At 40.1% G+C, this 576,716-nt stretch overlaps 3 protein-coding genes, 1 long non-coding RNA gene and 1 pseudogene across 19 annotated transcripts; 2 read left to right on the forward strand and 3 right to left on the reverse strand.

The window, feature by feature from the left end:
* The first annotated feature begins 58,400 nt into the window (after nt 1-58,400).
* MMAA (metabolism of cobalamin associated A) lies at nt 58,401-102,511 on the forward strand. 2 transcript variants are annotated; one of them, XM_054485803.2, is made up of 8 exons: nt 58,401-61,858; nt 79,998-80,143; nt 81,551-82,055; nt 84,872-84,994; nt 88,493-88,663; nt 93,591-93,676; nt 96,511-96,660; nt 97,665-102,511. In XM_054485803.2, exons 3-8 carry the CDS (start codon nt 81,617-81,619, stop codon nt 97,950-97,952), a joined length of 1,257 nt encoding a protein of 418 aa, XP_054341778.1. In that variant the 5' UTR covers nt 58,401-61,858; nt 79,998-80,143; nt 81,551-81,616; the 3' UTR covers nt 97,953-102,511. The 2 variants fall into 2 exon arrangements, with proteins under 2 accessions (XP_054341778.1, XP_054341779.1); XM_054485804.2 differs by lacking the exon at nt 79,998-80,143.
* On the reverse strand, nt 66,569-68,442 carry LOC129035432 (nuclear receptor coactivator 4-like; annotated as a pseudogene).
* Nucleotides 102,512-121,898: 19,387 nt separating the features above from the next.
* On the forward strand, nt 121,899-215,037 carry C3H4orf51 (chromosome 3 C4orf51 homolog). 4 transcript variants are annotated; one of them, XM_054484731.2, is made up of 8 exons: nt 121,899-122,577; nt 136,933-137,006; nt 162,952-163,010; nt 165,097-165,157; nt 165,828-165,901; nt 168,372-168,538; nt 213,095-213,153; nt 214,975-215,037. In XM_054484731.2, exons 1-6 carry the CDS (start codon nt 122,345-122,347, stop codon nt 168,477-168,479), a joined length of 609 nt encoding a protein of 202 aa, XP_054340706.1. In that variant the 5' UTR covers nt 121,899-122,344; the 3' UTR covers nt 168,480-168,538; nt 213,095-213,153; nt 214,975-215,037. The 4 variants fall into 4 exon arrangements, with proteins under 4 accessions (XP_054340706.1, XP_054340707.1, XP_054340708.1 ...); XM_054484732.1 differs by lacking the exons at nt 213,095-213,153; nt 214,975-215,037 and adding exons at nt 193,402-193,463; nt 196,206-196,355; XM_054484733.1 differs by lacking the exons at nt 213,095-213,153; nt 214,975-215,037 and adding an exon at nt 197,917-198,797.
* ZNF827 (zinc finger protein 827) lies at nt 199,636-374,762 on the reverse strand. Of its 12 annotated transcripts, none has more exons than XM_063664151.1 (15): nt 344,861-361,028; nt 344,002-344,099; nt 337,850-338,899; nt 327,940-328,112; nt 321,361-321,841; nt 306,010-306,243; nt 285,250-285,489; nt 282,222-282,279; nt 265,580-265,683; nt 221,517-221,654; nt 217,938-218,109; nt 216,653-216,819; nt 207,560-207,751; nt 207,001-207,178; nt 199,636-203,603 (listed from the first exon to the last, which is right to left on the reverse strand). In XM_063664151.1, exons 2-15 carry the CDS (start codon nt 344,006-344,008, stop codon nt 202,784-202,786), a joined length of 4,014 nt encoding a protein of 1,337 aa, XP_063520221.1. In that variant the 5' UTR covers nt 344,009-344,099; nt 344,861-361,028; the 3' UTR covers nt 199,636-202,783. The 12 variants fall into 12 exon arrangements, 11 of the variants coding, with proteins under 11 accessions (XP_063520221.1, XP_054340700.1, XP_063520222.1 ...); XM_063664153.1 differs by lacking the exons at nt 344,002-344,099; nt 344,861-361,028 and adding exons at nt 205,409-205,475; nt 374,063-374,693 and having other exon boundaries at nt 203,470-203,603; XM_063664155.1 differs by lacking the exons at nt 344,002-344,099; nt 344,861-361,028 and adding exons at nt 205,097-205,129; nt 374,063-374,693 and having other exon boundaries at nt 203,508-203,603; nt 206,992-207,178.
* Nucleotides 374,763-495,076: 120,314 nt separating this feature from the next.
* LOC134739385 (uncharacterized) lies at nt 495,077-499,921 on the reverse strand. Its single transcript, XR_010125982.1, has 3 exons — nt 499,703-499,921; nt 497,044-497,113; nt 495,077-496,853 (listed from the first exon to the last, which is right to left on the reverse strand). It is a non-coding gene; the product is annotated as an uncharacterized LOC134739385 (long non-coding RNA).
* Between the last annotated feature and the right edge of the window lie 76,795 nt (nt 499,922-576,716).

Consider the following 576,716-nt stretch of genomic DNA (forward strand, 5'->3'; position numbering starts at 1 on the left):
CTTAGAGACCTTCAAAGAAACTTAGACTCCCACACAAAAACAGTGGGAGACTTCAACACCTCACTAACAGTATTAGACAGATAATCAAGACAGAAATTTAACAAAGATATTCAGGACATGAACTCAACACTGGAACAAATGGACCTGATAGACACCTACAGAACTCTTTACCCCAAAACAACAGAGTATACATTCTTCTCATTGCCACATGGTACATACTCTAAAATCAATCACATAATCGGACGTAAAACACTCCTCAGCAAATGCAAAAGCACTGAGATTATACCAACCACTCTTCTGGACCACAGTGCAATAAAAATAGAATCAAGACTAAGAAAATCATTAAAAACTATACTATTACCTAGAAATTAACAACCTGTTCCTGAATGACTTTTGGGTAAACAATGAAATTAAGGCAGAAATCAAGAAGTTCTTTCAAACTAATGAGAAAAAACATACAACACATCAGACTCTGGGACATAGCTAAGGCAGTGTTAAGAGGAAAATCTGTAGCACTAGATGCCCACATAAAAAAGTTAGAAATATATCAAATTAACAACCTAACATTACAATTAAAAGAATTAGAGAAGCAAGAGCAAACCAACCCCAAAGCTAGCAGAAGACAAGAAACAACCAAAATCAGAGCTGAACAGAAGGAGATTGAGACAAGAAAAATCATTCAAAAGATCAATGAATCCAGGAGTTGGTTTTTTGGAAAAAAAAAAAAAAGATAGACTGCTAGCTAGACTAATAAAAAAGAAAAAAGAGACAATTCAAATAAACAGAATAAGAAATGGCAAAGGGGATGTTACCACTGACCCCACAAAAATACAAATAACCATGCACACAAACTAGAAAATCTAGAAGAAATTGATAAATTCCTGGACACATACATCCTCCCAAGACTGAAATAGGAAGAAACTGAATCCTTGAACAGACCATAATGGGCTCCAAAATTGAATCGGTAATGAATAGCCTTCCCACCAAAAAAAGCCCAAGACCAGATGGATTCACAGACAAATTCTACCAGCTGTATAAAGAAGAGCTGGTACTATTTCTACTGAAACTACTCCAAAAATTGAGGAGGAGGGACTCTTCCCCAACTCATTCTATGAGTTGGTATCATCTTGATACCAAAACCTGACAGAAACACAAGAAAAGAAAATTTCAGGCCAATATTCTTGAAAATAGATGCAAAATTCCTCAACAAACTACTGGCAAACCGAATCCAATGGCACATCAAAAAAGCTTAACCGCCACAATAAAGTAGGCTTTATCCCTAAGATGCAAAGTTGGTTTGACATATGCAAATCAATAAATATGATTGATCACATAAACAGAACTAAAGACAAAAACCACACGATTATCTCAATAAACTAGGTATTGAAAGAACATACCTCAATATAATAAAAGCCATCTATGACAAACCCACAGCCAACATCATACTGAATTGGGCAAAAACTGGGAAAAATTCACTTTGAAAATTGGCACATGACAATGATGCCCATAGCCACTCTCACCACTCCTATTCATCATAGTATTGGAAGTCCTGGACAGAGCAGTCAAGCAAGAAAAGAAATAAAGTGCATCTAAATAGGAAGAGGGAAAGTCAAACTACCCCTGTTTGCAGGCAACATGATTCTATCTAGAACACCACACAGTCTTGACCCAAAAGCTCCTTAAGCTGATAAACAACTTCAGCAAAGTTTCCATAGACAAAATCAATGTACCAAAAATCATTAGCATTCCTATACACCAACAATAGCCAAGCTAAGAGCCAAATCAAGAACCCATCCCATTTACAATTACAGCAAAAAGAATAAAATACCTAGGAATATAGCCAGCCAGGGAGGTGAAAGATCTCTACAGTGAGGATTACAAAACACTGCTCAAGGAAATCAGAGAAGACACAAACAAATGGAAAAACATTCTATGCACATGGGTAAGAAGAATCAATATTGTTAAAATGGCCATACTGCCCAAAGCAATTTACAGATTCAATATTCCTATCAAACTACCAATGACATTCTTCACAGAACTAGAAAAACCTATTTTAAAATTCATATGGAACCAAAAAAGAGCCTGAATAACCAAGGCAATCCTAAGCAAAGGACAAAGCTGGAGGCATCACATTACGCAACTTCAAACTATACTACAGGACCACAGTAACCAGAACAGCATGGTAGTGGTCCTAAAGCAGATACATAGACCAATGGAACAGAATGAAGAGCCCAGAAATAAGGCCACACACCTACAACCATCTGATCTTTAACAAAGCTGATGAAAACATGCAATGGGAAAAGGATTTCTGATTCAATAAATGGTGCTGGGATAGCCATATGCAGAAGATTGAGACTGGACCTCTTTCTTATACCATACAAAAATAAACTCAAGATGGATTGAAAACTTAAATGTAAAACCCAAAACTATAAAAACCCTGGAAGACAACCTAGGCAATACCAACCTGGACACAGGAACTGGCAAAGATTTCATGACGAAGATGCCATAAGCAATTGCAGCAACAGCAAAAAATTGACAAATGGGATCTAATTAAACTAAAATGCTTCTGCATAGCAAAAGAAACTATCAACAGAGTAAATAGACACCTACAGAATGGGAGAAAATATCTGCAAACTATGCACCTGACAAAGGTCTAACATCCAGCATCTATGTGGAACTTCACAAGCAAATTTACAAGGGAAAATACCAAACAACCCCACTAAAAAATGGGGCAAAGGACATGAACAGACACTTCTCAAAAAGAAGACATACATGCAGCCAACAAGCATATTTTAAAAAGCTAAATATCACTGATTATTAGAGAAATGCAAATCAAAACCATAATGAGATACCATCTCACACCAGTCACAATGGCTATTATTAGAAACTCAAAAAAATAACAGATATTGGTGAGGTTGCAGAGAAGAGGAAATGCTTATATACTATTGGTGGGAGTATAAATTAGTTTCAACCATTGTGGAAAGTAGTGTGGCAATTCCTCAAAGAGCTAAAAACAGAACTCTCATTTAACCCAGCAATTCTATACACCTATATACCTATAAGCAGGGTATATACCCAAAAGAATATAAACTATTCTATCATAAAGACACATGCATGCATATGTTCACTGCAGCAATATTCACAATAGCAAAGACACAGAATCAACCTAAATGTACATCAATGATAGACTGGATGTATTAGTCTGTTTTCATGCTGCTGATAAAGACATACCCAATACTGGGTAATTTAGAAAGAAAAAGAGGTTAATGAACTCATAGTTCCATGTGGCTGGGGAAGCCTCACAATCAGGGCAGAAGACAAAAGGAACGTCTTACATGGTGGCAGGCAGGACAGAATGAAAGCCAAGAAAAAGGGGTTTCCCCTTATAAAACCATCAGATCTTGTGAAACTTATTCACTACCATGAGAACAGTATGGGGGAAACCACCCTCATGATTCAATTATCTCCCACCAGGTCACTCCCACAACATGTGGGAATTATGGGAGCTACAAGTCAAGACAAGATTTGGGTGAGGACACAGCCAAACCATATCACTGGATAAAGAAAATGTGGTACATAACCCATGGAATACTATGCAGCCATAAAAAAGAACAAGATCACATCCTCTTCAGGAACATGGATGAAGCTGGAGGCCATTATTCTTAGCAAAATAACTCAGGAACAGAAAACCAAAGACCACATGTCCTCACTTATAAGGGGAAGCTAAATGATGAGAACACATGGACACAAAGAGGGGAACAACAGACACTGGGGCCTACCTGAGGGTGGAGGCGGGATGACGAAGAGGATCAGAAAAAATAAATATTGGATATTAGGCTTAGTACATGGGTGATGAAATAATCTGTACAACAAACCCCTATGACATGAGTTTACCTATATAACAAACCTGGACATGTACCCTGAACCTAAAATAAAAGTTTTTAAAAAACAGTAAGAGAGGCTGGGCATGGTGGCTTATGCCTGTAATCCCAGCGCTTTGGGAGGCCGAGGCAGGCAGATCACGAGGTGAGGAGATTGAGACCATCCTGGCTAACACGGTGAAACCCCGTCTTTACTAAAAATACAAAAACAAAATTAGGTGGGCGTGGTGGCAGGCGCCTGTAGTCCCAGCTACTCGGGAGGCTGAGGCGGCAGAATGGTGTGAACCCAGGAGGTGGAGCTTGCAGTGAGCTGAGATTGTGCCACTGCACTCCAGCCTGGGTGACAGAGCGAGACTCCATCTCAAACAAACAAACAAACGAACAAAAACGGTAAGAGAAAAAAATAAAACTAAAAAAAAAATTAAAGCTTGGGAGCATGGTCTCTAAGAAATATTTTGTGAAAAGTTGACAATTTGTAAATTTCCCCTTGATCCAACAAACAAATATATCAAAGTAACAAGACTCTCTTTATCTCTAAACATAGACAATTTTTTAAATGGAGTGGAAAGAAAGAAAAGAAATTGCAACAGTGCTCCTTGTTACTCTAGGATTACAAACCCTGTGAGAATATGAGAGAGAATATTTTCTTTTTAAAAACAAACAAAAAACATCTCTCATTTATTTATTTATTTACTTATTTTTGAGATGGAATCTCATTGTCACCCAGGCTGCAGTGCAGTGGCATGATAGCTCACTACAACCTCCACCTTCTGGGTTAAGATGATTCTCCTGCCTCAGCCTCCCGAGTAGCTGGGATTACAGGCATGCAACACCATGCTCGGCTAATGTTTGTATTATTATTATTATTATTATTTTATTTTATTTTATTTTAGTAGAGATGGGGTTTCGCCATGTTGGCCAGGCTGGTCTCAAACTCCTGACCTCAAGTGACCTGCCCACCTTGGCCTCCAAAAGTGCTGGGATTACAGGGGTGAGCTATCACGCCTAGCTGGAGAGAGAATATTTTCATCTTTGCTTTGGTCTTGTGTCTGACAGAGACTAGAGAAGAGTCACCTACACATAATTTCCATCCCATGGATTTTTAGTTATACTGCATATGTAATGGCTAAGAGTGGATCCTGAGTTATATAGACTTGCCAGCTCTACCATGTTCTAGCTGGATCATCTCAGGCAACTGAATTAATGACTGAGCTTTAGTTTCATTATCTGTAAAATGGAAAAATAACAGTCACACTCTCACAGGTGAGGTTGTAATGGTGTGATGCACATTAAATACTTGCACAGAGCCACACAGTAAGTGCTTAATAGTAGCTTGGCTGCAATGGTCATGGTGACCTAGAGGGGTTCATTAATACAGGTCTAGTGTATACAAAATAAGTGGAGGTGGTAGGGGTTTCAGTATCCCTGGGATATGAGAGATGACTTGAAACCCAGTAAGAATTTTTTAAATCCCCATAACAATAATAAGCATTATGGTAAAGAAAAGAAGAAAAAAAGAGGTCCATTCTAAGGTGGCCAAATAGGAACTGCTCTGGTCTGCAGCTCCCAACATGATCGATACAGAAGATGGGTGAGTTCTGCATTTCCAACTGAGGTCCCTGGTTCAGCTCGTTGGGACTGGTTGGACAGTGGGTGCAGCCCACGGAGGGTGAGCCAAAGCAGGGCAGGGTGTTGCCTCACCCAGGAAGTGCAAGGGGTAGGGGGATTTCCCTTTCCTAGCCAAGGGAAGCCGTGACAGACTGTACCTGGAAAAATGGGACACTTTCACCCAAATAACTGCACATTTCCCAAGGTCTTACAACCGGCAGACAAGGAGAGTCTCTCCCATGCCTGGCTTGGCAAGTCCCATGCCCATGGAGCCTTTCTCACTGCTAGTGCAGCAATCTGAGATCGAACTGCAAGGCAGTAGCCCAGCTGGGGGAGGTGTGTCTGCCATTGCTGAGGCTTGAATAGGTAAACAAAGTGGCCAGGAAACTCTAACTGGGTGGAGCCCACCGCAGCTCAGCCAGGCCTACTGCCACTAAAGACTCCATCTCTGTGGGCAGGGCATAGCTGAACAAAAGGCAGCAGACAACTTCTGCAGACTTAAACATCCCTGTCTGACAGCTCTGAAGAGAGCAGTGGTTCTCCCAGCATGGTGTTTGAGCTCTGAGAATGGACAGACTGCCTCTTCAAGTGGGTCCCTGACCCTCATGTAGCCTAACTGGGAGATACTTCACAGTACGGGCTGACAGACTCCTCATATAGGTGGGCCCCCTCTGGGACAGAACTTCCAGAGGAAGGATCAGGCAGCAATACTTGCTGTTCTGCAATATTTGCTCTTCTGCACCCTATGCTGGTGATACCCAAGAAAACAGGGTCTGGAGTGGACCTCCAACAAATTCCAATGGAACTGCAGTTGAGGGACCTGACTGTTAGAAGGAAAACAAACAGAAAGGAATAGCATCAACATCAACAAAAAGGACATCTACACCAAAACCCCATCTGTAGGTCACCAACATCAAAGACCAAATGTGGATAAAACCAAAAGATGGGGAGAAACCAGAGCAGAAAAGCTGAAAATTCTAAAAACCAGAGAGCCTCTTCTCCTCCAAAGGATTGCAGCTCCTTGCCGGCAATGGAACAAAGCTGGATGGAGAATGACTTTGACGAGTTGACAGAAGGAGGCTTCAGAAGGTTGGTAATAACAAACTTCTCCGAGCTAAAGGAGCATGTTCTAATCCATCACAAGGAAGCTAAAAACCTTGAAAAAAGATTAGACGAATGGCTAACTAGAATAAACAGTGTAGAGAAGACCTTAAATGATCTGATGGAGCTGAAAACCAGGCCACGAGAACTTCAAGACGCATGCACAAGCTTCAATAGCTGATTCAACTGGGTGGAAGAAAGGGTATCAGTGATTGAAGATCAAATGAATGAAATAAAGCAAGAAGACAAGTTTAGAGAAAAAAGAGTAAAAAGAAATGAACAAAGCCTCCAGGAAATATGGGACTATGTGAAAAGACCAAATCTAGGTCTGACTGGTGTACCTGAAAGTGATGGGGAGAATGGAACCAAGCTGGAAAACACTCTTCAGGATATTATCCAGGAGAACTTCCCCAACATAGCAAGGCAGGCCAACATTCAAATTCAGGAAATACAGAGGAACATCACAAAGATACTCCTTGAGAAGAACAACCCCAAGACACATAATTGTCAGATTCACCAAAGATGAAATGAAGGAAAAAATGTTAAGGGCAGCCAGAGAGAAAGGCCGGGTTACCCACAAAGGGAAGCCCATCAGACTAACAGCTGATCTCTCAGCAGAAACTCTACAAGCCAGAAGAGAGTGGGGGCCAATATTCAACATTCTTAAAGAAAAGAATTTTCAACCCAGAATTTCATATCCAGCCAAACCAAGCTTCATAAGTGAAGGAGAAATAAAATCCTTTACAGACAAGCAAATGCTGAGAGATTTTGTCACCACCAGGCCTGCCTTACAAGAGCTCCTGAAGGAAGCACTAAACATGGAAAGGAACAACCAGTACCAACCACTGCAAAACCACGCCAAATTGTAAAGACCATCAATGCTAGGAAGAAACTGCATCAACTAATGGGCAAAATAATCAGCTAACATCATAATGACAGGATCAAATTCACACATAACAATATTAACCTTAAATGTAAATGGGCTAAACGCTCCAATTAAAAGACACAGACTGGAAAATTGGATCGAGTAAAGAACCATCAGTGTGCTGTATTCAGGAGACACATCTCAAGTGTGGAGACAAAATAGGCTCAAAATAAAGGGTTGGAGGAAGATCTACCAAGCAAATGGAAAGCAAAAAAAAAAAAAAAAAAAAAAAAAAAAAAAAAAAGCAGGAGTTGCAATCCTAGTCTCTGATAAAACAGACTTTAAACCAACAAAGATCAAAAGAGACAAAGAAGGCCATTACATAATGGTAAAGGGATCAATTCAACAAGAAAAGCTAACTATCCTAAATATACATGCACCCAATACAGGAGCACCCAGATTCATAAAACAAGTCCTTAGAGACCTACAAAAAGATTTAGACTCCCTCACAATAATAATGGGAGACTTTAACACCTCACTGTCAACATTAGACAGATTAATAAGACAGAAGGTTAACAAGGATATCCAGGACTTGAATTCAGCTCTGCACGAAGCAGACCTAGTAAACATCTACAGAACTCTCCACCCCAAATCAACAGAATATACATTCCTCTCAGCACCACATCGCACTTATTCTAAAATTGACCACATATTTGGAAGTAAAGCACTCCTCAGCAAAAGTAAAAGAACGGAAATCACAACCAACCATCTGTCAGACCACAGTGCAATCAAATTAGAACTCAAGATTAAGAAACTCACTCAAACCTGCTCAACTACATGGAAATTGAACAACTTGCTCCTGAATGACTACTGGGTAAATAATGAAATGAAGGCAGAAATAAAGATGCTCTTTGAAACCAGTGAGAACAAAGACACAATGTACCAGAATCTCTGGGACACATTTAACAGTGTGTAGAGGGAAATTTATAGCACTAAATGCCCACAAGAAAAAGCAGGAAAGATCTAAAATTGACACCCTAACATGGCAATTAAAAGAACTAGAGAAGCAAGAGCAAACAAATTCAGAAGCTAGCAGAAGGCAAAAAATAACTAAGATCAGAGCAGAACTGAAAGAGATAGAGACACAAAAACCCTTCAAAAAATCAATGAATCCTGGAGCTGGTTTTTTGAAAAGATCAACAAAATTGATAGACCGCTAGCAAGACTAACAAAGAAGAAAAGAGAGAAGAATCAAATGGACACAATAAAAAATGATAAAGGAGGTATCACCACCAATCCCACAGAAATACAAACTACCACCAGAGAATACTATAAACACCTCTATGCAAATAAAATAGAAAATCTGGCAGAAATGGATAAACTCCTGGACACACACACCCTCCCAAGACTAGACTAGGAAGAAGTTGAATCCCTGAATAGACCAATAACAGGTTCTGAAATTGAGGCAATAATTAATAGCCAACCAACCAAAAAAAGTCCAGGACCAGATGGATTCACAGCTGAATTCTACCAGAGGTACAAACAGGAGTGGGTACCATTCCTTCTGAAATTATTCCAATCAATAGAATAAAAGGGAATCCTCCCTAACTCATTTTATGAGGCCAGCATCATCCTGATACCAAAGCCTGGCAGAGGCACAACAAAAAAGAGAATTTTAGACCAATATTCCTGATGATTATTGATGTGAAAATCCTCAATAACATACTGGCAAACCGAATCCAGCAGCACATCAAAAAGCTTATCCATCATGATCAAGTGGGCTTCATCCCTGGGATGCAAGGCTGGCTCAACATATACAAATCAATAAACATAATCCATCAAATAAACAGAAGCAATGACAAAAACCACATGATTATCTCAATAGATGCAGAAAAGGCCTTTGACAAAATTCAACAGCCCTTCATGCTAAAAATTCTCAATAAACTAGGTATTGATGGAATGTATCTCAAAGTAATAAGAGCTATTTATAACAAACCCATTCAGTATGATATTGGCTGTAGGTTTGTCATAGATAGCTCTTATTATTTTGAGATACGTCCCATCAGTACCTAATTTATTGAGAGTTTTTAGCATGAAGGGTTGTTGAATTTTGTCAAAGGCCTTTTCTGCATCTATGGAGATAATCATGTGGTTTTTGTCTTTGGTTCTGTTTATATGCTGGATTACATTTATAAATTATGTGCTGGATTTGCATATATTGAACCAGCCTTGCATCCCAGGGATGAAGCCCACTTGATCATGGTGGATAAGATTTTTGATGTGCTGCCGGATTCGGTTTGCCAGTATTTTATTGAAGATTTTTGCATCAATGTTCATCAAGGATATTGGTCTAAAATTCTCTTTTTTGGTTGTGTCTCTGCCCAGTTTTGGTATCAGGATGATGCTGGCCTCATAAAATGAGTTACAGAGGATTCCCTCTTTTTCTATTGATTGGAATAGTTTCAGAAGGAATGGTACCAGTTCCTCCTTGTACCTCTGGTAGAATTCGGCTGTGAATCCATCTGGTCCTGGACTCTTTTTGGTTGGTAAGCTATTGATCATTGCCACAATTTCAGAGCCTGTTATTGGTCTACTCAGAGATTCAACTTCTTCCTGGTTTAGTCTTGGGAGAGTGTATGTGTCGAGGAATTTATCCATTTCTTCTAGATTTTCTAGTTTATTTGTGTAGAGGTGTTTGTAGTATTCTCTGATGGTAGTTTGTATTTCTGTGGGGTCAGTGGTGATATCTCCTTTATCATTTTTTATTGCGTCTATTTGATTCTTCTCTCTTTTCTTCTTTATTAGTCTTGCTAGTGGTCTATCAATTTTATTGATCCTTTAAAAAACCAGCTCCTGGATTCATTAATTTTTTGAAGAGTTTTTTGTGTCTTTATTTCCTTCAGTTCTGCTCTGATTTTAGTTATTTCTTGCCTTCTGCTAGCTTTTGAATGTGTTTGCTCTTGCTTTTCTAGTTCTTTTAGTTGTGATGTTAGGGTGTCAATTTTGGATCTTTCCTGCTTTCTCTTGTGGGCATTTAGTGCTATAAATTTCCCTCTACACACTGCTTTGAATGTGTCCCAGAGATAAAACTGGCACAAGACAGGGATGCCCTCTCTCACCACTCCTATTCAACATAGTGTTGGAAGTTCTGGCCAGGGCAATTAGGCAGGAGAAGGAAATAAAGGGTATTCAATTAGGAAAAGAGGAAGTCAAATTGTCCCTGTTTGCAGATGACATGATTGTATATCTAGAAAACCCCATTGTCTCAGCCCAAAATCTCCTTAAGCTGATAAGCAACTTCAGCAAAGTCTCAGGATACAAAATCAATGTACAAAAATCACAAGCATTCTTATACACCAATAACAGACAAACAGAGAGCCAAATCATGAGTGAACTCCCATTCACAATCGCTTCAAAGAGAACAAAATTCCTAGGAATCCAACTTACAAGGGATGTGAGGACCTCTTCAAGGAGAACTACAAACCACTGCTCAAGGAAATAAAAGAGGATACAAACAAATGGAAGAACATTCCATGCTCATGGGTAGGAAGAATCAATATCGTGAAAATGGCCATACTGCCTAAGGTAATTTATAGATTCAATGCCATCCCCATCAAGCTACCAATGACTTTCTAAACAGAATTGGAAAAAACTACTTTAAAGTTCATATGGAACCAAAAAAGAGCTCACATTGCCAAGTCAATCCTAAGCCAAAAGAACAAAGCTGGAGGCATCATGCTACCTGACTTCAAACTATACTACAAGTCTACACTAACCAAAACAGCATGGTACTGGTACCAAAACAGAGATATAGATCAATGGAACAGAACAGAGCCCTCAGAAATAACGCCACATATCTACAACTATCTGATCTTTGACAAACCTGAGAAAAACAAGCAATGGGGAAAGGATTCCCTATTTAATAAATGGTGCTGGGAAAACTGGCTAGCCATATGTAGGAAGCTGAAACTGGATCCCTTCCTTACACCATATACAAAACTTAAGTCAAGATGGATTAAAGACTTAAATGTTAGACCTAAAACCATAAAAACCCTAGAAGAAAACCTAGGCATTACCATTCAGGACATAGGCATGGGCAAGGACTTCATGTATAAAACACCAAAAGCAATGGCAACAAAAGCCAAAATTGACAAACGGGATCTAATTAAACTAAAGAGCTTCTGCACAGCAAAAGAAACTACCATCAGAGTGAACAAGCAACCTACAAAATGGGGAAAATTTTCACAACCTACTCATCTGACAAAGGGCTAATATCCAGAATCTACAGTGAACTCCAACAAATTTACAAGAAAAAAACAACTCCATCAAAAAGTGGGCAAAGGATGTGAACAGACACTTCTCAAAAGAAGACATTTATGCAGCCAAAAAACACATGAAAAAATGCTCATCATCAATGGCCATCAGAGAAATGCAAATCAAAACCACAATGAGATATCATCTCATGCCAGTTAGAATGGCAATCATTAAAAAGTTGGGAAACAACAGATGCTGGAGAGGATGTGGAGAAATAGGAACACTTTTACACTGTTGGTGGGACTGTAAACTAGTTCAACCATTGTGGAAGTCAGTGTGACGATTCCTGAGGGACTAGAACTAGAAATACCATTTGACCCAGCCATCCCATAACTGGGTGTATACCCAAAGGACTTTAAATCATGCTTCTATAAAGACACATGCACACATATGTTTATTGAGGCACCACTCACAATAGCAAAGACTTGGAACCAACCCAAATGTCCAACAATGATAGACTGGATTAAGAAAATGTGGCACATATACACAATGGAATACTATGCAGCCATAAAAAATGATGAGTTCATGTCCTTTGTAGGGACATGGATGAAATTGGAAATCATTCTCAGTAAACTTTCCCAAGAACAAAAAACCAAACACCGCATGTTCTCACTCATAGGTGGGAATTGAACAATGAGAACACATGGACACAGGAAGGGGAACATCACACTCTGGGGACTGTTGTGGGGTGGGGGGATGGGGGAGGGATAGCATTAGGAGATACACCTAATGCTAAATGACAAGTTAATGGGTGCAGCACACTAGCATGGCACATGTATACATATGTAACTAACCTGCACATTGTGCACATGTAGCCTAAAACTTAAGTATAATAATAATAAAAACAACAACAACAGCAACAACAACAACAAAAAACCCACAGCCAATATCATACTGAATGGGCAAAAACTGGAAGCATTCCCTTTGAAAACCAGCACAAGGCAAGGATGCCCTCTCTCACCACTCCTATTCAACACAGCGTTGGAAGGTCTGGCCAGGGCAATCAGATAGGAGAAAGAAATAAAGGATATTCAATTAGGAAAAGAGGAAGTCAAATTGTCCCTGTTTGCAGATGACATGATTGTATATTTAGAAAACTCCATCGTGTCAGCCCAAAATCTCCTTAAGCTGATAAGCAACTTCAGCAAAGTCTCAGGATACAAAATCAATGTGCAAAAATCACAAGCATTCCTATACACCAAAAAAAGACAAACAGAGAGCCAAATCATGAGTGAACACACATTCACAATTGCTACAAAGAGAATAAAATACCTAGGAATCCAACTTACAAGGGATGTGAAGGACCTCTTCAAGGAGAACTACAAACCACTGCTCAACGAAATAAAAGAGGACACAAAGAAATAGAAGAACATTCCATGCTCATGGATAGGAAGAATCAATATTGTGAAAATGGCCATACTGCCTAAGGTAATTTATAGATTCACTGCCATCCGCATCAAGCTACCAATGACTTTCTAAACAGAATTGGAAAAAACTACTTTAAAGTTCATATGGAACCAGAAAGAGCCTGCATTGCCAAGACAATCCTAAGACAAAAGAACAAAGCTGGAGGCATCACGCTACCTGACTTCAAACTATGCTACAAGGCTACAGTAACCAAAACAGCATGGTACTCATACCGAAACAGAGATATAGATCAATGGAACAGAACAGAGGCCTCAGAAATAACACCACACATCTACAACCATCTGATCTATGACAAACCTGACAAAAACAAGAAATGGGGAAAGGATTCCCTATTTAATAAATGGTGCTGGACAAACTGGCTAGCCATATGTAGAAAGCTGAAACTGGATCCCTTCTTTATACCTTATAAAAAATTAATTCAAGATGGATTAAAGACTTAAATGTTAGACCTAAAACCATAAAAATGCTGGAAGAAAACCTAGGCAATACCATTCAGGCCATAGGCATGGGCAAGGACTTCTTGACTAAAACACCAAAAGCAATGGCAACAAAAGCCAAAATAGACAAATGGGATCTAATTAAACTAAAGAGCTTCTGCACGGCAAAAGAAACTACCATCAGAGTGAACAGGCAACCTGCAGAATGGGAAAAAATTTTTACAATCTACCCATCTGACAAAAGGCTAATATCCACAATCTACATAGAACTTAAACAAATTTACAAGAAAAAAAACAAACAACCCCATCAAAAAGTGGGCAAAGGATATGAACTGACACTTCTCAAAAGAAGACATTTATGCAGCCAACAGACACATGAAAAAATGCTCATCATCACTGGTCATCAGAGAAATGCAAATCAAAACCACAATGAGATATCATCTCATGCCAGTTAGAATGGCAATCATTAAAAAGTTGGGAAACAACAGATGCTGGAGAGGATGTGGAGAAATAGGAATGCTTTTACATTGTTGGTGGGAGTGTAAATTAGTTCAACCATTGTGGAAGACAGTGTGGCAATTCCTCAAGGATCTAGAGCTAGAAATACCATTTGACCCAGCCATCCCATTACTGGGTATATACCCAAAGGATTATAAATCATGCTGCTATAAAGACACATGCACACGTATGTTTATTGTGGCACTATTCACAAAAACAAAGACTTGGAACCAACCTAAATGCCCATCAGTGATAGACTGGATTAAGAAAATGTAGCACATGCACACCATGGAATAGTATGCAGCCATGAAAAAGGATGAGTTCATCTCCTTTGCAGGGACATGGATGAAGGTGGAAACCATCATTCTCAGCAAACTATCACAAGGACAGAAAATCAAACACCGCATGTTCTCACTTATAGGTGGGAATTGAACAATGAGAACACCTGGACACAGGGCGGGGAACATCACACACCGGGGCCTGTCAGCGGGTGGAGGGCTGGGGGAGAGATAGCATTAGGAGAAATACCTAATGTATTTCTAATAACCAGTTGATGGGTGCAGCAAACCAACATGGCACATGTAAACTATGTAACAAACCTGCACATTGTGCACATGTACCCTAGAACTTAAAGTATAAAAAAAAAATCTTCAGATTAAATAAAGAAAAAAAAAGCAGTGCTCAGTATGTGTATAGCTGATGTTAGTAAAATAGACCCTGCCAATCTTCCCCTAATGCTTCCAACAGGAATCTCATCCGTAGATTCCTGACTTGAAGATAATGATGTGACTATTTTGCAAGTTTTATCCTATTTGCTAATAATATTACTCTCAGGGTACTTACAAATGTAAATTTTCATTTACATCATTCCCTACCCCACCTTTAATTTACAGACTAGTCAGCTGCTGTCATTCCCAATAATAAAATAATTTATTTATTCTTGGTTCCATCCACAGTTATACTACCTTGAATTATTTCTACATCTGATCTCAGACCCGTGACTCCCATCCTCAGCCTCAGAGCACTGCTGACCTCAAAAGATTCTAGCTGGGGAGGAGCCAAGATGGCCGAATAGGAACAGCTCCGGTCTACAGCTCCCAGCGCGAGCGACGCAGAAGACGGGTGATTTCTGCATTTCCATCTGAGGTACCGTGTTCATCTCACTAGGGAGTGCCAGACAGTGGGCGCAGGTCAGTGGGTGAGTGCACCGTGCGCCAGCCGAAGCAGGGGCGAGGCATTGCCTCACTCGGGAAGCGCAAGGGGTCAGGGAGTTCCCTTTCCAGGGGTGACAGATGGCACCTGGAAAATCGGGCCACTCCCACCCGGATACTGTGCTTTTCCGACGGGCTTAGGAAACAGTGCCCAAGGAGAGTATAGCCCGCACCTGGCTCACAGGGTCCTACGCCCACGGAGTCTCGCTGATTGCTAGCACAGCAGTCTGAGATCAAACAGCAAGTCGGCAGCCAGGCTGGGGGAGGGGCGCCCGCCATTGCCCAGGCTCGCTTAGGTAAACAAAGCAGCCTGGAAGCTTGAACTGGGTGGAGCCCACCACAGCTCAAGGAGGCCTGCCTGCCTCTGTAGGCTCCACCTCTGGGGGCAGGGCACAGACAAACAAAAAGACAGCAGTAACCTCTGCAGAATTAAATGTCCCTGTCTGACAGCTTTGAGGAGAGCAGTGGTTCTCCCAGCACGCAGCTGGAGATCTGAGAATGGGCTGACTGCCTCCTCAAGTGGGTCCCTGACCCCTGACCCCCGAGCAGCCTAACTGGGAGGCACCCCCAAGCAGGGGCAGACTGACACCTCACACGGCCGGCCAGGTACTCCAACAGACCTGCAGCTGAGGGTCCTGTCTGTTAGAAGGAAAACTAACAGAAAGGACATCCACACCAAAAACCCATCTGTACATCACCATCATCAAAGACCAAAAGTAGATAAAACCACAAAGATGGGGAAAAAACAGAGCAGAAAAACTGGAAACTCTAAAAAGCAGAGTACCTCTCCTCCTCCAAAGGAACACAGTTCCTCACCAGCAACGGAACAAAGCTGGACGGAGAATGACTTTGACGAGCTGAGAGAAGAAGGCTTCAGACGATCAAATTACTCCAAGCTACGGGAGGATATTCAAACCAAAGGCAAAGAAGTTGAAAACTTTGAAAAAAATTTAGAAGAATGTATAACTAGAATAACTAATACAGAGAAGTGCTTAAAGGAGCTGATGGAGCTGAAAACCAAGGCTCGAGAATTACGTGAAGAATGCAGAAGCCTCAGGAGCCAATGCGATCAAATGGAAGAAAGGGTATCAGCCCTGGAAGATGAAATGAATGAAATGAAGCGAGAAGGGAAGTTTAGAGAAAAAAGAATAAAAAGAAACGAGCAAAGCCTCCAAGAAATGTGGGACTATGTGAAAAGACCAAATCTACATCTGATTGGTGTACCTGAAAGTGACGGGGAGAATGGAACCAAGTTGGAAAACACTCTGCAGGATATTATCCAGGAGAACTTCCCCAATCTAGCAAGGCAGGCCAACATTCAGATTCAGGAAATACAGAGAACGCCACAAAGATACTCCTCGAGAAGAGCAACTCCAAGACACATAATTGTCAGATTCACCAAAGTTGAAATGAAGGAAAAAATGTTAAGGGCAGCCAGAGAGAAAGGTCGGGTTACCATCAAAGGGAAGCCCATCAGACTAACAGCGGATCTCTCGGCAGAAACCCTACAAGCCAGAAGAGAGTGGGGGCCAATATTCAACATTCTTAAAGAAAAGAATTTTCAACCCAGAATTTCATATCCTGCCAAACCAAGCTTCATAAGTGAAGGAGAAATAAAATACTTTACAGACAAGCAAATGCTGACAGATTTTGTCACCACCAGGCCTGCCCTAAAAGAGCTCCTGAAGGAAGTGCTAAACATGGAAAGGCACAACCGGTACCAGCCACTGCAACATCATACCGAAATGTAAAGACCATCAAGACTAGGAAGAGACTGCATCAACTAACGAGCAAAATAACCAGCTAACATCATAATGACAGGATCAGATTCACACATAACAATATTAAATTTAAATGTAAATGGACTAAATGCTCCAATTAAAAGACACAGACTGGCAAATTGGATAAAGACTCAAGACCCATCAGTGTGCTGTATTCAGGAAACCCATCTCACGTGCAGAGACACACATAGGCTCAGAATAAAAGGATGGAGGAAGATCTACCAAGCAAATGGAAAACAAAAAAAGGCAGGGGTTGCAATCCTAGTCTCTGATAAAACAGACTTTAAACCGACAAAGATCAAAAGAGACAAAGAAGGCCATTACATAATGGTAAAGGGATTAATTCAACAAGAAGAGCTAACTATCCTAAATATATATGCACCCAATACAGGAGCACCCAGATTCATAAAGCAAGTCCTGAGTGACCTACAAAGAGACTTAGACTCCCACACATTAATAATGGGAGACTTTAACACCCCACTGTCAACATTAGACAGATCAACGAGACAGAAAGTCAACAAGGATACCCAGGAATTGAACTCAGCTCTGCACCAAGCAGACCTAATAGACATCTACAGAACTCTCCACCCCAAATCAACAGAATATACATTTTTTTCAGCACCACACCACACCTATTCCAAAATTGACCATATACTTGGAAGTAAAGCTCTCCTCAATAAATGTAAAAGAACAGAAATTATAACAAACTATCTCTCAGATCACAGTGCAATCAAGCTAGAACTCAGGATTAAGAATCTCACTCAAAACCGCTCAACTACGTGGAAACTGAACAACCTGCTCCTGAATGACTACTGGGTACATAACGAAATGAAGGCAGAAATAAAGATGTTCTTTGAAACCAACGAGAACCAAGACACAACATACCAGAATCTCTGGGATGCATTCAAAGCAGTGTGTAGAGGGAAATTTATAGCACTAAATGCCCACAAGAGAAAGCAGGAAAGATCCAAAATTGACACCCTAACATCACAATTAAAAGAACTAGAAAAGCAAGAGCAAACACATTCAAAAGCTAGCAGAAGGCAAGAAATAACTAAAATCAGAGCAGAACTGAAGGAAATAGAGACACAAAAAACCCTTCAAAAATAAATGAACCCAGGAGCTGGTTTTTTGAAAGGATCAACAAAATTGATAGACCGCTAGCAAGATTAATAAAGAAAAAAAGAGAGAAGAATCAAATAGATGCAATAAAAAATGATAAAGGGGATATCACCACCAATCCCACAGAAATACAAACTACCATCAGAGAATATTACAAACACCTCTACGCAAATAAACTAGAAAATCTAGAAGAAATGGATAAATTCCTCAACACATACACCCTTCCAAGACTAAACCAGGAAGAAGTTGAATCTCTGAATAGACCAATAACAGGAGCTGAAATTGTGGCAATAATCAATAGCTTACCAACCAAAAACAGTCCAGGACCAGATGGGTTCACAGCCGAATTCTACCAGAGGTACAAGGAGGAGCTGGTACCATTCCTTCTGAAACTATTCCAATCAATAGAAAAAGAGGGAATCCTCCCTAACTCATTTTATGAGGCCAGCATCATCCTGATACCAAAGCCTGGCAGAGACACAACAAAAAAAGAGAATTTTAGACCAATATCCTTGATGAACATTGATGCAAAAATCCTCAATAAAATACTGGCAAACAGAATCCAGCAGCACATCAAAAAGCTTATCCACCATGATCAAGTGGGCTTCATCCCTGGGATGCAAGGCTGGTTCAATATACGCAAATCAATAAATGTAATCCAGCATATAAACAGAACCAAAGACAAAAACCACATGATTATCTCAATAGATGCAGAAAAGGCCTTTGACAAAATTCAACAACCCTTCATGCTAAAAACTCTCAATAAATTAGGTATTGATGGGACGTATCTCAAAATAATAAGAGCTATTTATGACAAACCCACAGCCAATATCATACTGAATGGGCAAAAACTGGAAGCATTCCCTTTGAAAACTGGCACAAAACAGGGATGCCCTCTCTCACCACTTCTATTCAACATAGTGTTGGAAGTTCTGGCCAGGGCAATTAGGCAAGAGAAGGAAATAAAGGGTATTCAATTAGGAAAAGAGGAAGTCAAATTGTCCCTGTTTGCAGATGACATGATTGTATATCTAGAAAACCCCATCGTCTCAGCCCAAAATCTCCTTAAGCTGATAAGCAACTTCAGCAAAGTATCAGGATACAAAATCAATGTACAAAAATCACAAGCATTCTTATACACCAATAACAGACAAACAGAGAGCCAAATCATGAGTGAACTCCCATTCACAATTGCTTCAAAGAGAATAAAATACCTAGGAATCCAACTTACTAGGGATGTGAAGGACCTCTTCAAGGAGAACTACAAAACACTGCTCAAGGAAATAAAAGAGGATACAAACAAATGGGAGAACATTCCATGCTCATGGGTAAGAAGAATCAATATCATGAAAATGGCCATCTTTCCCAAGGTAATTTACAGATTCAATGCCATCCCCATCAAGTTACCAATGACTTTCTTCACAGAATTGGAAAAAACTACTTTAAAGTTCATATGGAACCAAAAAAGAGCCCGCATCGCCAAGTCAATCCTAAGCCAAAAGAACAAAGCTGGAGGCATCACACTACCTGACTTCAAACTATACTACAAGGCTACAGTAACAAAAACAGCATGGTACTGGTACCAAAACAGAGATATAGATCAATGGAACAGAACAGAGCCGTCAGAAATAATGCCACATATCTATAACTATGTGATCTTTGACAAACCTGAGAAAAACAAGCAATGGGGAAAGGATTCCCTATTTAATAAATGGTGCTGGGAAAACTGGCTAGCCATATGTAGAAAGCTGAAACTGGATCCCTTCCTTACACCTTATACAAAAATCAATTCAAGATGGATTAAAGACTTAAATGTTAGACCTAAAACCATAAAAACCCTAGAAGAAAACTGAAACTGGATCCCTTCCTTACACCTTATACAAAAATCAATTCAAGATGGATTAAAGACTTAAATGTTAGACCTAAAACCATAAAAACCCTAGAAGAAAACCTAGGCATTACCATTCAGGACATAGGCATGGGCAAGGACTTCATGTCTAAAACACCAAAAGCAATGGCAACAAAAGCCAACATTGACAAATGGGATCTAATTAAACTAAAGAGCTTCTGCACAGCAAAGGAAACTACCATCAGAGTGAACAGGCAACCTACAAAATGGGAGAAAATTTTCGCAACCTACTCATCTGACAAAGGGCTAATATCCAGAATCTACAATGAACTCCAACAAATTTACAAGAAAAAAACAAACAACCCCATCAAAAAGTGGGCGAAGGACATGAACAGACACTTCTCAAAAGAAGACATTTATGAAGCCAAAAAACACATGAAAAAATGCTCACCATCACTGGCCATCAGAGAAATGCAAATCAAAACCACAATGAGATACCATCTCACACCAGTTAGAATGGCAATCATTAAAAAGTCAGGAAACAACAGGTGCTGGAGAGGATGTGGAGAAATAGGAACACTTTTACACTGTTGGTGGGACTGTAAACTAGTTCAACCATTGTGGAAGTCAGTGTGGCGATTCCTCAGGGATCTAGAACTAGAAATTCCATTTGACCCAGCCATCCCATTACTGGGTATATACCCAAAGGACTATAAATAATGCTGCTATAAAGACACATGCACACGTATGTTTATTGCAGCATTATTCACAGTAGCAAAGACTTGGAACCAACCCAAATGTCCAACAATGATAGACTGGATTAAGAAAATGTGGCACATATACACCATGGAATACTATGCAGCCATAAAAAATGTTGAGTTCATGTCCTTTGTAGGGACACGGATGAAATTGGAAATCATCATTCTCAGTAAACTATCGCAAGAACAAAAAACCAAACACCGCATATTCTCACTCATAGGTGGGAATTGAACAATGAGAACACATGGACACAGGAAGGGGAACATCACACTTCGGGGACTGTTGTGGGGTGGGGGGAGAGGGGAGAGATAGCATTGGGAGATATACCTAATGCTAGATGACGAGTTGGTGGGTGCAGCGCACCAGCATGGCACATGTATACATATGTAACTTACCTGCACATTGCGCACATGTACCATAGAGCCTAAAGTATTATAATAATAATAATAATAATAATGATAAAGAAAAAAAAAGATTCTAGCTATTCTTCAGTTCTTACTGTCACCCACATCCCACTGTTGCTGCTGAAATCACATGCTAGTCATCCTTTCACCCCACCAGGAATTTACAGTCAGTATGTGGCTTCACCATGACTTTGGACATTCTCTTTCTGTAGAGTTCCACATCCCATATACTTCTTTAGTCCTTTGTAGGCAAGGATTTATTTTGGTAGTGTAATTTTGTCTCCTTTGGTCAGGACATCAAAGTCTCCTCTTCTACTTCTGGAAGTGTATGATTCATAAATAGGTGAACTGGTAGCCACTTTGCCCTGTGTGTCTGCCTATGTACACAGCAGATTCTACCCTTACCAGTCAGCATATATTAACTTACTTGTACCTAGTAAAATCCATTAACTCATGTCCCTACTAATTTTCCTACCCACAACTAAATATATTTAGAAGCTTAAACTGGCATAGGTCCTTTTGAGAGGGAGGAGACAAGATAAGCCAACGTAACATTTATAGGATATGTAATTCTACATAAACACAAAGCATTAAACGTAACACCACTAAAACATTTCTTTGAAGCCAGTCCCCAAATGGCAGTAAAATGTTTTAAAGTTCAAACTAGTAAGATTACAGTATCAATGAGTTTTGATCTTGATGTATCCTTAAAATGGGTGGAGGGTTTTCTGTGTGTATTCCAGACTCCAGCTTCTATTTTTCAGGAGACGACGGGGAGGATGAAGTAAGGGAAAGAGAAAAGGATTTGAGTCAGAGAGACCTGCGTCCAAATCCTGGCTCCTGTACTCTCTTCTGGGGTGATCTCTGGCCAGTTCTCCGGATCCTTTGAGGTGGGATTTTCTCTCTGTAAAATGGAAGATATACTCTTCAGGGATGCTGGGAGGATTGGGATTGATTAAATGCTGCTTATAATACCTGTCACCTAAGTTGATGCCCAATAAACAGTAATTGCTGTTTTATGTTTTGTTAAGCTGGCAGGGTAATTTAGTTTCTAACTTACATATGTCTATTTGAAAATACACTGTAACCACTTCAAATTAAAGATTAAAATTGTATGGTATGAGGGTTATACCTCAATAAGGCTGTTAAATTTTTTTTTAATTTAGAAAATTGAACTATCAAATTCCCTTAGAAAATGTGAAAGTAATTTTTAAACTGAAAAATTTCACGGCCTATTCTGTGGGTGACCAATGAATACTGATTAATGGACTTTATCTGTAATTTTTCATGAGAACATAAGTCCAAGACCTCCCTTATGTAGCCTGCTCTTAATCCAAACATTAATTACTACTTTGGTATCATAAGATTATTATGATATCCATACTCTATGATTGGGAAATAATTTGAAATTCATGAAGAAGTCCATCCCATGCTTTGATAAATGAGTATAATTAGTTCCAAAATTTCTGTTCATAAGCCAAAACTGGTGTCATCAATCATTGAGTATTCCCATTAAGATTAATGTTAAAAACCTCAGTCTTTCTCTTAATGGAGTAATTAATAGAAGAGAGTGCCTCATTTAATAGTGTTGAAGGTCCCCGAGGCTCTGTCCTGGCCGCCTTTCTCTCCTCCATCCACCCAATCTCCCAAGGTGACCTCACATCTCCAGTCCCACGGTTTTGGATGCCTTCTGTGTACCATTGACTCCCAGATGCGTCTCCAGCCAGAGCATCTCACAGGAACTCATATATCTAACTTGACATCTCCATATGGCTGTCTCTCAAACTTGGGAGTGGCATGGGGATCATGAGTTCAGTGTGGGCCGTGTTACATTTAAAAACATTAAGAAGACAAAAGCCATGGATTTCTCATGGGTTCCATAAAGGTATGTATCATTCACTCAGTTGCTAAAGCCAAAAATCTTTTCTCATCTCACATCAATACCATCAGTAAAACCTGTTGCCTCCACCCTGAAAACATCCTTAATCTATGAATTTCTTTCCATCTCTGCTCCTTCCCTGCTGCCTTGCCTGAGGCTAGTTATCTGTTGCCAAAGTCTCCCTGCCACCACTCTTGCCCCGCTACCATCACTTCTTCACATGGCATCCAGAGCACTCTGAAAAATGCAAATCAGTTTATGTTACTTCCCAGAATAAAATCTTCCGGTGGATTCCCATAGTACTTTGAAGAAATCTAAACTCCTTCCAGTGGCTCAGTGGTTCTCATTCCTGAGGAGTGCTTGGACTTTCATGGGAGCAATTTTTATTGTTGAAATGATTGGAAAGAGGGGCTGCAACTGGCATTTAGCAGGCAGGGTCGGGAATGCTAGATATCCCACTATAGTGAGAAGGTCCTTCATTTTGCCTGTCAATCATTATCTGAGCCTGGATCATTACACAATATTATATATTAAATACAAAGTACTGACATGGAATTTTCCAGGAATGCAATGACTGTGTCAATGTAGAAAAGGATGTACTTTGTTTTGTTTCAAAATTTGTCTAGAAAGGTTTACTATTTCAGAAAATCACCTCACCCTTAGAGGAGCTACTGGCTGTATCTGAGCCACTATTGCAACATTCCTGCACGTGCACAGCGATTCCACCTAAACGGGCAATCATTTGATGGCTTCTCATTCTTTCTAGTGGAGACATGCCTGAGCATTGACATGTGGCAATACAAAGCACTTTATTATAAATTTCTTTATGAAATTACTCCTTTAACAATAATTAATGGTTGATTGACAATACCAGTCCAGGCTTATGAGCAAAAATTTTGGACTAGTTATACTAAACCATTGAGGGATGAATGCATTTCTCTATGAAGCCACAGATTATTTCCCAATGCATAGAGTATGGTTGTCATAACAGTCTTAAGGCAAAATAAACAGAAATGAATGCAAGCCACAAGGGAGCAGCCTAAATCTTTGCACCAGCTACTTATTCCCTCTTCCTACAGTGCTCCTCCCAACAGTTTGCATGGATGGCTCTTTCATGAGTATCACCCTGAGGCACTCGCCATTCCATCACCTACTTGAATTCTCTTTGGCACTTGTCACCTGATAAAGGACCTTTTTTGTCTTACATAACAGTGTGTCCACTGTGCCTGGAACATTGCCTGAAATATAGTAGGGGCCCAGTGTATATTTGTGGAATGAAAGAACTAATAAGGTGAGGCAATGTAGTGAGCATCCTCTTGGTAATATATAAATAGCATTCCTAATTCTATAAGATAGAAAACTGTCAAGTTTTGCCCAGTGAAATAAAGTGTTTAAAGTGTTAAAACATTTGAGCCAACCCATAGCATCTGTGGTACCCAGGCCACCATTTCAGAGGTGGCAAATTAAGGCTAACTGAAGCTGACATTCACAATATATTTGCAAGCTCTTTTATACCAATTAGTTAAAACATATTTGTGGGCACAAATGTGAGGCATAAAAGCTTATGTGATATCTTATCAAGACCAGGGATAAAAACCAACCAATCATAGTGGATGGATATGAGGTCAGATGCCTCCTAGCAAACCCTGGTTACCAATTAGCACAAAAAGGCTTGTCAGCATCAAAAATTGAAGTATAAGCATAGTGCTCAGGCAAGTGGATATTTTCCTCAAGGGGATCTACAAAGAAATGTGTGTAAAGTGTGTTAACCTGCTCCAGCCTCCCCATCTCCAGTCCATTCTTCACACCATCTTTCCAAAATACCAGTTATATCACTCTACTCTGGTGAAAATCCTTCAGTAAGTTCTTGTCCCCCTATATGTCATGTGTAATGAGATTTTTAAAATGCCATTTACTTGCAAAATGTGTAGGGACCCTTTATAGTCCTCCCATCCTCCTAGCACGACCTCACACATGGCTAAGCTCTAGCCACACCTCACCCAGGCTGTACTAACAACCGCTTGCTCTTACACAGCCATCTGTCTGAGAGGTTCTTCTCCTGCTGCCTGGAAAATTCTAACTCATCCTTTAAAAAATATTTGAGGCCTCCCTGATGCCTGTCTCAGGCAGTGGTGGGTGCTCTCCATTGCACATGCACGATTCCAAGCAATAAACAGTCCTTGTGTAATTTTCTCATCATATTCTCGCACTCCGCTAGCTGCTGTTTGAATCCAGGACCGTATCTCATTTATCTTAGGATTCCCAGTGCTACTCCAGGGCTCAGAATATGACAAGCACTCAATAAATGCTACTCTGAATGAAAAAGTGGACTCACCTAAAGCTATATAAACTCTTTGTGCAGGAGTAGACAGACCTCTCAGAAATGGCTATTATAAATATGATTTTTGGCTGGGCACAGTGACTCATTCCTGTAATCCCAGCACTTTGGGAGGCTGATGCAGGTGGATCACTTGAGGTCAGGAGTTTGATACCAGCCTGGCCAACATGGTGAAATCCCATCTCTACTAAAAATACAAAAATTAGCCAGGAATGTTGGCATTCACCTGTAATCCCAGCTACTCGGGAGGCTGAGGCACGAGAATTGCTTGAACCCAGGAGGCGGTGGATACAGTGAGCCGAAATCGCACCACTGCACTCCAGCCTGGGAGACAGAGTGAGACTCTGCCTCAAAAAATATATATATGATTTTTATTTTTTTAGGGTTGAACATAACTCAATTTGTCTGCAAGGAAGGCTCACTCAGTCTGAATGTGAGATCTGAACTTTCCTTCCTTGGGATTCTTAGATTCTATCTCTTTAGAATACAGTTCAGCAAAAACAGGAGATACATGAAGGCAGGTGAATATTTATGTGCATTAAATTCAACAAGATTTTTGTCCGCCTTGGCCTTCCAAAAGTGTGAGCCACCACTCCTGGTCCTTAAACTTGATAAGATTTTACCAAGGATATTTTCAACCTTAACACTATCATGGAGTTCTCAAAAGAGTGAAAGATGTGGCCCAGCCTGGGTCACAGTTAAACTGAGGAGGCCCAGTACACAGGCATAGGAGAGAGAATGAGGGACCAGACAGATGATGTAGCTCTACAAGCCCTTGATGGTCCCTGTGGGGCATTAATGGCCAGAAAATGAGACCCTGAAATTGCATGTAAAATATTCTGTGTATGTATCAAGGTGTCTTTTCCCTAAAAGGGTGGGGGTGGATAGGCCCATAGCTTTCATTAAATTCCCAAAGCCATCTGTGATGATAAAACGTTAAGATCTGGCCCAATATCCACTCCTCCCACCTCTATGGAGGAAACTGAGGCCTGAGCAATTAGGTGATTTCTCCCAGGCCTCACAGCACTTTAGTGCCACATCTGTGTCTAGACCCCGATGTACAGGGATCTTTCCACTTCTTGGCCACATCGTTGTCCCATCAAAGAAGCCTGAAAGCTCTGGCAGTTCTGTTGGAAAGGCTTCCGAAATTGATGGCAGTGTTTCCATTTGTCCTAAGTTAAATATAGTATCAAAGGGTAGCACTTTAAAATTAGGGGTAGATACTAGGCTTATTATATTTGATCTCCATTTGACACCAGATTATATAACTATACTATGATACTTACATCTCCCTGGCTCTCTACAATTTGAAGATGCTTTTAAATTCCTTTTACATTTGTACCAGGTCAGAATGCAAATTTTATAATAAAATTACTGAGTTGTGTTTGAGCTTTTAAAATTGTAGTTTCATAGGCTCTTAGTTTCTAAAATAGTGATGATTTGCTTTATTTATACACGAGCTAAGCTATTTAACTCTTTAAAAGGAACTATGCATTTCAATATTTGGTTTTCTCTGTAGGAAATGACAATCAGAAGTTCCCCAGGGAAATTCTTGTTTCAACTCCATTTTTATGCTTTTGGAAAGAAAAACATCATTGCTTTTTGATTTAGAATAGCAAAAAGAGGTTATGTGTTTCTGTTTATCATGGAATATGCCCCCCTTTTAGAGTTACTGCCTTGATGCAATTGCTGATGTATCAATGAAAACAGCCTATCGTCCTGTAACCATTTTCTTTCCTGTAACCATTTTCTTGGCTTTTAAATACAGTGTTTCTCCATATCTGTGGCATATAGCAGAAGGATTGGTTTCAGGACACCCTCAGATATCAAAATCCCCAGATGCTCAAGTCCCTTATAGAAAATGGATGGTATTTGTGTATAACCTATACACATCCTCCTATGTACTTTAAATCATCTCTAGATTAATTATATACCTACTACAATGTAAATGCTACGTAAATAGTTGTTATGCTGTATTTTTTAATTTATAAAATAAATATGCTACATTGTTTTCTTATTTGTAAGATTTTAAAGAAGAGGTTCAACTATATATAGTTCAGAGGTTCAACTACAATACTAAAGGAGAACAGGAAGTTCTTCCCAGGTTGCACACTGCCTACAGTGATTCTGCTTAAAGCATGGCATTATTGCAGAACTAATCTCACTCAGAGTGCTCAAATGGGGTAAGGGAGGGTGAAAAAGCTTCCAGTGGCAGAAGAGCTTGGTGACATATGCTACTATCACTATGAAACATCTAACCTTGGGGAGTGGTGGGGAGGAGCTAACGGGGAGAAGGGAGGATGGAACAAGTCCTCCCTCTATGGGAATTCCTAAAAGAAAAGGAGAAAAAAAAAAAAAAAGATAGTCTGGAGGGGAAACGACCAGAAGGAAAGTCTAGGAGCATTATGCAAATATAGTAAAGCATTAGCATTATGTACACGGGAGGGGCAAATGCATGTAAATTGCAAACACAGAGGAAAACTAGTGAGCAGGAGGGGTGATCTTCAAGGAGGCTTCACAGCCCAGGCCAGGGGCAAGGGAAGACAAGAAAGGAAGGAAAAATGAAGAGGGTTAAGGAATGACAACAAGAACAAAAAAAAAGGAGAAGAAGGAGAAGGGGATAGGGAGAAGGGGATAGGGAGAAGGGGAAGTAGGGAAGCAGGAGTAGGGAGTGGAGGAGGAGGAGAAGGAAGGAAAAGACTGGGAGAATGCAGTTGTTATCTGTACCTCCCTATTTCCCCAAGGTACCCACCTCAAGTTCCCAGCCTTCCCCCAACCTCCAATTGCTGACCTGCTTGTTCCTAAGCTCCTCTTGAAAGCTGATTTTTCTGGCTTCTGATCATTCATTCAGGTAGCAAGCATTTCTTCAGCAAATGTTTATTGAGAATGGCTCTGGCAAGAGTGAAGATTTCATCTAGCCTTGGAGCAGGGCTGCCAGGAAATTGCAATGAAGTAGTAAAACCTGGGACAGTTCCAGCAACAGCCTCAATCCCCAGCAGTGGGTGGTTACACTCAAATAGAATTGGGGTCACTGGCAAAATGGTCCTTTTTCCTGGGTTCCCTTACACAGCAGTCAAGTTGATGCTCCATTTGCACTGACTGTGGGTGAAGTGGGCAAGAGGTAGGTGCCTGAGATGTCAGGCAGTGGGAGATATGCCCTCTGACATTAATTAGGGATTGGTTGTTATGTTACTATCTCATTATACTGGACCTGTTCACTAGTATTCTGCCCCAGTCTCCTGGCCAGCCTAAAGAACGAGGGATAGAAAGGCCGATTAGAAGCTCTGAATATGGGCAAAGGGACTTTCTGACCATCAAGTTTCCCTTCACAGCCATTGTTAGGGGATCCCTAAGGCCAAAATGAGCAGGGTTTTGCTCTAGGGTTCTAAGCTCCGTGGTGGCTGCCCTAGTTCTTCCCAGAGAGTTTGTGTGCTCTGTGTGTTTCCATGCTGAACTGCCGCATGGCCCTCAATCAAGAATCTTGGGGGGCTTCACTGTGGCCATAATTAAGCAGTCGAACAGTGGGTGGTGATCCCAGATTCCCTTGTAATTAATATGATTACTATAGTCTTCTTTTGTCTCACTTTCATCCTTTACATGTCCCACATAGCTCTTCGTTTTTGAGATTTATTTTTTACAAATACAATTGTTCAAATTTTTATAAATGTAAAATGCCTGTGGTTAAATTAGTACAGAAAAACTTAGAACTGCAAAGCAACAATCTTGGACTCTACCCTTTCCTATCTTAATTTTGCTGTCTTGAGGCAAGGTTTTTTGTTTTTGTTTTTGTTTTTGTTTCTAGACGGAGTTTTGCTCTTGTCACTCAGGCTGGAGTGCAATGGCGCAATCTCGACTCACTGAAACCTCTGCCTCCTGGGTTCAAGCGATTCTCCTGCCTCAGCCTCCAGAGTAGCTGGGATTACAGGTGCCCACCACCATGCCCAGCTAATTTTTGCATTTTTAGTAGAGATGGGGTTTCACCATGTTGGCCAGGCTGATCTCGACCTCCTGACCTCAGGTGATCCACCAACCTCGGCCTCCCAAAGTGCTGGGATTAGAGGCATGAACCGCCATGCCCAGCCGAGGCAATGATTCTTAATATGTTACTGTTTTTCTTTCGGTTGGCATCTCCACAGCACTAAATAATCAACTTCTACTTTTATATCTTGATTTACCGATTTTAGGCCTTATTTATTGATTTCCTCGAGTGATAGAGAATTTAGCTAACTTATATGACTCCCACGTCCCTTTCCCGCCTCCTCCCAGTATAGCAATTTCATGATTCTCATTTCCTTCACTGGCCTTCTTCATGTCTTCACACCTTAAATCTCCATTTCTTGTTCCATCAATTGTAGACAGTTTCCCATGTCTGCCCGCTCACTGAGATGAAGACATAAGTGTTCATACCTTGGCTGCAACTTCACCTCCCAACCTCATCACCTGAACCTCTATCTATATGACGTCAAGGTTGATGACATTTATACTGCATTCCTTAAACACAGCCAAGTCTCCTGTGATTTGTTCACAGGTTGATTCTAAATGTTCCAAACCAATAACCATTTACATTATCCTAACTGTGTCTATCTAGAACCAGGTGGTGAGGTCTGATTACCCTTTATTCTCTAAGGTTCCAATGTCACAACAACTGAGCCCCTCAGTAGAAAAACATTTCCAGAGTCAAATTCTCGAGTAGCTGAGGATACAGGTGCATGCCACACCCAGCTAATTTTTTAACTGTTTGTGGAGACAGGGTCTTGTTATGTTGCCCAGCTAGTCTAGAGTTCCTGGCCTCAAGGAATCTTCCCGCCTTGGTCTCCCAAAGTGCTGGGATTAGACGCTCGTGCCACTGAGCCAGGCTACTTTAGCCATCTTTATTATCAACCTTTCAATATTACAGGTATTATGTTTTCAATTTCCAAGAACTATTTTCCTTGACTCTTTTTTATAGCATCCTATTACTATTTTATGGATAGACTAGCTTCTTGAATCATCATTCTGAGTAGTTTTTCAGTAATATGTTTTATTTAAAAATTTTTCTTCCTCCATTATAAATTTTTCTGAGTTTTTGTTGTTGTTGTTTTTGAGACAGGGTCTTGCCCTGTGACCCAGGCTGGTCTCGAACTCCTGGGCTCAAGCAATCTGTCTGCTGCGGCCTCCCAAAGTGCTGCGACTACAGGTGTGAGCCACTGTGCCCAACCTGTTGTTTATTTTTAATTTGAACTTTCTATATCATTGTGTTCGCTTTTCCCAAATATGTGTTGAGTTTTAATTGTTCATTCATCCTGAAGAATGAGGAATAGAAGGGCTGATTAGAAGCTCTGAATATGGGCAAAGGGACTTTTTGACCATCAGGTTTCCCTGCACAGCCATGATGTTAGGGAATCCCTAAGGCCAAAATGAGCAGGGTTTTACTCTAGGGTTCTAAGCTCCGTGGTGGCTGCCCTAGTTCTTCCCACAGAGTTTGTTGGGGAAGAATCTTTGTCTTGGAGTAATTGCTGGGTTGTCACAGTTCTGCAAGCAATTCTGCTGGAATTGGGAGGGAGGTGGGAGAACTGTACTCTATATTAATCCTTCTGTTCTCTGCCTCACTTCTCATTTCTGTACTGTGTTATCTGTCATTTCCAGTCTCCTTCCCACAGCTGCAGCCCTCACTGCCTATGTTCTAGGTGGCTCCTGCCTCCCGTCTGCTTCATGGCCAACACTCGCCATTCTCTTCACACATTTCAAAAATGTGTTGAGCTCTCTTATCAGTGGAAGGGTCCCTTGCCATTTTATTATTATTATTATTATTATTATAGCTGGGAAAATTATTTTTTTTACATTTTAAATTACTATAATATTAATAGACTCTCAAGGGGAGCTGTAGATCAGCGTGTGTGCTTTGGTCTGCCATCTTGAGTATAGTCTTCTGTGGAAATTTGATACACCAGAAATTGGTTCAGGATATGGGCAAAGGAAAATCATTAGAAAAACAACTTGAGGCAAATGGGGCTTGACTGTGCCCTGAAGGACAGGAAACACAGCCACAGACAAAAATAACATAAGATTCCTATTGGCGGATATAGAAAAATTATTAATAATCTTTAGCAGACCAGTTGGATGCACCCCAGTGCTGCCATGCATCATCACAGCCACAAGCCATAGGACAGTTTGCCCATGTCCTCAACATGGAAAAAAATGTTAACCTAGTATGAATGGTTTTTTCAGTCACCAACACAAATGATCAACATCCATTCAATAAATAGTTCATTAAGCATTTATTTCATGCCAGATACTGTGCCAAGTGCTTGAGATATAACAGTGAACAAAATCACACATATTTCTTGGCTTCATAGAGTTTACAATCTTATGGTTATATAATTAATATGGTTTCACTGTGTCCCCACTCAGATCTCATCTTGAATTCCCACGTGTTGTGGGAGGGACATGGTGGGAGGTAATTGAATCGTGGGGGAGGGTCTTCCTCATGCTGTTCTTGTGATGGTGAGTAAATCTCACAAAATCTGATGGTTTGATCAGCACAAGCTCCCTCTTTGCCTGCTGCCATCCATGTAAGATGTGACTTGCTCCTCCTTGCCTTCTGCTATAATCATGAGGCTTCCCCAGCCATGTGGAACTGTAAGTCCAATAAACCTCTTTCTTTTGTAAATTGCCCAGTCTCAGGTATGTCTTTATCAGCAGCATGAAAACAGACTAATACAATAATTAAATGTAAAATTACATCTGGGGTTACTGCTTTGCTGAAACAATACATACGTCTGTAAGAGTGAATAAGGGGGTGCTGAAGAGTAGGTCTGAAGAGTAGGTGCTGAAGAGTAGTCTGAAGAGTAGGTGAAGGTTTTTGGGAGGATTTGACTTATGAGGAGCACAATTTTCAATAAGGGCCATTGTACATTTTATAAATATGTATGTATACTGTTATTACACAGACAGGTTTAATCATGAAAGATAGTTAAATCCAGCCCAGGCATCAGGAGACCTGGGAGACATTTTAGTTTCAGATTTGCCAACAGATGACTATATAACCCTGGGCAACTCAACTGAGCTTCCTTGGGAAGGATTTTTTCATCTGTAAAATGAAGACATCAGATGAAATAATCTGTTAAGTGATGAGTAAGACACAGAAATATATTTGTGTTTTCACATAAAATGAATTCATATCTTTGTGTACTTCTGTTTGCACTTAAAATGACATCATATTGACAAATATACATTGGTCTTGTTTCTGGGAGATGTGTTGGCTAAAGAACAAGGTTTCAAGCAACAATTATTTTTGAGCATTAATTAAGTATTCTTTTGGGATTTTTGCTCCTGGACTTATTTTAAATTGTGAAAGTTTCTAAAATGTTAATTTGCAATAGTGTTAACTGTTGCTTTTAAAATATCCTTCATGAAATTGGGTGGAAGTTTGTGTGTAGGGGTGTGTGTGTGTGTGTGTGTGTGTGTTTTGTATTTATTGGCAATAAAAGCCCCCTTGAGGAAACACAAGATGATTTTCTTGTCTATAAAAATGTCCCTAGAAATGATAACGTATCTTAGGTTGCCTGAGTGATTTGGCAGATTGAAAGAGGAACTTATATGTGGTCAGTACCCCAAAACGGTTTTTAGAATTAGGCTAGCTCTGCTTCTTGAAGCATGTTATCTTTAATCCCTTGTTTATCAGTTTGTGCTTATTCTTGTGCTTGATTGAAAATGTTTATAGTTTGGAAACAATATCTCTAAGTGAATTAAATGCTCGTGTATTTTAAAAATAAAATTACACTTCCATCTTTTAATTTATTTTTGAATTATCCTTGATTATGCTCATAGTTTTAATTCCTAATTAAGAGTAAACTCTCTACCTTCAGGAACTTCAAGTCATTGATCCACTAGGTCCTCAAGTCTAGGTGAGTACATTATTTCATCAGAGGGGCTGTCCCTCTCCCCTGGACAAAATGTTGGTACTCAGGTGTGGTTTAGCTAAATTCACAGAAAACCTGACTCCACTATGATTTCTTTGGGTGGTATTGAGGCAGAAAATAAAGGTAAGATATGACTAACAGTTGAGAGAGAAATCTCATCTGGGTCACTGAAAAAGGCTAAAGAAGAAATGTCTGTCTTTCACCAATATTCTTTCCTCCCTGAGAAACAGTGGTTCCACCAGCAGAGTGTAATTGTCCATCTCTGTTGATCTCCAAGAGCTTTTGAAATATGAACATAATTACAAATAGAGCTTTGGGTGGCACAAGGAAATACTTAGCATCATCTTTGGGAAAGTGGTGGTGCTCTCTACAAATTTCTTTTTTTTTTAATGTTCATTGCAGCTTTATTTCTTTTTATATATATACTTTAAGTTCTAGGGTACATGTGCACAACATGCAGATTTGCTACATATGTATACATGTGCCATGTTGGTGTGCTGCACCCGTTAACTCGTCATTTACATTAGGTATATCCCCTAATGCTATCCCTCCCCCCTTGCCCCACACCACGACAGGCCCCAGTGTGTGATGTTCCCCACCCTGTGTCCAAGTGTTCTCATTGTTCAATTCCCACCTATGAGTGAGAACATGCTGTTTGGCCTTCTGTCCTTGCAATAGTTTGCTCAGAATGATGGTTTCTAGCTTCACCCATGTCCCTGCAAAGGACATGAACTCATCCTTTTTTATGGCTGCATAGTATTCCATGGTGTATATGTGCCACATTTTCTTAATCCAGTCTATCATTGATGGACATTTGGGTTGGTTCCAAGTCTTTGCTATTGTGAATAGCGCCACAATAAACATACGTGTGCATGTGTGTCTTTATAGCAGCATGATTTATAATCCTTTGGGTATATGCCCAGTAACGGGATGGCTGGGTCAAATGGTATTTCTAGTTTCAGATCCTTGAGGAATCACCACACTGTCTTCCACAATGGTTGAACTAGTTTACAGTCCCACCAACAGTGTAAAAGCGTTCCTATTTCTCAACATCCTCTCCAGCATCTGTTGTTTCCTGACTTTTTAATGATTGCCATTCTAACTGGTGTGAGATGGTATCTCATTGAGGTTTTGATTTGCATTTCTCTGATGGCCAGTGATGATGAGCATTTTTTCATGTGTTTTTTGGCTGCATAAATGTCTTCTTTTGAGAAGTGTCTGTTCATGTCCTTTGCCCACTTTTTGATGGGGTTGTTTGATTTTTTCTCGTAAACTTGTTTAAGTTCTTTGTAGATTCTGAATATTAGCCCTTTGTCAGATGGGTAGATTGTAAAAATTTTCTCCCATTCTGTAGGTTGCCTGCCCACTCTGATGGTAGTTTCTTTTGCTGTGCAGAAACTCTTTAGTTTAATTAGATCCCATTTGTCTATTTTGGCTTTTGTTGCCATTGCTTTTGGTGTTTTAGTCATGAAGTCCTTGCCCATGCCTATGGCCTGAATGGTATTGTCTAGGTTTTCTTCTAGTGTTTTCATGGTTTTAGGTCTATCATTTAAGTCTTTAATCCATCTTGTATTAATTTTTGTATAAGGTGTAAGGAAGGGATCCAGTTTCAACTTTCTCCATGTGGCTAGCCAGTTTTCCCAGCACCATTTATTAAATAGGGAATCCTTTCCCCATTTCTTGTTTTTCTCAGGTTTGTCATAGATCAGATGTTTGTAGATGTGTGGTGTTATTTATGAGGGCTCGATTCTGTTCCACTGGTCTATATCTCTGTTTTGGTACCAGTACCATGCTGTTTTTGTTACTGTCACCTTATAGTATAGTTTGAAGTCAGGTAGCCTAATGCCTCCAGCTTTGTTTTTTTTGCTTAGGATTGTCTTGGCAATGTAGGCTCTTTTTTGGTTCCATATGAACTTTAAAGCAGTTTTTTCCAATTCTGTGAAGAAAGTCATTGGTAACTTGATGGGGATGGCATTGAATCTATAAATTACCTTGGGCAGTATGGCAATTTTCAAAATATTGATTCTTCCTATCCATGAGCATGGAATGTTCTTCCATTTGTTTGTGTCCTCTTTTATTTTGTTGAACAGTGGTTGGTAGTTCTCCTTGAAGAGGTCCTTCACATCCCTTGTAAGTTGGATTCCTAAGTATTTTATTCTGTTTGTAGCAATTGTGAATGGGAGTTCACTCATGACTTGGCTATCTGTTTGTCTGTTATTGGTGTAGAGGAATGTTTGTGATTTTTGCACATTGATTTTGTACCCTGAGACTTTGTTGAAGTTGCTTATCAGCTTAAAGAGATTTAGGGCTGAGACGATGGGGTTTTGTAAATATACAATCATGTCATCTGTAAACAGGAACAATGTGACTTCCTCTTTTCCTAATTGAATACCCTTTATTTCTTTCTCTTGCCTGATTGCCCTGGCCAGAACTTCCAACACTATGTTGAACAGGAGTGGTGAGAGAGGGCATCCTTGTCTTGTGCCAGTTTTCAAAGGGAATGCTTCCAGTTTTTTGCCCATTCAGTATGATATTGGCTGTGGGTTTGTCATAAACAGCTCTTATTATTTTGAGATACATTCCATCAATACCTAGTTTATTGAGAGTTTTTAGCATGAAGGGCTGTTGAATTTTGTCAAAGGTGTTTTCTGCGTCTATTGAGATAATCATGTGGTTTTTGTCTTTGGTTCTGTTTATATGATGGATTACGTTTATTGATTTGTGTATGTTGAACCAGCCTTGCATCCCAGGGATGAAGCCAACTTGATCATGGTGGATAAGCTTTTTGATGTGCTGCCAGATTCGGTTTGCCAGTATTTTATTGAGGATTTTTGCATTGATGTTCATTAGAGATATTGGTCTAAAATTCTCTTTTTTTTGTTGTGTCTCTCTCAGACTTTGGTCAGGATGATATTGTCCTCATAAAATGAGTTAGGGAGGATTCACTCTTTTTCTATTGATTGGAATAGTTTCAGAAGGAATGGTACCAGCTCCTGTTTGTACCTCTGGTAGAACTCAGCTGTGAATCCATCTGGTCCTGGACTTTTTTTGGTTGGTAGGCTATTAATTATTGCCTCAATTTCGGAACCTGTTATTGGTCTGTTCAGGGATTCAACGTCTTCCTGGTTTAGTCTTGGGAGGGTGTATATTTTGAGAATTTTATCTATTTCTTCTAGATTTTCTAGTTTATTTTCATAGAGGTGTTTATAGTATTCTGTGATGGTAGTTTGTATTTCTGTGGGATTGGTGGTGATATTCCCTTTATCATTTTTATTTTGTCTATTTGATTCTTCTCTCTTTTCTTCTTTATTAGTCTTGCTAGTGCTCTATCAATTTTGTAGATCTTTTCAAAAAACCAGCTCCTGGATTCATTGATTTTTTAAAGGGTTTTTGTGTGTCTTTATCTCCTTCAGTTCTGCTCTGATCTTAGTTATTTCTTGCCTTCTGCTAGCTTTTGGATGTATTTGCTCTTGCTTCTCTAGTTCTTTTAATTGTGATGTTAGGGTGTCAATTTTAGATCTTTCCTGCTTTCTCTTGTGGGCATTTAGTGCTATGAGTTTCCCTGTACACACTGCTTTAAATGTGTCCCAGAGATTCTGGTATGTTGTGTCTTTGTTCTCATTGGTTTCAAAGAACATCTTTATTTCTGCCTTCATTTCGTTATGTACCCAGTAGTCATTCAGGAGCCGGTTGTTCAGTTTCCATGTAGTTGAGCGGTTTTAAGTGAGTTTCTTAATCCTGAGTTCTAGTTTGATTGCACTGTGGTCTGAGAGACAGTTTGTTATAATTTCTTTTATATTTGCTGAGGAGTGCTTTACTTCCAACTATGTGGTCAATTTTGGAATAAGTGCAATGTGGTGCTGAGAAGAATGTATAGTCCGTTGATTTGGGGTGGAGAGTTCTGTAGATGTCTATTAGGTCTGCTTGGTGCAGAGCTGAGTTCAATTCCAGGATATCCTTATTAACTTTCTGTCTCGTTGATCTGTCTAATGTTGACAGTGGGGTGTTAAATTCTCCCATTATTATTGTGTGTGATTCTAAGTCTCTTTGTAGGTCTCTAAGGACTTGCTTTATGAATCTGGGTGCTCCTGTAGTGGGTGCATGTATATTTAGGATAGTTAGCTCTTCTTGTTGAATTGATCCCTTTACCATTATGTAATGGCCTTCTTTGTCTCTTTTGATCTTTGTGGGTTTAAAGTCTGTTTTATCAGAGACTAGGATTACAACCCCTGCTTTTTTTTGTTTTCCATTTTCTTGGTAAATCTTCAATCCCTTTATTTTGAGCCTATGTGTGTCTCTGCACGTGAGATGGGTCTCCTGAATATAGCACACTGATGGGTCTTGACTCTTTATTCAGTTTGCCAGTCTGTGTCTTTTAATTGGAGCATTTAGCCCATTTACATTTAAGGTTAATATTGTTATGTGTGAATTTGATCCTGTCATTATGATGTTAGCTGGTTATTTTGCTCGTTAGTTGATGCAGTTTCTTCCTAGCATTGATGGTCTTTACAATTTGGCATGTTTTTGCAGTGGCTGGTACTGGTTGATCCTTTCCATGTTTAGTGCTTGCTTCCTTCAGGAGCTCTTGTAAGGCAGGCTGGTGACAAAATCTCTCAGCATTTGTTTTTCTGTAAAGGATTTTATTTCTCCTTCACTTATGAAGCTTTGTTTGGCTGGATATGAATTTCTAGGTTGAAAATTCTTTTCTTTAAGAATGTTGAATATTGGCCCCCACTCTCTTCTGGCTTGTAGTGTTTCTGCTGAGAGATCTGTTGTTAGTCTGATGGGCTTCCCTTTGTGGGTAACCCGATCTTTCTCTCTGGCTGCCCTTAACATTTTTTCCTTCATTTCAGGTTTGGTGAATCTGACAATTGTGTATCTTGGAGTTGCTCTTCTTGAGGAGTATCTTTTTGGTGTTCTCTGTATTTCCTGAATTTGAATGTTGGCCTGCCTTGCTAGGTTGGGGAAGTTCTCCTGGATAATATCCTGAAGAGTGTTTTCCAACTTGGTTCCATTCTACCCATCACTTTCAGGTACATCAATCAGATGTAGATTTGGTCTTTTCACATAGTCACATATTTCTTGGAGGCTTTGTTCATTTCCTTTTACTCTTTTTTCTCTAAACTTCTCTTCTCACTTCATTTCATTCATTTGATCTTCAATCACTGATACCCTTTCTTCTACTGAAGCTTGTGCATGCATCACATAGTTCTCATGCCATGGTTTTCACTCCATCAGGTCCTGTAAGGACTTCTCTACACTGTTTATTCTAGGTAGCCATTCGTCTATCCTTTTTTCAAGGTTTTTAGCTTCTTTGCAATGGGTTCAAACATCCTCCTTTAGCTCAGAGAAGTTTATTATTACTGATTGTCTGAAGCCTTCTTCTCTCAACTTGTCAAAGTCATTCTCCGTCCAGCTTTGTTCCGTTGCTGGTGAGGAGGTGCATTCCTTTGGAGAAGAAGAGACGCTCTGATTTTTAGAATTTTCAGCTTTTCTGCTCTGGTTTCTCCCTATCTTTGTGGTTTTATCTACCTTTGGTCTTTGATGATGGTGACGTACAGATGGGGTTTTGGTGTGGATGTCCTTTCTGTTTGTTAGTTTTCCTTCTAACAGTCAGGACCCTCAGCTGCAGGTCTGTTGGAGTTTGCTGGAGGTCCACTCCAGACCCTGTTTGCCTGGGTATCACCAGTGGAGGCTGCAGAACAGCAAATATTGCAGAACGGCAGATGTTGCTGCCTGATCCTTCCTCTGGAAGCTTCATCTCAGAGGTGCACCCGGCTGTATGAGGTGTCAGTCGGCCCCTACTGGGTGGTGTCTCCCAGTTAGGCTACTTGGGGGTCAGGGACCCACTTGAGGAGGCAGTCTGTCCATTTTCAGATCTCAAACTGCACGCTGGGAGAACCACTACTCTCTTCAATGCTGTCAGACAGGGACGTTTAAGTCTGCAGAAGTTTCTGCTGCCTTTTGTTCAGCTATGCCCTGCCCCCAGAGGTGGAGTCTACAGAGGCAGGCAGGCCTGGTTGAGCTGCAGTGGGCTCCACCCAGTTGGAGCTTCCTGGCCACTTTGTTTACCTACTCAAGCCTCAGCAATGGTGGACGCCCCTCCCGTAACCTTGCTGCTGCCTTGCACTTCAATATCAGACTGCTGTGCTAGCAGTGAGAAAGGCTCTGTGGGCATGGGACCTACCAAGCCAGGTGCAGGATATAATCTCCTGGTGTGCTGTTTGCTAAGGCCATTGGAAAAGCTCAGTATTAGGGTGGGAGGGTCCCGATTTTCCAGGTACCATCTGTCACGGCTTCCCTTTGCTAGGAAAGGGAATTCCCCAACCCCTTGCACTTCCTGGGTGAGGTGATGTCCCACCTTGCTCAGTGGGCTGCACCCACTGTCTGACAAGCCCCTGTGAGATGAACCCGGTACCTCAGTTGGAAATGCAGAAATCAACCGTCTTCTGCATCACTCACGCTGGGAGCTGCAGACTAGAGCTGTTCCTGTTCGGCCATCTTGGAACCTCTCCTACAAATTTCAATTCAAAGGCCAAATTCCTTTCAAAAGGAGTTTTGTGTCTTTCCCGTTTTCTGTATTGAACTTTGTGTTCTAGTTGCTAACCACCATTTACAGTCCAGAATGTGCAATGAGATGGCAGTCAATGCATAAATAAATACTTGTGAACTGCTAATAAGAGTCTCAGAAAAGGACAGTCATTTTCAAGTATTCATGTCAACATTACCTTATAGGCAAATGTGTTAACAATACACATAGCCTTGATCAGCTGTGGCTATGTTAGTCAAAATGCAGCTGTGAAGGGATTAAGGAAGGGCTGATTAAATCCTTTCTTAAAAATTGCATTAAAATGTAACACAGAAGAAAAAAAATGAATGAAAGCATGTATGAATTTCCTAAACCTACAACATTTGTGCTGATGGTTCAGATCTGCATTTTAACATTCTACATATATAGTTACACATATAAAATATTTTTATCATTGAAAACTGTATTGAAGATGAATATTTACTGACATGGGAAGAACTTTGTAGTAGACTGATAATTTAAAAATCAGGTGAAAAACCAATTTGTAGTGAATGGTGCCACTGTAGTGGATAAGTGTATACATATTTATTAAAAAGAAGAGAGCTAAGTTGATACACAGAAGCTGTTAACAGTGATTACCCCTAGACAGTTGGGTCATGGGCATCTTACGTTACTCTTCTTGCTGACCTTTTTCCTAGTTTTTCTTCAATAAGGTTGCATTGTCTTTTTAATAAGAAAAATAAATATTAAACATACTGTATAACAAAAAGTGTTATGATCACTTGTCAGCAACTGAGCCACTGATATTTGCAGTGATCACAGAAGCATGCATGAGAAGCAAATAAATAACAATAAATTCCTTGGGGCCACCCTTTCTCAAAGTGTGTTTCTGAGAACACACGTTCACAAAATTATCTGTGAAAAGCATAAACAGGGTTGATTTTTAAGACCTATAGCCATGTCGGCAACATTTTAAAAAGGACTCTAAATCTTTCGTAAATTCAAAAGGCACTCTGGAATGTTCTGCAGTAGAGAAACCTCTACAGCAATTTCAGTTGTTGACCCTCCAACAATATGGGTATTCGTTGTGAAGTTTTGGGGGAGTCAAAAGTTGCATGAAGACTTTTGCCTGTATGGAGTTGGTGCCCCTGACTCTTAGGTTGTTCAAGGGTCAACTGTACTTATTTGACCACAGATCCATTTTTTTCATGGAACACCTATTAATATTTCATGGTCCCCACTTTAGGAAATGCCATCTTAGTTCATTTTGTGTTGTTATAACAGATCACCACACACGACCTAATTTATAAAGAAAAATAATTCCTTCTTACAGTCTTGGAGGTTTAAAAGTCCAATATCAAAGTGCTAGCATCTGGGGAGAGCCTTCCTGCTGCATCATTTCATAGTGGAAGGTGGAAGGTCAAGAAAGGATGCTCCAGAGAAAGCAAGATCAAAAGGGGCCTGAACTCACTTTTATAACAAGCCTACTCTAATGGTAACTGAACCACTCCCACAATAGCAACATCAATCCATTCATGAAGGCAGAGTCCTTGTGACCTAACCACCTCTTATTAAAACCCACCTTCCAACACTGTCATATTGCGGATTTAGTTTACAGCACATGAACTTTGGGGGACACACTTAAACCACAGTGCCGTCTTCAGTCTGAGAAGAATTTCTGTCTTTCATAGAAGTTTGAAAGGCTTCTTATTTTGATGACTTTGCCTAAAGAAGGGATTCTACAGCCCAATGCTTTCTTTTTAATATACCTAATGAGTAAAAGTGCAAAATAAGCACAGAACTATCAAACAGCAACAAATGTGCCTCTGCTGCCTACCACAGGATTTTCCTTGGTGAGAAGAAAATCCTACATTACATTTCTCCTTGGCTTCTGTCTCTGCAGATAAGAGGAAAGTGGACACCCCACAACAAACTACAAGGAGTTTCAATTTTCACCTCCTAGCCCTAATTTCTCAGGGTTAGCCCTCTTCCTGGTCTTTTCCAATCCACTCTTACTTCCTCCAGTTGGTAGAAATGATGCTTCAAAAGTCCTAATGAGAATTTCCAGAGCTGGATTCCAGCATTAACAGACCAGTAACTGGGTGTTTGGTACCCACAAGGCTAACAATTTGGGGTACTTTTTTTTAAGAGATAGGGTCTCACTATGTTGCCCAGGCTGGACTTTAACTCCTGGGCTCAAGCGACCTTCTCACCTCAGTCTCTCGAGTAGCTGGGACTACAGGTGCAAACAACCATGCCTGGCTTTAAGTACATTTTAATCACAATTTAAAAATCATAATTAAACAATTACTTTAATGTGGCAAACTGTAACAAAATTTGCCATTCTGACCATTTTAAAGTATACAATTCAGTGGCACTATATACATTCATATTATGCAGCCATCACCACCATCCGTTTCCATAATCTTTTCATTACTCCAAATAGAAATTATGCACCCATTAAACATTAACTCTCCATTCTGATCTCCCCCTAGCCCTTAGTAGCCTTTATATTAGTTTCTGTCTGTGTGAATTTGACTATTCTAAGTATCTCATATAAGTTGAATCATACAATATTTGTCACTTTATGTCTGGCTCTTTTCACTTAGCATAATTATCCTCAAGGTTCATCCAAAACATATTATTTTTCACTTAATAATGACTATTTCATATCAGTGAAAGGGATGATGTTTTCTGTAATTTTTTTTCCAAGATAAAGAGCCTACATGCAGTCCATTTCTTTCCTGACTGTATTTCTGCTGAAATAGCCCTCATCATAATTATTGGTCATCGGGATTGGTAGAATTGTTCAGGACCTCTGTCTGATCATTCTAAATATATCATTTAAACATGTACCCAGAAAGCATAGTATTTCTTTCTCTGCAGTAAGTCAGGTACTAGAGGGGAAAACATCACACTTAATAACTGGAATGTCCTCTGTTATAGCCTCAGAGTTGATGATGAATGCAGTCCTGCTCCACTTTGATTCCATCTGGCTCTGGAAGATGTTTCTGAAGGTTTGTGAACAGCATTTGGATTTGTTTGTTTTTATTTATATTGTCTTTTTACTGTGATGTATAAGTATGTCCTGTAATGTCATTGATCTATATCATGAGTGAGACAATCAAGTGTTAAAATGGAACTTGTTGATTAGGATATTTATATCATAGTTTGGTTTTCTTAAGAAACCCTGACAGACATGATATTTAAAATGATTAAGTTTACACTTTGACATGAGGCTACTAAAAGGTAGAATATACCATCGAGATATGCCACTTGAAAAAACCACTTTTAAAAAAATGGCATTACTGGTGTCATGAAGAAAAGAAATGCTTTTGTCTCAACCCTGGTTTCAAAAATTTGTGTAAAAACTTTTCACCTCAATAAATAGTTTACTTCTGTGTAGAAAAGGAGACTTATGCTTGCTGCCAATTTCTTCACAAAGCATGCTTAAAAGGTAAACACTTGGGGCCACAGTTTGAATGTATTAACTACTTCACCAACTATTTTCTGGGGACAAAGCAATGCACAAACGACATTCATTTTTATCCATGTAAATATTTTCTTGTCGAGCACATATTGCTGTTCATGTCTTTCTAGCCTAAATCATAGTTCACAGAATAATTGTTAACCACATGGAAAACCTCCCCTAGCATGGAGTTGGAGCCATAAACTAGCCAATAAGTCATTGAGCACTTTTGTTTCACATATTTCTGTCAAGCGCTGATTGATACTTTGTACACCTGATTCTTTCCAAATGTAAGCCAAGTATCTCTGCTAGCATGTACTCCCGATAAAACATTGTTCTTCTGTGCTGTATGCCATTAATATTATATGATGTACAGCAGTTCACTTGGATTATGAAACTGCCAGTAGCTAATTAAAGTTTCTTCCTGAGCATGGTAATGATTATTAACCTTAGAGCTGGTTTTAGAAATTTCTTAGTGATAAGGTGACTTCTATATTTCTTTTTTTGATGTGTAACTTTGAATAATGTTTACTTAGTTTTAGTCTCTTTTCCATCTTTAAATGACAAAATTTATCAATTTCATATTAGAAAGCATTATTTTGTGCTTGTTCAGGAAAAATTCAATTGGTTTATCAGAAAGGTCACGGAACTCTGAAAGCAATGCAAAATCTCCTGTGGCTTCTTGCCATTCTTTAACAAAGTTTTGTAACAGACAATGCAATAGAAACTAGAGGCAAATTGATTGCTGGTCTGATAAAATCCTATTTTCACATATTCGTCAAGATTCACTTGTTTTAGCAAATACAGCTTCATATTTTATATTTGCATTGAATTCCTGTTCCCTGTTTACATTTACAGTGTTGTTCTATTTATATTACAATTTTCATCACTACTTTTATACTTTACTTTTAAATAACTGATTTATTTCTGTGAATTGGCTATCATGACACAATAAAAAGTCTTAAGCTGGCAGATGTAAATGACATTTAAATGTGCAAAATTCAATAGTCAAGGCAAAGTGCACCATTAACTATTAGCTAAAATGAACAACTTTTAGGAAGAAGCACAGTGATTATTAAGCATGTGACTAGCTTTCTATAAAATATAGTAAGTTAACCTTAACTCTCAAGTTTACAGAATAAACATGAACTAAATTGTTTCCTTGCTCTTTCCTCCTATAGCTAGCCTGGGAAACACCAATGACCCATAGTCTACCTGGGATCAGCATTTCCCCATACGGTATGATTTTGGGGTATTGGGATGGCTGCCTGTCCTCCAAAATAGCTCATTATTTAAAGCCACCAAGTTATTTTTTTCTTCCTGTGACTGCAAGATAGATCTGGCTCATAAAACTCAAGGCATGTAAGTACTGTGTGAACCAATTGCATAACTTGTCCCAGCTACTCTGGAGATTGAAGCAGGAGGATCACTTGAGCCCAGGAGTTCAAGGCTGCAGTGAGCTGTGATTGTGACTATGAATAGCCACTGCCCTCCAGACTGACTGACACAGCAAAACTCTGTCTTAAATACTCAAGGCAATTTTTATGAATATCATGGAGCCTATACCATTAAAGGCAGGCTATAGACATGAGCTACATATAAAATAGACATAGTCCCTGCCTTCCCAGAGCATGATTCAGATCTTAAATAAATAAGCATGAATAAACTGCAAACTACCAATTGTCGTAAGTGCTGAAGGAAAAGAAAGTTAAGAGAGAATAATAAAGTGAAGAAGGGTGTCTAATTTAAATTGTTGGTTCAAAGGCAAGCACTGTGTGAGCTCTTTCCTTTGAGCTCCTCCGCCGGAGGAATAATCCACAAGTACTAAATACAGGTACTTAGTATATGTCATTTTTCTAATAACATTTGTGTAGTATAGGAATCCCTGCAAATAAAAGATGCTTTTTCTAGCATTCATTTACTTTTTTTTAGTGCTTACTATATTAAGACATTGTTCTAGACTTGGGGGCAGGGCAGTGCAGACAAGGCACAGGATGAGTAAGACAGACAAGTTTTCTGTGCTTATGTAGTTTTTGTTCTAGAGGTGAGATGTTCCTCCTCAGAATATGGAAAGAGAAAAATATAACTAACCTCTGGAGTAAACTACTTAAAAAGTTTATGAAGTTCACCATGGGGATAAGAAATACACTCGTGCCCAACAACCCTTGACTGTAGCCAGATTGAATATTTAATAATCTGTTTTTTAAAAAGGCATATATCAATCAGAAGTAGTGATCAGCAATGTAGAATATAAATGCTCACATGGAGCTGGTGTAGTAGGCATTACAGATTGTTGACACTAGCAATTACTATCACCTTATTCCTCTTCTGATTGAAATTTGGCCTCAAATAGAAATTTGCCTGTGGAGAGAATTATTAATAAGAACTGGATATGCTGCTGGCATTTTGGTCACATATATTAGTGTTTGGGAAAGTATTTACCATGAATCTTTACCTGAGGAGACTATAAATTAAGCTGTGAGCCTGCTAGGCCAGGGACTGGCTCTGGATTGAGCGCGGTGCCATCATCCCCAGGTAGTGCCCCAGGGCCTGCGTTGGGCTGGCCAGGCAGCTTTCCCCTTGAGACTACTGGCTTTAGGGTTAGTTTTTTTTTTTTTTTTCCAATCAACAATTTGAATTAATCAATTATCAGGAGATATTTTTGAGATATTTCATCAACTATCCCTAGAAAGACAATAATGATTTAGAATGTCAGACAGGAATGGTTATTTCAAGACTTCATAAAAAAACCATCTTTAAAAGATTGGCTGATATCCCCAAGTGCTATCAAAATAGGCTAGAAAATGTCGGAGCAATTGAACCCACAACTTTTTATCCTTTTATAAATGCAGTTGCTGTTCTCTAAAGAAGAAGATGGGCTAACACAGCCAACAGGGTTTTTTTTAAATAAATTAATAAATTAAGTAAACAGACATTTCTTTTATTCTGTCATCTGAAATAGTGCACAAGATCAAAAAGAAACATTCAGCAGTTCAGTCTTGTCTCCCTTTCTTATGAAACTGAAAAGAAACAAAATAAGCACATTTGAATTTGGTGTAAAGAAGACTAAGAATATTTATCATAGACAGTTGAATATTACTCATCTGAGACCAAATCTACTCATTTCCAGTTCAGCAAAAATACACAAAGAATTTGATAAATATTGAATTATGTATGCTTCAGGGCAACTGCTCATGCTTTTAATATAATCTTTTTTTAAAAAAAATTCTTTCCTTCTACTTTGAAATTAAAGTCCATTACCAAATATCATTTTAAAAATACATGTATTTCTTTTTGTCTCATCCTAGGGAAGAGCTGTTGCTTGCTTTTACACCACTACCTTTAGTTATTTTTCTCCTGAATGAGAGGAAAGAAAGCTTGAACATTTGTAGAAAAAATCCAGCAAAAAGAAGAAAAATAGGCTGACTGCAAAATGATGTGGTCACGTTAGCTATATTGCATATACTATTGTTAAAATGGTGTGTTTAGAGACATTAACTTAGATTTTGGTAATTATTTTGGAAATTTATAGTATTCAGTTTATGGAGCTTTGTGTAAAATGGAGAATACTTAAGCAACTGAAAACAATGATTAGCTTTTCTAAACTTTGCACATTAAGATCATGGGGCATTTTTAAATGTTAGTTTTTTTCATAACAATTAAAAAGTCCTCTTTGCATATTTAACTAAAATATGAAAGTGGGAGACAGACACTGCTAACATGTTGTGCATTTCCTCCAGCATCTAAATAAATAAAGATAGATGTAGATCTAGGAATCACACATTACTAGGAGATTTGATAATGCATGCAGAAAACCCTCAAATTTTCTGTCTTTCCTATTCTCTACCAAGGCACCTGAGAAGAGATGCCTCTGTCACAATCCCAGCTTCATGTCATGCCTTTGCTGTCATTTCCTCACCTAATCAACCAATTTTCCCTAGACTATTTATGAAATAATGCTTCCTTTCTCCATTTATTTAGGACACCATCTTTCTCATAATTTTTTGTGGTTGGTATTCTGAGTCACGCATTCTTTTTTTTTTTTTTTTTTTTTTGAGATGGAGTTTTACTCTTGTCACTCAGGCTGGAGTACAATGGCGCAATCTTGGCTCACTGCAACCTCCGCCTCCCAGGTTCAAGCGATTCTCCTGCCTCAGTCTCCCAAGTAGCTGGGATTACAGGCATGTGCCACCACGCCTGGCTAAGTTTGTTTTTTTGTGTTTTTTTTTGTTTTTTGTTTTGAGATGGAATCTGGCTCTGTTGCCCAGGCTGGAGTGCAGTGGTGCAATCTCAGCTCACTGCAAGCTCCACCTCCCAGGTTCATCCATTCTTCTGCCTCAGCCTCCTGAGTAGGTGGGACTACAGGTGCCCACCACCGTGCCTGGCTAATTTTTTGTATTTTTAGTAGAAATGGGGTTTCACTGTGGTCTCGATCTCCTGACCTCGTGATCTGCCCACCTCGGCCTCCCAAAGTGCTGGGATTACAGGTGTGAGCCACCGCACCAGGCCGTAAGTTTCGTATTATTAGTACAGACAAGGTTTCACTATCTTGGCCAGGCTGGTCTTGAACTCCTGACATCAAGTGATCCTGCCTGCCTCAGCCTTTGCCCTTTATTTCCTATTACATATCAGACCCTCCCTTTCAAATCACTTTTCTTCAGTTCAAATTACATCTTTTATCATTTCTTCTTTGAGTTTTGCACTGCTGGTAAACTCTCTCTCTCTTTTTTTTTTTTTTTCGTTTGTTTGTTTTTGGTCTGAAAATGTCTCTACCCTCATTCTTAAAAAACAATTTTATTGAATATAAGATTTTAAATGGCAGTTATTTTCTTTCAACATATTAAAGATATTTCACCAGCTCCTGGCTTCCAGTGTTTATTGTTGGTCTAAGTGAGGTTCCTTTGAAAATAATCAGTCTTCTCTTTTCCTACGGCTTCTTTTTAAGTGTTAAGTCCTTGCTTTTCTGCAATTCAGTATGTGTCAAGATGTATACTTATTTTTGATTTCTTTCATTAGTCCTGGAAAATTCTCAGCTATAATCTCTGTTCCATATCTTTCTTTCTCTTCAACTGGAACTCTTATCAGTTGTATAATAGATCTTCTTAACCTAAGAAACTCTTAAATGAAGAAGCTCTAAGCTCTGTGTTACATAAACTCTGGTTTATACTTCCTACTTCTTTTTGTCTGTGTATTCTGAATAGGTCTTACCAATCTTCAAATTCACTAATTCTCTTTTCAACTTCTTCTTGTGTGTTGTTAATTCTATCCATTGAGTTTTATATTTCAATTGTTATGTTTTTTATTTCTAGAAGTTTGCTTAGTTCTCTTTTAAATATGCTAGGTTTTTAAAAAAAATAGTTTCCTACTCCCTGAAAATACTTGGTTTTTCATTTTCAAAGCATAGTCATTTTATTTCCTGTAACTGGAATATTACAATATCTAAATTAATTGTATATTTGTTTCTGCTCTTTGTTGTTTTTTGCTGGGTCTTGTGCATAGTGACTTATTTCCTTGTGGTGCTTGGTTACTTTTGTCTGTGAGTTGCTTTTTGTTTTTCCTTGGAAAATTATTTTTGAGTTGTCTTAGAGGCCTAAAGTCAAGATGCCTTTGCCCCTGCCTAGTGCATAGAAACACCATCAGTTTGGAAACAACTTAAAATTACAGTTTAAAGTTTTTTGGACTACCTTGGTGTTGTAAATATTGTGTGAAAAAGCCTGATGCATTCATATGGTCACAACTTTTCAGGGGTGGTTATTTCCCAGCCCTGCTCTGCTTAGAGCCAAGTTAACCTTCCTGGCAGAAGTGGAGCAGGTTCATTTCTGGTTTATCTTTTTTCCTGAGGGAATATCCTTTTGGTATCTTGGCTTTATGGCAGAAGGGCCTCCTTTTAGATCTTCACATTGTTCATCTCAAGTACACACTAGGCTTTGAGTTCTGTTTTCCATGCTCTACAAGGCCACTGAAACCAAATTCGCTTGGTTTAGCAAATGCTTTTAGGGCAAAAGCAGTTTCAATGCTGTGCTCCTACCTTGGGTCTTTCCTCTTTTTAGGTTTTGCCCTGGAAATGTCTTACTACCTTATCATATCTTTATTGCTTAAAAGGATTCATTTTTTATGTGCTATACAGCATTTTAAGTTATTCTTTCCTTCAGCCGGGAATGTTGATCTGAATAACCTAGCCTGCCATACAGCTGGAAGTGGAAGTCTTCTTTAGTAATTATAAAAGCATATCCAAGTGTTTCTATCCCCCTTTTCATTCCTAATGTATTAGGTATTTGTGGTGTGTGTGTGTATTTGTGGTGTGTGTGTGTTTGTGTGTCTGTGTCTCTGTGTGTGTGTGTTTCTTAATTAGAAATCTCCAGGGCAATTATCTTTTTTTGAGACAGGGTCTCACTCTGTCATCCAGGCTGGAGTGCAGTGGCACAATCATGGCTCACTGCAGCCTCATCCTCCCAGGCCCAAGCAATCCTCCCACCTCAGCCTTCCAAGTAGCTGGGGGACCACAGGTGCATGCCATCATACCTGGCTAATTTATTTTTATTCCTTTTGTAGAAACAGGGTCTCACTATTTTGCCTAGGCCGGTCTCTAACTCCTCGGCTCAAGCACCTTCCCACTTCAGCCTCCCAAAGTGCTGGGATTACAGGCATGAGTCACCGCCCTCAGTCTTCAGGGCATTTTTGTATTATTTTTTCCTTCAAAGACACAACTTTTGGTCTACTTATAACTGTAATGGCTTTTATTTAATAATTCTTTAATTTTTGTCTTTATTTTTCTTATTTCCTTTTCCTTAAATAATGTATTTTGTTTGAGTTCGTCTTCACATGCATCCCATTTGTTTTGTAATTTTACATACTTCTTTTCTAAAGGAGCAATAATTACCGTTTTTATTTCCTTTTTGTCATATAACTTATTTGGGATAATTTCCTCCCAAATTTCTAAATGATTGCTTTTTTCCCCTTGTTTAATCATTTGTTATTCATTTTTATTGTATTTTATTACTTTTAGAGAATGTGATCTAAGTTTTAAATTATTTTCTAAATACTGAGTTTTTAATGGCCTAATGTTATCAATTTTAGCATATATTCTACAGATCTTTGTTAAAAAGAAATAATCATATTTAGGGTCTAACATTCAATATATACATAAACATAAATAGGTAGGTAGATATTAATCTTTTAAATTATAATCTTAGAATTTTTTTGACTACTTGATGTGTCAGGTCATTAATTCAAATGACACAGTTATAAAATGAAAATCTTTCTTAGGGGTAACATGTCTAAGCATGTTGTTATCTACACATAAAGATATTTTCCCTTTTATTACTTCAGAATATTTAATATTTTCATTAACTAATAATACTTGGCAAAGCATGTGATTAGTGACTATAACAAGATTGTTTTCTCTCACTGTCAGATTTTAATCCCCTACATCCCTTTCAACATTGAATACATATAAACTACGCCAGAATGGTCTTTCTATGTCTTCTTTCTCCAGTAAGCAACATGATGACCGTGGGTTTTTTGGTGTATGTGGAAGGGGAAAGGTGGGTTATGTTGTGGACTGGCATCTGTGTCATATTTTGTTCTTACCAACCATACATTTAGAACAAAATGGGCAAGAATGTAACCTCAGAATAGGACTTTGGAAAGCACCCCCCGCAACATCCTTAATCATTATAAGACTTATTTATAGGAGTAAAATAGTTTCTCATATAAAATTTGAAAACAGCATCTGCAATATAAACAGGCAGGAGGAAAATGGTGCATTTAATCACATCACTCCAAGGCAACCATTAATAACTAGTTTTGCTTCTTTCCTTCTAATATTTCTTCTACAATTGTTTTACATAATTGAGACTCTTCTGCTATTATATAATAGGCATTTTCCATTATTAAAAATTATTTAACAGAATCATGTTTAAATTCCTTGACAATATACTATTATTTACTTAATATTTCTTTAATATTAAACTGGCATTTCCAATATCTTTGTATTATTAATGATGCTTTGGTGAATTTGTTTTCTTTCTTTTTTTTTTTTTTTTTTTTGAGATAGAGTCTTGCTCAGGCTGGAGTGCAGTGGCGCAGTCTCAGCTCACTGCAAACTCCACCTCCCAGGTTAATGTGATTCTTCTGCCTCAGCCTCCCAAGTAGCTGGGATTACAGGTGCCCACCACCATGCCTGACTAATTTTTGTATTTTTAGTAGAGACAGCACTTCACCATGTTGGCCAGGTTGGTCTCGAACTCCTGACTTCACGTGATCCACCTGCCTCAGCCTCCCAAAGTGCTGGGATTACAGGCGTGGGCCATAAGTAACACAGTGGATCCCTAACTTTTGGGTGCATCCAAAACCCCTGAAAACCCTATTCCCCAAGTTTCTGATTCAGTAAAAGTCTGAGTGTGGCCAAATAATTTGTATTTCTAACATTTCAGGTGATGTCAATGCTGCTGGTCCAGGGAACAAACTTAAGAGAATCACTGTAATTATGACATGTAAGGATTTGTTTCAATAATTTCTGAAAAGCAATGCTTCTTCCTTCTATTGTTGGCTCCATCTTTGATAACGCAGGGAAAAATAATACTTATTTTAGATTAGAAAAGGAAGTAGTAATGTCTATTAAAGGTTTTTAAAAATCTTTTAGTCATTGGCTTTTGCTAACTCCTTTGCACTGATTGTGGAATCTTACTGGAACCATTTGACCCTGGAGCCACATCACTATACAGCTGGTCTCATTTTTTTTAAGTCACCTGCTCTCATTTAATTCATTTCCTTTGGTGTTTTCCTTCCTGTGGAAAGTCTCTGACATCTGTCCTACATACTTCCTTATGAATACAAAAGCTCATCTTTTTTATTTTTAACTTTTATGAGTCAATTACTCTTACCCTTTTTGTATTTGTGATGTTTTCATTCCTTATGTTTTCAAAAGACACTCTAGTCTATAATTATTTATGATTGCTCTTTAAAAAAATTTTTAAACATCTTTTACTACATTCTGTTGACATATTTAGGTCTCAGCCTAATGTCAAATACTAGCAGCAGATGACTTCTCACTTCACTGGCACCATCATGTGGTGAAATTGTGCGCTACATCGAAGCATTTGCCAACATGGTGCCATTTCATCACATCTTATATATAGATAACACTGAAATTGGAGCTATCATAATAAGTTAGGGAATCTGAAATAATCCTGTTACTTTAGTAAATGCACAGAAAAGTAAGCACCAATGATTAAGTATGTGGACACTGAAGTCAATTACATGAGCTCAAAGCCAGGCTTTTATACTATCATGTAACATTGGGCACATTGGTTAATCTCCCTGAGTCTCAGTTTCCCCGTATGTAAAATGGGATAACAGTAGCATCTATCTCACAGGGATGTTGACAATGGCCATAAAATAGTTTAATAATATCAGCTGCGATTAGTTGTTACCATGCCATCACATTTGATTTTCCCTTTATGTTCAAACCAAGAAAAGAAAGAGTATCAGAAGACTTCCCCTGCGAGTTTAGAAAATTATACCAAAATGGAATAATTGTTTTAAGAATGATTAGAAGTAACATGAAGTTAAAAACTGTAAAAGACAAAGGTTGAAAAAACATTTAAATAAAAGTTATTTTTTTAAAAAGGCAACTTCTGGAAAGAAAGGTCTGTGAACTCTATTTACCAAGTGAAATTTGAAAATCTCATTATAGTAAGCATAATTGACAGTCAAAATAAATAATTGTGAAGATGAGTAACTTAAAACCTTTTTAAGGGTCAAAAATACTTTTTAAAATTAAAAGTGATTTATAGTCCCCAGTCCTCTCAATGATCTATTGAAAGAGAAATGTTTAATTTTATAAATCCTTGAAATAGATACATGTGGGACAGATCTGTATGTTGGAAATCTTTCTATTAAAAAATAAGTTATTTTATCACGATAATAGTGAGAGTAGAAGAAAGCATGCAGGGTTGCTGTGATTTGAATGTGTTCCCCAAAGTTAATGTGTTGGAGGCTTCATTTCCAATGCAATGGTGTTGAGAAGTGAAACTTTTGAGAGGTGACTGGGTCCTGAGGGCTCTACTCTCATTAAGGGATGAATGGAGCCATTATTGCAGGAGTGCATAATTGTCATGGGAGTGAGTTCCTGATGAAAGGATAAGTTCAGCCCCCTGCCCTACTCTTTTCCCTTGCCTACTCTTTCCCTCTCTTGCCCTCCAAGCCTTCCACCATGGAATGATGAGCAAGAAGGCCTCACCAGGTGTGGGACGCTTGATTTTGGACTTCCCAGCTTCCAGAACTGTAAGAAATAATTTCTCTTCTTTATAAATTACCTAGTCTGTGGCATTCCGTTATAGAAGCACAAAACAGACTAAGACATAAAATTGGTGTTGAGGAGTGGGGCTGTTGCTACAACAAATACCTGAAAATGTAGATGTGGCTTTGGAATTGGGTAACAAATAGAGGCTGGAAGAATTTGGAGGAGCAAATAGAAAAGCCTCGACTTCTGTGAATGGAGCATTGGGCAATTCTGGTGAGAAGACAAGAGCTGTGAGGAGAGCCTAATCTTCTTAAGGATTACTTAAGTGGTCATGACCAGAAGGCTGGTAGAAATATGGACAGTAAAGGCCATTCTGATGAAGTCTCAGATGGAAATAAGAAACAATGCATTGGAAACCGGACTAAAAGCTATCCGTGTTTTGCAGAAAATTGTGGTGGAACTGTGTCCATTTCCTAGGACTTTGTGGAAGGCAGAACTTAAAAGAGATGAACTAAAATATCTGGTGGAAGAAGTTTCTAAGCAGCAAATTATTGAAGGAGTTGCATGGATATGTTTAACTGTATACAGCAAAATAAAATGTAAGATATGAAAGCTACACACACACACACACACACACACACACACACACACACACACACAGAGAGAGAGAGGGAGAGAGAGAGAGGTGATTTAGAATTTATACTGAAAGGGAAGCAGAGCAGAAAGATTAGGAAAATTTGCAGCCTGGGCATGGAGACTGTGTTGTCCAAAACACCACCAGAATGCCTAAATGGTAGAAAGGAGAGCTTTATTGGCAATATCAGTTTGAAAACTGAGAAGAGTCTATGGCATGTGCTGAAGGTGCTCTTCTTTGAAGATGAAAAGGGAAGGTTGGCCCTTATGCCTCAAAGGGCCTGTACAGTCATACATATTCAGCAGGTTTGGGGAAAAGCTGTACACATTTATGTGGAGAGTTGAGTGCATGTGCAATGGGCAGGCATATACAACGTATAACCCATGTTCACTTTGGGTGGGGTTTTAGCATTAAAATGAGGTGAAATTTGGCTCCATGTTAAAAGGTGAACTGTAGGATACGAAGACTGTGCACAGTCTTTATAAACTTGCTGAAACTTGCTTAAGGTCTATACTTACTTATTAGGAAAGTGTGTTTATAAGGTAGGTCTTCTGTCCAATCAGAGTTGAAGTGGTCTGAGTTGTAAATCAGAGTTTATGAGGGCTCTTGATAATTTACCTGATAGCTCCTATTGTTAGGGAGTTTAGTAAGAGTGTGTTTATTCTTATAGCCATAGGAATTTAGAAGTTATCATGTCAGCTGAGCACTGAACCCTTAAAGAAAAGTATCTGTTTCTTTAAACTTGGGGTCTGTCTTAGTTGATGAAGGGGCATCTCTTTTGGCTTCTCAGGTCACAAGTAAAATGGTATCTTTAGGACAGAAAACCGAGGATATGGCCAAGCCACTATTTGCTAAAGAGGTTAGTATGGCTAGAAGGAAACCAGGTGATATTCATCAAGACCATGGAGAACGACCTGAAAGGAATTTCAGACATCTTTGAGGCTCCCCTTCCATCACAGGCCCAGAGCTCTAGAACAGAATGGTTTGGGGGGACAACCCATGGTACCCTCCATGGGCTTGCTGCCCAGGGCCACTTCCAGACTCTGCTCCCTGTATGCCAGTGTAGTAATCCTGTCACCCCAGCAGTGGTTCAAGCAGGCCTGGCTGTGGCTCAGGTTGCCATTCCAGAGGACACAAGCGGTAAGCCTTGGTGGCATCATGTGGTGCTGATTCTGCAGATGTGCAGAATCCAAGAGCTGTGGGGCCATGGTGACTTCCTCCTAGATTTCAAAGAATGTGGACAGCCCAGTAGGTCAATGCCTAGTGGTCTTGAGAGTGGGGCAGCTCCCAAGACCACAAAACTGTAGGGCTGCCAGCATGCAACTCCAACCTGGGAAAGCTGGAGGCATGAAATTTCGATCTGAGCACTGCTGGGTAGACAGTCCACCAAAGCGGTAGGAATGGAGGTGCCCGAGGCCTTAGGGACCCTGCCCCATCCTGGTGTGCCCAGGATGTGGGATATGGAGTCAAAAGAGATTATTCTCCAGCTGTAAAACTCGTTTTTCTTATTGGATTTTAGACTTGCTTGGGTCCTGTTACTTTTTTCTTGCCTATTTTTCCCTTTTGGAATGGGAATGTCTATCCTATGCTGTCACAACATACATAAATATATATATATATATTTGGAAGTAGATAACTTGTTAAAATTTCACAGGCTCACAACTGGAAAGGAATTTGCCTCAGGGTGAATTGTGCCTTGAATCTCACCCATATATGATTTACATGAGACGTTGGTCTTTGGACTTTTGAACTGATGTAGAACAAGACTTTTAGGACAATTGGGATAGAATGAATGTAGTTTGCATGGTGAGGAGTCATAAAGTTTGAAGGCTAGGGGTGGAATGCTATGGTTTGAATGTGTCCTCTGAAATTCACGTTACAGGCTTGATCCCCAATGCAACAGTGTTGAGAGGTGATTAGGTAATGAGGCCTATGCCCACATAAACTGATTAATGCCACTTCACAGGAATGAGTTGGTTGTCACAGGAGTGAGTTCCGCATAAAAGGATGAAGCCAGTCCCCTCCCCACCCGCCCCTCTTCCCCTCTCTTGCCCTTCCGTTTTCTGCCCTGGAATGACACAGCATTAAGTCCCTCACCAGAAGTGAGCCCCTCAACCTTGCACTTCTCAGCCCCCAGAACTCTAAGAAGTAAATGTTTATTTTAATCTTTATAAATTACCCCGTCTCAGGTATTCTGTTACAGCAGCACAAAATGGACTATTTCCCCCATCCCCTTCAACACCATGTATAATCATTAAATAGAATGAGTAATCTTGCCAGAACCACAATCTTACATTCAGTTTCCAAACTGTAGTTTCCCCCAGATAGTTAGCATTGTTCAATGAATTTTTATTATGCCATTATGCAAACGTAGCCTATGTTCATTATCTCTGTACTTATTAAATTCATCAAAAGCTGTCCAGGAACAGATTTTCTGTTTTGTCAACTACACCCATAATCTTGTTCCCAGATTTTCCATCAGTATTTTCAGACTGTGAGGGAAGGAAAGGAAGAAATGGGAACAATTTCATGAATTTTAAATATGCTGTAACTCTGTTTTAGTACAATAAAATATATAACAGCCGTCTGCATTTGCTTCCAGCATACCCCAATCTCAGGGCAGTGCCAGGTTAGTGCAGTTGGTTAGAATGTGGCAATATGTCCATAATTATTTCCCATGTGAATCAATTGGCTTGGCTGTGCAGAGAAGAATGTCTTCAGTGTCAATCTGAACTTTTGAGGCCAGCAGTCTGGAAAATCTGTGCCTTCGATTATTGAGATTTGGAGATTTCCAAAGACCTATTATTGACTTCTAATTCCATTGTTGGAGAACAATACTTTGTATGATTTTCATCCTTATAAATTGAGACTTATAACCCAGAATATGGTCCTCCTTGGCACATGTTCAGTATGCATAAATATGGCACATCTCTCCACTTATTTAGCTCTTTCATTTAAGCAATGCTTTGTCACTTTAGAGTACAGCTCTTGCATGTCTTTCATTAGACGTATTCCTAGGTATTTATAATACAGATGCTCCTCAACTTATGATGAGGTTATGTCTGAATAAACCCATCCTAAATGGAAAATACTGTAAATTGTAGGGGAGTTTTCAACTTAATATTTTCAACTTATGATGGGTTTATCTTAATGTAACCCCATTGTAACCTGAGGAGCATTCTGAATGTTTATCACTTTCACATCATTATAAAGTAAAAAAAAATTGTAAGTCAAACCCTCATAAGTCAGGGATCATCTGTACTATTATAAATGGCATATTTTAACTGTCATTTTCCAATTGCTGCTTACTAGTATATAAAGTATTTTTTTTATATATACTGAGCTTTTACCCCATGACTTCAACATCCAGTAGATGTTGAAGATTTTCCACGTGGACAGTCTACAAAAACAATTTATTTAGTAGCATTGAAAAACAGATTTTCTACATAGACCCCTGTGAATAGACAGTTTTGCACTTTTGTAATGTTTATCTTTTATTCTTTTAACTATTTATTGTACTGTCTATCTGATACAAAGCTGAATAGAAGTGATGAGAGCCAACAGCTTTATCTTGTTCCCAATCTTAGGATTGGATATTTCACCATTAAGCATAATAGCTATTGATCTTTCATAGATGTCCTTTATAAAGTTCTCTTTTATTTCTAGTTTTGTGATTGTTGTCATCATGAGTTAGCAATAAAATATGTCAAATGCTTTTTCCGCCATTATTAAGATTTTCTCCTTTATTAATGTTGTAAATTATTGTTTATTAATGTTGGGCAAATCTTGCATTCTGGATAAACCGCAATTGGCGATTTTATTTTATTTTTTTCTGGGTTCAATTTGCCAGTATTTTTTATAGGAATTTTGCATCTGTATTAGTGAGTAATATTAGTTCGTTTTTTTTCCTCTAATGTCTGTGAGATTTTTCCGAAGGTTCTGCTGTTATTCCTTCCTCCTCTATTCTCTGAGTTTACATAAAATTGACATTGTGTGTTCTTCAAATGCTGGATAGAATTCACTAACGTGGATGGTTTTCTTTGTATTTTTAAATTATGAATTCGAATTCTGTAACAGATGTACAAATACTCAAATTTTCTATTTATTCTTCAGTGTTTTGATAAGTTTTTTTTTTTTTTTCCAAAAAACTTTGTTTCTTGAGACAGAGTCTCGCTGTCATCCAGGCTGGAGTGCAGTGGTGCAATCTCAACTCACTACAACTTCTGCCTCCTAGGTTCAAGTGATTCTCCTGCCTCAGCCTACCAAGTAGCTGGGATTACAGGTGCGTGCCACCATGCCCAGCTAATTTTTGTATTTTTGGAGAGATGGGGTTTCTCCAAGTTGGCATGGCTGGTCTCAAACTCCTGACCTCAAGTGATCCACCCGCCTCGGCTTCCCAAAGTGCTGGGATTACAGGCGTGAGCCACCATGCCCGGCCCCCAAAACTTTTTATTCTAAGTTATCAGATTTTATTGGTATAAATTTGTTTATAATATTATTTTTTTATGGTTTTAATTAGAATTTTTCAATCTCAGCACTATCGACATTGGAGGCCAGCAAATAGCTGTGGGGGACTGTCCTGTACATTGCAGAATATTCAGCTGTTTCCCTGACCTCTGCCTTCTGACAGCAGACTCTCCAACTGTGACAACCAAAAATGTCTCTGGACATTGCCAAATGTTCCCTGGGGGCAAAAAACCCTCTGGTTGAGACCCATGTTTTAATGTCTGTAGAATCTTTAGTGTTCTTTCATTCCAGATACTAGTAATTTGTCTATTTTTAAAATGAGTTTTTCTAGAGTTTTGCAGGCTGTACAAAAGAAGACTATGCACTGGACTTGGCCTGTAGACCACAGTTTGCTGATCCTGACTTAGATCACTGATTTTTTTTCTTCTTGTCTAATAAAAGCATGAAAAAACTACAAATTTCCCTCTGAGAATACTTCGGTTGTATTTCATAAACTTTGAAATGTTGTATTGATAGTTATTAGCCAGTTAATGGTTATGGAGAGTGTTTATGAAGGTAACATGAGCTTGACTGTTATTCCAACAAAAGAGCTTACAAATAGACTTTTGGTTCTGTGAGAGATGAGTAATGAAGAATAAGTACTTTCCCAACTAGTTGATAAATTAACATAAACATCCATAATCTGGCAACAATATTCTTTTGGCTCCTATCCCTAAAAAAAGCCAGTCTGCAACATCCAAAACATTTACCAAGACGAAGAAATTGCAATGATTTTCTTGTTACGTTATGGAGTATTAATTTGCTGCCACCTGCTGGGAGGCAGAAATGGGTTTCCAGCATTGCTAGCTACAATTTGTCCTCAACTATTTATTTTGAAATTTTCAAATCTATAGACGAATTAAAAGAACATTCATATACTATTCACCTGAAACTACAAACCGTTTTTGTTGTTGTTGTTGTTTTGTTGAGACTGGAGTCTCTGTCGCCAGGCTGGAGTGCAGTGGTGCAATCTCGACTCACTGCAACCTCTGCCTCCCGGGTTCAAGCGATTCTCCTGCCTCAGCCTCCGGAGTAGCTAGGACTTACAGGCACGGGCCACCACACCCAGCTCATTTTTGTATTTTTAGTAGACATAGGGTTTCACCACGTTGGCCAGGATGGTTTCAATCTCTTGACCTCGTGATCCACCCGCCTCGGCGTCCCAAAGTGCTGGGATTACAGGCGTGAACCACTGCGCCCGGCCCAGGTTCACATTTTTTAAATCCTTTAGGCTATCTAGTGACAGCTGTCTTTAATGTAGATCGGTCCTCCTGCCTTTTTTTTCTTGTCTTCCTTATTAACCTTATTGCAAAGTCCAAACAAATCACATTCAGAATTTATCTGAGTGTTTCCTCACAATCAGATTCAGGTTAAACATTTTTGGCAAGAGCGCTACAAAGGTGTATTTCCCATAGCCTCATAATGACAGGTTCATATTTTCGCCAGTATTGGTGATGCTAGCAATTTTTTTCCCATGAAGCATCTATTAACATTTTGCAAGAGACTAATGTTCCATGGAAATGTGTTCCCTAAGCTGTACTGTTTAGAAAACTTCTGAATAAAAAAGTGACATGCATGAAAGTGTTTTAGAGTTTATAGAATGAAAACCAGGTAAGGATTAACTCAATTTTAAAACTAACAAACTTCTTCACTTCTAAGGTAGCACAAACTGAGCTTTCATGAAACGTAACCCTTACCAAAACAATTGTTCAGATGAGCAACGCCAAGTTTAAAGAAACGAAGTAAACCGTCTCAAGAACTCTCATTCTGTTTGTGTTCAATAGGCTGAGATTTGAAAGGTCTGATTCTATGTTCTTTCCACTAGATCCTGGGCTTCATTTAGACTTGTGCTTAATTTTCTGTCATTGGCTATTGAGTCTACAATCACTCTTTGGAGTAAAAGTGGTAGTCTTTTGGTCCAAATAGTAATAATGAAAATGGTGAGACCAGTAATTCATTTTTTATTATTCTGTATTCAGTAAGAATCAACCTGTATCAAATAACTGAAAAGGCCTGAAGCCTCCCAAATGCATATCATTACACAAATTCTGTGTGAGGACTGACATCTTGGTTTCATATACTAATTATACTCCATGGCCCCCATTTATAACCATATCTACTCGTCATAATTTGATCCTGGCTACTGCCGATGGATGCTATCTTTATCACATTATAGCAAACATTTGGGTGATTAAGTTTTTCTCAAAAATTCTAGATTAGCATACAACGGCTTTACTACTTATACGTCATCTAAGACGTTTTTAAAAAATTAGTTACCACTCCGCCCACGCAGTGAGGTAGCAAACATTATGCCTGTTTATTTTCATCTCCATTTCAGGCTTGCGCGCCTTTCCCCCCTCGGGACTTCCCAAAGACATCCCTGCAGCAGTGAGCCCGAGTCCTGGCTTTGGGTGCATGTTAAGAAACATTAATCAAAATGAATTGGGTGCCTTTTAAGAGAAAAAAATTGTGGGTCCTTCAGCCTTTAAAAACCATGCCATGGTTTAAAAACTTAAAACTATATTTCGGCCGAACGCTGAGCATTTCTTCAAATCACTTTGAGAAGCTTGAGTGTCTTTAATTTCACCGGTCTGTCAAACGTAACGCGTCTCTCCCTCACCCCACATTTTAAGTTTCCAAGGAGCGGAAGAAGGGCCTCCGTGGGTCCCGGCCGCCGCAGGCTGCCGGGGGTGAGGGCAGGACTCGGCCTCCGTCCGACTCGAGGGTGTCGCGAAGGCCAGGAAGAAACGAAAGTTACCCTCGAACTTCGGAGGCGAAAGATTCCATGTGGACCTTAAAAAGGTCAAAACCTAGCCCAAAGGCCGTAAACCGCCCTCCGCTCCCCTTCCCCGCCAGAGAACTTCCCAGCGCAGAGCTTTCGCAGCCTGCCGCAGGCCAGGAGACCTTCACGCTCACTCCCTCTCCGCCACACGCCGGAACTGCGCGGCCACGTCCACAGGGACCTTCGCCACGCACTGCGCCGCCACCCGGCCCCAGGAGAGCCCCGGGCCCCACACGCCCACAGTCGGCGCTGCGCCTGCGTGGGAGGATCCGGCGGAAGGGGCGGGGTCAGGTGGCACTTCCGTGACTTCGGGCGGGTGAGTATGGGGAGTGCGCGCGGCGTCCGGGAGTCGGGACCGGGCTCCCGCCTAGGTCCGCCCTCCCGCCTGGGGGGCCAGCGCGGTCCTCCGGGGCGCCCCCTGGAGGATTTGGGGTAGGGGAAGGAAAAGGAGAGTATTATCGAATATTCTCCTAATATTGATGTTAGAGGTGCGGATATGTGTGGACAGGCAGGAGTTGGCAAGTGGGTTCAAATGGAAGGTTTAACAAAGAAAGGTCCTGTACGTAAACAGTGTTTTAAAATTCTCATCTTGGTTAGGTTTCTCAGGTTATCTTTGAGCCACAGCAAGGCAGCTTTGTTAAGGTGGCTCATCCCTTGTCGCTGCCAAACCCGGTAAATGGTTAACCTGAGGCCGCGTCAGAGAAAGCCACTGTGACTCCTACCAAAGAGTGAAATTGAAACTCTTTTCCGGGAAATAAAATCCAGGATGTAAAAGTTGGATTCAAACTAAAAGTTACAAACGGTATCTAGGTTCTGTCACATGCTGTGCCGGGCAGGGGCTAAATCTCTTTCAGCAGAGGGCATGCTGTCTTCATATGTATTTCTCATTAGAAAATGAAAGACGACCTAAACCAAAATACTATAAAAATTTTTTATTATCTGTCTTAAGAGTTGTACCCTAATCCATATGTTTGGAAAACGTGAACTAATAAAACTTTATCAACTTGGTAGAAAGCCAAAAGTTTCCAGAAAAACTGTGTGGATTATTCAGCGTTTTGCGGTTGTCTACAATGTTCAGAATATTCTTTTAGAATAATTTTGCACTAAATACCGGTTTGTGTTCAGGGTAACAAGAGGTTTTTAAAAAGTCAAAGACAAGGACGGGTATTTTAAGGGCTGTATTCTATTAGGAGAGACAAAACAAGCATGAAAAGTTACGTAACCATAAGAAATGTAAATCACCTTTTGAGAATTTGAAGATGTCAAAAGAAAACCTTTATTTAGAATGAAACGTTTACCATTTAGCTGATTGTTGCCATGTGGGAATGGGGGTCTCTCAAACGCAGATCCGATTTTCTCCAACACAGGCCAAAGATCTGTATTTTTACGTAATTTTTCTTGATTTTTAATGTTACTTGCAACCAATTTAGTTAACACACACCTTCTGTTGATGGGCCAGGTGCAACTAGTTTGTGACCTCTGCAGATTTTCACCTTAGTACAGTCCTACACTTACACAATGGTTCAGTTAAAGATTTTTTGACTTTACAGTGGGTTTATCCAGACACAGACCCGATTGTAAGATGAAGACTCTTTGTATTCAGAAATAATTGGAATTAGAGGTCAGAAAAAGTCCTAGAGACTGGAATGGTCAGGAAAGATTTTAAACTGGGGTAGTATAGGAGAGATATCATAGAGGGGGAAGGACGTAAAAGATGAGTTAAATCTTGGGGTTGGGAAAGTGGCAGGTTTGGAAGATAGTAAACTCTTCTTAGAGGAATTTTGGAAAGGCAAGCGCAAGAGGTGCTGCTGGCCTGGGGACTACACTTTGAGAACCACTGTCCTAGGGTACAGTGAACTTTTGGAGGAATTTGAATAGGAGGGTAAGGAGATCACATTCACCTTTCAGAATGAGTCTTGCTGTGAAGTCTGAAAGGAGGACTGAGGAGGGAGAGAGAAAAGAGGAACGTTTCTTAGAGGTGATTAACACCTGCTTGATGCCAGCCGGGCTCTCTCATGCATACTCATTCATACTCACCATGACCTTAATACGTAGATCTTAATGTTTTCATTTTGTAAGTGAAGGAACTTTGAGAATATGAGAAATTACCCAGGTTCCATAGTTGGTCTCAGAGCTTCCTAGTTCAAGTCTAGATTTGAAATAGGGTGGTAGCAGTGGGAATCAAAACATTTAATGGTGATGGAATTTAGAAAAATAGAGACTTCTCAAGCACATTTAAGCCTAAAAGTAGAAACTGGGAAATCTGAATCTTACTGGAAAAGTGATAAAAAGTAAAGTGGACAGAGAACTTTAGAGAATCCCTTCATGAATTCGGTATTCATTCTTTATTACTTTTAACTCATGATGACCTATTTAAAACCTATTTAAAAGTTGCTTATTTAAGAAGTCATCCTGCTCTACAAAAATTTCCTGAAATTATTTGAAAAAGAGAAAATAAAGCCTTCTGTGGTGAGGGGGTGGAATATGGTAAACAGATTAATGGCATTTGACAGCTTATCTTCAAATCAAAAGCGATTAGCATTGAGAAATGGAAACACTTGGTACAACACTGCATTGCCTGTACGAATTGTGCTGTGCTGCAGACGCTGATCTACTGTATTGATTTTGGAAATTCTGTATGCTTTTTCTTGCCAGAGTAGTTATTGAAATTGAGAATATTCATTGGATCAATTTCAAGATAAATATCCCAAGTCAGACTGGCTGCTGCTGAGCAAATTTTTAATGAAGGAAAATATCCATATATGGAAATCAGTTTAAAAAGAAAGTCCTTAAAATATATTACTGTAAAATCTAGAAAAAAAATGTACATTTTAAAAACATCAATTAACTGAGTAATCAGTGTAGTGGAGTTATTGACCCATGCAGAATTATGGCATACATTCATTAATTCTGTGAGCAAATAATTGTGCTATAAATACAAAGATAACTGATATGGTTTGGCTGTGTCTCTACCCAAATCTCATCTTGAATTGTAACTCCCACAATCCCCATGTGTCATGGGAGGAGCCTGGTGGGAGGTGATTGAATTATGGGGACAGGTCTTTCCTGTGCTGTTCTCATGATAGTGAATGAGTCTTATGAAATCTGTTGGTTTTAAAAATGGGAGTTTCCCTGCACAAACTCTCTCTTTGCTTGCTGCCATCCATGTAAGACATGACTTGCTCCTCCTTGCCTTCCGCCATGATTGTGAGGCTTCCTCAGCCACATAGAACTGTAAGTCCATTAAACCCTTTTTCCTGTATAAATTACCCAGTCTCGGGTATGTCTTTATCAGCAGCCTGAAATCAGACTAATACACTAGATATGGCCTACTTTTGAGATATCTTACTGAATCTTGTAAAGCTGGGGAATTTCTCTTGTATTTTGGTAGTGCTTAGCTTACAAATTGTAGGATGAAGCCATATTCTCAGGAATCATGAAAATTAATTGAAACATTTTGATTTGATTATTATTATTTTATGGCTGTTATGCTTTTAATGGAGGCAGGTACAAAATTCATCAATGCAAAATAATGTTTTACATACTCATTAACATAGTGATTAACGTAAATTATATTTGACAATGTAAAATACAGTGTGTTTGGCCTCAAAAAAGAAACTACAGAGTTAGGTGCAACTTAAGTTAATGGAAAGGCTTCTTACATTGTTTTTTGCCCACCACCATTATTATAATAGTTCTATATGATGTCTGGGGAGGGAATTAAAAAATAATACAAAGCTCTTTCAGCTGTGGTTCAGAGAACTCTAGTGAAGCTGTATGGCAATGACACTGTGGGACCATGAAGTTTCCCCAGAAGTTTTCAATAAAAGGCAGTTAAGAAGCTTAATAGTTTCAAAGTCTGGAAAGCAGCAAATATATCTTAGAGAATTTAAAAACAGTATAAACCCCACTTCTCTCCTACAGAGACATTTTAAAGCATGGACATAACTTTAAGGAGATTGAGAAAACATCAGTAGTTTTCATAAAGCTTCAATGAACACCCCAAGGCACAAGTGTTGAAAATGGCGTGTTCACTAAAATGTCACTTTTGGAGGTACAGGTATACTATACTTACAGTGAGAGGACGACTTTATCCCTAGTTAAAAGCACCAGGTGTCAAGCTCCGCTTCCATTACCCAGGATGCACCAATAATCCCTATGATAGTGAATGGTTCAAGTACTATACTACATTTCCAACATGTCTTTTGCCTATTTGCTTAGTCGGTACTAGGGTTCTTTTGAACCCCGCAGGTGTGTAGAATATTTTAAAAGGCTAGAACTACCTCAAAAATAGTCTTGAAATAATACTGAGCCCTTCTAAAAGAGCTCACTGGATATTTTAATAACATTTACAGAAAGAAAGAAAGACAAAATTTGCAGTAGCTGAGTTTCTTTCAAGTGAAGAATAATTTAGAACATGTAGTCTAAAATGTTTGGTAATTAATGTCAAAAGTTGCCAAGATTATTAATATATATTTTGGTAATCACTATTGGCCAGGTTAATTTTTTGTGCAAAATACACTGTATATTAATAGAATAGGAAAATCATTATTTCAGACCACTAACAGAAGAAAACCCACAGCTAGAGAAGCATCTATAGGGCAATTAAATGTTAGGGCAGTTTACTAGCTTTAGAATACATTAATACACTTTGATTACAGAAATATTTCATTTTTAAAACTTGAGTGTTTTAATGTACTTTTAGTAATGACCCGATCTAAGGAGCCTTGGAGGCTTGTGAAAAAGACATATCCATAAAGATGCTGCATTTCTGGTGTGGGGGTGAATTAACACTTCTATAAGAAGGAAGGAACTGAATCAGCTCAGCATCAATAAACAACATTTTTCTTTTAAACAGTAACTCATAATCTGATGACTCACTTCGCTTTACTAGTTCAAAATTAGGCAGGACAAGAACTAAGCAAACTGGTCAGACCCAGAAACACAATGATTTGGCAAGCCACAGTCACTCAGCTCATGATGTGTGATAATCAGCAGAAAGGCTGCTCAACTCTTGTCCATTCCTTCACATCTGTAGAGGAGTTCGATATAACCACTTCTTTTTATCAACTTTAAGCTGCGTACAGGCAAAGAGATCACAAACTGCAGGGAGGCCATAATGGTCTGGGGGGAAGTTATATTCCTCCTGTAGAGGTGAATTAAGTAATACTTCCTAGGCCTTCTTTCGAAGCAGCCACTTGTCTTCTCCAGAGGATAGCTGACTGAGGTTGCCTATCTTCTTTCCGAACAGGACCCAGTCAGCTGTGTTAAAGGAACACCAGGAAGTGCTCATGGGGCTTTTTAGCTTTTGTTTGCCAGCTTTGTCTTCAGTATTAGGCACTTTCTTAGGACTTACTTCTTGTATGGGGGCCTGATAAGGTGCTGTTCTTTATGACTTGGAAGGAATCAACAATTCTAGAAGGAACCAGCAATTCTAGAAGAAACCATTGACTTTGGTGCTTTAGTTCTATTACTTCTTTACTAGAAGGACAGAGCCACATATTCAGGGAATCTTTATGTTTCTCAGGCTCAGGTTTGGGTTCCATGGGCATCCTATTTTTATCCTTTCCTTCTTTGTTCAGAAGCCACTTATACAGAGCCTTCTCCTCACAATTCTCATCATACATGCACTCTGCAAAGCTTGTGCAGGGCTCATTAGCTCTGCACACCTCCTCTACCTTTCATGGGTCCTGATGGTTCTGGACAAGCCAATCCTCTGTAACCATGCTGGGGGTGTACAATGGTTTCTTGGCCCCCAAGTGGTCATGCAGGCACTTCAGATTGCCCACGTTTTCCAACTCCATACCTTTGGACTGGTTTCCCTGACAGTTGGTACAGGAGTCAGTCTTGACAAACCAATCATTCACATTATAGGACTGGAACAAGAGCTTAAACTTCTCACTGGTTTCATGACTACCATTCTCGGGCTTCCTCAGCTTATGGGATTCCTGGGGAGTCACTAGCCAATCTGATAGGTTCATCTCATCTTGATCAGGAAGCTCTAGATCTTCAACCTTTTCCATTTCAATGGAGAAAGAACTAGCAGTGGAATGGCTGTTACACTTTTGATAACTTGGTTTTTCAGGAACTTCCTGTTGCTGACTCTTGAGGAGCAAGTTCTCTAAGCCCTTTAGGTTTCCCCAGACATTACTAAAGAAATTGCAGGCTCTGGAAGAAGTCTGACTATTCTCCAAGGTCTGCTTTTTGGTGAGCCAGTCCTGGGGGTTGGTGCTGGGTATGTAAGGAGCCTAATGACCACTGGCAGGTTTGCTTCCAAGGAGCCATTTGCTGAGAGGGATAGCTGCAATACTGGATGCTGACTTCTGCTCTGGCATTGGGATATAGCCTCTCCTCCAGGAAGGGCCCGATATTTGATGAACTAGCATAAGCCATCAAATGCTCAGGAATTTGAATTGTTTTGAGACACCTAAATGTGGTGATGGTCTGGCACAGAGCAGTTGTGTCAGCTTCAAAGAGTAGGACATTTGAATCTTCATACTTAAGGGTCAAACTGCCCAGTCTCTCCAGGCACACAGATTCTTGATTGGCTAGATCTTTGTTTTGGGTACACTCCAGTTGATGAATAAGGCAATTGAACTGGCCTGATAACCAGTAGGGCTGCTGAGCCTGCTGTTGAAGTGTCTCCTCTTTAAGCTGATAGATGAGGTCCACCTGTTCATTTAGTCACACCTCATGGCTTCTAAGACGTTCCAGGTGATGGGTTATGCAACTGTGAATCTGAGCTTTGACCTCTCGCAAGTTATCTTTAATTTGCTGTTCAGCCTGGAGAACTCCACCAATAGCAAACTCCAAGTCCCTCCATGCATCACTACCCCTCAAAAGGGATTGTCTATTACTGGAGCTGCCACTCTGGTCTTGGAAGGTATTCATTCTGCTCACAGCTCCAGGTCCGAGTGCCTCTCTGGGCAATCCGAGGGGACCTTGGGTGGACTGAGACATGGCCCCACAAAAACCTAGGGCCCAAAGCTGATTCGATTATTGATCTAGTTCTTTGATTTCTTCCTATGAGAAAGCAGGAAAAGATGCTGAGTTACATGAGCAGGTAGGAAATAATCCTTCTCTCTACTTACATAATTTTGCCATTTTAGTGGAATTAGTCTGTTCTGCCTGTGACAGTATATAAAGGTAGAAAGCTGCTCATACAAGGCTGAGTTATATTGGCTCTTAAAAAATTTATGGGCTGCTTTAAAATCTGGTTGATTGGATAAATTCATGGGGTTAAATATATTATGAACTTAGTTATCAGGAGTGAATTATTGTCTGTGGAGCAGAAAACATTTTAAAATGTGGTCTGTTCTGTCACCTAACACATCGAGATCTCCTACTGATAAAAACTTAGCACAGGAAATAGAAACTAATTTTTCATTTTGGCCTAAGCAAAAAATAAATAAATAAAAAGATAAATAGCCAGCCATAATCAGGCGTATTCAGATATACAGGATTATTTTATTTTCTCTAGAGTCGACACCATATAAATCTGGATTTGTGAAATCCATAGTTTTTTCCAGGTTCTGCCACTAGTTCTGAGGCCTTGGTGAATCAGCCTTATGCTGTTGAGCCTCACCTTTAAAATAGGATGTCATCCACTGTAAGATTGTTGTGAGGATTAGCTGAAAAAATGCGTGCACGATGCCTCACACATGATAAACACTCAGTAGAAGGTAGCAGCTGCTGCTTGCCATTCAGATGCTCCAAAGAGTTGGGGGGAAGCAAGAAAATTAGTCCCCTGGGAAGAAGTTTGAGGCTGTCAAATCCAGAATTACATACATCTGGATAGCTTTTTGGTTTTGGCAAAAGAACTGGAGTAAGATGGTATCATCCTTTTTCTCGTTCTTTCTTTTCACTTAAAGTCCTTTTAAGATTTGTATTGGCATCAGAAGGCAGAGTACTGTAATCCTAATTATGATAAAACCTGCAGTATAAATCATAAGCTTATCAGACAGTTGGTGTGGATTTTCTGAGAAAGATTGCAATTAAATTGTTATAAGAAACCACTGTTTTAAATGTTAAAGCAATCTAGAATATTTAGAGAATATTTGCTTACATTATTATAAATGGACATAATTTCATGTAGTAAAGCTTTTGTTACTGAGTTTTGATTCCTTGCAAGCTTATCTTACCGTTTTTCTGTTTGGAAGGTTGGTTGCTTGTCAAAGATGCCTTGATTCAAAACAGGAAACTTAGAAGCCAAAATGTTTTAGTAAAGGTCCTTCAGTCACACAGGTTAAGATTGTTACCCAAACTTTTCTTTATAGTTTAGTAGATTAACATAGAGTAGATGGACTATATATTCATGAACCTAAAAAAAAAATTGGAAGGTTACTGTGTGCCAGGCACTGTGATAGTTTCTGAGGAAATATGCCCTTTTTCTGGGAGAATCAGTTGAGTTGAGCAGTGAGAATTGGTAAGGAGCGGTCTATAAATAGATAAATTAGAAAACAAGAAGACAAATACTATTTTTGAGATGGGAACAAAAGACTGTGGAGCATTGAATAGAACATTTAACTGCCTGGAGACGGTGGGGGAAGATGTATCTCTGAGGAGGTGCTATTTGAACTGAGTAGGCATTTGTCAGCAAAAATGTGAAGGATATGCACTGCAGACACCTAATTTTTATTATAGCATATATATAGTTTAAAAAAATCTACCATGCTCAAAAATGGTTACTATCTCATATATATCATATTATTTCAGACTACTTTTGAACTTCAAATTTAACATGATTCTGATAAAATATCTGTGCATGGAAGAAACGGTAAAATGTGATTATTGCTTATTTCACCTTGCACATAATTCTTTTTACTAAATTTTTTTAGTATATATGCTGGCTTTATGTCTAATTTAGAAACTGACATATAAATGCATTGAATGTAACACTGATAGTCACAATAACTGGTAAAATTAAGGATTCATCAAATTTGACTCTGATGTTAGGAAGAAATCTAAATGCAAAAGGAAGCAAGTTACAGGTTATGGCAAAGGTAATAATTAAATCATGAGTAGTTATTAGGCATTTCTTATTAAATTTTAAAAATTCTGAATTTTATCTTTTAAAAAAGATTTTTTTGGTTACTTTTTCTTACCATAGAACTGTATTAGTTTCCTATGGCTCCAGTAACAGATTACCACAAACTTAGTGTCTTAACACAAATTTATTATCTTACAGTTCTATTGGTCAGAAGTCTGACACTGGTCTCACGAGGGTAAAATCAAGGTGTCAGTAGATCTTTGTTCCATCCTGGAGGATCTAGAAGAGAATCAGTTTCCTTGCCTTTACCATCTTCTATACATTGTCCTCATTCCTTGGTTCATGGCCCTTTTACTTCAACTTCAAAGACCTGAAGAGTGGATTGAATCCTCACATGATGTCACTCTGCTATTCATTTCTACCTCCCACTTTCATATTAGAGGACATTGGTGATTACATTGGGTCCACCTGGATAATCTAAGATAATCTTTTTACCTTGTCAGCTGATTAGCAACTTTAGTTCCATCTGCAACTTTAATTCCCTATTTGCCATATAACATAACATATGCATAGGTTCCAGGGACTCGGACATGGACATGTTTGGGAGGCCATTATTCTGCCTATCATAGTAACATATGCTGTTTTTAAAAAAACAGAAATATATGGTCAGCCAAAAAACAACATAAAAGCACCATAATACCACTCCTCTGTAGATGAAGTTATATACACATCGATATATATAGTTATTCTGTGTGTGTGTGTATGTGTATGGGGAGGGTGTCAATGTGTGTTTAACATTTTTGAAAAAGGTGTCACACTTCCTCTTAATCTTGAATCCTTTTTTAGTAATCTGGTCTCGTGGATTTAAATGACATGTAAACATTGAAGGAATGTTGAATTTTATCAGATGCTTTTTCAGCGTCAATTGAAATGCGCATATGGTTTTTGCCTTCCATTCCGTTGATATGATGTATCACATTGATTGATTTGTATATATATATTTTTTGTTTGTTTGTTTGTTTGTTTTTTGAGACAGAGTCTCGCTGTCGCCCAGGCTGGAGTGCAGTGGCACGATCTCAGCTCACTGCAAGCTCCCCCTCCTGGGTTCACGCCTTTCTCCTGCCTCAGCCTCCCGAGTAGCTGGGACTACAGGCGCCCACCACCACGCCTGGCTAATTTTTTGTATTTTTAGTAGAGACAGGGTTTCACCGTGTTAGCCAGGATGGGATTTGTATATGTTGAACCACCCTTGTACCCCAGGGTACATGGTCATGATTAATGATCTTTTTAATGTATTGTTGAATTCAGTTTGCTAGTATTTTATTGAGGACTTTTGCCTCAATAGTTATCAAAATTCATTGTATAAGGCCAGTATTATTCTGATACCAAAACTAATGACATACCAAAAAAAAAAGAATACTAGAGGTATTCTTTTTTATTTAGTATTCAAAAGAATATTAGCCTTGTATTAGTTCGTTTTCATGTTGCTGACAAAGACATACCTGAGACTGAGCAATTTTAAAAAGAAAGAGGTTTAATTGGACTTACAGTTCCACATGGCTGGGGAGGCTTCACAGTCATGGCAGAAGGCAAGAAGGAGCAAGTCCCATCTTACGTGGATGGTGGCAGGCAGAAAGAGAACTTGTGCAGGGAGACTCCTGTTTTTAAAACCATCAGATCTTGTGAGACTCATTCACTATCAGGAGAACGGCACAGGAAAGACCCACCCCCATAATTCAGTCATTTCCCACTGGGTGCCTCCCGTAATATGTGGGAATTATGGGAGCTACAAGGTGAGATTTGGGTGGGGGCACAGAGCCACACCATATCAAGCCTCTAGGTACTTTTTTTTTGGAATGTCTTTGGTTTGGGTATCAGAGTAATACTGGCCTCATATAATGAATTTGGAAATACTCCCTTTTCCTCTGTTTTTCAGAATAGTTTCAGTAAGATTGGTATTAGTTCTTTAAATGTTTGATAGAATTCAGCAGTGAAGCCATCAGGTCCTAGGCTTTTCTCTATTAGACTTTTTATTACAGCTTCAATTTCATTACTTGTTATTGGTATGTTCAGGTTTTTGATTTCTTCATTGTTCAATGTTGGTAGGTTATATATGTCTAGGAATTTATCCATTTCTTCTAGATGTTTTCAATTTATTGGCATATACTTGCTCATAATAAGCACTAAGGAGACTTTGGATTTCTGCAGTGTCAGTTGTAATGTCTCCTTTTTCATCTCTGCTTTTATTTATTTGGATCATCTGTCTTTTTTCCTTAGTTTAGCTTGCTCTTGATTTTCTAGTTCTTTAAGATGCATTGTTTAGGCCGGGTGCGGTGGCTAACACCTGTAATTCCAGCACTTTGGGAGGCTGAGGTGGGTGGATCACGTGAGGTCGGGAGTTTGACACCAGACTGACCAACATGGAGAAATCCTATCTCTACTAAAAAAACAAAATTAGCCAGGCGTGGCGGCACATGTCTGTAATCCCAGCTACTTGGGAGGCTGAGGCAGCAGAATCGCTTGAACCCGGGAGGCGGAGGTTGTGGTGAGCCGAGATTGCACCATTGCACTCCAGCCTGGGCAACAAGAGCAAAACTCCGTCTCCAAAAAAAAAAAGATGCATTGTTTATTTGAAGTTTTTCTTCTTTTTTAATGTAGGCACGTATAGCTATAAACTTGCCTCTTAGTACTGCTTTTGCTGTATCCCATAGGTTTTGGTATGATGTGTTTCCATTATTATTTGTTTCAAGACAGTTTTCAATGTCCTTAATTTCTTCATTGACCCAGTGTTCATTCAGGAACATATTGTTTAATTTCCATATATTTGTATAGTTTCCACTATTCCTCTTGTTATTGATTTCTAGTTTTATTCCAATGTGGTTAGAGAAGATGTTTGATCTTATTTCAGTTTTTTGAATGTTTCAGGACTTGTTTTGTGAGCTAACATGTAGTCTATTCTTGAGAATGATCCATGTACCAAAGAGAAGAATGTGTTTTCCACAGCCATTGGATGAAATGTTCTGTAAATACCTATTAGGTCCATTTGGTCTGTAGTGCAGATTAAGTCCAATGTTTTGTTATTAATTTTTTGTCTGCAAGATATGTCCAATACTGAAAGTGGGGTGTTGAAGTCTCCAGCTATTATTGTATTGGGTTCTATCTCTCTATCTCTAATAATATTTGCTTTGTATATCTGGGTGCTCCAAGGTTGGGTGCATGTAGATTTAAAATTGTTATATACTCTTGCTGAATTGACTGCTTTATCACTATCTGGTGACCCTCCTTGTCTCTTCTTACAGTTTTTGTCTTGAAATCTATTTGTCTGATACAATTTTAACTACTCCTGTTCTTTTTTGGTTTCCATTGGCATGGAATAACTTTTTCCATGCCTTTATTTTCAGTCTGTGTTTGTCTTTATAAGTGAAGTGGGCTTCCTATAGGCAACAGATCATTGGGTCTTTTATTTTTTTTATCCATTCCACCACTCTATGTTTTTTGACTGGGGGGTTTAATCAATTTACATTGAATGTTATTATTAATAAGTAAACACTTATTCTTGCCATTTTGTTATTTGTTTTCTGGTCTTCACTTCTTTCTTTCCTGTCTTCATTTTAGTGAAGGTGATTTTCTCTGCTGATATGATTTAGTTTCTTGCTTTTTATTTTTTGTGTATCTGTTGTATATTTTTTGGTTTGAGATTACTGTAAGACTTGCTATCTTATCTTACTATCTTATCACCCATTATTTTAAGCTGATAACAACACTGTTTACATAAACAAGTGAATAGAAAACTAATAAAGACTCTGCCTTACCTTAATCCCTGGCTTTTAAATTTTTTGTTGTTTCTGTTCATATATTACTGTCTTGAAAAGTTATTGTAGTTATTATTTTTGATTGGTTCATTGTTTAGTCTTTATACTTAACAGTAGTTTATACACCACAGGTACAATATCTTTGTTTACTTTCTATTACCAGTGAGTTTGTACCTTCAGATGATTTCTTATTGCTCACTAATGTCCTTTTCTTTCTCGCTGAAGTGTTCTCTTTAGCATTTCTTGTAGGAAAGGTTTGGTGTTGAGAAATTTCTCTGCTTTTGTTTGTCTGGGAAAGTATTTCTCCTTCATGTTTGGAGGATATTTTCACTGGATATACTATTCTAGTGTACATTTGTTTTTTTCCCTTCAGCACTTTAAGTAGGTTATGCCATTCTCTCCTAGCCTATAAAGTTTCCACTGAAAAGCCTGCTTCCAGTCATATTGGAGCTCCATTGTATGTTGTTTGTTTCTTTTTCTTGTGCTGCTTTTAGGATTCATTCTTTATCCTTGACATTTGGGAGTTTGATGATTAAGTGCCTTGAGGTAGTCTTTGGATTAAATCTGCTTGGTGATCTGTAACCTTCTTGTACTTGACTATTGATATCTTTCCCTATGTTTGGGAAGTTCTCTGTTATTTCTTTGAATAAACTTTTTACCCATCTGTTTCTCTACTTCCTCTTTTCCTCTTTAAGGCCAATAGCTCTTAGATTTGCCCTTTTGAGGCTATTTTCTAAATCCTGGAGGCATGCTTCATTGTTTTTTATTCTTTTCTCTTTTGTCTTCCCTCACTGTGTATTTTCAAATAGCCTGTCTTCAGCTCACTAATTCTTTTTTTTTTTTTTTTTTTTTTTGAGACAGGGGTCTTGCTCTGTCACCCAGGCTGGAGTGTAGTGGTGTGATCAGGACTTGCTGCAGCCCCTACGTCCCAAGCTCAAGCAATCCTGTCACCTCAGCCTCCTGAGTAACTGGGACTACAGCCATCACACCCAGCTAATTTTTTTATTTTTTGTAGAGGTGGGGTTTTGCCATGTTGCCCAGCTGGTCTCGAACTGGGTTCAAGGGATCTGTATGCCTTGGCCTCCCAAAGTGCTGAGATTACAGGTATGGGCCATCATGCCTGGCCCAAGCTCACTAATTCTTTCTTCTGCTTGATCAATTCTGTCTTAGGAGACTCTGATGCATTCTTCAGTATGCCAGTTGCATTTAATCTCCTTGTTAAATTTATTTGATAGAATTCTGAATCCTTTCTTGTGGTATCTTGAATTTCTTTTTCTTTTTCTTTTTTTTTTGTTTTCTGAGATGGAGTTTGTTCTGTCACCCAGGCTGGAGTGCAGTGGTGCGATCTCAGCTCACTGCAACCTCTGCCTCCCAGGTTCAAGTGATTCTCTTGTATCAGCCTCCCAAGTAGCTGGGATTACAGTACCCACCACCACACCTGGCTAATTTTTGTGTTTTTAGTAGAGACGGGGTTTCACCATGTTGGCCAGGCTGGTCTCAAACTCCTGACCTCAAGTGATCTGCCCAGCTCGGCCTCCCAAAGTGCTGGGATTACATATGTGAGCTGCCACACTCAGTCGTGTCTTGAATTTCTTTGAGTTTCCTCAAAACAGCTATTTTGAATTCTCTGTCTGAAAGATCACATATCTCTATTTCTCCAGGATTGGTGCCTGGTGCCTTATTTAGTTTATTTGGTGAGGTCATGTTTTCCTGGGTGGTCTTGATACTTACAGATGTTTGTCTGTATCTGGACATTAAGGAGTTAGATATTTATTGGAGTCTTTGTAGTCTGGGCTTGTTTGTACCTGTCCTTCTTGGGAGTGCTTTCCAAATATTTGAAAGGGCTTGGGTGTTCTGATCTAAGCCATATCTGCATTTTGGGGCACCCCAAGCCCAGTAACACTATGGTCCTTGCAGATTCATAGAGGTACTACCTTGGTGATCTTGGATAAGATCCTGAAGAATTCTCTGGATTATCAGGCAGAGACTCTTGTTCTCTTCCCATACTTTCTCCCAAACAGAGTCTCTGTCTGTTTTGAGCCACCTGGAGCTGGGGATAGGGTTATACAAGCAACCCTGTGGTCACCACCACTGTAACTGTACTGGGTCAGACCTGAGTCCAACACAGCACTGGGTTTCACCAAAGGGCCACTGTAACTACCTGACTATCACTTACGTTCACTCAGATTCCTAGGGCTGTACAGTCAGCAAGTGGCAAAGCCAGACAGGCTTATGTCCTTCCTTTGAGGATGGTAAGTTCCCCCAGGCTCCAGGTAAGTCCAGAGATGCCATCCAGGAGTAAAAACCTGGAGTCAAAAACTGGAAATCTACGTGATGCTGTGTTCTACTGTGGCTAAGCTGGTGTTCAGACCACAAGGCAGCATCCTTCCCATTCTTTCCTCCCTTTTCCAAAGGCAGAGGAGCCTCACCCCACGACCTCACTGCCACAGGCCCATGAAGAGTGCTACCAGACTACTGCTGATGCTCCCTTAAGGTCCAGGGGCTCTTTGGTCAGCTTGTGGTGATGCTGGCTGATCAGGGACTTACCCTTCAGGGCAGTGGGCTCCCCTCTGGCCCACGGCAGGTCCAGAAATGCCATCCAAGAGCCAAGTCCTGGAATTGGGGACCCAAAGAGCCCATTTGTTTCTCTACCCCACTGTGGCCAGGCTGGTACCTAACATGCCAGACAAATTCCTCTTTACTTTTCCCTTTGCTTTTCTCAAGCAGGAGGAGTCTTGCCCTGTACCTACTGCAGCTGGGAATGTGCTGAGTCCTACCTGAAGCCAGCAAGTTTCAGAGTCTCACCCGAGGCCCTCTATGTAGTACCTTGGTATTGCTGCTGGGCCCAAGGGCTCTTCAGTCAGCAGGTGATGAATCCTGCTAGGACTGGCTCCTTTTCTTCAATGCAGCAAGTTCCCTTCTGGCCCAGGGTGTGTCTAGAAATGTCGTTCAGGAGCTAGGGCCTGGAAGGGGGACCTCATGACTCTAACTGGTGCCCCATCCTGCTGTGACTGAGGATATCCAAGATGCAAGATAAAGTCCTCCCCGCTCTTCCCTTTCCTTTTCTCAAGCAGAAGGAAGGTGTCTCTTTTGTAGCCATGAGCTATGCAGCCTGGGATTAGGAAAGGAGTGATGCCAACACTCCTTTTGCTGCTCCAGCTGGTGTCTCACTGGGTTGTGTTCCCCCTCCCCGAAACCCCCTAGTCCACTGGCTCTGGGCTCAGTTCAACCCTAGGACTTGCCTGGGAGTTGCAGTCCTTGTGGCCTAGACTGCCATTAAAGTTTAATTGAGACACTAGAGCGCTTTAACCCACAGTGGCTAGGCTTCTGTGAGCTCAGGAAACTCAAGTTTCAAGCTCTGGGAACAGCCATCCCTCTCTGGCTGGTTTAATGGTTAATAGTTCCTTCTGTGTGTGGTGCCAGCTGAGTTTTTCAGTTTTGCTTTCTGCTATAACTGGGCGGCACTGAGTTCGGTGCCTCAAAATTCCTATGTTCTCCCTCTCCCCAGCACACAGAAATGCTCTCTGCATCATGCCACTGCTGCCAGGGAATGGGAGAGGGGTGGTGTTGGGGATTCAAAACAGTTTTTCCTACCTCTTCTGTGCCTCTTTGAGTGATACAAAGTTAAAACCAGGTAGAAAATGATTGGTGAAGCCTTGTATTCTGCTATCCTGCTCCGACCCTGACCACCTCTGTCACTCTTTTTTTGAACACAGCTTGTTTGGTAATAGGAGGTAGTCATGGTAAGACTTGTTAATTAAGGAGCATATTTTAAATAGTTCTAATTTGCTCTTAGACTATATATGACAACATCTTCCCTATGGGACAATAGGACTAGATTTGGTAATAAGAATGTTTTCTATCCTGCAGATTTCCTCTGTCTGTTCTTTGGTTCCTCCTCATGCCACCAGCATCACTGCAACTGAAAATACTTCTTACTCACCTCAGAAGTTGGGCAGAGTTACTAATATCTACTTCCCTTTTAGCCAAAGGACTTCTTTGTTATTTTAATATAATTTATTAAGTAATGCCTGCCATAGAGAGTCAAACAACCTGGGTTTGAATCTTGGCCCTGCCACTGGCTATGACTGTGATCACTTAGCTCTCTCAGTGTTCTTTCCCCCTTCTGTTAAATGAAAATAATAACTGTTGTACTGCCCTCATGGAATTAACTGGAGAATAAAATGAAATAAAATATCTGAAAGTGGCTTGTAGACTCTAATGTGCCAGGCATTTGGGGAATGAAATAAGTTCAGATCAACAGCACCTCTTTTTTTCTTTTTATCTAAGCAATTGCAGTGTGCCAGGCTCCACGTCAAACTCTGAGGATTCTAATAAGATAGGATAGGTCAAGAAGGTCTTAAATTAGGCTTTTCTTTTCCATTCCTTAATACCTTGCCTCAGTCTAGGTCCTCATCATCTCCTTTGGTTCCTTGCTAGGCTTCCTGAACTGGGCTGTTTAAAAGTCTCATCACTCTTGACTTCATGTCACTGCTTCTAGAGTTATCTCTTCAAAAGCAAAGTTGATTATGTCACCTCCATAAAGGTCTCTGTCATTTGTCCACTGCCCACAAGACAAAATTTAATTTCTTGACCTCAGTTTACCTCTGGTCCAGCCTCATCTCCTGTCAGTAGTTCCATATACCTTAGGCTTCTGCCTTAATGAATTTCTTAATTTTCTCTGAGATGACAGGGAAGAGACCAAGTCCCAACTCTGATTTTGCACATTTAAGTCCTCAGACTGGAAAGCCTGCCTCAACCTTCTTCAACATTTTTGTTATTTCAGACTCGGTCTTGACTTCAACTCCTCTATGACTTGAATTCCCCAAGGAGAGTGAGCTCCTGTAATCTTGTCTGTTCCCATGGCACTTTGTTCTTTCTTTGATGTGACGTATTTTATTCTGTGAGCTCTTGAAGTGCTAGGATTAGGTTATTTAAGATCAGATAATTAATGAGGCATTGTACCTAAGAAAGTGTAGCAGGTTGAATGATGGCCTTCAAAAAGATATGTCCACATCCTAATCCCTGGAACCTGTGAATGTGGCCCTATTTGGAAAAAGAGTCTTTGCAATGTAATTAAGTAACTAATTCTGTTACAGTAATTATGGTAATTTGTTACAGCAGCCGTAGGGAACTAATATATTAATAGAAGGTTATGGTATAATGGCTGGAACATAATCAAATACTATTGTCATCACCATCAGTACCATTGCTATAGTAACCATTACTCTTATCACCTATCATGGGACCTGAAAAGTAGTATGTTCTTAGAAAATAGTGGTTGAATAAAAATACAGTTCTTGCCTGTGGGATTCCAGTCTATTGGTAGTGGTAGTGGTGTTGATGAGAATTGTGCTTAAAGGTGGTATTGAAAGAGAGCTTCCAAAGTAGACTCCCTCTTAAAGTTTTGTTTTAAATGTCTTTTTGTGTGTTTGTGTGAAAGGTGACATTAGATCTTTTAAAATTGTTTTTTAGAAACACTTTTATACATTTTAATTGTCCTTTTAGAATAAGGCTAATTTTGTACAAATAGACATTATAATGCCCCTGCGCCCACCGCCCCACAGAGAAAAAGTTGTTGTTTTTGGAAAACTGATGAGCACTTATAGTTCTACCGGTTTAAAAATCTTAAACTATTCTTTTTTCTCTAATAGAATATTAAGAAGCTAAAATTAATTTCATGTTCGTCGGCCTTGAAGTACCATTTAGAGGTATACCTTGGAGCAATAATTTATTCCATCATGCCACAAGGTGCTTGAAAATCAACCAAAATTTACAAATACTCATAAACCCAAACTGGGTGAGTTATATATAACTGTAAATTTTAGTTTGCTACTGGAAGAATTATTACCAATGTTTCATAACTTGGTGTAATTAAAATAAAAGCTAAGGTTAATTGAGCTCTTACTCCATGGTGGACACTGTTCTAAGCTTTTTACAAGAATTGTCATTTTGCTCTCATAACCACTCTGCTTTCTTACCTATTCTCTTTACTTAAGAGGAAGCTGAGGCACAGAGTGGTCAAGTAACTTGCCTAAGGTTATTTTGGCTTAAGTGGCAGAGATTCATAGTGACAGTGGCTCATAACCTCTGCACTGCCCTGACCAGCATACCATGTCAACTTTCATTTTTTAATACAGTTTGAAGTAGAGAATATCAGTATATCATCATAAAAAAGATCCTTATGGCGGGTCGCGGTGGCTCACGCCTGTAATCCTAGCACTTTGGTAGGCCGAGGTGGGCGGATCACAAGGTCAGGAGATCAAGACCATCCTGGCTAACACAGTGAAACCCGGTCTCTACTAAAAATACAAAAAATTAGCCAGGTGTGGTTGCAGGCACCTGTAGTCCCAGCTACTCGGGAGGCTGAGGCAGGAGAATGGCGTGAACCCGGGAGGCAGAGCTTGCAGTGAGCCGAGATGACGCCACTGCACTCCAGCATGGGTGACAGAGCGAGACTCTGTCTCAAAAAAAAAAAAAAAAAAAAAATCCTTATCTAATTTCGTAGTGGTTCAAACTTTAGTGTGAATCTACAGGGAATCTTATTAGTGGGGCTGGGAATGTGCATTTTAAATAAGCACCCAGGTGGCTCTGACTATGCTTTGCGATACGCTGATCTGGTTACTACACAACTCCTACAGTTCACTTATGGCTTGTTTGTGTGCTTTAAGTTAGGCTACTCTTTGCATACATCTGTGTTCAAGGATGAGTCTATTGAATACAAACATGTATCTAACCTTACACCTGAAGTGCCCACCCTAGTAATCACGTTTCTTTTTGTAGAGAGTGAATACAAGGCCAGCATCAGAGAGATTCATTTTTTTTTAACCTTTTGTATGAGCTTCAGAATCTGGTGTATTGACCTGAGGAAACTGTTAAGATGAATGTAAGAGAAAGCATAACATAAAATTTCTACCCTAGTGGTATTTTATATATTGTTTTTATTAGAAGAAAATGTTAATGTAAATTCCGCTTCGCAGTACAGTAGTAGTTCCATTATTTGGGTTACTCTGAATATTAACTGTGGCCATGGAGGGAGTCTTCTCTTTTAAGTTTATTTAGTAAGAAAACTTTCACCCATTTGTACTACCAAAGACTCTGATTATGTGTGGTTTAGAATATGGGGGAAACACTAGGCTTTCAAATTTTACCACTTCAGTATTTTAGTTATATATCGAACTGGCTAACTTGTTTTTCTTTCTTCTAGGGAGGTCACAAATCACATTGAGCCAAAACGCATCCAGTGTTTTCTTCAGTTACAAATAAAACGAATATGTCCATGCTGCTACCACATCCTCACCAGCACTTCCTAAAAGGCCTTTTAAGAGCACCTTTCCGATGTTACCACTTCATCTTTCACTCAAGTACACATCTCGGATCAGGAATCCCATGTGCTCAGCCATTTAATTCTCTTGGACTCCATTGTACAAAGTGGATGCTGCTGTCAGATGGTTTAAAGAGAAAATTATGTGTACAAACAACCTTAAAGGACCACACAGAAGGACTTTCTGATAAAGAGCAAAGATTTGTGGATAAACTTTATACTGGTTTAATCCAAGGGCAAAGGGCCTGTTTAGCAGAGGCCATAACTCTTGTAGAATCAACTCACAGCAGGAAAAAGGAGTTAGCCCAGGTGCTTCTTCAGAAAGTATTACTTTACCACAGAGAACAAGAACAATCAAATAAAGGAAAACCACTAGCATTTCGAGTAGGTCAGTCTTTTTTGTGTGTTTTCTCGTAAATATTTTTACAAATTCTCTGTATTCTGTTTTTTTTTAAAAAAAAGTCTAAATAGTTTGCAATTGAATGGGGACTTTTTTCACAATATTTGGATGAATTTTAAATGAGTTTTCATGGCAAATATTAGTTTTGTTAAATTGAAAAAATTGCCATGACATTTGAACCAAGGCTATGTATTTTAAGAAAATAATATAAGATTTTTACTTTGGCAAGAATCTTGCTCTGGATCCCAGGATAGAAATATTCATAGGAAGAACTACTAGTGAGTTTGCTCCTTTTTCTTTTAGTAGTCCTTCTGCTTAAATAGTTTAAAGTGAATTCCCTGTTTTGTTGTCGTATCAACTATAATTATCACGTTTCAAAATTCTGCCTCTTAGGTATTTCATTAGTCTTTGTATAGGCAAGTCTCACTTCCTTCAGATACTTTTTATTGAGTTTCTCGGAGTGACTGTAAACCCAGCCATCTCAATACCAAAATATATTTTATTTATTTTTATTTTTTATTTTTTTAATTTATTTTTTGAGACAGTCTTGCTCAGTCGCCCAGGCTGGAGTGCAGTGGCGCGATCTCGGCTCACTGCAACCTCTGCCTCCTGGGTTCATGTAGTTCTCCTGCCTCAGCCTCCCGAGTAGCTGGGATTACAGGCGTGCACTACCATACCCAGCTAATTTTTGTATTTTTAATAGAGACGGGGTTTCACCATGTCGGCCAGGCTGGTCTTGAACTCCTGACCTCAAGTGATCCACCCATCTTGGCCTCCCAAAGTGCTGGGATTACAGGCATGAACCACTGTGCCCAGCTATTTTATTTTTAGTCTCACTCTTGTCACCCAGGCTGGAATGCAGTGGTGATCATAGCTCCAACATCATGCTTGGCTCCAATATCATGCCTCCAACATCATGTTTGGCTCCAATATCATGCCTCCAACATCATCCTTGGCTAATTTTTTTTAGAAGTTTTTTGTAGAGATGGGGTCTCATTATGTTGCCCAGGCTGGTCTCGAACTCCTGGGCTCAAGCAGTCCTCCCACCTTGGCCTACCAAAGTGCTGGGACTACAGGCATGGGCTACCATGCCCAGCCTATCAAAATGTACTTTAAGAAAGAGATCATATTTATTTGTTGTCTGTATATTAGATGTTCATTTGATTTCTTGAACAATTTGACTTGGTTCTGAAATTGTTTTTGAAATTGTGCATTGTAAAACAATTTAGATATGTTTGACCAGCAGGAATTAAACAAGCCAGTTTAGGTGGAATGAGAATGTCCCACAGTGGTGAACTAGGTAATTTGAACCAACCCTCCTGCTAAAAACAACTTGTCTTGGTGGTTAAAGTGCAACAATTTTGTGGAGAATGAGTAAATACTTTTAAAATTTCATGTTACATTACACCTTTGTCTCACAGTTTATTGGCAATGCAGACACAAAAGCCTCCTAGTTTTTAGGGTAATGGGCATAGATGCTTTAAGATAATTTCAAAATATCTCACCAACCAATATTTATACTGGTCCCCACTTTTCAGACTTCTTAATCTTCTGCCCTTACTGAGGGATTCTCATTTTGAGAGTACTACATTGGATGTTAATAATCTTTATGTATGGTAAACAAAGATAATAGCAAACTCCCACAGAGAAATTCTAGTTATGACAAAGTGCCTACTTACTAAGATTTTAGAGAATCTTTGAAAAAATATCTCAGAAATGTGTGGAATTAACTAGCAGTTCACAGATAACTTTGTAGTGCTATTCTGGTTCTTCCATCTTAATCTTATGAGGCCAGATAAACCTGTCTTTATTGCAGTTATTTTTTTCACCACCATAAGTAAAAGCAACAAATGTTTATTCAGCACCTAAAAGGGTGTTTAAGATAGTATTGGATCTGCCCCAAGAATTGTGGTAAGGAGTCAGGCATCCCATACACTATACATACTTTGAGTGTAGTTAGTTAAATGCCTATGTTTTATATATTTCATTTAACATACACATATGTCTCTTATGCCATGCACTGTTCTAAACATATTGCAGACATTAACGCATCTAATTCTTAAAACGACCTGAAGAGAGAGGTACTATTACTATATCTATTTTATTGCAGTGGACACTGAGGCATAGAAAGAGGTTAAGTAATTTACCCAAGATCACACAGCTCATGGGAGGCAGAGCTAGAATGAGAACTGGCTGCGTGGCTTCAGGGTTTGTGCTCTTACCAGCCGTGCACTGCCAACTCTCCAAGTGGGGGAGTTTTCTGCTTTTCTTAACATAAATTATTTTTTTCAGAATTCAGTTTATATTCTTTGAGTTATGAGTGAGATGAAGAAAAAAGATGATCCCTTATAAATAGAAAATTGCTTTCTCAATCACTGGGAATTTCTAGAATAATGAGTTGTTTTTCCAGTGGGAAAAAGTATACAGAACTGAGGTAGGTAGAATAATTACTGATCATGATGAGAGGTGGGCAGATGTAGAAACTGAGCACGTTAACAGTGGAGACAATGAAGTCTGTCCAGAAAGATCTACTTTATAGTACAAAGGCAAAGCATGTTTTGTAGTTTTTAAAAGTGAATTTTGTGAACATGTGGAACCCAGAGTGTTTCCTTCCTATAGCCCCATTACTCAGGAATTAAAGAAACAGATTTTTATTTGCCATTTTAGGACATGTTGAAATATATTAATTGTGGTTTTAATACATTAGGGGAAATAGAAGGTAGTCTAATATTTTACTCAGTAAAACTGATCGTAGTTCTGATTTCATTTGTTTCATTGAATTAGAAGATCTCTTTCCACCATAGGATTGTCTGGGCCCCCTGGTGCTGGAAAATCAACATTTATAGAATATTTTGGAAAAATGCTTACTGAGAGAGGGCACAAATTATCTGTGCTAGCTGTGGACCCTTCTTCTTGTACTAGTGGTGGTAAGTATGGCTGATTCTTTTTAAATTGCAGAGCTCTGGGGGCTTTCTGTTACAATTTAGTAGGAATTGGCACAGTTGGGTGACCTCTAACTGCTAGCTAAGTTTGGTCTCGCTAAAGGAAGGGAGTTCTGCAGAGTTAGGTGGAAGCTGAGGGAAGTAGTTTGGGAGTGTTGTACTCTTCAGAGGAGGCCAGCTTGTGGACAGCTCAGTGGGCACTCAGAAAATGGTGACAACAGGTGCCAGAAGTTGAAGATGATCAAATGCAAATTTCAGTCCTTCAGCTCCCATGCATAAGGCCAGGCCCCTCTTTGCTCCTGTTGTGTTTCCTGGCTGCATTAGCACCTGTGCAATTCAGAAAACAGGTCCTTACTCATGTGCCATTTTCCTCATAATGTTTTAACATCTCTTAAGCTTTAGAAAAACCTTACTGCTGTTTGTAATTGTCAACTGTTTATATAATATGTTCAGTTAAACAGAAAGCTCTTAGAGGGGCACTGTAATATACTGCCATTCCCTTTACGGCATTTAGCATAGTACATTGTACGTTGCACAGAATGTTAAGCAATTACTTTCTGATTTGAGGTCATGAAGTCACTCAAAGTTTAATTTGCAGCTCATCAGAGATAAAATGAATATAAACTTAGTTTCCCAAAGGATCGTTTAAAGAAAGCAGAAAGCATACCATATAAACAGGAAAGGTTTTTTCTTCCCTTACCCCTCTTTAAGATTTAAGCTTTTCATATGACAGTTACTCACTTAGCAAGTATTTGAGTGCCTACTATAGGTGAGGCATTGTACATGGAAGGTTCTTAAACTGTGTTATATGATGGTGAACAAGATACAGTCCTGGCTTTAGCGAGGTTTACATCTTATGCAGGAAACACAAACACAGGCCATTACAATACAATGTGTGTTGTGAAGGGGTAAATACAAGATGCTTTATGGAAGTATTTAGTTTTTGCATACTGTGTTATAATGTGGATTTAATACTAAGTATTCAGAATGATGATGTAATCATATTTTAGGGACTTAGGTTAATATAGACGTGGACAATTCCTATTATCACCCCATTCCTATTGTCACCCCATTGAGACATCTAGCTCAGAACATTCAAAATTTTTGAGTCACTGTAATAAAAAAAGTTAACTGTAAAATAAAATTTTTGCTCACAATGTTCAAAATTAAATCCATGTCAATATGTTGTCTCATTTACAGCTTTAGAACTTTGTTAAAAGTAAGTACTTAATGAAGGATTTTTTAGTAAGTGGCCCTCATTTATATATAGGTGAGAAGGCCATTCCCCTATTTTCACAATATTCTAGAATACTTAACAATAGAAAAAAAATAATAGCTTGAGATAATAATAGACAAAAATAATGTCATAAAATAGCCTGTGATTAAAGTTACATAGCTATGTGGTTCCTAACCTTTCTCAAAAAATAGTGGTACCTTTCTCAGGCAAAAAATTATATAGACTTTGAAAGAAAAAAATACAAGGATAGACAAAACACTATAAATATACATTTCTACCTTATTGCATCAGTGCATACACTTGAAAAACAGCATTACATTAAAGTTGGGAAGCATTAGTTTTTTGGTCTATAGTCAATCTTCTTTGTGCTTTGAATTCACAGACCCCCTGTGATAGCTTTGAGACGTTCGTGAGAGTCTACAATTAACAGTTTTGGAATCGCTGGCTAAGACATGGGACAGTAATTTCCTAATGTTTACTTCAGTGTGATGGGATGTATAGGATAGTAATTTAAAGTATAGCTTTGGCATATTGTTTACTTACACAGAGATTATTTCATGCAGAAAATTACCTTAGAAAAAGGTTGTATGTGAAGTAAATAAGGAAGTTGATATATGGGGTACAAGTGTGGTCTAGAATTAGAACCTATGAGAAGACTGTGAACTGGCATTTAGTGGTAAAAGAGCATATCTTTAAGAAACTTTTCAATCTTTAACATTATGTGGAAAGATATGTGGAAACATTATGTGGAAAGAGGGAAAATGAATATTCAGATTAGAACAGCAGTACACCTACAAATGTTGGTATATGACTAAAGCAAAGTAGTAAAACATAATAGTCCCAGGACTTTCAGTCTTCTAGAATTTGTAAGTATTGATGTTTGTCAAAATATTATACTACAGTGAAAACAAAAACATAACCAGTTTCATTCCACAGTTATTGAGTGCCTACTCTTAACACTTTGTTAAGCATTTAGTGTACAACCTATGTAAGACGTGGTCCTGTAGGCAAAGACTTATTTAAAGCATGGTTTCTTAAGTTTGTCGGTAGTGACATTTTATGTCAAATCATTCTTTGTTGTGAGTGGCTGTCCTGTGCATTGAAGGATGCTTATTTAGCAGCATGTCTGGCCTCTACCCAGTAGATGCCAGTAGCACCCTACCCCTCACTTGTGACAAGTAAATATGTCTCTAGACATTGCCAAATTGCCCCCAGTTGAGAACCACTGTGTGAAAGAGATAAGAATTAAAAATATGAAACCAAAAAATGTGTTGTATGAATAGTTTTCCATCCATTAACTCAGCTTACATTGCATTCAGTGAGAGCTCCAAATTTTCTAAGTAGTAGGCGATTAGAAGCAGCAGACTGGGCAGAAGGGGCAGCTTGAAGATATATTTGTGTAGCATTTACGTAAGGTTGAGAAAATGTCATTTGCAAAAATAAAAGAATGAGGAGTGGAGGGTGCTCAAGGAGATAATAGAAAGGGGAGGGACACTAAAGTTCTCTTATGTCCTCCAGGATGCTGGCATACATTGCAGAGCTGTTGTACCTTAGAAAATCACAGAGATGGGCATGGGCTGAAAAGGTTCCAGGCAGACTATATGAAGGAGCAAGGACTTTTACTGATCTTTATAAGGTGGATAAGTTCTGTGTTTTTGTTATTAACGGTTTTTGAAGCACATTCCTGTATATAATTACATTTGCTTCTCCCAGTAGCATATTACCCTTGTGATGTAGCTGAGGAAAGAGGGTTCAGGAAGGTAAAGTGACCTCTCAAAATTGAATAGTGTGAAATGGTGGAGCCAGAATACAGACCCTGGGCTTGACACATTGTAACTCAGCAGTGAGGAAACAGGAGAGATACTTCTGGCATGAGAGCACAAACAAAAGATGGGACGAAGCAAACACAGTGATGTTAAGATGACAATAAAGTAACCACCCTGGTTGGAACAGAGGATTGGTGTGGGGGCTAGTAGAAGCCAGAGTTGGACAGGTAAGGTGCGGCTGAAGAACGTAGATTGGAACCTTTGGTCAGGGGGAAGCTATAAATTATAGATTTTGAGGGGCTTGAAATGTTAAGATTAATCTGACATCATTGTATACAATGAGTTGGAGAGAAGCTCAGTAATATGAAATGCAGTTTGAGATTTAGGGAGAAATGGCATAAAGCACTTCCCTCTAGGAACTGGCTGATAATTGACCCGTAAAACTGTTCCATGATTATAAAATGTAACTGTATGTTTTAGGATCACTCTTAGGTGATAAAACCCGAATGACTGAGTTATCAAGAGATATGAATGCATACATCAGGCCATCTCCTACTAGAGGAACTTTAGGAGGCGTGACAAGGACCACAAATGAAGCTATTCTGTTGTGTGAAGGAGCGGGATATGACATAATTCTTATTGAAACCGTTGGTGAGTGTGATATTCTATTTCATAACAGTATACTATTTTATGAATGCTATATAAAGATGAGTGACAACTTATTTTTGTTCATTCAGCAGATATTTGCTAAATGTATAATTAAATACTAGATATCCCGTACTCCCTAGAAGATATGAATGTATAGGTTATAATCTTTCCCTCCAAGATCTTATTTTAAAAAGTAAAAATAAGCCATCTATCGGGATAACTGTTATACAGGTGGTATATTATACATGCCAGAGGAGAACTGTAAGCATTAGGAAGATCTGTGTAAATGATGCTTTAGCACAACACCTATTTTGTTTAAGTACATTTCATATGTCTACTGTGTTCACCAAGAAAATTAATGTAGTTGGGTGCCTTCTGAAAATGCAGATACGTTTTATTTCATTGTTTTATATCCTTAGCATATAGGTACATGTGATGAAGACACTGAAATGAAAACCCTAATAAATTCTTTCTTGTGGAGAGGCAGTCTATTATATTTCTGTGGGATAAATGTTTGTGATACAGCCTAACTCAGATGTGGGGCTCCAGTGAAGACTTCCTAGAGGAGGTGACAGCTGAACTCAGTTTTGAAGGAAGAATTGGAGTTAAACAAAGTATGCGATAAAGAGCATTTGCAAAGATACACAGGAGTGAGAAAACATAGCCCATCCAGAGAAGTACAGTTTGCTCAGGATACTTAGAGCACAGAGTGTGAAGGCAGGGAATGAAGGGAGGTCAGTTGGAGCAGTAGGCCAGGGCCAGATTGTCAGGGACCTTACATGCCATGCCAAGGAGTCTTCTGGAGTTTGCCCTGAAAGGAGCAGGAAGATGCTGCTGGATAAGCAGGAGAGTGAGAAAACCAGATAGGTATTTTGGAGAGATCCCTGGCAGCAGAGTATAGAATGATTAGAAGGAGGGCTAGAATAGAATCAGGAGACTACTGTACTGATCCCAGAAGGAGATGGTAGAGGTCTGAACCAAGCAAAGGAAGTGAGAATGGAGATGAGATAGATCAACAAAACATTGAAGATAAATGGGCAGGATTTTATCCATGATAAGATGTGAGATAAGGAAGGAAGGGGAATTACAGATAATAGAGAATACTGTGGAAAAAGTAGATTTACAGAGAGGAAAACAGTGAGTTCAGTTGTGAATATATTAAGTGTTAAATGCTTATTAGGTATCCGAGTGACTGTGTGTCTCAAGAGAAAAGGACTGAATGAGAAATACAGATTTAACAGTTACCAGCATGGTTCATAGTTTCATAGTTTAAGTTAAGAATTTGGTTCACATCAACTGGGGAAAATATGGGACAAAAATGGAAGATATTTATATTAATCTGCGAGGGCTGCCATAACAAAATACCACAGACTGGGTGGCTTAAACAACAGAAATGTATTTTCTCACAGTTCTGGAGACTGAAAGTTCAACATCAAGGTGCCCATAGGGTTGGTTTTTCCTAAGACCCCTACCTTTGTCTTGTAGGTAGATGGCTGCCTTCTTGCTGCATCTTCACTCTCCCTTGTCTCTTCCTGTTCACTCTCCTAGTGTCTCTTCCTGTCCTTTTGAGGGCACTAGTCCTATTGGATTAAGGCCCTACCCTTATGACCTCATTTAATTGCTTCTTTCAAGGCCCTATCTCCAGATAAAGTCACCTTGAGGTTTAGAACTTTAACATAGGAATGTGGTTTGTTTGTTTGTTTGTTTTTTGAGACGGAGTCTTGCTGTGTCTCCTAGGCTGGAGTGCAGTTGGGGGGTCTCGGCTCACTGCAACCTCTGCCTCCCGGGTTCACGCCATTCTCCTGCCTCAGCCTCCCCAGTAGCTGGGACTACAGGCGCCTGCCACTGCCACCACGCCCAGCTAATTTGTTTTTTTTTTTTTAATTTTTAGTAGAGACAGGGTTTCACCGTGTTAGCCAGGATGGTCTCGAATTCCTGACCTCGTGATCCGCCCACCTCAGCCTCCCAAAGTGCTGGGATTACAGGTGTGATCCACCGTGCCCGACCTTTTTTTTTTTTCTTTTTTTTTTTTCTTTTTTTTTTTTTAAAAAGAGTCTCACTCTGTCGTCCAGGCTGGAGTGCAGTGGTGCAATCTTGGCTCACTGCAACCTCCACCTCCTGGGTTCAAATGATTCTCCTGCCTCAGCCCCCCGAGTAGCCGGGAATACAGGTGCACGCCACCACACCCGGCTAATTTTTGTATTTTTAGTAGAGACGGGGTTTCACCATATTGGCCAGGCTGGTCTCCAATGCCTGACCTTGTGATCCGCCCGCCTCGGCCTGCCAAAGTGTTGGGATTACAGGCTTGAGCCACCGCGCCCGGCCTAACATAGGAATGTTTCTAGATGAGGGGAACACAGCTCAGTTTATAACAATAGCCATGACAGGGCTTTAGAAACTCCACCATTAAAAAGTAGATGAATGAAGAGTTAGTTGCCTGAGTGGTAGTAGGAGAATCAAAGGAGAAGAGCACCTTAAAAACCAAATATATTACCTGGTTGTATTTAGCTACCTTTCCCAGAAACTCAAAATAACAGTGACTCAAACAAGAAAGAGGTTATTTTCTATATAAAAGAGAACTAGAGCAGGCGTTGTGGCCCCAGCCTGTAATCTCAGCACTTTGGCAGGCCAAGGCAGGCAGACTACTTGAACCCAGGAGTTCCAAACCTCCCGGGGCAAGATGGTAAAACCCCGTCTCTACAGAAAAATAAAAAAATGAGCTGGGCATGGTGGTGCGCACCTGTAGTCCTAGCTACTTGGCAGGCTGAGGTGGGAGGATCACCTGAGCCTGGGGAGTTTGAGTCTGCAGTGAGCTGTGATGGCACCACTGCACTCCAGCCGAGGTGACAGAGTGAGACTCTGTCTCAAAAAATAAAAGAACCCTGAGGCCAGCCATGGTGGCTTACACCTGTAGTCCCAGCAGTTCAGGAGGCCAAGGTGGGAGTATTGCTTGAGACCAGGAGTTTGAGACCAGCCTGGGCAACATAGCAAGACCTTGGTTCTACCAAAAAATATATATATATATTAGCCAGGCATTGTGTTACACACCTGTAGTTCCATCTATTCAGGAGGCTGAGGTGAAAGGATGGCTTGAGCCCAGGAGTTCAAGGCTGCAGTGAGCCATGATCGTGCCATTGCACTCTAGCCTGGGCAACAGAGCAAGACCCAGTCTCTCTTTAAAATAAAAAGGAGCCTGAGGCAGGCAGTCCAGAGCAGGTATGGTGCTTTGACAGTGCCCTCAGTGTCACAGGTTTCTTTTGTCTGCCTGCTTACCATTCTTAGCACTCAGTTTCCATCCCCAGTTTGCTCATGGTTAAAAGATGGCTGATGAAGCTCTGACTGACACTTCCATGTTCTACATAGATGGAAGAAGGAAAGGGAAATAAGGAAGCAGAGAGGGGTGGCATAAGAGATATAGCTGGATTAGCCTCTTTAAAAAACTTTTCTGGAAACCCCATCTAATGACTGTTGCTTTGACTCATTCATCATATCTCACTGAAAGGAGAGCTTGTGAATGTGGTCTTTCATCTGATACACTGATACTCCTAATAACATTGGGATAAGAAAATAGGGAAGAATAAATATTAAATAGGCAACTAGAAGTCCATCACACCGAGAAAGGGAGAAGGTTTCCAGAATTTTGGTGGAAGAAGATTTTTTTTTGAGATGGGGTATCACCATGTTGCCCAGGTGGGAGCACAGCAGTACAATCACAACTCACTGCAGCCTCAACCTCCCAGGCTCAGGTTCAAGCTGTCCTTCCACCTCAGCTTCCCAAGTAGCTGGGACTACAGGTACACCACCATGCCCAGCTAATTTTTGTATTTTTTATAGAGACAGGGTCTCACTATATCACCCAGGCTGGAAGACAGTTTTAAGTGGGGTGAGATGAACATGAGGTGAAGTGGAAGGAATCAGCATAAATTACCTTTTTCCAGAAATGAGTATTTTTTAAAAAGTGAGAAACATGGTGATAGTTGGAGGAGTTTGTGAGTTTTTGTCATGTTATTTTGTTGTTGTTTTCATTTTATGTGGTTTTAAGATGAGAAAGATTTGAGCACAGTTTATGTATTGTGCCAGGGGGCAAGAACCCGTAGATAAATGAGAGGTTAAAGATAAAAATCAGCAAGGACCCAGAGGAAGTGGAAAGGAATGAGAGATTCCTTTTCAGTCAAATAGTTCTTATTACACTGAGACTGCAGAGGAGGCAGTAAGGCTGAGTTTGTATTTGTGTCTTGTTACCTGTGGAGTATGGGAGAGGGAGAAGTCTAGGAAGTTCTTGCGTTTATTTCCTCTGTGAAGTAGTTGCTGTGGTCCTCATCAAGCGGGGAGATTATGGGACAGTGAATGTTCATAATAGCTGCTGTGGGAAATGGAACGGAAGCCAACTGAGGGCGTTTAGGGAGATTGCTTCTGCCAGGCCATAAGGAAGATGTAGCAGAGGCTGCCTGTCATGGCTCTTGTCCACAGAGCTGAGTGATTTCTCTCACGTGCCTATGGAGGAGAGAACACACACAGTTGGATTGATCCATACATAAGTGGGCGTTTGCAGGCAAGTATGAGGACAAGAAGACAAAAGATGAAAGTATTTGCAGGCATGATTCAAGATTAGAGTCACAGTGTTCAAGCTGCTCGCTGATGAAAGGGAAGCCAAGAAAGAGCTGTGAGAGTGAGGAGAGGATGGAAGCCTTTAGGTTCTCCATTCAATCCAAGAACGGAGCGGGAGAGCTGGGAAGGATAACGGGTTTGCTTAGAGGGTAAGATATGACATTTAATACATTCTTCAGAAGTGAGATGTTTAAAGGAGTGACCAGGTTGACTGTGTGACCGTGAGTATGAGTGAATGAAGTAGAATGAAAATGGTCAATGTAGTTGAGAAAGTCTAATAATGGTGAGTATTTTAGGATATAGTTGTGATTTAAAATTTCAGGTGTGGGTCAGTCGGAGTTTGCTGTTGCTGACATGGTTGACATGTTTGTTTTACTACTGCCACCAGCAGGAGGAGATGAGTTGCAGGTAATTATTTTTATGTTTTTCCCCAAAAATATAAAATGTATATCTCTGAAAATAAAAATTTCCAATGTTGTGTTTTTGTAAACTAAGTTGATAATGGTTTAGAAAATGAAACATCATTCATGTTGGCTAAAATACCTGAATCAAAGGCAGATTCTCTATATTTTTTCCTAACTTACAGGAATAGAATATATGTCCTTGAGAATGTAAAATTATGCAACATAAATTTTTCCACCTGTAACATGACTGAAATACATGGATCACTCCAGCCAGAAGAGACCATTGTTGCATAGATGTTGTTAGTACATTGATTCAAAAGTTCTGGGGAGAGTGGGATCCCACTATCATAGTTTATATGTTGTACAATGCGATTCTTACTCTCCTCCTGCACTGCAGTTCTGGCACAACTACCCAAAGTTGGTGCAGGCTTCATAGGGTGAGGGCAGAGTCCTCCACAAGCCTCCTCTCACTTCAGACACTACTAGCTGCAAGCTCCAGGGTTCCCAGGCCACCCATACCTCTGACCAACTGGCTATAAATTTGAGGGTTCCCATTATCCCTTAGGTTTAGTAATTCACTAGAGCAGTGGTCCCCAACCTTTTTGGCACCAGGAACTGGTTTCATGGAAGACAGTTTTCCACAGACTGGGGGTAAGGGGGATGGTTTCAGGATGAAACTGTTCCACCTCAGATCATCAGGCATCAATTAGATTCTCATAAGGAGTGCACAACCTAGATGCCTAGCATGCGTAGTTCATAATAGAGTTTGCGCTCCTATGAGAATCAAATGATGTTGCTGATCTAACGGGGCAGAGCTCAGGCAGTAATACTCGCCCCCCTGCTGCCCACCTGCTGTGAGGCCCAGTTCCTCCATGGCCTGGGGGTTGGGGACCCTTGCACTAGAGTGACTCAGAGAACTCAGGAAACCACTATATTACAATTGCAGCGTGCTTATAAAGGAGACAAATCAGGACCATCCAAATGAAGAGACACATAAGAAGCCTGGGAGGGCCCAAATGCAAAGCTTCTGTGTCCTCAAGACACATTTCTCTCCTTGCATATTGATGTGTATCACCTACCAGAAGGCTCCCCTGAGCTTTAGTGTCCCAAGTTTTTCTTGGGGTTTCATTGTGTAGGCATGATTGATTGAGTAATTGAACTTGATCTCTAGCCCCTGTCCCCTCCCTGGAAGTTGGGTTGATATCACATGGCATAAAACCCCAACCCTCTAATCACATGATAGGTCTTTCTGCCATGGTCAGTCTCCCATCCTGAGTGATCTCATTGCATAAACTCAGGTATAGGCCGGGCGCAGTGGCTCACGCATGTAATCCCAGCACGTTGGGAGGCCGAGGTGGGTGGATCACGGGGTCAGGAGATTGAGACCATCCTGGCTAACACGGTGAAACCCCGTCTCTACTAAAAATACAAAAAAAATTAGCCGGGCGTGGTGGCGGGTGCCTGTAGTCCCAGCTACTTGGGAGGCTGAGGCAGGAGAATGTCTTGAACCCAGGAGGCAGAGTTTGCAGTGAGCCAAGATTGCACCACTACACTCCAGTCTAGGCGACAGAGTGAGACTCTGTCTCAAAAAAAAAAACTCAGGTATAGCCCCAGGCACCTCCCGTGAATAACAGACACTCCTGTTACTCAGGAAATTCTGGGAATTTAGAACTTAAAAGATTACCTCCCAGAAACCGAAAGACCAGAGAAATTTTTTCCTTTTTTTTTTCTGAGACAGGGTCTCACTCTGTTTCCCAGGCTGGAGTGCAGTGGCATGATCATAGCTCACTGTCACCTTGAACTCCTGGGCTCAAGCTACCCTCCTGCCTCAGCCTCCCAAGTAGCTGGGACTACAGCCATGTGCAACCACTCTCTGCTAATTTTTTAATTTTTTTTTTCTACAGATGAAGTCTTGCTTTGTTGCCCGAGTTGGTCTTGAACTCTTGACCTCAGGTGATCCTTCTGCCTTAGCCTCCTTAAGTGCTGGGATTACTGGTGTGAGCCACCACTCCTAGCCCAGACAAATTATTTGTTATACAATGCTTCTGTTTCAATTTTATAATTCTAAAACATAGTGATTGCAGACTATGGCTGCTTATTTAGAAACGTTAACTATTAGAATTTCATAACTGAATGTTTTGTTTAAAAATATTTGAAAAGAAATTTTAATCTTATGTAGAAAAATATGTATTTACTAAATAAGGTTTGGCTTTTGGATTTCATCCTTTATTTCTAATATTTTTATGTGACATAATTTGAATTAAGAAATTGAGGTTTGTCCACACAAAGCTGAAAGAAGAAAAGTACAAAGTATAAAAATAAATAATAATAAAAAAAGAGATTGACATATTTTTAGACATCAGGTTATTTTTCCTCAAATGCAAATTGAAAATAAAATGCTATATACATTTAAGGAAAATTTCAAAGACTTTTCTGGAAATGCAGATGTTAAGGATAGGTGTGTTTTCTTTTTAAGCACCTTAATGATGGATGGTTTTGCATCCTTCAGTGTTAGCTCAGGAGAAGCAGATTCCATCACGAGACAATGTGAACTGTCCTGCCACTCAATGATGTTGTGACTTGATGTATTTACCCTAATTCTGAATGTATTTCAACACGTTAGTTTCTAAATTTGGAAGAGATATTACAGACGACTTCTATAATTCCAACAGCCAATGCTTTTGAGTAATTTCTGTCAAATAATGGTGATTCTTGGCATCCAGGGCTTAGGAGGATACGGATGAAAAGTTAATGAAATGTATGACTTTCAAAATCTTAGCATTGACTAGTTTTCCCATTTTTATGTTGGTTGTCATTAAATGTTTCTGATCTCTTTAGGGTATCAAAAGGGGTATAATCGAGATGGCAGATCTGGTAGCTGTAACTAAATCTGATGGAGACTTGATTGTGCCAGCTCGAAGGATACAAGCGGAGTATGTGAGTGCACTGAAATTACTCCGCAAACGTTCACAAGTCTGGAAACCAAAGGTAAGCTTGCTTGCATTCTGTATCTTTCACTCTGAATGGATTGTGTACATTAGAAGACAGGATGTAAGTCCCAAACTAGACATATAATCAATCTTGCTTCTATGTGAAGATGATAGTTTTAAAAATCATGACAAAGCCAGAGTGTGTAGTCATGATTTTAAGTATAATCCTTTAACCACTAGATGTCAAAAACTAGATCAGAGATGATAGATGTGATTGTAATACTTGATTTGAGCCATTTGGAAGTGATAGCAAATCCATTCTGAAAGGAACCATCCTTATTAAGATTATGGAGCAGTTAATGATTTGATTATCTATATTGGAATTTGATTCCCATTATGTTTGTTGGGTGCCATTTTCAGTAAGGAAAAAAATTTTAATCCTGTAATAAGTGATGCAGTAATATTGATGTGGGCATCTTTATCTGTAGACAGACACTATGTTATTAAAGAATAAGCTGTAATCATTATAATGAGAACAATGATGACTTATCTTACTGTCATATCCCAGTTTTTCCCAATCATGTTGTCTATATTGAGTCTGGAGCCACCTTATATATACATGCAGATGTCAGATACCCAGCTCTTCCACTTGCTAAATCAGGCAAATTTGACAGAGGGAATTAGGCTATTTCTCAACCTAGCTTCATTTTCTGGCACTCAGGCCTCAGGGGAACCTACCTGGCATTGCCCTTGTCACAAGTCCTCTATGATGCCCCTGACCATCTGAGCAATTAAAATAAAATAAATTAAATTAAAATAAATCTCTGGGCTTAAAATTTGACCTTGAATCAGTGTTTTATTTCTGTCACTCACTTAGTAATCCTAGGTATATTACCTCAGAATATATATTGGTATATTTACTTTGACACAGCAATAAAATCTCATTCTTGTCAATTGCCTATTTCTGTAGACTGTAAGAATTAACTGGCAGGTATCAGCATCCCTGTAAAAATTTTTTCTATCATTTTAAGTAAAATGGTCTGGTTCTACCCTTTTCAATAGGTAATTCGTATTTCTGCCAGAAGTGGAGAGGGGATCTCTGAAATGTGGGATAAAATGAAAGATTTCCAGGACCTGATGCTTGCCAGTGGGGAGCTGACTGCCAAACGACGGAAGCAACAGAAAGTTTGGATGTGGAATCTCATTCAGGAAAGTGTGTTAGAGCATTTCAGGACCCACCCCACAGTCCGGGAACAGATTCCACTACTGGAACAAAAGGTTCTCACTGGGGCCCTGTCCCCAGGACTAGCAGCAGACTTCTTGTTAAAAGCTTTTAAAAGCAGAGACTAATAAAATTCATCCTGTATAATAATTTTACATATCATTTCATAAAGTATTTTAATAGAAAAATCACTTCTATGCTTATATTTTCAGTAATTATTGTATGGTACTCTTGTCTTCTTTGTTTGTGAGCCATGCTTGAAAACTTGAAGGAAGTTAGACATGAATGGCAAAAGTTAGGCAGTATTTATAAGGTACCTGTTGTATGTTACTGATTTCTGTTTCCTTCTCTTCTTATACCCTGGCATGGTGGCCTGTAGGGTAGTTTCTTCTTATTAGTCAAGGACAGAGAAAGCTGAGGGGAGCAGAAAATATCTTGCACTTTAAAATGCTTACTTTGATTCCATATTATCTGGATTTCCAGAGAGGATGTAAACAAGAGTGACCATATTTTTGGAGTCCTTCTTGAAGCCAGAACAACACACAGTGGGTTGCTGAGAGCCGACAATCATAATTGACATTTAATGTACCAGATTATTCTAAGAATTTCTGAAATTACCATGTACATGAGTAATGAAACAACCGGAATAATGTGATGATGTGACCACAATTTTGAAGTCTGCTTGTCTGGATTTGCAGGTACCCTTCCCCCACCCCCCAACATGATAGGTAAGAGAGCAAAAAGGGAACTGGGAAAATCAGCTACAAATAAAATGGGTGACTAATCCCCAATGCTTGGACCCATTGTATTTGTAGCCGATTGGAGTAAACCCCTAAAAGACAAAGTGAGGTCAGAATGATTCAAGGATTATTCAGTTTGAAGACTACCAAAGGCTTTTGCTTCTCTTCTTCCTTGGCCATTTCACTTCATTTTAGTATTTTAAAAATCTTTTTTCTTGATGGTGAACAAGTTTTGTCCTATGCTATGGAGGAAGCATAGCACATTGATTAAGAGCTTGGGCTCTGTAGTTGGACTATGTGGGTTTAAACTTTAAACCCAGATCAATCATATATTAGCTATATGAGCTAATCTCTTTAAGCTTCCATTTCCTCCCTGGTAAAATGAAATTGGCAAATAACTTTCTAAGGTTAGTGAAGATTAAATGAAATAACATAGAATTATTTAACTGTCATGATGGTGTATAGGAAATACTCAAAGGCTGCTTACTATCTTTATTACGTTAAAGTTATGGGTATCTGAAACTACAAACCTGATGTATAATTTCAGTTTTCTCTCATGGTCTTGTTACTACCATCATACTCTTGATATTTTAGGATATTTTAGGATTATCTTTGAAGAACCCTTTCTAGTTAATTCTTTGAATATATTTTATACTTATTTGATGGCAGCTGTAACTATGTACATTTGAATAAAATTTCTAACCATAAAATTTCTCCATTGCACAAAAAGCCTTTATAGAAGTTTCTAACATATTCTATTCTGAACCCTGTAGAATATTTTATGTAGTATAGCAGCTTGCATTGTTACTTACTGTACTGGTTCCTATGTGGAATCAAACCTCTTGAGCATTATTTTAACAAACATCCCTTTACATTTTTTGGAAAGATTTTTAGTACTCCATTGGCATAGCTATTTCTTACAAGGATTAGGAGAAACTTTGAAAGGTTATCCATTTGACTTTTCTGATTTTAGAAAGGACTACCATTAAACCACCCTCTCAGACAAAAAAACTGGTTTTTAGAAACCTGAGAGAAGGAATTTTATAATTTCCCTGAGTAAGCTGTTACAGGGAATAACAAATCTCCTGCCACATGTGGCACAGTATAAGTAATGCTGGAGCACACATACTGCATTGTAAAGAAGGTAGGAAAGGTGGGGGGACTTTTGTTGGCTTTAATTTTAAGGCTCAAAGCATTTCTTCTTAGTTTGAACTACTTTTAAATGTTATAAATGTCATCATAAAAATCATTGGAAAACTCACTTCTCGTTATGTTGTCATTGTACCATTGGGTATTGTATAGAGACCAATTTCTAAGAGATTTTTCACCTCTGTTTCTGTTATTTGCTATACTGGAGGTAATATAATAATAATGAAATATAGCCTTTTTTTTCAACTCAGAAATCCTATTCCCTCTCCCCATCTGTGATTATATAGTACCAGACTTCTGACTTGGTCAAAAGCATAGGTTTTGACTTAGATACATGTGGGGGCAGATCTCAGCTCTATCACTAACTAGCTATATGATATTTGGCAAGTTTTTTCTCTATGTGCAGTAGTTTCTTTATCTGTAAAATTAAGATAATAGCTACTTTACAGGGTTGGAAGAATTAATTTAGAAGTTGTACAGTGCTTAGCCTCAATAATTGGTAGGTGGTGGTGTAAATATTTTACACAGATATTTGTGACAGTTCTTTGTTCTACAAAACAGACTAATATTAATTTCAGATTGGCCAAGCTACTTAATTTCTCTGTGCCTCAGTTTCCTCACTATTAAATGGGGATGACAATAGTGTCCACCCAGAGCAGGACTATTTTAGTATTACATCTAATCCTTGGATATAAATGCTGATGAAGTTTGGATATTTGTCCCCACCCAAATCTCATGTTGAAATGTAATCCCCAATCTTGGAGGTGGAGCCTGGTGGGAGGTGAATGGATTAGATCAGATCTCTCATGAATGACTTGGGCCATCCTTTGGGTGGTAAGTGAGCTCTTGCTCTGAGTTCACACGAGATCTAGATCTGTTCATTTAAAAGTGTGTGGCACCTCCCCATCCCCCACTCTATCACTTGCTCCTACTTTCATCATATGACATGCCTGCTCCCCTTTCACCTTCTGCCATGATTGTAAGCTTCCTGAGGCCTCCCTAGAAGCTGAGCAGATGCCAGCACCATGCTTCCTGTAGTCTGTAGAACCATAAGCCAATTAAACATCTTTTCTTTATAAATTTATAAATTACCCAGTCACAGGTATTTATAGAAAGAACAGCCTAATACAAGTGCTAAATACATATCTGACAATAAATGGTAGTTATCTCTTAGAACTGTTATGAGGATTAAACGAGTTAGTGCCCATCTTAAAAAGATAATTCTGAAAAAAATCTCATAGGTTCACTTTGCCTTGTCAAGAATATGATTACCATTAACTTCTGTAGATAGGAAAAAAATGTGCTGAGCTCCAAAACTGACAGACATTTTGCTATAACAATATCAAATCTCATTAAAATGATGACAGTTATTTCAATAGTTGACATTAGCTATCCCAATACAACCTAACAAGGCATTTTCTCTTCAGAATCACTTGATCATATGGCCATTTCCCTAAGCTTTTATAGCCATTGCCCACTGTACACTGAAGACAACAGCTAACGAACAACATATGTATGATAATTTATGTAGTTGAACCTCTAATGCAAAAAAAAAAACCCAGGAAAAATTAGTGAAAATCATTCAAACATTGTGCTCACCAGGTAGACTGCCATCATAGAAGTCATAATGCTACTGCTAAAAACTAGTAAACTACCAGTAAACTGTGAAGACAGAAGTAACTCCTGTGATCTGTATGTTTGTGCAGATGGTGGAGCTTTGCTGCTCCTAAAGTCTGAGAAATGCAAATGTGGCTTCGTTAATGCAAATGCTTCCTACGCCAGACTTTATGAAACTCCTCCTGAAGTTGAATTCCTATCCAAGTGGACATATGTTAGGGTGCCACTGTAATTCAGGTAGAGTGTCAGAGTGGTGGCTGGCACCAACAGTAGATGTTCTCAACATTAGCATTATTCAGGTAAGACTACAACAATGATGAACATGTCAAAACTTTCCTTTAAAAGGAACAATCAGAAAAACTCTTTAACAAATGTTTTTCTTTCCGTAGTATTTTAATTAAAATTTTCTAAATTTTAAAATTTACTAAATTTATGAATGTTTTTATCCCACTTGAGATGAATACTTAGTGATAGTCCCTGTCCCATGAAGCTTCTGTGGATTTGCTTTGTCATTTGTGGTATGTTTGATAACAAAAATATTAGTGGCACAAAAGCAGTTATATTGAATGCTTTTGTTTTAGAGAAAATTTCACTCTGTACTAGAAAATGTAGATGATGTGAGTCAAAGTTCATTAATATTTACCTGAAAATTTGTGTATAAAGGTAACCTTGGGGCAGTTTATTTTGCTTAGCCCCCCTCAGCTTCTTGATAGAATGAGGTGAGGGCATATGTACGTCAGTAAACTATTCTATTAGTAAGGTCAAAGGCTTACTTGAGATGTGGATAGAATTCTTTTTTTTCTTTTTTCAATTTTTACAATAATTTTTGACACATTGAAGCTGTACATGTTTATGGGGGCACAATTTGATGTTTCAATACATGTATGTGTTATGTAATGATCAAATCGGAGTACTTAGCATATCTATCATCTCATGCATTTATCATTTCTTTGTGGTGAGAACATTTAAAAATCTTATTTTCTAGCTATTTTGTAACATACACTACCTTACTGTTGTGAACCATAGTCACCCTACTGTGCAATAGAACACCAGAACTTATTCCTCCTATCTAGTTGTAACTTTGTACCCATTGACCCCCCTTCCCTTCCTTCTGCTCTTCCCTCCCCAGTCTCTGGTAACCACTGTTCTGCTCCCTATGAGATAAAACTTTTTTTATCTTCCATATGAGTGGGATCATGCAGTATTTGTTTTTCTGTGTCTGGCTTACTTTCCTAAACATAATGTCCTCCAGGTTCATCCATGTTGTTGCATGGTGTTAATCTTAGCATGACAGTATAGCCATTTATAGGGCTCGTACTTAAATGCCAAATCTTGTTATATATGGAACCCAGCTATTTCAAGGATCAATGTTCTCTTATAAAGTCACATTAGCATTTACACCCAGATTTTGCTGACTCAGAATTCCATCGCATGCAAGATCTCAGTCCCCTGAAAAGTCCTCTCCCCAAGTATTTTTGGAAGTCTCAGGGGTTTCCTCACTGATTCACAAACAAGTTCACACTCTTGGGTGCAGCCTACTCGTGCCAGGCTTCTGTTGGGCCTCCACTATTTCTGCTGCTGCTGTTCCTGTAGGAGAATGCTGCCTGGCTTAGATCTTCCCAAACTGTGAAACACTTAAGTTGCCAAAATAGTGCTGTGTTTCCAGGGTACAGCTTCTTTGCCTCTCTTCCCATAGGGGCCAGTGCATTGTTCTGAGATAGGAACCAACTACTACCATCTCTTATTGTCCTCAGGTCTCCTGTCTTTTCCCCCAGCACCTAAGTACACACCTCTGCAGAAGGCTTTCCCCACACAAGCCCACTTTTCAAAATGCAAATCAACTCCTGCAAAGGATGCCTGAGTAGTTGGCTGTCCTTCCTTTTCTGGTAGTATCACCTTTGGCTGAATCGTGACCTCCCAGCTTCACATGTAGATATGATTGCTAATTCTGTCAACCCCTCAAAAAAGGTATTGCCCCTATTTTACAGAAAAAGAAATTGAGCATCAGGGTTACTAGGAAATTAATCAAAGTTCACCATTTCTAAATGTGATGCATTATATACATTAGATTCAAACATTACTATTTTCCAAGTTGCTCAAAGCACTCTGTGAACCTCATTCTTTCTATAAGACAGTTCAGTGACAGATGTTATCTTCAATTAGAGATATCTCTGTGATATAGAGTAATTAAGGAATTTGTACATAACTCAGATGGTAAGATCCTGCTCAGTGTTTTAACTTTAAGGCCTTTCTTCTATAACCTGATATCCTTGATTTTGCTTTTGTGGAGAACACACCTCAAGGTATTTTTTTTTCCAGTAGAATTTTTTGCTTATGTTTAAGGATAATATTTTAGACATTCAAACCAAACCAAACAGAAACCCTTAATATCAGCTTCTGTATTAGCCCAACTTTTGGCTAGAAATGACAGAAATTTACTAGCTTAGGAAAGAGAGTAATATAGTGGATCATCTAATCATACAAGGAGAAGAGTAGGAGTACAGTGAACTTCACAGACACAAATGATGCTGGGGATTCTCCCTGCCTTTTCTCCTCTGTGTATTGACTTCATTCTCCTGGGTTCCTCCACATAGCTGGAAATATGGCAACAGCAGCACTTAGGTCCACAGGAAGGATTTCCCCTATCTCCATAGACCTAATTCTGAAAGTCTCAGGGGAGCATTCTCACTGGTCTGCCTGACAGGTCATAGGTCCATCTCCATGGCCAGGGATGTGGGTTCTATGATTGATTGGAGTTGAGGAAAGATCATTTCCCCAAAATAAGAGGTTTGATAGTCACCGAATCAAATAGGATGCCAGGCAGACACAACAGAGATCTATTACAGATACTTTAATCTGTTTTGGAATAAAGTGAGACATAAGTATTATTGATTGGAGTCTTACATTAAAAGATTCAATCTTCATGAAAAGGTTGAATTACCTAATTATTAGTAATACAATTGACCCTTGAACAATATGAATTTGAATGGTGTGGGTCTGTTTACATGCTGATTTTCTTCCACATCTGCCACCCCTGGGACAGCAAGACCAGCCACCCCTCTTTTTCCTCCTTCAGCCTACTCAACATGAAGATGACAAGGATGAAGACCTTCATGATGATCCACTACCACTTAATGAGTGATAAATATATTTTCTCTTATGATTTTCTTAACATTTTATTTCCTCTAACTTTATTGTAACAATACAGTATATAATACACATAACATACAAAATATATGTTAATCAACTGTTGATGTCATCAGTAAGGCCTCTAATCAATAGTAAGCTATTAGTAAACTTTTTGCAGAGTCAAAAGTTACACATGGATTTTTGACTGTGTGGGGTTTCAGCACCCCAACCTCCATGTTGTTCAAGGGTCAACTCTATACCCACTGAAACACACACAAGTGAGGTTCATATTGTCAGCTGTCATATATTTGAACTTTTGTGGCAATAATACCGTTATTTATTAGAAATATCCTTCCCTGATCCAGTTTTACAAGTAAAATATTTTTCTTTTATCCCCCCCATAGTAAATTACTATTTACCCTTCCTAACAGTGAAGATGCATCTGCAAACAAAGGATCAGTAGCTTCAAGAGGACTGGTTAAAGCATGATATCTTTTTTGTATTATTTATTTTATGTCTAGCTGATTAATAGGGGATTTTAGAGTTATTTTAGCCTAACCAGCCCCTTTGAACAGTTGAAGAAGCTATGATGCATGGCAGGCAATAAGTTTTAGACACAGGTCTTTTGATTGTGTGGTTGACCTACTCAAGCCAACTCTAGGGAAAAAAATGGTTTATTTTAGAGAATCTCATGAAAATCCAAGGACAGGAATCAAAATTTAGCTTTTAAGAATGGAGGCAATAAGGATTCCGTTTTAAACTGACATATAAAGAACTTGAAAATCACCACTTCGTCCTTACCACAAGAAAATGCTGGCAAAACTGAAAATCAAGGACTTTTGGACCCATAGGGAACCACCACACTGAAATCTGGAGACAGGTGCACCCAGACAGTCACAGCCAAGATCTGCTTATCTAGAGTGGAAACCACTGAAGGCATGAACTATTAGATTGTTTTGAAAAATTAAGTGATCATTTTGAAGAATTGCTGGAGGCTGAGTTTGGACTAGTGCAAAAGTGAGAAACTGCTGGACATTGCAGTCTTAGGGAAATCCCCACAGTTTCACGGACTGTACTTCCAAGAACAGTGTTGTCACAATGGAGATTCAACCAAAAAAAAAAAAAAAAAAAATGCCTCTCATGGCTCTGGCAGGAGGCGGAAAAGAGAAATCAATATGTAATAAGCCCAGAGCCTTCTCATAGGCCTACTCTCCAGGGCAAAAGACTGTCTGAGCTTTTTCCCAGCTGGGATAATGGCATTCCTTACACTCCATTCCCAGCTGATGCTTTTTTTCTCACCTAAAAGAGGGAGGGGAACATAGTCAATAGGAGTCAGGGCTTGGGGCAACTAGATTAAAAACTCAGTAGCCAGTGAATGGAGAAGGGAGTGGGAGTAGGGGAAATCTATATCACTGGAAAAACACTTGTGAAGTCACAGCCCAGAAACACAGGACCAATTAAAAGGCTGATATTTAATTTTAAGATTATAGGACCCTCCCCCATTAAACCTTGCCATCATACCACCAAGGCTTTAATACTGTAACAGTGGATTACAGTTGTAAGAGATGCCAGACACAGACTGTCTCTCTGAGGAGGAGTACTTAAGGAAGCCTCAAGTCAAGAGGAAAGACAAAAACAAGGACATGAGGAATTTGAAGCCTCTAGTACTTCAAATATTAAATATTAAATACAGCTCAACTCCTAGCCAGACTAATATGCATCCTCACACTAACAGCCTGTTTATTTCAGTTTCTGTTACCCAATAACATGTATACATTTCAATAAAGAAATTACAAGTTATGCCAAGAAGCAAGAAAAGACATAATATGAAGAGACAAAGCAATAATCAGAACAAGACTCAGATACGGCATACATGTTGGAATTATCAAACAGGGAATTTAAAATAACTGATTAATATACTAAGAGATCTAATGGAAAAATAGACAACATGCAACAACTGATCGGTAATGTAAACAGAGAGATGGAGACTCTATGAAGAAATCAAAAGGAAATGCTAGGAATTTCTGAAACTAGCAAAAATGAAAAAAGCCTTCAATGAGCTTCTCAGTAGACTCGACATGGCCAAGGATAAAGATCAGTGAGCTTAAAACAAGCCATTAGAAATTCACAAACTCAAATGCAAGATAAAGAAGAATAAAAGCATGGAACAGAACATTCAAGAACAGTTGGAAAATTCCCAAAGATACACAATTATGGAATACTAAAAGGAGAAAAAAGAAGAAATGTTTGAAGTAATGATGCCTGAAAACTATCCAAAATTAATGACAGACACCAAACCACATATCCAGAAAACTCAGTGAACACTAAACAGGATAAATAAACAACAACAACAAACCCACATATAACCATATATTTGAACTGCAGAAAACCAGTCAAAAAGAATGCAGGCCATTCTCGTGTGAACCAGAAAGTCTCAGTCATGATACTTCTCTCCATCTTGTTCCTGCACCATTCTAGATTTTAACTCTTTCATAACTGTTTTTTATATGGACTATCAAGGCCTTTCTAGCTGAAATTTTATCTCATTACCTTAGAACTTTAGTTTACTTTAGCACTTTACAATTTATTGGTTCCAAATTTTGGATTCCTGACAGAAAACTGGTGGCAACAGGGGTCACTGAGGAATCTATGGGTAGGTTTCCCAGAATCAGGTGCTCACCTCAATCTGTGTTTCAGGAGGTGGGATAATAAAGCATAAATACGGTTCCTGCTTATTCATCAAGAACCTTTTGGAAGGCACTTTTTCTTGGGGTCGATGGGTAAAACAGGCCGTGATGTATACTTAGATGAGTGAGTTCCAGAGGCGTGAACTAACTGATTTAAGCAGCCAGTATGACTTACAGTCAAACCTACCTCTCCTAACTAGCATTTACTCAGTGATCTCACTGTGACATGGATTAGAAACAATCTGTTAAGAAAAATATTTGGCCTTTTTGTTTTTTGAGACAGGGTCTTGCTCTGTTGCACAGACTTGAAGTGCAATGGCACCATCACAGCTCATTGAAGCCTCAACCTCCTGGACTCAAGCAATCCTCCCACCTCAACCTTCTGAGTAGCTGGGATTGCAAGTGCATGCCACCATGCCTGGCTAAATTTTTGTATTTTTAGTAGAGACAGGGTTTTGCCATGTTGGCCATGTTGGTCTTGAACTCCTAGACTCAAGCAATCCACCTGCCTTGGCCTCCCAAAGTCCTAGTATCACAGGCATGAGCCACCGTGCCTGGCCTTTTTTTTCAATTGTGGAAAAAAGATACAACATAGGCAGGGTGCAGTGGCTCACACCTGTAATCTTGGCACTTTGGGAGGCAAAGGTGGGAGAATCACTTGAGGCCACAGTTCAAGACCAGCCTGAGCAACATGGCAAGAGCCCATCTCTACACAAGATAAAGTAAAATTTAGTCCGGGTGTGGTGGCTCATGGCTGTAGTCCAGCTACTTGGGAGGATGAAGTGGGGAGGATGGCTTGAGCCCAAGAGTTCAAGTCTGCAGTGAAATATGATCTCTGGACTACACTACAACCTGGACAACAAAGCAAGACTCTCTCTAGAAAACAAACACACAAACAACATAAAATTCACCCTTTCAATTTCCAAATATACAAGAGCATCAACCACATGCATATTGTTGTGCAAAAGATGCCCAGAACCACCCCCACCCTGCATGACTGAAATGCTATAGCCACTGAACAAACTTCCCACTGTTTCTTCCCCCAGCCCTTGGCAACCACCATTCTATTTTCTATTTCTATGAGTTTGACTATTTTAGCCACCTCATATAAGTGGAATCATGCAGTATTTGTCTTTTGTGACTGGCTTATTTCACTTAGCATAACATCCTCTAGGTTCATCCATGTTGTAACCTATGACAGGATTTCATTTTTTAAGGCTGAATAATATTTCATTGTTTGTCCATACCATATTTTCTTTATCCCTTTATCTGTCAATAAACAGGTTGCTTTCACCTCTTGACTGCCGTGAATGGTGCTACAAATGTGAATAATGCTGGGTGTGCAAATACCTCTATGAAACCTTATCTTTAACTCTTTTGGATATATACCTAGAAGTGGAATTGCTGGATGTATTACTCGTTCTCACGCTGCCATAAAGATCTGCCCAAGACTGGCTAATTTGTAGAGGAAAGAGGTTTAGTTGACTCACAGTTTCACATGGCTGGGGAGGCCTCAGGAAACTTACAATCGTGACAGAAGGGAAACCAAACACATCCCTCTTCACGTGATGGCAGCAAGGAAAAATGCCAGGCAAAGAGGGAAAAGCCCCTTATAAAACGATCAGATCTTGTGAGAACTCACTCACTATCACGAGAACAGCAGCATGGGGGTAACCACTCCCATGATTCAATTACCTCCTACCAGGTCCCTCCTACGACATGGGGATTATGGGAACTACAATTCAAAATGAGATTTGAGAGGGGACACAGCCAAACCATATCACTGGATCAATATGGTAGTTCTATTTTTAATTTTTGAGGAACCTCCATACTGTGTTGCATAATGGCTGCATCATTTTACATTCCCAACAGTGTACCAGGGTTCTGATTTCCTCACATCCTCACCAACAGTTTCTGTAACTCTTTTTTTTTTTTTGGAATGGAGTTTTGCTCTTGTTGCCCAGGCTGGAGTGCAGTGGCACGATCTCGGCTCACTGCAACCTCTGCCTCCTGGGTTCAAGCGGTTCTCCTGCCTCAGCCTCCCGAGTAGCTGGGATTATAGGCATGCGCCACCACACCTGGCTAATTTTGTATTTTTCGTAGAGATGGGGTTTCTCCATGTTGGTCAGGCTGGTCTCGAATTCCTGACCTGAGGTGATCTACTTGCCTCAGCCTCCCAAAGTGCTGGGATTACAAGTGTGAGCCACCGCGCATAGCCCACTTTCTGTAACTCTTACCATTACTTTCTGTTTTGGTAGTGGCTATCCTAAAGGGTGTAAGGTGTTGGCTTTGACTTACATTTCCCTGATGATTAGTAATGTTGTGCATGTTTTTATATGTTTAATGCCCATTTGTATATCTTCTTTGGATAAATGTCTATTTAATTCCTTTGCTCATTTATTAATCAAGTTATTGTTTTTTGTTATAAAGTTGTAGAAGTTCTTTATATATTCTGAATATTAACCCCTTATCAGATATATGGTTTTCACATAGACCTTTAAATTACTATTATTATTCCTGCTCTTCCCTTATAAAGTTATCAGTCTATTTAATTCTAGAAATGTCATTGCTTCCTAGAGATCTGCTACACATACTACATCTTTATTTCAAATCAAGAATCTGAGAAATCACACCACCTCTTTTGCAAAACCAGTGGTGTTACTGGTGCCAGAGACTTTCTTCCCACTAGCTCCAGTCACTTGGGGCTCTTAAAATAATAGAGGACACAAAAACCATTTTTCTCAATGAATCTCAGAACATTTTATTGCCTGTCATATATTATTACTGTTGTTATGGCTTGCTTGTGTCCCTCCTCCCAAAAAATGTGTTGAATTCTAACCTCCAGTACCTCAGAGTATGATCTTATTTGGGAATAAGGTTGTTGCAGATGTAATTAGTTAAGATGCAATCATGCTAGAGTAGGTTGGGCCTCTAATCCAATAGGACTGGTGTCCTTGTAAGAAGGCAACATGTGACAAAGACACACAGGGAAAATGGCATGTGATGATGAAGGCAGAGATTGGAGTGATGCAGCCAGCTGCCAGCCAAAGAACACCAAAGGTTGCCAGCAAACACCAGAAACTAGGAAGAGACAAAGGAGGATTCCCCTATAGGTTTCAGAGGGGGCATGGCCCGGCCAGCACCTTGGTTTCAGACTTTTAGCCTCCACAACTGAGAGATAATAAATTTCTGTTGTTTTATGCCGTCTAGTTTGTGTTACTTTTTAATGGCAGCCTTTTTGCTTCTGTTTATATTCCACAATTTATACCATGTCTTGGCCTTAAATTCAGTATTGGGCTTTGAATATTCCAAATACTTAAATAGACATTTTTCCAAAGAAGATATACAAATGGCCAGTAAGCATACAAAAAGATGTTCAACATTACTAATCATCAGAAAAATATAAGTCAAAGCCACAGTGAGATACTGAGATATCACCTCACACCCTTTGGGATAGCCACTACCAAAACAGAAAGTAAGGTAACAGTTACAGAAAGTGTTGGTAAGGATGTGAAGAAATTGGAACCCTGGGGAACTAACACAGCTGTCAAACTATCTGAGCCTCTCTCTGAGAGAGAAACGTCTACAAAGATTTTAGAACTACCCCTGCCAATCCCCACTGCCCAAATAAGGATATATTCTTTCACCTCCCAATTCTGCTTCCCTGAGCACCTTGGAAACCCGTACAATGAAAGTAACACACGAGATTCCTGGTATTTGTCTTATCTGGGTACTTTGCTTCCTTTTATATCCTACGATTTATACCACATCTTGGCCTTAAATTCAGTATTGGGCTTTGAATATTCCAAACACCTAAAGTTTACAAGTCTGAGAGATTGAGTTCCCTTATAAGAGGGACTCAGGAAATTTTAGAGACATTCTAAAAAAATTAGTGATGAGCAACAGAAAAGCCATTATGAAATGTTTGGCCACTCAAGCTATTCTGCCTTGAGGAGATAATGTCTGACACTCACCAGAGAGTGGGGAAAAAGCATAGTATATAAAGTGTTCTGCTATTATAAAACTCATTTCAGTTCTATTCAGCTTTTTATAATGTGCATTCACCTTCTCTAGCATCAAGCTCTATCATATGGCATTTACATTACAAATTAGCTCAAAATAATATCTTCATAATTTGCTCAAAAATTGTACTACGTATTGGTGTCTCAAAACAACAACAGATACTTCACGACACATAATTTACCTACTTTCCAACATCAAGAAAGTATACCCAGTGAAATTTGTATGCTGTTTATGCTGCCTGTTTACACAGTTTTCTACTTAAATGGCTCTTGATTCGTGAATTAATCCTAAGCAGGGTGGCAGGAGGAAACGCCATGGGTATAGTGCATATTATTCAAATGTATTTGTAGAAAGTAGACCAGGCCAGGTGAGGTGGCTCACGCCTGTAATTCCAGCACTTTGAGAGGCTGAGGTGGGCAGATCACCTGAGGTCAGAAGTTCAAGACCAGCCTGGCCAACATGGTGAAACCCTGTCTCTACTAAAAATACAAAAATTAGCCAGGCATGGTGGCAGGCCTCTGTAATCCCAGCTACTCAGGAGGCTGAGGCAGGAGAGTTGCTTGAACCTGGGAGGCAGAGGTTGCAGTGAGTGGAGATTGTGCCACTATACTCTGGCCTGAGCAACAGAGCGAGACTCCATCTCAAAAAAAAAGAAAGTAGATCAGTATGGCAGGAAATAATAAATGGTGCTGTTCGGTGGCCCAAGTAGATGCACAATAAATATTTATTGAATGAATGGATGAATGAACAAATTCTGAGCAAAGTTAATATGTAGACGCAGAGACAAAGAGACAAAGCCATAAACAGTCCCTTCAGAGAGTGACAAATCAAAGGGCAGTAATATATTGAAATAATACAATTTTCCAAATACCCTAAAATGGCATTTGTCAGGATACTCACATTTTTGTGGAACAAAACATTGCGTGTCTTAGCTCAAACATCTCTCAGTGTACCTCTGGAAATTCAGAAACAGGTATGTAAATACCAGTGCACATTATAAATCTGCCACCATGCAGACTAAATGTCCGAAGAACATGGGGTGAAGTATTAACCTTGGTCATTCTAGGATCGTCTGTTCCCAGGTCCTTGCACATTCTTTCTGTGCATCCTTAAACTTTTGGATCCCAAATTAGCACATAGTGAGAAAAGAGATAAGGAGAGTCAAACTTGGATATGTATTTGACTAAGCCACCAACATAGGCAAATAAGCTCCCTTGGTAAATAGGGAGGGAACGAAGGGTCTGTCTGTTAAACTTCAAGAAGATTTATCCTCTGGTCTCTGTTTACCAACATTCACACAATACCTATTTTAGCAACTTTATTTCATGGCTTTCTCCACCCTCTACCATGAGGTTCCGGGTAGAATTCAACTTATTTAAAGCCATGAGGAGTTCATCTATCTATTATTTGTCTTCAAGCATTGAGAAACTGTAATTCACTAGGATTAGTTCCTCTTTAACAGCGAACTTTTTTGGACTCCAGTTAGCAAATATGCCATGGGTGATAGCCTTTTAGAACATTTCCTCTGAGTTTGAATAATTTCTGGGGTTGTGAGGGTTTTGCTTGTTAATATTTAATTGATAATATTTGATGTGTGGTTCTTAAACTTGGTTTCAGAATCTTCAAAGTATTTCAGTGATGCATGTAACAAGAGACTGTACACTTCTTTCCTGTAAACAAGTGGGAACACAAGGCAATTTGCATTAAAAATAAATAAAGAATGTCATTCTTTGGTCTTTCTCTGCAGGACTTACTTATTAGGTCATGATTAGGAGCTTCTTTGAATATGAAATCCAGTCATATATGGGTTGTCAGAGATGCTTTTGGACTGTTCTAAGAAGGGGAATAGTCAGCAAGTGTGGGACCAGAAAAAGCCAGGGCAGAGGTAGGTGGAGGGTGAGAGACAGATGGAGTATTCACTAGGCAAGAGTCCAGACTCCACAGCCATGTTGCCTGAGTTTCAACCCCAGTTCTACTGCTTCCTAGCAATGTGACTTTGCGTAAACTTTTTATGGATCAGTTTCTTCCTCTGCAAAATGAGGGCAATAATGGTGCCTTTCTCATACGGTTGCTGTGAGGATTAAATGAATGTAAAAGTCCAAGAAATGTGCCTGGAAAGTGTAAGTAATTTGCTTCTGTATTTATCAATTATTATTATTATTATATACATGAGACTCAGGTTAGTTAAACAAGAATACTTTGAAATATCTTTTAAGATATCCTTCTAAATGACTTTTGCTTTCTCTAATGATGTTTTGCATATAAGAGACTGAGATTGGTGTACAAGCAGAATTGTATAGGACTGGCTTACTTTTATAGTACAAGAAAGATGGGCCAGCTCCACTTGTGAGTCAACTTCCCCCACTCCCTCCAGGGGTGACCTGACAAAATCAGCTATTACTATGTGCTGTTTATCCCAGGGTTACCACTAGGAAATCCATGAAGCCTTGGCCATTATTATGAATCTTTTTTTTTTTGAGACAGGGTCTTGCTCTGTCACCCAGACTGGAGTGCAGTGGCCTGATCTCAGCTCTCCGCAGCCTTGCGCTCCCAGGCTCAGGTGATCCTCTCACCTCAGTTCCTCAAGTAACTGGGACTACAGGCATGTGCCACCATGCCCGGCTAATTTTTGTATTTTTTTTGTAGAGAGGGGGCTTCACCATGTTGCCCAGGCTTGTCTCCAACTCCTGGGCTCAAGCGATCCGCCCACCTCAGCCTCCCAAAGTGCTGGGATTACAGGCATGAGCTACCGTGTTCGGCTTCGATTATTTTTTAGCTTCATTTATTATGAGCCTTTTGGCTTATTCGCCTGAGAGTGTGCGGCACAATTTGTGGACACAATTTGTGGACTATTTCATCATGGGTATTTATGAATAGACAGGGTTTTCTTGAAAAAGAACAACCATTCAAGTTCCTCACATGTATACCTTGGTCTTTTCCTCAGTGGACTCACATTCTTTCCACCCTATTTTCCTATTCTCTATTCCCCACCCATTACACACACACACACACACACACACACACACTCACTCACTGAGGAGCTGTATACCTTATTTTCTCCTACCTCTGATTACTGGACCCAGAACTAAAAGGAAAGAAAATTTAAGAAGCATCATATTTGACTGAATTGGTTCCAATCTCTATGCCTTAGAGGTTTTTTTTTCTTAAGGCCTGGACTCTAGAAGGAAGTGGAAAAGTAAATGCAAACCCAAAAGATTTCTTGCAAGATGTGAGTGATTGATTATGATATGGCTTGAATATTTGTCCCCTCCAAATCTCATGTTGAAATGTGATCCCCAAAGTTGGAGGTCAGGCATCCTGGGAGGTGTTTGGGTCGTGGGGGCAGATCCCTCATGAATGGCTTAGGGCCTGCCCTGCCATAATCGGTTCACGGGCTGTCTGGTTGTTGAAAAGAGTCTGGGACCTACCCCCGCTTCTTTCTCTTGCTCCTTGTCTCGTCATGTGACATGCTTGCTCTCCCTTCCACTTCCATGAGTGAAGCTTCCTGAAGCCTCACCAGAAGCAGATGCCAGCACTATGTTTCTTGTGCAGTCTGCAGAACCATGAGCCAATTAAATCTCTTTTCTTTATAAATTACTCAGCCTCAGATATTCCTTTATAGCAACATAAAATAGCCTAATACAGATTATATGTTGATATATTCAATTTGCTTTAACTTTTGTAAAATAACATTTTGACTCTGATTATGTTACATATATTCATTGTAAATTTATTTAAAAAATAAAAGAATATATGATGTAAAAATCATGTGTATTTTTCCACTCAGCTAAAATAAGTATTAACATTTATATATAACCTTCTAGACCTTTTCTTCTAAAATACACACACACACACACACTTTTTATTAAGCGAAATTGGGATCACAATATATACACTGTTAACAATCAGTTTCAGTTTTTGAATGGTAAACAGAACCAAAAATAAATTTCAGGAAAGCAATGAAAAAAGATCCTTCCTTTTGGTCTTTTCCTCACTAATTTTATCAATTTCCTTTTCCTGTTCCTTTGTAGTTTCCCCTTCTTTTATTTCCATCAAGTCTTATTGTAACTGGTTCCTTGTATCCGTGTCTTTTAGGCCATCTACTACTCAGTTTTTGATAAGTTACTAAAAATTTCCGAATCACACAATTGGTTAGTAAGCATGAAGAAACTATTCCAAGATCAAGGACTAAGAATTAATACTATTGTAATTGACAGACTCAGTTATTAACTGTAACACATTATGTGTACTCATTAAGGTACGTAGCCACACTCATCCAAATATCAGAACTTAGCACCTTATGAGGAGCAGATGGATTCAGGCTGAGATGGAAATTTCAGCATCGTATGGGGTTTTTTTCTCAAGGGCATTCTGCTTTCTCTGGTCTTTATCTGGTATCTTCCTAGGTTTCATCTTGTGATGATATCAATAAGCTTCTGCCTTCACAGGATATAGCCTGACATACATAGTCTGTGGTGATAGAAATTGAATTAGTGGTTACCAGATGTTGTGTTTTGTGTGTGTGCGCGTGTGTTTGTGTGTGTGTGTGCGCGCACATGTGCGTGTGTGTGTGTGTGTGTGTGCTGTTTTGACTGGAAAGAAACACAGAACAACATTTTAGCATGCTGAATATGGGTCATAGTTACACGGGTAAGGACATATGTAAAATATATGTGTGTACTTTACTGTTCGATGTTATCTCTAAATTTTTTTTAACAAAATACGGCTTGATCCACCCTTTTGGCAGGCTATCAGTACTTTAAGCTGGTGATCTAGTCAAGATCTAGTAACTTTCAGAAACTGCAGACCAGCCATTGTGTCAGCTATAGAGATCTCTGGCCTTTCCTGTTCCTGGGTTCTTCTATAGAATAGAAATCCTCAGAGATGCTTGTGACAAAAGGAGTTTTGTGGTCAAATAAGTTTAAGAAATGCTGCACGATCTAGGCCACTTTGAAAGACACACAATGCAAACAGACATTAAATGCTCTGAGAAGTCTTACAACAAAAAACATATTTATCCCAAATTGTTCTAAACTTACTTACCATGAAACCCTTTTAATTAATACCTATTGACATCTCATTAGAATAATCAGCTTATGTTCAGAGAGAAGCCTAGTCAGTGCCAGGTCACCAAAGGCTCTCATGCACCAGGTGAAATGAACACCCCCTGCTAGTTTCATTTGGTATGAGGTCACCCAGTAAGCTCCTATTTTCACGAAATCATGCTCACAACCTAGAGTTTGTTGTCACAGTGCCCTTGATTTTTTTTGTCATACTTAACACACTGATGAATAAACAATACAGCTTGCCATAAATCAGTTACAAAAAGGAAGTTTTTAGTGTGGATTTTCCAACCAGGAAGTCAGACCATACAAGTCAGTGCCCATGAGAAGGAATGTATCTGATAAAATGTCAGAACAAAGAATGAGCATGAGGTCCTCTAGAATTATTATAGATTAAACACTTATGATAATAAATTCAATTAGTCTATTCACTTATTCTCTAATTGGAAATCTAATTTATTATTTTATTTTAATTTAATTTAGTTTTATTTTTTGAGACAGAGTATCGCTCTGTCGCCCAGGCTGGAGTGCAGTGGCACAATACTGCAACCTCCGCCTCCCAGGTTCAAGTGATTCTCCTGCCTCAGCCTCCTGAGTAGCTGGGATTACAGGCGCACACCACCATGCCCGGCTAATTTTTTGTATTTTAGTAGAGACAGGGTTTCACCATGTTGCCCAGGCTGATCACAAACTCCTGAGCTCAGGCAATCTGCCTGCCTCGGCCTCCCAAAGTGCTAGGATTATAGGCATGAGCCACTGCGACCAGCCGGTCCAATTTATTTTTAACAGACTTGTTCAACATCAAGTGGACTGCTGAACTAAGTCATAATTCCATCTAAACCCAAGAGTAGACATTTTCCCTTAAGTTTCACTACTTTTGATTTTTGAGGTTATAATTGTTAAAATGATAACTGATTAGGGGAAAAGTAAAATATTATAGAGGACAGGAAAGTGATAACAAAGCACACTGAAACAATAATGTATTTTTAAAAGACCTTATTTTATTCCATATTCATTTATAGACTAACACATACTTTGAGAAGAAAATTTTAAAATGTTTTTTACAAATAATCTTTCACAATTTTATCTATTTATTTTCCTGTCTCAAAACAATACATATTGCTGGCAGAGTTTTCCTCAAGCAGCCACTACCTGATAATGAATGGGTTAAAAAGACCTGGACAGCCCAGTGTTCCTTCCTCTCTTTCAAAAACTCTTTATCTTCATCATCTTTTTAAAAAAAAATAGAGATAGGGTCTTACTCTGTTGCCCAGGCTGGACTCGAACTCTTAGGCTCAAGTGATCCTCCTGTCTCAGCCTCCTAAGTAACTGGGACTACAGGTGTGTGCCACCACCCATGGTTTCTGTCATCTTTTTAGCTCATCTGGATTTCTCCAAAAAATCTTCAACTCCATGATAAAAAGCAGCTAAGTCTGCCAATATCTGCCTAATTCTTTTTCTAGGGCAAAGGTGCTTATGTTCCAAATTTCAACATTTTAAGGAAGGAACCATAAGGAAACGTACTAACAAGTATTTGCAAATAATCTCATCCTCAGAGAAACATACCATATAGTGTGTCAGCCTGACTTGAAAAGACTTTAAATTCAATCCCTGGAGCAGCGTCACTTGTATTCAAAGACCAATTGCAGCAGAAGCATGTAACAATATAAAAATGCAGATCCCTGGGCTTTACCTCAGACCTACAGTCTCTGAAGGTAGAGCTGAGAGTTCTGCAGGTTTATTGGGCCCTATTGGTGCTGATCAAATCATCTATCAAAATTCTTTTTTTCAGCACTTAATGATAGCTCCACTTGCAGAGTTGCTAATCGGTACTTCTGATTGGGGTGAAGTGGGGAATGTACATGGCATCTGTGTTTATAAAGAATTCAGAGGGTTACTTGAATGAGCACTGGGAGTTGAGAACTACTGCCCCAACAGTTAATAAAAAAAAGGACAAACGCTGGGCGCGGTGTCTCACGCCTGTAATCCCAGCACTTTGGGAGGCCGAGGCAGGCGGATTACGAGGTCAGGAGATCGAGACCATCCTGGCTAACACGGTGAAACCCTGTCTCCACTGAAAACACAAAAACCTATCTGGGCGCGGTGGCAGGCGCCTGTAGTCCCAGCTACTCAGGAGGCTGAGGCAGGAGAATGGCGTGAACCCGGGAGGCGGAGCTTGCAGTGAGCCGAGATTGTGCCACTGAACTCTAGCCTGGGTGACAGAGCAAAATTCTGTCTCAAAACAAACAAAAAAAAAAGAACAAACGTTGAAAGATTTATTTCATTTTGATTTGCCAATGAATTGCTTTTTAATCTGGAGAAGTGAGGATGGGCAAACATAATAATCAGATTTACAGTAATTATTAGTGAAGGATGGAGGGATTCAAGTGAATAGAAGATCAAATGCTATGACTTCTCAACATAAAAAAGTTCACGGTGGCATTTCCATGACCTTAATTCTCTCTCTCTCTTTCTCTCCCTCTCTCTCTTTAAAGAGGAAATGTGCTTTTTAAACATTTCAATAGTTTTTGGGGGAACAGGTGGGTTTTGGTTACGTGGATAAGTTCTTTACTGGTGATTTCTGAGATTTTGGTGCACCCGTCACCTGAGCAGTATACACTGTACCCAATGTATCATCTTTTATCCCTCACCTGCCTCCCACCATTGCCCCAGAGTCCCCGAAGTCCATTATATAGTTCTTATGTTTTTGCGTCCTCATAGCTTAGTTCCCACTTATGAGTGAGAACATACGATGTTTGGTTTTCCATTCCTTAGTTACGTCACTTAGAATAGTGGCCTCCAACTCCATCCAGGTTGCTGTAAATGCCATTACTTCATTCTTTTTTATGGCTGGGTAGTATTCCATGGTATCTATATACACCACATTTTCTTTATCCACTCATGGGTTGATGGGCATGTAGGCTGGTTCCATATTTTTGCAATTGCAAATTGTGCTTCTATAAACATGCGTGTCCATGTGTCATTTTCATATGATGACTTCTTTTCCTCTGGGTAGATACCCAATAGTGGGATTTCTGGATCAAATGGTAGTTCTACTTTTAGTTAAGGAATCTCCTTACTGTTTTCCATAGTGGTTGTACTAGTTCACATTCCCACCAGCAGTATAAAAGTGTTCCCTTTTCACCACATCCATGCCAACATCTATTTTTTTTTTATTTTTAAGTTATGGCCATTCTTGCAGGAGTAAGGTGATATCTCGTTTTGATTTGCATTTCCCTGATAATTAGTGATGTTGAGCATTTTTTCATGTTTGTTGACCATTTGTATATCCTCTTTTGAGAATTGTATATTCGTATCCTTAGTCTACTTTTTGCTGGGATTATTTGTTTTTTTCTTGCTGATTTGTTTGAGTTCCTTGTCAATTCTGGATATTAGTCCTTTGTCTAGAACAAAGAACTTTGTTGCAAACTTTGCATGGTTTGCAAATATTTTCTCCCACTCTGTGGGTTGTCTGTTTACTCTGCTGATTATATCTTTTGCTGTGTAGCTTTCTAGTTTTATTAGGTCCCATCTGCTTATCTTTGTTTTTGTTGCATTTGCTTTTGAGTTCTTTGTCATGAAGTCTTTGCCTAAGCCAATGTCTAGAAGAGTTTTTCCTATGTTATCTTCTAGAATTGTTATGGTTTCAGGTCTTAGATAAGTCTTTGATCCATCTTGAGTCGATTTTTTATAAGGTGAGAGATGAAGATCCAGTTTCATTCTTCTACATGTGGCTTGCCAATTACCCAGCACCATTTGTTGAATAAGGTGTCCTTTCCTCACTTTATGTTTTTGTTTGCTTTGTTGAAGATCAATTGGCTGTAAGTATTTGGCTTTATTTCTGGGTTCTCTATTCTGTTCCATTGGTCTATGTGGCTATTTTTATACCAGTACCATGCTTTTTTAGTACGTATAGCCTTGTAGTATAGTTTAAAGATGGGCAATTCCAGATTTGTTCTTTTTGCTTAGTCTTGCTTTGGTTACACAGACTTATTTTTTACTCCATGTGAATTTTAGGATTGTTTTTTCTAGTTCTGTGAAGAATGATGATGGTATTTTGATGGAAATTGCATCGAATTTATAGATTGTTTTTGTCAATATGTTCATTTTCACCATATTAATTCCACCCATCCATGAGCAAGGTGATGTTTTTCCATTTGTTTGTGTCACCTATGACTTCTTTCAACAGTGTTTTGTAGTTTTCCTTAGAGATCTTTTTTTTTTTTTTTTTTTTTTTGAGATGGAGTCTTGCCCTGTTACCCAGCCTGGAGTGCAGTGGCACAATCTCTGCTCACTGCAAGCTCTGCCTCCCGGGTTCACGCCATTCTCCTGCCTCAGCCTCCCAAGTAACTGGGACTACAGGTGCCCACTACCACACCTGGCTAATTTTTTTATTTTTTAGTAGAGATGGGGTTTCACCATGTTAGCCAGGATGGTCTCGATCTCCTGACCTCGTGATCCACCCGCCTCGGCCTCCCAAAGTGCTGGGATTATAGGCATGAGCCACCGTGCCCGGCCTCCTTGTAGCGATCTTTTTTAATTTAATTTTATTTTATTTTTGTTTAAGACGGAGTCTCGCTCTGTCACCCAGACTGGAGTGCAGTGGCGCAATCTTGGCATCTCTGCAAGCTCCACCTCTGGGTTCACGCCATGCTCCTGCCTCAGCCTCCTGAGTAGCTGAGACCACAGGCGCCCTCCACCACGCCTGGCTAATTTTTTGTATTTTTAGTAGAGATGGGGTTTCACTATGTTAGCCAGGATGGTCGCGATCTCCTGACCTCGTGATCTGCCCGCCTCGGCCTCCCAAAGTGCTGGGACTACAGGCGTGAGCCACCGTGCCCAGCCTCCTTGTAGAGATCTTCCATCTCCTATGTAAGGTGTATCCCTAAGTATTTTATTTATTTATTTATTTATTTTGTCACTGTTACAAAAGGGGTTGAGTTCTTGATTTGATTCTCAGCTTGGTCGCTGTTGGTGTATAACAGTGCTACTGATTTGTGTACATTGATTTTGTATCCTGAAACTTTACTGAATCCATTTATCAGATCTAGAAGCTTTTTGGATGAGTCTTTAGGATTTTCTAGGTATATGATCGTATCATCAGTGAACAGCAACTGTTTGACTTCCTCTTTACTGATTTGCATGTCCTTTATTTCTTTCTCTTGTCTGATTGCTCTGGCTAGGACTTCCAGTACTATGTTGAATAGAAGTAGTGAAAGTGGACATCCTTATCTTTTTCCAGTTCTCAGGAGGAATGCTCTCAACTTTTCCCCATTCAGTATAATGTTGGCTGTGGGTTTTACATATATGGCTTTTAATATTTTGAGGTATGTCCCTTCTATGCCAATTTTGCCTCAAGTTTTAATCCTAAAGGGATGCTGGATTTTGTCAAATGTTTTTTCCAAGTCCATGACCTTAATTCTTAACCCTGGCTGCTCTTTAGAATCCTCCAGGATTAAGCTTTAAACAAATAGTGATGCCTGGGCCCTACTCCACATCAACTGAATCAGAATCTCTGTGGTGGGGGCCTGAACTCCTGCTTATTTTAACAGCTTCCAGGGTGACTCTAGTGTGCAGCCAGCCAGAGCACCACTACTCTGTGACATATGAGAAGCTGTTGAGTCACCTGCTATTGTTGACATTACAAGCAGTTCATGTTCTCTTCCAGACACTTGGAGGTCTTTAGGAGAAGTGAATGCTTGGCACTGTTCTTTCATCTCTTATTTCCACTTCTTGAACCACTATCATTAGGAATTACTGCTTTATTCGTGATAGCAGTAAAATACAAATAATTTTGCCACCTGCTTTCTTGCCATAATTATGAAGCAGCATATTTCATATTTGTTAGAGCAAAATCCAGAAAGTTATATAACTTACAAATTTGTTAGTTAAAATTTACCTCCCTTGGGAGGCAAGGGGGTAGCATTTGTGGAATTTTGTGATCTGTTGCTTGGCAACTATATCTAAGACAGTTAAGCTTCTGCAGTCTGTGAACTGTTGAGTCACAAAGTTTGGTGAGCCCAGTCAATTGCTTCCTGCTACTAGAAGGAAATTAATTCTTCATTATGCAGAGGACTTGACAAGTTTTCGTCCAGAGAGGCCATTCATAGTTATGTCACACTTCTTCTACTTGACTCCACAAATTCTTCTGCCCTTTAGCCCTCTTACTTCTCAAGAGTTTGATCTGATCAGACGCAAGGCTGGAGCATCTTGGCAGGATGAAACACGATGGTCAGATTCTTCCGTGACAACATACACAGGCAGTTACCGGAAAAAACAACTGGACAAGTCCATGTGCAGCCAATTTTCTTTTAGAGCAGGACAGCATGAGCCTGAGTGTAAACAGTAAGATTTCTTTGTAATTTGCACCTGGATATATCACTATAAATAGACAAGAGTGCTCTTAGAAGAAAGAGGTATTGCAGACCCTGAGAGACTTCATAGACTTTAACCCTCTATATTTTCTTTTGTAAATGTCAGCAGGAAGAAGAGCTAAATGTCAGTGACCAGCTGAAATTATGATCCTATTCTCTATTTAGTATTCCTAAAATTACAAATAACTACCTAGTCCTGAAAGGATATGGATATGAATATTTGACTAAATTTTGGGTATTTGGGGTTCTCTTTTCAGCAAAAAGGTGCTCCTGAGAATTTCGCTTTGTTTCTTGTTTGGTTTTCTGGCTTTCAGGAGCTTAAAACTTCCTTCAGAGGAGGAAGAAATTGATGAAATCCTTCCCTACTCCCTACCTGTGGTTATTGCATTTTCTGAGTGTTTTCTGTAAGCCAGGCCCTGTGATAAGCCCATAATCAAAAAAATTAATTTCAGTTTATAAAGTGACTGGAACTATGGAAATAAGTAATCAGCGTAAAGTAAGGAGATTTTGTGGGTGTCTGGTGAGGGAGAGAGTGTTGTGTGTCTGAAGAGAGCTCAGAAAAATAGGTTTCCTCCAAGCTGGTTTGAAAGGCAGGCGAGGTGGGGAATGGAAAAGCACACTGCGTGGAGAAAGAACCATTTAGCCCCAAGCACTGTCAAGGAGCTGCAAGGAGCTAAGTACATTTGAGAAAGTATAAGTGGGGATGTGGAAAAATGTCAGGACTTGTTATGAAATCTATCCATCTGTGTATATTAATTGGTAAATATTTTATCCAAATTCTTGGAACATATTTGATAATCAGTTGAATTATTAACCTCAACTTCAGATAAGAGCAATAACTCAGATAATACCCTGATAAATATTAGTTATATTTCCATCCAGACCTTTCCAAATCATCAAAACAAGTACTTAAAGCTAAAATGTCTCAGAAGTACTTCCCAATTGGGTGCCTTATCTGGTTTAGTCCAACAAACTATAACTTCTGCATTTTTAAAATAGCTCTCAAGTATATTGACACTTAATTAGCTTTGGACATCCCTTTGCTAATTCTGTGATACCTGAGGTTCATCTTGGCCAGGTAGTGGAGTTGTCTTAGTCCATTTTCTGCTTCTATAACACAATACCACAGACTGGGTAAATTATAAATAGTAGAAGTGTATTTGGCTCAGGGTTAATGGAGGATGAGAAGTCCAAGAACATGGTGCCAGCATCTGGTGAGGATCATCTTATCGCAGAGGGTGAAAGGTGGAAGAGAGCACTTGCGACAGAGAGAGATACCAGAAACTGAACTTGCTTTATAACAGCCTCCTCTTGAGATAACTAACCTGCTCATATGATTAATCTATTTGTGAAGGCTCCACACTTATGACCTAGTTACCTCTTATTAGTCCTTACCTCCCAAAACTGTTGCATTGGGGATTAAATTTCTAACACATGAACTTTTGAGTGACACACTCAAACCATAACATGAGTCTTTAAGCACTGCTGAGGTCCTGTCTGAAAATAGTGTTTGAAAGAAAGGTGGTATCCAAACAGATACATTTACCAGAGTAGGAAAAAAGGTACTATATTTAATAACTCTGAAAAAAATGCAGGAATAGGACATCTGGTGAAAATGTATAGAACTTGGAATTTTTTCCTATTCAGAGAGTGATCATTATGTGAATCATTCCAACTAAGGCGGCCTGTGACATTGCAAAACACAAAGGAGCATGAGCTTGTGAGGTTCATCTGTTTTTCGAACCTCAGAAATGTAAATATATTCTTTGCACAACTTATTCCTTATTCTATTAGAAGCTAAGAAGAAGCAAGTGTTATAAATGAAGATGAAGCACAAATCGAGCTCATTTTGAAAGTACTGATTATATTCTAAATTTGCTTTGTTTTTAATCTTTTTCATGGCTAATTTTAGCCCCAAGGACAAATGTCTTTTTAAGTTCTGAGCAAAAGCTATTTGATTAAAATTCCATAAGCCTATAGAGAGACATTTTACATTGCTATAAAATCAGAATGGTCCAAGGAGAATTATTGGGACAAAACATAAAATGACTGATCATTTAAAGTGGGTTAAGTCAGGAAAGTATTAAAATACACAAAACATTATACATTACACTTTTTATTCATCATATTTATTTACCACATACATTGAATATTCATATTGTGTGAGATAGAAGAAACATGGTAAAAGTCTTGATCATTTGGTTCTGAACCATTTTTAATCACAGATATGTAAATTTATAAACATAATCAAAAGGATTCTGAATTTGGAGAATGGAGATTAGTGTGATACAGACCTTAAGCTATTATGAAATATTGGTGTCAATCCCAGTTGTCTGCCAAGGCTAAAATAAGGGAAGGGTCATATTTTGGAATTCCTAAGACAGGAATGTGGCTTAAGTATAAATTATTAAGTCTTGATTCTTTCTGCATTCAAGACAAGGAATGAAATGGCATACAAATTCGGAACAAATAAAACTGTCTTTGTTTGCAGATGACATTATCATTTACATAGAAAATCTGAAAGAATCAGCAAAAAAAAAAAAAAAAATCCTGGAACTAATAAGCTATTATAGCAAGATTGCAGAATACAAGGTTAATACACAAAAATCAATTATTTTCCTATATATGAGCAATAAGCAAGTGGAATTTTAAATAAAAAACATAATACCATATACATTAACATCTCCCAAAGTTACACACTTAGGTATAAATCTAACAAAATATGTACAAGGTCTATATAAGGAAAACTAAAAAATTCCGATGAAAGAAATCAAAAAAGAACTAAATAAATGGAGAGATTTTTCCATGTCCATGGATAGGAAGACTGAATATTATCAAGATGTCAGCTCTTCCTAAATTCGTCTATAGATTAAATGCAGTTCCAATCAAAATCCTAGCAGGTTAGTTTCTGAATATCAACAAACTAATTCTAAAGTTTATATGGAGAGGCAAAAGACCAAGAATAACCAACACAATATTGAAGAAGAACATAGAGTTGGAGGACTGACACTTCCCAACTTTAATGCTCACTATAAAGCCAAAGTAATCAAGATAGTGTAGTATTGGTGAGAGAATAGATCAATGAAGTAGAATAGAGAGCCCAGAAATAGGTACACATAAATATAGTCAATGGTCTTTGACAAAGACAATACAATGGAGCAAATATTGTTCTTTTCAACAAATGGTGCTGGAACAACTAGACATCCACATGCCAAAAAATTAACTAAGACACAGACCTTATACCATTCACAAAAATTAACTCAAATTGGATCATAGACCTAAATGTAAAATGCAAAACTGTAACACTCCTAGAAGATAACAGGAGAAACCTTAAATGACTTTGGGTATGGCAATGGCAATGATATTTTAGATACAACACCAAAGGTATGATCCATCAAAGAAATAATTGATAAGCTGAATTTCATTAAAATTAAAAATATCTGTTTTGAGTAAGACAATGTCAAGAGAATGAGAAGACAAACCACAGACTGGAAGGAAATATTTGCAAAGGACTGTTATCCAAAATAACAAACATTTGAAAAAGATTTGTTTGAAAAAGAAACAAATTTGAAAAAGAACTGTTATCCAAAATATACAAAGAACTCTTAAAATTAAATTAACAAACAATCCAATTAAAAAATTGGCCAAAGACTTTAAAAAATACCTCACCAAAGGGATATACAGTTGGCAAATAAGCACGTAAAAAGATGTCCCACTGGCCGGGCACGGTGGCTCACGCCTGTAATCCCACCACTTTGGGAGGCCGAGGCAGGCAGATCACGAGGTCAGGAGATCGAGACCAACCTGGCTAACATGGTGAAACCCTGTCTCTACTAAAAATACAAAAAATTAGCCGGGCTTGGTGGCGAGTGCCTGTAGTCCCAGCTACTTGGGAGGCTGAGGCAGGAGAATAGCGTGAACCCAGGAGGCGGAGCTTGCAGTGAGCCAAGATCATGCCACTGCACTCCAGCCTGGGTGACAGAGCGAGACTCTGTCTCAAAAAAAAAAATAAAACAGATGTCCCACTACAACATATGTCATCAGGGAAATACAAATTAAAATAATGAGATAACATTGCACACCTATCAAGAGTGAACCCCTAAGGTAAACTATGGGCTTGGGCTGATAATTGATGTGTCTGTGTAGGTTCATCAGTTGTAACAAATGTACCACTCTGGTGGGGGATGTTGATAGTGGGGAGGCTATGAATTTGTAGGGACAGGAGGTTTATGGGAAATCTCTGTATGTTCATTTTAATTTTGCTGTGACTGAAAAACTGCTCTTAGAAAAAAAGTCTTTAAAAATTGAGGCAGGGGAAGCTGGGGAGTGGAGAGGAGGGCTGGCTTTAAATGGGATGGTCAGAAGGCAGGAAGTACTATTAGGGTTAAGGAGAGACATTTTCTAACAACCAAATAGGAGGATACAGCAATCTCAAATTTGTCTGCATCTAGTAACACAGTCTCTAAGTTTATTAGGTAAAACTGAAAGAGCCAAAAGGAGAAATAAGTAAATACACAATCATAGTTGAACATTTTAACATACCTCTCTCAGTAACTGATGGAAAAAAGCCAGTAATAAAGGCAAACCAAATTTGAACAACTTGATTAAGATGCTTGTCCTAATTGACATAGCTATAGTATTGAACCTATCAACCACAGAATATACATTCTGTGGTTGACCATTGTGTCAAGTTTTACAAAAACACCTATTGGAACTGTATAAAATCTATAAATCAATTTGGTGAGAACTGACACTTTTACAATATCCTTGTATTAGTCCATTTTCACACTGCTATAAAGACCATATTTTAGGCCATTAAAAAGCAACAATTTTCAAATAATTCAAATCATACAGAGTATGTTTTTTGACTATAGCAGGACAAGCCACAGACAAAACTCCTCAGACACTGAGTTAAAGAAGGAAGGGGTTTATTCGGCCAGGGGCATTGGCAAGACTCCTATCTGAAGAGCTGAGCTCCCCGAGTGAGCAATTCCTATCCCTTTTAAGGGCTCACAGCTCTAAGGGGGTGTGCGTGAGAGGGTCGTGCTCGATTGAGCAAGCAGGGGGTGACGTGACTGGGGGCTGCATGCACTGGTAATTAGATCGGAACAAAACAGGATAGGGATTTTCACAGTGCTTTTCTATACAATGTCTGTAATCTATAGATAACATAACCGATTAGGTCAGGGGTCGATCTTTAACTACCAGGCCCAGGGTGTGGTGGCAGGCCGTCTGCTTGTGGATTTCATTTCTGCCTTTTAGTTTTTACTTTTTCTTTCTTTGGAGGCAGAAAATGGGCATAAGACAATATGAGGGGTGGTCTCCTCCCTTATGACAAGTGTTATTAAGCTGGAAATCAATGACAAAAACAAAACTAGAAAATGTCTAAATATATAGAAATTTAACAATACACTCATATAACCCATGAGTAAAAATTAAATCACAAAGAAAATTAGAAAACAATCTTTGAATTGAATAATACATAAAGCATGATAAATAAAAGACTTGTGAAAGCCATAGCCAAAAGGTGAAAACAACCCAAATATACATCAATAGAGAAATAAACAAAATGTGGTACATACATACCATGGAATATTATTCGGCCTTAAAAAGGAATGCAGTTCTGACACATGCTACAACATGGATGCACCTTGAAAGCTTTATGCTAGGTGAATGAAGTCAGACATAAAAAGACAAATTTTGTATGATGTACCTAGGCTAGGCAAATCATACAGACAAAAAGTAGAATACATGTTACCGAGGCTAGGAAGAGGGGGAAATGGGGAGTTATTGTTTAATGAATATAGAGTTTTTGTTTGGGTTGACTAAAAAGTTCTAGAGATGGATAGTAGTGATCATTGCACAACATTGTGAATGTTCTTACTTTCACTGAATATACACTTAAAAATAACTAAAATGATAAATTTTCTCTTGTGTGCATTTTGCAATAATCATAATAATAATGAAAGCTTGTGAAGGACAGAACTTGTAGAATGCAGAGAGGGGCCCCCTGTATATCCATCCTCTGTATATACAGTTATATATTCTGTATATTACAGAATATATTCTGTAATATTACAGTTACATATTCTGTATATTACAGCTATATATTCTGTATATACAGTGAATATATTCTGTATGTTCACTGCTTGCACAAATTGTCAAAGTCAACTTTTTCAAAACTCTGAAAATTAACCAAAGGTTTACAACAATCTGAGGAGTGTATATTCAAGGAAAACTAAAAAACCCTGGAAACAACAGTGAGGTTTGCACATTGTAACTTGATCGCTCCCACCCCCTTGATAGTCCTTCAGAGCAATGCTGGTTACTACATTTGTTTGATCATGAAAATGATGATAAGTTCTTTTTAAAAATAAAAGTTCTCAAGTCACTCTCCTTAGAAATTATCATAATGAAGCACTGATGAATGTATGTTTAATAAGTGCTCCAGATGGATCTTATATGATCAGAAAACAATGGGAAATGCTGTTTGGAAGAGGGTGAAAAATCTATTCTAGCCACATGGCAGCCTGACACCAAACTTGATGTCACTTAAGGGGCTTCTGAGGAGTCACTCTTCAGAAGACATTGGATCTTGTGAGGGGGTTTCCTTCTACCCCCTTTGAAAGAAAAATAAATCTTGGAGCCCCCAAATCACTAAGCTAAAGGGAAACGTCAAGCTGGTAGCTGCTTAGGGCCACCCTGCCTCCCATTCTATTCAAAGTCACACCTCTGCTCAATGAGATAGATGCATATCTGATTGCCTCTTTGGAAAGGGTAATCAGAAACTCAGAAGAATGCAACTCTTCATCTCTTACCTATCTGTGACCTGGAAGCTCCCTCCACTCTTTGAGTCTTCCTGCCTTTGCTTCAAGTTCTCCTGCCCTTCCAGACCGAACCAATGTACTTCTTACATATATTGATTGATGTCTCATGTTTTCCTAAAATGTATAAAACTAAGCTGTGCCCTGACCACCTTGGGCACATGTCCTCAGGACTTCCTGAGGCTGTGTCATAGGCGCACATCCTTAACCTTGGCAAAATAAACTTTCTAAATTAACTGAGACATGTCTCAAACTTTCAGGGTTCACATCTCCTTTTCACTAGAGGACAAAATTTACTTTTCTATGTCAGTCTTGGACTCCTTCAATTGATCTCATTGTTGCTTAGGGGGTACACAAACCCAGAACAGAGAAAAAGTTGTGATAACTGTGACAGCCTTTCAGAATAGCCCAAAATTGTTTGAAAAGCAATGGTTTTCCTTTCTGAATTGGCAGTTATAGAAACAAACTCCAGAGTGAAAAAGCAGCAGCATGTCAGGTTATGCTTTTCAAATGAGGTAGCACTGTGTCAGGGCTCATGGAAAGCCACAGGACAAATAGGGAGTACTAGTTTGTTACAGCAGCAATACAAAAGTAATACAGGTGGGAGGGAGAGCAGAAACATTTTTAAGTAAAGAAAAAGCATATATGATTTTTATAATAAATGAAAACATCGCATGATATAAACTTTTAATAAATATTTAAATTAAAAGAGGAAATTAAAAAGTTAGTGCTTACCAGTAACAGTTAAAAATGATGTAAAAAATGCCACATACCAGCCTGGGCAACATAGTGAGACTTCATCTCTGCAAAAATCAAAAAAATAGCCAGGTGGTGGTACATGCATGTGGTTCCAGCTACTCGGGAGGCTGAGATGGGAAGATTACTTAATCCTGGGAGATGGAGGCTGAAGTGAGCCATGATTGTACCACCACATTCCAGCCTGGGTGACAGAGTGAGACTCTACCTCAAAAAAAAAAAAAAGGCACCTACAGCATGGCTAAAATAGGTCACATCTCTAAGAAGAAATGTAATCAAAGATGTGCAAGATCTCCACTCAGAAAACTAGAAGACATTAGAGAAAATAGAGGCAATCTAAAAGGAGATACAAACCATGTTCATGAATTGAAAGATGATTGATGTGGTTTGGCTTTGTGTCCCACCCAAATCTCATATCTATTTGTAATTTTCACATGTCAAGGGAAGGTCCTGGTAGGAGGTGATTGGATCATGGGGGCAGTTCCCTCATGCTGCTTTTGTGATAGTGAAAGGGTTCTCCTGATATCTGATAGTTTAAAAGTGGCAGTTTCCCTAGCATGCTCTCTCTCTCCTGCCACCATGTAAGATGTGCGTTGCTTCCCCTTTGTCTTCTGCCATGATTGTAAGTTTCCTGAGGCCTCTCCAGCCATGTGGAACTGTGAGTCAATTAAACCTCTTTTGTTTATAAATTACCCAGTCTCAGGTAGTATCTTTATAGCAGTGTGAAAATGGACTAATACAAGGATATTGTAAAAATGTCAGTTCTTCCCAAATTGATTTATAGATTTTATACAGTTCCAATAGGTGTTTTTGTAGAATTTGACACAATGATTCTAAAATTTATGTGGAACTACAAAGAGCCAGGCAATAGCTGAGATACTCTCAAAACAAATAAACAAACAAACAAAACAAACAAAAACAACAAAAAGGTGAGGGTCTTGTTCTACCAACAACAAACATATTGTAAAGCTTCAGTAATTAAGGCAGAGTGCTTTTATGAAACAAGAATAAACAAAGACCTGTGGAGCAGAATAAAGAGCCAGAAACAGACCCATGCGTATACAAGTACTTGATTCATAAAAAAAAGACAGCAGAGCAGCAAAGAAAGGCAACGTTTTCAATTCCAAATAAATTAATTCAGATGAATTAAATATCAAAGTCTAAAAGGCAAATCAATGAAACCATTAGATGACAATATGGAGAATATCTTGATGATTTCAAGGTTGGCAAAGATTTCTTAAACAAAACACAGAAAGCACTAACCACAAGGAAAAAGTTAGATAAATTTTGAATTACCTTGAAATTAAGTAGTTCTATTCAACCAAATACAATATTAAGGGCATATAAAAAGGCATGCCACAGAGAAGAATATATTTTCAACTTAGTGACTGACAAAGGGCTTGCATCTATGAGACATATATGTACCTATATACATATATGTGTATATATATGAATTTGTAAAAACTCTTACAAATTAATACCAAAAAAACACAACCCACTAGAAAAATAGGAAAGAGACTTCAAAATTAAATCAATAAACCAAGATATCCAAATAACCAATAAACATACCAAAGGTGCTCAACCACGTTAGGAATCATAAAACGCAAATTAAAACCACAAAGAGCTTATGCTAAACACCCTCCAGAAAAGTTAAAATTTAAAAGACCATTAATATTAAGTGTCAACATAGACCAATGGCACAGAATAAAGAACCCAGAAATTAAGCCACATATCTACAGCCAACGGATCTTTGAAAAAGTCAATAAAAATAAAAAAGGAGAAAGGACACACTATTCATTAAATGGTGCTGGGAAAACTGGCTAACCATATGCAGAAGAAGAAAACTGGATCCCTACCTTTTACCATATAAAAAAAATTAACTCAAGATGGATTAAAGACTTAAATGTAAGACTTCAAACTATAAAAATCCTAGAAGAGGCTGGGCATGGTGGCTCACGCCTGTAATCCCAGCACTTTGGGAGGCCTAGGTGGGCGGATCACCTGAGGTCAGGAGTTCAAGACCAGCCTTGCTAACGTGCTGAAACCCCGTTTCTACTAAAAACACAAAAAAATTGGCTGGGCGTGGTAACAAGCACCTGTAATCCCAACTACTCGGGAGGCTGAGGCAAGAGAATCACTTGAACCCGGGAGGCGGAGGTTGCAGTGAGCTGAGATCGCACCATTGCACTCCAGCTTGGGCAACAAGAGCAAACCTCCGTAAAAAAATAAAGTAAATAAAGTAGGCCGGGCGCAGTGGCTAACGTCTGTAATCCCAGCACTTTGCAAGGCCAAGGCAGGCGGATCACGAGGTCAGGAGATCAAGACCATCCTGGCTAACATGGTGAAACCTCATCTCTACTAAAAATACAAAAAATTAGCCAGGCGTGGTGGTGGGTTCCTGTAGTCCCAGCTACTAGGGGAGGCTGAAGCAGGAGAATGGCATGAACCCGGGAGTCAGAGCTTGCAGGGAGCGAGATCGCGCCACTGCACTCCAGCCTGGGCGACAGAGCGAGACTCCATCTCAAAATAATAATAATAATAATAATAATAATAATAATAATCCTAGAAGAAAACACCTAGGTAACACTCTTCTGTACATTGCCATGGGCAAAGAATTCATGACTAAGTCCTCAAAAGCAAACACAACAAAAACAAAAACTGACAGTTGGGACCTCATTAAACCACAGAGCTTCTGCACAGCCAAAGAAACTATCAACAGAGTAAAGAGACAACCCATGGAATGAGAGAAAATATTTTTAATCTATGCATCCAACAAAGGACTACTATCCAGAATCCATAAGGAACTTAAATCAACAAGCAAAAACCAACAAACCCATCAAAAAGTGCACAAAGGGCCAGGTGTGGTGGCTCACGCCTGTAATCCCAGTATTTTGAAAGGCTGAGGCAGGAAGAGGATTTGCTTGTCCCAGGAATCTGAGACCAGCCTGGGAACATAGGGAGACCCCATCTCCCCCCTCCCACCCCGCACAAAAAAAGAATTAGCCAGATGTGGTGGCATGTGTCTGTGGTCCCAGCTACTCAGGAGGCTGAGGTGGGAGTATTGGTTGAGCCTGGTAGGTCGAGGCTGTAGCGAGCTATGATCATGCCACTGCACTCCAGCCTGGGTGACAGAGTGAGACCTTGTCTCAAAAAAAAAAATTGCACAAAGGACATGAATAGACACTTCTTAAGAGAAAGCATAACAAGTGGCCAACAAACATGAACAAAATGCTCAGCATCACTGATCATCAGAGAAATGCAAACCAAAACCACAATGAGATACCATCTCACGCCAATCAGAACGGCTACTAATAAAAAGTCAAAAAATAACAGATGTTGATGAAGTTGCAGAGAAAAGGGAACATTTATACACCGTTGGTGGAAATGTAAATTAGTTCAGCTCCTGTGGAAAGTAGTTTGGAGATTTCTCAAACTAAATATAGAACTGCCATTGACCCAGCAATCCTATTACTGGGTATATATCCCAAGGAAATTAGATCATTTCACCAAAAAGACACATGTGCATAGTTCATTGCAGCACTATTCACCATAGCAAAGACATGGAATCAACTTAGGTGCTCATCAATGGTGGATTGGATAAAGAAAATGTGGTATGTATACACCATGGAATACTACACAGCCATGAAAAAGAATGAAATAATGTCCTTTGTAGCAATATGGATGCAGCTGGTAAGTGAATTAATGCAGAAACACATGGACATAAAAATGGAACAGTAGACACTGAGGGCAGAGAGGGAAAGGAGCAAGGATTGAATAACTGCCTATTGGGTACTAAGTTCACTATTTGGGTAACAGGTTCAATATAAGCCTAAACTTCAGCATCACACAATATATTCATGTAACATACCTGCACAGGTACCCCTTGAGTCTAAAAAAAAAAGCCTACTAAATGTTGGTAAGGATGCCTAACAATAAGATCTCTGATATACAGCTGATGGGAATGTATGTTGATATCGCTCTTTAGAAAAAGTTTGGTTTTACTTTCTACAGTTGATTCTATGGATATTGTAGACTTAGCAATTCTACTCCAACTGAAATGCACTTTCACATGTACGTGGAGAGACACGTACAATAATGTTCTTAGCAGTACTTTTCATAATAGCCAAAAAAACTACAACAAGCAAAATGTAGAATAAGTACTATTCATTGACAGAAGAGTCAACAGTGATGTGGTCATACAATGGAATGCTGTATGGTAATGAATAAGAAAAAACTATGGTTCCACTCAGTAATCTCACAAACATAATGTTGGGCATTTTGAACCAAGTGACATGCTGTATAATTCTGTTTATATAAAATTCAAAAAAAACCAGCCCAAACCAAACTATAGTGTTTAGTGATAAAATATATTAAGAGAAGCAAAGTAGTGGTTCCTGTAGAAGTCAGGAAATTGGCCCAGTGACCACCTGTATCAGACCATCTGCCCCAAATCTACTGAAGAATAATTACTGGGGATTGAGCTAAAAAACCTGCACTTTTAAATTCATACGCCCAGGTGATTCAACTGCTGCTGTCAGTTAGGAGAAGAAAGATGCAGGGTAGGCCACCAGCCTCTGTCTCAGGAATAATTAGGGCTAGTTTGTGTGCTGAATACATGTATAGGAATATTTTAGGGCTCGTTAGGCTGATATCAATTCCACTCTACCCCTGCCTCACAGAGTTACAGGTTCCTGAAGTGTGAGGACCCTCCTCCCTCAATCAGAGGCCCTAAAATAATTACTACCATGTGTTGAACTCTAGAAATTGATGACTTTGTTCATTCCATACAAAATAACCTGTGCTTCCCACCCAGTCCCCTGCTTGCTTAGAGTATCACATTTGGATTCAAGGAAACTGGGATACAGATGTGTTTCAAAGGATACACACTACATCTGTTAGTCCCCAAGTTACTCCGCTGATATTAAGTTTTTGGTTTTTTCAGAAACGAACATAATTACTGTAATCTTTCTTATCCCATTCATAGCACTTATCTTATTTTGAAAACAGCTCCCTAGAGAAACACTCATAAATCCCTTTGAAATAATTATGAACTTAATGTTTGAGCTTTTCATGCACAGAAGTTGAAAATGTTACCCTTTTATGACAAATTAGAGAACAAACAAATCACTAAAGACGACAAGAAAGTCCAACTGTAGTTTATTTAATGGGATTGTGGGATTACAGTTGGGAATATGGAAAGAGTGGAAGAGAACAAACAAATGTTTAAGAAACCAAATAAAAAGATGAATGATTTATATTCCTCTGAGTAAATACCCAGTAATGGCTTCACTGGGCAGAACGGTAGTTCTGTTTTTAGCTTTTTAAGGAATTGTCATACTGCTTTCCACAGTGGTTGAACTAATATACCCTCCTACCAGCAGTGTAAAAGTGTTCTCTTTTCTCTGCAACCTTGCCAGCATCTGTTGTTTTTGACTTTTTAATAATAGCCATTCTGATTGGTGTGAGATGGTATCTCATTGTGGTTTTAATTTGCATTTCTCTAATGATCAGTGATAATGAGCTTTTTTTCATATGTTTTTTGGCCACATATCTTCTTTTGAAAAGTGTCTGTTTATGTCCCTTGCCCACTTTTTAATGGGATTGTTTGTTTTTTTTTTTTTTTGCAAATTTAAGTCCCTTTAGATGCCAGATATTAGACCTTTGTCAGATGCATAGTCTGCAAATATTTATCCTCTTCTGTAGGTTGTCTGTTTACTCTGTTGGTTTATCCTCTTCTGTAGGTTGTCTGTTTCTTTGCTGTGCAGAAGCTCTTAAGTTTAACCAGATCCCCTTTGTCAACTTTGGCTTTTGTTGTGATTGCTTTTGGCATCTATATCATGAAATCTTTCTGGAATATAAATCATTCCACCATAAAGACACATGTATGCGAATGTTCATTGCAGCATTATTCACAATAGCAAAGACCTAGAATCAACCTAAATGCCAATCAATGACAGGTTGTAAAAAGAAAATGGGGTACATATACATCATGAAATACTGTGCAGTCACAAAAACGAACAAGATCATGTCTTTTGCAGAAACATTGATGGAACTGGTGGCCATTATCCTCAGCAAACTAATGCAGGAACAGAAAACTAAATACCGCATGTTCTCATTTATATGTGAGAGTTAAATGATGAGAACACATGGACACAAAGAAGGGAACAACATGGCCAGGCGCAGTGGCTCACGCCTGTAATCCCAACACTTTGGGAGATCGAGGTGGGCAAATCACGAGGTGAAGAGATTGAGATCATTCAGGCCAACATGGTGAAACCCTGTCCGTACTAAAAATAAAAAAATTAGCTGGGCTTGGTGGTGCATGCCTGTAGTCCTAGCTACTCAGGAGGCTGAGGCAGGAGAATTACTTGAAACCAGAAAGCGGATTGCAGTGAGCCAAGATCACACCACTGCACTCCAGCCTGGTGACAGAGTGAGACTCTGTCTCAAAAAAGGAATGGAACACTAGACACTGGGGTCTACTGGATGGTGGAGGGTGGGAGGAGGGAGAGGAGCAGAACAAAATTGCTATAGGGTATTAGACTTAATACCTGGGTGATGAAGTAATCTGTACAACAAACCCCCGTTACATGAGTTTATCTAAATAACTAACCTTCACATGTACCCCCAAACCTAAAATGAAAGTTTTAAAAAAAGATGAATGGAAATCCCTGTAAGTCCATAGGCTTCATGTGATTTATAAATCCATAAATTTGTAACTTGTTTCTTCTACTTGCTTTCCTTAGGATGTCATTGCCAAACAGTTCTGCCTGTCGTCTTCTCTGCTGGGCTGGTACCCAAGAGACTACAGATGTCAAAGGTAAGTGCAACATGATCAGTTTCTGGGCCCAGCCCTTTTACCAGGGTTGCTGTGTTTCTTTCAGGTTCTCTTTTTTCTCTCGCTTTACTGAGATATGATTGACAAATAAAAATTGTAGGCCGGGCACTGTGGCTCACACCTGTAATCTCAGTACTTCGGGAGGCCAAGGTGGGCAGATCACTTGAGGTCATGAGTTCGAGACCAGCCTGGCCAACATGGTGAAACCCATCTCTACTAAAAATACAAAAACAATATTAGCTGGGTGTGGTGGCACATGCCTGTGATCCCAGCTACTCAGGAGGATGAGGCAGGAGAATTGCTTGAACCCGGGAGGCAGAGGTTGCAGTGAGCAGAGATGGTGCCATTGCACTCCAGCCTGGGTGACAGAGCAGGACTCGGTCTGAAAAAACAAAACAAAACCAACCAACCAACCAATCAACGAAACAAAAACAGACCTACTCTCTTAGCAATTTTTTTTTTTTTTTTTTTGAGAAAGGGTCTCACTCTGTCACCCAGGCTGTAGTGCAGTGGTGCGATCTCGGCTCACTGCAACCTTTGCCTCCCGGGTTCAAGCGATTCTCATGCCTCAGCCTCCCAGGTAGCTGGGATTGCAGGCGCCTGCCACCATACTCAACTAATTTTTGTGTTTTTAGTAGAGACGGGATTTCACCATGTTGGCCAGGCTGGTCTCAAACTCCTGACCTTGTGATCTGCCCAGCTTCGCCTCCCGGAGTGCTGGGATTACAAGCGTAAGCCACCATGCCCAGCTCTCTTGGCAAATTTTAAGTATACATTTTAATTAACCATAGTCACCATACTGTACATAAGGTCTCCATACGTATTCATCTTATAACTGAAAGTTTGTACTCTTTGACCAAAAATTCCCCATTTATCTTACCTCATACCTCCTGGTAACCACTGTTCTACTATGCTTCTATAACTTTGACTTTTTAGATTACACATATGAGTGAAATTATGCAGTTTTTGTCTTTCTGTGGCTGAGTAATTTCACTTAGCATAAAGTCCTCCAGGTGCATCCATGTTGTCACATAAACCAAGATGTCCTTCTCTTTAAGGCTGAATAATTTTCCATTGTATGTATATACCACATTTTCTTTATCCATTCATTATTGATAGACACATAAGTTGTTTCTAGATCTTGACTCTTGTGAATAATGCTGTAATGAACACGGGAGTGCAGGTAGCTCTTCGAGGTCGTGATTTCATTTCCTTTGGATATGTATCAGTAGGATTGTTGGATCGTATAGTAATTCTATTTTTAATTTTTTTCAGGAACCTCCCAATTAACATTGCCATCAACAGTGGACAAGGGTTTCCTTTTCACACATCTTTGACAACATTTATTTTTTAACTTTTTGATAATAGCCATTCTAACAGGTAGAAGTGATACCTGGTTGTGGTTTTGATTTGCATTTCCCTGAAATTAGTGAGGTTGAGAACCTTGTTATATACTTCTTGGCCATGTGTCTGTGTTATTTGGAAAAATGTCTCTTCAAGTAATTTTCCCATTTTTAAATCAGTTTTTTTTTCCTGCTATTTAGTTATATATATGGGTTTGTATACCAAAAGTATCTGAGACAGGTCTCAATCAATTTAGAAAGTCTATATTGCCAAGGTGAAGGACACATCTGTGAACAGCCTCTGGAAGTCCCGACAACATATGCCCAAGGTTAGGGTAGAGCTTGGTTTTATACATGTTAGGGAAACATGAGACATCAGTCAGTACATGTAAGATGTACATTGGTTCAATCCAGAAAGGTGGGACAACTCAAAGCAGGTGCTACCAGGTCAGAGGCAGATTTAAAGATTTTCTGATTAGCAATTGGTTGAAAGAGATTTTATCTAAAGACCTGGAATAGAATAGAAAGGAAAGTCTGGGTTTTGATAAAGGGATGTGGAGACCAAGGTTTTATGATCTAAATGAAGCCTACAGGTAGGTTTCAGAGAGAATAGGCTGTGTTTCTTATCAGATTTAAAGAGTCTGTTCTATCAGTCTTAAGGTCTCTTTGTTGATGTTTGTGAGGCATGTCTGACCCCCACTTCCCATTATGCCCTGAACTAGTTTTTCAGGATAATTTGAAATTCCCTTGGCCGAGGGGAGGGTCCACCAGTCAGTTGGGGGGGCTTAGAATTTTATTTTTGGTTTACAAGTTCATTATATATTTTGGATATTAACTCCTTATCTGAGATATGGTTTGCAAATATTTCCCCTTATTCTGTCAGTTTTCTTTTCATTTTGTTGATAGTTTCCTTTCCTGTATAGAAAGTTTTTATTTAATATAGTTCCATTTGTTTATTTTTGCTTTAGTAGACTTTGCTATTGATGTTGTATCCAAAATTCACTACCAAGACCAATGTCAGAAAGCTTTCTCCCTATGTTGTCTAGGAGTTTCTTGTTTTCAGGTCTTATATTGAACTCTTTAATCTATTTTGAGTTGATTTTTGCGTATAGTGTAAGATAAGAGTACAATTTCTTTCTTTTATATGTCGATATCCAGTTTTCTCAGCCCAATTATTGACGAGATTACTGTGGGAGCCATAGGCTCTTGGCTCTAAAGCTTTGGTAAAAATCACTGACATGAGGCAGATTGATTAATAAAAGAAAGGCATAAAAATTTATTATTATTCTTATTCTTATTATTATACTTTAGGTTTTATCGTACATGTGCACAATGTGCAGGTAAGTTACATATGTATACATGTGCCGTGCTGGTGCGCTGCACCCACTAACTCGTCATCTAGCATTAGGTATATCTCCCAATGCTATCCCTCCCCCTCCCCCCACCCCACAACAGTCCCCAAAGTGTGATGTTCCCCTTCCTGTGTCCATGTGTTCTCATTGTTCAATTCCCACCTATGAGTGAGAATATGCGGTGTTTGGTTTTTTGTTCTTGTGGTAGTTTACTGAGAATGATGATTTCCAATTTCATCCATGTCCCTACAAAGGACATGAACTCATCATTTTTTATGGCTGCATAGTATTCCATGGTGTATATGTGCCACATTTTCTTAATCCAGTCTATCATTGTTGGACATTTGGGTTGGTTCCAAGTCTTTGCTATTGTGAATAATGCCGCAATAAACATACGTGTGCATGTGTCTTTATAGCAGCATGATTTATAGTCCTTTGAGTATATACCCAGTAATGGGATGGCTGGGTCGAATGGAATTTCTAGTTCTAGATCCCTGAGGAATCGCCACACTGACTTCCACAATGGTTGAACTAGTTTATGGCAATCATTAAAAATTTATTTAACATGCATACATGGGAGCCTTCAGAATAAAAGCCCAACTTCCCAATGAGTTACGGAAACGTGTATATTATCCTGAGGCCACAGTAAAGAATGCAGACTCAGAGCATATCCAGAAACGGGTAAATCAGGCTTAGTGGCAAGGCTGGTTTAGAGAGAGAGAAATGAAGAGTCTTGGCTGGCAAAGATGGCATTTTTATGTAGATGAAGCCTCCCTCAGAGAGAATAGATGGTAAATGTTTCTTTTCAGATTTTTAAAGGTGTCAGTTCATCTGCCAGTGTTGGAGGAAAAAGTTTTAAATAAATAAATATTAAAGGTGTCAGACTCTCAACCTATCCTGGATCTGGGGGAAGGCATAGAAAGGGGAGGGGGCATGGCTTCATTAATGGAGATTCTCTACAGATGCAAATTTCCCCCACTTAGAATAGCTTCACAAGGCCATCTCTGTCTGCTGGCCAAGTAGCAGCCATTTAAAAATATGTCAAAGAAATATATTTTTGGATAAAATATTTTAATTTCCTTCACTGTTCTTTCCTTATTGTGTATTCTTGGTGCTTTTGTTGAAGATTAGCTAACTGTATATGCGTGGGTTTATTTCTGGGTTCTCTATTCTTTTTCGTTGGTCTGTGTGTCTGTTTTTATGCCAGTGCCATGCTCTTTTGATTGCTACAGTTTTCTAATATAATTTGAAATTAGGACAAGTGTTTTTTCTTGCTGCTTTCAAAATCCTCTTTGTCTTTGATTTTTGAAAGTTTTGTTACTGGTGGCAAATCCATACAGGTCTGCAGCAATCGCAGTTCTTGCCTCCTCAGAAGAAAGAATTTGACTGAAGTGCATAAGCAGAAAGAGAGACCAAGGCAAGTTTCAGAGCAGGAGTGAAAGTTTATTGAAAAGCTTTAGAGCAGGAATGAGAGAAGGTAAAGCACACTTGGAAGAGAGTGAAGCAGGTGACTTGAGAGATTACCTCGGAAGAGGCTAAAGCAGGCAACTTGAGAGATCAAGTGTGCAGTTTGACCTTTGGCTTGGGGTTTCATACGTTAGCATGCTTCCAAGGCCTTGCATCCCTTCTCCCCTGTTTCTTCCCTTGGGTGGGCTGTCTGCACTTGCAGTGGCCTGCTAACATTTGAGAGGAGAGCATGCACAGTGTGTTTACTGGAGTTGTATACATGCTCATTTGAGGCATTCTTCCCTTACCAGTCAAATGTCTCTAGAAGGCCGTATACTAGTTAAACTCCACAATTTTGCCTCTTAATGTGCAAGCTTGAGCCCATTCATCAAACTCCTGAGATCTTATCGGGACGCTGCTGATTACCAGTTTCAGGTGTTTCTATTTATTGGGAGACTGCCTTTCCCTGGCATTGGCTGTGACCAATTATTATTTTAAAGAGACAGTTGGCAATCACCTGACCATAACCTGATGGTTGCCTGACATTCCTGGTCTGTATGTGTGGTGAGGTTGGAGGCTAGGCCGTCTCCTGCCCTGCTTGTGCCTGACTAGCTACCTACTGTAACATTTTCCCCCTCAAGAGTCCAGTACCCCAATTCTTTGGGGAAAATGGATGAAGGTCAGTCTTCTGTAACTGATTCCTGCTGACAGAGAGGGATGGTAGTGATTGTTCTGCAGGTCTTGGCCTCTTGCTAGCTGTCATGGCAGAGCTGATTCCATGGGTTGGTGAAAGCAGTATCCAACCATGTCCAAGAGAGACAGGAACAGGATTTTGCCTCTGTCATGTCCCAGTGATGAGCAGTCTAGGGGTCCTTTGTAGATGCGTGGCTCTTGAATATTGAGAGGACAGTATCCCTCACTGATGATCATCTGGAGCTTGATGGCCTGAAGGTGAGAGGCAACAAATAGGATTATTAGAATTAGAAGAATGCCAAGCCAAAATAAGGGGGTGATGATAGCTCCAAAAAATTCTGATACTGCCAATATGCTCAGGTAGCTGGTGGCTATAGTTATGCCTGCTAAGCCTTGGGTGCATGGGGTTGCTAGCTGATTCCAATATGTGCCCAGAATTAGAATATTGATCCAGATTTTTACATTACCCATCCGTCTTGTTTCTTCTGAGCTGCAGCCAGAGATCACTGGTTGGTTCACAGGAATAAGCAGGGTTAGTCTAAATTGCAGACAAAAACTCAAAAACTCATGAGACTAGAATCTAATAATAGGTGTACCATAGTTTTTGAAACAGAATTTTTTTCTCTCCGGTCCTCAGTTTTATTAAAGACAAATCATGATAGAACTGACTTGTTCACAACATAAGCTTTAGTCTTATTATACTTGGCGTGCTTATTTGCATAAAGCACAGTGAGAATAATTATATACCATATAGACTCCTTTTAAAATTGGCTTTAATGAAACTGTGTTCCATAAGGAATTTCAGATAAGACTTTTTTTAAAGCCTTAGGTTGGCACCATCAAATACCTGTATGACATGGGTAAATTTGTCTCCTCTTGTGGTCTCAAGATAACTTGGGGCTTCTAGACCTGTTATAAAGTGATATTCTTTACTCACCACAGGCCAGGAACCCCGTACAGGGACTGTGTAGCCAAGGTATGAGGGCGGTTTTCCGAAGGAGCTTTTATTGGCTTCATAATTCCATTTTGATTCCTTAAAGAAAAGCATGCCATTCCAGTCAAAGCCTTGGTAAAATAACCAGTTTCTCCAATTGTGTCCTGTTACAAAATAAAACGATTCTTTTTTTTTTTTTTTTTTGAGACAGAGTCTTGCTCTGTCGCCCAGGCTGGAGTGCAGTGGCACAATTTCAGCTCACTGCAAGTTCCGCCTCCTGGGTTCATGCCATTCTCCTGCCTCAGCCTCCCCAGTAGCTGGGACTACAAGGTGCCTGCCACCATGCCCGGCTAATTTTTTTTTTTTTTTTGAGACAGAGTTTCCCTCTTGTCACCCAGGCTAGAGTGCAGTGGTGGGATCTTGGCTCACTGCAACCTCCACCTCCCGGATTCAAGCGATTCTCCTGCCTCAGCCTCTCGAGTAGCTGGGATTACAGGTGCCCACTACCACGCCCGGCTAATTTATTTTTGGATTTTTAGTAGAGACGGAGTTTCACCATGTTGGGCAGGCTGGTCTTGAACTCCTGACCTCAGGTAATCCGGCCCACCTCGGCCTCCCAAAGTGCTGGGCCACCAGGCGTGAGCCAATTTTTTTTATTTTTTAGTAGAGACGGAGTTTCACTGTGTTAGCCAGGATGGTCTCGATCTCCTGACCTCGTGATCCACCCGCCTTGGCCTCCCAAAGTGTTGGGATTACAGGCGTAAGCCACCACGCCCAGCCCATACAAGATTTTTTTTTATATAAAATCTCTTCTTTATAACCTTCCGTGCCTTTAGAACCTTTGAATTCAACAAAAATCATTTTCCTTCCATTAGAAAGTTGAGATTTGTACTGCATGTTGCTTTGCAAGCTCTGTAAAGGGCGAACAAATGAGAAGGTTATTTACATACTGTACTGGAGAAGTTATCCCACCCCAAGAGATTGCTCAGTTAGATTTTTGCTAGTGCTTGTCTGAATAAGTGTGGGCTATTTCTATACCACTGGGTAGGACTGTCCAGGATGAAGTTATTGGTTAAAGATTTAGGTAGCTTTCCTAGGAGAAATAGAGCTATTAGAAAGATGAATTCAGAGGTCAGGTAAATATTAAGCAAGCACCCATCATGGAAAATATATTTTTGCCCTAAAGAGATGTTGGGTATTTAGACATCACCAGGGACTGGTCCCTTAAGTAATATAAAGGGATGTGAATTTTTTCTTTTGGAGGGAGGGGGTGCCATTTCCCCCATTACCTGACAGGATTTGGAGGAAAGTTGCTCAGAGAAGGAGATTAGCACAGAGTAGGCAGCTCTTGAACCCAAAAGGGAAATTTATAAGTTTACTTGCCACCTCCAGAGTTGCCCTCAACTTTGTCTTGCTGATGACAGTGTCTGATTTGGAAGCCAGTCAGAGCAGACAGCCTCTTCAGCTCAAGGCCATCAGGAGTTGGGAGTCTGTCCCAGGGGTGGTTTGGCCCTCGGAGCAGTCTTATTTCCAGTGGCCGACCTTCTGGCAGAAGGGGCAAACCATGCACATAGCTTTTATCCCATTGGGGCAGTGCTTTCCAGTGCCCTGGCTTCCTGCACCAATGGTGGTTACCTGGAGAAGTGTCCTTAGGGCAACCTGGAGGGGGCTAGTGGGCTCGCAGAGCAGCCAGTAGTTGAGCTCACCTCCTTTCTGTTTTCTTTCTCCTTTTCCTTAGCCCTGTCCTCCTTATTCTGCTCTCAGTTGTGAAAGACTGAAGAGGCTAATCTGAGGACCTCCTGCACAGTGGCACTAGGTTCCAAGACTGACTTTTGTAATTTCCTCCCCTTTCATTTTTAAGCCAAATGGTATTACAAAGGAAAACTATTTTCTTGTTTTAAGGTTTGGGGAGATCTTTCAGTTTGGGGAGATACATCCAAGGGGCATGTCCTGTGGTATCGAGACAAGATTACCTGTCTGTGAAGAGAGGACAGGGGAGAAAAAAATAAAAACAAGGTGTCCCCTCTTACTTTCCTGTTATCCTATATGGGGCATCCCCTATTCATCCTTAGGGTTCCAGAATGAACCGGTCTTACCATGTACCCTTTACCTTGGTCCCGTCTCATCACAATTATGCACTTGAGAACAGAGGAGATACTGGAGTGAACAGTGGGCTCCTTGTTTATCCTTGGGGTTCCAGAATGAATCAGTCTTACCATATACCCCTAACCTTGCCTTCATCTCTTTTCTAATGGTAATCTGTTAGTCTGGGACCAAGCTTTATCTCTGTCCTATGGGTCTATTGTGCCTACGGTCTTGGGCTGGCCTATATCCTTGTCTCCATGACCTCATAGTGACTCTCACTTGGAGCATTTTAGCAACAAAATCATTATCTTTTCTCAGATTCCCATTTTCCATGTTTTTTAAGTGGAAAAGAGGCCTGCTTTTCAGCTAACTGCCTCAAGGGGGCTGGACTTCGCTTCCTTTGAATATGACCTTGAAGTTCTTGATGCATGTTGAGAAGGGCATGGAAGTGATTAGCGAAATGGAGGCTACAGGAAGAAGTGGGAGGATGTGAGAGGAATACTCATGGGAAGCCTTCATATGCTCACAAAAACAGCAACCCTTGGATTCTAGAGGGAAACGTTTATTTGCCCTCTTGACATAAAGTAGTAACCTCCAGAGAACTTGGGGCTTGGAGTAAGAACTCACAAATGGCAAAGGAAGAACTTTGCCTCCTTCCTGAGGGGTTCTAACTCAAAAAAAGCAAGTATGTGGGGCTTTTAAAGGACCACAGAGTGAGGCCCTATGCAGGTGGAAAAACTGCTTCCAAAGCCACTGAAAAACTTACCCCTAGAGCATAATAGGAACAAAAAGCATATGGCAAGTCATAAGTTGCTGGCAGAGCCAGGGATCCACTTAGTGCCTGTCCCCACAATGTGCCAAGAGACAGGGGAAGGGCTGGAAGTCATCCAAGTTGGTAGGGTAAAAACAAGTATAAATCTCAGGGGATACCTGCAAGGAAGCCCATGTCTTTGTTGCCATGCAAATGTAGCAAGAGCTGCAGGAACATGAATTACAGGGAGTATGTGTTTAAGAAGTCACGTGGCATGCAAAAGTGAAAACAAAGAGGTGGACTTGCCCCTGAGGCAGACAGTCTGGCAGGTGTGCAAGGCCATTTCAGAAAACACACAGAGAAAACAGGAGAATAGGCAGCATCGGTTTTTTGGGGAAAGAGGTAATTTTAGTTGAAAAAGCAGAAGAAACCCAAGCATTGCATGGGTTTAGGCTTTAGTCCTACCATTCTCATGAGCTCACTATTTAGGAGGCCCATTAGTGTCTCAGTTCTACTTGATGTGGGCCCGAAGATCTTTCCCACCCCTACAAGCCACCTGCCAGGGTGAGCTGAGAGATCAGCCAGGAGGAGCAGAGCCACTTGCAGCTGAGAGGAATCATTCTGGGGGTTGGTTAGTAAGCAGGAGAGTAAAAGGGGCGAAAACCATGCACAGAGGTTGAATACCTCCAGCTGAAGAAGGCAAGATGTAGAAGTCTCTTACCACTAGGGAACATATCTGAGTCATGCAACACCAAAATATGTTAGCAGTGGAACGTAGCTGAGTCACAGCACCAAAGTATGTTAACAGCAGAATGTATTTGAGTCATGGCACCAAAATATGTTACCAGCAGCGAATCCATACAGATCTGCAGCAGTCTCAACTCTTGCCTTCTCAAAAGAAAGAATTTAACTCAGGGGTATAAGGCAGAAGGAGAAACAGAGGCAAGTTTTAGAGCAGTAGTGAAAGTTTGTTAAAAGGCTTTAGAGCAGGAATGAAAAGAGGTAAAGTACACTTGGAAGAGGGCCAAGCAGGTGACTTGAGAGATCAGATGTGCAGCTTGACATTTTGACTTGGGGTTTTATATGTTGGCCTGCTTCTGGGGTATTGTGTTCCTTCTCTCCTGATTCTTCCCTTGGGGTGGGCTGTCTGCATGTGCAGTGGCCTGCTAACGTTTGGGAGGGGAGCATGCACAGCGTGTGTACTGCATTGTACACATGCTCACTTGAGGCATCCTTCCTTTGCCGGTCAAATATCCCTAGAAGGTCATATACCAGTTAAACTCTGCCATTTTGCCTCTTAATGTGCACACTTGAGCCCACTTACCCATCTCCTGAAAGCTTATCAGGAAGCTGCTGATTACCAGTTTCAGGTGTTTTGGTTTATTGAGAGACTGTCTTTACGTGGCATTGGTTGCAGCCAATTATTATTTGAGAGAGAGAGTTAAGCCTTTCTCTCTGATGGTTGCCTGACATTCCCAGTGTGTATGTGTGGTGGGGGGTGCGGGGGTGGGGAGCCCTCTCCTGCTCTGCTCGTGTCTGACTAGCTACCTACTGTGACAGTTTGATTTAATGTGTCGTGGTTGAAGAAAGCAAAGATCACCTGGTGACCATCCAGAGGCAAAACTTATCTGAGGAATTTAGAAGTAATTAGATTTTCCTATTATCTAAAGCTGTCATCTGGTACCAGTCTTCTTTCCCCCAAATTTATAAGTAACTAGAATTTTTATACATCTCCAGAATGCATGCATATCAAAACTCATTGTGCAACCCTTGCTGACATCAAGGCACCAAAATGTCTACAAATGTAACAATTTATTATAACCTACATGGCTAATATGGTCCAAATTACCCTTAAAGCTTCTGCTTTAAGGTCCATAAATACCTCTAAGGAAAAATTCACCACAATGCACTCAGTCCTCTCTTGTTGAGGTGCCCCACTGCACTCTTCTCCAGTGTTCTAATAAAACTACTTTTCAAACCTAAACTGTTGTTGGTAAATTATTCTTACTACCCTGCTACCTGCAAGCTGACCACTTTCCATTGCTGGGGCTCTAACAGCTCGCCCAACAATGGAAAAGTCACCTTTGGGTTGAATCTGTTTGGGAACTTTTTATCTTCATGTACCTGGCTGTATGTATCTCTCTCCACGTTTGGGGAGTTTTTGTTCTTTAAATAAGTTTTCCACTTCTTTCTCTCTTCTGGTATTTTCTTTCTCTTTTCCTTCTGGTACTACCATAGTCTGTATATGTATATTAGTTCTCTTGATAGTGTTCCATAAATCCCATAGCCTTTCCTCATTTCTTTTCATTCATTTTTTTCTTCTTTCTCCTCTGACTGGATAGTTTCAAATGATCTTCTTTGAGTTCATAGATTCTTTCTTTTGTTTGATCAAGTTAGCTGTTGATGCTCTCCATTGAATTTTTTATTTCATTTATTGCATTCTTCAGCTCCAGAATTTTTTAAAATAAATTTTATTGTGCTTGCTTAAGATACAGGAACACCTTGTTTTATTGCATTTTGCTCTATTGTGCTTCACAGATCATTGCCTTTTTCTCACAAATTGAAAGTTTGTGGCTACCTTGCATCAAGCAAATCTATTGCTGCCATTTTTCCAACAGCATGTATTCACTTGTCTCTGTGTCACATTTTGATAATTCTCACAATATTTAAAAATTTTCATCATTATTGTGTCTGTTATGGTAATCTGCAATTAGTGATGTTTGATGTTATTATTGTAATTGTTTTGAGACACCACAAACCACACTCATATAAGACAGCAAACTTAATTGATAAACTTTGACTGCTTTGCCAACCAGCCATTTCCCCATTTCTCTCCTCTCCTTGGGCCTCCCACTTCCCTAAGACACGACAATATTAAAATTAGGCCAATTAATAACCCTACAATGGCTTTTAATTGTTTGAGTGAAAGGAAGAATCACATATTTCTCACTTTAAATTAAAAGCTAAAATGGTTTAGCTTAGTAAGGAGGGCATATTGAAAGCCAAGACAGATCAAAAGCTCAGCCTCTTGCACCAAACATTTAGCCAAGTTGTGAACACAAAGAAAAAGTTCTTGAAGGAAATTAACAGTGCTACTCCAGTGAACTCACAAATGATAAGAAAGCAAAACAGCCTTATTGCTAATATGGAGAAAGTTTTAGTTGTCTGAATAAAAGATCAAAGCAGCCACAACATTTTCTCAAGCCAAAGCCTAATCCAGAGAAAGGTCCTAACTCTTCAACTGTAGGAAGAATGAGAGAGGCAAAGAAGGTGCAGAAGAAAAACTTGAAGCTAGCAGTTATTGTCGGTTAATGTAAAGAAAGAAGCAATCTCCATTACATAAAAGTGCAAGGTGAAGCAGCAAGTGCTGATGTAGAAGCTGCAACAAGTTATCCAGAAGACATAGCTAAGGTAATTAATGAAGGTGGCTGTACTAAACAATATATTTTCCATGTAGACAAAACAGTTTTCTGTTGGAAGAAGATGCCATCTAGAACTTTCATAGCTAGAGAGAAGAAATCAAATTCTGGCTTCAAAACTTCAAAGGACAGGCTGACTCTCTTGTTAGGGGCTAATGCAGCTGGTGACTTTAAGTTGAAGCCAAAGCTATTTACTATTTTGAAAGTCCTAGGGCCCATAAGAATTATGCTAAATCCAGTCTACCTGTGCTGTATCAATGGGACAACAAAGCCTGAATGACAGCAAATCTGTTTATGGCATGACTTCCTGAATATTTAAGCCCACTATTGAGACTTACCACTTGGAAAAAAAGGTTCCTTTCAAAATATTACTGCCCACTGACAATGCACCTGGTCATTCAAGAACTCCAGTGGAGATGTACAAGGAGTTTAATGTTGGTTCCATGCCTGCTAACACAACATCCATTCTGTAGCCTATGGATTGGGGGTAATTTTGACTTTCAAGTTTTATTATTTAAGAAATATGTTTCATAAGGCTATGGCCACCATAGATAATGATTCCTTTAATGAATCTGAGCAAAGTAAGTTGAAAATCTTCTGGAAAGGATTCTCCAATCTAGATGCCATTAAGAATATTTGTCATTAATAGAAGGTCAAAATATGAAAATTAACGGGAGTTTGAAAGAAGTTGATTCCATCTGCTGTGGATGACTCTGAGGGGTTTAAGACTTCAGTGGAGTAAGTATGTGTAAGATGGGATAGAAGTAGCAAGAGAACTAGAATTAGAGGTGGAGCCTAAGGATGTAACTGAATTGCTGCAATCTCATAATACAACTTTCATAGATGAGGAATTGCTTCTTATGGATGAGCAAAGAAACTGATTCCTTGAAATGGAATCTACTCCTGGTGAAGATGCCATGAACATTGTTTTAATGACAACAAAGAATTTACAATATGACATAAACTGAACTGATAAAGCAGCAACAGGGTTTAAGATGATTGATTCCAACTTTGAAAGTATTTTTAAATTAAGGTATGTCCATTTTATTTTTATTTTATTTTATTTTTTTTATTTTTGAGATGGAGTCTCACTTTGTTGCCCAGGCTGGAGTGCAGTGGTGCAATCTCGGCTCACTGCAAGATCCGCCTCCTGGGTTCAAACAATTCTCCTGGCTCAGCCTTCCAAGTAGCTGGGATTATAGGCACCTGCCACCATGCCTGGCCAATTTTTGTATTTTTAGTAGGGACGGAGTTTCACTATGTTGGCTAGGCTGGTCTTGAACTCCTGACCTCACATAATCTGCCCACCTTGGCCTCCCAAAGTGCTGGGATTACATGCGTGAGCTACCGCACCTGGCTCATTTTATTTTTAGACATAAAGCTACTGCCCACCTAATAGACTACAGCATAGGGTAAACATAACTTCTACATGCACTAGGAAACAAAAAGTTCATGTGACCCACTTTATTGTGATGTTTTCTTTATTGAAATGGACTGGAACTGAACCCACACTGTCTCTAAAGTACACTTGTATACAATATGATGCTATAGAGTACATATATAGTAAACAGGTTACCATAATGAAGCAAATTAAATATCCGTCATCTCACATAATTACCCTTTTTTATGGCAAGAGCAGCTAAAATCTACTCATTGATTAATAGCATGAATCCAGGATCTAGTACAGTTTTATTACCTACAATCCTCACGTGTTCATTAGATCTCTAGACTCGTTCTTCCTACATATCTGCCACTTTGTATCTTCTGACCTACATATTCTGTTTGTTTTTCATTTCTGTTTGTTGAACTTCTCATTTGGTTCATGTGCTGTTTTCCTGATTTCATTAAGTTGTCTGTGTTCTCTTTGTGGTTCACTGTGCTTTTTCATAACAATTATTTTAAATTTGTCAGGAAATTTGTAGAGCTCCATTTTGGGGGGTTGGTAACTGGAAAAATACAGTGTTTCTCGGGTGGTGACATGTTTCCTTGATTTTTCTTATTGCTCAAAGTCTTGAGTTACTGTCTTTGCCTTTGGAGATATAGTCACATACTCCAGTCTTCACTGACTGTCTTCAGGGGAGAAACACATTCACCAGTCAGCTCAGCTGGATATTTGATGGCTCTCTCAGGCCTTTTCTATGGATATGCCCATTCCACCTCTCTTGCTCCCTCTTTGGAGGGAATTCTTAAGATTGTATGGCTTCTGTCAATCCTGCAGAGCCAGACCAGATGCTGAGAGGCTCTTGTTTGTCTTCCCTAGAGCAGTGCCCTAAAATGCTTACATTTGTGTGCTTTCTCCCAGTCTCATGGAGTTGGGTGGGCTGTCTGCACATGCCATCTGCAGAGGTTTGCACTTGCTGTCTCCAGGGACACAGGGAGAACAGGCTACAGGGGAAGGGGTAGTGATGCATGTGGGGCATTGGGTGTACCCATGGGCCAGTTGGGGTGGTCTGCAGGTGAGGCAACCCAAGCAGCTCATGGGTGGGTTTCTGATGGACTCCCTGAAGCACTAATTGGGATCCATGGCCCTTTGTTGAGTTCTGAACCCTGGTGGCTGTGAGTCTTTGCCTCTCTTCCCTGTTTGCAGCCTCCCTCACTACTCAGCTGTGATAATCACCTCAGTATTTTCTGTGGGGTGAGAAAGAAGTGGGCTTCTGGGGCAGTGTCTCTCAGAGCTGGAGGAGCCAGACACTCACTCACTATTCTCTCACTTCTTCCCATGGGAAGAATCGTGAGCTGAGGAGCTCTCTCTCGGCACTGAGTTGTGCTACCTTGCAGGAGAGGTGTCACGGGTAAAGGGAAACTGTTCTTCTTACCCTCTTCAATGCATCTATTCTTGGAGTTTTTACTCCACTAATGTGCTGGAATTTCTCCACTGGCCACCCAGGCTCCCACTATAGTACTGTCATCCATGGGTGGTTGTCAAAATCAATCCGTCCATGGGGAAATGACGGTAGAAAACTCCTATTCTGCCATTTTATTGACATCACTCTCCTCTACTTTTAGATTCTTGATGGTAGCCCCAATGGCTTCCATTTGCCTACTAAAGGGATGGTGGTCTTTAGCAGGAAAATGACCATGTTCCACACTGGAACAGCTGCTCTTAAAAATGACAGTTCTTCCAAAGCAAACATTTTTCTCTTTCATGTTAGTCCCAGAATGTAACTTCCCAGAATGTAACTTCCACCAGAGCTTGGAGCTCTGGGTGATATAATCTGAGATTTACTGAGTACACCAAGGAACTAAGAAGATACACCAAAACTATCAACTATCAACTAGTAAACTATATTTACTAATCTATAGCCACCTCCACCCTGTTTCAGTTAAATTAGATTAACAGTAGTTGTTATAGATAACCCCCCCAAATTATCTATTATCTATTATCAAAATTGCCTATTGATTAGGGGGTTGATAGATAAACTTCCAAATTCCAGTTGCTTAACACAATAAAATTTTTTTTTCTTTATCCAAAGGCAAAGTTGGCTGTTCTGCAGGTAGACCTTTCTCATGGTGACCTGGGACACAGACTTCCTTCCTCTTGGGCTTCCACCAATACCCGAAGCCCTAGAGCCCTTTGTCTCCATCTGGCAGGTGGGGGTGAAGGGGAGGGGAGACACACGTGCTCTTTCTCCACTTCAGCCTGGAAGTGACTTGCATCACTTATGCTCACATTCCAATGTGATGCCAGAGAGCTCAGAAATGGATTCCTTGGCTGGGCAGCCACTTCCTAGCAACAACTGCACACTATGGAAGGGAACAGCTGGCCATTCTGCCACACACTGATTTTGAGAAGAGAACACAATAGATTATTTTCCATATAATTTCTGTCTCTCAGGGTTGAATCTTTGAAGGTTTAACAAGATGAATGATTGTAATATTAAATTAGGATTTGTAGCAATTTATAAAATATTCAGGTAATGCCCATTTGTGGTGGGATGTATCTATGTGTGTGGTAGGGGCTGCACATGGTGGAAAAAGTTATCCTGCAGCCTTATTGGGTTTTCCTAAATAATGGAGATAAAGGTTTTTGATGGTTGCCTTGGATGATCACTATTCTGTTAGCTTTCCTAGTAAAATTTGACTTTATGAGCATAGTAAATCTGAGGAGGGTTTTATGTGTTCCTCTGTGGTTTGTTGAGGCAAGAGGAGAGGACAGCTGACCATGTGTGCTATTGTTAAAATCAGGAGACTTTCTTTCTTCCCTTTGCAGTAAAGAGCATAAAATTGAAACACACTATGTAGCTTGAAGACAAGTCTGAGCCTGTGTTTGGGAAATTAAACAGCCTGAACACGTCATTCACAGTAAGTTAAGGTGACAGCACATCTGATCTGAGTAGCACAAAGTACAATTCTATTACATTCATATTGTTTTTTTGTGCCCTTCAGAATTCTGATTAACTTTGCCAATCACCTGTGGCTTGCTAGACCTGCTGAGCAGTCCTGAAGTTGGATGGGTGGGGGCATTTTAGGGATGGAAACATGAGTAGCGAAAGCAATAATCTACTACTCTACAGCAGGTATTACTTTGCATTCCTATCTCCTCTCCAGTTATTATAGTAAAGCACTGGGAGGACGAAAGTAGAAATGGCATCAGTGAATATACTCATAATGACTGCTTATCAATTTACCCATATTGCCTTTTTCATTCTTCGCAAGTGGTCATTTTCATATAACTGATGTTGCCTCTCTTCATTAAGAGGTAACAGTACATCAAAGCAGTACTATTTAATTTACCCAAATGATAATTTCTCCTTGTGCTTCTTTTCCATTTCCATGTCAAATTTTGGATTATCAACATTAATTTTGCTTGAAGCCAAGGATCAAATTGTCAGTAGAGGCCAATTATATAAATTTCCTTGTCACTAGTGGACTTTGGTCGACTGGTTGTTCCTTTGTAACATCCATTCATAAATAGAAAAATTGCATTGGCTGTTCTTAAGTGTGATTCATGATCATCATAGGAGAAAAGTTCTCAAATTCCTTTTCACATCTGCCTTTCAAAGAGTTCAGCTGCATTTCTGCCTACATTAAAGTGCTTTTCCTTTTGCATTAATATTAATTTTCTTTCCAGGAGTTTGATTTGGTTGTAGCTTTTCTGACCTGATTTCCTTCTATATCATATGCTCAGCTCTTATATTCAAAGTAGAACAAAGCAATAGCTAATAAAAATCCAGTATTATAAAGCTGCAATACAACAAAATTTTAATTCAACTTTCTCTCCATTGTACTATGCTAATACAGATTCTAATATGTTTTGTTTTATTAAACTTCTGTCCAGCAGAAGCAACTTTATGAAGAGCATGTAGAATGCAAACCATGATACAGCTGGGCCAACACTCACTGGCTTTCCCTTTCCTTTCTCTGTCCTAAGCTCCATATCTGTGGCCCACATCTGTACTGCTCTAGGGAGAGCCCAGCTGAACCATGGAAGAGTGCACTGGTCTCTTTTATTCTTGCTGTTCCAGGAGATGTAACATGCACCAGGAGGAGGTGTTATGTGGTATGACCACAGTAAAGTCCAGATATGAAAACGTGTAAGATATCCTTGGGATATTTCCTAAACACAGACAGCAAACCTCAAGTCTCTGAATCAGCTACCTGGAAATGCTTTTATGGGATATGACATTTAACAAGGACGGCAGTGCCTAGGAGAATATTGATAAGAACCAAATAATATTCTAAGAGGGCAAAATGCGTATGAGTTGCATGTAATTTCAAGAGTATTTGTGCCCATTTTTAACATCCTTTCTCATCTACTCTTTCAATCCCACTTTAATTCTTCTGTAAAGCCTTTCCAAGCCTTGAAAGACTTCAAAAAGCAGTAAGAACTCACTGGACTACCCCATAAGTAATGTCTTGCCAACCCAATCTATTCTCCACAGAGAGACATCTTAATGCATAAACAAAATAACCTCACTTCTGTTTCCTGTTGCACTTACAACAAAATCCTAATTTTTTACCATGGCCTGGAAGGTATTGCACGAATGTGACCTTGCCTATCTTTCCAGTCTCATTTCACACCTTCTCCCACCTTTGCTCATCCTGTTCCAGTTATATTGTATTCATTTAGCAGCTTGAAACTGCTATTTCCCACCTCAGGACCTTTACACGTGCTGAATCTTTGCTGGAACACAATTATCCCAGTTCTGCTGAGCTGTATCCTTCAGGTCCTTCAATTCTGAACTTAAATGTCACCTCTTCAGAGAGGCCTTTCCTGGCTACCATGTTTAAAATAAGTTTTTCACATTCTCACCCTCTTCATCTTTATCTTGATGCCTGCTTTGCTTTCTGTGTATTATGGTATTTGTTTACTTGCTTATTATCTCTTTCTCCTACTAGAACATAAGCTTTATGAGGGAGGAACTTGTCTGTCTTGTCTTTGTATTCCCAGCACCTGGCACAGGGCATCACACAAAGCAGATTGTTTGTCATTGTTTGTTGAACGATGGTTTTTACGGTCCTTCCGTGGTGGTTGGCTTTTTACTTCCCACAACATACTTCTTTATAGGGGCAGGTCTTTGTTTATAATTTGTCTTCCAAAAGGAAACTTATACATGACTTTTAAAAATTAAAACATAGTGTATAGAAGCAACCTTTGAAAAACTGTGTTTCCAATGACAGCCTTTAGAATCCTATGTAGGAGCCCCTAGAATTGCAATACTTTAAAAATGAAGTGAATGACTAGTGCATGGCACTGTTGCACACAAACATGATTTTAGTTATACTCACTTCTCCATCCCCTACCCAGTTTCCGTGATGTGCTAAAGGAGATATGGCCAGGCAAACCCCAAATCTGAAACTTATGCATGAGGAATATAAATAAGGGATGGCAAATGTGATTTGGGGGGAGAGGAAAAGAGGAGAGAGGGCAGGTGACTGGCTGGTGGCTGTGGGAGGAGTTGGGGCCTGAGACTGGGGAAGGACCTCCCATTTCTTAGCAATGTGAGTATCTCGTGGCTTCCAAGCTTGGTTGGTTTTGTTTTGCTCATGCCTCAGAGGTGTGCCCCCTTGTTCTGTGGTTGGATCATTTCCAAAGCTTATTGATCCTGGAGGTTGGGGCCCCAGAATGAAGGTGGAAACAGGTGGGTTAGGGCATGCCTGAATAGAGGGAGGCTTTTTCCATGGGTCTTCTGGTCAGTCTAAGAAAGGGACTTTACACTGGCCCTGGGATGCGAACATAAAGGAGCAATGGGCACCTCCCCCAGCTTTCCTGGGAGAGACTCACAGCTCCCCAGCCAAGGCTTCCTCACACCCAAGCCAACTTTTCCCAGCAGAGGAAACTTCCCTCTCCAAGACCTCCTCTGTTCTGAAGTCCAGAAATGGGGTCAACAGGAAGACTCTCACTTCTCACTTCTCCTCAGCTATACAGGGAGATACCCAGGAGTGAAAACCCCCCACCTACACTCCCCCAAAGGAGCCCTAGGTCTTACTGTGATTAAGACTGTCCTTCTGTGAGTGACTCCACACAATATTCCGCCTGTCGGCTGAGCTATTGCTGGCTGAGGTGCTGCACTTTTTACCCCACCACATATTCCCCAGGAGTGTTCTTCTTGCTCTTCCTCCACCCATCTCCCCACACTGATTGCCTAGCTGGACTGATTTTAGCACTTCCTTCCTGGTACAAGGCCTTACAGGTCATTCTGGTGAGGGGAGAAAAGGACTCCGAAGGGCTTTGGTGTGATTGTCTTCATTGTTTTCCCCTAGGGTCACCCTTATTTGCCTTCCATTTTCAACAAAGGAAAGATGCCCCTGTGGGACAGTGGAGGGGTCAGGCGTCAGACAGGCAGGCTGCTCCCTCACCTAATCACTGCCCTCACCCTCCTTCCCCATTTCTCTATGGACCTTGATAGCCACAGCTGCCCAAGGTTTGCAACAAAGGGAACTAAGTGACCGAAAACAAGCCTCACTCACCACGGTGTGAGCTGTCATGGCAGAGGGACATTTTAACTTCATGACTTAGATTGTTTTTTGGCTAATTTGTATGCCTTGCTGTGAGAAGTGAATACATTTCTTTTAAACTACAGGAAGAAAAAAAGATGGCCAGGTGTGGTGGCTCACGCCTGTAATCCCAGCACTTTGGGAGGCTGAGGTAGGCGGATCACAAGGTCAGGAGTTTGAGACCAGCCTGGCCAATATGGTGAAACCCCATCTCTACTAAAAATACAAAAATTAGCCAGGTGTGGTGGTGGGCGCCTATAGTTCCAACTACTCAGAAGGCTGAGCCTGGAGAATCGCTTGAACCTGGGAGGTGGAGCTTGCAGTGAGCTGAGGTCGCACCACTGCACTCCAGCCTGGGCGACAGAGAGAGACTCTATCTCAAAAAAAAAGAAAAGATCACACTGGCCACCAATATTTCTAGGTAGAGTGATAAACACTTTGCCTGGAATTGAGGGCCTCACCACACTAAACATGACAGCTATGCTGTGTTACTGCCAGCACACCCCAGAGAATCCCGGGATGGGCCTCTGGACTCAGAAAATATCAATGTCCCTTCTAGGTGGTGGGAATTTTGTTTTGTTTTCCTCTCTCTATTTTAAATTAGAAAACAGGCTAAGAAATGGTTAAATATGTTTGCCGGAAAATATTCAAGTGTAAGGCAACAGTTTCCAAATTCCCTGCAGAGACTGGGCACAAGGGAACATTGGCAGCCAAGCCTGTTATTAAGAAGGTCACAAGATGCCATCTGTTACTGCGTGCACTTTACTGTTCAAGCATAACATCAACTAGGAGGTGGCTGCAATTGATTTTGCCTGTGAACTTAAAAGATAGAGCTATGGTGGACACCATAGTGATTTTAGTAGACTTATACGAACAAACCATGTGTCTGCCTATGAGATGGGCGGGAGTTACGTGGGGAGAAAATAGGGAAAAGGTGAAGCATTATTTTTAGTTCTGTCCTTGGTTATAGCTATAGCTCAAATGTAATTTGGGATGCTACTCGGTGATTTTCCTTTTTTGTGTGTGCCTAGTTTTAGCCGTTTACAAAATATAATAGAACTGCCTTCTTTATAATTACCAAGTTAAGGCAGATAAATGGGGGAGGGCACGAATAAAAAGACAGATAAATGAACTGCCTTATTCTTTTGTTCCCAAAGAATAAAAGAATGAAAAATTCTTTTAAAGAATTTCTAAAATCCACAAGACAGTTAAAATGGCACAATCAATACCCACCTGCCTTCTCCTAGATTCATCACTTGTTAATATTTTGCCACATTTCCTAGCATTTGCTTTATCTAAATCTCTCTATACTGATACCTATATATACTTATTTGCTGGAATGTTGAGAGTAAAATTAAAATATCATAACAGTATGTCCTAAATACTTCTGCATGAGTCTCCTATGGATAAGAATGTTCTCTTACATAACTACATCATTGTTATCACACTCAAAAAAAGTCTGACATTTTCTTAAAGTCAGCTGATCAGAAAAAAAAAATTTAACATTGCTAGAATAATTTTTATCTAATATATAGACCATTGAATGACTTATTCTTAAAAATCTGTCAAGAAAGAGATTTGCTCTCTAATCTATCCCAATGGTTAACACATCTCTCTTTAAGACAACGATATCTTATATTTTTGAGACACTTTGAAAAATCTGATGAAAGCTCTGGGACCTATCTTCAGAAAAATATTCTTAAAGACTGTACCAGTCCATGGCCTGTTAGGAAGTGGGCCGTACAGCAGGGGGTGTACAGTGGGGAGCAAGCAAATCTTCATCTGCATTTATGGCCACTCCCCATGGTTGGCATTACTGCCTGAGCTCCGCCTCCTGTCAGATCAGTGGTAGCATGAGATTCTCGTAGGAGCGCAAACCCTATTGTGAACTGAGCATGCAAAGGATCTGGGCTGCATGCTCCTTATGAGAAATCTAATGCCTGATGATCTGTCACTGTCTCCCATCACCCCCAGATGAGACCATCTAATTACAGGAAAACAAGCTAGGGCCCCCACTGATTCTACATTATCGTGAGTTGTATGATTATTTTATTATCTATTTCAATGTAAGAATAATAGAAATAAAGTGCACAATAAATATAATGTGCTTGAATCATCCTGAAACCATCACCCCTGCCCCTGCCCACCCACCTTCCATGTTTCCATGTTTCCATTGTCTTCCCTGAAACTGGTTCCTGGTGCCAAAAAGGTTGGGGACTGCTTCATAAAGACACTTATACTGGCCAACAATGCGTACATCTTGGCTGCTTCTAGGTTGTATTGTTCACATTTATTCTAAATTCTCCTCCTTTGTGTACATACAACTTAAGGCCGCAGTACTCAGAAAGGATGGAGAATGGTTTGTCTTCACCTTCCAACATTATGTTTTGTGTTCATGAACCTTCATTTCAAGACAGGCAGGTGGGAGATCAAAGTATCCCCAACATATTAAAGGAAAACAGAATCACAGATAAGGTTGACAGTTGAACTATGACAGACACCCAGTAGGTGGACTAAATGATTAGAAGACCTGGAGGTATACTTCCAAACTTGAGCTTCTCTGATTCTGCAAGCCTACACTTGCTTTCTTGATAATTTGCTTTTAAAAACTAAATACCTGTAACCTGGAATTACAAGAAATACAGGTATTTCCATCAGGGTTGGCACAGCATTTAAGGACCTAATACCTAAAGATAGAATTTGTTGGTAATTACAAAGATATTTAGTTTTATCAACAAATTGCCCAATTCAGTTACAATTCTAAGACTGGGAAGTGAGAGCAGGAAGGTAGATACATACTAGCAAATTAGGGTAACATTAAATTACCCTAAAAGGCCAGCTGAAGCTGCCAAGGTCAAACTTTATCATGGGCTCTATTTTGTGAACTGTGACCTCGCAAAGAAAAGTCATTAGCTAACCATACTCCAACATATGTGAGCTTAACACTGGTGAAGAGGAACACAGGTTCCTCTCCACATACCGCTAAAGAAAATGAGAGACATTTCTAGTTCAGTGAGAAAAATGCCCAACTTGGCTGAAAGATAAACACAAATGTATAAATACCTAATGCTATGGTCTAGTGCAAATTCTAATGTCTGGTTTTTTTCCCCATAATGCACCAAATGCCCTCAAAATTACTTTCTATAAAGCTTTAATATTATAGAATCATATCACTTACTAATTAATGATTAGTATAATTTTTGAAAGGAAGGGTAGCAAAAAGCTAGTTAAGCCTCTGGGAGGCCTATGGGATTTATAAAAGTCTTACAGAGCTTTGAAAGGCTAAGAATTCACAGAGCATGGAACAATCAGCACTAATTGTGAAGGATAAACTTCTTATCCGTCTGCTTTTACTGTGGCTATGAAAAAGTGGGTTTTTCTTGAATTTAGCTAAGTAATTGTTAAGCTCTTTGACTCTGGCTTAAGATACCTTCTTTTAAAAAAAAAGTGTATCAGCATAAAATAGCACACAAAGCAATGAACATTTGCCACAGGCTAGTCCTCTCTCTTGACTTATTTCTAACGACTAGGTCCCATCATATTACATCAAGCAAGACACCCTTTCAGCATTTTCCCCTGATTTTTAATAAAATCACACAAGATAACTCAGTATAATCCGTCATTAAAAAATCAATCTGGGCACCATGGCTCATGCCTGTAATCCCAGCACTTTGGGAGGCTGAGGTAGGAGGATTGCTTGAACTCGGGAGTTCGAGACCAGCCTAGGTAATAGAGTGAGAACTCATCTCTATGAAAAATGTTTAAAAATTAACTGAGTGTGGTGGCACGTGTCTGTAGTCCCAGCTACTTGAGAGGCTGAGGCAGAAGGATCCCTTGAGCCTGGAAGTTGAAGGTTGCAGTGAGCCATGATCATGCACTGTACTCCAGCCTGGGTGGCAGAGCAAGACTGTCTCAAAAAAAAAAAAAAAAAAAAAAAAGAAAGAAAGAAAGAAAGAAAAGAAAGAAAAGAAGAAAAGAGCAAGTGAAAAAGCACAATGACATCGTATGTTCTCACTCGTAAGTGGGAGCTAAGCTATGAGGATTGCAAAGGTATAAGAATAATACAATAGACTTTGTGGACTCAGGGGAAAAGGTGGAAGGGGAATGAGGAATAAAAGACTACACTTGAGTACAGTGTACACTGCTTGGATGATAGGTACACCAAAATCTCAGAAATCACCACTAAAGAACTTATGTAACCAAACACCGCCTGTTCCCAAAAAACCTATTGAAATAAAAAAATTAGAAATTTTTAAATAAATAAATAAAAAGAAAAAACCATAATGAGTTACTACTTCACATCCATTAGAATGGCTATAATCACAAAGACAATAACAAATGTTGGAGAAGATGTGGAGAAATAGGTACCTTCATTCATTGCTGGTGGGAATATAAAAGAATACAGCCACTTTGGAAAACACCTTGGCAGTTTCTTTAAAAGTTAAACAAAAATTAATAGCAGAACCCAGCGATGCTACATATAGGTTTTTACCCACTAGAAATGAAAACACATGTCTACACAGACTTGCAGGTGAATGCTCATCGCAGCATTATCCATAACAGCCAAAATTGGAAACCCTAATGTCTGTTACCTGGTGAATGAGTAACAAAATCTAGTATATTCTTACAGTGGAATACTTTTCAGCAATGAAAAAAAAAAAAAGAACAAAATACTAAAACAGCTACAACATGGATGAACCTCAAAACATTGTATTAAGTTAAAGAAGTCAGACATACATGATCACATAGTATATGATTCCACTTATATGAAATGTCCAGTAAAGGCAAATCTATAGAGAAAGTAGATGAGTGGTTTTCTAGTGCTGGTGGTAAGAAAGGGGATTAACTATAAATGAGCAAAAGGAATCTTATTGGGATGATGAAAATACTCTAAAACTAGATTATGGTGATGATTGCATAACCTGATAAGTTTACTTAATTCACTGAACTGTGTATTTAAATTTTGTCAATTTCAAGGTTTATAAGTTATATATCAATAAAATTGTTTTAAAAAATACACCTGAGCTTCTCAAGACCTTAATAAAAATTTACAGCCTTGGAATTTCAGCAGTCTTGCCTCTCTCTAATTCTAAGAGTGTAAGTTGTGTATCATAGGAGAACATTTCAGACACAAAAATGTTTACCTCTCCCAAAAGCTCCAGAAGAATTACTATGAATTTAACTTCTACAGTTTTGTTTTACCTGTTTGATGCTTACTTTTAAAAAGATATTATTCTTAATTGACACATAATAATTGTACATATTTCTGGAGAACAGTGTGGTATTTTAACACGTGTATACAATGTGTAATGAGTGAGTCAGGGTAACTGGCACATCCATCACCTCAAACATTTATGATTTATTTGTATTGGGAACATTCAAAATCCTTTCTTGTAGCTATTCAAAAATATGCAATTTTCCAGAGATATTTCAAATAAAAGAAGAAAATACACAATAAATTATTGGGCTTTTTTTTGAGACAGGGTCTTGCTCTGTTGCTCAGGCTAGAGGGCAGTGTGCAATCATGGCTCACTGCATCCTCCACTTCCCAGGCTCAGGCAATCCTCCTGCCTTAGTCTCCATGGTAGCTGGAACCCCAGGTGCCACCATCACACCCAGCTAATTTTTAAAAATTATTATTTGTAGAGACGGGGGTCTCCCTATGTTGCCAACGCTGGTCTCGAACTCCTGGCCTTAAGTGATTCTCCTGCCTTGACCTGCCAAAGTGCTGGGATTATAGCCATGAGCCACGGTGTCTGGCCATAAATTACTGTTAACTGTATTGCCTCTACAGTGTTATGGAACAATAAAACTTATTCCTCTTATGTAGCTATAATTTTTGGTCAGATGCTAAAGGGTAACAATTAATGTGTGTACAATTTGTGGTAATAGCCTAATTGGAAGTGTAAGGAATTTTATTCTAACACTGCATTTAATCCTGATTTTCCCTCTTCATGTGCATGCAGGACTATTCCCTGATATAACCAGGCCCTTTAAAAAGTCATTTGATGTCAAGCATGGAGTGGTAAGCCCAACATTTCTCAGCAATCTCTTACCTGTAGAGAGCTTAAATTATTGTACACTGCATATTATTCATTAAAAAAACAAAAGGGGTTAAATTTTTAAAAAACAATATTCACCAAACATTTATTCCTGAGTGCTTATTTTGTGTGTGGCTTTCTATTAGGTGATAGGAACACAACAATAACCAAGGTTACAAATTGTGAACAACTGATGATACTGTATTTTTATTATCATCACCAACTTTTCTTCTTTTCCTTGCAGAGGAAAAATTATATATAATATACTGGCAGTTAAAAATAACTTTTCTCTGACTGTAAACATTCAAATAATACAGAGTAACAAAGTAAAGATTATCTGAAATCCTTTCCCTTCCCCCAGGGACAATCACCGTTTTCATTTCAGTGAACATCCTTATAAATGTCTCTCTATACTTATGTATACATAAGGATACATGCATACACACAGTATATTGATGAGATCATACTGGACACTGTCCTCTGTAACCTGCTTCTATCCCTCAATATTTTCATGGACATCTTTCAGTGTTAATCAACATAATTATTTGTTATCATTTTTAATGGATACATAATATTTTATTAACTGACTCCATTACAATTTTAAAATATGCCATGGGCTGGGCACGGTGGCTCATGCCTGTAATCCCAGCACTTTGGGAGGCCAAGACAGGTGGATCACCTGAGGTCAGGAGTTTAAGACCAGCCTGACCAACATAGTGAAACCCCATCTCTACTAAAAAAAAAAAAATACAAAATTAGCCAGGCATGATGGTGCGTGCCTGTAATCCCAGACGCTTGGGAGGCTGAGGCAGGAGAGTTGCTTGAACCCGGGAGGTGGATGTTGCAGTGAGCTGAGATCGTGCCACTGAACTGCAGCCTGGGCAACAAGAGTGAAACTCCACCTACAAAAAAAAAATATATATATATATATATACACACACACACACACACACACACACGCACATATGCCATATAAGGAGGCATTTAAGATTTTCTAATTTATAACTACTATAACCAATGTTGTGATCAATTTGAATATATGTTTTTGTAGCTGTAAAATCATCTCTGCAGGGTACGTTCCCATAAGAAGAATTCTTGGGTCAAAAGTACACTTATTTTACAAACGGTCAAACTGCCTTCCCAAAAATTGGCCTTGTGCCCCAGTAGTGCGTGAGAGTGCCTGTTTTCCTATATCCTCTCTAACACTAGCTTTAAAATATAATCTTGATGTTTTCCAACTTGACAGATGAAGATAGTTCAATTTTCTTTTAATTTCATTTCTTTGATTATTAGTGAAGTCAAGCATCTTCTCCTGTTTATTCATCATTCATAGTTCTTTCATAAATTGTAATTGATTCTCACTATTTGTGATTATATTTTGTAAAATCACCATGAATACTGAATTAAGGAATACTGAACCGTTGTTCCTAAAGGAAATATAAGGTTAGATTCCTGGGAGCCTCCAGTCACAACATCTTTGTCGACTGATCAATATATGATTTTGTTTTTATGTATATTTCTATTTAAAGACACTTAATTTAATATATGAACTCATGGCTAACAGCACTATAACTAATGCCAGAATGGAGCTTAATTAACTTACAAATAAATTTTAGCAAGTAGGTGAATTTGCAAATACAGATTCATGAATAATTATATTTGAATGATAATGATAGTATATTTCCTTTGTCCATTTTCCTACTAGGGTGTTTAGCTTTTTCTTATTGATTTGTATATGGTATTTTCGTATTAGGATTGTACTCTTTTGTCTGTATTTTACTGTTATTGTTTGTTATTACAGTGGTGGCTTTTTTCTTTTTTTTTTTTTTTTGAGACAGGGTCTTGCTATGTTGCCCGGGCTGGCCTTGAACTCCTGGGCTTAAACAATCTCCTACCTCAGCCTCCCGAGTGGCTGAGACTACACTGCACTCACAGTGGTGGCTTTTGACAGCAGTATCAGTGCTTTCTGAATGCAGGGGTGGGGAGGAACAATGTTGGGAAAATGAATTTTATTAGATTTCTATTATTATGAGAGTGGTTGGTATTTATTTCTATCTCTCCTTTTTATAGGCACATCAAATTTGGGATTTTGGTGATTGTTTTCCGACACCTCCAAATTATGGAAAATACTGTAAGTCCCATCCTAAACTACTACTTTATATCCATTTTCTGGCCTTTATTTTAATCGTGGTCTTCATGTGATATATATATATTTTTAAAATTTTTTTTTGAGATGGAGTCTCACACTCTCGCCCAGGCTGAAGTGCAGTTGTGCAATCTCGGCTCACTGCAAGCTCCACCTCCCAGGTTCACGCCATTCTCCTGCCTCAGCCTCCGGAGTAGCTGGGGCTACAGGCACCCACCACCACACCCGGCTAATTTTTTGTATTTTTAGTAGAGACGAGGTTTCACCATGTTAGCCAGGATGGTCTCAATCTTCTGAGCTTGTGATCCTCCCACCTCGGCCTCCCAAAGTGCTGGGATTACAGGCGTAAGCCACCACGCCTGGCCCTTTCATGTGATATTTTCATACCTTTTGCATTTCTGCTTCCTTCCTCCTGGCACCCACATTGTTACATCATTTACCTCTCCTAAGAATACAAAAGGTAGGATGCAGAAATAACAGGAGGGAGAAATGCAAGAGGCATTTGTCACTCATGCTGGTGGCAGAGGCGGGGGCTGTGTATGTGAAGATTTGGATCTATTGATTTAAAACAAGGTTTGGGAATGTCAGGAAACTTCACTTACGGTAGACTCTGTTTATCGCAAACACTCACACATTGGCTATCTCTTCACCCTAGGTGTGAGACGTAAAAAGCCAGCACAGGAGGCCCTGATAAACTACAGTCGACGAGGGAAAGGTGTCCTAAAGCATGTAAGAATCTTTTTACTTGCCATGCAACAGTGGATCTGTGGGGGAGAGTCAGGAAGCGGGGTTCTGAGTGTCTCTACATGGCGGCAGGGGTGGTGGCCTGTGTATGCTTAGAGTTGGTATAAAACTATTCCCTAAGTTACAATCAGGCAAAAAGCGGAGCTGTTCTGATAAGATAAATTCTTTCTTAAAGCATCATGAATAGTTTCTTGGGTGGATCTCTCCACAGCTGTTTTGGAAACAAGCCCCTAAGAGGTTTACAGCAGTTGGAATTTCTATTGTACTGTCCAAATTTTCATCGGTGAGTTGCTGGGTTCTGCCTGTTGTGAAAAAGGGAGTTCTCAGATAGTCCTGCCCTGCCGCATATCCACCCTGGTTGCCCAGTGGCCGGAGTTTCCCTCCTCATGTGCCCGTCCTGCCACCCATGCATCTATGGTCCTTGCTTCCCCGATATGACCCTCCAGACCAGGGATTCTCTCCTTCCTGATTAGACTTTCTCAAACCCCAGGGCTTTTAAACAGATTGTTAAAATGGCGTTCTTTTTATGTCTGAAAGTTCCGGCAGACACTCTTAGAGAGTAAGTTGAAAGAAAGAATAAAAACTGGTTTTTGCATAGAAGTTACAACTATTTTTGCTATTCTATTACTTTATTAAGATTTCTCTTTAACTTAAAAAAAACTCAGACTCATCCTAAGTAATTATGTTTATTATACCATGGGTTTGATATGCTCGTTATGTGTGTTAAAAAAAAACCCTGACCATTAAAATAAAAAATGTTATACAAGTACTACCTAACAGTATCACAAGAACCACCAGTTATACATATATTTCACTTTCACTTGGAAATGCTGGTCTTTGGACATTAACTAGCAGATATGCTACTTTTCGCTAATGGGAGAGGGTTGGATGACCCACGCCGGTTCCCAGGCGACTAGTCTATTTTAATGATGGTCTTCTAGAAATGGTGCAGTTTTTCTCAATTTTTCTGCTTAGGACCTGATAATGTTCCCAGGGAGCATTTCAAACATGGGAAGCCAGTGCGGTGGCAGACTGTGGAGGGAGTTGTTTGGGGGCATTTGTAGCTGTGTGGTCCCCTGAAAGTTATACTGTGTGGTCAACCAGGGACATCCCTTCACTGTAGAGTTGATGCCTGCTTCTAGGAAGGGTAGATGATTTCCTGAAAGCACATTTACTGAAAGCTGGCCTCTTGGGAGTTGCTTGGGAGAATCATTAACTATTGTTAAATAAATAAATCCCTCTTGCCTACACGGAGTTGTACTGGTGCCAAGCAATTCCATTGCCAATCAGTGTCTGCAGCTGTTCTGGGGAATAGCTTCTTCTCTCTGTAAGGTGCTTCCCCAACCCCTCCCAGAAAGGGAATTCTCTGTACTCAGAGTAGCCGCTTTTAAGTCAACCATTCCCAACAAATAAATGACATTAATCCTGCTCTTGTTTTTGTGGTGCAATAACAGACTGAAAGTACATGCACGTGCACACACACACACCACACAATTAATATGGGGCACATATTTGGAAAACCTTGGACCTAGAGTCCTGACCAAAAAAATAAATCATGACTTTTTATTTATGAGACAAGGCAAATCTTTTTTTTTTTTTTTTTGAGACAGAGTTTCACTCTTGTTGCCCAGGCTGGAGTGCAATGGCGCGATCTTGGCTCACTGCAACCTCCACCTCCTGGGTTCAAGCAATGCTCCTGCCTCAGCCTCCCGAGTAACTGGGATTACAGGTGTGTGCCACCACACCCAACTATTTTTGTATTTTTAGTAGAGACAGGGTTTCACTGTGTTGGCCAGGCTGGTCTCGAACTCCTGACCTCAGGTGATCTGCCCACCTTGGCCTCCCAAACTGCTGGGATTACAGGCGTGAGCCACCATGCCCGGCTAAGACAAGGCAAATCTTAATATTTTAAAATATATATAGTTTGGAGGAGAACAAGCACTGAGATATATAAATGCCCAATTTCCTGCATCAAAGCAATAAGTAGAAATTGAATGAAATTTTCAACGATCATTAACACTATTCTTAGTTTCGAAAGTATTTGCTTGCTGGGTAGTGCTTTTGGTAATCATTCTCTAAATATTTATATTCCTGTGTCCTATCTTGAAGAAGTTCCTGATGGAAACTGGAAAGTAGAGCATTCACATCCAGGAATGTGGGGACTAAAGGAATTAGGGAAACCTGGAAAGAATCTTACCAGAGAAGCAATGGGGGCCGGTAGGGATTGCAAGAGTTCCTGCCCTTTTTCTCTCCCACTTTATTAATCTGGCCTTCCTAACAGAGACAGAATATATTAAACAGGAAGGTTAAGAGAGATGGAAGAAAATGCAGAATCAATCCCATCTCCTGCTCATGAATGATGTCTGGTTTGGAAGAGACCATTTAATTCCCAATTCTGTGGAAAAGTGACCTTTGCGGATGAGCGAGTGTTGACAACCAGGCCATTTTTCTCCAGCTTCATGGACGGTGCGATTCTGAAAGCAAGGTTGGCTCATCTGAGGATTCAGAAGCTGATCGATACTCCGATTATGGCTGGGGAGGACCCTCATCGCCATTTAACTGAGTTGGAAAATGAAGCCACAATGCTGGAGGCGTGGAGTTTGCTTAATAAACAACTTTGAGGTATGGGGCCCTCCCAACACCCCCCCCCCCACCCCGCCCAGGAACGTCTGGACCCTTGCAGGTTGGCTTTCTGGGACAATTCCATGGGCTTCATTTATCAATTTCTCAGTCTTTTCCCTTTTTAATTGGTGGAGAGAGACAGAAGTTTTTATAATCTTTATTAAATTTTCCTTTTTAAATAAATACTTGGGACCACATTTCTCTGCTAGAACCACAGAAATGGTGCTGCGGCCCCGACCGTCGGGGGCTCCGGCGTCACAGGGCCTGTCCCTTGTATCTGGAAGCCCCGGGGAAGGCGCAAGGGCGTGAGAAAGACTCTTTGTATTCAGAACGGTCACCCAGCAGAGCCAGAGCCTTCCACCGCCAGGTTTTCCTCCGCGCAAGGCGCCGCCGGGAAGCGAATTGGCTCCGACCGTCGCGGGGGCGGGGACGGCCTGAGACGCGGCTGGCGCGCGAGCTCAGGGGCGAGGTCGTGGCCCTCCCTTCCCGGCTCCCTCGGTAGGCTGTCCGCGCCCCCAAAGCCGCGCCCACGGCCCGCCCACCCGCCGCCTGCCCCTCCCCTCCCCGGTCCGCCTCCTCCCTCTCTTCCCGGCCCGCCCGAGCGGCCGCCTCCTCCACCCTCCACGGCCTACCTCCTCTCCCCCACAATCCTCCTCCCCTAGCGTCCACAGGCCGCCTCCGCCGCCTACGACCCTCCTCCTTCCTTCGCGACCCTCCTCCTGCTGATTCCCCCCCACCACCGCCCGCCTCGTCGCCCCCGCGGAGCGCGCGGGAGGGAGGGACCGGGAGCGGCAGGGGCTGCACAGTGACCCGCGGCGCGGGAAGGAGCCCGCTGCCGTCTAGGCCCGCGAAGGGCCCCGGCAGCCGCAGACTTCTGAGGAAAAGCAGAACGGTGTTTGGTTTACTAAAGTAGCCGCCTCCTACCCACTCTTCTTCCCCAGCCCCGCTCTCTGCTCCCCACACCCCCTTCCATTTACTCCTAGTTACCAAGACCGTCCTTCTCTTAGGATTTCTGTTGAATAGAAAATACAATTAAAAGTCGCAGCACCACCCCTGCCTCCCGCCCCACAAACTCCTAGTGATGATTTTTGTCTCTTAGCCCTAGGTTGGGTTAAATACATTCCCCGGGAGCCATCTGGTCTGATTCCCGGCAACCTTCATATGGTTTCCATTAAGCTCTCCAAAAGCATGCATTGAAAAGGCAGCCCTGTAGCCACTTAGGAACCTCGGGAGTTTTGCCCTGGCCAACCCCCGTAGACATCCCAGGCAGAAGGAGAGGAAGGCCTCTGTTTAGGTTCTGAGTCTAGTACCTCATGATCCTGGTTTTAATTTCTAATTTCTTGGCTTTTCCTAGTCCAAGAAAATACAGTTCTCCAAGGTAATGGTTATCATTAATTCATCATTTGTTTTTTACTATACGCAGAGGATAGCCGATTAGAATTCTGTTTTAATTCTAAAAATGAAGGCTAACAGCTTTACAGATGGGTTGCAACAGTAACCTGGCCACAGAAGTTCAATTTGACCAGCAACATTGGTATGGTGGGGTCTACACCTTCTCGCCTGTCTGTCCACCATTCCTTAGCGCCCAGAAGGCAAAGAACAAATGTTTGCTTGTGGAAACATATTCCCTCACAAGTCGGTTAGGGCTTGCGTCCAAGAAAAAGGGAACCGGCAGGTTCATAGACTCAGAGTGTTGTAACTAGAATGTTCCTTAGGATTCATCCGAGATGTATGTCCATTGATTGAGGACACGCAGAAAGTGGAGGGGCTTCGGGAAGGTCACATGGCTGATGAGTACAGTACTGCGGCCTAATTTGGGGATGGGAGGGTGGGAAAGAGACCTGGGCATCAAGAGCTTTATCATATACAGCAAGGAAGATTGTGGTCAAACCAATTCATTAGTGGCGCATCCTGACTCTCCCCAGTCCCTCAGCCGCAGTCCCATCTCTGTCCTGCTCTGTGCCTCCCTGTTTGCGGAGTTAGAGCCCTTTGCTTTTCTTCCTATTTCCCCACTCCCGCCCTGACCGTGTGATTTTTATTTGGGTTTTAAAAATGAAACCAGGTGCTGCATAAAACAAAAGCAAAGTAATAACAAGGAAAGACTATCCAACGCCTGAGGAATGTGCTGAGTTTTATGACTCAGGCTGTCCTGGCAAAGAGCTTGGACTGACAGCGAGAGGTGGGTGGCACGGAGCACAGACCATACATGGCAGCCCTGGCCTCCCCAGATAGGCATGGTCAAGGCAGTCTGTGACTCATTTCACAAAACCAGAGACTCTTGTTCTTTGTGGAGCAGGACTTCCCGGTGGCTAGAGCAGGATGATCGTCAACTTTTCTCCTTAGAGCCAGTTCAGTCTGATAAAGCTGGGGCCACCCCGGAGTTTGGAGGGGAAGAGAGCCCAGGCACAAGGCCATCCCTGGGAAAGAAATAGGCTTGATGGACTTGGGCGAGGGCTTTGGTGCAGTGAGGAGATGAATAACATGGAAGTTGCAACGTGACATGAAAATTAGCATGTATTGTAGTGGAGACAATGGCTTGAGAGTTCCAGGTCGGGGACTGCCACAGTGCCTTGGAGAAGGGGACTGTTGGAGTGCTCCTAAGCCTGGAGGAGGTGTTTGCTCCTCCTGAGTGCATGGAGCACAGGAAAAGATTGTCAGATGCCAGTAGGGTTTCCGAGATGCCATTCCTCATGCAATCAGGAAGAGTAACTACGGGCAAAAGTAGTAGACTTTGCATAAACACCCAGAGAGCCACCCAGGCACACATCCTCACATTCTGATAATTCTTTTCAAATGAGCATAGTAATGGGATGAGGTGTACATTTTTTCTGTTACTAAGAGACAGACTGGGAGAGTGAGAATGCAAAGGAGAATGTCTCTTCTAGCAGAGGTGGTGGGAGGGGTTGGAATTTGGGTGACAAGGATCTGTTTGTGCCGCCTTCATTACACAGGCCTGAGTGGAATGGGACTGATAGGGCTTCTTCTGGTTTCTGCTTCTGGTTTCTTCTTCCCAGAGAAGGCTGTCACTTTTTGAATGAGAATGAACTTTGACTGGCGTAAATGAGGTCTTCGTGCAGCAGCCCCATGGAACAGGGACTTGTTTTTCCTTATCTTCTTTCTCTTTTTCTTTTCCTTTCCATGGAATACCCATTGAAAAGCTATGGTGACTATTCCATAATTGCAGGCAAAGCTCTGCTTAACTTGTTCCTTAAAGTCTACTTACCTGGGAAAATAAAGTCTTTTAAGGACGATGACTTCATAAATATTTATAGTGTGAACAGGCGTCACTCTGGTTCTGCGAGAGAATGGGCTCATTCAATTTTATTTATGATGTGACACTTGGGTGAGTGACATCCGTCATCTGGGTCAGCCCTACACTCTGTTCCACTGAAGCATGTTTATGGAGTGATTATGCCTGCAAATATTTGCTATATTTAGGCCCTCTCCTCCCCTAACCCCCTCTTAGACTTCTTAAGTCCCCAAACCAGGAAAAAGCCAAGCTACGGTCTGGAAGGTTTGAACCCTAATGACAAGGCACAGGGGCTTGAACACGTGCTGAAGAAGGATTTGATGAATTGGGAGGCAATTAGAGTGGGAACACTGTTATTATAGCATTCCTATATTCAGGAGGTTTTGCTGGTCCTGTGTCTAGCAGGTGAGGGCTCTCAGCTAGGCGTGAAGAGTTTTGACAGGTGATGAGCACAGCCCTGAGTGACGAATGCAGAAGGATGCTTTTGAAACTCTTTCCTTCCCAGGGAGCTTTCTCTGGACAGGATTTCACAGGCCCTCAGATCTGTCACCACGCACCCCAGGGCTTTAGGGGCAGGACCTGATAGGGACTCTGTGACCTCAGCTGGGTCAAGGTCTGGGTGTAACCTGAGGCCTCCTCTCAGCCACATCTGGTCCATGGCTGGGCGCAACAGCTGCCCTCCATCAGCTGCGGAGGAGGGAGGGCCTTCTCTGGCTTTCTGGCTTTCGAGTGCACATGCCCTGACCTAGGCATTTCAGGCTGGACTTAGACATACTTCAGGACTCAATATTTGCTCTCCAATCGGCTTGGCCATCTATTGTTTATCCTGGGAAGGGCCAGGTCTTGGCACAGGAGGCTGAAGCGTTGCCAGTGTTTTATTTTTAGAGACAGGAAAATGTCTGCTTTTTGGTAGCTGCTCTTTTTCTGGCACACATCAGGGATAGTGTAAAAAAGTTCAAGTGAGAGATTCCAAGCCCTAAATTCATGGCCTATGACACAGGCAATAGCACCATGAGCCTCTCAATAGGCGCCTTTGGGGAACCTAGGATCTGTCATTAGAAGGCCTCCTGGGCAGAATAGTGGCCTCCCTGCCACACCCTGGCGGCAAGATTCCTCTCTAGTCCATGTACCTTAGAGCCTGAATATCTCTTGAGTCCCTTTTGAATGCATCAGCCGATCTGAACTATTATAGTTCTTACCTCCATTCATCTCCTTATCTACTAGTCCATAATCTGGTTCAACTTGGTAGGCAGAGTTAAAAAAAAAAAAAAGTCTGCGAAATTTCATGTTCATCAACCTTTCTTAGACCCAGTGACGTTGTCCTCATAATGATTGTAGAAGCCAGCCAGTGTACATGGCAAGAAATATCTTACTAGATTCAGGGATCACATTTCCAAGTTTTATTGGAATTAATATTTGTCCTAACATAGACCTCTTAAAACATATTTTTGTAGGTCCTGTGATTCTAGCTACTGACAATTTATAGGAAAGCATTTTGCAAACTATAGTGACATATTACGCAAAGGTAAAATGGAATAGAAATAAAGAATTATTGTTATCTTCTTTTCTCCCCAACCTTTGAAAAACGATTACTTTCTAATTACAAAAATAAAACATGAATACATTCTTCTTTACTGCTTATATATAGCCCATCATTACCTTCTGGATTCATTTTTCTTCCTGCTGGAGCACATCTTTGATAGATTTTCTTTTGCTTTTCCTCCCTTCTCCATCAGAGTGGGTAATACATTTTTCTAAGGGCTTATATGTCTGAGAAGGTATTTTGCTCTCTCTCTCTGCATGTTAGCTTGGCTTGTTATAGAACTCTAAGTTCAAATTGATTTTTTCTGAGCATTTCTAAGCTATTCCATTGTTTTCTTGAGACTGCTTTGGTTGATGAGCAGTATCCTTTTGATCTGACTCTCACTCCTTCGTAGGTAATCCTCTGTATCCTCTTGTACCTTTTAGGATTGCCTTTTTCACCTCAATGCTCTGGAGTTTTGTTTTGATATCACTATGTATGAATTTATTTTTAAAGTTTATCCTGCTTGGTAATGATAGGCTCTTTCAATCTGAGTGTTCAGGTTCTAAAATATGGGGCAGAAACCAGACAGGTTAAATTCATCTATATAGTAAAATGCTGAGGAAGAAAGGAAAGAAACTGTGTGGCTTGAGTGTTGGGAGGAATTTTAAGGGGTTACAGAGAGAGCAAGAGAGTAAGGCTTGGAGAGATTCATTGTTAGTTGGTTCCTGCTGGAGCACATCCTTGATAGAGAAAAATGTGTAAAGAAGATTTTTAAGCTCTTTGGATGCATATTGAAAATACACTCCCAGCAGGGCTCAGTGGCTCACACCTGTAATCCCAGCACTTTGGGAGGCCTAGGCAGGTGGATCACCTGCGGTCAGGAGTTCAAGACCAGCCTGACCAATATGGCGAAACCCCGTCTCTACTAAAAACACAAAAATTACCCAGGCGTGGTGGCAGGCACCTGTAATCCCAGCTATTCGGGAGGCTGAGGCAGGAGGATTGCTTGAACCTGGGAGGTGGAGGTTGCAGTGAGCAAAGATCGCACCACTGTACTCCAGCCTGGGCGACAGAGCGAGACTCTGTCTCGAAAATATATATATATACACACACTCCCTTCTTTGGTGTTTTATGAAGAAACTAAGACTTAAATTGGTGTTAATTATATTTTTTTTCTGTGGGACTGTTGTATCTGTGATTTGATACTAAACCACAAGACTGAACAATAAGACTACTTTAAATTAATATGAATTACATAATCAATTATTATTATTATTTTGAGATAGGGTCTTGCTCTGTCACTCAGGCTGGAGTGCAGTGGTATGATCTCATCTCACTGCAACCTTTGTCTCCTGGGCTTAAGTGATCCTCCCACCTCAGCCTCCTGAGTAGCTGGAACCACAGGTGCGCACCACAACGCCTGACTAATTTTTTGTATTTTTGGTAGAGATGGGGTTTCACCATGTTGTCCAGGCTGGTCTCAAACTTTTGGGCTCAAGCAATGTGTCCGCCTTGGCCTCCCAAAGTCCTGGGATTACTGGCATGAGCCACTGCACCTGGCCAGCAATTATTATTTTTTTAATGATTAGACAAATATCCTTCTTTCATTCTGTCCTTGTCCCTTCCCTTCCCTCACACTGTCCAGGCTACGTTTCTTTTTACATAATGAAAGATTCTTTTACAGAATGAGATGGAGTTAGATGCTCTAAAGTCTTGCTGTTTCTCTATAACTCTCTTTGTCTTAGTCATTTGTCATCTACCTACCTAAACACTTTCTTTTATGGCTAATAGCTTATAAGAAGCATACACAAATACATTGTCCACTCATTTAGCAATCTAATTTCTCACCAGATGAGTTGTCATGTGTAGATTATAGATTTGGTCAGAAAAGACTGTACAGTGATCAAAGTTATAGCAATTTAAGACTCTTAGCTTAAGATCCAGAATGCGAAGCTCTGCTTACCTCCCCAGAAGTTTACTACTCCAGACTGAGGAATTCATCCCATAGATTGTCTTGGTCCACCCATAGAAGTTAATGTGTGGCACAGAGGGGCAAGATTTGGGAAAGGCTCAAACACAAACTGATATTCAACCAACAATAGCATCTCTGAACAAATGAAGGCAGGAGATACAAACAAAATCATATTATGACTTTTCACTCTCTTCTTGAAGCATATCATTGAATTGGCTTTTATTTTATCATGTGCATGTATTACCTTTTAGAAAGCACTAAAAACAATTGTTAAACTTTTAAAAGTATAAGGACAATAGAATAATTATTGAGAGTCCAAATTCTCCCAGGAGATTTGAATTACTTGAGAGCTTTTTCCTCTACTTCTAATATCCACCCTAAAGTGTTTGATATGATGAGACAGTAAACATATGCAGCCTGTATAATCTGAATTACTCTCCTGACTAAAAGGTAGAGATAGAGTCGCTGCGGCCCAATACCCCTGACAACTATTGAGCTCCTACTTGTTAGATGCTGCTACTCTCACTAGATTTTGAGATATGCATAGTCTCTGCCTGAGTAAGTGGGGATGCAGTGTGACCTAGAGGAGGGAGATCTGGGAAAGGCTCAACATGGAACTGATATTCAACCAGCAATAGCATCTGTGAGCAAATGAAGGCAGAAGATGCAAACAAACGTTAAGTTCAGAGTCTGCTGACATTGGAAGTCAGCCAGGTGAAAACAGTTCATGTGGATCTTCAAGGAAGTTGGGCGTTTCTTCGAGTAGCCATCAGTATTTCTTCTTTTCTGTAATGTAAAGTTTCCTTCACTTTGTATGTAACTAGGGCTCTATCTGGATCCAGAGAGGGTGAAATGCTTTCCAAATTATAGCTCTCTCTCCCTTTCTGCAAAAAAAAAAAAAAAAAAAAAAAGGCAAAAAATAAAAAAAAAAAAAAAGTGACAATGTGAGGTTTTCAAAACTGCATTTTACAAAAAAAGAACTATGCATTTACTTTATAATTTCAAATGCTATATTTTCCATTTTTGGTTAATCTGTAATTAATTGTGGCTCCTAACTCATCGGGTTTCCGACAGTCCTCTTCATCTTTTCTCCAACCTTTATGTTAAACAGTTAATACTCTATACATTATATAAATACCCTTCTGAAATTCAGTGCCCAAGGAAAAACCCATTTTGAAAGAGAAGGATTCTGAATAATAACCACCCCTTGTTTTGAAAATACACGTTTTCATAAAACAGCATTTGTAAAAGCAGGTCCACCTCTAGAGAACATGTGACAAGTATCTAGCAGATGTCATTACCGCAAAGTAGTCTCCCCAAAACCCTTAAATTTTCACTTCTTCTGGATTTGCCGCTTTAATGGAAGAGCCCACCATGGCGACACATGCTCTGCCTCTCAAAGTGTGGTCTGCAAGGCTTTGCCAGATGGTCTACTTCAGAGTAAATGCTTTCAATATGATAATGTTTATATTTGTGATTCTGGCATGAACTAATAATTTTCTCATGATAGTTAATAAAAAACAGATTATTTCATTTCTATCTCATAAAACCCAGTACCTTTCCTCCCATTCTATCTGATGAGGGTGATTTTTTTTCCCATTGGTGAGGTGGCAGTGAGTGTGGGGAGGATTATGGAGCTGCAGCCGTCTCCACGGCTGAAGTGGTGTCCAGCCTAGAATTTGAGATCCCCTCCTCCTCACAAAGGTCAGGCTTGCAATGCATCAGAAAAGGATAGTTTGTCAGGGTAACAGAGACCAGGGCTCCAACATAAACAATCTCTTTGAAACTTCAAGGTTTACCTTTTAGCTGTAATATTCTGGAATTTGGTGGCTGAGTCTGGGGCTCTCTGGCCATATCCATCATGTTTTCTTAGAGGCTGATCATATTCCCTTCTAATCCTTCATTTTTCCAGACTAGAATACTTATTTTATAACTCTTGCCACAGCAGAGGGGTGAGGGGTAGGGCGACTTTTCATCCTTTGACCTTTTTTTATTTTAAAACTTTTTTGGACTCTTTGTATTTAGGAGAAGAGGTACTAAATTTTATCTGTGTAGCCTTCTTTTCCTGTGGATGTTTGGCTAACAGAAACTGGTCCTGGCGGGCGGCAATAGTAGGGATGGTATGAAGATGGATGGCCTACACTTCAAAGGATGACTTGATAAAAAAAGATATGGAAAATTAGTTTGGAGTGTGGCTGGAGATTGTAATGCCACTAGTTTACTCTTCTTCAAAGGAATGTGAGGTAGGGAGTGGGAAAAGGTTAGATTTCCCTGAGAGAGAAGGAAAGATTTGGGGTCTTTTGGCGAGAGCTAGGATGCATTAACTTTCTTTTTTTCTTTTCTTTTTTCTTTCTTTCTTTCTTTTTTTTTTTTTTTAAGACAGAGTCTCACTCTGTCACCCAGGCTGGCGTGCAGTGGCTCGATCTCAGCTCACTGCAACCTCTGCCTCCCAGGCTCAAGTGATTCTCCTGCCTAGCCTCCTGAGTAGCTGGGATTATAGGCGCCTGCCACCATGCCCAACTAATTTTTGTTGTTGTTGTTAGTAGAGACTGGGTTTCACCATGTTGGCCAGGGTGGTCTCAAACTCCTGACCTCAAGTGATCTGCCTGCCTCGGCCTCCCAAAGTGCTGAGATTACAGACATGAGCCACCATGCCTGGCTGCATTAACTTTATTTCTTTCAGTACTAAACTCAGTACAAAGGTAGACTTTTCTCTTTGTTGTCAGCATCTCACCATCTACTCATTCTTTAACCTACTGGAATTTAGCTTCCACTCCTAACCTGTCATTGAATCTGCATCCTTAAAGATCACCTATGGCCATCAAATTGATACAGGCTATGAGATTCAGCTTCACTCTACTCATCCTGCTGTACGATTTCACATAAAAATCTCTCTACCGTTGGGTTCTCTAGCAGTGTTGTGCTTGTCTCTGACTTCTCTGTTTCTTCTCATTCTTATGTGTTGACAACTCCTCCTCTTTCTTCTCCTCCATTAAAGTCTCTCTATTAAAGCCATCTCCTAAAGTTCTGTCATTGGTGCCTTTGTCGTTGCTGTTGTTGCTGCTGCTGTTGCTTCCATGGTGTTACCACCCTCTCCACTGTCTTCAAATGTCATCTTTGCTCCAACAAGTCTCATCATGAACTTTCTTCTGAGCTTTGGAATACATTTTCAGTCTTCTACACAAGAGCATTTTCTTTTTCTTTCTTTTTTTCTTTTTTTCTTTTTGGGACAGAGTCTTGCTGTGTCGCCCAGGCTGGAGTGCAGTGGCACAATCTCGGCTCACTGCAACCTCCACCTCCCAGGTTCAAGCAATTCTCCTGCCTCAGCCTCCTGAGTAGCTGAGATTACAGGCACCCGCCACCATGCCCAGCTAATTTTTTTGTATTTTTAGTAGAGATGGGGTTTCACCATGTTGGTTAGGCTGGTCTTGAACCCCTGACCTCGTGATCCACCCGCCTCGGCCTCCCAAAGTGCTGGGATTATAGGTGTGAGCCACCATGCCTGGGCAGAGCATTTTCTTCTAGACAGAAACTATTGTGATCCACCTGGTGAGGATGCTAAGAACCTGCACAACGATGTTAAGAGTAGAAAAGACAGGAGAGAGTCATAAAAATATTTGGCAGATAAAATAAACAGAGCTCTTTGATAGATTAACTATCCAAAGAGCAACAGGAAGAAAAAGAAGTAGGAGAGCTAGAAGGGGACAAAGCTGACCCCAAGTTTTATAGGTTAGGTAAGTTGGAGGATAGGTGTGCCCTTACTTGAGTAAGAAATACATGGTAAGGGTCAGATTTAAGGGAGAAGATGATGACTTCAGTTTAGGACATTTGGAACATACCTCATCTCTGTCTTTTTTGCCTTTTGAGTCTTCCTTTCTGTCTTAGTCTGTTTTGTGCTCCTGTAACAAAATACCCGAGACTATATCATTTATAATAAACAGAAATTTATTTGGCTCATGGTTCTAAAGGTGGGAAAGTCTAAGATCAAGGGGCCAGCATCTTGTGAAGGCTTTCTTGCTGCATCATCCCATGGCAGAAGGTGGGAGGGCAAGAGAACACGTGAGAGAGAGAAGGGGAAGCGGGCTAACTCATCTTTTTATGAAGATCCTGCTCCTGAGATAACAAAGCCATGCCTGTGATAATGGCATTAATCCATTTCTGAGGGCAAAGACCACATGAGCTAATCACCTCTTCAAGTTACTGTCTCTCAACACAGCTACATTAGGGATTAAGTTTTCAACACATGAACTTTGGGTGATTCAAACCATAGGACTTTCTTAGTGCTGCTAGAATTATCTTCCTAAAATGCAGATCTAATTCATGCCATTCGCCTCAAATTTTTTTGTTAGCTCTTACTAACTACAGAGTAGTTTAGGCATTCAGTCTCCTTGACAGGGATTTGAAGCCCTACACAAGCTGTCTTTGTTTGGTTTCATTGTAATCTTCTAGCACAACAGAATCCACCAAGCAATTTCTCACCTTCTTGCCTTTGCTCAAGCTGTTCTCTCAATCTGGAATGCCCTCCCCAATTTTTCTGTGTATGGAAATCCCACTCATTCTTTAGATTGCAGCTTGCATGCTACATCCTCCATAAAGCCTCCTCCCACCACAGTTAGAATCTGTCATTCTTTATTCAATATTTTCACAGCAATTTATGTGTATTTTTCCTTGTATTATAATGCATATGCTCAGACATGCATTTCTTCTATTGGTTGGTAAACTCCTTAAAGCTGAGAAATGTATCTTATTTGTTTCCATTCCTTATCAGCTGCCAACACATGATTTTCCATATATTTGTTGCTCATTAAATAATAAATGAAAAGGAGAGGGAGACATTGATCATGGTTAGCGTGGAAGGGGAATCTTGGGGGGAGAAATGGTAAGATAGGCTGGGACTTGCTTTAGAATATGTTCAACTGGGATGGAAACTTTGGGCTCTGAAGAAAAGTGATAGGGAATGATGATGATGGTGGCAATGGATTATGGGTAATGTGAAGGGCTTATATTTAAACACAGGATCCTGTGATAGAAAATCATTTGTGTGATATCGGGGGGAGGAGCCAAGATGGCCGAATAGGAACAGCTCCGGTCTACAGCTCCCAGCGCGAGCGACGCAGAAGACGGGTGATTTCTGCATTTCCATCTGAGGTACCGTGTTCATCTCACTAGGGAGTGCCAGACAGTGGGCGCAGGTCAGTGGGTGAGTGCACCGTGCGCCAGCCGAAGCAGGGGCGAGGCATTGCCTCACTCGGGAAGTGCAAGGGGTCAGGGAGTTCCCTTTCCAGGGGTGACAGACGGCACCTGGAAAATCGGGCCACTCCCACCCGAATACTGTGCTTTTCCGACGGGCTTAGGAAACGGTGCCCCAGGAGAGTATAGCCCGCACCTGGCTCAGAGGGTCCTACGCCCACGGAGTCTCGCTGATTGCTAGCACAGCAGTCTGAGATCAAACAGCAAGTCGGCAGCGAGGCTGGGGGAGGGGCGCCCGCCATTGCCCAGGCTCGCTTAGGTAAACAAAGCAGCCTGGAAGCTTGAACTGGGTGGAACCCACCACAGCTCAAGGAGGCCTGCCTGCCTCTGTAGGCTCCACCTCTGGGGGCAGGACACAGACAAACAAAAAGACAGCAGTAACCTCTGCAGACTTAAATGTCCCTGTCTGACAGCTGTGAGGAGAGCAGTGGTTCTCCCAGCACGCAGCTGGAGATCTGAGAACGGGCTGACTGCCTCCTCAAGTGGGTCCCTGACCCCTGACCCCCGAGCAGCCTAACTGGGAGGCACCCCCCAGCAGGGGCAGACTGACACCTCACACGGCCGGCCAGGTACTCCAACAGACCTGCAGCTGAGGGTTCTGTCTGTTAGAAGGAAAGCTAACAGAAAGGACATCCACACCAAAAACCCATCTGTACATCACCATCATCAAAGACCAAAAGTAGATAAAACCACAAAGATGGGGAAAAAACAGAGCAGAAAAACTGGAAACTCTAAAAACCAGAGTACCTCTCCTCCTCCAAAGGAACGCAGTTCCTCACCAGCAACGGAACAAAGCTGGACGGAGAATGACTTTGACGAGCTGAGAGAAGAAGGCTTCAGACGATCAAATTACTCCGAGCTACGGGAGGATATTCAAACCAAAGGCAAAGAAGTTGAAAACTTTGAAAAAAATTTAGAAGAATGTATAACTAGAATAACCAATACAGAGAAGTGCTTAAAGGAGCTGATGGAGCTGAAAACCAAGGCTCGAGAACTACGTGAAGAATGCAGAAGCCTCAGGAGCCGATGCGATCAAATGGAAGAAAGGGTATCAGCCCTGGAAGATGAAATGAATGAAATGAAGCGAGAAGGGAAGTTTAGAGAAAAAAGAATAAAAAGAAACGAGCAAAGCCTCCAAGAAATGTGGGACTATGTGAAAAGACCAAATCTACGTCTGATTGGTGTACCTGAAAGTGACGGGGAGAATGGAAACAAGTTGGAAAACACTCTGCAGGATATTATCCAGGAGAACTTCCCCAATCTAGCAAGGCAGGCCAACATTCAGATTCAGGAAATACAGAGAACGCCACAAAGATACTCCTCGAGAAGAGCAACTCCAAGACACATAATTGTCAGATTCACCAAAGTTGAAATGAAGGAAAAAATGTTAAGGGCAGCCAGAGAGAAAGGTCGGGTTACCATCAAAGGGAAGCCCATCAGACTAACAGCGGATCTCTCGGCAGAAACCCTACAAGCCAGAAGAGAGTGGGGGCCAATATTCAACATTCTTAAAGAAAAGAATTTTCAACCCAGAATTTCATATCCTGCCAAACTAAGCTTCATAAGTGAAGGAGAAATAAAATACTTTACAGACAAGCAAATGCTGAGAGATTTTGTCACCACCAGGCCTGCCCTAAAAGAGCTCCTGAAGGAAGCGCTAAACATGGAAAGGCACAACCGGTACCAGCCACTGCAAAATCATACCGAAATGTAAAGAACATCGAGACTAGGAAGAGACTGCATCAACTAACGAGCAAAATATCCAGCTAACATCATAATGACAGGATCAAATTCACACATAACAATATTAACTTTAAATGTAAATGGACTAAATGCTCCAATTAAAAGACACAGACTGGCAAACTGGATAAAGACTCAAGACCCATCAGTGTGCTATATTCAGGAAACCCATCTCACGTGCAGAGACACACATAGGCTCAAAATAAAAGGATGGAGGAAGATCTACCAAGCAAATGGAAAACAAAAAAAGGCAGGGGTTGCAATCCTAGTCTCTGATAAAACAGACTTTAAACCAACAAAGATCAAAAGAGACAAAGAAGGCCATTACATAATGGTAAAGGGATTAATTCAACAAGAAGAGCTAACTATCCTAAATATATATGCACCCAATACAGGAGCACCCAGATTCATAAAGCAAGTCCTGAGTGACCTACAAAGAGACTTAGACTCCCACACATTAATAATGGGAGACTTTAACACCCCACTATCAACATTAGACAGATCAACGAGACAGAAAGTCAACAAGGATACCCAGGAATTGAACTCAGCTCTGCACCAAGCGGACCTAATAGACATCTACAGAACTCTCCACCCCAAATCAACAGAATATACATTTTTTTCAGCACCACACCACACCTATTCCAAAATTGACCATATACTTGGAAGTAAAGCTCTCCTCAATAAATGTAAAAGAACAGAAATTGTAACAAACTGTCTCTCAGATCACAGTGCAATCAAGCTAGAACTCAGGATTAAGAATCTCACTCAAAACCGCTCAACTACGTGGAAACTGAACAACCTGCTCCTGAATGACTACTGGGTACATAACGAAATGAAGGCAGAAATAAAGATGTTCTTTGAAACCAACGAGAACCAAGACACAACATACCAGAATCTCTGGGATGCATTCAAAGCAGTGTGTAGAGGGAAATTTATAGCACTAAATGCCCACAAGAGAAAGCAGGAAAGATCCAAAATTGACACCCTAACATCACAATTAAAAGAACTAGAAAAGCAAGAGCAAACACATTCAAAAGCTAGCAGAAGGCAAGAAATAACTAAAATCAGAGCAGAACTGAAGGAAATAGAGACACAAAAAACCCTTCAAAAAATCAATGAATCCAGGAGCTGGTTTTTTGAAAGGATCAACAAAATTGATAGACCGCTAGCAAGATTAATAAAGAAAAAAAGAGAGAAGAATCAAATAGATGCAATAAAAAATGATAAAGGGGATATCACCACCGATCCCACAGAAATACAAACTACCATCAGAGAATATTACAAACACCTCTATGCAAATAAACTAGAAAATCTAGAAGAAATGGATAAATTCCTCAACACATACACCCTCCCAAGATTAAACCAGGAAGAAGTTGAATCTCTGAATAGACCAATAACAGGAGCTGAAATTGTGGCAATAATCAATAGCTTACCAACCAAAAAAAGTCCAGGTCCAGATGGATTCACAGCCGAATTCTACCAGAGGTACAAGGAGGAGCTGGTACCATTCCTTCTGAAACTATTCCATTCAATAGAAAAAGAGGGAATCCTCCCTAACTCATTTTATGAGGCCAGCATCATCCTGATACCAAAGCCTGGCAGAGACACAACAAAAAAAGAGAATTTTAGACCAATATCCTTGATGAACATTGATGCAAAAATCCTCAATAAAATACTGGCAAACAGAATCCAGCAGCACATCAAAAAGCTTATCCACCATGATCAAGTGGGCTTCATCCCTGGGATGCAAGGCTGTTTCAATATACGCAAATCAATAAATGTAATCCAGCATATAAACAGAATGAAAGACAAAAACCACATGATTATCTCAATAGATGCAGAAAAGGCCTTTGACAAAATTCAACAACCCTTCATGCTAAAAACTCTCAATAAATTAGGAATTGATGGGACGTATCTCAAAATAATAAGAGCTATTTATGACAAACCCACAGCCAATATCATACTGAATGGGCAAAAACTGGAAGCATTCCCTTTGAAAACTGGCACAAGACAGGGATGCCCTCTCTCACCACTTCTATTCAACATAGTGTTGGAAGTTCTGGCCAGGGCAATTAGGCAGGAGAAGGAAATCAAGGGTATTCAATTAGGAAAAGAGGAAGTCAAATTGTCCCTGTTTGCAGATGACATGATAGTATATCTAGAAAACCCCATTGTCTCAGCCCAAAATCTCCTTAAGCTGATAAGCAACTTCAGCAAAGTCTCAGGATACAAAATCAATGTGCAAAAATCACAAGCATTCTTATACATCAATAACAGACAAACAGAGAGCCAAATCATGAGTGAACTCCCATTCACAATTGCTTCAAAGAGAATAAAATACCTAGGAATCCAACTTACAAGGGATGTGAAAGACCTCTTCAAGGAGAACTACAAACCACTGCTCAAGGAAATAAAAGAGGATACAAACAAATGGAAGAACATTCCATGCTCATGGGTAGGAAGAATCAATATCATGAAAATGGCCATCCTTCCCAAGGTAATTTACAGATTCAATGCCATCCCCATCAAGCTACCAATGACTTTCTTCACAGAACTGGAAAAAACTACTTTAAAGTTCATATGGAACCAAAAAAGAGCCCGCATCGCCAAGTCAATCCTAAGCCAAAAGAACAAAGCTGGAGGCATCACACTACCTGACTTCAAACTATACTACAAGGCTACAGTAACCAAAACAGCATGGTACTGGTACCAAAACAGAGATATAGATCAATGGAACAGAACAGAGCCATCAGAAATAATGCCACATATCTACAAGTATCTGATCTTTGACAAACCTGAGAAAAACAAGAAATGGGGAAAGGATTCCCTATTTAATAAATGGTGCTGGGAAAACTGGCTAGCCATATGTAGAAAGCTGAAACTGGATCCCTTCCTTACACCTTATACAAAAATCAATTCAAGATGGATTAAAGACTTAAATGTTAGACCTAAAACCATAAAAACCCTAGAAGAAAACCTAGGCATTACCATTCAGGACATAGGCATGGGCAAGGACTTCATGTCTAAAACACCAAAAGCAATGGCAACAAAAGACAAAATTGACAAATGGGATCTAATTAAACTAAAGAGCTTCTGCACAGCAAAAGAAACTACCATGAGAGTGAACAGGCAACCTACAAAATGGGAGAAAATTTTCGCAACCTACTCATCTGACAAAGGGCTAATATCCAGAATCTACAATGAACTCCAACAAATTTACAAGAAAAAAACAAACAACCCCATCAAAAAGTGGGCGAAGGACGTGAACAGACACTTCTCAAAAGAAGACATTTATGCAGCCAAAAAACACATGAAAAAATGCTCACCATCACTGGCCATCAGAGAAATGCAAATCAAAACCACAATGAGATACCATCTCACACCAGTTAGAATGGCAATCATTAAAAAGTCCGGAAACAACAGGTGCTGGAGAGGATGTGGAGAAATAGGAACACTTTTACACTGTTGGTGGGACTGTAAACTAGTTCAACCCTTGTGGAAGTCAGTGTGGCGATTCCTCAGGGATCTAGAACTAGAAATTCCATTCGACCCAGCCATCCCATTACTGGGTATATACCCAAAGGACTATAAATCATGCTGCTATAAAGACACATGCACACGTATGTTTATTGCGGCATTATTCACAATAGCAAAGACTTGGAACCAACCCAAATGTCCAACAATGATAGACTGGATTAAGAAAATGTGACACATATACACCATGGAATACTATGCAGCCATAAAAAATGATGAGTTCACGTCCTTTGTAGGGACATGGATGAAATTGGAAATCATCATTCTCAGTAAACTATCGCAAGAACAAAAAACCAAACACCGCATATTCTCACTCATAGGTGGGAATTGAACAATGAGAACACATGGACACAGGAAGGGGAACATCACACTCTGGGGACTGTTGTGGGGTGGGGGGAGGGGGGAGGGATAGCATTGGGAGATATACCTAATGCTAGATGACGAGTTGGTGGGTGCAGCGCACCAGCATGGCACATGTATACATATGTAACTTACCTGCACATTGCGCACATGTACCATAAAACCTAAAGTATTATAATAATAATAATAATAATAATAAAAGAAAAAAAAAAAAAAAAAAGAAAATCATTCGTGTACACATTTAGCTTCTTATCCACAGGCAGATAAACCAAATTGTAAAGTCCTTCAGCAGGAAATTATTACTCTGCCCATTTAATTGTAACCCCAACTCTTGAATATTTCACTATTGCTGCTACTATGTCTGTTGTCTGATACCATAAAGAGATGGGACCTTGGCTGGGTGCGGTGGCTGACGCCTCTAATCCCAGCACTTTCGGAGGCCAAGGCGGGTGGATCACGAGGTCAGGCAATCGAGACCGTCCTGGCTAACACGGTGAAACACCATCTCTACAAAAAATTAGCAATTCTACAAAAAAAAAAAAATTAGTAATTCTACAAAAAATTAGCCAGGTGTAGTGGCGGGCGCCTGTATTCCCAACTACTCGGGAGGCTGAGGCAGGAGAATGGCGTGAACCCAGTGGGCGGAGCTTGCAGTGAGCCGAGATCGCGCCACTGTACTCCAGCCTGGGCAACAGAGCGAAACTCTGTCTCAAAAAAAAAAAGAGATGGGACCTTGACTAATAGTATCCGTGATAATCTATGGTGATGATCTATTGCTATGCCCATTTATTTAATTGTAGAAAAGGTGGGCAAGGAGATATTCATTCTGATTAATAAGATATCTTTGACCCTTAGTTTTTCTTTTCATACATTTTCATCAATCTGTTTTTATATTAAATAGAACCAAGAAAAAATGAAAAATTTTGTCTTTAAAAATTATTTTAATAGGTACATAGTAGGTATATATACTTATGGGGTAGATGAGATAATTTGATGCAGCATGCAATGCATAACAATCACATCAGGGTAAATGGGGTATCCATCACCCAAGCATGTATCCTTTGTGTTACAAACAATCCAATTATTCTCTTTTAGTTATTATAAAATGCACAATTAGATTATCATTGACTATAAGACACACTGTTGTGGTATCAAATACTAGGTCTTATTCATTCATTCTTTGTTTTTTTTGTACCCATTAGCCATTCCCACTTCCCCCTAACCCCCTACAACCCTTCCCAGACTCTGGTAATCATTCTTCTACTCTCCATCTCCATGAATTCAATTGTTTTAACTTTTAGATCCCACAAATATGTAAGAACATGTCAAATTTGTCTTTCTATGCCCAGCGTATCTCATTTAACATAACAATCTCCAGTTCCATCTATGCTGTTGCAAATGATTGGATCTCATTCTTCTTTATAGCTGAATAGTACTTCATTGTGTATATTTACCACATTTTCTTTATCCTTTCATCTGTTGATGGACACTTAGGTTGCTTTCAAATCTTGGCTATTGTGAACAGTGGTGCAAGAAACATGGAAGTGCTGATACCTCTTCAATATACTGATTTCTTTTCCTTTGGGTATATACCTAGCAGTGAAATTGCTGGATCATATGGTGGCTCTATTTTTAGTTTTTTGAGGAACCTCCAAACTGTTCTCCATAGTGGTTGTACTAATTTACATTCCCACCAACAGTGTACTAGGGTTCCCTTTTCTCTACATCCTCACCAGCATTTGTTATTGCCTGTCTTTTCGATAAAAGCCATTTTAACTTGGGTGAGATGATAGCTCATTGTAGTTTTGGTTTGCATTTCTCTGATGATCAATGATCACCTTTTCATAAACCTGTTTGCCATTTGTATGTCTTCTTTTGAGAAATATGTATTCAAATCTTTTGCCCATTTTAAAATCAGATTATTAGAAATTTTTTTCTATAGAGTTGTTTGAACACCTTATATCTTCTGATTACTAATCCCTTGTCAGATGGGTAGTTTGCAAATGTTTTCTCCCATTCTGTGGGTTATCTCTTCACTTTGTTTGTTTCCTTTAGTGTGGAGAAGCTTTTAACTTGATGTGATCCCATTTGCCCATATTTGTTTTAGTTGCCTGTGCTTGTGGGGTATAACTCAAGAAATCTTTGCCTGCTCCAGTGTCTTGGAGAGTTTTCCCAATGTTTTCTTTTAGTTTCATATTTTGAGGTCTTAGATATTAGTCTTTAATCCATTTTTATTTGATTTTTGTATATAGTGAAAAATAAGGGTCTAGTTTTATTCTTCTGCATATGGATGTCTAGTTTTCCCAGTGCCATTTATTGAAGAGACCATCTTTCCCCACAAGGTATGTTCTTGGCACCTTTGTCAAAATGAGCTCACTGTAGATGCCTGGACTTGTTTCTGGGTTCTCTATTTTGTTCCATTGGTCTATAGGTCTGTTTTTATGCCATTACCATGCTGTTTTGGTTACTACAGCTCTGTAGTGTAATTTGAAGTCACATAATGTAATTCCTCTAGTTTTGTTCTTTTTGTTCAGGATAGCTTTGGCTATTCTGGGTCTTTTGTGGTTCTATATAAATTTTAGGATTTTTTTTTCTATTTCTTTGAAGAATGTTGTTGGTATTTTGGTAAGGATTGCATTGAATCTGTACATTGCTGTCGGTAGAATGGACATTTTAAAAATATTGATTCTTGCAATCCACAAACATGGAATAGCTTTCTTTTTTTGTGTCCTCTTCAATTTCTTGCATCAAGGTTTTATAATTTTCATTGTGGAGATCTTTCACTTCTTTGATTAATTTCTATGTATCTTATTTTATTTGTAGCTATTGTAAATGGGATCCCTTTTTAAATTTCTTTTTCAGACTGTTTGCTGTTGGCATATAGAAATGCTACTGATTTTTGTACGTTGATTTTGTATTCTGCAGCTTTACTGAATTTATCAGTTCTAATAGTTTTTTGGTGGAGTCTAGGTTTTTTAAAATATAAGTTCCTATCATCTGCAAACAAGGATAATTTAACTTCTTTCTTTCCAATTTGGATGCCCTTTATTTCTCTTGTCTGATTGCTCTAGCTATGGCTTCCAGTACTATGTTGAATAACAGTGGTGAAAGTAGGCATCTTTGTTGTGTTCCATATCTTAGAGGTAAAGCTTTCAGTTTTTCCCCATTCAGTATGATACTAGCTGTGGATCTGTCGTATATGGCTCTAATTATGTTGAGGTATATTCCTTCTGTGCCCAGTTTTTTGAGGTTTTTTTTTTTTTAATCATGAAGTGATGTTGAATTTTAACAATGCTTTTTCCGCATTAATCAAAATGATCGTATGGTTTTTGTCTTCTATTCTGTTGATATGATATATTACATTGATTGATTTGCATATGTTGAGCCATGTTTACATTCCTGAGATAAATCCCACTTGGTAATGATGAATAATCCTTTTAATATGTCATTAAATTCAGTGTGCTAGTATTTTGTCGAAGATTTTTTCATCAATATCAGTGACATTGTTCTTTAGTCTCCCTCCCTCCCCCCTTCCTTCCCTCCCTCCATCCCTTCCTTCCTTCCTTCCTTCCTCTCTCTCTCTTTTTCTTTTCCTTCCTTCCTTCCTCTCTCTTTTTCTTTTCCTTCCTTCCTTCCTCTCTCTTTTTCTGTCCTTCCTTCCTTCCTTGCCGCCCTCCCTCCCTCCTTCTTTCTTGTTTTTCTTTCTTTCATGCCTTTGTCTGGTTTTGGTATCAGGGTAATACTGACCTCTTAGAATGAGTTTGGAAGTATCCCCTTCTCTCTGTTTCAGAATAGTTTGAGTAGGATTGGTATTAGTTCTTAAATGTTTGGTAGAATTCAGCAGTGAAGCCGTCATGTCTCAGGCTTTTCTTTGCTGTGGGACTTTTTATTACCACTTTGATCTCGTTACATGTTACTAGTCAAATAGCATTCAAGTTATTGGTTCAAGTAATTGGGTTTCTACGTGGTTCAATCTTGATAGGTTGTATGCGTCTAGAACTTTAGCCATTTCTTCTAGATTTTCCAATGTACGGGTATCTAGTTGCTCATAATAGCAACTAATGATCCTTTGAATTTCTGCAGTATTAGTAGTAATGTTTCCTTTTTCATCTCTGCTTTTATTTATTTGGATCACCTCTCTTTTTTTCTTAGCTAGTCTGGTTAAAGGTTTGTCAAATTTGTTTAGCTTTTCAAAAAACCAACTTTTAATTTCATTGATCTTTTGAATTGTTTTCTTCAATTTCATGTATTTCTGCTCTAATCCTTATTATTTCTTTTCTTCTTCAAATTTTGGGTTTAGTTTGCTCTTGCTTTTGTAGTTCTTTAATATACATCATTTGGTTATTTACTTGAAGTTTTTCTTCTTTTTTGATGCTGGCACTTATAGTTATAAACTTCCCTGTTTTTGCTGTATCCCATAGGTTTTGGTATGATGTGTTCCAATTATCATTTGTTTCAAGACATTTTTCAATGTTCTTCTTAATTTCTTCATTGACCCACCGATCATTCAGAAGCATATTGTTTTACTTCTATCTATTTGTATAGTTTCCAAAATTCCAATGTGGTTAGAGGAGATGCTTGATTTTATTTAAATTTATATGTGTTTGTTTCATGAACTAACATACAGTCTATCCTTTAGAATGATTCATGTACTGAGGAGAAGAATGTGTTTTCTATAGCCATTGGATATAATGTTCTGTAAATATTGATTAGGTCCATTTGGTCAATAGTGCAGATTAAGTTCAATGTTTAGTTGTTAATTTTCTGTCTGGAAGATATGTCCAAAGCTGAAGGTGGGATGTTGAAGTCTCCAGCTATTATTGTATTGGGATCGATGTCTCTCTTTAGCTCTAATAATATTTGCATTATATACCTGGATGCTCCAATGTGTGTGTGTATATATATATATTTCAAATTGTTATATCCTCTTGCTGAATTGACCCCTTTATCATTATATAGTGACCCTCTTTGTCTCTTCTTATAATTTTTGAAAACTATTTTGTCTGATATAACTACTCCTGCTCTTTTTTGGTTTTCATTAGCATGAAATATCTTTTTCCACCCTTTATTTTCAGTCTATGCTTGTCTTTATAGGTGAAGTGTATTTCTTGTAGGAAACAGATCATTGGGTCTTGTTTTTTATTTGTTTGTTTTAAAATCTGTTCAGCCGCTCTATGTCTTTTAATCGGAAAGCTTAGTGCATTTACATTCAGTGTTATTATAGATAAGTGAGGATTTATTCCTGCCATTTTGTTGTTTGTTTTCTGGTTGTTTTGTGGTCTTCCTTCTTTTTTTTTCATTCCTATCTTCGTTTTAGTGAAGGTGATTTTTCACTGGTGATATGATTTAGTTTCTTTCTTTTTATTTTTTGTGTATCTGTATGTTTTTTGGTTTGAAGTTACCATGAGATTTGTAAATACTGTCTTATCACCCATTTTTTTATTTTTTATTTTTTTGAGACAGAGTCTCATTCTGTTGCCCAGGCTGGAGTGCAGTGGCACAATCTCGGCTCACTGCAACCTCCAACTCCTGGGTTCACACCATTCTCCTGCCTCAGCCTCCCAAGTAGCTGGGACTACAGATGTCCACCACCACGCCTAGCTCATTTTTTGTTATTTTTAGTAGAGACGGGGTTTCACTGTGTTAGCCAGGATGGTCTCGATCTCCTGACCTCGTGATCTGCCTTCCTCGGCCTCCCAAAGTCTTCAGATTACAGGCGTGAGCCACCGTGCCCGTCCATCACCCATTATTTTAAACTGGTAACAACTTAATACTGTTAGCCTAAAAAATCAAGCAAGCAAACAGAAAACTAATAAAGACTCTACACCTTAACTTAATCTCCCACTTTCTAACTTTTTGTTGTTTCTATTTATCTTCTATATTATCTATGTCTTGAAAAGTTGTTGTAGTTATCATTTTTAATTGGTTCATCTTTTAGTCTTTCTATTTAATATGAGAATAGTTTACACATCAGTTACAGAGTTATAGTATGCTTTTTTTTCTGTGTATTTACATTACCAGTGAGTTTTGTACCTTCAGATGATTTTTTTAATTGCTCATTAACATCCTTTTTTTCCTGATTAAAGAACTCCCTTTAGCATTTCTTGTAGGACAGTTCCATTGTTGATGAAGTCCCTCAGATTTTTTCTGGGAAAAATCTTTATTTCTCCTTCATGTTTGAAGGATATTTTTGCCAGATACACTATTTTAGGGTAAAAGTTTTTTTTTTGTTTTTTTTTTCCTTTAGCTCTTTAAATATGTCATGCCACTCTATCTTGGGCTGTAAGGTTTCCACTGAAAAGTCTGCTGCCAAACATATTGGAGCTCCACTGTATGTTACTTGTTTCTTTTCTCTTGCTGCTTTTAGGATCCATTCTTTATCCTTGACCTTTGGGAGTTTGATTATTAAATGCTTTCAGGTAGTCTTCTTTGGATTAAATTCACTTGGTGTTCTATAACCTTCTTGTACTTGAATGTTGGTATCTTTCTCTAGGTTTGGGAAGTTCTGTGTTATTTTCCCTTTGAATAAACTTTCTACCCCTATCTATTTCTCTACTTCTTCTTTAAGGCCAATAACTCTTAGATTTGCCCTTTTGAGGCTTTTTTTCTAGATCTTGTAGGAATGTTTGATTCTTTTTAATTCTTTTTTATTTTGTCTCCTCTGACTATGTATTTTCAAATACCCTGTCTTCAAGGTCAACAATTCCTTCTGCTTGATCAATTCTGCTGTTAAGAGACTCTGTTGCATTCTTTAGTATGTCAATCACATTTTTCAGCTCCAGAATTTCTGCTTGATTCTTTTTATTTCCATCTCTTTGCTAAATTTGTCTGACAGAATTCTGATTTCCTTCTCTGTGTTATCTTGAATTTCTCTGAGTTTCCTCAAAACAACTATTTTGAATTCTTTGCCTTCAAGGTCACTTGTCTCTGTTTCTCCAGGATTGATCTTGGTGCCTTACTTAGTTCATTTGGTGTGGTCATGTTTTCCTGGATGATCTTGATGCTTGTGGATGTTCAACAATGTCTAGGCATTAAAGAGTTAGGTATTTATTTTAGTCTTTGTAGTCTGGGCTTGTTTGTACCTATCCGTCTTGGAAAGGCTTTCCAATTCTTCAAAGGGACTTGAGTGTTGTGGTCTAATTTGTATCTGCATTAGGGGACACCTCAAGCCCAACAATGCTATGGTTCTTGCAGGGGATACCTCAAGCCCAACAATGCTATGGTTCTTGCAGGTGGTGGAGGTACCGCCTTGGTGATCTTGGATAAGATCCAGAAGAATTCTCTGGATTACCAGGTAAACACTCTTGTCTTCTTCCCTTACTTTCTCCCAAACAGAGTCTCTGTGTGTGTTCTGAGCTGCCTGGAACTGGGGATAGAGTGACATAAGCAACCTGTTGCACTACCACTGGGTCTACACTGGGTCAGACCTGAAGCCAGCACAGCACTGGGGTCTTGCCAAAGGCCTACTGTAACTACTGCCTGGCTCTACTTATGTACTTATGTTTGCTCAGGGCCCTAGGGCTGTACAATCATCAACTGAAGCTAGCCAGGCTTATGTCCTTCCTTTCAGGTCAGTGAGTTCCCCCAGGAAACAGGCAGACCCAGAGATACTCTTCAGGAGTCAGTGCCTGGAGCCAAAAACTTTAGAAATCTGCCTCATGCTCTGTTCTACTGTGGCTAAGCTGGTGCCCAAGCCACAAGACAAAGTCCTTCCCACTTTTCCTTTCCCTTTGCACAGGCTGGGGTGCCTCTCCCCATAGCCACCACCACCACCACATGCTCACAATATGGTGGGTACTGCCGGGTGACTGCTGATGTTCCCTTAAGGCCCAGGGGTTCTTCAGTCAGCTTGTGGTGAATGCTGCCTGGCCTGGGACTCACCTGTCAGGGCAGTGGGCTCCCCTTTGGCCCAGGGCAGGTCCAGAAATGCTGTCCATGAGCCAATGTCTGGAATCAGGAACCTCAAGAACCTGCTTGGTGCTCTACCCCACTGTGGTCAAGCTGGTACCTAAGGTTCAAGACAAAGTCCCCTTTATTTTTCCCTCTGCTTATCTCAAGCAGAAGGAATCTCTCACAGTAGGCACCACAGCTCAGAATATTCTGGGTCTTATCTGAAGCCAGCAAATCTCAGTCTCACCCAAAGTTCTTGATGTACTATCTGGGTATCGCTGCTGGTTATGCAGGACCCAAGGGATCTTTAGTCGCAGGTGATGAATGTTGCCAGGAGTGGCTCCTCTTCAAGGCAGTGATTTCTTCCTGGCCCAGGATGTGTCTAGAAACGTCCATGAGCTAGGGCCTGGAATCAGCGCCTTATGACTCTTCCCAGTGCCCTGTGCTACTGTGGCTGAACTGTTATCCAAGTTACAAGACAAAGCCCTCGTTTCTCTTCCCTTTTCTCTGCTCAAATGGAAGGAAGCGGTCCATTTTGGAGCTGTAAGCTGTACTGCCTGGGGTTGGTGCAGAGGTGGCATGGGCACTCCCTTAGCTGCCCTGGCTGGTGTCTCAGTAGGTCATATACCCTCTAAGTTCACTGGTTTCAAGTCCAGCACAGCACTAAGACTTGCCATTCTTGTGGCCTAAGCTGCCTTTTGAATTTATTTAGGATTTCAGAGCGCTTTAGCCCACAATGGTGGGTCTTGCCTGAACTCAAGTTCCGACCATTTGGATAGGCAATTCCCCTCTGGCTAGGGCTGTTCTAAATGCTGCCAGCATGAGTGGCCATCTATTGAGTTCAGCCTAGTTTTTTTTCCACTGTAACAAGGCAGCACTTAGGTCAGTGCAGGGTCCCACAATCGCTGTGCTCTCCCTCCCACAAGTACACAGATCCTGCGTGTCCCGTGGCCACTGCTGGGGGCTGGGGGAGGGATGGTCTTGGCAATTTAAGACTGTGTTTTCTACCCTCTTCAGTGCCTTCTTCAGTAATATGAAGTTAAAACCAGGTGCTTGCTCACCTGATTTTTGGTCCTTATGAAGGTTTTGTGTGTGTGTGTGTGTGTGTGTGTGTGTAGATAGTTGTTAAATTTGGTGCTTCTGGTGGGGGAAAAAGAGGACGATTGGTGAATGCTTCTATTCGACCAGCTTGCTCCACCCTTGAAAAATATTGTATTTTAATATGAATCCTAGAATATTAAAATTAATGACCTTCCTTCTGGGTGGTCCCACACATGCATATTTATTATGTTTCTATCTTTATTATGTATGTACCTATGCATTCTTTATATATACATTCTATGTATCCATGTGGCCATCCTATCCATCAGTCCATCTTTATCCCAATCTTCCATTAATAATACAACTGCTAGTTATGTGTCAAAGATGAGAAGAAACAGAGAAAACCCCTATACTGAATATTTTAATTTTCAATTATCTGTTATGAGTGCAGCTACTTCTTGTCCAGCCCCATGTTCCTGGGGGAGTTATATGCACAGAGAAGATGCCAGACAAATGTAATCTTTTTATTCCTAGTTGGAGTATGGCTCACCACCCCTTTCATGGTGAGTTTGGACCTAGGAGAGCCACTGAGATGCCTTTTGCTTGGGCTTGAGGCTGCCTGCAGAGGGCTGGGTGGTAACTTGTCCCTATCAGCCCTGTTTTGGCTCTCATGTGGCTTTCCTAGGTCAAGGAGGCTATGGTGGAAGGCAGTGCACAACCCTCTCCAGTGGCTTCTCCTTAAAAAGTCCTAGAAGAGCTACATCCCATAAGAGAAATAACACACCCCCAATATGGGAGGACTCTAAAGAGAGCCTGCTACATGAATGAGAAGGCTTTGCCTGCCTCTTAATGTGCCAACTCCTCCATTTCTTAGCATCATGACACAACGCTGTCCTTGGCTCTGCCCAAGACCATCAGTCCTTCTCAGGAGTAGGGGCCAGGAGTGGAGGGCAAGTATGTTGAGCTAACCCAGCAGGGTGGGTGGGTAACCAACATTGACCTAGAGGCTAAAGACGTGGCAACATTCACACCAAATATGATCATTGTATTGGATACCACTTGCTCCCCACCTCACAGACTCACCTTATTCTACCTTTTGTTGTAGCAACCAGCTCGGGTCAGACGTCATTGACAGGACCTCCTCTCGGCTTCACCAAGTGGCTCTTGCTGCCTGCCCAGGGCTTCTTTGCCACCTCAATATTTAGTGTATTCTTTCATTATGCTAAAACTAAATAAAATGTTTCATTATACCTGCTATAAGAAACCATTTACTCTTCTACAGAAAACATATGAAAAGTGGTTGTCAGAGCTCAGTGGTCACAGTGGCACTGGTGACTTTGAGGAGGCTGGAAGCAATTGGGATGGGAAATGGAGGGAGCAGAGTTGGAGAGATGAAAGTGGGCAGGGCAAAGCCTCTCCAACCATCTGGCAAACCCCTAACTCATCAAACCAGATCAAACAGTTCAGTAAAATATGTTTAAGCCACCCTCAAGATGATTGCAGGCAATCCAAGCATGGAGAGTTAGCTCTAACCAGACAAGGAAAACTTTAAGCCAGGCACGGTGGCTTGCGCCTGTAATCCCAGCACTTTGGGAGGCCGAGGCAGGAGTATCACTTGAGGTCAGGAGTTCAAGACTGGCCTGGCCAACATGGTGAAACTGTGTCTCTACTAAAAAATATAAAAATTAGCTGGATATGGTGGCATGCATCTGTAATCCCAGCTACTCAGGAGGCTGAGGCAGGAGAATTGCTTGAACCTGGGAGGTGGAGGTTGCAGTGAGCTGAGATCATGCCACTGTACTCCAGCCTGGGTAACAGAATTGAGACTCTGTTTCAAAAAATAAAAAAGAAAAAAAAAAGAAGAGAAAAACTTGAGATCTCCCAACCTGTGAAGTGAGCAGAAAAATCTTTGTAGTCATTCTTTTCCCTTCACTGAGCCTGTTGTGACTTGAAAATATTGAGGTGCCATTTTTGCTGTAACTGCCTTACAAGGATTCTGCCTTGTAACCATCTCTCTTTCAAAAGGCTGACTTTTTCTTGTTTACAACAAGTTGTAGAATCATAGTTGATTATATGTTATATTAGAGTGGGAAGGGGCCTTAGAGATCATTTAGTTAAGCGGCTCTTTTCATAAGATGCTTAATGGTATGTCATAATCACACCCCTAGTTTGTGTCTGAGCCAGGTTTGTAACTCAGGTAGCCTGACTCCAAGTAATCCAAATTTTCTCACTATACAGGGTAAAAAACCACCTATAAGGAATTGTGTAGGGGGAAATGATTTTGAAGTGTGAATTGAAGCAGATTCTCTGCTCCAGGTTTGTAATTCTACTGAAAACCAAGAACTAATGAACTAATACTTAGCTGTACGAGAAAGGAATTCCAGGGGGATATAGCAATTGGTTTTTCTTTTCCCTTTTGCACCTCCTGTCACTGTGAGCAGGATCTGAATTTTCCTGTTTTACAGATTCAGCTACAAGGAAAGAATTATGAACAGAAACTCTACTACTTCATAAAGAAGAGGCCTTGATTAATAAATAACCCTTCAGATGTTGCACAGGGAAAAACGGGGTGCCCCAATTTCTGGGAGTCACCGCACTTCACTTACCCTGGGGCCTGTTTTACAGGCATTTGCCTGCTTAGTTAATTGTAGTTATTCCCAAAATAAAACCCATTTTGTGTGGGACTCTTCTATTCTGAGGGAATGATGTAAGCAAGAATATTGGCTGGAGTATCTTGAATATCTGTGATAGATGGCTCCTTAGAATGAATCTTAAATCTCCAAGGGACTCCTTTTATCTTGTGATTTTGCTCACAGGTTCTAAGCTGCTGCTGGGAAGGGTTCCAGTTCTATATTCTCTGTCTTCTGGAGGCACCGATGAAATCACTCAGCTGCTACCCGCTTCCATCTCTCACTAAGCACCTCTTGGCTCTCCTTCGTCCCCACAGACTGAAAGCATGGAGGTGACTAATGAGATGTGTCTTCCCTTTCAAATTGTTTACAAGCCCCACATGACCTTTGGCAGGCAGGGGTTCTACTGTGATGTTTCTGACTGTGGATAAGGGGACATATGTGCTCACCACGGTTTGCTATTTCTCCTTGCTCTCCTGTGACCAGTGCGGCAGCTCTGTTAAATGGTCAGGCATAGTTCACTGGTGGCCCCCAAACAATCCATCAGCAGTGGACACATTGTAGAAAACATGGCTTTGAGTCTTAGCTTAAACTATATTTATGTAGCATGACAGTAGGAGAAATATCTAATTGTGTTTGGATTAAAATTCAAACAAAGGCCTCATGACTGGCTTGGAGATGCCGGGGTCCACACACCATGTTTTCCAGAGAAGTAAAGATGGGAGAGGATGTGGTCTGTTCTGTCATGAACAGTTCTGTTTCCAGACCATTTCTCAAAGTCACTGAAGGCCCATTTCTGGGGAAATGATTACTAAACTGATGATTATTTTCTTTGTATTGCTGGCTATTCTCAACTTCAGGGAAAATGTCAGGTAGCTGTGGAGTTTAAGGAAAAAAAAATGTGTACACAAAATGAGAAGACACACCTGCCTGTAGCACTAGCAAAAATCAAAGAAGTCTGGCTTATTTTAATATTTTCAATAAACACTAGCCACCTCAAAACAAAATTAGTATTTGAATCAAATTAACGTATTTGACTCAATCACCTAAAAAATTGCTATTGGATGAAAAAATAAAAGAGAAAATAGTGTCTAATTAGTGACTGGCCATTTTCAAAGTGGCTTCTCCTACATTATCTCATTTTTAAAAAAGTAAATTTGATCTTTTTAAATGTTAGAGTGAAGTGGTTCACAATTGCTTGAAATAAGCAAAGGACATTATATTTATAAGCATGCAAATTACAAACCAGGCAAAACAGTCTCTTCTGCTGCTTTATATATTTTTGTCAACCATCATAGATTCATGGAAAGGTCTCAAATAGAACAAAATGGATTTTAAAAAATTGTTTGAACTTAGTGTGTTTTTCATTTCTTTCTCTCTCTGTCTTTGGTCTCAGTTTCTTTCTCTGGTACCTTCCCTTGAATGGTGAACTATTATTACTTGCATTTGGATAGATTATCATTTAGTTTGCAAAACATACCATTTTTCCACTCATTAAAATCTCATAGTTGCCCAACTTCATTAAGATAGATGGAATTATTCATCTGTTTTCCCCCCTTTGGCTATGGGGTCAATGAAATGATGTTAAGCAGGAGAGGATAGGGCTGGCAAACACTTTTAAATGTCACTAAGTAATTTCAGGAAGGAGCTGGCCTGCCACTGTCCTGAATGATGGATATGCTCTCAACCTTAATGGCCATTAATGATGTACATAATAACAGTTTGCATTATAACCATCGCTGTTCAACACTTGAATTTTGTGACAGTTATAACCAGGAGTGGACACTTCTGAAATCTGATTAAAATACACTGAGAAGTAAAAAACAGAACAAAGCAAGACAAACAAAACCCTGAGACTAACAAGCAGTCAAGGATGGCAAACCAAAAAAGAAAAAGAAACAAGAGTATAGCCAACCTTTTTTTTTTTTAATTAGAGTATATTATACTTTCAAACTGGATACACTAGAAATTGGCAATGCAACATAAGATGCAAAGGAATATACCAGTTACTGTCAAAATGACCCTGTACAGCCTTGTAATGCAAAAAGCTTTATACAATACAAATTTTCAGTAATGTACACAAACCTTGACAGTATGATCATCTGAACATAATATGAAGAGTTAAAAAAAGGATAGAAGAAAGAAAGTGCTGAGAACCCTAACTGCATTACTATATGGAAAAATAAGCTAGTTTTCATTGAAGAATGCATAGTGACAACAATTGAAGTTAGTTGGTAGGTGAATTTCTCAAAGATGTTAGTGTTTTACACGGAAAGGATATCTATGGAATACATCCTTCCCTGAGTATCAAACTGCAAACCAAATTCAGGGGTACATATTTTCTAGGGTGGAGTATGAAAAATGCTGTAGATTTTTTTCTTTATTAACAATAATAATAATATAAAAAGTCAAACAAACTCCAAACACACCTTTTCTCACTCAGAAAACTTTTATAATTTACCAGAAAGATTGATGACTCTTTCCAAAGTGCTAAAAAAGTTGCCCAATTATATTAAGCATTACTAAGTCATTCAAATACAAGTTCAGTGGCAAGCAGTGAAATGCATGGCATTTGAGCAGTAAACGTCTCCTTCCTTCACCTCCTCTCGTTCTTGAAAATTTCAACCCTAGACCTCCTATTGCACAAGTGGCATGCTGTAAAACCTATAGTCCGAATTGTCAGGGCCACCCTTTCAGGTTTTTAACCCGCTGGTGCTTAAGTGTGATTCGCCTTTTCTACCAGCCTCTGTGGGATTACTTTAGCCCTCTTTCCTGTCATCACTGAACTTGTAATTTTGAAAACACATTATTAGCCAAGTGGCACATTCTCCATTATATGGGGATAAAGACATGACTTGAAAACAAAACAAAACAAAACAAAAAACCAACCCACCCATAAGCCCAGTATTCTTGGAGTGTATTGTCCATAACTATCTATAGTGTCTTTTACTGAGACATTGACGTGGCGAGGTTGAACATTGTTTCAAACCTGGCCAAGAGCAAAGGTCTCTGCCGGAGAATGACTGAGGGTTTGGGAGCTTCCCGCTCCCTGTGGGCATCTCCTTAGTGTAAACAGGTTTGCCAGGGCACCAAGTAGGCTCCCCATCCATGGCGGGATGACTGGCAAAGGGAGGTGTAGCACACCTGCTGGGTGTGGGGAAGAGGGGCTGGCATGGAGGGGACTGAGGAGACCATGGTGTGGACAGACAGTACAGTCTTCTGGCTTCATGTAGAACTGTACTAATTTCCAGGGAGCTTTCAGCAAAGCAAACTGACTAGAGGAAGAACATTAGGGACGCTTTTATTTTCCCCCGGTGAAACAGATTTTAAAAAACCCCAACTCTTAGGATAACACATGATGGAAAACAGCAACACAGTAAGAAAGTGTTCCTCCTGTACACCAGTTCTCCAATAGATAAATAATATATAAACTTTTATATTCCAAACTTCCCATTATTATACAAAGAACATTTCTTCCTGCTCTTTCAGCCTGTTTCATACTGGAAATTCTGTTGTTTTAAAAATACAAGCAATGAACATATTCAGCCAAAGATTTTTTCCTTTTTTCTTTTTAAATCACCCATTACTTTTTAAGATTAGCAAAGGGCTTTACAACCAACCCACACCTGCTTCCTGCTGCAATAAAGTGCTGCACATAAATTGCCATTTTAATGACCACAAAATAAGAGCTTTTAAATAAGTATAAAGTTAGCCTCCTAGCAGGTTACATCTACCAGGCGTTAACAAAATGGAATACAGAATTACTAATAACATGGAGGATACCGCGATTAGCCAGGAGATCAGCAAAACACAATGGAAACTTGTCAGGGGCATAAACTGAACCATAGGACTAAACAGCACCTTTTTGTTGCATCATTATATGTCAAAGAGGTTGTGGCTAAATCTTCAAACATACAGTCTACTCGTTCCATAAAAAAGGTACATTTTCTTCCTTTTATTTTACTTTTTTTTTTCAGATGAGAAACAAAAACTAGTGCAAGACCATAGCACTGTGCAAAACTGCCATTTCTTTTTTTTAGTCTGAGCATTTATACCCAGAATTTCTCCAAACCCCTTTTAATCTCCTTGGCTGGATTTATCAACCATAAATTTTTTCACTCATACATTTCTTTTTCCTGCAAACAAATGGTAACCACTGAATTAATACATCATATATATATATAATCTGCCCTTAAAAAATGATGCACTGTGTGTGTGCACCGTACACATTTATCTACGTGTGGGCACACACACAAAACACACTTAAGTTCTGTGATGTTAGCTGCAGTGCTGCGAGATATTTCTTCCAGATCAGTCACTTGATTCCTTGCCTCTTCATCACCACAGAAGATCTGAGCGTAAGGTCTCCAGCGCTCTGGCGGAAATCTCCAGCAGCACTGTAGATGTCTACCATTCCTTCATCGACTAAGCACCAGGCCCTACCACTCTGTAGCCATCAAAGAGAGAGGGAAAGGTGATGAAGGAGCACAGGGAAAGACTGTTGTGGATGAACAACCCAGGAGGGAAAAGAACGTTCATCGCTGTTAAAGAAGCCAGTACAAAGAATGTGCAATAGAAATGTCATGGCACACGACACACGGCTTTCTCTTTCAGAATCCACAAACGCCCACACACCGCATTCACCCAACAGAAAACCAAATGCACCAGTATATAAGCTTACAAGTGCTGATTGCTATTAAGGACACTCTCTTTAGGGTTTAACAAGACAAGATTCCTTTCAGAGAAAAGTACGGAGAAGGGCTGAGAGTGGGAGTGGGTGGCTGGGGAGGCATGCCTCTGAAGGTAGAAGTATGCAGTAGGTCACCTCTCTGAAGATTGGATAAAGCAGCTTTCAGGTCAATGCAATAGGTATACACACAGAGCCAATTCTCTATTCCTTACTAAAGATATACAGTACACATGTTCCAGACCCATGGGGGTCTGTAGGTTTTGCAGCAACATACACCTGCTGGGGTTGTGTTTAAGTTTTGTGGGTTTGTTTTTTTTTTTTTGTCTTTTGTCTCTTTGTTTTTGGTACAGAACATGGCTGCCCTCAGACAGTCTCTGCTCTTTCTCTCAGTCCAAGATAGGCAAGGAAGGAGTGTTTGGGTGAGGGGATGCTGGGAGGCGCAGTCTGAGGTCGGGGAGGGTGGAATGTGAGATCCAAGTGGTTCTTGGGGTATAACATTGTCAAGGGAATGAGATGGGCAAAATCTGAGTTCCGGTACTTGTCAAAGCGCAAAGGGGAGCCGTTGAAGGCCAAAGCCTTGAGTGCCAGGTTGGGCTCTGAGCTGCTGCCGTGGGCTGCCGACAGGGCCACGGTCTGCAGAGCCTGGGAGGCGGACATAACTGACAGAGGAGACAGGAGATTCCGGGAGCTCCCGACCACCAGGAGCGGGGCCCCCGGGCCGGCCGGTTCCTTGGGGGCTGGACACAGGCCCTTCTTGTCCTCCTCAGGGCAGTCCCCACTCTGGTGCTTCTTGACGTGGCGGCTGAAGACGAAAGGGTGTGTGGTCTTGAACAGGCACTCTTCGCAGCTGAAGGTCTGGCGTGGGGCGTGCTTCAGCTTCTTGTGCAGGTTGAGATTGTCCTTGCGCTTGCAGCTGTAGCTGCACTGGTCACAGTGGAAGGGCCGCTCCCCGGTGTGGACGCGCACGTGCTCGATGAGCTTGTTGGCGGTCTTGGACAGGTAGCCGCACTGGTCGCACTTGTAGTGGTTGCCCAGGCGGTGCTCCCGGGTGTGCGTCTCCAGCTCCAGCTGGTTGGCCTTCACCGTCTGGCAGATCCGGCACTTGTACTCCATCTTGTAGTGGGTCTTGAGGTGGCACTCCATGGCAGCGGGGCGGTTGGTGGAATAAATGCAGAATGGGCACCTGCCGGGGAAAGCAACGCAAGGGAGGTTCAGCCGGGAAGGTTCAGAGGCAGCCACACTTCTCCCCGCCTCACCAGCCTTCCCTCACACCACCCCCCAGTGTCTGAGGCCTGGCCTGCCCAGCCCAGCCCAGCCCAGCCCTGCCGCCTCTCAGGGGTGGAGCGGCCCTTTTTGGCTCTCCCTGCTGACAGAGCAGCCCCCACTGACAAGCAGCTCTGGCGAGGTCCGCTCAGCCTATTCTGGGTCTCCTGGCCGATACAGGCAAGGCCAGCCCTCACTAAGGGGAGCAGAGAAAGTGCCAGGAATCAATTTGCTGGTGCTCCCCTCCAGCCCCCGCCCGGCCCCTCGGAGCCCTCCCCACTCCCGACCAGACAGCACAGAGGTCTAAACCTCCTGACCTCCCCTCTAGATGGGAGCAACACAAAGAATCGACTTTTCATGCACCACACCAAGCACACGCAGAAAGGCTAAGAGGTTTTAAAGAACAGCTTATAGGGGGAGCGCTACCTCCAGCAAACAGAAAGTCACAGGGGTCAGAATCGTGCTTATTAAGGGGTTGTTAGGATGAGAAGGCCTGTGTGTCTCTCTGTGTGAGTGTGTGCATGTGTACATATCTATGTACTCGTAAAACATATCTCCCTACAGGACTGGCTCTTTGTCAGGAAAGGAAGCTGAGGACTATGGCAGGGGCATGGGAGGAGAAGGAAGCCCATCCAATGGCCCATCTGCTAATGAGGAAGGGAGGAGGGAGGGAGACAACTGCTGTCTGGAGCTCGAAGACATTATTAATACATGATTATGCCGGAGATAGGATAATAATCCAACTGGATTGGAAATTCTCAGAGGGCAGGACCGTATCTTACATTTCCTCTGCATTCTCTGCAGTACTTGGTAGAGTACTCAGCACATGGTAAGCACTCAGGACATACTGGTTCATTATTTGAGTGGTCTCTACAGGCAATTTAGGTAGATTCTGGAAAGGCGGATGCTGGTCCCAGCTCCATCACCTTGTCAGGCTGGAGCTGGACACCCTAGCCTGGGCCTCTCTGTGGCTCGGTTTCTCCATCCTTTGCAGTGAGCTACGCTACCACCAACCCTCCTGGCTGTCCAGAGGGGCCACGAGGAGTGGTGACGCCATGTTAACAAACTCTGCTGAGCCTCTCTTTTAGAAGCTGCCAGGCTGGAGTCAGTGGCTTATATGAGAACTGTAGCGTGTTTGCTCTCTTTCCACAAAGAATGCAGATGCAAAAGTGGCTGCCTCAGCTCTTGCTTGGCTCCTGCAGGGCAGGGCCCAGGAGTGGACTGTCCTCGGAGGGTCTGGAGAGGTGTTCAGCAGAGCCCAACACAACCAAGTGCACCGTGCACGGCCTCCTCAGCGCCAAGCTCGCCGTTAGCCTTTGAACCTCAGCTCACAGAAGAGTGCACACGAGAGAAATATAAAGCCCATTCCCAGGTCAGGTGCACACACAACCCCTACGCCAAGCTGGGCCTTACCTAGAGGAGTCTGAAACTCACCACTGTCCTGAGCTACGGCAAAAGAAAAATAATAGTATAATCTTATTTGATCTGCATTATGAACAGGATATAGAGTACAAGCAGTTCCATCACAGAAAAGCAATTTAGACATCAGCAGTCTGTTTCATTTTAAGGACATTTCTGTGACCCACAGCTCAATCTTTCTTTCACTGCTCAGGCAAAGTGCTAAGGGTTTTCCGTGCTCCCGTTATTTTCTTAAAGACACTCTCTCAGGCAAATTAATTCTCTGATATGGCAAAGGAAACAAAACAAAACAAAACAAAGACTCACTGTATAGCCAGAAGGCATTATCAATTTTTTCAAAGTATTCTTCTACTTGGTCATCCTAGAACATAAACTATTACACAGGGGACGGTTAGCACCGCACGGGAAGTGTCTGTACCAGCAAAAGCATCAGAGTTCACTGTGCATTCTCCCCAATGGCTTCAGAGGCTCGGGACTTTGGAGGTCCCTGAGGAAAGGCGAACTGGCAAAGCCACAACTGGCAGGGGCTGCAATGTTCATGGGTGTGACTGGGCTACTGGGAAGGGCAGTGAGCACTGGTCCAACCACAGAAAAACATGGTTCTGGTGTTTCTCTTTTTAAAATGAGAGCACACAAATATTTATAAAGGGACAGTGGGAACAAACCAAATCAAATCCCCAAATAAGCTCTCGCTAAGCATTTTCCATCTACTGGTTTCCTTGAATTATAATCACCCCCTCCCCAATCCCTTCTGCCCTCCCCTCCCCCTCCCCCAAGAGTGAAACGAAATGGAGTTCAACGGTAGATCCTGTTGTTCCCTGACTCTTCTATGTGGGGGAGTTTTTGAGGAGGCAGAGGCCTGGGGGACCCAGCCTGCACTGCCCCCAACACTCCACTCCCAGGGTCTTTTCCATCTCTCCCTTCCTCACCCATCTGGGGGAGTCATGCCACCTCTCTGGCAGGTTGTGCATTTCAATGATGAACATGTTTTAAAACAAAAGGTTTTTTCCCCCTTGTGTTAAGTAAAATGTAATTTTTCACTCAACATGATCGTTTAGCTGAAAATTAGTAATTATGCCTTGAAAACTGTGACTGTGTCTTTCTGTGTCCTCCTACCTGTGCTGCTTTCTCTTTACCAGACCCTAAGTGCCTTGTGAACAGGGACTCTGATTTCACTGCGCAGATGAGGTAGTACTAGGACATACATTTCTTGAGGGTGGAAATGGTGTTTTATTCCTGTGTGCCTGTTAGCACCTATTATCAAGCCAGACACACAGTATGTTTGATATTAGTTGATTGGTCTCACTTGAGACCAAAGGGCCTCTTGAAAATACTGGTTAAAGATGATGCTCGTTGTCTAGATCTTGGGAAGAAGACATCAGTATGTTTGCAGGAGGATCATGAAGCACATGATCGTTGCATGAAAAATTTTGCTTCCTGCCTGTTCAAACTGTCCAATTTTGGAGGGTGGGGTGGTTGTAATGTTTACTTAAAGGATATGTAGCAAGCCATCGGAAAAACAGAGAAGGTGAATCTCAGTCACAGTATGATGTATGCTTGGGGACACTAAGCCCTGAGTCCATTAAAATCTAGTCTCAACAAAACTCAAGCAGTGTAGTCTATTCTTGCATGCTCGGTTGTTCCAACCTGTCTTTTTTCTTGCCCTGAATCCCGGGATATTTGCAAAATGGATTCTCCTACTGACATCTGTTGACACCCTAGGGGGACAGGTCTAATTCAATCCAGCTAAAGGCAGCAGGGGTTCCTGACTAACTCCCCTCATACCAAGCTCCCCTTCTCCATGACTCCCAAAACCTTCACGGGAAGGGACGGGGTAGGGAAGGGGAAAGGGTATTTAATAACAACGCAGTAAAAGGTTCTGTACTTGCTTTCCTTACTTGAGCCCACCGGTGGGGACAGTGTGGCATTTCTTATGCTCCAGCAGCTGTTCAGGGGTCTTCATGAACTTATGGCACACATCACACTCAAACATCCGGGTGATGAGGTGTATCTGCAGATGACGCTCAAACATGTTCTTCGTCTTGCAGACAAAGTTGCAAAAAACACATTCGAACCCTGCAAGGACCGAAGCTGGGTATAGAGGTGCACGGGGCAGCAGGGAGAGGACGGCAGGAGTGGAGCCAAGCTCCCCCCCACTTCCTCCCGCCTCCTCTGACGCCTGACAGCTACAGCCTTCCAGGCACTGTTCCCCATATCTCTGTGCTAAAAGGAGTTAAATGTACAAACATCGGAATCAATGTCGCCCTCCCCATCCTTCCAACCCATACTTGGATTTGAATTAGGCCAAAAGAAATGCAAACTTTAGGTGAGGCCCAGCATACTGCATCCTGGGCCTGTTATTAGTTTTTGACATCGCTCCTGTCCAGGGCTTATTCTCAAGAATGGGTCATCCTGGGTGCGGAGAGTTGAGCAGGCTCACACCCACCTCCTCCTTACCTTTCTCTGGCTTTTCCTCACTGTTCAGTGAGGGCTGGCTCCCAGGCATGACAGAGATGACCAGCAGGTTGTTCCCGCCCTTGTTTTTCTGGGAGCCATCTGAATCATCTTTGCTGTTGGCTGAATCACTCAGAGCTGAGAGGGAGGATGAAGAGGGGCTATTTGATTCGCTGGGGGTCTTCCTGTCTTCCCCTGAAAAATAAGCAAATAACCCATTCTGTTACTGAGATGAAAATCCTCAGAATTATAGCAACTGAGGGTGACGAGTTGAGTCTCATGGATGCATCATCATTCTGGGGGCACAGGCTCATGTCCCCAGCTCCCCCACTGCTGGGGGATCCCAGGTCCTAAGGCACCTACCTCCTCTGTGGTACTGGGGGCCAAGAGCAGGCATTCATTAATTTGACAAGTGTTTACTAAGGTCTTACATGAATTAAAATAAAATGACAGTAATAGCTAAGATGTACTAAACATGTTACCACGTTCCAGGAACTGTATTATACTTTAAATTATCTCATTTTGTTTTTTCAAAAATCCTGTGTGGCACAACTGTTATCAGTCCCATTTTATGATGAGGCAATGGAGTCACAGAAAGGTTAATCTGGCCTAGATCATATGGCTGGGAAGTGGTGGAGAAGAGGTTTGAATTGGTCTGACTCCAGGGTCCATGCTCTTCATCAGTACTCGGGACCCTCTCCCTCAAAGCCAGATACACACAAGTCAGCAGGCCATTAAAATCTAGTGTCAGAAGACTTCTGCTTCTACTCAAGAGAGAGTGTCAGGGACTGGGTTTACCATTACTACTAACAACTGAAAAAAATCAGACAAACTATACCAAATGCTAGTTTTCATATCACTGGATGTTAGGCAATGAAGAAAAGTGGCCCCTGAGAGACAGGAAACAAAAAAGGTGAGCCATGTGACTGATCAGTTTCCTGCCTTGAGACTCTCCAGGCTTCATTGCAGAGAGGAGGAACCAGGTGGAACCTGACAGACTCCCTGAGTGGAGGATACAGAGCTGAGGGTCTGACCAGACTTTGCAAGACAGAGTATCAGAGAGGAAGGGGCAGCACAGAAGAACAACCCCAGAGACACAGAGAGGGTCCCCCTTGAGTATTCAGCAAAGTATGGATCAGAGCATGGGGGTGAAGAAACTACCCATAGTTGGAGGGGGAAAAGCCACCTGAAAAACTTAGAGAACAGACTCCGGCACTCAGAGAGGGCTAGAAATAATGCCTGTTTCCACCAGTCAGATTGGAAAAACATAATTTACAGGGCATTAGGTAGAAAACTAAGAAAGGTCTCTTAGTAGTGGGTTAAACCTAGATAAATCACTGCCTAGTGATCTAGACCCGCCAAAGAATCATGAAAGCAAGACCTCAAAGGAACGAGGTTTCCAGGTAGCTATCTGCATCCTAAAACAAAGGTCAAGAGTATGTATAGGAATATAAAATATTAAGCACCCAACATGGTAAAAATCACAATGTCTGCATCCAAAGGTGATCAGATGTGCAAAAAGATAAACACAATTCGAATTGAGAATAATCAACCAATCAAAGGTGACCCAGAACAGACACAGTTGTTAGACTTCGCAGACAAGGACATTAAAACAGTGGTGACTGTATTTCATATGTTCAAGAAGTTAAGTAGAGACATGGACGATATTAAAAAGATCTAAATAAAATTTCTACCGATGAAAACTGCAGTGTCTGTTACCAGCAGTAATCCCATTAGACATGGCAGAGGAAAAAATGAGTCAACCCGAAGATAATAGCTATAGAAACTATCTGAAATGAAACAGAAAGGAGTCTCCCCAAATGAAAAGAGCATCAGTGAACTGTGGGATGCCTTTGGGAAGCTTAAAATAAGTTTAATTGGAATCTCTGGTTGGGTGGGGAGGGCGGAAATTTGAAATGGCCAAAAATTTTCCAAATTTGAGGAAAATCATAAACCCATAGATCCAAGAAGCTCAATGAACCTCTCAAGCATAAGAAACACGAAGAAACCTATACAAAAAAACATCATGAATTGCTCAAAATCAGTGCTAAAGAACAAAATCCTAAAAGTAGCCAGAGGAAGAAAGATATGTTATGTGCACAGGAACAAAAGCAAGGATGACAGTGGATTTCTCACTGGAAACTATGCAAGTAAGAAGACTGTAAAGCAACATCTTTAAAGTACTGAAAGATACATTGTCAACCTAAAATCTTATACCCAGTGAAAATATATTTCAAAAATGAAGGCAACAAACAAAAGCTCACGTTAAAACAAATGAAAGAATTCATCACCAGCAGACCTGAATTAGAAGAAATGTTCAAAGCCCAGGCAGAAGAAAATGAAACCAGATATAAAACTGATCTACACAAAAGAATGAAGAGGCTGGAAATAATAAATACATGGATAAATTCATAATTTTTAAATTATTGAGATATCTTTAAAAGATAAAAGTAATATTGTTTAAACAAAAATAACAGTGTTTTGTAGGGTTTATAAAACATAAGTAAACATATGACAATAGCATAAAGGCTAGGAGGAGAGAAATGGAAGTCTACTTGCGTGAGGTTCTTATACAACATATGAAGTGGTTTAATCAATCACTTGAAGTTTTACTGTGATAAACTAAAGATGTACTTTTTTTTTGGAGACAAGGTCTCACTCTGTTGCCCAAGCTGGAGTACAGTAACGTGATCCCAGCTCACTGCAACCTCCACCTCCCGGGTTCAAGCAATTTTCCTGCCTCAGCCTCCCAAGTAGCTGGGATTACAGGTGTGTGCCATCATGCCTGGCTCATTTTTGTATTTTCAGAAGAGACAGGGTTTCACCATGTTGGCTAGGCTGGTCTTGAACTCCTGACCTCAAGTGATCTGCCCACTTTGGCCTCCCAAAGTACTGGGATTAAAAGCATGAGCCACTGTACCTGGCCTAAAGATGTACATTATAAACCCCAAGTAACTGGAGAGCTAGACTTTGTTCCTGGTTCAAGAGACTTAAGAATGTTAAGATGTCAATAATCCAAAAAATGATTTACAGATTCAACGTGACCCCATAGTTTTAGGTTGGGGAGAAAATATAGGGAGACTGTTCTTCAGTTCCCTTCAAATCAGTTAATTAAGCAATCTAGTGACTGTAAATGTTAGAACCTAACTTCCTTTATTAGGAGATTAAATTAGCCAGGTGTGGTGGCATATGCCTATAATCCCAGCTACTTGGGAGGCTGAGGCAGGAGAATCGCTTGAAACTGTGGAGGCAGAGGTTGTGGTGAACGGAGATGGTGCCATTTTACTCCAGCCTGGGCAACAGAGCAAGACTCCGTCTCAAAAAAAAATATATATATCTAGATAGATCTATCTAGATCTATCTAGATATCCAGATAGATATATCTAGATCTATATCTAGATAGATCTAGATAGATCTAGATCTATATCTAGATATAGATCTATATATATATGTATACAAAGTTTGGAAATAAACAGAGCTGTAATGGTGGGTTACACTAGAGTGTAAAATTATTGGTGTCGTGTTTGTTTACTTTTATTCCATTTTCAAAATTTTCTAGAGTGACGACATTTTAAAAAGTTTTTAAAAAGAGAAAGGAAGAAATATGTACCCACTTACAATGTTTTCAAATCCTGTTCCTGTCAGAACTGCACTTAGGGTCCAGGGCAGACAACTCTTACTTCAGTTCACAATTTTAAAAATCTTGCTCCTATTAGAACTGCAAGTATGTGACCTCAGTCACTGACCATGAGGAGCAATGGCGTATGACTTTAGACTACAGACTTCTCTCTTGGTACAAGAAAGCTATGTGACAACTAGTACCATTATTGCCAGTTGCTTATCAGTATATATTTAAACCAGCTTAGCTACATTTTCTAGGTAGAACATTTTTAGCGGAGATCCTGAATCTCTGATATTGCAACTCCATCTTCTAATATTCACCTGCTGCAAGTGATTCTCTTAAATTCGTTTTTAGAATGAAAACATATTAATTTCAACTACCATTTCTAAACATAGATTCAAGTACCAGGCAGAAATACCTAAATTAATTAGAAATACCTAAATTAAGGCACCAGGCAGAAATACCTAAATTAATAAATGTATAAAGATACAATGTGCTGTGCCAGCCACTCTGTGATGCAGCCCAGCTTGCTCAATGTGTAATCCCTAGTCCAAACAGCCTCCCCTGTTTCTGTCCTCATCTTGTTTTGCGATGTCTGTGGAAAGAGCCAGGGTGCCCTTGCCAGCCAAGTCCAAGGCTAACTGTGACCCAAGTGGTCATTTACCTTCTTCAGCATCACAAAGATCTTGGTGAAGGACACCTGTGCACAGGTGATGCAACTTCACACATTAGGACAACCAGCTGAAGAGAACTTAGAAAACAAAACAAAACCCCTAAATATTGCACAATTTTAAACAGCACAAATTAGGAAACTGAAACCATAAAAAAAATTACCAATCATCTTGCTTCCTCAATACAGACACTGTTACATTTTAGAGTACTTTTCATTCTTAACAAAGTAAGCACTTCTTCTACTTTTAAATTGTTTCCATTAAGGTTAAGAATAAGGACTCTAGATCCAGGCTGGGTGCTGTGGCTCACGCCTGTAATCCCAGCACTTTGGGAGGCTGAAGTGGGTGAATTGCCTGAGGCCAGGAGTTTGAGACCAGCCTGGCCAAATGGCAAAACCCCATCTCTACTAAAAATACCAAAAAATAAGCTGGGCGTGGTGGCCCATGCCTGTGATCCCAGCTACTCAGGGGGCTGAGACACGAAAATTGCTTGGACTTGAGAGGTGGAGGTTGCAGTGAGCCAAGATCGCGCCACTTCACTCCAGCCTCAGCAACAGAGTGAGACCCTGTCTCAAAATAAATAAATAAATAAATAATAATAATAAAAAATAGATCAGAACATGTGAGTTTGAATCTCACCTCTACCACTTAGTAGCTGTATTATTTTGAACAAGATACTTAACTTTGTGCCTCAGTTATCTCATCTATAAAATGGGGATAATATCAGCACTTACCTCATAAGGTGGTTGTGATAATTAAATAGGTTTTTATATGTAAATCACTAAGAACAATGTCTGGATAATGGTAAGCATTATAGAAAATATTATTATCCTATTATAAAACATATATAATAAAATATAATAATAATGATAACTAGTACTTTGTATTTTCCCACGCTATTTTAGATATTTGTACAGAGTTGGCTCTCAAAAAATTCATGAAAATATTTGCATTGTTTTAAATGATTGTATTATATCCATGGAGGGGATTATTCTACTTAAATAGTTCCTTAAAATTAAATTTAAAGTTAAAATTAATATTTCACTGATTGAATATTTTCCCATGAATAAATTCCCAGAGATGGGATTACTGGGTCACAGGGCATTACATTTTAAGCCTCTTGGTATATATAGCTTAATTAGTTTCCAAGGAGTTTTACCACTCTTTAGGGCAACAGCAATGTGAGTACCAGCATCATCCCAGCAACAGTGAGTATTAATATCAAATGTTCTCCTAACTTAACAGGTGGAATAAGCCTTGAGTTTTAGCTGGACTGTCAGTGAGGCTGTATGTGTTTCCTTATGGTAAGTGGTTAGCTTTTATTTCCTTCATTGTGAATTGACTGCTCATGTCCTCATATCCTTTGCTAATTCTTCAATTAGAGGCCTAAAATTTTTCTTAATAGTTTATAGGAATATTCTATGTAGTAAATATATTAAGCTTTTGTCATTTTTGTAAACACATTTTTACAGATACAGGTTTTGGTTTTGCTTCTCTTTTTCTGTTATTTTGCAAACTGAAGAAATTTTTATGTGTCAAATCTCTCGATTGTTTTCTTTTGTGCTTTATTTTATCACTTAAGCTTTTACAAATCCTTCTCGCTCTGTAAGCTTGATAAATATTCTATTTTCTTCAGGCTTTTCTAGGGCTGATTTGTTAATAGGGATTCTGTAAGTTATCTGGAATTTATTTTGGTGTCAATATGAGGTGAGGTATTGATAGCTGTATTTTCCAAATAGCCATTTCAGATTCCTCAATGCCATTTATTGCAACATTTAGAAATTGCAGCACAATTTGCATTGAAGAAGTCACAAGCACCAGAGGGGATATTTTCCCCTTGTTGATATTCTCTGCAGGGATAAGACGCCAGACAGTGGGAGAAAGAAGGTGAGGAGGGGTCACTATGTGGAAATGCCTAATGAGAGGACAGTCCCTCAGGTATCCCTTTAACATCCCACTCGCAGGCATGCCTGGAGTAACAGCAACCCATAAGAAAATGTGACAAAGCATGGGTTCTGTAGGAGACTAAACAAAATGCATGCTGTTGATTAGAGCTTATGCTGCAGATCACAACTTCACTTAGGTAACAAGATAGCGTGGCAGATTTCCTAAGGTACTGAAATAATAGGTGCCTTTTCCTAAGACAGGAAAATCAAATTAGAGAACAAGGCTCATAGAATTAGAGAATCTTAGGCCTAAGGGCATCTCCTGCGCATGTGAAAATATAGGGAACAGATGGAGGCCCAGAGAAGTTAACTGAGGTCCTACATTCACAATACTACTTATGGTACCATAGGGTCTAGAACCCGGATCGAGAATTCAGTGTGTGTTTTCCTCCATGCCAAGTAACTTCCACATAGATTACAGAAATAAGTCACTAGGACTCTAAGGTTCAAGCAAGGGCCACGTCTGAGTAGTTTTCTTACTTAGCATGCACAAATGTGCACAGATGAGCTTGCACACAAATATATTCATTCACCGAAGGAACATTGATTCCCCACTTGTACTGTGTAGGGCCTGCTCCAGGTGCTGAGATACAGCAGTGACTTAGATAAGCTCCCTGTTCTTGGGAATATATACTGCTATATATGTCATATAACATATATATTGCTTTATATGTCATATAGCATATATATTGCTTTATATCATAACTTTGCAATAATCCAACTTACTAATTTACAGATTTAGACTGATCTATTTTGGGTCAAACTGAAACATCTCAAAACTATACTAAATATAGGAAACCCTTGCTGTGAGACCATTAGCTTATAACAGGGGTCAGCAAACTACAGTCCTTGGGCTCAAATGAGCCTCCTGTTTTTATAAATAAAGTTTTATTGGAACACGGCCATGCCCACTCATTTGCATATTGTCTACGACTACTTTCAAGTTTCAACAGCCGAGTTGAGTAGTAGTGACAGAAACTGTATGACCTGAAAGCCTAAAATATTTACTATTTGCCCCTTTGAAAAAAGCTTGCAGGGCCCTGGCTTATAAAATAGATTTTAACCTTATTCTTAGAGCGGCAGCATTAAAGGCTCCTACTGAATTAAAAAAGAAACTTCTTTAATGCATTTCACTCTTGGGTGACTGTACTAACAAACAAGAATATTCTTTCCTGCTAGACAATGAGCCCTGAACCCTGCTACATCAGAGAGAACAAGATCTTTGCTTCATTCCCTGTGGTAATTACGAGGTATGTGTTTGCACTGGTTAGTTGTGAAGTTTCCACTCATGAAAATTAAATGATGACAAGTCCAGCTTCTTCCTAGCCATATGGTTTCTATGGTTTCTATGGTGGTATGGGTGTGGAGGGGGCTTTGGAGCAGGATGGGAGGGAGGAAGGTTTTCTTCTGGGTTCAGGTATACTTCGGAGTAAAGAGGGTTAGAATGAAGGTTAACAGAAAGGAGAAAAAAAAGACTATCTGAAAAGCCAGTGGTAATGGAAAAGAGTTTGGCCTTTTCCTCCATTAGCCACTCCAGAAATGCTGAATTTAATTTGTCTTCAACATGGGTTTCCCAGCTCACCTGCTGCCCACAGGCTAATGTGGTTACAGTCAGACAACTGACTGTAAAAATGGCACCTTCTCACTCGGCATAACGGCTCTCTGCAGACCTCCAAGTCATAGCTGCTCAATTTACAGACAAAAACAAGCTTTTATTACTGTTGGCACCACTGAGCCAAAGTGGCCAGAGAAACACAGAGATCCTCCTCTGCCGTGTACATCGTCAGCACAACTGTCAGGGAAATTCCCCTTCCCGAATCCTTCAAGTGCTGATGATGTGAGGGGCTGACCCAACACCCAGGGCTGGCAATCAGCAACATCAGCTCCTAATTTGTAAGCCCTGCAAATGCAGACGGAGCTCCTCCTCATTCTCACTTAATGACTCCTTGCTGGTATCATTTGTAACCATCACTTGTGAGACTATAATTGCATGGTGAAGTCAGAATGTTAACATCAATAAATGGAAGAAGTTAACCAGAATGGCAAGAAGCTTAAATAGCAGGCGAGCACTGGTGAAGCCTTGGCCATGGCCTAGACAGTGATGGGTTTGTTTCAGGAGAATCTGGTTTTCTTTGGCCGCGAACACACATGCCATGCGTCATTAAGGAGAGCGTCAGGGCTGCAGTTTCACTGGAGAGGAACAGAGCCTATAGAAGTAGGTGTGCAGTGCCCTGGCACGGGAAAACAGAAAGGTTCAAAGCTCTGCCAAGTGTTTCTCCGGGCTGTCAAAACAGCAATGATACAGACAGCAAGCTCTGGAATGAAAACTGTTCTGGGCTGAGTTTCAGTAGTCACTGAAACTAGTGACTACTGAACTAGTGACTGAAACTAGTGACTACAGCAACCCCTAGTTGCTGACCTTGGATGGAATACCCCACCTCTGTTAAGCCTGTTTCTTCACCTGTACTGTACAGTGTGATAACAATAGTATTCACTTAGAGGGTTGCTATGGGGCTTAAATGAGAGCCAGTGTGCAAAGGCGTAAGACTGGGGCATTGAAAGACTGTCACATATGGTGATGAGGAAGAGGATCAGGATGAGCAATAAGCAAAGAGCTCGGCACCTCTCAACCACATCTGAACTTGGGAGTCTTTCAGAGCAGTGAGGCACAAGGCATGCCAGGAAACAGTATTATGACTACAGGGAAATGTGGCTCTCATGCCTTGGGAAAGTCCTTCCTTCCATGGAAGGAAAGGGCAATGTCTCAGGGTGGTGGGGATGCTTCAGCCAGGTGGCAGGTGCTCTGGGGTGCAGGGCATGGAGAAGGAGTGTGAGAAGGACAGACAGGAATGGTCACCTGTGTGCTTGGTGCCAATGTGAGTCTTTATCTCTGCTTCCTCCATGGTGACGAAGTCGCAGGCAGTGCAGCAGATCGAAAACATCCACTGCTCCTTGTCCACGTGGAGTGACATGTGGCTGACAAACTGGACATTGAGCTCGGTCTCAAATCCACACACGTGACAACTACATGAAAGGGTAAAAGAAAAGAGGGGGAGAGAAAAGGGTGACACATACTTCTAAATGTGGGCTGTCCATTTATACACAGTACACTCAAGAAAACTGGAATTTGAAACACATTTGTCTCTTCACCAAAAGGTTTTGCATTAGAAAATTCTTCTGCTTTCTGGGATGCTTCTAAAATAGTCACTGTGCCAAAGAGACTAAGGGCCAGCATCATGTAACAATCACATATGTGTTATAATGATGCTAAATAATCATAAAGTTAATTTAAAACTATGGACTCCAGATGCTGCACATCACCTAATTGATTTCCTTTGGGCAAAGAGACATGGGGTAGCGTTGCCAAGGTATTTAGTGGTGCTGGTCCACTGATAAACTCGGAGAGCACCTCATAGCCCAGGAGCTTCTCTCTGGCTCTGGAAACCTTCCCTAGCAGCAATGAAAGCACATACAGTTTGTTGTATGGCACTCCAAGCAAGAGGCTACTCTATCTGGGACAACTTCTGATAGAAGCCACCCATCGCTAGAGACATTTCCTGCAAAAGCAAGTTTCCACCAATCAGTATGGCATCTTTCTAGGACAAGATTTGACAGACAGCCAGAAACTTGGGGGTTTTATGGCAATCAAACCAATATTGATTCATGATTGAATACAGAAATGAAACATAAAATCCACTTACTAAAGTGTGATACAACCATGGGGAAATACATAACGCCTTCTGGGCTAGTTCTCTGGGGTTCTCAGATTTATATTTCCTCAGCTTTTTTTTTTAAACAATTCTTAGGGAGCAGCAACACACTCAGTTACAAAGGTTGGAGCTTCTGAGCTGAACAGACCTAAAAATTCATCATCCCCAGAGCCCGTCACTGTCTGGAGCTCCACCCCAGAGAGCCACCTCTAAGACCATTTCTCTTTCAATTAATACTACCAGGGGCACCCAAGCCAAGGGAGGAGTCTGTGCAACTGCAGGGCTCAATCTAAGCAAAGAAATTACTCAAATAAAGGCCAGGCTATGACTGAGAAAAGGGGCCTCATGATGTATGCCCACAGCAGACAGGTAGGAAGTGTTGAAGCCAAGAGTCTGAGAAAGGCGGACTAGCATGTTCCATCTGCAACTCACCTGTAATAATAAGGATGTTTCTTCCCGTCACTGCCTTCAGAGGTGACGGCGCTGACAATGTCCTCGGTGTCTGTACTCACCAGCTTCACGGAATGGACGGTCAAGTGCTGGTTCAGATTTGCACGGCACTTAGCAGCATAGGGGCACAAATGGCATTTGTATTTTCTTTCCTCTGGGGGAGAAGGAACAGGAAAAAGTCCAAATCGCTTTCAAAAAAGGAAGTCCCAACACCTTGCAAGAATCAGTTAAAGGTATCAAGGAAAGAATGGTTCAAGTCACATTTCAGATGGAGACAATGGTAATGCCTTGGAATTGTAAGTATCTAAAAGTCTTTACCCAGCGGGTCACTCCTGTATTGGCACTTCTAAACATAAAAGAAAATCTCCGGCTGGGCACTGTGACTCACACCTGTAATTCTAGCAGTTTGGGAGGCTAAGGCAGAAAGATCACTTAAGGACAGGAGCTCGAGACCAGCCTGGGCATCACAGCGAGACTCTGTCTCTACAAAAATTTTTTAAAAAATTAGTCAGGCATGGTGGCACGTGCCTGTAGTCCCAGCTACTTGGGAGGAGGAGGTGGGAGGATTGCTTGAGCCCAGGAGGTCAGGGTTACAGTGAACCACGATCACATCACTGCACTCCAACCTGGGTGACGGAGGTAAACCTTGTTTCTAAAAAAAAAGAAAAAAAAAAGTCCCAGGGCAACCAGAATAGATAACCTGCTTTTGTTTTCTGGACACCCACAGCCCATTTTCCTGATAAGGTAAGCCCCATACAGGACAAAAGAATATTCTGTGAGTGAGCAAGTGTGTGTGTGTGTGTGTGTGTGTATACCCCAAGTGTCAGTCGTGGGTGAGTGCTGAGCAGGGGAGGGGGAATGAAACACAGCATTTGCAGGACTGCAGCGTAAAAGAGGCCTCATCATTTTCCCTAAGCTCCTGGCCTGGGTCGGCCAAGAAATAAAAAAACTAATGAAATTAAGGGGAAAAAATGCTGTGTGAAATAATTTAATTGGAAATTTCATTTTACATAAATAAAATAAAGACTTTCAATTAATTTCTTAATGGAAACCCTCTCATAAAACTGACAAATGTTTCAGGATCGTTTCCAGAGTGGCATTCTGAATTCGTTTGATTAATCAAGCAAATTAAAGTAAAAGGAGCAGGCTTTGCTTTCATCACACAGATAAAGGTAATAGCAGAAGATGAAGGAAAGAACAACTCCGGTGTTCTATACTTAATGCTTACTTGGTATTACTGTGCCTGGCTTAAAGGAAATACCTGTCTTCTTTAGTTCACAGAGAAGAACATGGGAAAAAGTTCTTCTCTACAAAATATGAGACCATTATTATTATAGGTGGTCCCCAACATCTTGAAGGGCTTGCATCTGGGCTCAGAAGGGTCAGGGGAGGAGCCCCACCATCCAGATAAAATGTGTCCTTTCTTTAGAAGTTTTGCGTTTGTATGAATAAGTGAGGTTGTTAAGTTTTGTTATTAAGGTTATGCATCCTCCATAAAGTGAAACTGTGGAGCTTTTTAAATCTTTTTCTATCATTTGGAAAGGTTTAATAACGTTGGAATTTCCTCTTCTCAAAAGGTTAGAAAGAACTCACCAGGGAAAATTTCTGGACCTGATGCCTTTATTAACGGTATGTCCTTCATAATTTTTCCAAATTTCCCTTTGGGAACTGACTGATTCAAGTTCCCTCCCCACTTTGGGTCAATTTTAGTCATTCTGTTTAAATGATCTATGTCATCTAAGTGTTCAGCTTTTTTTCTTAGAGCTTCATTATTCTCCAATAATTCTTTAACACCTTCCACACTGATGATTAGGCTTCCTTTTCCATTCCTAACTTTGAGTATTTTTGCTTCATTTTCTTAATCAGGCTTAACAGGATTTATCTATTTTATGGCCATCTTCTTTCTAGACTTTGTTGTTTTATCAATTCCTTAAGATGACCGTTAAGTTCCTTTATTTTTGTCTTTCTCTAATTAAAATGTTTACCTCTATAAATTTTCCTCTAACTACAGCTCTTGCTGTTTGCTCCAGGTTTACGTATGAAGTGTTCTCTGTTTCATTCCTTTTAGATGTCTGTTATTTGAATTTTTATTTTCTCCCTTTTTCTTTGGTCCAATTAGGCAGGACATTTTATTGACCCTTACTTATTTAAAATTTCATTTAAGTATGCTCAGAGAATGTGACCTTATAAAACTCCACTTTTTTGAACATGTTAAAGTTTTCCTAAATTTTGTCTTTAGTTGAATTTAAAATTAAAAATATTTAAAATATAAAAAGAAAAGACACCAGTCTGGGCAGCATGGTGAAACCCCATTTCTACAAAAAACTTTTTGTTTTTTTTGAGACTGAATTTTGCTCTTGTCACTCAGGCTGGAGTGCAGTGGCGCAATCTTGGCTCACTGCAAGTTCCACCTCCTGGGTTCAAGCAATTCTCCTGCCTCAGCCTCCTGAGTAGCTGGGATTACAAGCATGTGCCACCACGCCCGGCTAATTTTTGTATTTTTAGTAGAGGTGGGGTTTCACCACTTTGGCCAGGCTGGTCTCGAACTCCTGACCTCAGGTGATCCACCTGCCTTGGCCTCCCAAGGTGCTGGGATTATAGGCGTGAGCTACCGTGCCCGGCAACAAAAACCTTTTTTTTAAAAAAATTAGCTGGGCATAGTGGCAGCGTGCACCTGTAGTCCCAGCTACTCAGAAAGCTGAGATGGAAGGATCACTTGAACCCGGGAGGCAGAGGTTGCAGTGAGCCGGGATGCAGCCACTGCACTCCAGTCTGGGTGACAGAGTGAGACCCTGTCTTGCGGGGAAAAAAAAGACAAAATTAGTCTTGTTCTATTAATACTTCCTGTCTTGCTTTTTAAATTTTGTGTGTTGTACGAAACCTTTATTTTGAACTTTTCTTTATCATTTTGTTTTTGTGTTCCCTGTAAATAAGATATATCTGGATTATTTAAAAACCTGATTTCAATGTAAAAATGGAAATGTTTGATTTTATTATTTCCATCTTGCTTTATGTTTACTACTGATTTTACCATATGTCTTTTTATCTTCAATTATTTTTGCTGTGTGGACTAAGTTACTATTTATTGCTCCTTGTTAACTTGGTTTCCTTCCCTTTCCCAACTCTCAGAACCAACCATATTTCTCCACAATTATACGTAAATAAAGGCAGAAGCTGTTTCTCCACCAAGGTGCCTTTTCCCCGGCTGCTCCCACCCACCACAATAAGATAAAACCAGTAAGATGGAGTGTGTCCCCCTGTCCTGCACTTTCAAGATGAGCTCAATACATTTTTTTAACAGAGTTTAGGAATTTTACCTGAATAAACCTAAATTGTGTATATTTTCTCATCGGTCCTACTTGGAACTCAATGAACCCTTTCAATACAAATAACAAAGCCTTTCCAAGGTCTTCTTTAAATATGCCAGAGAAAATGGCTTGAAAAGGTCAGCCATTCCCAGCACTTCCTGTAATGCCTCTCTTAGAGAAACTCAGCTTCTGGAGAGTAAAGAAGTTGGTGATGGAGCATAGTGGGCTGACAGCCCAGGCCCTACTCACTCACCTGTGTGCAGCGAGAGGTGTCGGGACAATGTCTGCTGTCGGCCAAACACTTTCCCACACACGTCACAAGGAAAAAGCTGGTCATTGAATTTCCAGGATGGTAATCCATTTCCTGCCTCTAGGACTATCTTTTCTGTTTCTGGGTCAAAAGAACAAAGCATCATGAGAAATAAGGCAACAAGAATACATTTTCTGTTAGTCAACATTCAGGATTTCAGCAGAGCCTTCTCTCTGAAGAATGTGGCTAGTAATTGCAAATGAGTCTCCATAACTGGTTTTCCTGCTCATTTCCTGTCTCTAAGAAGGCCGTTCTTGAAAGCTGCGGTGGCAAGTGGATTCCGACCCCTGTCAATTCTTCAGTATTTTCTCTCTTTCATCACTAAAGACCAGCCAACTAACCCTCTAGTCAGTTGATAGCACTGTGCCCAGTATACAGCAGATACTCAATACTTGTTGAATGAGTTGCCTGAGTTGCACATTAAAATTCCAGAAATGTAGGCTCTTGCCACAAGGCAGTAAATAAAAAATTGTAGGCTAGGCTTGGTCACTCACACCTGTAATCCCAGCACTTTGGGAGGCCGAGGCGAGTAGATCACTTGAGCTCAGAAGTTCAAGACCAGCCTGGCCAACATGGTGAAACCTTGTATCTACTAAAAATACAAAGATTAGCTGGGCATGGTGGCGGGTATCTGTAATCCCAGCTACTTCAGAGGCTGAGGCACGAGAATCGCTTGAAGCTGGGAGGCGGAGGTTGCAGTGAGCTGAGATCACGCCACTGCACTCCAGCCTGGGTGACAGAGTGAGACGCTGTCTCAAAAACAAAACAAAACAAAACAAAAAAGAATTGTAAATCTCAGACTCTGGTGTGAAAATAAATGGTTCTATCCCTTGAAAGGAAATATGCTTTCATTCTCTTTAAGAAGAAAGCTTTGCTCTTCATTCCAGTTTGTGCAAAATCCTTAATGAGGAATTTGTGCTAAGTAGAATCAGTGACAACTACCGCACACTGTGCCACAGAAAATTCCCTAATGCAAGAATGAACCAGAATTTCCCCCAAAGGTCTCATATTTGGGAAAACAGTGAGTGCCACAAGTTATCTACCCATAACTCATAACCATGAATGAAATAAAGGGACTTTAATACATTCTCTAATCGTCTTAAAGAGTTTTTATTTTCTTATTCTTATCCCTAGGATTACCTTTAATTTTCTAATCCATGTTTCTTCTTGTGGAACTGTACCAGATTATACAAACATTCCTTCTATGATAATGTCATAAAATAGGTGACAGAGAACACCAGAAAGAGAGAAGGAGAAACTTCTAAAAGGACATTTGAATGGGCCACTGATAGGCCTTTCACCTCACTTTGAAGACCAAGACAAAAGATACACTAAGTTAACATCTTGTCTTTTACCTCAGTAAATCATTGCAAATCTCCTTAAAGCCCAGTACTGCATTATAGAACTGGACACCATGTGGTGATAACTGAATGGTGGTAAGAACTTCTCCTAATCCACGCAGATGAAAATGCTCATGCTGGGCGCGGTGGCTCAAGCCTGTAATCCCAGCACTTTGAGAGGCCGAGGTGGGCGGATCACAAGGTCAGGAGATCAAGACCATCCTGGCTAACACAGTGAAACCCCGTCTCTACTAAAAATACAAAAATTTAGCCGGGCGTGGTGGCGGGCGCCTGAAATCCCAGCTACTCAGGAGGCTGAGGCAGGAGAATGGCATGAACCCGGGAGGCGGAGGTTGCAGTGAGCCGAGATTGTGCCACTGCACTCCAGCCTGGGCAACAGAGCAAGACACTGTCTCAAAAAAAAAAAAAAAAATGCTCACAACACGGGTCAGAGATAACATCAGAAGAAAAAACTTTATTTCACACAATTTGTTTAAAACTGCTTCCCAAATACAGGCTTCCACCTGTATGTGGATAAATCAATGGGATCAATTTTCATTGGAATGATTTGCCAGATAGGGTAATCTAAGGGAAGAAGAAACAAATATGAATGTATGTCTGGAAAGGGGAGGAGGGGAAATGATGGTGAAATTGCAATAATGTTCGCGGTGAGGCACCTGCCAGCAATCCCAACACTGATAAAGCACATGAACTGATTTATCTGTGTTTGTTAAAACATAGCACTTGGGACCTCAGGGAGAAGGGTTGCTCTTATTAAAGTAGAAATGTGTGACTAAAAACCTCTAAAGGGGAAGAGGGCAGAAATGTGGGTGAAGGGAAGTAAAAAAAAAGAGAGTTGAACTTCTGAGGACAAGAACTACTCTTAGACGGCTGTCCTTGAGTCCACGCAGTGGGCATTTCAGCTGTGCAGTGAATTTCAGTATATCAGTAGCTCCTTTTAAGTGTATAATCAAAACAGTGCTTCAAAGAACAATAACGGTAATAATTATGAGGAGAGGTCAAGAGGGTACAGGGTCTCTTAATACATTCACAACAAGAATGAATGAATTGGGTCAAATACCAAACAAGTAGATGCAATTAAAAATAGATAAGCATCTTAATAATTCCTTCAAGCATCAGTCACGTACTCGAGAAGCTGAAGCATCATGAACTGTCTGATTCCGTCCACTGGTCTTAGAAAATGATGAAAGCTACAGAGGCTGTGCTGCAGCTGAGTGGGAAGAATCCCTGGAGCCGCAGTGAGGCAGGCAGTTGTCACGGGGCACCCATGACTGCTCAGCCACAGCCCCGTGCCCAACTCCAAGCCTCGTCTAGGGATCGCTGCTCTCCCCACCTCATGTTTGCATTTGCTACAGCAATCCATTTTCATTTTGCACACAGGAACAAGGCAACCACAGGCCATTTGGAACCTTATTCCAGAACATGACCTCGAAATCACAGCTGGGTGGGGCCTGGCGGGAGAGGCAGTTGGGGGAGGAGTATTACTGTGGCAACAGAAGACCTGAAGCAAAGGCCTGTTCCTTTTTCCAGGAGCTGAGATGAAGCTGAAATGGGGCTCGGCAAATGCCACACTCTCCCGCATCTCCTGTGAATGATGCCACCCAAGTGCCATGTGAGAAACTTTGGAATCTTTTTTGATTTCTCCCCCGACTCTCTTTCAACACATCTGATCAGTCATCAGAAGCTGTTGATCTTATGCAGATCTTTCTAGACCTCACTGCCTTAATTGTGTCATCATCTTTCACCAACATTGTGGCGAAAGCCTCCAAAACAGGTTCTCTGCTACCAGACACCTTCCAACAGCCCTCCCTCACCTCACAGATTCCATATTGATCTTTCCGAGGCACAAATCTCATCATGTCTTGTTCTGTATGCCAACGGCTCCTCAAGGCCAAACTTCTGGCTTCTGAGTCCTTCATGGCCTGGCTCTGGCCACCTCCCACCACCCGAATGCTTGGCAAAGTAGACTGCTTGACTTTTCAGGAACAAACAATTCCCTTTTAAGTGTCATTGCTTTTGAATCAACTGTTCCTCCACCAAAAGCTACTCCCCCCAACTACTTCTGTACAATAAACTCAGACTCAATTTGAAGCCCTATCTCAGATTTCATCTCCTCGGTGAAGCCCTGCCCAATTCCCAAGGTAGAGTTAGTCATTTCCCCTGCTCTGTCTGAGGGCACTTTTATGAATATTTCCGTTGTACCACTTTTCCTATGTTTACATATCTTCTATAAGCCATCTATATATATATTCTGCATATAAAGCACCCAGCATAGTCCAACGTGAAGCAGTGCTCAGTCAACACGTCCCCTGGCCTCCCTCCCCTGGGGTAAGGGTTCTGCATTATTTATTTGTGTATCCTCAGCATTAGCACAATCTTTGCTACATAAGAGGTGCTTAGTATATATTTGTTGAATAAATGAATGACTGAATAAAAGGGTCCAAGTGAGGTGGAGAATAGACATTATTCTTATTTTATAGTAGGAAAGACTAATAATTTAGTAGCATTCATTACGGCCTATGTCCAATTCAGAATGAAAAATCAGGCTACCTCCTTTTGAATTGCTGTTTAACTCAATTCACTAACTGCTTTCATGATTCTATTAGTGGAAATGTTTGCAGTCCTGAGCCATACTCCCAAAGGCTCTAAATTCTTACCTCTTCCCAATAGCATCAAGCCACAAGACGATTCTCTTTATGATGAATTCTGGCAGTTGCTATTTTCAATTAACCCAACAGTCATTCTCAACTTTCCTTATCCCCTTCCTTCTCCAGCCATGGAAGCAGCTGGGGTAGCCATGTGCCAAAGTTCTGAGAAGGCTTTTGCTTTTCTGTTAAAATGAAGGATATGGCTGGTATTGACCCCTTCTCTTTTCCAGCCTTGATCACAGAAGAAATGGCTGGGACTCTGGCAGCCATTTTGTGAATATAAGGCATGAAGACAAAAGCCAACTGCCAAGGATGGAGAAACAGAAAGATGGGAAAAGTATAGGTCCTTGATATGGTTTGGTTCTGTGTCCCTGCCCAAATCTCATGTCAAATTGTAATTCCCAGTATTGGAGGTGGGGCCTGGTGGGAGGTGATTGGATCATGGGGGTGGAGTTCTCATGAATGATTTAGCACAGTCTCTCTGGTGCTGTTCTCATGATAGTGAGTTCTCACGAGATGTGGTTGTTTAAAAGTGTGCAGCACCTTCCCCTTCTCTATTCCTACTGCTCTGGCCATGTAACATGTGCCTCCTTACCCTTCACCTCCCACTGTGATGGAAAGTTTCCTGAGGCCTCCCCAGAAGCCAAGCAGATGCCAGCATCATGCTTCCTGTACAGCCTATGGAACTGTGAGCCAATTAAACCCCTTTCATTGTAAATTACCCAGTCTCTCGTATTTCTTGATAGCACTGCAGGAACTGAGTAATACAGTCCTCTGTGGCATTTCTCAGTAGTTGAATGAATGCCAGCAACCACCCACTTTTGGACTTCTTGTTTTGTGAGGTAAATAAGTCCCAGTTTGTTTTAGCCACCGTTGGTTGGGTTTTCTATTACTTATAACATTCTTAACTGAAGGCTCCTCCTATGGTTCCTCTTGGTCTTAGGACTTTGAACATTAGGTTCCACCTTTTGACAGGCTTTAATTCACAAAATCCCCCATCCGGTGAAGAACTCTCCATATTCATTATCAACAGCAACAAGTGTACAGCCAGCTGAACACATTTCCATCTTAATTATCTTCTTCTGTTAGGAAAGAAAAATCTTAAAAGCTTCTTTTAGATTACTCAGGAATTTCCTTTAAAAAAACTTTTTATGCAGCATAATATATGTAACAGAAAAGTGCACATATCAATAACTGCTTTTAAGTTAGTTCCAAAGTCACAAAACAGCTTGGAATATGGGTACTATTTTTAAATTTTTGCTGTTCTTCATCTTGATTCCCACATCCCTTAGCATTTGTTTCATTATTTTACGTAGCTTGAATGTATACTTAAGATTCTCTTCATTTCTTTTAGAAATACTTGTCTAATGGCAACCTCTTTTTTTGTACAGAGTCTCATAGGATTTTGTCTCTTATAAAGCATTTTATTTCGTTTCACACTTTTATATTCTGATCCCTGGGATAACCATAAATTGCTTCCAGAAATTCCTGGCTACTCAGTATTATGTGATCAGATGTTTTTTCTCTACTTTTTCACCTATGATGTTTGCTTTGAATGTCATTTGGGCTTTTCCTCTTCCTTATGTAGGTTTTTGTTTTAAATGAAGCAAATAGGTGTGTAGGATTAAGCACTTTTGTCCTTATAGTATGGCTAGAAAAATAGGAACACAGTGTAAGGAGAACGATCTCATCTTAGCAATCCCAAAACTTCCTGTTAATGGTGAACTGAGGCCTATCATCCATAATGATGAGGACTAGTTGGCCAAAATACAATAGAGCAAACTATGCTTCTTATAACCTAGTTATTCAAGGGGACATGTCTCATTTCATGCGTAGGTCCTGGGAAGATGAAACCCATCCAGCATGTCTCTAAAAACTTTCCTTAATTAAACCCATTCGGTAGAATTCAGGAGGGAGTTCTATCAAAATCTGCTTGACAATACATTATTATCAAGTAGAGCACTCAGTTATCTTCAGATCCAATTTGTTCATTTTCAGGAGGATAAAAATGAAGCATTATATTCCAGGACCTCTCCTACCCCAGAGTAACCCACAACTTGCACAAGGTTGGGCAACAGTTTCCACAGTAACTAAGTCTCTATCCTGCCCCAAATCTTAGTTCAAGGAGGAACCTGAACGATCATCTTGTTCAATGTTTTCTGTTTTATATATAAGGGAACTGAGGCCAAGAGAACCTAAGTAATTACCCCAGGTAACCTGGCTAGTGACTCTGGGAGAGCAGAGACAGACCCACGGTGTCATTCAAGCTCTTCCAAGCCACATGAAATCAATGCCAAAGTCTACAAGCAAACAAAGGAGGGATTTTTCTTCTCTTCCTGTTCTTTGGCTCTGAGTTTAATACTCTTGGTTACACATGGACATGTGCAGATTTAGCAACAATCCACAGACACTAGCACTTTTCTCCATTTCTGATATTAAAAGTATAAGCCTAGAATATTTCCAGGCACAGAGATGTTAGAAACTGTAATATGTCAAAACTCAGAATAAAGAAGGAACAAGAGGAAGATCAACTAGGAAGTCCTAACAGCCAATCCTCTCTGAGGTAAACATGGTATTACTGAAGAAAGTTCCCTTGAACCTTTCATTGCCATTTGGGGAGCATTTTTGGTAAAATTAAACAAACAAACAAATAAGCAAAACCTCAAAAAACAACAGGGACAAAGGAAAAGACTTTAATTTGTTTCCTTTCAATTTTAACATAATTTGACCCTATATTTGGTGTATTGTTTGGCTTTGTGGGCACATTTTACTGTATGAAAAGATCCCTGTATTCCCTGACAAAACAGTCCTCTCAAAGAACCATCTCTCAACCTGATTTTGGTAAAAGAAATGCTAAGACAGAAGGCTTTATTTGGCGACAGCTGTAAGCAAAAGACTGGCCAAAATATGACCTCAATGCATAAATAACTGTTCAGATCAACTAAATCTCATTACTGAAGAAGAGGCTCTGGGGCCGCTTGGGTTTTCCATTGTGACATGTGGTATTTTGATCACTTCTTTCTTTCATGATCAAGGCTGGAATGTTTTGAGGCATACCTCAAACCGAAATTCTGAAATCCTCTGTAGTCTTGGATAGGTTAAAACCCACCAGGTCATTTTCCAGGCAGAAAGCAGAGGGCATGGAACTTTCTGGTCAGACTCCAGCCCTACTGGCTCTGTCCTTTGGTTTCATGGGTTCTGCATGGCCTCTGCTTAAAACAAGCTACCACCTTCTGAGGGCTGCTTGTGAAGCTAAGAGTCAGCTGTGGTTATGACTCTTTGGGGGTTAATATCTTTGTTCCAGTGCTTGCAGCTCGTCTGTATCCCTTTTTAATTTTTTCAGAGTCATTTCAATTTAGGGTTACTTGCCAACATCTACCGTTTTAGAATTTCCAGCTCAGAGGATCTATCTTGCAGTGTCACTGCTGTACTGGAACAGCAGCCACAATGCAGATGGCTGGCACTGGTGACCTGTCCCATCATTTCATTTACTACTAGTGACCCTGCACAAGATGCCAGAAGTGTTGCTCATGCCAGTCCTAACAGACTTACTAGGCTCCCTATGACCACCTCTCTGCAGGTTTTGGTGGAACCAACTTCCCCTTTAAGGACCATTACACTCACCCAAAATATAAGATTTCTGCTGGCCAAGGTGTTACCTCAATGAACTGCTAAGATAGAAGAATTGAGAAATAGTTTTTGTCGGCCAGGCGCAGTGGCTCAGGCCTGTAATCCCGGCACTTTGGGAGGCTGAGGCGTGTGGATCACGAGTTCAGGAGTTCGAGAACAGCCTGGCCAACATAGTGACACCCCATCTCTACTAAAAATACACAAATTAGCTGAGTGTGGTGGCGTGCACCTGTAGTCCCAGCTACTCGGGAGGCTGAGGCAGGAGAATTGCTTGAACCCAGAGGTAGAGATTGCAGAGAGCTGAGACCGCGCCATTGCACTCCAGCCCGGGTGACAGAGTGAGACTCCGTCTCAAAAAAAAAAAAAAAAGAAACAGTTTTTGTCGATCTGTGCTCAGTTAGAAACACTGGGTGGAGATTCTTCTTAGATGTAAGAGTTAACAGCCTTGATCTTCTTTAGGCTCATTTCAATCTTCAACGCTTAACAAACTTAGTAAAGTAGAATTTTGCGTTACTACTTTCAGAGAGTCCATGCACAGGCCCTGGGAAGATGAAACCCGTCAAGCATGTCTCCAAAAATTTTTATTAATTAAACCCATCTGATAGAATTCAAGTGACAGTTCTATCAAACTCTGTTTGACAGAGCATTAGATCAAGTAGAGGACTCTGATACTTCCAATCCAACTCCTTCAAAAGGAGGACAAAAATGAAGCCTGACACTCCAGGACTTCTCAGACCCCAGGGCACCCCACATCTTGCACGGGGTCAAGTAACCGTTTCCACAGTAATTAAATCTCCATCCTGCCCCAAACCCAAGATCAAGGAGGAATCTTAACAATCATTTTTTTCAAAGTTGCTGTTTTACATATAAGAAAACTGAGGCCTAGAGAAACTGAGTAATGACCCCAGGTAACCTGCCTAGTGACTCTGGGAGAGCAGAGACAGACCCACAGTCTGCCTGCTCCTTTAAGCCATATGAAATCAATACTAACTGCTTAGTAAACAGCTGCTTCTGAAAAATCATCCCAGGAAAACTGGGTAACCATTTTTTTTTGCTTAGTGCTAGGTAACAGCTTAAAAAATACTTACTGATTGATTTTTATCGTAAAGAACTGTGTTTTCTATATCTGGTTCTTTATGCAGGTCATATTAAATCAATAGTAGAAAACTGGACCTTGATTCCTTGGGTAACAGAAATGGCTAGTACTAGGTGCCCCTAATTCCAGTGAGGCTGATCACATAGAACTTGAGCACCATAGGGACCTTCTCTAAGCCTCCAAATGTAGATAGTCACTGCCAGAATCTAGGCCAATTGATGGCTGCCATTATAACAATATTTATTTTTAAAAAAACTATATAACTTAATCCTTTACAAAATCCATGTATGAAAAGTTGGATGTTGCTTCTATGTTTTCCCTGTACTTGTACTTCCGAGATTAGTGGGATCCTCTATAAAACCTTATTGAATAAATGATATAATCACATCACCAAGATCAGGACTGTTGTACTGAACAACAACCTAATTTTATATTACAACATGGAAGCAAACTGACAATATTGATTCAGGAATCATGTCTACAGGACCTGGTTATTATCTTGCCCATTACACAGACCAGTGACCACTTCTCTTCTTAATGATGATGGTAAGATTTAAGGTCTTAGCAATGGGCCCTCAGAATGTCCCAATGTTGAGGCCATTTATAAATCTTTGTTAGAAAAGTAGTCAGGCCTGAAAATTATGTCTTTTTTGCTTGTTTGGCTTTGTGGCAGAAACTGATGTTTATTTACTCAATGTCTAACAGAACTATGTGGGTTTTTGTTTTGTTTCCGGGTGGCAATGTGCCCAGTTAAAAACATACGTTCCTTACTAGCTTCCACTGCTATTAGAGGCTGGTCATGAAACATAGTTCTAGACAATGAGATATAGGTGGTAGTTCCTATAAAGACTTTTGCCCTTCAGTCTGCCTCCTCCTTCTTGGCTTTCTGGAGGTACCGCAGCTCTCTTTCAATCACAAAGATGAAAGCCATCGATAAGGGTGGAGGAGCAGAAAATTAAATGGTGGGTCCTCGATATTTTCCTCAAACAGCTATACCAGCCTTATATTGCCTATTTCTGAATTCTTTATTATGGGGGAAAAACAGATCCGTAATTGGTTAAGTCTCTGTGGTTAAGCTGAACATGATTCCAACAGATAAAGACTTAAAGTGTATAAACAGTTTCATCCAATTTTTGCAGTTTATCTCCATTATGCAAAACAATATCAGAGTTTGTTAAAAGTATATTAAGAAGACAGTACATAATTGTACATAATTAAAACAATAGCTTATATTTATGGAGGACTGACCACTGCGTTAGTCACTATATGATGCATTTTATACACATATTTAATATTTAACCTTATAGCAGCACTATGTATTAGACACTATTATTATCATTCTTATTTTACAACACAACAAAACAAAAGCAAAAACAGTATCAGGCTCAGGGTGGCTGAACTCAAGGTCACCTAGCTGGTAAGTGATAGCCTTTCCCAAACCCAAATCTGTCTGACTACAAAGCCCATACTCTCAACCATTTATTACATTATACTAGAAGACCAAAGAGGAAAATCTAATGGTTCTAATTTATTTCACCAGAGACAGATCTTCTGTCTGTTACAATCTCGATTTGTTCCGCTGTAAATTCACCAACCATAAAGAAGAAGCATCCGTGATCACATAAATCTAAAAAGAACTTTATTGAGGCAACCTAAGTGCTTCCCCCAGGGCCTGCCTGGAGAGAGAATGGTGGAATTTGGAGGCTCTGCCTCTTTTCTGTTACCCAACTCCTCTTTGGCCTCTTCTTTACATCTTTACATCTGGTGAGTTGCTGCATATGAAAAATCTGAACACCAATTATGTACATTTTAATCATAAAACTTATTGCAGGTCAGCTTTCACTTGTTCCAGAATGAGACCCTTGTAGTCTGTTCTTTCAACTTTTCCCAGTGAAGAAAAATAACAGGCATTCAAGTGCAGAGCTACCTAAAGACTGTATTAGGTGATAGCAAATCTTTAAATCCAAAATTTATCTTCTATAATTTACTATAAAGTATGGGCACATATGAGAACACCTTGAGGAAAAACATTATCATTGTTTGGGCAAATATAAGAATTTCCTCTTTTCTCTTGTTTGTTGTTGAACTAGGTTTTCAATATATATTAATACTTACTGAATAAGTGAGGAAAGGAATAAACTAAATGAAAAGAATAGATCGCTATAATTAAAAATTTAACGATTCTAAAATACTCTAATATTCTAGAAATACTCTGAGTTTAGAAAGTAAATCCAGACTTTCTAAAATACTAAAATTTTAATGTTAATTTACTCCTGAAATGTTGCAATGTGCTATGCATCACACCTATAGAGTTTTTAGAATACTGAGTGTATTTCGTTTTAAAATTCAAGTCACAGTCATTTCCAGATATTATTCAAGTAAGCCTCTAGGGATTCTGCAGTTCTCTTCACTAAGATTGGAATCCACTGGTATTCTCAATTATTCTAGTCTTCTTTTCTTATGGACAAGTCTTGAGCATATCAACCATTCCTTTAAAGATTTCTAAATTTCCTTAAAGCCCTTATCAGCTCCCAGACACTGCAATATTCTTGTGTGACTACCTCCAGTTTCAAATTTTCAGTCTTCCTCTTTCTCTGCTCCTAACCTATTGCATTCTGTATTAACAGAAAATATAACTATTCTACTTTGCCTGTCTCCTGACCTTGGGTTTTAGCACACTGCAACATTTTTGTTAGTTGATGGCAGATTTAACATTTTAGGGCAACAGTGGTCACAAATATTTTTTCTCCTTCATCCAGAAATCCTACCTATTTGATTAGGCAGTTACGTGTTTTTATATGATGGGAGTTTCGGTTTGTTGGTTTATGTAATCATTTTTCCTCAGGCGGGGAATCATAGACACAGGACTGGGAAATACCGTGTGTCTTAGTTCATTCAGGCTGCTATAACAAAACACTGGATGGCTTATAAACCACAGAAATATTTTTCTCACAATTCTGGAGGCTGAGAAGTCCAAGATCAAGGCACTGGCAGATTCAGTGTCTGGGGAGGCCCTGCTTCCTCACAGACAGCCATCTTTCTCACTCCACCCTCACATGGCAGAAGAGGCAAGAGGTCTTTTATAAGGGCCTCTTTTACAGGGGCACTAATCCTAGTCATGAGGGCTCCACTCCCAAGACCTAAGTACTTCCCAAAGGCTCCATCTTCTACATAGCATCACTTTAGGGGTGAGGATTTTAATGTATGAATTGAAATGGGGGGACACAAACATTTAGACCATAGCACTTTGTTAGCTAGGAGAGGAGGAAAGGGATTATTAGTATTTTCCTATGAACTTATGTCATAATGATTGGCAGCACTGATAATTAGTTACCAGTAATAATAAGTAGCATAGTTGGCAAATATTTTATTTTTATCTAAATAAAGTAGGCCATCTCTATTATATCATTCTCAGTAATTTGAATACACACATACTTTCTTTAATGGTTAAGAAAACTTTGGATTTAGGTATAGCTGGAAGAGGAATTACCCATACGAATAGCTAAGATTTATTTAGCACTGATTTTACTCTGGGCACTGTGCTAAGGCTACAGGTTTTACTTACATAATTTCATTTAATTATCTTAACAAAAGATTAAGGTTGGTCTCATTATTATCCTCATTTTATAGATGAGACAAATCAAGGCACAGAATTAATTAAGAAATCAGTTTGTTCTTACATAGCTGGTAAGAGGGACAGCCAGGATTAAACCTAGGATGCCCAACTAGGAAGCGTATGTACTCTACAGCTTTCCTTATACTGCACACAACTCTAGCTGTGTCCATGGGATGTGTCATTCCTCTTTGCAAAAACCTCTGCTTTCTGTGACAAAGTAGATAAAGGCTGATAGCCTTGAGGCTGAGCTTCTGGCCTCAAGATTTCTATGAGATGGTGACCTCGTTTTGGACCTGGTGCTAAGGAGGCCAATACCATGTGTTAAATGTTTCTCTTTCCTAGGTGGCAAGTGCTGCTGCATTTCATGGCCTCAGATCAAAATACAACCTCATTAGCTTCTGTGAACACAATGTTCCTGTTGAAGAATGGAATGGAGTTAAGAGCGTAGAAGGTCTGATGCAAATTTACTCCTACTCCTATTGACAAAGAGTTTGAACTACTGAATTTGTATATGAAAGTCAGGGCATCCTATTGTTTTCAGTTGTCATAAGAAAAAAAAAAGAAAAAAAAGAAATGGCATTACTACTGTCAATATAAATAAATGAAAAATCTAAGCTACTTCTATTTGTCATTTCAGGATTGAGAAATGGACTTTTGGCTCACAAACCAGAAATATATATATCCAACAGCCTAAGAATAGATATATAAATTTTTTTTTTTTTTTTTTTTAAGAGACAGGGTCTCACTTTGTCACCCAGGCTAGAGTGCAGTGGCATGGTCATAGCTCACTGCCGCCTCGAATTCCTGGGCTCAAGCAATCTGTCCGTCTTCGCCTCCCAAAGTGCTGGGATTACAGGTCTGAGCCACTGCTCCTGGCTTGGGATATTTTTAAGTAACAGATAATATTCAATAATTCAACTCCAAAGTAGTTGAGTAAAAGAAGTACCTATATTTAAAAAAGATGTCTTCCTTCCATTTCAATTTTCAAATTGAAAAGGAATTCAAATAAATTAAATAAAAAAATCAATGTAAAATTTTGGCTACAAATAAAACTAGAGAAAGATCAAATAATAAACTGCAAAATATGGCAGGACTACTTTACTCCTGCGTGGAAATGCAATACATTCTAGTTATGTGCCCTGTATTACTGTAGGTTGTTTGTGTGTTGATTTTTCTCATGCATTATGACTTGGCCACCTTTGAAAGTGTCTCTCCTACCCTCTTTCATTACATAGATCTTAAATATAATAGACAATAAATATTTGTGGATTTGTTTAAAATTCCACTAGCTATAGGCAAGAGAAAACATGCATGGATGCATGACATATGTAATTTAATGTCAATAACTTCCACATAGACAAGGCTGAGAAGTCCCAGCCTGTGCACACTGCACCCTTTCTCTATTAGGGTTCCCTAGAGTGACAGAACTAATAGGAGATATATACATATATACGTATACACATATATATACGTATATACATGTATACGTGTATACGTATATATACGTATATATGTATATACGTGTGTATACGTGTATACGTATATATACGTATATATGTATATACGTGTATACGTGTATACGTATATATACACATACATATATGTATATGTATATGTGTGTATATATATACACATATATATATAAAGAGGAGTTTATTAAGTTTTAACTTACACTATCACAAGGTCCACAATAGGCTGTCTGCAAGCTTGAGGACCAAGGAGAGCCAGTCTGAGTCTCAAAACTGAAGAACCTGGAGTCTGATGTTCAAGGGCAGGAAGCATCCAGCATGGGAGAAAGATGTAGGCTGGGAGGCTAGGCTGGTCTTGCCTTTTCATGTTTTTCTGCTTGCTTTATATTTGCTGGCAGCTGATTAGACTGTACCCACCAGATTAAGGGTGGGTCTGCCTTCCCCAGCCCACTGACTCAAATGTTAATCTCCTTGGCAACACACACACAGGCACACCCAGGATCAATACTTTGCATCCTTCAATCCAATCAAGTTGACACTCAGTATTAACCATCACACTTTCCTACCCCATAACAGAAAGCTGTTACCTCTAACTTTGATGTTAAAAGTTCAACCACAAAAGGTCTTTGGAGACCTTCCCTCAGCAGAATCTTTGCCTCATCTTTGGTGAATTAGGGAGAACTGGAAGAAGGCATAGTATTACTTCTAGTTCATAGAGAACTTGAGATGTGGATAAGCTAATTGCTTGCTTAAGGTCCTCCAGCGAAATTCTGACTAGGGGGGAAGTCAGTCTCAGCTCAGCTCCCTCTTCACCTCATCCCCCGGCTTCCCCAAATGCTGAGGTTCAGGTTCTTAATCACACTACATACCAAAGGCTTTGCAGAACTAATCGGTCTTCAACCATACACTGTTTTACGGAACGTGTACTAGAGTGGAGAACAGATGTCACCATGAGAATCTTATTTTCTGCTATTTCCCGATTTTGGCCTGTGAACATTTGTAACCTTAATGTTGCATGAACAAAGATTTTTGCATTTAATACTAATATGGGAACTCACAAATCCTCCTTCTCCAGTTGGAAGTCTGCCACATTCTGATTTCAACAGTGTATGGCTGCTTTTTCAGCGTGTGAATTTGCCTCAACGTCCTGTTGGTGTCTTCTGAGCTGAAAATGTGGTCACATTCTAGTCTTACAGGAGATAATGTCAGGTAGAACATCTAGAGATATTTACATTTGTCACTTTCAAAGCACACATAGCCTGCAATCCCAGCACTCTGGGAGGCCAAGGTGGGAAGACTGGTTGAGCCTAGGAGTTGGAGACCAGCCTGGGCAACATGGCGAAACCCTGTCTCTACAAAAAGTACAAAAATTAGCCAGGTGTGGTGGTGTGTGCCTGTAGTCCCAGCTACTCAGAAGGCTGAGGCCAGGTGGGGTGGGGATGGGATAGGATGGGATGGGAATTGCTTGAGCCCAGGAGGTTAAGGCCACTGCACTTCAGCCTGGGCGACAGGGTGAGACTCTGTCTCAAAAGAAAAAAAAAATAGCACATACATACCCAACACCAGTAAAGGCCAGTGGAAAAGGTTTTTACTTGTCAAGACCTAATTCACAGAGCTATTTCTACTGTTAAGTAAACCAGTAACATCCACAGCAGAACAAAACACTGCATAACACCATATCCCAAATATTGGTTTGGCAAGAAACCATGGGTTAAAAAGTGAGTTTTCAAAGACAGGGCTTTCAAGTGGACTGCCACCTTTATTTCTTCTTCCAAAGTGAAGATTTTGAAAAATGGCAAACTCTGCTGTCTAGCCAAGGCTGCTGAACCACATGTACCTGCCAGACCACCCAAAAATCAGTCAGTGGCTGGTAGACAGCAGGTGAATCTGCTTCTTCCCTCGAGATCCATGTACTGGGGGCGTCCTCATAGGGTCACGCCAAGTCAGGGGCAAGATGTTATTTTTTTTGTTTTGTTTTGTTTTGTTTTTTGTTTTTGAGACTAAGTCTCACTCTATCGCCCAGGGTGGAGTGTAGTGGCGTGATCTTGGCTCACTGCAATCTCTGCCCACCGGGTTCAAGCGATTCTCATGCCTCAGCCTTCCAAGCAGCTGGGATTACAAAGCACCCACCACCCGCCTGGCTAATTTTTGTACTTTTAGTAGAGATGGGGTTTCACCATGTTGACCAGGCTGGTCTTGAACTCCTGCCCTCAAGTGATCCGCCCGCCTTGGCCTCCCAACGTGCTGGGATTATAGGCATGAGACACTGTGCCCGGCTGGTGTTATGTTTTACAACGAATTTTTATCTCTTAGAGACCATGGCTCTGAGTTACACAATTCTGGGACTACATCTGCAATAATTAAGAATCAATGGCATTCTAACATAATCTAACATCCCAAAACAAAAATTAGAGGTCAGATCCCATCAGGCTCAAATCAGAACCTCAGTTCCTCTGTGTTGGATCTCACTGCATGAATTAGGCAACACGATAATGAGAAGTATTTCCTTTTGAGCCAATCGTTTTGCCCTAAACGAGAGAACGTGTAAGAGCTAAATCCCTACCTTAGATTCACATGTGTGAGGTAACATTTAAAAGGGAAGTGGAAGCAGTTGTACTATTTCTGAAAATCTTTGCTGTATCTGCCTAGCCAGAGTAGGGTATCTTATCAGTGGCTCCTCAGCTAAGGCTTCTAATTCCTTTTGAATTTAATTTGGAGCCAGTCAGTGGATAAATCATATAAAATATATATCAAAAGAGAACTAGCTGTTGATTCTGGGCACGCATATATTTGGCCCACATAGTTAAACGATCGTGTCTCTACAGTGAGATAGAATGGCCTATCAGAAGCAGTAATAAATCCCAGGTGACTCCACTGAACCATTCTTTCAGGTTTCAGTGTCTACCCTACGGAAACGATGCTAATATCCTTCATATTCTGTTAACTTGGGAAGCATGTAACCACTTGATTCCACAGGGTGAAAAACTTGCCATTTGGAACCACAGAGGGAAGAAACTTTTACTTTATTTCCCCATTTCGATTATCAGCTTGAAAGGACATTCTTCACTCTTTCAAGTACAGAGCTGCTGAAGAATAATTGTTCCTAAAACAAACACATGCAGACATGTTTCCACTTGTTTGTGCATAAAATATCTCTGGAAGGATGTACATGAAACTGGGAACACTGGGAAGAGTGAGAGTTTGGGGTAGAGAGAGGTTAGGTTAGCGGAGCAAGGAGCAGTGAATTGTTGGTGGGGAAGGGTGGAAGGGAGACCTTATTTGGTCATTTGCAAATCAAATTTCTAACCAATTTTGAAAATTTGGTGTCACTCCTCTCTTATCTACCTTAACCCCTGTGCAAGAAACACGGTGACAGCAATAATACAATTTACTGATAGCTAATGATGAGTCAAGCACTTTGCTAAGAACTTTACATAAATTATATCATTTGTTCCTCTTTTTTTTTTTTGAGACAGGGCTTTTGCTCTTGTTGCCCAGGCTGGAGTGCAGTGGCACGATCTCAGCTCACTGCAACCTCTGCCTCCCAGGTTCAAGCAATTCTCCTGCCTCAGCCTCCCGAGTAGCTGGGATTACAGACGCCCGCCACCACGCCCGGCTAATTTTTCGTATTTTTAGTAGAGACGGGCTTTCAGCATGTTGGCCAGGCTGGTCTTGAACTCCTGACCTCAGGTGATCCACCAGCCTCGGCCTCCCAAAATGCTGGGATTACCGGCATGAGCCAGCATGCCCGGCCTCATTTGTTCCTCCTAACAACCCATGCGGTAGGTACTACCTTCATTTCATAGATACCAAAGGGAACCACATACACTATGTATGTACTGGATGCATGTACTGTGGGCGGTGGGGGGTGGGGGTGGCTCCCGGGGTCACGCCAAACCAGAGGCAAGGTGTTAAGGCTTTACAAAGAATTTTGGTCTCTTAGAGCCAGTGGCTCTGACTTACACAATTCTGGAACTACATCTGCCATAATTATGATCAATGGTGTTCTAGCATAATTTAATATCCCAAAAGAAAAATTAGAGGTCAGATCCTATCAGGCTCGAATCCGAACTTGAGTTCCTCTGTGTAGGATAGAAGAGACTAGAGAGCAAAGTAAGCTCAGATCTTGCTCTTAAAGGTAAACTCTTTGCCTTTAGGAAAAATTATTTTAGGAAGCTTCACATTGACCTTTACAGACACTCCCTCTACTGCTCTTCTATAATAACAGCCAGAGGATTATCTTTCTATCAAGTTACAACTGTTCACCTGGTCACTCACATGAGTCTTATGCCAAGGACAGGTTTGTGAAATCTCCCCTACTCACAAAAGCTGCCTGACAGGAAAAGGACTTGACCTTCTCTGGAGCTTGTTCACCAATGTAAGGCTATCAGTTCTCATTCCCATCTGCTCCTTCTCTGCCTTTCTAGTTCCTGCATTCATTTATTTTAAAAAGAAAATGATGATATGAGTAGAATCCTTGTTTTTCTTGTTGGAGGAACTAACACTCTAAGGCTTGTTTCGTCAAGTCGTTGAATAATTTTTAAGCATTGTACTATAATATGTTGAGTTTTAAAAGACTAAAGCTTCTGTGGTATAAATGGAAATGATTTATTCTGGAAATTCTCATTGTATTGTTGCTAAACCCTCACTCCCTCTGAGTGCTTACATTTTTAGCCAGCCAAGAAAATATTTTGACCCAAGTCAGTCTGAATAATGTTCATTTCCATATGATTATATGGAATTGTTTTATCATTTTCTGTTGATAAAAATAATATGAATTGCCAAATGAATCACCATCATTCTCCCTCACCAAATTTAAGATTAAATGGATACAGAATCATCCTACTAAGTTTCATGTTGTGAGGACCAAAGGGACTTCGAGAAACTTTTTGAGAAGAAAAGCAAGACAGAGGTTTGCATACTGGAGTGTGGCTTCCTCCACGGACTTCATGTTCACATGAGAGTGGGTTATAACCTATAGAAAAGACAGCCTGCTCCTTTCAAGCAATATATATGGTTTGCATTTCTGTCACTTTACAAGCAAGTAAGATATTGCCCTGCTTTCAAAATTTACACTAGTAAAAAGTACGAAATGACCTAAGAATGAATATGTGTGGTTTAGGGGCCAAGCTACCCTGACGTCAATAGAGGATTTTCTCTACATGTATATGTATGCTTGGAAATTTAAAGATGTTCTGGCTGGGCACAGTGGCTCACGCCTATAATCCCAGCACTTTGGAAGGCTGAGGCGGGCAGATCACCTGAGGTCAGGAGTTCAAGACCAGCCTGGCCAATGTGGTGAAACCTCGTCTCTACTAAAAATACAAAAATTAGCTAGGTGTGGTGGCGTGCACCTGTATTCCTGGCTACTCGGGAGGCTGAGACAGGAGAATCACTTGAAACCCGGGAGATGGAGGTTGCAGTGAGCTGAGATCATGCCATTGCACTCCAGCCGGGGTGACAAGAGCAAGATTTGTCTCAATAATAATAATAATAACAATAATAATAATTTTTAAAAAGATGTTCTAACCTTATCTTTAGCCATGTTAAATATTAGAACTGATGAGGCAGAATTTCAGGGAAGGTTATCTGCTACATGATGTTGAAATCTGAAATAATGTAAAAGGTGAGAGAGCTACTGCCATTTGCAAATCTGAGTTGCACTTTTTCCACTGTGAGTTTGTAAATGTCTTTACTGAGAAGTAAAGAAAGAATGTTCACAAATTTAATGATCTCTATGGGGCCAAACCAGAAATCCCTGACATTGTTGAGAAACAGATGAATGCGAGGCAATGTTATCTAAAGTTGACAACTACACTGAATTTCTAGCTTGGCCACCAATGTTCTGATGTAAGAAGCTGGCAGTCTACTGGTTCATGCCCACATCAATTCCAATTTAGCATTATCTTCATATTCAAAGCAGATCTCCCGTTTTGATACTTTATTGGGGTTGTGGGGTTGTGGGGTTGTGGCTACAACTCCAAATTAGATCAGAGCAACAAATATTGAGATTTACCAACCAAATGAAATTAACAGACATTTATGTGCTGAATAAGTTAAGGCTCAAATCAGCTAGTCGGGCACAGCAATCACCCATAACAATTATATTTATAGCTCTTAGTGGAGCTCACTATGTGCTAGGGACTGTTCTGAGTGTGTAACATATATATGACATCATTAATCCTCACCATAAGCCTATGAGTTAGGTATTACTAGCAATTTACAAATAAGGAAGTCTGGCACAGAAGGCTGACTATTCAGGATTAATGTAACAGAGTAAAATAACAGGCCATCAGACACTGTCACAGTCTGTGAACTCTATCCTGACCAAAGGCCATTTGGAATTATTAACGAGTCTTTGGGCTAACCTGAAAGAATTAACCTAAAACCAGACATCTGAGCAGAGACTGCTAGCTGCCCTCCAACATCCATACTTTTCTCCTTCCTTTAATAAAGGAACCCCCCGAGTTTTAGCTGGGCACGTGGCTGCCCAACAAAACACTGTCAATCTCCTTACCAGCTAAGTACGGCCATGTGATCAAGTTCTAGACAACAGTGTGACCAGAAGTGATGTGTTACATGCCCTTAAAAGGAGGGTCATGCCCTCGACTTCCTTCCTGCTCTTTAGGATGTGGATGTGATGGTGGGAGCAGGAGCAGCCATAGTAGACCATAAGATGGAAGATGTAAGCCAAGAATGGCAGGATAACAAGAGAGAAGGAGCCTTAGTGCCTGGAGCCGCCACATCAGCTCTGGACTGCTTATACTCTCTCTGGCTGTTACATAAAAAGAGAAATCGCCTCCTACCTTATTTAAGCCATTGCTATTTTGGCCTTTTTTTACAGCCATCAAAATTTTATCACAACTAATACATACAATAATTTTTTCATGTAAAGTATGCTTAGTTAGTTTATAGAGAGTAGGACCCCTGCTCTATAATGCATATGTTCTGTTTCTTGAGATTTCAATAATTCATGAGCAAGATTCCATCATGTTTGATGCTTATTTTCCAGGCCACTGTTACAATGAAATTGCATGTCACAGTTGTCCAGTTGTCTTTTATAAAACAAGCACCAGTATTAATAGAGCTATTAAGTAACCAAACTGTAAGTTAGAAACTTGAAAAGTTTCCAGAAATACATGTATAAACACAGTGAAGCAGTATCATTTCATCTGGATAGCCGGTCCTTTTTTTTTTTTTGGAAACAGAATCTCGCTCTGTCGCCAAGGCTGGAATGCAGTGGCATGATCTCAGCTCACTGCAACCTCTACCTCCCGGGCTCAAGCAAGCCTCCCACCTTAGCCTCCCGAGTAGTTAAGACTACAGACTCCTGAGCTCAAGTGATCTGCCTGCCTCGGTCTCCCAAAGTGCTGGGATTACAGGTGTGAGCCACTGTACCCAACCTGTACAGCTGGTCACTGAGTCTTAGTTTTAACATGCCCTTTATGTACACATCTGCCAACACAATTTGGTGTTTCTCCACCTCAGCACTACTGACATTTTTGACTGATAATTCCCTACTGTGGGGCCTGTGCTGTGCATTGTAGATTGTAGGATGTTTAATAGCCCCAGCTTCCACCTACAAGATGCCAGCAGTACTTCCCCCAGTTAAGACAATGAAAAGTAACACCAGACACTGCCAAATGTCCCCTTGGGGGCAAAATACCTCCCAGTTGAGAGCCATACATCTAATGTATCCTGGGTTGCAGATTTTGAGAAAGCAGAATCTATGACTATTTAAATTCTAGTAGGGATACAGGCAGGTAGGTCCTTAATGTACTTTGGATGATAGTGGTGCCCTGGTGATTACCGAGGGCAAGGAGCATGAGCTAATTCTTATTTTTTAAATTAAAAAGTTCACTGAGCTTTCAATAAGAAAATTCACAAGGTAGTAAAAAAGTCATAGGCATAATTCCAAGCACATTTAACCATTAGTCCAACTTCCTCTATCCAAGGTTAAGATGGAAATAATTGCCTATGTGAAGTAAAAAAAAAAAATTCCTCTATGTATGAATAGGATTCTTTTATAGAATCTCTAATGGTAGTAGGGAATTTGACCCTTTCAGAATCGAGACCATTGACCTGTTAAACTTCCAGTTCCGTTAGCAATTGTATGTTGCTAGCACTGTACTTGCAGATGTTCAGATATTTTATATGTATAATAAAGAGAAAATCATTTGCAGACATTTTCAAATATGTAAGCTTTTAAAGCCCCATTATCATGTTCTTCTACCTTGATATCCCCATCAGGCAGCACTGAATCTGTTTTGACGGAAACCTTTCTACATTCCATGGCATCAGCTAATTCAAAGCAAATAAAATCCTCAAAATCTCTTTCCTGTTAGAGAGAGTGGGGAAGAAGTGTACTCTAAAAAGATACATCAGGCCCGTCACCTGTCCTGAGATGGGACTCTAGAGTCAGGAAGAAGCTGTCAACTTGTGTTTCTTTCAAATCACTACACTCATCCCCAGCACCTTTGGCATAATTAATGATTGTCAGGGCGTGGGAAGCCAATCAATTTGATGTTCATTTTCATCAACATTAGCAGAAGTAATGCCCCAAGGGTGGGATGGAAATTACATTATGTTTTAATTGAGAGAATTTTCTCTTTGCTGACTTCTGGAGTGGGTGGAATCCAAGACACAGCTTCTTTTCCCTTTCAATACGTATGCTTTTAAAAGCTTAGCTGATTGCTGCCAGCAACCAAAAGCTCCATTATTTCAACACGAGCATTCTACCACTCATGGCAGGGAGGGTGGGGAGGGCAGGAAGGTGGATCTGCTATTCATAGGAAAAGATCATTTTAGAAAATGGAAATCAAAGGCAACATACTGGGGAGAGAGGGTCATTTGTCCCTTATCTAATACACCGAATAAGAATGAAGGCTGGGCATTGTCATAGTTACCTATATCTGTGAAAGTGCATAACCAAAGACTTGTTTCAGATACTAAGAACTCTAAGAGTTCAATTAAATGGCTAAATGCAGAATTTAAAAAATCTCTTCTCTTTCCTCCCACTTAAGTTCACTTTATCATTACTTTAAGACTCTGAAAAGCATTTCAGAGACACTGTTCTTCAGCGAGATTCACTCAAATGTAAAACACCATTACTTTCTCTTTCCACTCAGATACAAAGCAGAGTATCACCAGACTACACTGGGAAAAGGCTTGATTCTTTTTGTTTTGTTTGTTTTCACTCCTGTTGGGCACAGCTTCAAAGGTCTGGTTCAGGAACAATCCAATCATCTCAATAAGGATGGGAGTTTGGATCCACAAGGTGTTTGGCACGAACCAGCCTGTTCAGTCAAAACCAAAGCAGCTGGCACAAAGGTGGGAGGAGGGGTGCGTGAGGGAGTTCTCAGGTCTTCCTGAGGGACTCCAGGCTTTCTTACTGGCTAGCCCAGTGATGTTCAAATTTCTGGTTGTGACCCGCCAGCAGATCATAAAATTGATTTAGTGGATCTCAACCAACATTTTTTAAAAGGGTGACTTTTAAATAAGTTGGGCGCAGTAGCTCACGCCTGTAATCCCCGCACCCTGGGACACGAAGGCGGGAGAATAGCTTGAGCCCAGGAGTTCATGGAGAAACCTTATCTCTACCAAAAAAAATTAAAAAGTTAGCTAGACAAGGTGGTATGCATCTGTAGCCCCAGCTACTCTGGAGGCTGAGGCAGGAGGATCACTTGAGCCTTGGAGATTGAGGCTGCAGTGAGTCGAGATCACACCACTGCCCTCCAGCCCAGGTGACAGGGTGAGACCCTGTCTCACAAAAATAAAAAAATAAAAGAGTGAAATAAAATAGGATAGATTAAAAAATTGCAGACATGGTACATGTGTGAGGATTGTTTCAGTTACCTGTAACTATCCTCTCTTCTTCCTTCCTTCCTCTCTCCCTCTCTCCTTCTTTCCCTCCTATCTATCATCACCTATCTACTTTACCTAAACACCTATCTCTATATATTTTGCATTGTTATTTAACACACACATATGCATACACACATATAAACAGGTAAAACTGTATCTGGGTTTTCTTCAAAAAAATTTAAAAGCCACCAACTCAGTACATCATTTCGCCTACTTTGTTATGACAAAGGATCTTAAGAGTCCAAGTCTATTAAAACCAAAACTAAACAATGACAAATATCCTTTTCCTAGTGCAGATTTAAAATTCCTTCTTTAGAGATCTCTTTAATCCCATTAAACTCAGCAATTTGAAAAAGAAAATGAGCTCAAGCTGGTTACCACCAAGAGGCTAAGGAAATCACATCTTTGCTAGCAAACAGTGTATCAGGATCATTCTTAGTTCTTCATTTGCACAAATAAAGGCAGTCATGTTGGAATCTAGCTGTTTGCAAAAGGATTTAGAAACTGTCATGGATATAGTCTGAGAGGCACAGAGCTAATATCATCATCTTGAGAACATCAACCACACAATCTGACCAGGGAGACATCTTTTCTTCCTCCATTTTAGGCGGAGAGGAGTTTTTCCAATTGATCAAAGGATTCCTTATAAATTGGTGTATATGACTCCCCAAGACTGTAGAACTTTAATAGAGCTGGCAATATCATTTAGCTTGAGCCAGTAATGATTTCCCAAAGGCCAAACTCCAACTTTATCCCAGTTCTCCAATCAAATGAAAATGACTTAAACGCATTCAGAGTGTGCTAAGCACACCAGATCCTCCTGGTTGGGTTATTTATGCATACAAAAAGAATTCAGTTCCTCAAAATGAATGTAGTTTACCCTAACTGCATATTTTTTTTTGTTATAACTTATTCTGGTATATGCTTGTGCAACCCAGAAGAGGGGCCACCATTGCCAGATAGCAATCTGTTCATTTCAGTCAACCAAGAATTTTTTAACTCTAAAGTCTCTTCGGTGGAAATTTCTATTAAAAACAGCAAAGCCCTTTTAGAAATCTTGACTAGTTTACTCTTACATGCCAAAAGGAAATGAACGCATATATATATGCGTGTGTACACACAGAAGTGAAAATTGATGTAATCCAATCACTTGTAAAGGTTTCTCCTCTCTCCACCCTCTACTCCCCACTCCAGTGAATTTTGAAGCTTGCATCATTCCAGAGGAAACTGTAATTTGGACTCACTCTCTGGCTCAGGCATTAAGTAATCAACCTCATAGCCTGCCAGCAAGGAGTGGACTGCCTATTTTTTCACTGAAACATATTATCTCACTCCCTATCTCAGCAAACTGCCTCTGAACAGCTTGGCTGAAGAATGGTACAAGAACAAGTCTAGACTAGATAATCACTTACTTTTTTCTGGTGGCTAAAAAACATTGAAAACAAACATCTAGCTGAACAATGGGTTTATATAATCCAAGTCTTGAAAAGTCTATGAAGAATCTACATTTCCTCAGATATTATGAGTAACAAAGAAAATCTTTTTAAAAAGTGATTTTGACATCTGAAGATTATTGAAGGTAGGTGGGAACTGGTACATTTAGCTGAAAACTCATCTTGAACCTGAACCCTTCAGTGGCTGTGGTCATTTTACTTAGTAACCAGGTTTTTGATGGTTTAATATTTAGTAGTGTTTCTAAGTAAGGGAGGCAAATAAATTTCTCATTAGGTACTATTTCCATGAGTGGGGACAGGGCAAATCCCTCCTTCCAAAAGATGCCTATTATGTACTAGCAAACATGAGCTTTTTTGATTGTCAGTATTACATTTATAAAACAAATATTTAAGAATTCCATTCTAAGTGACAGATGTTACTGTCTTACACAATATAATTTGATATAACATTTAGAAAATGCCATCATTGGTGGCTTTAGGATTGTAAATCACCTCTTCAATGGCAGTACTGGCAAAATACAAATACACAACAGCCTCTAGGCATGTTTTATATGCATCTGTTGGAGTAATTTGCAGTTTTATTGGAGAAGTCATAGTTCCCTGACACATCTCTTTATAAATAATGCTGGAGCAATTCTTGTGTGAAGTAAAATTCACCTTTCTGATGAAGGCATTCCCTCTTCTAGAAGAAATTCTAAATAATGGATTTGTCTCTAAAAAAAAAATCCTGGTTTCATGTTCTTTAACTTTCTGAGCCCTTCTTTTTGTTATTAGAACAAGTTTTGTAGACTTTTTCCCGTAAGTATTCAGTTAAATATCTAGATAGTCATTTTTAACTGATTAGGAAAAAAAATCCCCAAATTTCAACCAAATGTAACAAAATATAATCCCTCTGTGATAACTTAATGAGAAAAATATTGGGCAACACTCACCATCAATAATTAACTAATTATTAAAGGAACATGCACAGATTCCATCCACTATAAAAATTCTGCTCAGCAAATTACCTTCCTTTGCCTCTTTTATCTCTATGCAGGGCCTCTCTGTTCCCATTAAGCCTTTCAGAGGACATTATTTGGGCTTTAAAGATTAAACAGGAAAGAGTTAAATGGAAGTAAGATCATGTCACTTTTCTGCTCAAAGCATTCCAATGGCTCCTGGCATACTTGCAATAAAAGCCCAAGTCCATGCTATTTCGGATGACCTGGGAGCCGGCTCCCTCCCTCCCCTCCGGCCTCACCTCCCTTCCTGCTGTCACTTCCCCGGTCAAGCTCACCCTTATGTCAGGACCTTGTTGCTCCCTTTACGTGAACTCTCTTCCCCACGAGGCAATACAGGACTCCCTCCCACCCTTGCTTCAGGTAGCTGCTTGAATTTCACCTTCTGGGGAGTCTTTTCCTGACCATTCTACCTTATGTGACCCCTTCCCAAACCCCCTCTTTCCCTTGCTTATTTTTTTTCATGATGTTACATATAATAATACTAGTTTATTGTCTGCCTCCCCCTCTAGGGTGTATACTTCATGAGGACAGGGGCTTTGTTTTATTCACTGCTGTTCCCCAGGACCTAAGAAGTACCTGGCATACAAAAGCTGCTCAATAAGTATGCTGAATAAATAAACTTTTTTTTTTTTTTTTGAGATAGGGTCTGGGTCTGTTGCCCAGGCTGGAGTGCAATGGCGCTATCTGGGCTCACTGCAACCTCTGCCTCCTGGGCTCAAACCATCCTCCCATCTCAGCCTCCCAAGTAACTGGGACCACAGGCACACGCCACCAGGCCCAGCTACTTTTTTTTGTATTTTTGGTAAAGATGGGGTTTCGCCATGTTGCCCAGGCTGGTCTCGAACTCCTGAGCTCAAGCAATACACCTGCCTTGGCCTCCCAAAGTGCTGGGATTACAGGCGTGAGCCATTGTGCTGGGCCATGAATGAATGAACTTTCTTTTCACCCCAGTGATATGCACACCTCACAATCTTCTCATACTGCTCATCAAATATTTAATGATACTCAGATCCCTTTTTAAATTTAATCCTCATTCTGCAACATCTCTGTGTTCTTTGACACTGGCAGAGAAGAATGAAAATAATCTAAGGGGAAAGTTAAGGACAGGTTTGTCAGGAGCCACTGATATCCTTTTTCTAACTGAATTCCTTTGTTAGGAAATTAAACAGATATAACAGAAATTAGAATGCTTATTATACATTTTGATATAATGACTGAAAATACCCTCCCACAGCAGCTATTATTTTATTAATTATACCTAAGTCACTGATACTTATGAGACCAATGATGCAATGAGACAGTACAACAGACTGTCCCATTGAACATTCTATTTTCAACAACCAACATAGAGAAAATGGCGTGCAGTTCTTCTATCATACCTCGTGCCCTAAGATTAATTTAATTCATGAATCTCCCTTGCAAGGTTAAAAATAAGTAACCACCCTCAAACTTCAATCATTCCTTGAGTAAGCTTCGTGAACCTCCAAATGGAAATGACTGTGATCATAGTCGTATTTCATACAAGGATTTCACAGCTCTTTATTAATAACTTACAGGATGTGTAACTTTAACGTTTCTGAAATGACTCTGCCAAAATTTGTTGGAATTTCACCTTCTGGGGAGTCTTTTCCTGACCATTGTTGTTTACACAAGATTGTTGTATAAGATGTTTAGCAGTCTCTGACAAAGACCTATCCTGTGTATAACCATAATTATTAAGCTTACAGCCTATTAACTCAGAGCACCATGAATCTTACCTTTGTTCCTTGACATCTTACTCCCTCTAATCATTTAATTTTTCTTTATAGAAGTGTTTCATGTTCATTATAGAAAACTAGAAGACTAGAGACAAGGTGGTGGTAGGGGGAAACAAAACTAAAACCCTCAATCAGAGTTCCCATCATCACCCAAATATAACTTTCATTTTTCTTTTTCATGTCCCAGTGCTTTTTTTTTTTGAGACGGAGTCTCACTCTGTCACCCAGGCTGGAGTGCAGTGGCGCCATCTCGGCTCACTGCAACCTCCGCCTCCTGGGTTCAAGCAATTCTCTGCCTCAGCCTCCCAAATAGCTGGGATTACAGGCGCCCACCAGCACGCCCGGCTAATTTTTGAATTTTTAGTAGAGACGGGGTTTCACCATCTTGGCCAGGCTGGTCTTGAACTCCTGGCCTCGTGATCCACCCACCTCGGCCTCCCAAAGTGCTGGGATTACAGGCGTGAGCCACTGTGCCAGGCTGCTTTAAAAAAAAAAAAAAAAAAAAAAAAAACCAAAAAACAAAAAACATTAATTACTATGAAAGGCATGGCAAGTCTTAGTATGACACCAGTGATGATATTTTTAAAATACCACATTTTCGAGTGATAAAAGTAACAGTTGGGAGATAGACCAGAGTGCTTTAAAAATTAACATTTTCATAAAAATGAAAAACAATTTGACCAAAAATAGTGTCAGAAATAACTTTCACATACCGAAAGCATGCCTACATGTTAAAAGCATTTGCAAGAGTACACAATTTTTTTTTTTTCCTGCGTAAACTTTCCCCTTGTTTTTCTGTGGGTGCAAGTGCCTATATAGTACATAGAAAATTAGTGAGCAAAAAAAAAATAATTAGGATGAGTCATCTTACCTTTTAAGTCATCTTGCCACAAAATGGTTACCTACAATCCACATAACCAATTAATTCCTGCCTCCATACTCCAACAAAGACAGCCAGAATTTGGATCTAATCTTTTTTTTATAAATCATTCTACCTCCAGGCTATCCCACTCCCTCATTATCCCGTTTCCTGGCTTCTTTCCCATTCTTATAATACAGCTGATTTCCTTGATAACCTCAGCACAGGCCCCTTTCCCAGGACCCTCCCCCATCATGAATCTTTCAAGCCTAATTCCATTGAAGTTAAAAAAGAAGCAACTCATTTGAGTGACTCATTCCTAGATCCTTAGGGCGGAGAAACTAGATTCTGCAGCTGGATGAGTCATTTTGACTGGAAAGCCCCGATAGGAAAGAGGTTCTGTAGAGTGCATACAACAGAGGATGGGGAAATTATGAAGGTAGTAGGTACCGATAAACGCAGAACATTCAAACAGTGTTCCTTAGTCTGAAGCACTTTGATACCTTAAAGAGGAGTTCTACTTTGCAAATACCCCTTTACGAGATTTTTTCCCAACATTTTCATCTGAAAATGTCTCCATTTACTTTAGCTGCTTTTAGGTCTACCATTTTTCTGGAGTCACAGTTATGTATTTATTTGTTTTTTAATTTTATTTTTTAGAGGCAGTGTCTCTCTGACACCAAGCCTGGAGTGCAGTGGCTTGATCTTATTAATCGCTCACTGCAGCCTTGAACTCCTGGCTTCAAGCAATCCTGCTTCAGCCTCCCAAGTAGCTGGGACTACAGGCATACACGACCATACATGGCTAATTTTTAAATTTTTTGCAGAGACGGGGTCTTGCTACATTGCCCAGGCTGGTCTTGAACTCCTGGCCTCAAACAATCCTCCTGCCTTGGCTTCCCAAAGCACTGGGATTACAGGTGTGAGCGACTGTGCCCAGCCAAGCATCATATTTAAATGTGGTTCTGCCAAAGTGGATTTTGTCCAGAGCTCCAGGAATACCCTCATGATAGAAACTTCCAGAGAGAGTTGGTGTTGAGCATTCAGTATGAGAATATACAAGATATTTTCTCCTTTGTTCAAAATGAAACTAACTTATTGGTGTTTTCTGATTGAAACCACCTTTACAAAGATGATGACAGTGAGGGAAGTCTAGCATGGCTGACTCCATTCTTGCTTCTGGCCTCACAGACTGGCTGCCTTTGCTTATTCCTGGGCCTAGGGCAGGCTAACCATGGGAAGAATTTAGTTTACAATTTAACTTTGAAACAAAGATGATAATAGTCCCTCCCCAAAACTAATGCCCTCCTGGCTCAGGGACCGAAAACTAATAAAAGTCCACAAGACTAGGATTATGAGAAGGGTCTGAATTCTAAAATGTAGGTGGTTTCTATAATTCCTTACTGCTCAGGAGTCACGTGGCCAGAGGTCACAAGATTTGTGTCTTCCCCAGTTGCTTCTATAGATAACATCACTATTGTAGCACCTAAGATTGGTCTTTTGAGATGTTTTTCAGACAGCATTCTGGCAACTGACTGACCCCACCCAGACCCATGACTCAACTCAAGCAGTCCTGTGGCCCCCATCCAGAGGTAGACTCCGCACATGAGGACCATTTTCTATACCCCTATGATTTCATCTCCAACCAATCAGCAGCACCCATTCCCTAGCCCCCTACCCACCAAATTATCCATAAAATCCCTGGGCTCTGAGTTTCTGGGGAGACTGATCTGAATGATAACTCCAGTCCTCCTGCTAGGCTGCCCTGCGTTAATTAAACTCTTTACTGCAATAACAGGGTCTCAGTGAATTGGTTTTGTCTGTGCAGCAGGCAGGAAGGACCCATCAGGCAATTACATGATTATGAAAATAACATACACTTCTTATAAAAATGGAAATTCATAAAATATAAGTATAAATTACCTGACATGCCAACTAAACTGAGGAAAAGCTAACATTTCTAGATTTATTCTTTCTGCTCTTTTTTTCCTGTATGCCCACTGTTTTACAAATCATGGTATCATACCATTCATGTGGATCTGTAACCTGCTTTACAGTTTCACAAACTGTATGAAAAACTCATTTAACTCTGGCTTCTGGTTAGGGGAGCTTACTGAAGGAAGACGGCTAGGAATTATTGCTTTATATTTTTAGCAGTTTACTTGATCTAGAGATTATTCATTATGGCTCCAAATTATTATGTAAGTAAAGGCCAATTCTAAAAAAAAAAGTGACTTGAGCACAATAGTTTCCCACTTTTTTAACTTCTAGAAATTATAAATGTAATGTAAATTGATGAAAAAATAGAACAAAGGATATAAACTCAAAAATAAAAGAATACCTCTCACTACTGTCCCCTTCTCCCAATCCCTGTCCTTTCCACTTGTCAGTGGTAATCATCAGTCACAGTTTAAGAAATTATCCATGCATATACAAGCTATTATGTACACATAAATGTACTGCCTCTTTTTTAAAACATAAATGGGATCATGTCACGCATGTTGTCAGCAGCCAGTGTTTCCTTTTTTTATCTAACAATATGTCTTGGGCATTTTTTCAAAGAGATTCCTACAGATCTCCTTCATTCTTTTTTAATGGCTGTGGAGTTTCCCACTGAATATTCATGGTTTATTGAAAACGGTTTCCTACCTATGTGCATTTAGTTTGTTTTCAGGTCTTTATGCTGCAAAGTGTATTTTTGTCCATATCCCTTAAAGGTACTTGCTCAAGTCTATTTGTAGATTAAATTCCTAGAACGAGACATTGACGTTCAGCTCACAAACTAACATGGAGTGTTATACTTCTCTGCAACCAAGAGAACTCATTTCCCTTTATTTATTTATTTATTTTTGAGTCAGGGTTTCACTCTGTTGCCCAGGCTGGAGTGCAGTGGCTCAATCCTGGCTCACTGCAACCTCTGCCTCCTGGGTTCAAGTGATTCTCGTACCTCAGCCTCCTGAGTAGATGGGATTACAGGCATGCACCACCATGCCTGGCTAATTTTTGTTTGTTTGTTTGTTTTGTAGAGATGGGGTCTCACCATGTTGGTCAGGCTAGTCTCAAACTCCTGGCCTCAAATGTTTGGCCTACCTCACCTCCCAAAGTGCTAGGATTATAGGCGAGCCACTGCGCCTGGCCCCTCATTTCTGGTTTATATTTTTAATAGAGTATTTCATGTAAGTATTACATTATGTAAGCCTCACCATGGCTCACAGTAGACACAGAGAAGGAGATTGGGAGGAGATGGAATGCAAAAGCACTTGAGAGTGTAGGAAGCTAAGGACAGAAATGGCTGTGTACATGTGGTGATTTCCAAATGTAAGGTCCGTCTCTGTTGTTTCTTGTAGGGGTAAGGAGGTCTACCACTAGGGAGGTGTGCAGCTTGACAGCTGTAGAACGTTGTTTCTCTCTTCATGTGCAAGACCTTGGAAGTGCCAGGAGATTTGTGGGATATGTTTCCCAAGCAAGAGGGAAAAACCACGCACAATTTTTTAATCATTTAAAAGAAATACAGATATAACCTTTTCATGGGCTGCCCAAATTCCTTAGTGATTTAGGCCTGAATTTAAATCTGTCTCATACACAGTTTACCATAAGTATTGATGAGAGACTCCAATGTGAACTTTTGCCTTATTGGGATCAAAATATAAAACTGGCCATCACTAAAATAATTTATATTTGAAAAGAAGCTCATTTGATAAGAAAGGTTCTTTAAAACATCTGTTAGCTCAGAGATGGGAAAAAAATTCTACTTGAAGTAACTCCAAGGTTTTTTTTTTTTTGAGACTGACTCTCACTCTGTCACCCAGGCTGGAGTGCAGTGGCACAGTCTGAGCTCACTGCAGCCTCCACCTCCTGGGTTCAAGCGATTCTCCTGCCTCAGCCTCCCAGGTAGCTGGGAATACAGGTGTGCGCCACTGCACATGGCTACTTTTTGCATTTTTTTTTATTTTTTCAGTAGAGACAGGATCCCACCATGTTGGTCAGGCTGGTCTTGAAACCCTGACCTCAGGTGATCTGCCTGCCTTGGCCTCCCAAAATGCTGGGATTACAGGTGTGAGCCACTGCACCTGGCAACTCCAAGCTTTTTAATATGAGACTAATGACAGAGGGAATTTTTATGACTGGGAGATTTATTATCACATGAGAAAATCAGTCTTCAGTTTTCATATTAAGTATTGGACTCTCACATCAAACCATCTAAAGTCTTCTTGTGCCTCCATCTCCCACTCTCTGCTTCCAGAAATGCCTTAAAATTTCTTTAGTGGTTGGCAATCAGCTCTAGCATCTAAGGTGAAAAAAACGAATACAGCCCTGCAATCTTTCTACTGTCAAGGTAAACCATTTTATTTTTATTTATTTATTTATTTATTTTTTGAGATGGTGTCTTGCTCTGTCGCCCAGGCTGGAGTGCAGTGGCGTGATCTAGGCTCACTGTACCCTCTGCCGCCTGGGTTCAAGAGATTTTCCTGTCTCAGCCTCCCAGGTAGTTGGGACTACAGGCGCACGCCAACACGCCCAGCTAACTTTTGTATTTTTAGTAGAGACGGGGTTTCACTGTATTGGTCAGGCTGGTCTCAAACTCCTGACCTCAGGTGATCCATCCTCCTCGGCCTCCCAAAGTGCTGGGATTATAGGCATGAGCCACCACGCCTGACCTAAACCATTTTATTCTAAAAGGAGAGTTACTTCATGGGACAGTCGTCCCCTCCTCTGTGGTTTTGCTTTCTAAGATTTCCATTACCCACTGTCAACTGTGGTGTGAAAATATTAAATGGAAAATTCCACAAATAAACATTTCATAAGTTAAAAAAAATTGCGTGTTGTTCCAAGTTGATGAAATCACTTGCCATCCCACTCTGTCCTACCTGGGACGTGAGTCACCCCTTTGTCCGGCATTCCATTAAACTCCCATTAGTCACTGACATCCTCTGCTCCTGACATCTATCAACATTATCATGGTTCCATGATCCAGGATCACCAAAAGCAGATGATCCTCCTTCTAACACAGTGTCAGAAGGTCAGTAGCAGCCTCACACTACGTCACAGCAGCTGTCCGTCACCTCACTTCATCTCATCATGTAGACATTTCATCATCTCACATCAGCACAGGAAGAGTGAGTATAGTGCAAGAAGATCTTTTGAGAGAAGGACCACATTCGCATAACTTTTATTATAGTATGTTGTTATTAAATTGTTCTATCTCATTATTATTGTTAATCTCTTGCTGTGCCTAATTTATAAATTAAACTTCATCATAGGTATGTGTGTATAAGAAAAAACATAGTATTTCTAGGGTTTGCTACCATCTGTGTTTTCAGGCCTCCACTAGGGGTCTAGGAATGTATCCCCTGAGGATGAGTGGGGACTAATGCAGTGTGAGCACCGCATTAGGCAGAGACCAATTCTATTTATAAAAGTCTTTATTGTACATTTTATTTTTGCAAATGGATCCATTTTAACCTATGGCAAAAACAGACCCGTATTATAATCAGTCTTACGAGTGCATGTGCATCAGTCAAAGTTTAGATTTTATCCTGATGACAACGGGAAGCCCCCCTGGCCGGCAGTGGCCTGATGAGATCTGCAGTCTAGAAAGACAGTCGGACTGCAGGATGGAGAGCAGGGATTTGAGGGGGTGACACTGGAGACAGGAAGACCAGCCAGAGGCCACTGTAATCCAGAGAACTAGTGATGAAGACTAGAATAAAAGTTACTGCAGTTAGGGTTAGGAGATATCTAGGAGGAGGGATCGATGTAGAAGGACATGGTAACTGAATGGAAGTGGAGGGTGAAGAAGAGGTAATAATGAAAGATGGTGCAGCAGATAGTGTTGTTCCTCATGTCCCTCCCCAGTTACAGGTTGAGCTTCCCAAATCCGGAAACCCCAAATCTGAAACGCTCAGAAATCGAAGGTTTTTGAGCACCAGCATCATGCTCAAAGGAAATGCTCTCAGATTTTTGCATTTGGGATGGTCATCCGGTAAGTATCATGAAAATTATCTATCTATCTAGATATAAAAAATCTAAAATCTGAAATACTTTTCTGATCCCAAATACTTTGGATAAGGGATACTCAACCTGTATCACTTTTCCTTCACGGCTTCAATGCCTTACTTCCCACCACCAGTGCCTGCATGTATTTCCTATGGGCTTTCTCTGGCCACTGAAACCTGGTTGGCCCACCTGTATGGTAGACCAGAGATTGGGGGAACTATTTCTCCTGGGAGCAGCTTTAACTGATGCCTGGCTGCATACATATCCCAGCTGTCTCACTCTTGAGGTAGGAAACTCTGAAGTGTGTATCCTACATTGTGTCCCAGAGGTCCCCAGGGAAATTAATCTCCGGTTGGCCACATTGGTAACCTGTGTGGCTGCTTTCCTTTGCTTGGCTCATTTTTCCATCTTGCTACCAGTGTTTCCTGGTCTCACCTCCTAAAAAACACACAAACAAACAAAAACCAGGCCGGGTGCAGTGGCTCGCGCCTGTAATCCCAGCAACTTTGGGAGGCCGAGGTGGGCGGATCACCTGAAGTCAGGAGTTCAAGACCAGCCTGGCCAACATGGTGAAACCCTGTCTCTACTAAAAATACAAAAAAAAAAAAAAAAAAAAAAAATTGCCAGGCTTTGTGGCATCTGCCTGTAATCCCAGCTACTCAGGAGGCTGAGGCAGAATTCCTTGAACCCGGGAGGTGGAGGATGCAGTCAGCTGAGATCGTGCCACTGCACTCCAGCCTGGGCGACAGAGCAAGACTCTGTCTTGGAAAACAAAACAAAACAAAACAAAAAAACCCCTAAAATTGCACCCAAATTTGTCTCACAATCTGCTTCTGGGGGAATCCAAACAAATGGTGTCCAAACTTATGGTGTGTGCCATGGTGGGTGATGATTATGATGCTATCTATTAAGACAGAAAAATAGGAGAGGAGGGTTTTAATTCATTGATTGATGTTTTTGGAGGAGTGGTATGAAGAAAGTGGGAGGTGGGGAAATGACATCTTCAGTTTGAAGCCCTTTGGACTGAAAGAGCTCCAGGGACCTTGATGTGGGATGTCTGAATGGAACTTCTGGGGATGGCGTGGTGAACCTTATATCATGCGAATGCAAAGACTGGCCACACTTTTGCATTTCTAGTGAACATCTTTTGTTTCTGAACGATAAAGTGAGAACAGAAAAGCTAAGTATCTTGCTGAGAGACACAATGAATGAGGGAGAATAGCAGAAAATGAAAAATGAAGTCCTGGACCATCATTCCTATCACTCCATCAGGAGACAGCCATGCTGTGATGTGGGAGTGTCTTCCTTACCACAGAGAGGCACTCATTTGGCCTAGGTAAGGGAATACAGAATAGATTTGTTTGAATGAAAATAGATGGTCTAGTTTATGAGTGGAATTACTTTTCTTTTTTTCTATCCTGGTTACCAGAGGGCAGTTGCTGCCCTGAAAAGAAATAAACACAAAGAAGAAATTGCATGAAATGAGAATATGTATTTTTGATAGCAAAGGAATGGAAGAACATATTGTATATACAGAAAAGGCCTTGTAGATTGAATTAGCCAGTCCCAAACTGAAGCCAGGGTCACTGCATTGCTATTTTCAAACAAATACTCTCCATCATCCATTACACATACTCAAGAATTTGGCCTTTTATAGCACTATTCATTCTCGAGGCATCTAAATAGTCTTCGCAAGAGTAAGAAAGCAACCACAGGCACTGCTGAGGCCTTATAAAGGGTGTTTGGAATATTATGTGAGCACATATAAATTTGATAAATTTGCTCTGTTCAGAGGAAGAAACCAGGCCAAGGCCAAAGTGGCCACAGCCCTGGGGATAACCTATGCCTGAGAAACAAAGTCCTCAAATGGAATTTGGATTTTGTTGAGATGGGGTCTTGCTATGCTGTCCAGGCTGGTCTCAAACTCCTGGGCTCAAGTGATCCTCCCACCCCAGCCAACTGAATAGCTGGGATTATAGGTGTGTGCCACCACACTTGACTTGGATCTGGGTTTTATAAGGGCTTTCGGATGCTACCATTTCCCAAAAAGCACAAACATGAAAGTGTTGATAATTATTTTTAATACCAAGTGACTCAACCCATCTGGGCAGACTCAAACCATATGGGCAGAGATAAAGGGGCGTGGCCACACAATCACAGTTTTTTTTCTTTATCTTTGTGGCTTTCTACAGATTCTTCAGGTAAGGCATCTAAACAGGATACACATTTCTCCTTTAGAAAGGTTACCACCCTTTAAAAAAGTATGCCTGTACTTTAGTGTGTGAACCTATAAATGCTGGTCTATAGGGGCTGACAACTTAATTTAATTAGTTAATTACTGAGAAGAGCTAACTCAGACACATAGGTGACAGTGCCTAATGAAAGATCTTTCTCTACAACTAGTTTCTAATAGAGTCAACAGCTCCCCTTTGAAATACACCTATACTCTAAGACCAAACTAGGCTGGTGAGGGACAGATGGGGCTAACAAGGAGCACACAATCCTTAGCCTCAAATAACATTGTCTGGATCAAGAAAATCCATAACTACGAAACTTTCTCCCTCTAGTAAACAGCTGCACAGACTATAGCTTATCTCCTGCAAGTACATCAAAGAAATGCCATAAGCAGTGTGGAATAGTTTTTGGATTTGAAACGCAACAGGAGAAGATATATCAACCTACATGTCATTAGTTTAGGGCAACCAGTTTGTGTTACAAATAGAAATGTTCCTGCAAACTAGAAGTGGCATAATTGAAAAACTGTTGTCATCATTATCACTGCCATAGTCTGAAGCAAAAGTGCACTCCTATTAACAGCCTGAAGGTGTCCACTTGGCATCTAGCCCTACCTATTTGTAAATAAGCCAATTAGCCTTGACAAATGCAGAAATACTATCATAAGTATGCAGCTTGATGAATTTTCACAAAATTACCTATGTACATAATAAGTAATCAGATAAAGAAATAGAATGCCCCAGCTTCCTAAAAGCCCTTCTCATCCCCATCCCAGTCACTACCTCTCCCCAGTACTGTGTCTTTCAAGAACTACTTATGGTGACTTTTCCCTTTCCCAACTTTCACTGTAGGTGGGAGAATTTTAGTAGTAAATTTACGCCCCTAGACTAGACTGATTTTCTCCTGTGCTAGCATATAGTTTTGGCCCTAGAAAGAAAATGAAGGAGTCTAGGCTAAAGTTACAGTGCCATAACAGATGTGTATTAGTCTATTTTCACACTGCTATAGAAATACTACCAGACTGGGTAATTTACAAAGAAAAGAGGTTTAATTGACTCACATCTCTGCATGGCTGGGGAGGCCTCAAGAAGCAGAATCATGGCGGAAAAGGAAGCAGGCACGTCTTATATGGAGGCAGACAAGAGTGAGTGAATGAAGGAGGAACTGCTGAACACTTAAAACCATCAGCTCTCGTGAGAACTCACTATCACGAGAACAGCATGGGAGAAACCATCACCATGATCCAAACACATGGGGATTACAATTCAAGATGAGATTTGGATGGGGACACAGAGCTAAATTATATCAAGATGACAGAACTTTTAATACAGGGGATGTGCAAGGAACTTGTAGACCTTCTCATCTCTTTCTATAGGAAACTGGGCTAGGACCAAACCCAAGTTCTCCTGATCCCCAGTCTAGAAATGTTTCTTCTATGCTGCTGACCAGATCATCACTAAACTCAGCATTACCTATTTTATCTAACTGAGAGTTTTAACACAGCTTCATAAAACCATTTCTATGAACCAGATGATCCATTAAAAACTACTGACATCCTAACTGAAAGAAATGTTCCAAGTGACTATGATATTACTAGATATCAAAACATTAAAGGAAGAGAGGAAAGATAGAAATAGAAGAGAATACAATTAGAATTCTGTTAATCAACAGTAAGTACTTCTTATAAATTATTTCAAGTATCTTACTTAAAGGACTAATTTTTATTTCTGGCTAAAAGAAGACGGTGCATCAGTAATACTTAAAATGCCAACAGCTGCGGTAAATGTGGGCAACACTGGAAGGTGTGCTCCTTTTGGTCAGTGTCTGGTGACACATTATCTGACTTAGCAGGCAGCAAGATAGGGCAGAAAGAGAGAAAATGTGCTGTGCAGTTCTGGGTCTGAATTCCTGTGCTGCCCCTCCTCAACTGTATGACTTTGAACAAGTTATTAAATCTCTCTACACCTCCAGGTAGTAATTTGTAAATTGTGGATAATTCCTATGTCTCAATGAGTTGTTTCCAGAATTAAAAATGAGATGACATATGTCCTGTGCCTGACAATTTAATAGATCCTTGAAAACTGCTAGCTTCTTTCTCTGTACAAAATGAATTCGTCTCATCACAAAAGAGCTCAAGTTACAAAACGATACACACCAACATCCAATGTTCTATTGTTTATCTATGACTTTGTCTAAATTGAAAAAGAATCTGCTGTGTTTGAGAATGGATTAAAGAAAATAGTTTGCTATAATATAATCCAAGATAGCTTTATATGTGTCTCTCTCTCTCTCGAGGCGTGAGTTGGGAAGTCTTAACACAAAGGAAGGTGACATACACACATTGAGACATATCTTTTTAAGCCAACTGTCTTAAAGAGGTCATTCACTTCTGACCAGGAGTGTGTCAGGCTGAGAGCTAGTTGCAGGTGGCACTCTAATGCAAGGCATCATTTATTCAGATTTCAGGAAAGTATATGACACAGTATATTAGATTCATAGGCAGACCAGAGAGGCGAAAATGGATCAAGAACAAGACTGGGGACAAGGCAGACAATTCCAAACCAGCCTTTTGATTGAACATCAAATTCTGACTGGCAGAGCAGGTCCTGAAAGAAACTAAAACTTCCCCCTGCCTACCAAAAAAAGCTTGTTTTTGTGAGGGGTGCCGATGTTCATCTTTTCTCGTCTGTACATTATAAATAAAACCAACAACATGAGTTCTTTTTTTTAAATGCAAGTTAGGAAATAATGAGGGAAGGGATTGATGAATATAATTGCAGATGTGCTTTACATCATCTCACTCCAGGCTGCATCTGAAATAACACACGGAAGCATCGGGGACTCCAAACACTCAGAGATAATTCCATGGAGACCCACATTTTCCTTCACACCCGCCCTGGTTGTGTTTTTGTTTTTTGGCTTAATACTGAGCAAACATACTGTGACTTCAAAATCATAATAACACAGAATGGAAGCTCCACATTGTTTAAAAGCAGTACTGGGATATAAATTCTTCTCTTAACAGCCTTTGCTTACAGTAAGATGATGGGAAACAGGGACAGCTGCAGGTACAATGGCAATGGGTCTGCTTTTAATACAGAATCACCCACGTGCCCTGAAAATCACCTGACCTCGGAATCTTTCTTCTATTGATGTAAATCTTGCACAAAGTGAGACAACTATAAATTAAATAAAGTACATTAAATTACACGTAGTCTGTAATTTCTATCTCCCCCATGATAGGAAAGCTCTTTTATTTCTTTTGTAAAGTCACCAGCAGCAACATCACCACCCAGGGTACATTCAGTAATCTATTTATGGCTCTAAGGATATTTTGTCCCCACATCCCTCCCGCAGAAGGTGACAGCAGTTTTTAACTCATCATTTTATTAAAGATTCCTGATGCTACCTCTGCCTAAGACATTCGCAGCAAGTGAAAATGTTAGGTCTTGGCTAACATGAGCATTCTTTAGTTCTCAGGAAAGTCAGTCTAGAAATACTGGCAACAACCGCAGCCAGGACACCGTGAAGCTCTGTGTTTATTCTGTTTCTCTGGGACGGTGGCAGCTGTGAGTTTCAGATGCCATCTGCCGAAGGCAAATGCCTAGTTAACTGTGCTATTCTCGATTTCTTCACAGTCCACAGTTCTACCAACCTCTCCCTACTTTGCAATCCCCCTCACTGCTGGCTTCCTTCTCCAACAGGCCTGAAACCCAAGCACAACACGCTGAAGCTACCATGGATCCCCTTGGCCCAGCAGCTGTTATACCCTAAATGATATTCTCTTCTGGCACCTCCTTACCCTGTGGTCTTAATCTGAAGGCATCTGGACTCTTCTTCCTATTGGTAGAAGGTACATAACTATATACCAGTGTTGTATATATTGTTGAAATAATGCTATGTATTTTCAGCATTTGCAAGGGAAATGGAACTAGGCACACTATATCTCATTAATTATGGTCTCTACTAATTGGGAATCTGAGAGAATTCTCTGGGCTGACATTTATTTTTGCATTATCTGCTGAAAGAAGAGGTTTGCTAAGTAAATAAAGGGTAGAAAGTTTTTTAATAGTAGTGTTTAAACTACCAAAGAGAAGATTTCTAAAGATTCTGAGGCTTTCATTTGTACGCTAACAACAAATTATTGTCTACCTAGTCACTAAAGCCAGCTGTCTCCTTTCTGGCTTCCCTATTTCTGCACAGCCACTAACATTTCCTAATTCAACGTGCTTATTAGCAAAGCTAACCAGTCTCCAACCAGCCAACTCATCCTCTGTCTGCTTTTCCCACCCCACTCCTCTTTTTCTCTCTAACTCAGGCCCTCATTAATAAAGCTGCCCTGGAACTAGAGGATCCCGGCTAGGCTCCTGTCATTTGCCCCCAATCCTCTCCAATGATTCAGTAATCTGCTGCCGGATTGGTCTTTCAGAAATTTCTTTTCATTTTTTCCTTTCACACTCCAATCTTATTATCCCAGATGAAATGTTCTATAAGAACCCATGACTCTTATACTCCAGAACTTTAAGATCCTCAAATGTAGCTTCAGAGTCCTTGCTCCCAGCACTGCATTTAGCAGATTACTAAAATAAATGTAGATTCACAATATTTATCTGAACCCCCTGGAGCCAGATGTAATTTGGGATTCATACTTCTTTCTCATTTTAGGACCACAATATGGTGCATAAAACGTATTTTATGTAACATCCCAGTGGGCCTGAAGCAACACTTCATAGTCAAGTACACTGATAGTTCTGCAACAAAATGCATAAATTTCACCCCTTGTTGTAATAAATAAAGACAATAAATAAATAGCCTCCCATTAGGTTTTGCCACAAAATATTTATACAAAAAAAATTTTGGTTGGTGGGGTGTTTTGGATTTCAGAATTGTGATTAAGAGGTTGAGAATGTATAGTAGGTATATTTATCCATGGCCATTTATCACTGTCCAGACTTGAAAGAAGTTAAGTTTTCTTTAAAACTCTCCACACCGCTAACTTTGATTAATTCAGACTGTTCTTCTCCACAATTAGTCCAAATTATTGAGGCCTTCCTTACAAAACTGTCTTCAGATTATGAGAACTTCATGACCACAAAGTTGTCCCTATCATTTTAAATTTTTTTCTAATTTTAACTCCATTCCCAAAGCATTTTCACCTTGCTCATTAAAACAAAAAAAGTCTTTTTTTTTTAGCTGCTTATTTTAACAAAATGTAAATGTAGTCATTTTGCTTTTCTCTACCTAAAGAAAGGCTTTGGTGAAGCAGGGTAGATTGATTATCTTTCAGCAGGGTGGATTTACGTTTTAAAAATCTCAGTTATGCTGACCTTCTCCCCTAAATAAGAGTTAAGCTTTTAAAGTGTGAGTTCATCTAATGTCTAACATAAGTTTATCAAGCAAATCACAGAAAACCCCCCTATGCACAGTTAAGCATACACTGAAATCACTCTTTAGGTCAAGTTTTAACTTGACCAGTAAACCCTGCTTTAAATACTGCCAAGCCAAACATAAAGCCAGCAGTGCAAGGTTTGTATATATATCATGGGATGCTGGCCGTATGGGTCACAGCATTCTGACAGGCAATTCCTAGGCAGTTATTTTGACATTAGAAAGTCACAATCCATCAACTTAACAGCAGGGCAATAATTTTGGGACCAGGGAGATGGCTATTCAAAATGACACTGTGGGAAGTAAACAGTAGTTCCAAGAACCCCTGTTTGAGTATGAAGACATAAACTAGGCAAAATTTCTTTCCACCTCTAGAACCAGCCATTATGTAATGTGTTTTTGTGTAAGCACGTTATTTCTGGTGTTTGAATAGAAAAGCCCTGCCTGCAAAGCTAAAAAGCATGCAGGTATCTGGATTCTTTGGCTGAATGTGGGGAGATGAGAAGAAATGGAACTACCTTTATGAGACTCAAGAATGACAAAGAGTTGCCTTCCCCACCCCCACCCTCCACCCCAGTTTGTCACAAACCATTTCCAATGACCTGTGATACCCGAGGCCAATATTTCAGATGTTACTGAATTCTTTCTACATTGCAAATTAATTAGTTCTCCAGTGCCCTGTAAAACAGGGCTCCTTGAGTATGTGGAGAAGACTTGGACTTTATTCTTGAAGAGGCTGCGGGGCCAACAACCCTGCTGTGAGTCCTGCCCTGCACACAGGTGGCCACGGTCTCCTGGACAAATGAATGCAGATGGAGGCTACCGAGTGCTGCTGAGATCCTCTCCACAGCTGGGAGGGAAGGTAGCAACTGGCAGAAGTTTCCTGGCTGCTAGATTGGTGGTGGGCGGGGTGGATATGTGTAGGGAGTATGAACTAGAGTGCAGCGGTTCTCAGATGTTCTCATTTCCCAATAACTCTGAGAACACACACATAAGCCCTCCAGGATGGTCATGCTGCAGATAAGGAACAGCAAGCACATCCTTCCTTCTACCCTGGAAAGGAGAAATGAAAAAAGGAAGAACGGATAAAAAATGATGTACTGATGGCTGAGATGGCAAAACGGAGCACTGGATGGATATATGTAGATACTATGGCAAAGAAGAGAGACAAAATCTGGGTGGCAAGGTTTCCTCAATGAGCTGTCTTGTTTCCATGCAAACTGAGGTGGTCTTTGTGATGGCCCACACCCCCTGGGGTCATGAACTGCCCTACTGGGGACTAGCGCTCTCGCCACTGCCCACCCCTATATTCCTGGCTGCCGGCCTGAAATACAAATTATTTTCAGGTTATACTTCATTATTTTAAAGAAAAAGAAATTCATTATGTGGGTGAAATATCAGCAGGTAAAGAACGATAAGCTCTTAAAGCAAAGACGAAGAGGCTTATTACTGTAAACATTTTATTTTAATAAACTTTTGTAGCTTAAATTGAGTTTCTCCTTCTTTTCTAAAACCTAACCTTATATGAATAACTACATCCGTAAGCTGAAAGAATCTGAAAATTCACACATTTCAGAAAAGTAATTCTTAAGCAATCAACAGCAGAAGCAAAGCCAACAATGTTTCCATACCTGGAGCTGATATTCTTCCGTGCAGCACAGACTCACTGGGCAGCAGTTCTTTTGAATTGGAGGTGAATGGTGATTGTCTAAATGTGTCTTCTGAAAAGAAAGGGCTGGGGTGGGGGAGGGGGAGTGAGGTTTAGTAAATTAAAGTTATTTAAGACACCCAGAGCACCTGGCCCCAAATACATACATACGCAATATTGGATAAGGTGTTGTTGTTTGCAACGGTGTTTAGTGAATATAAGAAGATTGTGCTTAAAATGGAGAAAAAGAAAAGTCATTACATCAGACAAGTGCCAGCTGTACCTTCTGCCTATGAGTTTTATATTTGGGGGGAATATATGAAACATCATCTTTTAAACACTGTTAAACCCGTAGAGGAAGACAGCTGAGCAGTAAATTTTCCTCTTGCTCTATTCTTTCTGTGTGTGTGTTGCGCCCTGCCTGGGTCATAATCAGAAAGCGCCTACCTGTGGTTTTCCTGGTAGAGATGCAATTGCCCTGGCTCACCCATATTCTGTCACCTGATCCCTCAGGGACCCACTGCGCACATCTAGACAGATGGCTGAGGCCAGGGACCAATACACTGAAGGAAACATGTCACTGGTCCCCACAGAAACGAAAACTGCAACTCGAAATTGGGTTGGTTCTGAAGGAGTTAAAGTCAGAAAACGGGGCTGCCAGAAGGGACCCCAGGGAGCTCCCTCATTTAACATGAAAGAGAGGCCCTGAACTGAGTGATCCTAAGCTCCCCTAAGTGACTCAGCTAGAACTAGAACTAGGGTCCCCAGACATCCTGCCAGGGTTCCCCCTAAAAGCATGACCACAGTGAACACAAAGGATTGAATGTTTTTAATTAGAGAATTCTAAGTCGGTCACAGGGTCCATCTTCCAGGCCTCTAAAATAAAATGTGAATAAGTACTGCGATCACATATGAGAATACTGGAGTATCCATCAGTGTCCAACCTAGAAAATGGAAAGCCCTACTTATTTACAACAGAGGAAATTCAACCATAGAAACTGGGTACCCAGATAGTGGAAGTTCCAGGGGGTAGTAACACAGCCCAGAGATAGGAAGGGCAGGAAGCCATTGCCACCCTGAGGCTGGAGGGAAAAAAGCAGGAGACAAATGGAGCCCAGGTCATGGGAGCCGGAGCACTAGAGGAGATGCAGCTGCCGTGGGAGACAGAGACGGAGTGGGTGAATACCCAGGCTCTACCTTAAGCCCCACCCCTACCTCTCACCAGTGTCTCTGATTGGCTGAACCTTCCCGGAAGGCAGGGAAACACAGCCAGGAGGGATCACTACTCCCCACCACTCCCCTGGGCAAAACGGCAGATCTGGAGCAGAACAACAGACCAAGCCTAGGACTCCCAGGACTACTGCTGCTTTGCTAAACATGCCACAAGGCTATGGTTGCTATTATTCAATATTAAAAAGGGAATGTTAAGATGAAAATGGAAGACACTTTCTTTAAAGTAAAACATACATTAATAGATAATATAGTTTTACATGACTGTGTTAGGCTAGATTTAACACAACTTTGTATGCCATGGTTTTTCTTTGTATCTTAAACACAAAACAATTTAAATAGGCTTAAAAAGTGAACACTGGCTATAGGCTAGTAGGAGGCAGGAACTGGGGAGAAGCGAAGGGGCAGATATGTTGCTTTCTACCAAACATCTCATAACCTGCAAGGGTGGCTAAGGCCGTGGAGGAGGGGACACAGTGTGACCACGGGGCCCGGCCTGGCCAGGGAGCCCAGGAAGGGCCTTCCTGCAAAAGCCACCATGGGCGGGATGGACAGTAAGGTCATTAAGGTTTCAAGGAGCTGGGGAAGGCGGCCCCAGCACTGTGAGAAAGCACAGCCAGCCTGCAGAGCTGGAGGAAGGCCCATGGTGGAGGCAAATGAGTCTGGACCGTGTGTGCAGTGATCATGGCTTTGTCCCAACAGTAGTGAGGGCACTGCAGTGTCTTAAGTAAGGGGGTCAGGGAACCGGACTTCAGTTTCAGAAAGCTCCATGTGGCTGCAGCAGGCAGTGCGGCCTGGGGGACTTGCAGAAGACAAGGCGTGTGGCCAGTGCAGCAGTCCAGATGGGACGTGGTGATGCTGGTGGCCAATGTCGCCAGCCAGCAGTGACACTTGCAGGTCGAAAAAGAGTTTAAAAGAGAGGGCTGGTCAACACCACAGGTACATTTGAGAATAACCTTCACCTAGCTTTCTAGGTGAAGTGAGCAGAGGCTGCTGTGCTATGTGCTGACGGTAGTCTTCTGGGTCTTGCTAAGTAGTGGCAATGGGCTAGCACTGTGTCTTCACATGCTCTCTTCAAAAGTGCGGATTCCTGCTGATGTGAGGAGTGGAGCCCTGTTATCACTGACCTGCTCAGAAGAAATTGAATTGAAAGGGAGACAATCACCGAGGGAAACAACATTCAAAATAATTTTCTACCCTGGATGCCAGCTTTATCCTGCATAGAAAAGAAAAGATTTCTTCTGAGGGAGCAGAGAATTAGAAGGGAGTCCTGCTGGATACTAAAAATGCACAAAAGGGCTGCCAATGTTTCTATGGGGCAAAGAATCAATGGAGAAACTTTCAGAAGGCAAGGCGGCTTAAGGCTGGTGTAAGTCTTAGCTACAGAGAGAAGATATTAGGTTAACAGTGAATTGGTCTCAGACCAAACACACAGCTGCCATGCTCTGCATTCGGATCCGTTCATGCTAGGAGGTAGCGAGTGTGCTAGTTTTGCAGAGAGTTTGGAATCAGAAAAATTGGAGTCTGAATTTCATATTGGTTACTTCATAGTTAAGGGACCTTTGGACAGTCAATAACCCCTCTAGCCTCAGTTTCATCACTGAAAAAGAGGTTTAACAATGCCATCTTTTAGAGGGGTGCTGTAAGGGTTCAAATGAGATGTTTCATGTTAAAGTTCTCAGTACATAGTACATGCTCAGTAAAAAACAGCATCAAACGCTAAGTATCTGGCACTGATTTAAGGTGCTTTGTGTGTATTAATTTCACTTGGTCCTCATAAGAACCCTGTGAGAGTAGCCACCATTATTATAGTAGTCCCCCCTTACCCATAGTTTGGCTTTCTGTGATTTCAGTTATCCACAGTACAGTACAATAAGGTATTTTGAGAGTGAGACCACATTCACATAACTCTTAATCCAGAATAAGAATACTGTTATACAGAATATTGTTATAATTGTCCTATTTTATTATTATTGTTGTTAATCTCTTACCATGCCTAATTTATAAATTAAAATTTACCATATGTATGCATAGGAAAAAGCATTGTGTATATAGGGTTCAGTACTATCTGAGGTTTCCAGCAACCACTGTGGGTCTTTTTTTCTTTTTTGAGACAGAGTTTTGCTCTTGTCGCCCAGGCTGGAGTGCAATGGCGCAATCTTGGCTCACTGCAACCTCCGCCTCCTGGGTTCAAGCAATTCTCCAGCCTCAGCCTCCCAAGTAGCTGGAATTACAGGCGTGTGCCACCACGCCCGACTAATTTTTGTATTCTTAGTAGAGATGGGATTTTGCCTTGTTGGCCAGGCTGGTCTCGATCTCCTGACCTCATGTGACCCGCCTGCCTCAGCCTCCCAAAGTGCTGGGATTACAGGCATGAGCCACCACGCCCTGCCAACCCTTGTGGGTCTTGAAACATATTCCCTGTGGATAAGTAGGGACTACTGCATTATCCCTGTTTTACAGGGAGACTTAGGCACAAAGAAGTTAGGTAGTTGCCCATGCCCATGAATTGAGCATGTTGGCTTCCCCATCTGCACTCTTTCCCACTCAGCTACACTGCCTTTCGTTGGTCCGTTAACACCTAAGGAATTTATGGACAAGAGACCCATGAATCCTTGCAACAGATGGAGAAAAGGAAGAGATAGAGAAGGGGGTGATGGAGGGGAGTAGGGACCAGTCATTTCAGTATAAGGGTACTGAAGGAAGCTGAAAGACTTTTCTATTGAGAAATAGAGCAAGTAAAAATAATTTTTGTCTTTATTTCCCTATAGAAGTTAAGATGTGCTCCAATTTCCTAAAACTTCTACCACTCATGGGCCTGGTCAATTTGCAACTCTAAACATTCGCCACTGCTGTACCTACAGCTTCCTAGAGCAAGCCTGTCTCTGCTATTAACTCTAAATGAAGAAGGAAGGGTAAAGAGGTCATTAGCTGTTTGTAAGCTTCTATTTCGCCAAAGCTATAAAGCACATGGTGGCAGTATGGCTACATACACATCGGTGTATTAATCCTTCTGGTGCCCAGATTAGCTTCACGCTTCAGGAAGGAGAAAAAACTAAAGTTGGAGCATGCCCTATAGAGCAGAGCTTGCTTCATGGGATTAGATCTCCAATAACACTGGTTATCCTTAACTCTCTGCACAAAGAACTAAGAAAACAGAAGACACTCCATGTGTAACTTTGTCCCATGAAAGTTCATTTTTAGAATGCTGAGATCATATTCCGTAAGTTCTTTTTCTTCTCCTGTGCCAGTGACCGTAAAGTACAGAAGCACATCCGTTCTCAGGTGACACCCAGCTTTGCAGTGGAAAAAGCACTTCAGTAAGGGGTGGTGAGGCTGACACCTCGTTCATGCTGCTCAGTGACTGTCACTGTTGGCAGTGGGCAGCAGAGAGGCAAGTTCCAGGAGGTACCGGACACAGGATGAAGCAGGCTGCATCTCCCCAGGGAGTAAAACAATCCATGAAATGCACTGGACTTTACGACGTGCCCCGAAGCATGTTTGTACTGTCCTCCAACTGGTTACTTCAGCCAGTTACCAACTATTCCAGAAAAGGAGCCAGTTTGTGAACACCATATAGCCCTTGCTTCTGAATCTTCAGCTGCCTAGACTTTAGTCATTTTATTATGAAAAAGCCCCTCCATCCAGAAAGTAAGCCAAGGAAGTGGAAAAAAGCAAAAAAAGAGGTTTATTTCTGGTTAATATTTTTGGTAAAAAGTTGATAGAGGAGGAGGTAGAAATTAACAGCTAATGGGGAGGGAATCATCACTTATTTTCACTCAACAAAATCATCGTCTATCACAACATATTCCCTTTGGCCCGGGTCAAAGACAGGCTAGCTGGAAGACTTACATAATTCATAAATATTCAGTAACTCTTCAGTAGCAGCATCTGGAAGTTGATGGTATGGACATCAAAGAGCCCAAGCCCCCAGTTAATTTCCCTGGGTTTTGAAAATACAATCTTATAAAACTTTTATCTACTTGAGTTTCTTTTCTGGATAGAAGTGAAATGGCTGTGGAAAGTATATTTTGATTTTTCTCCTGTAGAAAATCTAAGGGCTAAGATATGAAGGGGCAGGGGTGTCATAGTGAGTGGACAATTCCAGGCCAGGCATGCGATGTGGGGTCAGCAGCACAGGGCTGAGAAAGGAAAAGATTTACAATAAATAATAAAACAGTCCATAAAGGATTATGGCTCTAAATAGTGATACATTTTGCTAAGTGCCTATTGTGACACCAGTATTTCCACCTTTAACACCTGAGGGCCAACAGGGAATTTTGCCTCATGCAGAAGAGAAGGCTCATCTACTTAAAACCAACCCTCCCCAAGTGCCACCACTGAAACCAAACGTTACAGGGATTCTCATTTTGACAGCAATAACAAAATCAAAAGAAAACAGAAAAGAAGGTGAGTAGAGACTGTGAGAGAAAGTTCAGAAAAGACCTTCTTTGGTAATGACACGACAGTTTTAAAGAAGCAATAGAGAAGAAACAGATTTTTTTTCTAAGAGACAGTAACTTTCAAGACTAAACTTGGGAATGACAAATAGAAAAGAAAAAGATTAAAGAAAGAAAGAAAGACTGCACTGTAATGAGTTTTTACTTGGAACTCAGAAGGGACTAGATACATCAGGGTGGCATGAAATTCTATTAAATGTAAGAATTTCTAGCAAATCATCCTAAAGTGATAGTCTGACTTCTATCTGCACAGAGACAAATTACCTTAGTAAATTTTTTTAAAATAGTGAATCTTAAAAAAAAAAATTCTTTGGTGAATTAATCAAGTAAAAGTACTCGATTATCATATATTCAGCCATATATTATGTGACCTAACAGGGTTTACAGATTTCGAGAGCTGGGTAAAACATGTCTGAAAGAATCTGGGGTAATTTTTAATTTTCTTTTGTGTTACTTTAAGGAAATTTTAAAAACAAGCTATCTGACTTAGATATATGTCTGAGAAACAATATATTGCAAAAAGAGAGTTGGAAGTCCCAGCGTGGGGTAGAACAGTTCTGTGGGAGCCAACGTGTTCTCTCTCTAACCGCTACCTGCTCCCCAGCAGACCTCAGCCCCTGGGCCCCTCACCAGGTGGTTTTCTATCCCTCGGGGTAACAGCGTCTTCCTCCTCTCTACTCAGACCCAGTTGTTAAGCCACTGCAATACTGGTTTTCCATGTTGATACATCATGTTATTTTTTAAGAACTGAAATGCCACAGATTTGTCCAAAATCACTGAGCCAGTATTTTAAAAACTCTGACCTTTGAATCACTTGGACCTTGAGAAACCCTCCAGGAGTTACACACGGCATTAACATTTTGAAGTGTACAGGAAGCAGTAGTTGAGAAAATAGTTTTCCATGTTTCCAAAAGCCACAAGAAAAGGCAGGCAACAGATCAAAGTTATCTCAATAATTAATCTGACTTCAGTTCAAAAATCTTTTGAATATGTGGAATATGCATGTTACAGAATTAAAATGGATACAGGTAACTTGCATATGGGATCTCCATGTCTATGTTTCTTTCATATAATGAAACTAAAGGAAATGAGAACAAACCGGAAATGTTTTCTTTGAACAAAAACTAGAGCTTGCTAATCATAACAGATTACAGGCCTTGCCAAAGGACAAAAAAGGTGTTTTTTTTTTTTTTTAATGCTTCTTAAACATACCAAATAAGAAACGTGGGTTTATTCAAAGATAAGGAATAAAGGAAATCTTTGTATTAGTTATAACTATCTCCTCAACATTTCCTCAAGTACTTTAAGGTGACAAGACATTCTTCGAGAAGCTGGAATAGCTTACATGAAAATAAGGTCACAACTCAAAAACAAAAACACTTTTACATATTTCATTTTTTGAAAAGATCAAATAACAATATTTCATTTTCAACTTAATTTTCATGATTAATGCCATTTTCTTCACTTTTAGTGATTTTGTTTTTCTCAAATATTACTTCCTTTTATTAATTTATTTGCTAATAACAGATGCTTAATATTTCTTTTTATATATTTATATATGTACATGTTGTGTAACATTTATAAGTAATTGTATTTGAAATATATTAAGTGCTTAGTTCTACATATTTTTGTAAAAAAATTTCGAACACTTTAAAAAATAAAATGCAAACACTCTATACAGTTGCATCAGTATCATGTGAAATATAGAAGAAAACCCTGACACAGTCCTTTTGTTCTGCGGTAGCAATCACTCTATGTGGCCTAGGACCATGTGTGGTCTTCCTAACTTCCTCATTTTCATTTTGAATGAGCAGTTGTAGAGCTGTTGCTTCTGAAATGTGCCCAGATATTAACATGTTACATATAACAATCAGGGCCAGTTGTCTTACTAACATTCTTGCAGTCAATTGAAAAGGTAATCTATAATGAAAGAAAACACTTTTAATGGTACGCATGAACATTGCTCTTCCCTTTTCAATACCACAGAAATGAGGACCCCTCTTCCTAAAGGATTTTATTTATTGTAACGAAAAGGACCCCAGATGGCAGGTTAGGGAATGTGGGGGTGGACAAGAGTGCCCAAGATTAAAAATGACTGTGAGTCTCTGCCCTGAAGGCAACCCTGACCGTCTGAAAGAGAAAATTCTGTATTTGACCATACAAGGGACATAACAGGGACCTCCTGTGACCCCAGTGGGTTAGGCCTGAAAACTTGGTCATTGATCATGTTGGGCTCACACATTTTCAAAGAAAGAGGGGCTGTTGTGAATAAAACTTGGATTATTCCTATACATTGGCAAGCTTCAGCTGGGGCATTTATCTAAAAATCGAGGCTGGCATTGCAGATTCAGTGTGTTTCTAAATGGGCCTGTGGGCAGAGGGGACTCAAGGGTACTCCCTCACTCTACTAGCATATAGGCAGCAGATTTTCTTCTTTAATTTTTGGAGGTGACAAGGAAGCTAAGATGGGTTTCCTCTCCTCCAATTCAGTTGATGTGGCTGCACAACTTGGCTGGTGCCAATGAAACAGAAACTTTGTAGCAATTAAAAACTAAAGGTGTTGTTAATTTTGTAAGATGTGAAATAGTATCATGGAAAATCTCCTTACTTTTTAGAGATATATACCAAAGAATATGGGAATGAATGTTTGGTATCTGGGATGTGACTTAAAATATAGGAGGAAAAAGGACTGGTAAACCAAGTGTGGCAAAATGTTGATACTTGTTCAATATGAGTGATGGGAATATAGTGATTCATTATTTTATTTTTTCTATTTTGGTTAAAAAATTTCATAATAATAAAAAATCAATAGCAACGACCAAACAAAAAATCCAACCCAGACAAGCCACCAAACAGAATAAGAAATGGCAGTAAAAGAAAATCCAAGACCGTGTGTGATGGCTCACTCCTGTAATCCCAGCACTCTGGGAGACCAAGGCAGGAGGATCACTTGAGCCCAGGAATTTGAGAACAGCCTGGACAACATGGCAGAAACCCTGTCTCTACAAAAAAATACAAAAATTAGCCAAGCGTGGTGGTGCATGCCTGTAGTCCCAGCTTCATGAGAGGCTGAGGTGGGAGGATCACTTGAGCCCAGGAGGTAGAGGCTGCAGTGAGTGGAGATTGTGCCACTGCACTCCAGCCTGGGTGACAGGGCAAGACCTTGTCTCAAAAAAAAAAAAGAAAAAGGAAAAAAAAAAAAAAACCACACACACACACACACACGAACAAATACAAATGTCTCCCCATGAACAAAATGCTTAAGAGCACTAGGAATCAATAATCAAAGACTTTAAATGGAAGATATAATTTTTCACCCTCCAATCATTAAAAAAATTTTAATGATAAGCACTGAGTTGATCGGGCCTTTGAAACATTCTCTGTCTCCCTCTGTCTCTGTCTCTCATGAAAACTGTTAGAATTGTAGATTCAATCTTTTTAAAAGTCATTTTGACAATTCGTACCAATAGCCCGAAAAATGTGAATACTGTTTTGAGTCATTTTATCCCACCATTGTTTATATTAACAATTTTTTTGGGGGGACCCTTGATATTCAGTAACAAGGGACTGACAAATTATAACACAGGCAAACCTGAATACTATGCAAACATTAAAAAAATAACATTGAGAATGTCCATGGAAAAATGGACAATCTTATATATTGTTAGGTGAAAACAGAAGATTATAAAACTGTATATGTAGTAGGACTCAGTTATACATATATAAATATATACTTATAAATATGAATTTATACATATATAAATGAAAAAAAGTCCAGCAAGGATACACACCACCAACTTAGCAGTGGCTGTCTCTAGGTAGTAGGACTAAAAATACATTTTCTTTATGTGCTCCTATATTATCTGGAAATAAGTTACTTTTAAAAGTTAAAAACAACTATTAAATTTTACTGTTTAGGATCCTTTACTTTTGAAAAGACTCGGTCTTTTAAAGAGAAAGCTCTGAGGGACAGTTGTAAAAGACACAGGCAGAAACAACTACATCTCAGTTATGACCCTCAGTATCAGTCTGCTTCAGTTTCAGAAGTCTGAAAGCTATGGAAGGAAGAGGTTGTATGCAATATTGTAGAAGAAAAATACAGCATCTTAGGAACATATACATATTTTTCATGTTTAGTATTTTCTTCTTTGAAAAGTATAAATGCCTCCTATTTCAGATTGTCTTACAGGTGGGCCAGCATGTACAACCTAACACTGAGTTTTCAAGGAACAAGTTTCTGTTGCTGCTGCTCTAGCACTCATGCACTGTGGAGCCAGGAAACTTCTCCAGACAAGGAGCACAATGCCAGGCCTTGTCGAGGGCCGCTGCAGTGGAGAGGCCAGACCGGGGGTGCCAGAGCCAACCGCAGACCAAGGAAGTGAACCCTGCACATCCGGATACTCGAAATGTCAGCTTGTGGAGGATCTCCCGCAGGAATCTGACTTTATACACAAAGACATTGAGCTTTCTGCTGAGGTGAGCTGAGAATGGATGAACTTAGTCTTCTCTGCAGTGATGCAAGCCTCTGTCATGTGGAAGTTACAGATGATGCTAGTGAAATGTGGATGGTCTCCTGGCCCACCGCATCATGCAAGAGGGCTGCTTTACAGAGGTCAACCCTTGAAAGACTTGATAGATTTCTAGTAACAATCATGAAGACACTCTTCAGAGAAAATTCCAGATAAGAACAGCACCTAAGCCTCACATACTTTTTGGTTATATCATTCTTGCATAACCTGCCAAAGGCAGCTAGAGGGGAACACAGTCTCTGGATGTCCACTGACAGAGACTTACCAATTTACACTTCATTCCTGACTATTAGGAGTTATAAAAACAAGAGAGAACACTATTGCAAGCCAGTAGAAATAAAGAAGGGAGTGTCCATGGGAAATGAAAAGAAAGGCACAGCCCTCTTCAGATCCTGAAAAGGAGATTTAAATTTGCCTCTTAAGAGTAACACAACACAGAACCATTCTGGAAGCATATTGTTCCAATATAACATTTCAGTATAGATGTCACGAAGGGAGGAAAAATGGTAGAGGGCAAATATCTATAGGACAATGGAGTAGAGGAATAGAACAAAGTACTGAGAAAGGGCTTGGTGAAATGGGAAGGAAAAACAAATCCAAACGGCAACAATGCACAAAGTAATTTCAGGCTGTGTGTGTGTGTGTGTGTGTATCTCCATTGTTTTCAAGGATCAGTTTTAATTTCTCTGAAAAACAGAAACTCAAAGATAAGTAGCAAAGAATGTATTGCCAATGAAAAGACTCTCAAGTCAGCATGTGTGTCAGGGCAGCTGCAGACAGTGATGTAGACTGTGCACTGCACAAAAGCACCACATCTAGAGGGGCATGATTAACGTCACAGACATCAGATTTATTGTGACAATATTCCAGTAGATGGCAGTGTACTAAGGGAGGGAGTCTTTTTAAAATGTACAATGGCACCACGAGGACCCAAAACAGCCTTGACTTCACCAAAAAGAAATGAATGTCCTAACTGAAGGGACTCCATGAAATTAGTAGCAATTTCCATTCTTTTGAAATAGAATGCTCATTGCATTTAATTTTAAAGTCACAACACGTAAAGGGTAAAGAGAATATATGGAGACCTCCTTAGATATCAATTTCATTTGCTCTGTTTCTGGTTTCTTTTCTTAATTGCTTCTGTCTAATTCAGTGTTCTCTAAAAGTAATATTTTACTTTTTAAGGTAACATAGCATTATTCTTTTATTCCATCCAAAGAACTGAAAAGGGAAAATTGTGCGAATTGAGGCAACACATCATGCTTTTACAAATTTGTGCAATTTCTATTACTGAATCATAAATATTTAAGGACACGCATCCGAACCATCACAAAGGAAAATTTTACATTAGATGATTCCAAGTGAATATGTCTTTTAGTAAACACTATGTGCCATTATCTAAATCACAGAAAAATAGCCTGCATTTCAAATTCTGAAAATTGGGCAAATTAAATATTGGTCTGCACAGCATGATATGAGTCTATCTTTCTCTGATTTTCCCACTTCTGCTTTTTGTCTAGTAATGGAGAAAAGAACAATTTAGGCAAAATCTTCCTTGCTTTTGGAACAAAGCAAGCCAGGTGTGAGAGAGTATTTGTTATAGGCCTGCAATCTTATACTCCCATGGACACTGAATTATTAATGGGGAAAAGAGAGAATAACCAAGAGAGGGTTCTTGGCAGCCACTGTTTGAAGTTCGTGGTGTTACACAACACTGAGCATGTCCAATTCACCTGCCAGGAGCTATCTGATTCTTACTCTAGGGTTCCATTTTCCTATTTCGATCTTATCCAGCATCTGGCTGGGTGATGGTCCATGTCAAAGGATGTAGATCTTCTTTTTATTCCATTAAACTTTGAGATCTGATTATGATATCATGCCTCATGTATTTTCATCTACCAAATGATCATAATAGTTATCTGCTCCCTGCAGAACCTAGGCTTGTGCTGGGAAAGGAAATAGAAAAATCAGGATTTTATTAGTCTGAAATGTTCGGTCCTTCTGTTCTCATGGATCTGGCTGGGACTCTCTCCTCATCTCATTTGTCAGATAGAGTGGCATTAAGAACACTCAGTCCACACACTATCTCAAAGGAGACCCACAGCCTTCTTTACACTTGGATTGAATTTTCTAGACTCTGAGGTTAAACAAGGAAAAAGACTGCTGTTTTAGCATTTACGGTGAAGTTGCATCTAAAGGACTGATTCAATGGGAAGTGCCCTGATGAGGACACAAACAAGGATGGAGGGACAAGGTTAAGGCACTGGTGAGCAGGACCACATGATTCAATCATTCAAGCTGCTAAGTAGATTGATTTTTCTGCCTGGCTACATGGTGTGCCTTGGTGGATTGTTTTTCTCCTTTACTTTTGGGAAGATTATCCTAATTTAAGCAGCTGAGTCTAAGTTCTTAGGATAAAAAAAAAAACAAAAACAAAAAACGGCATTTTCAAACCAGTTCTTAAAATGATGTCTGGGATTTGCTTCAAAATAATCTACAGGGAGGGGGAAGTAGAGGAGGGAGATAGATAAAACATCATAAATCATTAATTGATGATTGTTGGATTGGATGACAGATATTTCTGTATATGTTTGAAATTTTCCATTATAAGAGTTTTTAAAAATGAGGTAGAGATCCAGTGATCCAGAAACTTGGTAGTTATTAGTTTCAACCTTTAGCTTCACTTAAACCCCTTTTAAAAAATTGCTAGCAAAGAATGCTGTCTCCCATCATTTTCTCTCTCCTTATCTACCCATCGTATAACAGAGGTATCAACAAGGGGCAGAGCTGCCACTGGACAGGTGTGAGGAGGGAGGATTTGATGGTGAGGAAAGTGCAGTCACCAACCCTTACGGGATGGAGAGTTAACAGCACACATCCGTGGACTTCGTGTTCTCTTGGTGCAGGACACAGGCATCAGCACTCCCATGACTCACTGGCAAGCATGTATTGGAACGCCAAGATACAGAGTGTTTCCTCTTGGGCTGCTACACTTTTCCTTAGTCTTGTGGTTGAAATAAGCATCAAGATAAATAATGATAAACAATTGTGAGGGAAGCTGTGGGTTTATAAAAGGCAGGGATAGAGTCAGCTCCTTTCTTCAGTTTTGTGTCTCTTCTCCCCACCTCATGTCCTTGGATATCCAGATCCTAGGATCAGGAGATGGCAAGGAGTGGAGGAGCGTAGGCATTCATCAGCATGAGAAAGGCAAGGGAAGGCTTGATCTCAGTGCTGTGCTCAGGCCTGCCCTTTACAAATGAAACTACCTTAAATATACCTAGCTATTCTCAAAGGGCAAAAAATTCTGAACTTGATTCCAATCATGAACCGTCCTTCTGAATGATCAGTTTCTTCTAGGAAATCAAACACAGAAGATATGATTACTAAATAAACACTCCATTAGTACTTAAAAATCTGAAAATACAGAAATTCAGAGGTTTGATGTAAATCTTTTTGAAATGTATCACAAATCACACCTTAAAGCATAATCCACACACTGATCTTGTACCTGCAAAGTAAGAGTTCCTTCTAAAACAGGAGTCAGGAAAGAAGAAAGAAAATTGGCATTTTTTTTCTGTTCCTGATATCAGTTAACTCAGGTTAAAGAGGATTTCTTGGCATAAAAATTTTATTCTATTCCACCTGAAGTAATAAGGCGAGAGGTAAAAAACAGATCTATTTATGGATAGGCTAATCAAGTAAGCTGCCTCTACTCAAAGGAAAAAAAAAAAACCACACCGAGGACTTTGTAGAACTATAAGCCAAGAATTCCTTAACACTGATTTCTACACACCATATCATGCCGGGAGCTCACAGGAAGAACCTCTTCCTTTGCTTTGGGCAAAAGATCTAATTCGGATTTCCTCTTACTCATAATCTCTCAGCAAGAGGAGAATTTAAGGATTGCATCATTTTTGCCAAATGGTTAAAAAAATTTTTTTCTCTTCTATCCTATAATCATGCTTCAGCTCCAGCCAAGGCAGTTTAGGCTTGAGGCACATTAAAATTCTTGTATGGGGCCAACTTGGGGCCTCCTCTTACCTCTTCCCAGAGAACACCTGAAAAGCATAAAATAATATGGTCTTGCAGCACATCTTTTTGTTGTATACATATTATGTAATCTTAAAGAGCCCTTAGAAACCTCCATAGATCATGCTAGTGGGGTCCTGCCCAGATCCTCCCTCTGGTATGAATGCACCAACCCCAGAGTTTGCTGTAAGTGTTGTCTGATAACTATAAGTGAGAACCGCTGTCTCCATTGGAACCCCCTAACATGGGAGGTTATACATCCCCTGCAGGGGATTACTTGAAGCTAGTGAACCTTCCTGGGGGATGGAGCTGAAGTTAGAAACCAGCTAAAACCACATCCTTGCTCTCAGCTCCTTCTCCTTCTCCTTCCTCCATCTTCTGCCCCCATCACCTCCTTGCAGGTTCCTTTGAGAGCATTCCCTCAATAAAGCACTTCCACGAGAATCTCCATCTCTAGGGGACTTAACCTATAACACTTCAAGAATCCTATGGCAGCAAATTAAAATGAACATTTTTTTGTGTTTAGTCTGCTGTCTTTCAAGGTCTACTAATCTGACCAATTTCATCAATGTTTAGACCCACAGATACAAGCAGATACACTAAATAGCTTTAAGGTTAGATGTAGGAGGGGGCAGGATGGACTCCATGGGAGTTCACATCTCCTATTTGGGCATCAAACTTAATATACAAAATAGCCTTTCCATCCCCCAAAAGCCATTTCCCAATACAATCTGCAATTTTCCTACTCTCATTTTCTATCTGTATACTTATATACAGACATAAGACTAATACATACCACTCTTCTGTTCTATTAGAACGAGGTTCCTTTCCCTAATACTATATAAACCCAGTGTGAGCCGATCATGGTGGCTCACCCCTGTAATCCCAGCACTTTGGGAGGCCGAGGCAGGCAGATCGCTTGAGCTCAGGAGTTTGAGACCAGCCTGGGCAACATGGCGAAACCCCGTCTTTACAAAAAATACAAAAATTAGCAGAGGATGGTGGCATATATGCCTGTAGTTCCAGCTACTCGGGAGGCTGAGGTGGGAGGATGGCTTGAGCTTGCGAAGTGGAGGCTGCAGTGAGCCAAAACTGGGCCACTGCACTCCAGCCTGGGAAACAGAGTGAGACTGTCTCAAATAAATAAATAAATAAATAAATAAATAAAATAAACCCAGTGTGAGGCAAGCTGTCTCTGTTTTAATTGCTCTTTGAAATTTGACATTCCTAAACTCCAATTAATGGAATATTTTTTTAAAACCTCAGGTTAAAGTTTAAATGAGTACTGTCCACAGGCCTGATGATGCTCTGAGGTTGATTAATAAGACATCAAAAAAAATCATGTACCTTTTGTTGCAAGAATTAGAAACACAAAACCCAGCAACTGTTCCCATCAGGAAGAATCTTTCTCTGCTTGCTCAGGAAAGCAAAGTTCCTTGATTTAAAGACTGCTTGGTAGCTCCCAGCTAGTTTCCACTGTTCCTAGTTATTCATCCTAAAAATGTGTATTGCTTTTGATCATCCTGTAAAGCTCATATCTTGGGCTAACTCAGAAATTGGAGGGAGGTTTGAAAGTGGAGAATGGTCCTTCAAAGGTGGAGAATGTATTTCCCCTGAGCTCCTTTTCTGCAGTGGTGGGGTTTTCATCTGCTGGCTCTCACCTACAACATTTCAGGTTTGGGTGGACTTCAAGGCTCCATGGGAGCAGCAGCACTGGCTGGTCCTCCTCTTCTCACAACAGCAGATGGATGGTGGGCAGCCCACACTGGCTAACCTCCTCAGACTGCCTTTGGCAAGTGGAAAACTCCCTTGTCCACAGTGGTGGATGATATAAATTTCCTTGCAATTTTTTAAAAGCATTATCTTTTTTCTGCCTTTAAAATCTTTGCCTTCCAAATAATGCTGGGAGGTTAAAAAAAATTGAGATATCCTTGGTGACAAATTATCAGCCTATAGTGACAGAGGCAGTCAGGAGCAGGGTTGCAATAAGACAGAAAGAGGCCTTCGTGAGATACAGACCCAGTCCCCAGTCCCAGCTGAGCCACCCAGCTCAACTCTCAGGCCAGGAGACTTCTGCAGAGAGGATGATAATAACATCTACTTCACAAAATTATTGTCAGGAATACAAAACAATAACATATGGAAAATTTCCCAGCAAAGTGACACCTATTAGATGTTTAGTACATATTAATGGTCTTCCTCCTTTACTTCTGTATTGTTTCTACCAACTGAGAAATTCTGGTAGAACATGGTGGTAAAGGGTGTGACTCCTCTGAACCCAGTGGGAGAAAGAGATTTGGGGAGCAACGTTCAACATGTAGTATGGGCTGGTGGCCCACACAGGGTGTTCTGGAGGAACTCACACAAAGTCGCCTACCTGGTGGTGGTCCGGATGGTGTTTTCTTTTGTATGATTGTGCTCTTTGCTCACTTTTTCTGTAAGGAGAAAGAATGAAACATACACCTCTTAGGTTGTTCTAACTCAACTTGCATCTTTTAGCCTTAAGCAGAAAAACCCTCAAAATCTCTCTTTGTCCTTTGTGGTTTTCTTTTGATTTCTTTTTTAAACATCCAGATCCTCCCCATCTTACTGGAAAAGACAGTCATCCAAAGCATGTCGATAGTATGCAGTGGCTCACGCCTGTAATCCCAGCACTTTGGGAGGCCAAGGTGGGCAGATTAGGAGGTCAGGAGATCAACACTATCCTGGCTAACACAGTGAAACCCCATCTCTACTAAAAATACAAAAAATTAGCCAGGCATGGTGGTGGGCACCTGTAGTCCCAGCACTAGGGAGGCTGAGTCAGGAGAATCGCGTGAACCCGGGAGGCGGAACTTGCAGCAAGCTGAGATTGCACCACTGCACTCCAGCCTGGGCAACAGAGCAAGACTCTGTCTCAAAACAACAACAACAACAACAACAAACAACCATCACTCAGGCCAGGTGCTGTGGCTCACGCCTGTAATCCCAGCACTTTGGGAGGCCGAGGCAGATGGATCACTTGAGGTCAGGAGTTCAAGACCAGCCTGGCCAACATGGTGAAAGCCCGTCTCTACTAAAAATACAAAAATTAGCAGGGAGTGATGGCACATGCCTGTAGTCCCAGCTACTTGGGAGGCTGAGGCTGAGGCAGGAGAATTGCTTGAACCTAGGAGGTGGAGGTTGTAGTGAGCCAAGACTGCGCCACTGCACTCCAGCCTGGGTGACAGAGTGTGACTCTGTCTCAAAAAAAAAAAAAAAAAAAAGAAAAAAAAGAAAAACCAATCAAAGGGAAATGGTTAGTAACAAATATCAAATATCAAGTATGTGATCTGATTTGAATGAGGCCTTGGTAAATGTATACGGACACATACACATGCGTACACACATAGAGTTATGGGCAGAGACAGTTATTCCCACTGTATCTTTCCCCAGCTGAAAATTTCTGCTTTCCTCTGATTCAGCATGAAAACTGCAGTTGTTGCAACTGTTTCGCCTCTGACTTTGATGACAACCTTTAAGCATTCTGTATTGTGAGGCCCCTTTGTGAGAGGGGATATAAAAACAGCCTAAGACCTCTTCGTGCTGCAGTCATTCCGTACTTATTCTGATAAATGTCACAAGGGACAAAAAAATATCATTTAGACAAGAAGAGATAGACCCTCCCTTACTATGGCTTGAGGTCTACATCTATCAGCTGTCAGAAATTATTTAATGAGCTTTCAAGAACACAAAAGTTGAACTCTGGCCTTCCCAATGCAGTTCAAATGTGAGGACCCTACATTGATGGTCACAGCTGTCAATGGCTTCTTTGAATATCTAGAAAAGACCTGGCCAACTCTATAAAAGTTTCAGATTTAAACAGCAGGGCAAATAAAAATCTCTTAATCTTGTGGATTTTTGGAAAAATTTAAACAAAGATTTGCAACACCTGTCTCACACTTTGTACTGCTAGTCTGAAGCCACTGCCTGCATGTGTGCATGGACAATTCCTTTCTGTCCACTCAACAATGACAACGAGCGTGAATTTGGATTCACAGCCAGTATTCTTTCAGAGAGCAGGAAATCGGGGCTAAATGACTTGTCTGAGGTCACCCAGGCAGTGACAGTGCCAGGGTGAGAACTCTCAGACCCAAAGTTTTTAGCTGATAGGAGACTGCGACAGCATACGGTTTAGAGACAGACTTTCCAAAAAGAACCACGCAGGTCACGCTTTTGCAAATTTTAACTCCTCAATCATTATTAAAGTTATATTGTTTTTAGATAAGCTTCATCCTTCAAAAAATAGATAAATAAAAGTAGCCTGTTTTGGAGCTTGCAAAGATCTGTGTGTCCTATTAAGTTTACAGAATTAGTGATTTCGGCTACTGCAGAGATCTGCACAAATAACATCCCTGTTTGAGGACCTGGAGGCCACCATTTTCAGCACCATCTGATAATTACACAGCTATGGGCTGTGTTGCCAGGTCAATGAGAAGGTGAACTATTATGGTGACAGACGGATTTTAGCTTTTTTCTCTTTCCTGGTATCTTCCTTAAGAGAGAATTAAATGGATGCTCTAAATGTGTTATCCATAACAAAACAGAGTTTGTTGAACATTAGTAACAGACTTTATTGATCCATAAACTTTAATATTGTAGGCCAGTGCTTGACTTTGGACAAGGTATTTGTATGTATTTCTATCCAAATCTTATATATGTATATACCATCAACCTCAATCATGTGCAAAATAATAGAAGCATATTAAATTTGTTAGGGACAAATGGTATGCGGCTTGAAAGAGATGACAAAAGGAACAACTTAGGTACTGGGATCCTTAACTATTTCATCCAGACACCTCACTGAGCTGGTAATTACTGCACTTTTCAGTTCTAAGTATGTGCAGTACAAAAAGTTGGTTTACAGAAACTGTTCTGCTAAGGCTATAGCTGGAAATAGTCCTCATACCTTCATCTTTTGCTTTTCCCTTCTTTGTTTTGTTGTTGTTTTGGCAAGATACAATAAAACCTCATTAATTCAGACCACATTAATTTGGAAGTCATAGTAATTCAGTCACTGTTGGAATAAATTGAAATTTATCTTTTGCACATTAAAAAAAAAGGCTGTTAATCAGATCAACTGCCTAAGCAAAATTAGAGGTGAGGTGTTTAGCCCAGTCAACAGGAATCATTTGCGCAGAATTGAATAGAGTTTTAATTTCAAGTGATTCTTAACTATTTATTAAGGAAAGTTTGGCAGGAATTCTACTTGGCAACACTTTATTAACTGTTAGTTTGGGTGGCAGTATGCATGTTAAAGCAACGAAATTGATTTCTGTTTAAAAAAATCCTATCATTCAGGTTGTTTTTTTTTTTTAAAAACTGTGTTAGAAAGGTTTTCCTTCAATGATTTCCAATTATTGACATTTTCCCGTGCATAAACATACCTGACAGTTGAAAGAGGAGCTCGGAAGCCATCTTCACAGAGATATCCTGACTGAAGAGGTTTCTCTCTGGGGGTACTCTGCCCTCTGGCATCTTCTGTAAGGGTTCAGTTTTCTCTCGCCCGATTAAAGTGCTGTAGCCAACATTCCGGCTGGGTGATATTGAGACATGGGAGTCCTGGATGTCAACCTCCATGGGTTCCTCTTTAATCTTCACCATCTGTGTTTCCTTGTAGCTTTCCGCTGCAAGTAGTTGAATGAAGAGAAACAAAAACACCACCATTTCTTAATTCTAAGCTAGACCCAGTTTCTAATCACAGAGAAAAACATGAAGATTGTGGCAGGGAAGAGAAAAGTAAGTGTGTGCGGCACACTAGATCATAGCTTGAAAACCATTGGCTCAATCATCTGATACCTGAAAAGGTAGGAGACTTCATTTTTTTTAGCCCAGAGAGACTCAGGGGCTTGTTTGAGATCCCACAGATGGTAGCAGGGCCAGGCTTTGGCCTGCAAGCTGGAGCCTATGTTTCTTGACCAAGGTCTCTCACCACCCACATGTGCCCCTTCCTCTCTACCACACTGTTTCCAGAACTGAGAGAGGACACGGTAAATGTCTGTTCTTGAGTTATAACTTATTCAATTCAGTGAATCTAATAAGAGCAAGCATCTTAACATTATGTTTTTTCCCCGCTTTTTTTTTTTTTTTTTTTTTTAATCTGAGAATTAGTTTCACTCTTGTTGCCCAGGCTGGAGTGCAGTGGTGCGATGTGGGCTCACTGCAATCTCCACCTCCCAGGTTTAAGAGATTCTCCTGCCTCAGCCTCCCGAGTAGCTGGGACTACAGGCACCTGCTAATATATCCGGCTAATTTTTGTATTTTTAGTAGAGACGGGGTTCCGCCATGTTGACCAGGCTGGCCTTAAACTCCTGACCTCAGGTGATGTGCCCACCTTGGCCTCCCAAAATGCTGGGATTACAGGCGGGAGCCACTGCGCCCGGCCTCTCCCTCTATTTTTAAAGCTCTGACCAATTGCTTTTCTCTCTTCTAGGGCACATACATTAATCAAGGATAAATAGGGTCAATTCAACGGAGACATTTGCACCTTGCTGGAGGTGTATGGAAGACCACGCAGGAAGTTAACTGCAGCCCAAGGAGCAAAACCCAGAAAAACAGCAATCTTACAAGTTATAATAATGGTACAATTTACTGTGTGTCATTTAGGTGTGGCTATTAGATGTTGGGTCTTTAGTCTGAAACACATATTTGTTTTGTAAGGGTGGAGTGTCTATGTCCATGTATTGCTTAGAGTTAATGATAAAACATCTTTGAAACAAGGTGGGACAATTAGCCCAGAAAATAACTTGGGTCGCTATAAAATAAGGCCACATTTTCAAATTAATAATAACAATTAGGAACTAGTGTGTACTCAGCACACTGGGAAACAAAAAACAGAGAGGATTTTGATAGTTGAACAGATAGATGATAGACAGACAGATAGAGTAGTGGGTTGAATTGTGGTCCCCTAAAGAAACATCTACATCCTAACCATAGGAACTTGTGAATGCGAATGTGACTTTATTTGGGAAAAAAAGATCCTTGCAGATGTGATTAAGTCAAGAATCTCAAGATGAAATCATCCTGGATTATCTAGGTGGGTCCCAAATCCAATGACAAGTGTCCTAATAAGGCACAGAAGAGGACAAGACATAGAAACAGTGGAAAAGGCCATGTGAAAACAGACAGAGACTGGAGTGATGCAGCCACAAACCAAGGAGTCCCTGCAGCCACTGGAAGCTGCAAGAGGCAAGCCAGGATTTTCCCCTAGCGCCTCTGGAAGGAGTGCAGCCAGACCAACATTTTGATTTCAGACTTCTAGCCTCCAGAACCATGAGAGAATAAATATCTGTTGTTTCAAGCTTCCAACTTTGTGGTAACTTGTTACAGCAGACCTAGGAAACTTCAGATAGATAAATAGATAGATAGATAGATAGATAGATAGATAGATAGATAGATAGGTAGATAGACAGACAGACAATACACAGGTACACAGATAAAACAAACAGTAAGAAGCAGTGTAAAGGAAGTGCTGATCTGTGGGACAGTCAGGAGATGTCATCAGGGAAACCTCATTGTTAGAAGCTGGGAGGGCCAAAAAGCTATGCATTCCTTGGAAAGCATGACATGGGTGAACATCAAATACATGTATATAGTTTATTGACCAGTAGTTAAAAAAAAGAAGAGCATTTTAACCTAAATGATTAAAATTAATACAGTGCTATCAATAAGATCTTACGTAAGAAGAGTGTTAATTGCTCTTTTTTCTTCCTGACATATTACACATGCTTCTCAGGGAAAACTGTTTTTTGTCAACAACTAAACTGCAGGCAAGTGTGGTATTTACTTTAGATCCCTCCCCCCTTTCCCTACTCCTGCCAAGCTGTTTTTTCTCTGCGTGTCTGCAAAGCAGCTCATAAAAATCAAGTTCACTGATTCAGTCAGTCATGATAAAAAAATTTTTTAAATAAAAAAAGAGAAGAAGAAGAAAGCTGTCCAAGATACACGCTTAGCTTGTCTGCCTTTACTTCCAGTCTATCTGATTCTTCCCGGAGAACTGATCTTCCTCCCTCAAGCCCCTTAGGGATCTGGTGATCTCACAGCCATCCTGACCTCCAGCCAGATCAGCCACCCTCATGGGCAGTCACAACACAGCTTCCCTCATCATGCTTCCCCAAAGTACCTAATATTTGGAAAATAAACAGTGGGGTCAGTGTCATAGGTACATAATGATGCCTCTGAATCTTGCACTGGGAAGTCATTCTAAGGCCTGGGGACAAACACAAAAGAATACTAGGACAAATACAAAGGGATTCACTTCATTTAAAAAAATCTTGACACTATAAAAAGCAAAGCCAGAAAGAAGCTCTGTTATTTATCTTCTCCTCACACCTCATATCACCCTGCCTCATTTCCCTAGCTTTGACCATGGAATAAAAAATCACCTGGCTATTTGCATCACTAAATTTAATGAAATTAGTTTTTAAAAGCTTCCTGGGATCACATCAAGTATGATTTACATGAAGTGCTTTCTGTTCTTTCTTATGACAACCCTTGCCCTTTCAAGAATGCACAAAACACTGATCACTGATAAAAAGCCTTTGACCTTCTTAATTTACTTGACAGATTCCAGACTCAGGGAGAGGAGTTTTCAAACTAACATCTCAATGGGCAAGTGAAACAATGGACAAATAATACAGTAAATATCATAGTCCCTTCTCTTCCATGCAACAGCATTATTGCCAAGTGTTTTCTTGGCTTTTCTTTTCAAGCAGGATTTCTCAACCTTGGTACTACTGACATTTGGGGCTGGATAATCTTTGTTGTGGGGGATTATATTGCACATTGTAGGATATTTAGCAACATCCTTGTCTCTCTACCCACTAGATACCAGTAGCATTATCCTCTAGCTTTTTTTTTTTTTTTTTTTTAAGAGATGGAGGTCTCACTATGTTGCCTAGGCTGGAGTGCAGCAGCTATTCACAGGTGTGGTCATAGCACACTGCAGTCTCAAATTCCCGGCCTCAAGCAACCCTCCTGCTTCAGCCTCCGGAGAAGCTGGGGCTACCTGCGCAAGCCACCATACTGGGGTCCATCCTCTAGTTTTAACAACCAAACATGACTGCAGATGTTACCAAATTTTCTTGGGGAAAGGAAGGGCAAAACCACCCTGGTTGAAAACCACGGCTCTAAAGTTTTTGCCGCATTCTAGTTTTTGCTCCAAAAAAAGTTCAATCACCACACAAGACAAAGAAGAAAGAAAAAGCTCCTTTCATTTCTAGCCTAGGCCTAGTATCAATCGCCATCTCAGCCAGGTTCCTGGACAGGCTGACCTGGCAACACTGGTTTCTGTTACATACCTCACTTGGTCCCCAGGCCAGCTCTCTTATTTTTGCCTGAAGTGTTCTAACATAACAATGGTTGAATTAATCATTTCTACTATCTCTTAGCTTTGTCTCCCATACCCAGGGACATGTCTACACATCCAGGATTTTACTCTTTCCTGTACACACACAATGTGAATCCTTTTAGAATCTCTTCCCAAAATAATAGGACAAATAGTCATTTTATCCCAGGTGGTCTATATATTGTTGCTGCTGGTGTGGTGGTGTGCCCATAGTCTCAGCCACTCAGGAGGCTGAGGTGGGAGGATCTATTGACCCAGGGACTTCAAGGCTGCAAGGAGCTATGATTGTGCTACTTCACTCCAGCCTGGGCCATAGAAGGAGACTCTGTCTCAAAACAAAAAACAAACAAACAACCCACAAAAAAACAAAAAAAAACTACAAGATATTTCAGAGGTTGAATGAGAAGGACTTGGTGGCTGACTGTAGTCTGAATTAAGAATGAAAAGACAGGCTGGGTCTGTAATCCCAGTACTTCAGGAGGCTGAGGTGCATGGATTGCATGAACCCAGGAGTTTGGAGACCAGCCTGGGCAACATAGCAAAACCCTGTATCATAAAAAAGTACAAAATTAGCTGAGTGTGGTGGCACATGCCTGTAGTCCCAGCTATTTGGGAAGATGAGGTGGGAGGATCATCTGATCCTGGGAGGTCGAGGCTGCAGTGAGCCCTGATTGCACCATTACACTCCAGCCTGGGCAATAGAGCAATTAAAAAAAAAGTCTCAATTAAAAAAAAATGAAGAAACAAATGTGAGAGAAATTATGGATGAAACTTATACAGGAACTGGGTGAGAGGCAGGTGAGATGAAAACAAAATCCTATGAATTGTAAGTCTCTAAGGTTTGGAAGACAATATTTTTTATCTTCCAAACTAGGAGTTTGGAAGTCTTCCTTACTAGAAGTAAGGAAACTACCAAAGTTGGGCCGAGGAGAAATTCAGGAGAAGAAGTTCTGTGTTGCCTAAGTATTCAAGTTTCCCACAGGAAGTGGAGGTTGTGATGGCTTACAGGTGGGAAGGGAAGGACATTTGTGACACGGAGATGGGAAGTCATCTGAATTCATGGGACAGAGTGAGGTCTGCAAAAGAGAGTGAGCAGAGGGCAGTGGACGGGGTGGAACTGTTATTACCTACCCTTAAGAGGAGGAGGAAGAAAAGAGCAAGGAAAAGAGATAGAGAGGGAATAGTCCCACCTGGTGTGGTGGCATGGAAGCCAGGAGAGAAGCAGGAGGCTATGCAGGTGCCACATGAGCTTCCTGCGCTCTACCTTCTTGCCCTTGGGTTCCTCCACCTGTCCAACGATTCCTTCTCTGTCCCACAGAAAGCCTCAGCCCTACCCTCCCTACCTCATCTCTGAGCACTCCTCCATGTGACTTTGTGCTCCTGCAATACTGAAATATTCCAGTTGCTTGAACAGAGCATGCTGCTCCTTGCGTTGTCTTTTGTTATGTGCTCTTTCCTTCCCAAATATCCTAATAAAACCCTATTTAAACTTCAAAACCCTATTCGGATGTCCCCTCTGTGAGCAGCCTTCCTGTAATCTTCCTCGAGTGGCACTCTGTCCCTCATCTTTTCTATATCTAGAGTGTTTGTACCTTATAAATATTGCGATGTCTTAGACAGCAATTATTTTATACAGATTCATTTCCCCTCTGCACTGAGCTCTCAGGGGAGTGCTTAGTTCTTGTTCATCTTTCGGATATCCCTAAGACAGCACAGGGCATGGTGCATTGAGCAAGTTTAATGCTATGTTTGCTCCATGCATCACCTGAGGTGTGGCACACGGTGGTGTGTAATGTTATCCTCCCTTCCTGGGCCCTCAATCTGCTGCAAACACTCATACATGCTACAGATTACAACAAAATATGAAAGGGTGGAACACTGGAAATGGCACTGATATAAACAATATCAATTGGTCATTCCCTCTCGACTGCATGCTATCATGATTTGGAACTAGTATTGTAGAACAAGAAGCTTAAAAGAGCCTCTAAAAGCACGGCCAACTATGCCATGCTGACACCATTCACTTTCTAGAGTGATAGGCTTTTCAATGGGATAAATCAAAAATCTTTCATCTCCAACTTATGAGCCTCAAAGATACAAAGGTCTTGGATGGGCAAACACCTTCTACACATGAAATTTGATTCCTGCAGGTCTTAGGATTGATCATTACTTAAAACTTTGTGAACAAGAGTGCAGACCAAAAGGACCAATGAAGTGAAACAAATGATCAGGACCCAGAAATGAGATCCCATGGTAACATCTTTATCTTGGGCCTGGCACCCGCTGGCATCTGATAAAGGCAAGATGCCTGCTCCCTTTGCCTTCTCTTTTTGCCCTTTCAAAAAGGGCAAATGAAGAATGGAATGAAGAATTGGGCTGGGTTTTCTTGGTTGCTCAGAGAATGGTTAAGCCCCAGATCTACTGGAGTGGAGGCCAAGGATGGAGCAGAAAGGAAATGTTTATTCCACAGAAGTCTGAAATTACGTGTTTGGCTTCTCCTTCTTAGAGAGAAGCAATGTGTAAGTGAGGCAGCCTCAGGCCCTGAAGCCATCCCCTCACCCTGTGACTGCAGCTAGGTACCCAGTGCAATGGAGATACCTTGTATCTCCATCCTCGTTATGAGAATTAAGAACCCAATGCTTAGATGCTGAATGTTATTCTCTCTTTTGGCTTTTTTACCCTACACTGTGTCTCCCTCTGTATCACAAAACAGAATCACAAGTCGATTGAGACAAGTTTTTTTTTTTTTTTTTTTTTTTGAGACAGAATTTCTCTCTTGTTGCCCAGGCTGGAGTGCAATGGCGCAACCTTGGCTCACTACAACCTCCACTTCCTGGGTTCAAGCAATTCTCCTGCCTCAGGCTCCCGAGTAGCTGGGATTACAGGCATGCACCACCATGCACGGCTAATTTTTTGTATTTTTAGTAGAGACAGGGTTTCTCCATGTTGGTCAGGCTGGTCTCAAACTCCCGACCTCAGGTGATCTGCCCTCTTGGTCCCCCAAAGTGCTGGGATTACAGGCGTGAGCCACCATGCCCCCGGCCAAGACAAGTTTTATGTTCTATAAAGGATCGGCTTATTATATGCTTCTTCTCCATGGGAAGTTATATATTAAAATTCATTTTTCTCTACAGTGTGGCCCTTGGTGGGGAAAAGCTCCCCATTCCTGCTCTGAGGAGTGAACTCCAATACTGGGGCTTGCCCATGGGTGCTGCCACACCCCAGAGAGAGGCGATGCAAGCCTGCTCCCAGGCCTGCTCTCCCTCTTCGACAAACTGGCCATCTGTTCCTGGGGAAAAAGAGGGGACTCTTTCTCCATAAAAGAAAACAGTAGTGGGCACATTTTCCTTTAGTTATCCTCAATATATAAGAAACTTCAAGAATGGTAGCTTTCAACAGAAAACCATACAATGACCTCCTCCAGTACACACACACACACCCCACATTTCACTCAGAATAGTGCAGGGAAAACTGAGCAAACCATGAGACCAAGCCAATGTCTATGATGAAGATGATAAAAAATCTGCGTCAAATTAATTCTTTAATTAATTCATTAATTAATTGAATTAAATACTCTTTTCTGGTGGTGACACCAATCTTTACAGTAGCCTAAACATTAGAAGAATTTTGTTTAAAATGATAGAACTAGGATTTTCTGTATGACTCCTCCTTTCTCTCTCATGCACACACACACACACACACACACACACTTATTACTAAAACAATTTGAAAGGTATTTTATCAGAATTGATTTCTTGAATTTTATCATCAAAATCATAAAGTAACCAACATTTTCCCTCTATATCAGTATAATACCTGGAAATTTAGGAAGGAAAATTAACAAATGTCTTTATAATTAGCTATGCAAATTAGAATTCATAATTAAGTAGACAGAGGTGAGCAGGGGATCAACTTAGAGTCAATTTTAGAAAAACACCTGAGAAGCACCAGGTATTCTATTTTGCTAACTGTTTTGAATTTGCAAAGAACAAACATGTCTTAAAAATGCTGAGCTCAAACTCTACAGGTAAAAAAGAGTTAGTGAGACTTGGAATTTCTTTCTGGGGTACATGAAACATATCATTTTCTACAAGATCAAAGCACTTGTTGCTTTACTCTTACGTAGATTTTTAAATTAGTCTTGTGTCCTCCACACCAGTTATCAATGCAACAGGTCCTCGACTGAGCTAACTCAGTTGGATATCTGCAAATGTTTTCAGACTGGCCACAACAGTATGCCCACACCTGCAGTATGAGTTTTCAACTTGATTCTGGTGACCAGATATCAGAATATGTCCCTCAAACATAACAAATTCTGCACTCAATTTCACTTTTGTCCAAATCAAAATCAAAATTAAAATCCTTCAGTCGCTGGGAGCTCAGACAGATTAGCTTTGGCAGCCCAGAAGATGATGTGGGGTGGCTCAGTCATTATCTGTTGAACTTTGAGTGTCCTAGTGTTACATGTAAAACCTCTCCCAATCATCTTGTTTTCTTTTCATTTAATAATTTCACTAGAAATTAGCTAAAGAGGTACATTTGAACTGTATATATGCCATTTGGTAACATTCCAAATGATCTCATTTTTAAAAAATTAACCTATTTTTCATCTAATGTCCAGAATATACTTTTCTTGTCTCATATCAAAAAGGCAGAAAAAAGAAAAAAATGGAAAGGGTCAATTAAAGTATCTGATCTAACCTTAAAGCTATTTAACATTATTATCCTTTGCCATTTAATAAATCTAAGCCCTGTCCATCCTTATCTGTTGTGAATAATAGGCCTTTATATATCCTTCCATGAACCAGAGTGCTGGTGTGTGTGCATGTGTGAGAGTGTGTGTGTGTGTGTGTGTGTGTGTGTGCATGTGGGTTCTAAACAGGATTCCTGGCAATGGTACATGCCTATAATCCCAGCCCTTTGGGAGGCTGAGGCAGGAGGATCACTTTTAATAAAGATATTTTTCAAAATGAGACGGTACATTAAAATCAGTCTAGAAATCCCCTCTAAAACATAAAAATCTAAATATACAAATTCTGGCCAGGCACAGTAGCTCACACCTGTAATCCCAGTGCTTTGGGAGGGCAAAGTGGGAGGACTGCTTGAGGTTAGGAGTTCAAGAATAGCCTGGGTTACATAGTGAGATCCAGTCTCTACAAAAGATAAAAATCAAAAAATTAGCTGGGCTTGGTGGCACATGCCTGTAGTCCCAGCTACTTGGGAGGCTGAGGTGGGAGGATAGCTTGAGGCCAGGAGTTTGTGGTTGTAGTGAGTTGTAATCGTGCCACTACGCTCCAGCCTGGGTGACAGAGAGAGACCCTGTCTCAAAAAAAGAAAAAAGAAAAAAGAAAAAGAAAAATGATGAAAAAATAAACAACTTCTGAAAGATTCAGTAGAATCCCTGCCACCATGAAAAATTACCAAAAACCAAAGGCCATCTCTGTCAACTGATGGGTTGGCCATTGCTTTATGCACAGAGGGATTCCTTAATGCCCAAGGAGGGAAAGGAGCAAAAGAAGTTTTATTTTAATACCTGAGAGTTTGTCAATTTTTCAAGTATTTTCCACGTCCAGAGGGTCAAAGGGGTTCAGTATATGCAGACAAATTTAACATGCTTTTCTTATGTGGTGCTACATGTTATTAATATGCACTAGTATATAACACTAGTAGATACTAGTAATATTAATCTACAAATATTGCTAATATAAATAATAATGAATCTGTTGCAAGAATATCACTGCTGAGAAGCCGTGACCACTTCACTCCTGTTGTTCAATGTTCCCAGCAGGCAGGGAAGGGCTGATAAACACGCAGAGAGTGGATAATCAGATAATAACAGAGACCAGAACCCAGGCAATACCAGGAGTAAGATATGGTAGCAATAGATGGGGTGGGAAGGGAATGTAGGCTCCATGCAGGTGAGGTCCTTATTCACTTTTGTGTCCTTAGTGCCCAAACAGGGCTTGGAAAATGGTAGGAGCTCAATAAATATCTGCTGAATGAAAGAATAAGTGAAATAAAACAAAAAGGAAGGAGGTCACAAAGAAATGGAAAGGTAGGATGAGAAATATAGGGTTCATTTAAACCCCCAAGAAATCTTCACAACAGCCAATAATAAGTGAGTCCCTGTTTTTGATAGGGCACCGTCCCTAGCTCCATGCCTGTGGGAGTCATTGGACTGTGGGGTGGGACCTCCCGCTAGTAGATAATGTTCCCTCCGGGCTCTCACTTCCCCATAGTTTCTGGAGATACAGAGTGCATGGATATTCCCCTGATGTATTCTGGCTGTGTTTCAACCTTCTTTTCCAAATGCTTTTTAAATCAAAGCTACTTTCAAATAGTGTAAGCGACTCATTTTAATTTCCCTTCCTCTCTCTGGTTCTCGCGTCCTCTCTAGAGCAGGTGCTGAAGAGCCAGGAACAGCCAACCAGATGGCAGGGGGAAGAGGACACAACCCTTACACTGGATAGTGAGGCCCTCCCTAGTCACTGAACACTCACAGTTACACACAGGACTGATATCCCAGCCCTGGGTGTCTCTGGGAGAGCTGAACGTCAGGCAGGAAGAGCTTTCTAGTATGAACAATGTTTTGGGAGAAAATATTTTAAACAGTATGATAGGATAAACGGGGTGCAAAATGTAGTGGGGTCTAGCAGAAGTAATTGAAAAGATTTGTCCTGATTAAACGTGTAATTCTGTCCTGATGAAACTATCTTCCTAGTCCCCAGCTTTCTTCTTTCTTCTTCACAGCTCTTCGGAAAAAAAGTTCTAAAAAAAGTATTACTTACATATTACCCAATATGATGGCTAAATAAACATGGCTGATTTCCAAGTGAAGGTTCTTACCAATATTTGAATGTGCAGAGGCAAGAGATCCCACTCATATAATCAGGTCCACAAATCAGTGCAATTTCACCTCTTGTTCTCAGTAATCCTTGGTTCTATTGAGGGCCTCTATCCCTCTCGAGGGGAGGGGCTCTTAATGCACCTTTGGAAACACGCATGTGGACCACAGGGAGCTCTGTAAGGCTGTCCCCATAAACGCCCTCTACCTCAAAACAGCAGGAAGAATTTCTGGTAGCAAAAACAGGGGAAGTGTGTACATATGTTTAGGGCAAGGGTGGGTTTATGGGGAAAAGGATGGTAGTAGTAGGAAGTAAAGAAACAAGTTCATAATTTATTCTTTAAACAGTGACCCTCGCCATCTGATTTGGTACCTAAGATAAAATGTGATGGGTCGCGCATAAATTCTATAACCTTCCCTCCTCTCTCCAGCTGTGGAGATAAGTGATACAAGCATATGGCAAGCCACAGGAAACCAGGAAATGTGCTTGAATCCAGCTGCTATCCCGTAGTTAGAAAAAAGGAAGTAAATCAACTCACAGCACAAACTCAGGATGGCTTAAAATGGGAAAAACACATACATGGGTGGAGTAAAGAGAAGAATTATTAGAAGGGAAGACAAAGATCCCTTCAGAAAGAATACCACAGGCCCTTACAGCTTGATAGAGGGGAAACACTTTTAAATCATTTGTCTTTCTGTAAGAATCCTAAAAGCCATAAGAGAAAAATAATTCTCTTTGTGAAAGTTTCCATTCCTGGGCTAATATGGACACTCCCCTGCCCAATGGAAAGGGTCCATCACTCCCAGACTATATGCATCTTCCAGTGCGGTGCACAGATGCGCTGAGTAGCCCCTGCCCCACCACGCAGTAGAGCCCTTGCCCAGTGGGTGACCCGGCCACTTGGCAGCAGATAAGCTACTTAGCAATGAGGATTCCCTTCTCAAGGGGTAGGTCTATGAGACCAGCATGTACCCAGATGGGCACCATATCCATGCGATTTAATTATGCATGCAAATATTCCCCTTCTTTGACATGAATATGTTAAAGGTGAAAGGTTAATATGGTGATGAGAAGAAAAACCACTGTGGAATGAGAATGCTTTTGATATCTCTTTAAGGAAAATAACGATTAAGCGCTCCCTCACAAGACTATAACTGTATTAACATATAGCCAAAAGGGCTGCTGGGAGGAACCTCAAAAACCTAGAATAGTGCGAGGTACATACCTTCTATCCATCAGGAAAACTTGTCCTATGAGTGAAAAATTGAGCAGATTCACTGGTTACTGAAATATTTGCAACCACACTGCAACTGGATCCCTTGGAAAATAAAGCTTCTTCTCAGAGTCGTCATCATCAAATCGTATTTATCAGAGGCTTCTCCGTTTGTGCCCCAAGTATGTGTTACCGATTAGGTAACATCTGTAGTCATTTATACCAGAAACAGAAAGTGATGCAGGAATCCAAGAGAAAGGCCTAGGCGTCATTCTTAATTCTTTTGCTCCATATTTGTAAAGGAAGATCTAGAGCCACTCCAGGACGCCCCCACCCAAGATCCACCACCCTGCAGCCCTACCCACTCCCTGCTGCGTCCAGACCCCTCCCTGCCCTAGTCCTGAAGCAGTCCAACAGAAAAGGAATCTACGATGAAGGTGGAGCACATTAAATTCCTGTCAGAGTTCTTGCCTGGTTTCTGGGAACACAAGCCAATACAAATTTTCATGGCTATATTAACATATGCAGCTATGCGACAGGGAGATGATAATAAAACAAGAGGCCTTTTGAGTCTGGTCTTTTGAATCCCAGGCCTGGGAGAAAGCTGGGTCAAAAAAGCAAAAAGGGTAGCCTGAAGCTTGAGGGCTAAAAAGGGAGGTGCAGAGGCCCTGGCCTTGAGGGTGTGAGCTGGAACAGCTCCCATATGGGGCGGGGGAAAGCAGCAGGAGCCATTCAGGTGTATGGGTTTGAGGATTTGTAAAGGCCATGTGGAATTACAAAATAAACAGAAGGGTGCTTACTGGCCAGAGCGGGTGTAAAACCAGGTATGGCCAGAGAGCCTGTTGGAATAAGTTCCTCCTTGTAGCTGAGAAAGAACCAAGTTCCAGGGCTGGCTGCATCCAGCTACTTCTGAGTCTGTCCTGTTTAAATGGTCAGGTTAACAATACTGCTGTCTAGCCTCTGAGCTTAACAAGATCTAGACCTTCAAGAGAAGCTTTCTCTGGGTATAGAAATATGTTGTTTTTACCTTATTAAAGTGATCTATTCCCTGTTTGCATAACATATAGATTTGGTACTCCCAATATCTCCAGTTCTCACTGAGTTTTCAAGGGCTAAAAAAAGTCTAATTCTTATTTATATTTCATTGTCCCCCAGCCATGGGATATATATATATATATATAAAATTGCTCACGGTGTGTATGGCAATGAGGAAAGTGATCCAGCCATTAGTTGTAGGCCCATTGCTGGTCACATTCACTATAAGTCATTTAAAAAGTTGACATATAAATATTCTTTGCCATCAGACATATAAAGAATGCTACAGCAAATAAGGGAGTCAGAAGGGTCCACTCCACTGAGTTATTATTCAATAAATTTGGTTTCACAGGCTTTATATCTCTGAAAATTAAATAGCACTATGTGAATACGAGACAGACTTTCCTTTTAATATTAAACAAGTCTGCATTTTTTACTTAATTTTTGGATTTATGGAAAATGTGATAGGGCTCACAAGCAACAAAAGAAAAACAGAGATAAAATAGACCTCATCAAAATTAAAAACGTTCATGCTGCAAATAATATCATTAAGAAAATGAAGGACAACTGGCAGAACTGGGAGGAAATATTTGCAAATCATATATCTGAGAAGAGACTTATGTCCAGAATACATAAGGAACTTTCAACACTCAAGAATAAAAACAAATAACCCAATTTAAAAAGTAAGAAACTAACTTGAATAGACACTTCTCCAAAGAGGATATACAGATGGTCAATAAGCACATGAAAATATGCTCAACATCATTAGTCATCAGGGAAATGCAAATCAAAACTATAATGAAACACTAGTTTACACTCTTAAGACGGTTATAATAAAAAAAGACAGACAAAACCAAGTTTTTGCAAGGATGTGGAGAAATTGAGACCCTCATCCACTGCTGGTGGGGATGTGAAATGGTGCAGCTACTTTGGAAAACCACTTGTCAGTTCCTTAAAATGTTAAACACAGACTTAGCATTTGACTCAGCAATTCCATTCCTAGGTATATACCCAAGAGAATTAAAAACTTAAGTCCACACAAAAACTTGCACATGAATGTTCATAGTAGCAGAAGATGGCAAACAATCCAAATGTCTTCATAAACGAATAGATCAAGAAAATGTGGTATATCCATACAATGGAATATCATAAAAATTGAAAATGAATAAAGCCATAAAAATGAAGTACTGATTTATGTTACGACATAGATAAACCTTGAAAACATTATGCTAAGTGAGAGAAGCCAGACACAAAATACTGCATGCTGTATGATTTCATTTATATGAAACGTCCAGAATGGGCAAACCTATGGAAACAGTAGATTTGTGGTTGCCTGGGTGGGGGGTGGGGGTGGTGGGGATAGAGAGTGACTGCTGCTCATGGACTCGACCTTTTTGGAGGCAATGAAAATTTTCTGGAATTTGATGTAGTGATGGTTGCACAACTCTGTGGATATACTAAATATCATTGAATTGTGTACTTTGAATGGGTAAATTTTATGGTATGTGAATTATATTTTAATAAAGATGGGCCAGGCACAGTGGCTCACCCCTGTAATCCTAGCACTTTGGGAGGCTGAGGCAGGCAGATTGTCTGAGCTCAGATGTTTGAGACCAGCCTAGTCAACATGGTGAAACCCCATCTCTACTAAAATACAAAAAATCAGCCGGACGCAGTGGCAGGCACCTGTAATCCCAGCTGCTCAGGAGGCTGAGGCATAGAATTGCTTGAACCCAGGAACCCACTGCATTCTAACCTGAGCAACAGGGTGAAACTCTGTCTCTCTCATACACACACACACACACACACACACACACACACACACAGTTTTTAAAATGAGATGGTACATTAAAATCAGTCTAGAAAGACCAGCCTGGGCAACATAGCAAGACCTTGTCTCTACAAAAAAAAAAAAAAAAAAAAAAATTAGCTGAGTATGATGATGCACATCTGTAGTTCTAGCTACTCTGGAGCCTGAGGTGGGAGGATCGCTTGAGCCTAGGAGTTCAAGGTTACGGTGAGCTATGACCACACCACTGCACTCCAGCCTGGGTGACTGAGCAAGACCCTGTCTCTAAAAAATTAATAAAATAAAATATATAAATTCTAGAAAAGCAGGATACTGGATTCAATAAATTTCTTCAGGGACACAAAAAAAGTTGAAATGAATATATGAATTTTTTGATTTTTAGACTTACTAGACTGATTAGATCTACCTGTTCACTTTATAAGCGAACTCTACATTTAGCCTTTTATGCAAGCAGGTAGAATCATAAGGAACTAATCTCTACCACCTAACCAGATAACTTCCAAGTCTGAAAGAGGCAAATGTGAGAAGGCAGTAACACAAAAATACAACATGTATTTTCCATCCTTATAGATTACTGAAGTCACACTGCTTAGAAAGCTTGCTAGACCATAATTTTCCAAGGGAAAATACCAAATAAGCAAATAAGTTTTTGCTCTGAGAAATTATTAAGCTAAATCTCTAATTAATCTCAAATAATAGTTTAGAAGAGTCTCCAACATGGTCTTAGATTATGTAGAGGGGAGGTAGAGAAAGGTTTTTCTCCTAAATGAAAGCCAACATTGCTCAGGAATAATCATGAAATTTAACAGCAAAGAACATTGAAAAAAGTAGTATTATCTGAGGCTCACAGCCAACACTATCTTGATTTATTAGGTACATGTGCCCTTCTAAAAAAAGGTTCCCAGATACCATTATTTCATAATAAATTAAAAAGAATCTTCACTGAAGAGAGACGGTTCTTTTTAAAAAGTAAAATGTACATTTAATAGAGCTTTGTTCTCTGTCAGCTTCAACCTAAAGCATTCTCAGATGGATGAAACTTATTTTTCTAATTAACCATTTCCTCAGCACAGTGCTTCTCAAACCTTAGCTGTCAGAATCGCTAGGAGGGCTTGTGAAAACACAGACAGCGGGACTCCCACCCCCAGAGTTTCAACTAGGTCCAGGGTAGGGCTCAAGAATTTGCATATCTAACGCTTCCTTATCCCCACAAATTTCATGATGATTCTGCTGGTCTAGGGACCACACTTTGAGAAGCACTGCCTTAGCAAATTAGAGAGGTTTTTCTCTCAGACCCTTTCAAGAAGGAAAGATAAACAGCACCCAACACATTTCCACTCAATACTGAAATGACAGCAACCACCATAATTATTCCTGGACCTTTTGTGGTTCGCATGTATTGTTCTATCTTCCTGTTTCGCACCTCACCCTCCTGCTCTCCCTCCCAGCAATCCCACATGGCTAACGGCAGCAGCCACATCTGCCCAACATGCCCTCATTTCTAAATAGAGAAGTTTCCACTCTTGGGTCCCAGTTAAAGCCAAGACACTCAGTTGGGATTTAGGACTGGGATAAAGACATTTCTGTCTGGCTATTCTTTTGAGCAAAACATAAACTCAGAAGCTGCTGGCAATTCCCCCTTTCCATCATGTGCACTGGGTAACAGAAGAAGTCCATCTGTCGGTCCAGAGAGAAGCAGAAATGAGGTGAGAAAGGGGGTGGCTCCCGGGTTCCATATGGGCCTCCAGCCTCTGGCTGCAGTGGAAAACCGAGACCCCACTGCATCCCTGCCCTTGGGATCCATAAGCCAATCCCAAACCCGCATCTTCTACTAAATTCTTCTATCCTGCCAAAACTATCTGAAAAGGGTTTCTGTTATTTATAACCAAAGGGGCCCTAATTACAGCTGCTAATAAAGTGAGTTCTTTTCTTCTCCACTTCAGTTCACCGCGGAGATTAAATTCACCTTAAAATGTCTTCCTACTCAAGTTTACCTGTTCTAAATATCTCCTAGCTGAAGCTCCATCTCATTTAGGTGATACCCTAAATCACATATCACTATGTTATTTCAAATCTAGGGCCTGCTTGGATTCCTATACAAGAGGCAATTGTAATTTATATGGTTCTCCAGGACAAGGCAGGAATAAATGAATATAAACCAGAAATGAATATAAATCCACTGGGTGAGCACAGAAATTTTTAAAACCAATAAACTTGTTTAAAATTAAGGCCTAATATGAAGTTTTATTTACCATGTTAGAGAAATGTAAACGTTTAATTTTTCATTAATGTTTCTGCATAACTCCAGCTTTCTAGCTATGTACTTTTTGTGTGTGGAATTTGTATTTTTAAATGGCATTCTTATCCACTACTTCTAGGCTCACCCAACATGCATGATACATTTTATATATGCATTCCCATGGAAACATGTAACTCCCCAAAGAAAGAAGAGGGCATTTATCTTCATCACTTTGCATCTAGCTACTTCTCTTAAAGCAAAACAAAGAATAAACAGACAAAATTTTGTGTCACTTTCAGCATTACATCATATCCGTGATAACACAGCTATCCCATAAGTTTGCAAGGTGACCAGACGTTGCAAAACCAGAGTTTAAAGGTACTTTGAATCTCTTACACTATCTAATGTTATATATCCTCTATGTTGAACACTGAGATTTCGGCCTCCTTGAATGAAGACTTCTGGGAATTATCTTTGGCAACCATATGCTTAGCAAAAAAGTCTGATTATTTTGGCTGCCTTGTGTCACATAACAACAAGTAGTCACAGACTTCCAGTGCTTTCCTCAGAGTGTGTTGCTTTCTTTATGGCAATCAATTTACTTGGCCCAGCTGTCAGGCATTCAACTTCCCAATTAACAACTGGAAATAGAACTCGAACCACAGGAAGGAAGAAAGCTCAGATTTTCCCCAATGCACACTTAATGAAAAATCGAGCCTACTCTAGCTCATCTGCGTTTTTCCCGTAAAACACAAATGTCAATTTGGAAAACAATATACCTACAGAGGTTTCTCCACATAGAAAAGTTCCACATGATATGTGACTGGGCCAGGTGCCAAGTCTCCATCCTTAAGGAGTTAACATAAATTAATTTAAAACTGAAAATGAAGCAGCCAAAATTGTGGACTAGTTTCTTCTTATTCATTCAGTGAGAAGACTGAAAGGGTCTAAACTATAGGTCACCACTTCTAACCTCAAGGAAATAAGTAACAGGGAAGAAAATTCCTTTTATCCCACATCTTAGCTACTCCTTGGGTCAAAACTAAAACAAGGAAAAGTATGCCTCATCCTTGCATAACTAAGTATCCTCACCCAACTCTTCCTGACCAAAAAGATTTTCCCAAGCATATGGGAAGACTACAAATGAAAACAAGCAAGGCAGGAAGTAATAGGAACTCCTGTTCACAAGGACAGCTACAACAAAGCTTTGGGGGTATCAGCCAAGGCAAACTGGTGGTGTAGCCCTGACCAACTACACAGACGTTTTGGGAAATGAATTATTACTCTTGTCTATAGAGCAACAGAAGTGATCACGGCAAAGGGTATCTGAAGACACAAGTCCTTTACTTGGATGTCTTTCTGGGCATGAACTGTGAAATTGTTAAAATTACAATTTGAGGAAAGAACATACAAAGTTTTTTCCTAACATCTTCATTCTTGCAAGAGCACTGCTCTATCAGTGATTAGAAACTCTAATATCCACTTTAAACCTAATTAAGGGTGAGTCTTCTTTACCTTGTGGCTTAGGAATGAAACGATATTTGCTTTTAAGTCACATGCCTATTGTCATGACTAAAAAACTTTTTCCCAGTTTACCTGACCATGGCCACTAGAGTATGGCAGTATTAACTTCCAAGTGCAAATCACATGAATGGATTCCACTGCCCTGGATTACTTCTGACTAGACCACAGCATCTAAGGGTCAGGACTGTGATGCATATCTCTTTGACCTAAGTGTTTTGCACACAGAATGCTGAGGATTTGAGGATTTTATTTCAGGGCAAAAAAAAATTGTTGTCAGTTTTCAAACAAGTTTTCATTTCCACATCACGAAGCAGGGGCAGATGCCCTTTGGAAACAGGACCACGTCATCCATTCAACTATTGCTGAACCCCATAGCACATGCGCTCAACCAAAGGCAACATACACATTTAGAAGGACCACTGCTGTCCACGAATATCTTTCACTGTTCATGGCTGATAGACATATTCTGTTTGGGGGATATCATTATTATCTACAAAATGATTCCACACTTGTGTCTCAAATCTCATCATGCAAAAGGATTATGATAAAATATTTTTCCTTAAAGAACATCACTCTTGAAATCTCATTTTTTGCATATTATCTTTTGGTGCTACCCAAGTCTCTTCTGCTTACAACACATGCTGCACAGCAAACTCTGAACTAGAAATATTATATACTAGAATCTGACCATAAGGACGGAGACAGGGGTCACTGTTGGATAAGACTTCAAGTCACTGGAATGTGAAAATGTATGCTATGGGGGAAGAATCAGAGCTATGTGACCTCTTTGAATTTATCAGAAAACAATAAATGGATTACTCTGCATCATTTAACATAGGAAGGAGCGTTCAAATATACAAAAAATGTGTTCACTTGAACATCCTTTATAAAAATATTCAGCTTTTATAATAGCAAATAGTACAATCTTACTAGACCTCTCATCTGCATAGGAGGTACTGCACTATCTCTGCAAAGTTTAGGAAGACAGAGCTATGATAAGAATGTAATGATTGCATTATGCTTTATTTATAACAAATCATGTTACCTTGAACTTCCAATGTGCTTTGAATTAACATCAAAGAAAAGAATTTTTAACCCCACCAACTGGTAAGTACAGGAATTTCAACTGTTCTGATATAATGACTAAGTAAATCACTGTTAATTTCTTACTTTCCAACCCACTAGTCAACCAGAAACACAGTCAGAACTGCTGATGAAATTACAGGTCTTAAAGGAGTCTCTCTAATGCATTTCTTGCTTTCATTCTCCAAGCACAGCAAGTTCCAAACTAAAAACAGCTTTTGATTCATATTAGCATTTTAAATATAGTTTCTAAAAATTACGCTTAAGAGGTAATGAACTAAGGATGGGATATGACTTGACAAGTATTATTATTGATATAACCTTTTTTTTCCATGTTCTGAAAGTCCTATCTTTCAATTGAAAAGACATTATGTTTTTACCTGTTTCAGAGAGGACAGGGCAGATAGGAGATGACGTGGAAAAAAATCCAAACTATATGAATTTCAAATTATAAGCTATTTTCCCTGCATTTAATATGCTGAGATTACATTTAGATGCTAGTAAAGAATGACTCATTAATCTTAAGAACAGATTAATTATTATAATATTCCATTATAAAATTCTCTATCCATAAAATCTCTTATTGCCACTCTATTGGTAATTACTTCAAGTGCCATCTCAAATGCTTATGAAGTTAAGAAAAATATTTGTAATGGTGCTTAAAGAGTATAGTATAAATACACACAAAATGCCAGGTCCTCTATTAGGAAAGAATAGATATTTTTATCAATTAGCAGAAGACCTTTGAACATCATTAGAACCCATTTAAAATTATGGCCTATATCACCTTCGAAAGCAGCAGTGGTTTCCAACAGTTTGCAGTGATAGTCAGGAAAAGGTTGCATTTAATAAGATAGGTACACAGCTAATATACACAAACAAACTCACACACAACACAGGAATTTAAGCCAAGTAATCTGATCGTTCCTTGAATTCACAGCAATAATGCGATATTTCTGCCATTAGGTTAATTATAACCCATGCAGGAAGCAGTCCAGTTGGCCTGCAAGTGAAACTATCAGAATGTGAATATTTTAGAATAAATCAAGTACCTGAGAGTTTCATGAGAAGTTCAGAGGCTGCTTTGACTGACACATCGCGCCTTAGCACACTTCCCTTCCCTTCCTGGGGCTTTAGTGCCTCCTCAGAGACGCCTGGGGCTGACGCTTCAGATTCCGGGCTGAACACATAGCTGGACCGAGGCAAAGTCGTGCTTAGGGACTCCCCTTCCTTAGGCTCCTCTTTCACTTTAAAATTAAGATTCATGGGCTCCTTCTGATTTGCAGCTGTCAAAAGAAAAAAAGGGATTATATATACATAAAAGGCCCCTCCCCTCCTTAGCTGCCCTGGTACTTCATGAAGTATGGAATGCACAATCACACTGTGCTAACAACCAGAGGGATAACAACCTCATTAGAACAGGCTGGGCCCTGGGCAAAACCACACAATACACTCCATGGGCCTACAACTCTGAGGAGTGTGGGCTTCTGAATCTTTTGAACCTATAATATTTTAAGAAGTGCTACCTCTACAAAGTTTCTGGGCATTTTCTCTTTAGTTTCCCTAGATGTCTTGTTTCCTGTGTATGCCACTGCCTCCCTGACTTATTAGCACTCTCCCCACCTAATCCTATTATGAAATAATGCTTTCAGGCAATTATTCTGCCATAAGATATTGAATACAAACATGAGTCAGAGGCAGTATCCAAAGCAAAAACCTGGGGTGCAATGGTAAGGTGAGGATGGAGAATTTGCCAAACAGAAAAGCTCAGACTAGAGATAGACCACTCTTGCCTTATTATAAGATGACACTACTGATCCATAAACCGTAGGGCATTTACTTAGCACTGTTCTTCTGATTATGGTGATAAATCCATGTCTGTAGCCCAAGTCGTCACTGAGTCCAAAATGGCCTTTTTTTTTTTAAAGAACAGTTTTTATTTTGGAATAATTTTAGATTTACAGAGAAGTTGCAAAGATGGTTCCAAGAGTTCCCATATATCCTTCACCCAGAATTCCCTAATGTTAGCATCTTAGATAACCATGGCACATTTGTCAGAACTAAGAAATTCACATTACTATGAGCTAAACTCTAGATTTTATTCAGATTTCACCAGTTTTTCCACTAATGTCCTTTTTCCATTTTTAGCATGGTTGGTTGCTGTGGAGTGTCTGGTCAGGATAGAGCTAACTGGCCTATTATGGGATGGATTCTGTGGCTCAGCTACACTGTACCAGGCCTTCCCTACTGGGCTACATACTACCCAGGAGAAGACCAAAAAGGAAGAGACAAGCACCCTCTTCCTACTACTTTTCACTTTCACAGGCATCTCACTCCCTTTAAGAGTCCATGAGGTAGGAACTTGGATTGATTACATGGAGTGTGTCCATCTTTTGAGAAAGAGGATCTCATCCTAATACAGGATTCTTAGAAACACTTATTAGAATAAGCCTTAAGTCCATTCCATCTTAACAGACAAAAAGATAAAAATAAATCCCCAAAGCAAACATCTATTACCCCTTGCCTACCACCTACTCCAAGCCAATACTCAAGCACAAAGTCTGTTTTCCATCTCATACCCCTGTAAGAATACGCATTCTGGAATCACAAGTTCACACAGACCAGCATATTCGGAAACTGAACCCCAGAAGCCCAAAGAACTATCTGGAAGTTTCACTACCAGAAAGATGCAGAGCTGGGACCAGAACCTAGGTCCATGGGCTTCCCCTGCTGTGTCCCTTACCTGCCTCCACCATACCACCTCCACTTCTGGTCTCTGTATTGTAACAAAACTTGAAAATACTTGACCTTCCAATCGGCTCAAATACCACCTGCTCAGTGAGGCCTACTCTGATCATCCTGTTCAAAACTGCAATCACCACCTTCACAGTCCTCCCAACCTCTCTTACCCTGATCTAACTTTCATTTTTCCCTCCAAATACTTATTACCTAATAACCTACTGTTATGGACTCAACTGTGTCCCTTCATATGTCGAAGCCCTAACCTGCCAGTGTGGAATACACCTGGAGTTAGGACCTCGAAGGAGGTAATTAAGGTTAAATGAGGTCATAAGAGTGGAGCCCTAATGCATTGTGACTGGTTCCATTAAAGAACTAGAACAATAAAAAGAGAGAGAGAGAGACACCAGGGATGCACGCACACAGAGGAAAGTCTGCACGAGGACACAGTGAGAAGGCGGCCATCTGCAAGACAAGGAGAGAGGCCTCAGGAGAAACCAAACCTGCTGACACCTTGATCTTAGGCTTCCAGCCTCAGAACAGAGAAATAAATCTGTTATTTAAGTCATCAGTCTGTGGTATTTTGTTATGCGGTATTTAGTTTAACAGACTAATCACATGCTATATGGTTTCTAAAATTTATTATGTTAACAATTTATGGCTGGGTGCGGTGGCTCACACTTGTAATCCCAGCACTTTGGGAGGCCGAAGCAGGCAGATCACTTGAGGTCAGGAGTTTGAGACCAGCCTGGTCAACATGGTGAAACCCCATCTCTACTAAAAATACAAAAATAAGCCAGACGTGGTGGCATGCACCTGTAATCCCAGCTACTCGGGAGAGTGAGGTAGGAGAATCGCTTGAACCCAGGAGGCAGAGGTTGTGGTGAGCCAAGATCATGCCACTGCACACCAGCCTGGGCGACAGAGTGAGATTCTGTCTCAAAAAACAAAAAACAAAAACAAAAACAAAAAAACAACAAAAAAAACAAGGTAGGCTTCATGAAGGCAACAATTTTTTTTTCTTTTCTTTTTTTTTTTTTTTTTGAGATGCTCTGTCACCCAGGCTGGAGTGCAGTGGCACAATCTCGGCTCACCACAACCTCTGCCTCCTGGGTTCAAGCAATTCTCCTGCCTCAGCCTCCCAAGTAGCTAGGACTACAGGCGCCCACCACCACGCCCAGCTAACTTTTTGTATTTTTAGTAGAGATGAGGTTTCACCATGTTAGCCAGGATGGTCTAGACCTCCTGACCTCGTGATCCACCTGCTTCGGCCTCCCAAAGTGCTGGGATTATAGGCATGAGCCAACACACCCGGTCCAACAATTTTTGTTTTAACACTGATATGTCTCAAGTGCCCTGAATAGTGCCTGGTACATAGTGATTAATACATATTTGTTGAACGAGTAAAATGTGTTGCTCCAAATTAGTGGCAGCCAGTGGCGTTCCAATATTATCTGAAGTTAACAAAAACTAAGACCTCCAAAATATCCCACCAAAAGCAATCAGAAGTGCTTTCCCTGGATTTAACAATTAGATGGGAGATAAGACCTTTGAAGTAAAGTTAAAGGCCTTTCTACCTAGACCACAGCATTACCGAAATATCTAATCATCACTTGAACTCTAGCATTACTAAAGGAGGAGTCCAGAAAAATCTCAAGGAAAGTGCTTAAAATCTAGCCCTTTGGGGACAATGCCATATGACTCTGAATCAAAGGGAGCAATGATGGTCTACAGAGCAATCCTCAAATATGTACTTCCAATGTCCACCAGGAAGGTTGCTCCTAAGAGGACTTGGTTTATTTAGCACATTTCTCCCCTTTGCACCTTTCCCCCACTTCTTGGGGGATTTTGCTGGTCACCCTTCTAAAGCTTGCTCTCTCCCAACACCATTCTCCCAGAACTCTTTATAAAGTCTTTTCCAAGGGCACCCTAGTTCATCACGACAGAGTAATTAAATAGGGTGTTTATTAAGTGTGTGTCTTTGATTCTTTGAGGAAGAACAATTTAAAGTGAATGGTTAAGTGTTTTTAAAATGCTTCATTGCTGCATCTTTTATTCAAAAACATTTTAAAATTCTAAGATGAAGCTAAGAAAGAGATTAAAAAAAAAAAAAACAAAAAAAAAAAACTATTGAGGCCCCAGAAGCAAATCCCAACTTCTAGAGATCGTTAAGCAGATGCTTCCTGCACATGTAAGTGGTTTCTAGAAGCATTAGTCAGAGTATATGCTACAAGAGACTTAGGGGGAAAAAAGTAAAGATATTTAGCATTGCTAGCACAACCTGGATTTAACAGAACTTCAAAAAGACACTTTAAAAGGCAATAGGCAAGCTGTATATTGCTGGATTATACATTTGCAAGGCACTACATACCTGGTTTTCATTCTGACAATACAGAGAATGACAGAAAATTGTAATGTGCTGAGGAAATGTAAATATAGCTAACGACATATCAGAAGAGCATGTGGAAATCACTCATTTGCCGAAGTTTTAATTTCCCAAACATTTGGGTCTCAATAGAAGATGTAAAAATAGAAATATGAAGGCTAACCTGCTTTTTTCAATGACCAAAAATATTTACATTGAGAACAGTACATAAAGCCTATATTTTAAAATTAATATGACTTAATAATTACCATCTTTTAAATTATCCCACTTTACAAAAAAACCCACATGTGCAGTGAGAGATGGAATTCAAGATGTTTTCTTTTTCTTTGGGGAAACTGCTAAGAGAAAAGCAACCATTTATGACTCATGATATAGTCTTCACTTTATTCCTACTACTAACACAGAAAGATTTGTGCAGGTGTGGAACTCAACTTGTCAAGGACTTTCACAACACCTGCATTAACTTCTGTTTATGTATTTGAAAGTTTCTGGATAACTGCACTTTTGATGTGATGAGAAAGTCCTTGCTAATTAAGAGGCCCCTTCTCTCGCTGTTTGTTCCCAGCATCGTAGGACCTGGGCCACGCTGCTGATCAATTACACATACCTCTCAGTTTATGTACTTGATGGAGGTGGACCACCATTTAAAGGAAACAAATCAGCTTTTTTGAGGATTTATGAAGAATTCAAGACACAGGCAAATGTGGGAAAGGAATGGGAAAGCTGCTGGGATAAGATGATTCCAATCTTCCAATTCTAGGAAATTACTGTATAACTAGAAAATACTATATATTTTACAATATTTTCTAGTTATATAGTAATTGGGAAAATACTAAATAACTTCCCTATTACTAGGGAAAATACTATATAACTTCCTTCTAAAAACCATCATTTGTTTTAACAATGTATACAACTAGCTCTTGAGTAATTACATAGGGATCAAGCCTTCCATCAATCACAGGAGACAGACGTTATTACTATCTTCATTTTACAGGTGAGGAAACTAAGGTCCCAAAAGGTTAAGAAACTGATGCCCCAAATCACAGATCTAATTCACAGAGACACTTGGCTCAGAGTTTCTCACTGGAAATGCATCCAAACCCCTTCCTTTCTCTCCAAGAAACCCAGGTACCTTTAAAAGGGACACTATCCTCAGCATGTGAACCATGGCTTCGGAAAATAAGTGATGTGGGTGAATTAAGCATTGTTCATGAGAAAGGGAAGGGTGGGTTTTGCCTGAAGAAAACGGACATTTTCTGGTAGGAAGAAATCTTGTGAAGATTTGACTAGGACGATGAAGGGAAGGAATCAACTGCAAAATAAATACTTCTATTGGTTCCCTCTGGTGAAGGAAAATGACACCTTTTCTTGAGCTTAATAAGACAGAACTCTCTTTCGGTTCAGCGTATGGCAATTTTATAAATGCTGAACTGCTCTGTGAAAAAGCAACCCACTGAGAATTTTATTTACGATCTCACCCTAAACCAAGCCCAAAGACTCTTGAGCCTGGAAGGGACTACAGAACAATGGTTTTCAAACAGTGTTCCAAGGAACCCTAGGATATGCTTCAGGGGTTCCAACAAATGTTTGTTTTGAATTTAAGTTTTTAAAAAATTATTGTAAAATTAATTAATTTAAAATTTAAGTTCAAAGCGTGCATCATCCACTGCATTATATATAAAACATCAACATACTGGAGACCACTAATATGTTGACAAGTTGATTCAGTTTTGTGTAGTAGCCCTTGTAATGCAGTTTCTCCCTCACTCATAGGAGTGCTGCAGTTGTAGTAATATGTCATCAATAATGAAGTGGCTGCCTTTGCACTGATTTTCAAAGAATTCAGGCTTATGCATGTGTGTTCATATATAATTATAGTACTATTAGAGCCTACATACATACTTCAAATTAGTGTTTCTTAACCTCCACTCCATTGATATTCTGCACTGGATAATCTGCTGGGAGGAGTTGGGGGTGGGGGAACTGTCTTGCACATTGTAGGATGTTTAACAGCATCCTTGGCATCTCTATGCACTAGTAGCCAGGAGTACCTCCCAGTTGTGAAAAAAAAAATTTCTCTAGACACTGCCAGCTGTCCCCTGGGCATACCTGCCTTAAATTAAATGCAAGGGTAGATTCAAGTGTATCAAGTGTATCTGCTTGGTGCAGCTTCTGACCATAGCTAATAGACAGACAAATAGACATATGTAGATATATACGGATAGAGCTAGATCTATCATTTATTGAGCACATGACATGAGCTGGGTAATACACCAAGTATTTACCTGTATTAATTTATCTAATTCTCACAGCCACCCGTTGAGGTAGGCACTAGTATTATCCCCATTTTGCAGATGAGAGATCTCAGACCTAGAGAGATTAAATACATTTCCCAAATAACAGTTAACTGAGTAATAACCAAGTAGTTGACACAGAATTACAGATGGCTTTAGGGCATATTGTGAGTTTTGGATACTGCTTATCTTCCATTTATTATAAGGAATGAGGGCAGTTGCCAAATGTTGTCAACTTTGAAGCAAAAATTTATACTCTTCTTTAATTGAGGCGATCCTGAAATTACAAGACAAGTTGTTAAAAATCTGTTCCCATTTGCCGCTATGTGAAACCGTACTTGTATTTTTTCAAACTGAGATCAGCAAAATAAATTTAGAAATATACTAGATGATCACATTGCTATAGACTGTACTCCCTCATAGCATTGGAGTGTCACATTTTGTGCTCACCAAATAGCAACTTTTTTGCCCCCTAATTGCTTGGCTTTTAAAATATGTAAATGTAATAAATGTGAACTTTTGAAACAAAATGAAAGCCATTACTGTTTTCCACTCCCTTATTTTACAATAAGAACACATAGGCTCAGAGGATTATACGATCTTTTGAAAATCACACAGCTCATTAATGATAGAACCAGAATCAGAGCTTAACTCTCCAGATCACAAGCCAGTGTGGTTCTATCCAACCAAGTTCCCTTGTTAGCAGTGTGTATGTATGTATGTATGAACAGGTTGGGGATCTGAGATTTTTCAGCACTACGATGTGCTTTGGGTGAGAAACCGCCTTCTGAAATCGTAAGAAAAGCCAAGATTTAATTAAATAATAATTAATAGCAGTTAAATATGACTTTTAAATGTTAAGCGTATTATATTCAAATGGAATGTTTAGAACATTTGCTAAATTTTTTTAAATCTTGCTCTTTAATTTCCCTTAAATCATTTTATAATTAGTGTTTAGTGAAATTTTAGCCATCTCATATTTCTCATTAATCCTCACCTGAGCTAATCCTTGGCCACCCTTCAGTGTCTATGTACCCAAACCAAGACTGTAAAGATCCCTGTGATAGCTACGGCCAAAGGGGAAAAACAGTCTCTGGAGAAGGGTCAAAGGTAACAAAAAGTGAGCAGTGCCTCAAGAACTTTAAAATATATGAAGTTTTCCTGCAAAAACTAAACTACTAAAACCAACCCACAAAGGGCAAAAGTTGCCATCTGCAGTAATCTACTTAACAGACAGGATACCTCCCTCGTCAAAAGCAGGAAGGACAGGTCCTGGAAAACCAATCAAGCCCCAAGTAAATGTGAAAGAAGGCTGTATTTTAAATTCCCACTATTGACATGGCCAAAGAATTAAATGTATGAACAGCAGTGGAGTGGTTTGCCTGCAGACTAGAAGAAAGAAAACCTGAAGACTGGATAATATATTTCCAACCTTTTTCAGGAAAGTCAGGATCCACCTGCCCCAAATGACATCTCCTCTTGACTGCTATACTTGTCATTTTAAATTAATATGCTGACATTCTTGTTTACAGATCAGTTTGTAAATGATTTTTGTCATTGTGGATCACCCAGAGAGTCTGAAGAACTCTGGACTGTGGCAGACCATGAAATGGCTACGATTCCCCCCTTCAAAGGCCCACCTCTTTACAGTGTGACTTTGTAGCTCCTCCCAAGAGGAGGAAGATATACATGCAATTCCATGGTTCCAATTATCAGACCCCGGGAACAACATGAGTAAAGGTAGAAAAATGGAAATGAGAGGGGTATGTTCATGAGCTGGTGAAGACTGTTAACAGTTTTCTTAAGAGGAGTGGGGAGATGGTCACTCAGCAGAAAGGAGCTAAGGCTGAGCATGGTGGCCTGTGCCTGTAACCCCAGCTAATTGGGAGGCTGAGGTGGGAGGATCACCTGAGGTCAGGAGTTCGAGACCAGCCTGGGTGACAGAGTAAGACCTCATCTCGAAAGAAAAAAAAGACAAGACAGGACAGCACAGGACAGGAAAGGAAAGGGAGAGAGAGAAAGGAAGGAAGGGAGAGAGAGGAAGGGAGGAAGGGCAGAAGGAAGGAAGGAAGGAAAGGAGGAAGGAAGGAAAAGAGCTAGACAGGAGCATGATCTGATGCAAGAGGTACTGGAAGAAAAGTCCATCAGAAATGCTGGGTGGATGGGTGGGGGCAGTGCTGGGGAGGAAAAGGCATCAGGGAGGGAGCTGGAGGGGCAACTTCTAGGCATGAGGAGCAGGCTGCACATGAAGGGATGGAGTGTAGATGAAAATTTCAGTACAATTTTGAAGACATAAAAAGTTTAACTAGATTAGTGACTGAAAGTGCATGCATTCGAAATGATGCCATGGTTTGAAGCCAAGGAAAATAAACAGTGAAGCAGACGGAGGTCAAAAGACAGTTTGCTCAACTGAGAAAAAAAAATAGGTAATAGCTAATTAAGTAGTCAAGAGCCAACCTTTTGCGGTTACCCAGAGCTGAATCCTTGCTCTGTCCCTTGCAGCCGAAACCTTTAAGTCTCAGCCTCCTTATCTATAACATAGGTTTACCATTACAGACCCTATAGGGCTGTGGTGAAGGTTAAATTAGAAATTACCTTATGTGGCTGGCACAGTGCCCAGCTCACTGTAAGCACGTTTGATTAATTATAGCTCTTAAAATAATAATAGTAGAAGCAACAACAATAATAACAACAGTAGTAAAAAGAACGGACTTCAAGGAGAATGACACTTCTCTTTGTTTTTACAGATACAATAGGCTTTGGTAAAATTTCCCAGGGGTCTATCAAGATAAAAAATCACTCTGATGGCAATTCTGGAACTAGGTACACTCTATCTAGCAGAGTCAGGAAAGAAAGGTCTGGATTCCAGTCATGACTCTTTTATAGTTATTTGCCTCAAGTCTTGGTTTTCTCATCTACATGCTTGTTATGAAATGATGTATTTAGAAATACACGGTACGCTGTGAAGCTCTACAGAAATATCAGTTGGCCCTACTCTTACTGCTCTATTTGTACTAAATAATTCTTGAGATGCCTAAAACTATTAACACAAATTCTAAAGTTGTCTGACATAACAACATCCAGAACATGCTGAAATTCTGGCTAATTCCACAACGCACAAGAAGGGCAGAGAACAGAGCCAAGTTCCTGTTTTGCTGCTTCTTTCTGTAATATGGGGGTAGAGACACCCTGGGGAAGAGAATCCTGGAACCACACTGCCTGGATTAGAATCCCAGTTCCTCATGCCTGTGATCCCAGTTCCTCACACCTGTAATCCCAGCACTTTGGGAGGCCGAGGCAGCCAGATCACGAGGTCAGGAGTTCGAGACCAGCCTGGCCAATATGGTGAAACCCCATCTCTACTAAAAATATAAAAATTAGCTGGTCGTGGTGGCAGGCGCCTTTAGTCCCAGCTACTTGGGAGGCTGAGGCAGGAGAACAGCTTGAACCCGGGAGGCGGATGTTTCAGTGAGCCGAGATCGCACCACTGACTTCAGCCTGGGCGACAGAGCTAGACTCCGTCTAAAAAAAAGAATCTCAGTTCCACCACCTATTCATTGTGCTAACCTGGGCAACACTCCTAACCTCTCCATTTCTCAGTTTCCTCATCTGTAAAATGGGAATACTTATACCACCTACTATGGCATTGCCACAAGGCTCAAAGGAGTTAGTAAGTATTAAATAAAGTAAAAATAATAAGCAATGAGTAACTAGCGTAAGAACTCTGTCCATGCAAGTTTCAGCAACTGTGTGTGTAAGCAATCCAGGCCCCACTTACGTATAATCCTCCAGGCCCTACTTACTTATAATCCTCCAGGTCCCACTTACTTATAGTCCTACCTGCTCCTTTCTTAACTCAGGTCAGTGCTTGTCTCATGAGTGGCAAGTCACTGAAAAATAAGCAAGAGTCACACTCTTCCTCTCATATGAATCACCAAGTTCAATAAAGTCGAGAATTTCAAAAGGGCATTCAAGCTGCTTACACATATAAGGCCCCTAAATGCAGCTGCTCACATGAGGAATTTTAGTCACATGATCAGTGAGTGCCCATCACCAGAAAAGCAAGGCAGGGTTAAAAGGAAGGGCCAAACTAAAAATGCAAAGGGAGGCTGTCAAAAATCACCTGACTGGAGAAGGCATGCCCAGGCGTGGAGAGTGGGAGAGCCCCCTGGCTGTTGGCACTGCCGTCGTAGGGTGTGAATAACACAAGGATGGCATTTATTTGGAAGAAGGCTCATTTGTTGAGATGATTGCCTTTACAGAAAGGCAATCAGAGCCACTGGGCAATGAGGATGACTTAGTTCAATGGGCATCTCCCATCCCTCCTTCTCCAGCAGCACAAAGGTAAAGCAAGATTGGGAGCTGCCATTTATACAAAAACTGTATTGTAACTGCAGAGGCTTAAAATCATGTGAAATAGATGGAAGTTGCAGAACAAAGGCCGATGGAAAACTACAGTATATGACACAAACACATTAACCTACACCCTACGTTTATAAGTGAATACCTTTGCTATTTAATGGATGAGCTACTAATAAGTCAGAAACAGTTTAGCTTATATCCATTTGTTCATAAACTGTCTCTGTGAGGCTAAAAGTAAGTTAGTGCTTTAAAGAAGTCCATCTCTCCTAGTTAAAATTATTTTGGTCTCAATTTTACGAAATTAATATGATGTGGGAGACAGCACAACAATTTTTGCTGGCTTCCAAATTAAAAATAGTTGAAATGACATATCTTTTATTTTGGAAAACGAGGGACAAAAAGATATTCCCAGCCAACAAGTGAAGTGCCAAGTTTCTGTCAACTGCTTGGTTATAATTTGGAGAGTTAGAATTAAATTTTATATCTTGAAAAGGGTAGTTTTCGGAAAAAGAAATGATGTAAAGCTGTTGTTGCAGGCAAGTTTTAATCAGGCGTCTAATAATGATGACCCTCCCAGTTCCTTTATGCTCTGCACTGAATCTTGAGACTTTTTAACTGGAGAAACTCCCCTGTCAGGAAGCCCCACAAGGAAACACCTGGGGCTCCATGAACACGACTCACCCAGGCCTCTCCTTCATGTCAACCTTGACCTATGGTGAAAGCCACAGGCCTATCTCATACCACCATGCCCCGTTTCATGGTCTCGGCTGGAGACCACAGGAACAAAACTGCACTGATGAAAACCATAGCTGTACCAAAAAATACTGTACCATGTACCAAGTTTATATTCCACATCAGTGGTCCTCAGCCCTGGCTGCACACTAAAATCATTCTGCACATTAAAATCATTTGAGGATATTAAAGAAAATACCAATGTCTAGGGCCTATCCCAGTGAATCATAATTTCTGGGCCCTGGCATTTTGTGAAAAACTCCCCAGGCAAGGCTAATGTGCAGCCGAGGTTAAGAACTGCTGCTGGCTATGGGCGACAAGGCACAGAATCAGCAGGAACTTAGCTCTCCACAGTCGGGTGAACACCTATTCCCTGAACACCCTACCCACGTGACCACTGGCTCACCTGCCCTGACATGCAATGATTTGCATATGCTTTCTGGCTTCCAGGAAAGAGCTGCTGGAACATACAGGCCTGGAGTCCTCTCAGGTCTGCCTCAGTCTAAACCGTGGGTGAAATCTACAAAATTCATTTTTCTGTCAGCCCTGAAAGCTGCCCATACTATTCCCTGAATCAACTGCGATGCCGGGCCTGGAAGCCTCCGTTTTGCAAGCAGCATTATTCTTGAAGGACCAAGCAGTGTTAAGTGTGGGCTCAGTCAGAAGAATAGCTGATAGTTTGGAGAAGGGATTTTATTTCACAATCATGCACGTTAAGAAACCTCTAACAGGAATGGGGGTGGGGGGTATTGAGAGTCCATTTAAAACAGTATTCTATCCACTGACTTTTAATCCCACTCGGTTCCATTCAATCATCTTTATGCTTAGTTTTAGTTGAAGGAGCAAGAAAGACTCCCCTTAATAACCAGGCAAGAAAGCATCAAATGTTTTCTCTCTTTTGGAAACAAGTAGGTGTCTACACGCTTGAATTTGTCACTGTGCTCCAGTTTTGCAGACAGTGATCTGGCTGGCACAAAGATTCACAGACTCAGTGCCCACAAACAGCTGCACCCTACAGTACCAGCAGGTGCACGGACAGAACCCAGCGAAAAAATTCAGTGCAAGAACAATGGCGCCGTTATAATGCCAAGGGACAAGGCCCGAGACTAGCCACTACTTCACTACATTTGATGATGGGAAGAGCTAGAAACTCAGCCGCAGCTCCCTGGGATTTGGCCTTTTTGTCCCTAAATCATATCCACAGACACAGCCAGGTAGGGCATCACAGTGAGGGCAGCTATCAAATGTATGGCCAGACCAACCAGAGGGTAAGTAAAATTAAAAAAAAAAAAAAACAATCGCTCCAGAAAATGTATTCCTTTCCTTTTAACATCTCTTCTCCTCTCCTGAGCTGCATTGCCACAGTCACCAAGTTTACATTTACATCCAAATATGCACACACAAAAAAATTAAGGATGCATCTCACTCCCTGGTGACTTTATAACAGGTTGCTAGGTAACAGTGCATACAAGTCAGGTTTCAGGACCTCCAGTAAGCCACCATAAAATAGCCACATGGGCCTTTTGCATAAATAGTGTGTGCATTTGTTATCTGTTTTCTTATGCCAATTATCAGTCAGTAAATATTCTGACTGCCAAACCATAAACAACTCCCCATCAATAGCTAACTGAAAACACAGATCACAGTATAAGGCTTTGATGCGCAATTCTTCCCCCCAACCTATCAACTGGCTTCTCCCCTCATGTCTGCTGCTTGCAGTGCTGGCGCTAAGCAGCCTTATCTTATACTCCCTGAGATTGGGTCTAGAACTAATTACAGCATAATGTGAGCACTCAGAGCTGAGCCCAGCAGCAGCCATGCATCATACACAAGTGTTTTATCCAAAGACCAAACCTTCCCTGTTCCCGCTCAACTTCCTCTAGATTTTAAAACATCCCTGGAGTCATGGAGTAAAAGGAGTAACACCTTATTCAGAGTCATTCACCCCCACTAGGATTGCCCCTGTCTGTTAGGTAAGGAAATGTCCCCCTTCCTAAGCTATGTGATGTGAATATGTCATTTGCATTCCTTCCCTGGGGATTGCACTATAAGGGCCCATAAAAAGAGCCCCCTTTGCTATCACGGTGGCAGGGAAGACAATCAAGGAAAAACTAGAGTTCCCCTGGAGGTGAAATCCTAAAGGATCAGAACAGCAAACATGAAATACATGAAAACATGTATTTTCCCCACATGTTCAAAAATTTTTAAATATAAAACTCAAAGTCTCTAAAAATCACATTTTCCCCTAGATTGGAATAGAAGAGGGAGAAGTCAGGGGAGAGGGGTGATGAGGAGCAGAGAAGCCAGTGTTCTTTAGAGCCAGAGTCAGAAACTTGGCCAATTCCAGCATAGGGCCCCCTTACTCACATTGCCAGTTGGTGTGCTTCACTGTTACATTCCCTGCTCTTTGCCTACTTGGTTCATTTCTGGGACATCTCATTTTCCATCCCCTACCTTTCCTCATTTCTTCCAACTAGTGTCTCCCACTCCTGAGGAGCAAAGATCTGCGGTAAGGGGGACATTCCAAAAGATCTGACTGAAGTGTCCCTGAGCAAAGGGACTTCAGAGTGGAGCTGAACCTCTAATTCACCTGGCAATGACATTTAGTGAAATGCGACTCACAGTCCATTTAAAGGAAGGTGGTGACCAATTATTCTCCATTTAAAAGGGTATTGTCAATCTCCAAAGAGATGACATGGCATTTGGAAATCATCGTGGGGACTGCCATCTTCACTGAAATACAGAACCAATTCTCCACCGACCTTTCCCCACCCCCCACATCTCCTTTAAAATTTAAAATCATACTTTTAAAAGCGTAATGAGTAGCTGCACAATCCTGCAACACACCTTATCATTCCAAAAGAGAATGACAGGAAAAACAAAGTGCCCTAAGACCTTGATGCCCCTTTTCAACACCACAACTTAAATCAAATATGCTGGGAAAAAATGATAAAAAAAGAAACATCATGTACAATTTGATGGTGATAGAAAGAATGTCAACTAATAAGAATACATCTTTATAATTTATACTCCATCTTTTTTTCCCAAATGGATCAGGGCAGTTTTTTTAAAAAAAGAATTTTTTTTTTTAAATGTGTTTTTAAATTCCACTTTATATGAGGTCCCTAGAGTAGTCTGATTCAAAGACATAAAGTAGTGGCCTCCAGGGCCTGTGGGGGAAGAGGTGAACTGAGAGTTGTTTAATGAGTTTCAGTTTGAGAGAATGAAAAAGTTCTTGAGATGGATGGGGGTAATGGTTTGCACAACAATGTGAACATACTTAATGTCACTGAACTGTGCACCTAAAATGGTTAAAATGGTAAATTTTATGTTAAATAGTTTGCCATAATAAAAAAATTTCCCGTTAAAAAAACCTGAAAAACTTCTTTAAAGATAGTTATCATTTGCTCAAATTTTAGAAGTCTATAATTCCTAATAGAAGTCTTTGTATATATGTCCTTTAAAAATCTTATAAATTAAGACAGTAAAGAACTTGAATAATGCCAAAATGAGGTATTCCATACAAGTCCAGTGGAGAAGAGACATGTTAAATAGGGCCCAATGTCACACAAGCAACTGACACAAGCCTGGCTTACCATGTGACCATTCCCCCCTACAGTAAGAACTCACCAAGGGGAAAAAAACAGAAGGAAATCAACAATCCCTACTGTTTTGAGACCCAAGCCAAAGCAATACTACTTCCAAAGGATTACACACACACAAAGTCAAGGAGAAAATGTATGGAAGTGCAGACTATCCAAATTTAAAGGGACCCTGAAATCATCTAGTTCTACCAGCTTATTTTACAAATGAGAATACTGGTAGACAGAGAGAGAGAGAAAGAGAGAGAGAGAGAGAGAGAGAGAGAGAATACAACCCTATTCAAGTACCTGACAGCTTCATGAGAAAATCAGACGCCATCTTAACAGAGATGTCCTGGCTGAACAATGCTGACGCACTGTTGGCCACATACTCGGAGGGGTCTTTCAGCTTTGTGTGGTTGGCGGGCCTGTCGGCAGCATTCAAAGTAAAGGAGGTGGGCAGGCCGTTATCTTCCTTGGGTTCCTCCTTCACCAGCAAAGGCGAGACGCCAGCCCCTCCCTGGCTAGTCCTCTCTGGAGTGTTAGACGTCATCATGGTCCCCACTAGCTCTGTCCCTCCTCCTTCCCTTTGCTGCCCCAGGCAGGCACTGTCACTGAGGTGGGGAGATCCCTTGACATCTGGGTCTGGGATCTCCTCCTTCACCTTGGCTTCTGTCCTCAGGAAGTGCTGATGGCAACGCATGTGGAGTTTCAGGCTGAAGTGGCGTGAGGAAGTAAAAGGGCACAGCTGGCACTGAAAGGTCTCTCCCCGATCCTGGTGCTGATGAACCTGACGGAGAAGCAAGAAGAATGAGCTAGCCACCGTGCATTTATGGAAAATGCCTTGCTGTAGATCCAGACTATTCATCAATCATTTCCTCACCGTGCAAAGGGCTGGCCTTTGTACCGCAGAGCATTTCATTATGGGGCTCCAGGTAATGAAGCCAATCCCTAAACATAAAGTGGGTCCATATAGGTTAAGAGTCCATTATTAGGGCCATGCTCACAACTGAGGATGCAGCCGGCCAATGGATGCTATTTTGGGTAGCGTCCCACTATTCTAGTCATCTGATCTCAGTTGATGTCTTCAGAGAAAATATTATAAACCCAGCACAATCCAAACTTACATAATTACTAGTTGGGGGTCAAAAGAGGTAACCTGTCAAGTAATTCTTCTCACAATAATAATACTTTGCATGTATCCAATTTTTTGTTAGCTATGTTTTGCAAACATAATTTCAGTTTTCAAAATGCTGCCCTTAGGTAATTAAGAATGTAGAAAATAATGTCTCCAGGGTATTCCCGTTTCAAAGACAGAGAAATTGAGGCCCCAGAATAAATGGATTGAGCGAAATTACATACAAAAAAAAACAAAGTAGGAGAAAAACCAAGGTCTGACCCTCACCAAGGTTTCTGAGCAAGAGGAAACCAATTTTTCCAAACGTGGCTATAATATCATGCTCCAGATTCTGACGTCTGCAATGAAAGAATGCAGACTTTTAAATCCAGTTCCAGTCTTGCATGCACACGATACCTGTAAAAATTGGGAGAAACTTTTTCTTCCTGTCACTACCAAATTTAGTGCTTAAAAAAGTGAGGAAATCATTGCATTGGCCTGAGCCAGGCTTTGAGCTGGCAGGTGCTCATAAGCTTGTAACTTCCCCATTCATCTCTGCCAATGCACTTTAGTGCTGACCTGCTACACTCTGCTATTTCAGGACTGGCCCTCCCTTAAGTAGAAACTGCCAATTGTGTAGATGTGGGCCAAATGATTTGGGGAGCTGTGTGATCTGAACAAACAAGTGAGTGATTGGAACCCAAAAGCAAAACAAAACTGACACGTCCTCTTTTAGGGGTGACTTAAGCAGGACTCGAACCCAGGTCTCACCAAGGTTAAAGGCTCATGCGTTAATCCGCTACACCACCTGACCCCTCTGGGTAGGTTTCCTTTCCAAGAGAGCAAGTTTTACAACAGCTGTTTATGCATTCTGAATGCAATCCAAAAGCATTATTCACCAGCCAAAACATACTTTTAAATAATGTTAAGTGACCAACAAAAGCAAAGAAATTAAAAGTTAATGGTGAGATCCTGTCGCTACAGCACCCCACTGTGGCTTTTTGAAAAAAACAACAGAAGAGATTCTGGGTCCCCCAAAGCAGGAGTTTCTCAACAGAAATAGCCATATACACTTAAACCCAGTTAGGCAAAGTCCTGATCATGAAAAGGCTTTCCCTCTGCTGGGGTGGAGTGCTGGGGGTGGGGAAACACACCGATTGTCACCAGCTGTTAACATCACCCCTTTCTGTTCTTTCACAACAAAAGGATTTCACTAGGAGCTGACCATTTCATTTGCTTTCTCACAGAATCCCCACCATCTCCTCCGACCAATTCACGCAGAAGCAGGCACCTTGGGGACCTCAGGTCACAGTCCCATGGGACTCTGACCGGTGCTGCCAAAAGCATGCCCCGGAACCAGGTGGTAAAGGTCACGAGGCAGAGAGCTTCCATTGTCCCTGAGAGCAGTGCAGTGGGGCAGATCCATTTCAGAAGTGTCCTTACATCTACTGACCCAGGAGAGGAGGGGAGCTAATCCAAGAACAGAAGCTCCGGAAGCAGCTTCTGGAAGAAGGAAAAGGACAGAGCGCGAGCCCAAGTTCTAAAATCAAAAGGGAGTCCTGGATTAAAAACAATCTGTGTGCATGTATTTTATGTGACTTCTTTTCCACCAGATCCTGGCCTTGTTATATTTAGTTATGGACAAATTAGTGAAGCTTTAAAGGAAAAACAGTAGGTATTTTGTTGACTTTTGCACTTAACAATTTTTTTTGAGCTACAACTTCCCAAAGGGACTATATATCACATTTGGCCTTTGAGAGAAGTATTAGCTCTATCCTCTGACTGCAGTTTTTCCCCCTTCTCTCCTGACATTCGAGCACTTTTCTGTCATAATTTTTATTCTCTTTAGCTTGACATTTGCTTTAAAGACCCTCTTAGTCTACTAAAATGAAGAAATGCTTCTCTAAAGCACGTCATTCTCTCCAGGCCATGTTTAGGGGCTCACCTATCCTCTGGTCATTTCACACAAACAACCCATATCAGGTGCTGTTACATCATTAGGGCCATCTCTTCACCATTGGGGCCATTTCTTGGTAGCAGTTGGATGCTTGGGTTGTGGTATTTCAGAGCTTGGGGAAATTTTGGGAAACCTCTACTCCATCCCCCACTAGGGGGACAGCTGAGGGCCTTCATGAAAAGTTAGAGCTCCTTAAATGGCAGACCTGAGGCTACTAGAATTCAGTACCCTGACTCTTGGTCAGTTTCCTGCTAATACTTCACCAGTGTTCTTTATCTTAGCAGTCCTCCTCACCTTTTCTGTTCAATTTTAGCTTCTGAATTCATGTTGAATTCCTGTATGTTCACTTATCCAGGAAAATTTTAAAGGACTTAATGGAAATCTGAGATAACCCGGAGGAAGCTGGAGGCCTTTATAAGCTCCTTCCACAGCGGGTCATAAAAACATTTGCACAATATATTATGAAGGAAAGGTGAGCTAAAAGAATGTACAGTGCCTAGGACATAATAGGATAGAGTAAGTACTATAATACAAATGCAGTAAGTACTATATTTGTTGAACAAAGAAAGTAGAATCCCATTTTTCTTTAAAACATCGATATACCAATATAGAAGAATATACATCAAAGTGATAATGGTTATGTATCATTCTTGGTGATGGGATTAAGGATCAACTTTATGTTCCTTTGTTTATCAGTTTTTCTAAGTTCTCAGCACTAAAGACAGATCACAAAAAGGGAAAAGGAATGAAATTTATTTTAGAGTAATTTTTTATACCGTTTCATTGATTATTTCTAAATGTAAATAAACATTAATGTATATTAATGTATATCGGAAAGATGGCTTTCTGATAATGATCACTGTATTAGCTACATTTACTGAATGTTGTTTCTCCAGGCTGGGCACTGTATTAAGTGCTTTATGTGCATTATCTCATTTAACTCTCATAACAACCCCATGAGACAGACGGTATGATTATTGTCTCCATTAGTGGAAACAGAGGTTTGGAGAGGTTAAATGATTCTTTCAAAGTCTCACAGTTCCTAAAGTGGAACTGAGATTCTAACTAAGGTTTTTCTGACCATACAGTTTGAGATCTTAATCTCTGGCTATACTGACCCCCCCTCCCTTTTTTTTTTTTTTTTTTTTTGAGACGGAGTCTAGCTCTGTCGCCCAGGCTGGAGTGCAGTGGCGCGATCTTGGCTCACTGCAAGCTCTGCCTCCCGTACTGACCCCACTTCTTAGGCAGAATTCATTTAGAAAATCTGTCCACAGCCGGGCGCAGTGGCTCACGCCCATAATACCAGTACTTTGGGAGGCCGAGGCGGGTGAACTGCCTGAGGTCAAGAGTTCAAGACCAGCGTGGCTAACACGGTGAAACCTCGTCTCTACTAAAAATACAAAAATTAGCCAGGCATGGTAGCGGACGCCTGTAGTCCCAGCTACTCGGGAGGCTGAGGCAGGAGAATCGCTTAGAGCCCGGAGGTGGAGGTTGCAGTGAGCCAAGATGGCGCCACTGCACTCCAACCTGGGTGAGAGAGCTAGACTCCGTCTCAAAAATTATAAGAAAAAAAGAGTCTGTCCGTCCATATTTGTAGTCTCTGGTGGATGTAGCAGAGGATATCTACCCATAAGACTACAACCATTATATTTCCAGGTAGACTAGATTTGCAAAATGTAGTAAAATTGAAGTATTTTAACCAAATAAAATCACGAATGCTTTGATTAAAAAAAGAACAGCCAATAAGTGAGGTGGAAAGCAGGGACAAGAAAGAATATCCCATTTGATAAAATTAAACTTGCATGAGCTCTTCTCACACTTCCCGTATCAAAAGCTCAAGTCATAGCTCAACAGGTTAGGACACCATGAGTTTGAATAAAGTAGTAATTTCACACAACTGCTTTATCATACTGGTTATTGATTTGTTCTGAAAGCATTCTAAGACCCCACGACCCGCAAAGCCCTTGCAGCTCTCATCTGTGACACTGCCATGGCCGGCCGTCTGTGTCATCAAGGCACCCAACTCATCTCCCTGTAGTTTCAGGGTCAGTAGTTCCTGCTATTGAAAACCCTGCTTTTTTTCCATGGGTTTATAAATAGGTTGTTTTAAGTGACCCTGAGCTGAAACCAAGCTTACAAGGTGTCAGGCTAGATGCAAGTTTTCTGTTCGCTGAAGCTTTAAATTTGCCAGACCTGATTTCTAAACACAGCTTAGGAAATAGTAACTAAAACAAATTTTCATTTTAAAGGCATTTCTTTTGAAGTCTCATCCTGCTAATGAAATTCAACTTTGCAGGTTTACAATACAAGTTTTTACTTTGGGAAGACGTGACAGAGGATGAGGAGGGTTAAAGTAAAAACTAAGTCGGCTGAGTAAAATTCAGCCAACCAGAACTCCTGGTTAAATGGATTCTGAAGATGAAGGGCATGCTACTCCCAGGAGACAAAGGCAAATGATAGAAAACAAATTACATCATGGATTTAAATTTTCTTAATCTTCCAAGCTATTTCCTAAAGTCAGTAGAGGTTCTATCTGGTCACACTTTTTTAGAGCTACAATTCTGAAGAGTGATTACTGATCTATTTAGAAGGATTAGACTGCAAGATTTCCAAATAAGCAAATACCTTAATTATGTCCATACATTATACTTCTTATGGTAGGAAAGTAAACACTTTATAAATAATGTCAACAGCCAAATCATATTGAAAATATCAGTGAAGATATGATTGCTATTAAGATGCTCAATGATAGTTATTAGAATAAAATAACTTCCATTGAAAATTCCTGTGTCAGATATTTGGTTAATATTCTCTCCTTAAATACTAATGACAACTCTTCCAGATAAACATTATGATTCCCATTTAACAGATGAGAAAATTCAGAGTCTAAAGGTTAACTTGCTCAAGGCCACTTAGCTAGTAAGTTGCATAATAAGATTTCAATTCAGGTCTATCAAATTCAAAAGCCCACGCTCTTTTGATCCCATGAGTTTCCTCCTGGATTTTGAGACAAAACCCTTCGCATTAATGGAGTCAGCTAGAAAGATTTCCATCTAACTAAGTTTTCCCCCATCTCACATAAGAGGGACTCATGGATTCTAGTCAATTCTTCTGTACATGTTTAGTGTAGGTTTGAGCTCCCCAGTTGTTTTTAATAGGACATTGAAAATTATGTCCTTGGATGTTTGGTAAATGTAATCCTGGGAATTATGATAGCTCAAACAATGACAGCCTCAATGAGGACTACAGTCTTGTTAGAAAGGGCCCCCAAGCCTCCCACAGGGCTGAATAAAGTTAAAGGCCTGGTGCCTTCACTGTCTTCATGCCTCCTACATGGTGTCTCTGTGTGTTCCTCTTAGTTTGCAAGCTGGAGGGTAAGGCAGTAACAGCCAAGGGCAGTCTCTCCAGGAAGGGGAGCAGGTTCAACAGTCCTCTCTTTGGTGCTCAGTCCAGCAGCTCTTCCTGAACTTGGCTTTCCCTGCTTCTTGCTATTCCCCAACCCTGCCTCTGAGTGCCCCAAGAAATGCGTCAGCACACAGGCCAGGCAGGCTGTTGCTCCCCTATAGGAGAGGACCACCCTCCAGTAAATACATTATTTGGATATCGAAGGTTCTCTCTGCTTTTAAGTTCTTGGCTGCAAAGTGGACATTAACACCTTTCTGTTGAATTCTACCTTGCTACGTGGAGTACTGTCACCCACATGTTCCATCAGTGAGACGCCCTCCCTCGGCCAAGAAGCCTCCTGCACCAGACCATGTACACAAGCCCTGGCTGTGCCTGCCTCTCCAGGAGGTGCAGTCGGTAGGTGGCTTACCTTCATGTGGGATTTGAGATTGTCCTTGCGAGCACACCGGAATGGACAGAGCGGACACTGATGACTTTTTAAACCTGTGTGAATCACCATGTGCCGCTTCCAGTAACTCTTCCTTTTAATAACCAAACCACATATTGGACACTGGAAAGGCTTTCCACTTTCCTCTTCTGAGGCTTGGAAGAAGGAGAAAGAAAGGAACATTAAGGAAAACAAAAAGGTACACTGCATCTGGCATTAATTCACATACACTGCCATATAAAAAGCACTAAAAATGATTTGGGTTTTTTTCTGAGAATTCCGAGATTTTATCCATAAGAAAGTTTTAGTACTGCTTTTCTTCAGGTAGAAACCCATATTCATCTAGTTACTTCCATCTGGGCTCCATTTTCCAAAATCTGATCATCCTGCCTTGTGAAAGTCTGACTTTCAAAGGCCATCCCACACTAAGGAAGACATCTGCAAAGGGGCTTCGCCCAGCCTGTCCTAACTCAGGGCCCAAGGGCACCATGCACAGTCAGAGAAGCCTGAAGGCAGGGCCTTTGTTCCCTGAAGGAAACTGTCAGACTCAAGTCCATGTCTGAATTCCTGAACTTGGAAAACAGTGAGAAATAAAAACAAATCACATGGGACAGAGAATAATGCACTGCTCCACACTGAAAACCAAACAGCTATCATAAACCTCACTCTCTGAACTCCAATGGAGACAAATTTTCGGATCCCTACTGCTGACTTGTTTAGTTGTGGCTTGAGCAGATGCTGCTGCCAATTTAGCCACCAGGGGGTCTTAAGGTCAGGGTTTTTGACCCTTTTATTTCTGTCCCTTTGGTAGCCACTAACAATATGTGCTGCCTTCCTCTGCACGGTGACTGGGCCTCGCTGCCCACTTTGGGAAGAGCTGCAATGAGGCCACCACAAATGCTCCAATCTTTCAAGAAATTAAACAAACCAACTACCTCCTCCAAATAAAGCTAAGGTCGCTCTCAAAGTGAAGGGTCTCTGTTGTGACACTATTGCTAAACTTCTGGTCTACCAATTTATATTGCTCAGTGCCACACTAGCCTCTGCAATTTGGGGATACAGGGAATAAAAAGAAGCAGAATCAAGAACTTAGACATTTCTTTCTTAATCATAAGGAATCAGAAATATTTCAAAACTGGTTAAATGACTTGGCATATGTGCCCACAATAAAATATAAAAAGCACTTTTTAAAATGAGCTAGATCTACAGACGATGACATAAAAACACGTCCAAGATATTAGCATTGGTGGATAAAGCAAGATACAAAACCATACATCCAGGGTAATTCTATTTTTGTTTTCTAAAAAAATGAGAATCAGTCACAGCTAAAACCATTAGGTGAAATATTAGCAGGGAACTTTACAAAGGATGGGTCAGTTGACAACACCTAAAACCACTAATTAATCTTAACATTACTAAAAATGGGGCAGATACCATGCGCCTTCTGATATGTCATCTGTGAAATGTCCTTATAAAAAATTAAACAATCCTCTATATAACTAGCCCTTTATTGGAAATACAATTGATTTTTTTAAAAAGTGTTAAACACACCAACGGGATGAAATCAGCCAAATCTATAACGTGTGAATTCCTCAAGACAAACGACCCAGTTTCTTCAACATGTAAATGGCATTTTTAAAAGAGAAGGAGTTATGGAAAAATAAAGGCTTAAGAGATATACACAAAAAAACCCGCAAGGTGTGAAGCTTATTTGGATTCTGTTTAAATAAAACCATTGTAAAAGAACATTTCTCAGATAATTGAGGAAATACTGATTATAGCTTGGGTGTTCCAAAATATCATTTAGCAATTGTTGTTTCTGTTAGATGTGATAGTGGAATTGTGGTTATTTTTTTAAGTCCTTATCTGTTGAAGATATATACATGGAAGTATTTACAAACAAGCGGATATGACGTCTGGGATTTGCTTTAAAATACTTGAGAAAAAATAAAGGGAGGGAGTGGGAAGAATTGCATGAATAAATAGAACAAACAAAAAATGGTATCTTTTTATTTGCATGAAAACTTCCTGGAAGCATACCCAGGAAACCACTAAGCAGTTACCACTGAAGCATTGTGGATTAAAAGGAAGGAATCAGGAGGGAAACTTGTGTTTTCATTTCATATCCTTCTGTACTATTTGAATTTTTTAATGTACACGTTACTCTTCTAATTTTAAAAGAAAAAATTCCCAAAAGTATACTTTAAAATAATCTCATCATGTATTTATTGGGTCAACTGAGTCTCTACATACAAAGGAGCACTTCAAATGGATGGAACCAGAGGGTTCTGGAATAAAGTTAGAGCATTCCAAAAATGCAGTTTTACTAATACAGGTCTATTGGTTAGCTCAACCATGCAATTTGAAAAACAATCAAGTCTGGAAATTCTACTTGTGATGTGTTCCACCACATGTATTTCCTTAATTGGGGGAGTAACAGGAAATGAGGGTTTCCTTTTACTCTAGGAAGAGCACACCTTGTAGACACATATAAACAAGCATTTTTATTAACCCCCTGTAGCTTTTCTGCTGTCTGTTTTTGTGAATTGCCTCTGCCGATCTGGAGTCTTATCTGTAATTATGTCTCTCGTCTTCTATCCTTCCTTGTCATTTCCTCCACCCTGATATTTTGATCATGAAGACTACATGATGAACAACAGACTGGAGAGAAAGGACTGAATCAGGCCTCTAGGTGACATTATCGTCATACACTACAGGGAAAAATCATAACAATGTCTATTTGGGGTTGTAAGAACATCAAAATAACAGGAAAGAGATAAACAGGCTGTCACTGATCCCCATCTTCAAGAAGTATGTCCCACTATCAAATTCCTAAACTACCTAATTTTACAGAACTGTCTGGAAGAGGAGAGAAAAACTGAGATGTTTTCCACTGATCTGAGATTTCACGGCACACCATAGGAAGGCAATAAAAGGGCATTAGCTGAAAAAATGAACACTGCCGGCTTCCCCTCGCATCTTGCCTTGCCTAATGTGACCAATGTGTTTCCTATTCTTTGAGACCCCTCAGTCTTCACCCTAACCAACAATTCTTTATTTCAAATGTTTTACAGAGTACATTATATTTAACCCTGCATATTATTATTTCATATAAATCCATTTAGCTATGCTTCCTTAGTTATAATTAGTACCAAAATACACGAGTTGGGTACAAATTAGGGTGCACATGGACTGACTAGGAAAAAAATTAGAACACACAATGAAGAGAAACTAACTGCAAGAAATACGGTCAAATAGCTAAACTACTATAACTTTTGAAATTTTTAACTGATCACAGCAGGAAAGGAAGATGACAGAAACCAAATGATAAAAGTAACTGAAGTACCATGACTGATTTTCACCTTTGGCCAGCAATCTCCCTGATAACATCTACATTTTTATTTATTCAAGAAAGAAATTTCATATTTTAGTAGGACGTTCTCCATGTGTTTATGATGTTGTTAACTACTTGAAAGAAGGGAGGAAGTAAGGTTGTATTCTATTTCATATGCCAAACTATCTTCAGGAAACTGACAGCTGTAAATTTCACTCAGTTAGAACCTAAGGAAAGAGGACCACTTCCTCAGAATGAACCATACACTCTTGAGGCAATAGGATTGAAATGTTCATAATTTTACCTAGTTTACAACTGCCTAATAAATAACTTTTCCCAAGTATATCACTAGGTAGTTATTATCACTGCAAACACAACTAAATTCCATCAAATGCTAAGAGAATAAGTGGGATGAATAGCTGCTAATTTGCTCCTCTGGAGAAAACATATTCTCTTCATAGGCAATAATATTATTGGAAGAAACGAAATAATGAATGTGCATAAGACACCTGTCACATAGTAAATAGAAGCTACCTGTAGTAGCAGTTGTTGTAGTAAGAGTAGTGACAATAAACAAACTCTAAACATGCTCTGCAAAGCTGAAAACTCACCATTAGAGCAGATGTAAATCTAAACAACTAACATCACATAATAAATACACGGTTCAGAGCTTGGCCCAACATGGTAGTTTGTCACTGGAGCCAATATGACACAAATAAGCAGAAGTCCATAGTGTGGCTCAGGTAGGGTCTGGCTCAGCCTAGACAAAATACTGATGGATAATCCAGCTCAGCAGGGAAAAAAAGAGACACAGAAAAGACAGAAAAAAGTGGAGGGAGGAACTGGCTGCAATAGGGCCTGGAAGTCCTTACCTTTGTGTCTCCAGCCCCCAAACAAGGCCAGGTACAACATATAATTCAGTAAGTGTGTGTTAGACCATAAGGAGATTAAATGAAAAAGGTTGGGTTAAGGGAATAGAGAGAAGTGAAATGACGGCTAGAAATGAAATGAAAGGAAAAGATGCAGGAGGCTGCCAGTAAGTCCCAATGGAACTTGTGTTAGGCCAAGAGTGTATGTATGCCTTTCACATAGTGCCCCAATACACATTCTAAATGAGTGGATGGATAAACAGATAAATGTTCATGTACTTAGACCTCAGCTATTTCCAAAAATGAACCTGGAGCAGCTTATATTAAAAATGCATATGGAATGACTACATCATTAATAAAGTACAGAGATATATGTTGAACTATTTATAATGAACAAGATCTGCCCAAAGCAGAGATGCTCTTGTGGGAGGTTTGATAGTGAATTTTAAGAAGCAACATATTAAACTCAAAAACTGGAAAAAAAAAGAGTTTGTTTTGAGTTAACAAACAGAGTTTTAAAACACTGAGCTACAGTAGTAAATATAAGCAAGGAATTCTAAAACAGGAAAGGACCTTGGAGATCATCCAGCTCTGTTTACAGATGAGGATACTAAACTGAGGTAGTATGCTGCGAGTCTCTCTACCAGTTAGTGACAGAACTGAGATTACAGCTCATCTCTTCACTTCTGGTTTGCTGCTCTACCTATTGTCTATGCATAAATCCACAAAACAACAACAAAACTTCATTGGGCTAAAAAAAATTTTTTTTTTTAATCACGGAGGGTTGTAGTTGCTTAACTGCTTTAACACAAAGGTATTTTTAAAACAAATGTAACTGTTTTGTAGGCTTTGAAATCAAACTTCCTGTTGTTCAGTCCTACGTGGTGATTTGCAGCAAGTCAGTATAACTTGCAACTGGGTAGTTTCTGCATATAGACCTTACCATAAACTGAGGAGTTCAAGATGCCTGGTGACCCTGGGTCTGCATAATCTGTGCATTATTATGGTCTCCATTCTGGACCTACTAACATTACCGGTACACATCTGTGTAGGATGACGACCCATCTTCCTTCCTAACAATACACATGGACTTTAAATCTTTTAACAGAATTTCTTTGTTATGTGTCTCAAATGCTATTTCACGGCAACAAAAACATTCTAGGTTAGCAATGGATGTCCCTGGGTTTATCTGTTATTATGGATGCTGACTTTATTAATGCCCATTTTAACTAGTAAATATTCAGAGAAGTCTGATATCTATAGCCACACTAAGTTTAAATCACTGCGAAAATATAATTGAGATTAATGACGGACAGTTCTAAAAATCTTGGTTAAAAAGTGAATTTTCTAAACAAGTTCATATATGGGATCATTCTCAGATTAAGGCTTATTGAGATTTATGGCTGGGTCCTGTGCTTCATGCCTTTAATCCCAGCACTTTGGGGGCCTGAGTAGGGTGGATCACTTGAGGCCAGAAGTTCGAGACCAGCCTTACCAACATGGCGAAACCCCATCTCTACTAAAAATACAAAAATTAGGCGGGTGTGGTGCTGCGTGCCTGTAGTCCCAGCTTCTCAGGAGGCTCAGGCACAAGAATTGCTTGAACCCGGGAGGCGGAGGCTGCAGTGAGCTGAGATCGCACCACCGCACTCTAGCCTGGGCTATAGAGCCAGACGCTGTCACAAACAAAAGATTTATTATAATAACCACAGGCCTAATGGCAGTATCAGGAGAGGTGATCTCCCTCTCTGGACTTTGTATGCTTTTGCAATAATTTTAATAACATCACATAAATATTAAAGAAAACAGCAGCCAGAAACCCCCTATGTATTGACCCACAGGAAATATTCTTAGTTCTCAGCTGTATGAGACCAGGTTTGCTTCTAAGAATATTTACATTTTATTCAGTACAATAAGATGTTTTGGAGACCCTCTCTCTGAAACTCTCCCTGTTGTTTCTTTTAACCAGGAGTCTGGCATCCTGGGAATCTTGTTGGCCTTCTACAAGAAACTTTGTCTTTAAAATAAAAACCATTTATTTTATTCTTAGCTGCAACAGAACAGTAGCTTCAAAGAGAATTCAGTCAATGTGTGACATTTATCTTTATAGCAAACGGACATAATCTTCCCTCTATCGTGTCCCCTTTCAGAGGAGCCGTGTAGCATGTGCTGGGGGCGCAGGGTCACATGAAAGAAACCTCCCCCTCAAGTGTCACGTCTCTCTTGCAGGGCGGAAAGGCTATCGACTGGTGGACTCTTTAAGGAATTAAATACACCATGACCTGGCAACCACTGAATCCTGTTCAAAAAAGAAGAATAAGGCCAAACCTAAAAGACAATTTTTTTTTCATGGTTTGGACTTCCCTTGACCTAAAGAAGGTCAAAGAAATGCTGGTGTCTAAATTACTCAAGGCGGGATCAGCTTTTCTAGCACATATCTCTTTGTAACTTAAGAATCAACTTTATATGCTTTTTTTTTTTTGCACATTTTGAGAAATCGCTTTTTAAAAACGAAAGCCCTGCCTGAAATCAGGATAGTGTGTAGTTTATTTTTGTGGCTTTTTGTTGTTGTTCTTGGGGGTGGTTTTTATTTGTTTACTTAAGTCATTAGGCAACAGAAACTCTTTTCCCTGCTGTGAGAGGCCAGTGCACCTACGTATTTTGAATTAAACTAAGATTTCCTTCTAAGGGAGAGGAAAGAATAATAATGACAAATGTTCCCATACAGGAGTGATGGCTCTCACCACATTTCCATAATGCTTCTTAGATAAATCGAAGGTACATCCCAATCCAGCCCCAAACCAACAGTATAATGTGTGGAAGGTGGGGGAAGGAGGGGGAGGGAAGAAAAGGGAGTTGGGGAGGGTGGAGGGGACAGATAGAGATGATCCACCTTTCCTTGCACTCCTCAGATGCCAAAATCAGTGATCCCCAGTAACACCAAATCATGTACCCATGATACAAAGACAAATAACAAAAGTAGATACTCTGTGAACTCCTTATTAACCCATAATCTAGCTAGGCTGCTGGGAAGTGATGACATTCACTTTAACTGAAAAGAGTGAGGGCATCCCCTCTTCTGTTTCCAAGCCATGCAATAACAAACAGAACTTGAACATAGGATGTACCCACGTGGACGTATGGAACATTTTTCGGGTAACAATTTCAAGGACCCTCATTTTCTTGGCAGTGATGTTTCCTCATGCATGAGTTTTACAAAATGAAAGAATTTTTAAATAAAATTACTCTGCTGATGAAGCTGCTTCTTCAAGTCTTAGACTGAACAGAGGCATGTTGAAATGGGGGAGTTGGGGTGGGGAGGCCTTAGGTACAAGTCAATCAGCACAGGGTTCTATAATCCAAAGCTGAGAAGTTCCTTTCCCTCCTCTTTCAGTTTGAACATTCTGAACATCCATTGATTAAAATATTAAGTGTTTCAGCAATATAACAAATTTAATAAAAAGCAAAGTAAGAAACGATTTCTTATAGATCTCCTATATTCAATTATTCTGAGAACCCCACTGAGTTGCTGGCATAGATTAAGTGCATTTAAACAAAAAAGGAACATAGCTTTTCCCTCGGGTGTATTTCCCACAACAAAACAAACAAAAAGTCTACATTCACTGGAAGCTCATGACCTCTTTCTCATCTTTACATGTATCTGGTCGTTTGAGTGAAAAAAATTATATTCACAACCATTGCTGGTTATACCAGAGACTACTTTAATATGACAAAGCTGCTACAGTCTGGGCTTCAGGAAACATGGTTTTATCAGTCACTTCTTTCCATGTCTTCAATCAACTAAAGTTTATTATTAACTTTGTATAAGCTTTTCCAAGTAACAGATGTCCAGATGAATTGTATATTAGAAACACCATTCACACATTTATTCAATAACTAGATATGCAGAATATATATATATATATATAATTATTTTCTTTTTTTTTCTTTTTATTTTTTTGAGACAGAGTCTCATCCAGGCTGGACTGCAGTGACACCATCTCAGCTCACTGCAACCTCTGCCTCCCGGGTTCAAGCAATTCTCCTGCCTCAGCCTCCTGAGTAGCTGGGATTACAGGCGCACACCACCACGCCTGGCTAATTTTTGTATTTTTAGTAGAGACAGGGTTTCACCATATTGGTCAGGATGGTCTCGACCCCCTGACCTCAGGTGACCCACCCGCCTTGGCCCCTCAAAGTGCTAGGATTACAGGTGTGAGCCACTGCGCCCAGCCTAAAATTTTATTTTATATATAGCCATACCTCTCTTTCTACTGCTATCCCTAAATTAAATTTCTATAAGTCAGAAGTGATTTTTTCCATCGTAAAATTACCCCAGCCTCCTTTGCTCTTCTCCTTGTTTCCTAATTTTACCCATTTCTCTCCTTATTTCACCAGATGGCAGGTGAGAAGAGAGGAGAAGTGGAACTTAGAATTGACAAACATCCTAGGATTTTACTGATATTTCAGAAACTCTAGAGAGAACAGTTTGGATCACCAAGAGTCATAAAAGTCCCAGATACCCATTTTCCTTGTTGTCTTCTGCTGTTGACTCAAGTTTTGAAGTAACTATAATTAGCGTATATAGCTCATTCAGCCATTTAAATGGAAATTTGTCATAAATGCATCAAATTGACATTAACTGTGATCATTCAGTCAATTATTTGCCATTCCAAACCCTCTTCATCATTGTTGCTGAAAATACTCAAAAGTTGGCTAGACACACACGATGGCAATGTTTGTACTGATGAGGACGCACATAGCCTACTTCCTGCTCCAGTCTGGCAGGATATCCTTAAGAGACATCTGAAACCCCAACATGCATCCCCAGGAACGTGTATTTATCATGCACACAATTTTAAAGCAAACCAGAACAAGAAATGGTGTTACCACTGTGAGAATTCAAGTGACTAAATTTCTCCCTCAGATGAATAATTGTGAATGCTAAGGTCCTATATGACAGCGATTTCTCCTTTGGAAAGACCGCCTCCACCAGAAAAACCTTAGGATTCAAATTTTCCACATGCATATTCCTTCAAAATTGGATTGGATTTGAATTAAATAAAGCATTCACAGGAAATGTGCTGATTATGTTTGATTGACAATCTTTTTGAGTACTTATAGGACAAGAAATTGCAGAAGAATAGGATACGTGAAAAGGGCTTAAATTCCACAAAAAGTAATAAAAATGCTAACATAAAAGTATATGGTGTGATAAATTAGGGCAGAGTAGTTCCTGATTGTACAAAAGTCCATTTGTGATGGAGGCAGCAGGAGTGTGGGCTCTCCCTTGTCCACTATTTCAAAAGCAGTGGGTTTTTTTCCCCCTATGTTCAGTGATGCCATGCACTCCATGACAAAGATGCTTTGATCTTCTCCCATTAAATATATCTTGTATGGACCTAGCCTGAACTTAGTAAGAAAAAAAAAACCATTTGTATGAAAGGGAGGGAATGCTGTATGTCTCTAAGATTATTCATTACCTTTCAAAAGTGAAGCTATTTGTGAAGTCTTTGTGTAATACGTACATGAAAGACTACTATGCTGCTTACTTATTTTTGTTGTGCTCTTGCTTTTTTATTCCTGCCTCAGATCAGATGGGGAACCCAACTGAAAAAAGCAATGAATAAGACATCGCGGTTTATAGTCTAAAGGACTTACACGATGATTGAAAGAAAAGATGCCATACCTGAATTGGAGGGTTTAGAAACTCTTCCCTTAGGAACTGGGAGTAATAATAATTCCAGGGATTGTGGTGGTGGTGGTGGAGGTGGTGGAGGTGGCGGTGGAGGTGGTGGAGTGACTTTTTCTGGTTTCTTCTCTGAAGGTGGGGGCGGTAGAGGGTCCTCAGGCAGCAGCGATGATTTCTCAGCCAGAAGACTGCCCGCAGCCCTTGCGGCCACCTCCTTCAGAAGGGCCGCTGAGGAGGTCATAGAAGCCAGGGAAAGGAAGGAGCTGGCCGGTGGAGGGTGCTCCTGACCAGGAGTCAAACTTCTTTCACTGACCTTCTTGGACAAAGCAGCCAAGGTAGAACTGGCAGACTGGGAGCTAAAAGGGGAGGAAAAGGACTCAAATCGCATGGTCTCCTCAGTCCTGGTGAGAGATTTGTCCTGCAGAACGGCATTGGCTGCAGCTTTCAGTTTTAGGATGGCTGAATCCGGAGACAAGCTGCAGGTGGTGGTTGAGTTTGGCAACCACTTACCTTGATTCCATATAAAACAGTTACTTGGAGTGTATTGGTCATTCTGTTCCTGCTTCTCGGCCAACTTCCTGGCCAGAACACTGAGCTGCTGGGCGTGGTGGGAAGGCGGGGAAAAGGAGAGGTTCGAGCCAACGTTTACGGGGGACTCCACTCTGCCATTGGCCGTGGCTGCAGCGTCGAGTTTGAGGGAACCAGCCTCCAGCAGCCGCCTCAAATTGCTGCTCAGGGGCTTGTTGGAGCCTGGGTCATCGTCACACAAAGAAGACACTCCCGGGGAAAGGTGATCTTGACACTGCAGTGAGTCTCGCAGGACCTCACTGTCCAGTGCCACCAGCTCCAACGTGTGGCTGCTGGGAGTCGTGCTTCCCAAGGAGGTGTCCGGGGACGTGGACTGCTCCTGGATCCGGTCCTCCAGAGACAACTTATAGTTCTCCTGGACTTCCCCATAGGATGCTTCTGACGGAGTCTCTGAAGAGTTTCCATACCAGTGTTCTCCTTCACTGAGCTCTCCCTCTGCCTCTTCCTGCCTACTAACATCTGGGGAGAATTAAGAAGATCAGGTTTACTCCCAAAGTGAACAATAAGTAAGTCTCAAGACATTCAAATGGAGGTGATGACATGCCTTTCTCTTCCCTTCCACCCAAGAACCAGATGAAAGGTGGCAACAGCCTTAACAGAATGTCAGACAGACTTGGCAGAAGCCTGAAAAAAGTAAAAAATGCTAAACAGGGAAAGGTAAAAACATACCCAAGTAGTCCAGATAAGTTGAAAGGGAAAAGAAGGAAAAAGAAAAATGGATCTGGTAAAGAGGTAATTGGATGAAGAAACTGCTATTTTCAGTGAATGGGGGGAAATGGAAAGAAGCCTATATCCTTGTGAAAAACCAGCACAGTATGTTTAGCACTGTGACAGAATGAGAGAGGCAGCCTGGCATAGTGGGACACAGACCGTGAGACACAGACAGTGGGAAGCGCTTCCCTACTTTCTAACTCCATGACTCTAGGCAAGACACTGAGCTGGTCTGAGAATCCACTTCCTCCAATATAAGATGCAATTCATTTTTTAAAAAGCTTATCAAAAATGTAAATAATACCTGCTTAACTCACTTCATCAGTTGTTATGAAGCTTAAATCATAATAAGCATGTGATCATGTTTTGAAAACAGTCAAGTACTGTATAAAATCAGATTTCATTAGCAAACACTACTCACATTTCTGACTTCTGACTGTGACAGTACCTCCCATGTTACGCATGCTACCTATTTGAGGGTCCTCAACTCCAGTCATCAACATGCTTGCCATGTTATCACAGGCAGTGATTAGGAATGTGTTCCCTCCCTCCACTAAGAGTCTCTTTTCATTATTTTCTATTTATCGATCCACCACGACCACTCCCATGCACCAGTTAGGCAGGCTCCTCGCCATTCTAGGGGCATTCATGAGCCCTGCCACTTTTCTACCTTTTCTCATGATATTCCTTCTATCTGAAATGTCTTTCCCCAGAAAAGCTGACTATCCAATTCTACTTACCCTTCAACACCTGGCTCAAAGGTTTTTTCCTTACAATTCTCCCTGCAACTCTCAGTCAGAATGAACAAAACTAAGATCCTGCCTTCTTGGAGCTTACATTCCGGGGGGGAAGACAAGTGTCAAACAAAATTAACAAATGGGCAAATAACATAGCATGCCAGAGGGTGATAAGACCATGGAAAACCACATAGGGCAGGACATGGAGGATGGGGAGTAATGGGTGGGAAGGGAGCTGCAATTTTAAACAGGTGGTCAAGGTGGAGCTTCACAGAAGTGGTGACATTTGAGCAAAGACTTGGAGGAAGTGAGAAACTGACCATGCAGAGGGAGAGTCACTGTGGAGGCCCTGCTGTGGGAACATGCCTGGCACGTCCATGGAACAGCACTGAAGCCAGTGTGCGTGGAGTGCAGTGAGTAAGGTCAGAGCAGTGCCATAGGAGGTCAGAGAATACCATGAGTGAGTGTGTGTTGGCATGTGTATGAGAGTGTGTATGCACGTGTGTGTGTGTGTGCGTGTGCGCGCATGCACTGTGGTACAGGAGTGGGGTCATGCAGATCTACAGGACGTTGTGAACTGCAGAAAGGTCTTCGGAATTTGGCAAAACTGGGGACCACTGGAAGGTTTGTGGCAAGCGAGTGTTATGACATGACTTATGTTGTCAAAGCATTGTTCTGGCTGCTGTGTGGAAAACAGACTCCAGGTACAAGGATGAGCACAAAGAGGCCAGCTAGGAGGCTAGGATCCAGGTGGGGATTATGAAGGCTCAGCTCAGGACTGCAAGGGGTGAGAAGTGACTCAATTAGGTGCATATTTTTATTGCAGAGTCAACATTCTCATATTTTGTTTATATTGATTTTATATTACTCTAAATTATCTGTCTGCCGTTGTCTTCCTTCTAAAGTGGTGCTCCTAGAGGGCAGGAATTGTATTTTACTATCTACTTATTCCACACTGCATAGCACAATGTCTGGTCCCTAGCAGAGTTCAATGTATGTGTAGGGATTGAGCCAAAATCCCCCCTTGTGCCAAGTTTTGCCATATAGCATGCTGTTTCGTTCTGAAATAGAAATAACTAGAACTAGTAATGCATGAACTATACACTAATACATTGATCTTCCCATGCTATTTAGAGAAGAAATGTCACAAATGACAAATTCTTTCACGAAGCTAAAATTCTGCAACTCCTTCCTGAGATTCTTTATTAAGTTATCAAGAAAATGTAAAATATCAAATGGAATTTGCTGGGAAAAAAGCAGATTAAATTGAATTTTCTCTGTTAAAAACAGTCTGGTTCTTTGTGATCTGCCACATTTCCTCCTTCCCACTTGATTTCAACATTTTTCATCTTTCCTGAAATTGGCGGCGACCCTAAACTCATCATTTCCCCAGTAGCTTCTTGGAGAGATGCTTTTTACCAAACACCAAGCAGTCAACATCAATTTCAACAATAGGGCTAATTTTATGTTTCTTTGGCAAACCACCTTTCTTGATTTCAGATTAAACATCTCATCCTTCAGTAGAATCACATAGGAAGTATCCTATAAATAGTAAGTCAAAAGTTTAAAAATCCCTACAGTAAGAATTTGTTGAATATCTGCTCGAAGAATCTTTTCTTTAATCTTTATTATTAAATGAAGTACACTCATTAAGTAACGGGAAAATATATTATTCAAATTTAAATACTTTTAGGTCATATGTGTGTCATACCAGAGTAGCTCAAGATAGTCAAGAATGGTTCCAAACTAATGCAGTAGGGTCACCTAACAACATACATAAAATCTAGGTTTTGAGAACCACAAGAAGTTACAACCACATATCCAATCCTGTCATTTTACTCAGACTATTAAATACGTTAAGTAAAGGTTACTGGCTGAATCAAAGACACACGACCATGTAGAGCTAATGCAGAAACCAAGAACCCCAAATCTCTCAGCTGGCCCAGTGCTTCTCTGCAAGGTTCCACTGCACAATCTGCAGACAGAACCTCTGAATGACGACTTCTAGAGAGCTCTGAGCAGCTGCTCACCCCCTTTCCATTCTCCCATCCTTCCTGCCAACCTCTTGAATCAGAAATCAGCAAGGGATTCTCTTAGATAAGGACAGTATTCACTCTTTATCTTGAGATAAATCATTAAGAGGTGAGCACTCATTATTCCTGTACTCTAATCTCTTCATTCCCATTCTGCCTCTTCTTTGTTGCAGTCGGTCAAAAGGAGATTCAAATGCCTAAAGAATTTAGCACTTCTACTGGCAAAGTCCCAAAAGCAAAGCTTAATTTCCTAACCCCCTCCACACCCTCAGTGAGCAAGAATATTCCCCCTCCAAATGTGCTGAAACAGGTAAGTGTGCAAACAGGTAAGTGTGCCAAAGGCTAAAGAAACTGTCAGTTCAGGTTCTAATCCTACCAAGCAGTGATAAACATGTCTGAACATTCTTGAAAGATACAACAGCTAATATCTACATTTAAAGCAAGTTTCCTAACTTGTCAAAACACAAACTCAAAACAAACAAGTGAGTAAACAAAGTATTTCTTAAATAGAACTGTTTGTGGCTCCTAAAATGCCTAGATAATTTCTCAACCATCCATCCCTCTATTGTTTGCAGACTTGATCACTGAGATACACACACCTCTGGACTGCAAGAAAACTTGGATGCATGAAGAGTATCTCTTAAATTCATAATACTCTATTAATCACTTTTCTGAAGATGCTGCTACTGAAATTGAGATTATTCAAGAAATAAGTTACCATATAATTTTAATGCATGGCATAGAAAGAGAAAGAGCAGAAACTTGAGGAGAAACATACCTGAAATTATTCTGGCAATACCTGAGGTCAAATAAACGCTGAGAGGAGCTTTGGGAGAAATGAATGCAAGAAAATGAGGATGTGCAGAGGGTGGGGAAAAATTATAAGAAGCTCAAACAAATATGTCTGTGTTCACAAAACAGCAAGGATTTTTTCCCACTTTTTTTTTTCTTTTTTTGCCTGCTGGGCTCCTCTATTTTCATGTCCAATCTCATAATGGAGGAGTTCTTGAATGTTGCAGTGGTCTAGCTATGGTGAGCTCTCCTTCTGCAGAGCCTGTAGGACAACCTGCACCTTTCCTAGCCTGGAATTTCCTTTCACACTACATCGTGAGAAAAAGTTCTCTCATTGTGGAGCTCAAAACAAAGCATTTTTGAAATCTAGAAGATGAATTTGCTGGACACAACAAACTTTAGAACATGCAAGCCTTGACTTTTGTGTCTCTCTTTCACAATCTGAGAAGTCTCAGGCAGCAAGACACCTCCATTTTCCAGTCTGCCAACCAGCGCAGACTCTTCATATGGAATCACAGAGCAGCACTACACAAGCCAGGGTCCTGGAAGTGCTTCCTGCGGTACAGTGACCGTGGATTTCACAGCTTTCTTAACCAAGGCTTCCCGGGGAAGCCTCTAAATGGCCAATGTAAATAACTTCCTTGTAAATACATTATTTTTAACCTCCAGAGAAGAAAGCTATTTCCATTGCTAATTTTACAACAACCTCTGTCTCTGACTGTCAGGTTCACACTCATTCTTGTCAATTTTACACAACAGTCTGTTTTTGTGTGTGTTTTCCCTTTAAATCAGAAACACAAAGAATTAAGAATAGCAATGGTGCAATTACAGAATGAAAATATGCTGAATAAATTTTGTTTCCATGTGGCGAATATTTCTCCTTTGGGGAAAACAAAACAAAATTCCACTACCTAACACATTTATTTATAATTCAGTTCTCAAGCAGCAACTCGGTAACTTGATATCTACAACTCTTGCTGCATTCTCGGTAGAGAATGTCTTTTCAACTCACTTCCTTTTTGGTTTGACAGTTTTAATCAGATGCATTTAATTGGACCAATATACATCTCAGAACATCCTCGTTCAGAAAGATTGTGAGTGCACAGTGAAAAAAATATATAACAAAAAGACACGTATTAATTTTCATGCTTTTTGGTTTAAGCAAGTGGGGAAGGAAGCCTAAAAGTCCCATTTCTAAATCTACTCGCAAACTATTCCCACCAGTCAGTCCATATGAATCTAGCCAGCAGGTTTTAATGAGAACAGGACTTAAATTCTTAGGACTCACCTGGCATAGGATTGGAGAGATGCTTTCTCACGGTCAACTCTAACAATCAGTGTCTCCAACACTCTCTTCTTGTGACCACAGGTATGTTCACCTGGTACCTACCAACCAACCTTCTGGTTTATTTTCATGTAAAAATCTTGTAAGTTTTCCCTTTCCTACTAATACACTTCTGTAGCTAAATATCTATGCCTTTTAAGATCATACATTTCCATTAGCATTATCAGTTATACTCATAAGTGCTGCAAATCATACAACCAACTTTTACATGCAGTTTTACATAAAAGTAGTTTGTAAGTTTAATACAAAAGTTATTAGCAAAACCAGTGCTACTAATTGACTTAATTCAACAAGCATTTACTGATCACCTACTATGTTCAGGGAACTGTTCTCCACGAAGGGAAACTCAGAGACACAACAGTCTCTGGCATAAAAGTTTCTAATCAACGGAAGAGTGAGGGTTTCACAAGCATTCAAAGCATAATGACTGGTGCCACCATACAGAAACAGCAAGGGTTGTGTAAGCACAAAAGAGGGAATAATGAACTCCAGAGGTGCAGGTGGCTTTGGAAATGGACCTCAAAGGATGAGGGCGATTTTAATAGTAGACAAAAATTCATTTACAAGCAGCCTTGCTCCTCAGCAAATTATCAAAAAGGAAATATGCCAGTCATGGAGAAAGCTAATATTCAAGTGATATATGTTGGATAAGTTAACCCAATGAAAAAATTTTATATTTTTATAAAATACACTATCTTCACATTTTAAAAATATACTATCTATTGATTTGTCAAAGGTAGACCTTACCAACTATTTTACCATACTCACTAGTTTTGAAATCAAACTATTACATTATAAATACCTGGAGGCAGGGCTATGAGTTAGTCATTTTTGTGTTCCTTCTTGATGCCCTGCTCATAGTAGGGGTATCTGGGTTCCTGTGGTTGTAAATGACAGAAAACCAGCAGGACCGCATGAAGCAATAAGGGAATTTTCTCAGTTCCTGTACCAAACAATAAAAGGGGCACAATGGAGCCAGCATCAGATAGGATGTCGAAAGCACCATCAGGGCTCTCTCTCTTTCGCCTGTAGTCTCTTCCTCTCAGGCCACTTTTCCCAGGAGGCTGAAAACCTGGCTGCAACCGGTTCTGGGTTTTCACTCTCAATGACTTCCCACTAGAGAAAGGTCTTTACACCTCTGATTGGCCTGTTGGAGGTCATGTTCCCCTCCATGGGCCTATCACTGAAGCCAGGGGGCGGGTTCTACAATGGGCTCAATGTGGGTCACAGAAGAAAGGAGAGGGAAGAGGTATCAGGAAGACAAAAGCAATGACCTCTATAATGTTTAATAAAGGTTTCTTCTGCCGCATATCAGGCTGTTCTGAACCAATTTTATGATGCTAAGCATAAAACACATCCGCATTTAGGCCGGTTTTACTTGCCAAGTTTTAAATTGTCCCTTTGTAGCCTGAAAGCCTTAGCACATCCCCCACACCAGGTCTGCCTGAAACTAAGAGACCTCTCGCGTCTTCAAGGCTCCAAGTCCACAGTCTGAGGTAAATGCACGGCCGGCAATCGGCTTCACAGGACAGAGACTCGGAGATTACAGTTATCGAAACACGGATATCCAGGACACCCAACCGCTGTCAGCGTGCCCAGGAAGAAAATGTAAGAACTGCTAGTTATTTAAAACTGCCAGGGTGGAGAAGACAACCAGATTCCTGTCACCAGTCCAGCTAGGGAAAAGGTGCTGCAAAGGCATGAGGAAGTGAGAGGAAGTCTGGAGAGGAGAGGAGTCCACACACGGTGGAGGTGGGGGGGGGGTGCTCCTGGGTCAAGAAGAGCATTTGGCACACAGCAACATTTTCAAATCATTATTCTAAATGACCGTGAGTAAAATAAAGGTAACACAAATGAACGCATCACTCCTCTGCAGAGTGAGTTCCAAACAGTAGCTAAGTCAGTTTCAGTATTCTTCATATAAAGTGCTTAGCCAGACCTTCCATGGCCAAGGAACTGCCTGTGTTCCTCCCTCTACCTGCCCGTCTCAGCAGGAATGGCAACTCCTCCATCCTTTCAATTGCTTAGACCCAAAACCATGCCACCTCCCTTGACTCTTCTCTTTCTCTCGGATCCCACATCAAATTCATTCTTGGATTCTGTTGGTTCTACCTTCAACAGAGGTACCAAATCCGGCCAGTTTGGACCATTTTCACCGCTACTACTACCCTGGTACCCAGTGCTGCCATCCCCCACCTGTACTACGGCAGTAGCCTTCCAACTGGTCTCCTCACTTCCCAACCTTGCTCCATTATTCTCAACAAGCAGCCAAAGTAAGTTCTCAAAAATAGTATGTCAAATTCCATTACTCCCATCCCCAAAACCTCCACAATGGTTTCCCATGTTTCTCAGAATAAAATACAAAACTCTTACCTGAACCTCAAGGCATCCCTAATCATCTCCTTGTGACCTCCTCTTCTAACACTCTCCCTTACTAGGAAAATAAGCTCCTGCCTCAGGACCTTTGCAATTGCTCTTCCTTTGCCTGAAACAGCCACATGCTTAATTCCGCTAATTCCTCAGGTCTGCCCTCAAACCTCACTGTTTTTTAGAATACAAGATCCGAGGGAGGACTTTATTTTGGTTGCTGCTGCATCCTTGGCATTTAGGATGGTACTGAACACAGAGCAGGCACTCAATTATTATTTGTCCAATGCATAAATGAAATGGAAGAATAGGCTGAACAATCATAAAGGTAACATCTGTCAGTGATGGAAATAAGAACTATTTTCAAAATTGTAAATTAGAACGCTATTTTTCTCATGTGAGTCAAACATGGAACAGGGAAAAAGCCTGTTTTGCAAACTTTTCCACCAGTTTCCCCAAAGGCCAAGAAAGAACAGCACTGCAGGGGAACTTGGTATTAAAGTCACCGCCCCCTCTAAGAAGCCCCAGCTTTCTTTGAGTTTTAGCTTAACATGTCAATTGACTTCTGCATTCCACTCTATAAACAGCTGTGCCACCAAGGAAACTTTATTCTCTAGAAAGATGCAACCTGTTTCTCCAGGTACCGACATGCTTTGGAGAAACATGTACCGTGTTTGTAGAAGCAAGAATGTATAAAAATATCTAGCACAATGCCAAGAGCTCAATAATGGGTGACTATCATTATTACTGCTGAAAACAGTACTAGACCTATTAACCCCACTTTCAAAGACAAAAGCAAAGGCACAGAGGATAAAGTAACTTGCCAGTATAATACAATTAATCTGTAAGATATCAAAAACTATTCATTATACTTGAATTTTGTTATATGAATTATTTTACAGATGGAAAAGCCTTGGAAATCTACTCTATATGGCTAGTGTCTAGTTAGAGGCCTAGAGAGGGCCAGAGATTTGCCCAAGGTCCCCTAGATGATTTCCAAACATAGGCAGTGCTTGAGCTCAGATGTCCCAATACTACTAAATCATGGTACTTTTCAATCAGCATTAAGTGAATGAATGAATTCTAGAACAAGCCACTGCATACAGTAGGCTCCCAATTGTTGAATGAATGAACAATCATGAAAACACATCTGGAGCTATGATAGATGTTTTCATATTCATCAGCAAATTTCATCCTCATAATAATTTTATATGGGAAACCAAACTCTTCATTTTACAGACCAGAAAACCCAAGTTCCAAAAAGTTAATGGCTTACACAACATGCATGCTTACTGAGTGACAAAGCCAAGTTGAAACCCAAATATTCAGAACATCTGACAATACGTGAGGAGCTTGACAAAAAAATAATTTTTCAGGTAACCAAAAATTACCAAAGTGCCATCAAGTACGCAATATTTTCAAAATTTTATTTTGATGGGATTTAAAAGTGCATACACACTCAAACATAATATGTTGATGCCGTTATTATGTTTGTTATACATAAATGTGTTTCAGGAGCTACTGGAAATTTTCAGCAGTTTGTCCCTCCATTGAATGGCCCAAAGCAACTATGTATTTTAAGTTCTTATTCCTACTTTAATAGTCTTTTTGAATACTTTTGTTCTCCATTATATCGTCAGCAGAGACTCTTTCTCCTATACTTACAACTCTTCGTATGCATAAACTGAGATAAAAATCATCAGGCTTATTAAAACTGTGTACAAACTTGGAATGAATACCTAGTATCATGGGTTGAATTGTGTTCTCTCAAAAGATATTGACGTTCTAACCCCCAGTACATGTGACTGTGACCTTATTTGGAAATAGGCTTCTGCAGATAATCAAGTGAAGATGAGGTCATTGGGGTGGACTCAAATCCAGTATGACTGGTGTCCTTATAAAAGGGGGAAATTTGGATGCAGAGACACACATGCACACAGGAAGAACACCATGAGATGAGTTATGCTATCATAAGCCTAGAAACTACCAGAAGCTGGGCAAGAGGCCTGGAACAGACCCTTCCCTACCGCCTTCAGAGGGAGAGTGGCCTTGTGGACACCTTGAGCTCAGACTTTTAGCCTCCAGAATTGTGAGACAATAAATTTCTGTTGTTTAAGCACTGGTTTGTGATACTTTGTTACAGCAACCCAAGAAAACTAATATAACTATATTTGGATGAAGGCCTGAGGCATTTTTCCTGAATTTGTTCACCTCTGGATTCTCAACTATAGCCTCAGTTTGTAATGCAGTTTTTGTAATAAGCTGGATATTAGTACATAAAACCAACCACATTGCTGATCAGTGTTAAGTCCTGTGAGGCTGGAAGGACTATGAGTGGACTAATAAATTATTTTTGCTTATCTCTCAATTTTAGTCAAATTTCTTTCAAATGAAAGGTTTAAAAAAAATAGGCCAAGCATGGTGGCTCACACCTATAATCCCAGCACTTTTGAAGGTCAAGGCTGGCGGATCACTTGAGCTCAGGAGTTCAAGACCAGCCTGGGTAATATGGTGAAACTGCATCTCTACCAAAAATACAAAAATTAGCCTGGTGTGGTGGCACATGCCTGTGGTCCCAGCTACTCAGGAGGCTGAAGCAGAAGGATAACTTGAGCCCGGGAAGCAGAGGTTGCAGTGAGTCATGACTGCACCACTGCATTCCAGCCTGGGCAACAGAGTGAGACCCTGTCTCAAAAAAAAAAAAAAGACATTACTAAAAAAGGCCTTCCCTTACTAGGGCTACTTAGAGATATCCAAACAAAAAAATACACTCATCCTTACATCCTTACTCACGTTTCAGCAAATTAATAAAATCTTTTCTTTTGTTGAAAAGATAGCTTGAATTTACTTGCCAAAAGGCCAATCTCAAGACCAAAATGGGACTGGTTAGTCCACGGATTGATTACTTGCTCCCTTACCCTTTCATGCACCTCTGTATTACAAAAGGCACATAGAATCTGTCCCCTCAAGCAATCAGAAGTAAATTTACCATGGCTACCACATCATTATCAGAAAAATTGTCTGCTAAGGCTGATAAATCGGTTGATTATCTGCTTCCCTGACTTTTATTTCTTTTTGTATAAATGTTTTCATTTTAACATTACCAATACTTGTTAGAAGATCAGTAATAAATTACCAAACTACTGAAATCGCCGGGAAGTCTTTACTAGGTCAAAGAACCTAACAAAAATGAACACCCCCAACAGCCCTAACCATATAACAATGCATTCTACAGTCTAAGAAATAGCATTCTATGGATAGATAAATGGCTACTTATCAAAATCTTAGCTTATACATAAAATGATACATTTCTTTGTAGACACACACACACACACACACACACACACACACCAAGAGCATTGGCATCATGTACCTTGTAATGAAACATATTATAGTCATCATCATTCTGTCTGCCAAAGAAAAACTTCATACAGTAAGTCCTTTATTTACTAAAAATATACATATATCCAGAAAGAAAAGGGCCGTGGGAGAGAAGAGACTTAGCAAGGGAAAAGAGACAAAATAGCTTTTTATTTAGTGCTTAAATACATATAAAACAAAAGCTGCAAGGAGGCAGCTTCCCCTAACACGCCCCCTGCAACCCACCAACACATTCACAAAATGATATTGGTGCAATTTATTGTATGAGAATATTTTTTATCAGTTATGCACAAGAAGCCATGAGAGCAAAGGACAATCCATTTCAAGGACAGCCCTAACTCAAAGTTAACTTTAAACACTGATTTAGGCCAACAGTTTTAACCTTTACTCCTACTAGGCTTTGTGCCAGGGCTGCTATCAAGTGGTCAAATGTATTCTTATTCCTTGTCTCCTTTTATTTTCCCTGCCCACCTTCTGGTACGCACAGAAGTCAACAACAGAGAGCAAAAAACAACAACAATTAACAAAACTGCAGTCAACCAACAAGCTCAGCTAATTCCAAGGGCCAGGATACCCCACAGCTAAATTAACATTCCCTTAACAACTAAAGTCCAATGGTTTTATCCATTTAATTCTCTTTGAAGAATCCTGAAGGTACCTTCCTTTCTTCTCAGGCATTCCTCAGGCATGCCCTTGGGGTTTTCACTAAGAGGGCTTTTCTAGATTTTTCACCTAAAAGAAATCCAGCACTGTTTTCTAGGGCTTTGTCACCAGCAGGGATGCTCCAGAGGAGCCATTCATTCCATCCCCAACAAAACTCGGATGCTTCTTGTCTTAGCTGATTCCATGTTGCTAAAACAGAATACTTAAGACTGGGTAATTTATAAGGAACAGAAATTTACTACCTCATGGGTCTGCAGCCCTTGGGGCCACACGTAGTGCAGGTCTTCTTGCTGCATCATGACAACAGAAGGCATCCTGTGCTGAGAGAGAACAAGAGCAAGAGATGGCCAAATTCACTTTTATAAAAACTCATTCTCTTGGCCGGGTGCGGTGGCTCACACCTATAATCTCAGCCCTTTGGGAGGCTGAAGCAGGCGAATCATCTGAGGTTGGGAGTTCAAGACCAGCCTGATCAACATGGAGAAATTCCGTCTCTACTAAAAATGCAAAATTAGTCGGGCATGATGGCACATACCTGTAATTCCAGCTACTCAGGAGGCTGAGGCAGGAGAATCGCTTGAACCTGGGAGGCAGAGGTTGCCATGAGCTGAGATTGAGCCATTGCACTCCAGCCCAGGCAACAAGAGCGAAACTCCGTATCAAAAAAAAAAAAAAAAAAAAAATCACTCTCCCAATAACCAGCACACTCCTGAGATAAGGATACTAATCCATTCATAGGGCAGAGCTCTCCTGACCTAATCACCCCTTAAAGGTTCCACCTCTCAATACTGTTGCATTGAGGATTGAGTTTCTAACATATGAATTCTGGGGGACACATTCAAACCACAGCATTCCACCCTTGGCTCCAAAAATTCATGTCCTTCTCACATGCGAAATATATTCATTCCATCACAATAGCCCCAAAAGTCTTAACTTCTTTCATCATCAACTCAAAAATCCAAAAGTCCACAGTCTAATCTAAATTAGATATGGGTGAGACTCAAGGTACAATCCATCCCAAGACAAATTTCCCTCCAGCTGTAAGCCTGTAAAATTAAACAAGTTATCCACTTCCAAAATACAATGGTGGGACAGGCATAGAATAGGCATTCTCATTCCAAAGGGAGAAATAGGCAAGAGAATGGGGTAACTGGTCCTGAGTAAGTCCAAAACCCAACAGGCAAAACAATATTAAATCTTAAGATGCCAGAATAATCTCCTTTGACTCCATGTCCCCAATCCCCTGTACACTGGGGTGGGGGTTGGGCCGCCAAGGCCTCAGGTAGCCCCACCCCAAAGGCTTTGCTGGGTTCAGTTCATCCAAGGGTTGGTCTTGTGCCTGCAGCTTTCCCAGCCTGAAACTACATGCTCCCCTACTTCTACAGCTCCACTAGGCATTGCCGTAGTTGGGGGCTCCCTGCATCAGCTCTGCTTCTGCAGAAAGTCTCTGCCTGGGCCCCCAGGCGGTTATGAAATCTAGATGAAGGAAGCCATATGCCCACAGCTCTTGAATTTTGAGCACCTGCACACTTCTACCACATGAACATAGCCAAGATTTGCTGCTTACACCTTCCAAAGCTGTGACACCTGGGGTGAACTGGGGGCATGATCTGTACTGGAATGTGGGGAGCAAAGACTTACAGCAGCAAGCCCGGTGTCTCAAGGGCACCCGAGGCCTCTCTTTTGACATTTCCTTTCCCCAGGCCTTGGCACTCTGGGCCTGTGATGGAAGGGGAGCACTGGTGATTTCCAAAGTACCTTTGGGGTCATTCTCTCATCGTCCTTTGGTTTCCTTCTATCCATGTTAATCTCCTTATCAATCAATCAGTTGCTTGGTCACATCTATGGTTTCCTCTCCTGAAAATGTTCTTTCATTCTCTGCTACATGGCCAGGCTGAGAATCCTTCAAATTCCTCATTTCTGTTTCCCTTTTAATTATAAATTCCATCTTTAAATCATTTCTCTCTTCTCTCATTTTACTGTATGAAGTTAATAGAAGCCATGTAGCTCCTTCAACATTTTGCTTAGAAATTTCTCTCAAGAGATACCCTAGTTGATGGCTTTTAAATTCTGCCTTCCTAAAAGCCCGAGGGTATGGACACAATTCGGCCAAGTTCTTTGCCACATCATAACAAGGATGGCCTTTACTCCAGTTTCCAATAATCCCTCTTTTCTAACTGAGATCTCATCAGAATGGCCTTTACTGTCCATATTTCTACCAACATTCTGATCACAGCCCCTTAATTAATCTCTAAGAAGTTTCTTAGTTTACCACTAGCTCTCTTCCTCTGAGCCTTCACCAGAATTGCCCTTAATGCTCTGTTTATAACAATCTAGGCTTTTTCTAACCTGCTCCTCCAAATTCTTCTAGCATCTATCCATTACCCAGTTCCAGAACCACTTCCACATTTTCAAATATTTGTTATAGCAAGAGCCCCACTTCTTAGTACCAATTTTCTGTCTCAGTCCATTTATGTTGCTATAACAAAACACGCAAGACTGGGTAATTTGTAAAGAACTGAAATGTATTGGGCTCACAGTTCTGAAGGCTGGGAAGTCCAAGATCAAGGGGCTGCATCTTGTGAGGGCCTTCTTGCTGCATCATAACATAGTAGAAGGTATCACTTGGAGAGACAGAGAGCAAGAGAGGGCCAAACTAGTTTTTGTAACAAACCCACTCCCATGATAATAATATTAATCCAGCTATGAAGCCAGAGTTTCTTAAGGTCCCTCTTGATTACCTCTTAAAGGCCCCATCTCTCAACACTGTTGCACTGGCAATCGTTTCAAACCCATGAACTTTGGGGAACACACTCAAATCATAGAACTTTGGAAAATGCATCAAGTGGTAAGATTGAAGTTTGGGAACATGCTCTACTGCTACTTTGGATAAGGCTCAACTCCAAGGTAGCTGGTCCAAAAAAAAAAAAAAGAAAAAGAAAAAACAACATTCATATGCCATTTCCTGGGAGTGACCACTTATATTATTCCTACATCAGTTCCTCTGGTTCTTGACCTTTTTGGGTGACTGTTAAGTGCCCTAATTTTGTGTTTGAATAAAAACACCACTTCTTTTTCACCTAAGAACTGTCTGCAGTTCTGTAGCTGCAACATTCCCACATATTATAAGAATTTCATTAACCAGCTTATCCTCCACCCAAAACTGGTATTTTAAAAGGAGAGTGAAAATATATTGGGCAATTTAAAGAAGTTATTTGAAAAACACAAGTTTGAAAAGCTTTTGATATATTAGGTTGGGGCAGAACGTAATTACGGTTTTGCCATTACTCTTAATAGTAAAAACATCAGTTGCTTTTGCACCAATCTAATAAATTTGCTCAACTAATCAGGCTTTGTTTTAAATCTTTGTTTTGAAGTTACTTACAGAAAACCTAACTTTTAAGAAAAATTTCCACATTAATATCAGCAGTAGTAAATCTGACTTTATGTTTTGCGGGGCACATATGGTCTCTGTTCTTATATTTTGTTGATGTTGTTGTTTTAAACAACCTTTAAAAACGTAAAAACTATTCTTAGCTCAAGGCAAAAAAAAAAAAAACAAACAACAGGCTGCAGTTTGCAGACTTCTGCTCTGCAGAACAGGTACTTTTCCTTTATAAAAAAAAAGCGGAATGGTGCTCTAAAACAGCGATGAACTAAGATTGCACCACTGCACTCCAGCCTGGGCAAAGAAAGTAAGACTCAGTCTCAAAAAAAAAAAAAAAAAAAAAAAAAATTCCAATATATGGCAACAAGTTTCATCATCATCTTTTTAATCCAGCCACTGGTGTAAGTCATTGAGCACCTTTGTGCCTCAGTTTCTTCATCTATACAATAAGGGGTTAGGATGGATCAGTGGTTTCCAAACCACACATAGAGGAAGCCTGGGGCTCTCGGGCAAGGTTGGGCTCTATGGATCCACCCCCAGCTCTCTCACCCCAGCACACACCCAGCCTGCACAGCCCTGCTTTGTCTTTGATCTTTTCTACATAGTGGAGCTCTCCATAAAGACAAGGAAGGGTTCCACCTATTTTGTTTTGTTTTGAAAGCCACTGTTTTAGATGACCTCAGGGATCCTCCTGGTGCAAATCCTCTATGAGTCCACTTTGGGTCATCAATCATTATCTAATCATCTTATTGGGGACTAAGTGTCAGGTAAATAGAAATGATTTAAAATCCTATATTGAGCCAGGCGCAGTGTCTCACACCTATAATCCCAGCACTTTGGGAGGCTGAGGTGGGGTGTCACTTGAGGCCAGGAGTTTGAGACCTGCCTGGGCAACATAGCAAGACTCCTATCTCTACAAAAAGTTTAAAAATTACCCAGGGCTGGTGGCATGTGCCTCTAGTATCAGCTACTTGGGAGGCTAAGGTGGGAGGATCACTTGAGACCAGTAAGTGGAGGCTGCAGTTAGCTGTGATCACACCACTGCACTCCAGCCTGGATGACAAGAGTAAGATCTTGTCTCAAAAATTAAAAACAAATCCTATATTGAGTATTTAAAAGAGGAGAGGCAAAAACAAGAAAGATCTTATTCTAAGGGACCATCTGTACTTGTTCAGATTTGTGGAAATTCACTGGATAGCCAAATCAAGAGAGTTCCCAAGTCCCACACATACTCATGAAAGGGAGAGCTCATTCCTGCATCTCTCTGCTTAGAGCACTGGGAAAAACAGAATGCTTTAGCAAAGGAAGGACCACTGAGCTGAGACTCCGAGACCTGGTTCCACTTTGAATTTGGAATTTACCAGCTATATAACTTCTGATGTTTATTTAACAACAATTGAAGACCCTACTATAAACGAACTCTTAGACATGGTATGAGGAATACAGTGATGAACCAGAAATATGAAGAATGCTCTGTCCCCCATTACTCAAATCCGTCATCCATAAAGTAGGGTAATAACACTGTTCTCTCTCCCATACATGGTGGTCCTGCCGAGATGGCCAAGTACATGTAAACTGCAAAGCATGGATAACATTAAACCAGAAACCTGTAGATTCTCCTCCTTTTAAGTAAATAAAATATAATCAACTCCAACAATTCACTAATATTGGTGAAACAGGGCCACAATAAGTTTTGTATAGCAAAAAATCTATTTATACAGCATGAAACAGCATGGCAAAATACAAAGGGCACAAGCTTTGGAACCAGACACTCCCACTTGAATCTTATCCTGCTATACACTAGGCCCATCTGAAGTCTACAAGCACCTTCTCCTGTTTAGAGTATAAGACACTAATATCTGCAATTGTGCAGAGTTATGTAAAAGTAAATTCGCATTATGTAAGTAAAGCACCTGGCACAAAGTTGACACTTAGTGAATAATAGCTTTCCCTTTTTCCCAGGCACCTAGAAATCTCAGATGAGAAAACATTATGTTTTAAAGAGGATGGCTTACCTCAGAACTGTTGATATGGTTACCCAGCTCTATATCATAATCACCCCAACCAAAGAAGACAGGAAACTTCTGGTTGTTATGACCATGGAATCCAGATGCAGAATATGCCCAGTCATCAGGAAAATCTGACAGTCTTGGCACAGTTTGAGGACAGAAAGAGAGCAACAGCCAATAGCTGAGGGGAGACTCCACAGCCTGGAATGTGCCACAGACTTCCAACCACAAAAGTTCTCTCTTGCACTTAGACGGTGGTATCCCCTGCAGCATAGGCCATGGCCTCTGCTCTTCTGGGCAAGTCTCCTCGGGAAGGGAGGAGAAGCATGTGACTCCCTCCAGTCGTCTCCAGGATACATTCACGTGAATGTCCAGGGTACTGTTCATCGCCTCCTATACCCAGCCCGGGACAATTTAGGCAAATCATTTTCTCATTTTTGAAAGAGGAAGACAGCAGGAGATGGTCTCTAAAGTCCTTTCCACCTCTAAAACCCTTTGATTCTGTGACCCAGTCTTAACTTCTTTGTTTATTCATTCAGCAGTGTTTATGAAACACCTCCTATGGGATTCCCCCCTTCTTAACTTCATTCATTTGCTCATTCAACAATATTAACAGAACATCTCCTATTTCTTGGATTCTGTGACCAGCTCTTTACTTCTCCCTTCAATCATTTATTCAGCACTATTTATTGACCACCTACTATAATCAGTTACTGTTATGTGCAAGAATGTACAAAAATGAATAAGAAAGTCCGTGCCCTTTAAAAGCTCACAGTTAATAAGAACATCGATTAGTAAGCAAGTATACTATGCACACGAAGTTATTATGATAGGGCTATGGGAACCAGGGGAGGAGATGCCTAATTCTACCCAGCAGGTGGGACAATGGAGGAGGGGAAGCAGGAAAGGCTTCTCAGAGAACTGAGTGTTGCAGGCTAAGTAGGAGGTTATCAGGCACATAAATGAGTTGAAGATATTTCAGAAACAGAGAAAAGAACATGCCAAGAAAAGGAGGTATAAGTATGATTTGCAGAACAGATAGATCAGTAAGAATGAAACAAGGAGTCTACAACATGGCAGAGGAAAGGGGCTCAGATGACAAAGCATCTTCTAGATTTTGCTTCTTGGCAAAGTCTAGAAGTCCAGACTTTATCCTTTTAGAAAAATGCCTAAAAGATCTTAAATAGGATTATCTGGATTACATGAGTGTTTTAGAAAGTCTGCCATGGTGGCAGTGTGGAGACTGGATTATAGAGGCAGGGGTTGGGGAGGGGAGAGGTGAGACTCAGGCAAAAAAAAAAAAAAAAAAAAGAGGTCAGCTGGCAACCATTTCAATTCTCTTTGAGAAAAAATATGAGTGTAAACCAAAGCAGTGGCAGGGGGTGGGCATGATTTATTCTAGAGATATTTGGGAAGCAGAACCAACAAAACTAGGTGGGGAAGAAATTCAATGAGGGGAGGAAAAGGAAGGGGGTGGCATTTGGATTACAGTCAGGTTTCTGTCTCAGATGAGTGGGTTCATGGACGATGAGGACAGCAACCCAGAAAAAGAAGACACGAAGACCAGAAATACTCCTAGTTCCCCAAGACTGGAAATCTTAGTCATCTCTTCTTTGCTACCATGCAGTCTCCAAGATAAATCATGCTGGACCGAGGCACTCACTGGACTTCTCCTACAACAGGGGTTCCAGGAAATCATAACGGGTACCAGGATAAATATAGAGCATCTTCACAGACCAAAACTGATATATACATATTTACAAGAAACAAAGGTAATTTGACTGATGAGTTATTGAAAACATTACTTTTAGTCTAAACCAACAGATATACAGTATAATGCACATTATAAGATAATTCAAAGATACATCAAGGAAATCTCACAGAAGCTGTGAGAACCGTCGTGAGTTTAGGGTTCTCCATCTTCAGGATTCTTTGCCTTTTGGGGTCTTTGCTGAAAATATTCAAAGTGCTACATTATAGCATTACCTAGTAAAGCTGAAGATGCACATGCACCAAGATGTGGCATTTCCATTACTATGTAGACACCTTAGAGTAGTGGTTCTCAAAGTGTGGTGTGTGGACCCCTATGTGTCTGTGAGACCCTTTCAGGGATCCTCAAGATCAAAACTGTTTTTATAATAATACTAAGCTATCATTTGCCTTTATTACTCCGTTGACATCTGTAATGATGATACAAAAGCAATGATGGGTAAAACTATTGGGACCTTAGCTTGAATCACAGCAACAGCAATAAACCATACTGGTAATGATTTCATTCTTCACTGCTGCACATATTTAGAAAACTAACACACAAACACAAAAACAAAACAAGGAGAAAAGCCCTGCCAGTTTCACTTAAGAATGTCTTTGATGAAGCAGTAAAAATTATTTTCATTGAAGACTGACCCTTGAGTAAACATCTTTTTAATAACACATGTAATGAAATACATGCATAAAGCACTTCTGCTATCACCAAAGTACGGTGGCTGTCTCAAGGAAAAGGACATGTGTGACTGAGTTAAGAGCCGAACTAGCCAATTTTTCCTTGAACATCACTTTTAATTGAAAGGATAACTGACTATGGTCATTCAAGTATGGGTATTTGGCAGACTCTTCATTGGAAATGAAAAGTAAGACTGATACTTCAAGGAAAAACTGACAGTGTTTGTTGCCAACAATAAAACTCAAGCTTTCAAGCAAGAATTAAAATTTTGGAAAACATGTGTCTTACACTGTGAATTTGACAGCTTCCCAATACAGTCCTTAAAGACCTCTCAGATAACATCAGTGTTGATATTAATAATTTTTTTTTATATTTTATAACAAAATGTGTCAACATTTGGTAGATCTACATAACTCAGTGAACCAATATTTTCCAAATGTCCAACACAAGATGTTCTATGCACATTGATCCATTCAAAGCACAAGAGAGACCAGTAGATTTTAATGCTACAAAATATGAAAAGGTTATTGAGATGTTCTGATTAATCATTGCAACTAATCTTTAAGAAGCTACCTCGTTTTGAGTCTTGGTGTAATATCAATGAATATTCACAATTATCTGAAAAGACTATTACATATTGGTGTGAAGTCAGATTTTCTTCAGATATGCCATCCAAAACATGTCACAGATTGAATGCAGGCCAGGTGCGGTGGTTCATGCCTATAATACCAGCACTTTGGGAGGCCGAGGCAGGCGGATCACCTGAGGCCAGGAGTTCAAGACCAGCCTGGCCAACATGGTGAGAACCCATCTCTATTAAAAATGTAAAAAAAAAAAGATTAGCCAGGCCCAGTGGCAGGCACCTGTAATCCCAGCTACTTGGGAGGCTGAGGCAGGAGAATTGCTTGAACCCAGGAGGCAGAGGCTGCGCCACTGCACTCCAGCCTGGGCAACAGAGGGAGACTCCATCTCAAAAAAAAAGACTGAATGCCGTAGCAAATAGGAGACTCTCGTTGTCTTCTGTTAATTCAGGCATTAGAGATTTGCAAAAATATAAAATAATGCTACTCTTCTCACTAAATCTCTTTTGGAAAATATATTTTTATTAAAATATGCTATTTATAGTTAACATGTAATGGGTTAGAATCAGTATTTTTAATAACATATTTAATTTCTCAGTTTTAATCTCTACCATGATATAGATAAATAGATACAATGCATATGTACAAAAGGTTTTTGGAGTTTAGGGGTCCTGGTAAAAAGGTCCTAAAACCAAAATGTTTGAGAACCAGTGTCTTAGAGAAATTCACACTCGGGCTAAACTGATATGTACATGCATGTTCACAGCAGCGCTGTTCAAAACAGCAAAAAAAAAAAAAAGTGGAAACAAAAGCAAACATCCATTGTGGTATGTTTCTACAGTGAAATACTGGAGAGCAGTGAAAATGAATGTGCCAGAGCTACATGCATCAACATGGATAAATCCCAGAAAGGTAACCATTGAATGAAACACCAAGGTGCAGAACACACACTGTACACTAACACTGTTACACATCTCAAAGACAAGCAAAACTAAGCAATATGGTAAAGTCCAGAGAAAAACCAAGGAAACAATAAACAGAGAATTTAGGGTAACTCTTAGGAGACAGGGGCAGGAGAAGAATACACGAACAAGTTCAATAGCATTAAAACTAGTTAAACTGGGCGGTAGGTTTACAGATGTTTGTTGTCACTATGCTTTTCATTATATATGTATAGATGTTAGATATAATATTTTTTGTTAAGAGCACATACTATACCGCCTTCAAAGGGAGACACAGCATTAGAATACTCCTTGCTGATTATTGAGGAACCAAAGAGGTAAGGGACGGGTAAGAGGGGAGGGCAAGCCCTGGCTGAGTGTCTGCAGCACTGGCCCTGAGAAGCTGGTTTGAGGCAGGGCTCTCCCAACAGCCCCTTCAGGGATCACATCCACTGCCATCCACCTGAGTTTGGCTTTTCAACAGCTTTCCCTACTTGAAAAGGCCACTTCTTCATTTAGGCCATCACCTTCCACCTCCATTTTTATCACTGTGAAAGAAACTACCACACTTCACAGTTGATTTTTGAGATGTAATCAAACCACTCAATTTAGCAATCATAATCTCTTATCTGGGCCAACCCCTTCCATATTTTTCCTACTTCTTATCTTTACATCACTAATATGGCCCCTCTGGTTCAATGAAGTCCCTTATCTTAGTGTCTCTCACATAAATGAACTTTTGGTTTATTTTGCCCTGTTTTGGTTAATGTATTAGTCTGTTATCACACACTGCTAATAAAGACATACCCGAGACTGGGTAATTTATAAAGGAAAGAGGTTTAATTGACTCACAGTTCCAGATGGCTGGGGAGGCCTCACGATCACAGTAGAAGGCAAAGGAGGAGCAAAGTCACATCTTACATGGCAGCAGGTAAGAGAGTGTGTGCAGAGGAACTCCCGTTTATAAAACCATCAGATCTCATGAGACTATTCACTATCACGAGAACACCACAGGAAAGACCCATCCCCATGATTCAATTACCTCCCACTAGATCCCTGCCATGACATGTGGGAATTATGTGAGCTACAATTCAAGATGAGATTTGGGTGGGGACACAGCAAAACCATATCAGCTAATGACATTTCTTCTTCTTGGAATGTTCTCTCCTCTCTGCTCAGGATCTAAGTCCATCACTTCCTTGAGGATGCTTTATATGTCATTCCTCTTTGAGAATCTTTTACCCATCACACTTGCTCTGTGTTTCCTCAAACATTTACACATCTAACTGATAGTATATGGTCTTGCACTTGTTACCATATTGATTTGACTTATCCTCTGTGATTATTTCGTGTCAACATTTGAAAGAACTATCAGCAGAGGTTGCATCCTACAGAACTTCTGTGAGCCAGGTAAATGCTCAAAAGTTTTCCTTAATGAATGAGCACTAAGTGGGGGTTACAACTCTTAGCCAATCAAATGGTCACTGCTCTAACATGACACCATGCCGCCACACACCTCTACTCCCAAAAGGCTCTCAATTCAGTATAGTGAAAGACGTGTTCCCCTGCTATGGGAACAGATTTCCAACTTTAAATAGAAACCAAGCAAAGCAGCACTTTAGAGAATTGTTTCCTGAAATATTAAACAATTTTAGAGTTCAACGCTTCTCATCTCACCCCACATTACTTGAAGTCCTTAGAAAATCACCCCCAACGGGTGGTTGAACCAGCTTCTTCATAAACACAACATCTGCTGTTTTATTTTTGGATAGTTTTATTTATTCAACAAGTCTTATCAAATCAAATGTATATTCCTTCTAACTTCTATCCTATTGGTCCTACTCTCTGTTTTCTGATTAGCACTTCATAAGTTTATGAAAATACTTTTCAAGCTGAATTTTAATTATTTGTTTCCATCTCTTTCTCTGCTCACTTGTCTCTGAGCTCCTTGAGAGCAGGGACCATGCTCTATTCAGTTCCACAAATTCCCAATCCCTGACACACTTTGCTCAGTTAGTGCTGGTGAAATGAATGAATGAATGAATGAACAAATGAAGTATCGGTTATCACACACAAGCTGGGAATTTAGGATGAATAACAATTTACTCCCTTTTTCACTTGAAAGAACTTCATATATTTGAATGTAGCGATCATGCACAATTTTTATCCACCCCCACTCTTAAGTATTCCCAATTGCCTCAATAACTAATTTCTCATATGATGATTTCAAGAGCCTACAACATTCTAGTTGCCTCCCTTCTTGAGAGCAGTTTATCAATTTCTCCCTTTAAATCAGTGTAACCAATCTGGGATTCAATACTATAGATGGGTTGAATCAGTTTGTAAGAGTGATGTTGCCACCCTTGTTCTGAATTCCATACTTAAATTCTTTTAGCCAACTATGCTGAAATGTACCAATTTTTCAAATAAAGGCCAAGTTTTAAATATTAATTGTTGATTAACAGTGGTTATCTCTGGGGGTGGAAGTTGGGATGAGGGGACTTTCATACTTAAACATTATTGCATGGGTTTAATTATTTATACTAAGCATGTACTACTACTCTTGTCATTAAAAGCCAATATCAATTTTTAAAAATAAATTAATAGTTAATATTTGTGTTTTCTATGGTTTCAGCCTTATGGAGTATGTCCAAGTCACGTTTAAGCTTCTCATACTTTTTCTCTTCTTCTGCACATATTTTTTCACCTATCAACAAGTATTTGAGTAGCCATTTGTGCACAGCACTTCTCTCTAACTACGATCTAGTAGCCAACCCAAACCCTACTTCTAGATTGTGAAATTTCTCTCTTTCTATAAATGTCACAAAGCAGCTCACTGTAATTTGATTTCTCACTTTCTTAAGGTCAGATTAAAACCCAGTAAGTTATTATTTGAAGTTTGCCTTCCCCTAGAAGGGAGAAATCATATAGCACATTTCAGTAACGTTTCCTGGAGCGTAGGGTCTCCCACACTTTGTTTCCTCCCAAATACAGCTGTGTTTCATGCTCTAGAGAGGACTGTTGGGTTAACAAGTAGGGCCAAACAAGTGCAGATTAGAAAACGCCGCCTAATTCTAGGCCATTACGCAAAGGCAGTGCTCTCCATATGGAGCACATAATTCAGGCCTCAGACAGTGTCACTGCATGTGACTCCATTCTACTTCTCTCTGCTTAGTCCCTGCTCTCAAGGAGCTCAGAGACAAGTGAGCAGAGAAAGAGATGGAAACAAATAATTAAAATTCAGCTTGAAAAGTATTTTCATAAACTTATGAAGTGCTGATTAGAAAACAGAGAGTAGGACCAATAAGGTAGAAGTTAGAAGATACATTTGATTTGATAAGACTGAGATGAACTCACACATCTTAAGTCTTTGAGGAGGGAAATATTATTGGCAGCAGAGGTTTTCATGAATCATGGGGCCATCACGTTCCATCAACACCTAAGGGGTTCTCCTCCTGTAGTGGAGGGGCTCTAAGCAATTTATAGTGGCCAAAACCATCTCCTTCAGGCTGTGAAATCCCATGTAGATTTCACAGACCTACAGCTGCACTGTGTCTCAAGAGACCATCAAATGGTCCAGCCCTTGGTAGTGCTGACACTGGTGACTACAAGCTAGTTTCTTCCTTTCTCTGGGTCTGTGTCCACTTCTGTCCAATCAGTGGGAGAAGCAGCCCTTCCCTGCCCACCTCACAGGCAGATGATAAAGTGCTTCATGAAGAATGAAGCATAATACAAACAGAAGGTTTGGGTAATGTACTGTTTTCCGTTTTACATGATGGAGCTACTTAAGCACAGAGATGGTTAAGTGACTTGCCCAAGGTCACACAGCCAGTGAAAAACCTTGGTGATGGGAGAGTTTAAGGGAGAAGACTGCAGTCTATGTCTCCTGTCTACTGTAGGTTCCTTCCATGAGTCTCTCTGGTTTCCAACCTCGAGGAGTTGCAGTCCATTACCCAGCTGATTTTAGGGTTTTAGGAGCCTGAAAAATTACCGTCAATAAGCTGACCAGGCTCACCATCTCCTGTCTTTATTTTTGGCTGAAATGATAACATCCCAGAGTGGGAGTTCTGGTTAGTTCAGGGGTCCTCAATTCGGGATTAAGCAAATGAATCACATCACCCAGGGAGCTTTTAAAAGACGTTCATGCTCAAGCTCCACTCTGGGTCAATTCAACTTAAATCTCTGGGGGTGTTTGTATTTTTTAAAAATCTCCCAGGTGATTCTAATACATCTGGTTGAGAACCACTGGGTTGGCTGATGGTGATCAGAAACTGACGGACAGCAATAGTTGTCCTTGACTAATTACATAATACAGTTCAAGCAATCCTCAGTTGACATGAATTCACACCTCAAGTGTGTTAATATGGCCAGCATTTACTGTGCACATACCCTATGCCAGACACAAATCTAAAATATCTACATGTATAAGCTGACTTAGTCTCAGAGAACCTACAATGGTCTCCCACTTCACAGATGAGAAAAACAGGCAGATAACTGCAGTAACTCGCTAGTGTCATGGCTACAATGTGGTGTTGCCAGGATCTTAATCCCTATACGGCTTCTTGATACTGCCATCAAATGTGCTAGACAACACCTGAGACTCAGTGATGAATGGAAAGATCAAAGAATGCTGGGGAATGCAGAACACTTTCTAATCCAAACGCCTACAGGGATCAGGAGGTAAGATACCTGAGGGAGGCGGGCAGGTGTATATGCATATGGGGACATGGTGGCCGAGTGGCAGGAACTGTGGCAGACTGACGAGCACATGCCTGGGGAATGGAGACAGCCGCCACCGACTACAGCAGATTGCTGCCATGTGGGGAGGTGGGCCCAGTGCGAGTGACTCTTCCAAGTTTTCAAAGGAAGCTGGAAATTTGGATTTTTATATGAAACCTCCGATTTCCAAAATGTTGTCTCAAGTTTTTAAACAGTATCTGTGTGGGGCAAAACACATTACTATGGCACCAGCTTGTAACCTACGATATGATCTCTCTTTCCCACTGTACTCACATATACGCAACCCCATCCTTCATTTAAGATTCATTGCATGTATTCTCTTCATTTGGTTCTCTGTGATTAGAAACAGCAGACCCTGCCTTTCCTCCTTTCTGTGTAAATAAACTATTACCTATATAACATATGGAACACCTAATATAAATTTCCTCTGTGTTACTCTAACCAGTGGGCTGCCTGTTGAACAGAAGAATAAATAAATATTTATGGAATACCTATTCTCTAATTTGAGTCTCACTCTAAGTGTCTAAAGGAGGATTTAGTATCCTCACTTTATAGTAAAATCTGGTTATAATGCATACGATTATTACACAACTTAGATATAATTCAGGTCAAATCATATAAACAGAGAAACTCATTCCTATAGTAAAAGCCTAATATAATATTGTTGGCCTATGAAACAAGTATTAGTCAAGCCCTACAATAATAGCCTTGTAAAAGAATTTTACCATATCATATTATTATTACTGACCACCCCAGTGAGATATATTGAGGAAAAAAAACCATAGAAACCACCAAAAAGTTCCAGGTCAGAAATATCTGTAATCTATTCACAATCTAAACAAACTGAAACACCTTTCACATACTTAATAATAAGTAATATTTATTAAGTCCTTTCTATGCAGCAGGCACTAATTAGGCATGATTTTGTGTATATGTATAATATTTACATTTGTATATGTATTCAATTAATCCTTCTAATAGCTCTGTGACACAGAAACTATTATCACTATTTAAAGATGAGTAAAGTGGAGGACAGGGAAGATAAGCAATTTGCCCAAGGTCACACAGCTAGTCAGTGTCAAAGCTGGGCTCTGAACAGCCTGGCCCCAGAGTTTGTACGTTTGACTGCTGCCCTACGAACTTCGAAAGCACATGAATCCTGTTTCTACTTTAGTTGTGCCATACACAGTAGACAAAGTTAAAGAGGGCACAGTCACAAATGATACTTTCTCCCTCTCATTACAAAACAACAACAAAAGCTTTTTAAAATACAGCACCAGACCACCTAAGATACTAGCACTATGTAACCTTAGAAACATCTATCACCCTCCACAAGCACAGTAGCTTGTTTCAAAAGCTCAGATAAGCAGAGTGCTACTGATCAATCATGGAAAAGATCATTTTTTCCTGGCCTTCTTCAGTCTCCTTTGAAGGCCAGCTTCTTCAGCACACTCAAAACAATTCACCCTGAGATCCACATCTCTCTCTCACCCCTTTTCTTTTTCCCTTCACATCACAATTCTAATGGGGGCTAACCACTTTTCCGACCCATGTAGAAATGACCAAAGAAAAAGAGACAGAGAGAGAGGTTATTTTAGGGTTTGCTTTTTCAGGCCCTAGCCTCCAAGAAGGTCCATGCATTTCTTCCTTGCTGGTAGAGAAACTTGGTTGAATTAGGATTTTCTTAAAAACAGAAGCAAAGTGTATCTAAACCCTGATCACTTAAGAACTCCAAAGACAGAACTTCAGGGGTAAAAGCTGTTTTTTATAAGAAGGGAATGGACAGTCGGAAACAATACCCTTTTTAGGCACACTGAATCTGCTGCATTTAGTATAACCCTAGGTCAGACTGTGAAAGCAGAGTTGCTAAAGGCCACATTCTGACCTCAGATCGTGGGCGCGTATCACTGTGCATTTTATAAAATTAGCTACAGTGCAGCCTCTCTCTGTGTGTGTGCTCGCGTGTGTGTACATGCAGTGAAGCTTTTATAAAATAAACAGCAACATGTACCCATGCCATTTAAGACTAGTATCAAGCCAAAGTCTGATTTTAATTTATGAAACTACTTTGTAACTACAACAATTCTATCCCAAGGTGGGTCCCTGGGGAATGACAGGAGTCATCAGAGAGGCCCCTGCCTCAGCACTTAGTCACACACTATTCTCCAATATCATAAAAAATAACTTACAGAGAGAGGACAGAAATACAAAAAACTTGCTCCCAAACAGAAGGGAGAAAGCAGCCAGAAACGTCAGCCCATCAAGTACTCTTAGCTATTTCTAAGGTTTGTGCTTCACACATTATTCTCTTATAAAATATGATAGAAGACATTTTGGCTACCATGAACTATTAAGTGTTTTGTACACTTAGCCCTAGATGGAATGAATTACTGAGCTACACCTAGCAAAGCAGGAGACAGAAAAGTGTACCTCAGAAACAGGCACCATCATTTACAATCTATACCTTTAAAATGTGGTTCTAAGAGTACATTAACTAAGCCAATATAGTAATGAAATCTGATGAAAAAAAGCTCACATCCTACCATAACTGGCCTGGTCTGGATGTTTTTCCAATAAGAGAAAATCTAAAATCTATGCCTTCACCACAAAGCTCATGGTCTTTTAAAACCTTAGGCTGGAAATCCTTAACGCCCCCTAAAGCCCTATTCTGTAGGTCATACTCTGATTATCTTGTTCTGTGATCAGTCTGATTAAATTATACAAAATTACCAATACATCACTCAGAATGGAGAGATTAGCTCCAGCCTACTCTGTTTATTTTTCTTTGTCCTGTCCTAATACTCCAGTGGATATTTAAAAATGAAGAATGGAGAAAGACATGGCAACTTCAAACGGGGACAAAGGATATATTAACCTCATCTCAGAAATACACTGCCTTCAGCTTTCACAGATGGCACTGTTGACCAGTCATAGAAACAGGTGTAGCAATGTGGGCTCCACCATCATTTCCCTCTCTCACCTTGTGCTGCAGTCTGAATGTTGGTGTCCCTCCAAAATTCATGTTGAAACTTAATCCCCAATGTGATAGTATTAGAGATGGGGCCTTTGGGAGGTGACTAGATCGTGAGGGTAGAGCCCTCAAGAAAGGGATTAGTGCGTTTATAAAAGCGGCCCTAGGGAGCTTGTGTGCCCCTTCCACTATACAAAGACACAGCAAAAAGGTACCATCATTGAAGCAGAGATTGAGCCCTCAGCAAACACTGAATCTGCTGGCACCTTGATCTCAGACTTCCCAACTTCCAGAACTGCAGGCAATACACTTCTACTGTTTATAAAATACTCAGTTTAAGATATTTAGTTACAGCAGCCAATGGTCTGAGACACCTTGTCATCTTTAAGTCCAAAGATACCAATTTGCTTATAAGTGACCAGGGTTAATGACAGTGGATGAGAGTTTTTCTCTTTTGTGAAACTAACTTGTCCAGACAGGATCCGAATGCAAACTACTGGCATTACTTAAGTAAACTAGTTTACCAACCCAGCCAGGCACCATACATTTCCAATCCAGCCTTTTCTACAAGAACATGTTGACATTAATAGAACTCCTTGTATTTTTTTTTTTGTGAGACGGAGTCTTGCTCTGTTGAGCAGGCTGGAGTGTAGTGGCACAATCTCGGCTCACTGCAAACTCCGCCTCCCGGGTTCGCGCCATTCTCCTGCCTCAGCCTGCCGAGTAGCTGGGACCTCAGGCGCCCGCCAGCACGCCCGGCTAATTTTTTGTGTTTTTAGTAGAGACGGGGTTTCACCATGTTAGCCAGGATGGTCTCGATCTCCTGACCTTGTGATCCACCCACCTCGGCCTCCCAAACTGCTGGGATTACAGGCATGAGCCACCGCGCCCAGCTGAACTCCTTGTATTTTAAACCTACTTCTGACCTCAGGAGAAGCCCACGTCGTCACTCCACCAACACACTCTCCCTTAGGTGTGCCTATAGTCTTTGTCCATCTGATTTTACAAGCCTCACAAGACAGAGATTTTCTACATTTCCCTTGGAAGTCTACTAATAGAGGCCATTCAGACTCTAAAATCTCAAATGCACAGCAAGCTCTAACACTGGCCGAAAGCTGTCCAATTTATACTTCTCCAGCATGACTTATTAACACTTTGTGCAGCGAGACTTGTCAACTCACATCAGCTGTGTCATCCCCAGAGTGAGATGGCAGCATGCAGGTAAATTAAAAATCAATTTTTTTATTAGAAACTATTTTGAAGCATGAGAAGGAATGTGATTTTGAGTTATCTTTCCTATTTTAACAGGAAAGCTCAGTGATACCCTACTTACTATATAGGAATACAGGGATGTTCTTTTAGAGAACAGATAGGCGTTATTATCCAACATCAACCTAGACTACTTCTGGGTACCTTGGAATCATTAGCTCTGGATGACAGCATCAGCGAAATATTTTGCTACTTCAGACTCAAATTTTTTCTCACGTGATCCCTGCCACAGTTAGTCAGGAGGTACTGCCCGGTCACTGCAAAAATTAATAAAAATAAATAAAGGAAAAGAGTTCAATCTTTCTTTCTCTTTCATTAGACATAAAAAGACTGGTAAAATGATAAAAATAAGACATCCTGTTGCTTTTCAGTCATTTTGCTTCCTAATTTTACTAGAAAGCAAGAGAGAATTTTAAAAAGTTTTGTTAATGAAGAACACAATAACCTGATCTGGTCTTGACCCACAACTGAGTAAACAATGAAAATACTGGAATAACAAAACAACTGCTTGATTAACTTTTCCTTTGTGTTCCCCCTCGGGAAGAGGCATCAGGCAAATTTCCAATGGTAAATATAATAGGATCTAAACTTGTACACATTTATGTGTAAGTTGAAACTAATGAAGAAATAAGTGATCACCAATGGTAAAAAAAAAAAAAAGAAAAAAAAGATTTACAGACGTAACCAACACAAGAGAACACCCTTCCTCATCCTTTCCCTCTTCAGTTTGTGATTCCAAATGTAAAAACGTTCATAAAGTGCCTAGTCCCATGCGTGGTAACAGTCACAGCGTCAGTTAGCCACACAGTTACCCACTCTTCCATTTTCTTAGGCTGACAAACTTTTTAAAGTTATCCAGTTCAGGATTCTGCTAAAGACAAGCAGGTGCTATAGCTCAAAGGGCCTCTTGGACATTTTTTGAAATATAGTATTGGACCTTGTTAATGGAAAGAACTTTTGTAAAAGAGCCATCAACAACAGCAGAATCATATTTAAATCCCAAAATGATAATTACTGTTCTAGGCCAAGAAATAAAGGCTGTATCTTGTGTAATAATTTTTAAAACCACCCCTCAAAAATAGTGTAGGTTTAATACTCTTTGCTTAGGGTCACCTGCAGAAGTTAATACAGGACTTCTTTTGATTTGTAGACAGTAAGATCGCCATTCAACCCTACAGTATAGGCCATCTTTTTCTGTATATGTATAAGGCCCATATAACACAACAAACACAGATACAAACACACACACTTACTTCAGAGGCCCAAGAGGAAATGGCTGTGTAGAATTTTAAATCAGAAACCTAAGGCTTAGGTTAGTAGTGTCAGGTTAAAGGCTAACCCATCTCCAAAGCTAATTCGGTTCTGAACAGTCCCCTGGGTGTCTAGCTGAACAGAAGGAGCTAGGAAACCTTAGCAGGCCGGAGCCCAGACTGGGGAATTGCTGGGACTCTGTGCCAGGGGCTGAGGCTCACCCCAGACTTGGTATCAGATAATACCAAGTGCTAGTCTGGATTTCCAGGACTAATCCACTCCAGGGTGGAACTTCCAGGTTCCCTGGTGTCTGTGCTGTGTAGTGGGAGGACTTTGGGCTTTGTAGATCCAGACTGTGTCTGGCTAGTATTGTACTTAATATCAGAAAAATAGATCCAACACAGAAAGAGTCTATAAGTAGCAATGCTTTATGCTGTAGAATCCTTAGGGGGGTGCAGACACAGGGAGAGAACTGAGAGGAAGTGGAAAGACCTCCGAATTTTCTATAGATTCAGTTTTCATAAGTTCCTTTTTTTGTATTCTAATTTGCACTTCTTAAATGTGTTCACAGGTTCTACAGATTCTTAAAACAATATATTAACAGTGGCTATTAACCGCTTTTGTATTTACTCAAAAGGGCTCTTTGGCTTCAAAAACAGTTTTCCCCCTCTCATTCCTTCAAGATCTTCCTTCTCCTCCTCCGTTACACACTCCTTTCTTTTAGAGTCAACTTTTAAATCTGCCCCTATTTAACTTCTTAAAACCCTGAGATGACTTCTAGGAGGAATATTTAATCCCCAGACTTACTATATTTTAAGTTTGATACAAAACATTACTCCAGCGAAAGAGAAATCTTCCTCTCACATATAAACAAACAAACAAACAAAGTGTCTAGCATTAAAACTGGGACTTAGAGCTACAATTATATTCGACATTAAATACAAATGAACACTAATTTTTCCCAAAGTCAATAATTACTACTTCACACTACTTGCAAGTTTCAAGCCTCACTCAGCACTTAGCAAGCCTTGGGTGACTGTGACTGAACTGCAAAATACACCATTTGCCCAGAAATTGCAAAGTCCAAACGCAAACTGCTTTAAAAACATGTGTAAAACATACTTAGCACAGGCAACACACATCCACAAAATAGCATTCAATGCAAAGGTAAGTGGAACAGCTTAGAAAATTAAGGCCTCCCTTTCAAAACTGCAGGGACTTTTACGGTGTTTCCAAAGGTAATTGCTTCTGACTTCAGTAAAAGTGACTTTATGTGACTGAAAGAGGGAGGTGATTTTTTTTAAGTGAGTGGGTAACAGGATTCAATCAGACAGCAAAGTAGGAGAGCCCACTCTCAAAATATAACTTCATCACCAGGCACCGACGCGCAGGAAAGGCCCACCAAGCACACGAGCTAAAATGGAGCCTGAATTTCCTCTCAGACGGAGAGGGTAGTCGCAGGAGGTCAGGGTCAAGGTCATCAGCAGGGCAGGCTGCAGCTGCCCGACTGCACTACACACAAGAGGAGGGAAGGCGTTCCATCTCTGTCACAGACGAAACAGATAAATCCCTTCTCCTCTCCCACCCTCCCTCTAACCCCGCCAACATTTTTTTTTTTTTTTTTTAAAGCAGGGGGAGAAGAGAAGAAAGGGAAAATGACCAAATAACCTCACCGCCCTGTTTTCGCACACAAGCTCATCAGCTCCCAAAGTTGCCATCTAAGGGCAAGTTCGCAGAGAACACTGAAGCCCGTTTTGTCCGAGCACGGCAGACCTCCCCTGACCCCCTCAGGATTCTGGCCTCCTCTCCCTCCCTCCACACGCCCCCGACAAGAGCCGGGCAGCGCGGCAGTCCGGCCATGTGCACGCACACTCTTCCACCAACTGCTGCGAGTTTTCTGTGAATCGCAGCGCGGAGCCTCCCAACTCGCCCTCCCCGACTCCACCGCCTTCTCCTTCCTCGCACAAAATTTCCCTACACACGCAGCCGCCTGCGAGTGATTTTATGTGCATATATATTACATATGTGATATTATCCTCAGAACCTCTAGCGGGCAGGCGAAGAAAGGACTGCACAGGGGCATTTTTTTTTTTTTAAAGGAAGGGGAAAAAAGCACAACCCAAGCCCTTTGCGTCGACTCCTGCGTACCGGGAAGGGGAAAGAAAGAGGAATGTTTGCGGAGCGGACTGCTTGCAAGTGCCCTTGCTCGCCACTTCGGCTGCGGCCCGGGTGACACGGAGGCGCGGGGGCGCCTGGCCCGAGCAGCCCGCGCCCCCCTCCCGGTCCCCTGGGCAGGCACCGCCGCGGTTATTTCGCGAGGGGGAGATCGATCGCCCTGCCTGTCTGCAGCGGAAACGCACACGCTCACACACAGCCCGAGCCCGAGACACCATAACCTTAACCCTTCCCCCACCCTCCGTGAACTTCAGGTGACCGACCACGTCGGCCTGACACCCGGGCGGGCGGGCGCTCCGGCTCCACTCCCGCCCCCAGCCCGGGTTTTGCAGGATCGGGCTCCGAGCAGCGCCAAACCGCCGGGAGAGGGGAGTAGTGTGGGGGGAGAGAAGAGAAATTGACCCTCCGTCTCCCCCGACCCCTCCCTCCGGCGCCTCCCGCGTCCCCTCCTCCCCGTCACCCCGCCCCACGCCTTCTCCCCTGCCCCCTCTTCCCTGCATTCAAGGAGCCGGGCGGCCCCGGGGGATATTTTTAGTTGCTTCTTTCTCCTTCACTTTTAGCTTTAGCAGCATCTCGAAACACTCAAAGCGGAGAAAGACTGGGGGGTTGGGGGGAGCTGGAGAGGGAGTGGGGGAAAAGTTAAGAGTCGCGCAAAGAAAAGCCGGAGGGAGGGCGGAGAGGGACCGGGGGCGCGGGTGGAGGAGGGGAAGGGGACCGGGCCGTGCCGGCGGGTGTGTGTCTCCAGTTGGCGTGTGTGGCTGCCGCCGGGGAGGGCTGTGATGCACTTTAGTCCTAGACTCTGCTCAGGCTCGCCAAGGAGGGGGTCTGAGAGCCCGAGTCTCGCCCGGCTCCGTCTGCTCCGACTGACCCCGCATTTTATTGCGGCCAGGAGCCCTGCTCCTCCCTCCCCTCGGCTCTGCAGGGACCTCGCTCGCCGCGAGCCGCCCTGCCTCCTGCCTCCGCCTCGGCGCAGCTCCCGCACCCCACATCCGCCCGCCGCTGGCCGGCCTCACCCCCCGCCCGGCCGCCCCGCGCCCCGGCGCGCCCCCTCGCCTCGGCGCCGCGGGAGCAGCCGCCCGGCGGCGCGTGTGTACCCGTGTGTTTGTGTGCGGTGCCCCTACACCCTCCCCAGCCGCTCCCGCCTCGCCCGCCCCCGACTCCCCTCCTCCGCCGCCGCCTCCTCCACCTCCGCCTCCTCCTGCTCCAGCCGCCGCCGCCGCTGCCGCCGGCGGCTCGGGGGCCGACCAACCCCGGCGCAACCTTTAGCCAGGGACGGACCTCTCCCTGGATCCTGTACCCGGCGGCTGCTGCGCGCCCTCTCCCCGACACCCCCAAACGCCATGTCACGGCCCCCAGCCCTCCGCGCGCCCCGACCCCCGCACCCTCAGGCGCCGGAATCCACAAGGAATTTTTTTTTTAAGATTCCAACCTCTCCCACCTCCCCCCACCAAACCCCCGATAAAACCCCCGGCATCCACACTACTCCCCTCCTCCCTTCTCTTGCCCCCTCCCCCCAGCAACCCAGAGTGAGGAGGGGGAAGGGGAGGGAAAGGGAAAAAAAAGCCCGATCTCAAGGAAAAAAAGAGGGGGGGTGAGAGAAAGAAAGAAAAAGAGAGAGAGAATAGAAAGGGCACGGGGCTGATCATCACCAACATGGCTGCCTCAGCATAGACCTAAACGAGGAGTAACCCGGGCTGTGTCTTTGTCAGTTTCACCTCTGTAACCCTAAACTAATGCAGAAAACAACGGAGGAGGCTGCGGAGGGGAAAGAGGAGAGGGAGGGCGAGAAAATGGCACGAGAGGAGGTGGAGAAGGGATGACTTACGTGAGGGAAGGCGCTTGGGCTGCTCCTGCTTCCTCCTGGGCATTTTCCCCCTTTTCTCACATTCTCCTCCTTGGTTAATGTGAGATCAAATAAACCCCCGTGGGGGCAGAGAGGCAGACACTGGCAGGAGCGGGGAGGTAGTTGGGGGGCGGGCGGGCGGGCAGGGGGAAACCCCTTCTCCGGTGTGTGCAATGGGTTGAAGCTTGTTTCCTGGAGCCAGAAGAGGGGTTTTCTTCTTTTCTTTCCTTTCTTTTTTCCTTTTTTTTTTTTTTTTAAATTTTTGGTCGTGCACCTGGCTTGTCCCCGAGCGTAATATTCTTCAATGGAAACGGATCTAATAGGTGTGAGTGTGTGTGTGTCCTATGCTCGCGTGTGTGATGGGAGGTATAAATAAATGAGTGCCGGTGCGGCGGTGTCTATGGCCGCGCTCTGTGTCTCCGAGCCCCTAACACTAATGTCGGGATCAAAGGGCAGCGGCGGCGGCAGCACAGCTCACAGCTCGCTCTCTTGCTCTCTCTCTCTCTTTCTCGCTCTCTCTCCTCTCGCGCTCTCTCTCTCGCTCTCTCTCTGTCACACACACACACTCACACACACACAGAGGCACAGACTGAGGGAAAGAGCGAGAGCTACACACACACACACTCACGCACACACACACACAGAGCAAAGAGAAGGTGCCCCAAGGCTCCCAGGGCGGACTCAGCCTCGGATTTACAACCGCTCTGTCTGGAAAGAATGGGGGGCGCGCGTGCGGGGGTGGGATGGAGTTCTTCAAATTTATCCCGCTAGTCACCAAATCTAGGGGGAAAAAAGTTTTTCCCACTCTTTAAACAACGATTAGTTCATTATTTTACTGATTTTTAAAAAGGAAATAAATTTCCCTCTTAACTTTCTTTTGTTTATTAAGCTACATTTTGTTCTGTATGAAATTCTGCAGGCTTTTGTCCCTACCCCATCACCTTAAATCTGGAGGTTATCGTCTCCCACACACTCTTCAAAAACATTCCAAAAAAACTAATTTAAAAAAATGAAAAGACAACATATGGTGAAATCAATAACTTGGTTGACAGTTGACAGAGTAAGTGCCCAGTTTTGGAGTGTCCAGTGGAGTTAAAACTGAAAAATGCTCCTAAATGAACATTACAGCTACTTGACAAAGAGAGGAAAATAAGATTAGGTCACCCCTGATGGTTGCTTTAACTGCTACGTGATACTCCTAGAGTGCACACAGCAATCTTAACTTCGGAAATTTACATTTTCCCCTGCTATATACTGCAGGTATATGAAGTTTACCCTGAAGCAATTCCAGTGTGCATTATGAGCCCAATATAGCAGTTTTCATTAACTGATACATACTTTCATTACCTTACAAATCACACATCTTTCTTCAAAGAGAGACATAAAGGAGAAAAATAGAAAAGGACGGGTCTCACTCGAGCACAAAAGGTACTTGGTGAAAGAGGACTGTTCTCTTTGTGACTTGCAGTCATTTGGATAAAAGTTCACTCAGAGGTTGTTAATGATTTAAACTCCAAAACCTGCTACTATAATTGAAATAAAAATGGTCTGAAGAAGAGTTGTTTCATAAAACTCTCTTTGTAAGAGGAAACTTTGAACTTAGCAGAATACATTATATGTCATGAGTCAGATGTAGCTAAAAAATAAAAAGGTGCATTATTTAACTACATCTTCCCTTTTTAGCTTTTTTAAAACTCTGACTCATCATCTTATTATGTTAAATATTTTCCTACCAATTTTTAAATAGACCTTTTCATCAAAGAAAGTGGAGGCACAGTAAAGACATAGAACATTAAAATGACACTCTATAAGCCTACATGGATAACTCATGCCTCTTTGAGATTGAGTTAATTCTTACAACTTCAGTGGTGTTAAAGAGAGCCATGGGGGTTAAATTCTGACCTGCCTTATTAAAAATAATAATAAGGCTTTATATTGCACACTTTTATAAGTGAAGCTTAAAGAGTGCTGTATCTCCCAAAAGATGTCTTTCACTGATAGAGAAATCTCACGATCAACCCCTCCCTGCCAACTCCCCCCAAAAGATCTAGCTTCCCAGTAATAAGTAATGCTATTGAAAGCAAGGTTTGAAACACCTGCATGAATCCAATCTAAAACCAAAACAGAGAGCAGTCAAGTTTAAAATGGAGCATCCTGTAATCCCTGCACTTTGGGAGGCGGAAATGGGCAGATCATGAGGTCAAGAGATCGAGACCATCCTGGCCAACATGGTGAAACCCCGTCTCTACTAAAAATACAAAAATTAGCTGGGCGTAGTGGCACACTCCTGTAGTCCCAGCTACTCGGGAGACTGAGGCAGGAGAATCGCTTGAACCTGGGAGGCGGAGGTTGCAGCGAGCTGAGATTGGGCCACTGCACTCCAGCCTGGCGACAGAATTGAGACTCCATCTCAAAAAAAAAAAAAAAAAGAAAGAAAAGGAGCATCATCCTTAAATCGGTTCTTGCTCGAACGTTGGTTTTAAAAAACTGGTAGTTAGATTGCCCTGCATTATAATTTGAAATATAACTATCTTTCCACTCAGGTCAAATTCAATTTGCCATAATTTTGACTATTGTCGGTGACATTGGACTTGAAATTAATATATTAGTGATAAATTAGAGCCCATCCTTTCCAAGTAGACCAATGCCCTGAGTGTGTAGGATCTTTACAGCTGAACAAAATGGTCACCACACTTCACCACTGCTCTCTCAGAACCTTTGGCTAGGGTGTTCAGGATTATTACTCTGCATAGACACACCACTACCTTTTCTGAATTGCTAGGACTCTTCGTAATGTTTAGTATGCTATAATCGAAAACACACTTTAGGCCTTTCCTCAAAGCAGAGTACATTTCCTGCGACCTTTTAAAGGCATGCAGGAAAATGCTGTCAACTTTTAATTATGTAGGTGTTCTATCAACAGCCAAAAGAATTTTAAATTGAATTTATTCATACCTCCACCTCTTTCCAAAAATTATTTGAAATAGTACACAACAATAGAAAATGGAAATAAGGACAGAAAAATTTCCGTTTTAATCTCAGGGTGGTATCTTTATGCTACAAAACACTCTTCAAGGTCATTTGCATCTCACCCTCAATTGCTGTATGCTCAGGGAACACAAACTAATTTTAATGTTAGACTAACAAAAACATTAGGAAAATAAATACTTGGGGGTTACAATAATGGATTTCAAAATCAAATGCATAAATAATTTTGGAAATGTATGCTTTTGGGATACCCATGAACCATGAGCTTGGATTATGGTTGGCCATACTCATCAGATTGGAATATTCTATTTGATTCACCCCACCCAGAGACAAAGCTTTTAAAAGCATATTTTATCTTAATAATTATAGTACTCTCTCCACCCCCATCTCCATTACCTCTCAAATGTGAAATTAAAATAGATTTTCTCAAAACTGTGCACTCTAAGAAGAAGTTTCATAAACACTCTCACAGAATTGAAATCTTTTCAAGCTCAAATATTGCTAACGGTGGGTAGACAAAGGGAGCACTTACCCTAGAATAGTGTGTGGTCTGCAGGTCCAAAACTACTTTCATACTATCCAGAGTCCATGAGGTCAGAACTACTTGCATACTAACAGTAAGATGTTATTTGTCTTTTTATCTGTGTTGACATTTGCACTGATGATGCAAAAGCAATGGTGGGTAAAAATGCCACACCTTAGCACTAATCAAGGCAGAGCACCAAAATATATAATAGTGATCCTATTCTTCACCATCATGCACTTAGAGGAAGGAAAAAGGGAGGTTCATTTAAGAATGTCCTTGGTAGAGCAGTAAAAATTATTAATTGTATTACATCTCAATCCTTGAGTACAAGACTTTTAAATATTCTTTGTTGACAAAAAGGTAGATACATATAAAGCACTTCTGCTGCATACTGAAATACATAGGTTGTCTGAAGGAAAATCAGTTGTGAGATTGTTTGAAATAGCCACTTTTTAATGGAATGTTATTTTTACTTGAAAGGATGACTGACAAACTGAGAGGGGTATTTCTCAAAAAAAAAAAAAATGAGGTTAGCCTGCAATTTCAAAGAAAACAATGCATACTATTTTTTGGCAGTGACAATATTTGTGTTTACAAGTACAAATTAGAATTTTAGATAACTTGTATCCATCACCATGAATTTAACAGCTTCCTGATACTTATAGGCCTTTTTGATGAAATGGGTGGTGATGTTAATAAATGTAACTTTTTGATATTGTCTCAAGATTTTGGAAGAGCTGCAAAGCTCAGTGAACCAATATTTTCCAAATGACCAATGCTTGCTGTTACCAAATCATGCTGTAGTACAAGATCCATTCAAAGCACAAGATAGATCAGTGGGTTTTAATGTGAAAAAATATGAAAAATTCATTGATATGGTTTCAGATTCTACACTGTAAGTAATCTTTAAGAAAGTACCACTCATCAAATTTTGGTGTAGTATCAAAGAAGAATATCTACAATTATCTAAAAAGGGTATTAATGTACTTCACCCTCTTCCTGCTACGTATCTTTATCAAACTGGATTTCTTTCATGTACATCTTTAACCAAAGCAACATATCACAATTGATTGAATGCAGAAGCAGATATGAGAACCCAGCTGTGTCCTATTAAGCCAGATATTACAAAGATTTTCAGAAATGTAAAACCATGCCCATCTCCTTATGAAATGTTTTGTTTTGAAAAAAATAGTTACTTTTTATGAAAATGTATTAACTTGTATTGTTTCTGATTGTTATGTATAAATTAATAAATAAAAATTTTTAAAAATTCTACAGTTTTAATGAGTAAAAATCAATAGACATAACCAATGTAAACAAAAGCTCTTTGGGATCCTCAAAAACTTGTAAGAGTATAAAGGAATTCTGATTCCAAAAAGTTTGAGAACCACTGCCATAGAAATTAAGTTGCAGTTAAAGAGAAAAATGACAGGTAGGGAGGTTTTACCAGAGGTCTTGGAATCCAATTGTAAACATGCTTACCCTCTTCATAAAATGAAGCCCACTAAGCCCCTGGAGCTGAGAGTTAGTCTGTGTACCCCAAGATTAGCTCCTCTGATGAGATCCCTTATGGGATACAAGAAGTAGAAGAGGGTGCTCATCCACTCCTGTTGAAACAGGTTGTCCAGCCACATGGAGAGGCCAGTTACTCTGAACAGAGGGCCCAAGTTTCTCCTAGCCTCAGACCCTCTAGGAAAGTAAAACCAGGGAGGGTCCCTCTCTCTTTCCCAGGGTATGAACCATCTGCCTCAAGAGTTAAGAAGAGACACTCTTTACCCTAAATGTGCTCCAAGTCTGACATTTTAAATAATGAATGCCTGTCCCAAAGCAGAGACATGGGTCTGGCGTCTCACCTGGCCTGGACTTGACATGTTATAAATCACTATCTGGTGACGATGACCTGCCATCCTTTACAGAGGGTAGGCTTTTACTGTAATATATACTTTCATGGGAATGGATGGAATCAGCAAAGGAAACATTTCTGGGCATTTGGGATATCTTTCACCTAACCCATGGGCTTGGGCCCCTTCCCTAAATATCTTCCCAATAGTTCTTCACCTCCAACACCTGATATGAATGTGTCAGAGTACAAAGTCATATTTAGATTGGTCAAATTCCAGATTTCTCTGGTGTGTTTCCCTTACCTGTTTCGTCCTGTCAGCACTGATGCTCAAAACCACTCAGTTCTTCCTTGCTTACTCCTAACTTAAACCACAATATGAAATAAAACTCTTGTCTCCAAACCCTTACTTGCCATGTTTCTTAGCATCTCTGTCCATTTTGCTTCTTTGGGCCTTTTTCTTAAATCTGCATGGATGGGAACTCCCCTAAGCAGCTACTCCCCACTTTCATGTATTTTTGAACTGATTTGTCTGACAGTGCAATGTACTTCTTTGCTGCTTGGCCCAGTCATCCTCTGACCTGCCTCAAATCATGCTGCTGCCTCCTTGTGAGTCCCCTCTTGCATGTGGCATCCTTGACGGCCCCTGTCCCTGGCAGCTTGGATTCAGCTTCTCTGCAACATCTTTCTGTCCCTTTGTACATTCTTCCCCCAGCCTCTTCCCCCGCTATGGTTCACATACCCACGGCATCTTGACAAAGTTGTTTACCCAAGGTACATGTCAAGCAACATCCTCCTTAGACTACAATATTGTTATAAGAATAACAAAATACAAAATTATTACATGCCTAGACTCATGATTTTGGGTGATCAGCAAGCACAATGGGAGCAGAAACCAATAAAAAAACTTCCTGTGCGTTTCCCTTATACCTTCTCCTCCATGATTACTGTCTCTGCCATTTGTGATCACCTCTGTCTACCTCCATTTTTGGAATTCCACTTCTACCACTGCCCATTTTCATGCCAATTTTTATGTAGTTGGTTATCTCATGGAAGGTAGGACCAAGTTACCTTGAGCTCCATCTGTGTCCTTTTGGTGCTAGAGTTTGGCTATGTCTTTTTATTGGACTTAAAGTCCTTTCGTATAAAGCAACAAATGGCAATGCCATGGGAGTTAACTATTATACACTCCCTCTTTGACGTCATTTCATTTCCTACTTTAATATTTTTAGTAAAGAGGCAAAATTAGAGCTTCAAATTAGAGCCACAGAACTTTATGGCCAGAAAATGCAGATCACTTGGTTTTGCCCTGGTATTCCACAGATGAGGAGTCAGAGTAACTAAAACATTGGGCAACGCTGCTTGCTGAGCTCTGACTAGTGAGCTCTTGGCTATTCCAGAAAATTAGAGCTTAAATATAGGATAATGTAAAGGCATATTTATGCATCCTAAAGTATTTAAGCAAACCAATTTTGTAAGCCAGAATGTAGAAGCATTTGAAATCGCAATATACAAACTTAAGGAATTGAGTGCTTTCAAATATTGTGCGTGGACAATTTAGTGTAGGTTTGATATCGTTTGCTAGCTCCTGGAAGGTTCATTTTAAATGTGAATGAAGGATAGCTATTGGGATTAGAAAGAAACTTTAAAATTTACCAAAAAGAAACCCCAAACCATATAGATGAACTCTATCTTGAGAACATAGATACTGTGATAAAAAACTGGAAGCCCTTAAAAAAGGTGTTACATTCTCTGAGAAGAAAACTTGTGGACATTTCAAAATAAAGTGTTCATACCTTCATGAAAAAAGGTAGCCTAAGTTCAGATCCCATTTCAGTGTTGGGCAATGGTACACTTAGTCTTGGCCAATTGTCTTAGGAAGTCTTTCAGTGGAGTTCGTAGGTACCCAGTGTCAATGTATCATTGCAACTCTCTTACTCTTAAAGCAAAAACCATGAGTCACTCAACTCAGCCCAGCTCCCTGATGGAAGGTCCATGGGCCATTTTCACACTGGAAGGATGGGTGCTTTTACAGAGGCAGCTTCTGAAACCTCATCCTCTTTTACACTGCACTCAGGAGTCCATATCTGGGGAACAATGAGATAAATGGAATTTTGTGAAGTGTTTGGGACAAAAAACTGATTCCTACAAATTTCCCAAAGTAACAGGAAGGAACAGAATGGATAAACTAAAGTTCACATCCTTGTCCTGGAGTCTGAAGCACAACTGGTCCAGCAAGTATCCTTTCAGTAAACAGAGTCTGGGGAACGGATTAACAAGTTAATGTGCAGTTAGGCTAGCATACAGAAGCTGCACCATGCAAGTATAAGTATGATTGTGTAAAAGCCTCATACACCTAGGCTCCTTTGGCACACATCTTGGGCCCACAGAATACAGAAAACTGGCTCCATATTGTTCCTGTTAATGATGTCCCGAAAAACAGACAACAGGCTTTGCAGGAATTACTTAATTTCCAAAGGTCATGCCTCTAGAAATTTGCACCCCAGGGGACTCAAACTTCGTTTGTGCCAGATTGCTTGTTGTTTTAGAGGAAGGTTAGGTTGCTGACTGATTTTTTACATATTCCAGCTTTTTGGAGAGTTCGGTTCTTAGTGCAGTGCCCATGAGAAGCTTTGTTATGACTTTTGCGTAATATAAATGTTCAGCAGTGTTTGTGTTTGAGTGTCAACACAGTTCCATCTAGAAAAAAAAAGGAACATACTATATCAGCAAGGACTATCTAATTCATCTTCACATCAGCTCTGTGAACCATATTTTCTTCACTTTAAGGCTGGGGAAACTGAGGCATGACCCAGGCAAGAAATTGCTCAAGGTCACATAATTAGACCACTTGCACTTGAGGGCTATACACATCCTAATTACAGCCACAGTTCTCTCCCTACATCAATCAGGCAGAAGCCTGAGAAACAGATGGGCCATGCATCATGTCCTAAATGCCAAGAGACTGTTTTTTTGTCTAATAGGGAAGGAGTAGACCCAGATGCCCCAGTGCTCTTCCCAGGAAATGTTGGTTCCAGTTTCCTGAAAACCAAGTATAAGCTCCCATGTATATATCAATTGTTACATTATTAAAGAGAGCAAAGTAATCTCTAAGAGTAACCAGAGCCTAAACATGCAGAAATGGACATTGAATTTCCGGTGTGCTAGTGAAGTAGCATTGTGCTGGTTTCGCCACATTTGCCTCCTCTGCTTGTTGTCCCTTCTCTACCCTGTTCTCTTTGCCCCAGGAACTGACCGCTAGTGACTGCAGCACCCAAGCTCCCTGGCTGGCTTGATATACAGCTGGATTCAGGCAACGGGAGGTAATTGTAAGAAAGAAGAGTGGATGGCAGAAGGGTGGGAATATTTCTTCTTTTCTCCCTCTCTGCTTCGATGCTTTGTCTCTAGCTGTAATTCTGTCCTTCCATGATTACAGACTCTAGCACAGTGCAGACTTCACTGGACTTGGAATACACTGTTTCCCCTCCTCATCCGTTCAGCCCTAGTGCTGGTAACTGCCTTCCGCAGATGGTAGTTCCTAGATGCCTCTCAGCCCTCATTAGTTCCCTTACCCCACCACTATGTAAGGAGTTCTTCATTAAAGCTTCTTCATTTGAATCATGTGGGGTGAGTTCTGTTCTCTGCCTGAACCCAGACTGATACAATGTACTTTCATTCATTCACTAAATATCTAATGAACACCTACTATGGGCCAAGCACTGGGCAAAACCACTGGGAATACCACAGTGAGCAAATAGAGATATTACCCCTGACTGTGGAGTTTACTGAACTCCGTGACTTAGTTTACTTAACTCTTCTTTGTTATTTCCCATAAAATTGGGATGATTTTTTTTTTTAAAGTACAGAAATTCTCCGGGCTAATCAGGAATTCTGAGAACAGAGAATGAGGCTATGTGAGAGGTAATTTACGCTTCAGACAAATTCGAAGTACATCATTAGTAGATGATTATGGCAGGGGGCAGGGCAGGGAAGGGGTGCAGAGAAGGAGTAATGATCAGGTAGAGTCAGTCTCCCAAAGGAAAGCCTTGGTGCCACAGGATCTAGGACCATCTCAGGTCCATGCTCTGAACAAATTTAAGGTGACGTAAGCAAAACTGATGAGTGGGCAACACTGATCTCCAAGACCCCTTCCTTGATGTTTCCTCAGTCCTTTCTCCTGTCTCCACTTCTGGAATGTTTGATGCCATTTGCTCTCTCAGCAGTACCGGTCCTTTTAGCAACCAGAAATACCACTGTGGTGTCCCACTTAAACCTCTCCTGATAGATGGTCCCATAATCTTTCTTTATTCAAAATATAACTGTTCTTTTTTTTCCTTTCCATTTCCCGAGGCTTCCTCATGCTTTTTTTCTCCCAAAATGATAGCTAACAGGATAATGAGAGTTCATTTTTTTATTTTATTTTCCAAGTTTTTAACAGTGAAACATATATTATTACTATAATTTAAAACTTTTTTTGAACCGCAACAAAAGTAAATTAGCTACTCAATGCCAATGTCTTCAGTGATACAAATAGCATATCCTCTTTTACCAACAGGGATACCTTTGAAATACCCAGAAAGTAAAAGATGTCTTAGAATGAATATGGCCATCTTTCTGGAATGCTCCTTTTGCTGATACATTTGTTGAAAGTTAAGCAATTTAACTTTGAAATAATTTAAAACGTACTTTTATTAAGATATGTATGGCGATACCATGTACTCTGGTTTTTCTCATTAAAGATGAGGACAATGACAATATTGTACTTCCCTTATATGAGGTTGCTGTGGGGTTTAACTGAATCCTTAAGCACAGTAGCTGGTATATGCTGCTGCTCCTGATGGCATGGGATATGCCATGAGGTCCAAACTCTGCATGAACTTTAAGTCAAAATGCAAGGTTTCAAAGAAGTTTTGCCCAGAACCTTCTTCAGGCTCTATCCCCAGATTCCCAGGGGAAACATTTTCATTTGCTTTGGCTGCTAGAGGAAAAATCTGAATATATTACCTCTGCTTTCTGGATTCCCCATGCTGTATCCCACAGCAGTAACTTTCACAGTAGGAATTTTAGGCATTGTGGCATTCATTCAGTTATAAATTTCAGTTATAAAACATTTATTGAGGTTTTCATGATTTGATTTTTTTAAACCAAACTGTTCTCCTTCTCCTTCCCCTATTGTTGTGCCTGAAACAAAATAAATGACCCAGAATTATTTGGCATTCATCTGACATAAATCATAACCCACATTGGATTACTTTCAACTCTACATTATAGTCCTGTGGAAAACTATAGTTCTGAATGAGGACTACTTCTTCCCTTTGAACACTTCTTTATCACTGTCCAAAAAAACCAGATAGGCAAGGAAAACTAAAAATTGAAAGAAAGAAGGAAAGAGAAAGAAGAAAAAAGCAAGCCGGGATAATAGTATCAAAAACTAAATTTACTTTATAAACTAGGAGTTTCTCTGAATTCAGAAAATGATTTTTATACCAAACGAAACAAAACAAGCCCACATACACAAATTTTGATAATGTTTAACTCAATCTTGGGTTCAAATCTTACCCTCGAAAGAACTAAAGTCACAAAACAAGTCTTGTTGTCTTGATGTGCTTTGAATGAATGGTTTTAGTCACACACTATTTTATGTACCTGTGTCATCCTGTTACTGAGTTGGATGACTGCTTTCAGTTCACCACAAAATATACTCAAAACTTATTAAAAACAACAAACAATAATATTATTGTACTCATAGTAATGGCTAATGTTATCATACAACCTAGGCTTTGAGTATACTGTGTGAGAAAATATCCACGGCCCTTGCTCTTATGGAACAAATATCATAATGGCAAGTGATGACCATTTTTGTAAAAGGCTCTAAGGGTAACAACTTAGACTTTACTAGTTACTTTTGTTTAAAAATTAACAAAACAAAGTAATAAAATATACGAATATTGGAAAAAATGATCAATGTAATATTCTCCTGTTTCAGATGCTTTGGTCAAAGGGATTGTATCTTATGGAAAGCTCTTAAGGTACATAAGTCACTGACATCTACCACTTGTTTATAATTGGATAACTTGTCTAAATGGACAACCGGGCTGGGGGCAGCAGGTCACACACTGTTGAGCAGGAGAGTGAGGAGGGAACCTCCTGTTTCTCATTCCAGGTATTGTAAGCCCATTTTTGCTGTGTTTTCCCATCTTATAGGAGAAGCAGGATATCTAAATTTTATTGAGAAATCTCCAAGTATTGGGACATATATACTCAACAAAATACATCTGCAGGTCAGATCTGTTGATCATCGGTTTGTGATGATCATGTGTTATATACATGTAACTCCCAACAAGCCATTGCAATTCATTTGTTATTCTTATATGCCTCAGACCAGAAAGTAGACAAAATAATAAGGTCCTCAAATACCGCTGTGTCACACATTCACAGACTCTCAATTTTGGAACTAGACTTGCCTTTATCTAGACTAACTTCTGATATGATCATACTTAGTAATGAGGCAGACCCTAATTGGACAGATCATATTGTGAGATCATTGTTTCTTAGAGTCAGTCAAAATCTAGCATTTCCCTTTATACCCATTAGATGGCCATTATCTAAAAAATTAAGAGCATGAAATAACAAGTGTTGCTGAAGATGTGGAAAAGTCGGAATCCTTGTGCATTGCTGTTGTGAATATAAAATGGTACAGCTACTGTGGCTTCTTAAAAAATTACATATAGAAGGGCCATGTAATCCAGCAATTCTACTTCAGAATATATATCCAAAAGAGTTGAAAGCAGGGATTCAAGCATATTTGTATATCTATGTTCATAGCAGCATTATTCACACTATCTAAAAGGTGGAAGCAAACCAAATGCCCACTGACTGACAGATACATGAGCAAACAGAATGTGGTGTATACATACAGTGCAATATTATTCAGCCTTAAAAGGAGGGAAATCTTGTCCCATGCTGTGACATGGGTGAGCTTTGAAGACGTTATGCTAAGTGAAAGAAGCCAGACATGAAAGGACAAATACTGTATGATTCTACTCATATGAGATACTTAGAGCAGTCAAATTCATAAAGATGCAAAGTAGAATGGTGGTTTGCAGGGGCTGGGAAAGGGGGAAAATTGAGAGTTATTGTTTAATGGGTATGGAGATTCCATTTGGGGAGATGAAAAAGTTCTAGAGATAGATGGTGTACCTCAGTGTGAATGTACTTAATGCCATTGAGCTGTACACTTAAAATGTTTTAAATAGCAAATTATTATGTTTATTTTACCATAGTTAAAAAAATGAGAAAAGATAATCTAGCATTTTCACTCTCTACTCTCTGTGCTTTATTTTGCCTTCTGAAGCCACAGGGCATAGGTTTGTTCTTTTACATGACTATCCTCCAAATACTGGCAGAGAGCAGCCCTCGCACTCCTCAGTCTCCTTTCCTGCATCCTTGCTGTTCTCCTCTGAGGCTGCCCTTTCACCGTGTCCTGCACTCGGACCAGATGCAGTGGACAGGTGAAGGAGTGCAGGATGATCACCTCCTTCACTCTAAGTACCAGGCTGCTGGGGGGCTTTCTCCAATTGCACAACTCAAGTATTTTAGGCTGCATCTCATTTTCTCAGGGACCCTCAGGGATTGGGGTTCTAGCATCATTTGTATGGCTCACTTATTTGCAAATGACAGATAATGTCTAAGAAAATAATCAAACAAAAAGAGATGCCCAGTACTGTTATTCATGATAAGACATCTTCAAAGCAGAACTATCAGCAACACTTTCCTTTCTTTCTGAATTCTGGAACTGCAACATGGGTGAATTTGAATTTCCACCGAAAATTAACCTGTAGTTGAAAAGGGTCCTAAAGGGGGCTTCTTGGTTTATCCACGGGCTTTTCCATCTGGAAGCTGTATCTGTCAGAAATTAGATGAGGCTCAAAAAGTAGAGACGCTAAAACAATTTTTTTTTCTCTACATCTTTCAATCACTTCCTCTCATAACGTTTACAAAAGTAAATGTAGTTTTACAAGTTTATATTTTGGGACAGTAGGCATTTAATAGAACTCTTCTTATCCCTAGGTATCATTAAAACTGATTGTCCTCCTTCCTGTAAAGCCCTCCCTAACCCTAAAATTCAGAAGCCCTTTTATATTATTTTAAATTTGGTATTTGACCATACAGGAGGATGCAATAAAAAGTGACTTCCTAAAGAAGCTCTGACAAAATATGTGAGCTTTTTTGACCTCATAGACTTTAAGGCATCCCAACTTATTTCCTTCTAAGAAGAGAGGCGGAAAAAAGGCTTCCTTGCTCAAACAACCAGCTTTGCAAAGGACCTTGAGAGGTCTGGGGGATGCTGGGAGTTCCTAGCTTGCTGGCACAAGCTCCAGTTCCACTAGGTCATGTTAAAAATGAGTATGCACAATAGAAAATGAGAGATGACCTCAGTTGTCTCAACAGGATGTAGGAAAGCCAAGGGATGATGCAGCAAGTGGCTCAGGCCTTTACTATTAAGAGCTTTAAATATCGCTGGTATTAGTAAATGAGAAGCTACAAGCAGTGTCATAAACGTTATGAGTTCACAACACAGCTTGACAAATCCTGAAATATTGGTTGTAGCTGAGAGATTCCTGATTATGCTGGGTATGCACACAAGGTTAGGCGAGCCAGCAAAAAAGGTTATTTGTCTGTAAGCCAAAGTCCATCCATGGGCAGAAGCATTATTACTTATTATTATTAACCATCCTGACAACAACCCACATTTTTATGGCATTTGAATATCGCAAAATGCCTCAACATCATTCTAAGTTGTTATTCTATTCCACAATGGAGCAGGGTAGAAGGTCAGAAGGAAAAAATCAAGCTTGGATCCAACAGAAGCTGATCTCAAGATTCAGGTGGAGTTGGTAACCTACAAGAAGTTATTCATTTAAATTGGTGAAAAATTAAAAAGTCATTAGAAGCCCCTTGCTTAAAGTGGTCAGGAATATTCAATGTTCCAATTGAGGACTCTAGCAACATCAAAAATTCTGTGTACTCAGGTTTTTTCTTTGCCCCTCTTCTCCCCCTTTAGCTGCCTACTTCCCAAATCCAGCTTTCCAGACCTGATGTTCCACCTGCCTGTATCCACGCCTGCACATCTGAGCTCACTTCCTTCCACCATTCCTCCATGCTGACTCCTCTGGTCACATAGCCTTGCTCTTCTCCTAACAAGCCCAGAGCTGCATTGTGACTTTCTTGGGCCCATTCCTCTAGTATAAAAGAAAAAAACAGTCAAAATTATATTCTACCACTGCATGGGTATAAAGATGAACATACAAATATTATGTATTAAAACATTTTTTGGACCTGAAAGTTCATTTTTTTTCTTCTGATTTGGAAAGAATTAAAGCATTTCTGTGTGCCCCTAAAAGTATTATAGGCCCTGTGTCTACAGCGCCTGATGGAGAAGTTGGATCTTTCAGGACTTTTGCAGTTGCGCTTCTCTCTGCCTGAAATGTTCCTTCCCCAGCTATCCATATGACATACAGCCTCAGTTAATTTGTGTTTCTGCAAAAATGACATTCTTTTCAGAGAGGCTTTCTCTCATCACCTTAGCTGAGACAGGCCCACACCTCAACTCTAGCCAAGCGTCTCCATCCCTCTACCATGCTCTAGTTTTCTTTTAAGCATCTGATATCAATTAGATATTTATGTTTTACTTGTTCGTGGCCTGTCTCTCCCACTAGAGCATAAGTTCTGTGACACTAAGGTACTCTTTCCTCAGGGCCCAGAAAATGCCAGGCATATGGTAGATATACTCATAAATGTATGTTCCAAGTGGAATGAATTTCTGCCTGGGATACTTCTTCTGTATTCCAAAATAGTTATCTCTCAGTATATAAGAAGAATGAAAAGTGAGCATGAGGGAAGATGGAAAATGCTCTCTTGCTCAAATGTCCAATCTTACGGAAGATCTTTGGAGGGCTGGAGACATGCTAGGAGCCCAAGTCCTTCCAACCAGGACCGCTGCTCTGTGCTCTGCATCACTTTTTGCATTCTCCTGTCCTGGTGAACACCACCTGTTCTGCAATTATGCATATTTGCTGAGGCTGAGGCTGAGGCTGCCCATCCCTCATGCCTTCTAAGAGCATGTACTGAGCACTCTGTAAATCATTGCTGGATTGAAAATGGATGAATGGGAAGAAGAGAAAGATACAGAAGATGCTGTCAACATGTGAAGAACTTATGCTTCACCACTGGATTGAACAGAATGAACGAGGATGGCTTCAACCAGGGGACATTTGTTAGAGACTCCAAGAGGAGGATCATTTTAACATGCAAAGGAGAGAGCATGTAAACATAGCCAGCATCTAGAAAACAGAGTTCTGGTATGATACTTGGAGTGCCAGGTACGACCCTTCTGGTTGCAAAATCCTGCCTTAAGATAAAAAGAGGATTAATGACTCTTTGAAAAGCCCAGGAATTGGCTTGCTTCAGTCCTTCCTGTATTCAGAGCTCTAACAGCATATTCAGGACCTGGTTACTCTCTCTTTCTCAGAAACTCCTCCTGCTGGGGTGGCTTTCATCACAGACTCTATATTGTAGCAAATGAAGGCACAGCTCTAACCTCTTTGCCCTCTCAAATTCAGTGCAGGAAGAAAGAAAGTCTCTTTCCTAGAAGTATCTGCTCGAACTCACTGCTCCTTATGGGCTCTGACCTGGCCATTTACCTACCTTGGATCCAGTTGCAGTACCCAGGAAAGTGTGATCATGCACTGACCATTCTAGGCCTGGATGGAGTGATGCCTTTGAGCCACAGGGACCAAGAATGAGTGACAGGTGCGCCCCTGACTGCAGTTACAGGAAGTAGTGTGTATGTACACTGAGTGACCAAAAAAACAAATGTCCACTCCTCTTGGCTCTAGAAAGAAAGTGTAATGGATTGGTTTGGCATAAAAGGCCTGGTACATGAACTAAGAGGTTGCAAAGAAGTATGCTAAGTATTAGATTGTCTAGGGACAATGCAAAAAGATTGTTAGCAATGTGGAGGAAAATTAGAGACTCTTTTCCTCACAATTCTCATGTTCTGTTAAGCAAGCAAGAGGGAGAAGTTCATTTTATCGAAACTTTTTTTTTAAGAAAAGATGCTGGATATTAATTTTGTTTTTAACCCAACTTTGGCCTGAGCAATGGGTGTGAGTATGGAGTGAATCACCTTTGTTCGTGAAAGGAGGGAATCTGTGCCCAGGGGACGTTGCTATATAGGAGGAGTAAGTGGTTTTACTGCAGCTGCTTCTGACCAGGTTATCTCAAGCAAGTCATTTCAGTGACTCAGAGAAGTTGGGTAGATGCCAGATGACTTTCTGTCTGGGCTTAAGGTGTTATTTAGGCAAAAGAGCTTGTCAGATTTCTTGTTTTATTTAGAGATAAAGAGGAGACCGAATGCTCTCAAGCCTCCCTGGTGACCACGGCCCACTCAGAAGAGCAAAACTGCCTTCCTCCAGGCCTATGGTGTTGGGATCAGAGGACAGAGAAAGTTCCTGTCAATGACGTGTTCTGAAAGTCCGTCGAATCTTGCTCACCTCTCTGCCTGCTCTAAGGAAGAAAGCCATTTAGACCAGATCAAACTGACGAAGGTACCTATGTTGTTTTCTTCACCACTGTGAATGGATTGTTCCCATTGAGTAACAACTTCCATTAAGCCATAATTGGAGTATTTTGCCTCTTCAGAGAAAAAAGAAAACAAGAAAATGTTTAATTCAGATAACAACCACCCTATTTCATCACCATCCCCTTTTTCCCTAGTGAAAGAAACTGTGTACTTTCCATTTCAAACTTAAAATATTGTAAAGGCAGCAAAAATTAAAATTTAGTAAGTGTGCCCCTCTTAGAACATGGGGGGTGCCGTGTTGGTAGCTGTCCTTTCTGCTACCTAGCTTGCAGAGTATGAGAGCAGTGTGTACGTAAAATACTTTGCAATCCTTTTGGCTTGAGGTGTGTAACAGCAAAAAAATTACCTTTTGACATGACGCTACATTAGTTCGGTTTTCTTTTGGTCAATCAAAATGTCGCATAATGTCTTACTTCTTATGACTTCTTTCTGAGAGCGAGAAAGAGAGAGAGAGAGAGCATGCAGTTTTACATAAATTGGCCGGATTTATATACTAAATACTGATTTCCTCCTTCTTGGGGGCAAGGAGATGGTGTTTCAAATTTTAGATATGGATTTATAGTCTGATATCATTACTTGAACTTTTTTTATTAAGCTCTGTGAGTCTTCTCTGATATAAACTTTCCTTGTCTTTCATTTTCCTCCCTGTTCCCCAAACTTTAGTGCCCGCTCTCAAGATCAACCTAAAGGAAGCTAAGGAAATGAAGTGATGATTCCACACTCAGAAACAATGAACTAGATGAAAACCTTGACACCAACCTGGATAATTAAACAAACATCTACCTTTTCCTCCCCTCATGAATGAATAAATGCAAGAATGAGAGACATTCAATCCTACTTGCTAATATTCATCTTCCTGCCTTCTATGTTCCCCTCACATGGCCCTAAATTTGCTCTCCTAGCACATCTCTGTTCCCATGTTTGTCTGGAAGATTTCAGTACCATCTTTTACCCAGCTGCATCTTTCTATCACCTGCCCTTTCCCATGGTGACTCTTTCTATCTTTTTTACATTTTCAATTTGGTCTCTTATTTTATCAATTTGACTAAAACCTGGATTTCTGTCATAAGAGTCCCTTACCAACCTTGTCCAGCAGAGGTCACTCTTCTTGCTCATGGGCTGAGGTGAGGGGGTTGCCTCCCTGAACTCTGCTAATTCCAGGCTATGCTTCCACCGCTTCTCTTCTGAAGTCCAGCATCCACTCATGGCAGCCTCTCTCCATCTCTTTCACCCTCACTCCGCATCTTGCCGAGCACACGTCCATCTTCCTCAGTGACTTCAGTATCTGCATCTCATACACTAACATCCATTGGTATTCAGGTATTCTCATCAATTACACTACAACCCTTCAGTTTCTTGATGTTTTAGGCCCACTCTATTTTACTGGGCCACTGGTGTGGCCTCAACCTTTTTTTTTTTTTTTTTTTTTTGACAGGGTCTCAGTCTGTCACCCAGGCTGGAGTGCAGTGGTGCAATCGTGGCTCACTGCAGCCTCGACCTCCCAGGCTCAAGCGATCCTCCCACCTCAGCCACCTGAGAAACTAGAATTACAGGCATTCGCCACCACACCCAGCTAATTTTTGTATTTTTTTTTTTATAGATAGAGTTTTGCCATGTTGCTCAGTCTGGTCTTCAACTCCTGGGCTCAAGCAATCCACCTGCCTTGGCCTCCCAAAGTGCTGGGATTACAGGCATGAGCCACCCTGCCAGGTCTTTGTTGTCATTTTGTAATGCTTCTTTCTAAGCCTTCATGGTAACTAGCACCAAACATGGCTCCTAAAAATGTTCCATTCTCGGAACACTCATGCTGGCTGCCTCACACATCAAGAATTGTAATTTATTTCCCTTCCTCTGAAATCTAGGCTGGCCTTGTGACTGAGTGTGGTGGAAGTGACTTCTGAGCCCAGGCCTTAACAGAATTGGCAGTTTCTGCTTCCTTCTTTTGGGAATTCAGATGCCATTTGTGTTACCTGATTACCCTGGGCCTCCATGCTGTGAGGAAGCTCAAGCTATCCATGTAAGAGGCTACGTAGAGACACAGAGGCCTGGCCAGCCCCCAGCTGTTCCAGCCATATCAGCTGAGGATTCAGACATGTGAATGAAGAAACATCTTGGACATTTCCCAACCCAAATGCAGAAGTGACAGAAATAATAAATTTTTACAGTTTTAAGCCACTTAGTGTGAGGTGATTTGTTATAGGGAAATAGTGAACTCAATCTTAAATTGTGAAATTTCTTTCTAATTAACATTATGACTTTCTAGCTCTCCTCTTCCTTCCTTCCTTCCTTCCCTTCTCTTTCTTTCTTTCTCTCTTTCTTTCTTTCTTTCTTTCTTTCTTTCTTTTCTTTCTTTCTTTCTTTCTCTCTTTCTCTCTCTCTCTCTTTCTCTCCCTCTGGTTCTCTTTCTCTCCCTGTCTTCCTCCCTTCCTCCCTTCCTTCCTTCCTCCCTTCCTTCCTTCCTTCCTTCTTTCCTTCTTCTTTCTTTCTTTTCTTCTTTTTTTTTTGGTAGAGACAGGGTCTCATTATCTTGTCCAGACTGGTCTCAAATTCCTGACCTGAAGCAATCCTCCCATCTCACCTTTCCAGCGTGTTGGGATAACAAGGATGAGCCACTGTGCCCAACTGCTCTTCTGTAATTTCATCCCTACAGACCATCCAAGCCTCCAGTCTTTAGAGGGATCTTTATTTTTTAATTTATTTTTTTTGACTAGTCAAGCACAGCAGTAAGAAGGGGGAAAAGAGTAAAACAAGGAGTTTCATCCATAACTGACTGTGAACAATCAATTGAGATAACTCTCAACTTTTGGACCAGCCCAGAGAGATCTTTAGAGACTACAGCCCATCAACCTGCTACCCTATGAAACCTGGACCCCTCAAACATGTTCATGCTTCATATACCCCCTCTCTACACAAAATGCCCTTCCTTAAACTCTATGATATTACTGTGGTTCTGACTTATCTCTCCTTTCCCTTCACCTATACATTTCTTTCTTTTTTTGAGATGGAGTCTTGCTCTGTCGCTCAGGCTAGAGTACAGCGGTGTGATCTCAGCTCACTGCAACCCCCGCCTCCAGGTTCAAGTGATCCTCCTGCCTCAGCCTCCCAAGTAGCTGGATTACAGGTGCTCACTACAACGCCTGGCTAATTTTTGTATTTTTTTTTTTTTTTTTTTAGTAGTGACGGGGTTTCACCATGTTAGCCAGCCTGGTCTTGAACTCCTGACCTCACCTGTACATTTCTTGAGAATGCCTGTTTCCTGCCTTTATTTCCTCATTACCCTCTCCCTTTTGGTTTCAATCACTCAAAAGCATGTATTGAGCATTGATTACATACACCATTTAAAGAAACAGCAATGAATAACATAAAGAGTACCTCTGCCCAGCCCTCATGAAGATTACATCTTGAGGAGGGAGTCAAACAGAGACAGAAAATAACAACAAATAAAATGTATAGTGTCAGGTGGGAATTCATGTTTTGAAGAAAAAGCAGAGTAAAGACAGTGAGGTAAGCAGGCTGCCTCCCTCATCTCTGATCTTTGTCTCTTCTGCTCAGTGTGATCACTATGCTTTGCTGGTGTTTCTTTCCCCAATCCAAGGTTCGGTAAATGCCTCTAGGCAGAACACTGGGTCTATCACTGGGCTAACCTTTCTTGTTTAAATTCTTTCAGTGCTGACAGTTGCCGGTTGTGCAATGTCTAATGATGATTCACATACTTTGTCCAGTTTTCTAGTTGTTTATGGTGGGAGGGCTAGTCTGGTACCAGTTTTTCATTTGTGATCAAAAGTGGAATCCTCTGGCTTAAGGGTTTGAGGGTAGCTCTGGCTGTGGTTTCACTCCCTGCTAATTTCTGCCCTTGATATTCTAGTTGAATTGCTCTCTCCTCACTTCTAGGCTTCAAACCCATTGGACTCATCTTAGTCCTTGCCCTTCCAGATTTTCCTTAACCTCTCCTTTCTGAAACTCTCTCTTCTTTTGACTGTTATAATACACAGGGTTTTTGTTGTTGTTGTTGTTGTTGTTGGCGGGTGGATGGGAGGTATTTTGTTTGTTTAAAATCACACTTCACTTTGTGTTGTGCACATTCGGACATATGCACCATCTTCCCCACTGGACTTCAAGCACCTTGACAGCAGGGACATGGATTGTTCATTTTGCATCCCCATGCCCAGCATAGCGCCCTTGACTTTAGCTGGGACTGTACAAATGTTTATTGAGTGAATTTGAATCCCAGTAATAAAAGGCAGTGTATGGGATGCACCTTGGAGAGGTATAGACGGCTGCAGCTCTGCACTTTCCCAAGGTGACCAACCATTCCTGTATGTTCAGGACTGAGGATGCTGAACTTTAGAACTTTTAGTGCTAAAACCCAGAAACTGCTGGGAAAACTGAGATGATTGATCACCCTGGCACTTCCCAGCCTCATTCAAATCATGGCACTTGTGGAAAATGGTTGTATTTGTAAAGTATCTTGGTGTCAATGGGTAAGACTGCTGTGGCAAGAGAGATGCTGGGCCTCCCAACATCTCAACTTTGCAAGACTCCTAGGATGTCTGCAGGGATTTAGTAACTCAGTACTCCAGCCCAGCAGGGATCTCTATGTGCACTCAGCAGTTGGGAAGTTCTCCTACAGTGATCTCAAGGAGATGGTCCAGCTGTTGGCCTAGGCCTGGAACTGGAAGACTCGAGTTTGAGTCCTCACTCTGCCACTGCTTACTTGTGTGAGCATTGGTGAGTCACCTTACCTCTCAAAGATTATAAGTGGGAAAGCATTAATACCATGCAAATGTTTTACCTCATTATTGTGTCTTAGTTTGTGCAGGTAGCGACAACAAAATACCTTAAGATTGAGTAATTGATAAACAACAGTTATTTTTTGGTCACTGTTCTGGAGGCTGGGCATTCCAAGATCAAGTTGCCAACAGATTTAGTATCTGGCGAGGGCTTGCTTTATTCCATAGATGGCAACTTCTTGCTGTGTCCTCACAAGGTGAAAGGGAAAGGGGACAAAGTGTTCCCTCCCATCTCTTTTGTAAGTGCACTAATCTGCTCTCATGACATAATCACTTCTCAAAGACCCCAGTTCTTAATACTATCACGTTGGGTATTAGGTTCCAACATATACATTTTGAGGAGATACCAACGTTCAGATCATAGCATACTGCTTCTGTTATGTAATTTGACTGCTTAGAGAGAAAGGAGTTGGTTGAAGGGATAGAGCCATAGAGAAACTCTCCATGACAAAGGTACAGGGGTTAGGCTTAAACATGTGAGAGGATGCCATCTCTCCTGAGATAAAAGGGAGGAAAGAAATGTTCAGTGGAGAGATGAAAATGCAGTGGGTTGAGGAGTGTAAATGGGGGTCTGTTTAAGTTTACCCATTTTGGACTGCTCAGGGACGTGAAAGTGGTTAAACTTAGATGGTGAGAGTGACACTGGGAGCTGAAGATCTCTGAAGAAGGTTTGGAATAACTTACTTTTTTTTTTTTTTTTTGAGATGGAGTCTCACTCTGTCACCCAGGCTGGAGTGCAGTGGCGCGATCTCAGCTCACTGCAATCTCTACCTCCTGGGTTCATGCGATTCTCCTGCCTCAGCCTCCTCAGTAGCTGGGACTACAGGCGAGTGCCACCACAACAGGCTAATTTTTTATTTTTAGTAGAGACGAGATTTCACCATCTTGGCCAGGCTGGTCTTGAACTCCTGAGGAATAACTTTTTTTTACTAACATGAGTGTGGTGGTGGGTGGCAGAAGAAGAGTTTGGGGTTGTTTGTGGGATGAGTGAGTCGGGCTACTCACCCCATAGATACTCCTGTGGGGCTGAGCAGGGTTGAAGAGTCTGGAAGAAGAAGTCATGACGGAAGATGCTTATCTTATTTTCCTCTGTCTTTCCCTTCCCTGTCTTTCTCTTCTCCTTTTTCCCTCATAACTAGACATAATGCAGCCAGTTTTAAAATATTGCTCTTATTACTTATATTTACTGAATTGAGTATTACCTTAAAAGCTTGAGAGTTGAATGCTTTGTCTTCCTTTTTCTTCCAAAAAAGAAATTAATAGTAAAAGTGTTTTCATTTCCATGTGGCCAATAATGAATTTTTTTTAAGTGGCTTCTTTTTTCTTATAGTGGAAAAAAAACTCCACCCTAAGATTCTTCGTATAATGCTTAAAATATGTGACACTAATAGCTCTTCTTCAATATTCATTTACTACAATGTATCTTTTTCAGCTTTGTTTCCTGTGCAAATTTCTTTCTGGAGAGGCAAAATCTTCCTTTTGGCCATCTTTCCCTGAATGTCAAGGACATATAATAGACCCTCCTGAAGGTCACCTGCCTTGTAGCCTGTTTCGTAGCTAGTGCTTTACTATGAAGAGGAGGATTTAGGTTCAACAGCTGTTTAGCCCACATGCCCCAAATCTTAGTATGCTTTGAGTGGTTGTGATTATTCTCATAAATAATAGATTTCTTTAAATTATTGCTTTGATCTTCATGCTGTAATTTAATTTGTCCCCATCCTCATGAACATGCCCTCACTACTTATTTATTATGAATACCTTCACACAAGCATGCTTTTTTTATGCTTCTGGGAACAATCAGGGCCACATCTCTATCTTTGGCCCACTACAAGTGAAGGATTAACCCATTGCCATTTCTCTGTTTATTGAAGTCTGAGCCAAGAGATCATTTTTCAAGTTGAGTTTGGCTTTTTGGCTTTGCTGTTTGGAGTTAATTTATGGCATGCTCAACTAAGTTGTTACCTCCTTACTAGCCTACAGTAATTTGACTTTGCATAGAGACAAGAGTATATTGTATAAGTATAGAATGGTTTTAGACTTTCAAAGGCTATTTTTATCTTCTTTTATCTTCTTTCCTATGGCTTTCAATATCAACCATCAAGTCAATAAGCCACTATCTGACATTATTTAATATGCAAATATATTTCATTCAACTAGGTATTTTTTTTTATTATTATACTTTAAGTTCTGGGATACACATGCAGAATGTGCAGGTTTGTTACATAGGTATACACGTGTCATTGTGGTTTGCTACACCCATCAACCTCTCATCTACATTAGGTATTTCTCCCAATGCTATCCCTCCCCTTGCTCCCCAAGCCCCAACAGGTCCCAGTGTGTGGTGTTCCCCTCCTTGTGCCTGTATGTTCTCATTGTTCACCTCCCACTTATAAGTGAGAACATGTGGTATTTGGTTTTCTGTTCCTGTGTTAGTTTGTTGAGAATGATGGTTTCTAGCTTCATCCATGTCCCTGCAAAGGACACAAACTCATTCTTTTTTATGGCTGCATAGTATTCCATGGTGTATATGTGCCACATTTTCTTTATCTAGTCTAACATTGGTGGGCATTTGGGTTGGTTCCAAGTCTTTGCTATTGTGAATAGTGCTGCAATAAACATATGTGTGCATGCATCTTTATAGTAGAATGATTTATATCCTTTGGGTATATATCCAGTAATGGGATTGCTGGGTCAGATGGTATTTCTGGTTCTAGATCCTTGAGAAATTGCCACACTGTCTTCCACAATGGTTGAATTAATTTACACTCCCACCGACAGTGTAAAAACATCCCTATTTTTCCACATCCTCTCCAGCACCTGTTGTTTCCTGACTTTTTAATGATCACCATTCTAACTGGCATGAGATGGTATCTCATTGTGGCTTTGATTTGCATTTCTCTAATGACCAGTGATGATGAGCTTTTTTCATATGTTTGTTGGCTGCATAAATATCTTCTTTTGGAAAGTGTCTGTTCATATCCTTTGTCCTCTTTTTGATGGGGTTGTTTATTTCTTGTAAATTTGTTTGAGTTCTTTGTAGATTCTGGATATTAGCCCTTTGTCAGATGGATACATTGCAAAAATTTTCTCCCATTCTGTAGGTTGCCTGTTCATTCTGATGATAGTTTCTTTTGCTGTGCAGAAGCTCTTTAGTTTAATTAGATCCCATTTGTCAATTTTGGCTTTTGTTGACATTGCTTCTGGTGTTTTAGTCATGAAGTCTTTGCTCATGCTTATGTCCTGAATGGTATTGCCTAGGTTTTCTTCTAGGATTTTTATGGTTTTAGGTCTTAAGTTTCTATTTTTAACCCATCTTCAGTTAATTTTCATATAAGTGGTAGCAAAGGGGACCAGTTTCAGTTTTCCGCCTATGGCTAGCTAGTTTTCCCAATACCATTTATTAAGTAGGGAATCCTTTCCCCATTGCTTGTTTTTGTCAGGTTTGTCAAAGATCAGATGGTTGTAGATGTGTGGCGTTATTTCTGAGGTCTGTGTTCTGTTCTATTGGTCTATAAATCAGTTTTGGTACCAGTGTCATACTGTTTTGGTTACTGTAGCCTTGTAATATAGTTTGAAGTCAGGAAGTGTGATGCCTCCAGCTTTTTTCTTTTTGCTTAGGATTGTCTTGGCTATATGGGCTCTTTTTTGGTTCCATATGAAATTTAAAGTAGTTTTTTTTCCAATTCTGTGAAGAAAGTCAATGGTAGCTTGATGGGAATAGCATTGAATCTATAAATTACTTTGGGCAGTATGGCCATTTTCACGATACTGATTTTTCCCTTCCATGAGCATGGAATGTTTTTCCATTTGTTTGTGTCCTCTCTTATTTCCTTGAGCAGTGGTTTGTAGTTCCCCTTGAAGAGGTCCTTCACATCCCTTGTAAGTTGGATTCCTAGGTATTTTATTCTCTTTGTAGCAATTGTGAATGGGAGTTTGCTCATGATTTGGCTCTCTGTTTGTCTATTATTGTTGTATAGGAATGTTTGTGATTTTTGCACATTGATTTTGTATCCTGAGACTTTGCTGAAGTTGCTTATCAGCTTAAGGAGTTTTGGGGCTGAGACGATGGAGTTTTCTAAATATACAATCATGTCACCTGCAAACAGAGATAATTTGACTTCCTCTATTCCTATTCGAATACCCTTTATTTCTTTCTCTTGCCTGATTGCCCTGGCCAGAACTTCCAATACTATGTTGAATAGGAGTTGTGAGAGACGGCATTGTCTTGTGCCAGTTTTCAAAGGGAATGCTTCCAGCTTTTGCCCATTCAGTATGATATTGACTGTGGGTTTGTCATAAATAGCTTTTATTATTTTGACATATGTTCCATCAATACCTAGTTTATTGACTGTTTTTAGCATGAAGGGCTGTTGAATTTTATCAAAGGCCTTTTCTGCATCTGTTGAAATAATCATGTGTTTTTTGTCATTGGTTCTGTTTATGTGATGCATTACATTTGTTGATTTGCATATGTTGAACCAGCCTTACATTCCAGGGATGAAGCTGACTTGATCGTGGTGGATAAGCTTTTTGATGTTCTGGTGGATTCGGTCTGTCAGTATTTTATTGAGGATTTTCACATTGATGTTCATCACGGATATTGGCCTGAAATTTTCTTTTTTTATTGTGTCTCTGCCAGGTTTTGGTATCAGGATCATGTTGGCCTCATAACATGAGTTAGGGAGAAGTCCCTCTTTTTCTGTTGTCTGGTAGAGTTTCAAAAGGAATGCTACCAGTTCCTCTTTGTATCTCTGCTAGAGTTCGGCTGTGAATCCATCTGGTCCTGGGCTTTTTTTGGTAGTAGGCTATTAATTACTGCCTCAATTTCAGAACTTATTGGTCTATTCAGGGATTTGACTTCTTCCTGGCTTAGTCTTGGGAGGATGTATGTATTCAGGAATGTATCAATTTCTTCTAGATTTCCTAGTTTATTTGCATAGAGGTGTTTATAGCATTCTCTGATGGTAGTTTGTGTTTCTATGGGATCAGTGGTGATCTCCCCTTTATCGTTTTTTATTGTGGCTATTTGATTCTCCTTTCTTTTCTTCTTTGTTAGTCTGGCTAGTGGTCTACCTATTTTCAAAAAGACAGCTACTGGATTCATTGATTTTTTGAAGGGTTTTTCATGTTCCTATCTCCTTCAGTTCTGCTCTGATCTTAGTAATTTCTTGTCTTCTTCTAGCTTTTGAATTTGTTTGCTCTTGATTCTCTAGTTCTCTTTATTGTGATGTTAGGGTATCAACTTTAGATCTTTCCTGCTTTCTCCTGTGGGAATTTAGTGCTATAAATTTCTCTCTGAACACTGCTTTAGCTGTGTCCCAGAGATTCTGGTACATTGTGTCTTTGTTCTCGTTGGTCTCAAATAACTTATTTATTTCTGTCTTAGTTTTGTTATTTACCCAGTAGTCATTTAGGAACAGGTTGTTCAGTTTCCATGTAGTTGTGCAGTTTTGAGTGAGTTTCTTAATCCTGAGTTCTAATTTGTTTGCACTGTGGTCTGAGAGATGGTTTGTTATGATTTCCATTCTTTTGCATTTGCTGAGGAGTGTTTCACTTCCAATTATGTGGTCGATTTTAGAATAAGTGCAATGTGGTGCTGAGAAGAATGTATATTCTGTTGATTTTGGGTGGAGAGTTGTATAAATGCCTATTATATCTGCTTCGTCCAGAGCTGAGTTCAAGTCCTGAATATCCTTGTTAATTTGCTGTCTTGTTGATCTGTCTAATATTGATAGTGGGGTGTCAAAGTCTCCCATTATTATTGTGTGGGAATCTAAGTCTCTTTGAAGGTCTTTAAGAACTTGCTTTATTAATCTGGGTGGTCCTGTATTGGGTGCACATATATTTGGGATAGTTAGCTCTATTTGTTGCATTGATCCCTTTACCATTATGTAACACCCTTCTTTGTCTTTTTTGATCTTTGTTGGTTTAAAATCTGTTTTATCAGAGACTAGGACTACAACCCCTGCTTTTTCTTTTTGCTTTCCATTTGCTTGGCAAATATTCCTCCATCCCTTTATTTTAAGCCTAAGTATGGCTTTGCATATGAGATGGGTCTCCTGAATACAGCACTCTGATGGGTCTTGACTCTTTATCGAATTTGCCAGTCTGTGCCTTTTAATTGGGACATTTAGCCCATTCACATTTAAGATTAATATTGTTATGTGTGAATTTCATCGTGTCATTATGATGCTAGCTGGTTATTTTGCCCATTAGTTGATGCAGTTTCTTCATAGTGTCAATGGTCTTTACATTTTGGTTTGTTTTTGCAGTGGCTGGTACCAGTTTTTCCTTTCCGTATTGAGTGCTTCCTTCAGGAGCTCTTGTAAGGCAGGCCTGGTAGTGACAAAATCCCTCACCATTTGCTTGTCTGTAAAGGATTTTATTTCTCCTTCACTTAAGAAGCTTAGTTTGGCTGGATATGAAATTCTGGATTGAAAATCATTTTCATTAATAATGTTGAATATTGGCCCCCACTCTCTTCTGGCTTGTAGGGTTTCTGCAGAGAGATCTTCTGTTAGTCTAATGGGCTTTCCTTTGTGAGTAACCTGACCTTTCTCTCTGGCTGCCCTTAGGAACATTTTTTCCTTCATCTCATCCTTGGTGAATCTGATGATTATGTGTCTTGGGGTTGCTGTTCTCAAGGAGTATCATTGTGGTGTTCTCTGTGTTTCCTGAATTTGAATGCTGGCCTGTCTTGCTTGGTTGGGGAAGTTCTCCTGGATAATATCCTGAAGTGTGTTTTCCAACTTGGTTCCATTCTTCCCATCACTTTCAGGTACACCAATTTGGTCTTTTCTCACAGTCCCATATTTCTTGGAGGCTTTGTTGGTTTCTTTGCATTCTTTTTTCTCTACTCTTGTCTTCATGCTTTATTTCATTTAGTTGATCTTCAATCTCTGATATCCTTTCTTCCACTTGATGGATTCAGCTATTGATACTTGTGTATGCTTCATGAAGTTCTCTAGCTGTGTTTTCCAGCTCCATTAGGTCCTTTATGCTCTTCTCTAGACTGGTTATTATAGTTAGCAATTCCTCTAACCTTTTATCAAGGTTCTTAGCTTCCTTGCATTGGTTTAGAACATCCTCCTTTAGCTTGGAGGAGTTTATTATCCACCTTCTGAAGCCTACTTCTATCAATTTGTCAAACTCATTCTCCATCCAGTTTTGTTCCCTTGCTGATGAGGAGTTGTGATCCTTTGGAGGAGAAGAGGCATTCTGGTTTTTGGAATTTTCAGCCTTTTTGCGCCTGTTTTTCCTCATCTTTGTGGATTTATCTACCTTTGGTCTTTGCTGTTAGTGACCTTCAGATGGAGTTTTTGCATGGTCATCCTTTTTGTTGATGTTGATGCTATTGCTTTCTGTTTGTTAGTTTTCCTTCTAACAGGCCCCTCTGCTGCAGGTCTGCTGGAGTTTGCTGGAGGTCCACTCCAGACCCTGTTTGCCTATGTATCACCAGCAGAGACTGCAGAACAGCAAAGGTTGCTGCCTGCTCCTTCCTCTGAAAGCTTCGTCCCAGAGGTACACCTGCCAGATGCCAGCTGGAGCTCTCCTATATGAGGTGTTTGTTGACCTCTGCTGGGAGGTGTCTCCCTGTCAGGAGGCATGGGTGTCAAGGACCCAGTTGAGGAGGCAGTCAGTCCCTTAGCAGAGCTCTATGCCGGGAGATCTGCTGGTCTCTTCAGAGCCAGCAGGCAAGAATGTTTAAGTCGGCTGAAGCTGCACCCACAGGCATCCCTTCCCCCAGATGCTCTGTCCCAGGGAGATGGGAGTTTTATCTATAAGCCCCTGACTATGGCTGCTGCCTTTCTTTCAGAGATGTCCTGCCCAGAGAGGCAGAATCTAAAGAGGCAGTCTGGCTACAGCAGCTTTGTGGCACTCAACTAGGTATTTCTAATAGCAATAGCTTTTGTTGAGCTGCCAGGATATTTGTTAAATTCCATTTTTACACAGGAAATAGTTCAAGACATTAATTATATGGAGTTTTGAAACATCCAAACCCAGATATTTGGATAAATCTATTCAGTTTAACTCATGATTCTCTATCAAGATTGCATTGTGAGGGAAACTCATTTGGTTTCAAAATGAATGACTATCAGAAAGTTAGACTAAGCTTTTTTTTATTGTAGTGCATTTAGTCTATTGTATTTTACATGCTTTCATAAGGATTTTAAGATTCATAAATTTATAACGATGTTATATTGCCTCCTCTTTCCATTATTATTTGCTGCAATCTTCCAATCTTCAAGTAACTCTCCTGCTTTTGTAAAGAAATTGGAATTCCTCTTTGCTATGTTCCTCTCCATCCCAATTCCTCCCATCAGCCTGGGTTACTTCAATTTCTATGTGCACCTTATTTTGCAGTTTCTTAAATTTATTGTAGGTCAGTGTTTTTGTCTCTATCTCCCCAAACTTCTACACCCTGGACTTTGTTATCATCCACAATCACCCCACCTCTGAAACTCTATTGTTTTCTTCTCGGACTAAAACATCCTATCCATTCAGCTCTTGTCCTCTTATTCTGTACCTTGCAAGGCTCTTTTCTCAGTCTTCTTCACTAATGCAATCTCTTCTATTTCTTAATATGCCGGTGGTTTTGAACATGATTCACTTCTCTTCTTACTCTACATTCTCTCCTTGAGTGATCTCATCTATTCCATTGGCTTCTACTACCATATATGAGTTGATGACTCCCAAGTTGTTTTTCTTGTCTGTATCCCTTACCTCTTTTCTAAGATTCAGAAAAAATTTCTAGTTCCTTAATAACAAAAGTAACTAACATTTAAAGAAAAGTTACTATACAGTGTATTAAATGCTTTAAGTGTTAACTCACAACCCTATGAGACAGGTTATTCTTTAGTACTGAATTTCACTCTGTCTATGATAATATAATCTAGCAATTTCACTTTTGAGTATAAACTCAGAAGAACTGAAAGCAGGAACTCAAACAGATATCTGTACACCCAGGTTCACAGCAGCACAATTTGCAATAGCCAGGAGGTGGATGCAACACAAGTGTCCATCAACAGATGAATGGATAAAGCCATACAAAAAAGCCATACACATACCACATTTTAATAATTATGTATTAATATTTAATAATGAATATTATTCAGCCTTAAAAACAAAGGAAATTCTGACATACTACACATCATGGATGAACCTTAAAGACATTATGCTAAGTGAAATATCAGACAAAATGACAAATATTGTATGATTCCAATTATATGAAGTACTTAGAGTAGTCAAATTCATATAGATAGAAAGTAGAATGGTCATTCTGGGGGACATGAAGAGAGGGTAAAAAGGAATGATTGTTTAATGAGTATAGAGTTTTAGTTTGGGAAGATGAAAAAGTTCTGGAGATCAAAGTGGGAAGAGTTGCACAACAATATGAATGCACATAAAGCCAATTAACGACACTTAAAAATGAATGATTAAGATGCCAAATTTTATGTTATGTATATTTTACCAGAATTAAATATTATAAAAATACCAAGAGTACAGATGACAAAGAAAAAAATGGTTAAAATGGTAAAAAAAAGAGATGATATTGATTACAAAATATATCATTACTTTATGTACTGCTAAGGAAAACAGTGATGCCAATTAAACAATAGTACAATACTTTCTTACCGCTTAGAATTTTTAAATATCTATTGGGAGAGTTCTTTGATATGTAGCCAGACATTTAATTCATTAATTAATTTATTTATTTTGTGACAGGGTCCTGATCTACTGCTCATGCTGGAGTGCAGTAACATACTCCAAGGCCCTCAAGACTAGCTAATGCCCGGTACATCTGGCTCCAGCCAAATTGCATGAGTCCTATAGATATTTCTTCACAGAGACTTACATAAAATAATGTATGTTTTTCTGAGGAATTTGGTTCCCATTTTATTTTATTTTATTTATTTTATTTTTTGAGACAGGGTCTCATTCTGTTGCCCAGGCTAGAGGGCAGTGGTGCAATCATGGCTCGCTGCAGTCTTGACCTCATGGGCTCAAGCAATCCTCCCACCTCAGTCTCCAAAGTAGCTGGGACTACAGGCACAGGCTACTACACCCAGGTAGTTTTTGTATTTTTTTGTAAAGGTGGGATCTTGCCATGTTGCCCAGGCTAGTCTCAAACTCTTAGGCCCAAGGGATCCACCTGTCTTGGCCTCCCAAAATGCTGGTATTACAGGCATGAGCCACTGTGCCTGGCCTAGACATAATTTTTATCATGGATTACTCTTGTGCATATATATAAAGAAACTTTATCATAATCAGTATCTGAATTTTCGGAATCACTTTTCAAAGCAGAGTTGTTAATACCCATGATTTTCTACACAAAGTTGTCCTCTGTGCTATCCACAGAATTGTTAAAGTGGCATTTTTAAAGCGAGAGCTCCACTATGGTTTCTAAATTTTCTTCCAGGGCCCTGACACCTATTCTGTAAGTTTTGATGCTGACACTATTGATCTTATCAGAAAGTATCAATGGAAGGTTTTTGACAACTACAATGGCTCATATTTCTTCCTCAAATGATCTTTAAATGATTTGTTGATCGCAATGTGAAAGGAGATGCTGTTGTCCAGTTATGACACCAAAAATAACAATCATATTAGGACTCTTTCTAGCAATCTTATCTTTAGCTGTTAATATACAAGTCCATGAAATTTATCAAGAACTAATATACTGCGTGGATTATGTGGGGATCATGGAGAACTATTACAGATAATATTTAATCATTTCCATTTCTTTCTTGCCTTTCCTGTGCTCTGGGAGAATCTCTTTTTGGCCCAGGAGAAATCCTCCTTCCTATGAGAGTTTCTGTGAGTGAAACTCCTATGTCTGTGATTTTTTTTTTCTCCTAAAGGCTAAGACTTTTCTCCAGCAATGTACCCAACTCAATTAATATGATAAAATATAAATAGCTATGATTAAAAGTGCACATATAGACACAAAAACAACTACGTTGTGATTGCCAATAGCAATTGAAAGACAACTCCTAACTTTACAGAAGTTAAAATTTATATCTTTAGACTTCTACTTCCAGGGACATGGAAGAGAAATAATTTTCCCTTTCATCCTTCTAGGTACAACTAAGACCTCTGGATATTATAAAACAAACAGAGCTAACCCACCTCAGAAGAATGTCTAACAGAATTTCTCTAATCAGAAAGGCAACGATAAAAGAAGACACCTTGGACCATCAGGAAGAAAGAGCATGGTAGGCAAAAATATGGGTAAATACAATAGGCTTTCCTTCTATTCTTGAGTTTCTGAATTATGTTTCATGGTTAAAACAACGATAACACTGTCTAATGTGATTCTAACAGTATGTAGGGAAATACTCAAGATAATTATAAACAAGAGAGAGTAAAGGGATCTAAATGGAAATAAAGTTTTTACATTTCACTCTGAACTGGTAAAATGATGATATCAGTAAACTGTGATGTTACGTAGATATAAAGAAGTGCCTAGAATACCCACACACACACACACAAAAGTACATTTGAAAGGCCAGGCATGGTGGATCATGCCTGAAATCCCAGCACTTTGGGAGAACAAGGCAAGAAGATAGTTTGAAGCCAGGAATTTGAGACCAGCCTGAGCAACATAGACAGACCATATTTTACAAAAACGAAATAAAATAAATTAGCCAGGTGTAGTGGTATGCACTTGTTGTCCTAGCTACTCGGAAGCCTGAGGCAGGAGATTACCTGAACCTAGGAGTTTGAGGCAGCAATAAGCTATGATCATGCCATTATACTACAATTTGGGCAACAGAGCAAGACCCTGTCTCTTAAATTTTTTTTTTTTTAAATACATTCTAGGCTGGGCATGATGGTTCATGCCTGTAATCCCAGCACTTTGGGAGGCTGAGGCAGGGGGATCACTTGAGGCCAGGAGCTCAAGACCAGCTTGACCATCATGGCAACAACCTGTCTCTGCTAAAAATATAAAAATTAGCTGGGCATCTTGGCACACACCTGTGATCCCAGCTACTCGGGAGGCTGAGGTACAAGAATCACTTGAACCTGGGAGGCGGAGGTTGCAGTGAGCCAAGATCACACCACTACACTCCAACCTGGGTGACAGAGCAAGACCCTGTCTTTAAAAAAAAATTCCAAAACACTTTAGAATAATCAAAGTGGAATCTAAAAACATGTTCAAGTAATCCATAGGAAGGCAAGAAAAAGAAAACAGAAAGAACAAACAGAAACAAAATATAAAATGAGAGACTTAAGTGCTAGCCTATCAATAGCCATATTAAATACACATGGTCTAAATATGCCAATTAAAAGACAGAGGTTAGCAGAATGAATTAAAAACATGATCCAGCCATATGCTGACTGCAAGAAACTGACAATATAATAACATAGGTGGAAAGGGAAATGATCTAAAAATATGTATCACCCGAATGTTAATCAAAGGAAAGCATGAATGGTTATGTTAAGATTAGATAAAGTAGGCTTTAGCACAGAGAACATTACCAAAGACAGAAAGGGACATTACATAATGTTAAAGGGGTCAGTCCACTAAATAGATACAGCACTCCTAAGCAAACATGTACCAAACAACAGAACTGCAAAGTGCATAGAACAAAAGCTCGTAGAACTAAAAGGAAAAATAGACAAATCTTCAAATATAACTAGAAACCTCTCTCAGAAATTACTGAAACAATTAGACAGGAAATCAGCAAGGATGTAGAAGAATTCAACAATACCATCAACCAACAGGATCTAATAAAAATTTATATAAAATTTTATAAATATTTCACCAAAGAATAGCAGAATACACTTTATTTTCAAGTGCCAGTGGAAGATATACCAAGATGGACCATGTTCTGGCCCTGAAACAAACCTCCACCAATTAACAAAAAAAATTGAAACCAAACAAAGTTTGTTTTTTCAACCACAATAGAGTTCAACTAGAAATCAATAACAGAACAATAACAAGATCTTCAAACATTTTTAAATGAAGCAACACATTGCTAAATAATCCACGGGGCAAATAGTAGGTCTCAATGGAAATTTAAAAATACATTTAACTGAAAGAAAATTAAAATACAACATAGCTAAATTTGTGGCACCCAGCTAAAGTAGTACTGAGAGAAAAATTTATAGCACTAAATGCATACTTTAGAAAAAAAGAAAATGTCACAAATCAGTCATTTAAGCTTCTACCTCAAGAACCTAGAAAAAGAAGAGAAAAACCGAAAGCAATCAGAAGGGAGGAAATAATAGAAGCAGAAATCAATGGAATTGAAAACAGAAAAAGGATAAAAATAATAAACAGAGCTGATTCTTTAAAAAGATCCATAAGGTTAATAAGCTTCTAGTAAGACTGCCAGAGAAAAAAATGAGAAGACAAAAATTATAAATATAACAATTAAAATGAGATATTACTACAGAGCCCGCAGATATCAAAAGGAGAATAAGGGAATACTGTGAACAACTCCACACATATAAAACTGTAAACTTAGATGAAATAGATCACTTCTGCAGGAAATACACAGCTACCACAATACAAACTACAATGACTCATCCTGTAACTATTAAAAATTTTAATTAATAATTTTAAAACTCCCAAGAAAGAAATCTCTAGGCACAGATAGTTTCACTGTAGAATTCTATCAAACATTAGATGAAACACTAATGTCAATTCCACAAGTCTTTTCCAGAAAATAGAAGACAAGGAACCACTATCCAATTCTTTTTATGAAGTTAAAATTACCCTGATACCAAAACCAGATGAAAGTAGTGCAAACAGGAAACTGTAAATAAACATTTCACATGAATATAAATGCAAAAATCCTTAGAAAAATGCTAGTGAGTAGAATTTAGTAATATCTGAGAAGAATTATATGCTATGACCAAATATAGATTATTCTAGAGATTTGAGGCTGGTTTAATATTTGAAAATCAATCAATGTAATCCATCATACGATCATATCAATTATAGAAAAGATGTTTCATAAAATTTAATACTTTTTATGATAAAAGCTCTCAAGAAGTAAAATAGAGGTGAATTTCTTCAACTTGATAAAAATCATACAAAAAAATTCTATAGCTAACATCCTGTTTAATGGTGAAAGACTAAATGCTTTCCCCTTAAGCTGGGAATAAGCCAAGAATGTCTCCTTTTATCACTCTTATTCAACATAGTGCTGGAATTTTTAATCAATGCAATATGGCAAAGAAATAAAAAGCATAAAGATCAGAAAGGAAGAAATACAACTGCCTCTGCTTTCAGATGACATGATTATCTACATAGAAAATCTTAAGAATAAGAATAATAAAACCTTCCTAGAACTAATAAATGAATCTAGCAAGGCTGAAAGATATAAGATAAACATATGAAAATCGATTAGATTTCTATATACTATCAATAAACACATAAACAATGAAATTAAAAATTCAATACCATTTACAATTGCTAAAAAAATACTTTGATATAAATCTAACAAACATGAACAGGACATTGGTGATAACTACACAATTCTAATTAAAAAAACCTAAATAAATGGAGAGACTTACTGTGTTTATAGATTGAAAGATTCAAACACAGTAAAAATGTCAATTTAGCCAAAACTGATGCACAGCTTTAATTTAATTCCTATCAAAATCCTAGCAATATTTTTTGTAGGTTATAGGCAAGATTATTTAAAAATTTATATGGAAAGGCAAAAGAACCAGGATAGTTAGAACAATTTTGAAAAAAGAAAAAGAAAAAATGGGATGAACAGGTCTACCCAATTTCCAATTTCAAGGCTTTCTACATAGTAATAAAGATTGTGACATTGCTGGAGAGATAGACACATAGATGAGTGGAACAGAATAGGGATCCAGAAGTAGACCCATAAAAGTATGCCCAACTGATATTTAACAAAGATGCAAAAGCAGCTCAGTGAAGGAATGATAGCCTTTCTAATAAAAGGAGGTGGAACTATTGGGCATTTATTTGCAAAAAAAACTTAACTTCAAATTCCACGTTACACCTTGTATAAAAATTAACACAAAAAGGATAACAGTCTTAAATGTAAAACTGTAAGACTTTTAGAAAAAAATCCATAAGGGCTGAGTGCGGTGGCTCATGCCTGTAATCTCAGCACTTTGGGAGGCCAAGGCCGGTGGATCACCTGAGGTCAGGAGATTGAGACCAGCCTGGCCAACATGGCAAAACCCCGTGTCTACTAAAAATACAAAAATTAGCAAGGTGTGGTGGTGGACACCTGTAATCCCAACTTCTCAGGAGGCTGAGGCAGGAGAATTGCTTGAACCTGGAAGGCGGAGGTTGCAATGAGTTGAGATTGCGCCACTGCATTCCAGCCTGGGCGACAGAGCAAGACTTCATCTCAAACAAAAAAAAAAAAAAAGAAAAAAGAAAAAACCATAAGGTAAAATCTTCTAGATTTAGGGTTATCCAAAGGGTTCTTAGATTTGATGTCATAAGCATGATCCATAAGAGTAAAAAAAATCAATAAACGGTAAACTGGGTTTGATCAAAATGAAAGCTTTTCAATTGCAAATAACCCTGTTATAAGGATCTAAAGAAAACTTATAGGATGTGAGAAAATATTTGCAAACCATATATCCAACAAAGGATTAGTGTCTAGAATATATAAAGAACTCTCAAAATTCAACAGGAAAAACAAAACAAAACAAAAGACAATTCAACCGGACATGGGCAAAATACATGAAGAGATATTTCATTGAAGAAAATATACAGGTGGCAAATAAGCACATGAAAAGATGTTCGACTTCATTAGCCATTAGGGAAATAAAACTTTTAAGCACATTGCAATACCACTCCAAACCTATCAGAATGGCTAATATGAAAAAAAAAAACCATCAAATGCTGGTGAGGATGCAGTGAAATAATCTCTCATATATTGCTGGTGGGAATTTAAAATAGTGTAGCTACTATGGAAAACAGTTTGGCAGTCTCTTAAAATAAACCTAAAATGCACTGTAACATGATCCAGAAATTGCACTCCTGGACATTAATCATAGGAAAATGAACACTTATGATCACATGAAACCCTGTATGCAAATATTTGTAACAGCTTTAACTGTAATAGACCCAAACTAGAATCAACCCAGATGTCCTTCAATGGGTGCATAGTTAAACAGTGGTATATTCATATCATAGAACGTATCCTTACCATGGACAAAAAAGGAATTAATTATTGATACATACAACAACCAGGGTGAATCTTAGATGAATTATGCTCAGTGAAAAAGGCCAATCCCAAAGTTACATACTGTATGATTCCACTTATATAACATTATAAGCAGATAAAATTATGGAAATGGAGAAGAGATTACAGCGTCTCTTCTGTACAGAGATTACAACCTCCATGGAGGTTGCCAGGTATTAAGGAAGGGGTCAGAACAAAAGGGAACCATATGTGGCTATAAAAGGGCAACACAAGGGACCTTTGTGGTGATGGAAATGCTCTGTATTGTGATTGTCTCAATGTGAACATCCTGGTTGTGATATTGTTTTCTCATTTGCAAGATGTTATCATTGGGTAAAATGTACTCTGGTAAGGGTGTACAGGATTACTCTATTATTTGTTAAAACTATATGTGAATCTACAATTAACTTTTTAAAAGTTTAATTTCAAAAGTGTAGTGTATATCTTAGACCTGATCAAATACAGTATCTTACTCAAGGTCACACAACAAATAAGTGATAGAGCCTGTTGGCACTCAGCTCTGTCTCAACCCCAAGGACGGGGTGCTTCTCAACATGTCTAGTGGACATTCCTCGGTTTCCTTCTTTCTCTTCCCTTCTCCACCATTTCTTTCTTTTGCATTCTCTTCTTTTTTCTTCTTTGCCTTCCTAAACAACTCAACCCTGCAGCTGTTAGGCAAGACAGTACAAGATGAGTGTCTGAACCCAAGGTGGGGGTGGCGCATGGGGCACGACCTGCTGTGCCCAGATGCTAGATAGGATGCCAGAGCCTGAGCAGGGTGAGGAGGGCACCCGTATGGGAGCAGTCCCATGGGAAGTGCCAGGAGGTGAGTAGGATGAGAAGACCTCTCTGTGCAGGAAAGGGAGAAACAGTAGAGCGGGGGTATTGGTTACATGTAATGGGTTGACCAACAAGTAACCAGAAAGCCAGGTTTTTCACCACTCAATGTCACTGTTCAGTGTCCCTGGCCTGGAGCAGTGACACTGTAATTATATGAGCACATCTAGCTCCCAGAATGTGGCTTCTAAATATTATATTCTTCACTGAAAGAAACCAAGTCTCCTTAGAGAAATGATTGATTTCAGGGCTGGTAGGCTAAGTACAAGATAAGTCCAAAATGTCTTTTTTATGCCAGAAATCAAGGAAGTGCTCAAAGAATGAGAGGAGCATGTCAAAAGGACTTGGGAACCAACTGGAAGGGGCTGTTGGCTAAATCTGGGACAGTTTAAGCACTTAAATAAATAATGATAGTAATGGATTATAAACAATTGAATAGATAAATCGTAAGCCCATTCTGATATAAACTAATGAATAAATTGAAAGTGTGATGAAAAGTAGCAAATTTACTTATTAATTACATAGGGGAAAAGAATAACTTTAAAGTGAGGAAAACTGGCAGACACAACTTTAATCAAATGATCAAAGGGAACGTCGTCAGTAATGGGATAAATTGAAATCGTGTGCCACCCGATAAGGCGCAATAAGAAGAACGCAGCATCACTTCTTTGATTTTCCTGCCAAAGAAGCATAACCCAAATCTATTAATGGGGAAACATCAGACAAACCCAAAATGAGGGACATATAACAGAATAACTGCCCAGTAATTTTCAAAAGAGTGAAGGAAAGACTAAAGAACTATTCCAGCCTGAAGGAGGCTAAGGAGACCTAACACCTGAACTCAGCCCATGATTCTGAACAGGAATATTTTTGCTACAAAAGATCAGTAGACATTTGGCAAAACTTGACTGAGGTTTGGGAATTTGTTGGTAGTAATGTATCTAGTTAATTTCCTGATGTTATGGTTATGCTCTGATTATGTGGGAGAATATTACCATTTGTAGGAAATAAATACTAAAGAATTAGGGTCTGGGTGGGGTGGCTTACACCTATAATTCCAGCACTTTGGGAGGCCAAGGTGGGTGGATCATGAGGTCAGGAGATCGAGACCATCCTGTCTAACACGGTGAAACACAGTCTCTACTAAAAATACAAAAAATTAGCTGGGTGTGGTGGTACTTGGCTGTAGTCCCAGCTACTCGGAAGGCTGAGGCAGGAGAATTGCTTGAATCCGGGAGGCGGAGGTTGCAGTGAGCTGAGATGGCGCCACTGCACTCCAGCCTGGGCGACAGAGCAAGACTCTGTCTTAAAAAAAGAAAAAAAAAAAAAAAGAATTAGGGAGTGGTGATTGGGCATCAGATCAGTAACTTATTTAGACATAGTAAGTAGGGGTCAGGGGGCAATTCTTTCCCACCTTGTATTTCCCTTACAGCCTTTCTAAATGTTTGAGGATGTTTCAAAGTTTTTTCTTTAAAGGAAAAGAAAGGAAAAATGTTGCCAGCTGGTTAAACCCCAGGTATCTAAAATTCACTATATCTCAAACAGAAATGGCCACCCTTCCAATTTGCTCCTTTTCTGACTCTGAATTTTGATAAATGTTACTTATATCTAACCACTTACCAAAGATAACCAGGAAAATCAAGAAAACCAAGGGATCATTCTTAATGTCTCTTTCTCTATTACTCCCACATCTAAGCTTTACCTACTCTGCCTCAGAAATATCTCTCAACGTTAACGCGTCTTCATCAGTCCCACTAACACTGCAGTGGCCTCTGTCTTTGTCCCTGATGTTGCTAACCGGCCTTTCTCCATCCAGCCTGTGTGCTAGCAATGAACTCACTAAAAGTGAATCTTTAAGCAAGATTATTATGTTGCTTAGAGATATCGTTTGGCTCTCCATGGCATTCAGGATAAAGTCTAGCATTAGTAGCTTCAAAGCCTTCCTTAATCCCAATCAACCTGCAGTCATCTTATCTTCTGTCTCTCCTGTAAAACAATCACCTATGCAAACTTTTCAACCTTCCTCAGACATACCTGCCCTCCCTTAACTTTGTGTTTTCCCTGTGTTGTCCCTTCTGTGTAAAATGCCTATGTCACCTTAAAAGCAGGAGATGCAAATTGGAAGGCCAACAAACTGAATCTGGCCTCCAGAATATTTTGTATGACCAACACAGAGGTTTCAGAAATGTGCAAAGGGCATCTTTTAGGTGTGGTCTTCCCTCTGCTGCTCATCAGGGAGCCCCCAACATTTGGCAACTTCACACATTCCCCTTTCCTGGAAGGATTTGAGTTGGACTTTTCAATACTCATCTTCCCCGAAGCCTTTCATGACTTCCCCCTTGTGAAGGCTCCATTCATAATCCCAAAATAGCACGTATCACAGTGTCCCGAGATCTCTGCTTGCATGCGGCTCAACTCTGACTCTCAGCAGGAACTGTGGCACCAACCTAAATTCTACCAAGAAAAGTACAGACACACACTGGAAAGCACTAGTTAGGAATCCAGAAGTGATTCACTCTTTCCTTGGAATATTTTTGATCTCCAAAGATATCTGGAACAACCATTTTCATATGATCCCAGGTCATACATATTTTAGAGGAAAGTTCCAGTGGGGGAAAGTGCTTTTAAAGTTTCTTTTATCTTCTTTGGAAAGGTGGTGATCCTAGATGATTGGCCTGAGCTATGTATTAATATTTTGCCTGATTAAGCTTTTAGGTGGGTTGTGAAGCAGAATGTGAGCTTCTCCTTCGCTTTGGTATGGGTGATTCCATTTCTGTTCTAGGTCTGCAGGCCTTTGTACAGTGAGCAAGCAAATGAAGAAGCATTATCAATAGACAGATACATAAATAGATAGTATTGATACATATAATGTATATCATAGATAGAGAGAGAGATAGATGATAGATAGATAGACCAATATGTTTGCTGCCCTAATGGATTGACGTAATCATATACATATTATATATATAATAAACATATATTTTTTAATTTAAGCTATTAAATCGTGTGTGTGTGTGTGTGTGTGATTATCTCAATCCAGTAGAGCAGCAAACATATGTCTAGTACAATTTAATAAGACTTTTTGTTATAGAAGTAAACATCAGACTTTGGCTCAAATAGAAATGAGCAAAAGGATTTGCACAATTCTAACAATACTGCATAAATGTTTATTTTGATGAGTTCTGGGCTACTTTTTAAAGTTTTTTTTTGTTATTTTGATGAGGTTTTGGCTCTTTGGGGGCATATTAATTATATTATCTCATTACACATTTTTAGAGGATTTTGGAAATTAGGAAGCACAACAAGCAGATGAACACAGGTGGAGACACAACGAAAATACTTACCAGGTGACTTCCTTGAGTGCAGTCACAGGCCCATTTGCTCCCATTAGAAATTAGAACTTAGAAAATCCTGTACAGCAGAGATGGCAAACAGATGCCGGACACATGTGGTTCTCCTTAAGAATGATCTTCTGTGGGGTGTTCTCCGTGCTTCTGACAGTCCTCTCTGTGTGTTCCCTTCTGGGATCCGTTAGATTAAAGCATGCTCCTCGAATTCTCAGTGCAATGAGGGAGGGGAAGGTGGGGGGATAGAGAAAGGGGCATGAGAGGGTGTGGCTTTTGGAATAAGGGATGGGCACTAAATTTCTAACTCAGATCCTGTGTCCACCTATGGAGAAAGCCACAAACATTTAGGTCAAATTCTGGTGACAGTCAAAGTTAGTAAACTTTAATTCTTCATTTTACTGCTTTCTGTGGTTGGAGGGCACAAAAAAATTGTGTTTCTCAAAATTCTCAAAAAAAGTTTTAAAAATTAATTATATTATTAGGGAAGGTGATGGTAATGCCTAACTCTGTTTAAAATGGGACATCTGTACAGATGTTTTGCTGACAAGTGGGTTTATCAGGTTGACAATGTTGAGCTCAAGCAAATATAAGAAGCTTTGTTTCACCGGGCGCGGTGGCTCATGCCTGCAATCCCAGAACTATGGGAGGCCGAGGCGGGTGGATCACGAGGTCAGGACATCGAGACCATCCTGGCTAACACGGTGAAACCCCATCTCTACTAAAAATACAAAAAAATTAGCCAGGCGTGGTGGCGGGTGCCTATAGTCCCAGCTACTCAGGAGGCTGAGGCAGGAGAATGGCGTGAACCCAGGAGGCGGAGGTTGCAGTGAGCCGAGATCGCGCCACTGCGCTCCAGCCTGGGCGACAGAGCAAGACTCCATCTCAAAAAAAAAAAAAGAAGCTTTGTCTCTCCATGGTTCCTTAAATTTACCCTGGCAATTTGTGATGTATAAAAAATCTAGATACCTCTGCCTAGAAGCACATGGGGCTCCTTTAACCTGAGCGCATGGGAGTAAATAGCATGTAGCTGACCCTATTGGTTTCTCTCATTTGTGTCATATAGTCTCTGCTTCTGAGATACCCTCACCCACATTCCATCAATCTAATAACTTTTCAAAGGAAAAAAACTCCATTACATTTAATATGCATATTGATTGTATGGCAAATCCTGATTTTAGAAATGCTGTAAAGTGGTAGGAAAGAGGAGGGAGAAGTGCATCTTAAAATTGGGGTAGGAAGATGCATCCTTGAAGAGAGTATCTTCTAATTGGTTCAATAAAAAAATGGCATGTGGGTTAAGGACGTAGATCTCCTAGAACCTGATTGCAGGAGGTATAGAAAAGATTTCTCAAGAACTAGGCAGTCAGTAGGCAGCCAACATTTTGAGTTCTGGTGATGTCTTCTCTGCATATCTGTTTGGTTCATCTTTCTACAGCTCTTCCTATCCATGACCCTTAACTTCTCCTCCCTCAGAATTTCAGCACGAACTTTTCATGCTACCAACTTTGGACTCAAAATTTGACTGTTTCCCACTGCTAATAGGATTATTCTTAAAGTACTCCAACTACAAAATTCTGCAGGAGGAATCTAATGGGTTCAGCTTGGGTATTTTCTCTTTGTCCTATCAGGTTTGGCCACAGAGTTTGGTTGCCTAATAAAAACATGGGCACATGGGCTTACTTCACAGGGTATAGGTGGAGCTAGAGTCTCAATATGGGAGGGGAGATAATTATTATCATTGCATAAGAATCATGGATGTGTGGGGAATTTTTCAAATCAATAGATATTGGAGGTAAGTGAGAGATACTCATAGGCAACTTGGCTTATATGTGAAAATGACCAAAATGTTCATGTTTATCTAACTTGTGACTGTTGTTTTAAGCTGTGAGGCTCTATCCTCAAGTGACCTACAAGCTAGATCTGCCAACTAAAATGTCAGAGATTTAAAATGACAAGATACTGGATTCATGTAATATACAATTTATGTGACATACTCTTTTAACTAAGGTTTTTATTTAATGCAAGATATATAGCGAAGTGATCTTCTCATGTTGCTTGTCAAGCGTCAGTTGTCAGAATCCTCTTAGAAGGTAATTTGGAAAAGTGTAATCAAGAGCTTTAATGTGTCCATAACTTCATTTTGAATTTGGTTTAAGACTTATTTGAGCTAGTTATATACTTGGTGCTCAATGAAAGCTTGTTGAGAGATTAGTTTACACTTTATTTGCTTTTGACATCATGTTCATGTTTTCCTGTTTAAACTGCCTTATGGTCTATGGCATATCAGGCTTGTGTTTGAACAAATAGAACAACATTTGTGAAAGCAGGTTAAAAAGTGTGCATGCAATTTGTACAACTGAATATAAATTTCTTTAAAATGGAGTTTTGTGTCCAAGTTGGCCAGGTTTATAATGTGAACTTTAGGACATGATGACTGAAGGCAAACTCCGAGAAAGGGCACTGATGAGAGGTTGAGGTTTTATTTTCTACACTCGAGTAAAATTTGATCGTCCCAGAATTTTCTTGGTCTGGCTCAACTCAAGGTCATCTGCAGCCAGAACTCATCACCTCACCCAGTGCATAAGAGGCCCCTCTCTTTCCTTCAACACTGGCTCTTTGTCAGTAGTTGGAGAGAAGGCTGTGTAGCATGACATATCTTTAATGCCATAGGCTTAAGAACTCCTCCCCTTTCCCCAAACACACTCCCACATGTTTTATGACATTCTACTTCAAACTCAGCCATTGCTACAGAATTTTAACTTACAAAGTCTTCCAAGAGTGAGACCACGTGTTGGTCCTTCAGGGGCTAGTACAGCAGGATTCTGGATGTTACTTTATTGACTTGCACAAAAGTGGTCCTGATCTCGAAGAGAATTTGTCATCATATATTCTTGTTGCAAGAATCAAGATGTAGATCATTCTTTGTTTACTTCAGGACTGTTGTTCCAAAGGCACCGTGGGGACTGGTGAATGCCAAGATTCTGCTTCCTCATTGTAGGCAAGCTTGGGTAGACTGCCACCTTTACCTGTAGTTTATCACGAACTAGAGAAATCTATGTAGAAATCTCCATACTTTGAGGGTGTGCAGATGTGTACGCATAGTAATCATATTTTTTTCTTTGACATGTTGAATTTAGATGTTTTTAACACAATGTGGAAATTCATCACTGAGTAGAATTCAGTGTTGACTGTGAAATCACTTAAAATAACTTTTAAAATTCAGTATTAATTGAATTGAGGGGTTTTGTTAGGTTTCTGAGATCCGAGCCCATCTTTAACAACATCTGTCAATGCCAGCTGCATTTGACGGGTTTGCATGAACTAGCTAAAGAACGTTTTACAAGAGGTTGCCGAAGATCTCATACATATATACCTTCTTTTCTCGTCAAGACTCCGCTGACTTTTCAAGTTCTTGGTGGCACAACAGGGTGGCTACAGTTAACATTAATTTATTGTATATTTTAAAATAACTAAAAGAGGCCAGGCATAGTGCCTCACGCCTGTAACTACCGCACTTTGGGAGGCCGAGGCAGGTGGATTGCTTGAGGCTAGGAGTTCAAGACCAGCTTGGGCAACACAGCGAGACTCCATCTCTATAACATCTCTATAAAAAATTAAAAACTTAGCCAGGCATGGTGGTATGTGCCTGTAGTCCTAGCTACTTGGGAGGCTGAGGCAGGACAGTCGCTTGAGTCTGGGAGTTCAACGCTGCAGTGAGGCACCACACTCCAGCCTGGGTGACGGTGTCTCTAAAAGAACAAACAAATAAAATAATAACAATAATAAAAATAACTAAAACAGTGGAATTAGAATCCTCCTAACACAAAAAATGATAAATGCTAGAGGTGATGGATACTCCAATTACCCTGATTTGATCATTAGAGACGGTATGCCTATATCGAAACATCACATATAATATAAATGTATGCCACTATTATGTACCAATAATAATTAAAAATTAAAATTAAAAAAAGGATTCCCATAACTGATTGCTACAAGTTAGAGTTTTGGGGGCTGGGGAGAACTGAGAGGAGGAATAGGGAAAAAAAGACAAAGATTTTGTCTGTCTGGATTTTGAAACAAAGTTTCTAAGTAGGCCCATTCAACAAAGTCAACTTAAAGTTTAATTGAGGTACTTTAATTTGTACTCAATGTTCACATTATAATTCTAACTCATTTCCCAGGATTTCCTACTAAAATTTGTATTATCTAGGAATTGATGGTCCAGTGATAAGATGATCCTTCTAGTCTCTAGTCCATTTGAGGCCGTACAATATAAAATCATTTCCTCCCAAGGCTAAGGGGTATTTGTGGTGTATTTCCTTATTCCAGGCTCTTCAGGGTTCCAGGAAGTCTTGCCTTGTGTCTCTTTGTCCTAGAGCTCTCATAGAACTCCAGACAGATCTGGCTGCTGGGTCACGATGCAGAATGCTAACCTGCAGGGAGGGAGAGGGGACTTCCTATTGCCCGCCTGCTTTTATTGTCAATTCCTAAGTTCAACAACAAAGAGGAACTTCCGCCCTGTCGCTGGACCTCACATTTTCCTGGAAAAGAAAGCTGCTGGCACTAGTGCACACATCAGGCCAAGAGGAGCCTGCTTTCCTTGACTTTTCTGATAACCAAAGGTACAAAAAGGGACCGCAAATCTTTCCCAGGGAATCACTGAGGCAGAGACAAATCCGAATTGCTCCATTCATTTCCTATTGTTCAAGGTCAAGGTAATAAGATATACCATACCCTAATGCCACCTGCACATGCAAAGTACCCTCAGCCCTACATTCTGCATTGAGAGTTGCGTGGAAGCAACAGGAAAACAGTGGAAAGTTAGGAGAAAAAAAAATTTCTCAAAATCAGTATGCCGTATCTTTCAATCTTGCTCAAGTATATAGTTTTGAAAAAGGTAAATGTCTTCATTTTTTCCTGCCAAGGGCAAGGCGTTTCAGTTTTTCCTTTGTGGTGGATGCAGGAAGAGACAGAGGAAGTGCCAGTGTTTAGCCTGGAAAATTGTTAAAAATCTATACTTAATGTTATTATTCTGTTACCATGCAAAATTGTATGTAACAGAGAAGGTTATACTTTGTCTTAATTGCTTGGTAAGCCACGTAAATGACTAAAATTCAAAGAAGGATTTATTAATGTATAAAGCTATAAGGTTTTTCCTTTTATGTTTATTTTGCTTAACTTATTTGACTTTAACTATTGTTCTCACATAACATTTTACATATAAATATAAAAACACCTTTTGTATATGAAAAGGCTATTCTCTGGAAATTTTCAAATTAATGCTTTCCTGAGTTTTCTATTTAGCAGAGAAGAGCCCAACAAAAATTCTGCAAAGCATTTCTTTAACTTGCGTTGGCTGTGATTATATTTATAATGTTTACTTACTCTTCAGTTAAATGCATTAAACACTATTGTTTCAATGGCCCTTGCTGTGTCAAACTGTTATTTCTGGCATTTCATATAAGCATGAGATCAAGAAGAATAGAAAACACCAAATAAATTTCTCAGCAGGAATTCTAGCTTCCTTTCTTCTATATGATCACACTTCTGATCTCCATGAAGAAAGAAAAATCTTAGAGGCAGATAAAATCATCTGAATTTTGCTCTCATTTTTGCTCATGGCTTTTAGAATACTAAATATGTAGTATTCTATACCATAGTGGATAGTTTTGTATAGTAGATGCTGACTATAAATGTTCTTGGCTTATACAGAGGAAGTGATCCTAAAATAAAATATATTTTAATTCCTGAACTTATGCTCTCTCTAAATCCTTCCTTATATAATTCTTCTACAGAAAAATAAACCACCATATCTTATTTCTGGAACTCTCATTGTCTGGTACTTTCTAAATTTTGATGTCTGAATGTCTTTAAAAATGTTTAATCATCATAATGGATAAAACTATTGGAGCAGTCTGACATTGTTTATCTTCATGTGGCTGAAAAAATGCAAAAATAAATTGTTTGTATAGTGCTGAAAATGGAGGTTGGGATTAAATTGACCTAAGGTTAATGATAGGATGAAGATCAACTGTCAAGCAGCAAGAAAATGCTATAGCCTTGGCAATAATTAATGTTGAACAATGGCTGGAGTTCAGATTATTGTAATGAGAGATGATATGCTATTCTGACTGTCCAGAGGTCAATGTTACTTGGTTTCCTATGGTTAGGGGTAAATAAGGAGGACTTTCTAGTAAAAACAATGTAACTGGATACGATGATCCTGCAGTGACCCAAGGTTCATGGGAGACATTGTTTGTATGTATAAAGGGTTTATAAAATATGTAGTAACCAATGTTTTATGGAATTCAGTGCCTGAATGAGGAGTGATGGGGGTGGGGAGGTGGAGCCAGGGAGGTGTTTATCTAGCTGCAAAAAATAGACTAAGATTATATTTTCCAGAGTCCCATATGTTGGCTATTATACTGTAATTCTAATGAATCTTTTCTGAATCCTTCATTTTTTGAATGGCACCATTCTTCCCATAATATATCGTCAGTTGTCCTTGCTCTGATAATGTATTACATTAATATATCATTAAAGCAACAGATATATTAGAATAATACATTATTAGAACAAAGCACTCTGGTGGTGATATATTTTGCAAAAGATGGCTCCATCTTGGCAGCCCAGGTCCAGAAGCAGTCAGTTCAACAAGACAGAAAGTGTATCCATGTCACATGCTCTTTAGCACCTGACATTTGGCTGCAGCTGTAAGATGCAACCCAAGTGTAATGCACATTCCAGTTTCTATTGGACCACTGGGCCTTCATCAAAATCCTTGAATATGGTAAGTCTCATTTCTGAAAAAGAAATAGAGTGGAACATGAGTCTTATCTGAGAGAAAATTGTTTGTAGGCAATGAATTGTCCAAGACTTTGTTGTTTCTGGGAAGGCAGGTTCATCTGCGAGGGCCTACCTAAGTCCCTGGCTGGGGTGGCATCTGCACCATTTGCCTTGCCAGAATGACAGCTGTATTTGCTTTCTCCACTATCTCACTACAGGCATTACCCACTGTTGAGTCCTTTAACTTGGAATAAGTTTTCTTTCTGCATATGGACATTCAGTTTTCCCACATCATTATTGAAGAAACTGTCCCTTTCCCAATTAATGTTCTCGGTACATTTGTCAAAAATTGGAAGATAGATTTGTTTAATGGTTTATCTATCATCATCTTCTTCTCTTGATAATTGGCTTAGGATTTCAGAATAGGGAGAAAGTTGAACCTCCAGGGCCTCTGGGTTACCTCGGGGATGTTGACCTGTTTACATACAGATAGGGCCATAGCCAATGCCATGGCCAGTGTTGGGATTTGTATCATGTTATAGCTATCTATAGCTGTAACAAAACTTCAATCATGTTATAGCTATCTCTGTGCAGAAAATCAGATTTCTTTTTCACTGCCACCTATTGCAGCTACAAGGCTTAACCTGCGAAACGTCCAAGGAAAGGAATAGAATATTTATAATAACTCAAAGGCAGGCTAGCTAGAAGCTGCAATTGATGGGAAGAGCTTCATTAATCATGATGCAGGTGAGGAGGGGAATAGTACTCTTCTAGGTAGTGATCTCTTACATTTGAATGAGCCTGAGAGAAAGGGTCATTCATTTAATTCTTTCCCTTTCAGAGTCCGCTTACAGCTGTGAAGTTATTATGCTCCTTCCTCCCTCCCCAGAAAAGTAATAATCACCTCCTAATAAGAGCCTGCCTCAGCAGCCAACACCTAGAGAAAGTAGCCCCAGTATAGAGAATGGCATCCCAGAGGGATTTCCCTCTGGCACTTGAAGGAAGGATTTGGAAGTGTTCAAAGGAGGAGCATAATACTTGCTAATGTGTTTTTACAGTAATTGTGACTATTTTTCGTGTCTTTTTCCTGGACTTTTGGTATATGTTTGTTAACTAACTGGCCATTTTCTAAGTGGATGACTGAGATAAATAGATGGATCTATTCTTTAATAGGTGGGCTATTCCTTAATAGATTGCCAGATAGACCAGGAGAGGGAGGTAGAGGAGAACTGCTGATACACCTGGAAGTCTGTTACAAAGCAAAATAGACATGAGTTATACGCCTGAAAGGGAAAGAACTTTGAGTGAGGCTCATTTTTAAATGGCAACAATCTCAAATAGAAGACACAGCAACAGGTTTGTAGGAAGAGACAATTATCTCACTATGGTCCCATTGTGTGTTTATTTACCAGTGACCTTGCCACTGTCACTCAGTACTGGATAATTTGAGAAATAACCGGTGCCATTTTTAACCTTTCACCAGAATAGACCCAATCCCCACAAGGGCACTAATATATCCAGTCCCTGAAGTACCACAGATTAATACATTTATTTTAAATATTTTATAAAACGCACTCATCAAAAGGCTAGAAGCATATATCCATCAATTAAAAATTAAACAATCAAGGCAAAACAATACATATACACACATACACACACAAAAGAACTCAAGCACACCATCCATTACTAAGAACAAGTCCATCAACAGGAGACCAAGGAAAGACAAACAACTTACATCAGGTCTGCAAGTAAAAGACATTTATCAGCCCACTTAATAATGCTTTTTGACATTTAAGAGCCTGTTTCTATGTGGTCCTGTACCAAGAGGGATTTACACATACATACTCTTGTGCATTCTCAGAGTTTATATTCTAAAAAAGGCAGAGTAAAGTCCACTTAAGGCTTCCTGCACTAATAGGAAATTAATATGGGTGTCTTTGGGGGGTTTTATTATATCAATCTGAATTTAGAAGAAAGCTGAATTAGAAGGTCCCATTATATGAGTACGCAATGACTTGCAGATATTACAGAGCAGAGAACAAATGATTTCCCACTTCCTAGGGCAATTTGACAACGCATATTTAAAGCCTTGAGATTTTTCATTCCCTCTGTCCCAGAAATTCCACTTACAGGAATTTATTTTAAAGACATCGTCATAGAGACTGCAAAGATTTAACAAGAATATTAATTTCAAGTTGGACATGCTGGCTCATACCTGTAATCCCAGCACTTTGGGAGGACAAGGCAGGAGGACTGCTTGAGGCCAGAAATTTGAGATCACTCCAGGCAACATAGTGAGACCCTGTCTCTACAAAAAATTGAAAAACTTAGCCAGGCATGGTGGCACACACCTGTAGTCCCAGCTACTCGGGAGGTTGAGGTGGGGGGAATCACCTGAGCCCGGGAGGTCAAGGCTGCAGTGAGCTGTGATTGTGCCCCACCGCACTCTAACCTAGGTGAAAGAGCAAGACCCTATCTCAAAAGGAAAAAAAAAAAGAATATTAATTTCAACATTATTTATAATAGCCCAAACTTTTAAATAGTGTAAATGTTTGAAAATACAGGATGATTTCAATTTGTTATAAAACTCCAATATAGTGGAAGCCTAGACAAGGCTCTAAAAGTGACAATGAAGAATAATTAAAGACATCATTGTAAGATGGAAGAAGAATGCTGCAGCACAGTATTATTTTTTTAAGTCTTTGGTTAAAAAAATTATGCACACAAATATCCTTAAATGCACGCTCTAATTTATTTGTACATGTAGATAGGGAATGTCTGCAAGGAAATACATCCAAATATTAACAATAATTACCTCTGTGTGATCCAATTATGGATGATTTCATTTTATTTATGCTTATTTGTAGTAGCTTCATGTTATAAATGCAACCATTTAAAACTGGTAAAATACACAACAGTGGGTAAAAACAAGTATCAGTCTGGTTGAGGAGGGGCATGGCAAGGAGATAAAGTTGGAGATGTAGGTAGAAAGCAGAAGAGCCTTGAATGCCAAGATAAGAAAGAAGACATCTTTCTCCACATATGACATTTTTTATTGGAGTTATGTATATTTGAACTGCTGCTATATAAAATATTATCAGTCTCACTTTATGTTCAAAACTGGAGATAATTTGAATCCTCCACTCTCAATTCAAAAGCCTTCATCAAAAACCACACATTATCAGAGCCGGCAGGCTGAGTGGTCAGAAGCTTTGTGGGCCCTGTGGCCACTCAGCAGCGCCCCTTAGCCACCTTCACCCTCTGTCAATGCTTGGTGAACCACAGCTGTTTACAGGCACGAGAATGTCTGTGAGCGATCTGATGGCTTCACTTCAGTTATTGTAACATTTGCTGCTGTTATAATTTAAGATCCTCTTTATATCCTACCTATAATGCTGTAACAAGGTCATCCAAGAGTTCTCTAAGTGTTAGAACTGTAAAACACTCAGAACGCTCAAGAAACTCGGGGACTTTAGAACAGAACTTAGATGTGCTAAATCTCTATTGAGAAGGCCAAATCACCACCACAGCGTTCTGTACTGTTAATTTAAGAGAAAGCACTTCAAAATGTTAGAGAAAATACAGGGAAAATAAAAAGCAACCTTAAAGCAAATATATGTTACAAGGTTTGCAGATTTATGCACTCCAAGATTGCATTCTCCCTCCTGCACACACTTTATATTCGGTCCTGTGGGAAAAGTAAGCTTGAATTATGTAAGTTTTGAATTATGTGAGGTATCCAGAAATGCATTCTTTGCATGAAATGCAACCATCTTGTATAATGGGGGTGGAATGGGTTGAGGGTGGAGGTGGCAGATGGAAGACAGAGGGGATGTTGAAAAGAGGGTGACTTGAATGTAGGACTTAGAAGCCTAAGTAGGCTTCTACTCAACTTGGGGGATGAACTGGAGGGAAGAGAAGATGGGGCCTCAAGAAAAGGGTGAGAAGGAATTAAAACTGGCTGAAGGAATGAACACAAGGCACTAGGGGAATCAATTTGTATGGATCATGTGGCTTAACTTTCACAAGCTGTGAGGCACTATTTCTTCTTGGCAGTAAGAAAAACCAATCAGAAGTCCCAGAGAGGCATGCCTGGAAAGACTGCTTTATTTATTCATCCATTTGTTTTTCATTCTTTTGATTATTCCAAATGAAATTTTTAATGATGACTGTAATGTATGCCTAATAAAACAGAAGCTCAAATAATGATGAAGTGTTGAAAATAGAAAGCGAAGGCCAGGCGCGGTGGCTCACTCCTGTAATCCCAGCACTTTGGGAGGCTGAGGCGGGCGGATCACAAGGTCAGGAGATTGAGAACATCCTGGCTAACACGGTGAAACCCCATCTCTACTAAAAATACAAAAAATTAGCCGGGTGCGGTAGCACGTGCCTGTAATCCCAGCTACTCGGGAGGCTGAGGCAAGAGAATGGTGTGAACCCAGGAGGCGGAGCTTGCAGTGAGCCGAGATCTCGCCACTGCACTCCAGCCTGGTGACAGAGGGAGGCTCCATCGCAAAAAAAAAAAAAAAAAAAGAAAGAAAGAAAATAGAAAGCAGAAGCTCATCATCCAACAAATCTCACCTCCCACCATTAAATCCTGCTCTTCAGAGATAACCAGTTAAGCATTTGGTTACTAACTTCTAGACATCCTTACACATATAAATGGCTCATTCTATAGCTACTGTTTGGTAACATGCTTTTCCCTCCATGCAATCATATGTTGTGGATACTGAGCCATGAACCACCAAATCCTTTTTTAAAAAATTAAAACACTTTATTTTTAAAAGAAATTTTAGGTTCACAGCAAAATTGAGTGAAAATTATGAGAGTTCCCATAATAGCCCCTATCCCTTCCCCACTCCACTCCCAATTTTTCTCAAAACTGACATACCACACCACCGTGGTACATTTGTTACAATCATTGAACCTACATCGACACATCATTATCATCACCTAAAGTCCATAGTATTCATTAGCATTCACCCTTGATGTTGTGCATTCTACGTATTTGGACAAATGTATAATGACATGAGTCTATCACTGGTGTATCATACAGGTAGTTTAACTGCCATAAGAAGTCTATGTGCTCTGCCTATTTATCCCACCCTCCTCACTAATCTTTTTACTGTCTCTTTAGTTTTTTTGCCTTTTCTAGAATGTTATATACTTGGTATCATACCGTATGTATGCCTTTTCAGATTGGCTTCTCTTATTTAGTAATATGCATTTAGGGGTTATCCATGTCTTCTTCCGGCTTAATAGTTAGTTTCTTTTCACTGCTGAATAATACTCCACGTCTGTAGGTACCATGGTTTATTTATTCACTCATTTACTGAAGGACATCTTGGTTGTTTCCAAGTTTTGGCGATTAGAAACAAAACTGCTATAAATATCAGTTTGCAGGTTTTTGTGTATAAATGTCTTAATTCATGTGGGTAAATACCAACAAGTATGATTGCTTATAGTAAGAGTATATTTAGTTTTTTGTGGTTGTTGTTTTGTTTTTGTTTTTGTTTTGAGACAGAGTCTTGCTCTGTCACCCAGGCTGGAGCACAGTGGCATGATCTCAGCTCACTGCAACCTCCGGCTCTCAGGTTCAAGTGGTTCTCCTGCCTCAGCCTCCTGAGTAGCTGAGACTACAGGCACCTGCCACCACGCCTGGCTAAGTTTTGTATTTTTAGTAGAGATAGGCTTTCACCATGTTGGCCAGGCTCGTCTCAAACTCCTGAGCTCAAGCGATCTGCCCTCCTCGGCCTCCCAAAGTGCTGGGATTACAGGTGTGAGCCTGTAATCCCAGTATATTTAGTTTATTTAGTTTTGTAAGAAACTGTCAAACCGTCTTCCTAAGTGGCTTTTCCATTTTGTATTTCCATTTATTCCAATGAATAAATATGCTTGTTGTGCCACATCTTCACCAGCATTTGTTGTTGTCAGTGTTTTGAATTTTGGCTACTCTAACAGGTTTGTAGAGGTTGACAGGTAACCTATGTCATTGTTTGAATTTGCCATTCTCTAGAAATACCTTGCAACTTTGCTATAATCACTTATTTGAGGATTTTTGATCAATTATTTTGAATTTTCTACATAGATGATCATATCATTTGTGAAGAAAGACAATTTATTTCTTCCTTACCAGTCTGTATACTCCTTTATTCCTTTTTATGTCTTATTGTATTAGATAGGACTTCTAGAGCAATGTTGAAAAGCAGTGGTGAGAGGAGACATCTTTGCACTTTTCCTGATTTTGGCAGGAAAGCTTCAAGTCTCTCACCATTAAGTATAATATTAGCTTTAGAGTTTTTGTAGATGGTCTTTATCAAGTTGTGAAAGTTTCTCTTTATTCTTAGTTTGCAGAGAGGTGTTTTTTTTTTGTTTAATAAGTGGGTGTTGGATTTTGTCTATTTCTTTTACTGCATCTATTGATATGATTATGTACCTTTTTTTCTTTAGTCTATTGATGTGGTGGATTACATTAAGTGATTTTCAAATGTTGAGCCAGTCTTGTATAACTTGGACAAATCCCATTAGGTCTTAGTTTATCATTTTAAAAAATTCATTTTTGGATTCCATTTGCAAATATTTTGTTGAGTATTTTTGATTTTATGTTTAAGAGAGATATTGGTCTTTTCCTGTAATGTCTTTGTTGAGTTTTGATATTAAGGTAATGTTGGCTTCATAGAATAAATTAGGAAATATTGCCTCAGCTTCTATCATTTGGAAGAGATTGTAGAGAATTGGCACAATTTCTTTCTTAAATGTTTGGTAGAATTCGCCAGTGAATCCATATGGTCCTGGTGCTTTCTGTATTGCAAAAATTATTAATGATTGTTTCAATTTCTTTAATGAATATAGACCTTTTCAGATCATCTATTTTTTTGTGTGAGTTTTGACAAGTTGCATCTTTCAATGATTTGGTTCATTTCATGTAGGATATGAAATTTGTAGGCATAGAATTGTTCATAATATTACCTTATTATTCTTTTAATATCAATGGGATCTGTAGTGATATCTTCTTTTTTATCTCTGACATTAGTAGTTTGTGCCTTTTTTTTCCTAGCCTGGTGAGTGGCTTGTTAATTTTATTGATCTTTTCAAATAACTAGCTTTTGGTTTGTTGCTTTTCTTTATTAATTTTCTATCTTTAGTTTCATTTAGTTTTGCTTTATTTTTTATTATTTCTGTTCATTTGCTTACTTCAGTTTTAATTTTTAATTTGCTCTTCTTTTTCTAGTTTCCTATGGTTAAAGCTTATGTTGATGATTTTAGATTTTCTTCTGTTCTAATATATGCATTCCATGCTATAAATTTCCCTCTAAGCACTGCTTTCACTCATTCCCACAAATTTTTTATAAGTTATATTTTCATTGTAATTTACTTCAAAAATTTATATTTTTCTCTTGAGATTCCTTCTTTGGCCCATGCATTATTTAGAATTATGTTGTTTAATCTTCAACTGTTTGGGGATTTTCAAGTATGTTTCTGTTGTGAATTTTTAGTTTAATTCCACTATTGTCTGAGAGCAGACACTGTATGATTTCTATTCTTTTAAGTTTGTTAAGGTGTATTTTATGGCTCAGAATGTGTCTATCTTGGTAAATGTTGCATGTGAGCTTGAAAAGAATGTGTAATATGTTGTTGTTGGAGGAACTTCTAGAGACGTTAATTATATCCAGTTGATTGATGGTGCTGTTGAGTTTAACTATGTCCTTGCTGATTTTCTGCCTGCTGGATCTGTTCACTTCTAATACAGGGGTACTGAAGTCTCCAACTACAACTGTGGATTCATCTATTTCTCCTTGCAGTTCTATCAGTTTTTGCCTCATATATTTTGACACTGTTAGGCTCATACACATTAAGGATTGTTATATCTTCTTCATGTATTGATCCCTTTATTATTATTTAATGCCTCTCTTTCTTCCTGCTAAGTTTCCTTGCTCTGAAGTCTGCTCTGTCTGAAATTAATATAGCTATTCCTAATTTCTTTTGATTAGTGTTAACATGGTTTATCTTTCTCCATCCCTTTACTTTTAATCTATATACGTCTTTATATTTAAAGTAGGTTTCTTGTAGACAGCATATACTTGGGTCTTGTTTTTTTTTTTTTAATCCACTCTGACTATCTTTGTCTTTGTTATTGTTTGTTTGTTTGAGACCGGTCCACTGTGTCACCCTAGGCTGGAATACAGTGGTACAACCATAGCCCACTGCCACCTAGAACTCCTGGGCTCAAGCAATCCTCCTTCCTCAGTGTCCCAATTAGCTGGGACTACAAGCACGTGCCACCATACCTGGCTAAGCTCTGTCTTCTAATTTGTGTATGTAGAATATTACTGATACTAAAAAGAGTTGCTGTTTTTTCAATTTGTTCAGCTTTTTACTTGTTGTTAGGACTGAGTGGCAACTTCTAAACTCCTTATATGCTGAATCAGAAACTGGAAATCTCCACCTTACCCTTTTAAAAATACTTTCATAATGTCTCACTTTATGGCTGTGCTATTCTTTAACTAGTCCTCCATTATCATGGGCACTTGTCACTTTTTTGGCCACCCAGTTTCCATTCCTTGCTCTTAACTGGTTAAACATAAAGCTAATATTTTATTCAATTTATTAAACATATCAATGTAAATCCAGAATATTGTGCTATTCATAATTGAAACACAGCAAGTCCTTCATTAAACTCTCCTAAAACACTGCTCACAATGATGCAAAACTTCCCATTTTAAAAAATTAAGATTTTTAATTGACACATAACTGTATAAATTTAGGGGGTACAGTGTAATATTAATATTTTGACATATGTATATAATGTATAATGATCAAATCAGGGTAATTAGCATATCCCTCAACGTAAACATTTATCATTTCTTTGTGTTGGGAACATTCAAAATACTTTCTTGTAGGTATTTGAAACTATATAACAAATTATTGTTAATTATAGTCACTCTGCAGTGCTATAGGACACTAAAACTTATTCCTCCTATCTAGCTGTAGTTTTATATCAATTAATCAACCTATCCCAGTGCCCCACCAAGCCTTCCGCCTTCCCAGCCTCAGTAACCACTATTCTACTCTCTAATTCTATGAGACCTACTCTTTTAGCTTCTACACATGAATAAGAATAAATGGTATTTATCTTTCTATGCCTGGCTTATTTCACTTAACATGATGTTCTCTAGGCTCATTCATGTTACCATGAATAACAGGATTTCATTCTTTTTATGGCTGAATAGTATTCTATTGTGCAGATATACCATTTCCTTTCTCCATTCATCTGTTGATGGACATTTAGGAATATTCCATATCCTGGCTATTGTGAATAGTGCTGCAATAAATGTGGCAGTGTAGGTTTTTCTTTAACATACTAATTTCCTTTCCTTTCCTTTGGATTATATACCCAGTAGTGAGATTGCTGGATCATACGGTAATTCTATGTTTAGTTTTTTGAGGAACCTCTGTACTGTTATCCATAATGGCTGTACCAATTTACATTTTCACCAATGGTGTATTAGGGCTCTCCTTCCTCTGCATCTTCACCAGCATTTGCTATTTTTTGTTGTTTTGATAATAGCCATTCTAACTGGGGTGAGATGATATCTTGTTGTGGTTTTGATTTGCATTTCCTTGATGACTAGTGATGTTGAGCAGTTTTTCACATATTTTTTGGCCATTTGGATGTCTTCTTTTTAGAAATGTTTATTCAGATCCTTTACCCATTTTTAGTCAGATTATTATTATTATTATTATTATTTATTATTGATACTGAGTTGTCTTAGTTCTGTGTGTATTATGGATATTAATCCCTTGTCAGATGAATAGCTTGCAAATATTTTTCCCATTCTGCAGGTGTCTCTTTACTCAATAGATTGTTTCCTTTCCTGTGCAGAAGTTTTCTAGTTTGACATAATCCCATTTGTTTATTTTTGCCTATTTGTTGCCTTATCTAGAAAATCTTTGCCCAGCCCAATGTCCTAAAAGCATTTCCCCCATATCTTCTTCTAGTAGTTTTATAGTTTTAAGTCTTACATTTAAGTCTTTAATCCATTTTGAGTTAATTTTTGTATATAGTGAGAGATAAGGGTCTAGTTTCATTCTTCTGCGTATGGATATCCACTTTTCCAAGAATCATTTATTGAAGAGACTGTTCTTTCCCTAGTGTATGTTCTTGGTGTCTTTGTCAAAAACTCAGCAGGCTATAAATATGTGAATTTATTTCTAGGGTCTCTATTCTGCTCCATTGGTCTATGTGTCTATTTTTATGCAAGTACCATGTTGTTTTTGTTACCATACATTTGTAGTATATATTGGAGTTCAATAGTGTGATGCCTCCAGCTTTGTTCTTTTTGTTCAGGATTCCTTTGGTTATTCAGGTTTATTTTTGGTTCCATACAGATTTTAGGATTGTTCTTCCTATTTATATGAAACATGGTATTGTTACTTTGATAGGTATTGTGTTAAATCTGTAGATTGCTTTGGGTGGAATCATCATTTTAACAATATTAATTCTTCCAATCCATGAACATGAGATGGCTTTTCATTTTTTTGTGCCCTCCTCAATTTCTTTCATCAGTGTTTTACAGTTTTCTTTTTTTTTTAAATTTTATTATTATTATACTTTAAGTTTTAGGCTACATGTGCACAACGGGCAGGTTTGTTACATATGTATACATGTGCCATGTTGGTGTGCTGCACCCATTAACTCGTCATTTAGCATTAAGTATATCTCCTAATGCTATCCCTCCCCCTCCCCCCACCCCACAACAGTCCCTGGTGTGTGATGTTCCCCTTCCTGTGTCCATGTGTTCTCATTGTTCAATTCCCACCTATGAGTGAGAACATGCGGTGTTTGGTTTTTTGTCCTTGTGATAGTTTGCTGAGAATGATGGTTTCCAGCTTCATCCATGTCCTTACAAAGGACATGAACTCATCATTTTTTATGGCTGCATGGTATTCCATGGTGTATATGTGCCACATTTTCTTAATCCAGTCTATCGTTGTTGGACATTTGGGTTAGTTCCAAGTCTTTGCTGTTGTGAATAGTGCCGCAATAAACATAAGTGTGCATGTGTCTTTATAGCAGCATGATTTATAATCCTTTGGGTATATACCCAGTAATGGGATGGCTGGGTCAAATGGTATTTCTAGTTCTAAATCCCTGAGGAATCGCCACACTGTCTTCCACAATGGTTGAACTAGTTTACAGTCCCACTAACAGTGTAAAAGTGTTCCTATTTCTCCAAAACCTCTCCAGCACCTGTTGTTTCCTGACTTTTTAATGATTGCCATTCTAACTGGTGTGAGATGGTATCTCACTGTGGTTTTGATTTGCATTTCTCTGATGGCCAGTGATGATGAGCATTTTTTCATGTGTTTTTTGACTGCATAAATGTCTTCTTTTGAGAAGTGTCTGTTCATATCCTTTGTCCACTTTTTGATGGGGTTGTTTGTTTTTTTCTTGTAAATTTGTTTGAGTTCTTTGTAGATTCTGGATATTAGCCCTTTGTCAGATGAGTAGGTTGCAAAAATTTTCTCCCATTCTGTAGGTTGCCTGTTCACTCTGGTGGTAGTTTCTTTTGCTGTGCAGAAGCTCTTGAGTTTAATTAGATCCCATTTGTCAATTTTGGCTTTTGTTGCCATTGCTTTTGGTGTTTTAGACATGAAGTCCTTGCCCATGCCTATGTCCTGAATGGTATTGCCTAGGTTTTTTTCTAGGGTTTTTATGGTTTTAGGTCTAACATGTAAGTCTTTAATCCATCTTGAGTTAATTTTTGTATAAGGCGTAAGGAAGGGATCCAGTTTTAGCTTTCTACATATGGCTAGCCAGTTTTACCAGCACCATTTATTAAATAGGGAATCCCTTCCCCATTTCTTGTTTTTGTCAGGTTTGTCAAAGATCAGATAGTTGTAGATATGCGGCATTATTTCTGAGGGCTCTGTTCCATTCCATTGATCTATATCTCTGTTTTGGTACCAGTACCATGCTGTTTTGGTTACTGTAGCCTCGTAGTATAGTTTGAAGTCAGGTAGCATGATGCCTCCAGCTTTGTTCTTTTGGCTTAGGATTGACTTGGCAATGTGGGCTCTTTTTTGGTTCCATATGAACTTTAAAATAGTCTTTTCCAATTCTATGAAGAAAGTCATTGGTAGCTTGATGGGGATGGCATTGAATCTATAAATTACCTTGGGCAGTATGGCCATTTTCACGATATGGATTCTTCCTACCCATGAGCATGGAATGTTCTTCCATTTGTTTGTATCCTCTTTTGTTTCATTGAGCAGTGGTTTGTGGTTCTCCTTGAAGAGGTCCTTCACATTCCTTGTAAGTTGAATTCCTAGGTATTCTATTCTCTTTGAAGCAGTTGTGAATGGGAGTTCACTCATGATTTGGCTCTCTGTTTGTCTGCTATTGGTGTATAAGAATGCTTGTGATTTTTGTACATTGATTTTGTATCCTGAGACTTTGCTGAAGTTGCTTATCAGCTTAAGGAGATTTTGGGCTGAGACAATGGGGTTTTCTAGATATACAATCATGTCATCTGCAAACAGGGACAATTTGACTTCCTCTTTTCCTAATTGAATACCCTTTATTTCCTTCTCCTGCCGGATTGCCCTGGCCAGAACTTCCAACACTATGTTGAATAGGAGTGGTGAGAAAGGGCATCCCTGTCTTGTGCCAGTTTTCAAAGGGAATGCTTCCAGTTTTTGCCCATTCAGTATGATATTGGCTGTGGGTTTGTCATAAATAGCTCTTATTATTTTGAGATGCATCCCATCAATACCTAATTTATTGAAAGTTTTTAGCATGAAGCGTTGTTGAATTTTGTCCAAGGCCTTTTCTGCATCTATTGAGATAATCACGTGGTGTTTGTCTTTGGTTCTGTTTATATGCTGGATTACATTTATTGATTTGCGTATGTTGAACCAGCCTTGCATCCCAGGGATGAAGCCCACTTGATCATGGTGGATAAGCTTTTTGATGTGCTGCTGGATTCGGTTTGCCAGTATTTTATTGAGGATTTTTGCATCAATGTTCATCAAGGATATTGGTCTAAAATTCTATTTTTTCGTTGTGTCTCTGCCTGGCTTTGGTATCAGGATGATGCTGGCCTCATCAGATGAGTTATGGAGGATTCCCTCTTTTTCTATTGATTGGAATAGTTTCAGAAGGAATGGTACTAGCTCCTCCTTGTACTTCTGGTAGAATTCGGCTGGGAATCCATCTGGTCCTGGACATTTTTTGGTTGGCAAGCTATTAATTATTGCCTCAATTTCAGAGCCTGTTATTGGTCTATTCAGAGATTCAACTTCTTCCTGGTTTAGTCTTGGGAGGATGTATGTGTTGAGGAATTTATCCATTTCTTCTAGATTTTCTAGTTTATTTGCATAGAGGTATTTATAGTATTCTCTGCTGGTAGTTTGTATTTCTGTGGGATCAGTGGTGATATCCCCTTTATCATTTTTTATTGTGTCTATTTGATTATTTTCTCTTTTCTTCTTCATTAGTCTTGCTAGTGGTCTATCAATTTTGTTGATCTTTTCAAAAAACCAGCTTCTGGATTCATTAATTTTTTGAATGTTTTTTGTGTCTCTATTTCCTTCAGTTCTGCTCTGATCTTAGTTATTTCTTGTCTTCTGCTAGCTTTTGAAAGTGTTTGCTCTTGCTTTTCTAGTTCTTTTAATTGTGATGTTAGGGTGTCAATTTTAGATCTTTCCTGCTTTCTCTTGTGGGCATTTAGTGCTATAAATTTCCCTCTACACACTGCTTTGAATGTGTCCCAGCGATTCTAGTATGTTGTGTCTTTGTTCTCATTGGTTTCAAAGAACATCTTTATTTCTGCCTTCATTTCGTATGTACCCAGTAGTCATTCAGGAGCAGGTTGTTCAGTTTCCATGCAGTTGAGTGGTTTTGAGTGAGTTTCTTAATCCTGAGTTCTAGTTTGATTGCACTGTGGTCTGAGAGACAGTTTGTTATAATTTCTGTTCTTTTACATTTGCTGAGGAGTGCTTTACTTCCAAGTATGTGGTCAATTTTGGAATAGGTGTGGTGTGGTGCTGAAAAGAATGTATATTCTGTTGATTTGGGGTGGAGAGTTCTGTAGATGTCTATTAGGTCTGCTTGGTGCAGAGCTGAGTTCAATTCCTGGGTATCCTTGTTAACTTTCTGTCTCGTTGATCTGTAGAATGTTGACAGTGGGGTGTTAAAGTCTCCCATTATTATTGTGTGGGATTCTAAGTCTCTTTGTAGGTCACTAAGGACTTGCTTTATGAATCTGGGTGCTCCTGTATTGGGTGCATATGTATTTAGTATAGTTAGCTCTTCTTGTTGAATTGATCTCTTCACCGTTATGTAATGGCCTTCTTTGTCTCTTTTGATCTTTATTGGTTTAAAGTCTGTTTTTTTCTGAGACTAGGGTTGCAACCCCTGCCTTTTTCTGTTTTCCATTTGCTTGGTAGATCTTCCTCCATCCCTTTATTTTGAGCCTCTGTGTGTCTCTGCACATGAGATGAGTTTCCTGAATACAGCACACTGATGGGTCTTGACTCTTGATCGAATTTGCCAGTCTATGTCTTTTAATTGGAGGATTTAGCCCATTTACATTCAAAGTTAATATCGTTATGTGTGAATTTGATCCTGTCATTATGATGTCAGCTGGCTATTTTGCTCGTTAGTTGATGCAGTTTCTTCCTAGCCTTTATGGTCTTTACAATTTGGCATGTTTTTGCAGTGGCTGGTACTGGTTGTGCCTTTCCATGTTTAGTGCTTCCTTCAGGAGCTCTTGTAGGGCAGGCCTGGTGGTGACAAAATCTCTCAGCATTTGCTTGTCTGTAAAGTATTTTATTCCTCCTTCACTTATGAAGCTTAGTTTGGCTGGATATGAAATTCTGGTTGAAAATTCTTTTCTTTAAGAACATTGAATATTGGCCCCCACTCTCTTCTGGCTTGTAGAGTTTCTGCTGAGAGATCAGCTGTCAGTCTGATGGGCTTCCCTTTGTGGGTAACCTGACCTTTCTTTCTGGCTGCCCTTAACATTTTTTCCTTCATTTCAACTTTGGTGAATCTGACAATTATGTGTCTTGGAGTTGCTCTTCTCGAGGAGTATCTTTGTGGCATTCTCTGTATTTCCTGAATTTGAATGTTGGCCTGCCTTGCTAGATTGGGGAAGTTCTCCTGGATAATATCCTGCAGAGTATTTTCCAACTTGGTTCCATTCTCCCCATCACTTTCAGGTACACCAATAAGAGGTAGATTTTGTCTTTTCACATAGTCCCAAATTTCTTGGAGGCTTTGTTCATTTCTTTTTATTCTTTTTTCTCTAAACTTCTCTTCATGCTTCATTTCATTCATTTCGTCTTCCATCACTGCTACCCTTTCCTCCAGTTGATCGCATCAGCTACTGAGGCTTGTGAATTTGTCACATAGTTCTCTTGCCTTGGCTTTCAGCTCCATCAGGTCCTTTAAGGACTTCTCTGCATTGGTTATTCTAGTTATCCATTCATCTAATTTTTTTTCAAAGTTTTTAACTCCTTTGCCATTGGTTTGAACTTCCTCCTGTAGCTCAGAGTAGTTTGATCATCTGAATCCTTCTTCTCTCAACTCATCAAAGTCATTCTCCATCCAGCTTTGTTCCGTTGCTGGTAAGGAGCTGCATTCCTTTGGAGGAGGAGAGGCGCTCTGATTTTTAGAGTTTCTAGTTTTTCTGCTCTATTTTTGCCCCATCTTTGTGGTTTTATCTACCTTTGGTCTTTGATGATGGTGAAGTACGGTTGGGTTTTTGGTGTGGATGTCCTTCCTGTTTGTTAGTTTTCCTTCTAACAGACAGGGCCCTCAGCTGCAGGTCTGTTGGAGTTTGCTAGAGGTCCACTCCAGACCCTGTTTGCCTGGGTGTCAGCAGTGGTGGTTGCAGAACAGCAAATATCGGTGAACCGCAAATGCTGCTGCCTGATGGTTCCTCTGGAAGTTTTGTCTCAGAGGAGTACCCGGCCGTGTGAGGTGTCAGTCTGCTCCTACTGGGAGGCGCCTCCCAGTTAGGCTACTCGGGGGTCAGGGAGGAACTTGAGGAGGCAGTCTGCCTGTTCTAAGATCTCAAACTGCGTGCTGGGAGAACTACTACTTTCTTCAAAGCTGTCAGACAGGGACATTTAAGTCCGCAGAGGTTACTGCTGTCTTTTTGTTTTTCTGTGCCCTGCCCCCAGAGATGGAGCCTACAGAGGCAGGCAGGCCTCCTTGAGCTGTGGTAGGCTCCACCCAGTTTGAGCTTCCCTGCCGCTTTGTTTACCTAATCAAGTCTCGGCAATGGTGGGTGCCCCTCCCCCAGCCTCGCTGCCGCCTTGCAGTTTGATCTCAGACTGCTGTGCTAGCAATGAGGGAGACTCTGTGGGCATAGGACCTTCTGAGCCAGGTGCGGGATATAATCTCCTGGTGTGCAGTTTTTTAAGCCCATTGGGAAAGTGCAGTATTAGGGTGGGAGTGACCTGATTTTCTAGGTGATGTCTGTCACCCCTTTCTTTGACTAGGAAAGGGAATTCCCTGACACCATGCGCTTCCCGGGTGAGGAGATGCCTCGCCCTGCTTCGGCTCGTGCACGGTGCGCTGCACCCAATGTCTGGCACGCCCCAGTGAGATGAACCCGGTACCTCAGTTGGAAATGCAGAAATCACCCATCTTCTGCGTCGCTCACGCTGGGAGGTGTAGACTGGAGCTGTTCCTATTTGGCCATCTTCTACAGTTTTCTTGTAGATATCATTCACCTTTTTGGTTAAATTTACTTGTAGTATTTTATTTTGTTTTGTAGCTGTTGTAAATAAGATTGCTTTATTGATTTTTTTTCAGTTGGTTTGTCATTGGTGTATAAATACTAGTGATCTTTTTTTTTTTTTGGAGACAGAGTCTTACTTTGTCACCCAGGCTGGAGTGCAGTGGTGCAATCTCAGCTCACTGCATCCTCTGCCTCCTGAGTTCAAGCAGTTCTCTTGTCTCAGCCTCCCAAGTAGCTGGGACTACAGGTGCCTGCCACCACATCTGGCTAATTTTTGTATTTTTAGTAGAGATGGTATTTCACTTTGTTGGTCGGGTTGGTCTTGCACTCCTGACCTCAGGTGATCCACCCGCCTTGGCCTCCCAAAGTGCTGGGATTACAGGCATGAGCCACTGCACCCGGCCTAGAAATACTACTGATTTGTATATGTTGATTTTGTATCCTATAAATTTACTGAATTTGTTGATCAGTTCTAAGAGTTCTTTGGTAAAGTCTTTAAGTTTTCTGATATACAAGATTATATCATCTGCAAAAAAAGACAATTTGACTTCCTCTTTTCTAAATGGATGGCCTTTATTTTTTTCTCTTGCTTCATTGCTCTGACTTCTATTCTAGTACTATGTTGAATATGAGTGGTGAAAGTGGCTATCTTTGTCTTGCTCCACTTCTCAGAGGAAAAGCTTTCAACTTCAGTCTGATGTCAGGTGTGAGATTGTCATTTGTGGTCTTCACTGTGGTTGAGGTACATTTCTCTTATATCTAAGTTGTTCTGAACTTTCATCAAATGATATAGTTTTGATATTTGTCACCTTCAAATCTCATGTTGAAATTTGATCCCCGGTGTTGGAGATGGGGCCCAGTGGAAGGTCTTTGGGTCATGAGAGCAGATCTCTCATGAATGGGTTAATGTCCTCCCTCTAGTAATAAGTGAGTTCTTGCTGTTAAATCACAGGAGAGCTGGTAATGTTTAAAAGAAGGTGGCATGCCTCCCTTCATTCTTTCTTTTTCTTTCCTCACATCATGTGATGCCAGCCCCACTTCCCCTTCTGCTGTGAGTGAAAGCTTTCTAAGACCCTCACTGGAAGAAGATGCTGGTGCCATGCTTCTTGTAGAGCCTGTGAAACCATGCACAAAATAAGCCTCTTTTCTTTATAAATTACCGAGCCTTGGGTATTCCTTTATAGCAATGTAAATGTACTAAGACAGAAGGGATACTGAATTTTATCAAATGGGTTTTCTGTGTCTATTGAGATCATAATATGGTTTTTGCCTTTCATTCTGTTGATGGAATATATCATGTTTTGCATATGTTACATCACTTTTGCATCCCTGGTGTAAATCCCACTTAATCATGGTGTATAATCTTTTCGATGTTCTATTGGATTTGGTTTTCTAGTGTTTTGTTGAGTATTTTTTAAAACATGTTCATCACGAATATTGGCCTGTAGTTCTCTCTCTCTCTCTCTTTTTTTTTTTTTGTATCCTTAACTGGTTTTGGTATCAGGGTAGTGCTGTCCTTGTAAAATGGAGTTTGGAAAAATTCCCTTTACTTTGCTTTTTCTAAAACAGTTTAAGAATAGGTATTAGTTATTCTTTAAAAGTCTGGCTAGAATTTGGCAGTAAAGCCATCTGATCTTGGGCTTTTCTTTGTTGAGAGACTTTTTATTACTGATTAAATCTAATTACTGGTATTAGTCTGTTCAAATTTTTTATTTCTTCTTGGTTCAACCTTGGTAGGTTGTATGTGTCTAGGAATTTATTCATTTCCTCTAGGTTTTCTGATTTGTTTGCGTATAGTTGTTCATAAGAGTCTCTGATGTTCCTTTATATTTCTGTGGCATCAATTATAATGTTTCCTTTTTCATTTTTTATTTCATTTATTTGAATCATCAATTTTTCTTAGTCTAGCTAATTGTTCATTTTGTTTATCTTTTCAAAAAGCAACTATTTTTTTGTCTCAGTTTTGCTTATTTCTCCTCTAATCATTATTTTTCTTCTGCTAATTTTGCAAAGGTTTGGTTTGTTTTTGCTCTTCTAGTTCTTTTAGGTGTATTGCTAGGTTGTTTATTTGAAATCCTTTTACCTCTTTGATGTGGGTGTTCATTTTTATAAACATCCTTCTTAGTACTGCTTTTGTTGTATTCCACAGGTTTTGTTATGTTGTGTTTCTATTTTCATTTATTTCAATACATTTTCCATTTCCTTCTTACTTTCTTCATTAACCCGTTGATCACTCAAGAGCATATTGTTTAATTTCCATTTATTTGTCTAGTTTCCAAAATTGCTATTTTTACTGATTTCTAGTTTTATTCTTTTGTGGTCAGAAGAGATACTGATATGATTTTGATTTTTAAAAGTTTGCTGAGACTTGTTTTGTGGCCTAAGATATGGTCTATCCTGAAGAATGTTCCAGGTGTTAATGAGAAGAATATGTATTCTGCATCTGTTGGATGAAATGTTCTGTAAATGTCTGATACATCCATTTGGTCTACAGCCCAGTTAAAATCTGATATTTCCTTGTTGATTTTTGTTTAGGTGATCTGTACAGTACTGAAAGTGGAGTATTGAAGTCTCCAACTCTTACTGTATTGAAGTAGTCTCTCCTTTTAAATCTAACATTTGCCTTATATACCTAGGTGTTCTGGTGTTGGATGCACATATATTTACAATTATTATATCCTTTTGCTGAATTGATCCATTTATCATTATATAATAATCATCTTTGTCTCTTTCTATAATTTTTTACTTGAAGCCTATTGTATTTGACATAAAGATAGCTACTCCTGTTTGCCTTTGGTTTCTGTTTGCATGGAATATCTTTTGCCATACTTTCATTTTTGTTCTATGTATGTCTTTACAGGTGTAGTGAGTTTCCTGTAGGCAGCATGTAGTTAGGTCATGTTTCTTTAACCATGCAGCGAGTTTATATATTTTAATTGGGAAATTTAATCTGTTTATATTCAAGGTTATTATTGATAGGTAAAGAGTTACTCTTGTCATTTTGTTAGTTATTTTTTGATTGTGTTGTATATTCTGTGTTTCTTCCTCTTTTATTTATTTATTTATTTATTTATTTTTAGATGGAGTTTTACTCTTGTTGCCCAGGCTGGAGTGCAATGGCATGATCTCAGCTCACAGCAACCTCCGCCTCCCGCGTTCAAGCCATTCTCCTGCTTCAGCCTCCAGAGTAGCTGGGATTACAGGTATGAGCCACCAAGCCCGGCTAATTTTTTTTTTTTTTTTTTTTTTAGTAGAGACGAGGTTTGTCCATGTTGGTCAGGCTGGTGTTGAACTCTGAACCTCACGTGATCCACCCGTCTCGGCCTCCCGAAGTGCTGGGATTACAGGCGTGAGCCACTGTGCCCGGCCTCTTCCTCTTTTATTGCTTATCTTCATGATTTGGTGGTTTTCCACAGTAATGAGGCTTGCTTTCTTTCTCATTCTCATTTGTATCTCTTCTCTACTAGTGAGTTTTATACTTTCATGTGTTTTATCTTAATGGTATATATTCTTTTGCTCCCAAATGTAGGACTTTTTAAGGCATTTTTTGTAGAGCTGGTCTGGTGGTATGAATTTTATCGTTTTTGCTTATCTGGGAAAGACTTTTATTTTTCCCTCTTTTCTCAGGGATAACTTTGCTGTGTATAGCATTTTTTTTTTTTTTTTTTTTTGAGATGGAGTCTCGCTCTGTCACCCAGGCTGGAGTGCAGTGGTGTGATCTCAGCTCACTGCAAGCTCCGCCTCCCAGGTTCACGCCATTCTCCTGCCTCAGCCTCCTGAGTAGCTGGGACTACAGGCACCTGCCACCACTCCTGGCTAATTTTTTGTATTTTTTAGTAAAGACGGGGTTTCACCATGTTAGCCAGGATGGTCTTGATCTCCTGACCTTGTGATACGCCCGCCTTGGCCTCCCAAAGTGCTGGGATTACAGACATGAGCCACTGTGCCCGGCCTGTGTATAGCATTCTTTGTAGACATTTTTTTTCTTTCAGTGATTTGAATATATTATCCCATTTTCTCCTGGATTGTAACATTTCTGCTGGGAAATCTTCTTTTGGTATAGTTGGGATTCCTTTACATGTGACTCAATGCTTTTCTCTTGTTGTTAAAATTGTCTTTCTGTCTGGCCTTCTAAAAGTTTGACTATAATGTGCCTCAAAGAGGACACTTTTGGGCTGAATCTATTTTGGAGTTTTGAGCTTCTTGAATGTAGAAGTCCATATTTCTCCCATGACTTAGGAAGTTTTTTCCTTCCTTCCTTCCTTCCTTCCTTCCCTCCCTCCCTCTCTCTTCCTTCCTTCCTTTCTTCCCTCCCTCCTTCCCTCTCTCTCTTTCTTTCTTCCTTCCTTCCTTTCTTCCCTCCCTCCCTCTCTGTTTCTTCTTTTCTTTTCTTTTTTCTTTCTTTCTTTCTTTTCTTTCTCTTCTTGCTTCCTTCTTTCCTTCCTCCCTCTCTGTTTCTTCTTTTCTTTTCTTTTTTCTTTCTTTCTTTCTTTTTCTTTCTTTCTTTTCTTTCTCTTCTTCCTTCCTTCCTTCCTTCTTTCCTTCCTCCCTTCCTTTCCCTTCCCTTTCCCCTTCCTTCCTTCCTTCCATCCCTCCCTCCCTCCCTTTCTCTTTCTTTCTTCCTTCCTTTCTTCCCTCCCTCCCTCTCTCTCTTTTTCTTTCTTTCTTCTTTCTTTCTCTTTATTCCTTCCTTCCTTCTTCCCTTCCCTTCCCTTTTGCCTTCCTTCCTTCCTTCTTTCCTTCCTTCCTTCTTCTTTTGATGGAGTCTCACTCCATTGCCCAGGCTGAAGTGCATTGGTAGAATCTCAGCTCACTGCAACCTCCACCTCTTGGGTTCAAGTGATTCTCCTGCCTCAGCCACCCAAGTAGTTGGGATTGCAGGCATGCACCACCCCACCTGGCTAATTTTTGTATTTTTAGTAAAGACGGGTTTCACCTTGTTGGCCAGGCTGGTCTTGAACTCCTGACCTCAGGTAATTCACCTGTCTCAGCCTCCCAAAGTGCTGGGATTACAGGCATGAGCCACCACCCCTGGCCAGCTATAATTTTCTTGAATAGGCTTTTCTACACTTTTTCCTATCTCTTCTTCTGGAACTTTCATAATGCAAAAATTTATTTGCTTAATGATGTCCCATAAATCCTGTAGGCCTTCTTCACTCTTTGTTATTCTTTTTTCTTTTTGTATGACTGGGTTATTTCAAAAGACCTGTCTTCAGATGAAATTCAGAAATTCTTCTGCTTGATCTAGTCTGTGGTTGAAGCTGTCAATTATTTTTTTATTTCATTCATTGAATTCTTCATTTCCAAGATTTTTGTTTGGTTTCTTTTATGATATATACCTCCTTATTGAGTTTATCATTCAGATTATGATTTTTTTTATTTTGTTCAATGGTCTATGTATTATTTTGTATCTTGTTGAGTGTCTTTAAGATCATTATTTTGAATTCCTTTTTAGGCATTTTACAGATTTTCTTTTCTTTATGGTTTGTTACTGGGGAATTATTGTTTTCCTTTGGAGGGGTCATGTTTCCTTGCTCTTTAATGCTTCTTGTGTCCCTACATTGATATCTGCACATGCAGTGGAACAATTCCCTCTTCCAACTTTATGGATTAGCTTAAGTAGCCACATTTACATGAAAGTCTTTCTCATATGGGTTCTGTAGTATTGGTTGGGTAGGGTGCTCTAGCTTTGGTCCTGGGTGGGCAAATTAGTGTAGTCTCCATGTGATTTATTTGGCTGCAATCAATGTCAGCAGTGTCTGTGAGTGCCTCAGTGGCCTAGACTGTGGGTGTTTGTGGAGGCAGTTTTGTGGCTTTTCTGGGTCTATGGGCTGCCTGGCAGGCCAGCTCTCAGGTCCTGAGGCTGTGCAGGCCAGGTGTAATGGCTCCACCAATTGCAGGGGTGGTTTTGCTGGTAACAGCAGGCACCAGGCAGGCCAGTCCTTAGGCCCTTGGGAGAGTCTGCAGAGCATGGTGGCTCTGCTGGAATTTCTTGGTTTTGATCAGCACCTCAGTTTTCTTGCATTTACTCTTGGTGGGACATTAAATTCAATGTCTGCCTCTCACTCAGGTAATCAAAGGGGACAATCCTTCTTCTCCCTGCCCTAGACACCATCAGAGAGTTCAATCAGATGTTCTTGGCTGGGACTTTGAAATTAAATGAGTGACCCAAAGAAAAACACTGGAAAGTATCAGAAGGTCTCTCATCCCAGGCAGGCATGTCCTGATTAAACCAGTCTTACTACCGGTTATTGGCTGTGGTTTCTGCTTCCCTGGCTCTCAGAACTAGCTCAATTTTCAAACTGGTGCTTCAGATCTCTGTTGATCTTACCTGTTGATCTGTAAATCCTTGAGAACCTCTAATAAGTTGTCCAGATTTGATTTTTGTTGTTTCTACCCAGGAATCCTGACTTGTGCTCCCACCCTTTCAGGTCATGCCACACACACAAATTTGTATGAAAATTGTGTATTTATAGCACAGTGGGATAAACCAAGGACACATTCTTACTAAATAAGACCTCTGGTAGTTGTTCTGAGAAGTGAAATGACCAGTCTTAGCACACCTGCACCCCATTCTCAGCCCACCAATGGACAAAGCACATCAGGTGGAAGCTCTGCCCTCATTTATAAAGCTATTGATGTACATTTAGATTGTTTCCAATTTTGCACCATAAGAAACTATGCTGTAATAGGTATCCTGCAATGTTTCTTTTCATCCTAAATTAACTTACTGAATTCAAAATTTCTCCAAAATTTGGTCCACAATAAATTTTTAGAAAGCATTTATTACAAATCATAATGGTGTCTGTACTTTCCCTCTGTCTCACAAGGAATATTTCTACTAGCTCTAGGCAAAAGACCGCTTTAGGTACCCTACTGAATGATGCCACTTGCTTTGTTCTTCTCTGTGAAATGGGGTAGACTTCATCACACAGAAGACTGAAGTTGCAAGGCTGCTTTTGGGTTAAAAACAAAAATTCTGCATTTTATCTACAAGTTATGTATATCTTTCAGATTGTGACAGACTTCTATGTTCTGTCACAGTTGTGAAGACTTTATAGAACTGTAACAGAGAAGTAATGCAACAACCAACGTGTTTCAAGGACTTACTATGTGTGACACAATTGTAGGCGCTGCACCTGTAAAGATTCATTTGATCCTCACATCTGCCCTATAAGGAAGATCCTATTATCAGTCCCAATTGACAGATCAATAAACTGAGACAAGAGAAATTAAACCTTTCTCAATGTTACTTGGATAGTAAGTGGTGGAGTTAGAAATTAAACCCAGAACCATATTGTTCCACAGGCCTCAGGAACAAGTATATTAAACCAGATACCTTTACTTTAGCATTTTAGGAAATACTGACTTTATATCTCTCAGACACCCAGATTGATATCTGTTTGTTTTGATTTTTTTAAAAATAAAATGTAATGGTTGTCATAAAAATAGAACAATTTTACTATTTTAAAAATTGAGGAAAACCAAAGGCAACTATTAACAGGAAAAGAAATACGTCATAGTAATTCCATTGTTTCTCAGTGTTCCAAACCATCCTTAACATTTTGATGAAATTCTCTTTTGTATGTGTAGTAGACATATTAAGATTTGTTTTATAGAGTGAAGACATACTGTACTAATAGGTTTTGTTTGTTTGTTTTAGAGACAGGGACTTGCTCTTTTGCCCAGAGTAGAGTGCAGATTGATCATGGCTCGCTGAAACCTCAGGCTTCCTGGGCACAAGAGATCCTCCTGTGTCTCAGCCTCCGAAATAGCTGGGACTATAGGTGTAAGCCATCATGCCTGGCTAAGTTTTTTTTGTTTGTTTTTTTCTTTTTGTTTTTTTTTAAGAGAGGGGGTCTTTTTATGTTACCCAGGCTGGTCTTGGACTCCTGACCTCAAATGATTCTTCCACCTTGGCCTCCCAAAATGCTGGAATTGCAGGCGTGAACCACTGTGCCTGGACCTGTACTTATAGTTTTATAATGTAAAATTTTATTATGAACATTTTACACATTGTTAAATAATATTCCAAGCTTGATTTTTAATGGTTACATAATATCCCATGAACTTGAATGTACTATCATTTAGTTAATTACTTTCCTTTTGTTGGCATTTAGGTCAATATGGATTTTTTGCAGAAATGGCTATTACTGTGATGAATAGTCTTGCGGTTTCAATCCTGATTTTCTGGGACTTTTATCAACTCTAAGAAAATCCTGAGTACCTTGCGATCATGCCAGTTCATGTAATGTTGATGCCAAACTCTGCAGTTGGGTAGGCATAGTCTGTCAGGCCCATTCCCCTCACTCTCAGATGCAATTAGAAGCCATGAGAAAATGAATTGAAAGACAGATCAAATAGATGTTCACACTTAAACCCTAGACCTGGTCTCTGATACATTTTTATTATTACCCTTCTTCAACAGAATTCGCTAGGTTAAAGGCAGGTCCAGGGGCCAAGCAGATCATATGTGAATTCAAAGAAATACACCAAGTTTAAATTGTATTTTGGAATAATTTGTGATCAATAATTTGAAGTTTCCAAGAAATGTGTCAGAGAGTTTTTAAGAAGTCATTATTATTACTTTCCAGTCTTCAGAACTCAAAGGCCCCCAATTTTTTTTTCAATTGCTGCTGAACAAATTAACCAAAATCTTTTTTTGTGATTAAAAACTGTATAAATTTCCAGCTAATCATCATATCCTTCTCTATGTGGTTCACAGTTGATCAGAACATTCACTGCAGCTCAGTTCACTGATACTGGGTCAGAAATTATCTTCTTCCCTCATAGCAGTTTTCTACAAAGGAACATGGAGAACAGTCCTCTCCATTTTCATACACTGTTTCTTTTTACTGATACATTTACAATCCAAGTTTCTTAAACCAGTATTTCCTAAAGCATGCTCATGAGATAATTTTTTTTTTGAGACCTCAAGTGATCCAACCACCTCGACCTCAAAAAGTGTGTGAGCCACCGCTCCCAGCCGGGATAACTTTTTTTTTAATGAAGTTCCAAAGAACTGATGGTGGTGTAGTGGTAAGCACATGCATGGGCACTGGAGCCAGCCTTCCCTGACCTGCACAGAGGCTTTACCTCTCACAGCTTCTATGTCCATATCTTTAAAGTGACGATAAGTGTACTTACCTTATAGCATTGCTATGAGGACTAAAGGAGGTAGTAAACATGTGAACAGTGCTTAACACAGTGACTGGCATGTTGTATGTGCCAAGTATTATCTATTATTATAACATAATAATTACTATTGTAAATAAGTTTGGGAAATTCTGGGTTGAAGCCTACTTGCTTGTTTGTACACTGCAAGACTTCTCAGAACCTGCAATGGGTAATATGTTTTTTTGAATCTCTAGAAGGGTTTCCCAAGCTTATTTGATAAGGAAACTATCTTTTAAAGAGGACTTTCCAGGAGGAATGTCCCAGAAAAGCTTTCTGGAAACACAGCCCCAAACTAAAAAACTGATGTCGGTCAACACTCTTTTTACTTCTGTATCCACGTTGCTAAGTTTCAACTCAATAATTTAAGATTACCATTAAAGTGCTCTTACTAAACTCAACCTGTTCTATGCTGCTTTTGCTGCAGCTCACATCTTTGTGTAAACACATGATGATGAAGAGAAAATAATTACCCTCAAGTGAGCCCACACAGACGGCTGTATGCCCACACATGCACATACACAAACACAATGTTATGGGTAGGCCCATCTGAATGGGGCTAGTGTCAGTAAGAGGAGACAAAATTTGTTGTTATTTTTGAGACAGGGTCTCTCTTTGTTGCTCAGACTGGAGTGCAGTGGCATAATCATAGCTCACTGCAGCTTCTACCTCTCAGGCTCAAGAAATCCTCCTGCCTTAGCCTCCTGGTAGCTGGGAGTACAAGCACACACCACCACACCCTGCTAATTTTTAAAAACATTTTTGTAGGGGTGGGGTCCCAGTGTGCTGCCTAGGGTGGTCTCAAATTCTGGGCTCAAGCAATGCTCCCATGCCAGCCTACCAAAGCGTTGGAATTACAGGCATGAGCTACTGCACCCAGCCAAAGTTTTTTATTTCACTTTAATTTATATCACATCTGGAAAAATATCTGTGTTTACTAACAAATATAAGCCCCTAATAAATATTTTATTGAGAGGGATCAGAATCTCCCAACTATTAGGCATATGTTGCCTCTGTGGTTTTGGTAAATATACAGGATCCCCAAAACCACTAACTTCTATTTTTAAAACTTTAAGTACAATTTTCATATTGTAAAGTTCTTCTATTTGAAGTACACCATTCAAAGATGTTTAGTAAATTTACTGAGTTTTACAGCCCTCAGCATAATCCAACTTTAGAACATTTCCGTCATCCCAGGAAGGATCTCTCATACCCATTTACATACCTGTTTAATCTATATTATTACCCCCACACTGTCATCCTGGGCAACCATTAATAGACTTCTTGTCTCTATAGATTTGCCTTTTCTGGACATTTCTTTTTTTAATCTTACTATTATTTGTTAGAGACAAGGGTCTTACCACATTGCTCAGGTTGCTCTGAAACTCCTGGCTTCAAGTGATCCTCTCACCTCAGCCTCCCAAAGTGCTGGGATCATTTCATATAGATGGAATCCTACAATAGGTAATGTTTTGTTTCTGACTTTTTTCAATGAAAATATTTTTGAGGTTCATCCATGTTGTGGTATGTATCAATATCTTGCTCATTTTTGCTCCTATTAAGTAGTACTCTATTGTGTGGATAAAACATATTTTGTTTATCCACCCATCAGTTAATGGACTGTTTTTACTTAGGTTATTATGAATAATGCTGCTTTGAATATTTGCAAGCACGTCTTTGTGTATATATATCATTCTTTCATGAATAAAGGTATCTTCCTTGCTTTCACTATCATTTCTTTATATTTGGTAAGATTGAAATGGATCTATTTTGACCAGATTTCTTTGTTCATCATATACTTACCAAGTCAAATTAGTCATTGAGACCCCTATCCTAAGAGCGAAATTGCTGGGTCTCAATGACTTCTTATTTGACTTTGTAAGTATATGATGAACAAAGAAATCTGGTCAAAATAGATCCATTTCCATCTTACCAAATATAAAGAAATGATAATGAAGGTAAGGAAGATACCTTTATTCATGAAAGAATGATGATTTCTTATGAAATTTATTTTGCTGCATGTTATTTGTTATTTGTTGTAAATCCCTTATTCATAAAGTGATTATTCAAAGCTGCTCTTTGAAGGAAGCTATAAGTAGATATGGTGGCTGTAACTCGGCATTCATTTCAAATTCCTTTTCTTGTATCTTTATGCACCACACAGGTTGGAAAACAGAAACTCTGTTCCTGAGAGGGAACCTTGGGATGTTACAAACCTTGAGAGCTGGGTTTCTGGTTGTGAATTAGGTGCTTCTGGTTAGGTCCTGAGACTTGGAAAGTGGAAGGTGGTAGAGCTTTATTCTGGTTGCTGGGCTATTGCTCCTGACAGGTGCGGGACACATTGTGTTTTTCTGTAGTATTTCAGTACGCAGGGTGTAGTTTTATGAATATTAAAGAGCATTAGTGGTTTCCTGAGCCACAGATCACAGTTACAGTGGTATGATCTTGTGGTCAGCAGTTCTATCCAGTTCCATTTTCAGGAAAGTGGGAGGTGGTCTCTCATTGTGGGCTAGTTTGGAGGTATCCTTCAGGGAGTCATTCCTGGAGATCTGTGTAGAACCAGACTGCCTAACAATCTTTAAGGGCCTAATTCCCATATTAAATTCCTTCTGCTTAACACACCTAGCATAGCTTCTGTGTCCAGCAACTGAACCCTGCTAATTTCAAAGTCTAAAAAGTATTACCGGATAATAATACAAAATAGCCAGGGGATCTGGGGTTCAATTACCCAGTAACAATTCTTCACTGAGACAAGAATTCAGAACAAGTGATTTATTAAGGAAGCTCTACCAGGAAACACTGGCAATGGAATAGGAGAGTCAGAAAGGGTAGGGGAAGATGCCAGGCAAGGATGGGATCTTAGTTAAGCCTTACAGAGAGCAGCTTTTGCTCAATCCCACATGGGAAGTGATGTTAAGTGTTGGTAAGTGATGCCTTGGAGCTGTTCTAATCCAGAGCAAGAGAGCTGGGTCTCATACTGTTATATCTGTTAGTCATTGGTTAAGAGCTGATCTAGGGGTGGGAGTTTTCAGGGACTTCAGCTCACTGGGTTTACAGGCAATATGGCTCCAGTTGCAAATGTTAGTCCTCCAAAGAAAAACTGTAGGCACTGGATGTTTGAAGTGACCATACTCAAAGACAAGAAGGGTGCAAAAAAAATGGTAAGAAGGGAACTGAGGGGATTTGGGCAATGCTCAGAGCTACACTGGACTTGTTCTATACTGGGCCTAAGATACTGGAACACTGGCAATCCTCTGACATAGTGAGATCTCTTTTCTCTTGATGCAAATTGAGGGTTAATCATAAAAACAAAATGGAGGCCACAGTATCAGCCATAAGCAAGAGGTTTGACTCAAACTTCACTTTTTAATCAATTAATGTTAAACAGACAATGAAGGTTTGTCTGTTTTCTATTGTGGTCTCAACCATCATTAATACTTATTGGGCATCTGTTTTAATCAAGGCACTGTTAGGTGCTAGGGATATGAAGAGATATAGAACCCAAACTCATTGGCAGGGCCCAAAAGATTGCCAGGCATCAGCCCTGCTTATTCTCCCACCGTTTCCCATTTCCCTGCTTGCATTTAATGTTCCTTATAGAACTTTTTGCAAGCAATTCGAATATGCTGTTCTGTTTCCCAACTCAATGTCTTCTCACATGTCATTTCTTCAGTTTGAATGCCCTTCTTGTCTATTTGGCAGTTCCCTTCCCATTCATCATAATCCAAGTTATGGAAGATACTGTGGATGGATAACTCAACAATAGTTCCCGGCTCCTCCTCTGTTCATTTCCACTGAGAGACAGAGACAGAGCGAGAGAGAGAGAGAGAGAGAAACCAAGACCCTTTTGCAGCCTTTTTTGCTGTCATGGTTGACCAGGTACTTAGTTCTAGCCAATATAACAAAGGGGAATATCTACTTGGGGCTCTGGGGAAAGTTTCTGCTTTCTTTTTTCTTTCTTTTCTTTTTTTTTTTTTTTTTGAGATGGAGTTTTGCTCTTTTCACCCAGGCTGGAGTGCAACGGTGCGATCTCGGCTCACCACAACCTCCACCTCCCAGGTTCAAGTGATTCTCCTGCCTTAGCCTCCCAAGTAGCTGAGATTACAGGCATGTGCCACTACGCCTGGCTAATTTTGTATTTTTAGCAGAGACGGGGTTTCTCCATGTTGGTCAGGCTGGTCTCGAACTCCCGACCTCATGTGACCTGCCCACCTTGGCCTCTCAAAGTGCTGGGATTACAGGCGTGAGCCACTGTGCCTGGCCAAGTTTCTGCTTTCTAATAACAGAGACAGGTACAAGAGGAGAGCTGTTGGCATTGCCCTTTCCTCCTTCTTCCTGAATTGAACATGAATGGAGCCAATGCAGGAACTATTCAAGTGAGCTTGATGATAAAGCAAGCATGAAGGAAGGCAACACAGCCAGATGGAAAGAGCCAGAGATCATGATGTGATCAGGAACTCCTGAGCCAGAACCAGTAACTAACCATCTCTGAGTTTCTTGTTATAAGAAAAAAATTAGACTCTGTTTGTTTAACCTAGGGATTGGAAAATTCTGGCCATGAATCTGGCTGCTTGTTTTTTCTGTTATTGTAGTCAAAGCATTCTTTGTTTTTCATTTTTAACTTTTGTGGGTATATAGTAGGTGTAGATATTTATTGGTTACAAGTGATACAGGCATGCAACGCATAATAATCACATCAGTGTAAATGGGATATCCATCACCTCAAGCATTTATCCTTTGTTACAAACAATCCAATTATACTCTTTTAGTTATCTTTAAATGTACAATTAAATTATTTTTTTACTATAGTCACCTCGTTGTGCTAGAAAATACTAAGTTGTATTTATTCTTTCTATTTTTTGTACCCATTAACCATCCTCTCTTTCTCCCCCTCCCCCAATTCCTGCCTCACTGTCCTTCCCAGCATCTGGCAACCGTCCTTCTATTCTGGAACTCCAGGAGCTCAATTATTTTAATTTTCAGCTCTCACAAATAATTGAGAACATGTGAAGTTTGTCTTTTTGTGCCCGGCTTATTTCACTTAACATAATGACCTCCACTTCCATCCATGTCATTGCAAATGACAGGATCTCATTCTTCTTTATGGCTGAATAGTATTCCATTGTGTATATGTATGACATTTCCTTTATCCATTCATCTGCTGATGGACATTTCGGTTGCTCTCAAATCTTGGCTATTGTGAACAGTGCTGCAATAAACATGGGAGTGCAGATATCTCTTCAATATACTGATTTCCTTTCTTTTGGGTATGTACCCAGGACTGGAATTACCAGATAATATGGTAGCTCTATTTTTAGTTTTTGAGGAACCTCCAAGCTGTTCTCCACAGCGGTTGTACTAATTTACATTACCACTGGCAGTTTATGAGGGTTCCGTTTTCTTCACATCCTCACCAACATTTGTTATTGCCTACTTTTGGATGAAAGCCATTCTAATTGGGGTGAGATGGTATCTCACTGTAATTTTGATTTGCATTTCTCTGATGATCATTGATGTTGAGATATCATTGACAATCTATTTGCCACTTGTATATCTTCTTTTGAGAAATGTCTATTTAGATTTTTTGACTATTTTAAAATCAGATTATTAGAATTTTCCCTATAGAGTTGTTTGAGCTCCTTATCTATTCTGGTTATTAATCCCTTGTCAAATGGGATTTGACAGTCTACATGTGTCTTACAGGTGAAGTCTGTTTTTTGTAGATAACAGATCATTGGACCTTGTTTTTAAAATCTATTCAACCACTCTATGTCTTTTGATTGGAGAGTTTAATCCATTTATAGTCAATGTTATTATCAATAAGTAAGGGCTTACTCTTGCCATTTTGTTGTTTATTTTCTGGTTGTTTTGTGGTCTTCTCCTTCTTTCCTTCCTTTCTGTCTTCCTTTTAGGGAAGGTGATTTTCTATGATGGTATAATTTAATTTTTTGCTTTTCATTTTTTTGTGTATTTATTGTATTATTTTATTTGAGCTTACTACAAGGCTTGTAAATACTGTCTTATAACCCATTATTTTAAGCTGACAAAAACTTAACACTGTTCACATAAACAAACAAGCAAAAAGAAAGCTAATAAAAACTCTATGCTTTAACTTTGTCTCCCTGCTTTTTAACTTGTTATTGTTTCTATTTATATCTTATTGTATTGTCTACATCTTGAAAAGTTGTGGTTATTATATTTGATTGATTCATTGTTTAGTCTTTCTACCTAGATAAGAGTAATTTACACAGCATAATTATAAACACACAGTGTTATAATTGTCTGTGTGTTTTCAGTGTACTTACTATTACCAGTGAGTTTTGCACTCATTATTCATAATGTACTTTTCTTTCTCAGTGAAGTATTTCCTTTAGCATTTCTTATAGGACAGGTCCTATAATGATGAAATCCCTCAGCCTTTGTTTGTCTAGGGAAGTCTTTATTTCCTTCATGTTTGAAGGTTTTTTTTTTTGTTTTTTTTTTGCCAGATATACCATTCTAGGGTAAAATGTTTTTCCTTCAGAACTATAAATATGCCATGCCACTCTCTCCTGGCCTGTAAGGTCTTCATTGAAAAGTCTGCTGCCAGATATATTGGAGCTCTATTGTATGTTATTTGTTTCTTTTCTCTTGCTGCTTTTAGGATCCTTTCTTTATCCTTGACCATTGGAAGTGTCATTATTAAATACTTTGAGGTCATCTTCTTTGGGTTAAATCTGCTGAGTGTTCTATAACCTTCTTGTACTTGGACATTGATGTCTTTCTCTAGGTTTGGGACGTTCTCTGTTCTTATCCCTTTGAATAAAATGTATACCCCTGTCTCTTTCTCTACCTCTTCTTTAAGGCAAATAACTCTTAGATTTTCCTTTTTGATGCTATTTTCTAAATGCTGTAGGTTTGCCTTATTATTTTTTGTTCTTTTTTCTTTTGTCTCCTCTGACTGTGTATTTTCAAATAGCCCGTCTTTAAGCTCAGTAATTCTTTCTTCTGCTTGCTTGTTTCTGTTATTAAAAGACTCATGCATTCTTCAGTGTGTCAATTGCATTTTTCAACTCCAGAATTTCTGCTCTATTCTTTCTAATTATCTTAATCTCTTTGTTAAATTTATCTGATAGAATTCTGAATTCCTTCTCTGTATTATCTTTAACTTCTTTTGAGTTTCCTCAACACAGCAAATTTGGATTCTCTGTCTGAAAGGTCACATATCTCTATTTCTCCAGGATTGGTCCCTGGTGTGGTGTTTTATTTAGTTTATTTGGTGAGATCATGACCTCACCATGGATGGTCCATGGATGGTCTTGATGCTTGTGGATGTTCATCTATGTTTGTGCATAGAAAAGTTGGATATTAATTGTAGTCTTTGCACTCTGAGCTTATTTGTTCCTGTCTTTCTTGGGAAGGTTTTCCAGCTATTTGAAAGAATGTAGGTGTTCTGATCTAACCCATATCTGCATTACAGGGCATCCCACACCCAGTGACACTGTGTTTCTTTCAGACTTGTAGAGGTACTGCCTTGATGGTCTTAAATAAGATCTGGAAGAACACTCTGGATTACCAGGCAGAGACCCTTGTTTTCTTCCTTTCATTCAAACAAATAGAGTCTCTTTCTCTCTGTTCTGAGACACCCGGAGCTGGGGCTGGGGTGACACAAACACCTCTGTGACAACCACCACTGGGACTGTACTAGGTCAGACCTGAAACCAGCACAGCACTTGATCTTGCCCAAGGCTCACTGTAACTATTACCTAGCTGCCACCTATGTTCACTCAGGGCCCTGATGATGTACAGTCAGTAGGTGGCAAAGGAGATAGGCTTGTGTCTTTCCCTTCAGGATGCTGAGTTTCCTTAGGCCCCAGGAAGGTCCAGAGGTGCCATCCAGGAACCAGGGCCTGACATCAAAAACCTTAGAAGTCTATCTGGTGCTCTATTGCACAGTAGCTGAGCTGCCACTCAACTCACAAGATGCAATCCTTCCCACTCTTCCCTCCCTTTTCATAGGCAGAGGAGCCTCACCTCATGGCTACCACCACAGGCCCAAAGGGAGTACCCCCAGGCTACTGCCAATATTCCCTTAAGGCCTAAGGGTTCTTCAGTCACTTTGTGGTGAATGCTGCCTGGCCTGTGACTCTTCAGCGCAGTGGGCTCCCTCTGGTCCAGGGAAGGTCCAGATATGTTATCCAAAAGCCAAGGCCTGGAATCAGGGACCCCAAGAACCCACTTGGTGCTCTACTCTACTGTGGCCAAGCTGGTACTTCAGGTGCAAGACAAAGTCCCCTTTACTTTTCCCTCACTTTTCTCAAGCAGGAGGAGTTTCTGCCCATAGCCACCACAGCTGGAAATGTACTGAGTCTTACCTGAAGCCAGCAAGTCTCAGTCTCACCCAAGGCCTACAGCATACTACCTGGGTATTACTGCTAATTGTTCAGGGCCCAAGGGTTCTTTAGTCAGCAGGTGATGAATCCTTCCAGGACTGGGTCCTTGCCTTCAAGGCAGCAGGTTCTCTTCTGGCCCAGGGTGTGTCTAGAAATGTCCTGAAACTAAGGCCTGGCTGGGGGCCTCGTAACTCTGACTTGTGCTCTATCCTAATGTGGCTGAGCTGGTATCCAAGATACAAGACAAAGTCCTCTTTATTCTTCATTCTCCTCCCCTCAAGCAGAAGGGAGGGGTCTCTTTTGGAGCTGTGAGCTGTGCAGACACCTGAAAGATGTCTCCCTAGGTCACATGCCCCTCAGTTCACTGGCTCAGAGCCCAGTTCAGCCCTAGGACTTGCCTACAAGTTGCAGTCTTTGTGGCCCAGACTGCCTTTTGAGTTTATTTAGGACTCCAGAGCACTTTAGCTCACGGTGGAAAGCCTTGCTGGAACTCAAGTTCTGACCACTGGGATGGGCGATGCTCCTCTGCTTAGGACTGGTTTAAATACTTCCTCTGTGGGCAGGTGTCAGAGGAGTTCAGCTCAGTTTTGCTTTCTGTTGTGACAGAGCACTACCGTGTTCAATGCAATGTCTCACAATTGCTGTGCTCTCCCTCTCCTAAGCACACAGATTTTCTCTCCACACCACATGGCCACTGCTGGGGCTGGAGGACGAGAAGTGTCAGCAATTCAAGACTGTCTCCTATTCGCCTCACTACCTTGTTCAGTGATATATAGTTAAAACCAGGTACTGTGAATGCTCACCTGATTGTTGGTTCTTATGAAGGTGCTTTCTTGTGTATAGATAGTTGTTAAATTGTTGTCGTTGGGGGCCGGGGAGATATTGGTGGAGGCTTCTATTTTGTCATCTTGCTCTGCACCTTCTCCTCAAAGCATCCTTAATTGAATGAAATATGACCAAATGATCACCTCATCTGGGATCTTCCCTCCACGCCTCCAGGTTATTAATGTATCATGTGTATTTACAAATTCTTTTATTGTACGTATCCCCCAGAGCTAGATTGACTGCTTTCTCATTTATGTGCTAGGTATTGAGCTTGGAAGTGCAGGGCCAATGTCTTGTTTCTCCTGAATATTTAGCATCATTCCAGGTCCATACTCAATACTCAAAAAATGATTGTTGAGTGAAGGGAAGACATAGTCTCCCCTCTGTGACAGACACTGATTGTTGTCTTTCCCCTGCCACCTGTCCCCATAGCCATACTATCCCTTGGCTGCAGCACTCTTCCTATCCTGCTCTATCCCTAGTGTGCCCACTCTCCTTTCCCCCTCATTCCCCAGAGCACCACTACCATAGGGTATTGGGTATAGTCACTTAAGCATAAGCCTGTCACACTCAGTAACAGTTTGAGAGTGTTGCATGAAGATTTTAGCATAGCTGAGAACAGATTACAACTTAAAATGAAGTTCCATATTAGATATCACTGTCTGAAGTTCTTCAGTGATTTGTACCATGGAGTATCTCATATTGGTTGTCTTTCTCTGCAGGGCCTGTCCTGCTGCCATTTTGTCTCTCAGTTTCTCTCTCTTTCTCATTCTTTCTCTCTCCCCCCAGAGACCTCCTTTTCTTCTCCTTCATTTTAGAACATACTATATGTATTTCCTCACTTCATTACATAAATATATTGACAAATTTAATTCTCAAGGTCTTTCCAAATCAGGTCTGGACTTACTTTTGAATCTCAATGGTATCTTATTAAACAAAAGTGTCATCTAACTCTGATGACACTTGGCACAAGGTTTTTGTTTATTTGTTTGTTTGTTTTGAGACAGTCTTGCTCTGTTGCCCAGGCCGGAGTGTAGTGGCACAATTATAGCTCAATGTAACCTTGACCTCCTGGGCTTAAGTGATCATCCAACCTCAGCCTCCCAAGTAGCTAGGACTATAGGCACATGCCACTGCATCCAGTTAATTTTTAACATTTTTTGTCTATATGGGGTATCACTACATTGCTAAGACTGGTCTCAAACTTTTGGACTCAAGCAATCCTCCTGCCTCAGCCTCCCAAAATGCTGGGATTATATGCATGAGCCACTATGCCCAGCTCTTGGCAGAAGTTTTGAAATTCATTTTTCATCTACTAATGCAGGTTCTTAAGCAGGGTTTATTGCAACCTGTAATCTGTGGGCTAGGGGTGGAATGGAGATGGAGTGGTTCTTATTCTTGCTATAGATTAAAAAAAACCATGATGATTTATCTTAGAAAAGAAAAAGCTAAGGAACAGTTTAATGGTCTTCAAATAAAAATTTTATTAGTATCTTGAGAGAAGAGAGTGGTGGCTCTGATAATCCTAAATTTATGAACAACTTTGAAATGCATATGTTTGCACACTTGACTTAGCTAATTTTATAATGAGTTTGTATTCACCTGGTTTTTGAGAATATGCTATCTAGGTCAGAAAAGGAGATGGTGCTGTGGTAATGTACAGGGTAACAGAGGAACTTAATTTAGGATTACAAAAAGTGCCATAATGTGGATAATTAAGAGCTAGCTGTCCAAGAAGAGATATTATGTAATCATTCTTCAACCCCGGGAGCAACAGAAGTGGGATGAGAGAAGAGGAGAAGAGTGAAGAAGCAGAGGTGTTCTTTTTTTCACTCTTGTGGTGATAAAATGTTCTGCAATCTCTGCTGAGGGGTTTCCTGTCCCTTTAAGCAAAAAGATCACATTACAAAGTGTTTCCATGCCAGCTTTTGACTATCTTAGTTCACTCAGCTGAAATGATGGCTGTAGAAGCTGGTAGTACAGTGTAGACATACAGAGCCTACTTCAGCCAAGGACAGTGTTCCTTGGAATAGCTTCTGCTGAGCTTCTGAGAACTAAACCAAGATACCATGTGCTGAATTCTTCCCCTCACCACCTCCCATATGTTGTTTTCCTGAGGTTGGCATAGAATGAACACACAGCCAGAGAAAAAAGAAAAGTAAGACCATCCGGCTGCCCTACAAGAAGAAAAGGCACGATTTTAAAAAACTCAGGTTGTAAGGGCATTTAGGGTACCCTATTCCCCACAACATACTTGCTACTTCCACCCATGTGTCTGCCAAGGAAAAAAGAACCAGGCTAAATAGTTAATGAAGTGACCTAGGATGTAGCCAAAGTTTAGCTCAGTGTGGGTCTGAACTGAACTCCATCCAAGGCAGCAGGTTTTATAGAGTCTGCAAGAATTAAAGAGAAGACATGAAGGCTACTTTGGGAGTAGAGAGGCAATAAGGTAGGTGGGTAGAGAGAAAAGAGTGTGGGAATCACATGACTCATCATGATAATGGCTATCATCAAGGTCTTACCTTTGGTTAGAAGTGGTGGGTACCTAGGTGTTTATGATATTATTAAAAACAGTTAAACAAATAGGCAAAAGCAGGTTATAAATGAACCAATGATGGGGATGTGCCATGAGTCAAGGACTATGATAAATCGAATGCCAAGCTCCTGAGATCAAAAGGGGAATATGATAGAGACTCATTCTCTTTCATAGTGTCATTGAGTTTCTGACCCATATGTTAAAACTTCAAAATATTGAAAGGAATTTAGGAGAGAATGCACTGCATTTTCTGTGGCGGTGATTCTCACAATGAGTCTATAAGTGTCCAGATGGTGCAATCTCACTCAATCCTCTCAAACAGTCCATGGATTTGGTATTATGCCCATTTCACAGATGAGGGGACCAAAGCTCAGAGAGATTAGACACTGTGCTTGAGGTTGCAGGGATAGGAAATGGTGTCATCAGGTTTATAACCTGGGTCTGCCTCCCAAAGCCTGAGGTAACTCTCCGTTCTGCCATGTGACAAGTCAGTGGATCTGTGGAGAGTGAATGTTGGGTGGGCAACAGTGTCATCCCTCCTCTCCCATGGGTCTGAAACTGGTGCCAGGTGTGTGGGCAGTATCTGCACTTTTACAATGATTCTTTCATACACTAAAAGCACAGTCATCACCATCATCAGCATCATCATCATCATCACTCCTCCTCCTCCCTCCATATTGTGGACAGGCTCAAAATACCCAGTTTCTTAGAAGTCTTTGTTGTGGGTAATAAAAATACTTTTCCTAAAAACCAACTTTTATAAGTTTCTAATGTGAAACAATAGTTAAACCATGTCTCATAGTCATCTGTCAGCCACAACATCAAAAACAACAATAATAACAGCAAAATATCACAATAGATATACAGCACTCTCAGGACTTACAAGATGAAAATATGGTCACAAACTAGACTCAGTCCACAACACAAGGTCTGGTGATCTCTTTGTAGAGTCCTCATTACAGTGTCCTTTAAAATAGCCAGGCTTCAGCCCTTAATAGGTTTTGAAATCAATTCAGTGGGTCTTAGTATTTAAAAAATAGACTTTTGAATTAATCTACATTTTAAGGGTAAGTATTGTTTTGTAAGGTTTTTGTTTCAGTTCTATAGATGTATATGTGTGTGTATGTGCATGCATATGCACGTGTGTGTGCACTGCATGTACACTTCTTACTGTGGTTATTTATCAGAAAGGCTTAAAGGCCCTGCTGCTGGGAGCATTAATGAATGCCTCTGAGGAGTTAATGAAAAGGTAGCTGGGAGGGTTCCCTGATCTTGTGCACCCGTACAGACCATGAACACCTTCACATGCAGGATTTAAAACCATACTTCACAGGGCTAGAATTAGATATTGAGGCAAATCATGAATGCATGGCACTTTAAAGCAGATGACACCTGGGTATAATTTGGAAGATGAACGGTCAGCTAGGGAGTTGAGCTGGACAGAGCCATTCAGACCAAGTAATTGCAAGAGTTATAAGAGGGTAGGGAATGTCAGGCCTTTAGAAATATTGTGGCCTAACTGCTACCTCACTGTCTTTAGATACATTGGGAAAGAATTTCTTCTACTTCTTATAGACAGTAATTATTTATTATTCCTTTTAACAGTAATTTGAGACACACACACAGACACACATACACACACACACACACACACACACACACATATATATGTTTATCTCCAAAGTACCAATAAATAACACCAGCAGCAGGAATTTTCATGGTTATTGTCTACTGGGTGTCAGGCACCCTATTAGGTGCTCTCCTGCATTATCTTTAATCCTCTCAAAGACCTTACAAGGTTGTTCTTGTGGAAGTTTTACATATCAAAGAACAGCAGCTATTGGTTTTGAGGAATTAAAGGGAAAGACTAGCTAGTTGTTCATGCACAAGACTCATAGGATTCCATTAACTTGGTGACTTTAACCCTGTCTTTAGCTCTGCAAGTTCAGACACCCACGTTTGTCAACAAGCTGAGAGTTGGTATCTCAGATATGGGTCATGTTATCCAGTGGAGGTGTGGACAACCAAAATGCCTCCTGATTAACCTATGATGACAATAACTGTGACACAGCCTGGACCACTGGAGCCAGCCTGACCAGCCCATGGGAACTCATAACCCAATAAAAAGTTTGCTTGGTGAATGTTGATTTTAAGAAGGGGATGGTAGGTGACTATACAGGTTTAATGTTATCAGGTAAGAATGGCTTGAAGTGAGGTTACCAACCTTTACCTTTTACCTCAGTAGTTTCTCAGTGAGAAGAACAGACCCAGGGAACTTTTTGGACATAAGAGTGGTAAGCTCTGCCAGCAAAGCTCCAGTGCTCAGAGCTAGAGACTTCCACTTGGGCTTGAGCTAAAATGCTGGCCTTTGATACCTCATCTAGACTGAAGATAGGGCAGAGCCAACGTGACTTGCTTGCCTGCATGCACTATGAGAAACTGGAGCAGAAGGAAAGCGAAAGGAAGCCTGCTGAGGAGCTGAGGTACGAGGGCCCCAAGACTGGGCAGGCCAATCAAAGAAGGTGAAAGAGTGTGTACAAGCAATGCCCCAACTCCATCACCCCACCTTCTGATATGTAAAGCCAAGTGGTTGATACACTGTCTTGAGTCAGATTAGCTACTCTTAACCTGGGGAGAGAAGAATGAAAGGAGGGACAGATTGAGAGCATGTATCAGTTCACATATTCCCTAAAATGGTCTGCAAGTTGGATGGGGGGAAGTTCTCTCATCTGGAGACTGAGGTGGAAATATGGGAAGAAGAATAACAATGTCTACAAAAGGGCAAGCACTGCTCTTGGCCAGGATACGGGTATCTTTGACCAAGATGCATTTTTTTTTCCCTGAGCTGTTCTTAGATGGACTCATCAGCCTGCTCTGGAACCCCATAAAGGCAGGAGTAGAATTTGTTCATGCTCTTAGCACAGTGCTTAGCAAACTCGCAATGTATGTATGGAATACGTGCTTTTACTTCTCCTTTTTCTTCTTTCATGGTATCGAACCTTACCTTAAATTGACTATTATTCCTTTAGTTGTTTTATTTTCCTCATTCAGATTACTAGGTTCAACATGATGACTTTGAACATCTCTGCTCCATGCAATATGTATTGATTTTGTTGTTCAGCTCTTGGAGGACAACCTCATTTTCCTTCCTGATACCAAGTTCTTTAGGGACACATTTCTCTATAGCTGTCAAGAGCCTACTGTCTCATTCCCATCCTACAGTCATTTAAGAGCAAAGCCAAAGTTAAGATCCGAGGTCACAAGAAAAAAAAAAAAGATATTATAGGATGTACTACTGTTTGAACAGCTCCTGTTAGATGTTAGTGTTTCACAGAACTCATCAGAGAAACCCAAGTTTTCACAAAACACTACATTTATTTCCACCTCCCACAGCAGTTATCTTGCCCAAGAGAGGAAATTGTTTCCAATTTACACATGGTAAAGGACACCTCCTGAAAATTTCCCTTTGGGGCTAGGAATTTAATCTTACTACTGGGTTAATGCGTTTATTTGGGTGGCTTTTTAACCTAAATAAGTGAGCAGTACTTCCTCCCACCATCACTTTCATAATTGCTGTGAAAAGAAGCCCTCGTGGGGGTTGCTGCAGAGACAGCCTGGGGAAACCCCGTGAAGTTAAATGCGCTGCTTGAAAACAGAGACACCCGGTTCTAGCTGCTCCAGCCCTGAGCCATTAGATTTGGTCGTCATGGAGCCCAGCAGGGCAAAGGTCAATTTCTCTTTGCTTTTTTCTTCCACTTCCTGTTCTTCCACTTTTTCCATTGTCTTCTCACAGCTATCCCAGGCTCTCTCCTCCTTTTTCTCTTCTCTTTTCATGTTCTCAAAAAACAGGATAACTTTCAAAGCCTTTCGTTTCTTTTCTCACTCTACCCACATCCCCTTGGCTGTTCAAATGCATAGAGTTCACCCTTAAGCTAAGGAGACAGTGCAACTTTTATAGTAAGAATATAGGCTAAGAAGCCAGACTTCCTAGGGCTGAATCCCAGTTGCTTGGGAGAGTTATTGAATCTCTCAGGACCTCAGTTTCTACATCTGTAAAATGGGAATGATACTGGTAGTTCTTATCCTATAAGGTTATTATGAGAGTCAAATCAGTTAATATATGTAACGTGCTTAGGAATGTTATGTAACGTATATAAGAGTGTTTGCTGGGAAAAACCAACAACAACATGTCACAAGTGGGTAAGAATGAAAATGGGCTTTGAACAGAGATCATATTCCACCCTCTGTCCCTTTGATTAAAGATAGGGGTTTGGCTGCATCTGCTTTTCTTCCCCTAGAATATCCATATATTTTAGAACTCTGAGTATGTTTTTTATGTAAACTGAACATAGTTCAGAACTTTTTTCTCAGCTACCGTTTTCTTTTTGGAGAGTGAAAAACTTGATCTCTTTTGTGAAGAGCTATTTCTGGCTAGCTTTAACATAATGTTTAAATTGATGACCATTTGTTTATGCCCATGATGTATAAGCTAAACAACTGCCCCTGCATTCTATAATTCCAGTCCCAAGGAAGGGGGAAAAAAATGCCAGGATAGCATGGGGAAGAAAAAAGCCATCATCACCAACCCACCAGAAAATCTCCCTCCTCTCATATTCACTCTTTAATTACAGAACTGCATTTATGTACACATTTGGAGAATTACATGTTTATACGTCTTGTCTCCTCTTGATCATAAGGTAGTGTCTGTTCCATATTATGTATTCTTGGTGCTCAGAACAGTGCTACACTTACCTGTGGGTGTAAAGTACAATTTGCTGACAAACTATAAAGCAATATAAATAGATCATATATTAGACTAGTATTAAAGGTTTTAAAAATAGTCTATTTTAAAAATATAGTTTGTGAAATTTATGAGTTTTAAATGGCAAAATTTAAAGAAAAGAATTAAATAAAACGAGAGTGGTATGTAAGGTATATATATATAAGGTATATGTATGTGTGTGAGGTGTGTGTGTGTATGTGTGTGTTACGTGTGTGAATTAAGCTGTCAAGTCAGCACACACAAGGAGAAAATCATGTACAGAAGTGCCTTAGAAAATTGCATATATCCCAGAAGCTCAAACACGAAGATTTAGCTTCTTTTGTTTCTATTTACATTTCTCTGTAGTCTCATTCTCTGTGGAGCACTGAAGGATAGAGTCTAGTTTGAAAGGGAGAGTACATGCAACAGCGTAAGAAAGATTTTTTTTTTTTACTTTTTTGTGCACTAAGATTTATGAAAATAAAATTCTTTTAAAATGCAACTTCACAGTGTGTGTGTGCATATGTGTAAATGTCTATTATATATACACATATACATACATACACTATACATACACACACACACACACACACACACACACACACACACATATATATATGTATGTATATTTTTGAGATGGAATCTCTGTTGCCCAGGCTGGAGTGCAATGGCACAATCTTGGCTGACTGCCACCTCTGCCTCTCAGGTTCAAGCGATTCTTTGCCTCAGCCTCCTCAGTAGCTGGGACTACAGGTGCCTGTCACTATGCCTGGCTAATTTTTGTATTTTTAGTAGAGATGGGTTTCACCGTATTGGCCAGGCTGGTCTCGAGCTCCTGAGCTCAAGTGATCCACCCGCCTCAGCCTCTCAAAGTGCGGGGATTACAGGTATGCACCACTGTGCCTGGCCTGCCTGTGGTATGTTATAATCTATACACTTTTATTTTTATTATTTCACATAATTTTTACAACAAATCTGAAAACAAGGTTTGCATTTACAGATCAGGAAACTAAGAGCATTGAAATGATTTTCTCTGTGGTCAGTGATGGTTCTAGCTTAGAACTGGGCAAACAAGCTTACACTTTGATGTTTACCCACTAGCACTACCTCCCTCAAAGCTGATCACAAATCATAATCGTGAAAGAAGCTTTGAAACTACAGATCTACAACTTCCTTTTGTAGGACTGGAAGGGACCTTAATTAAGACCCTTCTCTTTACAGAGGAGGGAACTGAAGCCCAGGGATACTGAAAGAGTTGGCCCGGGTCACATCGTGGTGATTGGAAGGACTAAGAGAGCAAGCCTGGCTCTTGACTCCCAGGCCTTTCTACACCCCACCTCCTGCTGCCCCAGCCAGGAGGCTAGATCTCAGAATGCAGTCAGAAAAATCCTTCACTGAGAGGACTAGATTGCAGCTCTGAACAGAGCAGCATGTGGAGGCTTGCATTGTGAATTTTAGCTCCAGATCCACTGCAAGAACAAACCAGCAATCCCAAGAGGACCCACAGATCCTCTGAAGGAAGCAGACTGCTCCCGCAGGACCCAAGAGACACCCCGAATACTGTGAGTGCCCCAACTGTGGAAGTGGGAAAGGAAGACCCTCTTCTCCTGAACACACACCCCCACTGGAGAAGCTGAAGGTCTGTTTGTGGGAGAAGTTTCCAACTTAACTGGAGCTGAGTCAAGTTAGAGAGCCCAGCAAAATGCAGGGGTAGAAGAAGCAGCAGCAAGGCCCTGGGAGCTCTCTGGCTCTCCAAGCAGCCCATTCCTGTCTGGTACCACAGGGATCCACTGGGAGGGTGGCTAGAGGAGCAGAGGATAAAACTCTACGGGCAGAAGGAATTCTGTAGCTGAACTTTGTAAGTTTGTAAGGCAAACTTTGTAAGGCAAGAAGCCTCCTGGCCAGAACTCAAGGGAGGGCGTGAATCCGATGTGCAGACTTCACAGGTGGGAGAGAACTAAGCCCTTTTCTCTCACAGCTGGGAAGCGGATAGCCTTGGGCAAATTTCCAAGTCCCTCTCTGCCCTCCACCTGGAAACAGACTCCCGACTGTTGTTGGGGGCACAGTGGGAGTGAGACCGGCCTTTCAATTTGCATGGGATCTGGGTGAGGCCAGTGACTGCTGGGTTTTCCCCACTTCCCTGACAACCTGCATGACTCAGCAGAGGCAGCCATAATCCTCCTTGGTACACAACTCCAGTGACCTGGGAATCATGATCAAGTGGGTTTCATACCAGGGATGCAGGGATGGTTTAACATACGCAAGTCAATAAATGTGATACACCGTGTAAACAGAATTTAAAAAAAATCACATGAACATCTCAATAGATGCAGAAAAAGCATTTGACAAGATCCAGCAACATTTATGATTAAAACTCTCAGCAAAATTGGCATACAAGGGACATACCTTAATGTAATAAAAGCCATCTATGACAAACCCATAGTCAACATGATATTGAATGGGGAAAAGTTTAAAGCATTTCCTCTGAGAACTGGAACAACACAAGGATGGCTACTCTCATGCTCCTCTTCAACGTAGGTACTGGAAGTCCTAACAAGAGCAATGAGACAAGACAAGAAATAAAGGGCATCCAAATATGTAAAGAGAAAGTCAAACTGTCACTGTTTGCTGATGATATGATTGTTTACCTTGAAACTCCTAAGAATTCCTTCAGGAAAGCTCCTAGAGCTGGTAAAAGAATTCAGCCAAGTTTCTGGATACAAGATTAATGTACACAAATCAGTAGCTCTTCTATACACCAACAGCAACCAAGCAGAGAATCAAATCAAGAACTCAACTCCCTTTACAATAGCAAGAAAAAAAAAAAAAACAACTTAGGAATGTACCTGACAAAGGAGTCGAAAGACCTCTACAAGGAAAACTACAAAACATTGCTGAAAGAAATCATAGAAGACACAAACAAATGAAAACACTTCCCATGCTCATGGGTGGATAGAATCAATATTGTGAAAATGACCATACTGCCAAAAGCAATCTACAATTCAATAAAATCCCCATCAGAATACCACCATCATTCTTCACAGAATTAGAAAAAACAATTATAAAATTCATCTGGAACCAAAAAAGAGCCCGCTTAGCCAAAGCAAGACTAAGCAAAAAGAACAAATTTGGAGGCATCACACTACCTGATTTCAAACTATACTGTAAGGCCATAGTCACCAAAACAATATGGTACTGGTATAAAAACAGGCACATAGACCAATGGAACAGAATAGAGAAGCCAGAAATAAACCCAAATACTTCCAGTCAACTGATCTTTGACAAAGCAAACAAAAACATAAAGTGGGGAAAGGACACCCTTTTCAAAAAATGGTGCTGGGATAATTGGCTAGCCACATGTAGGAGAATGATACTGGATCGTTATCTCTCATCTTATACAAAAAATCAACTCAAGACGGATTAAGGGTTTAAACCTAAAACCTGAAACTGTAAAAATTCTAAAAGAAACACTGGAAAAACCCTTCTAGACAATGGCTTAGGCAAGGATTTCATGACCAAGAACCTGAAAGCAAATGTAATAAAAACAAAGGTAAGTAGCTGGGACCTAATTAAACTAAAGAGCTTTTCCATGGCAAAAGGAACAGTCAGCAGAGTAAACAGACAACCCACAGAATGGGAGAAAATCTTCACAATCTATACATCTGACAAAGGACTAATATCCAGAATCTACAACAAACTCAAACAAATCAGTAAGAAAAAAACAAACAATCTCATCAAAAAGTGAGCTAAGGACATGAATAGACAATTCTCAAAAGAAGATATACAAATAGCCAACAAACATATGAAAAAATGTTCAACATCACTAATGATCAGGGAAATGCAAATCGAAACCACAATGCGATACCACCTTACTCCTACAAGAATGGCCATAATCAAAGAATCAAGAAACAGTAGATGTTGGCATGGATATGGTGAACGGGGAACACTTCTGCACTGCTGGTGGGAATGTAAACTAGTACAGCCACTATGGAAAACAGTGTGGAGATTCCTTAAAGAACTAAAAGTAGAACTACCATTTGATCCAGCAATCCCAGTACTGGGTATCTACCCAGAGGAAAAGAAGTCATTATTCGAAAAAGATACACAGCACATGCATGTTTATAATAGCACAATTCACAAGTGCAAAATCGTGGAACCAACCCAAAAGCCCACCAATCAATGAGTGGATAAAGGAACTGTGGTGTATATATAATATATATATACACAGTATATATAGTATATATATACACAGTATATATAGTATATATATACACAGTATATATAGTATATACATATACAGTATATATAGTATATACATATACAGTATATATAGTATATACATATACAGTATATATAGTATATATATACAGTATATATAGTATATATATACAGTATATATAGTATATATATACTGTATATATAGTATATATATACAGTATATATAGTATATATATACAGTATATATAGTATATATATACAGTATATATAGTATATATATACTGTATATATAGTATATATATATACAGTATATATAGTATATATATACACAGTATATAAGAAACTGTGGTATATATATATATATACCACATATGTATAGTATATATATATACACACCACATATATATAGTATATATGTATATACTATGTGTATATATATACTGTGTATATATATAGTATATAAGAAACTGTGGTATATATATATATACCACATATATAGTATATATATACTATGTATACATATATACACAGTGGTATATATACAGTATATATATACACATAGTATATATATATACTATATATATGTGGTGTATATATATATACCACAGTTTCTTATATACTGTATATATATACTATATATACATACTATATATACAGTATATATAGTATATAGACAGTATATATAGTATATACTGTATATATATTTACTGTATATATAGAAACTGTATATATATAAAAAGAAACTGTGATATATATATGTACATATATATGATGGAATACTATGCAGCCATAAAAAGGAATGAATTAACAGCATTTGCAGTGATCTGGATGAGACTGGAGACTATTATTCTAAGTGATGTAACTCAGTAATGGAAAACCAAACATCATATATTCTCACTGATATGTGGGAGCTAAGCTATGAGGACGCAAAAGCATAAGAATGATACAATGGTCTCTGGGAACTTGGAGGGGGAAGAGTGGGAGTGGGGAGAGGGATAAAAGACTACAAATTTGGTGCAGTGTATACATAGGTGATGGGTGCACCAAAATCTCACAAATCACCACTAAAGAACTTAACTCATGTAACCAAATAACACCTTTACCCCAATAACTTAGGGAAAAATAAAAAATAAAAAAAGGAAAATTCTTTGCTGAGAAATATTAAGACTAGAATGCTAAGAAAAAATATTAACAGTTCCATAGGAAAATGACAAAGAGCATGCATAGATAATTTATGAAGAAAGAGCAAAAGTTTTTTAAAAGTTTCACCTACGTTGTCAAGTAAACAATGCAAATTAAAAGAAAAACCATTTAGACTCAGTTGACAATGACTTTTTTAAGCTAATACTCATTGTTTTAAAGGATGGGCCTTGCTGTATGACTGAAAGACACTCTTGTAGCTGGTAGAAGTAACACCATTACACTCTCTCAAGAAAGCAATTGAGATGTAGAACAATTGTGTATGTAGAACCTTGAAAATATTTAAGACTTTTGATCTAAACAATCAGAATTCTAGGGAAGTTTTCCAAAGATAATCAGGTATGCGGCCAAAGAATATTAGATGTAACATTATTTATAATATTAAAAAATTGATCATCTCTTATGTCCCAAGTAGAATGGTTTAATAAATTAGTGCAAATTCATGTGATGTGATGTTATGCAACTGTTAAAATTATAGCTTGGAATATTATTTGATAACCTAGGAAAAGGTTTGTGATATATTAAGTGAAAAGGAAAATCCAAAACTAAATAATCTGATTTTTAAATCATTATTAGTATTTCATTGAGAAAAGGATTGGAAGGGAATCAGTCAGAGGCTTTCATTTCTGGATAGTGAGTCTTGGAACATGCTCATAGTAAGGCGTGCACTTTTGTTTATTTGTTGCTCAAATCAGCAAATGAATAAATTGTGAGATTATGGATAATTTAAATTTTCGTCTGCATAGGTTTTGGAATTTCCTAAATTTTATACAATGAGAATGTATTCTTTTTATTACAATAAAATTAACCATTATGAAAAACTTGCAGCATGTTGACACTAACTGAACAAGACAGAAAAAAATCCTAGTATTTTTGCTCAATATCCTTCATTTTTACCACTTTCTTTTGGTATCTCTGGGTTTCAGTTCCCTCCTCTGTAAATAGAAGGAACTTAATTAAGGTCCCTTCTAGCCTTAAAAAAGGGAGTTATAGATCCATTCCTACTCAGTCATCTTGGTTGATAGAATTCTTCCTTCATTAAGATCCTCTGCTAAAGAGCACCCTCAAAATTAGCCATTTTAAAAAGCTCTTCCCAGTTTTGCAGAGACATTTTTGTTTTGCTGAATGGCTTTTGGACAAGCACTAGACTTGTGTCATTTCCATGTGAACAGAAACACCTGTTTTCCAGAGGGCCGACTGTAGTTAGGGCTGTGTCTGTGCTGCTGTGTCTCTGTATAACCCAACTGGCCTGCATGAGAATAGGACTTATCATCTCATTCTCATTGGTTTCATACATTAACCAAGTCACTTCATATGTGCTAGAGGTCATGGTGGGAACTCTCAGTGTAAGGCTATGGATGGTTCAGCTCAACCCATTTCTTATTTCTGAAAAACAATTTGAAGCATGCAGCCTATGACTGGAAGGCAACTGAATTATGTTCATAGAAGGGCAGCTTGATTTCTTTCCATAGTATCCTTCCTTCCCTTTTTTCCTTCCTTCCTTCTTTCCTTCCTTCCCTCCTTCCTTCCTTCCTTCCTTTTTTCTTTTTTTTTTTTTTTGAGACAGAGTTTCACTGTTGTCACCCAGGCTGGAGTGCAATGGCGCAATCTCGGCTCACTGCAACCTCCACTTTCCAGGTTCAAGGAATTATCCTGTCTCAGCCTCATGAGTAGCTGGGATTACAGGCACCCAACACCACAACCAACTAATTTTTGTATTTTTAGTAGAGACTGGGTTTCACCATGTTGGCAGGCTGGTCTCGAACTCCTGACCTTAGGTGATCTGACCGTCTTGGCCTCCCAAAGTGCTGGGATTACAGGTGTGAGACACTGCGCCCAGCCATATCCTTTCTTTAGAAAGTAAAAAATAAGTTGCTGTATGTCATCACCAAGTATGGGCAAATTGGTGCAGAAATTATAAAAGAGCAGATCTCTTTATTGAGATGCACATCCTACTTATTTTTCATTATTTAGTGATTTTTCATAACTTAGTATGGCAGAAATTGCCTAAAAATGATAATCAAATTATCAATGACTTTCTTGCAATGGCAAATGGAAAATTTTTAATTTTAAGTTTTGATGGGTTTATGATTACTAAGGAATCAAGGGAACCCTACTTACCTATGCCAAGCAGAGAGATTATGTTAAAATAATTTTGACACACACACCAAAGTGGGAAAGAATCAGATACATGTCTGAATCAGACATGTGGCTGAAGGCAAATAAGACATTATCAGGCCAGCACGTAAGGCAAGATTCCACCTAGTCCCTACTCTCAAGGAGTTCATTAGGACTTACTGCATAGCTTATAAGTGATTGAAATATTAGGATGATTTTGAAGACTGAGGTTACCTGCAATTGCAGGTTATTTAAAAATCTATATCTGTATCTATATATGAGTTAGCTAAATGTGATACTACATTTGGTTTTCTTAACATATGTGTGATCAAACTGAGAACAACTGTGGAACATTGTGCCTGATGCAATAATTTAATATGGAAACATAAAAATGAGTTAGGTATCTCCAAGCCACAAGTATCTAAATGTATTACCACTTTGTTTCTGAGCAGAAATGAGCATACTTTTGAGTAAGATTAGAGGATGAGAAAAAATCATCTCCTATGCAGATAGCACTCTGGGTAAGACGCAGTGCTGAGTGGTTGACCTCAATAATTTGCCAAATAATGAAATTTCCCATTATGATCACTAGTCCTGAAGGACTTCTAGATACATACTCATTTTCTCTTAACTTCCAAATAAATTTTTGCTGAGCATCACCTAGGCACTAAGTGCTATGGGAGGTAAATAATTAAGCAGAAATGACTCAAATCCTATTCCTGCCTTCAGTGAGCTTTCCCTCAAGTCAACAGGGAGAACCATATGTCTACTCAAGTAGTTACAACGCAAGAAAAGTGTGTGAAGTATAATTAGTAAAAAGTTACAGAAATTTTCAAGTTATATTGTTGTGACAGTTTGGAGAAAGGAAAGATTATATTTTAATTGGGTTAAGGCATTAAGTCATCCAGAAGGATTAATAAATTGACAAGGATTAGATCATTTAATGAATAAATCACTACCACCCATGATTATTGTTAGCAGTGGTTTCTAAACATTTTTGATTTTATAAGCCAATAGTAAATAAAATTTTGAGCAGCAACTCAGAATTGTGTATTATATTTATATTTTTGTCTTACACATGTATTGCTGTATCAATATATTATATATATCAAACATACACAAAATAGGTATGCTTAAAGGATGCACTAAATTTGAAATAAATAATATTTGAAGATACTTATTAGTTTTTATTCATGGCATACTTTTTTTTCCTTAAAAATGCCATTTTAAACCAGTGCAGTGTGGTTGAAGATCCTTCTTTCTTTTTGAAAATGGTAGTTTCACATCTGTGACACAGCAATTCAAAGGTCTGCTTTTCACTTGTTTGTTTCTTATTAGTTTTAATGGCTGTCATAATTGCAAAAGACATGTCACAGACACAACATAAACACACCTAAAGTGAAATCTAGGTGTATGACTGTAGATACATTTCCATATTCTGGTATTATTCTTGACATTTGCAGTTTGGTGAGAGCATCTTCTTGTTAGATCTAATTAGATTGTCATTGTCTTGTGAGTAGCGAAGAGACCTTGTCCAGGCACACAAAGGTCAGCTCTGCCATTGTTCTGTTTGATGTTGCTTTAGTGCAATCTTTAATTGGAAGGGGTTTTCTCTTTTCTGTACTGTTTTAAAGTCATTTGTATATTTTGTGAGGGTTGGTTTACATAAATTAGATACTAGGATCTATACATCCCCTTAACCTGTCATAAACAAAAGACCATCTGTCGCAATACACTGGAAGAGTGGAAGTGGGAACTCCACAGTCAACGCTTCCATGCTGTGAAGCTCCTGCTCCTCTGGAGAAGTGTCCCCTCCAATAAGTGAGGCCTGACCATCTGACATCTCCTCCTAGCAATGGCACTGCTGTCACTTCATTTAGTGGATATTTGTAGTGCATATTTCCCTAATTTTTAAGATAACATTTTAAATGTTTGAATATTTTCTTCCCACACCACAATGATGATGTTGACAATCCTGCGAGGTGCACACTCACACCCTACTTTGGAGATCTGGGAACTAGAGAATAGTTTATCCTTTCCACAGAGGGGCAGGGGACAGCAGGAGGGGCTAACACCCTAGGATGGAGCCCTAAGGTGGCACTTTTTCCCTGGAGAATACAATCCCAGGTATCTTAAAATCCAGGTAACCACTGTGTCACAACGACACCACTTTAATTTTTTGTTTTGGGCCCCTTTTGATGAAATAATCAGATTTACTCTGTTCTAGTCCCCAGGTATCTCTAAGTCCTCTTAAACCAGTGTTGGTAAATTCATGAGATGGATGGATTAGAGTCCTCTTCCCCCCATGTATTAATAGAGTAACACAGTACATTAGACTCCTGTTTGTTAATCATCAACATTAGGGGCTTGATAAACAGTTTTAATACTAAATGCCAAATATCTGTGTTGGTAGATATGTCAACACAGATGGGCCATATTGTTCTTTTCTTGCTTCTCAGACTCAAAATGAAACACTGCCCTCTCTAGGATTTCACTTAATTCCAAGGACAGCCTCGTAGCTGGGTCTGTGTGGGGCTTGCCAGCACACAAAGTTCATTCCTACTCCTTTAGAGGCCAAAAGCCTCTGCATTTTGCTGTTTAATGCATGTCTTTGACCAGTCCTTGGACTCTGGCTGTGCCCTCAACTTTTCTTAACTACATTAGGCAATGTCACATCCTTGAATTTCTGCTGGCCTGAGAATATGTGTGACATCCAAACCTCCAATTCCTCTCTGAGATCAGTTAGACTAGTTGTGTGGCGTTTTCCAAACGGGCACAACACCTAGATCCATGTTATTAACCTTTTCTGGGTCACCTACTCCTTTGACGATCTATGTGAAATCTAATCAGAAAAATACTCAACCACATAAATTATGCATACAATTTCAAAGAGGGGGTAGTTTATACCCCTTCTGAAGTTCTTCTTAAACTAGGATTTTTTTTTAAAAACTGAATTTACTGAGTTGTCCTATAAACCAAATCATACTGAAACTGATTGTTTTTAGGTTTTTAATTTTTATGACTGTTTTCTCTATCTCTTTTTTAATGAGTTAGCTTTGAAGACTTATAAAATGTTTGTGGTATGTCTATTTATATTGCCTTGAACAGTTAAGAACTATTTATTATGGCATAATGTTGATCTTAAATATATAGTTACAAAATCCCCTGCTTTATAATTTGGTTGTCACTGAAGCCTGTAGACAGGCTGGTAGTTGCTTACCCCAATCAATTTCTCCCCTTCTTCCTCATAAGAGAAATCTGATTTTGTTAGGGGAGGCAATGTACCATACTAAAAATCTACATTTCGTAGCTTGCCTTGTGGACAGAGGTGGCTATGTGGTTAGATTATTGCCAGTGCTAATTTAAAATGCTTCTTAAAAGGGGTTGATTCCTTTTAAAGAGCCAGAATGTGCTCTTTTGCACCCATTCTTTCTTCTTCTTCTTCTTGCCCAGAGCACAGATGCCACAGCTGGAGCTCCTACGGCCATCTTGCAGCCATGAGACCACCCTGAGAATGGAAACCATGTGTTCAGATGTCAGAACAGAGAGTTAGAAAAATACTGAGAAACGGATAAACCTGAAACCTCTAACAAGCCCTGGGTCTCCTTCCTCTTGACTCTTGGTCTTCAAGTTTCATAAGAAAATTAAATCCTGATCTTGGTCAAATAAATAAATATGGTGTGTATACATGCACACATATATATACAGATACATATTCACATCCACACAGAGACATTTCTTAAGTAATGCAAATCTATACATGTATTTAAAAATATCTATGAACATTAAGTAGCAAATCCTCTCTCACAGGGAAACTGATAATTTCAACAAATTCAGTACACCCTTCTGAAAATAAGTTGTTAACCTATTTATATGGTATCATCAAAAACTATATATACTACTTTCTAACAAATAGTTACATTCTTTTGTTGTTGTTAGTAAACTTTAAAAAAATTCATTATACTTTAAGTTCTAGGGCACATGTGCACAACATGCAGGTTTGTTACATATGTATACATGTGCCATCTTGGTTTGCTGCACCCATTAACTGGTCATTGACATTAGATATTTCTCCTAATGCTATCCCTCCCCGACTCCCCCACCCCATGACAGGCCCTGGTGTGTGATGTTCCCCACCCTGTGTCCAAGTGTTCTCATTGTTCAATTCCCACCTATGAGTGAGAACATGTGGTGTTTGGTTTTCTGTCCTTGCGATAGTTTGCTCAGAATGATGGTTTCCAGCTTCATCCAGGTCCCTACAAAGGACATGAATTCAACCTTTTTTATGGCTGCATAGTATTCCATGGTGTATATGTGCCACATTTTCTTAATCCAGTCTATCATTGATGGACATTTGGGTTGGTTCCAAGTCTTTGCTATTGTGAATAGTGCCGCAATAAACATACATGTGCATGTGTCTTTATAGTAGCATGATTTATAATCCTTTGGGTATAAACCCAGTAACGGGATAACTGAGTCAAATGGTATTTCTGGTTCTAGACCCTTGAGGAATCGCCACACTGTCTTCCACAATGGTTGAACTAGTTTACACTTTCGGCAACAGTGTAAAAGCGTTCCTATTTCTCCACATCCTCTCCAGCACTTGTTGTTTCCTGACTTTTTAATGATCGCCATTCTAACTGGTGTGAGATGGTATCTCATTGTGGTTTTGATTTGCCTTTATCTGATGACCAGTGATGATGAGCATTTTTTCATGTGTCTGTTGGCTGCATAAATGTCTTCTTTTGAAAAGCGTCTGTTCATATCCTTTGTTTACTTTTTGATGGAGTTTTTGATTTTTTCTTGTAAATTTAAGTTCTTTGTAGATTCTGGATATTAGCCCTTTGTCAAATGGGTAGATTGCAAAAATTTTTTCCCATTCTGTAGGTTGCCTGTTCACTCTGATGGTAGTTTCTTTTGCTGTGCAGAAGCTCTTTAGTTTAATAGATCCCATTTGTCTATTTTGGCTTTTATTGCCATTGCTTTTGGTGTTTTAGTCATGAAGTCCTTGCCCATGCCTATGTCCTGAGTGGTATGGCCTAGGTTTTCTTCTAGAGTTTTTATGGTTTTAGGTCTAAGATTTAAGTCTTTAATCCATCTTGAATTAATTTTTGTATAAGGTGTAAGGAAGGGATCCAGTTTCAGCTTTCTGCATATGGCTAGCCAGTTTTCCCAGCACCATTTATTAAATAGGGAATCCTTTCCCCATTTCTTAGTTTTTGTCAGGTTTGTCAAAGATGAGATGGTTGCAGATGTGTGGTGGTATTTCTGAGGCCTCTGTTCTGTTCCATTGGCCTATATCTCTGTTTTGGTACCAGTACCATGTTGTTTTGGTTACTGTAGCCTTGTAGTGTGATTTCAAATCAGGTAGAGTGATGCCTCCAGCTTTGTTCTTTTGGCTTAGGATTGTCTTGGCAATGTGGGCTCTTTTTTGGTTCCATGTGAATTTTAAAGTAGTTTTTTTTTTCAAATTCTGTGAAGAAAGTAATTGGTAGCTTGATAGGATGGCATTGAATCTACAAATTACCTTGGGCAGTATGGCCATTTTCACAATATTGATTCTTCCTATCCATGAGCATGGAATGTTCTTCCATTTGTTTGTGTCCTCTTTTATTTCATTGAGCAGTGGTTTGTTGTTCTCTTTGAAGAGGTCCTTCACATCCCTTATAAGTTGGATTCCTAGGTATTTTATTCTCTTTGTAGCAATTGTGAATGGGAGTTTACTTATGATTTGGCTCTGTTTGTCTGTTATTGGTATATAAGAATGCTTGTGATTTTTGCACATTGATTTTGTGTTCTGAGACTTTGCTGAAGTTGCTTATCAGCTTAAGGAGATTTGGGCTGAGATGATGGGGTTTTCTAAATATACAATCATGTCATCTGCAAACAGGGACAATTTGACTTCCTCTTCTCCTAATTGAATACCTTTTATTTCTTTCTCTTGCCTGATTGCCCTGGCCAAAACTTCCAACACTATGTTGAATAGAAGTGGTGAGAGAGGGCATCCCTGTCTGTGCCAGTTTTCAAAGGGAATGCTTCCAGTTTTTGCCCATTCAGTATGATATTGGCTGTGGGTTTGTCATCAATAGCTCTTATTATTTTGAGATATGTCCCATCAATACTTAGTTTATTGAGAGTTTTTAGCATGAAGTGCTGTTGAATTTTGTCAAAGGCCTTTTCTGCGTCTATTGAGATAATCGTGTGGTTTTTGTCTTTGATTCTGTTTATGTGATGGATTATGTTTGTTGATTTGCATATTGGTTTACATTGAACCAGCCTTGCATCCCAGGGATGAAGCCAACTTGATCTTGGTGGATAAGCTTTTTGATGTGCTGCTAGATTCAGTCTGCCAGTATTTTATTGAGGATTTTCGCATCAATGTTCATCAGGGATATTGGTCTAAAATTCTCTTTTTTTGTTGTGTCTCTGCCAGGCTTTGGTATCAGGATGGTGCTGGCCTCACAAAATGAGTTAGGAAGGATTCCCTCTTGTTCTATTGATTGGAATAGTTTCAGAAGAAATGGTACCAGCTCCTCTTTGTACCTCTGGTAGAATTTGGCTGTGAATCTGTCTGGTCCTGGACTTTTTTTTTTGGTAGGCTATTAATTATTGCCTCAATTTCAGAGCCTGTTATTGGTCTATTCAGAGATTCAGCTTCTTCCTGGTTTAGTCTTGGGAGGGTGTATATGTCCAGGAATTAATCCATTTCTTCTAGATTTTCTAGTTTATTTGCATAGAGGTGTTTGTAGTGTTCTCTGGTGGTAGTTTGTATTTCTGTGGGATCGGTGGTGATATCCCCTTTATCATTTTTTATTGCATCTATTTCATTCTTCTCTCTTTTCTTCTTTATTAGTCTTGCTAGTGGTCTATCAATTTTGTTGATCTTTTCAAAAAACAAGCTCCTGGATTCATTGATTTTTGAAGGTTTTTTGTGTCTCTATCTCTTTCAGTTCTGCTCTGATCTTAGTTATTTCTTGACTTCTGCTTGTTTTTGAATTCGTTCACTCTTTCTTCTCTAGTTCTTTTAATTGTGATGTTATGGTGTCGATTTTAGGTCTTTCCTGCTTTCTCTTGTGGGCATTTAGTGCTACAAATTTCCCTCTACACACTGCTTTAAATGTGTTCCAGAGATTCTGGTATGTTGTGCCTTTTTTCTCATTGGTTTTAAAGAACATCTTTATTTCTGCCTTCATTTAGTTATTTACCCAGTAGTCATTCAGGAGCAGGTTGTTCAGTTTCCATACAGTTGTGCAGTTTTGAGTGAGTTTCTTAATCCTGAGTTCTAATTTGATTGCACCATGGTCTGAAAGACAGTTTGTTGTGATTTCTGTTCTTTTATATTTGCTGAGGAGTGCTTTACTTCCAACTATGTGGTCAATTTTGGAATAAGTGCAGTGTGGTGCTGAGAAGAATGTATATTCTGTTGATTTGGGGTGGAGAGTTCTGTAGATGTCTTTTAGGTCTGATTAGTGCAGAGCTAAGTTCAAGTCCTGGATATCCTTGCTAACCTTTTGTCTCATTGATCTGTCTAATATTGACAGTGGGGTGTTAAAGTCTCCCATTATTATTGTGTGGAAGTCTAAGTCTCTTTGTAGGTCTCTAAGGACTTGCTTTATGAATCTGGATGCTCCTGTGTTGGGTGCATATGTATTAGGATAGTTAGCTCTTCTTGTTGAATTGATCCCTTTACCATTGTGTAATGGCCTTCTTTGTCTCTTTTGATCTTTTTTGGTTTAAAGTCTGTTTTATCAGAGACTAGGATTGCAACCCCCACTTTTTTTTTTTTTGCTCTCCAGAGGTGTTCCTCCATCCCTTTATTTTGAGCCTATGTGTGTCTCTGCACATGAGATGGGTCTCCTGAATACAGCACACTGATGGGTCTTGACTCTTGATCCAATTTGCCAGTCTGTGTCTTTTAATTGTGGCATTTAGCCCATTTACATTTAAGGTTAATATTATGTGTGAATTCGATCCTGTCATTATGATGTTTGCTGGTTATTTTGCCCATTAGTTGATGCAGTTTCTTCCTAGCCTTGATGGTCTTTACAATTTGGCATGTTTTTGCAGTGGCTGGTACTGGTTGTTCCTTTCCATGTTTAGTGCTTCCTTCAGGAGCTCTTGTAGGGCAGGCCTGGTGGTGACAAAATCTCTCAGCATTTGCTTGTCAGTAAAGGATTTTATTTCTCCTTCACTTATGAAGCTTAGTTTGGCTGGATATGAAATTCTGGATTGAAAATTGTTTTCTTTACGAATGTTGAATACTGGCCTCCACTCTCCTGTGGCTTGTAGAGTTTCTGCCGAGAGATTTGCTGTTAGTCTGATGGGCTTCCCTTTGTGGGTAACACGACCTTTCTCTCTGACTGCCCTTAACATTTCTCCTTTCATTTCAACCTTGGTGAATCTGACAATTATACGTCTTGGAATTGCTCTTCTCGAGGAGTATGTTTGTGGTGTTCTCTGTATTTCCTGAGTTTGAATGTTGGTCTGCCTTGCTAGGTTGGGGAAGTTCTCCTGAATAATATCCTGAAGAGTGTTTTCCAGCTTGGTTCCATTCTCCCCATCACTTTCAGGTACACCAATCAAACATAGATTTGGTCTTTTCACATAGTCCCATATTTCTTGGAGGCTTTGTTCATTTCTTTCATTATTATTATTATTATTATTATACTTTAGGTTTTATGGTACACGTGCACAATGTGCAGGTAAGTTACATATGTATACATGTGCCATGCTGGTGCGCTGCACCCACCAACTCGTCATCTAGCATTAGGTATATCTCCCAATGCTATCCCTCCCCCCTCCCCCCACCCCACAACAGTCCCCGAAGTGTGATGTTCCCCTTCCTGTGTCCATGTGTTCTCATTGTTCAATTCCCACCTATGAGTGAGAATATGTGGTGTTTGGCTTTTTGTTCTTGCAATAGTTTACTGAGAATGATGATTTCCAATTTCATCCATGTTCCTACAAAGGACATGAACTCATCATTTTTCATGGCTGCATAGTATTCCATGGTGTATATGTGCCACATTTTCTTAATCCAGTCTATCATTGTTAGACATTTGGGTTGGTTCCAAGTCTTTGCTATTGTGAATAATGCGGCAATAAACATACGTGTGCATGTGTCTTTATAGCAGCATGATTTATAGTCCTTTGGGTATATACCCAGTAATGGGATGGCTGGGTCAAATGGAATTTCTAGTTCTAGATCCCTGAGGAATCGCCACACTGACTTCCACAAGCGTTGAACTAGTTTACAGTCCCACCAACAGTGTAAAAGTGTTCCTATTTCTCCACATCCTCTCCAGCACCTGTTGTTTCCTGACTTTTTAATGATTGCCATTCTAACTGGTGTGAGATGGTATCTCATTGTGGTTTTGATTTGCATTTCTCTGATGGCCAGTGATGGTGAGCATTTTTTCATGTGTTTTTTGGCTGCATAAATGTCTTCTTTTGAGAAGTGTCTGTTCATGTCCTTCGCCCACTTTTTGATGGGGTTGTTTGTTTTTTTCTTGTAAATTTGTTGGAGTTCATTGTAGATTCTAGATATTAGCCGTTTGTCAGATGAGTAGGTTGTGAAAATTTTCTCCCATTTTGTAGGTTGCCTGTTCACTCTGATGGTAGTTTCTTTTGCTGTGCAGAAGCTCTTGAGTTTAGTTAGATCCCATTTGTCAATTTTGGCTTTTGTTGCCATTGCTTTTGGTGTTTTAGACATGAAGTCCTTGCCCATGCCTATGTCCTGAATGGTAATGCCTAGGTTTTCTTCTAGGGTTTTTATGGTTTTAGGTCTAACATTTAAGTCTTTAATCCATCTTGAATTGATTTTTGTATAAGGTGTAAGGAAGGGATCCAGTTTCAGCTTTCTACGTATGGCTAGCCAGTTTTCCCAGCACCATTTATTAAATAGAGAATCCTTTCCCCATTGCTTGTTTTTCTCAGGTTTGTCAAAGATCAGATAGTTGTAGATATGTGGCATTATTTCTGATGGCTCTGTTCTGTTCCATTGATCTATATCTCTGTTTTGGTACCAGTACCATGCTGTTTTGGTTACTGTAGCCTTGTAGTATAGTTTGAAGTCAGGTAGTGTGATGCCTCCAGCTTTGTTCTTTTGGCTTAGGATTGACTTGGCGATGCGGGCTCTTTTTTGGTTCCATATGAACTTTAAAGTAGTTTTTTCCAATTCTGTGAAGAAAGTCATTGGTAGCTTGATGGGGATGGCATTGAATCTGTAAATTTCCTTGGGAAGGATGGCCATTTTCATGATATTGATTCTTCCTACCCATGAGCATGGAATGTTCTTCCATTTGTTTGTATCCTCTTTTATTTCATTGAGGAGTGGTTTGTAGTTCTCCTTGAAGAGGTCCTTCACATCCCTTGTAAGTTGGATTCCTAGGTATTTTATTCTCTTTGAAGCAATTGTGAATGGGAGTTCACTCATGATTTGGCTCTCTGTTTGTCTGTTATTGATGTATAAGAATGCTTGTGATTTTTGCACATTGATTTTGTATCCTGAGACTTTGCTGAAGTTGCTTATCAGCTTAAGGAGATTTTGGGCTGAGACGATGGGGTTTTCTAGATATGCAATCATGTCATCTGCAAACAGGGACAATTTGACTTCCTCTTTTCCTAATTGAATACCCTTGATTTCCTTCTCCTGCCTAATTGCCCTGGCCAGAATTTCCAACACTATGTTGAATAGAAGTGGTGAGAGAGGGCATCCCTGTCTTGTGCCAGTTTTCAGAGGGAATGCTTCCAGTTTTTGCCCATTCAGTATGATATTGGCTGTGGGTTTGTCATAGACAGCTCTTATTATTTTGAGATACGTCCCATCAATACCTAATTTCTTGAGAATTTTTAGCAGGAAGGGTTGTTGAATTTTGTCAAAGGCCTTTTCTGCATCTATTGAGATAATCATGTGGTTTTTGTCTTTGGTTCTGTTTATATGCTGGATTACATTTATTGATTTGCGTATATTGAAACAGCCTTGCAACCCAGGGATGAAGCCCACTTGATCATGGTAGATAAGCTTTTTGATGGGCTGCTGGATTCTGTTTGCCAGTATTTTATTGAGGATTTTTGCATCAATGTTCATCAAGGATATTGGTCTAAAATTCTCTTTTTTTGTTGTGTCTCTGCCAGGCTTTGGTATCAGGATGATGCCGGCCTCATAAAATGAGTTAGGGAGGATTCCCTCTTTTTCTATTGATTGGAATAGTTTCAGAAGGAATGGTACCAGTTCCTCCTTGTACCTCTGGTAGAATTCGGCTGTGAACCCATCTGGTCCTGGACTCTTTTTGGTTGGTAAGCTATTGATTATTGCCACAATTTCAGCTCCTGTTATTGGTCTATTCAGAGATTCAACTTCTTCCTGGTTTAGTCTTGGGAGGGTGTATGTGTTGAGGAATTTATCCATTTCTTCTAGATTTTCTAGTTTATTTGTGTAGAGGTGTTTGTATTATTCTCTGATGGTAGTTTGTATTTCTGTGGGATCGGTGGTGATATCCCCTTTATCATTTTTTATTGCATCTATTTGATTCTTCTCTCTTTTTTTCTTTATTAATCTTGCTAGCGGTCTATCAATTTTGTTGATCCTTTCAAAAAACCAGCTCCTGGATTCATTAATTTTTTGAAGGGTTTTTTGTGTCTCTATTTCCTTCAGTTCTCCTCTGATTTTAGTTATTTCTTGCCTTCTGCTAGCTTTTGAATGTGTTTGCTCTTGCTTTTCTAGTTCTTTTAATTGTGATGTTAGGGTGTCAATTTTGGATCTTTCCTGCTTTCTCTTGTGGGCATTTAGTGCTATAAATTTCCCTCTACACACTGCTTTGAATGCATCCCAGAGATTCTGGTATGTTGTGTCTTGGTTCTCGTTGGTTTCAAAGAACATCTTTATTTCTGCCTTCATTTCGTTATGTACCCAGTAGTCATTCAGGAGCAGGTTGTTCAGTTTCCACGTAGTTGAGCGGTTTTGAGTGAGATTCTTAATCCTGAGTTCTAGCTTGATTGCACTGTGATCTGAGAGATCGTTTGTTATAATTTCTGTTCTTTTACATTTATTGAGGAGAGCTTTACTTCCAAGTATGTGGTCAATTTTGGAATAGGTGTGGTGTGGTGCTGAAAAAAATGTATATTCTGTTGATTTGGGGTGGAGAGTTCTGTAGATGTCTATTAGGTCCGCTTGGTGCAGAGCTGAGTTCAATTCCTGGGTATCCTTGTTGACTTTCTGTCTCGTTGATCTGTCTAATGTTGACAGTGGGGTGTTAAAGTCTCCCATTATTAATGTGTGGGAGTCTAAGACTCTTTGTAGGTCACTCAGGACTTGCTTTATGAATCTGGGTGCTCCTGCATTGGGTGCATATATATTTAGGATAGTTAGCTCTTCTTGTTGAATTAATCCCTTTACCATTATGTAATGGCCTTCTTTGTCTCTTTTGATCTTTGTTGGTTTAAAGTCTGTTTTATCAGAGACTAGGATTGCAACCCCTCCCTTTTTTTGTTTTCCATTTGCTTGGTAGATCTTCCTCCATCCTTTTATTTTGAGCCTATGTGTGTCTCTGCACGTGAGATGGGTTTCCTGAATACAGCACACTGATGGGTCTTGAGTCTTTATCCAATTTGCCAGTCTGTGTCTTTTAATTGGAGCATTTAGTCCATTTACATTTAAAGTTAATATTGTTATGTGCGAATTTGATCCTGTCATTATGATGTTAGCTGGTTATTTTGCTCGTTAGTTGATGCAGTCTCTTCCTAGTCTCGATGGTCTTTACATTTTGGCATGATTTTGCAGTGGCTGGTACCGGTTGTGCCTTTCCATGTTTAGCGCTTCCTTCAGGAGCTCTTTTAGGGCAGGCCTGGTGGTGGCAAAATCTCTCAGCATTTGCTTGTCTGTAAAGTATTTTATTTCTCCTTCACTTATGAAGCTTAGTTTGGCTGGATATGAAATTCTGGGTTGAAAATTCTTTTCTTTAAGAATGTTGAATATTGGCCCCCACTCTCTTCTGGCTTGTAGGGTTTCTGCGGAGAGATCCGCTGTTAGTCTGATGGGCTTCCCTTTGATGGTAACCCGACCTTTCTCTCTGGCTGCCCTTAACATTTTTTCCTTCATTTCAACTTTGTTGAATCTGACAATTATGTGTCTTGGAATTGCTCTTCTCGAGGAGTATCTTTGTGGCATTCTCTGTATTTCCTGAATCTGAATGTTGGCCTGCCTTGCTAGATTGGGGAAGTTCTCCTGGATAATATCCTGCAGAGTGTTTTCCAACTTGTTTCCATTCTCCCCATCACTTTCAGGTACACCAATCAGACGTAGATTTGGTCTTTTCACATAGTCCTACATTTCTTGGAGGCTTTGCTCGTTTCTTTTTATTCTTTTCTCTCTAAACTTCCCTTCTCACTTCATTTCATTCATCTTATCTTCCAGGGCTGATACCCTTTCTTCCATTTGATCGCATTGGCTCCTGAGGCTTCTGCATTCTTCACGTAGTTCTCGAGCCTTGGTTTTCAGCTCCATCAGCTCCTTTAAGCACTTCTCTGTATTGGTTACTCTAGTTATACATTCTTCTAAATTTTTTCAAAGTTTTCAACTTCTTTGCCTTTGGTTTGAATATCCTCCCGTAGCTCAGAGTAATTTGATCATCTGAAGCCTTCTCTCAGCTCGTCAAAGTCATTCTCCGTCCAGCTTTGTTCCATTGCTGGTGAGGAACTGTGTTCCTTTGGAGGAGGAGAGGTACTCTGCTTTTTAGAGTTTCCAGTTTTTCTGCTCTGTTTTTTCCCCATCTTTGTGGTTTTATCTACTTTTGGTCTTTGATGATGGTGATGTACAGATGGGTTTTTGGTGTGGATGTCCTTTCTGTTAGTTTTCCTTCTAACAGACAGGACCCTCAGCTGCAGGTCTGTTGGAGTACCTGGCCGGCCGTGTGAGGTGTCAGTCTGCCCCTGCTGGGGGGTGCCTCCCAGTTAGGCTGCTCGGGGGTCAGGGGTCAGGGACCCACTTGAGGAGGCAGTCTGCCCGTTCTCAGATCTCCAGCTGAGTGCTGGGAGAACCACTGCTCTCCTCAAAGCTGTCAGACAGGGACATTTAAGTCTGCAGAGGTTACTGCTGTCTTTTTGTTTGTCTGTGCCCTGCCCCCAGAGGTGGAGCCTACAGAGGCAGGCAGGCCTCCTTGAGCTGTGGTGGGCTCCACCCAGTTCAAGCTTCCTGGCTGCTTTGTTTACCTAAGCGAGCCTGGGCAATGGCCAGCGCCCCTCCCCCAGCCTCGCTGCCGACTTGCTGTTTGATCTCAGACTGCTGTGCTAGTAATCAGCGATACTCCGTGGGCGTAGGACCCTCTGAGCCAGGTGTGGGCTATAATCTCCTGGGGCACCATTTCCTAAGCCCGTCGGAAAAGCACAGTATTTGGGTGGGAGTGGCCAGATTTTCCAGGTGCAGTCTGTCACCCCTGGAAAGGGAACTCCCTGACCCCTTGCGTTTCCCGAGTGAGGCAATGCCTCGCCCCTGCTTCGGCTGGCGCACAGTGCACTCACCCACTGGCCTGCGCCCACTGTCTGGCACTCTCTGGTGAGATGAACACGGTACCTCAGATGGAAATGCAGAAATCACCCGTCTTCTGCGTCGCTCACGCTGGGAGCTGTAGACCGGAGCTGTTCCTATTCGGCTATCTTGGCTCGATGATGTTCATTTCTTTTTACGCTTTTTTTCTCTAAACTTCTCTTCTCACTTCATTTCATTAATTTGTTCTTCAATCAGTGATACCCTTTCTTCCACTTGATCGAATCACCTACTGAAGCTTGTGCATGCATCACGTAGTTCTGATGCCATGGTTTTCAGCTCCATCAGGTCATTTTAGGTCTTCTCTACACTGGTTATTCTAGTTACCCATTCGTCTAATCTTTTTTCAAGATTTTTAGCTTCGTTGCAATGCATTCGAACATCCTCCTTTAGCTTGGAGAAGTTTATTATTACTGACCTTCTGAAGCCTACTTCTGTTAACTCGCAAAGTCATTCTCCATTCAGGTTTGTTCCATTGCTGGCAAGGAGCTGCGGTCCTTTGGAGGAGAAGAGGTGCTCTGGTTTTTAGAATTTTCAGCTTTTCTGCTCTTGTTTCTCCCCATCGTTGCGGTTTTATCTACCTTTGGTCTTTGATGATGGTGACTGACAGATGGGGTTTTGGTGTGGATGTCCTTTTTGTTGATGTTGATGCTATTCCTTTCTCTTTGTTAGTTTTCCTTCTAATAGTCAGGTCCCTCAGCTGCAGGTCCGTTGGAGTTTGCTGGAGGTCCACTTCAGACCCTGTTTTCCTGGGTATCACCAGCAGAGGCTGCAGAACAGCAAATATTGCAGAACAGCAAATATTGCTGCCTGATCCTTCCTCTGGAAGCTTCATCTCAGAGGGGCACCCGACTGTATGAGATGTCAGTTGGCCCCTACTGGGAGGTGTCTCCCAGTTAGGCTACTCGGGGTCAGGTACCCCCTTGAGGAGGCAGTCTTTCCATTCTCAGAGCTCAAATACCATGCTGAGATAATCACTGCTCTCTTCAGAGCTGTCAGACAGGGACGTTTAAGACTGCAGAACTTTCTGCTGCCTTTTGTTCAGCTATGTCCTGCCCCCAGAGGTGGAGTCTACAGAGGCAGGCAGGCCTGGTTGAGCTGCGGTGGGCTCTACCCAGTTTGAGCTTCCTGGTCACTTTGTTTATCTACTCAAGCCTCAGCAATGGCGGACGCCCCTCCCCAAGTCTGGCCGCCTCCTTGCAGTTTGATCTTGGACTGCTGCTAGCAGTGAGCAAGGCTCTGTGGGCATGGGGCCTGCTGAGCCAAGTGCAGGATATAATCTCCTGGTGTGCCATTTGCTAAGACTGTTGGGAAAGCTCAGTATTTGGGTGGCAGTGTCCCGATTTTCCTGGTACGCTCTGTCATGGCTTCCCTTGGCTAGGAAAGGGAAATTCCCCAGCCCTTTGTGCTTCCCAGGTGAGACAACGCCCTGCCCTGCTTTGGCTCGCCCTCTGTGGGCTGCACTCGCTGTCCAACCAGTCCCAATGAGATGAACCAGGTACCTCAGTTGGAAATGCAGAAATCACCTCTTCTGCTTCGATCATGCTGGGAGCTGCAGACCTGAGCTGTTCCTATTCAGCCATTTTGGAACAGACCTCACAAATAGTACATGCTTGCAAAAATTTTCAGCTTGGAAGTATTAATGTCCTTTGGTCTCTCCTTCTACATCCCTCCCCCAAAAAACCCACTACCCAAGATTAACCACCTGCATCCATTTTCCATTGGTGCTATAATAAATTACCACAAACTTGGTGGCTTAAAAAAACAACACACACAACAAATTATTTAGTTCTAGAGGTCAGAAATCAGAAATGGGTCTCACTGGGCAAAACTCAAGGTGCTGGCAGGAATGAGTTCCCTTCTAGGGGCTCTAAGGGAGAATCTGTTTCCTTGCCTTTTCTTGCCCCTATGGTTGCCTGTATACCTCTGCTTGTGGCTTCCTTCCATCTTCAAACCTGGTAATGGGAGTCAAATCCTTCTCCTACTATACCACCCTGAAACTGACTCTTCTGCCTCTCTTTTTCACTTACAGGGACCCTTGCCATTACATTGAGCCCACCTGAATAATCTGGGCTAAGCTTCCCGTCTCAAGATTCTTAGTTTAACCATATCCACAAAGTTCCTTTTGCCATGTAAGGTAACATATCTAAAGATTCTAGAGATTAAGATGTGGACATATTTGAGGGGGCATTATTCTGCTTATCACACCAGCATTACATGTTTGGTGAGTATCTATGAAGAAGACTTTTTAGTATATATTCAGTTATATTTGCAATTTAACATGTTTTATCTAGCTACTTGGGAGTCTGAGGCAGGAGGATCTCTTGAGGCCAGGAGTTTGAAGCTGTAGTGTGTTATGGTCATGTCTGTGAATAGCCACTGCACTCCAGCTTGAGCAACATAATGAGTATCTGTCTCCAAAAAAATTTTCTAAATAATGTTTTAAAATTATCAGAATGAGATTTTATACTATTCTGCTGCTTGTTTGTTTTTACTTAGCAGTATATAATGCATAGCTTTCCACATTGGACAAGATAAATCTAGTAAGGTAATATTTTAAAGAAAGGCTTTCTTCTGAAATTTTGAGAAAATGTGTTTTTTTTTTTTCTGAAAAAAATAATAAGGGGGGAAAATAGAAACCAGGAATCCTGCCTTAGGCTAAATGAGGTGAAAAATCAAAGTGTGGGGCCGGGCACAGTGGCTCACACCAGTAATCCCAGCGCCTTGGGAGGCCGAGGCAGGAGAATCACTTGAGGTCAGGAGGTCGAGACTAGCCTTGCCAACATGGTGAAACCCTGCCTCTATTAAAAATACAGAAATTAGCTAGGCATGTTGGTGGGTGCCTGTAATCCCAGCTACTTGGGAGGCTGATGCAGGAGAATCGCTTGAACCTGGGAGGCGGAGGTTGCAGATCATGTCATTGGACTCCTGCCTGGAGGACAAGAGCAAAACTCTAGTCTCAAAAAAAAAAAAAAAGAGAAAGAAAAGAAAAGAAAAACGAAAGTGGGAAGTTCAAGAGAAGTAGTCCCAGCTCTTTGCATATTGCAGGTGAATGTGGTATTTTAGGAAGCGGTTAATATCCAGTTATGTTCTGCTTAGCTCTAGTGAAAATACTCTCATATGCTCACTGTAGTGGGCATTTGTGGTTATTTTACTGCTTAGTGTCTATTCCCCTTACCAACAGCATCCGATTTCCCTTAGAGCATTACACTCCCCAATGGATAACTTTTTGGGTGTGCCCTGCACCTCCTAGTGAAGAGAGGCCACGTGACCCAAGCTAGGCCAATCACCTACTGCCTCTTTTAAACCTAAAATTTGGAGACAATGACAAATAAATAACAGTTGACATTTCTACATCCTCAAAATTGCTCTAAAATGATTTTTAAAAGGGTGAGTAGTCAGCAAAATATAAAATAAAACCCCTAAAACCAACATTGAGCCCTGTCTTCAGAATTGTAACTAAAAATAGTTTTAAGAATTGTTGATTGGGTGCAGTGCCTCATGCCTATAATCCAAGTACTTTGGGAGGCCAAGGTGGGAGGATCGCTTGAGCCCAGGAGTTCAAGACCAGCCTGGGCAACATAGTGAAACCCCGTCTTACAAAAAATACAAAAAACAAAAATGAGCTGGGCCTGGTGGTGCATGCCTGCAGTTCCAGCTACTCGGGAGGCTGAGGTGGGAGAATCACTTGAGCCCAGGAGGTTGAGGTTGCAGTGAGTGGAGATTGCACCACTGCACTTCAGCCTGGGCAACAGAGTGAGACTGTCTTCAAAAAAACAAACAAACAAACAAACAAAAGAATTGTCAGTCTGCAGCATAATAGATAAGAGCTATTTTGTTGAGATCTCTCATTTTTATCATTGGGTAAAAAGGTGAGTGTATCCAGGGAATCACTTAGGCAATCCCAACGCATCTCGGCATTGGTAACCTGACATTACAATTTGGGAAGCTAAGGTTGTTATTGCACCTGAGCCATGGTGTGCACCTACCCCTGTACTCTCTAGCCAGACCAGCTGAGTTGAACAGCTTTAGTCAATATCTGAGCTGGGTGGGGCTGGGCGAAAGAGCAATAGGTGAAAACAATCCCAGCAAGATGCCATCTCTTCTTTAGAAATCAATTACTGAGATATCAAAAAGGAAAAGCAACAGAATGCTTTGCCTAATTAAGCAGTTGAGTTTGTAAGTATTTGATAAAACAGCAAAAGTAAAAGCAGCACATATATCAGAGCTCTTGGTTGTAAACAGTGGAAACCCAAGGTGGCTTACTTTGAGCTCCATGGAGGAATACGGAGAAAGATACAAGAGGTGCTCCCAGAAAGCTTGTGAAGGGAACAACCAAACCCCAGAAGACAGGGTGCACAGAGTTGGGCAGTGGGATTCTCCAACTCTAGAACTGAGGACTTTACACTTGGTATCACCTGTCCCTACAATTTGGCTTCATTCTTCTATACCAGCTGTCTCCATGGGGTGGAGTTACATGGCTGCTTCTAGACATCATCATTAGCAAAGAAAGCTCTTCTTCCCTGTGGAGCTACACTTCAGAATCCTGGTGAAGGCCTCTGATTGGTTTACCTTTCATAGCCTCTTAGAATAATCACTAAAGACAGTGCATGATGCATGGTAATTAACCACATTCCTGCCCTTTGACTGGAACAGAGAGATCAGGAGTCCATAATTAGAAGTTCACACTAGAAACATGTGATTGAAATGGAGAAAGGTAGATGAAAACAATCCATGTTCAACAAAGCCTGTATATGGAGTCAAATATGCCATATTTGGGTATTCATAAGCCTATGGGAAGAAAGAATCTGGGTATCATTTGATTTCACAAACTAACATCCCATCAAAAGTGAAAACAAAACAGGATTTATTCAACAAATATTTAATGGCTTAAAATGAACAAAGCTTGTTTATTTCTGATTTTTGATCACTCATTGGCTTTTTCAGGATGCCACTGATATTTTTGTCTCTGTGAATGTGGAGGTCTTTCTAAAATTTGTCTTAGTAATATCCCTCCTGGAGGGTTTCCTAATATATGCAGGAGATAAAGAATTACTATATACTTGCCCCCAGCGTGGATTTCTTCATAAGCTGCATTACAAAGGGAATACTGCATGCATTACCAAAGTTAAAATGCATGAGTCTGTAGAGCTGCACTTTGAAAATATTTAAAATACTAAAAGATGTGTGCATGTATGTCTGAATGCAAATGTGTGTGTATGTGTATTTGTGTATGTGAAAACTCTGTTGTAAAATGAAAAATTAATGGTTGAGTAACCGAGATAGTTCAACAACTTTTAAAGGATAAAACATATACCTGTTAAATTTGACTCATGACGTTTATTTTGCCTGCATGGTGAAAATGTTGATTTCATTAGTCATAGTAGTTGGCCAATGACAGCTATTTCAATATAATCCTTGGATAGTTGACAGCCCTACCAACCATTTCTACAGTTATGAAAATATTCCTCTTCATAACGTGTTAGGAAGTATTACTGCGTTTTTTAAAAGTTCAATTTCTTCATTTTTCTTAAGCTAGTGAAAGTACTTTTTAAAATTGGTCTTCACATTTTTGCTGCAGTTATCACTATAAATATGTATTATTTTGGCCTATCAGCGGAAATCATATTACTTTTGTCAAGAAAATTACTAGTAATACTTGTAGCAAATAAGACATAAATGTAGATAGGCAAACTTACCATCTTTGTTTGGGTTCCCCAGAATGCAGAGTGAGATAAAGATTTGATTACAGATAGTTTATTTGGTGATCCCAGGGACTTCATGGGATGGAGTAGGGAAAGGGAGAGAAAGAAAGGAGAAAAGTAAAAAGGGGGTGCCTTAATGAGTAGGTTCCATTTTTCCTAAGCAACTGGAGCTCACTTCCTCTGGGGAGCCTCTGAGAAACCGGAAAGAATGTATCTCAGAAGGAATTCACTATTCTGACTCTTGAACCTTGTTGATTAAAGGTTGACCTTTGAGGCATTATGCCCTTAGTACTTGCAGGCTACTCACACTGTGAGCTGAGAAGGGCCTCAGCAGAGAAGCAGAGAGTTATGGCACTCGTGGTAGGAAGATGGCAGTGTGTATAGACATGTTTGCAAGCTGCCGGGGAGCTAACAGGTGAGCTGGGGGCCATGGGCAGGGTATCAATAGTGACTACCATGTTCATTCCTTGCTCTCAGCAGATCCTCTCATGCCCACCCTGAGTTTGCTCTGTTACTGACATTTCAGAGTTGTAGCTGGCTGCAATCTCCAAAAATGACTGAAAATAGAAGAATATATGGAACAAGTCACAATCTTCACTGCTGCAGCTGGTCCCAAGGCTATAATCTATACTCATCACCTCTCTCCAATTCTACTTCTTCTAGATTTCCTGAATCCTTGGCTAGCACTTCCACTAGTCATCACTGTTTGCTCAGTGAATGACCAGACCTTCATCTCTGAGTGGCTGGGCCTTGATTACCTTGTCCTTGTGAGGACATGGCTACTTCAATGGCTTCTCTGCTATTATCGCCAGACAGAGAAGCACTAAGGGGAGCCTGAGTGATTCCCCCAAGTTCTAGACATCTTCCTCTCTGGGCCCATTATGTAGCAGCAACTCCAACTCTTCAAGATAATTAGTCAGGTATCCCTGCCAGTATAGTACTCCCATTTTTGCCTGCTGACCTGTCAGTATGGAGATGCCCAAATCCTCAGATGGCACTGCATTGATGCAGTGGAATGCTTACTGTCTCCCTCTGTACACACACCCTGAGACCAAGGCTTTTAATCAGGAAGAGACTAAAGTTGTAAGAATTAAAAACATAATTTCCACTAATGGGTCAAAGGGAGTGTGTTTAAGTCAGTCCTACTTGTATCCTTTAATTATCATTCCTGTGTATTCCAAATGCTGGGAAAACAGCACAGTGATTGCTTATGGTGATCACTGGTTCAACAAACATGCTGTATCCTCGAGGACAATGACCTAGCCATGCAAGGTGCAATTCCTAAGCCAATGCCTTTTTAAGCCTTTAAAAGGCTATTCAGATACTCTCTCAGACCCCCTCAAAGCCAATAGTCTTCTGAGACAATAGATCAGAACATTATTCTCATGGGTAGTATTTATTATTATTATTATTTTTTGCCTCAGGAATTCAAAGCAGCTCACCAAGTGCTGTGCCTCTCTCTTAGTGGTAGGAAATGCAAAGTATTCTTTTGAGTAGGGTGTCTCAACATACTCCTGGATCTTTGGGCCCCTAAAATATTCCCTGATGTGGCAGACTTCCAAAACTTTGTAGGGCTTATCTCTCATTCCTTCAGCATGAAGTATTTAAAACCAGTATACTTGCTCCTTCTAAAAACCAAGTTCAGTTATTATTTTCTCATTAATATAATGGGCCAGGATGATGTTCTATAGAATGTCAAGATGATCAAGGTCACTGAAGACTATACTGTAACAGAAACGAGGATCACCGACCAAATTCCTAGGGCCAGGTGGTGAATGATAAAGAGAATGCATTCAACAAAAACAACAATCTTTGGCACTTAGCGTGAGACTATTGAAAAAGTGGTTTGCATTCACAAGAGAAAGACAGAAGTGCACATTCACTATCAATATGAAGGATCTTGCTAAAGCAACCAGCTTACTTGCTCTTCATGTGGCTTTACTTTCTTCCAGCATGGCAGCCTCAAGGTAGTGGTCTTCTTATGTAGTAGCTCAATCCCACAGAGGCAAATGCCCCCAGGAACAAGGCAGAAGCTGCATCACCTTTTATGACTTAGCTGTAAGAATCACACAGCACCACTTCTGTATATTACAGGTCAAAGCAAGTAAAGTCCAGCTTTGATTCAAGGGCATTGAAATTAGATTTCATCTCTTGGTAGCGGAGTGACAAGTTTGCATTGTAGAAGAGCATTTGGGATGAGAGACATGGTTGCAGCCTTCTTTAGAAAATACAATCTGTCACATCTCTCACAGCAAGAACTGTGCTACCCTGCTCAGGGCATGCTGAGACTTGTTCTCAGTTTTTGGAATAGAGGCAATGAGGGCAGGCAGTAGCAGACCTTGAAGTAATCTTGGAGGTGTCTGCTTCAGAGGAGGATTGTGTAGAGTCTCTAGGCAATGGTAAGCTGTTCTGTTCAAGTAACAGGGTGCAGGATACTCCTGCTAGCCGGGGTTGTTCAGGGAATCTAGGGGTTCAAGGTTATCTAGCACATCTATCCAGATGCCTGCCTGCATCCCAGTAGTTTTTAAGGACCATTTCCTTCCTCTAGGGCTTTGACTTTTGCATGAGAGGCCTGCCTGGACTGTGTCTTTAATCTGCTCTGTAGTTCAATTCCTCTTGCAATGAACCCCTGAATGTCATTTTTTAAGAACAGCCTGTCCTCTGGTTGCAGGAAATGGGGGTCTCTTTAGATCCTCTCAAGGAGACCTTCTGGCTTTCATTGCTATGCTCTGAATGGATAGTTGGATGTTGTAAACCTATCTTTCTTTTTTTCCCAATTCTTCTAGGGGAGTTAACAAGAACAAGACAACTCTTCAATTCCTGTGATTATCACAGCCCTGTGTCTTTCAGGAGTTAGCACTATTGCATAAGGTAAGCATCTCCTTTCATCTTTACCTCATCCAAATACACCATGGGTCAATTGTGGGTATTGAAATTCTTCAAAGTGCCAGGGTTTGTCACCACCTTACTCACCACCATTAATGGGGTTTTTGTTGCCTCCATACCATTGAGAATATACTTTCTGTAGTCACTTCCAGTACCTATTATCTTAGTTTGAGTTCCTCCCAAATCAGACCTTGAGACAAAGCTTTGGATACAGGAGTTTATCTTGGAGAGTATCCCAGGGAGAACAAGTGAGTGAGTGTGCAAATTGAGAGAGGTGAAATGAAAATTGAATTGGTGAATGGGTTTTTACTGTGGGCAACTTTGGTTCAATCCCATTTGGGACCTCTGAGGAACCAAGCAGAATGCCTAATAATAGTCCCACCAAGGTATGGGACAGTTGCTATTAATCTACTGATCCTCATTCTTCCCCAGCAATTCCAGGATACCTTGTGAGTGTTGGGCAAGCTCTTGGTGTACTGGAGGAAATCCTTGGAGAAGCAGAATGAGGCAGGTGCTTGATGGGGGAAGCCATCAGCATCCTTAGGGAGTGTTCACTGCAGCTGCAGGTCAACTCAGAGTCAAAGGGACGTGAGGAAGGGCATCAAGATAGTCTACTACCTACTCCTCAGTAATTCAAATGAAAAAATCAGGAGGCGGTCCCTGTTAAACATTGTAGACTGAACACATGCGTTTATCACAACTCCATCCTGAAGCCTCTCTGAAATGACTGAAAAGGAATAAAAACAATCTTATAAAACCTGGAAGGATAAAGAGAACAGAAGAGGCAACAGCAGACAAGAGCTAGTAACAAAATGTTGGAAGACAGAAGGCAGACGGGTGAGTGGTAACGAAGTTAACAGAGCAGCAAGAAAGTTTGCTTTGCTGTGGAAAATATCAAAAAGCAAATGAATACCTACTGTACAACCCTGGAAAGGCTCAGAAACTGGAAATTGTTGTTACTTCTGTAGAAAGGGATGCAGGCTGGGGCTGAAAAAAATGGGACTGGAGATGACCCCTCAGAATCCTTTTCCTCTTCTGTACACCAACCAGCCCAGCAGGCAACTGCTTTAATTTCTAGAGAAATAGAGCCAGGGATTTTCAGACCCAGTGATACCATGTTTTGTAGAGGATAGGAGTAAGGCTGAAAAAGGATGATCAAGGTCAAGTCTATATGCCATATACTAATTAGTGAGACTCCCACCCTTTTTCCTTCACTTGCAATTAGGGCACTGGCAACTAGATTTATATTCCCTAGGCAGGGAATTAGAAGAGTCCCCTTTGACAAAACCAACTGATTGGAGAAAAGACTTATATACTGACATTTTAAGTCTCCCAATGAAATGACCAGGTGCCTGACTGATTGCTCTACAGTAAACAGTAGCAACTGACAAACAATGCAAATACACACAAAGCTTCCCATTCACTTTTTAAGTGCCTCATTCTTAAGTGTGAACCATCAAGTATCACCAGACATGTGAGGAAAGTCTCTAACATAAAATATTAAAGATTAAAATAAACAAACAAATGAATAAAGGCAACTTGGAGTAACAAAGAGTGCAATGAAAAGAACACTTAAACGTATTATTAAACGTAAAGATAAAATGTTACATCTGCAAAATAAGAATGTGTGGTTACATGAAAAAAGGAATATACAGAGCATAAGAAATCATTCTTGGTAAATGAAAATAGGGTAACAGAAATAACAGATTAAATAAAAGGGCTGGAAGGTAAGTCTTCAAGAAACTAAGTAAAAAGACAAAGGGATGGAAAAATGGAAGAGTCAAGTAAATCAGAGAATTGAACTAGGAGACCATCATTTACTAACAGGACTTTAAGAAAGACAAAATGTAGAAAACAGAGGGGAGAAATTATAAAAGAGAATTTTAAAACTTCCCTAGAACAGAAGGATAAGATTCTCCAGATTCATCAGGCTCATGAGAACAAGTTCAAGTGAAAACTCCAAGCTTATCCTCACTCTCTCCAATATGCCCTTGTAGATGCTGTCATGGAATTTCTGCCAACCGAACATGCTCTCAGTGCCTTGACTTCTTTTTCTTCAATTATTTAATTATTTTCCATCATTTCTTCAGCCAGCTTCTTTCTTCCCATTGCTTAGATCCTAGACCTTATCATTACCAATGACTGTACTGATATTAACTTGATAATCTCAACTTCAAGCTTCCTACTTTCTGACCATAACCACCGATTTTTCCTCTTAGGTTGGTGCAAAAGTAAGGGCAAAACAAACAAACAAACACAAAACCAAACAAACAAGAAAATTACTTTTGCACCAAGCTAATAGTTTATTCCCACTAACATCCCAATTCCTAAAATATTTCTGGTCCTTTGGGACTGAAAATTAGTTTATCTGAAACCACCACCTTTTCACTGTCCCACACTCACCTCGCGTCCTTACCCTGTGTAGATTCTACAGTCCATCAGTATAAATTCCCTTGCATACACTTTCAACTCTCTTGCCCTTCTCTCCTTTCATTGTATTTTCTTGAAAAGGACCCAATCCTGGCTTAATTCGATTCCCCGCACATGGTGTTTGCACATGCATGCAGCTTAAGATGGCAGGAGAAAATCCGCATCCAAACCAGGCAGTCCTGTTTTAAACTCGTTATCACTCACCTCCGGTGAGACTTTTGTGCTAGTCAGCAATCCTACTACATCCTCCTAGTCTATGTACTGCTCCATTCTCCTTGTTTAGTTCCTCTCCCACCCTCCTAAATGACTATTTTGTATCTTTTCCTACAATATCTCCTTTTCCACCCTCATTTCAAGTTCATGCCCTTACCTCCAAATTCACTAAGAAAATTAAAGCAACCTGAAAATGTCCCTGCTCATTCCCATCACCACATTCACTTGCATCTGTTAGTGCACCCTGCGTGCTACAGGACACACATGTTCCATCCCCTGAGCTAATACGATCCCTCTACTTATAGTCTTAGTTTCTTCCCCTTCCTTGAAAGTTTTAGTGATTGTACTTTGTCCCTTCTTTGCCTGTCTTTTATCAGTTTTTTCCTCCTCTCTTGGATCACTCTCACCAGCAAGCAAATGTGCTATATTGTCTTTCACTGGAAAAATGAAAATCTTTTCCTTATATCATATCTCGACTTCGCTTCAGGACAAAATTTAAAGGACTGACTACATTCACTGCCTCTAAGACCACTCCTCCAATTCCCTTTGAACTCACTTCAGTCATGTTTTCACTCTCACAGGTTGAGCTAGTCAAAAATCACTGATGACCTCCATGTTGCTAAGTCTCAGTCCTTATCTTACTTAATCAGTCAGCAGTTGATCATTCCCTTCTTCTTGAGACAGTCTCTTGGCTTGCTTTCTACCTCCCTGACTACTCCTTCTCAATCTCCTTCGTGGATTCTTCCTCTGATCTTTAATCTTTAATATATGGGCATGCCTCAGATCTCAACCCTCAGACCTCTTTTTTTTCTATGTTCACTAACTCCTCTGCCACCTCACTTGTTTTGTCAATATTTATAGGCTGATGACTTCAAAGCTTATATATCTAGCGAACACCCCTCTCCTTAACCCCAGACTCCCATATCCAGCTACCTGTTTGAGACCTCCAAGCAGAGGTCTAATAGGTATCTCAAACTGCAATGTTCAAAACAGCTTCTGCTCTTCAGAGACGTCTCTATTTCAGCAATTCCTTCCTTCCATTTGTTCAGGATAAAAACATCGGTGTCATATTTAATTAACTCCTCTCTTCCTTTATCCTATATCATCATCATATTCTTTACAATCATTGGCGTATCCTGTTGGTTTCACATTAAACAAAAAAGCAGAAATGGAACACTTTTCAACACTTTCAACATCACTAACTGGAACCCCACTAGCTGGGTACAAGCCCATTATCACTTGCTTGACTTACTGCAATCACCTCCTAACTGGTCTTCCTCCTGCTGCCTTAGCCCACCAGTTTATTCTCAACACAGCAGCCAGTCTGATGCTTTAAACATATGATTTAGATCATGACACTTCTCTGCTCAAAACCCTTCACTGGCTCCCTAGCTTATTCAGGATAAAAGCCAGATCCTTATAAAAAGCCTCCAAAGCTTGATATAATCTGGCCACAGACTACTTCTTGCAATCCACATCTTACCTCTCTCCCCCTCACAAACCCTGGTCCAGCTTACCCAGACCATCTGTTCCTCCACAATGCCAGGCTTGCTTCTGCCCCACCCCAGGCTCTTTGCACTGGACATCCATGATCTGGAGTGCTCTTACCTCAGCAGCCTGTTCCTTCACTTCCCTGAGGTATTTTCTTATACTTCAAGTAAGGAAACAAAATAGCAGTGCCTTTAAAAATTTAAAAATTTGCTGGAAAATATTTCTAATCTATAATTCTCTTCATATCTAGATTATCAATCAAGCTTGAGGGTAGAAATTGCATTTTACGTCATGCAAGGTCTCTACAAATTTCCCTTCAATTTCTTTTTCAGGAAGCTCCTGGAGGATGTGCTCCACCAATATGACATAATAACCCAAGAAAGAGGAAACGGAGCATCCAACACGGAAGAGAGGCAAGGGGAATTCCCAGGGTGATGGTGACAGGAAGTCCTGGGGCCATAGCTGTGCAGCCAGCCTAGCAGGAGGGCAGCAGGTGCAGGAGGAAGGTAGTCAAGGGTAAAGAATAACACTGAGAGATTGCCTGATGCATTTGGTCATGTGAAGGAGACTGATACAGTTTTATAGAGCTTGGAGCTGATATGTGAGAGTCACATAGAAAAGTAGTGGGGTGGTTTTCTGTAGGAAACAAAACAATTAGACAACAAAAGATAAAACATGATCACATGCCCCAACTGTTAACAATATTTTCATGGTCATAAGAATGACTTCAACCAAAATTGTGTAATAACTCTATTGGGACCATGTAAGGAGTACAGATGCTCCTTCATTTATGATTGGGTTACATCCCAATAAAACCATCATTAATTAGAAAATATTGTAAGTCAAAAGTGCATTTAATACACTAACCTACCAGACATCATAGCTTATTCTAGCCCGGCCTACCTTAAATGTGCTCAGAACACCTACATTAGCCTACAGTTGGGAAAATTACCTAACACAAAGCTTATTTTACAATAAAGTGGTGAATTTCTCATATAATCTATTGAATACTGTACTGAATGTGAAAAACAGAACGATTGTATAGGTACTTGAAATATGGTTTCTACTGAAATGTGTATTGCTTTCACACCATCATAAAGCAGAACAATTTAAAGTCAAACCATCATAAGTTGGGAATCATCTGTATAGTGTGCAAGGGGGAGGGAGTAGAAAGAAAGCTGGAGACTCAACTTCCAGATTAGAAAGCTAATACATTATGTCTAAAGGCTTAAAGATCGAGGCATAGCAATGCAATAATGTTATTTAAGAATATGAAGGTAAATATAGAAGTGATGGCTGAAAGATTTGAAAATGTTTCCTCTGGGAGCAGAAATCAGGATAGAGAGGGGATTTTTTTTCTCTTTTAAATTAAAGACTTATAATGATTGACTTTTGTAAACTAAGTACATGAATTTCTTTGCTAAAATTAAAATAAAATCAGAAATAAATAGAAAGAAAAGTTCTCCAAACTACAATAAAAAAGGAAGTCATGAATCATACTTAATTTAACTGATATGTAAGTGGTATAAATTGCTCATACAGAAAAAACAAAAAAATTATTTTCAATGTGTTCTAACCCTGTGAACATCTTCTAATGTGTTCTACCTATATTTCTCTTTCCTTCTCTCTTTCCTTCCTTCCTCCTTCTTCATTCCTTCCTTGGCTTTGCTTTTCTTTTCTTCTTTCTCTTTCTCTCCCCTTTGTTTCTTTCTTTGTTTCTCTCTTTCTTTCTCTCTCTCTTTCTTTCTCTTTCTTTCTTTCTCTCTCTCTCTCTCTTTCTTTCTTTCTTTCTTTCTTTCTTCTTTTTTTGAGACAGGGTCTAACTTTGTCACCCAGGCTGGGGCTCAGTGGCATCATTATAACTCACTGCAGCCTCGACCTCCTAGACTTAAGCGATCCTTCTCCCTCAGCTCTCTGGGTATCTGGGACCACAGGTATGCACCACCACACCCAGATAATTTAATATTTATTTATTTATTTATTTATTTATTTATTTTGGTAGAGACAGGATCACCCTATGTTGCCTAGGCGGGTCTCAAACGCCTAGGCTCAAGCAATCAGTCCTCTTTAGCCTCCCAAAGTGGTGGGATTACAGATGAGAGCCAACGTGCCCAGCCCCTCCTTTCTTCTAGGAAGTGCATCACCTTCGTTTTACAAATTTGCTCCTTTTGCATTTGGGTTTATCTGTGGTAGTATCCCATCTCCTATACATAGGGGTTGGCATATGATTCCATCAAGCCAGTCTGAGTCCCGTTTTGAAAGTTTTTGAATTGAATAGAGGAATGGAGCTTTGTGAAAGCAATCCCAGAGCTGTCAGCAGGTATGTCTTCTGTGTGAAAAATCCTGTCTGCAGTAGATAGTAGGCAACAATGACTCAGACACAGAAATCTGTGGAAGAAATAAAGAACGAATTTGAGAGTGGGAGAGAAACCAAGAACTGACAGCATTCAGGTTTCTGGTTCTGGTTGTCCCCAGCTACTTCCTTGCATTTCTAGCTCATGAGCCAAGAAGCCCTGCTTTTCTGCTCATGCTGTTTCAGGTTGCATTTATAGCAACTTCTAAAAGCACAATGTACATGTGTGTCAAAGGCAGCACTACAACACACCTTTATTGTTCCCCTACTAAGTGTGGGGCACTAAGTGCTTGACACTGGGTCCATCCTCAAAGAATTAGAGAAATCAGGACACAAAGACAAATGGAATCTTGAGGAGCCTCAAGTGCAAGAGGAGCCACGTAAATAATGAGTGCATTCAGAGGGAGGAACAGTAATGGAGGAGTAGGGAACCTGATTAGAAAAGGAGGTGGCCTTGGAAGGGAGAGGAGAGAAACAGGAAGTGTATTCTAGGCAGGGAGAAAATGAGAGCTGGGGTTGCAAACTCAAAAGCTTACTAGTGCTGCAGGGCAGGGTGGCTCATGCTTATAGTCCCAGCTACTTAGAAGGCTGAGAAGGATGATCGCTTGAGCCCAGGAGTTTGAGGCTGTAGTGAGCTATAATCGTGCCACTGCACTCCAGCCTGGGAAACAGAGTGAGACCCTGTCTCCAAAAAAGAAAAAAGAAAAGAAATTTAAAAGCTTACTAGAGCCATGCATCACATGAGTCAGGCTGGGGTGGTTGTGGGGAGCACGTGTTCCATTTGCACAGGGTTCCTGTGCTCAACAATGAATGCTGCCAGGGGAGGGCCCAGTCTTACCAGGTCTTCCAATTTTTCAGGAAAAGTGAGAAATCTAAATTTTGTTGTGAAATTGGTGATGTTCAAATGTTGACAAGAATTTGTAAAAATCAAAACACTATATGAGCCAAACATACCACGTCTATTGGCTGGCTCTGGGTAGTGGTCCTTTGGTGAAAGACTGATGCTGTAAGCAAAGACAGGGCAGAGGAAACATGTGATTGTGTTTCTAAAAAGGAGACTGGGAGCAGACGGTTGTATTGAAGAATAGTAGAAAAGTTTGGAGAGTCAGATGGGGGCTTTGAGCCCTGTTAACAGGTTATTCAAGAGACATGTGTGCAGAGAAATATTTTAGGAAGATATATTTGGTAGCTGGGTGAAGGATGAGTCAGACATGGAAAAGACTAGAATACTGTTTTATTTAAAGACATGATTTTAAGGGTTTGGTACTTTTGTGGTTTTTTTAAACTGTAAAATGGGGTCAAAGTTATTCTCATGTGAAGCTGTAAGGTTTTCCTCCTTTAAGTCTGAAGCAGAACTGATCTTTCTGTTAACCTCCTGACAGAGCAATATTAGAACAACAGGGGACTCAGTGGGGAGATGGAAGGGAAGGCTTTCACTATGCAACACTTGGAGTAGAGTCTAACCACATTCTTGCTGGACATTGCTATACTCTCCCCCAAAGTCTCTTTGATCTCCATCCACTGAGTCTCCTTCCCTCTCAACTCTATCCCCCACTATCACTACCTATTTAATCCTCCCCACCAGTGAAGTTGCAGCAGCCATGGAGCTGAGCCATCTAAATGCCCCTTCCAAAGTAAATCTGCCATAAGTTCAGTCAGCCTTCAGTCTCGAGCTGTAGTACCTTTGGGATTTGCCATAGGGTGCACACCGAGGTCATGCTCCCCATGGGCTGTTCCCAGTCAATAACTGAGCAGGCAGGGGTACTAGAGCTCATCATTTTTGCCCAGCATGGGACTCTTCTAATGGCCAATATTTACTCTGAGGTTCCCCATTGTGCTGGCTGATTTTCTCAGACTGCACTTCAGTTGGAGCTTCTTCTTACCCAACCCTTCTTCCTTCCTCATTTCCTTTCACAGATGTCAGAGCCACATCATGGTCTGACGATTTGCACTACCTACTTCTGCTCCCTCATCCCTTTACCTTTCACAGGTGTTTTGTCCAATACATTTTTTGCCCTTCTAATTCCATCTTGGCATCTGCTTCCCAGAGGACCGAACTGGAACCAGGATTAATCCAAGAAGGCAGGTAGTCAAAGAGATTTGGGGACTGGATCACTCACTTTCTGGCTAGTAAGGAAGATCTCCTCTGGAATGGAATGTGGGGCATGGATAATCTTTGGCACAAGATGGTGGCCTAATTGCTAAAACTTTCATTGGTGGTGATTCGGGAAATCAGGCCTTCAAAAATTATGAGGGGAACAGTGTGTACAAGGATAATGGACTTGATGGGATTTTACTAATTTATTTTATGCTCTGCAAAGGGATTATGACAAATGAACACTGAAAACTATGTGTGAAAAACCAAAAGCCATTTTAAAAAATGGGAAGACCTGACAGATGCCAAATATTGGGAGGAGGCTTGAATAGCTCCCAAACAAGAGATATGGATGGCAAATAGGCACATGGAAAGATGCTCAATATCATGAATAATTAGAAAAATGCAAAATCGAATAAAATATCACCATATATGTATTATAGATTTGATGGCAAAAATTAAAACTACAGATAGCACAAAGTCCTGACAAAGATGTGTAACAAATGTAACTCTCATAGATCACTGGTAGGAATGCAAAATGGTACAGCCATTTTGTCAAACAGTTTGGCAGTATTTTTAAATTATCTGAAACATACACATTATCATGTAACCCAACAATCCCATTCCTGGCTATTTACTCAGGATAAATGAAAGCATAGCTTCACACAAAGACCTGAATGTGAAAGTTTACACAAGTTTTATTCATAATTACCCAAACCTGGAACAACCCAAATGTCCACCTAATGAGGAATGGATAAACAAATTGTGATGCATCTATACTATTAAAAACAAAAGGGAATGAACTACTGATGCATGCAGCAACATGAATGACTCTCAAATGTGTTAAAATGAAAAGAGGCAGGTGCAAAAGACCTCATGAATGATTCTATTTATGTGATACTTTTAAAACGTCACAGGGACAGAAATCAGAACCGTGGTTGCTGGGGGCTGGGGTTGGCAAGAAGATTAATTACAAAGGAGCAACATGAAGGAATTTTTTGGGGTGATGCTTATGTTCCTTATCTCAACTGTGGTGGTTGTTACACTAATATATACATTTTTCAAAAACTGATCAAACTATACATCTAAATTTTACTATATGTAGATTTTATCTTAATAAAACTGTGTTTAAAAAATAAGTATGAAAGACAAAGGTCCTTCTTGGTAGCTTTCAAAGCATCTCTTGTCTTCAGCAGTGCAAAGTGGACATAGCTGAGGTATAAAGTCAACACTTAATAGAGTTGCAGAACTACATAGACAATGAATGGTTAGCCAAGGCAGGTCTGCTATGCTAAGGTCAGGGCCCTAGCTGAGAAAAGCAGGGACCCTGAAACATGGAATATGGACATCTGGGTGAAGGACCCCTGAAGACAGTGGCCCTGCAAACTCCCAAGCCATTAGAGGCTGCAGAAGTGTCCCATCTCCCACAAGTTTAGAGCTTTGCCCAGAAAAGAGGACACTGCAGAGGCCTCTTTTCTTCAACACAACAAGAGTCTCCTCAGTTTACTACCTCTTTTCTTAGTGCCAGATGGATAAACGTGGTTAAACCCCAGCACCCCACTTCTGAGGACATGCTGTGCCTGATAAGGGAAGAAAAAGATTACATCCCCAAAAGGCTGGAAGAATTAGCCACCACAGACTGGCAGAAGCCAAGGGAAGTACTCCCGGGATTTGATGTTGAGGGTGTTTGATCAAAGAGGCCAGGATATAAGACTGGAAAAGCAAGACTTTGTAGTCTTGGGACACTATGGGACATTGGATTTAACACCCTGTCAAGGATCTTAGGAGATAGGCAAATTTACAGCTGGGTGGTTCTTGGAAACTTGAAGAAAGTGATGACCCTGCCAGAAAGCATTTTCCAAGGAAGAGGCACTGAATAAGCAAGTAGACAAAAATGACTTGGGCAGCCAATATTATCTGGGCTTTGTCATTGGCTACCCCAGAATTAGCATGACCTGCACGTGAATGAAGCTGCCATGGAAGCAGAGATGGGTCCAACAGCATGAACTCCCATGATCTAGCTATGGCTGCCTCCAAATGTCCGATCTTCCAACAATGGATACCAATACTGATCCTGCAATATGGCGCTATCTCTTGAGGAAACCAAATTGTCATTTGGTGGCAAGTTGACTACATTAGGTCCCTTTTATCATGGGAGGTTCAGTGATTAATTCTCATTAGAATAGGGCGCTATACTGGTAAAAGTTTGCATTTCTTGCCTTCGGAGCCTCAGCCTGCTAAGCTTCCTATTTGAGAGTTTATGGAATGTCTCTTCCACGGGCATGGAATCCCACATAACATAACATCTAACAGGATACCTACTTCACACTAAAGGAAACCCGTGACCATGGGGCCAACTTGTTCTACCACAAGCCACATCATCCAGAAGCAGCCAGCCTCAAAGAGCACTGGAATAACCTTCTAATGGCCCAACTTCAGCACCAGCACAGACACAATACTCTGTAAGAGTGGGTATCATTCTCCAGGATGCAGTATATGCGCTGAACCAGAGACTTGTGGAGGTCTGTCCTCAGGTATGGAGCTGTGTCCCCATTGAGAAGTATGCACGGACCCAGGAACCAAGGGGCAGGAATACCTTCCTTTCTACTATCTTTTCATCCATTCCAATGACTCACAGGGGTCATTTCACTTCATGGCTGGACAACTGTGGGGGCTGTAGGGTTAGAGCTCCTGGTCCTCAAAGTGGGTGCACTCTAGCCAGGCAGAAAAGCCAGAGTTCCATTAAACACAAAATTAAGGCAGCCTTCCAGGGCACCTTGGGCTCTTTGTGTCCAGAGACCAGCAAGTTAGAAGAGAAATGACCATCCTGGTAGGAGTAATTGATCTTGATCAGCAAGAGGAGGTAAGAACATTTTTATATAATGGACAGAGTCATTGCATACATATAGAGCTCAGGTAACCTACTTGGGTGCCTCTTAGTAGTCCCATGCCCACTTGTAGTGTGAAGGGACTCCCTTGTATAGCAACTTTGGCCAGAGATTACTCAGGGCTCAGCCCCTGCAGTAATGTGATCTGGAACACATCACCAAATAAACCTCCAAGACTTGCAGAGGTAATAGCCAAGGGTAAAGGGTAGTTGGAATAAACAGTGGAGAAGAGAGAAAATGAGTGCCAGTTGCAACTCCAAAACTAATCACAGTGATGGGGGCTGAGGTTCATCTGATCTCCCTCTTCTGAGCTTATCCTCAGGAAGCAAAGCTCACAGTAACTGTGGAGGAGCAGCTCCCTGATCATGCACGGAGAGGTAGCTCACACAGGGTGAACTGCAGTGGTCCTGGATTTGTGCCATTCAGAACATTCAGAACTCCCTTCAAGAGAGAGCTTGTTGCGAAGAGTGTAGTTAGCTGACAGCCTCCAGCTGCAGAAACTTGTGGACCCTGTGCAACATGCACGCATACTCACACACTGAAACCATGTTCTCTTAAAAGACTGAGCATGGTGGGGATACTAGAGCCCGGCCATTCCTGCCCAACGCAGGACTCCTCTCACAGGAACTCCTTGCTCTGTGGTTTCTTCTTGAGCAGGCTGACTTTCTGAGAGCTGTACCACAGTGAGAGGGTGAGGGTAGGCTCTTCTCACCCTTCTCTCCTTCCTTCTCACAGTCTAAAGGGTTTCCCTGCCTGCTCTCGCTCCTTTGGTTTCCTCCCTCCCTTCCTTCCTTCATTCCTTCCTTCCTTCCCTCCCTCCTTTCTTTCCTTTCCCTTCCTTTCCCTTTCTTTCATTCTCTTTCTTTTTTCTTTCCTTTCCTTTCTCCCTTTCTTTCTTTCTTTTTCTTTCTTTCTTTCTTTCTTTCTTTCTTTCTTTCTTTCTTCTTTCTTTCTTCTCTTTCTTTCTTCTCTTTCTTTCATCTTTCTTTCTTCTTTTCCCTTTCCCTCCCTCCTTCCTTCTCTTTCTCTCTCTCTTTCCTTCTCTCTTTTCTTTCTTTCTTTCTTTCTTTCTTTCTCTTTCTTTCTTTCTTTCTTTCTTTCTTTCTTTCTTTCTTTCTTTCTTTCTTTCTTTCTTTCTTTTCTTCTCTCTCTCTCTCTCTGTCTCTCTATCTCTTTTTTTCTTGATGGAGTCTTGCTCTTATGCCAGACAGGAGTGCAGTGGTGTGATCCCAGCTCACTGCAACCTCCGCCTCCTGGGTTCAAGTGATTCTCCTGCCTCAGCCTCCTGAGTAGCTGAAACTACAGGTGCATGCCACCACGCCCTCCCAGCTAATTTTTGTATTTTTAGTAGAGACGGGGTTTCACCATGTTGGCCAGGATGATCTCCATCTCTTGACCTCGTGATCTGCCTGCCTCAGCCTCCCAAAGTGCAGGGATTACAGGCGTGAGCCACTGCAGCCAGCTGTGTGTTATTAATCCTATCTTGACCTCTGCTTCCCAGAGGGAGAAGCACCCAGAGGGACAATTACGCTTTCTTATGCCTGATCCTAATGGGAGCACAGCTTCTGTGCAAGCAGCCACACAAAGAAACTGACTTCTCTCTTGCAGTGATGGTTCTGATTACGCTACTAAAATTCAAGGCAAAATTTAATATTCCTTCACATTTTAATGCCCAGAACACTTAAATTATTAAAATTGGGGGGAAAAGTCAATTTACAGAAATATAATTATTTATATTTTAGCAAAGCACTGTTCCACAAAGTGAGTGCATACACAATGCATCTGCTCAAGAACATTCCAAGAGATCCCCAATCAGGTTTTAATCTATTTCTTCAGGTCTCTTCAAGTTTTGCTATTTCCACAACTCCTTATTCTAAAACTTGCAAGTCAATTTTTCAGCCCTATAACATGTTAAGAAAATTTCACATTTTCATCGACTGAAAAGGAAAGTACCGTTATATAAAAGATGAATAAGCTGACAGTTTTGGAGGGGCTGGCATCATTATATTTAAATGGTTTCAAGTGTTTTAATTTCATCCACCATCAGATTTTATGCAAATAGAAAGTAAGGTCTGTGCCTTTTCGTGTATCCTTCTGGGCCCCAGGAATTCTGCCTGTGCTTAACAAGTTCTCAGTAAATAACTAGTTCATTGAATCTCTCCCCATCCTCTCCTTTCTTGGACCACCACTCTAGGATAATGGTCATTATACCTCTTAAGACCAATTCATTTCTTCCTTTGTTTTTATTTTCTCAATATATCTAAATATTTTAAATGATGATTTTTAATTACATCAGCAAGTCTGCTTATTTTACAAAGTGATATAGATCCAAATATACATAAGAACGTTAATAACCTTCTTCCAGTCCCTTCCATCCTCACCCCATAACTAAGCAATGGTAACAGCTTGATGTACCTTGGTCCATATCTTTTCTTATGCTCATATGGACTTGTAAAAATTGGCATATTCATGTGTAGTGTATTTTTTGATTGATTAAAAAAATCACAGTTAAGCAATGTGTTTTTTTCATCTCTCTGTCTCAGTAAGTGAGACTCTGGCTCAATATTTTTTAAAACAACATCACATTCCAAGTTATTGGTAAAACCACAATTTATTCAGTTTGCTTATTCCTGAGGTCTAATGACATTAAGTGTATTTTCATAATATTATAAAACACATATTTATTTCTCTCTTGTGCATTGCTGTTCCTATTCTTCATTCCTTATATTTAAATTTCTAAACCTTCAGACCCTTACTTTTGTGGATAACATGAGATAGTGGATTTAGTTTTATTTTCTTCTAGATTGATGTCCAGTTTATATTTAAAAAATAAATCAATCTTTTCCTACCTAATTGAAATAGCACCCTTTCCATATTTCAAATTCTTATATATAATTGCATTTATTTTGGGATCAATTTCTGATCCACTGATACATTTTTTATTCATCTCTTAATGTTGTTTTGATTACAGTGACTTTATAATATGGGTTAATATTTGGTAGGGCAATTCTCCCTATTTCTGTTTTTTATTTTCATAATTTTCTTGCCTATTCTTGGATGCTCATTTATTTTTTCATTTAAACTTTACATTCATTTCATGTAGTTTTGTAAAATGACTTGCATGTTTGAATGTTTGTGACCCCTCCAAATTCATATGTTGGAATCCTAACCCCCAAGGTGATAGTATTAAAAGATAGAGCCTTTGGGAAGTAATTAGGTTGAGAAGGCAGAGCTCACATAAATAGGATTCGTGCTCTTATAAAAGAAGTCCAAGGGAGCTTGTTTGTCCCTTCCCCCACTGAGGACACAGCAAGAAGGCGCCGTAATTAAACCATGAAATGGGCTCTCACCAGACACTGGTCTGCCTGTGCCTTGATCTTGGACTTCCCAGCCTTCAGAACTATGAAAAATCAATTTATGTTGTTTAGTAGCTATCCAATCTGTAGTATTTTGTTACAGCAGCCCAAAGGGACGAAGACACAATTCAATGCGATTCTAACAGGAATTGCATCATAGTTATATATTAATTTTTCTAAGGATTAACATTAACACCATCCTTTCTGGAGTACTGGCATGTCTCTCCTCTTGTTTAGATCTTGTTTTCTGTCTTTAAAAATGACTTTATAGTTTTTTTTGTATGGGTCATTTACTTAACTATTAAAAACATTTCTTAGCCATTATTGTTGTTTTTATTATGATTTTAAAGAAGATATTTCAAATGTAAAATTGTATTATTAATTTCAAATATACAGAAGAGTATAAAACATAATATTCAAGGCAACTTGTACCCTCCTCTCATACTTACTAGATTTTAACATTTTGACATAGTTATAGAATGTAATGACATTCTTTCATCCTCCCCCTTTCTAGAGATGTGACTAGTATCTAGAAGCCAGTATGTATGATTCCTATACATTTGAATATTTTAAAAATATGTTTGCATTCCTAAATAATACATAATGGTTTTATATGTATTCCTAAGTAACATATAATGCTTTTATGAGTTATTTAAAAAATAAATGTATATCCATGTCTAGTTATTGCTCATATTGAGAAAGACCAATGATTTTCATGTACTGTTTATATCTTGATTTGAGATACTTTATTAACTTATTTTAATTGTAATAGTATTTATCTTATTAAAATCTTAGGCTTTCTCTGTTCTCTATTGCACACAAAGATATGTAATTTTACCTTTTTTGTACAATATGCATGCCAATTGTTTTCTTTTAGTTTAATTAGCTAAACATTCCAAATAATGTTGAATAATGCTGGTAAAAGCAGCATGGTTTTCTTATTCTTGATTTCAATGGAAATGACTTTAGAAATTCTAATGTAATGTTTCTGTTAATTTTCACAGTCTTGTCATATTTAAGCAAGACTTTTAACTTATTTTTTTAGGATAATATTTATACTTCTCATTCACAATTAGGGTCTAACTTTGGGCCAGATCCCAGCCAGGAGAGACCCTCTATGTGAAAGTTGGATATTTTGAGTGTCTTGGCATTGGTCCCATCCTGTTTTACGGGTGGTAACAGGTATTTTGAGTTCACATTATTTGCAGGGCAAAGTCTAGATGTTCTCAAAATGTGATCCCTAAATGACAGCATCCGTTATATCCTAGGAATTTTTTTGAAATACAAGTTTTTGGGTCTCATCCCAGACCTACTAAATCAGAAATTCTAAGGCTGGAACACAGCAATTTGAGTTATCACAATCCTTCTGGCATACACTGAAGTATTAGAACCACTTTTTCTTTGCAGTATATACATACAATGGAATAGTATTTAGCTCTTTAGATAAAGAAGGAAATCCTGACATAAGTCACAACGTGGATGAACCTGGAGGACAGTATGTTAAGTGAAATAAAGCGGGCGCTGAAGAACAAATACTGAATGATTCAACTTAAATAGTGTATCAAAAATAGTCAAACTCCTAGAAGTGTAGAGTAGGATGGTGGTTGCCAGGGACTGGGAGGAAGGGGATATGGGAAGTTGCTGTTCGATGGGTATAAAATTTCACTGTGCAAGATGAGTAAGTTCTAGCTGTACAACATTGTGCCTAGAGTTAACAACACTGTATTGTGCACCTACAAAATTGTTGAGGGTAGATCTCATAAGTGTTCTTACCACAATAAAAACAACATAAACTAATATAAAATGAAACACAAGCACACAAAATCAAAGACAGTAAAATTTGAGAACCAATGACCTGGAGACAAGTGTAGAACTCAAACAGGCTGTTATTGGCCCCATCTTTTTTTTTTTCTTCCTCAAGTGTTCTCTTGATCTCACTTCTCCCACCAGCCCTCTTTTCTGCCACAATAAAAATAACATAAAGTAATATAAAATGAAATACACACACACAAAATTAAAGAAAGGAAAATTTGAGAACCACTGGTCTGGAGACAAGTGCAGAACTCAAACAGGCTGTTATTGGCCCCATCTTTTTTTTTTTCTTCCTCAAGTCTTCTCTTGATCTCACTTCTCCCACCAGCCCTCTTTTCTTTTCAGCAAGAACTTCTCAAAAGAGTTGTTTTATGTTCACTGTCTCCAAGTCTTCTCTTCCATTTTTTCCTCAAGCCACACTAAATAGATTTTTCTTTATTTTTGTTCACAGTCATTGAAACTGCTCTTGTTGAGTCCTGCTCATGTTGCTAAATCCAGTGGTCATTTCTCAATCCCCATGTTACTTGACCAATCAGTGGCATTTGATCCAGTTGATTACTCCTTCATTTTCAATATACCTTCTTTATTTATCTTCCAAGACAACACACATTCTGGAGTTTTTTCCTAGTTCCCGGCTGCTCCATTATCAGTTTTGACCTTCAAAGTTGGAGTGATCCAAGGCTGAGCAATTGATCTTTTTTAATTCCCCATCTCACTCACTTCCTTGGTAATCACATTTACTCATTGCTTTAAATGCCAACTATGTTAGAGCTGCCCAATTTAGCAAATATAGCTACAGGATGGTCAGTGAAGTTTGAATTTCAGATAAGCAACAAAAAATGTTTTACTATAAAAGTATCCCAAATATTACATATGATACACAATTTTAATTATGTTATGAATAACTGTTTGTATTAATTATTAATAATAATCACAATAACTACTAATAGTTATATCAGGGAATTAAATCCATTACCTAATATATATTTGGGACATATTTATCCTAAAAAATTATTTGTTGTTTATCTGAAAATCAAACTTTGTTGCATTCCTATATTTTATCTGGTAATCCTAATCTATAAGGCAAGGAACTCCCAAATTATATATTTAGCCTAGAGCTTCCTTTTAAAGTCCAGAAATCTATAACTGTCTACATCTCCACTTGGATGATCAATAGACAATTCAAACTCAACATGACCCAAGCTGAGCTCCTGATGTTCCCAATCTCTGGATGTGCTCTACCCACAGCCTTCTCCCATCCCATCTCCCATCCCAGTTGATGGCAACACCTCCTTCCAGTAGAGCAGGACAAACACTTGGAGCAAGCATTTTCTTGTTCTCTTTCTCTTGCATCCCACACCCAATTAGTCAGGAAGACCTACTGGTTCTACCTTCAATAGGAATCTGGATTTCCAACCATTTCACACATCCCCACCTCCATACCATCCTGGTGCAAGCCACTATCATCTATTGCTTCCGGTAGCCTCCTAGCTGGTCTCCACTCTTTTCTCTTCAGTTTGTTCTCATGACAGAAACTCTAATAGGATTATTTTAAAATCTAAGCCAGATGTTCCTCTTCTGCTCTGCTCACTCCAATGGCTTACTCTCATGAAGAATTAAAAGCCAAACTCATTTCGACGGTTTGCAAAGTTGTACATCACCTAGTTCATGCTAATTCTCTGACATCATTTCCTATTAGCTTCCCTTCATTGGCTCTCTTCTGACCACACTGGCCTCCTTGCTATTCCTGGTTCACTCTAGCCATGTTTCCACCCGAGAACCATTGCACTGGCTGTTCCCTCTGCCCGGAGTGCTCTTCTCCCAGATATTCACCAGGCTAACTCCCTCACCTCCTTAAGTCTTTGCTCAAATGTCACTTTCTCAGTGAAGCTCAAACAGACCACTTTATTGAATTTGTAATTCACTCCTTCACGCACACACACACACACACCCCTAAAGTCCCTTGTTCTGCTTTATTTTTTTTACCATAGCACTTAGCATTTTAACACATTTTACTAGTGCATCATGTTTATTAATTATTGTCTGTCTCATCTCCCTCACTCTAGCCCAGAATGGTCAAGGAAATCTTCTGCTCCTGCTTTTATTTCTGTGAATCAACTTTCCCAGTGTTCCTTGAATCTATTGCCTTCTGAATACACTTTTTTTTTGAGACGGAGTCTTGCTCTCTCTCCCAGGCTGGAGTGCAGTGGCACAATCTCGGTTCACTGCAAGCTCCGCCTCCCGGGTTCACACCATTCTCCTCCTCAGCCTCCTGAGTAGCTGGGACTACAGGCGCCCACGACCACGCCTAGCTAATTTTTTGTATTTTTAGTAGAGATGGGTTTTCACCGTGTTAGCCAGGATGGTCTCGATCTCCTGACCTCATGATCCACCCACCTCGGCCTCCCAAAGTGCTGGGATTACAGGCATGAGCCACCTCCCCTGGCCTGAATACACTTTTACTAACACTAATAAGACCCTTTGATTTAGCTTTGCCCCTCTTCCCAAGAAGATAATACAATTCATTCAAAAAAGTAAATAAGGTGTTGAAGGATTTTTATCTCAGAAAAGGACTTTGCATCTCCAAGGACCTCAAGACTAGCTTATCTGGCTCCAGCCAAACTAGCATGATCCCTATAGACATTTCTTAACAGGAACTTACATAAAATAATGTATGTTCCCCCGACAAATTTGGTTCCCATTTTATTTTATCTTATATTTTGAGAGAAGCTCTTACTCTGTCACCCAGGCTGGAATGCAGTGACTCAAGTGATCCTCCCGTCTCAGCCTCCCAAAGTGCTGATTTCAATTTAAAAAGACCCTGAATGTCTAAATACAGGGTTTTTATTAATAAGTATTTCAGAAAACTAAATATTATGAGACAGTGCTTTATAGAATGCATGGCACATGGCTGGGCACAGTGTCTCATGCCTGTAATCCCAGCAGTTTGGGATGCCAAGGCAGGAGGATCACTTGAGCCCAGGAGTTTGAGAACAGTCTAGGCAACTTAGGGAGACCCCATCTCTACAGATAATTTAAAAATTAGGTGGGCATGGTGGTGCATGCCTGTGATGCCAGCTACTCGGGAGGCTGAGGTGGGAGGATCACTTGATCCCAGGAGGTCAAAGCTGCAGTGAGCTATGATTGTACCACTACACTCCAGACTGGATGACAGAGCGAGACCCTGTCTAAATAAGAAAAAAAAATGACATGTAGTAGATATTTAGTAATGAGTTTTGACACTCTTACATCTCTTCTTTAAAATGTACTACCAATTTAATCTGACATATGTCTCCTAAGAGCTCTTGGCTCAGCATAGCTCAGGTGAGCTTATAGCTATTACCCTATTAATTCAACTTGTGAAGTTGAGAGTTCCCAACTGCTATTACCCTCATTTTGTGGAAAGAGAAATGTAGTTACATGTAAGTCAAAGTGATTTGCCCTAACTTTAATGTGTCATTGTCACAGATTTTTTCCCCCATCAGTTCTTGGTACCTTAAAGCCAATATTTGGATGCAGTTTCATGAGAGCTTTTAAGTGAAACTAGCTGTAAGAAATCAGCCTATGAAAAATACTTTATATTTATTACAGTTCCCTAGATCCTTGAGTATTCAGCATCTCAGTACTCAAGAAACAAGCAGTAAATTCTAAGGTCCATTTCACGCTGAGTGAAATGATTGAAGTCAACAGTCATTAAAGGTGATGAAAGTGTTAGATTCCGCTCCACATTTCAGCTGTTTATCATCACTGCCTATCCTCATCAATCAGTAAATTAATTAATAGATAGTGCCTATGCTGATGTTTCTATTCATTCAAATAATTTATTTAACTACTCTCATAGACTTTTAATAAGGCAAGAGGGATATTTTTATAAGTTCTACCAAATTCATGTATAAAATAAATATAAATCTAATACAATGCTTTAGCAGCCTCAAAAATTAGATTTCCAATAACTCTAAATGAAAGTTATGAATATCAGCTCAATTTGTTCCCAAACCTGGCCACATTGGAATCATCTGAACAGACAAAAAAAAAAAAAAAAAAAAAAATTCACGGGCCCAATCCCTAAACATTTCTGATTCAGTAGGTTTGGGTTTGTAGCCCAGGAATCGGTATTTGAAAAACCGGTCTCCGCTGAATCAGCTATAGGTGGATTTGAAGTTCACTGAGTTAAATAAACAGTGTTAGGATGAAAAGAGAGTCAGCCAGGAATTTCTCATCAATTGGCTGATTATTAATGGACCAAAACCAGACAAAACAATTTCATTGGAAAGTCTTCATTTAGAATGTCAGACAGATAACTCAGCATATTAGACTTCTTTACAAACTGCTGACCCATGCCATGGAAGGCCAAGGTGGCAACTTTTATAACTACATGGGAGAGAGGCAGTGTCAGACTTACCTCTTCTGATATAAGCATTCCTCAGGTGTGCTCCCTACCTGTAAGCTCATGGGTGCCCCAGTTTTTCTCTTTTTTTCCCAACTCATCATTGTCTAACACCACACTTCATCTCTCCACACCATACCACCTTGTCTGTACAGCCTTCCCAATCCCGCTGTGGAAATCCGAACCGAGTCCAAGTCTGAACTAAGAGGATGTATGTGTGAAGTAATAGGCCTCAAACAAACAAAGAGCTCATGCGAGCCCTAAGTACCCAATTTATTTTGATAAAATCTTTTTAAATAATCACCCTATATACGATCATATTTTTCCTTGTTGTACTACTTCCTAACACATTCCCTCTATTTAATTTATACAGTGAATCATTACTGTCTTCTGATAACTGTTCTATATTTATCATTATTAAACTCGTTTTATTGATCTCATTCTTTCCTCCAATCTGTCATGATTTTATGAATTTTAATTCAATTCTTTCCACATTTATGATCCCTCCAGCTTCATGCCATCTTCACATTTTTATTAACATGGTCTCCAGTCTCTCTTCTATGCTGCTGGTTATTATTGTGATGTGATGTTAATGAGACTATTTAAACATATTGTACTGCTGCAGCACCTTGTTGGAAAAAAAAGTCTTACCTTGACATTAAGCAATTAATATTAACTTTTATGTTTAATTTTGTTGCCAGTGTCGTATTTATTTTGCAGCAGAGTTGCATGATTCACATGCCTCTCCTTTTCCTCTGAGTGTTGTGTAAAGGCAAATGCTTTTCTCACACTGTGAAATAACACCACGAAGTGTTCATACTGTATTTCCTTTACCTACAGAGCTTCTTAGTTCACCAAATAGATAAATTCTCAACCCTTCCTCACTTTCATTAGTTAAGGTAAAAAACAAAATTCAAGGAAATGTTAAAATAATATAAAGCCTTTGACATGAAACTACACAAATCCTTGACGTTTATAGGAAAGGCTGACACTACATTCCTAAATTCATTCTGTGGAGTCTAAGTTCTAGTCGATAAAGGATTTTCAAGTTTCCCCAAAGAGCTGCTTATCATGGATACTTTCTGTACATGGAAGAAACGGGTTAAGATAAATTAGTGGATTAAGATATAGGTATCCCTGAGCTTTCTGGCAATTTTAGTCAAAGTATTATATACCTACATAAAGATGATAAAGCTCAGTAGTGACTCTCTGCATTTGTTTACACCTTCTAGTCACAAATTTCAGCTCTTTCTAGAATCCTTAAATTTCAGAACACTTGAGAAACTATGTTAAGCAAGGTTGTTCTCTATTTCTTTATTGGTAAGCAGAAGAGTAAGGGGTGTTTATGTAGCCCTAGGTTTTTAAGCCAAAAGATCCACCCTCTGTCTCCACTAACATTGCAGCTCATCCTGTGTGGCTCTCTCCTTGATAATCCCAGGGTTTGCTTCCAAATGGGGTTTTTGAAATGATGACCAGTTTTCAGGTTGAAAGCCTCTTTGTTGCCACTTGCCCAGTTTTGACCTTTTAATTTCCAGCGGCTTAAAATTAATGATTTAGAATCTCTCTCCAACTGGGCTTGTCAACTACTCCTGGTAGATACTTTGCTGGGCCCAGCCCCTAAGGCATTTCTTCTTAGCAGGATGTCTGGTATCCAGCTACGTTTTCTCTGGATCCTTCTGGAAAATCCAGATGGCATCCATGCAACTGCAGTCTAATTGACCTGAAATGAAAAATGTGGTCATTTCAAATCAACAAATTTTATCTGTATAGCTGAACCATGGCTTCCGTCCTTAATGAATTTAAAGGCTTAAGACATCCTCTGCCACAGCTGTGAATGTGAAAAATGACGTATGTTTGATTTTCCTGAGTAGAAAAGGCCTAAGTTATCATTGAACTAAGAGGGACTTCAAAAGTCAATTTGTCTAAGGTTTTCAATTACTGAATAGGCTGTATGATGCAGACTTCCAAAGCTGGTCTCCTGAATTCCTTCCAATCTCATCAAACATTAGAGGCAAAAGGAAGGGACCCAAAAGACCATATAGTTGACCTTCTCACTTAACGGAATAAGAAATATAAATCATAGAAAAGCTCAGTAATTTTCCTAGAGCTGGAACTAGAACTCACATTTCCAGCCTTGGTCTGGTCTCTTTATCACTCTGTTTGACCTTAGTGTGAAAATGTGTCTACTTTTCCAAGGATTAAAAAAATGAAGACAAAGATGCAATAACAAAATTTAAGCATTATAAGGAAAATAACCTAGTCTATGTTAGAAATTTCTAGAATGTTTTAGGAATTTTTTCCATAGTAAAACAGAACCATAACATTTTAAAATGGGAAAGAACACATCATCCTTTCTATCCCAGCCTGCATAAGAAGGCAATGGACATGCCTGATACCCATATTAGCTTAGAGTTCACTAAACAACTCCCTATTCTTAATTCTACCCAAAAGTGTTACCACAACTGTAGGTCGCATGAGAATGTAGCTGAAACATCCACATGGAGAAATCTGTTTTAAAAATTCTCAAGCTCATTCACTGGAGTTGTGTCTTCGTGATTCCAAATAGTTTCATTCAACCCCCAAAGCCAATAAAAAGATACCTATGGGGTGTAACAAGCCAGTTCAAATTCGTTTTGTAATTTTAGGCAGAGAATAAATCTTCACATTACAGATGAAGACATGAAGACAATAAAGTAAGCAAATAAATATGGCTCTTCTTAGGGTTATTTTGTCTGCAAATGATCAAGAGTAGTATTTTGGTTTATAACTACAGATTGAGTGGCATCATTCTGACATTGTCTGTTAGGACAACCACTGGTACACATTTGCCATTCCTTGGACACCTGGCTCTGGTCTTCTGTGTTCCTTGACAATTTTATCTGGTTGTTCTCTAATTGGCCATACCCATCCTTGGTCTTACATCAGCCACATCTCAAATACCTCAGTGAGGGTGAAGGAATCATTGTCTGCACCCAAAATGATTAGGTTGCAACAACTTGCAGGGAGGAAACCAAGGAGGCCTTTGTAGAGCTCTAAAGTCCTACAGTTGGAGAGTTTGTGAGTTATGCTAGACCAGTGCTGTTCAACATAAATATAATGAAATCCATATCGAATTTTAAATTTTCTAGTAAAAATGTTATGAAAAAGTTTCTTAAAAACCTAAAATTAGTATTAATAATCTATTTTATTGAACTCAGTATATTCAAAAATATCATTTCAACATGTATCATAGCTGCATTTTAAGTGCTCAACAGGCCACATGTGGCTAGTGGCAACTATATTGGAGAGGGCAACACTAGATAGTTCTCTTGGGAAATCATTTTCTTCAGTTAATCCTAGTAAGCAACCACGTCTTACAAAGAGTTTTCCATGTTAAAAAAAATCATGGCAAGTCAAGACTTCCCAACTGTATAAGTCAGGGTTCTCCAAATAACAAAACCAGCAGGATGTGTATATAAAATATATATGTAGAGAGATTTAAGAAATTAGCTCATGCAATTGTGGAGGCAGGCAAGTCCAAAATCTGCAGGGCAGGTCAACAAGCTGGAGACCTAAGGAAGAGTGGATGCTGCAGCTGGAGTCTGAAGATGGTGTGGAGGCAGAATTTCTTCTTCCTCAAAAAACCTCAGTTTTTGTTCTCTTAAAGCCTTCAACTGATTAGGTGAGTTCCATCCACATTGTGGAGTGTAAGCTGCTTTAACTCAAAGTCTACTGATTTAAATGTTAATCACATCTAAAAATATTCTTTCAAAGCAGCATCTAGGTTGTGTTTCATTTGTTGTTGTTTGTTTGTTTGTTTGTTTTGAGACAGGTCTTGCTCTGTTGCCCCAGGGACTGAAGTGCAGTGGTGCAATTATAGCTCACTGCAGTCTTAAACTCCTGGGCTCAAACTATCCTCCCACCTCAGCCTCCCAAGTAGATGGGACTATAGGCATGCACCACCACACTTGGCCAATTTTTAAAAATTGTTGGTAAAGATAGGGTTTCGCTATGTTGTCCAGGCTGGTCTCAAACTCCTGGTCTCAAGCAATCCTGCCTTGGCCTCCCAAAGTGTTGAGATTATAGGCTTGAGCCATGTACCCAGCCTTGACTGGTGTTTGATCAAACATCTGGGAATCATAGCCTAGTCAAGTTGACCCATAAAATTAACCATCACACCAACCAAAGCAAAGGAAACGATTTGAAACAATTACTCACATAACTCAGGAAACAATCCTTATCCAATAAATTTAGATAATAATTAAAAGTAATGACAAAAACTGCAATTACTTTTGCACCAACCGTCAGCATTGAGCTTTGCTTTGGCTGTGAAGACCTGGCAAAAAGGAAGTCTTTTTTACATTTTTCTGTAAGCTGCTTAATATTCTGGATGGCCCTCCTTTGTACATTATAACTATTATAACAAATAACTTGATTGTGTTATATTATCAAGGAGGACATTTTTAAAATTAAACAAATCAACAAACGAAACCAGGAATGTCTCAATAGTATTCCCTTGGGAAGAATTGGCAATCCACAAGAGTATGTTACATGCATAACATCTAATGACATCGTAGGAAACTACAGATGTGGTTATTAATTTTTTCACACAGGACTAATAAATGTAGAAATCACACACTTCAATTACTTCCTTTTTTCTTCTGTTCTTCATAAGTTAAGATTTAGATAATTATCTCTTCTGGCTGCCCAGTAGTATTTTAAACCCTCTGTCTATTTGGGGGTTATCCAAGAAAAAGTAAAAGGCAGTCTCTCTCCTCCCACTTTGGAACCTGAAGGGAACAGATGTTACCTTTGCCAGCTCCCTGGTGACTGGGATGAGGACATGTAAATGAGGCTCAGCCAATCTGATGATCCCCCTCCCCACGGCCCCACCCCACCTTACCACACCAATGCCAACTCTTGGTGCAGGAGGATCAGAGATTATTGGCAGTGACTGTGGCGGAGCTGTGGAGTTGAAAGCCCAGTGGGGTGGAAAAGAGTGCACAGGGGCACCAGTGCCAGCGACAGCAGCTCTGTTCAACAATCACAATGCCAGGAACAGGGCATCATTGAAAGGCTCTTCCTGTGGCTGAGACTGGCCCTTGGCTGTGCTTTGCATTCCTGGTTCCTGCTCACCTTCCGATTCTATGAGCTAGCAACTATCTTACCAATACATTTTTCTATTCTAAAGTAGCCAAAGTTAATTTCTGTTGCTTTTAATACTAAGAACCTTGACCCAGTATAGAACCTCACAAATGGATGGTGAGATTTTATCTGAATCTTCAGATCAGCTATTAACTGCATGGATCTCTAACATTTTCATAGAGGGGGCTTTCAAGTTTTTTGGTCTCAGGACCCCTTTACACTTTGAAAAATTATTGAGGAAACCAAAGAATTTTTGTTGACATGAATTATCTATTGATATTTACCTATTGGAAATTAAAACAAAATTTAAATTATCTATTTATTAATTTCATCAAAAATAAAATGATATATCCCTTACTTGTTAACATACATAACACTTTTCATAAAAAATAGTTTTATCTCACATCCGGGTGCGGTGACTCGTGCCTGTAATCCCAGCACTTTGGGAGGTCAAGGCGGGCAGATCACTTGAGGTCAGGAGTTCGAGACCAGCCTGGCAAACATGGCCAAACTTTGTCTCTACTAAAAATACAAAAATCGGCCGGGCATGGTGTCATGTGCCTTAGTCCCAGCTATGTGGAAGGCTGAGGCACCAGAATTGCTTGAACCTGGAAGGCAGAGGTTGTAGTGAGCCAAGATGGTGCCACTGCGCTCTAGCCTGGTCAACAGAGTAAGACTCTGTCTCAAAAAAAAAAACCAAAAAAAACAAAAAAGGGCTTTATTTCCAAAAAACACAAAAGAATTCTCTGGTTTGATAAAAGACAAGAGTCTTAGATATGCTTCTGCATTCAATCTGTTGTTATACGTTCTTTGGGTTAAAGTATGAAGAAACTTCAGGTTTACTCAGCTGTGTAGTTGGAAAATAGGAGAGCATTTTAGTAGCTTTTTTAGATATTTGTGGATATTCTTCTTTGATACCACACCAAGGACTGACAAGTGGTGGTTTCTTAAAGGTTAGTTGTAATACAGAATCCAAAATCTTAGCAATAAGCAGTTCCTGTTTTATTGCATTAAAATCTGTTTTGAAATAATTTTAACATAGGTCATTTGGAAAATATTGGTATACTAAATTATGCAAATATTTGAAATGTTGACATACCTCACTGTACAATATCAGAACCATATTCATTAGTGTCACCACCAAGCTCATTAAAAAATAATTAAGTATTTGGAAGTTGTTGGACTGATGGTGGCAAATCTAGATTTTTGAAAATTTTTAATTTTCTTTTGAAAGCCCAGATTTTACCATTGGCAGCAAAAACTCTAGGTTGTTTTCCTTCAAGTGACAGGATCGCTTCATTCATTTAAAACAAAAAACTACCAAACATATCAGTCAGAAAAGGTACAGTTTGTCTGAGTCACTTTTTCCAAGTAGAAATGGTGTCCTATGATAAAAGCGGCTAGTTTGGCTGCATTCAGTCACTCTAGTGTCTTTCCTGAGACAACCATTGTATTTTGAAATGCAGAACGCTTTATGTGTACTTTCCATTTCTCACAAGGAATGTTTTTAGAAACCTGTATTCAAGTGTCTAGATTTAATAAAATTAATAATTTGTATGTCTTCATCGAGGACATTCTTCAATGAAACTGACATTTTCTGTCATGTGAGTGTTTGGCTTGAAGAATGCAATGACAGCTAGCACAGCCTGGAGCCACTGCCTTGATTCGTGGCAAGACACTAGCAGTTTCAGCTGCCATTGCTTTGCACCATCAATGCATATTCAAACACAATGAAAAAGGCAAATAATGCCTTAGTATTATTATAAAGACAGTTTTGACCCAATAGTCCCCCAAAAGGTTCTCAGGGCCTCCAGGAGTTCATTGAACACACTGGGAGAATCGCTGGGCTAATAAGTTAATGTGTGCCTGTCTACAAATGAGAGGTTTGTAAGCCTCTGTCATTGCAGAAACAGGTGAAAATAAGACTTGCCATCTTAGTTTACACTATTTTGTTATAAATGTTTCTAAATAAAGAATAACTTGTCCTACTTTATTGCAAGATCTTTTTCTAGGATTTTAAAAGCTGAAATATCTGGGTACTTACAGCCTTGTGACTGGTTATTTTGCCATTTTGACCTCTGAAACTGTGGTAGGTTGTACCATAAATTATCACTAAACTCATTTCAAGGAGGGAGGCTGGAGTGGCAGGAAAGGTTAGTTGAATTGAGCTCCTGTAATAATCCATGGCTACATTGGTTTAGATATCAGAGATCCCAGGAGGTAGTATCCCAGGAGGGGTGCAATTTCCACCCCTTCTATAGTGACTTCCTCCACTGAAGTCTTGAACCCCTCAAAATCATCCATGAGCATTGGAATTAACTTCATCCAAACTCCTGTTAATGTTGATTATTTTGACCTCCCCCCATAAATCATGAATGTTCTTGATGGCATCCAGAAGATTTTCAATTTACTTTGCCCAGATCCATTAGAGGGATCATTATTTATGGCAGCTTTAGCCTTACGAAATATGTGTCTTAAAAAATAAGATGTGAAAGTCAAAATTACTTCTTGATCCATTGGCTGTAGAATGGGTATTGTGTTAGCAGACATGAAGACAACATCAGTCTCTCTGTGCATCTCAATCGGTGCTCTTCGATGACCAGGTACATTGTCAATGAGCAGTAATATTTTGGAAGAAATCTTTTTTTCTGAGCAGTAACTCTTAACAGTGAGCTAAAATATTCAGTAAGTCATACTATGAACAGGGGTGCTCTCATCAAATCTTTGTTGTTCTATTGACAGAGCACAGGCAGAGTAGATACAGCATAATTTGTAAGGGCCCTAAAATTTTCAGAATGGTAAATGAGCACCAGCTTCAACTTCAAGTCACCAGCATTAACCCTTAACAAGTGAGTCAGTCTGTCCTTTGAAGCTTTGAAGCCAGGCATTGACTTCTCTTCTGTAGCTATGAAAGTCTTGGGTGGCATCTTCTTCCAATAGAAGGCTGTTTTTGTCTGAATTGAAAATTTATTGTTTAGTGTATCCACCTTCATCAATTATCTTAGCTAGATCTTCCGGACAACTTGCTGCAGCTTCTCCATCAGCACTTGCTGCTTCACCTGGTACTTTCATGTTATGGAGACAGCTTCTTTCTTTAAACATCATGAACCCATCTTTTCTAGCTTCAAACTTTTCTTCTGCGGCTTCCCCACCTCTCTCAGCCTTCATAGAATTGAAGAGTTTAGGACTTTGCTTTGGATTAAGTTTTGGCTTAAGGGAATGGTGTAGTTGATTGGTCTTCTACACAGACCACTAAACTTTCTCCATATCAGCAAAAAGGCTGTTTTGCTTTTTTATCATTCATGTGTTCACTGGAGTAGCACTTTTAATTTCCTTCAAGAACTTTTCTTTTGCCTTCCCAACTTGGCTAACTGACTTTCAACCTATCTTGGCTTTCGACCTGTCTTCCTCATTAAGCTTGATCATCTTTAGCTTTTGATTTTAAGTGAGAGATGTGCAACTCTTCCTTTCATCTGAACGTTGACAGGCCATTTTACAGTTATGAGTTGGCCTAATTTCAATATTTCTGTGTCTCAGGGAATAGGGAAGCCCTAGGAAAGGGCAAGAGACAGGCAATGACAGGTGCATGGAGCAGTCAGAACACACACACATATTTATCAAGTAATTTCGCTGTCCTAAATTGGTGCAGTTAATGGTGACCCAAAACAATTAAAATAGTAACGTCAAAGATCACTGAGAGCACAGATCACCATGACAGATATAACAATAATGAAAAAGTTTTTGAAATATTGTGTCACAAAATGTGACACAAAGACGTGACGTGCGCACATGCTGTTGGAAAAATGGTATGGATAGACTTTCTCAATGCAGGATTGCCACGAACCTTCAATTTGTAAAAAATGCAGTATCTGCAAAGTGCAGTAAAGTGAGGTATGCCTGTATATGGATAGAGAGCCAGTTTCAAAGCTGCTCTCACTTTAGGGAGATTTCTTACCGGTTATTTGCAGTATTTTAATAATATTTGCATAAATATTAAATAAATATTAATATTACACACATTAACATTAAGAAAAATTTAAGGAGACCCTACCTTTCACCAGAGAAAATATGTTATGGTTATTTTTGCAGAACACATTTGGCAAAGACTGGAGGAAAAACAAAACAAGCAAAACTCCAAAACAACTAATAGTTGCACAGTTTGGAAAGAAAAATTAATTAGCAAACAGAGTTAATTGCAGTTTAAAACACCCCTGTCATAAGTGTATAATAAAAATTCTAAGGAGACATATCTGGTAGCTAAATCAAGTTACATGGTTTGTTATTTTTATTTTAAAGGAGCTAAACTGTGAAGAGTTGGTATGTATAAGAGGCCGGAAACACAAATCCTTCAAAACACATCTCAGGCTTATAGTTTAGCTAAAATTACAACACATTATGCAGTAACATTCCTGCATATCTTGACTTGGGGATATAATTCAAGGAATTGAATGAAGCCTTTGCCCTGGCAGAGCATCAAGGTCATGGGATGCCAAGCACTGGTGAGGACTGGAGATCACAAGAACCATCTTCATTGCTGGTGGAGTGGGAATCAATTCATTTGGAGACACAACTTGGCAATTTAAAAAAGCATGAAGATGCATATTTTATCCTGCTCCAGCCACCGTAACAGAATACCATAGGCTGGGTGTCTCAAACAACAGAAAATATTTTTTTCATAGTTAAATAGTTAATTTCTAGAGGTTGGAAGTTGAAGATCAAGGTTCCAGTGGGGTTTGGTTTCTGGTGAGGGCCTTCTTTCTGGCTTGGAAGTGGCCATTTTGTCCTTATATGGCCTTTTTTCTGAGTGCACTCAGAGAGAGAGAACATGCATGGTATCTGATGTCTTCTCTCATAAAGACACTTGTCCTTGGTAGGATTCCACTGTTATGACCAACTCATTTTACCTTAATTACCTCCTTACAGGTTCTGCCTCCAAATACAGTCATGTTGGGGGTTAAGGATTCAATATATGGTGTGGAGGGGAACACAAAATTTTGTCCACAGCAATCCACATAACCTAGGACCCAGAAGTTCTAGAAAGGTTTCCTAGAGAAATTCTTGTGCATGTACACAAAGAGATGTGTAGAAAGAATATTCATTGTTGCATTATTTATAATAGCAACACAAAAACAATTTAGATAACCACCATTAGGAAATGGAGAAAGAAATTGTAAAATCATCAAACAATAAAGTAATACACAGTAGTTAAAAGAGAAACAAGAACCACATATTGTGGCTCTGTCAGCATGAATAAATCTTACAAATAAAATTTGAGTATGAAAATCAAACTACAAAAAGTATACATAGATCATGATACCATTAAAGTGAGAAAGTAACTAAGCAGTAGGTCTTAGTTTCTTATGGATACACTCATATGAATGAAACAGATGTTAAAAATATGACAATATGGATGGAAAGGATGAACCTCAATTCAGGCTAGTGGCTGATTTAGGGAAGGAGGAAGGGCAAGTAACAGGATAGGTGACTTTAATTTTGTCTGTAATATTTTATTCTCAAGTTAAAGGGATCTGAGGTAAATATGGCAAAGTAATAACGTCTACTAAAGGGATAATGGGTACATGGTAATTTGATATATAATTTCTATTCCTTACATTTGCAATTTTCATAATGAAACACCAAATAAGCAAACAAATGTTTAAAAGTCAAAATGTCCCTGAGAGTTAGAGAGATCTAGGTCCCAATTGAGTTCCCATTATTCACTAGCTATAGGTCCTTGGGCAAGTTATTTAACCTCCTTAAGTTGCTCTTATTTATGTATTTCATCTATACTTACCTCCTGGGAATATTGTGAAATTCAACAGCACTCATGTAAATCATGTGGCACCCAGCATACAAAACAATGCTAGTTCCCTTTCTTACATCAAGTACTGTTTAGTAACATCAATTTAAACTCCATGTCTTTGTGTAAATTAAAAGAAAGCTCTGAGTGGTTGTAATGAGACAGAATAACTTTCCTGTTTCCCTTATCGTGACCTTTCTTTCTTTCTTTTTTTTTTTTGACCCCTACCTTGTCTCAGATATTTAAATGTGTGTGTGCATGCACAAATACATAAGCAGTACTTCACAAGTGCTTTAGAGTAGAGGCTAAGCTTTTGGAGGTTGGGAAAGTGGTCTGTTTAATGTCATGTAAGTGTGAAGCATCTTTTCACTTATAGGCTCAAAAGAACTATATTGTGGCAAAACTGGAAATCAGTTAAAGTTTTTGTGTTGAGACAGTACTTGCTGGTTGAATTCTCATGGTGTATGTGTTCTTTTTCTTTTTCTTTCTTTCCTTTTTTGAGCTGGAGTCTTGCTATGTTGCCCAGGCTGATCTCAAACTCCTGAGCTCAATCAATCCTGCTTCACCCTCCTGAGTAGCTTATTAAAGGTATGTACTACTGCACCTGGCTGTATTTATTTTTATGTAGTCTTTCATAACAATATAATGAGGACAGTTTTGTGTGGTCGGTTTTCAATTATCCTTGCTGTGGAGAAATCAGAAAGCTCAGGAAAATCCAGAAACTTCATCTGAATCAATTGTTTTCATTTTTTTATACTGCCACTTGAACTATTAGCAGAAAAGATAATCAATTCAAGTATCTACCCCTTTTTGTTCTTTTTTCATGCTAGAGAATTGTTAAAGAAAAATGCAAAAGTCACAACATTAGCAGCAATAAAGGTAAAAAATAAAAATAAAAGCCTGGGCATGATGGTTCACACCAGTAATCCCAGCACTTTGGGAGACCAAGGAAGGCGGACCACCTGAGGCTAGGAGCTCAAGACCAGCCTGACCAACATTGGAGAAACCCCGTCTCTACTAAAAATATAAAATTAGCCAGGTATGGTGGCACATGCCTGTAATCCCAGCTACTCAGGAGGCTGAGACAGGGGAATCACATGAACCCGGGAGGCAGAGGTTGCAGTGAGTCAAAATTGCTCCATTGCACTCCAGCCTGAGCAACAAGAGGGGAACTCTGTCTCAAAAAAGTAAATAAATAAATAAATAAAATAATAATGATTAAAAAAAAAGTCTCTGCTACTTTGGGGACAAAATGCTAACTGAAAATCAAGCTGATCAAATTGTTGCTTTCAATTCTATACTGTCTCTAGACTGAAGCTCAGAGCTTCTTATAAGTAAGGAGGAGAGGAGAAAAATATGTAGAGAACAGGCAGAAAAGAGTCTAAATAACCAAGGACTGCCATGCATGTTGTGCACTGCACAACTCCAGAAAGCACGATTTACATGGACAACTATGTATGCATGCAATGGCCCTGAAAGGCGGTATCAAAGTAAAGAACAGAAAAGGCTGTAGTGGCGCAGAAGAGTTCCTAGTCTCTGAAATTTCCCACAATCTAACTTTATGAGTGAAGCCCATTCTCACTTAACTACACAAGTAAGTGATGGATTTTGGAGAATCAAAGTCCATAGTATAGATAATATATAGGATTTTTCAGTGGGATACCTCCCAATAACATGGAAATAAAGGGAATGAAACTAACAAGGACCAACATGTAATAAAAACGGTTATCGACCTGCAGAAGTTCCCTAAAAGATTAAAACTGAGTAGCAAATAGGCATAATAAACAGTCAAATCTCATTTGAAAAGTAAATCAATATATATGTTGTGCAGTTTCCTGTATTTAAAAAGGTAAGAAACAGCAATGCTAATTGTATTAGGATGAACATATGTACTTAATTAAACATCCCACTTTCCATTAGTGAACACACAAGAGGAGCACAGTTTATGCAGTTTTCACAGGTTTGAGAATGAGCTTACTAACCATGTATAGGAGAAAAATAAGTACTGGACAGTTTTGAAGAGCATTCTGTGTTTCATTGCTTTGGTTAAAAGTGTAAAGAGGGTGAACACCTAAAGGTCCTTCTATTTATGTGTGAAATCAAGGGTAGGTTCATGAGTTCTTTTTCGTTTTAAAGGTCTGTGATTTTATTAGCAATGATGGGTAATATACAAGAAAGAGGAGCAGAAAGAAATCATCCCTTTCCATGGACAAGTGCTTTCTTTTATCATTGTATCTGTGTGTGAATAAATTCTATAATTATTGTAAAGCAATATACACTATTCTAAATGCTTTTCTTTGGATCTGCATAGAGTGCCTTTAATGTAAGCAAGGCTGGGCAGTTGTTTAAAAAAGTGATTTGGAGATCAAGTTCTTGACCTAATATAGTCAAGGTCTATTTTGGACTCTTTCATTTGAAACTAGCACCAGCAGATTAAAAACAACTTTACACTGCCAATTCAAAGTAGAAATGTCTTTTTGACCAACATCTAATTTCTTGCTCTTTGTGATCCAAATTTGGTAAGCTTTGGGGAGCTGAATATTAGATTATATTTCTGCCTTGTGCAAAAGAATAATTCTAGTCCATCAAATGAAATTGTAAGTGTCCAGTGAGGCCCAAGGCTTGTTTTCATGGCACATTGATGGCTACTGGCCTGTGACCTGTTAGTAGGTCAAGTTCATTGTCAGTAACCACCGTATTATCCTAACCTCTTCTGCTGACCACAAAGCAAATGAACCGGAAGATAAGGCTCTTTCTTGGATCACTAATATTTTCCATTTTGGTACATTTATATCTTTCCTAATGTAGCAAAGTAGCATTAAGCGTAGCAATTTCAAGAGGTAAAGCAGAGGTGTTAGAGAAGCCAGATGGCTGCCAACAGAGGTCTAGCTCAATGGTAGTGTCCTGTCCCAAGTCTGTACTCAGATTTTCAGGTCTAGAATTGGTTCCATTTGCACATCCAAATTTGACTGGGCTGAGAGATAACAGCAAATAACCAAACTTACAAAGGATTGATGTAAAAACTGGTATGCCAATTCCCTAGTTATAGTGGTAAATATTACTATATCTTGAACAGATTACTTATACCCCATATTCAGGGACTTCTTTTTTAAAGAATCTTGGTTTTTGGGAAGTTGAGTGAATTTCACAAAGATGCCTGCTCTATCAGCCATGATGAAACAGCACTGTGACAGAGAAAACCCACACAGTAATTCAAACAGGGAATGTTTACTATAAAAAAGAGAAATCAATCAAAAGAGAAAAATCAAAAAAGAGAGAAAAACCACACAGTAATTCAAACAGGGAATGTTTAATATAAAGAATTATTAACTATAATAGAGAATTCGGATAATAATGGATTGACTAGTAAGAAATATAAATTACAGAATACAAGGATAGTAGATATAAGATGTAAGATTACTCCTAGGGCTGAGATAAAAGCGCCTCAGCAAGCAACAGATCTTATTGCAGAGAGTGCAGCTGTGGCTCAAGGATGGCTGACAAGCCGTTGAAATGCCTCACCAGTAGAGCTTGCTGGAAACCCACCTTCTTGGATGTCAAGGAAGCTATTCACAGGGTGGTGCCATATTTTGGAATTTACTCCAGTGTCAAGCAAGAGGTGATGGAGGAAGCTGCTGGCCACTGGGTGCTGGTGACTGCTACTTGCTGCAGGAACCTGGCAGTGGAGAAGCCCTACACATAGAAGGAACCTAGAGAAGAGAACAGACCAGAATCAGAAAGAGAAACCCCTTCCTCTTCTTCTATCTTTCTTGCACCCTCCACTGACAAAACAGAGCATCACCAAAGGAGAAATATTTACAGGGTCCAGCTCCATCCTCACAGAGTAGGTAATAAAGGGTGGATTTGAAGTTGAGAGGCAAGAAATTGGCAACTGGCACAGTTGCTAAGTCAGCATGACATTCATTCAAAGGAAGGTAGACAGTCTTGAAAAACATGTCATTCGAGCCAAGGAAAATGTAATGAATCTCCTTGTCCAAAAACAGAGCATACTTCTTTGTTTAAGGAAAATGTCTATGGGTTCCAGACCCATAACCCTTGGGTAGTTCTGTATAAACATAAATTCTTGTCCTGTTTTCCAAGTTCTGCTACAACCAACTTATTGCGTTTGGGTAGGGTATTATACAATCAACATGATTTTAATTTTCTTAGATTTTTAAAATCACTTTCATGGCCTGTCTCTCTCACATTATAAACCTTACTGCTTTGGTGAATCTTGAAACTTTCCTTTTGTCTTCATCTGTGTATGACAATTTTGGGTGACAGCTGCAGGTGGCTAACTCTTCAAGGCTGGAGATATCCTTCGCTCCAAGTTACAAAATATCTCTCACGATAGCCTCCATAATGGTTATAGAGAGCTCTAATTCTCTCCAACATGACCTCAGAGAGACAAGATCCATTTAACTTTTTAAGCCAATAGTGTTTGATTTCATGAATTACTAAAAAACTTAGGAACAGCCTTTTTTATTACGCAGAAATAAGATTTGCAAAGGGGAATTAATAAAGTAAAAGGAATACTTATCCAGAGAGTATTTACTAGCTGTGTAACTTGAGGCATGCTTTGTCCCTTGTTGCACAAATGCAAAATGTGTGTACTGAGAGCAACAATTTTGATAGGGCATTGTGAAAATCAATTCAGTTAATAAATGTTAAAGTGCTTAAGTCAGCACCTGGTACATAGTTAATACTCATAAGTGATACATAAGGTCTGACATGAGAACTAAGAAATTTCTTAGATTTCTGGCAGAAATTTATCCAACTTGAGAGAAAAAGATCAGCAAGAATGAAGAATTTTAATACAATTTTGAAATAAGAAAAGGTATTGTACCTTTTGGTAGTAGAAAAAATCTACTTCCATTGACTATAGTCAGATATACTCTATTTAGTAAGCATAATGGTAACTTGTGAGAATGTAGAAGATCTGTCCATTTAGGGCCCAAAAAACTTCAGGAAACAGTCTCCAATGGGTTTATGATGGATTGGGATGCAAATTCAGTGTCACTAGATGGCGCTGTAGAGCAATTAAGCTTGGTTGCTTGTTAAAGGTGATTTTAAACACTATTCTAAAATTGGGTTATTTTCATATGAACATTTTGCACAAGCATAGATAGTTATGTGAACCAAAAATAGTGTGCCTATGTTCACCAGGGTTTTTAACCCTCAAACAGTTGGTGTGGCAAATACGAGAGACCTTGCGAACAAATGACCAGGAGGAATAGTAGACTTACGGGAAGATAACAACACAAACCAAGCTAAGATTCAGTAGCTGACTGGGATCACTAAATGGTGACAGAGAAACTGTGGTCCGAGGTCATCTTGTCAAAGTTAAGGCTAGCATCGGTAAAATGAAATTGTGAGCTAAGTACTGCAAAAATAAAGCATTAAAAGACTATAGTTTGATATCTTTATTTATATCTGAGGTTCTGATAGCACACCTGATGTTGTACTGTCTAGTTCACAAAAACAAGATTAAGTTGAAATTATATGTTTTTAAGTATTATTTTGGATTAGTATTTTCACTTTCTAAAGGGCATGTTTTAAGGGATCCACACTATTATATAAAAAATTGTATTTGGGATTTGGTAGAACATTTTTTTTGGAAATAGTGAGGAGAGAGGCATGAAGCAAAGAAAGAAGTTGGTTTTATATACAGATGTTAAGGAAGGTTATAAAAAAAGAAGAGAAGGTGCAGGCCACATTCAGACATTTGACTCACATTATAGTGCAGTAAAACTAGTCGGTTCAGCTCATTGCCTTCAATCTCCTCAATCAGTACAGCCTTGCCAATTTTTAAACCAGCCAGCAGAGAGCAAGAATGACTGGATGGCTGTGCTGCGATCCATTTATTGTACTACACAGAGCTATAGCTAGATTCCTACCAAGCCATAACATCAAGAAGAAACAGATTGCACTTGACCTGTAGATGAATGGCTTTTGATGGGGACTTAGATGGAGATAAAAGAAGTCAGCTGCTATGGCTCTAGCATTAGAAATGGTGGGATATACAATATAGTAATATAGAAATGGTGGGAAAAGGAAACACTCTAACAACCTTGGAATAAAGAAGAAATGGAGATAAGAGATTTACAAGGTTAAGAAATGAAGAGGAAATATAAAGGAACCTAAAAGGAAATTATTCCTTGGCTTCAGGAAATTAACTACTGATTCTTTCCTTGTAAGTTGGAGCCTTAAATAGTAAGAGACGTCTGTGGTGTGTGGAGAGGAATGTCTGTCTTATTGTGTGGTAACTCAGGATACTTGGCGTTCAAAGGTATAATATTTCAGTAATCTGGACCTTGGAATCCCTACTGGTTTTAGTGTTGTAATCTTCAGTCTCTACAAAGTTGACCTCAACTGAGTCACTGATACTTCATTGATGATTTTTCATTATCTTTAGATTATTAGACTTTAAGTTTGAGTTATAGGATTCCTATTTCAGGCATCTTCTTAAAATTAACTAGGGACAAATGTGTATAATTCTTAGGTATCGCCTCTAAAGTCAAGGTTCAGGTGATAATTCAGTTAAAAAGTCAGTTCCTGAGTATAATGATGCAGAGAAAATGTTATGTCTGTTGAAGCTGGTATGAGAATCCCATCTGAGGAGGGTTTTGCTAAGCCCATGAGACACTTACAAAAAATTAGGCTACACCCTGAGAAAGAAGTGGACCACACATCCCAGTGCCTCCCCATGGTGACAAGGGATTGGGGGTGGGAGTTGGGGGTGCTTCGGGAAGGTGCTAGACAGAGAGAATGAAATGCTGGTGAGAGGGTAGAAAGGGACCCCTCCTGGGGCCGGTCAGATCTACACACATGATTCCCAACACATGATAGGCTTAGTGTGAGTAGATCCTTTGGGAAAACCCTGAAGGGGTTGAGTCTTGAGCCCAGCAAGCATGTTTGAATTTAGGGGGAAAGGCCATCATGAGAAATAAGATGGTAATTTTAACATTTATTTAGTGCAGTCATTTAAAGCTGACAACAGGTCACCTAGCTGGAGAGCGGCAGATTCGCCACCCCACACTCACCCTGGCAGAGTGGAAAAGCAACTCTTGAACAATGAAATGAGTGAATGTGGAGATGAGTGAGGCCTCCCCGCTTCCACAACTCATCTTCTGTATCTATATGCCCCCCTGATGGCCCCTTATAGCTGGGCCCCCCCGCCTCCGAAGGGTTAGATGAACTGAGTAACTGATAAATTACCCCCTCAGTTGCCTTCTCTGTGAGATGAGGAACAATAGGAGCTCTCCTGTGAGGTGTGGTGGTAATTCACATAAAGCCCTTAAACTATTACTGGTCATATGTGGTGGAATATGGAATATATGTTAGTTCTTATCATTAAAAAATGACCCATTCTAATACTCTGTGCAGTAGTAACAGATGAAAGAAACATGGCTCTCAATTTTTAAATTTTCCTCAGCCTGTGCTTCATGACTGTGCAAAAACACCAACTCTGGGACTTTTAAAAGACTTGGTACCCTAATGTTGAGAGAGGCCCACAGGTCCTACTGCTGTACAGTCCACCCTCCAGCAACAGAAACTCTGGCCAAACGCCAGGGATTAAAATATTCCAGGGAAGACAAAGACTAGAGCCAAAGCAGAAAGAAATCAAGATAAGAAAAATAATCCCTTGAGTGACACACAGTTATAATTAAATAACACAGAACTAAAACCAAGCATTTTTTGTTACGCCCTCTGAGTAATATTTGTGCTTTGAAACTTTTAAAATATTTAAGGCAAGAAGAAATGAAATGCATGACAACCAGTTAAGGTCATACATTTAGGACAAAAATAATAAAATATTAAAATGAAAGAAATAAATGTTCTAACTGAAATACCAAGATTCTGTGGAGATGAATTATTCAAAGTAGGAAACACATGTGACCTCCAATCTGTTATATAACAGGGGGGAAATGGTGGTAAAGTTCAAGTGTAGAGCAATGCCAAGAGATGAGAAAATGATGGCAGGTAATGCTTAACAATATTCTAACATTATGCTTAGATTTAAGGAAAGGGACTTCAAAGAAAGAAGAGGCAAGTCTGGCTAGTATAAAATGGAGTCTGGGGGCTTGAAAATGGTATTTTTCAGTCAGAATACTTAAGTAGTCAGGATAGACTAAGTTATGCTGCAGTAACAAATAACTCTAAGCCTCAATGGCTTCAAACAGCACAGTTTTATTTCTTGCTTACAATAGATGTCTGTTATGAGTTAGTAAAGATCTCTGTTCATCAGTCACTTAGGGGTAGGATTTCTGATGGTACAGCCACCATCTTGAACTTTGCCAGTCTCTGTTCTAGAGGGAAGTGTGAGCCCAGGATTTCAGATCATATAAAATACTAATGTCCAGAAATGACTCATGTTAGTTTTGCTCAAACTCCCTGTCCAGAACTACTTCAAGGGGGCCAAAAAGTACAATTTTACCCTGCAGGCAGAAGTGGGGAAGGAACAAGAAGAAGAAAAAGATTTGGAGAATAACTCCAGTGGTTCCCCTGCAGCTCCACGTGGCACTCCTTGGAAGGAAAACCTGTTTGTATGGCTGGGGGCTTCACGTACTTTGTTCATGAGAAAATCAGCTCCTGATCCCAGCACTTAACATGAGCAGGATTTTTGTGGCTAAGATGTTCATAAACTTAGGGTGACTTTGAGGGAAGGATTGTAGCTTTATTTTTAGTATTAATTTCCATGCATGTAACAGAAATCCAGTAGGCTATGGGAACAGGCAAGGGTCTTTGCAATTGTCTAGCCTCAAGGTCTTGAATCCAAATGCCTACAAGAGCCCAGGCAGGAAATGTGCATGAATGGGGGACTCCAGGTGGTGTGCAAGAGGGAGTTGTCATGAGAGGGTGCACTGAGGGTACAAGTCCTCCTGAAGGGAGTGAATTCTTCTCAGCACAAGCAAAGGGCCAGCGTGAGGGATTATGAGATGAATGTGGCCGGATTTTCTGACTTTTTAAGAGAAGCCAGAGAGATGCAGTTGGTTGTTTTTTGGTTTTTGGTTTCTTTTCTAATTTTAGATATGAAATCTGGTTTTTAAACCTTGATTTCAAATTATAAAAATTTAAAACACCATTTTGAACCAATGAAACATGGCTATAGCCTACCAGTTTATGACAATTATCCAGTGTTTTTTAATCCTCTTTTCTCACCTCTTTTCCCCCACCCTTATTCCTCCAGCAGCAGAAGAACCCTTTATTTGGTCAAACTCAGAAACTCAATATCTAGAGTGGATATATGTGGGGAACTGCTCTGATTGAAGCAGAGTGAGGGCCTGGACCCTAAAATTCAGCTGTTTCCCCTCTTCTCCCAGAACTCAAGAAGCAGAGTTTGAAAACCACAGAATAAGTGGAATGCAGGCCTCTCCTTCTTCAAGTGAGGATTCAGACCAGGATACAGAACCAATCAGAGGCCTGTCAGTCCAGAAGTCCTTCCAGAACACCAGCAGACCTGCATTCATCCATGTGCTGACCACAGTGCCCACTAGAGCTCCCTGCGCAGTCAGAGATTCACTGGAGCCTCTGTCAGACATCATCAGGAAATGTACCCTGAAAAGACTCTTGTGCAGGACCCCCTGCTGGCAACATGTGGGGTGAAGGGTGCAGAGGTTGCCTTTTCCAGGGAATTATTTTCTAAGATGTACATTTCTGTCTTGGCAAGCTCAGAGACAAACACCTGGGTACTGTGCTCTGAAGCCGTTGAATTAGTAAACTAAGAGGAATAACATCTTGGGGAGCATTAGTGCTGGTGCTCTTTGTGCAGTGGGACATGGAAAGTGTGAGCGGCAGGACAGATCCTCAGCAGGGTTGAGAAGGAGTTACCTGGACTTCTGGGTGTATGGGAGTTTTAGTAACTTAATAGTTCAGCATTGCCTTGCAAAAATTCTATGTATCTGCACCCAGACGTTTCAGGTCTAGAAATAGATAGATATACAATCTACAAAGTATATATGTACACATTATATATATATGTATTATATATAAAGTATATACACATATATATAAGTTTTCCTGTGAGTTTTATTTTATTTTATAAATTCAACTTTTATTTTAGATTAACGGGTAAATGTGCAGGTTTTACCTGGGTATACTGCATGATGCTGAGGTTTGGACTACAATTGATGCCGTCACCCAGATACTGAGCATAGTGTCCAGTAGTTTTTCAACCCTGGCCCACCTCCCTCCCCATTCTAGTAGTCCCCAGTGTCTATTGTTGCCATCTTTATGTCCGTGAGTATCCAATATTTAGGTCCCACATGTAAGTGAGAACATGCAGTATATAGTTTTCTGTTCCTGCATTAATTCACTTAGGATAATGGCCTCCAGCTACATCCATGTTGCTTCAAAGGACATGATTTTTTTTCTTTTTTATGGCTGCATAATATTGCATTGCGTACATGTACCACATTTTCTTTATCCAATCCACCACTGATGAACATCCAGGCTGATTTCATCTCTGTTGTTATGAATAGTGTTGCAATGAACACATGAGTGCGTGTGTCCTTTTGGTAGAATGATTTATTCTCTTTTGGATATATAACCAGTAATGGGATTACTGGGTTGAATGGCAGTTCTGCTGTAAGTTCTTTGAGAAATCTCCAAACTGCTTTCCACAGTGGGTGAACTAATTTACATTCCCACCAACAGTGCATAAGCGGTCCCCTTCCTCTGTAGTCTCACCAGGATCTGTTGTTTTTTGGCTTTTTAATAGTGGCCATTCTGACTGGTGTGAGATGGTATACCCTTGTGGTTTTGATTTGCATTTCCCTGATGATTAGTGATGTTGAGCATTTTTTAAATATGTTTGTATGTCTTCTTTTGAGAAGTGTCTGTTTATGTCTTTTGCCCATTTTTTAATGGAGTTACTTATTTTTTGCTTGTTGAATTAAGTTCCTTGTAGATTCTGGATGTTAGACCCCTGTCAGATGCACAGTTTGTGAATATTTTCTCCCATTCTGTATCTGTTTACTCTGTTGATTGTTTTTATTGCTGAGCAGAAGCTCTTTAATTAGGTCCCATTTGACAATTTTTGTGTTGGTTGCAATTGCTTTTGAGGACTTAGTCATAAATTTCTTCCCTAAGGCCCATGTCCAGAGTGGTGTTTCCTAGGTTTTCTTCTAAGATTCTTGTAATTTGAGGTCTTACATTTAAGTCTTTAATCCATCTTGAGTTCATTTTTGTATACGGTGAAATGTTAAGAGTCCAGTTCCATTCTTCTTCATATGGTTAGCCAGTTATTCCATCACCATTTATTGAACAGAAAGTCCTTTCCCCATTGCTTATTTTTCTCTACTTTTTCAAAGATCAGATGGTTGTATACGTGCAGCTTTATCTTTGGGTTCTCTATTCTGTTTCATTGTTCTATTTGTCTGTTTTTGTACTAGTATCATGCTGTTTTGGTTACTGTAGACTTATAGCATAGTTTGAAGTTTGGGAATGTGATGCCTCCAACTTTGTCCTTTTTGCTTAGGATTGCTTTGGTGATTTTGGCTTTTTGGTTCCATGTGAATTTTAAAATATTTTTTCTAGTTCTGTGAAAAATGACATTGGTAGATTAATAGGAATAGCATTGAATCTGTAAAGTGCTTTGATCAGTATGACTATTTTAACAATATTTATTCTTCCAATCCATGAGCATGGAATGTTTTTCCATTTGTTTGTGTTATTTGTGATTTCTTTCAGCAGTATTTTGTAGTTCTCCTTGTAGAGATCTTTCACCTCCTTGGTTGGATATATTCCTAGGTATTTAATTTTTTTGCAGATATTGTAAATAGGTTTGCATTTTTAATTTGGCTCTTAGCTTGAATGTTAATAGGTGTTTAGAAAGGCTGAGTTTTATTTTAAAAATAAAGGATACACATTACTTAGTTTTAAAATTTAAATATGAGTAAGTACACAGAAAAAAAAACCTTACTCTTAATTATCTAATCTGGAAGGTCAGCAAATTATGGCCTGTGGGCCAAATTCAGCCCACAACCTGTCTTTGTCTTTAAGGCTTTATTGGAATGCAATCATGCCCATTCTCTTATGTGCTACCCATGGCTACTTTCTTGCTGAAATGGCAGATGAAGTAGCTGTGACACAGACTGCATGGCTCATAAAGTCTAAAATACTTACTATGGACTGGGTGCTGTGGCTCATGCCTGTAATCCCAGCACTTAGGGAGGCCGAAATGGGAGGATCTTTTGAGCCCAGAAGTTTGAAACCATCCTGGGCAACACAGTGAGACCCCTCTTTCTACAAAAAAATGAAAATAAAAATAAACTAGCTGGGTGTGGTGGTACATGCCTGTGTTCCCAGCCACTCAGGAGGCTGAGGGAGGAGGATTGCTTGAGCCTGGGAGGTCAAGGCTGAAGTGAGCTGTGATCATGCTACTGTGTTCCAGCTTGGGTGACAGTGCAAGACTTTGTCTCAAAACACATAAATAAAATAAAATAAAGCAAAATACTATTAGTCCCTTTATAGAAAAAGATTGCCTACCTCTCATCCAATCCCACCAACTAAAGATCATCATTATTATTTGGCATATTTTCTTCTAATATTTTTCTATGTGTATACATATATTGGAAAAAATGAAATCATATTCTATTTAGTGCCCACAATTCTGCAAATGATGGAAATGTTATACATCTGCACTGTCCAATATAACTATTGAGTACTTGAAATGTGTGTTCCTTCTGTCACTGAGAAACTAAATATTTAATTTTATTTAATTATAATCAATTAAAATTTAAATAACCACATATGGCTAGTGAATGCCGTTATGAACAGAACTTTCTAGAAATATTTGCTTAATATTTCAGGATCATTTCTTCAAATCATTAAATATTCCTTATGAAACCCTTTTTATAACTGTAAAATATTATAATGTATGGATGAGTCATCATTTACTGAGCCAAGAGCCTATCACTGACACTTCAGTCCCAGTTTTTCACTGTTATAATCCAATTCCATGATGAACATTTCTGTGCATGCAAATATTTGCACATGCCTACGATTATTAACTTAGGATAAATTTCTACATGCAGTATCATTTGATCAGAGAACGTGAATATTTTTCAGAGTTTTAAAATATGTCATCAAATTGCTAGAGAGATCCTTCCATCCTGCCTACTTGAGAACAGTACAGGAGAGTGCCTATTCCCCATATTATTCTGCGTATATTTTTAAGAATTGTCTTGAAAAGAGTCTCTCCTTTATCCGTTCCATCTGGACTGTCAAAGAGATGATTGAGTAGGATACTTTGTGAAGACTCATCAGTGAATTGAGAAAGATGGGGACTGAGATCAGAATGGAGCATTTTCCACTGAAGTTGTCTACACAATCAAGGCTTTGGGCCACTTGATTAATTTGCATGATCACTTCTAAATGTAGTGCTGTGGGCAAAGTCCTTATGCTGTGGCAGGTCTTGACATTGAAATATTCTTGCTTGGGGGCAATGAAGACTTAAATGGACATGTGTGTGAAAATGAAATAGAAATGTAAATGGCGGTCGGGGTGGGTGGAGGTGAGGGGGTTGGGGGTGGGGATGGCAGTAGCTCCTTTTCATTCTCTCCACCTCCCATCTCCCAGGATGGAAGATTTAAGAAACAGGCAACAGGCCAGGCGCGGTGGCTCACGCCTGTAATCCCAGCACTTTGGGAGGCAGAGGTGGGCGGATAACGACGTCAGGAATGGAGACTATCCTGGCTAACCCGGTGAAACCCTGTCTCTACTAAAAAATACAAAAAATTAGCTGGGCATGGTGGCGGGCACCTGTAGTCCCAGCTACTCGGGAGGCTGAGGCAGGAGAATGGCGTTAACCCGGGAGGCAGAGCTTGCAGTGAGCCGAGATCGCGCCACTGCACTCCAGTCTGGACGACAGAGTGAGACTCCGTCAAGAAAGAAAGAGAGAGAGAGACAGAGAGAGAGAGCCAACAGAGAAATAAAGGAATGGAGGAACAAGGCCGCGGGAAGTGAATAAGCTCAGGTACCAACCACAAGTGGTGTCAACAACCATAAGATGTGGGGGATAAGAGCAAGGGTCTTCTGGTGAGAAAAACATGGAATTGAATTTTACTCTGCCAACTCATCATGCACCCTGAGTAAGTGGCTTTATCTCCCTGGGCCTCAATTTTCTCAAGAGAATAATAATAGTTCTCTATGTGTAAGGATTATTAAAAATAATCAATGTGAAAAATTCAGCACAGGGCCTGGCTCACATAGCACTACAAGTGAGGGCCACTGATGGGGTTAGGATTATCTTTCTCTCACGCTGAAAACCAGGGGGGCTGCCTCCTCCTGGGTGCTAGTCCACGCACCCCCCTCATGGAAAGCATCCTCACCACCAACAGTTAGGTTCCCTTGGCCTGGCACACAGCCCAGCTATAGCGTATGTATTGCTCAAAGAGGACGGCACTTCTTGTAATGTGCTTTACCCAGGCGTTCTTGAAAGTCAATGACCTACCATTTAGGATGGCCTGGGCTACATGGCGCCCTCAGGATTTGGGGGTGGAGGTGACTGTCTCCTCCCCTGCCTTAATAATTACTCTCTTCTCAATAACTGATTAGAATGGGTCAGATCAGACCTGACTAAGGCTGCCTATGCCTGCAGACATTTTCCCACCTATGCTTGTTCTTTGTCTCTAAAATCTACCAGTTTTGACTTCTTTTTTTTTTTTTGTACTTTAGAAACTCTGATCTCTACCATCCAATGCAGGGGCAGCACTGTTGTATATCTGTTGTGTAACATAGAGAGAGAGAGAGAAAAAACACATTAGTCAATTTGTAGGCAACTATATTCCTCTCCTCCTCTTGCGGCTGTTTCTCTGCTTTAAAATAAACAAAGCCCAAAAGCGACTTCGGAAAATTCCCAAAGGGAAGAATAAAGCCAACATGAAAGACTGTCAAAGGCAGGCTTACCGGATTTATAAAAGCAGGGAACCCCTCCTACCCTGTCTCCATCCGCACCCACCCCCTACTCCATACACACACTTCTTTTTTAGACAATGCCTAAGTTAGCACAATACTAACATTTCAGGGAAGGCTTGGGTGATTTTTCTTTAGGAAATAATGGTCAACATTATTCAAAAGCCAAACAAGCTAAAGCTGTTTCTTGAATTGGTGATATATTTGCAAAGATGAAATTACACAATCCAGACATGCTAGTTATGAACACAGAAAATCTTCTACTTCTCTGTTCAAGGGTCAGAAAATGAAGAAGTCATTTAGATATTTACCAACTTCACAGTGGCTGCTGAGAGCGCCAGCCAAGTTTTTGAAACAAAAGAAGAGATGGCCATGCAGCTCACAGGAGAAGCAACTGCAACCCAATTGAAGTATTTCAACAGCTGGTTTCATTACCAACAGGAGAAAGCTGACTCTTTTGTGGAGTTCAGAAAGTGAGTGAAAAGGTTACATTTTCATAAAGATGTGCATGGGCAGGGCATGCAAAACCAGTCCTTGCTTGCTTCAGAAGAGACAGAAATCTTGAGCGTGGACATACTTTCAAGTTCCAGCACATAGATCCATGGTCATGATCGGGTGGCCCCAAACTGCCTGCCTCAATGAAGACGCTTCCGGGCCTACACATGGAACAACCATGAACCTTCAAGGGAATTCTTTTGTTGTCTTTATCCACCACATTCGCATTCAATTTACCTAATACATTTCCTAACGAAACAATTAATACATTCTCATATGAAACTAATTACGACAGAACTACAGCTTTGCCTGCTTTTTCTACAATTGAATTACTGAGACTCAGCCTGAATTCTAAAACTCTTCTTGAGTCATTAGTGGAGGAAAATGAACCACATGTCTTGTGAAGCTTGCACATCATGGGCTCCCCGTGTTGTCACCAGTGCAGGGAGCGACACACTCCTGGAGTAGTGGGTGGACCTGCGAGTTGGACCCTCAACTAAACCTTTAAAATAGCCCCTATGGGCTGGGCACGGTGGCTTATGCCTGTAATCCCAGCACTTTGGAGACCGAGGTGGGTGGATTACAAGGCCAGGAGTTTGAGACCAACCCGGCCGCCATGGTGAAACTCCGTCTCTACTAAAAATACAAAAATTAGCTTGGCGTGGTGGTGGGCGCCTGTAGTCCCAGCTACTCGGGAGGCTGAGGCAGGAGAATCGCTTGAACCCAAGAGGCAGAGGTTGCAGTGAGCTGAGATCTCGCCACTGCACTCCAGTCTGGGCAACAGAGGAAAACTCCGTCTCAAAAAAAAAAAAAAAAAAAAGCTCCTATGGAACACAGAACTCAGGATACTGGGATACTGACACCAACTTGGTCTTGTAGCTAAGACGCCTAGAAAGTCTAAGTGTCTATGTTGAGTGTTTACCTTTTTCAGGTGTGACTTTTCTGAGAAATTGTAATATATGTCATGTCTTGGACATTCTGGGCATTCCAAATCATAAAATAGGATGTCCAGATTATTCTGAATGGCTGTATTTACATCATCCATTTCAACATCCATGTCAACATACATGTTGCTGAAGGGGTAACTTTGGGAACTACTGCTCTGAACACAAATTAATGATAGGAGGTACTGACTGAAAGCATCACGTGGTAGAAAACCCCAAATGCTTTTTTCAAGAACTATATATGAACTGTGTTTGTGCACGCACAGTTGTATGCTCATAAACATTAATAAATTGGTATTGGGCAACACAATTAACATTCATTTCAATGGAGGCCCACATTATGCTAGGATTTTTTTCCCCTAATGATGTTTCAGAGCAGGATGTTTTGGTCCAAAATGCATTGAAACATGCAACAATGAAATTCTATTTCTTTCTAGTAGTATGTTAAAGGCACCACGGGGGACACAAAGTAATTAACCCCAAACCCCACCCTCAGGTTATTTACAGCCTATTAAGAAAAGCCATGTTTTTCCCCAATAACAGAGAATTCAAATACAGCTAGTCCCTGTGTTTGTTGTTAAAAAGAGAAAGAAAACCATACTTTGCTGGAACACATCATTATTAGTGTAACAATATATAAACCTATGTCAACATGATAAGCTTAATTTAAAGTATCATGGCATTACAGATCCGTTGTTTGAAGAATAAACTCAGTCCTCAGTCAAAGAAAGTGTGAATGACTTGCCCAGAGTCACATAGTACTGATAATATCAGAACCCAGCTTTTTGACTTCCAGGTGGAGAATTACAGGTAAACTGAGAGTCCCTGGCTGGGTTTGGTCAGGTCCTTTATGGCTCTATAATGCTATGACTCCCTGAGAACTGTGTGACCATGCTGCCACTCTCCTGACATTCTTTTAATTAATAAAATCACTCAGCTGAACAAAAATAATGGTTTCATCAAGATGCAGAAAATGCCACATTTAATCACTAAAAATGGCATAGTGTATCATTCACCTTAGGGAAATTTTTATGTTTAAATATGCAATATAGAGATATTTTAGATGATTAGCAACAAGGAAAGGCAACTAATCTATTATTGCATAATATTTGATTACCTATTAACTTCGACCATGTAATTGAACACACAGCCAACGACTGTCACTCCCTGGCACTAAAGCCCAGGTAGATACTGCTCTGTTTTCATTCTGTCATTCTAGCCATTTCTAGGACGAATTTCCTTTTATTTGGAAGGAGGTTTTAAACTGAGCATTTGACGTCACATTGTTACCCACTGAAAAGTGCTCTCTGTAAGTGCTTCCTGAAGAAGGCAAGGTTGAAGTGAACCCTTTCAAACCAATGCGTGGCACTTTGTTAGCATTTGCTGAGTGTCCAGCCCTAAGCTAGGCTTGTGAGGTAAGAAAAGAAAGTTTGTGCCTGTTTTTATCACATGGGGCCAGTTACCTTTGTCTGCCTTCCAGGCCCTGGTTGCTAAATCCTGGGAAGTCTGTACTTACATTAGAAGATGGGATTATTAGTGATAAAATGTGGTGTTTTATAGATAGTGCTCTGAAACTTTGTTTCAATGGCCTTTCCCACACAGTGTCTTAATAACCCTAAGGTAGGCAGGAAAAAGAATGTTACTGAGGCTCAGAGAATTTAAATGGCCTGCCTGAGATGTGACAGAAGGCTGACCCAGGACTAAAATGGAGGTCCTTGGAAGCCTGGCCTAGGGCGGTTCCTTCCTCACAAGGAAGGACTTGTAAAGAGCTTGCTTAATTCAAGTTTCCTTTGGCCTGGGAAATCCTTTTGCTCCTGCTCACCTGATGCCTCCAAGATTGGATTTCTGGGTATCCTTCTTACCTGACATGCGTTCTGGCCACATCTTAGCCTGTAGTGCTCATGCACCTTCTTAGTCTCTAATCTGTCTATTGGTGCTTTGATATGTTAACCACGGGCTATCTTACTCCCTTAATTTTATTTTTGGATAAACTGGAGAAAACAGTTTTAAAATGATGAACTATAAGACTTTGATGCTGAATCTTTATTCTCAGTCCCAAGCTTTGCCTATACTTCGAAACAGATCTCAATGGACAAGGAAAAATAATATCAGCACTTCACTGGGCATCTAAAGTGCTAGGCATTGTGCTAAAAACATTGAATGTTTTTAACATTGTATCAAGATGGGGACTGAAGGGCTTTAAACCCAGGCAGTCTGACTTCAGAACCCAAAAGTCAGCTATGACACTGCTGTTGTCTCCCACAATGCCATACTTGCAAGTTTTGTGTAACAGAGCATTTAGAAATCTCTTTAAAATTTTGAAATTCTGGGTTTTCTTCCCCTGCTGTGGCCCAAGCACAAACTAAGAACATACCTAACGAACAGCTGCAATTGATATTTTCATCTTAATTAGGGATTAAATATCAAATAAATTCTTCTATTTAAGATGATTTATGATGCCCTAACTTTTCCAGTAGTTCATTTCAAACAGATTTTTAATAGTAGGAGAAAACAGTACCATAGGAACTTTTTAAAGTATGTGTGGGAAATTAACTAAAAATATTAAAAAGATCACTCACCCACTATTAGCCTTTATTTTTTACCCCAAAACAACAACATGAGAAAATGAGTTTTTTCTTTTTCCTTTGCTGTACCTTCCTCCTTGAAAATAAGCCCATTAATAAGAAGATAAAAAGGAAAATGTATCTCAAGACAAATTATACGAAAACTTTTTTTAAAAGAAGTAGTTCTATCAAAACAAGTTTGCAAATAAAAAATAATTACCAAATGAACATATTAGGGGAGTGTAGCCATTAGGCATGTTTTTATTATGCAATAATTTATCCATGAACAGTTTATATTTCATATCCATATTACAGTGTTTTTTTTTCCAAGTCACTGGGAGTACTCAAGCAGAGCTGATGAAAATTCATCAATCTGGGAAGCTCCAGAAGGGATTTTGCAGTGACTAGAAAGTTGAAATCTTGGACGATAAGGTCACTTCCAATTTGAAAATTCTATAATTTCCAACTTAGGCAACTGACATAAGGTGAGTATCCTCATGGACTTGATTCTGTAGTGATAGTGGAAAGCAGTGGTGGGCTATTGTGAGCTCTGGAGCCAGCCTGCCTGGTTTTGCTCTTGGACTTGACCACTTAATTGCTGTGTGAACTTGAGCAAGTTTCCCTTCTGTAGCTTAGTTTCCTCCTCTGTAAAATGTTGATACTAATAGTAGCAATCTCATAAAGTTGTTGTGAAGATGAAATGAGTTAATGTAAGTAAAGTGCTTGAAATGGTCCCTGGCACAGGGTAAATATTCTATATAATAGCTATGCTATTATTTTCCAATAATAATATTGGAAAAATAGTAGATGATATTGGAAGAATATTCCAGCAATATTGGAATAATATTGGAAATTATAGTCCAAAAATATTGGACTATTATCCGATCCATCTTGTGGTCTCCAATATGAAACAAACAGTAGCCCATTGTGAGGTTAATTATGGTGAAGTAAGGGCTCATATTTTGTCTGAAGCAAAGGAAATAAAGAAACGAAGAGGAGAGGTAAAATGAGGAATTTTATTTAAAGGCAGCAGAGAGATGTCTAATGTTCAGGGAGAAAAATGAACACTCCATAGGCCTAGTCCATCAGGAGTGAAAGTATGATAGGAGAGAAAAAGCCAGTGGTACACAGTCTCTTCACACACACACAAACACACACACACACACACACACACACACTCCTCAGCAAACACATTTGGGGATTACTGGTCTATGTGCATCTTACAGTTTTCACTTTAGCACTAGTGTTTAGTTCTAATATTGACCTATGGCTTCAATTTGGGAGCTCAAGTCCACACATTTGCCCTGAGCCCCTGCTGAGTAGCAAGTGTTGTGGAAGCAAAGAATGCTGCCCAAGGGTGCACAGTCTAGGAGGAAGGGGCTGACAGGACTGTGCCCACAGTTTTCACTGGGTGGTAAGTGCTGTGATCAGCTTCTATGCTGGATGCTATGGGGGCTGGAAGAAGGCCACCTGACTTAGCCTACAGGGATGGGGAAGACTTCCAGGCAGAGGTGAAAGCTTCACTTAGACTTGAAGCAGGTATTAGGCTGATGAAGAAAGTAAGCCAAACAAAACAAAACAAAGCAAAACAAAACTCCGAGAAAATTAGACTAAGAAATGTTTTAATTCCTTCCATAAACTTTGAAAATAGGCAGGCCTAGGCTTGAATCTGGTTCTGCTATTCACTAGCAATGTGCCTTTGGGCAAGTTACTTAAACTCTCTGAACTTCAATGTAGTCATCTCTGGGACAGGGTCCCTATCTTATTATGTTGTTCTGAGAATTAAAGAAACAATGTATGATCACCTCATAACCCAGTGTCTCCCACAGGCTTATTTTGAATATCTGTGGTATTAAATCACTCATACTAAAACATAATAAAAAAGGAAGTAATGATTTGTTGAATTTAGAGGAAGAAATAATGACAAGGAAAGCCAAAAGTAGCACAACAAGCTGTGTATTTAGGCTCATATGTCCATTCTTGCCAAAGCCACTAAGTCAGAGCTGGGGTGGAGAACAACTGGCCAAAGTCCATTACATTCCATCTAATGATATGTCTGTTGGCAGGTGGGGGGAGGCTATCGGCAACTCACCTTGTCCAGTACCCTCCTGTTATAATACAAAGCTACAGCCCAAACTGAAAATTTAAAGTACAATCAGCCAGATCCACCTTCTACTGACTATGATGTTTAAAGCATCCACAAAAGTGAAATTCAAATTATTGATATGTTTTATTAGCACCATCTGTAACTTCACCTGAACATAAAGAAGAAGCAAAACAGGAGCAGGAAAGGTAGTCTATAATAAAAGCTCCCATTTATCACAGGCCTCCTATGAGTTAAGTACTCTTTTTTATTATTATTATTATTATTATTATTATTATTATACTTTAGGTTTTATGGTACATGTGCGCAATGTGCAGGTAAGTTACATATGTACACATGTGCCATGCTAGTGCGCTGCACCCACTAACTCGTCATCTAGCATTAGGTATATCTCTCAATGCTATCCCTCCCCGCTCCCCCCACCCCTCAACAGTCCCCGAAGTGTGATGTTCCCTTTCCTGTGTCCATGTGTTCTCATTGTTCAATTCCCACCTATGAGTGAGAATATGTGGTGTTTGGTTTTTTGTTCTTGCAATAGTTTACTGAGAATGATGATTTCCAATTTCATCCATGTCCCTACAAAGGACATGAACTCATCATTTTTTATGGCTGCATAGTATTCCATGGTGTATATGTGCCACATTTTCTTAATCCAGTCTATCATTGTTGGACATTTGGGTTGGTTCCAAGTCTTTGCTATTGTGAATAATGCCGCAATAAACATACATGTGCATGTGTCTTTATAGCAGCATGATTTATAGTCCTTTGGGTATATACCCAGTAATGGGATGGCTGGGTTGAATGGAATTTCTAGTTCTAGATCCCTGAGGAATCGCCACACTGACTTCCACAAGGGTTGAACTAGTTTACAGTCCCACCAACAGTGTAAAAGTGTTCCTATTTCTCCACATCCTCTCAAGCACCTGTTGTTTCCTGACTTTTTAATGGTTGCCATTCTAACTGGTGTGAGATTGTATCTCATTGTGGTTTTGATGTGCATTTCTCTGATGGCCAGTGATGGTGAGCATTTTTTCATGTGTTTTTTGGCTGTATAAATGTCTTCTTTTGAGAAGTGTCTGTTCATGTCCTTAGCCCACTTTTTGATGGGATTGTTTGTTTTTTTCTTGTAAATTTGTTGGAGTTCATTGTAGATTCTGGATATTAGCCCTTTGTCAGATGAGTAGGTTGCGAAAATTTTCTCCCATTTTGTAGGTTGCCTGTTCACTCTGGTGGTAGTTTCCTTTGCTGTGCAGAAGCTCTTGAGTTTAATTAGATCCCATTTGTCAATTTTGGCTTTTGTTGCCATTGCTTTTGGTGTTTTAGACATGAAGTCCTTGCCCATGCCTATGTCCTGAATGGTAATGCCTAGGTTTTCTTCTAGGGTTTTTATGGTTTTAGGTCTAACATTTAAGTCTTTAATCCATCTTGAATTGATTTTTGTATAAGGTGTAAGGAAGGGATCCAGTTTCAGCTTTCTACATATGGCTAGCCAGTTTTCCCAGCACCATTTATTAAATAGGGAATCCTTTCCCCATTTCTTGTTTTTCTCAGGTTTGTCAAAGATCAGATAGTTGTAGATATGTGGCATTATTTCTGACGGCTCTGTTCTGTTCCATTGATCATATCTCTGTTTTTGTACCAGTACCATGCTGTTTTGGTTACTGTAGCCTTGTAGTATAGTTTGAAGTCAGGTAGTGTGATGCCTCCAGCTTTGTTCTTTTGGCTTAGGATTGACTTGGCGATGAGGGCTCTTTTTTGGTTCCATATGAACTTTAAAGTAGTTTTTTCCAATTCTGTGAAGAAAGTCATTGGTAGCTTGATGGGGATGGCATTGAATCTGTAAATTACCTTGGGAAGGATGGCCATTTTCATGATATTGATTCTTCCTATCCATGAGCATGGAATGTTCTTCCATTTGTTTGTATCCTCTTTTATTTCCTTGAGCAGTGGTTTGTAGTTCTCCTTGAAGAGGTCCTTCACATCCCTTGTAAGTTGGATTCCTAGGTATTTTATTCTCTTTGAAGCAATTGTGAATGGGAGTTCACTCATGATTTGGCTCTCTGTTTGTCTGTTATTGATGTATAAGAATGCTTGTGATTTTTGTACATTGATTTTGTATCCTGAGACTTTGCTGAAGTTGCTTATCAGCTTAAGGAGATTTTGGGCTGAGACGATGGGGTTTTTTAGATATACTATCATGTCATCTGAAAACAGGGACAATTTGACTTCCTCTTTTCCTAATTGAATACCCTTGATTTCCTTCTCCTGCCTAATTGCCCTGGCCAGAACTTCCAACACTATATTGAATAGAAGTGGTGAGAGAGGGCATCCCTGTCTTGTGCCAGTTTTCAAAGGGAATGCTTCTAGTTTTTGCCCATTCAGTATGATATTGGCTGTGGGTTTGTCATAGATAGCTCTTATTATTTTGAGATATGTCCCATCAATACCTAATTTCTTGAGAGTTTTTAGCATGAAGTGTTGTTGAATTTTGTCAAAGGCCTTTTCTGCATCTATTGAGATAATCATGTGGTTTTTGTCTTTGGTTCTGTTTATATGCTGGATTACATTTATTGATTTGCGTATATTGAACCAGCCTTGCATCCCAGGGATGAAGCCCACTTGATCATGGTAGATAAGCTTTTTGATGTGCTGCTGGATTCTGTTTGCCAGTATTTTATTGAGGATTTTTGCATCAATGTTCATCAAGGATATTGGTCTAAAATTCTCTTTTTTTGTTGTGTCTCTGCCCGGCTTTGGTATCAGGATGATGCTGGCCTCATAAAATGAGTTAGGGAGGATTCCCTCTTTTTCTATTGATTGGAATAGTTTCAGAAGGAATGGTACCAGCTCCTCCTTATACCTCTGGTAGAATTCGGCTGTGAACCCATCTGGTCCTGGACTTTTTTTGGTTGGTAAGCTATTGATTATTGCCACAATTTCAGCTCCTGTTATTGGTCTATTCAGAGATTCAACTTCTTCCTGGTTTAGTCTTGGGAGGGTGTATGTGTTGAGGAATTTATCCATTTCTTCTAGATTTTCTAGTTTATTTGCGTAGAGGTGTTTGTAATATTCTCTGATGGTAGTTTGTATTTCTGTGGGATCGGTGGTGATATCCCCTTTATCATTTTTTATTGCATCTATTTGATTCTTCTCTCTTTTTTTCTTTATTAATCTTGCTAGCAGTCTATCAATTTTGTTGATCCTTTCAAAAAACCAGCTCCTGGATTCATTAATTTTTTGAAGGGTTTTTTGTGTCTCTATTTCCTTCAGTTCTCCTCTGATTTTAGTTATTTCTTGCCTTCTGCTAGCTTTTGAATGTGTTTGCTCTTGCTTTTCTAGTTCTTTTAATTGTGATGTTAGGGTGTCAATTTTGGATCTTTCCTGCTTACTCTTGTGGGCATTTAGTGCTATAAATTTCCCTCTACACACTGCTTTGAATGCATCCCAGAGATTCTGGTATGTTGTGTCTTGGTTCTCGTTGGTTTCAAAGAACATCTTTATTTCTGCCTTCATTTCGTTATGTACCCAGTAGTCATTCAGGAGCAGGTTGTTCAGTTTCCACGTAGTTGAGTGGTTTTGAGTGAGATTCTTAATCCTGAGTTCTAGCTTGATTGCACTGTGATCTGAGAGATCGTTTGTTGTAATTTCTGTTCTTTTACATTTATTGAGGAGAGCTTTACTTCCAAGTATATGGTCAATTTTGGAATAGGTGTGGTGTGGTGCTGAAAAAAATGTGTATTCTGTTGATTTGGGGTGGAGAGTTCTGTAGATGTCTATTAGGTCCGCTTGGTGCAGAGCTGAGTTCAATTCCTGGGTATCCTTGTTGACTTTCTGTCTTGTTGATCTGTCTAATGTTGACAGTGGGGTGTTAAAGTCTCCCATTATTAATGTGTGGGAGTCTAAGTCTCTTGGTAGGTCACTCAGGACTTGCTTTATGAATCTGGGTGCTCCTGCATTGGGTGCATATATATTTAGGATAGTTAGCTCTTCTTGTTGAACTAATCCCTTTACCATTATGTCATGGCCTTCTTTGTCTCTTTTGATCTTTGTTGGTTTAAAGTCTGTTTTATCAGAGACTAGGATTGCAACCCCTGCCTTTTTTTGTTTTCCATTTGCTTGGTAGATCTTCCTCCATCCTTTTATTTTGAGCCTATGTGTGTCTCTGCACGTGAGATGGGTTTCCTGAATACAGCACACTGATGGGTCTTGAGTCTTTATCCAATTTGCCAGTCTGTGTCTTTTAATTGGAGCATTTAGTCCATTTACATTTAAAGTTAATATTGTTATGTGTGAATTTGATCCTGTCATTATGATGTTAGCTGGTTATTTTGCTCGTTAGTTGATGCAGTCTCTTCCTAGTCTCGATGGTCTTTACATTTTGGTATGATTTTGCAGTGGCTGGTACCGGTTGTGCCTTTCCATGTTTAGCGCTTCCTTCAGGAGCTCTTTTAGGGCAGGCCTGGTGGCGACAAAATCTCTCAGCATTTGCTTGTCTGTAAAGTATTTTATTTCTCCTTCACTTATGAAGCTTAGTTTGGCTGGATATGAAATTCTGGGTTGAAAATTCTTTTCTTTAAGAATGTTGAATATTGGCCCCCACTCTCTTCTGGCTTGTAGGGTTTCTGCGGAGAGATCCGCTGTTAGTCTGATGGGCTTCCCTTTGATGGTAACCCGACCTTTCTCTCTGGCTGCCCTTAACATTTTTTCCTTCATTTCAACTTTAGTGAATCTGACAATTATGTGTCTTGGAGTTGCTCTTCTCGAGGAGTATCTTTGTGGCGTTCTCTGTATTTCTGAATCTGAATGTTGGCCTGCCTTGCTAGATTGGGGAAGTTCTCCTGGATAATATCCTGCAGAGTGTTTTCCAACTTGTTTCCATTCTCCCCATCACTTTCAGGTACACCAATCAGACGTAGATTTGGTCTTTTCACATAGTCCCACATTTCTTGGAGGCTTTGCTCATTTCTTTTTATTCTTTTTTCTCTAAACTTCCCTTCTCGCTTCATTTCATTCATTTCATCTTCCAGGGCTGATACCCTTTCTTCCATTTGATCGCATCGGCTCCTGAGGCTTCTGCATTCTTCACGTAGTTCTCGAGCCTTGGTTTTCAGCTCTATCAGCTCCTTTAAGCACTTCTCTGTATTGGTTATTCTAGTTATACATTCTTCTAAATTTTTTTCAAAGTTTTCAACTTCTTTGCCTTTGGTTTGAATATCCTCCCGTAGCTCGGAGTAATTTGATCGTCTGAAGCCTTCTTCTCTCAGCTCGTCAAAGTCATTCTCCGTCTAGCTTTGTTCTGTTGCTGGTGAGGAACTGCGTTCCTTTGGAGGAGGAGAGGTACTCTGGTTTTTAGGGTTTCCAGTTTTTCTGCTCTGTTTTTTCCCCATCTTTGTGGTTTTATCTACTTTTGGTCTTTGATGATGGTGATGTACAGATGGGTTTTTGGTGTGGATGTCCTTTCTGTTAGTTTTCCTTCTAACAGACAGGACCCTCAGCTGCAGGTCTGTTGGAGTACCTGGCCGGCCGTGTGAGGTGTCAGTCTGCCCCTGCTGGGGGGTGCCTCCCAGTTAGGCTGCTCGGGGGTCAGGGGTCAGGGACCCACTTGAGGAGGCAGTCTGCCCGTTCTCAGATCTCCAGCTGAGTGCTGGGAGAACCACTGCTCTCCTCAAAGCTGTCAGACAGGGACATTTAAGTCTGCAGAGGTTACTGCTGTCTTTTTGTTTGTCTGTGCCCTGCCCCCAGAGGTGGAGCCTACAGAGGCAGGCAGGCCTCCTTGAGCTGTGGTGGGCTCCACCCAGTTCAAGCTTCCAGGCTGCTTTGTTTACCTAAGCGAGCCTGGGCAATGGCGGGCGCCCCTCCCCCAGCCTCGCTGCCGACTTGCTGTTTGATCTCAGACTGCTGTGCTAGCAATCAGCGAGACTCCGTGGGCGTAGGACCCTCTGAGCCAGGTGCGGGCTATACTCTCCTGGGGCACCATTTCCTAAGCCCGTCGGAAAAGCACAGTATTCGGGTGGGAGTGGCCCGATTTTCCAGGTGCAGTCTGTCACCCCTGGAAAGGGAACTCCCTGACCCCTTGCGCTTCCCGAGTGAGGCAATGCCTCGCCCCTGCTTCGGCTGGCGCACGATGCACTCACCCACTGACCTGTGCCCACTGTCTGGCACTCCCTAGTGAGATGAACACGGTACCTCAGATGGAAATGCAGAAATCACCCGTCTTCTGCGTCGCTCACGCTGGGAGCTGTAGACCGGAGCTGTTCCTATTCGGCCATCTTGGCTCCTCTCCCGAGTTAAGTACTCTTTATTTGCTATTTCTAATGCATATTGCAACTTACAAGGCAGTCCTGTTCTCCTTCACAAATGAAGCATCCACAGCACAATTGGTGACTTCACAAAGGTCTCATGGCTCCTAGGTGGGAAGCCGCCAGAAGGCAGATCTGATTCTAAAGCTGCTGTCTGCATGCCAGGCTAGTACAGCTCTCAATGTGGGATCAGGGAAGAGAGGTACCACATGTGGTCAAGGAGCTCCCACATCCCCAGGAGTCCAAGGGTTGCCATTCTTCCTCCTTCTGTCTCCGTGATGTTGCCACTACAATATTGTCATATTGTGAACTGTTCTGGTAAGTTACAAATTTTTCCATAGAAAAGAAGAGAAAGGGCTACCCAAAAAATGGGAGAGGAAAAACTAATCGTTAAGTCTTCAGAGGTAAGTGAAGCTAAGAACCTGATCTTGGATGGGGGTATCCTAACCCAACAGTGGCCTTAGTCACGTCATACTTCTGCTTTGCAACTGATCCCAGATATAGACACAGTCTAATTGAAAAGAAGGAGTTGTCTGGTTGTCAGGCGTATTAACTTCTTAGGTGAAGTAAAACACTTTAAAACAAGGTGAATTTTAAAAATCAGATACCTTGATTCAAATCCGGTCTTTGCCACTTAATAACTGTGTGATTAAGCCTCATCTACTTATCTTCTAAATGAAATTAATAGTATTTACTTCACTTTTCTCATCTCTAAAATGGTGATAATAATACCTGTCCTCCTAGCATGATGGTAAGGATGAAACGAGAACAAAAGCTAGCATGTAGAAAATAGTAACCAAAGTTACCTATTGATATTTTTCTGTGATTATCTTAATTAGCTACAGTATAGCATTCTTACATGAAGTACCTGGATGTGGTAAATAATCAATAAACAGCAGCTATTATTATTAACAGGGCACATTTTTGTATGGTGCAGGTCTACCGGTGGAAATAAAGGAGGAGAAATCCTGTGTGTGACAGTACAAATGCAAACATAAAACCAAAAACAACAATAAGAAAGCAGAAGTGGAAGGAAAAGAATCTTAGCTTGAGTCAACCAACTTGTTACCAGAATTCAGTTATTAAAAATCTCTACAGTGTAAATTTAGCCTTTAGAGTTTAATTTTTTTTAACTTTTTCTTTTGTTTTTACCAAAGTCCACTTTGAAAAGTCCAGTCTTCACTGGACCAAGGAAGAAAGGAAAATAAATTTAAATTTTTATGTATTTAGTTAGTTTTGCTCTGTAAAAGAGAAAAATCCAGGTCAGGTTCTTAACTCCACTCACCTCTAAAGAATTCCGAGTCGTATTTCCCTCTCCCTTTTTGGGTGATGCTTTGTCTATGTCTATGGTAGAGGGGAAATGGGGAAGAGACACTGCAGGGATGATGAGGACAGAATTTAGAGCACTGTAGAGAGAGGGGAGATTCTGGGGAGAGAGTCAGAGGGTCCTTGTGCAGTGATCCTTCTCCTTGGAATGGTTTGTCCCTAAAAGCTACTCTGCTTCTTTCCTGTCAGGGATGTTAGCAGAGCTCAAATCCTTATGAACCCAAACTCCCAAGCCACTGGATCCAGTGAGATGGCTGGAGCTCAGCAGGGTCAGCATGAGGAACACCACGAGGACTCCTGAAACACCACATTCTCATGGCTGCGGCAGGGCAGCGGGGTGGCTGGAAGGCACAGTGTCTGTGAAACTGTGGTCCACGGCAAGGAGTGTGGCCGCATGGTGGGTCGCCTGACCTATGAGCAGAGATGGAAGGAAGAATGCCAGTTTGGAGGCAGATGTGGGAAGTAGGAGTGCTGTGGCAACACAGTGTGGAAATAGGGAGTTCTCTTCAGGCATGATGCTCACAGTTTATATAAATCTATTGATCTATGTATTTACCTACCTACCTCTATGTGTGCGTTTGTCTGGGTGTGGGGTGGAGCAGTGTAAGGTGGGTTCAGGAACTGTGTTTGTGAGGGCTGTCTGGGGAGACAGAACCAATAGGAGCCATATCTATACTGATATTGGTATCTCTACAGATATAGATAGATGAGAGGGGATGTATTAGGGGAATTGGCTCACACGATCTTGGTGGCTGAGAAGTCCCACCACAGTCCATCTGCAAGCTGGAGACCCTGGGATGCAGGCAGTGTGGCTTCAAGGCAAGTTCAAAGACCTCAGAATCAAGGGAGCGTATCTGCCCTGAAGATGAGATTGGGAAAAAGCCTGCAAGCATGTGTTTGAAAGGAGGCGAGAGAGGAAGATCAAGAAGGGTTTTCCCAAATTACGGTTCCAATGCAACAAAGGGAAAGGTGAGAAGAGGGACCCAAGCCCAGGCCTTGAGAGGAAGAGGCGGAAGAAGAGGGGCATGGGCCGGACCCCGAGAGCAGACCAGGGCTGCGGTCAGAGCTGGTCGCCGGAGGAGTATGCCTGGGCAGCTGGCCTGTGCCCGAGCAGAGGTGGCCGAGGTCCAGGAGCCAGAGAAGAAGAAATGGAGCCTCGCACCGCTGCTCCTAGCTTGCCCAGAGGGAGAAGGGTGATGGGGCTGTTCCTGTGCACTCAGGACCGCGGCTCTTGAACTTTATGTGTCGGGAAGGAGGCAAGGGCTGAACTGGAGAGTGGGCCCTTCATTTAGTGCCAGTGTCCCAGGAAAGCTCTTTTCCCCGAGGGAGCCTCCGCCTGCAGCTGTAATGACCTTGGACTAGAAGGTCAAACTCCAAAGACTTAAAACCGCACCTGCAGCAGGACCGGCCGCCTACATTGTGGGGTATCTTTAAAATAAAATGCTGCACTGTCCTGCAACTGTCAGTTTGAGGCAGAAGTCCTGAGTGCCCAGGGGCGGCTGGTGTAAGTCCTGGAGTTTGAAGGTCATAGAGCCTGGAGTCCAACGGCAGGAGGAGAAGAGTGTCCTTGCTCCAGGAGAGAGAGAGAGAAAAAAAAAATCTCTTTTTGTGTATGTGCTGTTGTTGCCTTTTTTGTTCTTATCTGTGCCCCCAGCCATTTGGATGATGCCCCCACTTTGAGGACAGGTCTTCCCCACTCAGTTTACTGACACACACTCCAGTCTCCTCTGGAAACCATCTCACAGACACACCCAGAAAGAATGCTTTACTAGTTCTGTAAGTATACCTTAATCCAGTCAAGTTGGCACCTAAAATTAACCATCCTAGGGAACTGCTATTTTTAAATCTACCTAGAATTTGCACCTCTGACTCTAGAGATTGAGGCAGAATTCATTTTCAGGGAGACTATCCTTTTGATTGGAAAAACACCGATATAAGCTCTTTAGTTAAACAAAGATAGGGCCATGCTTCTATTCTGGAAGAAACAGATTAAGATGGAGCAAAGCTAAGCTGCTCATCAGAGATTTTTTTTTTTCTCTAATATATTTTATGGCTTCCTCAGGAAAGAAGCAGGCCAGGGAAGAGTGGACATGGACAGAGTGGTGATAAAACAGGGGGTTCACAGAGAGGAGGAGGAATGGACTTTAGCACCACAGTGGCAGGCAGGAGGTTAAGAGCAGAGTTTAATTGCAAGGGATTCCTTCGATGGGGTTATGACCAATCTGCTTTAGGAGCAATGATACAGAATTTTCTATTTCCCTTTTGGTGGTGCTGTGGTTTGGATGTTTGTACCCCAAAAAACTTCATGTTGAAATTTGATCCCAGTGTTGGAGGTGGGACTTTATGAGAGGGGTTTGGGTCATGGGGGAAGATCCCATAAGAACTGATTAATACTCTCCCTCAGGGGTGAGTGAGTTCTCATCTCATTAGTTCCCGATCCAGCTGGTTGTTACAAAAAGCCCGGCACCCTCACCTCTCTCTTGCTTCCTTTCCATATGATCTCTGCATACACCAGTTTCCTTCCTCTCATGCGGTGAAGCAGCCCAAGGTCCTAATGGCAGAGGCCTAATCTTGAACCTTCCAGCCCATCAGAATAGTAAGCCAAATAAATCTTTTTTCTCTATAAGTTACCCAGCCTCAGGCATTTCTTGATAACAACGCAAAATGGACTAAGGCATGTGATATGACTCCTCATGTTATTCTCAAACCCTCAGTAAAGTTTTGTCACTCTCTAAGGCTGGTGTCAGCCATGTTGTTGGAATAAAGAGAGGAGCTGGTGTCCACAGGGGGCAACCGATTAACAGAGAGATAAGGTCAGGAGATGACAAGAGGAAGCACAGAGCTGGTGTAAGCATTCCCTGACAAATCTTCAGCAGTTCTTGCGAAAGAAGACTACGTGTTTCTTGTTCACACAGGATGAGATTCACATTATTTGAGGGAGGGATATTGTCACAGACATTGGGGGTACCTGGCAGCACATGAACCCACTTTTTATGTTTAGGGATGTCCTCACTGTATGAGTCTCCATGAGGGTTAGAGACCTCCACTATGGAGGTCAAATAGGCCAGAGACTTGTTTTTCCAGCCTCCTGCCCCTGGAGAGGGGGCATGTGACCTAGGCTTGGCCAGTCAGGCACCTCCCCAGGACTTTGCATTGGAAGCTAGTGAACCGATGAAGAGAAGTGGTAGAGAGTCTATTCTGAGGAGTAGGGTGGTGGGGTAGAAGGCAGCTAAAGCCTCCAGTTTCCTGGGGCACGAGAGAGAGTAGGATTGGTAGCATTATTTAGTTGAGAACATTCAAGAAGCAGATGCCAAGATGAGATTCGAGGTTTATTAGGGAAAGACATTCATTAGGGAAAATGGCTCTGGAGGATAAAGAGAAAGGGAGTGGGAGTTGGCGGAGAGAGCCATTAGATTGGGAGACAGGTCTAACAACTGTAAAAGGATAAAGAGAAACAAAGAATGGTGGGAAGAGCCTCAGAGTGCAGCAGAATTCTGAGACAATCTTGGCTTGGGCAATGGAGAGTCTCCAGGCAAAAGCTGCTGTGTTCATTTTTCTATTGCTGCTGTAACAGGTTACCTGACCCTTTGAAGCTGAAACCAACACAATGATCATGCTGTGTTGTATATCTGTAATTTGCTAAGAGGGTAGATCCCAAGTGTCTTTACCATACCAAGAAATAAAAATAAAAAATAAAAAAGAATGGTAACTATGTGATGTGATGGAAATGTTAATTAGCTTGATTGTGGTGAGGAACACAAATCTATTATCTTACAATTCTGGAGGTCAGAAGTCTGACATGAGTCTTAGTGCTAAAATCAAGGAACTGACAGGATTGGTTCCTCTGAGAGCTTCAGGAGAGCTGGGGCCTGCCCTTTTCAGCTTCTAGTGACTGCCAGCATTCCTTGGCCTGTGGCTGCATCACTTCAATCTCTGCTTCTGTCATCACCTCTCCTACTTCTCCCTCTGATCGCCTGCATCCCTCTTATAAGGACCCTTGTGGTTACACTGGGCCCTAAGTAGTCCGGGATACTCTTCCAAGATTACATGTGCAAAGTCCCCTTTGCCCTATAAAGTAACATTCACTGGTTTCCTATGCTGGTGGCGAGTGCAAGTTCTGATGTCCAGTGTCTAGTGCTATTAGCAGCAGTGCCCATTGCTCATGTTCTTGTGGCATGATTTGTACTTGGGTTCTAGATACCTAGAGTCTCTCTTCTTCTACCTGTTTTCTGAAACTTCTCAAAATTTCCTGGTGTTTCTGTGAGCTCCTCGGTCATCTTTTAATAAACTTCTTTTCTACTTAACTCAATCAGAGTCAGTGTGGTTGATCATTGTTAGGTTTGGTGAAAACAGGAGGCTCTGTTACTAAAAGGAAAAGGGGAAATAATTGCTCTAATTTTAGAGACTAAATTTTCCAACCTTCCTTGTGACCAGGCGTGGCCATGTGACTAAATTCTCATAAGGGAAATGTGAGCAGAAGTGATGTGTCTAATCTCCATGTCACTTCTTCAAAAGGAACTCCTATGCACACTCCTTTCTTCTTTTCTCCCCTCTTCTGGGTTCAGTATGTACATGGTATTGGGGAGTCAGCTTGCTTCAGTGAATAAGAGCAACATTTGAGGAGATGACAGGGCACCTAGAAAGATGGAACAAGTCTCTGGATGATTTTATGTAGCAGAACCACCTTCCTATGTTTGTGGGTCTGTGTTCTTGTGGGTTGTTATGTGAGAGAGAAATAAGCCTATATTGGTTGAGCCACTGTATTTGGGGGTCTCTTTTGAAAGACACAAGCCTATTCTAGGTTTAGTAAGACCTAATGAAAACAGCCAATTTATGTCTAATATTCCTGACTAGTTCAGATATAAGAACCAGGAGTGATTCCAGCATCTCAGGGAAGGGGGAGAAGGAGGGATTCTGGAAGTAATTTTTGAGAAAGTTGGGGATGAGGGCAGTAAAATTTCAGTAGTAGTATTTAAGAATGAGAATTTGTTAGTCTATGACATGCAGGGGTAAGACAATGACATTTTAGGGGTCTGAGTAGCCACTGCCACTGAATAGCATAGGTGGAAATAGTCACACAAGGAGGCTATGGAGTGAAGTAATTAATATTAACAGTCAGGAGTAGCTTAAATAAAGAAAATAACAAACTCAAATCACTAAATTCTCAGCCCAAAGCACAGTTAGAAAAAAAGGGAATCATATATAACTATGCTAAAATAATCTCTTGCAGCAGGGCCAAAATAGCTGCAAACCAAATGCAATGGTTAATTCTGAATTTTGCTTTGATCTGTTGAATTCTCAGGCTTGTCAGTAGAACATTGAACATAAAAATGTGGAACCCTGACCACTGAAATGGGGATATATGGAAGGATTCAGAGGCCTCGTAAGGTTTTGACCTCCAATTGCTGCTGCCCCTCTGAGGGTCACAGAGGAACATATGTCCATAGGTCACAGTTCATGAGTCCCTACAAAGAAGCTAGTCTTTGCAAATTCTAGTGAATTTTAACAGCGTAAAGTGGAAAAAGTCTGTCTATGTCCTGATGAGCATCAACTGTGAAGCGGCTGTTCTTGTCTTATTTGAAAACCCTGTAAGAACCTCTCTGAGGACTTACTCTACAAGGACATGTCAATTCTTTACTTCCACATTCCCAACATCCTTCATTTTCCACAGTGCCATAATTAAAATGCCAACATGCCTGGGTGTATGGTGGTGGTGGTGGGGCAGTTACAAAGTCAAGTATCAAAGGAAGAGGCTTTCTAAAAAAAAAGAATAATTTTTCCTACTTTATGTTAGCAAAAATGTCTGTGGAATATGACTGGGGAATGGATTAAGGGGTGCTAGGTCAAGGAGGGTGAGAACATACATTTAAATGGAGACGAATTTATCTTGATCTTGGGAGAGGGGCAGTGATATTCCAGGGCTTTCACTAGGTTCTTCCCAAAGAATTAATCAAACCAATCTAAAATTCATGAGGAAACTGCAAAGATTAGTGATAAATTAAGTGTTGGAAGCTTATAGTAGCTTTGTATCTCCATATAGCTTTCCGATTTGACTAGGGCAGAACATGGATGGATCTTAGCAGAGTGGATTATTGTAAACTTAATCAGCTGACTGTAACTGCAGCTTCTACTCCTGATGAAGTCTCCTTACTAAAGAAAATCATTAGAACCTATATGTGCAGTCACTACTTTTGTTTATTTTTTTTCTATCCCAAGGATTGGCAGGCTTTTTTTTTTTTTTTTTTTTTTTTTTTTGTATGAGGCCAGAGAGTGTAATGACAGGCTCTGCAGACCATAAGGAATCTGTCATATCTACCAAACTCTGCCATTGCAATAGGAGAGCCATAGACCATGCATAAACAAATGGACGTGGCTGTATTCTAATGAAATTTTATTTACAAAATGGGCAGTAAGTGCCCCAGTAGCAACAAGCACATCCAGTTCTCAGATCCTGGTTTCTAGTATCATTCTTCAATAAAAGAAACTAGGGATCCTTGGAGAAATGACTGATTCTAGGACTGGGGTGAGAAATATACCACATGAGCCTGGAGCATCCAATTATACCAAAAAGTAAGGATGTGCTCACAAATAACAAAAAGCAAAACAAAACAAAAAACTAAGAAAAATCCATCACCAACAAAAACACACACACACATCGATGGGGGTATGTCAAAGGGGCACAGGAGCCAACCAAAAGAGCTCCTAATGGCCAAAGCTGAGACAATTTGAGCAATAAAATAAAGTAGCATTGGATTATGGCTCAAAGTATAAAGTAAATATCCAAGATTCCATACTGATATTAATACATGATTTAATAAACTAACAAGTGAGAAGAAGAGACAATCTCTCATGCAGAAGAATTCCAAATACAATACATAGATACTCTGTCTTAAAGGAGGGAGAGCATAACTCCCCACTCAAGTGTGGGCTATGCATAGTGACTTCTCTCCCAAGAATACAGTAAGGAGAGGCAGCAAGAAGTAACTTTACAGTGGAGAAACCTGATGTGCACTATTTCAGCCAGGTGTTTGAGGTCAATATCGACAGTCATACATCATGTTGGTAATATGTACCCTTGATATGATGTGGTGAAAAGGGCACTTTAAATTTGTGATCTTTCCCCGAAAATCCACAACACTGTCCAAACTGTGAGAAAATCATCAGAAAAACTCCAATAGAGGAAGATTGTGCAATATACCTAACCACTACTCAAAACTGCCAAGGTGAACTTGGTGCAGTGGTGAGCTCCTGTATTCCCAGCTCCTTGGGAATCTGAGGCAAGTGGAACACTTGAGCCCAGAAGTTCAGGATCAGACTAGGCAACACAGTAAAACCCTGTCTCAAAAAGAAAACTGCCAAGGTCATCAAAAACAAGGAAAATCTGAGAAAATTTCATAGTCAAAGTAGGCTAATGAAATGTGACAAATAAATGTAATGTGGTATCCTGGATGGCATCCTGGAACAGAAAAAGGACATTAGGTCAAAATTAAGGAAGTCTGAACAGAATGGATGGAAAGGGTCACACAAGGACTGTGAGGTGGTATGGTTAATACGAACAATCAGGAGAGGTTTAAATAGAGAAAATAACAAACTCAAATCACTAAATTCTCAGCCCAAGGCACAGTTATGAAAAAAAGGAATCATATATAACTATTCTAAAATAATCTCTTGCAGCAGGGCCAAAATAGCTGCAAACCAAATGCAATGGTTAATTCTGAATTTTGCTTTGATCTGTTGAATTCTCAGCCTTGCCAGTAGAACATTGAATATAAAAAGGATTATTTAGTAATAGTATATCAATCTATGTTAATTGTAACAAATGTACCATATTAATATAAGATGTTAATAACAGGAGAAATTATGGGTATACTGGGAACTCACCGTGCTCTTTGCTCAATTTTTCTGTAAATATAAAACTACTCTAAAAATGCAAGTCCATTAATAAAAATTATAAAACGCAGCAAGGCAGATTTTACCTTCAGACTCTACTTTGCTGACCCCTGCTATATCCCATTAAGCAGAGAAAACAGTCAAGTTTGCTTTCACCTGGTAGGAACAGTAGAATACCTTTATTATGTTGTCTCAGAGTTACATCAAATCTCAGGTTTTATCCCACAATACAGGAGATAAGTGCCTTGAACATCCCATCATCCCATAAAACATCATTGGATCATAGGTACGCTAAATTGATGACATCATGCTGACAGCAATTGAAGAGCAGAAATTAAGAGCTACTCTCGATGCCATGGTAAGATACATGCCTATAAGAGGGAAGGAGATATATCCTATAAAAGTGCAAGAAGGAGCGTACCCCTTCAATAAAATTTCCAGGAATTTGATAGTCCCAGGATATTGGAATATCTTCTTCCAAGGGAATGCCGGATTGGTACATGTTGTAGCCCCTACCTATTAAAATGGTACACTCTGGGGATCTTTGGATTTTGTAGACAGTATTTTACATTCAAATGTGTTGCTCTAAGCCATTTACAAGGTGACCTGAGAAGGTGCTTAGGCTCTTACAGGATGCAAAGAATAAAGAATAATCCATTATCTCAGTTAACAGGGCTTATTGTAAGATTACACAGGAAGGTAGGAAAACTCAGAAAAAGTGAAAATAACTCAAGCTAAGCCACCAGAGAATTAAATATTATGGCTATTTGGGACACAATGAAAAGTTTTATAATAACGTCTACTGACTCCAGCAGCTGGCTGTGCTCCTGATTCCGGTCTTCCATTCTGCTTATCTGCACTCATTTTTTCTTTGCTAGGACTAATTCTCTACCCTCTCTTGGCTTCTGTTTCTGCTCCTGTTACTACTACGATGGAATAACTTTTTAATCTCTTCTATTTATCTCCAGGTTTCTGTTTACTCATAACTTCTCCTACCACCCAGTTTTTACTTACTGCCTTCTTCCTGTGTGTGTCTTGGCCTCTGCAGCCTGCTGACTCTCTGAATGCTTTGCGTTCCATCTCTCAAAAAGAGTTTCTGATTGGACTCTTCACTCCTGTCCAATGTCCTTTTATGGCAGAGCTCTTGTGCTGGCCTCCCTCAGGGACCCCTGGACAACTTCTAGATAGCTAACCAACACCCATCACAGGTCCAATCAGCACTGACTGTGGTTGTGACATCACACAATGCCAACACGCTGACCTATGCAAAGGATCTTTCAGAAGAGGCTGTGGTTGTGGTAGACACTCTAAAGCTTCACCATATGGAGGCGTTATAGCGAGGAGGCACCTTTGCTGGCCTGTCCAGACAACTGAATTGGTCATTTTGACTAAGGAGGATGACGACCTTTAACACCTTAAAGCGTTAAAGGGAAAAAATGAAACTCCTGATGATTTCAGCTTGGAAGATGAACTACTAGGTTGGTGCAAAAGTAATTGTGGTTTTGCCATTACTTTAAATGGCAAAAAGCACAATTACCTTTGCACCAACCTAATAGAAAGCTTTGACCTAGAGGAAGGTACTTTAGGAGACTGCCAATCATCAGCATACTTTCTGTTTCCTTTTCTCTGCTTATCTATGTAAGGTTTTATTCAAAGTAGGTACTCCTGGTTTATGGTGGGAATATGAGTAGGGTTGTGGAGAAAAAGGATACAGAGGCTCCTAACCCCACGAGTAAGTCTGCTGCCAGTGGTAGCCATACAGTGAGAATACTATACAATTAGAGTCCATCAGCAGAGGGCTTTATTAGTCCTTGCCTTGGCTGGATCATGTGTAAGATGATCAACTTCTTGCTGCTTTTTTCTTTAAAAAAGTTAATATGAATTTGGCAACTACGTTTTTGTTCGTGGAAACCTGGTCATCCAGCCCCTTGGCACAGCTGGTTTGGGTTTTGATTCCCAGAACTCAGTCTACAGGCCTTTCCAGCCTCTCTCTGGCATAGATTGCAGCGCTCTGCAAGGTGCAAGTCCTGAAAACACATCATTTGGATTTCTTCTCTCTGATTAACTGTCACAGCCAGCTGCTCTCAATCCCTGGATTCATTTCCTCTTGAATTCTGTGTAATGTTCTCCTTAATCATTCAGTGTAAAAAGAAGAAAAACTTTTTCCTGGTCTTTTTTTTTTTTTTTTTAAATGGGAGAGGCTTTACTGATTTTCTTTTCAATTTGACCAATAATTCCCTTATACCCACAGATACTCCTTAACAGTTGTTCTCTTGCTTTTGTCATTTTATATTAATGTTCAGAGAATACTTAATGGAATCTTCCTTCAATAACTACTCACATTGGCTCTTATTTGGTTTGCAATTTTGAAACCAAAGATCTATGGAATTTAAACCATACACTCCTCAGGCAAGAGGTTATTAAACAACCATTGGTGACTGTATTTAATGTTAAACTTATAATTCAGAAAGAGGTAGACTGGGTGAATTTAAGAATACCTCAGAGACTCAGAATTAGGTCTCCAAAAAGCAATCATCTGCACCTTTTTTTCAAATGAAAATAGTATCATATCAGGATTAATTCAAGTTAATAGCTAAGAAAATATCAATCTAGGTACTGTACATAGCTTCAATGCTCAGTTTCATTTTGCTACAAGAAACTATATATTTTATTGGACACGCACACAAAAAGCTTGTCATATTATTCATCACCCCTAGAAGCAGTCCATAGAGCAGCAAAGTAATGTTGCTAACAAGAAGCAGTTTTCTGTAGTAGACAGCAATTCTTATCCTGTCATGGATGTATCTTATTATTGACAGCAAATTTGGCTGGCATTTACCAGAATTGATGCTTTACCCAGCCCCATACCAGAGCTGGAACATGAAATAGGCTTATACCACACTTAATGTCACTCACATATTTCCTCTGTTCAAAGTCACATCCCTTTTCTGATCTGAATGATGAAGGAGGACGTTTAAAACATAGACATCTCTATGCTTTATTATAGAGTAGTTTGTAAGTACTGTTTACAATGCCAACACTTATATGAGGAGGCAGCAGCAACTACTTTAATATGATTAAAGGTAGCAGTATTCGCTACAACAAATGAGTTCTAACATTGGCCACCAGAGTTGTTTTTTTTTTTTTTTTTTTCTTGGTGTCTGGCTTACTTCCTACTTAATTTGTTTAGGAAAACACCAGGTCAATTTGTATTATAAGAATTTGCCTAGCTCACAAATGATCCCATAAGGAGTGGGCATTCTATTTTTTCTAGTTCTGTTGTTTCTGTAATCATTTTAAGACATGTTGTATCATAAAGCTTAATGTGCGTCTCATTTCTTTAAAGTCGCTTGAGGGATGAGCTATCAATGAGAATCTGGAGATGTATATAGAAGCAGTAACCATTAAAGGTTGTGTGAGTAACTGGGCTCAGGGTATGCAAATAGGCAAGGAGTGGGATGTGCCCCTCAGTGAGCAAGTTCCTGGTTGTCTGAAGCTACTGCGACGGGGAGCCTCTTGGGGTCAGTGGAGGGGCTGATGAAGCAGAGACAACTCCAGAAAAGATGATGCCTGCCACTGAGGCCATCGGGATGATGGTGGGAGGAGGAACAGAGTCCACCTTAGAAAAGAGGAGGAAGAAATAGGGCCTCTTGAAAGGAAAAGCCTTTCTAGCTGGCCATTGACTGTGACTTGGAAAAAGGCACAGGACCAAGAAAAGTGAGTCAATGCTCTTCTCTCTGCCCGGAATATATCACCATCCCTGTACCTAGTTAACTCCTACTCCCCCTGCAGTTCCCACTTTAAATGCCACTTCCTCTATTGCTGTTAATGTTGTACTTTTTTTTAGTACTTTTCTTTCATAGCACTGTTCACGGTTTACAGTGATATATTATTTGAGTGTTGATTTGAGAGATGGTGTTGATTTAAATGATTTATTAATCATTCAGTAAGTGGTTATTGTACATTTACTTTGTGTTGAGTACATAAGGTGTTAGAGATATTTGGTGAATGACAAAATAAACGAGTGAATGATGTAAGAATTTGATTTCCAGGGACCCAGGGCTATTGAAATCTCCAGAAGAAAAATGAAGAAACCAGTTTTGCAAGACAGCTTGATGTCCCTGGGGAGGAATTTTGTGTATCAAATAAAGGAAGGCTGGGTGTGGTTGCCTTATGCCTGTAATCCCAGTACTTTAGAAGGTCAAGGTGAGAGGATCACTTGAGCCCAGGAGTTCAAGTCCAGCCTGAGCAACACAGGGAGACCCCATCTATACAAAATAAATAAATAAATAAATAAATTAGCCCAGCTTGGTGGTGTGTGCCTGTGGTCCCAGCTACTTGGGAGGCTGAGGTAGAAGGATCACTTGAGCCTGGGAGGTCAAGGCTACAGTGAGCTGCACTCCAGCCCAGGCAACAGAGCAAGATCTTATCTCAAAAATAAAATTAAATTAAATTAAAATTAAAATAAATAAAGGAAGACCTTCTTCAAGAAGGGCCAGAGGTAGAACCTAGGAAAATTGTAGAAATCTTAGAAACTGTAGAATAGAAAAGGCTGGACTGGCACATGCTCCTGGAGGTTGTATTGGGGAGCAGCTTTTGGGGAAAGCTTTGACAATTCCACCAGGCCCAAGGCATAGGAAGAAAACATAAGTTCTTATTAGACAAGAAATCAAAGTATTTTGATTTTAAAAATAGTTTTTTTTGTAAACTGGGCTAGACAACTCCATTTTTGTCTTCTGTTATTATCCAGAAGTATGAAGGGCTTGAGATTTTACCCTACTTGCAAGGTAACACATTGGCTTGTCACAGCATGATTGCTGGCAGAAGACATGAGACTCCTAGATCAGAGACACAGGACTTTATTACTCATAGAAAGCAAGAAGCATGAACATCAGCCTATTTGTGTCAGTTATCCTTGCTCTCAAGTCCTATGAGAGGGATTCAGATAGGCCCAGATAGATGCCTGTATATGCAGTAGGTTGCCTTACAGAAGAGAAACCCTGAGCTTAGGGAACTTGAATCTTTTATATTCACACAATAAGCATGTGTGATCTTTCCTCCAGAAGGTGACATACATTACCTTTATCATTCAAGGCTGTAAGAAAATCTACGTTTTTCTCTGGAGGGAGACATATCTTTAAGTTCCAAGGCTGTTTGTTGTACAAATACCCTTGAAAAGATAGTCTGAAAGAAAGGGCAGTCAATATCTGTTTTCAAGATAGTCAGAAATGTAACAGGTCAATAGAAGGTTGTCCCCCAACAATATCCACACTTTCTTCTATACTGTATTGACTTCTGGAGAATTTTCTCCATCAGTATGCCACTTCATTGGTTAATCTGAGTAATCTGACTGACAGAGGCTGGAAGCAAATTCATTCAATATAATCTCATACAGCATTATTTACAAGGCCACTGTGAGGCTACCACAGTTAAGGCTACTATTAACAGGATGAGAACAACCAGTACTGACCTCAACCATGATCCCCAGAGTTACAGGCCAAATAGCTAAACACATCTCATAAACTATCAACATCTACCTTAGAAGTTAGGTGGCTTTCTCCTTAAGTTTCCACATTGATGGCCAGAGGCATTACTCCAGGTACAGCGGAATGCATTACTGATTGCACAGATTCCTCCTTGGCTCATGATGAAGAAATCTAGGGCAATTTTGTCACCCATAACAACTCTGACCAGTGAGTTGAGGCTGATCTAAATGCATTCCGAGGCTCAGATGGTAATACTGATTACTTCAGCTAAAGTCAAAGACAATTTTTTTACTAACTTTTCTAATTGGAAGACTCCTGACAATCGATTTCAAAGTGTGCCTAAATAACAAGTTATCTTTCCGAGAAGCAATCCCAAGTAACTAAGGGTGGCCTTATTTTGGAGAGGTCTCTACATCATATGAAGGCTTCAAGTGTTTCCTTAAACACTTGAAGGTCTCTTATGACCATCTCTCCAATCCCTAGGTGCAAATTTCCATATTTTGGGGAGGGATGCAAGTTAATGCCTGGCTTCCAACTAAAAATTGGTACTGGGGGTGCACTTGGTACCATGGAAAGAATTTTTTTTTACAACTGTCAGGGACCCCCCCAAGTGGGACCCATATCAGTTAGGAGCCACAGGTTGATAATGCCTCAAGTGTGGTTCCTAGCCAATTGGTAAATCTTAGAGTTCACAGTCCAGTTCTAATTGAGTCTAGTTCCTGTTTTTGGAGAAAAGATTATCTATCTATCTCTCTATCTCTCTATCTATCTATCTAATCTATCTATTGTTGCATAAATACAGCCATGTGCTGTATAATATTTCTGTCAACAACAGACTGCATGTTCTGATAAACATGCATAATAAATAAATCTTATGGGGCACAGCAGTGGCCCCATAAGATTATGATACTGTATTTTTACTATGTTTAGATATGTTCAGATACACAAATCCTTACCACTGTGTTGCAACTAACTACAGTATTCAGTACAGTAACATGGTGTACAGGCTTCTAGCCTAGGAGCAATAGGATATATCCTATTACATAGGTGTATAGAAGGCTATACCATCTTGGTTTGTGTAAGTACACTCTATGATGTTCGCACAACGATGAAATCACTTAATGACGCACTTCTCAGAATGTTTCCCTGTTGTTAAGTGACGCATGACTATATATAGATGAAAAAATCATGTTGAAGAAATATCCTTCTAGCCTTGTTTTGTTGAGAATTTGGTCTAGAATATCTTTGAATTTTACCAAATGCTTTTGAGCATCTGTGAAGATAATCATATGGTTTTTCTCCTTATATGTAGTAATATGGAAAATCACATGAATGATTTCTAAATATTGAAATTTCCTTACATTCTTAAACCCTAGTCATGGTGCATTATTATTTCAAGATACTGTTGAACTCTATTTACTAATATTCTATTTATGATATTTTTATGGAGAGTCTCAGTGAATTTAGTGTGTAGTTTTCTTTTAGGTGCAATTTGTTAGCTTTTGCTGTTTTGTACTCACTTCAGTTAAAGAAAATGGACGCTTTCCTTCTTCTACACTTTGTGAACAGTCTCAAGAGCATTGGAATCGTCTTTCTTTAGAAATTTACATAAATTGCTATGTGAAACTGTCTAGAAACATTTTTAAGGGGTCTTGAGTTAGATTTTTCACAACTTTGTCTATTTTTAAAATAATAAATTAATCTGGTGGATATCTTTTCTGAAATCAGTTTCAGAAAATACAGTTTTCTATGTAATTATCTATGAATATGTATCTTTGTAATGAATTACACCCTTTAGCATTATAAGGTGCCTTTCTTTGTTTTGTTTAATCCTTTATGATCCAAGTTCACCTTTTCTGATAGTAAAATCATGACCTCTGACTTGTTTCTGTTTATATTTTCATGGTATAACTTTAACCATCTTTTAATTTTTAACCTTTGCTAAATGTCTATCTTTTAAGCATTCTTCATACGTACAACACAAAGTTTAATTTTCTTTGTGATCCGATTTTATAAACTTTTTCTTTAATAGGTGGATTTAACTTATTTACATTTCTGTCATTTTTTAATAGTATGCTTTCTATTTTTATGGCTTTAAAAATGTTTCTCCACTATTTGGACTCTTTGTTGTTTTGTGTGTGGTTCTGCTAATAATTTGGAGGATTTGTATTTTTGATCTAGAGTTTACTTTTATAAACAATAGATTATAAAATGCCCTTCATCTTATTTTTTTTAGGTAGAAGAAAAATTCAAAGAGTACAAAAAAGAATGTGGTCTGTATATAGTATTTAGAATTTATTAATGTTTTTCATGGCCTGGTACATAATAAACTTTAAAAATATCCAATAGGGATTTGGAAAGAATGCATAGTTTGTATATTGGGTAGCTTGTTAATTGCATATGATTTAAGTTCTCTATAGTGTTCCTCTCCCTACCTCTGACCCTTATCCTCTCTCTTAAGATAGCCAATGTCAACAATTTTCTTATGCATTCTTCCAGGAAAGTTATTTATGTATTTAATTTTATATGCGAAAATCCTTTTAAATATATAAAAATTAGATTATTTTATAAACTGTTTTATCATCTGCTGGTTTTAATTTAATATAATTTGGAGATACAGTCATAGCCACACATGTAGATGTACCTCATTCTGAATAGTTCCTTTTTGAAAAAGAATTATTAAAATAATCTTTTCCCTTATGTAGTTAGATTTATTTTTTGACATATTTTGTTCTTAACATTGAGTTTTCTTGCATAATGATCAGAGAATGTGGCTATATATAATATTTGGAGTTTACTGAAATTTCTTTCATGGTCTGATACATAATAAAATTTATAAATGTTCTGTGGGGATTTGGAAAGCATGTGTAGTTTCTGTGTCTTGGCTAGCTTGTTAATTATTTGTGATTCAAATTCATTATAATGTTATAACTTTTTGGTTACTTGACCTGCCGAAGTTTGAGCAGTATGAGTCTCCCATTATGACTGTGGTTTTCACAATTCTCCTTGCATTTCCAACTTTTTGGTTTTTACATATATTTTGATCACTGTTGTTCAGTTATAAAATAGTTTTTGGCTATTTTATCTTCTTTATGTATTGTATTTTGAAATCAGTGTAAAAGATCTCCTAATGCACTATTGAATTATTTCTCCATTAAAAATATATTTAAGACAATTTTTTACAAGTTGTTCAGTTTACTTTTGGCTGATATATCTTTGCCTACTTTTTATGTTCAACCAGTGACAGTTTGCTTTAAGTATGTTTCATGGAAATAGCACATCGCTGGATCTAACAGCAATAAGAAGTGTGCAGGGTGTATAATGGGATTTTGTTTGAGTCTCCCAGATTTAAATCTAAATCTTGGCTCCACCACTTACTGGCCATGTGACCTCATGCAAATAAATGATTACTTCTCCAAAACTCAGTTTCCTTATTTGTGAAATGGGACAATAATAGCATCATATTAGTTGGAACTCTGAATTGTGATAAAGATGAGGTTACAAAACAAAGGAAAATTTCTGTGCATAGGAAGCAATAAAAACCAAACCATGAATAAAGGATGGGCTAATGCTGCCTTTTATTTACTCTTCCTACAGCCCAGCTTTTTCTTGCTTCTTACCTGGAATTGTCTGTCTCCAGAAAGGGCCTGCCTCATGCTCCCTGTTAAATTCTAAAATCTCAGGAAAGAATTCTTCATCTCCCTGGGGCTCATTTGAACCCCATCATTCAAGTTGGGGAAGAAGCATTTCCTAAGGAAGGGGGAGAGAATGCTGGGAGACAAAGCAGTCCACCCTGCAGGATGAAGTGAGGCCCACAGGTGATAGACATAAAAGCCTCTCCACAAGGTAGGTGCTCTGTAAATGCTAGGCCTCACTGCTAGAGATCTCTGCTCTTCATAATCATCGTTTCATTTAAAAATGGAGTTTGCTTCAGTGAACAGGGCTGTTTTCCCCTAACCTAGTCATGAAGAGGGAAACACTTTATAGCATTTGCTTTCATGCTGGATGGCTATCATTTATCTATGAGATGATTCCTTCAAGAAACAAACCTCTCAGCTTTACTGATCTTTAAAAACTGGACTCTCAAATTAGCACTGAGCATCCAGTTGGACGAAACCCCATCCTCACTCCCTGGGCCAGCTTCTAAGATCTAGGTTATGCCAGAGATATCATATTATAAAATCCTTCCATCCTTCTCAGCCTATCTTCCCATACACATAGGGCGGGCCTGATCATAAAAGGCAGTGAGCCCATGCAGTGGAAGCCCCACATCATACAGCCAAACAGGCTGTTCGTGAAGCTCCCTCTCAGCCCTGCTTAGGTCTAAGGTACAAGTCTTAATCAATTTCCTAAAAGGGTGTGACACCTGACCTCTGCTGAGCATCACACAGATTCACCCAATAGAAGTCAGACCTCACCATCTCATTATCTTTTGCAATGAATATAGCTGTCAACCTGGGTGCTGTGACAAAGAACAATTCATCAGAGTTTTGGAGTGATAAACGTGATTGGAGGCTTTAGCTAATTCGGTGAGCAGGAACACAGAGGAAGCTGAAGCTAAATGTAGTGAGGGCTGGGGGGAGTTAAGCCTAAATATAAAAACTAGTTCTCAAAGGTCCTGTGTTCCTTAAAGGTGGGACGCAGACCCAAGGTGCAGGCAAAGCCCAGACTTCACACTTTCAGATGGCAGCTGGTGGGACCTCGCCAACCAGGGCCCTCATGGCATGGCTTCTGGCTGGTGACCAGGGAGTTCATGGTGGGGCCTGGTAAGAGAGCGGCAGGTGGCAGAATGGCAGGCCAGCAGGTAGGAGCTCCACACAGGTCAGTCCAGCAGAGGCCTAGAGGGCTGAATGGGGAAACCAGGCAATTCCCACCCACACAAAACATCCTCCAGTCTCACTGTGATCAAGCTCCCACCCCACTGGCAGGCCCTGTACATTATCTTCCAAAAAAACCCCAAGTCAGTTTTCTCTTATCCCTTCTCACTGCTGCCCCCAGCCTCATCTAAGCCACCTGGACTAGCCTTCAGCTGGCCGATACTGAAATCATTCTAACAGTCCCCCTGGCTTCACTGCTGCCCTGCTCTGATTCATTCTCCATACAAGATGGAATGGTGTCGTGAAAAAACGTATATTAGATCATGTCTGCCTAAGCTCATTGTACCCAAAATCACATCCCCAGAACTTCCAACAGCCTGGAAGGCACTGCTGGGCCTGCCACTGGCTCTGTCTCCAGCCACATCTGTGCCGTGCCCCCATGGCTACCTTTGCACAGCATCCAGGACATGCCACATTCTTTCCTACCTCCCAGTGCTCTCACTGCCCGTTTCCTCTGCCTGGAACACTGTTCTGCCTCTCCATCCCATGGCAGCCTCACCCTCCCTTTGCATTTTATCACCGTGTTGGTGAGCCCTTCCTTGACCTCCCTTCTAAAGCAGCCTCTGCTCATGCCTCCACCCTTCCCCCCTAGAGCCCCTGTTAATTCCTTCATAGAATTTATCTCACAACACATTATATTGATTTGTTTATTGTCTGCCTTTGCTATGACAGGGCACGCATTGTGAGGGAAAGGACCATATTTTTCTTCACTGCCCTGCCTCTTGTGCCTCACCAGCCTGTGGCACATAGTAGGTGCTCAACTAAACATGTTTATGGAATGAAGACAGATGAACTAGCCAGCATAGTGGTGAGTCGAGAGGGAGTACTTTGGGATAAATTGTGTGTCCCCCAAAAAGATAATGTTGAAGTTCAAACCTCCAGTATCTCAGAATGTGACCTATTTGGTAATAGGGTATTTGCAGATGTAGCAAAGTTAAAATGAGGTTACTGGAATGACCCCTAACCCAGTACAACTGGTGTCCCTACAAAAAAGGGAAAATTTGAACACAAACACAGATATGTTGGGAGGGAGGACCATGTGAGGAAACATATGGAGCAGTCCACATGAAGATTAGAGTGATGCGGCCACAAGCCAAGCAATGCCTGGGGCTACCAGAGCTGGAAGGGGCAAAGAAGGATTCTTCCCCTGAAGGTTTCAGAGGGAGCATGGTCTTGCCACCACCTTACCTTTGCACTTCTGGCTCACAGGACTGTGAAGCAATAAATTTCTGTTGTTCTAAGCCACCCAGTTTGTGATTGTGGTACTTTGTTACAGCAGCCCTGGGAAATGAGTACAGGGAGGGGACTACTCAGGGGGTCTCAGGTCCCAAGGCCTCACCTCAAGTATTCTAGATTGTATATAGTCACAAGGGTAACTACAAACTGCACCTGCTGCTGGCCTGGGCTGCTCTTCCACTGAGTCAAGACAGAGTCAGGACATGCGTGAGTGAAACTGTGAGTAATAGTCACTGGGGAATCCCACGGTGTGTGCCTGACAAACACTGGGCTGGCCACTGAGAACTCTTAGTGCAGCATTGTGGTGAATGGTGCCTTTGGAGAGAGAGAAATCATTTCTTATCCCGCAAAGAATTGGTTGTTGAGTGCATGAGAAGTGAGAATTGTGAAGGAAAATACTCAAAATGGAAAGAGTCATCCATCATACACCACACAGTTTCAGAAGCCAAAATCATAAAGGGAAACGCTGGGCAGTATGCTATTTCTGAGCAGCTTGGGGGATGT

The sequence above is a fragment of the Pongo pygmaeus genome, chromosome 3 (genome assembly GCF_028885625.2).
Source record: "Pongo pygmaeus isolate AG05252 chromosome 3, NHGRI_mPonPyg2-v2.0_pri, whole genome shotgun sequence".
In the NCBI taxonomy this organism is placed as follows: domain Eukaryota; kingdom Metazoa; phylum Chordata; class Mammalia; order Primates; family Hominidae; genus Pongo; species Pongo pygmaeus.

Coding starts and splice junctions, on each gene's coding strand:
- MMAA (XM_054485803.2), top strand. CDS start 81,617: ATGTCCATGCTGCTACCACATCCTCACCAGCACTTCCTAAAAGGCCTT. Junction 84,995..88,492: donor TTCTTCTTGTACTAGTGGTG/GTAAGTATGGCT, acceptor TGTATGTTTTAG/GATCACTCTTAGGTGATAAA. Junction 96,661..97,664: donor CACAAGTCTGGAAACCAAAG/GTAAGCTTGCTT, acceptor CCTTTTCAATAG/GTAATTCGTATTTCTGCCAG.
- C3H4orf51 (XM_054484731.2), top strand. CDS start 122,345: ATGTCACACTTCTTCTACTTGACTCCACAAATTCTTCTGCCCTTTAGC. Junction 163,011..165,096: donor TTGATGTCAAGCATGGAGTG/GTAAGCCCAACA, acceptor TCCTTTTTATAG/GCACATCAAATTTGGGATTT. Junction 165,902..168,371: donor GGAAAGGTGTCCTAAAGCAT/GTAAGAATCTTT, acceptor ATTTTTCTCCAG/CTTCATGGACGGTGCGATTC.
- ZNF827 (XM_054484725.2), bottom strand. CDS start 374,105: ATGCCCAGGAGGAAGCAGGAGCAGCCCAAGCGCCTTCCCTCAC. Junction 328,113..337,849: donor TTCTAAACCCTCCAATTCAG/GTATGGCATCTT, acceptor CCTTCTTCCAAG/CCTCAGAAGAGGAAAGTGGA. Junction 218,110..221,516: donor ACACCTCTCGCTGCACACAG/GTGAGTGAGTAG, acceptor CTTCTCCCCCAG/AGGAAAGAAAATACAAATGC.